This window comes from Eurosta solidaginis, chromosome 1 (genome assembly GCF_040869045.1).
Source record: "Eurosta solidaginis isolate ZX-2024a chromosome 1, ASM4086904v1, whole genome shotgun sequence".
NCBI lineage: Eukaryota > Metazoa > Arthropoda > Insecta > Diptera > Tephritidae > Eurosta > Eurosta solidaginis.
The window spans coordinates 120,037,589-120,550,307 of NC_090319.1; the positions used below are offsets into that span (position 1 = coordinate 120,037,589).

General features: G+C 37.5%; 3 protein-coding genes, 6 long non-coding RNA genes and 2 pseudogenes across 18 annotated transcripts in view; 6 read left to right on the plus strand and 5 right to left on the minus strand.

Annotated features, from left to right (window-relative positions):
- Nucleotides 1-50,364: 50,364 nt before the first annotated feature.
- Nucleotides 50,365-57,070, minus strand: LOC137236771 (uncharacterized). Its single transcript, XR_010948627.1, has 5 exons — nt 56,724-57,070; nt 56,152-56,325; nt 55,849-56,079; nt 50,566-50,746; nt 50,365-50,495 (listed from the first exon to the last, which is right to left on the minus strand). It is a non-coding gene; the product is annotated as an uncharacterized lncRNA (long non-coding RNA).
- A 1,364-nt stretch (nt 57,071-58,434) lies between these two features.
- Nucleotides 58,435-82,395, plus strand: LOC137236778 (uncharacterized). Its single transcript, XM_067759765.1, has 2 exons — nt 58,435-58,636; nt 77,751-82,395. Exon 2 carries the CDS (start codon nt 79,021-79,023, stop codon nt 81,454-81,456), a length of 2,436 nt encoding a protein of 811 aa, XP_067615866.1. The 5' UTR covers nt 58,435-58,636; nt 77,751-79,020; the 3' UTR covers nt 81,457-82,395.
- A 104,432-nt stretch (nt 82,396-186,827) lies between these two features.
- Nucleotides 186,828-196,132, minus strand: LOC137236784 (checkpoint protein HUS1-like; annotated as a pseudogene).
- On the plus strand, nt 194,862-439,712 carry ctrip (E3 ubiquitin-protein ligase ctrip). Of its 5 annotated transcripts, XM_067759758.1 has the most exons (13): nt 194,862-195,023; nt 216,658-217,622; nt 291,953-292,919; nt 293,025-293,344; nt 337,391-339,406; nt 355,423-355,509; nt 391,027-394,071; nt 394,156-395,054; nt 399,177-400,352; nt 400,416-401,174; nt 403,386-403,574; nt 438,541-438,742; nt 438,820-439,712. In XM_067759758.1, exons 2-13 carry the CDS (start codon nt 216,992-216,994, stop codon nt 439,275-439,277), a joined length of 10,749 nt encoding a protein of 3,582 aa, XP_067615859.1. In that variant the 5' UTR covers nt 194,862-195,023; nt 216,658-216,991; the 3' UTR covers nt 439,278-439,712. The 5 variants fall into 5 exon arrangements, with proteins under 5 accessions (XP_067615859.1, XP_067615857.1, XP_067615858.1 ...); XM_067759756.1 differs by having other exon boundaries at nt 194,863-195,023; nt 291,953-293,344; XM_067759757.1 differs by lacking the exon at nt 355,423-355,509 and having other exon boundaries at nt 194,863-195,023; nt 291,953-293,344.
- On the plus strand, nt 287,034-289,748 carry LOC137236782 (piggyBac transposable element-derived protein 4-like). 2 transcript variants are annotated; one of them, XM_067759771.1, is made up of 3 exons: nt 287,034-287,202; nt 287,262-287,451; nt 287,510-289,748. In XM_067759771.1, exons 2-3 carry the CDS (start codon nt 287,405-287,407, stop codon nt 288,645-288,647), a joined length of 1,185 nt encoding a protein of 394 aa, XP_067615872.1. In that variant the 5' UTR covers nt 287,034-287,202; nt 287,262-287,404; the 3' UTR covers nt 288,648-289,748. The 2 variants fall into 2 exon arrangements, with proteins under 2 accessions (XP_067615872.1, XP_067615871.1); XM_067759770.1 differs by having other exon boundaries at nt 287,034-287,451.
- A 24,998-nt stretch (nt 439,713-464,710) lies between the features above and the next one.
- LOC137236785 (uncharacterized) lies at nt 464,711-472,124 on the minus strand. Of its 4 annotated transcripts, none has more exons than XR_010948631.1 (8): nt 472,110-472,124; nt 471,364-471,508; nt 471,074-471,303; nt 470,677-471,016; nt 470,128-470,624; nt 469,920-470,070; nt 465,942-466,266; nt 464,711-465,882 (listed from the first exon to the last, which is right to left on the minus strand). It is a non-coding gene; the product is annotated as an uncharacterized lncRNA (long non-coding RNA). The 4 variants fall into 4 exon arrangements; XR_010948634.1 differs by lacking the exon at nt 472,110-472,124 and having other exon boundaries at nt 470,128-470,237; nt 470,336-470,624; nt 471,364-471,378; XR_010948633.1 differs by lacking the exon at nt 472,110-472,124 and having other exon boundaries at nt 470,128-470,270; nt 470,336-470,624; nt 471,364-471,378.
- LOC137236786 (uncharacterized) lies at nt 471,051-485,277 on the plus strand. The gene is made up of 4 exons (XR_010948635.1): nt 471,051-471,234; nt 478,745-478,962; nt 479,035-479,264; nt 483,141-485,277. It is a non-coding gene; the product is annotated as an uncharacterized lncRNA (long non-coding RNA).
- An 8,580-nt stretch (nt 485,278-493,857) lies between these two features.
- LOC137236774 (uncharacterized) lies at nt 493,858-496,457 on the plus strand. Of its 2 annotated transcripts, XR_010948628.1 has the most exons (3): nt 493,858-494,927; nt 494,987-495,116; nt 495,900-496,457. It is a non-coding gene; the product is annotated as an uncharacterized lncRNA (long non-coding RNA). The 2 variants fall into 2 exon arrangements; XR_010948629.1 differs by lacking the exon at nt 494,987-495,116.
- Nucleotides 495,568-507,744, minus strand: LOC137236773 (uncharacterized; annotated as a pseudogene).
- Nucleotides 507,745-509,386: 1,642 nt separating this feature from the next.
- Nucleotides 509,387-512,237, plus strand: LOC137237734 (uncharacterized). Its single transcript, XR_010949018.1, has 3 exons — nt 509,387-510,799; nt 510,855-510,996; nt 511,666-512,237. It is a non-coding gene; the product is annotated as an uncharacterized lncRNA (long non-coding RNA).
- The window catches only part of LOC137237733 (uncharacterized), a 1,244-nt gene continuing 569 nt past the window's right edge, over nt 512,045-512,719 (minus strand). The window contains exon 3 of the long non-coding RNA XR_010949017.1: nt 512,045-512,719. This exon is cut by the window's right edge and continues 168 nt beyond it. This is a non-coding gene — a long non-coding RNA (uncharacterized lncRNA).

Genomic DNA, 512,719 nt, shown 5'->3' on the forward strand with positions numbered 1-512,719 from the left:
GTCGTATCGCTGTAGTAGTATCCCTAACGTAATCAGCTGTTTATCGTTACGACGGTTAACCAAAAACCAATTGGTTGGCTACGATACGGTTACGACCTTAGCGGCACCAATAATCGATTGCATTGATTCCCATAAGGTTGGTCGAATCAGCTGTTAAAAGGTTACCGATACGGTTACCGATAACCGTGTCGTAGCCAACCAATTGGGTTTTGGTTTACCGTCGTAACCATAAACAGCTGATTACGTTAGGGATACGGATACAGCAATACGACATACGGCACCAATGACTCCGGCTTTAGCCTTCGAAGTTTTGATCATCTTTCAGCAACTGTGCCTATTTCATACATAGATGAATGGATTTGCAACTCTTTGTTTCGAGAGAGCGCTGTCAAAATGCACATTTTTTATAACATTTATCAATGATGCCACTCCAAACAAAAATGAATAGATCTGAAAATGGGGATTTTTGACATACATTTCGGCGATTATAGTTTCAATCATTTAATAAAAGGGAAAATTTTAGAATAGCACCCCCCGAGTTCGGGGTTAAACTTGGTATCAAATGAAAGAGGGAGTTCTCCCGATCACAAATATATATAACTTAAAGTGCGCAGACTTATAGTTTACGAATTATTTGATGTTAAAGTTTGCAAATTTAGCAAATTTCTATAGCACTTTCAGTTACAATTTACACATCTTTCAAAACCTTTATGCACATAAATATCTATATAAATTGGCAACGATACACTTAAATTTCATTTTAGTATATTTCACATATAATTCTTGCATTGTTTTTACTTAATATAAAAGTTTTTATTAAATCAATCGCGCTTTTGTAGCAACATTCACATTTATGTATATATATATTTTATTGATGACATTACAAAGCTGTGTTGCCACATCTAAAAAACGGAACAAGTGCAGAATCGAAAAATAACTTATAAAAATATCTTTCATCTAATGTATATATATCTTTAACTTTTCTAGTCTTTATTTACCAAAAATTTGAAAAAGCTCTTTTTTGCATTCGTGAACAAGCTGATATTACCTTATAACTCTTATGTTTATTGTTATGTTAGCCTATCCAACAACGGCTGCGCCATGCACAGTAATTCTGCGTAGAACACCTTTCCGCGTAGGCGGCCTTCGGCCGCGCTTATTTAAAATAACCCTGGGCTACGCCATGCCAAGTCCGGGTGTGTGGTATAACCGTGGCTACCGCCACGGTGATGTCCTTCCGCATATTACCTAATAACTCTTATGTTTATTGTTGTGTTAGCCGATCCAACACCGGCTGCGCCATGCACAGTAATTCTGCGTAGAACACCTTTCCGCGTAGGCGGCCTTCGGCCGCGCTTATTTAAAATAACCCTGGGCTACGCCATGCCAAGTCCGGGTGTGTGGTATAACCGTGGCTACCGCCACGGTGATGTCCTTCCGCATATTACCTTATAACTCTTATGTTTATTTTTATGTTAGCCGATCCAACACCGGCTGCGCCATGCACAGTAATTCTGCGTAGAACACCTTTCCGCGTAGGCGGCCTTCGGCCGCGCTTATTTAAAATAACCCTGGGCTACGCCATGCCAAGTCCGGGTGCGTGGTATAACCGTGGCTACCGCCACGGTGATGTCCTTCCGCATAGTAGTAAAAATATATATTTTCCTTTTTCTTTATTAACTGAAAGGTGGCACGTTAATATTTATATTTGTTTTTTCTTTGTTGATGTGGCAGCACAGCTTTGTAATGTCATCGATAAAATACATACATACATAAATGTGAATGTTGCTACAAAAGCGCGATTTATTTAATAAAAACATTTAAATTAAGTAAAAACAATGCAAGAATTATATGTGAAATATACTAAAATGAAATTTAAGTGTATCGTTGCCAATTTATATAGGTATTTATGAGCATACAAGTTTTGAAAGATGTGTAAATTGTAAGTGAGAGTGCTATAGAAATTTGCTAAATTTGCAAACTTTAACATCAAATAACTCGTAAACTATAAGTCTGCGCACTTTAAGTTATATATATTTGTGATCGGGAGAACTCCCTCTTTCATTTGATACCAAGTTTAACCCCGAACTCGGGGGGTGCTAAACTAAATCGCTGCCTAATAAAATGACAGTCGTAAAATATTTATTTCCTTAAAGTTATTTTACAATAATACGACTATTTAGAGTTAAATATAAACAAATGTAAGTAAAATTTACATTTCGATTAAATTAATTAGTCAAATATTGTAACGCATTTAACTCGCAGTGAAAACCATATATTCTTTTGAAATTTCAGTAAATCGGACCTATGATATAATAGTTAACATTATTTAATGGATAGGGCTTATCCTACATGTCTGGCGTTCCAGGTTCTGTGATCAAAATGGACTGGTTGCATCGGGAGTTCATATTTACAAAACCTATTTTTAGTGATAACTTTTGAATGGGAAATAATTTTTACCCTCCACCTTCGAACTAATAATACTTACACTAAAACAAGTATTTTTATCCTTTTTCCCATAATTTTTGAACGCTATTCTACAGTTGTAGGTCAAACTAAAGTTTACCAAAATTTTTGGCACGTTTTTCGTTTTGGCTGGCACATTTTTTTTTCTGGCACCCGCTTCAGCTGGCGCGAGGGATTTATCTGTGATTGTTGCCAGCAACAACTAGAAGATAAATCCCTCGTGAGAGCGAAAATATGAGAGCGTAAGCAAAAGATTCGTATCAATCTAATCTATGATTTCATATTTATTGGTAAAAACGTGCAGAAAATATATTTGTTGTAATTTTTTACAAATTTAGCTTTATTGACTCATATTCAAAGACCAAATAAAATAGTGTTTAAATTTTCGAAAAGCTCGACTTTTTTAAAAACCATGAACTATGACCACAAATCACCTACCCAAATTGCGCATTCACGAGTTCAAAATTGCTTCATTCTGCGCATATATGTCACAGCTGACATGAGCAAACAGCTGATATGCTGGTTTTGTTGCAAAATACGAGAGCATTGTGAAAATTTATTTTATCTTGTTTTACTAAATTTTTTTTTGACCGTAGATGTATCGCAGAAACATAGTACAGGTTTACAAGTATGATATGTATGAGAGGCAAAGAATTCCTTTCTCTTTCTAAAACACTGCCGTTTGACATTTCTGTCAGTGTCAAACTAGTGTGGAACTCAGTGGAACCTGCGTGGAACATGCGTTTGACACTGAACGAAGTGTCAAAATTACCGGGGTTGCTGTCGTGGAAAGCGACGCACCCTGCAAAAACGCTCCACGTCATTTGACTAGCCCTTTGACCGTTATTGTGCGGTCACGCCCCATATTAAATTTTGGTCACGTTTGTTCAGGCGTCGGTAACTTTTTTACACTTTTTTCCCATTTCGTACCTATTTATGTGATTGTGCATTCCGCTCACACTTATAGGATGTGAGCATATCACTGTTCGCTCACACACGTCACAATGCGCGTTAAATGGCGGTCATATTTTCGGTCATTTAACTCTACATTTTCCAGTCATTTGACAATCATTTTTACTGTGGTTTTACCATTTATATAACCGCCATATAACTTGAATTTTACCTGCTGATTTACTTTACCTGGAGCAGCCACATGAATAAAATACCAACCAAATAAATTGAATTTTCAATATTTATTTTTAAATATAATAACCAAACATAACATATGATATAAGAATATATGAGGCCCCTAGATGCAAAACCAGATATGTATTTAAAAATTTTAAAATATTTAAATTTCGACAATATTGCCTAGCCAACATTCTAAAAACCGTTATTGAAAATTCATAGCAATTTTAAAAATTTCAGCTTTTTTGTGCTTTTCTAAGTTTTAAATATGATGGATTCATCTGGTTTTGCATCTTGGAGCCTCATATATATATGAAATTGCAACTTAAATTAATACATTTAATATAAAAAGGCAGTAAGTACTTTAATAATAACATAAAAATATATTAATTGCTTTGAGCTATATTGCTGCTGCAGCTAACTTTATATTTGGACAATTCAGAAGTGTGTTATATTCATGTAAAATTTGAGTTGTTTCCATGTTTGCGAATAAAAAATTTGATTATTTGAATCAATTTAAGTCTACAACTTAAAGCTTAGTAGAAATTCAGATTAGGTTTACCCTTTTTTCAGATATTCAAGGTGTCGTGGAATCCGATTGCTGTCGTAATTGAATTTGAAAGTAATAAAGTAAAGTAAAATATGAATTTAAAAATGTAGGACTAGTAATTGAGTCAGACTTATTATTGTTCTAAATCTAATCATTCAAGCAATAATTCTGCAACCCTTAGCAGAAGTATTGATTGGTTTCAAATCTAATTCCAACAGCAATCGTACACGACATTCTTTGTTATATATGTACATGAAATTGTAACTTAAATTAATACAGTTCATATAAAGAAAAGTAAGTATTTTAATAATAAATAAACTTGCCTTATTGGTTTTTTTTTCAATTGAAATCTTTTCCAAGCGAACAGAAAATAATTTTAAGCTTTAGAAAAAACTCCTATTATTTGAATAATCTACAACTTAAAGCTTAGTATAAATTCAGATTAGGTTTACTCTTTTCTCAGATCAAGAATATTCAAAGGTGTCGTGGAATCCGATTGCTGTCGTAATTGATGAACTTAAAAATGTACGACTAGTAATTGAGTCAGACTTATTATTGTTCTAAATCTAATCATTCAAGCAATAATTCTGCAACCCATAGCAGGAGTATTGATTGGTTTCAAATCTAATTCCGACAGCAATCGTATCACATCCCTTATTATATATGTACATGAAATTGCAACTTAAATTAATACTGTTGATATAAAAAAAGTAAGTACTTTAATAATAAATAAACTCTCTTAATTGGGTTCAATTGAAATCTTTTCCTGTGCAAGCACATCGCTAACCTGTGTTGGCAAAAGATATGATTATACTGTCTTCGATAGATAGTCGGACGAGCCGCTACTCGGCGATGTAGAGATGACCGTTGTGTCGGTGGCAGCAGTTACAACAGCAGTTTCTAACTTGCACCATCCGTACAGTGTGATGAATGCTTCACTGCCTTTTCCAATTGCTTGGCGCCAGCAATTTTTGCTGTTTGTAAAGCTTTAGCTGTAATGCAAATAAAAAGATTGGTTAAAGTGGTTTTTGTATGTTATTCAATAACTCACCCTCTAATGCCATCATCACAGCCTTCTCATCAATTTTGAATATGTGTAAGGTTTCATATATTCCCACCCAGTTCGTTTGGTGCAATATTTTCGATTTGATGTAACATTTTCATGTCTCGTATATCATGAATATGTATACTATCCGTTGGGCAGACAATTAGTTGCGTCCGATTCATTCGTATACTGAGTATAATTAAGCCGTAGACGCAATGGCAGATATTTTGATTCGTTTTGAAGTGTAAATTTGTAAACAGTTGGGTTTATAAGAGCAAATTTAAATAAGTATCAAACTACATCAAAGAAATTAGTGAAAATTAGATCCAGTATTAAGTTTCTTTTAAAATGCAGAAAGTCAAAACTTATTCCAAAATTTATAACAGATTCGACTAGATGTAATAAATTATTTTCATTTGACCGTGATACACACATAGATATATACAGAAGTTTAGATAGATATACATATTACTACCACACGAAAATATTAAGTTTACTTATTCAACAAAAACACATCATACTAAAAAGACAACAACAGCAGGTGGAAAATATAAGAACAAAACTGAAGAATCAAAGGAGCCATGATGACTTCGAAGAATTTATGATGAGAGAAAATAATGTTGCCAACAAATTGACAAGGAAACTGAAAAATAAACAAGAAATAATAGTCTTGTAGATAAACTTTTTAAAATGGAATTAATTTCGAAGGCAGATAGAAATAAACTTACGACTACAACGGCACTACCACCACGGATATATGGATTGCCGAAAATCCACAAGGAAGGAACACCATTAAGACCGATATGCTCGGCCACGGGATCACCAGCACACGCACTCTGCAAATACGTTGCAGATATTTTAAAAAACGTCACCACCAGTTCATAATATAATATAAAGAACACACAAGACTTTAAAGAAAAGATCAATAACTCTTATATTTATGACGATGAAAAGATGATATCCTTTGACGCAGTTTCATTGTTCCCTAGTATACCGACACATCTAGCACTTGACATAATAAGAAATAAGTGGACAACAATAGAAAAATATACGAAAATACCTAAGAAAATGTTCATAGAAATATTAAAGTTCTGCATTAAAGATAATCGGTATTTTAAATATAATGAAACAATATATACACAACTAAAAGGATTACCGATGGGATCACCAACCTCCCCAATAATTACAGATATTGTAATGGAAGAACTGTTGGACAATGCGATGAACAAATTAGTACGAAAACCAAGATTATTAACTAAATACGTGGACGATCTTTTTGCAATAATCAATGAAAACGAGGTACAAAACATACTTGACGCACTAAATTCTTTTGACAAAAATATTAAATTCACTACGGAACTCGAGGACGACGGAAAATTACCCTATCTAGATTCAATAGTAATACGACGAGGAAATCAACTGAAGTTAATGTGGTATAAGAAGTCCATAACATCGGGTAGAATTATAAATTATTATTCTAAACATCCCAAAAACATGATCATAAATACGGCAATGGGCTGTATAAGACGAATGATGAATATTACAGATGACACTTACCATAATGACATAGAAAATGAAATAAAGAAATTGTTAAAAGCCAATGATTTTTCTGATAAAATTATAAAAACTCTTTTAAAAAGATATAAATCACCAAATAGTCAACGTAGAGAGGAAAACCCGAAAATATTCAAGTCGTTAACTTATGTACCTAAATTATCTGAGCGCCTATCAACATCTGACATCTATAATAAAGAAGATATGAGCACTATAAAAAGTATGTTTAACCAAACGAAATCGAAAATACCGCAAATGGAAAAAAGCAACATTATTTATCAAATCCCGTGTAATGGAAACGACAAAGAATTATGCAACAAAGTATATGTTGGAACAACTAAATCTAAATTAAAGACTCGATTAGCACAACATAAATCAGATTTTAAATATTGTAATGATTTAAATATAAATAGCCAAAAAACCGCACTTATGACCCATTGTGCAACGAGAAAGCACTGCCCGAATTTCGAAAAAACAATAGTACTTCAACAAGAACAACAATATGGAAAGAGATTCACTCTGGAAATGCTACATATACTAAACACACCAACTAACACAAGAATTAACTACAAAACCGATGTAGCAAACACCGCGCTCTCCTATAGGCATCTAATAAAAAAACCAAAATAGTTAACAACTCCACGTACAAAGGGAAAGACGTGTCAAAAATGTATGTTTTCAATGTTTAAGAAGTTTGTTAATATTTGTTAAATGTTGTTTGATGTAAATTATATGTTATTTTGTGTTCTGTTTGTTTATAGTTCACCCTGAGGACGGTTATCGTGCATAACCGAAATATATTGGTAAAAAATTTAAAACATCTGTGTTTTTTTTCCAAAACATCAGACCTCAAGCCGGCAAATAAAAATTTATGCAAATTGATTATTTAAATATACCTGTAAGAAATATAATTGAAATATACGTGTACGAAATATCAAAAAACCTGTATAAGTTTGCAAAACTAGTTTTGTATTTAGGTGTTAATGGGAATGCTGACATCCCATCATTAGCAGGCACTGGTAAAGTGCAGTGCAAAGGGGGCCTTAGGGACCCACCTCTGAGGCTGGTTGGGGCCACTAGAGTCCGTTCCAGATACACACAGTTTGGTACCAGCACACCCAGCCGCAACGCAGGGGCGGTTTCCAGGGCTCACCTCTGGGACTGGCTGGGGGTGTTGGTGCCTCTCCATCCACTCAAACTGGACACCCCTCCTGCCTCCGCCGCAATGAAAGGGGCGGTTTCAAGATCCGCTCCCCAGACAGGCGGACAGAAAACGGTGCCTCCTTGAATCCCAGCTCAACCCATCGCAATGCAGCTGGTATTCTAGGGTACCGCCTGAGGCTTGGGATAAGCTGGGGTTCTTACATCTACTAACAACACAAATTCGGCAAAAAGGAAAAAAAATTATAAAATTTTAAATGAGAAAAAAATCAAACCCAATTAGCGGATATAAATATTACCAAAGCCGACTAACGGACAAAATCCGGAAACTCTAAAACCTCAATCTACAAATAAAACTAAGTGCGTTTAGCACTGCCTCACCTGGTGAAATACCAAATCCGGAGGACTTGACGTGCAGTCACATGGCTCCTTCAGCTACTGCCCCTGTGACCATCCCGGACAACCTGATCCGTCCAACCATCCCACCGCAACGCAGGTGGCTGCTCCTACGGCCGCTCTCCTGGGGCTGGTGGGATGGTAAACTTCACAGTTGACCCGAACTGACCACCGAGACCAGCTCCTCAGGTGCCACGTTGGGGACCATCTGTTATGGCGCTCTCAGCAACTGTCAACGATGATCACTCCGGACAACTTGATCCATCCAACCATCACATATGGAATGGTCAAACTTCACAAGCTGATCAGGAATTACCAGCGCCTCGGACACCAAAACGTTAGGCGCCATCTGTTATGGTATCGCATTTTATATGGGAGCGGCAAGGAAGGCAGTCGGCATGATCTAGTGGTGCTCTGTGGCTAGTCATGTCGGCTGGGCGGGGTCCTTGCCAACCTTGCCGTCCTGCGCCATAAACAGAAGAAAATCCTAGCATGCCTTTCAAAACTGACAGAAGCGCAGAGACGACTCAGAACGCTTACATATCAAAATAGAACGACATCCGGTCGAACCGAATGCCACAATTCAAAAATCAAAAATTCAAAAAAAAAAAAAACATCTAAACGCACACAAAATTTAACCGAAACGGAAATGACCGGTTACTATTACTAAAAACCAAAATAAAAAAGCTGAAAATTAAAACAAACAAAAAAGGCCTCTATGGTTGGCTCATATCCCTGCCCCAGAGAACATGTTCAGATTTCAAAGTCGTCGTGTTGGTGATAGGCGCATGGGATTTAGAGGAAGCAACTTTTGTATCGTAAGAGAATTGTGCGCTAAGCTAAATGGACTTGCCAATAGAACTAGCTTAAAACGCTGTAAAAAAAATATTCACCATCATGGCAGTAAGTAATTACCAATGTGTTGATTATGTTTTGCTTTTTCTTTTTTTTTTTCGTTTTAGGAATTGAATGTTCCAATTCCAATAAATGGCAAGAGGACTTTTATATTGCCTCTTATATCGCCAGGTTAACAAACGTGTAAGGGTAATATACTTGCAACATTTAGACGTGCATAAGCAGCTAACATATGTCGCAAAGTAAAAATCCGTAGCACAAATTTTCTCCTTGTAATTGCTAAATATATGGCTTGTTGCCATGTGCTTTTTCAAAATTTGCAATACATCATGAATTATATTTTTACGTATGTATGTATCATACATTTTTTTTTTCTATTTTCCAATCTCCAATATCACTTTATGGTTGTATGATTCAAATCCAGTAATTTGTATAATCCGGTGAGCTTTAATATAAAATGTACAGATGCTCTAGTCCATTCAATCGTGGTAATTATTTTTCGTTTATTTCATTTTTGTAAAAGTATTTTCGTCTTTTCAGGTGTTATATTTTATATTTATTTTTTAAAAAATCACGTCAGTTTTCTACGTTTTAAGTATTTGGAGCTCATGTGAAGAAGCTCAGGACGCATCATACAAATTTCCAACTTTTGCCCAAGATTTATGGTTGTATGATTCGAATCCAGTAATTTGTATAATCCGGTGAGTTTTAATATAATATGTACAGATGCTCTAGTCCATTCAATTGTGGTAATTATTTTTCGTTTATTTCATTTTTGTAAAAGTATTTTCGTCTTTTCAGGTGTTATATTTTATATTTATTCTGGTTATGTGTACATGACATGCAACTTTTAAAAAAATCACGTCAGTTTTTTGCTAAATATATGGCTTGTTGCCATGTGCTTTTTCAAAATTTCCAATTCATCGTGAATTATATTTTTATGTATGTATGTCTCATAATTTCACTCCCATCCAGCAAGTCATACCCCCATCACGCCCAAGCCAGAGGCTTCAGGCATCCTCCCATTTTAATAATATTAAAATAGTCATCTTGTGTCATGTAATTTGTCAGATAATTCAGCTTTTGGTTAATTTCCAGTGGTGACTTGTTTTCTTTATGTGGATTATTAATTTTTTAATTGTAACGTTGTAGCTCCAATCTCTCAACTAGTCCACCATTTGGTAATTTCAGTCTTTATTTTTAAATTGTTTTGTTTTAATAAGAAAATTTTTTTCGTAAAATGTTTTATATTATAACACGTTTATGTGGATTGATTATATGTACATTACTGTACATTTATGTTAGGTTTTTTTTTTTTTCGTTTTCGTTACAGTTATATGTTCCGTTTGTCCTCGGTGACATTATATATTTCCAAATCGGTATGTATGTACATAGCGAGATAGATTTATGTATATATAAATTTGCATTGTTTTAAATTTATTATTTTAACATAATAATACTGATTAAATTTATTATATTGGATAATTGCCCGCTAGCAATTGTCCGTGTTTGACACTGAAAAGCGTATAAAACGAAGGTTTTATACATATATGTTTGCACTTCACATGTGGTTTATTTATTCCTTTGAATTTTTAGGCACGATAGCACCTGGATATTTTTAAACAATTTCGCAAAATGATGTTTAGATATATTTTGATTTAATGGTTTACTCCAAGTACGATAGTATTTAATTTGATCTTTGTTATTTCGATTTCCGCACTATCCTCCATTTTGTTCTCAACCGCATGCATCACGTCCTATTTTTTGCACACGGCTGAGCTGTGGGGAAAAACGAACTTAACGCGACGACGTTACAAACCGAAGTGTTTTGCTTTTTCCGTCTCTTTTTGACAATCTCTATACAGTGAAATGGAAGAAACAAAATCAGCTGATGAGATAATATTCTTGGCGATGCCACCCGCACGAAATTAGCAAGGAAAGTGTTTAACCATCCCAGACAACCATGAGTGAGAGTGAATCCTAACCCTTTCACCTATCGCTAGCAAACTAATGCTTCCAAAATGTGAATCTCCCCAGTGAACCATAACACATGTAATAAATAAAATTTTTAATGAAAATCAATAATTCTTAAATGAACAATTTTCGCCATGATATAAAATTAAAATGTTGTGGAACAGGAGCAACACTTTTGTGACTACATAAACCCTGTTTCAATATTTTACGTCCCTGCACAGAACCCTAAAGGGCCCATTACTGATACTTAGCATAGACTTGACTTGACTTGAGAACTGTCACTTAAAGTTCTGTTAAATGAACATTGCATGTTACTGATTACTCAAAACTTAGCAACAATTAACTTGAATTAGAAGTCTGTTAAATTTTAATTTTCTATGTAAGTTCTAAGTGACGTTTGCATTTTCAGATGCCATTTGTTTGTTTCCATTTCATTTTGACATTTTGTAATACAAATTGACATTTATTGATTGTGATGCCAGATTGTATGCGTTAAGTGGAGTATAATCGTGGCTAAGTTGCCAAGTCAAGTCAAGTCTATGATAAGTATCAGTAATGGGCCCTTAATTGACCTTTTTCAACCGAAACAACAATGGCAACCCAGATTTTCCCGTTATGCTAACTTAAGCGAGTGCCTGCCAGAGAGTAGTTAACACACTTGTTAAAGATGACTTGATACGAAACTCATTTTTGCGCTCTCACGAGGGATTTATCTCAAATTTGTGCTGGCAACAATCACAGATAAATTCCTCGCGCCAGCTGAAGCGGGTGCCAGAACAAAAAATGTGCCAGCTAAAACGAAAAATTTCGGTAAACTTTAGTTTGACCTACAACTGTAGAATAGCGTTCAAAAATTATGGGAAAAGGATAAAACTACTTGTTTTAGTGTAAATATTATTAGTTCGAAAGTGGAGGGAAAATATTATTTCCCATTCAAAAGTTATCACTAAAAACAGGTTTTGTAAATATGAAGTCCCGATGCAACCAGTCCATTTTGATCACAGAACCTGGAACGTCAGACATGAGGGTAATCCCTGTCCACTAAATGATGTTAACTATTATACCATAGGTCCAGTTTACTGAAATTTAAAAAGAATATATGGTTTTCACTGTTAGTTAAATGCGTTACAATATTTGACTAATTAATTTAATCAAAATGAAAATTTTACTTAGATTTGTATATATTTAACTCGACTAGTCGTATTATTGTAGAATAAGTTTAAAGAAATGAATATTTTACGACTACCGTTTTATTAAATGATTGAAACTATAATCGCCGAAATGTATTTATTTATTTATTCACAGCCATATGGCTTATAATCCTTTTGATTTTCTATAATTCGTATTAAATATATGTTTTATAATAATTATGTAATAGGTTTTTAAATTTCTTCAAATTATTGCACGTTTTAATATCTACAGGTAACTCATTAAACATTTTCAAGTCTTTATAATACAGATCTAGCTTTGCATTTTCTGTCTGGCAAAGTGGTAATGTGAAATTGTATCTATCTCTAGTAGGATATATGGTGTGTATTGCTGCTGTAGCTTAAGTTCTCTCTCAGGTAGTCCGGAAGTGCTCCTGTCTAATACTGTTTTCACACAGAAACTTAATGATCTCATTTCACCTTCTAATGATATCGTAAATTTTTTGCTTTCACACAGAAGTAACTGCTCGATTAGTATGAAGGATGAAATGTAAAGCGAATAAAATGACAATGCTATATGACAGACAATCATGGCGGAACGATACAAGGTGGCAGCATGGTGACATATCTACAAACATAACAAATTCCATGTACTTGTAAACTCGATGGACAAATGTCAAAATCGTACTGCGCCGGTAGTTGATGTATCAAATCAAATAAAAAAGGATATAATCAGCTGTTCGATGCGGCCACCTTGTATCGTTCCGCCATGCAGATAATGACATTTACTTTGACAAATGACACTTTTAAGCACTGAACACACCAAAAACTAAGAAGCGGAACGCTGCCAACAGAGTTGCATTGTGCTTTTGACTTCATTAGGCATTCGATTAGCTACTAATGAAATAATTATAGATTCGAATTTTGTAGGGAAGATTGAGCTCAATAAGCGTCTTAATGTATAAAACTGCCTTTATTATTCAATAAGCCGTCTGTGTGAAAACAGTATTAATGTTGTATATATATTTCATTGTGTGAAAGTAGATTAGTTGCTTTACGTTCAGCCATTTAAGAGTGTTCAGCATTGATGTAATACTCGTGTCGTATCGCGCGTTGAGTATGTGCCTCATTTCTCTATTTTGCATTTTTTGCAACTTGTTTATTTGTGAGAACACTGGCACAATATATAAAATGGGGTTTTATGATGGATTTATATACTAATATTTTATATTTCCTTTTTAAATATTTGCATTTTCTTTTCATAAATCCAATTTTCAATGAGATTTTACTCAGTACGTAGTCAACATTATTACAGAATTTTAATTTATTGTCAATTATGACGCCGAGATATTTGCTTTTCTTTACCTCCCTAATGGTTTCGTCTTTTATATTTAAAGTATGTGGTTCTAAATTTAGTTTATTTGATGTGGATATAACCATGTAATTTGTTTTTTTCCACATTTATTTTCTTCACTTATTTTTGTTAACAGAGCATCATCTGCAAACAGTTTTATTTTACAGTTCTTTATTGACGAGGCAATATCATTTATGTATACGTTGAACAGGATTGGCGCTAAGACTGAGCCCTGTGGAAGTCATATGTTAATCGGCCCGCTATCTGAAATTGCTTCATCAATCACTGTATATTGCTTTCCATTAGTTAGGAAGCTCTCGAACCACTTCAACTCAATACCTTCAATTCCGATTCGTTTCAATTTCTTTACCATCAGGTTCCGATCAATAGTTTCAAACGCTCTTTTAAAGTAAATGAATACCACTAATAAAGTCTTTTACCATGTAAGAGCTGTTTCACAAGAGTGTTTGTCACGAAAACCTGATTGCTCTTTAATAAAAATATTGTTTCTGTAAACTTAGCCTAAGGTTAAGTCTGTAAATGTAAACGTAGTCTAAGGTTAGTCTGTCTAAAATAGTTTAAATCAAATTTATGGCAGCTCTGTAAATCGAAACAATTAATGTAAATTATGGCAACACTAGAAAATAAAAAGATGAGGGACTTCCGGTTGGACATTGAAAACGACAACACGTAGTTTTATTAAATCTACCAGATCTGGAAACATCCACCCAAATAAATTAACAATATTACTTCATTATAACTTCAGGTGTGGGGTAAACCCATTCTCACTAAAATTTTGAAAAATCGTACAAAGATGGTAAGTCCGCGCCAAAAAATAATTGATGCACTTCAAGACGCCCATGTGGAATTTCCACCAACTGCTACCATAGCCCAGTTACGAAATTTATTGAAAAATTTAGTGGGCGGACGTAGCAACTCCGCTGCTGAAAATTATTTTACTGCCGATGATGCAAATATGGATGCTAATCCCGATGGTGTCTCAAACGTGGGCAACTACGATGCCGATCCAAATATCTCTGCGAACATAACTGGGAATAATACTGCCGTCCCAATAACTGCTATTGCCGTCGTAAGCCATGCTGATACTATAGGTGCTGCTACTAATACGAGTGCTCACGTTGCTACAAATGTAACCTCTTCTTCTACCGCTGCCACAAATGTAACCTTTTCTTCTGCCGCTGCCACAGGTGTAACCACTTCTTCTGCCGCTGCCGCTTTTATAAATGCCGTCACTGACTCTGCTAACGTTGCTGCCACCACTGATTATTTTAACGCTGCTGCCACCAATGATTCTGCTAACGTTGCTGCCGCCATTGCCGTTCCTCGCCTTGCCGACCTAGACCAAGAAGCACTAACACTTCAAAAGAGACTAGAGATGTTGAAGCTCATGCAGCAAATTGATGAGCTAGAAACTCGATCTATAACAAAATCTTATCGAAGACTTGACTTCGGTGACTTCGAACAAGCACTACCAAAATTTAATGGTGATGATGTCGCCTACCATGTGAGACATTTCATTAGGGACTTCGAAAAGATTATGCAGTCCACTGGAGCTGACGAAAATTTTAAACTTCTTGCCTTGCGACGCTCTTTAACCGGTACGGCACGTGTGTTTCTTTCAACAACAACTGCACTAAATTATTATTTACTAAAAGAAGCACTAATAAAAGAATTCGACTTGGCAGTGACCAGGCAAGAGATTTACAAGATGCTTAGCCAGCGACGGTGGAAAAAGAATGCAGAGTCTATGCATTGTTATGTCTTATCAATGCAGGCAATTGCTAAAGGAGCAACGATCTCAGAGCAGGAGGTGGTTTATTTTATTATCGACGGAATTGGGAGTAGTGTACCAAACGCTCACCTGCTCCTTTCGGCAAGAAACATCGAAGAGCTAAAACAAATTATTAGCCGATATCAAAACAAGTACTTCGCTACAAAGGTAGAGCAGAAGCCACCGACGACAGTAAGACGAACAAAAGACACTATGCTACAACTGCTCTCAAAGCGGGCATATAAAACCCAATTGCCCATACCCGTTGCGGCCAGAAGGGTCATGTTTCCGTTGTTGGCGGATGGGCCATGACCATCAGGCTTGTCCTAATCGCAGGAAGGTTTTGAAGAAGAAAGAGTGGCTGCAGTGGAGACTATGATGCCGGAGGAGGATGATGCAGAGACCGTAGGAGAGTACAATTACGTAAGACTATAGTTTAAGTTATTTAGTGAATTAGTTCCTAATGTTGCTTTCTCTCTTTTTGACACCGGTAGCCCGGCTAGTTTCATACGAGTATCTAACGTCCCAAAACAACTTCTTAGGAAAACAAGGACGGGAACCATTACTACATATAGAGGTATAGGCGGAAAGCCGTTAAAAATATTTGGAATAATCAAATGTAAAATTTTTTTTAAAAATAAAATAAACATTCTTGAATTAAAATTACTTGCCGATAATTTTCTTTGCCAGTTATTTTGGGACGAGATTTCTTGAAACTATTTGACATAAAATTAGCAGCTATAGATGGAAAATTTTTGAAAACCATTCGCAACGACAAGATGTATTTAACTAAGTCTCTAGAGACTGAAAGTGCCCTTAAGGCTGATGGAATCATCGCTGACTCGAGTATTGATATACCAAAACGCCGCGACAGTGCCGTAAAATACCGACGTGAATCTGTCACTCCTAGCGCCGCTGATGTTCCCGAAATTGTTGGCATTGATACAAGTATAGATAAATATTGCCTGGATATTGATCCACCACTCAGACATGAATAAGCTGTGTACCGTAGTACAAAGCCGCAAATACAATATAATTTTTTTTCACTTTGAATTATAGCTACTTTTGGTTTTATTAATATAGTTTGCATTTTTTTGGCCACCACTGTTCCAACTTCAATATTCTACCTCTGTTAATGTCAAAAACATATGTTTTCGAACTGAGTTATCGACACATATGGGAAAATGTGGGTCTAATATAACTTCCTGAAGCAACCATCTTTCTTTTCCTGTGGATATCTAACAAGCCAACCTAATATAAACGCACGCAAGTCATTTTCTGTCAAAAATCTCCCATGCACATACAACTTGTATGAGAGCAACCCAAATTGAATTTGCTGCGTAAAAACCTAGCTCGATTTCCAATTTTCGTTCTGCGTGACATTTAGATTTGACGTTTGCACACATGCTTTACATTGTCGCAACGCATGTTTATTTGGGTTAGGGCAAAAAACGCCGGTTGTTTACGTGCGCTAAAAAAACGCAGTGCGGTTTTATTAGGTTGGCCTGTAAGAGCGTCAACATCGTTTGGTGAAGTGAAGTGGTAAATTTCAAAGTTATTGAACTAATATAAAAAAATAAAAAGATTAGTTAACCCTAAATCCTAACAGCTAAAAATAAAGTTTTGCTTAGTGTCTAAAAATTAATATCGCCCAACACGACCTAGTCATCATACACTATAAAACGCGGATCCCCTTTTTTTTATTTAGTATGTGTACGAAGTTTTCAAAACTAAATCCTTAACAGTGTGGTGTCTGTTTCTTCCGCAGATATTTCCACAATTATACACCAAATATTTCGATAAATTCGCTATCTGCAAAATTTTTACCTGGCCTCTCCGCGTTTCAACGCCACCACAAAAATCTTCATAAAATGCTTCCAATGCTGTAAACCAATTATCTACAAAACGCCCACCTAGGAGTACCTAAATTCCGACTCCAAGCAGATTTCCCAAGCGTTGGAATCTTCAAAAATTCCGTAAAATTATTTTGCAATCTTAAATTATGTTGATTATAAAATAGTCTATACTATATGTACATACATAAAATGAAGGTATAGGAAGAAGAAGACATAGGTTAAGAAAAATATAATAAAGTAAATATTAGTATAATATGTTGGTAAAAACAACTTATGATCAATTATACTTGTTGAAATTAATTATTATATATTCTGATCATGTGAGCCTATGTTGTACTTGAAGTTTATGAGAAAATTTTTATACTCAGTTGAGCAGAGCTCACAGAGTATATTAAGTTTGATTGGATAACGGTTGGTTGTACATATATAAAGGAATCGAGATAGATATAGACTTCCATATATCAAAATAATCAGGATCGAAAAAAAATTTGATTGAGCCATGTCCGTCCGTCCGTCCGTCCGTTAACACGATAACTTGAGTAAATTTTGAGGTATCTTGATGAAATTTGGTATGTGGGTTCCTGAGCACTCATCTCAGATCGCTATTTAAAATGAACGATATCGGACTATAACCACGCCCACTTTTTCGATATCGAAAATTTCGAAAAACCGAAAAAGTGCGATAATTCATTACAAAAGACCGATAAAGCGACGAAACTTGGTAGATGAGTTGAACTTATGACGCAAAATATAAAATTAGTAAAATTTTGGACAATGGGCGTGGCACCGCCCACTTTTTAAAGAAGGTAATTTAAAACTTTTGCAAGCTGTAATTTGGCAGTCGTTGAAGATATCATGATGAAATTTGGCAGGAACGTTACTCTTATTACTGTATGTACGCTTAATAAAAATTAGCAAAATCGGAGAAGGACCACGCCCACTTTAAAAAAAAAAATTTTTTTAAAGTAAAATTTTAACAAAAAATTTAATATCTTTCCAGTATATAAGTAAATTATGTCAAGATTCAACTCCAGTAATGATATGGTGCAACAAAATACAAAAATAAAAGAAAATTTAAAAATGGGCGTGGCTCCGCCCTTTTTCATTTAATTTGTCTAGGATACTTTTAATGCCATAAATCGAACAAAAATTAACCAATCCTTTTGAAATTTGGTAGGGGCATAGATTTTATGGCGTTAACTGTTTTCTGTGAAAATGGGCGAAATCGGTTGATGCCACGCCCAGTTTTTATACACAGTCGTCCGTCTGTCCTTCCGCATGGCCGTTAACACGATAACTTGAGCAAAAATCGATATATCTTTACTAAACTCAGTTCACGTACTTATCTGAACCCACTTTACCTTGGTATGAAAAATGAACGAAATCCGACTATGACCACGCCCCCTTTTTCGATATCGAAAATTGCGAAAAATGAAAAAAATGCCATAATTCTATACCAAATACGAAAAAAGGGATGAAACATGGTAAGGTAATTGGATTGTTTTATTGACGCGAAATATAACTTTAGAAAAAACTTTATAAAATGGTTGTGACACCTACCATATTAAGTAGAAGAAAATGAAAAAGTTCTGCAGGGCGAAATAAAACACCCTTAAAATCTTGCCAGGTATTACATATATAGATAAATTAGCGGTATCCAACCGATAATGTTCTGGGTCACCCTAGTCCACATTTTGGTCGATATCTGGAAAACGCCTTCACATATACAACTACCACCACTCCCTTTTAAAACTCTCATTAATACCTTTAATTTGATACCCATATCGTACAAACTCATTCTAGAGTCACCCCTGGTCCACCTTTATGGCGATATCTCGAAAAGGCGTCCACCTATAGAACTAAGCCCCACACCCTTTTAAAATACTCATTAACACCTTTCTTTTGATACCCATATTGTACAAACAAATTCTAGGGTCACCCCTGCTCCACCTTTATGGCGATATCTCGAAACGGCGTCCACCTATGGAACTAAGGAATACTCCCTTTTAAAATACTCATTATCACCTTTCTTTTGATGCCCATATTGTACAAACAAATTCTAGGGTCACCCCTGGTCCACCTTTATGGCGATATCTCGAAAATGCGACCACCTATACAACAACCACCACTCCCTTTTAAAACCCTCATTAATACCTTTAATTTGATACCCATATCGTACAAACGCATTCTAGAGCCACCCCTGGTCCACCTTTGTGGCGATATTCCGAAAAGGTGTCCACCTATAGAACTAAGCCCCACACCCTTTTAAAATACTCATTAACACCTTTCTTTTGATACCCATATTGTACAAACAAATTCTAGGGTCACCCCTGGTCCACCTTTATGGCCATATCTCGAAACGGCGTCCACCTATGGAACTTAGGTCCACGCCCTTTTAAAATACTCATTAATACCTTTCATTTGATACCCATATCGTACAAACGCATTCTAGAGTCAACCCTGATCCACCTTTATGGCGATATTTCGAAAAGGCGACCACCTATAGAACTAAGGCCCACTCCCTTTTAAAATACTCATTAACACCATTCGTTTGATGCCCATATTGTACAAACAAATTCTAGGGTCACCCCTGGTCCACCTTTATGGCGATATCTCGAAACGGCGTCCACCTATGGAACTAAGGATTACTCCCTTTTAAAATACTCATTAACACCTTTCGTTTGATGCCCATATTGTGCAAACGCATTCTAGAGTCACCCCTGGTCCATCTTTACGGCGATATCTCGATAAGGCGTCCATCTATAGAACTTAGGTCCACGCCCTTTTAAAATACTCATTAATACCTTTCATTTGATACCCATATCGTACAAACGCATTCTAGAGTCAACCCTGATCCACCTTTATGGCTATATCCCTAAATGGCATCCACCTATAGAACTATGGCGCACTCCCTCATAAAATACTCTTTAATGCCTTTCATTTGATACACATGTCATACAAACACATTCCAGGGTTTCCCTCGGTTCATTTTCCTACATGGTTATTTTCCCTTATGTTGTCACCATAGCTCTCAACTGAGTATGTAATGTTCGGTTACACCCGAACTTAACCTTCCTTACTTGTTATTCATTCGTTTTCTTATTGTTCAATAAATTTATCAGGTTATGGGCCCAGCCAGAATAAGGCTATAACCAAATATTGTATTACTGCAAGGAGTCTTTATTGAAATCATCAAGGAAAGAAATACTTTGTAACTTTTATAGATATATGATTTTTCTAGAAAAGTTTTTACATATTTTTTGCACCATAAGAATGACTCTCTAAACATTTTCAAAATATTTAAGAAGGAAGTTGAATTGAGTAGTGGCAGGAAGATTAAATGCGTGCGAAGTGATAATGCGAAAGAACTTACTAGTGGCGAATTTACAGATTTTTTAAATTCACATGGTATAAGGCGCCAATTAACGGTAGAGTACACTCCACAGCAGAGTGGAGTTGCTGAAAGAATGAATAGAACGTTAGTGGAAATGGCTAAATGTTTAATGATTGAAGCAAATCTACCAGAGTTTTTATGGGCTGAATTAGTACATACAGCAAGTTATATACGAAATCGTTGTCCAACGAAATTAAATAATGATAAAACCCCTGAAGAGTTATGGGAAGAAAAGTTCCAAGTGTGCATCATTTTCGACAAATTGGTAGTAAGGCTTTTGTATTAAGAAAAAATCCAGGGAGGACTAAATGGGATCCAAAAAGTGAAGAATATACTTTAATTGGTTATTCAGAAGAATCGAAAGCTTATCGTCTATGGAAAAGAGGAACGCGTAGAATTTTTAAAGTAGAGATGTGAGATTTTTAGAGGGAGATTTTGAGATCAGTGAAGATCATGTCGAAAAAAATAAGAAATTTTTCCAAGAGTATATTTTTGAGAAAAAATCTGAAAATAGCAAAAAATCAGAAACCAAAAATTATTTACAAAGAAGCTGTGAACTAGAATCAGATGACGACGTTTTTATTGATAGTACAGATCAAGTCGATAGTGATGTGAATGACAATATTATGGGAATTGAGAAAAATAGCTCTGAGAGAGGAAAGGTTAATGATAGAGACAATTTCGAAGCAGGAAATGAATTACCTGAAAATTCCATAAAGAGACGTTTACGATCGTGGGCTTTTGGTAATGAGTCAATAAAGAAAGTGTCAGAAGAAGAAGACCCTCATTGTTATAAAGATGCTATTTTTTCGCCAAAATCAGATGGATGGCTGAAGGCTATGCAAACAGAAATTAATTCTCTTATGAAAAACGAAACTTTGGAATTAGTAGATTTGCCCAAAGGAAGAAAATCAATTGGTTGCAAATGGGTGTACAAATCAAAAATACGACCTGATGGCACAGTTGAAAAGAGAAAGGCAAGGTTAGTTGCACAAGGATATTCTCAAAAGTATGGAATAGATTATACAGATACATTTGCGCCTGTAGTACGACAAAGTTCAATACGTCTTATATATGCACTAGCAGTTGAGCATGATCTTAAGCTACGGCAGTTGGATGTGTCTAGTGCAATTTTGAATGGTAATTTGGACGAAGAGATCTTCATGCAACAACTTGAGGGATATGTTGATGAAAAACAGAAAGATAAGGTTTGTTTGCTTAAAAAGGCTATTTATGGACTTAAACAAGCTGGAAGGCAGTGGTTTAAACGAATAGATGATGTAATTAAAAAATTTGGTTTAACACAATCAAGTTACGATCAATGTATATACACACTTAAAAACAAAAAATTTATAGTTGCTTTATACGTTGATGATTTAATCATTGCAGCAAAGGATGATATTATGACTGAAAGTTTTATAGAAACTCTGAAGGAAAATTTTGAGATACGCGATTTAAACCAACCCTCTAATTGTATTGGTTTGGGAATTAAAATCGATAAAGGGAGTTTGTCAAATTCACAACCTATGTATATTGGAAATTTAATTGGGAAATACGGTCAAGCTAACGCAAAACCAGCAAAAATTTCAATGCATGAAAAGATGGTTTTAGAAAAAGATCCGAAAATTCCAGGGGAAGCAGAAAAAATAGATAAAACTAAATACCAAGAAATTATTGGATCACTTTTACATCTTACGGTTTTTAGCAGGCCTGATATAGTGTGCAGTGTTAATATGTTATCGCAGTTTAGTCAAGATCAACGTAGGCAACATTGGAACGCAGCTATACAAATAATACGATATTTAAAGCATACGCAAAATTTTGTTTTAACATATAAGAAAACGGGGCGTCAACTTTTAGGCTATGTTGATGCAAATTGGGCAACAGACGTAAATGATCGTAAATCTCAGACAAGTTTTTTGTTTTTTACTCGCAGGTGGAGTTGTGTCTTGGGAGTCGAAGAAGCAAAGTGTCGTGGCAACATCCAGTGCTGAATCGGAGTATGTTGCGTTATCAGAGGCAGTGAAAGAAGCACAATATTTACGTTATTTACTTTGTGCTCGGGTATGGATTAGATAAACCAGTTGTTCTTTACTCGGATTCACAAAGTGCACAACAAATGGCTACGCTTGGAAGACATCACTCTAGAACTAAGCACATTGATTTTAAATATCATTTCATTCGCGATGCTTGTCAGAATGGTCTTATTAAAATAGAATATTGTTCAACACATGAAATGCCGGCTGATGTTCTCAATAAACCAGTTGCAAGAATTAAACATGAACTATGTATCAAGTCAATGGGTATACTTCAAACAGTTTGATCACAGTTGAGGAGGCGTGTTGGTAAAAACAACTTATGATCAATTATATTTGTTGAAATTAAATATTATATATTCTGATCATGTGAGCCTATATTGTACTTGAAGCTTATGAGAAAATTTTTATTCATTCGTTTTCTAATTGTTCAATAAATTTATCATACTAAAATGTAAAAGCAACAAAGCATCAGAAGATGTTGCTGGAACCAGTGTATAGAACTTATATAGACACAATGTTGCGGAATCATTATCACTACCAAATAAGAAAGGAAGTAATAAATAAATTTAATTTATATTTTCTCATAACTTCTGTAATATATTACAGTAATTATGGTTCCTACACATTTTGTAAGCACTTTAGGTTAGACTAAAAACCTAAAAGATTTTCATAATCCCTTCAAATATAATTATTACTTAAAATATGTAACTAGCTATTATCAACATATTCTTGCGTTGTTGTTGGTGTACAGCTGTCTGTCGAACCTGTGCTTAATAGAAATTGTATGAAATGAGAAGCGTTGGAAATGTTTGAGAGAGAGTTGCATGACGTGGTCTGAACCAAACTTACGGCTTTGATAATTTTTATTTGTTGCGAGCTCTCAATAATATATTTCTATTTATATTTATGTTTACCACCAGTTTATATATTTTTTTTATTGAATAATTTTTGATTGACAAACTTTAAAAAATTTTTCATTGGCTGGTACAAGCCAATATTAGGGAATCTTTATTAAAGCAACTACAAGCGAGTAGGCCTTCGACGCATCGTGGGAATGCAATACATACGCATATATATACATATATATCTACTTTTTTTTTGATTCCCTAATTATTTAATCACACCACATATATGTGCATATTTAGTTATATGCTTTTATTAATATTACTTATATACATTTTTTTTGCTAACACCTCTAAATTGTTTCTTTTACTGTACACTACATACTGTATGTACATATGTGTACACATGAAGATATACATACATAAGGCCGATTAAATCGAAGTCGGATGACATTTCCTAGTAAATCCTTTCTTTTCTGTATAAATACTTTTTGTTAAAGTTTAAAGATACGAACTAAGCGTTGATAGGAGTAATTATAGTTATACTTTTAATACAAATATATGATATTTAATGAGAAATGTTTTCTTTAATTGAAATTTAAAACTTCATACATAAATAGGTCCACTAGACTTTTAAGAAGTATTTCTTATGGATTGAATTTTGTTTCAATAATAATAATTGTTATAATGGGTAATTAGTTTGTTTTACTTTGGTTTGAGACACAGGAGTTAGTGTTAATGTATCGGGGCCTCAATAAAATCTATGAGGCCAATGGTAGGGCGTGTACAGAGGCAGCAACCCATCATTGCAACAATGAGCTGCCATGCATAAAGGTAGGTATATGTGTCATATTGATGAAGTGTGGCATGCAGGTGCATTTGTGGTTTTTTTATTTTCTTATGCTAGTGTATCCCAGTGTGCAAACTAAATTATTCTGTTTGACCATTGACTGGGGAGAGTAGTGCTCTGCAGTGATCACGTTAAGGAATCCACGAAGCCGAAGATCTGAGCCTGAACGGCAGTGCACACGCCGTGGTCATTGCACCTTGCCACAAGCACTGCTGCTCTTTTGTCCATGAATGTGCCTATCGCACACTCAGTCAATGGATATCATAACAGATAAAATGCCGCCCAACGTGAGGCCCGATAGAGGAAAGCAACTTTTGTGTGCTTCTGTTAAATATTGGCTCCACATATATGATTCACTCCTTGAATCAAATAGTCTGTCTGCTTTTGGAATTTTTTTTATTAGATTAACATTTTATAAATTTTTGAATTTTTTTCGATTGTTGTTGTGTTCAAACAGTTTTGTATGGATGCGAAGAATTTTCGCTGGATTTGACCATCCTATAGGCTAGATGCATTGAGATGCGTATCGCGTTAAAACTTTTGTTTAGGGAATTATTTGGTTTTGTTGCAAAAATACGTTATACGCTTTTTGGAAATTTTTGTCATTAAGGCTAAATGCCAATTGACTTACTGGGTGTTCGCGTTTGCTACAATCCAATAGAAAAAGTATACAAGTTTTCAAATAGTAAGTATATCTCAAACCCATTGTCCAGATGCCACCTCAATTTAATACCTTTTTTTATTTTCGTTTAGTATTTGGGAAAGTCTGAATATTTCGTAAATTGTGATTGTAAATCAAATAAGTCACAACTGATCTTTCTTTCTCAAAATGTTGCATGTCACAGCACAATATGACTATATGCCGAATTTAACCTTTATGCCACATTACCACTACACAGACCCCCATGGTCTCAAACCAAGTTTATTTTTGATGATTTTTTGTTTTTTTGATAAAGAACCTTTTTTTGCGTTGATTACCGAACGAAAAAGCTTCAAATATTTTTGGTGATTTTTTTTTTTGGTTTTCTTATAAACAATTTTGTGTGCGTAAAACTACTTTTTTAACATAACAAAGGGTCATATTTTTTTTTTCGAGTGCAAATATACATATACCCTTTTTTTAACATTTTTTGGGAACATGCCATTGCGTCACAGCGACGAACACGCTCCTTTGCAGGCTGGATGTTTTCTCTGTTGGAAGGCTTTTACGAATAGGGATAACATACTAACTACCGCGTGTGACCACCGCTTCCACCGAAACTGCCTATTGCCGTGGCTTAAGAACAATTCTTCTTGCCCACTTTGTAGAGCTCCTTGCCGCAATAGGGAGTTTAATCAGAATATATATAACACTAGATTATTGAAGACGATGTCTCAAGGCAACGCAGGTAATACTAGTGGGAGTGGAAACCTGCAAAAGTCCCATAGGGAAGAGCAGCATGAGCTGCAACAAAGATCCGAAAATGCCAATAATTTGTAAGCTGAAGGAGCACATGGTGGTGACGTACCACCAATAAATGATGACGAAGCTTGTGTTTGGAATATGGTCTCGGCTATTGTAACAGCGAGGTCAGCAACCGTTTTTGAAGATTATAGAATCGCGTAGCGGAAATGGTAGAACAGTGGATAGAAAATACTTTATCCCGTTTTTTAGAACGATTAAATATTAACCCTACACAAGCAGTCCCTGTAGACAATGACATAAGTCAGCCAGCTAATTTGTCCACAACTCACCACCCACCAAGTCGATCTACTCCAGTGTGGCCCAGAGATGTACCTCCATTGCCAAATAATACCAATACAAATTTTCATAACCAGATTGACCAAATACGGCTAAGTGATATGTCTACCGTGCCATACATGGGTAGAATAGCCCAATTAATTGCAAGTTGAGAGGTAAAGTTTGACGGTACGTCTCGTTTATCTGTTGATAGTTTCTTGTCCCGCTTAGAGTTGCTAGTTATAGACACACTCAATGGCAACTTTAACCTTGTATGCGAGCATGTACAGTGTCTTTTCGTTAATGAAACCAAATACTGGTACTGGCGTTACCGTAGGTCGGTAGAACGAATTACCTGGCCAGCCCTTTTCCAAGCTTTGAGGACTAATTTTCAGCAGCATAGGAGTGATTTCGAGATTAAGGAGTTAATTCGCGCGCGTAAGCAAGGTCAAAATGAATGTTTTGATGAATTTCGTAGCGCCATATTGAAAATCGCGGAACCTCTTGAAACCCCACTTTCAGAGGTAGAGTTACTCGAAATTCTCAAACATAATTTACGGCCATGCCTTCGGCAACAACTTTTTTGTACCAACTAATTCCGTAGCAGAGTTGCGCCGATTCTGTTTGAAAGGTGAGAGTCTTGCTGACGAAATTGCTAAGACCACACCCTTTTCTCAAACGAACAGCTCTCGACCATTACCAAGATGGCAAGTGAATGAAGCCTACCTTGACTTAGACCTAGATGAGGAAGCAAAAGCGCAAAGCGAATTTGCTCAAGTAGAAGCTGTTTCTCAGCCAGCTACCAAATTAAAACCTGGTTGCGGGAACTGCAACATAGAGGGGCATAGATACTACGATTGCCTTGAGGAGCGTACGGTGTTTTGCTACGTCTGTGGCGCACCAAAAACGTATCGTCCAAAATGCCCAAAGTGTAGTCCGGGAAACTGCAAAGCGAGCGAGGAATCTCGACAGATCCCTCGCAAGGACACCGAACGCTTGACAGCAATAATAACGCCAACATATATACGCAACATCAAACTGGCTGCGTAGCGTCCAGTGTACGCACTGCAGACTCACAATTTTTGGCAACACCCTTAAGAAAGCAAATAATACCGTATGATGAACGTTTGAAAAGATACAATGAGGTCCGGAATAGGATATTTAGTAGCGATTATAATAAATATGAAAGTCCAAAGCGTTCCACTCTGCGCATGAAAGAATTTTGGAGTAAAGTCAAAACCAATAAAAGAAATTTAAAGAGACTAATTTGTTCACTGCAGCTGAAGGCAACTGACTTAAGACCATACCCGAAAGTTAGGTTGTTGTAAAGCGACCACCTGGCCCTATTAGACAGCGGAGCGCAAGTCTCTTGCTTAGGAGGTTTGTTAGCTAAAGAGATCTCTAAAACAATTGCGAAAACACCAAGTTCCAATCTGCACAGCTGATGGAAAGAACCAAATAGTTTTCGGTACTATAGACCTTACGGTAAAATATAAAAATAAAACAGAAATCATAACCTTTTTTGTTGTGCCAAGCATGTCGCAAGAGTTAATTTTAGGAATTGACTTTTGGCACAAGTTCCAAATTGCGCCATATATTATATCGGAAATTTCACTTGATGAAAATTATAATGACGAAAACTCGCTTTCGTTGAATGTTGAGCAACAGCGTCAGTTAAGTTTAGTTAAAAATAGATTTCGAAGCTTCGAAAAAGAAGGCTTAGGAAAAACTTCTTTATTGGAGTACGAGATACAGCTCGAACCCAATGTCCGTCCGATTAAGCAGCGTTACTTTCCAATTTGACCAGCTGTCGAGAAACTCGTACATGCCGAAATTGATGAAATGATTAAGTAAGGTGTAATCGAGGAAGCTCTAAATAGTCCATGGTCCAGTCCGGTTGTGTTAGTGAAAAAGCCAGGTAAAGTCCGTCTGTGACTTGATTCAATAAAAGTAAATAGCGTTACCGTGAAGGACGCTTACCCCCTTCCTCATATCGATGGGATTCTTAGCAGAACACCCAAGGCAGAATTTATAAGATCACTAGACTTACGCCGTGCCTTTTGGCAAATTCCCCTAGCCGAACAGTCCCGAGATTACACCTGTTTTACCGTCCCTAATCGTCCGCTTTACCGATACCGTGTCATGCTTTTCGGTCTTTGTAACGCCCCACAAGCACTTTGTCGCTTGATGGATCGCATAATTCCATCCAGTTTAAGAGATCAAGTTTTCTTCTATTTAGACGATTTATTAATTGTGTCAGAAGATTTTGACACACATATGTCCATCCTTGCTGAAGTTGCTCTACATTTAAGGAAAGCGGGGTTGACCATAAACGTCAACAAAAGCAAATTTTGTATTAAAGAAGTGAAATATCTGTGGTATATTGTTGGCAACGGAACTATACGTACCGACCCCGAGAAGATTTCTGACGTAACCCAATACCCAGTTCCAACGAATGTCAAGCAAGTTAGACGATTCCTGGGAATGGCGGGTTGGTATCGCCCATTCGTGGACAACTTTTCTGCGTTGACAAGTCCTCTCAATAATTTGTTAAAGAAGGGAAAAGTTTTGACTGGAACGACGACGCTCAGCAAGCTTTCTGCGGTTTAAAAGAAAAACTTTGTACAGCACCAGTTTTGGCCAGTCCCGATTATAGCAAACCTTTCATCATACAGTGTGATGCAAATAAGCTAGGAGTTGGTGCGGTATTAGCTCAAAAGAATGCTGATAATATTGAGGTCCCTATAGCATACTTTTCTCAGAAGTTGAACAAAGCGCAAAGTAACTATAGTGTAACAGAGCTCGAATGTCTAGCAGCTTTGCTTAGCTTGAAGAAATTCCGAGCGTATGTAGAGGGACAAGAGTTCATTATAGTTACTGACCACGCTAGCTTGCAGTGGCTTATGCGACAAACTGACTTATCCAGCCGACTAGCGCGTTGGTCTCTCAAATTGCAAGGATTCAGATTTAATATAGAACATAGGAAAGGTGCCCTTAATGTAGTGCCTCATTGTCTGTCACGACAAAATTTTGAGGAAGTAGCTGAAGTCCGTGAGATCGAGGTCCGTCCGTTAGTTGATTTACAATCGTCCGAATTTTTGTCCGATGATTATCAAAAGTTGATAAATCATGTCCGTCAAAATGAGTACCGCTTGCCTGATCTTCAGGTAATCGACAACCTGGTTTATAAGAGAACCGAACACCCCAATGGCAACCTGGAAAGGGGATCATTTAATTGGAAGCTTTGGATTCCCACTCCTCTAGTTCCGAGTGTCATAGAAAACGCGCACTGCCCTCCAACTAAATGTCATGGTGGGATAGCGAAAACTTTGGAGCGATTGCGCAACAATTTGTGTTGGCCTAATATGACAGTTGATGTCAAGAATTACGTTAGCCGATGCGAAACCTGTAAGCAAAGCAAATCGCCCAATGTTACGCTAAGACCACCAATGTCCGCACAGTACACGGTACAACGACCGTTTCAAAAGTTATATGTTGACTTCCTTGGACCTTACCCTAGATCCAAGCAAGGAAACATAGGAATATTCATTGTGTTAGACCATTTGACAAAGTTTCCCCTTTTAAAAACTGTTAAAAAGTTCAACACTACAGTTGTGTGCGAACCACAAGCAACCCTTTACCTGGCTTCTCCGCGTTTCGACGCCACCAAAAAAATCTTCATTAAATGCTTCCGAAGTTGCTGTAAACCAACTATCTACAAAACGCCCACCTAGGAGTACCTAAATTCCGACTCCAAGCAGATTTCCCAAGTGTTGGAATCTTCAAAAATGCCGTAAAATGAAAATGAAGGTATAGGAAGAAGAAGACATAGGTTCAGAAAAATATAATAAAGTAAATATTAGTATACTAAAATGTAAAAGCAACAAAGCATCAGAAGATGTTGCTGGAACCAGTCTATAGAACTTATATAGACACAATGTTGCGGAATTAAAATCATTATCACTACCAAATAAGAAAGGAAGTAATAAATAAATTTAATTTATATTTTCTCATAACTTCTATAATATATCACAATAATTATGGTTCCTATACATTTTGTAAGCACTGTAGGTTAGACTAAAAACCTAAAAGATTTTCATAATCCCTTCAAATATATTTATTACTTAAAATATGTAACTAGCTATTATCAACATATTCTTGTGTTGTTGTTGGTGTACAGCTGTCTCGCGAACCTGTGCCAAATAGAAATTGTATGAAATGAGAAGCATTGGACATGTTTGAGAGAGAGTTGTATGACGTGGTCTGAACCAAACTTACAGCTTTGATAATTTTTATTTGTTGCGAGCTCTCAATAATATATTTCTATTTATATTTATGGTTACCACCAGTTTATATAAATTTTTTATTGAATAATTTTTGATTGACAAACTTTAAACATTTTTTCATTGGCTGGTACAAGCTAAGATTGGGGAATCTTTATTAAAGCAACTACAAGCGAGGAGGCCTTCGACGCATCGTGGGAATGCAATACATACGTATATATATACATATATATCTACTTTTTTTGATTCCCTAATTATTTAATCACACCACGTATATGTGCATATTTAGTTATATGCTTTTATTAAAATTACTTATATACATTTTTTTGCTAACACCTCTAAATTGTTTCTTTTACTGTAAACTACATACTGTATGTACATATTTGTATACATGAAGATATTCATACATAAGGCCGATTAAATCGAAGTCACACTGACATTTCCTAGTAAATCCTTTCTTTTCTGTATAAATACTTTTTGTTAAAGTTTAAAGATACGAACTAAGCGTTGATAGGAGTAATTATAGTTCTACTTTTAATACAAATATATGATATTTAATGAGAAATGTTTTCTTTAATTGAAATTTAAAACTTCATACATAAATAGGTCCACTAGACTTTTAAGAAGTATTTCTTATGGATTGAATTTTGTTTCAATAATAATAATTGTTATAATGGGTAATTAGTTTGTTTTACTCTGGTTTGAGACACAGGAGTTAGTGGTAATGTATCGGGGCCTCAATAAAATCTATGAGGCCAATGGTAGGGCGGGTACAGAGGTAGCAACCCATCATTGCAACAATGAGCTGCCATGCATAAAGGTAGGTATGTATGTCATATTGATGAAGTGTGGCATGTAGGTGCATTTGTTGTTATGCTAGTGTATCCCAGTGTGCAAACTAAATTATTCTGTTTGACCATTGACTGGGGAGAGTAGTGCTGTGCAGTGATCAAGTTAAGGAATCCACGAAGCTGAAGCTCCAGGCCTGAACGACAGTGCACACGCCGTGGTCATTGCACCTTGACACAAGCACTGCTGCTCTTTTGTCCGTGAATGTGCCTATCGGATACTCAGTCAATGGATATCATAACAGTTGATAGAACATACTTATCTAAATACAGATATTAAAGTTGAACCCTTTATGATGAAATGAAGATACACTTGACGACAGTTGTGCCGTTTCATTGCCCTCCACGGCGCCTTTCCTATTTAGATCGAGGCCTCTACCACTGATTGGCGACTGCATTGAATTCCTAGAAGGTAAAGAGATATTTTCTATTCTATATTTAAAGAGCGGGTTTCATCAAGTACAGATGTCACTCTCGTGACATCAATTCCGTACACTTCTTTCGTAACTCCTAACGGTCGGTATGAGTACCTTAAAATGCCGTTTGGTTTGAGGATCGCTCCTGCCGTATTCCAGCGCTTTATTAATAATATATTTCGCGATTTGATCGAGAAAAGAAAGATAATTATATATATGGATGATATTGTAGTAGCAACGAGAGGGTTAAAAGAACACAAGGCCTTATTCAAGATTGCACTACAGCGGCTTTCAAAACGTGGACTGAAACTTAATCTATATAAATCAAGGTTTGCATACAGGGAAATAGACTTTTCGAGTATGAAGTGAGTAGTTCGGGAATCCGACCCATTGGATCCCATATTAGAAGCATCCGAAATTTCCCAATACCCACAAACCAAAAGCAGTTACAGTCCTGCATAGGGTTATTCTCCTACTTCCGACGTTTTGTACCATCGTTATCTCAGATAGCCAAACCAGTACAAAATTTACTCAAGCAACATTCTACTTTTGATTTTAACGAGACTTGTCTCAGTGCTTTTAACGAATTAAAATTCCGATTGACCGAAGCACCGGTCCTAGCTATATATAATCGTGGAAAAGAGACTGAACTCCACTGCGATGCTAGTTCTATAGGATTCGGCGCAGTGTTGTTACAGCGACAGGGTGATAACAAATTTCACCCCATTTCATATATCTCAAAAACTGGCTCCAGTGCCGAGTACAAATATCATAGCTTTGAGCTTGAAACATTAGCAATCATATACGCTTTAACAAGGTTCAGAACTTATCTTGAAGGTATGCCATTTAAAATAATCACTGATTGTAACTCCTTGGCTATGACCCTCGAGAGAAAACAGTTGAATCCCCGAATCGCTAGGTGGGCCTTGGAGCTAGAAAATTACAACTATACCATTCATCATAGGAAGGGTACATCTATGGCGCATGCAGATGCGCTGAGTAGAGTGCAGATTGCACATATCATTAATACCGAAGAGGTTTAATTCCAAGTGAAAATTGCCCAAGAGCGTGACGAAACAATCAGTTATCTACGGAGCCGTCTTGAGAACGAGGAGGTCCCAGATTTCAATCTAATAGATGGTTTAGTATATAGATTGAAGTCGGACGGTAAAAAACTGCTATATGTGCCCGGTGAAATGGAATCAATATTATTAGGCTAATGCATAAAAAAATAGGACACCAGTCAGTTGACAAGACTGTCAACAAACTCTGTATTTTTGGTTTCCAAAAATGAGAATAAAAGTGGACAAATTTATCAGAAATTGCCTGAAATGCTTGATGTACCTACACCTCCAAGCATTAGAGAAAGGAATTTTCATGCTATTCCTAAGGCTCCATTGCCGTTCGATACTCTTCATATCAATCATTTTGGCCCTCTGCCGTCTTTTAACTCAAAGCGTAAACATGTTCTAGTAGTAGTCGACTCGTTGACCAAGCTTGTGAAACTTTACCCAACCAATTCTACCTGTACCCGTGAAGTTACCTCTGCTCTAGAAAAATATTTTAATTATTACAGCCGCCCGAATTATAAGTGATAGAGGAACATGTCTTACATCTATGGAGTTTAGCAGTTTCCTCTCTAAGCGAAATATTGACTACGTTAAAGTGGCGGTCGCCTCCCCTCAAGTGAACGGGCAAGTCGAGCGTGTGAATAGGGTCCTAAAGGCGATGTTAGGAAAACTGACTGACCCGATAAACCATGCTGACTGGTGCTTGAAATTGCTTGAAGTGGAGTATGACGTGAACAACTCTGTTCATAACACTTGCCCGGACACCCCCAGTAGACTTTTGTTTGGCATATAACAACGTGGATCAATTGTTGACGAGTTCACAGAATACTTTCAGGAGAAGTCGAACTCTGATGTAGGGCGAGATTTGGTATCCATACGCCAGAGTGCCTCTGACGCTATCAAAGCTAGACAATATTATGATACCAAGCGTTTAGCCATCGACAGTGAAAAACAGGAGAGTTATGAGGTTGGAGATTATGTCGTAATTAGAAATGTAGGCAACACTGCTGGAGTTAACAAAAAGTTCATTCCCCAATACAAGGTACCATATGTAGTGCATAAAGTGTTGGGAAATGAGCGGTTTGTCATTCGTGATATTAGTTACGTTCCATTGAGACTTGAGCGAGATACGGATAGAAATTTAACATGCAAATGCAACAACAACGTTGTGATCCTGATATTTATCTGGTTCAATTTCTGATCCGTATAGCAGTTCTGTTCGTTTCGTTTTCTGTAGTAGATTTTTTGACAACTAACCACTTTTGAGTTGGTAGCACTCATGGCTCAACTATATGGTTGGTTCATCTCTACAGCAACAACATACATTTGTTCACATTGCCAAAATCAGAGTGTTGCTGTTAGACGAATGGAATGGAATGAAATCATAAAACTTAGCAGCATTTGTATGTAGTAAGAAAATGTTGTAAATTCGTTGGTTTCATTTTAAGTTTGCCATCTCCTTCTGACAATCTCTACTACAGTGAAATGAAAAAAATAAAATCAGCTGTTGAGATGAGCCAACCATATAGTTGAGCCATTGTAGCACTGAACTAAATATGTGTACATTTGTGTACACATAAAATAATTCGCCATATTTAAAAGCAAAAACACTGAAAGAGTAAACAACTTGAAGATGATGTAAGGAAAATAAATAGTTTGCTTACGTGCGAAACTATTTAAATGTTAATAATTCTATCAGTATCTTAAAATTTTGTGTACGTTTCTTCTTATTTTCAACAAAACAGATGTTTTATATTAGTGCTGCCAGTTCTCATAAAGTTGATCCAGATCGTTCCAATGAAATTTGAGCCAGAGCCAGAGCTCGATAAACCAATGGAACGGCCCTATTAACAACTGCCAATTAACCCAACTTCCTTATGATGGGGTAATTGAGGCCCACCGTATTGGAAGGTGGTTGGATAGAAAAAGTGATGATTCCGTTGAGCGGGAAGATAAAGAGCAGGATCCCTTAGAGGTTAGATAGATACAAGAGCTATTATATATATGATCGAGGTCGATCTATTGTCAGATTGGCCGAGCTGTAAACGTAGCCTAAGGTTAAGTCTGTAAATGTTAACGTAGCCTAAGGTTAGTCTGTGTAAAATAGTTTAAGTCAAATTTATGGCAGTTCTGTTAATCGAAATAATTAATGTAAATTATGGCAACACTAGAGAATAAAAAGATGAGGGACTTCCCATTGTGAATGATAACTAAGGGTGATATTTTATCTGTCAACTGCCTGACAGGATATTCAATATGGCTACTTTTTGACAGGGTGTTCAATATGGCGGCGCCTATCTTCAGCGGGTGATAGAAAGAGATACAGAATGAGACAGCGATAGTCAATTACAAATCAGGTGATCGAATCACTTTGGCATTTTGACGTCTATATAGAAGATATCACACTTAGTTATCATTCACAATGGGACTTCCGGTTGGACATTGAAAACGACAACACGTAGTTTTATTAAATCAACCAGATCTGGAAACATCCACCCAAATAAATTAACAATATTACTTCATTATATTTCTTTCAATATATTCAATTAGTTGATTTTTTACCACTTTTTCTAAAAATTTTTCAGTATTTGGCAAGGTATTTATTGGTCTAAGTTCTTCAGGTTTAACGGTGTTCTTTACTTTTTTCCCAGCTACTACTGTTGCTATTTTCCATTCTTCCGGTACTTCTCCTATTTTTAAACTCTCGTTGACGACTTGTGAGTAGAAATAACCTAAGTAAGGCATAGTGTCTTTAATAACTCCCTCCGTTAACAGTTTTTTGCCACCAATCTTCTGGCTAAAGCTTTACACAATTTCCTCTATATTTTCTGTATTTACTTCAGCAAATTTATAAGAAGTGTTAGTGTTAAAGTGATTACAGTCGTTGTTCTCAATTATCTCAATGCTTTCATTTATTTGCACTATACTTTTCACAAAGAATATATTTAACACCTCAGCTGTACGGTTTTTATCATCAATCCGCTGACCTTCGTGCTGTATCACCGTTATATTATCTTTCATATCTTGGTAGCATATAGTTTGCTTCAAGTACTTCCACATTAACTTGCCGTCAACATTGTTTGTTGTAATTTTATGCTTCATATATTTAATTTTTTTAATTTTTATAATTTTTTTGTATTCTTTTTTGATCCTTTTGTATTCAGACCAGTGTCCGTTACTTATTGCAGCATTGTAAGCCAACATTTTCCTTTTATTTAAATTTATCAGTTCATAATCGTACCACTTGTTTTTATACTCAGTTGAGCAGAGCTCACAGAGTATATTAAGTTTGATTGGATAACGGTTGGTTGTACATATATAAAGGAATCGAGATAGATATAGACTTCCATATATCAAAATAATCAGGATCGAAAAAAAATTTGATTGAGCCATGTCCGTCCGTCCGTCCGTCCGTCCGTCCGTTAACACGATAACTTGAGTAAATTTTGAGGTATCTTGATGAAATTTGGTATGTGGGTTCCTGAGCACTCATCTCAGATCGCTATTTAAAATGAACGATATCGGACTATAACCACGCCCACTTTTTCGATATCGAAAATTTCGAAAAACCGAAAAAGTGCGATAATTCATTACAAAAGACCGATAAAGCGACGAAACTTGGTAGATGAGTTGAACTTATGACGCAAAATATAAAATTAGTAAAATTTTGGACAATGGGCGTGGCACCGCCCACTTTTTAAAGAAGGTAATTTAAAACTTTTGCAAGCTGTAATTTGGCAGTCGTTGAAGATATCATGATGAAATTTGGCAGGAACGTTACTCTTATTACTGTATGTACGCTTAATAAAAATTAGCAAAATCGGAGAAGGACCACGCCCACTTTAAAAAAAAAAATTTTTTTTAAGTAAAATTTTAACAAAAAATTTAATATCTTTCCAGTATATAAGTAAATTATGTCAAGATTCAACTCCAGTAATGATATGGTGCAACAAAATACAAAAATAAAAGAAAATTTAAAAATGGGCGTGGTTCCGCCCTTTTTCATTTAATTTGTCTAGGATACTTTTAATGCCATAAATCGAACAAAAATTAACCAATCCTTTTGAAATTTGGTAGGGGCATAGATTTTATGGCGTTAACTGTTTTCTGTGAAAATGGGCGAAATCGGTTGATGCCACGCCCAGTTTTTATACACAGTCGTCCGTCTGTCCTTCCGCATGGCCGTTAACACGATAACTTGAGCAAAAATCGATATATCTTTACTAAACTCAGTTCACGTACTTATCTGAACCCACTTTACCTTGGTATGAAAAATGAACGAAATCCGACTATGACCACGCCCCCTTTTTCGATATCGAAAATTGCGAAAAATGAAAAAAATGCCATAATTCTATACCAAATACGAAAAAAGGGATGAAACATGGTAAGGTAATTGGATTGTTTTATTGACGCGAAATATAACTTTAGAAAAAACTTTATAAAATGGTTGTGACACCTACCATATTAAGTAGAAGAAAATGAAAAAGTTCTGCAGGGCGAAATAAAACACCCTTAAAATCTTGCCAGGTATTACATATATAAATAAATTAGCGGTATCCAACCGATAATGTTCTGGGTCACCCTAGTCCACATTTTGGTCGATATCTGGAAAACGCCTTCACATATACAACTACCACCACTCCCTTTTAAAACTCTCATTAATACCTTTAATTTGATACCCATATCGTACAAACTCATTCTAGAGTCACCCCTGGTCCACCTTTATGGCGATATCTCGAAAAGGCGTCCACCTATAGAACTAAGCCCCACACCCTTTTAAAATACTCATTAACACCTTTCTTTTGATACCCATATTGTACAAACAAATTCTAGGGTCACCCCTGCTCCACCTTTATGGCGATATCTCGAAACGGCGTCCACCTATGGAACTAAGGAATACTCCCTTTTAAAATACTCATTATCACCTTTCTTTTGATGCCCGTATTGTACAAACAAATTCTAGGGTCACCCCTGGTCCACCTTTATGGCGATATCTCGAAAATGCGACCACCTATACAACAACCACCACTCCCTTTTAAAACCCTCATTAATACCTTTAATTTGATACCCATATCGTACAAACGCATTCTAGAGCCACCCCTGGTCCACCTTTGTGGCGATATTCCGAAAAGGTGTCCACCTATAGAACTAAGCCCCACACCCTTTTAAAATACTCATTAACACCTTTCTTTTGATACCCATATTGTACAAACAAATTCTAGGGTCACCCCTGGTCCACCTTTATGGCCATATCTCGAAACGGCGTCCACCTATGGAACTTAGGTCCACGCCCTTTTAAAATACTCATTAATACCTTTCATTTGATACCCATATCGTACAAACGCATTCTAGAGTCAACCCTGATCCACCTTTATGGCGATATTTCGAAAAGGCGACCACCTATAGAACTAAGGCCCACTCCCTTTTAAAATACTCATTAACACCATTCGTTTGATGCCCATATTGTACAAACAAATTCTAGGGTCACCCCTGGTCCACCTTTATGGCGATATCTCGAAACGGCGTCCACCTATGGAACTAAGGATTACTCCCTTTTAAAATACTCATTAACACCTTTCGTTTGATGCCCATATTGTGCAAACGCATTCTAGAGTCACCCCTGGTCCATCTTTACGGCGATATCTCGATAAGGCGTCCATCTATAGAACTTAGGTCCACGCCCTTTTAAAATACTCATTAATACCTTTCATTTGATACCCATATCGTACAAACGCATTCTAGAGTCAACCCTGATCCACCTTTATGGCTATATCCCTAAATGGCATCCACCTATAGAACTATGGCGCACTCCCTCATAAAATACTCTTTAATGCCTTTCATTTGATACACATGTCATACAAACACATTCCAGGGTTTCCCTCTGTTCATTTTCCTACATGGTTATTTTCCCTTATGTTGTCACCATAGCTCTCAACTGAGTATGTAATGTTCGGTTACACCCGAACTTAACCTTCCTTACTTGTTTATTTTAATATTTATTTCTGTAACGCAGGTTAACTGTTGCATATAATTTAATAAGCCAAAGTCTAAGTATGTGACCATGTCATTCAGATTTTGATTCAGTATTTCTGAGAAGTTTACGTTTCTTAGTAGTGCTTATATATTTTCACTATTATTTTTCCCATGATGTTATTCTAGACAGCGTTTTATTTGGGATCTCAGTTTTGATATTAATACTGAACATAATTGTCTCGTGGTGTGATATTTTATAAGTATCAAGCCTTTTACACATGGTAGGTTCCTCGTTTGAGTATAGTAAATCGATTTTGGTCCCAGAGCCTTCTGCTATATGCGTGTTAAAGTTAATTTTTTGATGCATGGAAAATGTGTTAAATAGCTCATTTATCCTCAGACTATATGTCGATTCTCTATGCATATTGATATTAATGTCACCAATGATTGCATTGTTATACGTTGTGTCACATATTTCCGCTACTATTGTTTCGGGATAGTTAACAAAATCTGAGTTACTAGTACTTGGTGAGTGGAATAGAACTCCTATTTGCCACTTTACTTCAACGCTTTTTAACTGGACAATGAAACACCATATATTACCATCAATCACTTTATTCTATACTATTCTAAATTTTACTGAGTTACTAATGTACATCGCTACGCCTCCTGTGTGTCTGCTGTGAGAGTCACATCTTATTGTTGTAAACAATATCAAGCTTATTTCTGCATCACTGATTTCATCTATTACACTTATTTCAGAGCAGAGTATAATTTTTGGGTCAATTTCTTCCACCATTATTTCAATTTCAAGTTTATTGCACACCAAACTGTTTACGTTTAAATAAATCACTTTTAGGTTTTTATTTTGCCTTCCATTCTGTATCATTTGGTTTGATTGCTAGTAACCTACACGCTGCTTTTCTATCGCGAGTTTTCTTTGGTAGACCAGACATTCTTTACTATATATGATATGCCCAGTGTCTAGCTTAAAGCCGAGATCTCTATTAGCGTCCACACAATTGCCACAGACAGGGTTAGTTACTTCTTCATTACATTCCTTATATCTATGTTCACCCAAGCATCGGCCGCACCTTTGTTTTTTTTGTACATGTGCTGGCATTGTGGTTAAACCCTAAACATTTGTAGCATCTCTTAACATTTTGTCCATCGTATAATCCACATTGGTCCCATCCAATGTTAAGCTCGACATGTTTCATCACTTCTAAATATTTCTCATGATTAATTTCAATAATTGCAGTATAAGAAATTCTCGAGCTACTCTTTTTCTTCGCTTGATAGACTTTTACACATTTAAGATTTGCGTTTTTAATGAAATCATTCTGTGCTTTTATTTTTGCAACTATTTCACCATTGCTGTATTTCTCACTCATGTTGGTAATTCTAATTTTGGGATTCACCACTTTTGACTCTTTGACTTTATATACCTCAGAATCTAACTTGTTTTCTAAAACACTATTGATTTTGCCTTTTTCTGAACTGTCACTTGCCTGTATAACCACAGATCCATTATTTTTGTGCAAAACCTTATTGATCTTCATATCTTTGGCGTCAATCTTATTTAAATCTTCTTTGTTAATTCTGCCGTTTGTTTAGATTTTGGTATTACGACAATTGGTGGGACACCCCTTAAAACAGTAGAATAGGGCTTCTTATTATTAACAATATTTACATTTTCGTCACCCACTTTACGTACTTCTTGTATTATTTCTTCTTTTTGTTTTGCTATATCATCTGCGGATTTTTTATTTAACCCACATAAATTTTCTACTCTTTTTATCAACTCATCCTTTCCTTTATATACTTTATATGTTTTGTTCGCCAGCTTTCCGCACTTTTTTATTAAAACTTTCTTTTTGTTTTGTTAACCCCTCCAAATTATTTTTAATTAAAATGCAAACGTTTTTTAAACGTTTTATTAACTCATCCTTTTCTTTATTTGATTTTTTCATATTTTACATCACTTTTTTTATTTCCTTTTCATTATTATTAATTAGTGCACTAATTTCCTTATTATGGTTTTTTATGAATTTTTCAAACTCTGTTTTCTTCTCACGTATATTTACTTTGTTTGTCTCTGCTATCGACATCATCTCTTTCAACGCATAATCCACATTAGAGATGTATTTCACACAATCATCGCACATAAAGCGCATAAATGGGCAATTGACCAAGCCTTGCAGAACATACTCATCAACTCCTGCACACGGTATACTTTTGTGGTAACTTCCCCCGCACACACCCTTACATCGTATTACAGTTTCCCCTCTTAACGACATTATGCCTTTTTGGCATTTATGACACTTGTCCGTCATTATCTCATTCACTTCTCTTCTTTTTAACTAAGTATGTATGTATTTATTTTCACAGCACAACTACACTGCGGTTTTGTTTGCCGTTTGTTTTCTTTTTCATTGCAATTTAGTTTTTTTATATTTATTTTTCAAGGTTTATTGGCACAAATCGTTTGGGATTTATTTTTCACTTATTTAGCTTTGCGTCCTTTCGCTTTGTTTATATGTTCGCCGACATTGGCTTTTTTATTCTCAAATTTAACCGGCTAAATCACTCATTTTCTCGGAGCACTTGTAAAAGTATATCTCTTCATCCCTGCCTCCTGGAAAGTATGTCAAAAATCCCCATATTCAGATTTTTAATTTTTTTTGGAGTGACATCATTGACAAACATGTGCATTTTGACAGCGCTCTCTCGAAACAAAGAGGTGCAAATCCATTCATCTATGACACTTGCACTTATCCCCAATGTGAGCCAGTATGTATGAAAACTCATTTTCATTTTATCCATTGTTTACTATATAGTTTGGCAGCTTAAATCAGGGCTATTCATTTCATAGCACAATTGTGCCCTCTCAATTCACACGCATATGATTCGCTCTGTCGTCGTTAATTGAGTTAGTCGTCGCTTGGCACTTGGCGTAGCAACATCAGTGGTGGGTATCGGCAGATCGGTATCAAAATATGTATGAAAAATTATGCGCGATACATGTTTGCTTTCAGCTCGTTGCTTGCTAGTAAGCGACTAAATGATAAACCAATTAACCCGCACGATCATCGCGACGATTGCGCTCTCACTAATACAGGTGCACTTTCAGTTTTGAATAGCCCTGGCTTAATTTGAGGTTATGTTGCGAATAGAGTGGCAGGCACTCGAATTCAGTGAAAGAGACACTGGAATGGAGTGGAATGAAGAACAGTAGGAAGAGCGGAGTTGCATTGGATCAATAATTGCATCAATATTAAAGATAAATTCAGAAAAAATAATTAAATATTTGTTTATAAGCAAACATTTTCTTTCAATTACTGCAATTAAGGTGTCCTAGATGCTATATATTCCCAAATTATAATATTTTATGTCTGTTTAAAAATTTAACTTCAATTTCCCTAAGATTTCCGTAATATGGCCATAAGTGATCTTTGTGTGTTTGTGCAAATTTTGATAGATCAGCTGTTAGTTGCGCTACTTGGTAAAGTTTACAATGATTTTATCACTACGAACGTGAACATTGTGTACAGTACCAGTGTGTCAACTAATCGATAAATGTCAAAATTACAAACAGCCTCGCTCACCTGATGCAAATCTCAGGTCTAGAGTTGCATTTTTGGTACCTAAGAGTACTTTAAGCTGAGTTGCATTTGATAGTTTAATAAAACTTTGTAGTTTTAACAGATGAAATAGTTGCATATATTTCCGCGGAAATATAAATAAGAGAAGATTTGTAGCCTCCAACAATGCGGAAACATACCAAACGCAAAATTTATTTAAATTAGAGCCAAAAAGGTGTAGAGAAACAAAATATAAAGCGTGTAACATGTTTCCCTGAGGAAAATTTTCACTTCTATGGCTGTTTACACAAATGCATAAAGCAAAATTATATAAACGCTTTGGTCGCTTCAAAACAAAGATAACGCAAGGCGTTTGATTGTTTTTCGAATGGCGTCGTCAAAGCGTAGGCACGCAACCAAATCGTTTATGTAAATATTTTGATGCTTCCCCGAAAGATGAGTTAAATTTATGGCAGCTCCTATATTTTGCCAAGCAAAGTTTGTTGAATGTTAAAGGACTCAAAAAGTTGAGAAATTCTCAAAGGAGGATTTACAACTCTCATCGCTTCAAAGCGAAGAAAATGGCAAGGAGTCTCATTTTTATATTATGAGCCTGCCTAGGCTTCAGATCGATGCAACACAACCAAAGCGTCTATGTAAATCCGCATTACACCCCTATTATGAACTCATACGATACACGATAAACGCTTGCAATCTGTTATACCATATTATGAAATAAATGCTAGCGTGTGAAACCTGATCGTTAGCGTTTATCGTTTATCGTGGTATTGCCATACGCTAAGTATCGCATCAAATGTTCAATTTTCTACGCTAGCCATCGTTGATAAATTTTTGCACGATACGTTGGGAGCTATTTAAATAAAAGTAAATATAAAATTATTACAAAATCTAAAGGACCCAACTAAAGCCTCATTCCCAACACTCTGTTGCAACACCCTGGGCAAGAAGCCTTAAAGTGGCACAAACCTTCAAAATATTTGGGATGGATGACCTATTTTTACGGGCGCGCAAACTGCCTTCTATTTCTGTTAAGACATACTCTAACATCAATTTCGTTTATTAAACTTTTTCTTTACTTTTAGTATGTCAGGGACTTAAAGTGTAGAGTTCATTTCAAGAAAATTGGAAGCATCTCTCAATTTTCTTCTTTCTATGGCATCTATGCAAGTTTCGTCAAATTGTTCATTTGAGTTTATATAAAAGGTAACAGAGGTTGCACAAAACATTTTATTATTACAGCTTTTAAAAACTTTTGCCACTTTCACGTACAAGATAAATGAATTGTCAGTATTTACGTTTTGTTTTGCTATCTGTTTCGTATAGATTCACAAAAATTTGTAAACAAAACTCTGCTGTCATTCACAATAGTACATCTATCGGGCGTGTGGAAATCGCAATATGAAAGCTAATTTTTTACGATACGCTAGCAAGCGTTTATCGTCTATCGTATAAAAACTCATAATAGGGGTGTTAATTTCTGTCGCTGAGAAAGTCTCCCGCAAATAAAACGGTGCTGTGTGTGGAAGCAAACCAAGGAAGCGGGCAAAAATAAGAATGAATGAAAGTTTAACTATTAGATACATTTTTATGCAATAACATTGTTGTTTTTTCGTTTAAAAATGCTGTTACCTGACTCTTTTATTACACAAATATAATGTACTTGGGTACAGAAATCCAGAAATCCTAGAAAATATTTTACCGATATACTTTGTTGTTGAGTTTAAAAAGTTTTTCACAATAATTTGAAAAACTCTACGTTTTCTATACTTTTCACACTTAGAGAAGTAACCTTGTATAATAAATTATATTTTTAATGAATGTCAATAACTCTGAACTGAACAATTTTCGCCATGAAAAAAATTAAAATGCTGTGGTACAGGAGCAACACTTTTGTGACTACATGAACCCTGTTTCAATCTTTTACGTCCCTGCACAGAACCCTAATTAACCGTTTTCAACCGAAACAACAATGGCAACCCAGATTTTCCCGTTATGCTCACTTAAGCGAGTGCCTGTCAGAAAGAAGTCAACACACTTGGACTTGTACCAAAGAGGATAAATTCAATAAGAGCCGTCACTCGTTATTTTTTTGGCATTTACTCGATGTATACTGAGAGGTAGTCGCTAATTTTTTTTTTGGGCGAGATGTTTATAAATGTCTTCCATACATTTTCGTGGGGTATTTGTGTTTATTTTTCGACTGTATTTAATTAATGTATTTAATTCTCTTTGCAAAATCACAGTTGCACAAGGGGCCTACACGGCATTGATAAATGCGAGACAATTAAAAATGTCCCTCTCAGAAAACATTCGGCATCAATTTTTTCAATTTCCAGCGAGATACTCGCCACAAAATAACGAGTGACGGCTCTTATTGTATTTATCCTCTTTGCTTGTACGCTATGAACGTGAATTTCCCCTCACCGAACCAAAGAGGATAAATACAATAAGATCCATCACTCGTTATTTTGTGGCGAGTATTTCGCTGGGAATTGAAAAAATTGATGCCGAATGTTTTCTGAGAAGGACATTTTTAATTGTCTCGCATTTATCCATGCCGTGTAGGCCCCTTGTGCAACTGTGATTTTGGAAAGAGAATTAAATACATCAATTAAATACAGTCGAAAAATAAACACAAATACCCCACGAAAATGTATAGAAGACATTTATAAACATCGCGCCCAAAAAAAAGTAGCGACTACCTCTCAGTATACATCGAGTAAATGCCAAAAAAATAATGAGTGACGGCTCTTATTGTATTTATCCTCTTTGACCGAACACTTATGAGAAAAGTGTGAAATCAATAGCTATCATCCGATGGCAAAATACTGAGCCAGATAAATAATTTTGCATGTAAATGCAACAACAACGATTTGAGCCAGATAAATCCAGATAGAAGTCTGGTTCAATCTGTGAGTCAGATAATTTGTTAATTACTTCTTTTTAGGTTGACAACGCGGCCTTTAATATACCTACTTTTTCAAAAATAGATGTCGCTGCTTAGCCTTTCGCCGTATGAGTTAAATGAAAAACAGCGGCGACATCTGCCTATCACATTTCAGGTGTGCGAAAATTTCACGACATCTGCTTCTCAATTCTCTCAATGATCCATAGGATTCCCGTGAGAATTGAGCGTGAGCCGGAGCTGTAAAACTCACTGAAAGACGGCAAATACCACGATACTGTGCCGACGTATTCGATACCTTAAGGTCGAATTAATGGTGACTTATAACCATAAAGCCATAACCAGATAAAACAGCTGATCGAACCTCCTTATGGAAATCAATGTAATCGAGTTAGCGTTATGGTATGGCACCATTAATCGATTACATTGATTTTTTTTTTTTTTTTTTTTTTTTTTTTTTTTTCGATCAGCTGTTTTATCTGGTTATGGCTTTATGGTCATAAGTCACCATTAATTCGCCCTTAAATCCGGAGTCATTGGTGCCGTATGTCGTATCGCTGTATCCTTATTCCTAACGTAATCAGCTGTTTATCGTTACGACGGTAAACCAAAACCCAATTGGTGCTACGATACGGTAACGACCTTTTAGACGGCCCATACATGACACAAAAGCCATGCGCAAATATAAAACGACGGAATTTGTGCAAATGAAAATTTTGACATACACGGCTCAAAAACACTGCGCAATATTCATTTTTAATGTAGCACAACAAATGAAACATGTGTTTTAATTGTATAAAAAAGGCACTAATTGTATTAAAAAACTATTTATTTTCCACAGTGCTGGTAATTCACAGTATAAGTCGAAAAACTCGCACCAGAAGTGTTTATTTTCCATTGTATTTATAATTTTTATATTTTAGTTGCAAGACCAGCTCAACTCATTGCAGCACTGCGCAATATTCATTTTTCAACTAGCGCAACAAATGAAACATGTGTTCTAAACAATGTGTGATAAACAATTATTATGTATTATTGAATTTGTGTGAATTCCTGTTACAAGCTAGAGATGGTCCTTACGCCTTCGATATTAACATTTTTAAGCAATAATTACTGCATCATCATCATGATGTTATATTAGGGGGACTCATGTAATCGTATAAATGCCTTATAAAGTGTGTAAACGTATAAATTTATCTAGTGCGTAAACGAGCTGTCAAATTTTGTATGAAAAATCATTTACACAATTTGTATAAATTTACGCGCACATTTCATTGTGTAAATGCGGTAAACTCAAAGGAATGCAACCTTGCAGACATTACAGCAGGCATTTTCATCAGAAATCCCTAATATCAGCAAGTAAAGGCGTTTTAGTTTTGATTTTTCACTTAATCTTGGCATTTTTTAATTTGTATAACAATCAACAAAATTTTGTTTGGCAATAATACAGCTGATAGACAATCAAGTTTATCAAGAGTATTACTAGTTGCGTTCATATAACCGCGTGTGTAAATTGATATAATTTTACACCTTATAAGTTTATATGCTTTCATGAGTCTCCCTATTATCAGAAACCACAGGTAAACTGTGTAAGATTCACCACACACAAAGAAAAAATCATGTGCAATATTTGCAGACATGAGTAAATATCAAAATCGTTTTGATTTTAGCGCAGTTCTCTGCGCAAATAGCGCAACCAGTGCACACACCGGGCAAATCCTTGTGCAAATTGGTAATTGGCACATGGATACTTGAGCCGTATAATTGGCGTATTAGCGGCACCAATAATCGATTGCATTGATTCTCATAAGATTGGTCGAATCAGATGTTATAAGGTTACCGATACGGTTACCGATAGGGCACCAATAGGGCCGTTCCATTGGTTTATCGAGCTCTGGCTCAAATCTCATTGGAACGATCTAGATCAACTTTATGAGAGCTGGCAGCACTAATATAAAACATCTGTTTTGTAGAAAATAAGAAGAAACGTACACAAAATTTTAAGATACTGATAGAATTATTACCATTTAAATAGTTTCGCACGTAAGCAAACTGTTTATTTTCCTTACATCATCTTCAAGTTGTTTACTCTTTCAGTGTTCTTGCTTTTAAATATGGCGAGATCTTTTATGTATACACAAATGTACACGTATTTAGTTCAGTGCTACAATGGCTCAACTATATGGTTGGCTCATCTCACCAGCTGATTTTATTTTTTTCATTTCACTGGAGTAGGGATTGTCAGAAGGAGATGGCAAACTTAAAAAGAAACCAACGAATTTACAACATTTTCTTACTACTTACAAATGCTGCTAAGTTTTATGTTTTCATTCCATTCCATTCGTCTAACACCATCACGCTAATTTTGGCAATGTGAACAAAGGTATGTTAATGCTGTAGAGATGAGCCAACCATATAAGTTACGTTCCATTGAGACTTGAGCGAGATACGGATAGAAATTTAACATGCAAATGCAACAACAACGTTGTGATCCTGATATTTATCTGGTTCAATTTCTGATCCGTATAGCAGTTCTGTTCGTTTCGTTTTCTGTAGTAGATTTTTTGACAGCTAACCACTTTTGAGTTGGTAGAACTCATGGCTCAACTATATGGTTGGTTCATCTCTACAGCAACAACATACATTTGTTCACATTGCCAAAATCAGAGTGTTGCTGTTAGACGAATGGAATGGAATGAAAACATAAAACTTAGCAGCATTTGTATGTAGTAAGAAAATGTTGTAAATTCGTTGGTTTCATTTTAAGTTTGCCATCTCCTTCTGACAATTCCTACTACAGTGAAATGAAAAAAATAAAATCAGCTGGTGAGATGAGCCAACCATGTAGTTGAGCCATTGTAGCACTGAACTAAATATGTGTACATTTGTGTATACATAAAAAATTCGCCATATTTAAAAGCAAAAACACTGAAAGAGTAAACAACTTGAAGATGATGTAAGGAAAATAAATAGTTTGCTTACGTGCGAAACTATTTAAATGTTAATAATTCTATCAGTATCTTAAAATTTTGTGTACGTTTCTTCTTATTTTCAACCAAACAGATGTTTTATATTAGTGCTGCCAGTTCTCATAAAGTTGATCCAGATCGTTCCAATGAGATTTGAGCCAGAGCCAGAGCTCGATAAACCAATGGAACGGCCCTATAGTTGAGCCATGAGTGCTACCAACTCAAAAGTGGTTACCCTACAAGACAGGTACCCGTTCCCTAATCGATTACTTAATCGTCATCAATAACTTGTTCACCAATTATCGTCTTAATGACTTTTACATTGCTGTCGTGAAAAAGGTAACGCATGTGCTCTCTCAAAATAGTGTACGTGTGACTCTCTTTCTCGCTCTTACCTATTGTGTTTTCGACATTCCTTCTCGCTCGATGTTATTTACATTTTTAAGTTACTTCATCAGTTATGTTTTCGTTATCGCTAACCAAAACATATGCAACAACAACAATACGGGTAACTGGTCTATCGGTTACCCGTATCGGTTACCTTCTGTCAAATCGCTTTTTCTATGAATGAAACGCGTCCTTTATGTTCAGATAATATTTAATTATAAATTATTCATATATACAATGTTTTTTTAGAATTTAAATTATTGCCTTATTACTCTAGCGAACTTTACATATGTGAATTTTTATATTTATAAACTATATAAATACATTAACGTCTATTCGTAGTCGTGCCCTTTCCGAAACCTTATTTTGAAGTTCTTATTTTTCCTGCGCTGGTAGTGTTGCTCATCAGTTTGCAGTCATATTAGTTTGGTAGGTATAGTAACATCAGACGTAGGGAAATTAGGAAGCATGTCAGGAGTATCACCAGAATCCAAAGAAGCATGGTGATTCGTCACCTCCGTTTTCTTCCATATCCGGATTCATTCCATACTAGTAATTATAAATATCTTGTAGATGCCACATAGGTGTAACCATACCCTCAAGATATTTCCGTTCAAATCTTGTGGTGTACACGTAAACTTGTATTTGTTCTAAATTATTCACCACATTCTAAACATAGAAAAGATGTATTAAGTGTTTGCGTAAATACCATTGTGATTACAATATGGACAAACATTCAATTCTAAACTTTTCGTTGTTATATCAATTGTTTCAGCGTGTTGTACACGTAAATAAAAATTCATACTTGAATGTATTTTCGTCTTCCAATCGCATAATTTACATTTTAAATAATGACTATTAGGCATATGAGAAATCTCATGGTACAATAATTTGTTGAAGCTTGGTGTAGCTGCTTGAATAACACAAAATTTACATTTTGCACCACGTTCGTTATATTTAAATTGTAAATGTTCTGGTTTCTCTACACGATGCATAAAGTTTAGATGCTTTTTCCAACAATGTGCTGAATTTAATTGAAATACATACATTGGGCATTGTCTCATGATAAATTTTCCATAAATATACTGAGCCTCTTTATGTAGGCTCTTTTCTTAACATCTAATTCTGGCCGTACAGGATATGACAGTTTTGCTTCAGGTTATAATCCACACTCATACTATTTTCAGATTCTGTTTCATAATTTTCATCATTTTCAACATTGGACTTTGCATCAACATCATTATCATCATCGTCATTTTTTGATAACTCTGTTTTAAGCTTCATATTTATCAAAGGTTCATCTTCCTTAGTATTAGAATTAGAACATTGTCTCTCTGTTTTAAGCTTCATATTTATCAAAGGTTCATCTTCCTTAGTATTAGAATTAGAAACATTGTCATCTTCTGTTAAGTTTATATCAAGTTTAGCTTTTTTCCTAGGTTTAAATTCTTTACTATCCGTACTAGAATTAATACCATCATCAACATTTTTCGTGGTCTGTTTGTGTTTTTAAATTTGCCAATGGTTCGCCTTTATCAGTATTAGAATCAGTGGCCTTGGCCATCTTCACCGTGTTGCAAAGTAGGCGACACATGTTGGTGTTGATGTTTGCGCATATTGCGGATATGTTGGTGGTTCACTAGTCATTAATTGTTTAGAAGTTTCAACTTGTTGCGTTTGTTGTTGTTGTTGCTGGCTGATGATGTGGTGTTAACGTTTGTTGTACAATTTATTCGGGTGATTGCTCATATTGTTGGTGTGTTATAGTGCTGGAAATCCTTCCGATATTGAAAGTCCTTGATTAGTGTAATCCCCACGTAGTGAACTACTCCTGGACCGCGTCCGCGGTAACTATTACATCTGAAGGCGCTTAAGTTACAGGCATAGCTGACATCGCTTATATAACAGGTTGACTCTAAAGTAAAAACCAAAACAAAATATTAGAATCAGTGTTTATGAATAACATATTTAAAATAAGCTCTTACAACAACGTGATCGGTGGCTACATCCCCGTGAAAGTAGTGTGGTGTTCCTCCTTGTATAAACGTAGATACTGGATGTGCTCAACCGTGCAGTTTTCTTCTAATTTGAGCAAATGTATGTTCTTACAGCCACAGCTGGAATATTTGCGATATTTCTATCCTCACATCGTCAAAATCAAATTACCTAGAATGAAAAAGAAACTCATATCAGTAAGAATAGATTAAAAGTTTTTAATATAAGCCGAAAAGTGTTCCATAAATAGGGCTCCACACATAGCTCTTTTCCAAAGGCACAAGAGAAATTTCAGATAACTAGAATCAGGACCTGGTAAAGTAACTTCAAAGGCGATTTAGTCGCCACTACTTCGTATGCGCATTTCTCTACGCTCCCTTTCGGCATGCATCATCAATTTCGTCATTACTATAAAGGCCATCTTGCTCACAGCAATCCAACAATCTATTTGTCCGCAAATTCGTGGAACTAAATTCCTAATGGAAGGTTCCTCTCCAAAAACTCTGTTTACAGACAGTCTTTCGCCGTGAAAACGAGGGCAGTGAAATATTACATGTTCTGCGCCTTCCAATTCGGACGGACAGCTTGGACAGAAAGGATCCTCCTCTATCCCACGCTTATGTAGATATTCCTTCAAGCCACCGTGCCCGCTCAATATCTGTGTGAGATGGTAATTTAGTTTGCCGTGTTTTCGCTCGTACCATTCCGCTATATTCCGGACTAGCATGAAAGTTCAGCGCTCTTTTCTCGAATCTTCCCGCCGTTCTTGCCACCTAACTATTGTTCGTGACCTTGCGGTTTTCTTAGCATCTTCAGATGGTCGGCTGAATCCAATGCCATACAGATCGGCCATTTCACCTGAGAGTAGATCTACTGGGATTTTCCTGGATAAAACATGGATCGCGTCGTCGGAACAGCACATGCTATTCGTATAGCAGTAATGCGGTAGGCTGCTAGTATATCTTTTTGGTGGACCATTTTAGATCTGTGCCATACTGGTGCTGCATATAATATTATAGAGCTGGTTACGTTGGATAATCGCTGACGGGTAGCTTCGCTTGGGCCGCCGATGTTGGGCATTATTCGCGTTAGGGTTCCACTAACTCTAGAAACTTTGTCCCCCACCGCCCTGAAGTGCTCCCTAAAAGTTAGTTTTGAGTCAATGATTACTCCTAGATATTTCAAGGAGGGCTTTGAATTTATTTGAAAATCTCATATGGTTAGGACCAACTCATCCACAGTCCGCTTTGAGCTCATCAGAACCACTTCTGTCTTATTGCTAGCCATCTCCAGCCCCGTGTTCGTCAACCATTCCTCTATTCTTCCCATGGCGTCATTACATAATGCTTGGAGCAGATCAAGTTTCTTGGCCACTGCTACTACGACAATATCATCTGCATAGCCGACAATTTCCGTGCCTCCGGGAAGGTGGTTTTGTAGCACCCCGCCATACACCGCATTCCAAAGAGTTGGACCTAGAACAGATCCCTATCTAATCTATCTATCTATCAAATTATTCGGAGCAGGTACGGAACTTGTCTTGGGACACCCAAAGTGCACCCACGCTTCTCATGGCTCCAGCGGGTTAGCGGCTTCCTAGAACTTAAGCCACTTGCTGCTTCTAGTCCTGACATCTGTCAGCTGGAGTCTTAGCCCGGCAAGCGCAGGGCACGAGCACAGAATGAAATCGATCGTTTCCTCCTCCAACTCGCACTTCCTACATCTGCTATCACTGACCAAGCCTAATTTAAAGGCATGTGACGCCAGAAGGCAGTATCCAGTAAGAATACCCGTCATGAGTCTAGTCTACAGTTTACTGATAATAAAAATATAAGAATCAGTGTTTATGAATAACATATTTTAATTAATCTCTTACAACAACCTGATCGGTGGCTACATCGCCATGTAGGTAGTGTGGTGTTCCACCTTGTATAAACGTAGGTACTGTATGTGCTCAACCGTGCAAATTGACATTAGCAGTAACATTATTTACATAAACATAGCTTGGTATTTGTGAAGGCCTCAATACAGCATACATTGGTCCAGTTCGGTGTGCACCAGCCACTGGTACAAACACTTTTGAATGCATAGCTTTCATATAGGATGGATGTCCAGCAGTGCTCCGGTTGTGCCAATATGTAATGGGCTGCTCCGTCTCTTGGTACGGCTGTATAGGTATAGGCGGGTGCAATGTATTACTAGGCTCAAGATCGGAAGGTACATAGATGGCTCGAAGACGCCAGAGGGGATTGGAGCCAGAGTTTTCGGACCCAGAACCAAAATATCAGTAACTCTAAAAGCACATCCGAGCATTTTCGAGCGGAAGTATTCGCCATAAGTTAGTGCGCTTAGCTGAACCTTCAGCGCTGATACCCCAAAGAAACAATTGCCATACTCAGTCAGGCAGTCAGGTTCCACTAAAGGCACTTGCGGCGTTCGAAATAAAGTCAGCACTTGTCCTTCAGTGCGTAGAAAAGCTGAATCAATTAGGAGCACACAACGTAGTACTGTTGGCCTGGGTCCTAGGCCACAGGGGAGTGGAGGGCAATGAGCAGGCGGACTCCATGTTTAATTTGTTGCGTCTCTCCCACAAATTGTCAACCCCCCAGCAGATCCTTGCAGCGGGTCTGCGCCATACTCTCCTCTTCCGGGAAGGTATCGACCCCAATCCGGGTCCTTCTCGTGACCCCAGTACTGAGAAATGGGTTTGCTGCGTTTGCCGGAAAAGAATCTTTTTAGGACGGTCATATATATAAGGGCCTGAAATATTTCAATGAACTTCCTAATCACATAAAAAGTAGTAATAACTTCAATACTTTAAAAAAAAGTTTATTGGAGCATTGTAAAACCCTTCCAATAAGATAGTTTTTTTTTCTTTTATTTTTTTACATGATATACCGATACTGGAGCGCGAAAAGGGAATGGTAATAATGGTAGCAGCAAAATACAATGCATCCGGCCCTAAGGAAAAGAAAATCGGTCGCCACCTGTAACTGCAGACAGTTCCAACAACTAATTTCGCTGGAATTCGGTATTTCCAGCTGGTATTTACTGTTGCTGATCGGAATCATTCGCATTCCGACAGCATAAATATAACAATAAAATTATATGTGTAACAAAAATAACGAAAATAAGGCCAAATAAAAGTTGGAGCAAGGGGGATTGGAAACACGTCCTTTTCAACCTCCCAATATATGTTGAGCTGTGCTAATCGGAATCTTCATGCATTCCGACAGCGTCTTTACTAAACAAAGTTGAGGGGTGATTGGATACACTTATTTTCAATTTCCAACATCCAAAGAGATGTTTAGCTTCATTGATCGGAGACTAATACATTCCGAAAGCTTAAAATACACATATAATTGAAAAATATAAGTTCCAAATTTTGTTGCCTTAAGCTGGGAGCACTGGAGGATTGGAAACGCGTCCTTTCCAACCTTCCTTTAATGAGTGGCTCCCAGACTCGTCCCTCTATCACGCTAGTAAATATGCTGATCGGAATCACATGGCATTCCAACAGCATATTCAATAGAAATAAGTGATTATAACAATGAATTGTACTTAGTAGTTTAAGTTTTGGGCCTAAACAGCCGTAATAATAAATAAATTAAATTAAAAAAATAAATACTCTTGTCAGTGTTTCACGTGCAAGGGATGGTTGCATCGGACAGGTTGCTCTGGGCTAGATTCCAAAATCCAGCGTCCTCGTAACTTTTATAAATCTTTTGTGGCTCTTGTTGTTCACGGCCTCATTACATTATGAGGAAATACGGCACCTGAGAACACAGCCGTTTGAAGCTAAAAAACACAAGCATGTCTTCAGTGAACTCCACAAACAGGCGTCGGACCTCTATGCCGGTGATTCCTGTACTCAAAGAACAAAACTAGCAGAGGAGGAACGCACTCTCCCTAGGGAAACGAGAGTAGTCACTCTAGCCCAACTTCGAGCTGGATAACGTAACAGGTTAAACTCTTACCTATCCACAATCCACCCCGACATACAAAACATTGTCCTGCTTGTAATGTGTCCCCACATGTCACCAACCATCTCTTTAACTGTATTGTGCAACCAACGCCTCTAACACTCCTCTCATTATGGCCAACCCCTGTTGAAACAGAAAGTTTCTTTGGACTCCCGTTAGAGGACATTGATGACAATTTGTGATCGGTCGCACCTATTGGATGGGGCGAAGCACTGCTACTACAACAACAACAGGCGGACAACACGGTAAGAGAGGCAGCAACTGCATGACCCATCGATCCCGAGCCGTTCCTGCCAGTTGGCCCACAGGGGCATCTATTAGTAGAAGAAAGGGAAATAGGGAAGAACACTGGCGCAATATGCCAGGCCTGAGTCAATCTAAGTTACTGTTAGGGGGTTACAGGACAACTCGATATAGGGCATTAATAGGCCTCTCAAAAAGATAACCTAAGAACCCCAACGGCTATTCTTACAAGACACTGTAGACTGAACAGTCACATGCAAAAGCTGGGTATAGTATCGAACAACACATACCGATTTTGTGATGGATCAGCAGACGGTGGACCATATCCTTCTAGATTGCGGCGCAATTTCAAGACGTAGGGCTAAGTTTATGGGCTCACCATGGCCAGAGCATTCCCACATTTAATCCCTCAAGCAAAGAACACTGCTGGGGTTCATCAAGGAAGTCGGCTAGGATGAGGTGCTGTGAAGGAGATGTGCAAGTCACTGTGCAATCCTCAATAAATGATCTATCTATCTACGTTCGGGTAACAAGCACCATTGTGGTACTAGCCCCACCATCTCGGGAACTATTGATATGACTACATTAAACCTTCTAGGGATTGAATATTAATAATGCCGGCAATGCGAAAGTCTGCTAAAATGCACCATTCTCCATGGAATGCTCGATATATAACTTTCCACGTTTTGAAACAGTGATGAAAAGAGCAAAATTTACAATAATTTTAACTGGCTGTGGGTAGTAAGGTGTTGATGTCCTCTCTTAACGCAATGTAATGACAACTGCGATGCAGGGGAAATGACAAAAATCTTGCAAATCTACTGATAATAATTCATTTTTCCTCCCCTTCTATGCAGTTCTATGCATACATACATATGTATTTTTCTCTCCAAATGCTAATTAAAAAAATTAATTGGTTTTCACATGAACTTCGAACTCTGTCGTATTTGCATTCTTCAGTTGATTATCAACAAAAGCATGACAAATTATCACTAAAAAATTCATACATGTTGCTTATATATTTAATATGGTAGCCAATTTACTTACCCTTTCTGGTGCGATGATTCCTGGACAATCGGGCCTGACTAGACGCGATTTTTTTTGCCTTAAGAGAGCGTGCTTAACGCGAACCCTATCATGTTATGGCACAACTTTGGTGATGCAAAAAATCAAAGACATTTCTGCTTCTAATGCTTCTAGGATAGCAGCAGCAGCTCCCGGTGGCACCACATAAATAACAGTTGCAGGCCGATCAGTTGCCTTTTTTGCTCCGGCTACCTATTCAATTTTAATTCACATTACATTATCTACTGTTGCAATTTTTAATCACTACAAATCAATATAAATTACCGAAGCAAATACTGGCAAACCAAGATGCGTAGTTCCAGCCTTTTTTAGGGAAATACATCCAACCAGTTTGGTACCGTGGTCCAAAGCATGTTGCTTGTAAAGTACCTTGTTTTTGTAGATTTCCTTTGATTTTGGCATATTCTGAGCTGAGTCGCAACCCGGCGGAGATGCTATCTATTAGAATAATATAACATTTTTTTTATTATATAAAAATGCACATACGTATGAATGAAAATCAGAAAGTAAATAATGTTGTTGTTGTTGTTGTAGCGATAAGGACACTCCCCGTTATGGACTTTGGTGCTCCTTTGCCGGATGCAGATCGGGTACGTTCCGGGAACCATTAAGGTACTAGCCCGACCATATCGGGAGCGATTTAGTTGACATAAAACCTTGTAGGCCATCCCGTCGATTCTATACAACTTAATATGGTAACGATTTAAAAGACGGTGCACCACCCAATTTTTATCAAAAATTATCAAAAGTGGAATCAAAAGGCGCGCTTCGAGCTCCGTTTTTATTATTATTTGATATTTTTAAATTAGGTGGTGTACCGTCTTGTAAAACTTTACCCTTAATATTATTTTGGGCGAAGGCCGCCAACGCAAAAAGATGGTCTCTGCAGCAATATTCTTAATTTCCGTCACATGTCACAACTCAAATTAACTTAATGTTATTTTGGGCGAAGGTCGCCAACGCAAAAAGGTGTTCTCTGCAACAAAATTTTTAATTTCCGTCACATGTCACAACTAAAAGCACAAGATATTTTTCGTTGTAAACAATTTATATTTTTTTTGCGTTTCAATTTTTCCGGAATAATTAATGAACTGTCATTTCGATGACAGCATGAAACGTCGATGTGTTAGTGGAGAGCGAAAAAAGCTTTGAATGTGTGGGTGAACTGGTTACCTCCGTCTTGTAGGGTAGCTGTCAAAAAATCTACTACAGAAAACGAAACGAACAGAACTGCTATACGGATCAGAAATTGAACCAGATAAATATCAGGACATAGTGTACAAGTACAAGTGTGTTGACTTCTTTCTGACAGGCACTCGCTTTAGTGAGCCTAACGGGAAAATATGGGTTGCAATTGTTGTTTCGTATGAAAACGGTCAATTAGGGTTCTGTGCAGAGACATTAAAGATTGAAACAGGGTTTATGTAGTCACAAAAGTGTTGCTCCTGTTCCACAGCATTTTAATTTTATATCATGGCGAAAAGTGTGCAGTTCAGAGTTATTGATTATCATTAAAAGTTTAATTTATTACGGAAGGTTACTCCTTTAAGTGTAAAAAGCAGAGAAAACGTAGAGTTTTTTAAATTATTGTGAAAAACTTTTTAATTTGAATTTCTGTACCCAAGTTCACTATATTTGTGTAACACAAGAATGTGGAGGTCAATTCCTTAACTATGAAAAACTGAAAAATGTACACTTATTGAAAATTCATTTGCACACACAATTTACACTTTGAGTTTAATTGTTTTTATGCACAAAATTTTCATTTGTCAGAAAAAATAAAGAAAAAAAATGGCCTAATGTCAAAAACCCCTATGAAATACAAACTGGCTTGTTTGTTTTTAATGAACTGCGTTGTATTTTTCTTGTATTTCGTTAGTTTTTTTAAATATAGTTCACACACTTACACCAGTACTGAAACCTTATTGGCTCCCTCGACAAAAAATATAAGAGAAAATACAAGAAAAATCCATAGAAAATAAAGTAGTGTCATATAGGAGTTTGATTTCTTTGCACTTACAGTACCATTTTATTTGCAGGAGACTTTCACAGCTACAAAAATTAACAAGCCAACATAATATAAATTCACGCAAGTCATTTTCTGTCAAAAATGTCTCATGCACATACAACTTGTATGAGAGCAACCCAAATTGAATTTGCTGTGTGAAAACCTAACTCAATTTCCAATTTTTGTTCTGCGTGACATTTAGATTTGACGTTTGCACACATGCTTTACATTGTCGCAACGCATGCTTATTTGGGTTAGGGCAAAAACGCCGGTTGTTTGCGTGCGCTAAAAAAACGCAGTGCGGTTTTATTAGGTTGGCTTGTATGGCGGATTTACAACCAAAAATGCAGCTCTAGACCTGAGATTTGCATCAGGTGAGCGAGGCTGTTTGTAGTTTTGACGTTTATTGTTTAGTTAACACACTTGTAGAGGTACACTATGTATCAGGATCACAACGTTGTTGTTGCATTTGCATGTTAAATTTCTATCCGTATCTCGCTCAAGTCTCAATGGAACGTAACTAATGTCTGCAGCTTAATAAGGTACTTATACGTGGTAATCGACTACCAAAAAACTCGGATCATCAGCAAAGTACTCGAGTATGTACTTTTACTTGTAACAATGCTGTACTAAGCGATTGTCGGAATCAATTTTTTGGTATAGACAAGACGTGGATTTTAGTGCGAGTTAAAATAAGACTTACTAATCTTTAATGATATAACAAATCAGAGAAACAAAGAGGTAAGAAGCTTTATTTCTGCAATATTTTTATGGAGAACGATTTCGAACTAAAAGTTTACATATTAAGTAAACTAGAACTGATTATTTCATCATTTCCGGAAGGCAAATAATAGACGATGAATCCACAGCACCCTTGGTTCGGCAGGCATACATAGTAAAAGGAAATGTCTACTTTTTTGGATGCAACTTGTTAATTATATTAGGGCCTTTTTTCCTTTGATAATTCTTGGTAAAAATTAGATGATGCAGTCTTGTAAAACGTTGACGTAAATGTTTTCTGCTTAGACAAAAATAATTTGAGCTAAATTGAAAAATAGATATATACATATTTATTTAGTATACATAGATATTGTGCCCTTTTTGAAATATATATTAGCATTCGACCCCTGTTCTAGACTTTCGCCAAATTATGTATGCATACATATATACATAATAAGGAACCTTGGTCGCAACTACCGTACCTGGCAAAAAGGACATATGGGGTTGTGCGCATCAATTCAGTTATTATTAGAATAAAGAATCTTATTTAGTCAAATAAAGCGCAACTCAGAAAAATTTTCGGTGAAGTGCATTTGTCAGAAAGCCGTAAAAGCCGTAAAAGTTTTTAATGCTTTGTTTGCGGATACCAAATCGTTCCCGAGTTGGTCGGGGAAAGTACCGGAACTGCATCGGGCATAGGGCTATCAACATCGATAACACTCCCCAAAGCCAGGAAGTGTCCTAATCGCTACAACAACAACAACAACGCCTCCTGGCCCTCACACAGTGCTTCGCCCCATCCAATAGGCGCCACCGATTACAAATTGTCGTCAATGTCCTCTAAGGGGAGTCCAAGGAAGGTCATCAGGAGTATACCATAGTGGGAGAAGTGTTACATTCGTTGGTTCCACATTGCAGTTGAAGAGTTATGATGACGCTTATGCTGTCAAACTTATAATGTCTATCCGCTTACCCGTGGGAATTTTTTCAGGCTGATCTGAATAATCTAGTTGATTGGTGTAATGTAAACGCCTCCCCACTAAACCTACCGAAGTGTAAGTTCATGTGTTTTACAAGGAGGTCCTTCCAATCCCATGATTATGCTATTGGCGATTATTTAATCAAGCAAGTCACTAACTTTGTTGATCTAGGCGTTACAATAGACCCAAAACTGGATTTTAAATTTCAGATTGAATCTTGTGTGAATAGGGCTAAAGGTACTTTGGCTATCGTTAAACGTTGGTCTAAAGAATACAATGACCCATACGTTACAAAAACTCTTTATATCGTTGGTCAGGCCTATTTTGGAATACGCTTCAATAATTTGGAATCCGCTTTATCAGGTTCATTCTGACAAGCTGGAATCGGTCCAGAAACAATTTTTGCTTTTTGCTTTAAAACACCATTGGATCCCCCAAAAAATCTTCCCCCCTACTGCAACCGGTTAAAACTATTACAGTTACGCACATTACAGAGCCGCAGGGAGATGCTTGGCGTCCTATTTATTTTAAAACTAATAAGAGGGTCAATAAAGAGTCTATTTTTGCGTGGGAAATCAAGTTTAATGTTACAATTAGGCCATCTAGACATTTTATTTAAATTTTTGTAGCTAAATGTAGATCGAATTATGAAATGCACCAACCACTTCGCTGCTTATGTCGTGATTTTAATAAACACTGTAAAGATTTTGAAGCCTGTGACTCGCTTTTTAGCATGGTATAAATATTACCAGGTAAAACGATTTGCTCTTCTTGGCGGCCATAATGGTTTTTTGATTTTTAAAAAAATTTTAAAATCACTCTCTTAAACTTTGTTGAAATGCCAAACCAAAGCAAACCAAAAAAAAAATTGTTGGTTTGACATCTTTCTCTTTTTTAATTCCAGAAAAATAAAAGGCTTATGAAATAAGTGAAAAAAATATTTCGAAAAGCTTTGAAATCGGCTTTTATTTACATATATGGCAAAAAAATTAGTTACCTATATAGTGGATGCCTCAACACGTCCTATTTTTGCAAAGGGACAAAAGAGAGACCTTACTTTTTAACCTCTTCTAATTGAGAAGCGAATGTTGGAGATCAGCAGTCTCAAGTGTCTTCGCTAGTGCGGAAAAAATGATTTTGGAGGTATTCTTTGGTTTGTTTTGGCCCTTTTCCTCGCGGTTGGAAGATGCATTTTTTAATTGGCGCTTAACCGTTAAGGAGATGCTGGTCGTTGCGTAACAAGTCACTCCAGCTAACCCTCTTCCGCGATAACTGACGCCAACAGGGGGCACCAAGGGAGATCAAAGTCTTCCCCCACCTGCTTCCCCGAACCCAGTGGAGATCTTCCCATAACTTGTCCACGCCAGCAAATACGCTGTAGCTCTTCGCAGATTAGCTGAACATCATCGTCCAGTTGTAGTATGATAGTTCGTGGAGGCTGAATTTACCGGCTGAACGGTCAAAGTCTGCCGCCATGGTGTTGTTGTTGTAGCAGTGCTTCGCCCCACCTAACAGACGCGACCGCTCAAAAACTGTCACCAAATCCTCTAACGGGAGTCCAAGGAAACTTGCTGTTTCAACAGGGGTGTACCATAGGGAAAGGGGTGTTAGAGGCGTTGGTTCCACATTACAATTAAAGAGATGGTTGGTGTCATGTGGGGACACATTGCAGGCGGGGCATACATTTTGTATGTCAGGGTTGGTTCTGGATAGGTAAGAGTTTAACCTGTTACAGTATCCAGAACGAAGTTGAGCCAGAGTGACACGCGTTTCCCTGGGGAGTATGCGTTCCTCTTCCGCAAGTTTTGGATACTTTACTTTGAGTACTGGATTCACCGGACAATTACCGGCATAAAGGTCCGACGCCTGTTTGTGGAGTTCACCAAGGACCTGCTTGTGTTTTTTCGCTTCATACGGCTGGGTTCTCAGGTGCCGTATTTCCTCAAAATGCTTACGGAGATTACTCCTTAGGCCCCTAGGCGGTGCTGGTTCGTCAATCAGATGTCTGTTGGGATGCCCAGGTTTCTGGGTATTCAACAGAAACTGTTTGGTCAGCATCTCATTTCTCTCCCTGATGGGGAGTATTCTCGCCTCATTATGCAGATGGTGTTCTGGGGACATAAAAAGACAGCCCGTGGCAATTCTGAGAGCAGTATTTTGGCAGGCCTGTAGCTTCTTCCAGTGGGTAATTTTTAGGCTTGGCGACCATATGGGTGACGCGTAGCACGTAATCAGCTGGCTAATTGCTTTGTATGTAGTCATGAGCGTTTCTTTATCTTTTCCCCAGGTACTGCCAGCAAGGGATTTGAGGAGTTTGTTACGGCTCTGAATTCTCGGAACAATTGCGGCTGCGTGCTCACCAAAATGTAGATCATGATCAAACGTCACACCCAAGATTTTGGGGTGTAGGACAGTCGGTAGCGTAGAGCCATCGACGTGGATGTTCAAAATGGTCGACATTTAGGACGTCCATGTTGTAAATAAGGTCGCGGAAGATTTAGTCGGTGATAATGCCAGGTTTCGCGAGGCGAAAAAACTGGAGAGATCAGGGAGGTAGCCGTTTATTTTATTGCATAGCGCATCGATCTGTGGGCCTGGGCCTGTGACCATTACTGTGGAGTCATCGGCGTAGGAAACGATTGTGACTCCTTCCGGTGGTGAAGGTAGCTTAGATATGTAGAAATTAAACAAAAGTGGGGATAGGACACCACCCTGTGGCACCCCTTGTTTAATTCTCCTTGGCTTTTATATTTCGTTTCTAAATTGCACCGATGCCTGCCGACCACCCAGATAATTTGCGGTCCACCTTTTAAGACATGGGGAAGGGTAGACCCATTCAGGTCTTGCAGTAACGAGCCATGGTTGACCGTATTAAAAGCTTTTGATAGGTCTAGCGCTACGAGTACTGTTCTATGGTGGGGGTTTTGATTTAAACCGCAATTTATCTGGGTGCTAATGGCATTTAGCGCGGAGGTGGTGCTATGGAGTTTTCTGAAGCCATGCTGATGGGAGGCTAGCTGCAAATTTGCTTGGAAATAAGGGAGCAAAATGGCTTCGAGCTTCTTTGCTACTGGCGATAGGAGAGATATCGGACGATACGACTCTCCTATGTTAGCTGGTTTACCCTCTTTCCCTAGGCTTTTAAGCATCGGCATGGCTATGCCGTCTGGGCCCACTTCTTTGGATGGTTTAGCGCGACCAATGGCGTCCTCAACCTCTTTAGCGGTGATGGTGATTGGTGACGCGCTGAATTTGTGTTTATGTGCGTGTCTGTTGGCCCTATGTCTATCTTTGTCGACCGTAGAATGCATTATATATTGTCGGCAGAAAGCACTCACGCATTTTTTCGCATCCGACAGCACTTTGTCGCCAAAGGCGATGTAAACTTTGTTGTTGTTGTTGTTGTTGTTGTTGTAGCGATTAGGTTACTCCCCGAAGGCTTTGGGGAGTGTTATCGATGTGATGGTCCTTTGTCGGATACAGATCCGATACGCTCCGGTAACAGCACCATTAAGGTGCTGGCCCGACCATCTCGGGAACGATTTATATGGCCACATTGAACCTTCAGGCCATCCCTCCCTCCCCACCTCCAAGTTCCATGAGGAGCTTGGGGTCGCCAGAGCCTCATCTGTTAGTGAAACGGGATTCGCCGCTCGAAGGTGAGGTTGACAATTGGGTTGGAGAAGCTATATATTGCGCTACACAACCCCTTGAATCCCATGTAAACTTTGTCTTTGTGCTTAGTCGGATTCGATAGGGACTTTACGGTGGACCAAAGTTTACCCACACCGGTAGAGAGGTTACAACCTCTTAGGTGCTCCTCCCATTTCGCCCGCTTGTGTTCATCCACAAGCAGCCTGATGCGTTGGTTTATATCCCTTATTTGGGGGTCGCCTGGATCAAGCTGCCTTATAAGGTCACATTCTCTCGCTAAGTTTGCGGCCTCCGCCCGGAAGTGGGACCAGATTTCGGGAATTCTCCCGGCGGGGATGAAACGTGCCGAGGCGGATTCAATGACCTTGCGGAAGGCACGCTCCCCTTGGCGGGCATCAGTCGGAATAGGGAGGGCAGCAAAGAGGTCTGTAAAAGATTTATATTCTTTCCACTTTCCTTTTTTAAAGTTTATGAAAGTGCGTTTTTCGGTGACGATAAAGTCGGCGGTACGCTCGAGCGAAATAAGTATAGGCAGGTGGTCGGATGCCAATGTTACCATCGGCTGCCAGTTGACGCAGTTTACGAGTTCTGCGCTCACGATTGAGATATCTGGCGAACTGTGACAGCTTCCTACCATACGTGTGGGGGCGTCTCCGTTTATTGTGCAGAACGTCGTTTCTTCTATTTGATCCGCCAACATCTCACCCCTACTGTCCGCCCGCAAATTTGATTGCCATAGATCATGATGGGCATTGAAATCGCCTAAGATAATGCGATTGTTGCCAGTGAGTAAGGCTCTGATGTTAGGGCGGTATCCACTGGGGCAACAGGTGGCAGGGGGATGTAGATGTTGATGATTTCTAGGTTTGCATCGCCTGACCGGACAGATAGGCCTTGACGTTCTAAGACATTGTCCCTGCGGTCGATGCCAGGATCAAATATGTGATATTGCACAGAGTGGTGTATTATAAACGCGAGGCCGCCTCCATTTCCGCTCTCGCGATCTTTTCTGTGGACATTATACCCAGAGCAGGTCTGCAATGCAGATCGTGCTGTGAGTTTAGTCTCTTGAATCGCAGCAATGCGGATGTTGTGCCGCTTCATGAAATTGACTATCTCCGTAATCTTCCCAGTTAGTCCATTACAGTTTAACTGCAGAATTCTGAAGTGCATGGGGGGAGACGTCGCCACTCTGGGGGTAAGTGACGGGTGACTACGCCTGGGTTGAGGAAGGCCAGGACGCAATTGCTGTTGTGGCCCTGGGACTGGGCGTCCTTGGGCAAGCATTGGGGTACCCGGATGATTTGGGTTTGCGATCTGGCAACATGGCGCGATGAAACCCGTCGGGGGGTTGCCGTCGCGGAGACCAGAACATCTAGGAAAGTGGCACCACCCAAGGCAGGAGCTGCATTGGGCGGATGTCGCAAACATATATATTCTGTGCTGCCAAACGGTGCAAAAGGAGGTAGGGACTAAGAGTCGGTTTCCTTGACCTACACGATTTCTGCCGGAAAAGAGGGGGGGGGGGGGGAGAAGACGGGGGCAGGGGCTGTTGCTCAGCATTGCTTCCGACTCTACTACGAAGATTGTAGTTATGAGTGGTAGCACCTGTTTGAGTTGTTGGCGCCTTGGGGCGGGAGCAGCAGCGGGTACTTGTTGTGGCTTGCTGGAAGGTAGTGGGGGGCGCTTAGACGTAGACTACGGGACGCCCTTGGGCGTGAACAGCAAGGAGCCACAAAAGATTTATAAAAGTTACGTGGACGTCGGGTTTTGGGATCAAGCCCAGAACAACCTGTCCGATGCAACCATCCCTTACACGAGACACACTGAACAGAGTATGACCGTCCACAAAAGATTCTTTTCCGGCAGATGCAGCAAAACCATTTCTCAGGACCGAGGTCAGGAGACGGACCCGGATTGGATTCGATACCTTCCCGGAGCAAGAGAATATGGAGCAGTCCTGCTGCAAGGAGCTGCTGGGAGGATGACAATTTGTGGGAGGGACGCAACAAATTAAATGTGGTGACACTGAAATGACAGTCCTTGGTCGGGAAAAATCCCGAGTCGCTCCGGTACATAGAACCGACTGCCTTGGGAAGCGGCCGCCGTGGTGTAGAGCTAAGCTGAGGCTGTTGGCCTATCCATCGAAAATATTTAAGAAAATTTGTATAAATGGTATTGATTTTCCCTCGGCGGGTTAGGGGGTGAGAATATACCCGCGGTAGGTATGCCTGTCGTAAGAAGCGACTAAAATACCAAATTCAAGGGGCTGTGTAGCGCAACCCTTTCAGGTTGCCAGCGCAATATATAGCTTCTCCAAACCCAATTGTCAACCTCACCTATCCGCGGCGAATCCTGTTTTACTAACAGACGAGGCTCTGGTGACCCCAAGCTCTGCATGGAACTTGGGGGTGGGGAGAGAGGTATGGCCTGAAGGCTTAATGTGGCCATATAAATCGTTCCCGAGATGGTCGGGCTAGCACCTTAATAGTGCTGTGTTACCGGAGCGTACCGGATCTGTATCCGGCAAAGGACCATCACATCGATAACACTCCCCAAATCCTTGGGGGAGAAACCTTATCGCTACAACAACAACAACATTGTCCCTCGGCATTACTTTGGTACCAAAAGTTCGTCCGCCTTAGAAGATAAATTTTTGGGTCGGCACAAAACATGTATTTAGGTGAGCCAGTTCGTAGAAAAACGAATACACGATACGTAGCCTTCGAATTGGATGGAAAGCTAAACCTTAATCTCCTCAGATATATACCACACCAAATTGTTATTATTAGTAGATATGTATCTCTTCCGTACACCTTGGTGGTAAGTCGGGTTTTTCTTCTCGTCGCGCAGGCGCAGATAAATTTCTAAACATTTTGTTCAAGAAAATTCCTCAGAAGAGGATCTTGGCCTGATGCTTCTTTTTGCGGGAAACCACAATACAATTCTTGAATTGAAAAATCTCGAATGCGGCTGACCGTTGAGATTTCTTTCTTACCAAAAAAAGTTATTTCCACCAACAAAAAATTCGGTTTTGGATAAAATATCATAATATTAATGTTAGAACTCAAAAATATTTGATAATTCTATACGACAGCATGACACTGGTAATACGCGTCCAAAAATACCGAGAGTGCTCCGAAACCGTGGATGGGATCTATAGTATTTTTGCGCAGAACACCTTTCTGCATTACCTTGGGTGGGTCCAACAACGGTTTGGATACCAAAACTATATCCGCGCAAAACACTTATGTTCACAATTTTTTTGTGGGCACCACAAAATCATCAAAATTACAACAACCACATGAAAATTTTCAAAACTTCTTTTGCAAATATCTCTTGACAGACCAAAAATTTTTATCTCTGCTTTCGGATTCGCGATCCTAGATCCAAAACGCGTCTTTTTATACCCCTCTTGATATTTTTGGACGTGTATTAAGAGTGTCATGCAGGCATGCTTAACCAACGAAACGATATCATTTCGTTACGATAATCAACGTTAATAAACGAAACGAACTCATTTCGTTTCGTTTATTAACGTTAAGATCGTCAAATTAACGAAATGATTTCGTTTCGTTTTCTGCCATATCAAAACGAAATCAAATCGTTTATGTTGATTATTAATTTCAAACTATGCTGGCAAAGCTGATTGATGGCGGAGTCATTAAAGGTGAAAGCATTAGCCAAGCTGATTGCAACTTTTCTCTTGAATTTTGACAGTACGAACATTTCTCAGAGTATTTTTGACATTACCACCAACGAATTACACAAACAAATTACATAGAGTTTGTGTGTGTATGTGCGCTCGTTGTTGCCACCTTACGGCTTCACCATGGCTGTAGCATTGCCAGCACAATTCAAACATAAAGTATCACGTTTTTGTTAACGTTTTTAACGTTAACGAAAGCTTTTCGTTTCGGTTAAAAACGAGATACAATTTATTTTGATAATTTCTTTATCGATAATATTTCGAAGTGTTTCAACGGAAACGGTGGAAATTTTTTGATAAACGATTAGCTTAACGTTAAGGTGCATCCCTGGTGTCATGCTGTTGTATAGAATTACCAAATATATTACAATTTGTTATATTTCAGTGAGAATTTTAAATGTCATTTCGGCTCTCACCGGTTTTACCTTGTAATATTTATACCATGCTTTTTTGTATTATATCTTTTAACCACATTAAATTTGTAATTTGACATGAAGCAAAGAACGCTAAGCCGCGAAAATAAATTCTCGTGTGCCCCTTCCGGGAAAGTACTCTATGTGAGGTCTTTTTGAGATACTTACAAGAATTAATTTACTCTATTTTAACTTCTGCTTTCTTCTAAGTTTTGAATTTGAAATTGTCAAGCGTTTAATTAAATACTGTTCAAATATTATTTTAAAATATTGCATATGTTATTTATATCGTACATTATATCTTTAAATTAAGTGTCTGTATATTTGGTCTGTAAGATTGTTTAATTTGTAGACTGATAAAATAAATTAAATATTTGGTGTCATGTAGGTACACATTGCAAGCAGGACATACATTATGGATGTTGGGGTTGATTCTGAATAGGTAAGAGTTTATCCTGTTACAGTACTCAGATCGAAGTTGAGCTAGAGTGACGCTCGCTTCCCTAGAGAGAATGCGTTCCTCTTCTGCGAGATCTGGGTATTTTTCTTCAAAAACTGAATTCGCCGGGCAATTCATGCCAGGTCCGACGCCTGTTTGTGAATATCACTGAGGACCTGTTTGTATTTTTTTGCTTCATACGGTTGTGTTCTCAGGTGCCATATTTTCTCATAAGACCTCATAACCTCCTAAGACCCTGGGAGATGTAGCCTCGTCAATCAAATTTCTGTTGGGATTCCCAGGTTTCTGGGTATTCAACAGAATCTGTTTGTTCGGGGGACATAAGAAGACAGCCCGCAGCGGTTTTGACAGCAGTGTTTTTGCAGGCCTGTATTTTCTTCCAGTGATTAACCTTTAGGCTAGGCGACCATATCGGGGACGCGTAGCATGCAATCGGCCGACCAATTGCAAAGCACTGCTACAACAACGTGGTTCAACGAATATTCCGATCTGTATGACCTTTAATGGGGTAAGCTCCCAGTCGCTAACTGAAACAGTTGAGCTTTTTGCGGAATTCTTTAAATCTAACTTTGATGATGCTCTCATTCGCGCTCGGGAATTTGTGATCAGATTGATTTTGGCTCCCTCATTATCTCAGAGGATGATGTTCGCAATGCTATGCTTTCCCTTAAACCCTCGCTAAGTTGTGACACTGATGGCCTTTGCGCCTTTTTACTGAAGCACTGTAGTTTAACTCTCTGCGCTCCCATTTGCCATATCTTCAATTTATCTCTGTCCTCTGGAACTTTTATCGATAGATGGAAAAGGAGCTCAATTTGTCCTATTTTTTAATCTGGTAATAAAAATGACATTTCTAACTATAGGCCGATTGCCAAACTCACAGTATGCTCAAAGCTTTTCGAAAAAATCATAAAGGAGAAGTTGTCTTTTATCATTAAAAGGGTGATTGACCCACGTCAACATGGGTTTGTTGCTGGCCGCTCTACTGTCACTAATCTAGGGTCGTTTTCTGATTTCTGTATCTCTGCATTTCAGGATGGCTGCCAGGTTGATACCATATATACCGACTTCTCAAAGGCTTTTGATAAAGTTTCACATCAAATCTTACTATCTAAACTTGAGTATATTGGATTTCACTCTGTATTCTTATCTTGGTTAAAATCGTATCTATCGAACCGGTCTCTATGTGTTGAAATCGAGGGCTGCAAGTCCCTACCTTTTTATGCAACGTCTGGAATTCCACAGGGTAGCATTCCCGGGCCTTTGTTGTTTGTGCTTTTTATAAATGATATTGGTTCCTGTTTTTTTCGTCCTCTTTCCTTCTATATGCAGATGATTTAAAGTTGTTTCATAGAGTTAATGGCGAGTCGGATTCCCTACTCCTACAAAATGACCTAAATAATCTTATTGAATGGTGTAATGCCAATAATCTCTTCCTCTATGTGAATAAATGTTTCCACATGGCGTTTACTAAATCATCTAACTTATATTCCACCCTCTACGATATCGCAGGTGCTCGACTGGTTTCGGTTAATGAATTTATTGACTTAGGTGTTGTTTTTGATTCCTCTTTCTCTTTTGTCAATCATATCTCTTATATGCTTCCCAAGGCTTACAGAAACCTTGCCTTTCTTCATAGATATGCAAAATACTTTAAGGATCCTTATACAAGGAAGGCTCTTTATACCTCTCTCGTTCGTTCAAAACTAGAATACGCCTCAATTGTTTGGAATCCTATGTATAGCTGCTATGCTGCCAGAATTGAAAGGGTTCAAAGAAAATTTACTCGTTTTTGTCTATTTTCACTCAACTTTGACGACCCAATTCCATCTTATCACTCGCGCTGCTTACTCATAAATCTCCAACCTCTCGAATCCAGAAGGATAGAACATCTGCTAATGTTCGTCTATGATCTAATAGTTGGCTCTCTTGATTGCCCAGTTCTCTTAGCGAAGGTGTCATTTAATGTACCCAATCGGCGTCTTCGAACATTTTGTCCATTTTACATGAGTGCTTGCAGGGCTAATTATTGTAATTTTGACCCAATTTTTCGGGCACTAAATGAATTTAATAGACTCTCAAGGAGGTTTTTTATTGATTTTTCTTTGTCGAGAAGCATCTTCAAGTCAACTTTGCAAGAGTTCCTATAATCTTTACTTGCATTATCTTTTTATCTTTTGCTTTCCCTAGTCATGTTACTTACGTTATTCGTTGTGGTTTTCAGTTGATTATTTGTTTAAGTATTTATTTGCTTTTGTATTCTAGTCTGTAAGATTGTTTAATCATAGACTGAATAAATTATACATACATACATACATACATACAACAACAACAACAACCAATTGCTTTGTGGGTAAAATACGTTGGTATAGTACAGTTTGTGGGAAAGAGTTTCAGAGATTCCATGCTTTGTTTTAAACTGGCATCCACCAGTAAGTTACTATTAAAATCCCCAGTGATGATAATGCTGTCATATTCTATTAGTAACGATTGAAGAAATTCAATAAAGGAAGAAAATATTACTTGTCGATTCGGTCTGTATGTACAGCCGATAAGAAGCCTACTATTATTCTCAGAAACAACATGAAAAAACACAAATTCGACAAGATCACCGGGCTAGGTACTAGAACTACACCAGGGACTAGAACTACAATACAATTTACAGGAGAAACTACTTTTTACATACATATATAGCAACACCACCACCATGACCACTTCTATCAGCTCTGAAAAGCTGGTATCCATTTATATTCACCATTTCATTTTTATGATACGAAGAAAACCACGTTTCTGAAACACATATGGTATTGTAACAAATTCTGGGGATTTCTGATAATTATGCACCTTTTGCTAACGTTCGAATCCCTGAACTGTCGAATAAATAACTCCAATATTCAGTATTGCAAAATGGTCTTTATTATACTAATTATACTTCACTATCACGTACTTCACAAAAGTGTGTTTAAATCAAAACTGATTAGTTATGCCTCAGCTTGCGCTGCTTTTATACTCTCTGTTGCCTCGTTCGCATATTTCTCCTAAGGTCTAGATTTTTCACGAACATGGAACAGGTGTATCGTATAATTCGTTATTTAGCTATATACGAGATATTCTTCGTCGACTTCTATGTACGAGTGTAAATGGATCACTTTGATGTGTTCATGTACATAAGTGTGGCTGCTTGCTTTATTGTTGTTGTGCATTTATTTACTAAGAGCTTAGTGATGCTAACATTCAGCCAGAAACCTTAACTCATCATGCTTTCTATATAACATAATTGAATATTTTGTGATTTTGTAGGCGGATTAAAAGACAGAGGAGGAATAGACTAGAAAGAAGCAAATATATATATTTATAATAAGAACATTCTAAGTTTGGTTCTTGGTGACCTTCCATGGCGTTGTGCGCATCCGGCGTGTCGTCTTCTCGAAAGGAAGTATTGTTTTCTCGGACGATTCTCCCGAGACACTCGAGAAAACTCAGGCAGGGAATTTCTTCGGGTCGGTCGCTAATTTTTCGCTGTATATGCACCATACTCCCCATTGTGAAGACGAAACCTTTTGATGATGAAACCTTTTTTCTTCTCTTTAGAGGGATTGCAGCCTTGAATATCTCATATTTATTTTTGGCCAGCGATACATTAACAATGATAGGTTCAATGGAATTTATTCCCACATGCACGAGTCGCAGCCCTTTGGTGTTATTGAGGCACCTGAAGCTCGCATTCCTTTTTAACAGCGTATTTTGGTCGGCGGGCGAGTGAAATTTAATGATAACGACCGGATAAACTGTGCCGTGGGTTAGTTTACGTTTCTACCGAAAGAGGCTTTTTAGGGGGGGGGGGGAGGGCTGTAAGTTTAATGTGAAGCAGAGGTGGTGGAAAATCTTTTGTTTTCCCTGTTATCAAAGGGAATTCCATTAACTCGGACGTCGCATGCAGCAATTTGGAGTTATTGCTTTGAGATAATGTTTTCCTGCGTACATACTCTATGTTTAAGAGTGGCTATTTCATTTTCGAGGTGCCCAATCCTCTCAAATATATCCTCCATGCAAGTAATTCTACCACCTAACTCGTTAAACTTCTTCAGGCCTTCAGATGTATCGCTTAGACGCATTTTTAATTATTTCAGCTTCATTGCTCAAAGTCTCACAAAAAAAAAAAAAAATAGTTCAGTAAGAACTAGGTGGCAGCACAAGTGTATTTATATTCTTTTAAGCTAACAAGCGACAGATGGCGCGCTTAATAAATTTATTTACTGAATTTAAATTTTACAAGGACCCTGCATAGAGTTTTTAAAATGTAGACCAAATTTTCCAGACGTTTGTGTTCGAAACATTGATTTCATTAGTCTTCGTTAAACCAAAACGATATTTTGGAATGAAAGTTGACCGATTTTAAGTTGGAAGATTTTAAGGTTATATGTTCAGTCCAAACTGTTGTTTCCTGGCCTTATGATATAAGAGCTCATTATGGATGACCGCGTAGCTTCAATTTTCAGACTAGTTCCACTGTCCACTACGTTAGGGTAGTAGCTTCTGTATCACCACTTTGAGTGTTCTTGCGAAGGATAAAGCCTCTCCTGGTAAGTATGTGTGCCTACGTATTGATATTTTTAACAGGAGCCGTGACGTGTATGATAGGGTCGTTTAAATATGCGGATAAGGTCGTTGAGTATTAAGGTTATCTGTTTGTTTTAAGTGAGTGCATTTTCGGAGATGAGAAATATATTATACTCGGCACATCATATTCATTAGAAGCTTTGGGGAGTTCACGGTACATTCTATGTGGTGCCAACGATCTTACCACATTTTTTTTACAATTCAAGGCTTTGTACCACTAATTTTTTGCCTCACAGATTATGTTTTTTAGCTGCTTTCAAAAGTATAAGCTTCAATCCCATTCCAAAATTTGCCGACTTTGCAAAACCATAGCATCTGCAGCCAAAGAATACTTTCCTAATGCATGATATAAGGGCTGTTTTGTTTCATTTTGGCCAAATTATTTGGAGGCGCATTCAGAAAGAGGGGCTAACGAGGAAACATGGAATTGAATCCAATTTTAGTGTGCATGTCCGTATGCTAAAAAGCCTGGCATTTGTTCCTCCAGAAGAGATGTTGTTATACTATAACGAATTAGTAGCAAATACCCTGTCATTTCATAATAAATTTAGCAAACAACGCAAATTAAAATATTGTCACGGATATTAACATCACTAAGTTATACCATCACTAAGGCGATGCCAAGGCCACGATAAGCAGTATTTACGTCAATAATCAAATCATGTATACACATATATAAGGCAGCCGAAAGATGTCACACACAGATGCATTTACTTGTACGCCTATGTATGCGCGAGAAGAGGAATTGTTGAATAAATTCCGAAGATTGGGAATACAACTTGGGCATGGCAAAGTTCAGTGAATTGAAGATCCAGCAACTGAAAAAGGAGTTGGAGAACAGTGGATTAAATACAACCGGCAATAAGATCGAACTTCAAGCACGGCTACGAGAGGTAATGGAGTCGCAAGGAATTGATGTGGACGAGTTTGTCTTTTATCCTGATGGGGACGAAACAACAACAAAAATTGAAGAGAAAAACGAAACATCGCAGACGGTTACCAGCACAGACTTGAACAGGATATTGGCTGCAATAACTGCTCAAACATCGACAGTAACATCCAAGATGGAAGCGCAAGAGGCACGTATAACAGAAATGTCATCACAAATATCCACCAACATGTCATCTCAGCTGGAATCGCAGGAGACACGCATAACATCCAAGATTGAAGCACAAGAAACGCGTATGTCAGAAATGTCGACACAGATTACATCGAAGATTGAAGCACAAGAAACGCGTATGGCAGAAATGTCGACACAGATTACATCAAAGATGGAGACACAACTGAAAGAACAAGAGGCACGCATAACAGTACAACTCGAAGCGCAAGAGGCGCGTGTATCATCAAAACTTGAAGCACGTATGGACGAGAAAATAACGCAGTTTGAGGAAAAAATCGAAGCCGAGGTGGATGCTTTGAGAGGTCGTATACAAGAGTTGCAATTAAACCGCCCAGCTGTTTCAGCAAGCAATACAAAGGTAAAAACACCATCCTTTGACGGTTCTGTTCCTTTCCAGGTCTTTAAGCTACAGTTTGAGAAGACCGCAGCAGTGAACCAATGGAATGCTGAAGATAAAGTTGCAGCTCTGTTCGTGGCACTGAAAGGGCCTGCCGCGGAAATCTTACAGACCATCCCAGAGTACGAGCGGAACCACTACGAAACATTGATGAGTGCTGTAGAACGGCGATACGGAAGCGAACACAGGAAACAGATATTTCAAATAGAATTGCAAAACCGCTACCAAAAAGCTAACGAGACTTTGCAGGAGTTTGCTTCGGACATTGAAAGATTAGCTCATCTTGCAAATGCGGATGCACCCGTGGAATACACTGAAAGGGTAAAAATTCAGAGCTTTATAAATGGCATACGGGACGCCGAAACAAAGCGAGCTACATACGCAAACCCAAAGCCAACATTTGCAGAAACGGTGTCACAAGCTCTGATTCAGGAAACAGCGTCGCTTCTGTGTAAGCCAGTTTTCAAAGCACGCCGTGTGGAAGTAGATAGGCCAGAGTGGGTAGACACAATTTTGGAAGCACTAAAGGGATCTCAACAGAAGAATGCCGGAGTTATTAAATGTTTCAAGTGCGGCAACCCAGGTCACATTGCACGTCATTGCGATCTTGGTCCTAATAGTTCCAACAATGTGGGTGGCCGTAAACGCAAAGCTGGCGGAAATGAGCAAGAGCGTGTCGGATGTAAAAAACGAAAACTCGCCCCGACTATTGAATGTACTGTGATATCTGTGTCGCAGATTGGAAGGAAATCAAGCAGTCTTACCATCAGAGGGAATTTGGATGGTAAAGAGCGTGTACTGACTGTAGATACGGGGGCATCTCATTCCTTGATTCGATCTGATTTGGTGTACAGGAGAGTAAAGTCATTACCTGGAGCAAGGTTGCGTACGGTCACCGGCGAGTATAATCAAGTCCAAGGCAAAGTGGTATGTGAGGTATTAATTGGGAAAGTCATGGTTCTACACAAATTCGTTGTGGCGGAGATCGTTGATGAAGTCATATTGGGAGTGGACTTCTTGGTTGACCATGACGTCAGGATCGATATGCAGAGAAAAATTATGCGCTATAAGAACCAGGACATACCACTTAACTTTAGTTTGGAAAAAGGGTTCAGCAGTAATCGGGTACTGGTGGAAAAGACTCGACAAGGACCACGAAAGTCAAAGGCAAAGGTTGATAGATCGAATGGGCCAAATAAATCAAAATCAAAAGTACCTGCGAGAGAAACACTGACATTGACAAAACCTAAAAGACGCAGGAAAACGAAGCAACGAATTTCCGAGAAAGAATGCGAGGGTAGTTTCAAACCGGAGCGCACTACTGTTGTGAAATGTGGGAACGATACCGATTATGCAAAGCAAATCCGTCCAGCGCAAGCTATACGAAGTGGTTCATTGACCAAACAACAGAGTGTGAAGGAACGGCCCAGGGTAATGAGTAGTAAGATGAAACACTGGCATGACAAGAACTTTAATTCGGAAGGTTTCTTCGCGGGAGATTTGGTACTGTTAAACAACCCTCACCGGCGGAAAGATGTTCCAGCCAAATTTCGGTGCAGTTGGGAAGGCCCGTACACAGTTGTGAAGAAGATCAGTGATACTATCTACCGCATACAAACCACTGGGAAACCACGGATTAGAAGAGTGGTACATTTGGAGATGCTAGCGGCAGTTAGATCGGGAGATTTGTCTGATCGGGACGATCAGACTTAGGTGGAGGGCAGTGTCACGGATATCAACATCACTAAGTTATACCATCACTAAGGCGATGCCAAGGCCACGATAAGCAGTATTTACGTCAATAATCAAATCATGTATACACATATATAAGGCAGCCGAAAGATGTCACACACAGATGCATTTACTTATACGCCTATGTATGCGCGAGAGACTGTAAACTACAAACATTCACATAAATAATTCAATCATTATGTATCTACATAAACGAATAAATAATTGCGTCTACACATATGTACGTATACGAGCAGCGGAGCGGCAATGCATAAACACATGCATATATCTTATCTGAGTTGTCACAAGAGAGAGCAATAATTTGTGCACGTAGTTGTGGCTGGCGATTTTGTAGCCGAAACTAACTAGTAACTTCTGGAAATCGAAGAGCCTAGAAGTATGCAGCGTAAACTATAAAAGCGGGGCAGGCGAGTAAGAAGTAATTCAGTTTGAGTTGAGCTATTAATCAGTTTGATTAAGCACGCAATCTGGCGGCCAATAGTAGAGTTTCATTTGAGTTATCAATCAGTTTGGTTATTAAGCCAGCGAGTAGCAAAGTATAAGTGTTATTGTGAAGTACTTTAATAAAGGCCATTTTTCTATTATTCAATATTGGAGTTATTTATTCAACAGTTTAGTGATTCGAACTTAGCAGAGGATTGCAAATAAGAGGATTTGCAAGTAAATTCGTTACAATATATTACTGGGCTACTGAGCTGATTTAATTGTCTGCTGGGTTTGTTCATACATATTAAAAACCTCTCGCCTTTTATTCATCGTCGTCGACATACTCCGTATGAAGATTTTAAAAAGTTCAGTATTTGGTTTAGAGAAAATACATAACTGGAAAAACGGGAACGAACAATTCTAAACATCATCCTATATTTTGGAGTGCAGCATACACTTCTAAAGAAATTTTCCACGCACACAAAATTCGATCGAAGTCTGGCACCGAAGACAAAAAGTTGTTGGCAGAAGAAACTGTGGTATGCAATCATAAAAGAACTGGGAAAGGAAATGATTTTAATCAAAACAAACTTGGAGGAGCTTCAGTCGAGAATATGAGTGCAAACCAAAAAAGTAAATTTAAAACGTCGCCGAAATATAAAGAAAATTGTTAAAAATAGTAGTAAACTAGATAAACTTCATTATTTAAAAGCTATATGTATCTACTAATATTTAATTGCTAAATATGTATTGATTTATCCACCTTGGCCTAGAGTTGTGAGTTAATTTAAATGCAAAAGGGGTCCGGGCATCTGTAATATGCAAGGGAATATTGCTTCATTTGATATTTCACGCGGAAATACTGCTAACTTTTCCCTAGAACTGGAACAGGTCCACCTTGGTGAATAGTTGGGAAGTAAATAAAACTTAATTGTACAAAAACCAGAAGACGGGATATTTTTTTTGGCATCTAGGAGGCTTCCTCTAGCAACCATTATTTATATTTCTTTTTAACCGTGGGGCACTAAAATTTAACCCGAGGGCCGTCTATGGTGGTAAGGGTGGTTAACGCAGAAATACTATGGCTGACTTTGCAGCTGTTGAAATAAATTATTAAAGCAAACAAATGTGAAATTGTTTTGATTTGGGATTTCAATCCCAACCCACCCAGAACGTGCTCAGCCGTTTCATCCTGCCCCCCCATTTCCTACACCTGCTGTAACTGACGAGGCCTAAGGAATTCAAGGGGTTGATAAGCGCAATTCATAGCTTCCGCAACCCAATTTTCAACCTCACACACGCGAAGCTAATCTTGGTACAAATATGCATGTATCACACATTTTTAGAATGCGAGGCTCTTGCGACCCCAAGTCCTCATGTAATTAGGGGATAGGTGCGGAATGACCTTGAAGGTTCAATGTGGTCATATTAAATCGTTCCACAGATGGTAGGGCTAGTACCTTAATGGTGCTTGTCACTGCAACGTCCTTTTTAGGCAGTAGCCACGATTTTGGTACTTTTCTTTCTTTTTCACTAAGGTATAAATTCAAAATACTCCTCACATAATTTACCACACATTCATTAACCTACATATCATTTTCCAGATTTTTCAATAAAATTCTTACCACAAAAATTGCTCAGTCAATAAAATGTAGCAGAACAATACATTTCGCCTAGGAGATAATTTAGGCGAGACATTAAAAAGAGAAGGCTGGGATCTTTGTGCAAACACATTGTCATTAATTTTGATGAAACAACGGACTTATCAGAAAAGAAGTCGTGTTTTAGTGGTTATCAAACACTCGGTCGATTGGTTATCAAACACTTTGCGGGATGGATTTTTGTCACTAGTCGAGCTAAAAGAATTTATTTCAAATACACGTGTCTCTCTAAGAAATATGACAATGAACTGAAAACTAAGTAAAATAATGAAACTAATTTGTTTTATATTAGGTGTACTTGCCACTTTATTTATGTTTATGAGATATTGAGAGTTTGAAGGAAAACGTGCAAAACAAAAAGTATAAAAAAATAAATGTAAGGTGCGATAACTTCCGAAGAGATTTTAGGTCGAGCTTCTCTTCCAATTTGCGTCGTGCTCTTTTTAATTTTTCCTACAAATTTGCGGGGCGGGACCTATATATTGTTACGAATATTAGCAAAACTAAGGAGTGCTGCCATCTCCAGGCCGATGCTAAGCAGTGACGTGAATTCACATCAATAATTCAATCATTATGTATCTACATAAACGAATCAATAATTGCGTCTACACATATGTACACATTCCGACGAGCAACATTTACATACAAGGCAGCGAGAGATGAGATGTCACACACAGATGAATTTACTTATACGCTTATGTGTGTGAGGGAGACTGTAAACTACAAACACATGCATATACCTTATCTGAGTTGTCACAAGAGAGAGCAATAATTTGTGCACGTAGTTGTGGCTGGCGATTTTGTAGCCGAAACAACTAGTAACTTCTGGAAATCGAAGAGCCTAGAAGTATGCAGCGTAAACTATAAAAGCGGTGCAGGCGAGTAAGAAGTAATTCAGTTTGATTTGAGTTGTCAAGCAGTTGCGATTAAGACGATATCTAGCGAGCAATAGCAGTATTATTTTGAATAGTAGAGTTTCATTGAGCTATCAATCAGTGTGGTTATTAAGCAAGCTATTCGTTGCACAGTTGAGTGTATTGTGAAGTACTTTAATAAAGGCCATTTTGCATTATTACAAATTGGAGTTATTTATTCAACAGTTTAGTGATTCGAACTTAGCAGAGGATTGCAAATAAGAGGATTTGCAAGTAAATTCGTTACAATTGGTGTCAGAAGAGGAATTGTTGAATAAATTCCAGCAGACAACAAGGACATGGCAAAGTTCAGTGAATTGAAGATCCAGCAACTGAAAAAGGAGTTGGAGAACCGTGGATTAAATACAACTGGCAATAAGATCGAACTTCAAGCACGGCTACGAGAGGTAATGGAATCGCAAGGAATTGATGTGGACGAGTTTGTCTTTTATCCTGATGGGGACGAGACAACAACAAAAATTGAAGAGAAAAACGAAACATCCCAGACAGTTACGAGCACAGACTTGAACATGATATTGGCTGCAATAACTGCTCAAACATCGGCAGTAACATCCAAGATGGAAGCACAGGAGGCACGCATTTCAGAAATGTCGTCACAAATGTCATCTCAACTGGAATCGCAGGAGACACGCATAACATCGAAGATTGAAGCACAAGAAACGCGTATGTCAGAAATGTCGACACAGATTACATCCAAGATGGAAACTCAACTGGAAGAGCAAAAGACATATATGACATCTCAGGTCGCTGAGCAGTTGAAAGCACAGGAGGCCCGCATATCCTCGCAGCTGGAGGCACAGGAGATAAGGGTAACATCAAAGCTGGAAGCACAGGATACAAAAATTGTGCAGCTCGAGGACAAAATTGATGCCGAGATAGAAGCTTTGAGAGGTCGTATACAGGAGTTGCAAATGAATCGCCCAGCAGTTTCAGCGAGTAATCCAAAGGTAAAAACACCATCCTTTGACGGTTCTGTTCCTTTCCAGGTCTTCAAGCTACAGTTTGAGAAGACCGCAGCAGTGAACAACTGGAATGCGGAAGATAAAGTTGCTGCACTGTTCGTGGCATTGAAAGGGCCTGCAGCGGAAATCTTACAGACGATTCCAGAGTACGAACGGAACAGTTATGAAACATTGATGGCTGCTGTAGAACGACGTTATGGAAGCGAGCATAGGAAACAGATATTCCAAATTGAGTTGCAAAACCGCTACCAAAAAGCAAATGAGACATTGCAGGAGTTTGCTTCAGATATTGAAAGATTGGCTCATCTTGCAAATGCGGACGCACCCGTGGAATACACGGAAAGAGTGAAGATTCAAAGCTTTATAAATGGCATACGGGACGTCGAAACGAAGCGAGCCACATACGCGAACCCAAAGCAAACATTTTCTGAAACGGTATCCCATGCATTGACTCAGGAAACGGCGTCATTATTGAGTAAACCAGCATACAAAGCTCATCGTGTGGAAGTAGAAAGGCCGGAGTGGGTAGACACAATTTTGGAAGCACTAAGGGGATCTCAACAGAAGAATGCCGGAGTTATTAAATGTTTCAAGTGCGGCAACCCAGGTCACATTGCACGTCATTGCGATCTTGGTCCTAATAGTTCCAACAATGTGGGTGGCCGTAAACGCAAAGCTGGCGGAAATGAGCAAGAGCGTGTCGAAAGTAAAGAACGAAAACTTGCCCCGGCTGTTGAATGTCCTGTGATATCTGTGTCGCAGATTGGAAGGAAATCAAGCAGTCTTACCATCAGAGTGAATGTGGATGGTAAAGAGCGTGTACTGACTGTAGATACGGGGGCATCTCATTCCTTGATTCGATCTGATTTGGTCTACAGGGGAATAAAGTCATTACCTGGAGCGAGGTTGCGTACGGTCACAGGCGAATATAACCAAGTTCAGGGAGAAGTAATATGTGAAGTCCTAATTGGGAAGGTCATGGTTCTACACAAATTCGTTGTGGCGGAGATCGTTGATGAAGTTATATTGGGAGTGGATTTCTTGGTTGACCATGACATCAAGATCGATATGCAGAGAAGGGTGATGCATTATGAGAACCAAGATGTGCCACTTAACTTCAGTTTGGAAAAAGGGTTCAGCAGTAAGCGAGTGCTGGTCGAGGAGATTCGAAAGAGACCACGAAAGTCAAGGAAAGTAGACCGAGCAAAGGTTGATGGATCGAATGTGCCAAATAAAGCGAAATTAAAAGTACCTGCGAGGAAAAGACCGGCATCAACAAACCCTAATGGACGCACTAAATTCACTGAAAGAATTTTTCAGAAAGAATGCAAGGATGATTTCAAGCCAGCGCGCACTTTTGTTGGGAAACGTCGGAACGATACTGAGTATGTGAAGCCAATCCGTCAAGAACAAGCTCTACAAAGTAGTTCTTCATTGGCCAAGCAACAGAGTGCGAGAGAACGATCCAGAATAATGAGTAGTAAGATGGAACACAGGTACGACAGGGAAAATAATTCGGAAGGTTTCCGGAATGGAGATTTGGTACTGTTAAACAACCCTCACCGGCGGAAAGGTGTCCCAGCCCAATTTCGGTGCAGTTGGGAAGGCCCGTACAAAGTTGTGAAGAAGATCAGTGATACCATCTACCGCATACAAACCACTGGGAAACCACGGATTAGAAGGGTGGTACATTTGGAGATGCTAGCGGCGTTTAGATTGGGAGATTTGTCTGATCGGGACGATCAGACTTAGGTGGAGGGCAGTGTTACGAATATTAGCAAAACTAAGGAGTGCTGCCATCTCCAGGCCGATGCTAAGCAGTGACGTGAATTCACATCAATAATTCAATCATTATGTATCTACATAAACGAATCAATAATTGCGTCTACACATATGTACACATTCCGACGAGCAACATTTACATACAAGGCAGCGAGAGATGAGATGTCACACACAGATGAATTTACTTATACGCTTATGTGTGTGAGGGAGACTGTAAACTACAAACACATGCATATACCTTATCTGAGTTGTCACAAGAGAGAGCAATAATTTGTGCACGTAGTTGTGGCTGGCGATTTTGTAGCCGAAACAACTAGTAACTTCTGGAAATCGAAGAGCCTAGAAGTATGCAGCGTAAACTATAAAAGCGGTGCAGGCGAGTAAGAAGTAATTCAGTTTGATTTGAGTTGTCAAGCAGTTGCGATTAAGACGATATCTAGCGAGCAATAGCAGTATTATTTTGAATAGTAGAGTTTCATTGAGCTATCAATCAGTGTGGTTATTAAGCAAGCTATTCGTTGCACAGTTGAGTGTATTGTGAAGTACTTTAATAAAGGCCATTTTGCATTATTACAAATTGGAGTTATTTATTCAACAGTTTAGTGATTCGAACTTAGCAGAGGATTGCAAATAAGAGGATTTGCAAGTAAATTCGTTACAATTGGTGTCAGAAGAGGAATTGTTGAATAAATTCCAGCAGACAACAAGGACATGGCAAAGTTCAGTGAATTGAAGATCCAGCAACTGAAAAAGGAGTTGGAGAACCGTGGATTAAATACAACTGGCAATAAGATCGAACTTCAAGCACGGCTACGAGAGGTAATGGAATCGGAAGGAATTGATGTGGACGAGTTTGTCTTTTATCCTGATGGGGACGAGACAACAACAAAAATTGAAGAGAAAAACGAAACATCCCAGACAGTTACGAGCACAGACTTGAACATGATATTGGCTGCAATAACTGCTCAAACATGGGCAGTAACATCCAAGATGGAAGCACAGGAGGCACGCATTTCAGAAATGTCGACACAAATGTCATCTCAACTGGAATCGCAGGAGACACGCATAACATCGAAGATTGAAGCACAAGAAACGCGTATGTCAGAAATGTCGACACAGATTACATCCAAGATGGAAACTCAACTGGAAGAGCAAAAGACATATATGACATCTCAGGTCGCTGAGCAGTTGAAAGCACAGGAGGCCCGCATATCCTCGCAGCTGGAGGCACAGGAGATAAGGGTAACATCAAAGCTGGAAGCACAGGATACAAAAATTGTGCAGCTCGAGGACAAAATTGATGCCGAGATAGAAGCTTTGAGAGGTCGTATACAGGAGTTGCAAATGAATCGCCCAGCAGTTTCAGCGAGTAATCCAAAGGTAAAAACACCATCCTTTGACGGTTCTGTTCCTTTCCAGGTCTTCAAGCTACAGTTTGAGAAGACCGCAGCAGTGAACAACTGGAATGCGGAAGATAAAGTTGCTGCACTGTTCGTGGCATTGAAAGGGCCTGCAGCGGAAATCTTACAGACGATTCCAGAGTACGAACGGAACAGTTATGAAACATTGATGGCTGCTGTAGAACGACGTTATGGAAGCGAGCATAGGAAACAGATATTCCAAATTGAGTTGCAAAACCGCTACCAAAAAGCAAATGAGACATTGCAGGAGTTTGCTTCAGATATTGAAAGATTGGCTCATCTTGCAAATGCGGACGCACCCGTGGAATACACGGAAAGAGTGAAGATTCAAAGCTTTATAAATGGCATACGGGACGTCGAAACGAAGCGAGCCACATACGCGAACCCAAAGCAAACATTTTCTGAAACGGTATCCCATGCATTGACTCAGGAAACGGCGTCATTATTGAGTAAACCAGCATACAAAGCTCATCGTGTGGAAGTAGAAAGGCCGGAGTGGGTAGACACAATTTTGGAAGCACTTAGGGGATCTCAACAGAAGAATGCCGGAGTTATTAAATGTTTCAAGTGCGGCAACCCAGGTCACATTGCACGTCATTGCGATCTTGGTCCTAATAGTTCCAACAATGTGGGTGGCCGTAAACGCAAAGCTGGCGGAAATGAGCAAGAGCGTGTCGAAAGTAAAGAACGAAAACTTGCCCCGGCTGTTGAATGTCCTGTGATATCTGTGTCGCAGATTGGAAGGAAATCAAGCAGTCTTACCATCAGAGTGAATGTGGATGGTAAAGAGCGTGTACTGACTGTAGATACGGGGGCATCTCATTCCTTGATTCGATCTGATTTGGTCTACAGGGGAATAAAGTCATTACCTGGAGCGAGGTTGCGTACGGTCACAGGCGAATATAACCAAGTTCAGGGAGAAGTAATATGTGAAGTCCTAATTGGGAAGGTCATGGTTCTACACAAATTCGTTGTGGCGGAGATCGTTGATGAAGTTATATTGGGAGTGGATTTCTTGGTTGACCATGACATCAAGATCGATATGCAGAGAAGGGTGATGCATTATGAGAACCAAGATGTGCCACTTAACTTCAGTTTGGAAAAAGGGTTCAGCAGTAAGCGAGTGCTGGTCGAGGAGATTCGAAAGAGACCACGAAAGTCAAGGAAAGTAGACCGAGCAAAGGTTGATGGATCGAATGTGCCAAATAAAGCGAAATTAAAAGTACCTGCGAGGAAAAGACCGGCATCAACAAACCCTAATGGACGCACTAAATTCACTGAAAGAATTTTTCAGAAAGAATGCAAGGATGATTTCAAGCCAGCGCGCACTTTTGTTGGGAAACGTCGGAACGATACTGAGTATGTGAAGCCAATCCGTCAAGAACAAGCTCTACAAAGTAGTTCTTCATTGGCCAAGCAACAGAGTGCGAGAGAACGATCCAGAATAATGAGTAGTAAGATGGAACACAGGTACGACAGGGAAAATAATTCGGAAGGTTTCCGGAATGGAGATTTGGTACTGTTAAACAACCCTCACCGGCGGAAAGGTGTCCCAGCCCAATTTCGGTGCAGTTGGGAAGGCCCGTACAAAGTTGTGAAGAAGATCAGTGATACCATCTACCGCATACAAACCACTGGGAAACCACGGATTAGAAGGGTGGTACATTTGGAGATGCTAGCGGCGTTTAGATTGGGAGATTTGTCTGATCGGGACGATCAGACTTAGGTGGAGGGCAGTGTTACGAATATTAGCAAAACTAAGGAGTGCTGCCATCTCCAGGCCGATGCTAAGCAGTGACGTGAATTCACATCAATAATTCAATCATTATGTATCTACATAAACGAATCAATAATTGCGTCTACACATATGTACACATTCCGACGAGCAACATTTACATACAAGGCAGCGAGAGATGAGATGTCACACACAGATGAATTTACTTATACGCTTATGTGTGTGAGGGAGACTGTAAACTACAAACACATGCATATACCTTATCTGAGTTGTCACAAGAGAGAGCAATAATTTGTGCACGTAGTTGTGGCTGGCGATTTTGTAGCCGAAACAACTAGTAACTTCTGGAAATCGAAGAGCCTAGAAGTATGCAGCGTAAACTATAAAAGCGGTGCAGGCGAGTAAGAAGTAATTCAGTTTGATTTGAGTTGTCAAGCAGTTGCGATTAAGACGATATCTAGCGAGCAATAGCAGTATTATTTTGAATAGTAGAGTTTCATTGAGCTATCAATCAGTGTGGTTATTAAGCAAGCTATTCGTTGCACAGTTGAGTGTATTGTGAAGTACTTTAATAAAGGCCATTTTGCATTATTACAAATTGGAGTTATTTATTCAACAGTTTAGTGATTCGAACTTAGCAGAGGATTGCAAATAAGAGGATTTGCAAGTAAATTCGTTACAATATTTTATGCCAACTCCGAACGGCATTTCCAAGGCAAATGACTTCTCACTGAGAAGCTTTTCATAGCAGAAATACACTCGGAGTGCTTGCCAAATCACTGCCGAGGGGCGACCCCGCTTATAAAAACTTTCTTCTAATTGAAAAAAAGTTGTTTCTAAAATTTTGATGTTGCTTTGCCCGAGGCGTGGACCCAGGATCTTCGGTGTGATAGGCGGAGCACACTACCACAACACCACACTTACAAAAAAATTGTATGCGTAAATTTTGAAAGTGTTACTTCTCGTTTGGAACGGCGATACTTAAATCTTTCTCACTCGGCTCAAAGCAACTCAATGAGTTCAAGGAATTCCAGGACTATTTCGGTGTAAAACCACGCAAGATACTTGAAAACTAAGTATTTTGGCACAAGAAATATTTTAACTGGAAGTAAAACAGAAATATTTTTGAAAACGATTACTTTTATACATAAATGTACAACGAATTGCGATTAAAAAATGTATTTTTCCCCGTAGGTGATTTCAGAACCCCAAAATTATACTCAGTTGAGCAGAGCTCACAGAGTATATTAACTTTGATTGGATAACGGTTGGTTGTACAGGTGTTAAGGAATCGAGATAGATATAGACTTCCATATATCAAAATCATCAGTATCGAAAAAAAATTCGATTGAGCCATGTCCGTCCGTCCGTCCGTCCGTCTGTCCGTTAACACGATAACTTGAGTAAATTTTGAGGTATCTTGATGGAATTAGGTATGTAGGTTCCTGGGCACTCATCTCAGATCGCTATTTAAAATGAACGATATCGGACAATAACCACGCCCACTTTTTCGATATCGAAAATTTCGAAAAATCAAAAAAGTTCGATAATTCATTACCAAATGCGGATTAAGCGATGAAACTTGGTAGGTGCGTTGAACTTATGACGCAGAATAGAAAACTAGTAAAATTTTGGACAATGGGCGTGGCACCGCCCACTTTTAAAAGAAGGTAATTTAGAAGTTTTGCAAGCTGTAATTCGGCAGTCGTTGAAGATATCATGATGAAATTTGGCTGAAACGTTACTCCTATTACTATATGTACGCCAAATAAAAATTAGCAAAATCGGAGAACGACCACGCCCACTTAAAAAAAAAAAATTTTTTTTATTCAAATTTTAAAAGAAAAGTTAATATCTTTACAGTATATAAGTAAATTATGTCAACATTCAACTCCAGTAATGATATGGTGCAACAAAATACAAAAATAAAAGAAAATTTCAAAATGGGCGTGGCTCCGCCCTTTTTAATTTAATTTGTCTAGGATGCTTTTAATGCCATAAGTCGAACAAAAATTTACCAATCCTTGCGAAATTTGGTAGAGGCTTAGATTCTAGGACGATAACTGTTTTCTGTGAAACAGGGCGAAATCGGTTGAAGCCACGCCCAGCAGTTTTTATACACAGTCGACCGTCTGTCCTTCCGCTCGGCCGTTAACACGATAACTTGAGCACAAATCGATATATCTTTACTAAACTCAGTTCACGTACTTATCTGAACTCACTTTGTATTGGTGTAAAAAATGGCCGAAATCCGACTATGACCACGCCCACTTTTTCGATATCGAAAATTACGAAAAATGAAAAAATGCCATAATTATATACCAAATACGAAAAAAGGGATGAAACATGGTAATTGTATTGGTCTATTGACGCAAAATATAACTTTAGAAAAAAACTTGGTAAAATGGGTGTGACACCTACCATATTAAGTAGAAGGAAATGAAAAAGTTCTGCAGGGCGAAATCAAAAGCCCTTGTAATCTTGGAAGGAATACTGTTCGTGGTATTACATATATAAATAAATTAGCGGTAGCCGACAGATGATGTTCTGGATCACCCTGGTCCACATTTTGGTCGATATCTCGAAAATGCCTTCACATATACGTCTAAGGGCCACTCCCTTTTAAAACCCTCATTAATACCTTTAATTTGATACCCATATCGTACAAACACATTCTAGAGTCACCCCTGGTCCACGTTTATGGCGATATCTCGAAAAGGCGTCCACATATAGAACTAAGGCCCGCTCCTTTTTAAAATACTCATTAACACGTTTCATTTGATACCCATATCGTACAAAAAAATTCTAGTCACCCCTGGCCCACCTTTATGGCGATATCTCGAAAAGGCATCCTCATATAGAACTAAGGCCCACTCCCTTTTAAAGTACTCCTTAACACCTTTCATTTGATACCCATATCGTACAAACAAATTCTAGAGTCACCCCTGGTCCACCTTTATGGCGATATCTCGAAAAGGCGTCCACCTATAGAACTAAGGCCCACGCCCTTTTAAAATACTCATTAACACCTTTCATTTGATACCCATATCGTACAAACAAATTCTAGAGTCACCCCTGGTCCACCTTTATGGCGATATCTCGAAAAAACGTTCATCTATAGAACTTAGTCCCACGCCCTTTTAAAATACTCATTAACACATTTCATTTGATACCCATATCGTACAAAATAAATTCTAGAGTCACCCCTGGTCCACCTTTATGGCGATATCTCGAAAAGGCGTCCACGTATAGAACTAAGGCCTACGCCCTTTTAAAATACTCATTAACACCTTTCATTTGATACCCATATCGTACAAACAAATTCTAGAGTCATCCCTGGTCCACCTTTATGGCGATATCTCGAAAAGGCGTGAAAAGGCTTCCACATATAGAACCAAGGCCCATGCCCTCTTAAAAACTCATTAACACCTTTCATTTGATACCCATATTGTACAAACGCATTCTAGAGTCACCCCTGGTCCACGTTTATGGCGATATCCCGAAAAGGCGTCCACCCATAGAACTACGGCCCACTCCCTTTTAAAACACCTATTAACACCTTTCGTTCGATACCCATATTGTACAAACGCATTCTAGAGTCAACCCTGGTCCACTTTTATAACGATATTCCGAAAAGGCGTCCACCTATAGAACTAAGGCCCACGCCCTTTTAAAATACTTATTAACACCTTTCATTTGATATCCATATCGTACAAACAAATTCTAGAGTCACCCCTGGTCCACCTTTATGGCGATATCTCGAAAAGGCGTCCACATATAGAACTAAGGCCCAAGCCCTCTTAAAATACTCATTAACACCTTTCATTTGATACTCATATCGCACAAACAAATTCTAGAGTCACCCCTGGTCCATCTTTATGGCGATATCTCGAAAAGGCGTCCATGTATAGAACTTAGGCCCACGCCCTTTTAAAATACTCATTAATACCTTTCATTTGATACCCACATCGTACAAAGTAAATTCTAGAGTCACCCCTGGTCCACCTTTATGGCGATATCTCGAAAAGGCGTCCACCTATAGAACTTAGGCCCACTCCCTTTTAAAATTATCATTAACACATTTCATTTGATACCCATATCGTACAAACAAATTCTAGAGTCAGGCCTGGTCCACATTTATGGCGATATCTCTAAATGGCGTCCATCTATAGAACTATGGCCCACTTCCTCTTAAAATACTCTTTAATACCTTCCATTTGATACGCATGTCATACAAACACATTCCAGGGTTACCCTAGGTTCTTTTTACAACCTGGTGATTTTCCCTTACTTTGTCTCCACAGCTCTCAACTGAGTATGTAATGTTCGGTTACACCCGAACTTAGCCTTCCTTACTTGTTTTCAATAACAACACTGGTAACTAATTACATGTAATCATCCGGTTCCGTTATTGCACAGTTGAATCTTTTAAGATGCTTGATTTTTAATCTGAGGCCTCGGGCTAGATTCAGTAATAATAAAGCATTAACATAATTGCTTAGTTTCGTTTACGATTTACTGAGTTTGCAACAACTCAAATTTTTGAACATTTCCTCACTAAAACCTAACCTTCTTTCATTGCAATCATGCAAAACCAGTTTCTTGTTGTTGTTGTAGCGATAAGGTTGCTCCCCGAAGGCTTTGGGGAGTGTTATCGATGTGATGGTCCTTTGCCGGATACAGATCCGGTACGCTCCGGTATCACAGCACCATTAAAGTGCTAGCCCTCCCACCTCGGGAACGATTTATGTGGCCACATTAAACCTTCAGGTCATCCCCTCCCTCCCCACCCCCAAGTTCCATGACAATTGGGTTTGGAGAAGCTATATATTGCGCTGGCAACCTGAAGGGTTGCCCTACACAGCCCCTTGAATCTGGTATTTTAGTCGCCTCTTACGACAGGCATACCTACCGCGGGAATATTCTGACCCCCTAACCCGCTGGGGTAAACCAGTTTCACAACGTTTGGTTGGTGAAAGAAATAGACTTATCCTAGAAATGTGAAAATATAACAACTAGTTAAAGGTACACATTATTTTTGTTTGTGCAGTTTGAATTAAAGCTATTCTCTATGTTTATTAAAATTTTATATAGCTTCCTTGAGCATCCTAAGATTTTTACATTTTACAACAAACACGACGTCTAGTAAATTGCCGACCTGTTTGTATACCAATAAAATTAAAAAAATTTTGGTCCTTTGTTTCGACGAAATGAAAGCATGGTGTGCCAACCGTGCTTCGCACCATCCAATAGATGCGACCATGATAAAAACACATAAAAAGTATAACCATTCTCTCTTCACGGCCATGATTTTATTTTGCAGTTTTTGAGCTATATAATGTTTAAAACTAAATCTCAGAAAAAAAGGAAATCAAAAAATTAACAAAGTAAAAAATTCAAATTTATAGTATCCGTAGAAAGAGTATAATATTTTCCACCAGCTCTGGCTAAATTTAACATACACAGAGAACGCTCCATTTACACAAGCACCTAAGTCATTAGTACAACAACGAAAATTGACGGCCCTCATAATCCTATTGACAACGAAAAAAATACTTATCGTTCTTAATAATTATTAGGCAACATAAAAAATAAACGTTAAAAAATACTTTTATTTTCGTTCGATAATTATTACAATGTACGTTTTCGATAAACTTTTGAATTCGGGCAACGTTTTCAATTTCAAAATTTGAAATAATTATTATACTGGGTCTAGGCTTCTAAATTAATTTTCGAAACGTTAACAGAAGTGCTTGCTGGATAGCGGCGAAGGTGATATATGAAATCAGGCATGCTTAACGAACGAAACGATATCATTTCGTTACGATAATCAACGCTAATAAACGAAACGAAGTCACTTCGTTTCGTTTATTAACGTTAAGATCGTCAAATTAACGTTAATTTGTCGTTCTTAACGTTAATAAACGAAACGAAGTCATTTAACGTTGATTATCGTAACGAAATGATATCGTTTCGTTCGTTAAGCATGCCTGTATGAAATGCACATTTTCTGTAACATTTTTAAAAGAATTGCCATCAATGTCCTCTAACATGAGACCCAGGGAAACTTGCAATTTCTATACGGTTGGACCAGAGATATAAGGGCATTAGAGGTTTTCGTTCCACATTGCAATTAAAAAGATTGTAGGTTTCATTTGGGGACATATGTATTACAAACGGGACATACATTGGGTATGTCGGGGTTGATTCTGGAGAATTACGAGTTTAACCTATTACAGTATCCAGTTCAAAATTGAGCTAGAGTGACGCGCGTTGTTGTTTTTGTTGTAGCGAAGGTTTTGGGGAGTATGATCGATGTTGATTGTCCTTTGTCAGATATAGATCCGGTACGTTCTAGTAACAAGCACCATTAAGGCACAATCCCGACTATCTCTATTTAATAGGAACACATTGGACCTTGTGGGCCATCCCTCCTCTACTTCCATGAGGAACTTGGAGTCGCCAGAGCTTCGGCTGCTAAAGTAACAGGATTCCCCACGAATAGGTGAGCGGTCCGACGCCTTTTTTTGGATGTCTGAGGGCTTTGTCATTCTCCTCTTTTTCAAACGGTGGTACTCTAAAGTGTAGGATTTTTTCATAGTGATTAAGGATATGACTTCTTAGGTTCGTGGGAGGCGGGGCCTCTTCAATTAGATATCTGTTGGGATGCTCAGGGGTCTGGGTATTCAGCAGAAATGTTTGTTCAGCTTTTGATATTTTTCCTTTATGGGGAGTATTCTCGCCTCACTATTAAGATGATGTTCTGTGGACATTAGAAGAAATCCCGTAGCAGTTCTGTGCGCGGTGTTTTGACAGGCCTGAAGTTTCCTAAAGTGTTTTGTTTAGGCTCGGCGGACATATTGGGGACGTGTAGCATACAACCGGGCTGGTCGCTTACTTTATTGGTAGTTAAGAGTGTTTTTTAAATTTGCCCCAAGTATACTAGATCGTGTTGTTATTGTTGTTGTTAAGCAGTGCTTCGCCCCATCCATTAGTTGCGACCACTCACAATCGTCATCAATATTCTCTAAAGGGAGTCCAAGGAAACTTGTGGTTCCAATAGGGGTGGACCAGAGTGAGAGGAGTGTTAGAGGCTCCACATTGCAATTGAAAAGACGGTTGGTGTCATGTGGGGACACGTTGCAAGCAGAACATACTGTGGCGAATATTGACATCACTATCCTGTTAGTAAATAATCACAACAACATATACAGCTAGCAGCCAAACTACATGCACATACATAACCGGCAGCTCGAAGTGAAGAGATATCTCATATACACACATATAGTCATCAACTAAGAGCATAAGTGTTTCCTCACACATATATCTAAGTAACCAAGCATGAGATACGACTATTTGTTAAAAGTCTAGACCTTAGGAGAAATATGCGAACGAGGCCACAGAGAGTATAAAAGCAGCGCAAGCTGAGGAATCAGAACCAGTTTGATTTAAAACACGCTTTTGTGAAGTACGTGATAGTGAAGTATAATTGTACTACTCCCAAAGTAGTCTGAATAAAAACCTTTTGGCAATACTGAATATTGGAGTTACTTATTTATTCGACAGTTCAGCAATTCGAACCTTAGCAGAAGGTGTATAAATTTCACGAATTCCCAAAATTCGTTACAATACGTTATGTACGTAGGGGTTGACTCTGGATATGTAAGAGTTTAACCTGTTATAATATTCAGATTAAAGTGATCAGAGAGACACGCGTCTCCCTAGAGAGATTGCTTTCCTCTTTTGTGAGTTTAGGGTATTTTCTTGTGAGCACCAATGACGCAGGGTAAGTAAAAGTAATGAACGTGTCGTGGTTGACCCTCGTCGGCATAGGAAATGATAGTAAGTCCTACTGGTGGGGGAGGGAGTTTTGATATGTAAAAATTAAACAGAAGCGGGGATAAGACACCACCCTGTGGTACCATATGTTTCCCAGGCTTTGAGATTTTGTTCCTAAATTGAAGCGACGCTTTCCGACCATTCAGATAATTTGGGGTCCATATTTTTACAAAAGGAGGAAGGTTGCCTTTGAGTAGCGTGCCGTGGTTGACTGTGTCAAAAGCTTTTAACAGGTCAAGTGCCACGAGCATCGTCCTGTGATTGGGTTTTTTCCTGATTTAGTCCGTAATTTATATGAGTGTCTATAGCGTTAAGCGCGGTGGTGGTGCTGTGCATTTTGCTGAAGCCATATTGGTGGTTAGGCGAAGATTTGCCGTGAACTGAGGGAGCAAGACGGTTTCCAATGTCTTCGCTACTGGCGAAAGGAGTGATATAGGTCGATAAGACTCGCCTTCGTTAGCTGGTTTACCAGGCTTTCTGTCCGGGCCTATTAATTTAGAGGGCCTGGCCTTGTGAATGGCTTCAACCTCTGTGAGGGTGATGATAATGGGTGGCACGTTGTGTTTGTGTTTATGTGCCCGCCTGTTTGCACGACGTCTGGCCTTGTCTACTGAATAATGCATTATAAATTGTCTGCAAAAGACGCTCTTGTATATCTTCGAATCAGATAAAGTTTCATCGCCGAGGGATTTGGATACTTTATCATTGTTGGATTGGACAGGGATTTGACGGTTGACCACAATTTGCTACTGGCGATAGGAGTGATATCGGTCGATAAGACTCGCCTTCGTTAGCTGGTTTACCAGGCTTTCTGTCCGGGCCTATTAATTTAGAGGGCCTGGCCTTGAATGGCTTCAACCTCTGTGAGGGGTGATGATAATGGGTGGCACGTTGTGTTTGTGTTTATGTGCCCGCCTGTTTGCACGACGTCTGGCCTTGTCTACTGAATAATGCATTATAAATTGTCTGCAAAAGACGCTCTTGTATATCTTCGAATCAGATAAAGTTTCATCGCCGAGGGATATGGATACTTTATCATTGTTGGATTGGACAGGGATTTGACGGTTGACCACAATTTACCAACACAGGTTTCTGTTCATTTACCAGCCGCATAATCAAGTTGAGACTCCTAATATGGGCGGTGTCTAGGGTAGAGTTTTTTCGCCAGGTCATGTTCTCCTGCTAAATTTGCAGCTTCAGCCGGGGAATGTAGTATGATTTCAGGTATAATACCGGCCGGAATAAAGCGTGCAGAAGCTGAAGCGATGTCTTTGCGGAACGCACGCTCCCCTTGCCGGACATCAGTCGGGTGGGGTACATCATCAAAGGATTAATTTGTGAAGGTTGGGTAGCCTTCCCAGTTACTTTTTTTGAAATTAATAAATGTCCGCTTTTCAGAGGTGATAAAATTGGCAGGTCGCTGCATCCAAAGGAGTAGGGGCAGGTGGTCAGATGCTAAAGTAATCAACGCAGCTTATGAGCCCTGCGCTGACTATAGAAATTTCTGGAGGGCTTTGAGAATTACCTGGAATTCTTGCCTATTTGCCCTGCTTGCTGCCTGCCTTTGTTGTCGACTGACAAGTTGAAATGCCAGAGGTCGCGGTGTGCGTTGAAATCGCCAAGGATAAGGCGGGTTTCGCCATAGAGAAGTGTACTGATATCAGGGCGATAGCCATTCGGACGGGATGTATCCCGAGGGATATATATGTTAATTATTTCTAGCTCAACATCGCCTGACCGGATGGTGGTGGCAGTCGTCACTATGGGATTCAGATATTGGTGAATGCGCCTTAAACTATATAGGCTTTGTCGAGTGTGCTGTCCGATTGCTGCTGAAGTACCTGGTGTCTATGAGTTGACTTTGGTGTTTTGGCAGCACGGTGTAACGAATGCACCGGTCGGACGGTTGTCATTTCTAAGCCCAGAGCATCTAAGAAGGTGGCATCTGCCAAGGAATGAACTGCATTGTGACCGATTGCGATCATAAATATTCTTAGCTGGCATGCGGAGCACATGTTGTGCGGGACTAGGAGTTGATGACTCCTTACGCGAGTGCGTGTGTCGGAAGAGGTGGGACGGGGGTAAAGGCTGGTGCCCGGCATTGCTACTGTACATGCTACGTAGATTGTAGTGATTGGATACAGCGGCCACGTTAGCTGGAGGCGCCGTTTGCCGTAAGCAACAGCGGACTGTTGATGTGGCCTGCTCGGCGGAGTTGCTGCTAGAAGGTGGCGGAGGTACGCTTGAGAGTGAACCGCGGGTTGTCCTTGGACGCGAACAGCAGGGAGCCACAAAGGATTTGTAGAAATTTCGGGGATGACGAACGTTGGGTTCTATCGCAGAACAGCCCGAACGTTGCAGCGATCTTTTACACGTGACAAGAGTATGACTGTCTGAGATAAATCCTTTTCCGACAAATGCAGCAGAACCACGGCTTGGGACTGGGGCTAGGTTCCATACCTTTCCGGAGCAGGAGGGTAAGGAGCAATCCAACTGCAAGGATCTGCTCCTAGGATGACAATTTGTGAGAGGGGCGCAACAAATTAAATGTGGTTACACTGAAATTACAACCCTTGGGGAAAAAATCCCGAGTCGCTGCGGTTCATAGAACCGGCTGTCGTGGGAAGCGTAACAGTAATGCTTAGTGGTTTTTGCGTAATTGGAAGTTTGAATGAATATCTTTGCTTTATTCGAAATTTTCTTGTGATCCCAACACAAACCTGATGATGGAACCTTTTTTCTTGACCTAGTTGAAAAATTTGCCTGAGGATTGAGTTTTTGTATAGCGTTAGTTAAGACCAAACCAAGAAAAAAGTCCTTTATATTATATGTCTTAGTATATTTGTATTCAAAAGCAATAATACAAGTAAATAAAACACGCGACACTTATTATATTGAGCCGTGTGCTCTTTATTACGATTCTTTATAGAATGAATTAATTCTAACAATATAACTTAGTTCTAACCTAACCTAACTGCTTGCGCTTAGCCGCTGATGTTAGCCGATGTTGTTGTTGCCACTGTAGCTGTAGTTTGGTGCTTGAGAATTCTTATTGTTGCGCGTTGAAGTGAACGGAAGTGAGTTTCGGGTTTAGTCAATATAGTTGTTGCTAAAGTTAAAGCTTATAGCAAGCTATGTGGAGTGTTTGGCCACACGCCCAATGGTAGACATGTCAGCAGTTTAGGGGTGAGAATAATGTTGTAAAGTTAGTGCTAGTAGCCAGCGATAGGAAGTATCAGATCACACTTTCAATGGTAGACTTATCATCAGCAATTTTGGGCGTTGCTAACTTCTCCCCCTCTTAAACTGAGACGTCCCTGTTTCGGTTGACTTGTTTTATAGCGTTAATTGTAGATATTTGCATGTCCTCCACACTAATGGAACGCCTTCCTCCGTAGGTTTTATTGTTAACAGTTATTTTGGGGTTTTGTTTTAGTTTAATCAGGATAAATGTAATGAAACATATTGAAATAAACGTAAGTGCGAGCCATAGCCAGGTTACGGCATTTTTCTGCTCAGCTTCGACTGCGATATGATTTAGCCTTTTAGTGTTGATTATATGAAGGTTGTTTAAATACTCAGTAGTAAGGGGCTCTTTATGGTCGGAGATGTTTATCGATATCTTTTTTGGCGGCTCAACGATATGTGTTGGGCTTTGGCTGGTTTCAAACTTTGAGTCATTAACCAATAAACTGTTTTTAAAGTTAATCAAGTAGGTTCCTTTCACTAGTGTCATTGTAGTTTTACCATCTTCTCGCACATTAGCCGAGGCTTCGTTGACTATCACGAGACCATCATCAACATGCTGTATTTTGGGTTTTCCGACTGCTGTTATTGTCTGACATGTTGCTGTATTATTGTTCAGTAATGCGGTTACACAAAGCGAGTTTACGGATTCGATGCACACTAACATGTCTGCGTATTAGTATTAGTTTCTAAATTAAAAAATGAACCGCTATGAATAACGGGGTATATCTTAACTAAGTTACAAGATTCACTAAGTTTAGGAAATTTCACAAAGTATTTGATTTCGTGTTCCGATGCATAAATTTTTACTTTTGCTAACAGCGTTAGATCCGCTATTGAAATTATAAAATCTAATTTTATTAACTCATTTATTTCATACAGATCAAATATCATAGGATTTATGGTGTTTAGTTTAGAAAGTGCTATACTGTTTACAATATTAGTCAAGTCGGATATTATAATTCTATTTCTTATCATACTTAATTCTACTAGCTTACTGCTTTCACTATCATGCTTAGGTATTGCGTTTGTTCTTTTAATCAATTGATTGATTCTGTTTGTTATATCGTTCATCTGAACCTGCAAATTTTGATTAATGTTAATTTGCGTATTTCCGTTTTCTATGAGAGCCTCTTCCGTGGCATGCAACTGTACCAAATCATCGTGGTCTGGGGAGCCATATATAAGTTTCCAAACAGATCCGATAAAATTAATAGATCTTTTCGATCTTGAATTTTTAAATAAAGAAAGAAGCTTTTTAATTTGGTTTATATCGTGTTCCAAAATTGTTTTTTCGCCTTTTTCCTTGCCGTAAACTTCGTAGAGTTCTTCATTTTCCTTCAAAATATCTTCATATAGTTTTAAATTCACGGTATGGATGATAAAGAAATGTCCCTTCGCAATAGCTACCTTCCCATGATTTACAACTATTATCGGAGATGACGAGTAATCGTATATTTATGGATTATACGTCCGTCTTTTAATTTAACGGTCGTTCCTAAATCTTCTCTAACTTCAACCTCTTTGAAAATGTTTTTAATTTTACCCCCTAATCTATGATTTACCTTTAAAAGCACTTTTTCTCCTTCTTTAACTATTTTGTTCTCCCTTTTCTTATTGTGCATTTTATTACTTTTACTTTTATTCTCTTTCAACTTATCAATAATTTCGGATTTCGTTTTCTCTGAAATGGATTTAATAATACTCCTAGGCGTTTTGCCGGTTGTAGAGTGAATGGTATTGTTATACTTTGAAAAGCTTGTAAGCACCAGTTCCGTCAACTGCATTGTGGGGTTCTCACACCTCAAGCATCTGGCAATTTCAATCAGAGTAGAGTGAAATCTCTCTACTTGACCGTTGCTTCGGCTGTGAAGCCACGGTGTGCCTGAAGCAAGTTTAATTGAAGGGTCAAAGCACAACCGATTTTCTCGTGGATTCTTATTTTGTGGACCAAATTAAGTCAGAATCGAAAATTTTAGCTTTTTCTACCGAGCCGTTTTTGAGAAAATTCGATCTAAATTTTGAAAATAGCAAAAAATCAGTACTAACTTTTTTGATATTTTTTGATTTGTGGTCCGATTTGGCTCATATTTGGAACACACAAAACATACAAGAATAGAAATCGACCTATGCAAAAAAATTGCCGCTAGGTGGCGCATGGATCGAGATATTCACAAAAATCGTATTTGTGGTCCGATTTGGCTCCTATTTGGAACACATTATACATACATGAATAGAAAACGGCCTGCGAAAAAATTGCCGCTAGGTGGAGATTTTTGTGAATATATCGATCCTTGCGCCACCCAGCGGCGATTTTTTTTTTATAAGTCGATTTCTATTCTTGTATGTATCATGTGTTCCAAATATGAGCCAAATCGGACCACAAATACAATTTTTGTGAATATCTCGATCCATGCGCCATCTAGCAGCAATTTTTTTGCATAGGTCGATTTCTATTCTTATATGTATTATGTGTTCCAAATATGAGCCAAACCGGACCACAAATCAAAAAAGATTAAAAAAGTTAGTACTGATTTTTTGCTATTTTCAAAATTTAGATCGAATTTTCTCAAAAACGGCTCGGTAGAAAAAGCTAAAATTTTCGATTCTGACTTAATTTGGTCCGCAAAATAAGAATCCACGAGAAAATCGGTTGTGCTTTGACCCTTAAATTAAACTTGCTTCAGGCACACCGTGAAGCGGAGGTACTTTATAGTTGGTTATACCTAAATTTGTGAAAATATTTTTCATTGTCTTTGAGCAGATAGCTGTTTCATTATCGGAAGCGATTATCTTCGGTACAAATATTGTAAGAATCTCTAAAAGAGCTGATTTTACATCAATTATAGATTTTGTTTTAATTGGCTTCACTACGGCTAATTTTGAAAATTTATCTAAGCAGGTAAGAAACAAGTTATTCTCTGTTGAGAAAATATCCACATGTAGGATCTCACCTATTTCGGTAGGTATAGGCGTTTCATAGCTGCTGCTTGGGTTTCCTGTCAAATTTGCACACCTGGCATACAGAGCAACCTTTCGTAACGGACTTTAACATTTCCTTCATTTCTGGGAAGTAGTATTGGTTCAAAATTTGACAAAGGTTCTCTCTGTAATGCCTGTGTGCCCTGTTATGTTCAGTATTGACAATTTCCTCCTTGTCGTTTTCGTTAAAAATGTCTATAACCATTTTTTCGGTATGTTTAAATTTCACCGAAGGAAAGGTTTCTATAAGCTTATCTTTTATTTTACCCAACACGTCTAACGAACAGTATATACCATTTACTGTGTTAGGGTCAATGGCTGACCTCATCAGGTGCATCAACTCATTCGTAGTATTAAAATTTATGGTATGTCTGATTCTGTTTTTAAAAACAATTTTTCTTTTATGACTTGGGTTACCCTCTGAGATAAGGATCTGATTTTTAAAGGTATTAATTGGAGTTACAACTGATCTAATTGTGAACATGTAAGATTCTTCGCTGTGACAGGTAGCTGCCGTTGAACTAGCTGTATCCTTTATTGCATTCATGGATTGACGGGATAATGCGTCAGCTACAACATGTACATGGGTTTGTAGTAAAACTGTGGAGAAAACTCTTCTATAAAAGCTTTCCATCTTTGAATTTTACTGTTGGCGTTTCTTTCAGATACTGTAAAAATAAGGGGTTGGTGATCTGTAAATATCCGGATATCGCCAGCTCCATAAAGATAATTTCGCAACTTTTGGAGAGCCCATATGATTGCCAGAAGCTCCCTTTCACGTGCGTAAAGCTGGCAGACCCAAGTGCTCAAAAATAAGTTTAAGTTGTTTGAGAATTAAGTGCATTTTAGGTGCTATTTAGGGCCACAAAAGATAATTTAGGTGCTCATTTGGTTTTCGAGATATTCGCAAAAAAGTGTGGGTCTGCTAGGTTAACGTCAAGCTAGCAGACCCACAACTTAAATTTCATTTTATTTTAAATAAAAAATATATCAAAATTAGGAGCTATTTAGGTGCTTTTTAGGGCCACAAAAGATAATTTAGGTTTTCATTTCGTTTTCGAGATATTCGCAAAAAGGTGTGGGTCTGCTAGGTTAACGTCAAGCTAGCAGACCAAAAACTTAAATTTCATTTTTTTTTAAATAAAAAGTATATCAAAATGAGGAGCTATTTGGGTGCTTTTTAGGGCCACAAAAGATAATTTAGGTTTTCATTTCGTTTTCGAGATATTCGCAAAAAGGTGTGGGTCTGCTAGGTTAACGTCAAGCTAGCAGACCCACAACTTAAATTTCATTTTATTTTAAATAAAAAATATATCAAAATTAGGAGCTATTTGGTGCTTTTTAGTGCCACAAAGATAATTTAGGTTTTCATTTCGTTTTCGAGATATTCGCAAAAAGGTGTGGGTCTGCTAGGTTAACGTCAAGCTAGCAGACCCACAATTTAAATTTCATTTTTTTTTTAAATAAAAAGTATATCAAAATTAGGAGCTATTTAGGTGCTTTTTAGGGCCACAAAAGATAATTTAGGTTTTCATTTCGTTTTCGAGATATTTGCAAAAAGGTGTGGGTCTGCTAGGTTACCGTCAAGCTAGCAGACCCAAAATTTAAATTTAATTTTTTTTAAATAAAAAGTATATCAAAATTAGGAGCTATTTAGGTGTTTTTAGGGCCACAAAAGATAATTTAGGTTTTCATTTCGTTTTCGAGATATTCGCAAAAAGGTGTGGGTCTGCTAGGTTAACGTCAAGCTAGCAGACCCACAATTTAAATTTAATTTTTTTAAATAAAAAGTATATCAAAATTAGGAGCTATTTAGGTGCTTTTTAGGGCTACAAAAGAAAATTTAGGTTTTCATTTCGTTTTCGAGATATTCGCAAAAAGGTGTGGGTCTGCTAAGTTAACGTCAAGCTAGCAGACCCACAATTTAAATTTCATTTTTTATACTCAGTTGAGCAGAGCTCACAGAGTATATTAACTTTGATTGCATAACGGTTGGTTGTACAGGTATAAAGGAATCGAGATAGATATAGACTTCCATATATCAAAATCATCAATATCGAAAAAAAATTCGATTGAGCCATGTCCGTCCGTCCGTCCGTCCGTCTGTCCGTTAACACGATAACTTGAGTAAATTTTGAGGTATCTTGATGAAATTTGGTATGTAGGTTCCTGGGCACTCATCTCAGATCGCTATTTAAAATGAACGATATCGGACAATAACCACGCCCACTTTTTCGATATCGAAAATTTCGAAAAATCGAAAAAGTGCGATAATTCATTACCAAATACGCATTAAGCGATGAAACTTGGTAGGTGAGTTGAGCTTATGGCGCAGAATAGAAAACTAGTAAAATTTTGGACAATGGGCGTGGCACCGCCCACTTTTAAATGAAGGTAATTTAGAAGTTTTGCAAGCTGTAATTTGGCAGTCGTTGAAGATATCATGATGAAATTTGGCAGGAACGTTACTCTTATTACTTTATGTCTGTTTAATAAAAATTAGCAAAATCGAAGAACGACCACGCCCACTTTTTAAAAAAAATTTTTTTTAAATTCAAATTTTAAAAGAAAAATTAATATATTTACAGCATATAAGTAAATTATGCCAACATTCAACTCCAGTAATGATATGGTGCAACAAAATACAAAAATAAAAGAAAATTTCAAAATGGGCGTGGCTGCGCCCTTTTTCATTTAATTTGTCTAGGATGCTTTTAATGCCATAAGTCGAACAAAAATTAACCAATCCTTGTGAAATTTGGTAGAGGCTTAGCTCCGAGGACGATAACTGTTTTCTGTGAAAAAGGGCGAAATCGGTTGAAGCCACGCCCAGTTTTTATACACAGTCGATCGTCTGTCCTTCCGCTCGGTCGTTACCACGATAACTTGAGCAAAAATCGATATATCCTTACTAAACTCAGTTCACGTACTTCTCTGAACTCACTTTGTATTGGTGTAAAAAATGGCCGAAATCCGACTATGACCACGCCCACTTTTTCGATATCGAAAATTACGAAAAATGAAAAAAATGCTATAATTATATACCAAATACAAAAAAAAGGAATGAAACATGGTAATTTTATTGGTCTATTGACGCAAAATATAACTTGGTAAAAAGGTCACACCTACCATATTAAGTAGAAGAAAATGAAAAAGTTTTGCAGGGCGAAATCAAAAGCCCTTGGAATCTTGGAAGGAATACTGTACGTGGTATTACATATATAAATAAATTAGCGGTACCCGACAGATGATGTTCTGGATCACCCTGTTCCACATTTTGGTAGATATCTCGAAAACGCCTTCACATATACAACTAAGGGCCATTCCCTTTTAAAACCCTCATTAATACCTTTAATTTGATACCCATATCGTACAAACACATTCTAGAGTCACCCCTGGTCCACGTTTATGGCGATATCTCGAAAAGCCATCCACATATAGAACTAAGGCCCACTCCTTTTTAAAATACTCATTAACACCTTTCATTTGATACCCATATCGTACAAACAAATTCTAGAGTCACCCCTGGTCCACCTTCATGTCGATATCTCGAAAAGGCGTCCACCTATAGAACTAAGGCCCACGCTCTTTTAAAATACTTTGGTTGTACAGGTATAAAGGAATCGAGATAGATATAGACTTCCATATATCAAAATCATCAATATCGAAAAAAAATTCGATTGAGCCATGTCCGTCCGTCCGTCCGTCCGTCTGTCCGTTAACACGATAACTTGAGCAAATTTTGAGGTATCTTGATGAAATTTGGTATGTAGGTTCCTGGGCACTCATCTCAGATCGCTATTTAAAATGAACGATATCGGACAATAACCACGCCCACTTTTTCGATATCGAAAATTTCGAAAAATCGAAAAAGTGCGATAATTCATTACCAAATACGCATTAAGCGATGAAACTTGGTAGGTGAGTTGAGCTTATGGCGCAGAATAGAAAACTAGTAAAATTTTGGACAATGGGCGTGGCACCGCCCACTTTTAAATGAAGGTAATTTAGAAGTTTTGCAAGCTGTAATTTGGCAGTCGTTGAAGATATCATGATGAAATTTGGCAGGAACGTTACTCTTATTACTTTATGTCTGTTTAATAAAAATTAGCAAAATCGAAGAACGACCACGCCCACTTTTTAAAAAAAATTTTTTTTTAATTCAAATTTTAAAAGAAAAATTAATATATTTACAGCATATAAGTAAATTATGCCAACATTCAACTCCAGTAATGATATGGTGCAACAAAATACAAAAATAAAAGAAAATTTCAAAATGGGCGTGGCTGCGCCCTTTTTCATTTAATTTGTCTAGGATGCTTTTAATGCCATAAGTCGAACAAAAATTAACCAATCCTTGTGAAATTTGGTAGAGGCTTAGCTCCGAGGACGATAACTGTTTTCTGTGAAAAAGGGCGAAATCGGTTGAAGCCACGCCCAGTTTTTATACACAGTCGATCGTCTGTCCTTCCGCTCGGTCGTTACCACGATAACTTGAGCAAAAATCGATATATCCTTACTAAACTCAGTTCACGTACTTCTCTGAACTCACTTTGTATTGGTGTAAAAAATGGCCGAAATCCGACTATGACCACGCCCACTTTTTCGATATCGAAAATTACGAAAAATGAAAAAAATGCTATAATTATATACCAAATACAAAAAAAAGGAATGAAACATGGTAATTTTATTGGTCTATTGACGCAAAATATAACTTGGTAAAAAGGTCACACCTACCATATTAAGTAGAAGAAAATGAAAAAGTTTTGCAGGGCGAAATCAAAAGCCCTTGGAATCTTGGAAGGAATACTGTACGTGGTATTACATATATAAATAAATTAGCGGTACCCGACAGATGATGTTCTGGATCACCCTGTTCCACATTTTGGTAGATATCTCGAAAACGCCTTCACATATACAACTAAGGGCCATTCCCTTTTAAAACCCTCATTAATACCTTTAATTTGATACCCATATCGTACAAACACATTCTAGAGTCACCCCTGGTCCACGTTTATGGCGATATCTCGAAAAGCCATCCACATATAGAACTAAGGCCCACTCCTTTTTAAAATACTCATTAACACCTTTCATTTGATACCCATATCGTACAAACAAATTCTAGAGTCACCCCTGGTCCACCTTCATGTCGATATCTCGAAAAGGCGTCCACCTATAGAACTAAGGCCCACTCTCTTTTAAAATACTCATTAACACCTTTCATTTGATACCCATATCGTACAAACAAATTCTAGAGTCGCCCCTGGTCCACCTTCATGTCGATATCTCGAAAAGGCGTCCACCTATAGAACTAAGGCCCACGCCCTTTTAAAATACTCATTAACACCTTTCATTTGATACCCATATCGTACAAACAAATTCTAGAGTCACCCCTGGTCCACCTTTATGTCGATATCTCGAAAAGGCGTCCACCTATAGAACTAAGGCCCACGCCCTTTTAAAATACTCATTAACACCTTTCATTTGATACCCATATCGTACAAACAAATTCTAGAGTAACCCCTGGTCCCCTTTATGGTGATATCTCGAAAAGGCGTCAACCTATAGAACTAAGGCCCACACCCTTTTAAAATACTCATTAGCACCTTTCATTTGATACCCATATTGTACAAACGCATTCTAGAGTCACCCCTGGTCCACGTTTATGGCGATATCCGGAAAATGCGTCCACCCATAGAACAAAGGCCCACTCCCTTTTAAAACACTTATTACACTTTTCGTTTGACACCCATATTGTACAAATGCATTCTAGAGTCAACCCAGGTCCACTTTTATAACGATATTCCGAAATGCGTCCACCTATAGAACTTAGGCCCACTCCCTTTTAAAATACTCATTAACACCTTTCATTTGATACCCATATAGTACAAACAAATTCTATAGACCCCCCTGGTCCACGTTTATGGCGATATCTCGAAAAGGCGTCCACATATAGGACTAAGGCCCACGCCCTCTTAAAATACTCATTAACACCTTTCATTTGATACTCATATCGTACAAACAAATTCTAGAGTCACCCCTGGTCCATCTTTATGGCGATATCTCGGAAAGGCGTACATCTATAGAACTTAGGCCCACGCTCTTTTAAAATACTCATTAATACCTTTTATTTGATACCCATATCGTACAAAATAAATTCTAGAGTCATCCCTGGTCCACCTTTATGGCGATATCTCGAAAAGACGTCCACCTATAGAACTTAGGCCCACTTCCTTTTAAAATTATCATTAACACATTTCATTTGATACCCATATCGTACAAACAAATTCTCGAGTCAGGCCTGGTCCACCTTTATGGCGATATCCTTAAATGGCGTGCATCTATAGATCTATGGCCCACTTCCTCATAAAATACTCTTTAATACCTTCCATTTGATACACATGTCATACAAACACATTCCAGGGTTACCCTAGGTTCCTTTTACAACATGGTGATTTCCCTTACTTTGTCTCCACAGCTCTCAACTGAGTATGTAATGTTCGGTTACACCCGAACTTAGCCTTCCTTACTTGTTTTTTAAGTAAAAAGTATATCAAAATTAGGAGCTATTTAGGTGCTTTTTAGGGCCACAAAAGATAATTTAGGTTTTCATTTAGTTTTCGAGATATTCGCAAAAAAGTGTGGGTCTGCTAGGTTAACGTCAAGCTAGCAGACCCACAACTTAAATTTCATTTTATTTTAAATAAAAAATATATCAAAATTAGGAGCTATTAAGGGATTTTTAGAGCCACAAAAGATAATTTAGGTTTTCATTTCGTTTTCGAGATATTCGCAAAAAGGTGTGGGTCTGCTAGGTTAACGTCAAGCTAGCAGACCCACAATTTAAATTTCATTTTTTTTAAATAAAAAGTATATCAAAATTAAGAGCTATTTAGGTGCTTTTTAGGGCCACGAAAGATGATTTATGTTTTCATTTCGTTTTCGAGATATTCGCAAAAAGGTGTGGGTCTGCTAGGTTAACGTCAAGCTAGCAGACCCACAACTTAAATTTCATTTTATTTTAAATAAAAGATATATCAAAATTAGGAGCTATTTAGGTGCTTTTTAGGGCCACAAAAGATAATTTAGGTTTTCATTTCGTTTTCGAGATATTCGCAAAAAGGTGTGGGTCTGCTAGGTTAACGTCAAGCTAGCAGACCCAAAATTTAAATTTCATTTTTTTTTTAATAAAAAGTATATCAAAATTAGGAGCTATTTAGGTGCTTTTTGGGGCCACAAAAGATAATTTAAGTTTTCATTTCGTTTTCGAGATATTCGCAAAAAGGTGTGGGTCTGCTAGGTTAACGTCAATCTAGCAGACCCACAATTTAAATTTCATTTTTTTTAAATAAAAAGTATATCAAAATTAGGAGCTCTTTAGGTGCTTTTTAGGGCCACAAAAGATAATTTAGGTTTTCATTTCGTTTTCGAGATATTCGCAAAAAGGTGTGGGTCTGCTAGGTTAACGTCAAGCTAGCAGACCCACAATTTAAATTTCATTTTTTTTAAATAAAAAGTATATCAAAATTAGGAGCTATTTAGGTGCTTTTTAGGGCCACAAAAGATAATTTAGGTTTTCATTTGGTTTTCGAGATATTCGCAAAAAGGTGTGGGTCTGCTAAGTTAACGTCAAGCTAGCAGACCCACAATTTAAATTTCATTTTTTTTTTAAATAAAAAGTATATCAAAATTAGGAGCTATTTAGGTGCTTTTTAGGGCCACAAAAGATAATATAGGTTTTCATTTCGTTTTCGAGATATTCGCAAAAAGGTGTGGGTCTGCTAGGTTAACGTCAAGCTAGCAGACCCACAATTTAAATTTAATTTTTTTTAAATAAAAAGTATATCAAAATTAGGAGCTATTTAGGTGCTTTTTAGGGCCACAAAAGATAATTTAGGTTTTCATTTGGTTTTCGAGATATTCGCAAAAACGTGTGGGTCTGCTAGGTTAACGTCAAGCTATCAGACCCAAAATTTAAATTTAATTTTTTTTAAATAAAAAGTATATCAAAATTAGGAGCTATTTAGGTGCTTTTTAGGGCCACAAAAGATAATTTAGGTTTTCATTTCGTTTTCGAGATATTCGCAAAAAGGTGTGGGTCTGCTAGGTTAACGTCAAGCTATCAGACCCAAAATTTAAATTTAATTTTTTTTAAATAAAAAGTATATCAAAATTAGGAGCTATTTAGGTGCTTTTTAGGGCCACAAAAGATAATTTAGGTTTTCATTTCGTTTTCGAGATATTCGCAAAAAGGTGTGGGTCTGCTAGGTTAACGTCAAGCTAGCAGACCCAAAATTTAAATTTCATTTTTTTTAATAAAAAGTATATCAAAATTAGGAGCTATTTAGGTGCTTTTTAGGGCCACAAAAGATAATTTAGGTTTTCATTTAGGTTTCGAGATATTCGCAAAAAGGTGTGGGTCTGCTAAGTTAACGTCAAGCTAGCAGACCCACAATTTAAATTTCATTTTTTTTAAATAAAAAGTATATCAAAATTAGGAGCTATTCAGGTGCTTTTTAGGGCCACAAAAGATAATTTAGGTTTTCATTTCGTTTTCGAGATATTCGCAAAAAGGTGTGGGTCTGCTAGGTTAACGTCAAGCTAGCAGACCCACAACTTAAATTTCATTTTATTTTAAATAAAAGATATATCAAAATTAGGAGCTATTTAGGTGCTTTTTAGGGCCACAAAAGATAATTTAGGTTTTCATTTCGTTTTCGAGATATTCGCAAAAAAGTATGGGTCTGCTAGGTTAATGTCAAGCTAGCAGACCCACACCGTTTTCGAGATATTCGCAAAAAGGTGTGGGTCTGCTAGCTTGACATTAACCTAGCAGACCCATACTTTTTTGCGAATATCTCGAAAACCAAATGAAAACCTAAATTATCTTTTGTGGCCCTAAAAAGCACGTAAATAGCTCCTAATTTTGATATATTTTCTATTTAAAATAAAATGAAATTTAAGTTGTGGGTCTGCTAGCTTGACGCTAACCTAGCAGACCCACACTTTTTTGCGAATATCTCGAAAACTAAATGAAAACCTAAATTATCTTTTGTGGCCCTAAAAAGCACCTAAGTAGCTCCTAATTTTGATATACTTTTTATTTAAAAAAAATTAAATTTAAATTGTGGGTCTGCTAGGTTAACGTCAAGCTAGCAGACCCACACCTTTTTGCGAATATCTCGAAACGTCAAGCTAGCAGACCCACACCTTTTTGCGAATATCTCGAAAACGAAATGAAAATTTCATTTTATTTTAAAGAAAAAATATATATCAAAATTAGGAGCTATTTAGGTGCTTTTTAGGGCCACAAAAGATAATTTAGGTTTTCATTTCGTTTTCGAGATATTCGCAAAAAGGTGTGGGTCTGCTAGCTTGACATTAACCTAGCAGACTCATACTTTTTTGCGAATATCTCGAAAACTAAATGAAAACCTAAATTATCTTTTGTGGCCCTAAAAAGCACCTAAATAACTCCTAATTTTGATATATTTTCTATTTAAAATAAAATGAAATTTAAGTTGTGGGTCTGCTAGCTTGACGTTAACCTAGCAGACCCACACTTTTTTGCGAATATCTCGAAAACTAAATGAAAACCTAAATTATCTTTTGTGGCCCTAAATAGCACCTAAGTAGCTCCTAATTTTGATATACTTTTTATTAAAAAAAAAATTAAATTTAAATTGTGGGTCTGCTTAGGTTAACGTCAAGCTAGCAGACCCACACCTTTTTGCGAATATCTCGAAAACGAAATGAAAACCTAAGTTATCTTTTGTGGCCCTAAAAAGCACCTAAATAGCTCCTAATTTTGATACACTTTTTATTTAAAAAAATGAAATTTAAATTTTGGGTCTGCTAGCTTGACGTTAACCTAGCAGACGCACACCTTTTTGCGAATATCTCGAAAACGAAATGAAAACCTAAATTATCTTTTGTGGCCCTAAAAAGCACTTAAATAGCTCCTAAATTTGATATACTTTTTATTTAAAAAAAATGAAATTTAAATTTTTGGTCTGCTAGCTTGACGTTAACCTAGCAGACCCACACCTTTTTGCGAATATCTCGAAAACGAAATGAAAACCTAAATTATCTTTTGTGGCCCTAAAAAGCACCTAAATAGCTCCTAATTTTGATATATTTTTTATTTAAAATAAAATGAAATTTAAGTTGTGGGTCTGCTAGCTTGACGTTAACCTAGCAAACCCACACCTTTTTGCGAATATCTCGAAAACGAAATGAAAACCTAAATTATCTTTTGTGGCCCTAAAAAGCACCTAAATAGCTCCTAATTTTGATATACTTTTTATTTAAAAAAAAATTAAATTTAAATTTTGGGTCTGCCAGCTTGACGTTAACCTAGCAGACCCACACCTTTTTGCGAATATCTCGAAAACGAAATGAAAACCTAAATTATCTTTTGTGGCCCTAAAAAGCACCTAAATAGTTCCTAATTTTGATATACTTTTTATTTAAAAAAAATGAAATTTAAATTTTGGGTCTGCTAGCTTGACGTTAACCTAGCAGACCCACACCTTTTTGCGAATATCTCGAAAACGAAATGAAAACCTAAATTATCATTTGTGGCCCTAAAAAACACCTAAATAGCTCCTAATTTTGGTCTGCTAGCTTGACGTTAACCTAGCAAACCCACACCTTTTTGCGAATATCTCGAAAACGAAATGAAAACCTAAATTATCTGTTGTGGCCCTAAAAAGCACCTAAATAGCTCCTAATTTTGATATACTTTTTATTTAAAAAAAAATTAAATTTAAATTTTGAGGCTGCTAGCTTGACGTTAACCTACCAGACCCACACCTTCTTGCGAATATCTCGAAAACGAAATGAAAACCTAAATTATCTTTTGTGGCCCTAAAAAGCACCTAAATAGTTCCTAATTTTGATATACTTTTTATTTAAAAAAAATGAAATTTAAAATTTGGGTCTGCTGTCTTGACGTTAACCTAGCAGACCCACACCTTTTTGCGAATATCTCGAAAACGAAATGAAAACCTAAATTATCTTTTGTGGCCCTAAAAAGCACCTAAATAGTTCCTAATTTTGATATACTTTTTATTTAAAAAAAATGAAATTTAAATTTTGGGTCTGCTAGCTTGACGTTAACCTAGCAGACCCACATCTTTTTGCGAATATCTCGAAAACGAAAAGAAAACCTAAATTATCTTTTGTGGCCCTAAAAAGCACCTAAATAGCTCTTAATTTTGATATACTTTTTATTTAAAAAAAATGAAATTTAAATTTTGGGTCTGCTGTCTTGACGTTAACCTAGCAGACCCACACCTTTTTGCGAATATCTCGAAAACGAAATGAAAACCTAAATTATCTTTTGTGGCCCTAAAAAGCACCTAAATAGCTCCTAATTTTGATATATTTTTTATTTAAAATAAAATGAAATTTAAGTGTGGGTCTGCTGTCTTGACGTTAACCTAGCAGACCCACACCTTTTTGCGAATATTTCGAAAACGAAATGAAAACCTAAATTATCTTTTGTGGCCCTAAAAAGCACCTAAATAGCTCCTAATTTTGATATATTTTTTATTTAAAATAAAATGAAATTTAAGTTGTGGGTCTGCTGTCTTGACGTTAACCTAGCAGACCCACACCTTTTTGCGAATATCTCGAAAACGAAAAGAAAACCTAAATTATCTTTTGTGGCCCTAAAAAGCACCTAAGTAGCTCCTAATTTTGATATACTTTTTATTAAAAAAAAATGAAATTTAAATTTTGGGTCTGCTGTCTTGACGTTAACCTAGCAGACCCACACCTTTTTGCGAATATCTCGAAAACGAAATGAAAACCTAAATTATCTTTTGTGGCCCTAAAAAGCACCTAAATAGCTCCTAATTTTGATATATTTTTTATTTAAAATAAAATGAAATTTACGTTGTGGGTCTGCTAGCTTGACGTTAACCTAGCAGACCCACACTTTTTTGCGAATATCTCGAAAACCAAATGAGCACCTAAATTATCTTTTGTGGCCCTAAATAGCACCTAAAATGCACTTAATTCTCAAACAACTTAAACTTATTTTTGAGCATTTGGGTCTGCCAGCTTTACGCACGTCTCCCTTTCGTTTGTCGCGTATGACTCTTCTGTTTTTGATAACGTCCTTGAAATAAAGGTTATGGGTCTCTTATTCTGAGACAAGACAGAACCTATTGCCACACTTGATGCATCAGTGGAAAGTTCAAAGGGTTTTCCAAAGTCGGGATGTTGCAACAGAATACCCTCCGAACCTAGAATCCTCTTAATACGTTCGAATGCACTTACTGCCTCTTCATCTAACTGTATTTTAATATTTCTTGATTGTTTTGTTTTTGCATTTTCGTTATCACCCCTTAAATATTTGGTGAGTGGTTTGGCAATACGGGCGTAATCTGGGATGAACCGTCTGTAGTACCCAGATAGTCCAAGGAATGACAGAAGAGCCCAAAGAGATTCTGGTCTCTTATATTGAAGGATATCATTAACCTTTTTTGGACGTGTTTTAATGCCATTTTCATTAATAATAAATCCCAAAAACTCGACTTCTTTCATAAAAAACTGTGATTTTTTTGGAGAGATGCGCATATTAGCTCTCTCCAATTTCTGAATGACCTCTTCTAAATCCTTTGGTGTTGTTCTTTCGTAGCTGAGTAAATAATCACATCGTCCATATAAACATGACAAATTCTTCCGATGACGTCTCTCAAAACGTCATCGATTGCCCTGTGGAATATACTTGGGGCATTTTTTAATCCGAAAGGTAGGCGACAAAACTCATATTTTCCATTATTAACAGAAAACGCAGTCTTCTCGCGGTCCCTTGGGTCAAGCAAAATTTTATGAAACCCGCTCTTCAAATCTAAGGTTGAAAAGTACTTCCCAGTGCCCAGATTTGATAAAATTGCAGAGGTTTCCGGCATCGGGTATCTATCGGCGATGGTTACTTTATTTAATTTTTGAAAATCGATAACCAACCTCAAGTCCCGGTCACCATTCTCATTTGTTGTTTTCTTTTTTACAACCCATATCGGACTATTTTAGGGACTTCGCGATGGTTGAATGATCTTATGCTTAAGAAGACGCTGGATCTCTTCGTTCACGAATTTTGTGTATGAAATGGGGTAGGGGTACGACATTCTGCATATGGCCTCATCAGTTGTAGTCCTAATCGACCCCATACTTTAGTATGGAAAGGCAACCCTAAATTTGGGTCTGCAAACGCGCTTTTATTTTTCTTAATGATATCTTCGAATTCAGGTAAAACCTCAGAGGGTACATTCTCGGAATCAACAAATAAATGCGACACATCTCTACATTTAAAAAACTTTATGTTTTCAGATCCCTCTAAATATTGCAGCATGTCACTCTTCGTATCAATTTTTGCACCTATGTTTTTTAGAAAATCGTAGCCCACTATGGCATCAAACGAAGTCAGGCCGGACAAAATAAAGAATTCAGAAATGTGTCCTAAAATTCGTACATTGCACTTCCTTGTTATAATTTGTGACCCGGAGACAGTTTTAATTCTAAAAGGTTTACCTACCTGTTGAATGTTTTTCAATACTGAAAGATTATTTATGTAATTTTTAGAAGTTCCGGTATCCAAAAGAATTTTCAGAACAGTTTTATTGTTCAGCCTCTTCTCTATATAAGGGAGGGAAGAGGCTCCTACTCTAAAAAATTGTCCTCGCCGTCAAACTCTTCTTCCCCCGATTTCTCGGAAATGGTATTTATCTTTTGTGCTTTATGAAGAATCGCGTTGTTCGATTTACCCCAGCTCTCAAGTCGTCTTTTTTGAACGGGGCCCCTCATTCTTTCCCGAACTTGTACCGGCGCACAGTGTTTCGTGTAGAACAAGCCAGCTGGACAAAAACAAAGTTCTTATTCCAAGAAAAGTATAATGAGAAATGAAAGAAAACAAACAAAATAATGGGATTTTTGCTTTTTTTTTTGATATTTTTGCTCGTATATATTGAGTAATTGAAGTAAGAAGGCAGGAGTGGCCGTAAAATGCATTGATTAATTTGCAAAATTCTTGTTGAGTATTAAGCTTCATATTTCTGTTAAGTGAACACTTTTATATAATTTTTTTGATGGATTCTAAGCTCCACGGTAAGCAAAATTTTTTAATAGTAATTCTTTCGCAATTAGAGTATGTTCAATATATTTAACATTCCGTTATTAAGAAGAAAAGGTATTTTTTCTCTCGTGGGTTCGAATCGAGCTCAAGGCCTAACAATAATTTTTTATCATTATTATTGTTATGATAAATTTTTTCTTAATTGAAAAAATTTTTAAATTAGAATAGAAGAGGCAGTTGTCTAAATTTTTTCTTTCTTCTATTCTAATTTAAAAATTTTTTCAATTAAGAAAAAATTTATCATAACAATAATAATGATAAAAAATTATTGTTAGGCCTTGAGCTCGATTCGAACCCACGATCTTAAAATCAGTAGGCCGATATAACAACAAAAATTGTTAATACATCCCAGAGCACGGGGAAAAAGTGTCAATAAAATATGACACTATGGCGGCATTGCCATCAAACAAGTCCAATTTTCACATCCATTCTGCAACAGATGTCGCAGTGTTGTGAATATCAATTGGCACGAACCAGAATAGAAGTAGGATTAATGAAGACAAACAAAAAACCGCTGTGATGGCTGAATGGTTATAGCAGCGGCGCCTAAACGTTGCCGATGAAGGAATTTAGCAGTTCCCGAAATGGATCTATACAACGAGCTTTGGCAGTTGTCTAAATTTTTTCTTTCTTCTATTCTAATTTAAAAATTTTTTCAATTAAGAAAAAATTTATCATAACAATAATAATGATAAAAAATTATTGTTAGGCCTTGAGCTCGATTCGAACCCACGATCTTAAAATCAGTAGGCCGATATAACAACAAAAATTGGTATTTTTTCTCTATATTTTTAACTTTAGGGACAAAAAAGTTACATACATCCGCGGACATCCGGGCTAAATTTTACATATGTTATAGTCGCAAGTATTCTCTAATAGTCGAAAGAAAAAACCATTGCGAATTCTTTGCACATCTATTTAAAATTTTTTTTTTGTAGATTTAGTTATCTCTACATATAAAATAGGATGTATGTACGTACCAGCTCCGACGAGATATTTGAAACTTTAAAGCTGATCTACAAACGGCAAAACCAATTCCCAGGTACAGGGAACAAACACGTAGCCATAAAATACACAAAAATAAATGCGCAAGGCCAACAAGAGCACACCAAAAGCAAAAAGGCGAAGATTACTGACTTCAACCTGCCACAACCTACCGCACCAGTCACCAAGGCATAAAAACAGGTACATACAAAGCAATCCTAATGCAGGTATAACCACACAGGAACACTACACAAAACAACCCCATTTGGTAGCATCTACGCCAATACCCGAATGTAAAATAAATACTGCACAACTGATAAAAAATCAGAACGATCAACGACACTTGAGATGCAGCACAACAATCATCAACTATTCACCCTGTCGGAAAATCAACAACACAAAGCAGTTTAGTTATAACCGTACCAAGAACGGAGTTTTTTGACATTTGGGTTCAACATTCGAAGGAAACCAGATATAAAGAATTATTGAGTTTTGTTGTACTTAAGTACGATTTAAGCGTAGCAGCCGAGTATTCGATAAAAAGTTTAAGCTTACAAATATCGACATATTCGTCGAAGCTGGATCAAAATTGGAACACTTCTGGAAGACATAAGGAGCGATTTTTGAATAAAAACTCGGAGTGGCTTTCGGGTCCAGACTTCACATTTACAATAACGGTGGATTCAAAGTTGCCATCAGACCAACCAACCACTTCTTCAGGTAACCCCGGCCCCGGAAGACGAAAGAAGGACTTTGTTAGCTGCAGTGAAAAAACCAAACGGCGTCGAGTGGATGACCTCTTGCAATCTAGAAGTCCTGGTGAGTTACTTTATGCGGCAGAAGTATCAACGCGTATGTCCGGCCACAGAAATGTTGCTAACATTATAAAAAAATCACAGCAAACCACTCAAATATTCGGCAAAAAGATGACATGTGAGCCAGATGCAAGATGATTGAGCAATGTAGAAGCTTTAGCATACGACTCATGGGTACAAAACGACTCGGAAGTGGAGCATCAAGGCAGGCCATAAGGTTTATCCATCATTTTATAGTCTAAGAAAAGCTAAGGCATAATGCTATCCAAATGAAATTGATGTGGGTGAAACACGTGCGGAAATTAAAGTCCAGTCCGTATTAGATAAAACTGTTAAGCGTTTAGTTTTAGCAAATCAAGAAGTTTTTGTCAGATTATTACCTACAAACTTGACGTATACTTTAATCAGCAAGTGGGGGTTGCGATGGAAGCTCTGGCCATAGCACATATAACCAAAAGTTTACATGCAGTTCTGACACTGATAAGTTTTTGTTTATATTTTCTTTCATTCCTCTCCAATTACAGGATGAAACAGGTAACATTGTTTGGCAGAATCCTCGACCTTCTTCTACCATGTATTGTCGTCCAATTAAATTTATTTTTTCTAAAGAAACAAAAGATTTTATTGTTTTTGAAACGAACAAAGTTTTAGAGGAGATAAATGCGTTGTTGCCAACAAAGTACATGCTCGAAGAATACGAAGTTTCCGTAAATCACAATATGCTTCTAACAATGATTGAGGGAAAAGTTTGCAATGCTTTGACTGAAACTTCTTCCGCACAAAAGTGTTATATTTGTGGTGCCACTCCAAAAGATATGAATAATGAGTTACGGGACTTTAGGCCTAACCGAGATAATCTTGGTTTTGGTTTGTCTACTCTCCATGCATGGATAAGATGTTTTGAATGCTTGCTTCACATAAGTTATCGCCTCGAAGTAAAAAAATGCCAGCTTAGGAATGAGGCAGATAAAGAGAGTGTAAAGCTACGTTCCAACGAAATCCAGAATAAATTTAAAAGTGTACTTGGATTGATAGTAGATAAACCAAAACCAGGTTTCGGCAATACCAATGACGGCAACACTGCTCGTAGGTTTTTCAAAAATTCTGAGGCTAGTGCTGAGATTACGGGATTGGATGTAACGCTCATCAAAAGATTCGACACTCTCCTTCGCGCATTAGCATCAGGGGACAATATAAATATGCAAATATTTAAAAAATTTGCGGTCGAGACTAAAAAACTATACATAGATCTCTATCCATGGTTTAATATGCATAATACAGTTCATAAATTCTTAGTGCATAGTACTGAAATTATAAAATCAGCAATTTTACCTATTGGTCAACTTTCCGAGGAAGCACAGGAAGCCCGTAACAAAGATTTGAGACGATTCAGGGATTATAACACACAAAAGCAGACGCGTGAAGCCACGAATAGAGATCTTATGAATATGTTGCTTATAACATCGGATCCTTTAGTTAACAGTTTTAGGGAGATACCTAAGAAAAAATTTAAAAGTCTGACTTCAGAAGTCTTAAATTGTCCCCCGATAATGTTGAGGAGTCAATAAATACCCCAGTTGTTTCAAGCTTTCACAGTAGTGTTGCTGATGTTCATGACTATTCCACAAGTGACTCATCCAATGAAAGTGATGATAGCGAATAATAACATAATTATAAAAGATAACCTACCCTATAACTTTTTGTTGGATCAGGTTTTATTCAATTTAAATCTATTGTCTTTTCTACTTTGTATGATACTTTACTTTTAAGTTTTTGTAATAAGTAATTTTCACATAATTAATTTAATTATTTACATTGTTATTATTATTATTGTAATTCACTTTTACATTCCTGACTGGTACTATAAAATAATTCTGTAAAAATTGTAGTGCCAGGATAAATACTCAAATAAATACAAAATATGTATATACATATGTACAGTCACTCACATAAATAAGTAGACACCCCTTTTTGGATAATTCTTACAATTTTCGCTTTCGCAAATTTATTTTAACTAATTTCCCATAAGAAAATTAGTCACGATCTATAACAAAAACTAAATTATATTTAAAAAATTCGACGAATTTTCATAAAAAATTTTAATTTTTTTTTCGAATTTTTAGAATTTTTTAGAGTATTGAGATTTGTATTCCATTCAATTTAAGTACAATAAAGTAATATTCTTAAGTCCTTTAAATTTTTTTGGATCTATGTCACTTATTCACATGAGTTACTGTATATGAAATAAGCAAATGTATGCATATGAAGTCAAATTTTGGAAAAAAATAAAAAAAAAGAACATGGCTGAAAAAAATTACGTAGTTGTAATAAATGACTGCATATGAAACGGAAAATCTCATAAAATAATTTTGTTGTTGTTGTTGTTGTAGCAATGCTCGCCCCACCTAATAGCCGCGACCGATCACAAATTGTCATCAATATCCTCTAACGGGAGTCCAAGGAAACTTACCGTTTCAACAGGGGTGGACCATAAGGAAAGGGGTGTTAGAGGCGTTGGTTCCACATTACAGTTAAAGAGATGGTTGGTGTCATGTGGGGACACATTGCAAGCGGGGCATACATTTTGTATGTCGGGGTTGATTCTGGATAGGTAAGAGCTTAACCTGTTACAGTATCCAGAACGAAGTTGAACTAGAGTGACTCGCGTTTCCCTGGGGAGTATGCGTTCCCCCTCCGCAAGTTTTGGATAATTTTCGTTAAGTACTGGATTCACCGTGCAATTCCCGGCATAAAGGTCCGACGCCTATTTATGGAGTTCACCAAGGACCTGCTTGTGTTTTTTCACTTCATACGGCTGGGTTCTCAGGTGCCGTATTTCCTCAAAATGCTTACGGAGATGACTCCTTAAGCCCCTAGGCGGTGCTGGTTCATCAATCAGATGTCTGTTGGGATGCCCAGGTTTCTGGGTATTCAACAGGAACTGTTTGGTCAGCATCTCATTTCTCTCCCTGATGGGAAGTATTCTCGCCTCATTATGCAGATGGTGTTCTGGGGACATAAGACAGCCCGTGGCGATTCTGAGAGCAGTATTTTGGCAGGCCTGTAGTTTCTTCCAGTGGGTGATTTTTAGGCTTGGCGACCATATGGGTGACGCGTAGCACGTAATCGGCTGGCTTATTGCTTTGTATGTAGTCATGAGCGTTTCTTGTTCTTTTCCCCAAGTACTGCCAGCGAGGGATTTGAGGATTTTGTTCCGGCTCTGAATTCTCGGAACAATTGCGGCTGCGTGCTCACCAAAATGTAGATCCTGATCAAACGTCACACCCAAGATTTTGGGGTGTCGGACAGTCGGTAGCGTAGTGCTATCGACGTGGATGTTCAAAATGGTCGACATTTGGGGCGTCCATGTTGTAAATAAGTTCGCGGAAGATTTAGTCGGTGATAATGCCAGGTTTCGCGAGGCGAAAAAACTGGAGAGATCAGGGAGGTAGCCGTTTATTTTATTGCATAGCGCATCGATCTTTGGGCCTGGGCCTGTGGCCATTATTGTGCAGTCATCGGCGTAGGACACGATTGTGACTCCTTCCGGTGGTGAAGGTAGCTTAGATATGTAGAAATTAAACAAAAGGGGGGATAAGACACCACCCTGTGGCACTCCCTGTTTAATTCTCCTTGGTTTTGATGTTTCGTTTCTAAATTGCACCGATGCCTGCCGACCACCCAGATAATTTGCGGTCCACCTTTTAAGACATGGGGGAAGGGTAGACCCTTCCAGGTCCTGCAGTAACGAGCCATGGTTGACCGTATCAAAAGCTTTTGATAGGTCTAGCGCTACGAATACTGTTCTATGGTGGGGGTATTGATTTAAACCGCAATTTATCTGGGTGCTAATGGCATTCAGCGCGGTGGTAGTGCTATGGAGTTTTCTGAAGCCATGCTGATGAGGGGCTAGCTGCAAATAGGAGAGATATCGGACGATACGACTCACCTATGTTAGCTGGTTTCCCAGGCTTTAGTAGCGGGACCACCTTGGCCATTTTCCATTTCTCAGGTATGACAAAGGTGGAAAGAGACAGATTGAAGACATGCGCTAAATATTTGAACCCCTCTTTCCCTAGGTTTTTAAGCATCGGCATGGCTATGCCGTCTGGGCCCACTGCTTTGGATGGTTTAGCACGACCAATGGCGTCCTCAACCTCTTTAGCGGTGATGGTGATTGGTGACGCGCTGAATTTGTGTTTATGTGCGCGTCTATTGGCTCTCCGTCTATCTTTGTCGACCGTAGGATGCATTATATATTGTCGGCAGAAAGTGCTCGCGCATTTTTTCGCGTCCGACAGCACTTTGTCGCCAAAGGCGATGGAAACTTTGTCTTTGTGCTTAGTCGGATTCGATAGGGACTTTACGGTGGACCAAAGTTTACCCAAACCGGTAGAGAGGTTACAACCTCTTAGGTGCTCCTCCCATTTCGCCCGCTTGTGTTCATCTACAAGCAATCTGATGCGTTGGTTTATATCCCTCATTTGGGGGTCGCCTGGGTTAAGCTGTCTTATAAGGTCACGTTCTCTCGCTAAGTTTGCGGCCTCCGCCGGGAAGTGGGCCGGATTTCGGGAATTCTCCCGGCGGGAATGAAATGTGCCGAGGCGGATTTAATGACCTTACGGAAGGCACGCTCCCCTTGGTGGGCATCAGTCGGGATAGGGAGGGCAGCTAGGCGGTTGTCTGTAAAGGATTTATATTCTTCCCACTTTCCTTTTTTGAAGTTTATGAAAGTGCGTTTTTCAGTGACGATGAAGTCGGCGTTACGCTCAAGCGAAATAAGTATGGGCAGGTGGTCGGATGCCAATGTTACCATCGGCTGCCAGTTGACGCAGTTTACGAGTTCTGCGCTCACGATTGAGATATCTGGCGAGCTGTGGCAGCTTCCTACCATACGTGTGGGGGCGTCTCCGTTTATTGTGCAGAACGTCGTTTCTTCTATTTGATCCGCCAACATCTCACCCCTACTGTCCGCCCGCAAGTTTGAATGCCATAGATCATGATGGGCATTGAAATCGCCTAAGATAATTCGATTGTTGCCAGTGTGTAAGGCCCTGATATTAGGGCGGTATCCACTGGGGCAAAAGGTGGCAGGAGGAATGTAGATGTTGATGATTTCTAGGTTTGCATCGCCTGACCGGACAGATAGGCCTTGACGTTCTAAGACATTGTCCCTGCGGTCGATGCCAGGATCAAATATACAATATTGCACAGAGTGGTGTATGATAAACGCGAGACCGCCTCCATTTCCGCTCTCGCGGTCTTTCCTGTGGACGTTATACCCAGAGCAGGTCTGCAATGCAGATCTTGCTGTGAGTTTAGTCTCTTGAATCGCAGCAATGCGGATGTTGTGCCGCTTCATGAAATCGACTATCTCCGTAATCTTCCCAGTTAGTCCATTACAGTTTAACTGCAGAATTCTGAAGTGCATAAGGGGAGACGTCGCCACTCTGGGGGTAAGTGACGGGTGACTACGCCTGGGTTGGGGAAGGCCAGGACGCAATTGCTGTTGTGGCCCTAGGACTGGGCGTCCTTGGGCAAGCAATGGGGTACCCGGATGATTTGGGTTTGCGACCTGGCAACATGGCGCGATGAAACCCGTCGGGGGGTTGCCGTCGCGGAGACCAGAACATCTAGGGAAGTGGCACCACCCAAGGCAGGAGCTGCATTGGGCGGATGTCGCAAACATATATATTCTGTGCTGGCAAACGGTGCAAACGGAGGTAGGGACTAAGAGTCTGTTTCCCTGACCTACACGATTGCTGCCGGAAAAGAGGGGGGGGGGGGGGAAGACGGGGGCAGGGGCTGTTGCTCAGCATTGCTTCCGACTCTACAACGAAGATTGTAGTTATGAGTGGTAGCAGCTGTTTCGAGTTGTTGGCGCCGTGGGGCGCGAGCGGCAGTGGTACACAAAAGATTTATAAAAGTTACGTGGACGTCGGGTTTTGGGATCAAGCCCAGAACAACCTGTCCGATGCAACCATCCCTTGCACGAGACACACTGAACAGAGTATGACCGTCCTAAAAAGATTCTTTTCCGGCAGATGCAGCAAAACCATTTCTCAGGACCGGGGTTAGGAGACGGGCCCGGATTGGATTCGATGCCTTCCCGGAGTAAGAGAATATGGAGCAGTCCTGCTGCAGGAGCTGCTGGGAGGATGACAATTTGTGGGAGGGACGAAACAAATTAGATGGGGTCACACTGAAATGACAGTCCTTGGTCGGGAGAAATCCCGAGTCGCTCCGGTACATAAAACCAACTGCCTTGGGAAGCGTCCAGCTAGCTTGTTCTACACGAAACACTGTGCGGCGGTTCGACCTTTACTCTGTTGGAAGGGATTCCGAGGATATTGGTTAAAGTCATTTGTTCGCACATTTCTTTTGTACTGAGATAGCGATGGATCTACATCCATTGGAACAGGTCCCTCGGGACTTCTATTTTCTCCCCTGGAAGCCTGTTTGTAATAAGGGTTTTTTTGTGGGTGCATGTAGGTGAATTCTTTGAAGGAGTTAGCAAACTGGTATCTCCACCGGTTGCTCTCTATTTCATGAGCCATCGCAAGCGCAGTGGGCATGTCCTGCGGAGCTTTTGAGTAAATAATATTACCAATTGAGGGTTGTAGACCTGATACAAAAGTCCGAAGAGCGTTGGGTCTATATTTTTTGAGCAAAACATCTATTATTTCCTGACTTTCGTTTTCCATCATTATCATCGACGATATCAGTGTAAACTGTTTTTCAATTCTATCATAATATTCGTTAATACTCAACTTTTCTTGCCTCATGGTACTAAGCTGTTGCTCCAGTACGTGCAACGGCCTTCTATCTGCATATGCGTCTAAATTGAGGACAGTATTATATTCGGATAGAACCTGGTCGGCTTGGCCAATCACCTTTGTTCTAATTATAAGGAGGGCTTGGACATAGATTGTTGATCTTTTATACACTTTGTCCATATACAACGCTAATCGTCTCCATGAAGGGTATGCTAATCTATCACCTTTGAATTCTGGCAGGTTTTTTACCGCCTCTAAAGTTGTTGGAAATGAATGTTCCATATTTACCTCCGAATAAGTCTCTATTTTTGGGCCCATTTCGAGCTTTTTTTGTTAACTCGTAAATTTTTGCGTCATATTGCGCATTATTATTTTTCAAGAGCTCTGCGATAGCGGCTTGAAATGCTTCAGCATCCATTATAGGGCTATGAAAGTTTACCACAAACAAAAAAAAAAAAAAAAAGACAGCAAGGCAGGGTCGAAAACCGTTCAGGTAAAGTATAGTACGCTAGGGCGACTCGATGGTAAATTTAATTAAAATTGTGCGTTTAATAAAAGGAAATTGCGTTCACTAAAAATTTCAAATATTGATTTTATAATTGTTTTCGTATGCAGTTGTTTTTTGTATCACTTCTCCTAATTTATTTTTAAATTTTTCACTACCAATCAATAAATTTAAAAGAACACTCGCAATATTCACAAATTTTGTTCTTACAATATAATTACACTAGTCGACGGCCAAAATTTACCAGAGACGCCGTTATGAAATTCGTATGTAAAACCAACCCCTGATTTCGAAAATCGAGTTCATTTTTGATTCTATGGTACCGTTTTTGAGATATTTGCAATTTAACGTTATTACGGGTCAATCAGATTTACAGAATCGGAAAGACGATAAAATTTGCTATAAATGCATCATACATTGTTTTTTGCTCCACGAGATAGTTTTCGAGATATTAGCTTATCATTTCAGATTTTTGTTTTTTTTTTTATGAAAAAATATGAAAAAAAAATTACTCTTTGCGAGGGCAGCATTCCAAAATCACAACTTTTTTTCCAGATATTTTTTCTTTACGTAAAGCTCTGTTTAATTAGAAAAAAGATATGCTATCATCGAAGAAAATCGATGCAAAACTACGTAAGTTATAAGCGATCAAATAAAAATACCATGGTTGCGCAATTTCAACGTATACCTCAAAACGTATGTATGGTATAAAGAAGAGTGAAATATCTAGCTATGCTCTGTTTCTATTTAGTTAAAAGTTCAATTTATGAATGAAATTACCCATATTTTTAATTTTTTTTTTAATTTATTTATGTTTATACTATATTCTAACAATCTTTATCTTAATTTGATTTTACTATGTAGTCGAAATAATTATGTGTTCTACTTTGACGCTTATTCAGTTTAGGATCGGTCTCTCTTATGAGAAACCAGCAGTAATCACCCATATTGCGACGTTCCAGAATCCTTGATATCGATTCTCAATTAATTTCATTTGCTGATGAAACCTTTCGCCATGTTCGTCACTTTCGTCGCCAAGATTTGCCGAAAAAAAGCTCAAATGTGAATGTAGAAAGTGAATTTTTAAGGACATATTTACGCCTGGAAAGAAAATATTAGTTAGGTAAACAAGTTATAGAATTTTGGGAAATTCACTTTAATAAGCCTTTAATATTTACCCATTTTCGCATAATTATTGATTAAGTCGTTCACTATCTGCTCGTAGTTAGGGCTTTTGTGTCTACCGAGAAAAGAAGCAACGACCTTTTCAAAGGATTCCCACGTTGCTGCCTCAACTGATGAGAGTAGTCCTTTGAATTGATTATTGTTGAACAACTTTTTTATTTGTGGTCCAACAAATATACCTTCCTTTATCTTGGCTTGAGAAATATCTGGAAAAATTGTTTTCAAATAGTCGAATGCTTCGCCTTCTTTGTCCAAAGCCTTAACAAAGTTTTTAATGTGACCGAGCTTGATGTGTAAGGGTGGAAGTATGATTTTCTCTTTCTTGACAAGAGGGGTGTATTTGATGTTATCCACACCAACGGTAAACTTGACTCTTTCCGGCCAATCCTTTCTGACGTAGTAGTCCTTACGAGCTCGGCTATCCCACTTGCAGAGGAAGCAGCAGTGCTTGGTGTAGCCACTTTGTAGACCGCATAGCATTGCAACGACTTTGAACATATTTTCCAATCATGCTCTTCATATTTGATAAATTTGAGTAGTTTTTGCATTTCCTCGTAGGTTTCCTTTGTATTTACTGCATGTGCGATCGGGATAGAAGGCGTTTTGTTACCAATATGCAATAATACAGCCTTCAAACTGTCTATGAATAATCGCCACTCTTTTGAATCATATGTTTGACCAAACTCTTTGAATAAACCAGGAATGTCGTTGCAGTAGCATATACTGTCTTTCTTGGTATAGTGTTTGGAAAATGGTTCGTGACGAGTTCTACAATATATCACCTTAAAATCGGATGACACAAATTTAAATTGTAGCATACGAGAAGTGTGGATCTCGGCCTTTTCCTTGGATAGTTTCAAATCTCTTATCCAATCATTAAGTTGTGCTTGTGACAGAACGTTTCTCTCGTTTCCCATGCGAAATTCAGTACAACTTGATTTTCCGCACTCAGATATTACTGTTGACAATGGAACTGGATCCGCAACTGCCGTTGAATGTAGTACTGGTAATGTCACTGTAGGTACGCTGGCATAGGTTACTCTTCTTGATCTTCCAACGCCAAGTACTTTTGTTTGACAAATATAGCACTCTATCGAATGGCAAGTAGGTTCTCTCCATATTATTGGTGTATCAAATTTTATTTGTTGTCCTGATTCCGACTGAATCAATTCTACTCGACACGATGTACACAAAGTGTTCGGTGTCCATGGTTTTTCAGCATTTTTAGGCTCAATGCCAAAATACTTGGAGTATAAAGTTTTCATATGATCTGAGAACACTCGTCGTCGCCTTATGATAGTATATTGGCCACACATGAAACAGAACATATCTGGATCGTTATTACACTCAAATTCTCGCGTCCTTTTGCTCATTTTACTTTTTTTAATAAATCACGGTTTTGAAATTTGACTTATGAACTGAACTATCTCCGGCGAGCCTTGCAGATGTTATGAAGTTTCAAGGCGCATTAACTCATATTTATACTCGGAACAAGAATAAAATTGAAAAAATCAAATCTTACCTAGACAGAAAGGTTCCTTTTTATACGAAGCCGGGAAAAGAAAATACTACCTGCTTTTGATGTAGTCTTTAAAAAATTTTTGTGTCTTATAATTTTGAAAATCTACCTGCATACATAAGTGACGGAAATGGGTTTCGAACCCAACCACTTACTTTCGATGCAACCACTCTACCTACTATAAGACAATTCGAATATTAAAAGTACTATTTGACTTATTTAAAGAAAAAATATCATCGTTGTTATGGTGTTATTCGTTTATCCGGATAATATCCCATTTGCACTTTATACCTTTAATATATGGGGAACTAAAAAATTACAAAAAAAAAAAAAACTTTAAATTTTTTTTTTTGTATTTTTTCCGAAAAGTACATTTAAAAACAAATTAAAAAAAAAAAAAGATCTCAAACGGTCAATTTTTGAAAAAGTTATAGCATTTTGAAAACAAAAACGGTGTTTTTTTTTTAATTCATAACTTTTTTTGAGTTGGATGAAAAAATTTGAAAAAATTCTGAAAAACGTCTTTCGTAAGCTAGAAAAAGAAGAAAAACTTTCAGCCAATTCTAAAAGATCGGGTTCAAACTTGGTCGAAATGGGATGGAATACCCCATATGTACCTATGTATACATACATTGAAGTTGCGCAACCTGGGTATTTTTATTTGATCGCTTATAACTTAGGTAGTTTTGCATCGATTTTCTTCGATGATAGCTTATCTTTTTTGTAATTAAACAGACTTTTACGTAGAGAAAAAATATCGGGGAAAACGTCGTGGTTTTGGAATGCTGCCCTCGTAAAGAGTAATTTTTTCATATTTTTTCATAAAAAAAAACAAAAATCTGAAATGATAAGCTAATATCTCGAAAACTATCTGGTTGAGCAAAAAACAATGTATGATGCATTTATAGCAAATTTGCAATTGCTTGACCCGTTCGTGAGATATACGTAATTAAAGGGAGCCATCTTTTTGGTTTTTTCGAATAACGGCAAATTGCAAATATCTCAAAAACGGTACCATAGAATCAAAAGTGAACTCAATTTTCATACGAATTTCATAACGGCGTTTCTGGTAAAGAGAAAAAGTTGAAATTCGTGGTACAGTGTTATTAGCAGCCAGATCATTATCGGATACTTCCTTGTTTTGATTAGTTAAATCCCGGTTGAGGTAAAATTTAGTGAATCCTTGTTGGGCGCCAGTAAATAAAACACGCGACACTTATTATATTGAGCCGTGTGCTCTTTATTACGATTCTTTATAGAATGAATTAACTCTAACAATATAACTTAGCTCTAACCTAACCTAACTGCTTGCGCTTAGCCGCTGATGTTAGCCGATGTTGTTGTTGCCACTGTAGCTGTAGTTTGGTGCTTGAGAATTCTTATTGTTGCGTGTTGAAGGGAACGGAAGTGAGTTTCGGGTTTAGTCAATATTGTTGTTGCTAAAGTTAAAGCTTATAGCAAGCTATGTGGAGTGTTTGATCACACGCCCAATGGTAGACATATCGTCAGCAGGTTAGGCGTGGGAATAATGTTGTAAAGTTAGTGCTAGTAGCCGGCGATAGGACGTATCAGATCACACTTTCAATGGTAGACTTATCATCAGCAATTTTGGGCGTGAGAAGAAAAGCGTTGCTAACTTACATGCCACCATTAAAAGTAATCAAAATAGTTCAAGGACATTTTAGTATAAAAAAGGATATGGTACTCGAAGTACCGTCAGGCTTGAGGAACTCATATTTTTCATGTTTTAATGCTAATTTTACTCTCTTGACAACGGTTTAGAGATATAGCATTTAGTTTGTAGATAAAGTGTGTGGCAGTTGTCTTTATGGAATAAGACACAACACAGCATTTGTTTAAATTTAAAAATAAGTTATTGTCTGTGCACCATCCGGCAAAAGAGTCCAGATCAGAACCGTTAGAAATAAAATAAATAAATAAATGTAAGGCGCGATAACCTCCGAAGAGATTTTAGGCCGAGCTTCTCTTCCAGTTTACGTTGTTGTTGTTGTTGTAGCGATAAGGTTACTCCCCGAAGGCTTTGGGGAGTGTTATCGATGTGATGGTCCTTTGCTGGATACAGATCCGGTACGCTCCGGTAACACAGCACCATTAAGGTGCTAGCCCGACCATCTCGGGAACGATTTATATGGCCACATTAAACCTTCAGGCCATCCCTCCCTCCCCACCCCCAAGTTCCATGAGGAGCTTGGGGTCGCCAGAACCTCGTCTGTTAGTGAAACAGGATTCGCCGCGGATAGGTGAGGATGACAATTGGGTTTGGAGAAGATATATATTGCGCTGGCAACCTGAAGGGTTGCGCTACACAGCCCCTTGAATCTGGTATTTTAGTCGCCTCTTACGACAGGCATACCTACCGCGGGTATATTCTGACCCCCTAACCCGCTGGGGAATCCAATTTACGTCGTGCTCCTCTTTTTTAATTTTTCCTACATATTGGCGGGACGGGACCTACTTGTTTTATGCCGAACGGCATCTGCGAAGCAGATGAGTTTTCACTGAGAGCATTTCATGGCAGAAATACACTCGGAATGCTTGCCAAACACTGCCGAGGGGCGACCCCGCTTAGAAAAAATTTCTTCTAATTGAAAAACCTTATTTATAAAATTTTGATGTTGCTTTGCCCGGGGTGTGAACCCAGGGCATTCGGTGTGGTAGGCGGAGCACGCTAACATCACACCACGGTGGTAGCCAATAGTTAGAAATAGTTTGACAAATAGATAGTATTTTTTGTGAAATATATAGTTTTAGTGTTTTATTTCAATCATTAAAGGTGAGAAGTGGTGGGGAAACATATTGAGTAAAAAGTGCTTAGTCAGGAGAAAAAATTTGTTTTGAGTGAAGAAATCGTGCTAAGTCATAAAATAGCTGCTGGGTTAGCATACATGGTTTTTATTTATCTTTTTCAAAGCTTCTACACTCAAAAGTATTGCAACTAATGTATCCTTATTCACAGTTTTGAAAAAAAAGGTTATTTAAAAAAATATTCAGTTTTTTTCGTCTCCTGTAAAATTCGTAAAAAGTGTCTTAGCACATTTTCACATTAAGCTAACGATATGTTCTATGTTTTGTACTTTAAAGTACCGTTGGTATGCGTATCGTTGGTAGTGGAGAGTGAGTACCGTTAAACAAAAAGGGTTTAATGTTTGTATGTGTTTTTCTAAACGACTAATGTGATCACTTTGTTCGATTGTTCATAAAGATATTGCCTGTACCTGCTGCGATTGCTGTTCCAGATGTATATAATGTGGATAAGAAGTTATATATACGACGCTTAAACGTTGCCTTAATGTATGAATTATTTGTTGATGGAAGCTTTAGTGAAAACTGTCCTTTATCGGGGTCACCAGTTATTATTTTTATTTAATTTCAATAATAAAATTTTATTTTTAAACACGTTTGAATCAAAAACCCCACTACAGAACGGTACTCGTAGCGCTAGACTTATCAAGAGCTTTTAATAGAGTCAACCACCGCACGTTACTGCAGGACTTGTAAGGGTCCTCCCCTCCTCCAATTCAGGAACGTAACATCAAACCCCAGAAGAATTAAACAATGGGCACCACAGGGTGCCACTAGAAGGAGTCACCATTGCATCCTACGTCGATGAATGCACGATAATGGCTACAGGTCCCGGCTCACCCATCGATAAGCTATGTAATAAAATAAACAACTATCTCTGCAGTTTCTTCGCCTCGCGAAGCCTGACATTGTCAACGACCAAATCATCGGCGACCTTATTTAAAACATGACATGGCATCTACATTTTGGCCAGCGTGCAACCGCGATTGTACCCAAAATCCAGAGCCGTATTAAAATGCTCAAATCTCTTTCCGGCATCATTTGCGGTAAAAGCAAAGAGACGGTTATTACCACTTACAAAACAATTTGCCGGCCGCTTGCACACTCGCGTCCAAGCCTAAAGGTAATACACTGGATGAAAATACGGGCCTCCCAAAGCACTGCTCTCGAAATCGGTTCGGGCTGTCTTCTTATGTCCCTAGAACATCACATGCACAGCGAGGCGAGAGCACTCCCCATTAGGGAAAGAAATGAAATGCTGAACAAAAAGTTTCTGGTGAATACCCAGAATAGTGGGCATCCCAGCAGACATCTGATTGAAAATGCCCCACCTCCCAGGGGCTTCAAAAGTCGTCTCCGAAAGCATTATGAGGAAATACTGCATCTTAGAACACAGCCGTATGTAGAAAAAAAAATACAAACAGGTCCTCAGTGATATCCACGAAAAGCCGTCGGATCTCTATGCAAGGAGCTGCCCGGCGAATCCGAATTCTTAAAGATAAATAAAGAAGAGGAAAGCGTTCTTCATATGGGGGTGCGTGTCATTCTAGCTCAACTTCGATTTAGATACTGTAACAGGTTAAGCTCTTAGCTATCCAGAATCAACCCCGACATTCATAAGGTATGTCCCGCTTACAATGTGTCCCCACATGACACCAACCACCTTTTTCATTGAAATATGGAACCAATGCATCCAAGACCTTCCTAAATCTAGTCACCCCTTTTGAATTTGCAAGTTTCCTTGGACTCCCGTTAGAGGAGATTCATGACAATTTATGAGTGATCGCACCTATTGGATGGGGCGAAGCACTGTTACAACAACAGCAACATCCGCCATTCTGAAATTCAAGAAACTGCCATCGGATTCGAAATCAAAAACCTCACCGCCGAATACAGCATTTTTAAACTGACATCGAATTCGTGATATTATGGACCCCCTAACGATGAATTTGAGTCCACAGCAATACGCGATGTAGTCAGAATCACCGTTTTGGTTTCGCCGGTGTCAATTTCGCAACATATTTTTAGGCTATACTAATCATCCAAGGCAGCTCTGAACTAACAGGAATATTTCGCAATGAAACACGAATTTTAACATGCAAAAAAATGTGTTCACCTGTACATTGACATTTAAAGAAAATATGAAAACTGAGTGCATGTCGATTTAAAAAAAACCACGAGCGCGATCTCTTAAATCTTATCTTAAATCACTTTCCTTTACAAAATAAAAGAAACGCGTCTCTTCTTTTTTCACAAAGAACAATTTCCAAAAAGTGCATTTTTTTGAACCACTCCAATCTACATCTGACCACCACATCATTATCAATCTCTCCAAATTTTCAACAGTTGACCTTGCTAGCAATATCTATGAACTTTATTAGAACCGCCGCGCATTTCTCAGCGACAATATTCGTTTAACAAGCTTGTTTGCTTTTGTTACCATTCACAAATCCTGCTGGTAGATCAAGTTATGATCCCTCCAATCGCCGGTATGTTTTACCACTAATGAAATTTCTTTGAGGTCATAAAAAAATATTTTCTTTTTATGACCATGCAAGCACTTAGGAAATTAGAAACGGTACACCCAGAGGAAAAAGCATGAATTTCTAAATATTTTCACTTAAATTTAACTATTTTTACCAATGGTTTTGCATTAAATTGTAATTTCGTCAGTCTAACTATGTATGCACTTAAAATATGTTTTGTTCATCAACATTGTGTTTTCAAGTATGAAAATACTTGAACGAAATTAGAGGACATATTCGACTTAAAGTGTTCTCATATTTAACCCAAGTATAATTCCTGCCATTATTTAATATTTACGTATTACTTTTATATTTTCAACTTTATTTTAAATACGTTTACAAATGGTAAAAAAATCGTAAACCTAAATGTGGTTCCTATTTGTTTAAAATATCTTTCATATTAATTTTGAATATATTTTAAGTAGAATATAAGTGCTACATATTTATGTTTAAGACCATTCGTATTCAACCTAACTCCGTAATGTTGTTAAGTTAACTTCTATCCACACTTAATTATTTTGTTACAATTATCAGTATTTATCACAAAAATTTCATCAAGAACTAAATTTTTTTTCCAGAATATCTTTTGAAACATAAAACATAGGAGCGTATTCATAGTATAAATTAAGTAGATACTTAAAGTTAGTTACGGTTTTTTGACATATATTTCAAACTAAATTATGTCAAAAAGCTGCAACTAACTTTAAGAACCTACTTGTTTTTGAATATGAACAATAATGTATAATCAAATATGTATGTAACTAAATAAAAATCAGCTCAATAACTAAAGTATAAAAGGACTGAAATGGCAACACTGATACTGTGTATGCATCTGTTTTCATTTCGTTTTGTTCGTAGCCTATTAGGGATTCGTCGTGCAGCATTCACAATATAGTTAAAATAAATATGGCTCACCATAAGTTTAGTATGTAAGTATTTTATAATCAATTTTTTGAATGGTTAAATGAATATCGTACAACTTTAGTTTAAGTATGACATTATGTTATATTGAATTTAAACATGTTATTATGAGATGTGTACATACTTGTTTGGTTGATAAATATTTTATATTAAATTCAAAGAGTTTCATTTTAAAATTCATACTATTTTAGCTGAATAAGTATGTATTTTTTTAATTTAAGGTGTTTTGTATTCAAACTTGCAGCTTCTCATATTTAAATAAAGCAAACTTAACCCTCTGTAACATACTGCAGACCACAGGCAACATACCATTTAACCTTCGTAAATTCACGCAGCAATTATTTTTTCGTTTTGTTAAGCATTGTAGACTGTAGTCTACGTTTCATTCTTTCTACGAAACATGTGTTTGCTCATAAAGTACCGTTAGCCTTTTCAAAGTAAGTGATATTGTCGGTGAAGTGGAAAATTTCGTACACTGTGCAAGGGCTAAATATAAATAATATCAAAAAAAAAAGTTGTTGAGGATATTGTGGATATTTTTTGTAAGGTAAAAGTTCAGAGTTTATTGTGGCACTATTTGTTTTAGATATATCCTCAGTATTTTGTCAGTGGGTGGTGTTTAGTGTTTGTGTCTTGTAGGCTACATTATATGAAAAGAGGAAGTATCTTGCATGAAAACCGAGACTGCTTATTATTTTTTTTAGGATGTCTCGTCGACTAGGATCTCTCACTGACAGCGAGATCGCCTGCGCCCTCCATGAAGATTACGCAAGTGAAGATGGCCTCGACTTTGATGATGATAGTTTGGCTGACCCTGACTTCGACCCAGATTTGATCTCGGATTTCCGAGAGCTGAATGAAGACTATTTTGAAGGCGAATTTGATGTGGATGAATTAGTAGAGTACGTGAACGATGACGGCCGTAACTTCATTCATGAAGAAGCGGTAGAGGTCGCCCAATTTCGGTCCGAGATCACAAGTACTTCAGCTCCTCCATCAAAACGACAAAATAATGAAAAGCTACCGTTACTTTGGAAGAAAATGAGTTTAGAGCTGAGCTCAGAGCAGCTGTCGTTTACTGGAAACGATTCATTGACATCTGATATATTGGAGCTTGAGACTCCCGTTCAGTTCTTTCTTTACTTATTTCGACCAGAACTTATAAAAAAATGTTTGGATGAGACAACCCTCTATTTGGCACAGAAAGATCTAAACAATAATTTTAGGGTATCTGCGATAGAAATCCGACAGTTTATTGGCGTCGTATATCGTATGTCACTTGTCCAGCTACCCAGTGTAACCAACCATTGGAGTTCCATCCTAGGCACAACTATAATTCCACAGGTTATGTCTTGTAACAAATTTGAAAAGATACGGCAAAATCTTCATTTCAATGACAATAGCAAATGTCTTCCAAGGAGCCACCCTGACGTTGACAGAATTTTTAAAATACGTCCTGTTGCGGACTCCTTGAACGAGGCATACGCGAAAGTTCCAATGGAAAGAAATTTCCACCTTTCCTAATCGCTAATAACTTTTCTGATAATTTTCTTTCCACTGTTGCTTGTCGGCTACACACCCCTTTTTATAATAGTATCCATACAAAATAAATAATTTAGAAATAAAAAAATAAAAAACCGACTTTATTCACGAATCTATCCGATTTAATTGAAATAAAATTATTTTGAGGTGATGAGTTATAGAGGGTTAAAATGAATAGGAACGTATTTATTTTTCCAAGACGGGTTTTCTCTGGGTGTAAGTTTCTGTTACAAAAAATTGGACATGTTGGTCTTAAGTAAATTTTTGCGAATTTATTTATTCAGCACTACTGTTTGATTTATGTTCTTGTTGTTGTTGTAGCAGTGTTTCTTCCCATCCAATAGGTCGCACTATTTTAATGATCACTTGTTAAAATTGAGGAATAAAACGCAGTATTTAATAAATTAGCTACAATAACGTGTTCACTTATCGCTGGTTTATTAAAGAAAAAGGAAAGTAAAGTAAAAAAGCATAGATTTCCCATCCCCATATGTATATGAAATTAGATTATCGATAGATCATTCACAGTTTATCGATTGTTCATTAATCTATTACTCAATTGATTACTTTGAGTTACAATTCATTTCTATTTTCAACACTCCCACTTAATCAATGAGTTAACATTTCATTCTTGTTGTGATAATAAAAGTTAATATAAATACAATTCAGTTATATAATTCAAAAAGAATTTAATGCTTTAAACCCTGCCCTTTGAGCAAAATAAATGTTTTTCAATAGACACTGCTTTAGTCAAAAATCCACAATCATTTCATCAGTAATGATTTTTTTTTTTGATTTTTGATGGCCTTGTTTATTTAAACAATGTATGATTTTGTGAGCTCGAGGCCTTCCTTTGAATAAAACACTATGTTAATATTCATACATTTATTTGGTCGAAATTTCGACTTCAATCTGAAGTCATTTTCAAGATTGCTTGGGCGACGAGTCGATCATGCATTTCCACGCCTTTTAGTCGTTTAAAATTAGTTTTATTAATAATATATTTAACCCCATTGGTAAACCATCCGTTTGTTCATAGAACTCGCCTCTAAACTGGAAAAAGGATTGGTTAGTGCAAGTATACGTTAAGTCAAATAGTGCATTGGCGATCGTCGGATTAATATTTTGTTTATCAAGCCAAATACGCAACGAATCCAAGGCACCATTTCTTGGTACATTCGAAAAATACGAAGTTATATCGAATGACGCATAACAATCCTTGGAAGTCAAATGTAAATTTTTAATCTTTTCGATTAATTCCAGAGAATTTTTTATCGAGAAATTATCGAAGCTTTTGAGCTGCCTGAAGTCTGAAGTCGCTACTCAGCCATGATGAAATATTTGCTATGGGCGAAGTGTATCCAGCAATAATATATACTCCAGTATCTGTCAAGTTGACAACTCCTTTGTTGTCGCAGTGTAGCTCTAATGATGGCAGTTATTTCATGTGTTAGTTGACTAAGCCACAATGCCTCTTGTGTTGCCGCCGATAAACTCATATATTCTGCTTCACATGTACTTAACGCAACTGTTGGCTGCTTCTTGCTAGCCCATGCTACTGATGCACCTTGCCATAAAAATACATATCCAGTGCACGACTTAAAGTTTTTGAAACTTGAGCCCCAATCAGAATCAGCATAACCATGCAGATTGCTATCATCTTTGGTATATGTAAGTTTGGTAGTCAAAGTAGCTTTCAAATATCTCATAAGGCGCTTGACTGCTTTCCAATGTGCCATGTCAGGATTCTTATTAAATTGACTCAAACTGGCGATGCTAAACGAAATATCTGGTCGAGTACACTGTGCCAGATGCATAATACTACCAATAACCTGTGGAATTGATCGCATTTTTTAAATTTTTTCATCAGTCGTAGGTGACATTTCTGTCGTTAGCTTCTGATTTGGGTCACTTGGTATTCTCACCGGATCACAATAAAACCTTTTAAACTTGCGCAGGACTGATTCGGTATACCTTTGTTGATCCAAATTAAGGCCACCTTTCTTATAATCGTAATCAATCCGAATTCGAAGTACGCTAGATGCTTTACCCAAATCTTTCATAAGAAAGTTCCTCTTTAGAGTGGATTTAAGTTGATCCTTCCAAGCTGTATGTTAAAAAAGATCAACAAGTCATCTACATAAACTGCAGTGACCACCGTAGAGTTATTATTGTGCCTCACATAAACGCATGAATCCATTTTACATCGTTTATATCCAGCACGCTGTAAGACATCATTCAGTTTCACGTTCCATTGTCTACTGGCCTTTTTAAGGCCATACAAGGCCTTTTTTTTATTTGCAGACACGTAGACTTCCACCGTCAAAGCCCTCAGGTTGACGCATGTACATTGTTTCATGCACATCACCGTGCAAAAACGACGTCACAACATCCATTTGTTCAATGTTCCACCCATATTTTACAGACATCGCCATAAGCAATCGTATCGATGAATATCGAACCACTGGTGAAAAAGAATACACGTAGTGAATACCTTCACGCTGATCAAAGCCTTTTGCGACCAGTCGCGCCTTATACCGAACCAGGTTACCATTTGAGTCCATCTTACGCTTAAAGACCCATTTGCAGTTAATCGATTTATAACCATTCGGTAAACTTTCTAGCTGCCAAGTGCCATTATCGATTAGTGATCGATATACTTCCTTCATTGCAGCAGCCCACTGCACCTTTTCTTCACCATGGAGAGCCTCATTAACTGTAATAGGCTCATTACTTACTGATGTAAATGTTTGACTTTCTTCGATGTTTGCAGCCAAATGTGTAACTGGATCTCCAAAGAACGTTGGCTGTCTCGTGTCTATCTGATCGCCGAATAGCCTGCACACCAATGTTGTCAATGCATTCGACTCAGCTGTCAAAGAATGTGCTATCATCTGCGTCATCATACATCGACTCTATAGAATTGCCAAGTGTATCTTCAGCCTCAAGCAGATCTTCAGCCTCGTGCGGCTCTTCGGCCTCCTCAGAAGAATGTAGATTATCGCAGATTGCAACACTGTTTTGGACATGTTGCACGCCAGCTACACTATTTTCGGATATGTTTTGTACGGCATTGTCTTGGCCATGTCGTACGCCATTCACATTGCTCGCAACATTGTTTTGGCCATGTTGCTCGCCATCAACACTTTCATCGTTCAAAAATATCCGGCGCAAACTCAAACATTTTCTTATCTGCATTAAACTCGCAACTTGAATTTTGTTCAAAAAATTTAACGTCTCTACTTGCAACTATTTGATTAGTTTCCTTATCAAGCAAGCGATATCCCTTCTGTGTTTCACAATAGCCGGCGAATATATATTCCTTTGATTTCGCGTCGAATTTCAAACGTTTATTAGGTATAAATACCATTGCACGCGAGCCAAAAACCTTTGCGTTACATCTGGCTTCTTTCCGTTCCATACCTCCATTGGCGATTTACCCGATAGAACAGCTGATGACGTATGATTCTTTATGTAAGCTGCGGTATTCATAGCTTCGGCCCAATAACGCTTATGTGAATTAGCATCCTGAAGCATGCACCTTGCTTTCTCAGTAAGCGTACGAATGGTTCTTTCAGCTAAACCATTTTGCTGTGGTGTGTAGGGCACAGACGTTTGGTGCTCAATACCAAACTTTTCAAAACACGTTTTAAATTTACCACAAAAAAATTTAGTACCGTTGTAATTACGAAACTCTTTTATTTGTTTGCCTGTTTGAATTTTAATCAAAATAAATTTAAATGAACAAAACTTGTCAAAAGCTTCACTTTTATGTTTCAACATATAAACAAAAGTTCTGCGACTAAAGTCGTCAACGAGTACTAAAGAATAATTACTTCCACCAATAGAGCTGCATTCTATTTTGCCAGCTAAATCTGCATGTATTATCTCCAATAGACATGTCGCTCTCGATCCGTTCTTCAAATATGGGTTTCTTGCAAATTTGCCTTTACAGCAAGCAACACATGCTTCACTATCCTTGTCAACAAATGACACCCCATATACACCACCATTTTTCATGACCCTTAAATCGTGCGAATTTAAATGGCCAAGTCTTCGATGCCACAATTTCATCGAACCATCTACGTTAATCGTAGCCAGTTTCATCCTTCTCACCGCATCCAACTTATACAAGCCGCCAACTAATGACCCTGTCGCTAATAACTACCCGCTCTTATCACGATCTGTGCAGCCGTCGGATGAAAAATTTACGAAAAAACCTTTTTCAGTTATTTTACTTACGGAAAGGAAATTTGTCGTCAAATTTGGCACATATGTACAACACATCGATTATCTCAAAGAGCACATGTACTCCTGCAACTTCAATTTTAAGGTTAGCGATACCACTAAATGCAACTGCCATTAAAATGTTATTTGCCGCCCGTACACCTGCCATCGCGTACTCAGTTTGTCCCATAATCCACTCTCTGTGCATAGTCTTATGCTTAGTAGCACCGGAATCAAAATACCAATCATTCGAATCAAACTTTCCATCTAGAAACACTGCACTAAAGGCTACATTTACTTGTTCTTGTTGTTCACTGTTGTTTTTACTTTTGCTTTTAAAGCTCGATTTTTAGTTTTCACCTGCCTTCTTGATTTTTGTTGGACAATTAGCTGCAAAGTGACCTTTCTGATGACATGCATAGCATGTTATATTAGATCTGCAACGAAAATGTCTTTTACATTTTGCTAAAAGTACCTTTTGAACATTTACTGCCGATGACGTGGTTTCTTGTAATAATTTGGTTTTTATGATATAACTGGAAAGTGAGTTTTAAGTCCCTCAAAGTACAAAATAAAAACACAAAGTAAACACACTGCTAGCCCCTCATCAGACACGGTAAACCCAAGATCAGTCATCTGCTGCGTAACCGACATTATTTCAGACACATACATATGTATTCATTGAATCGCAATTCTGTAGTTTTGTGTTCACAACACGTTTAATTAGCGTTATTCGACGTGCTAAACCAGTGTCCTCGAACGTTTGTCTTAAATTATCCCAAATTTTCTTCACATCTGATTCCGATTGAACGTGGACAAAGATTGACTTATCAATACTTAAAGCGATAGCTGCCTTTGCTTTTGCACATTTTTTTGAATTTGTTTCATCGCCGGTCAAACACAGGGAAAATCTTTTAATGCTAAATAATGTTTCATTGAATATTTCCATGATGAAAAATTTTCGCGCCCTTTCAATTTTTCAATAGATGCTAAAATTGCAGCCGACATATCAAAAGTTCAACTTTTAGCAAAGAGTATATTGTAACGAATTTACTTGCAATTCCCCTTATTTGCAATCTTCTGCTGAGTTCGAATCACTAAACAGTTGAATAAATAACTCCAATATTTAATAATGCAAAATGGCCTTTATTAAAGTACTTCACAATAACACTCAAAATTTGCAACGAATAGCTTGCTTAATAACCAAACTGATTGATAGCTCAAATGAAACTCCTCTTCGCCTCTACTGTCGCGCCTTTTATACTTTTTGATTTCTCATTGCATACTTCCAGGCTTTTCTATTCCAGAACTTACTAGTTTGTTTCAGCTACAAAATCGCCAGCCACAACTACGTTTATAACTTCTCATTTGAGTAATACTTGCACAAATTATTGCCCTCTCTTGTGACAACTCAGATGAGATATATGCATGTGTTTGTGCATTGGTTCTCCGCTGCTTGTATACGTACATATGTGTAGACGCAGTTATTGATTCGTTTATATAGATACATAATGATTGAATTATTGATGTGAATTCACGTCACTGCTTAGCATCGGCTTAGAGATAGCAGCACCCCTTAGTTTTGCTAATATTCGTAACACTCCCCTCCACCTAAGTCTGATCGTCCCGATCAGACAAATCTCTCGATCTAAACGCTGCTAACCTCTCCAAATGAACCACTTTCATTTTGGTTCGTGGTTTGGTAGTGGTTCGTATGCGGTACACTACATCGTTGATCCGTTTTACAACTTTGTACGGGTCTTCCCAGTTACACTGCAATTTCGTGGACAAACCTTTTTTTCGTTGTGGGTTGTATAGCAGCACCAAATCTCTTTCCTGAAACCCTTCCGAATTAATTGCTTTATCGTACCTCGCTTTCATCTTGTCACTCATAATCTTCCTCGTTGCCTTACCAGATCGTGTATCTCTCTCAGCTCTTCTTCCAAGACACCAGTGGATTTCTTGACATTCCTCTCCGCATCGGCATCTATCCCATACTTCTAATCATCTGGCAGTCGGAGGTCATTGCCAAGAATTACCTTTGCGGGAGTTTGGCCCGTTGTGCCATGTACTGCCGATCGGTAGGCCATCAAGAATAATGATATGTGTGTATCCCAGTCCTTATGGTACTTATCTACTACTTTCCTTAAATGCTCCTCCAATGTTCTATTGAAACGTTCCACCATACCATCGGACTGAGGATGCAATGCTGTTGTCCGTGTTTTTCGAATGCCCAACTTCTTGCACATTTCTTGGAACACAGCTGATTCAAAATTCTTGCCTTGGTCAGAATGTAACTCCATTGGTACACCATACCTTGCAACCCATTCGTTTTTAACCACTTCTGCTACTGTTTCTGCTTCTTGGTTTGGGATTGGGTATACCTCTGGCCATTTACTGAAATAATATATAACCACCAGTACGTATTTGTTTCCGCGGTTGCTAGTAGGAAATGGACCTGCGACATCCATGGCGATCCTTTCAAATGGTGCACCTGAAATGTACTGATTCATCTGGCCATGACTTCGGGTTTTGGGCCCTTTCGCTCTGTTGCATACCTCGCAGTTGGCAATCCACTCGGTGACCGACTGACGGCAACCAATCCAATAGAATCTCTGCTTAATTTTCTCGAGTGTCTTCGTGATTCCAAGATGACCTCCACTTGGACCATTGTGCAGCTCGTTGCGCACGTCAGGAATCATCTTTCTGGGAACAACTATCAGTTTCTTCTTGCATTGACCATCTTCACTCTCCCATACTCGATGCAAGCAACCGGATATCAATTCTAAACTGTTCCACTGTGCCCAATATGACTTCGCAATGGGACTCTGCTGACATCTCCTCTCTGCTTGGTCTTTCGTTTCGTTCGAGCCCTTGCATAACATGTGGCAGATCTGTATCTTCTAGCTGACACTTTCTTAGTTGTTCCTTGTCCCATTCATCCGTACACGTTATAGTCATTAGCCGGACATCTATAATGTCTTATTTAGCCTCGGCCTTTGAACAGTGCTTACATTCCAAACTACATGGTCTTCGTGACATTGCGTCGTCATCTCCATGGGTACTACCTATTCGATGCTCAATGGAAAAGTCATAGATTTGTAGTCGCTCGATCCACCGTGCCAATTGTCCTTCCGGATTACGGAACTGCAGAAGCCATTTCAACGCTGCGTGATCTGTCATGACACGGAATCGCTGGCCGTAGAGGTATTTGTGAAAATGTTTAATGCGCTCTACCAATGCCAACAGCTCTCTCCGCGTAACACAGTAGTTCCTCTCTGGTTTTCCAATCGAACGGCTGTAATAGGCAACTACCTTCTCCTGTCCATCGACCAGTTGTGATAAAACGCCTCCTATAGCATATCCACTCGCATCTGTATCTAGAATAAATGTTGCTCCTGGAATCGGATATGCTAACATTGCGGCAGTGCACAAACGCTCCTTCAATGTTTGGAAAGCCACTTCTTGCTCCTTCTTCCATTCAAAAGCTTTGTTTTTTCTTGTAAGCTCATGGAGGCTATGGGCTACGCTGGAAAAATTTGGTACAAATCGGCGGTAATATATGCACAGCCCAAGGAAACTTCTCAATTCATGCAGATTCTGTGGTCTTGGCCAATCCTTTACTGCCTCTATCTTTTCATTCGCTGTACGGATACCTTCTTTCGTTACCTTGTGACCCAAATAATTTACTTCCTTTTTAAACAGCGCACACTTTTTGGGACTTAGCTTCAGACCAGCGCCAGCTATTCTCTGGAAAACTTCATCTAAGTTTTTAAGATGTTCATCAAAGTTCTTGCTCAATACGATGATGTCGTCCAGGTACACCAAGCATGTTTTCCAATGTAGTCCTTTCAATACCTGATCCATGAATCTCGAAAGTAGCTGGTGCATTACATAGTCCAAAGGGCATTACTGTAAATTGCCAAAGACCATCTCCGACGCTGAAGGCTGTTTTCTCTTTGTCTTCCTCCTTCACCTCCATTTGCCAGTAGCCGCTTTTCAAGTCCAGTGTGGAAAACCATTCCGTACCAGATAGCGAGTGCAGAGTGTCGTCAATTCTTGGCAATAGGTAGCTATCCTTTTTCGTACCGTCATTCAACTTCCGGTAGTCCACGCAAAACCTCATTTTTCCATCCTTCTTCTTTACAAGTACTACCGGTGAGCTCCAGGGACTAGCTGATGGTTCGATGACGCCGCTGTCGCTCATTTCTTGTATTATTTGACTTACAACTTCCCGCTTCGCCAGTGGAACACTACGTGGAGCTTGACGTATCGGCCTCGCGTCTCCAGTGTCAATTTGATGTTTCACAACATTGGTGCGGCCTGGTTTCGAACCATCCTGGTCAAATATGTTTGCGTACTTTAGGAGCAGTTGCTTTGCCTTACTCCGATAATCTTCCTCTAACCCCTCCGTCCATGCCGTGATGTCATTTGAAAGATCAGTATTACTAGATGAGACGTGTTCCTGGAGCTGTTCACAGTTAATAATTACTTCAGCCTCTTGGCATCTTCCCAAAATAGCTCCTTTGGTCAGTTTGAGTGGTGACTTGAACTCATTGAGTACTCTTACCGGAATACGTCCATCTTGTTTTTTCATAGCCAGGGTTTTTCCTACAAGTATGTTCGGTGCTGATTTGTTTGCTGCTTCGACAACCCACAATTTGTTTGATTTTGGTGGTATTTGCTGACTCTTCCACCAGCACTCGGTTACTGCTGTAGCCTCTCTCGTAGCCGAAATTAAGTGGCACATCCATGTTCTTATATCGCATAGTCTTGCTTTGCATATCGATTTTGATGCCTTGGTTGATTAAGAAGTCCACTCCAATTATGATTTCATCAACAATACCTGCCACTATAAAATTGTGTAATACCGTAACGTTCCCAATTGCTACTTCACATTCTACTTCTCCAATTACCTGGGTTCCTCTCCCGTGGCTGTACGTAATCTTGCTCCAAGCAATGTTCTTATCTTTTTGTTGACTAAATCTCATCGAATGATGGAATGGGATGCACCGGTATCTACAGTCAGTAAACGTTCCTTTCCAACCACATGTCCTCCAACAGTAAGATTGCTCGATCTTCTTCCAATCTGCGAGATAGAGATTATGGGGCATTCAATTGCGGGAGGCAGCTGCCGCCCCTTGCGGCTGACTCGATTTAGTTTAACGATTGAGTGGTCTTGGAGATTTGCTCATCTCCTTCTGCTCTGTGTTTACGACTACCCACATTATTGGAACTGTTAGGGTTGGTGTTGCAATAACGCGTAATATGCGCTGGCTTTCCACACTTAAAGCATTTGACTGCATCATTATTCTTCTGCTGCGTACCCTTCAATGCATCCAAAATTGCGTCTACCCAGTCTGGCCTTTCCACTTCCACGCGATGAGCCTTGTACGCTGGCTTACTCAAAAGTGACGCTGTTTCTTGAGTCAGTGCATGGGATACCCGTTTCTGCGAATGTAGGTTTTGGGTTTGCATATGTCGCTCGCTTCGTTTCTACGTCCCGTATGCCATTTATAAAACTCTGGATTTTTACCCTATCGGTGTACTCCACGGGTGCGTCCGCATTTGCCAAATGTGCCAACCTTTCAACATCCGAGGCAAACTCCTGCAAAGTCTCATTCGCTCTTTGGTGACAGTTTTGCAACTCAATTTGGAATATCTGTTTTCTATGCTCGCTTCCATAACCTCTCGACAGCGGCCATCAATGCTTCATAGCTGTTCCGTTCGTACTCTGGAATAGTCTGTAAGATTTCGGCAGCTGGTCCTTTCAATGCTACGAAGAGTGCAGCAACTTTATCTTCAGCATTCCAGTTGCTCACTGTTGCGGTCTTCTCAAACTGTAGCTTAAAGACCTGGAAAGGAACAGAACCGTCAAAGGATGGTGTCTTTACCTTTGGATTACTCGCTGAAACTGTTGGGCGATTTAATTGTCCTGTATACGACCTCTCAAAGCTTCTATCTCAGCATCAATTTTGTCCTCGAGCTGCACAATTTTTGTATCCTGTGCTTCCAGCTTTGATGTTACCCTTGCTTCCTGTGCTTCCAACTGCGAAGACATTTGCGCCACCTGCAATGATAAGCGCTCCTCTTGTGCTTCCATCTTAGATGTTATACGTGTCTCTTGCGACTCCAGTTGGGATGCCATATATGTCTTCTGCTCTTCCAGTTGGGATGCCATATATGTCTTCTGTTCTTCGAGCTGTGTAGAAATTTGTGTTTCCTGTGCTTCAATCTTCGATGTTATGCGTGTCTCCTGCGATTCCAATTGCGATGACATATGCGTTTTCTGTTCTTCCATCTTGGATGTTAAACGTGTCTCCTGCGATTCCAGCTGAGATGCCACTGTCGATGTTTGAGCAATTATTGCAGCCAATATCATGTTCAAGTGCTGTGCTCGTAACTGTCTGCGATGTTTCGTTTTTCTCTTAAATTTTTGTTGTTGTTTCGTCCCCATCAGGATAAAAGACAAACTCGTCCACATCAATTCCTTGCGACTCCATTACCTCTCGTAGCCGTGCTTTAAGTTCGATCTTATTTCCGGTTGTATTTAATCCACGGTTCTCCAACTCCTTTTTCAGTTGCTGGATCTTCAATTCACTGAACTTTGCCATGCCCAAGTTGTATTCCCAATCTTCGGAATTTATTCAACAATCCCACTTCTGACACCAATTGTAACGAATTTACTTGCAATTCCCCTTATTTGCAATCTTCTGCTGAGTTCGAATCACTAAACAGTTGAATAAATAACTCCAATATTTAATAATGCAAAATGGCCTTTACTAAAGTACTTCACAATAACACTCAAACTTTGCAACGAATAGCTTGCTTAATAACCAAACTGATTGATAGCTCAAATGAAACTCCTCTTCGCCACTACTGTCGCGCCCAGTGTTGCCAGGTTAGCCTTTTCGAGGCTACATTTAACCTTTTGTTTTTGTCTTTAGCCTCGAAGTTTTGGGTTTAGCTTCGTGACTTTTTTCTAGCCTTTTTTAATCCGAATGTATTTTTAATAATTTCTAAAACAAAATAATTTCAATAGTTCCTGTGAACACCTAATACCTAATAATATGAGTTCTCTACAAAAGATTAATTCTTTTTCTGCTGAAAATTCGTTGAAAGTTTCAAAGCCAGATGTATTTTCTTACTTTGAAAAAGAGAAGTATAGTTATTCTTCAAGTCAAATAGCATTAATAGAGCTGCAGTGGCGAAAACTTATAACTATGCAATGGAAAAATGTACACTCCACCATGGACTTTTGGTCGGAGGTCCGAGAACATAAAAATTCATTAAACGAACCACCTTTTTTAGAACTTGTCGAATTCATATTTAGTTTTTTAGTATTACCACTCAGTAACGCGGAGGTTGAAAGAATTTTTAGTGGCATGAAAATTCTGAAAACTACATTAAGGAACAAACTAAAAATTAAAATGCTTAATGCGCTGCTTAATATTAGATGCTCGTAAAAACGCTTATCTAAATGTTGTAATGATTTTGAAATTACCGATGATCTCATATCTATGGTAAATAGCCAAACTTTATACGCAGACTTAAGCTCTTCTGATTTTTCAGACGGGGAATATTTTATATAAATAATTAGTTTGTAATACTTTTTTTTTGTGTATATACACATATGCAATCATTTAAAGTAATTCCATGTGCTAGTCAAGGAAAATGTGCCTGATATGTTTTGAAACAAGAAGAAGTTATGTTTATAAGTTTTTATTTACAAATGTGTAAACTAAAATATAAAAAAAAAATTTTATGAATTAACCAAAAAAATTTCTGGCCTTTTTTTAGCTTATTTTTTTTCTAAATTTAGCTTTTTCTAACCTTTTTTTTTGCCAATCTAGCTTCTTTTTTTTTCATCACCTGGCAACACTGGTCGCGCCTTTTATACTTTTTGATTTCTCATTGCATACTTCCAGGCTTTTCTATTCCAGAACTTACTAGTTTGTTTCTGCTACAAAATCGCCAGGCACAACTACGTTTATAACTTTTCATTTGAGTAATACTTGCACAAATTATTGCCCTCTCTTGTGACAACTCAGATAAGATATATGCATGTGTTTGTGCATTGGTTCTCCGCTGCTCGGATACGTACATATGTGTAGACACAATTATTGATTCGTTTATGTAGATACATAATGATTGAATTATTGATGTGAATTCACGTGACTGCTTAGCATCGGCTTAGAGATAGCAGCACCCCTTACTTTTGCTAATATACGTAACAATATATTAATAAGAGCCGTCAGAACGCATACTTTGACAAATTACTCGATGTTTTCTCAAGGTAGTTGTTGGTTGTTTTTTCTCAGATGTATTTATAAAAACGTCTTCTATACATTTTCGTGAAGCACATTCGACATGACAGGGTTGCTTTGGCAACAACAAAAGTATCGAGTGACGCCTCTTAAGCGCCAAATACACGACACGAACATTTCCGCGAACATTCCGCAATCTTGTTCGCAGCTTTGGCCATACACCATACGAACTTTTGGCCGAACATTAGTTCTCTTTCAGACAGCGATGAATACGGACAACAATTGTGCCGCAGCAATATTGCTCGCTGTGCAATTAAGCGTAAAAAAAATTTATTCATTTCAATAAATTCACTCAGAAATTTTTTAGTGTCCATTTTACTTTTCCGCGCACGTCTGTTCCGTTCAGAAATTACTACGATTATGAGCTATTTCGCCATACACGCACGAACAGTTCGCGCAAATGTTCGCCAAAAATTAAAATATTTTGATTTTTGGCGAACATTTGCGCGAACTGGCAAACACCACCATACACGACAGAAAAGGTCGCAGAAACATGACATAACGGGAATGTTCGCGGAAATGTTCGTGTCGTGTATTTGGCGCTTTAACAAATATATACTCTTTGCTTTCAGCAAATTCGTCTGTAAAATGTATGCCTTTTATTTCAGCTGTTTGTTGTTGCACGGCTTGCCTTGCTCCGACGGAATTGCTTGTTTCTCTGTCTTAACCAGTGTTGCCAGGTTAGCCTTTTCGAGCCTAGATTTAGCCTTTTTTTGTGCCTTTAGCCTCGAAATTTTGGGTTTAGCTTCGTGACTTTTCTAGCCTTTTTTACTCCGAATGTATTTTTAATAATTTCTAAAATAAAATAATTTCAATAGTTCCTGTGAACACCTTATACCTAATAATATGAGTTCTCTACAAAAGATTAATTCTTTTTCTGCTGAAACTTCGTTGAAAGTTTCAAAGCCAGATGTATTTTCTTACTTTGAAAAGGAGAAGTATAGTTATTCTTCAAGTCAAATAGCATTACTAGAGCTACAGTGGCGAAAACTTATAACAATACAATGGAAAAATGTACACTCCACCATGGAATTTTGGTCGGAAGTCCGAGAACATAAAAATGCATTAAACGAACCTCCTTTTTTAGAACTTGTCGAAATCATATTTAGTTTTTTAGTATTAGCACTCAGTAGCGCGGAGGTTGAAAGAATTTTTAGTGGCATTTAAATTCTGAAAACTAAATTAAGGAACAAACTAAAAATTAAAATGCTTAATGCGCTGCTTAATATTAGATGCTCGTTAAAACGCTTATCTAAATGTTGTAAGGATTTTGAAATTACCGATGATCTCATATTTATGGTAAATAGACAAACTTTATACGCAGTCTTAAGCTCTTTTGATTCTTCAGACGGGGAATATTTTATATAAATAATTAGTTTGTAATATTTTTTTTATGTATATACACATATGCAATCATTTAAAGTAATTCCATGTGCTAGTCAAGGAAAATGTGCCTGATATGTTTTGAAACAAGAAGTTATGTTTAAGTTATGTTTATAAGTTTTATTTACAAATGTGTAAACTAAAATATAAAAAAACAATTTAATGAATTAACCAAAAAAATTTCTGGCCGTTTTTTAGCTTTTTTTTCTAAATTTAGCTTTTTCTAACCTTTTTTTGCCAATCTAGCTTCTTGTTTTGTCATCACCTGGCAACACTGGTCTTAACCTTTGTTGTTGCGCTCAGTTTATTTTCTCGCTCTATTTGTTCGTGACTGTCACTATACATGCGAGTATTAGTATTATATATGTATGAATACTTCCATTCATATGCATGTATCAATTGAATAAAAAATGGAATAAATGAAACTGCTTAACCGCACTTTTTTATTAAATATATTAATACCTTTAGTGGGAACACAATTTCGGCAATTTAGTTGAATTTAATTTTTTTTTACAAAGAGTTTAAGTTTTTAATGAATTAACTTAGTACCTGGGCCCATAACCTGTTAAAATTGAGGAGTAAAACGCAGTATTTAATAAATTAGCTACAATAACGTGTTCACTTATCGCTGGTTTATTGAAGAAGCAAGAAAGTAAAGTAAAAAAGCATAGGTTTCCCATCCCCATATGTATATGAAAGTAGATTATCGATAGATCATTCACAGTTTATCGATTGTTCATTAATCTATTACTCAATTGATTACTTTGGGTTACAATTCATTTCTATCTCAACATCACTCAATATGTTACATAGTTCACTGCTTAAATATAACACGGTAACATTTGATTTCTTCAAAAAAAAAAAAAAAAAAAAACAAAGGTATTTTATACCCTAGAGATCTTGATTTAAAAAAAGCGTGAGTATCAAATAGTCGTTAAGTTCGATATGCTAACAATAAAATAAATATAGTTAGAAAAAAACTAAAAAAACACGCAAATATAGTGCCGCTTTAGTATCTACAATCCACTTAGATATTTGATGTTGATAGCACCGTAGCACAGAGGTTCGTGTCTCCGCTGCCACGAGTCTTCAATAATGCACGCATGTTTGTTAACACACAAAAAGTAATTCGTAAATATGCCATATAAATACTACTTTATTGCTTGAGTCTAAGGAAAAATTTAAAGAAAATAAATTGTTAACATGAAACCATTAAAACATTCTGCGCATTCTGCGCAAATAAACAATAGCCTCATCCGATGTTGCTACTCTGCTTGTTCAGCGACAACTAAAGCCGAATAAAGACGAAAGAGAATAATAATACGCGTGAAGTGGCGCCAATAATTATTCAACTAAATGGTGACCCCTGGTGTAAATGGTAATTGATGTGTTCATGTACACAAGTGTGGCTTGCTTTAATGTTTTCAATGTTTTTTACAACAGCACAGTGATGATAATATTCGTCACAATATGTAACAACTTGAATGTTCGCTCATATAAAATGCACTTAAAACCTATCAATGGCATGCACTTTGGCGACCTTTATAGTGAAAATTTCTGCTGTAACCTATATTTTTTTTTACGAATTCTAGTTCAGCAACTCAAAATCAATAGTAGGATTGATTTTGGAGAAAAATAAGCTTTTGGTTTATTTTTAATAATCAAAAAAACGCAAAATGATTTTAATTAAAAAGTTTTCCAATATTTAGTATTGAAGCTTTTACCAGAATTCGACAATAGAAAAAAGACAGCACAAAGCAAGTCGCCGAGCATAAGAAACTTAGTGCCCGTCCACTTTCCGCGTCACCCGCTTTTTTTTTCAAACAACCAGTTTCAGCAACAAAAACGTTTTTCGGAAATTATAGCAGTAAAGAAAGCAGCAGAAATTCTGTAGGAAGCGTGCTTCAGGTGCAGTCGCGTCAATTTATACATCGATAGTCAGGCTGCGATTAAGGCAATAATCTCACACAGTACTTCATCCAGATGTGTTCTGGAATGCAAAGAAGCAGTGGAAAAACTTCGCTCATGCCGGACCATACATATTTACTGGGTTCTCGGTCATAAAGGGATAGAAGGTAACGAAAAGGCCGATGAGTTGGCAAAGGAGGATGCTACACTCGCTGAGTCGATGATAAACGTCCCAATCCGTTTAGGAGAAATCAAAAGGAGACAGGAGTTGCATGTGATCCATCAAGCAGGAAAGCGTGGACAGAAGCGCTGGGCTGGAAAATTTCTAAGATCATGTGCACAGCCTACGATATTAGACTCACAAAGTGGCTCATATCTCTGAAGAGAGAAGACTTAAGGTCAGTGCCTTCTGGGGTCACATGCTTATAAGTTAGGCCTCGTCAGTAACAGCAAGTGTAGGAAGTGTGAGCTGCAAGCTGCCCTGCGCTCGCCAAGTCAAGGCTCCAGCTATTAGAGGCGGCAGAGTTGACAGACGTTGAGGCAGCAGTTATGCTGGGTCCTAGAAAACTGCTAGTATTTGCCAAGAGGACGGAGTTATTCTATAACATATAACCTGGCACCTGATTGGGGTTCTTCCGTTTGGTCGTCAAACAAATTCTGGCAACACTATAGACATATTCAGTCTATGTGAAGTCTTTATTGACCGGCCAGTTCAACCTAACCTAACCTTCAGCAACAAAAATATTTGTGTGTAAACATCTACTTATTGTTTAAGCGAGTTCAGCTCAAACCGCTTACATCAACTGGGTAACTTATTTTTTTGTTGCTCCCCATGTAATTTCATAGCCCAGCCCTCACAGCGTTCTTTTTAAGGTTGCTTACAACAGATTACAGCTATTGTTTCGTTTTTAAGCACACAAAATGTGAATACTACAGTTTTAAAAACTTTCTCAAATGCATCTGCCTTTTTCTCAAATACATTTGCCTTTTTCTCGAATACATATGCCTTTTCTCAAATGCATTTGCCCTTTTTTCAAATTCATTTGCCCATTTCTGAAATACATTTCACTCTTTCTCAAATCATTTGCCCATTTCTGCAATACATTTGCTCGTTTACATCTGCCCTTTTCTCAAATGTATTTGACATTTTCTTAATTTCATTTGCTCATTTCTCAAATACGTTTGAGCATTTCTAAAATACATTTGCTCGTCCTTCAAATACATGTGCGGCTTTCTCAAATACAATGGAAAAAGGTGTAGTCCGGCTTACATTTTATAATAGCTTAAAAAGCCCAAAATTCTATATACATATATATTTTTCTCAAATATGCTGTTGATCTGTAATTGTAGTGAAGTCCGCACCCGCTTTAAGGTTAACATATTGCTGCTTTTACTCTTCTTAATTGCCGTATATTCTAACATGCTATCTATTGTTCTTATTGTATTAACGGCAGAAACGCCATTCTAGGATACCAGCCCTTGAAGCTGCTATCCCGACTAAAAGATATTGTTACGAATATTAGCAACACTAAGGGGTACTGCCATCTCCAGGCCGATGCTAAGCAGTGACGTGAATTCACATCAATAATTCAATCATTATGTATCTACATAAACGAATCAATAATTGCGTCTACACATATGTACGTATACGAGCAGCAGAGAAGCAATGCACAAACACATGCATATATCTTATCTGAGTTGTCACAAGAGAGGGCAATAATTTCTGCAAGTATTACTTAAATGAGAAGTTATAAACGTAGTTGTGGCTGGCGATTTTGTAGCTGAAACTAACTAGTAAGTTCTGGAATGGAAAAGCCTGGAAGTATGCAATGAGAAATCAAAAAGTATAAAAGGCGCGACAGTAGAGGCGAAGAGTGAGTTTCATTTGAGCTCTCAATCAGTTTGATTGTTAAGCAAGCTAGTTGCAAAGTATAAGTGTTATTGTGAAGTACTTTAATAAAGGCCATTTTTCCATTATTCAATATTGGAGTTATTTATTCAACAGTTTAGTGATCGAAAGCAAAGCAAAAGGGCAAATAAGGGATTTGCAGTAAATTCGTTACAATATAAATATAAACCGCTTTCCTTAGTCCGACGCTCGTATGCACCAAATCAAGAGTAGTACCTATTACAAATTTGATGGTATACGTACACATATTTCGCTGGCGAGTCTCTGGCGACCCTATTTTCCTTGTCAGAAAAAAGCCGGGATAACTTATTTTTTTAATCGTTCCGTTCTTCCGTTTCTTGTGCCGATACTATATACAGAAAGGACTATCTACATACATCGATAACACTCCCTTAAACCTTCGGGTAGTGTCTGTAGCGATATACAAAAACAGGAGCAACATGGTTTTTTGGCCAAATCTCTGGATTATGTAGTTTAAGATTGATATAAATTAGACCTGAAAATCTTAAAAATATTGAATATTTTTTCTCTCTTCCATTCTTTATGCTATGTACTGATCAATGCCACGGAAGACATCACGACACAACCATATACATATGTTTGTATGTACATAATTAAATAGTCGTACCAAACCATGAAGTTCCGTGCCATGATGCAGGATCCTGAATTCATGCGCGAGTTTTTATACATCATACAAACGGTATCGAAATTGGCAAAATCATGTATAATGAAAATTTCTATGGATACAGTCTACTTCGTAGTGAATGAAGAGTCGGCTAGTACAGCACCATTGATGTGGGTTGTAATTGATCCAAAGCTATATTTCAGTGAATACACGATGCAGGGTGTCGACAATGAGGACGATCCGCATATTTTTCTAAGTGTACCAACTTTAAATCTTGGAACTGCACTTTCTTTATTACGAAACAACCCAAGCTATTTTAAATTAAAGTTAACTAATCTTCAATTTCCCTGTTTGTCGGTCGATATAGATGCGACAGTTCGAAGTTCGGATAAATGGCGTCGTGCTGTGCACCATGTTCCAGTGGATGTTATACCACGATGTGATTGGCAGCATTATGTAATACCAAATGTACCCACATCCAAACTGGTCTTAAATTTACCATCTAACCGGTTAATACGTGGCTTGATTGACAAAATAAAAAATCTCTCACCAAATGTAATTTTTTACGCGACTTCCAATGGTGAGATGAATTTAGTAGCCGAAACAGATATGGCAACAATAACAACTCGTTACCAGAATTTAGAGCTAAGATCTATTTGTCCCGGTGAAGATGATAAAGAAAAAGAACAAATTGAGGCATCATGTTCTGTTGATTGCAAAAAGACAGCATTATTTTTTTCAGCACTACAAGTACCTTCAATGGAGCTGTCATGTGGTATAGCTGATGACCGTCTAATACATTTGGAAGTCAATATTCGGGAAGGCATTACTATTCACTCCAAAATACCGTCTGTTTGCGTGTGAAGAGAAGAGAAAATAGCTGTTGCATTTATAATAAAATTTCCCAATTAAACCATTTGTGGGTACTGTGCCAATTTGGGAACACCTAATCATAGCTCCAGTTCAAATATACTATAAAAATATTAATACATTGATTTTGATATTATTTTCAATAAAATGTCGTCTATTAACCCATTCGTGGATACTGTGTCAATTTGGAAACACCTAATCATCGCGCCAGTGCAAATTTACTATAAAAATATTAATACATTGGTTTTGGTATTAGTATATTTATTTGCTGAATTTTCTTAAAAAAAATATGTAGGGATTTGTTTTACTTTTGAATTGTAATTAATATATACAAAAGTATTTTCAATTCAACAAATAAGTAATCAATTACAATACTTTGTAGTACAGTGAATGTTTCAAAGTGGCCACATGTGTCCTAAATTTGACCTGATATTGCGCAGTTTGAAAATAAACGCTAGCAACAACTTCCAAGGTTTGAAACAGCCATAAATTAAATCGTAATGGACTGTGATGACCGTTTGAAATATAAATTGTCTATGCATAAATCCGGCAGAAACCAGTTTTACTACTGAAGGGGAAGCGGGTTTGAGTGGCGTAAATGTTCAGTAAAGCATTCCCCTTGGTTTCGGGATACATTTAGATAGCAAAGACCCCGAACTATATTCGACTAGAAGAGCCCAAAATACCGCATTCTGTACTGTAAATAATACGAATATGACCAGTATATCTGCATAAAGGTAGAATGTTTGAGATAATATATTATTATACATAAATAAGACTGAAAATATTTCAATATCACAGTATTCTTCATCATCTGATGAATGAGAATAAACATTTGAATTGTTCATTATTGTAATAAAATCGTGCTCGTACTCGAAACTCGTTTTTATAAATGGGATGTTCCATCCTTACGGGTGGGACAATTGTACGCAATATTTCATCTTTGTTGAAGCATTCTGATTAAACCAGCTGGAGACTTCAGATTCTAATAGATAGGCCGAGACACTTAACATTGAATCAGTACTGTTATGTAAAAAAAACACAATATCTTGGTATATATGCAAATTATAATAAGTTTTATAATTGTCATGGGTGGGACAAAAGACGATATCCATTAGTGAAGTTTTATTCTAGTTATAAAAACTCTGCGAATATATGGAAGTATCTTGCTTTGTTTAAATCAGGCATGCTTAACCAACGAAACGATATCATTTCGTTACGATAATCAACGTTAATAAACGAAACGAAGTCATTTCGTTTCGTTTATTAACGTTAAGATCGTCAAATTAACGAAATGATTTCGTTTCGTTTTCTGCCATATCAAAACGAACTCAATTCGTTTATGTTAATTATTAATTTCAAACTATGCTGGCAAAGCTGATTGATGGCGGAGTCATTAAAGGTGAAAGCATTAGCCAAGCTGATTGCAACTTTTCTCATGAATTTTGACAGTACAAACATTTCTCAGAGTATTTTTGACATTACCACCAACGAATTACACAAACAAATTACATAGAGTTTGTGTGTGTATGTGCGCTCGTTGTTGACACCTTACGGCTTCACCATGGCTATAGCATTGCCAGCACAATTCAAACATAAAGTATCACGTTTTTGTTAACGTTTTTAACGTTAACGAAAGCTTTTCGTTTCGGTTAAAAACGAGATACAATTTATCATGATAATTTCTTTATCGATAATATTTCGAAGTGTTTCAACGGAAACGGTGGAAATTTTTTGATAAACGATTAGCTTAACGTTAAGGTGCATCCCTGGTTTAAATACTATTAGATATACGAATATTTGTATTTGAAAAAATTTATGGAATCATTTCGTGCGTTAAATAAATTAAAGTTACGGAAAATTTTAATTATTTCCACTCTCTCAGGCTTTGACTTAGATTCAAAGACCTACGGCCTATAAAGCCGTATTTTGATTAAAATGTCTACTGGATGTAATTATTTGATATATCCATAAGAATATAAGGCGTGCTAGCAATGCCTACTCATTTTTAACAAACGTTTCTGCGCACTTGTCACGTTATTGTTCAATAAATCCTTAACAACTTCATAGTAGTCAAAAATGAATTGTTGGATATATTTAAAACAAGTTTATAACATTGTATAACAAGTATGAAGTGAAAGAAATACTTGCGAAATTCGACATTTTTTGTATCGGGTGGGACATATGTAGCTAATATCGGTCGATACATCTAATAATAAGAATATGGGATTAAACAAATTGGCATTTAAATCAGCTTCATTAAATAAAGATGAGTTGCGTTAGTTATTTTTCTGATGATTGATTGAAGGAATAAATCTAATATTTTTGTCTGTCTTTAGTTTTATAAGAAAAACTATTTCCGCACCAAGGTCCACTTTATCATGTAACCTCTCAAATATCAATAGTTTCAACTGTGAACCTGCGTTATCCCATTCGTGTATATGCAATTTGCATCGTTTATGGCAGCATATACAGTGAAAGAAAATAGCTGGTAAAATCAACCGAGCTTCAATTTTGTCAATGTGTATCCATCGCAAATAGGTGTTGAATCAACTTGAATTGATCGTTTCAACAGTCAAATCAACAAAAACAAAGTTCATTTAGTGTAAGCCACAGCTCTATTAAAAAAAAATACAAATTTATGGGGTGACCACTAGACTGGGTTGGTCCCCATACAAAAAAAAAATTGCTAATGTCCGCCCCTAAATTTGAAGATTATGTTGAGAGGGTTTCGGAAAATTTTTTTAAAATTTTCTTGGATCCTTCGAAATACAGCCAAAAAGGTTTTTTCGTTGTAACTTGGTTATTTGACGTCCGATTTATAAATTGGTATGCATTATTTTGGCCTTGAGAAGCTTCACATTTCCGTTTAATGTCCTTTTAAGCTATGAAGTCGTTTTCACATGATTAGGTCAGCTAACAAAATTTTACCCCCCCCCCCCCCCCCCCCCCCTAATGTATGTTTTTTCCCTAACAAACAAAAGTACTTAAAAATTCAAGCGACTACCTCTTAGAAAACATCGAGCAAATGGCTGCGAGTAACGAGTGACGTCCTCTTATCGTTATTTATCCTCTTTGGTATTATCTGTTCTTAAGCCCCCCAAAATTTTTAACATTTTCATTCAATGTTCCTAATATTGAATATACGGTGTAATATATACTCCAAATTGTTTGCTTAGGTTTTCCTTTTGGAATATAAGGAGTCCTCTTAGACATCGTCGGGCTTTCAACAATGTTTCTAAACGAGGCTCAATGCCTCGGGGCGGCTTGAACGCAGGCCATACTACCATAACAGAATTGCGTCATCAAACACTGCACGAACGGACTGACTACCTTATTCGAAGGGGCTTTTAGAGCCACAACAGGAATGGATGGTTGGCGCAAGGGCGCCCAAATAACAGAGTAGGTTAGATCTCAGAAAAATTTAATCTGAAGTGGAGGAAACTGTGCATTTTAATTTAAATCAAGAATTGCATTATAAGGTTGGGGGAGGAAACAACAATCTAGAAGCAGCAAGTCTTAGGAAGCTTCTAGTATTTACTTAGGGAACGGAGTTATTTAATAACATAGGACCTGGTTGTTGACAGTATTTTTTTTTTCAGTTTGGTCGTGAAACATACTTCTGGTGACACCATGGACTCATTAAATCTATGCGAAGTCCTCATGGACCTCATGGACCGACCAGTTCAACCTAACCTAACTTAATTATCCCATTCGTTTAGATGCTCTCCACCCTCTAGATCCATGATGAACTTGAGTTCGTCAGAGCCTCGACTGTTAAAGTAACAGGATTCGCCACGGCTAGGTGAGGTTGACAGTTGGGTTGGAGAAGTGCTGTAAAACAAAATATTGATGAAGCAAATAATATGCATATCCCTCTGCACATCTACATGCATATATTATTTGCTTTATCAATATTTGGTTTTACAGCACTCAGTACTTTTTCAGTAGAAAAAATTTATATATTAAAATGTCGATGTTATACTATATACAAACACACACCAAATTGGCAATTTCTACCATTTGGGCAATTTATTACGCAATTTATCATATAATAAATTGCCAATTTAAAAAAAAAATTGCGTAAGGCTCATTCCATTTCAAGACACCCGGTCCGCGCAGGACATGATTTTTGATTTTGATGAAATCTTAATATGTTGTTCTTTGGTCAAAATAATTAAACACTTGTTTTTTTTTTTGTCTCATAAACATTTTTTTTTGGATTTATCGGCAATTGAATTCCATAAAATGCAATCGATATTTTATTCACCTATTTTTTCAACTGTCAATAACTTTGTCAAAAATTAACCGATTCTCATGATTTTTTCTTTGAAATGTTCGTTATTATATTTACTTTTATATAAATTATATAAAAAAATAATTTATTAGTTTTTAGTAAAAATTTATGCCTTCAAAAATTAATATCTCAGAAAGGGCTATTTTTTTGTTTAAACTTTTTCTATATTGAGCGAACAGTTTATATTTCAACTTGGCTAAATGCCTGTTAGCCAAAATTATTTGTTTTCGAGATATGCAATAATAAGAAAAAAATCGCCGCTAGGTGGCGCAAGGATCGAGATATTCACAAAAATCGTATTTGTGATCCGATTTGGCGCATATTTGGAACACATAATACATACAAGAATAGAAAGCGACCTATGAAAAAAAAAAATCGCCGCTAGGTGGCGCAAGTATGGAGATATTCACAAAAAACGTATTTGTGGTCCGATTTGGTTGATATTTGGGACACATAATACATACAAGAATAGAAATCGACATATGAAAAAAATCGCCGCTAGGTGGCGCAAGGATCGAGAAATTCACAAAAATCGTATTTTTGGTCCGATTTGGCTCATATTTGGACCACATAATACATACAACAATAGAAAGCGACCTATGAAAAAAAAATCGCCGCTAGGTGGCGCAAGGATGGAGATATTCACAAAAAACGTATTTGTGGTCCGATTTGGTTTATATTTGGGACACATAATACATACAAGAATAGAAATCGACATATGATGTCCGAGTTGGCTCATGTCAGGAAAGAGTCCTTGTAATAATGAGTCACTAAATGAACTAAAAAGAATGAGAAATAATAGGCAATAGGCAAAATAAAGACTAAAAACTTGAAAAAAAAAGAATAAAAAAAAAAAAAATTTAAGTTAAACGGTTTTATTGAAAATAATACTTATATGAAGTAATAATACTAAAAGCTAGAAAATAATTAGGTAGGTCCTAGGTACTAGCCATCACACTCCTCATCGATCTAGGGCGTTGATCAGACAATTAAATAAAAGCGTTGGGTGCGTCAAATTTCTATTGATAGTCATATATAAGACCCACTGAACCTTAATCAGGTTATGCTACGCCTCAAATTTTTAGAAATTTCACGCGCCCAACGCTTTTATTTAATTGTCTGATCAACGCCTTAGATTGATGAGGAGTGTGATGACTAGTACCTAGGACCTACCTAATTATTTTGTAGCTTTTAGTATTATTATTACTTCATGTAAGTATTGTTTTCAATAAAACCGTTTAACTTAAAATTTTTTTTAATTATTTTATTTTCTTTTTTATTTAAAATAACTATGCAAGTTATTTAGTCGTATCCGTTAATATGAAATCCACCAAAATTAGAAAAACTCGTAACATTTTTATCTGGTAGAGTGTTTTTGGTGAACTTGTTATTGTCCCCGCAAAAGTCAAGTGGCTAACGTCACACTAAATGGAACTACCTCCATTTTTTGTATCATGGTATTACTCGGCAAACATTGACGTAGTTGCAAATGAAAAACACAAAACTACGTCTGTTTTCTCGAACTTTTTTTCTTGTTATAGAGCGTTAAAGGCACTTTACATTGTTTATGTGTACGAAGTTCCGATATTTGTTTTAGTTTGTGGAGATTAGGAAGGAGGTTACAAAACTATCTAAAAAGCAAGGAATGTAATCGTAACCGTTTGAAAACATTATATTATATGTAACCGAATGCGAAACCGAAACCACTATTTTAATACGCAAAAGAAAGAAACTGAAACCGTTTCAGGCGTCGGTACCGGTTCCATACGGTTTTGCCGAAAATGTCGGATACTGGCAACACAAACCGAAGCGGCGGAAATTGGCGTGCATATAAACTTATACGAAATGAGACCACAGCCTATATAGGGAGAGAAAAATGCAAATATTATAGTAAAATGTTGGATATATCTATAGCTAAACATGTTTTGTGGCGTAATTTGAAAAACGTTCATGTACATGTGAGTGAGAGTTCTGACTGTTCCCTTAATCCTTAAGACCTTAATGAAGTTTTTTTGAGTCGAGTTAACCCGTCTTGTGTTAATACCAGTTTCACAACCTGTCCTTTATATGTGGTTCCTGTTTGTCAAGTCTTCGAGTTTGCAGCTGTTTCGGAACTTGAGGTGGGGAGATGCATAAATAAAATAAGGTCGAATGCAATCGGTGAGTTAAATTAATTGCCCCGTACATTCTTCCTACATTGACACATATTATCAACAACAGTGTCACTACTTCTTGCTTCCATAATAAGGTTGCCACGTTGATACCCATTACAAAAACTGAGTGCGGATTGACGTTCGGCCTATCAGCATCTTGCCAGCACTTTCGAAAGTGTTTGAGATATTGTTGTCGGAACAAATTCAAGACCACGTTAGCAAACGTTAGCTTCCGATCAAAGCACAGTTGCTCCACGGCTATCATACAAATTTTAGACGACATTAGGGCACCCTTTGACAAAAACCAATTGACTTTATTATGCCTACTTGACTTCTCAAAGGCCTTTAACTCTGTAAAGCATGACTTGCTGTGCTTAAAATTAAAAAAAATATTTTGGTGTTGGTGACTACGCAGTGCGGCTCATGCGAAAACCACAATTGGCTTGGGTACCCCAAGGTTCCATCTTGGGTCCACTACTATTTAGCATTTTTATTAATGGCATGTATTTCATGCATGCCAGCATGTTCATATGCATGCATTTATCGGAAAATCATGAGGGGACAAGTGATTTATGCTTACGATAAAATAATAACTTACCATCCATATTTGAATGGGCTAGGTAAAATGATTTATGCCTGAACAGTGAGAAATCGTATGTGTTGCCTATATCTAAAAAACGATCAAGTTTCTCAAGTATTCCGCCCGTACGCATTGCCAATAAATGCCTCAAACTCGTTTCAGAAGTGTCTAACCTTGGTTTTGTTATTAACACAGCGCTAACCTGTTATGATCATATGAACTCGGTGACTAATAAAGCATACAATATCTTAAGAAACTTTCGAATGTCTGCTATTTATACTCCTCTCAATGTTAGCAGCAAACTTGCAATTCTATTAATTATTCCGATCATGTGCTACTCTGAGCTTACTTACTTACTTAATTGGCGCTTATAGCTGAGCTAGTCTACATTAAATTGAGCTCCCAGTCTGCTCATAAAATTGAAGTTTAGCTAGATTTGATCATATATCCAGCTGGAGAGCGCGTCAACTGGGTTGTGAAATCTTCGAATGTCTGAAAGCTAGAAACTGCATTTTCCTTTGTCGACTCATCATGTATGAGGAGCCAAATTGCCTATATGATAAGCTAATTTTCCCCAGGTCTGCTCGAATCAACTACCTCATACATAGTACCAATTTATAACTATTTAAGATCTGGACGGCTATTCTTTGTCAATGCATTTTAGCTCAAATAATCATATTTCATGAGTTTTCGCCATCAATATGTATGAGGGTACATTGTTTTGTTATTGAATTTAATTATTTGTTTATTTTAGTTACTTTCTTAATTTACTCTATATTTAATATGATAATTTAACCTTCTCTTATTGCTTTTTTTATCATTGCTATTTATCTCTTTGTTGTACTATAAAAGATCTTAGATCTTATTATACTAATATCCTTTTTGTTAGGTCTGTTTATGCAACTGACAACTTGTTCCTTGCTCTAGTTTAATTTTGAGCAGGTTGAACTATCTGACCCGTGAATAGACTGAATGAGTCAATAGTGCCTAATTATTTAGTGTTCGAATAGAGCTCAAGGCCTAAAAATAATTATTTTATCATTATTATTGTTATGATAAACTTTTTGCTAAAATTTATGCTGTTATATCGGCATACTGATTGTTAATACATCCCAGAACACGGGGGAAAAGTGTCAACAAATATGACACTATGGCATCATTGCCATAAAACACGTCCAATGTTTACATCGTTTCTGGAACATATGTATGTTGCAGCGCTGTGAAAATCAATTTGCAAGAAACAAGATAGGAGTAGAAATAATGAAGACACACACATGATGAAATGAAGAAACACACTTTCCTGACTGCACAGCAGGCTATCAATCACCACCTATAATGGCAGATTTTCCAACCATCAGTGGTAATGAAAAAAGCTTAGCAACAAAGCTCACCACTGTGGAACGAGTGCAATGGGCTCTGTCTAATTTCAGCCCATTCAAGCCACCAGGACCAGATGGGGTCTACCCTTGTCTGTTACAGCAAAAGGGATAAAGCATATAGCCCCAGTCCTTTCCACTTTATATAAGGCATCACTACTGCTCGGCCATATCCCGAGCAGGTAGGCAGAGGTTAAGGTAGTATTCTTACCAAAGCCAGGGAAGCCCGAGCAACTGCCCTCGTCGTATCGACCAATAAGCCTAAGCTCTTTTCTCCTAAAAGGTATGGAGAAAATCTTAGATCAGCATATCAGGGAGGTCAATCTGAATAAACTCCCTCTGTGTAGGAATCAGTTCGCCTACCAGTCAGGGAAATCCACGGAGACGGCTATTCATAGTCTCACGATAAAAATCGAAAAGGCTCTAGAGTCAAAAAAATATAGCACTCTGCGCTTTTATTGATATATCAGGGGCTTTCGATAACACAACACATCAAGCTATCTAACAAGTTATGATTGACAAGGACATAAGCCCTATAATAATACGATGGGTGCTGTCTATGTTAAAGAGTAGAAAAATCCATTTGGAACTGGGAGGGACAACTGAATCAATTGCGGCCACAAGAGGCTGCCCACAAGAAGGTTTGCTCTCCCCTCTCCTATGGACCCTGGTCATTGATGACCTCCTTCAGTTAATGAAAACCAAGGGATTTGACACACAAGGATATGCAGATGACCTAGTTATTTGCATCAGAGGGATGCACGAAGATACAATATCAGATCGCACGCGACAAGCCGTTTGCATCATAGAGACGTGGTGCGATACCAAAGGATTGTCTATAAATCTTAACAAAACTGTTATAGTGCCTTTCACCCGGAGAAGGAAAGTATCTATCCCAGAACCATCCCTGGGTGGTACAAAAATACAATGGAGGCTAAATATCTAGGGGTCCCACTGGAATGCTCACTTGGATGCTATCCTAAAAAAGGCAACAAGAGCTTTCTTCGCCTGTACTCGTCTCTAGGGCAAAACATGGGGGATTTGTCCAAAAATGGTATATTGGACATTTAATACTGTCGTAAGGCCAATAGTCACCTATGCTTCTCTAGTTTGGTGGCAGAAGGCCACGCAAAGAAAGGCCACGGCTAAACTAAGCAAACTGCATCGATTAGTTTGCGTTGGCATAACGGGTGCGATGAGAACCGCCCCTGCTGACGCACTTAGTATTTTAGTGGAAATACCTCCCTTCCCTATTCTGATAGAGAAAGAGGCAACACTAGGTGCACTAAGACTTCCAAATATTTCTGAGTTGAAGGAAGGAAATATGATAGGTCATATGAAAGTAATAAGAAAATTCATAGGAAATCCATCATTACAACTGCGTGACGTAATGTCCCCTAAGCTTAGAATCTCACGGAACTTTGAAGTGTCCATTGTGGATAGGACCCACTGGGAAATAGGCAATCCTTATAACGACCCTGACTCAGGGGTCTGGTACACGGACCGATCGAAATTCGATGACGGAAGAACGGGAGCTGGCATCTATGGGCCAAACTTCAAAAAATCGATACCAATGGGATGATACCCCACCATATTTCAGGCAGAAAATTCATGCAATAGAGGTCTGTGGTAGAAGAATGTCTGCGGAGAGGCTCAACATTGAAGAGCATCTACATTATGTCGGACAGCCAGGGCGGCACTGCGTGCCTAGCAATCCTACACAGTTACATCTAGGCTAGTGGATGAATGCACTGAAATCCTTAATGCCCTGGGAGCCAAAAACAAGGTTTTGTTGGGATGGGTTCCCGGACATTAGGGACAGGAAGGTAATGAACATACAGATTACCAAGCAACGCAGGGTGCTACATCAGCATTCTATGGTCCCGAGCCCTTTTGTGGACTCACAAAAGCACAAACCAGGGAAACTATAAGTAACTGGGAAACTAAACAATTCAGACGTCACTGGATTGATTGCCCAGGGCAAAGGCAGGCCAAACTGTTTATACTTCCGGCAACGAAAGTATCAGCCAAACTCATTAAACTAAGCAGGGAGGACCTAAGAACTCTTACTGTGTACCACACGGGACACTGCGGTCTACGATATCACCTAAGTAAATTAAATCTATCTGATGCCCAAATTTGTCGTTTCTGTGAGCTGGATGACGAAACGCCGGTTCACATTCTCTGCGAATGCATCGCTCTAGCTAGGCAGACACTATCCCATCTAGGTGGTGGGACTCTTAAACCCTATGTGATATGGAGTAAAAAGCCTGAAGAGGTACTTAGATACATCAAGAGCCTCCAGATACAAAATTACGCTGAAAGGTCTTGCACAATAGATCTGCACAAAGGTCGCAGTGCTTCCAGACATCAATAATAATAATAATAATAATGAAGACACACAAACAACCGCTGTGATAGCTGAATAGTTAAACAGCGGCGCCTAAACGTTGCTGATGAAGGAATTTAGCAGTTCCCGAAATGGACCTATACAACAAGCTTTGGCAGTTGTGTACTTCACTTTTTTCTTTCCTCTATTCTAATTTCAATCTAGTTTTCTTTATATGAACCCACGTACATAAATTATCTAATAAATGTATGTAGTTTGGTGTAAAAACTTGTGTTTGTATTTTTATTCTGAAATCGAAACCGGAACGAAACTGAAGCGGATATAAACTTTATTTTAATAGGTTTCATCCCTTGATAAAAAGTCGTTTACTTTACGGGCGTGCGATAAATATGTACATGCAACAAAGTTGGTAGGCAGCCAACTTCTGAATAGACACAATTTTTAATTTGTGCAACGCTGCGTTTGTTTACATTGGTGTGCTCATAAAAAACAGTTTATTCAATTCGAGCGAACTTTGTGAAACAAATTAAATTTATTTCTGATTGTCATAATATAATCAAAGTGCACACTTTATTTTTCTTGAAAATCAATTCTATTCTAACGGAAACAAGCATTCTTAAACTAATTGATGAGTACAGATTGCCCTCAAGCCTCTAGTACTAATAGTGTACCATAAAAGTAGGTTTTGGTCAAACTGTTACTCAAATTAGTGACACTGGAAGGTGTACAGTAACAACCGTCACACTATGGCGACTTTTGAATTGTTTCTTTGTAAAAAACATAAATTTTGAAATATTGAAGATATAAACTGCACCTGAAAGGTAGTTAGTTATTCAAACTTTCAAAAGCTTAAAACTCAGGGAACCACAAAAACAGGATACTTTACAGTAATTCCTTAAAATTGAAAGATTTTCGAAAACTGCAAAAACGAAAATTAAGTTTCAGTTAAGTTTGTAAAAAACTGAAGGAAAAAAATTAAATTTGGCTTAAAAAGATATATTTAATCACAAAACCAGATAAAATAATTATTGTGATAAGAGCGTAGCACTTTCCACTTACGATAAAAAGTTGTATCTTAGTAGCCACGTTATCAATCTCTACGAAATTCGATAGACGCATTGCTTTTAATATTTTTATAAAAGTCCAATGTATATGCTTTAGAAAGAATATATATACAGGGTGCCACAACAACGGAGTAAAAATTAAAATATTTTTGAAAATTTGAAAAACCAAATACTTTATTAATAAGTGGAGAAAAATTATTTAAAGTTGTTCCATAGATATATTTAAGCAAAAGATAAAGTAGCCATAGAATTTTTATAAAAAGTTGTATTTTAGCAAATGTTTTACCAATTTTTAACAAAATCTATAGACATATTAATATCTGAGTATCAAATTCATAACGCTTTGAAGAAAAAAACTAAAAATGTTTATACATATTCAGCCCAAGTTCAAACAAAAATTGATGTATAGTGGAGCGATTTTCCGTCATCCCTTGTCAAATTTGGTTTTGAGACAAACCGGTTTCGGCGTTGTGCCGCCATCAGTGTCGATTTTCGTTCGTTAAAAAAATTCGCTACAGTAGTTCAACTTTTCGATTTCCTAAACAAAAGTAGAAATGCGCTACAGAATGTCGTTTGGAGTAACAGCTGACTTCGAAATTCCAATTCCCCAATTATTGTTCTCCCTAGGAGAAAACAATTGGAGGAATTTTTCCGCGGGAATCAAAAAAATCCGCGAGAACAAAATTATTATGATTATAAATTAAAATCTTAGATTTTGGAAAAGATAATATCGGAAACTACTGTATACGTACGGGGCCTACAAATTCCTTTAAAAAATCTTATGTTAGCTCTACAAAAATAGCCATTTAAAATAAAAATTAGCCCATAACTTCCTGAAATATTTTAGAATTCAGTTTTTAAGTTTTTTACACTACGCATAGCATTTCTACGAACGAACGCAAAGTCAGCGCTGTAGCGGCGAATTCAAATGAAGAAAGCTGCAGACATTGGTGCGTTATCGGTAACCGTATCGGTAACCTTATAACAGCTGATTCGACCAACCTTGTGGGAATCAATGTAATCGATTACACTGGATCACAAATTCCAATTTTTTTTCTGCACCAGAGACGCCATTATGAAATTACTATGTAGAATCACCCCCTTATTCCGAAAATCAAGGTTATTTTTAATTCTATGGTAACGTTTTTGAGATATTTACGAATAACGGGGTCCACTTAATCATATATATATCAAAGACGAATTGAGCTATAAACTGTGCATACAACACTTTTTGCTAGGCCCTGCAGATTCAAAGATAACGAACAATCATTACGCATTTTTTCCATTTTTTTTGTAAAAATATAAAAAAATTGTACTTTGCAAGGAAGGATCTCGAAAACTTTATTTTTTTGCAGATTTGTTTTTTCTCTCTAAGCTCTGTTTTATTACAAAAAAAAAAAAAGCTTTCCTTCAACAAAATCGATGGACTAATACAAAAGTTATAAGCATTCTAGTAAATATATCCATTTAATACTTAAGTACCCTACTGGTACATATGTGTTACTAACACTAACTAACTGATATACGAATACTAACACATATGTACCAGTAGGGTACTTAAGTATTAAATAGATATATTTACTTGAATGCTTATAACTTTTGTATTAGTCCATCGATTTTGTTGAATGAAAGCTTATATTTTTGTAATAAAACAGAGCTTAGAGAGAAAACAAAAAAATCTACAAACACTAACTAACTGATATACTGTAACGAATTTGCGGCAATTCCCCTTATTTGCAACCTTCTGCTAAGTTCGAATCACTAAACTGTTGAATAAATAACTCCACTCTTCAATAATGCAAAATGGCCTTTATTAAAGTAATTCACAATAACACTTATACTTCGCTTACTGATAGCTTGCTTAACTCAAACTGATTTTCGCGCCTCTAATGTTTCTGCTTTTATACTGTGTGATTTCCTCGTTGCATCTTCTGGCGCTTCCAGAATTTACTTAGTTAAAAAAAAAAAAAAAATAAATGTAAGGCGCGATAACCTCCGAAGAGATCTAAGGCCGAGCTTCTCTTCCAATTTGCGTCGTGCTCCTCTTGATTTTTCCCTACAAATTGGCCGGACGGGACCTACATGTTTTATGCCGACTCCGAACGGCATCGGAGCGCTTGCCAGACACTGCCGAGGGGCGACCCCGCTTAGAAAAATTTTCTTCTAATTGAAAAATCTTATTTCTAAAATTTTGATGTTGCTTTGCCCGGGAGTTGAACCCAGGGCATACGGTGTGATAGGCGGAGCACGCTACCATCACACCACGGCGGCCGCCGTAACTTAGTTACTGGTATATAATTATAACTACAGATGCACGTGTGTAGCTGTCATATGCGCGTGTATTTGTGAGCGACACTTCCACAATTACAATTGCATACTTTTGGAAGCATCTCAGATAAGATATATGCATGTGTTTGTGCGTTGCTTCTCCGCTGCGTGTACGTACATATGTGTAGACATAATGATTGATTCGTTTATGTAGATACATAATGATGGATTTATGGATGTGCATAGAAGTCACTCTTAGCATCGGCTTAGAGATGACAGTACCCCTTAGTGTTGCTAATATTCGTAACACTGCCCTCCCAACTGCACCGATATTTGGATGGAACACCTTTCCGCCGGTGAGGGTTGTATAGCAGTACCAAATCTCCCTTCCGAAAACCTTCCCAATTATTTTCCTTGTCATACCTGTGTTTCATCTTACTACTCATTACCCTGGGCCGTTCCTTCACACTCTGTTGTTTGGCCAATGAACTACTTCGTAGATCTTGCGCTTGACGGATTGGCTTCGATAATCAGTATCGTTCCCACGTTTCACAACAGTAGTGCGCCCGGCTTGAAACTACCCTCGCATTCTTTCTGGAAAATTCTTTCCTTCGTTTTAGTGCGTCCGTTCGGGTTTGTCAATGCCAGTGTTTCTCTCGCAGGTATCTTCGATTTTGTTTTGTTTGGCCCATTCGTTCCATCATCTTCTACCTTTGACTTTCGTGGTCTTTGTCGACTCTTCTCCACCAGTACTCGATTACTGCTGAACCCCTTTTCCAAACTGAAGCTAATTGGCACATCCTGGTTCTTATAGCGCATAATCTTTCTCCGCATATCGATCCTGATGTCATGGTCAACTATGAAGTCCACTCCCAATATGACTTCATCAACGATCTCTGCCACAACGAATTTGTGTAGAACCATGACCTGCCCAATTAAGACTTCACATACCACTTCTCCCTGGACTTGGTTATACTCGCCAGCAATCTTGTTCCAGGTAATGGCTTTACTCTCCTGTTGACCAAATCGGATCGGATTAAAGAATGAGATGCGCCCGTATCTGCAGTCAGTACACGCTCTTTGCCATCCACATTTCCTTTGACGGTAAGACTGCTCGATGTCCTTCCAGTTTGCGAGATAGGTATCACACGACATTCAATAGCTGGGGCAAGTTCTCAATCTTTACATTTGGCTCGCTCTTGCTTATCTCCTCCAGCTTTGCGTTTACGACCAGCCAAGTTGGAACTACCATGACCGGTGCTGCAATGATGTCCAATGTGACTTCGGTTACCGCACTTGAAAAACTTCATAACTCCGGCATTTTTTTGTTGTAATCCCTTCAGTGCTTCCAAAATTGTGTCTACCCAATCTGGCCTTTCCACTTCCACGCGATGAGCTTTGTATGAAGGCTTACTCAAAAGTGACGAAGCAAACTCCTGCAAAGCCTAATTAGCTTTTTGGTAACGGTTTTGCAACTCTATTTGGTATATCTGCTTCCTGTGTTCGCTTCCGTATCGCCTCTCTAGCGCGGTCATCAATGTTTCGTAGTTATTCCGCTCCCCCTCGGGAATAGTCTGTAGGATTTCAGCAGCAGATCCTTTCAATGCCACGAATAGTGCAGCAACTTTATCTTCAGCACTCCAGTTGTTCACTGCTGCGGTCTTCTCAAACTGAATCTTAAACACCTGGAAAGGACCGAGCCGTCCAAAGATAGAGTTTTTACCTTCGTATTGCTTGCTGAAACAACCGGGCGATTTAGTTGCAACTCCTGTATATGACCTCGCAATGTTTCAATCTTGGCATCGATTTTGTTCTCAAGTTGCAAAATTTTTGTGTCTTGCGCCTCCATATTCGAAGAAATACGTCCTTCTTGCTCTTCCAGTTGTGCAGAGATCTCCGCTGATATTTGTGCCGACATTTCGGATATTCGTGCCTCTTGTGCTTCAATCTTCGATGTTATACGGTTCTCCTGCGATTCCAGTTGAGATGCTATACGTGTCTCCTGTGATTCCGTCTCGTAGCCGTGCTTGAAGTTCAATCTTATTGCCAGTTTAATCAATCAGTTAAAAAATAAAATAAATAAATGTAAGGCGCGATAACCTCCGAAGAGATTTTAGGCCGAGCTTCTCTTCCAATTTGCGTCGTGATCCTCGTTTTCCCTACAAATTGGCCGGACGACTCCGAACGGCATCTGCACGGCAGATGAGCTTTCACTGAGAGATTTTCATGGCAGAAATACACTCGGAGCGCTTGCCAAACACTGCCAAGGGTCGACCCCACTTAGAAAAATTTTCTTCGAATTGAAAAACCTTATTTCTAAAATTTTGATGTTGCTTTGCCCGGGTGTGAACCCAGGGCATACGGTGTGATAGGCGGAGCACGCTACCATCACACCACGGTGGCCTTTTTCAGTTGCTCGATCCTTAATTCACTTAACTTCGCCATGTCCTTGTTGTGCATGCAATTCTGGAATTTATTCAACCATTCCTCTTCTGACACAAATTGTAACGAATTTACGGCAATTCCCCTTATTTGCAACCTTCTGCTAAGTTCGAATCACTAAACTGTTGAATAAATAACTCCACTCTTCAATAATGCAAAATGGCCTTTATTAAAGTACTTCACAATAACACTTATACTTTGCTTACTGATACCTTGCTTAACTCAAACTGATTTTCGCGCCTCTTTTGTTGCTACTTTTGGGAGCATCTCAGATAAGATATCTGCATGTGTTTGTGCGTTGCTTCTCCTCTGCGTGTACGTGTAGACATAATGATTGATTCGTTTATGTAGATGTGCATAATGATTGATTTATGGATGTGCATACAAGTTACTCTTAGCATCGGCTTAGAGATGACAGTACCTCTTAGTGTAACAATAAGAATACTAACACATATGTACCAGGAGGGTACTTAAGTATTAAATGGGAATATTTACATGAAGGCTTATAACTCTTGTATTAGTCCATCGATTTTGTTGAATGAAAGCTTATTTTTTTTGTAATAAAACAGAGCTTAGAGAGAAAAAAAAATCTGCAAAAAAATAAAAGGATCTTGATCCCCCTCGCAAAGTACAAATTTTTTTATATTTTTGCAAAAAAAACTTGAAAAAATCCGTAATGATTGTTCGTTCTCTTTGAATCTGCAGGGCTTACCAAAAATTTTTGTATGCACAGTTTATAGCAAATTTTATTACCTTTTAAAAGCTTCAAACCGTTTTGAATCTGCTCAATTCGTTCTTGATATATATATGATTAAGTGGACCCAATTTTTTTTGGAAAAAACCTTTATTCGTAAATATCTCAAACCCGTTACCATAGAATTAAAAATAATCTTGATTTTCAGAAACAGGGGGTGATTTTACATAGGAATTTCATAATGCGTCTCTGGTGCATTTTGGCTGTAAACCAGTGTTATTGGTGTCATATCGTAACGCTAAGGTCGTAACCGTATCGTAGCCAACCAATTGGTTTTTAGTTTTTCGCCATATCCATAACCTAAAAATATTTAAGTTGGTGAATTTAATAACTTTTCCTATATTTTATTCATTGTTTTGGATACGTTATGACTAGGAGACTTATTTTGTGTGGAATATATTTGTAATTTTTTGCGTTTTCTTCATTTTTATGAAATTTTCACGATTTTTAGGTTAAGGCACCATTAATCGATAACAATGAATCGTATAGGGTTACGTTAGGGATACGACTACAGCGATACGACAAACGGCACCAATGACTCCGCCTTTAGGCTTTGTACTTATTTGCCGTTTTTTAGCATATGTACGTTTGCGGTTAAAGTATCGAGAGATGAATGCGGATAATGGCACAAATGAACATGGGCATTAACGCTGCCTCAAATATAAAATCTTTGTGCTTATTCTTCCACGAAAATGAGTGGAAGTACAAAGGCAAGTACCACAAAAAGTTGTCTGATACATACACTGACGGACAGAAGTATACATACATCCCCTACTTTCGTTTTTTAGGAAAGACAAAAACCCTGCAAAAAAATTTGTTGCTGTAATTTCGTGCTAACACTTTTTTTTTAATCATTTTACCTAAAACAAATCCATTCTTGAACATAAACGAACTAAGTTATGGCGAAAATTAGAGTTGACAAAAGTTAACATACAGCACCAGTTACCTACGTAACGAATTTTAAGAATCCTTGATAATTCTGCAAAATCTGACATCACCCCCATCCAAGAAATGCGTTGGACGAAGCAAGGAAGAAAGAAGATCAAACATTTTGACATATATTGGAGTGGCCATACGAATAAGCGCAGTTTCGGCGTCGGATTCGTGGTGGGAGAGAGACTTTGTCGCCAAGTTCTGGCGTTCACACCTGTGGACAAACGTCTCGCCGCTATCCGAATAAAAGCAAAATTTTTTAATATATCATTCATCTGCGCCCATGCGCCGACAGAGGAGAAAGACGATGAGGTGAAAGACAGTTTTTATGAACAATTAGAACGCACATACGAGCGCTGCCCCCGTCACGATATAAAAGTCGTGCTTGGTGACTTTGACGCCAGGGTGGGCAAAGAAGGTGTTTTTGGCCCTACAGTCGGAAAGTTCAGCCTACACAATGAAACTTCTCCTAACGGACTGAGGCTGATTGACTTTGCCGGTGCTCGAAACATGGTCATATCCAGCACGAGGTTCATGCATAAAAAGATACATCAAGCTACATGGCTGTCTCCTGATCGAAATACTCGCAATCAGATCGATCACGTTGTGATAGACGGACGGCATGCCTCCAGTGTTTTAGATGTGCGCACGATCCGAGGACCTAACATCGACTCGGACCATTATCTCGTTGCAGCCAAAATACGCACCCGCCTCAACGCAGCTAAAACCAAGGAGCAAAAAACACAAGGGAAGCTAGGCGTCGAAAAGCTTCAATCACAACAGACTGCCAATGATTTCGCAACTCGACTCTCACACCTGCTCTCTGAGAGCAAAACTCATCCTGAAGGAATACAGGAGCAGTGGGAGCATATTTCCAAAGCACTTCGTACTGCCACCGAGGAAAAAATTGGTTACCGGCGGCCACGAAAAACAACTGGTACGATGAAGAATGCCACGTTGCAACTGAAAGAAAAGACGCTGCCTACAGGGCTACGTTAACCCTTTCACGTCTAGGGGAAACATTTTTCCCAAGAATAAATTGGTGGATTTCGGTACAGTATTTTATGGTAACTCTTTTTTTGTGAATGAGCATCAATAAAGAACGGGTATTCCCCGGTAATATATTAAGCGCACTGTCATCACTACGATTATGGCCAGTCAAAAACGTGAATAAAGTCAACGAATTTTCGAAGAGTGTGCTCCGTACAATTTCTCGCAATTTAATCGTTTTACTTGAGATTGTATTTAATCTCTATTGTTTTGTTAATTGGTAAGTATAAAACTAAGATCTAGTCAAATTTATCTTATTATTCGTGTAAAAGCATATAAAAATGTAAAATTTTCGTTAGGGAAACATTTTTCCCTGTAGACCACAAGTGGAATATTTGAATTCAATTTTACTGATTATAAATTCGTGTTTATTTATTCGTTCGCACTAATTACAGCTGAAATGTCTGCAAAAAAAGGTCAGAGAATTTCACCTTAAAGAAAATGAGATTACGGAAATGGTAATGGCACAATAGCGATGGAGAAGATGAGTTGGTATTAGATGAAGAAGACCAAGCATTTATTGGTCAGGATATTGACGACGGTGTTGATATAGTTGAAATTGCAAATGCTAACAGAGCAGCAGGGAGGTAGCTCAGAAGAAACTACAATGACGACTTCTGAATACCACGTTCCCATTTTCCGATGGAGAAAGAACTTATATGTGCCCAGTACCTTTGAATAAAGCGATTATGAGTTCGGTCGCATAAATGTATTCCCTGATATACAGCAATATGTAACTCCGTTTGATATTTTTATGGAAATTACACAGTTAGATTCGTTAGTTGACAAAATACTGGTTCCAGAAAGTATCAGATATGCCGAGCAAGGTGGACGGGTATTCAGTACTGATGGTTCAGAAATGAAGGCTTTTTTAGGTATGAACTTCGTCATGAGCTACCACGTTTTACCGACGTTTGGAAGTTATTGGTCCCCTCCGAAGACATGGGGGTTCATTTTATAGCTAATGTTATGCCAAGAACAAGGTTTGAACAAATACACCAAAACTTGCATCTCAGTAACAATGATATTCTGTCGCAGTTTAGCGATAGAGCGTATGAATTTAGACTTATAAGCGAACATTTTAATGATTGCTTTCAAAAGGCCATTAATAATTTAAAGCAACAATCAATAGATGAGCATATGATAAAGTTCATAGGCCATAACGTGATGCAGCAATACGTAAAAAACAAGCCCATAAGATGGGGATTTAAAATGTGTTGTAGGACTGAGGCGACCACGGGCTATCTCTTCGAATTCGAAATATATACGGGCAGGAAAACATACCGAAGTAGGGTTGGGAGAATCCGTTATTTTGAAGTTATCACAGCAACTAAATGGTCTTGGTTGTGAAGTATATTTTGACAATTTTTTTCAATTCTCCTGACTTGCAATATAAATTAAAACAAAAGAACATAAGAGCTTGAGGCACTGTGAGAGTAAACAGGAAAAACGTACCAAAAACTTTGCCATTGGACAAAAATATGATGAGAGGAGAAATCTATTCTGAAAGCTTTCAGCGAATATCGTTTATCAAATGGATGGACACAAAATCCGTACATATTGTTACGAATATTAGCAAAACTAAGGAGTGCTGCCATCTCTAAGCCGATGCTAAGCAGTGACGTGAATTCACATCCATAGATCAATCATTATGTATCTACATAAACGAAACAATAATTGCGTCTACACATATGTACATGTACGTATACGAGCAGTGGAGAGTCAATGCACAAACACATGCATATATCTGAGATACTCCTATAAGTATGCAATGAGAAAAACTATAAAATTGTGCAATTGTAGTTACAGCTGATAAGTTTGAGAGCTGCTGGACTAGTAGATTCTGGAATCGCCTAGAAGATGCGCAGGTTGAAATCAAAGAGTATAAAATGCGGCAATTGTAGAGGCGCTGTAATTGAGTTTGACTTGAGTTGTCAAGCAGTTTCGACTAAGACAATATCTAGCGAGCAAGAGCAGTATTATTTTGAATAGTAGAGTTTCATTTGAGCTATTAATCAGTTTGGTTATTAAGCAAGCTATTCGTTGCACAGTTTGAGTGTTATTGTGAAGTACTTTAATAAAGGCCATTTTTCCCATTATTCAATGTTGGAGTTATTTATTCAACAATTTAGCGATAGGAACGTTGGCAGAAGATTGTAAATAAGGGGAATTGCAGCAAATTCGTTACAATATGTTGTCAAATTTCATTTCTCCGGTCGAAACAAGTGAGGTAAAGAGGAGGAAGGCCGGATCGGCAGAAAGGATTAGTGTTACCTGCCCAGAGATGGTTATGCGGTACAATAAATTATGGGCGGCGTTGATTTGATGGAGCAGAGAAAGGTCTGTTATGAGGTCGACCGCAAAGCAAAAATTAAATATTATTTACGTTTATTTTTCGATGTTATGGACATAGCTCTGAACAACTCATATACAATTTACGCAAAGCTTCATTCAGGAAACCGCTGTGAAGGGTCGCTCTTTCCCAACTTAGAATTTCGGCAAACCACTGCTCGGAGCCTTATCAATCTATTTACCTGTAGAAAGCGCTCAAGACCAACGACAGTAACCAAAGAAAAAACCAGGCTAGGTGTAAAACGGAGTTTACCACAACACAATATGCAAAAAGCAGAAAATATGAAGAGATGTGCAAATTGCGCTAAAGCAAGAATTGAAAACCGAACACATAATATATGTGTTATGTGCAACGTACACCTCTGCTTTACCCCCAAAAGAAACTGCTTTGCCGAATATCACACATGACTTATGTATGAACTCAAATTTTTGTATTCTTATGAATTTTTTTTTTCGACTAGTAACGTTGCTTTATTAAATTTGTATTACCATTCACACCCATAGGGCGATATTTTAACTTTTTATTATTTATTATCAGTTTTGCCTCCATATTAACTAAATAAAGCAGTTATATAACAAAATTTAGTTTTGGTTTCCTTATGGTCCTGTAAGGGTTAAAAGCGATCGCGACAAGAGGAGTGTGTGAACGCTATCGTGAGTTGAAAAAGGAAGCGAGACGCCTTTTCAGGAAGAAAAAGCAGAAGCATAAAGGCGTGAGTGCGAGGAGCTTGAGCTGCTAGCCACCAGGAGTAACGCCCAAAAATTTTACCAAAAAATACGGCGACAGACGGAAGGTTTTAAGACCGGGGCAAACTCCTGTAGGAACGAAAACGGCGACCTTGTAACTGATGTCCAGAGAGTGCTTAGATTATGGAGAGAACACTTCTCTGTTCTCCTAAATGGAGGCAGCAATTCAGCGCGCAGAGATGAAGAACCCGATCCCGCCATCGATGATGATGGAATATATGTCCCCCGCCCGATTATGACGAAGTTAGAATAGCAATAACCAGATTGAAAAACAAAAAGGCCGTGGGCGCTGAAGGATTGCCTGCGGAGCTATTCAAGTACGGCGGCGAGGAGTTGGTAAGGCGCATGCAGCAGCTTCTTAGCAAAATATGGGCGGAAGAGTGCATGCCCGACGGTTGGAATCTAAGTGTTCTTTGCCCAGTCCACAAGAAGGGGTGTACTGCAAAATGCACCAACTATCATGGAATCAGCCTTCTCAATATCGCATATAAAGTCCTTTCAAGTGTATTGTGCGAAAGATTGAAGCCCACCGTGAACCGGCTGATTGGACCTTATCAGTGCGGCTTCAGACGTGGTAAATCTACCATCGACCAGATTTTCACAATGCTCATTTGAGTAATACTTGCACAAATTATTGCCCTCTCTTGTGACAACTCAGATAAGATATATGCATGTGTTTGTGCATTGCTTCTCCGCTGCTCGTATACGTACATATGTGTAGACGCAATTATTGACTCGTTTATGTAGATACACATAATGATTGACTTATTGATGTGAATTCACATCACTACTTAGCATCGGCCTGGAGATGGCAGTACCCCTTAGTGTTGCTAATATTCGTAAGACTGCCCTCCACCTAAGTCTGATCGTCCCGATCAGACAAATCTCTCGATCTAAACGCTGCTAGCCTCTCCAAATGAACCACTTTCAGTTGGGTTCGTGGCTTGCCAATGGTTTGTATGCGGTAAACTACATCGTTGATCCGTTTTACAACTTTGTATGGGCCTTCCCAGTTACACTGCAATTTCGGGGACAAACCTTTTTTCCGTTGTGGGTTGTATAGCAGCACCAAATCTTCCTGAAACCCTTCCGAATTAATTGCTTTATCGTACCTCGCTTTCATCTTGTCACTCATAATCTTTGCTCGTTGCCTTACCAGATCATGTATCTCTCTCAGCTCTTCTTCCAAGACACCAGTGAATTTCTTGACATTCCTCTCCGCATCGGCATCTATCCCATACTTCAAATCAGCTGGCAGTCGAAGGTCATTGCCAAAAATTACCTTTGCGGGAGTTTGGCCCGTTGTCTCATGTACTGCCGATCGGTAGGCCATCAAGAATAATGATAGGTGTGTATCCCAGTCCTTATGATACTTGTCTACTACTTTCCTTAAATGCTCCTCCAACGTTCTATTGAAACGTTCCACCATACCATCGGACTGATGATGCAATGCAGTTGTCCGTGTTTTCCGAATGCCCAACTTCTTGCAAATTTCTTTGAACACAGCTGATTCAAAATTCCTGCCTTGGTCAGAATGTAACTCCATTGGTACACCATACCTTGCAACCCATTCGTTTGTAACCACTTCTGCTACTGTTTCTGCTTCTTGGTTTGGGATTGGGTATGCCTCTGGCCATTTACTGAAATAATCCATAACCACCAGTACGTATTTGTTTCCGCGGTTGCTAGTAGGAAATGGACCTGCGACATCCATGGCGATCCTTTCAAATGGTGCACCTGAAATATACTGCTTCATCTGGCCATGACTTCGTGTTTTGGGCCCTTTCGCTCTGTTGCATACCTCGCAGTTGGCAATCCACTCGGTGACCGACTGACGGCAACCAACCCAATAGAATCTCTGCTTAATTTTCTCGAGCGTCTTTGTGATTCCAAGATGACCTCCACTTGGACCATTATGCAGCTCGCTGAGCACGTCAGGAATCCTCTTTCTGGGAACAACTATCAGTTTCTTCTTGCATTTACCATCCTCACTCTCCCATACTCGATGAAGGCAACCGGACATCAATTCTAAACTGTTCCACTGTGCCCAATATGACTACGCAATGGGACTCTCTGCTGACATCTCTTCTCTGTTTGGTCTTTCGTTTCGTTCCAGCCCTTGCATAACACGTGACAGATCTGTATCTTCTAGCTGACACTTTCTTAGCTGTTCCTTGTCCCATTCGTCTGTACATGTTATAGTCATTAGCCGGACATCTATAATGTCTTCTTTAGCCTCGGCCTTTGAACAGTGCTTGCATTCCAAACTACATGGTCTTCGTGACATTGCATCAGCATTTCCATGGGTACTACCTTTTCGATGATCAATGGAAAAGTCATAGCTTTGTAGTCGCTCGATCCACCGTGCCAATTGGCCTTCCGGATTACGGAACTGCAGAAGCCATTTCAACGCTGCGTGATCTGTCCTGACGCGGAATCGCTGGCCGTAGAGGTATTTGTGGAAATGTTTAATGCACTCTACCAATGCCCACAGCTCTCTCCGTGTAACGCAATAGTTCCTCTCTGGTTTTCCAATTGAACGGCTGTAATATGCAACTACATTATCTTCGACCAGTTGTGATAAAACGCCTCCTATAGCATATCCGCTCGCATCTGTATCTAGAATAAATGTTGCTCCTGGAATCGGATATGCCAACATTGGGGCAGTGCACAAACGCTTTGGAAAGCTTCTTGCTACTTCTTCCATTCAAAAGCTTTATTTTTTCTTGTTAGCTCATGGAGAATATGGGCTACGCTGGCAAAATTTGGTACAAATCGGCGGTAATATGTGCACAGCCCAAGGAAACTTCTCAATTCATGCAGATTCTGTGGTCTTGGCCAATCCTTTACTGCCTCTATTTTATCATTCGCTGTACAGATACCTTCTGTCGTTACCTTGTGACCCAAATAATTTACTTCCTTTTTAAACAGCGTACACTTTTTGGGACTTATCTTCAGACCAGCGCCAGCTATTCTCTGGAAAACTTCCTCCAAATTCTTAAGATGTTCTTCAAAGTTCTTCCCCAATACGATGATGTCGTCCAGGTACACCAAGCATGTTTTCCAATGTAGTCCTTTCAGTACCTGGTCCATGAGTCTCTCAAAAGTAGCTGGTGCATTACATAGTCCAAAGGGCATTACTGTAAACTGCCAAAGACCATCTTCGACACTGAAGGCTGTTTCCTCCTTGTCTTCCTCCTTCACCTCCACTTGCCAGTAGCCGCTTTTCAAGTCCAGCGTGGAAAACCATTTCGTACCAGATAGCGAGTCGAGAATGTCGTCAATTCTTGGCAATGGGTAGCTGTCCTTTTTCGTAACGTCATTCTACTTCCGGTAGTCCACACAAAACCTCACTTTTCCATCCTTGTTCTTTACAAGTACTACCGGTGAGCTCCATGGACTAGCTGATGGTTCGATGACGCCGTTGTCGCTCATTTCTTGTACGATTTGACTCACAACTTCCCGTTTCGCCAGTGGAACGCTACGAGGAGCTTGACGTATCGGCCTCGCGTCTCCAGTGTCAATTTGATGTTTCACAACATTGGTGCGGCCTGGGTTGGAACCATCCTGGTCAAATATGTTCGCGTACTTTAGGAGCATTTGTTTTGCCTTTCTCTGGTAATCTTGATCTAGCCCCTCCGTCCATGCCTTGATGTCATTTGAAAGATCAGTATTACTAGATGAAACGTGTTCCTGGAGTTGTTCACAGTTAATAACTACTTCAGCCTCTTGGCATCTTCCAAAAACAGCTCCTTTGGTCAAATTGAATGGTGACTTGAACTAATTGAGTACTCTTACCGGAATACGTCCATCTTGTTTTGTCATAGCCAGGGTTTTTCCTACAAGTATGTTTATTGCTGATTTGTTTGCTGCTTCGACAACCCACAATTTGTTTGTCCCACAATCTCCATCAACCTTTCCCCAAATGATTTTGGTGCTATTTGTTGACCCTCTTCCACCAGCACTCGTTTGCTGCTGTAGCCTCTCTCGTAGCCGAAATTAAGTGGCACATCCATGTTTTTATATCGCATCGTCTTGCTTTGCATATCGATCTTGATGCCTTGGTTGATTAAGAAGTCCACTCCAATTATGATTTCATCAACAATATCTGTCACTATAAAATTGTGTAGTACCGTGGCTACTTCACATTCTACTTCTCCAATTACCTGGGTGTCCTCTCCCGTGGCTGTACTTAATCTTGCTCCAAGCAATGGTCTTATCTTTTTGTTGACTAAATCCGCTCGAATGATGGAATGAGATGCACCCGTATCTACAGTCAGTAAACGTTCCTTTCCATCCACATGTCCTCCAACAGTAAGATTGCTTGATCTTCTTCCAATTTGCGAGATAGAGATTGTGGGGCATTCAATTGAGGGAGCCAGCTGTCGCCCCTTGCGGCTGACTCGCTTTAGTTTAACGATTGAGTGGATTTTGAGATTTGCTCCTCTCCTTCAGCTCTGCGTTTACGGCCACCCACATTGCTGGAACTGTTAGGATTGGTACTGCAATAACGTGCAATGTACCCTGGCTTTCCACATTTAAAGCATTTGACGACACCATCGTTTTTCTGCTGCGTTCCTTTTTCCAAAAATTGTGTCTACCCAGTCTGACCTTTCTACTTCCATGCGATGAGCTTTGTATGTGGGCTTACTCAAAAGTGACGCTGTTTCCTGAGTCAGCGCATGGGATACCGTTTCTGCGAATGTGGGTTTTGGGTTTGCATATGTCGCTCGCTTCGTTTCTACGTCCCGTATGCCGTTTATAAAACTCTGGTTTTTTACCCTCTCGGTATACTCCACGGGTGCGTCCGCATTTGCCAAATGAGCCAACCTTTCAACATCCGAAGCAAACTCTTGCAAAGTCTCATTAACTTTTTGGTAACGGTTTTGCAATTCTATTTGAGACATCTGTTTCCTGTGTTCGCTTCCGTACCTTCGTTTTACAGCAGACATCAATCCGCACTCAGTTTTTGTAATGGGTATCAACGTGGCAACCTTCCACATATTTTGGAAGCATATATATTCATGATATGTGTCAATGTAGGAAGAATGTACGGGGCAATTAATTTAACTCACCGATTGCATTCGACCTTATTTTATTTATGCATCTCGCCACCTCAAGTTCCGAAACAGCTGCAAACTCGAAGACTTGACAAACAGGAACCACATATAAAGGACAGGTTGTGAAACTGGTATTAACACAAGACGGGTTAACTCGACTCAAAAAAACTTCATTAAGGTCTTAAGGATTAAGGGAACAGTCAGAACTCTCACTCACATGTACATGAACGTTTTTCAAATTACGCCACAAAACATGTTTAGCTATAGATATATCCAACATTTTACTATAATATTTGCATTTTTCTCTCCCTATATAGGCTGTGGTCTCATTTCGTATAAGTTTATATGCACGCCAATTTCCGCCGCTTCGGTTTGTGTTGCCAGTATCCGACATTTTCGGCAAAACCGTATGGAACCGGTACCGACGCCTGAAACGGTTTCAGTTTCTTTCTTTTGCGTATTAAAATAGTGGTTTCGGTTTCGCATTCGGTTACATATAATATAATGTTTTCAAACGGTTACGATTACATTCCTTGCTTTTTAGATAGTTTTGTAACCTCCTTCCTAATCTCCACAAACTAAAACAAATATCGGAACTTCGTACACATAAACAATGTAAAGTGCCTTTAACGCTCTATAACAAGAAAAAAAGTTCGAGAAAACAGACGTAGTTTTTGTGTTTTTCATTTTCAACTACGTCAATGTTTGCCGAGTAATACCATGCTACAAAAAATGGAGGTAGTTCCATTTAGTGTGACGTTAGCCACTTGACTTTTGCGGGGACAATAACAAGTTCACCAAAAACACTACCAGATAAAAATGTTACGAGTTTTTCTAATTTTGGTGGATTTCATATTAACGGATACGACTAAATAACTTTCATAGTTATTTTAAATAAAAAAGAAAATAAAATAATTAAAAAAAAATTTTAAGTTAAACGGTTTTATTGAAAACAATACCTACATGAAGTAATAATAATACTAAAAGCTACAAAATAATTAGGTAGGTCCTAGGTACTAGTCATCACACTCCTCATCAATCTAAGGCGTTGATCAGACAATTAAATAAAAGCGTTGGGCGCGTGAAATTTCTAAAAATGTGAGGCGTAGCATAACCTGATTAAGGTTCAGTGGGTCTTATATATGACTATCAATAGAAATTTGACGCACCCAACGCTTTTATTTAATTGTCTGATCAACGCCCTAGATCGATGAGGAGTGTGATGGCTAGTACCTAGGACCTACCTAATTATTTTCTAGCTTTTAGTATTATTACTTCATATAAGTATTATTTTCAATAAAACCGTTTAACTTAAATCTTTTTTTTATAATTTTTTTTTTTTCAAGTTATTAGTCTTTATTTTGCCTATTGCCTATTATTTCTCATTGTTTTTAGTTCATTTAGTGACTCATTATTACAAATACTCTTTCCTGACAATTTTTTAAAATCTCGTCTCTCTGCCACTCTGCGCCACGGATGCTGTCCCTCCTCCAACTCCAAAATATTTTGATGTCACTTCTACCGGGCTGTATTTAATTATTTGTTCCAAATATGAGCCAACTCGGACATCATAGGTCGCTTTCTATTCATGTATATATTATGTGTTCCAAATATGGACCAAATCGGACCACAAATACGATTTTTTTGAATATCTCGATCTTTGCGCCACCTAGCGGCGATTTTTTTCATAGGTCGCTTTCTATTCTTGTATGTATTATGTGGTCCAAATATGAGCCAAATCGGACCACAAATACGATTTTTGTAAATTTCTCGATCCTTGCGCCACCTAGCGGCGATTTTTTTCATATGTCGATTTCTATTCTTGTATGTATTATTTGTTCCAAATATCAACCAAATCGGACCACAAATACGTTTTTTGTGAATATCTCGATCCTTGCGCCACCTAGCGGCGATTTTTTTCATAGGTCGCTTTCTATTCTTGTATTTATTATGTGTTCCTAATATGAGCCAAATCGGACCACAAATACGATTTTTGTGAATATCTCGATCCTTGCAATAACGAACATTTCAAAGAAAAAATCATGAGAATCGGTTAATTTTTGACAAAGTTATTGACAGTTGAAAAAATAGGTGAATAAAATATCGATTGCATTTTATGGAATTCAATTGCCGATAAATCCAAAAAAAAATGTTTATGAGACAAAAAAAAAAACAAGTGTTTAATTATTTTGACCAAAGAACAACATATTAAGATTTCATCAAAATCAAAAATCATGTCCTGCGCGGACCGGGTGTCTTGAAATGGAATGAGCCTTACGCAATTTTTTTTTTAAATTGGCAATTTATTATATGATAAATTGCGTAATAAATTGCCCAAATGGTAGAAATTGCCAATTTGGTGTGTGTTTGTATATAGTATAACATCGACATTTTAATATATAAATTTTTTCTACTGAAAAAGTACTGAGTGCTGTAAAACCAAATATTGATAAAGCAAATAATATATGCATGTAGATGTGCAGAGGGATATGCATATTATTTGCTTCATCAATATTTTGTTTTACAGCACTTCTCCAACCCAACTGTCAACCTCACCTAGCCGTGGCGAATCCTGTTACTTTAACAGTAGAGGCTCTGACGAACTCAAGTTCATCATGGATCTAGAGGGTGGAGAGCATCTAAACGAATGGGATAATTAAGTTAGGTTAGGTTGAACTGGTCGGTCCATGAGGTCCATGAGGACCTCGCATAGACTTAATGAGTCCATGGTGTCACCAGAAGTATGTTTCACGACCAAACTGAAAAAAAAAATACTGTCAACAACCAGGTCCTATGTTATTAAATAACTCCGTTCCCTAAGTAAATACTAGAAGCTTCCTAAGACTTGCTGCTTCTAGATTGTTGTTTCCTCCCCCAACCTTATAATGCAATTCTTGATTTAAATTAAAATGCACAGTTTCCTCCACTTCAGATTAAATTTTTCTGAGATCTAACCTACTCTGTTATTTGGGCGCCCTTGCGCCAACCATCCATTCCTGTTGTGGCTCTAAAAGCCCCTTCGAATAAGGTAGTCAGTCCGTTCGTGCAGTGTTTGATGACGCAATACTGTTATGGTAGTATGGCCTGCGTTCAAGCCGCCCCGAGGCATTGAGCCTCGTTTAGAAACATTGTTGAAAGCCCGACGATGTCTAAGAGGACTCCTTATATTCCAAAAGGAAAACCTAAGCAAACAATTTGGAGTATATATTACACCGTATATTCAATATTAGGAACATTGAATGAAAATGTTAAAAATTTTGGGGGGCTTAAGAACAGATAATACCAAAGAGGATAAATAACGATAAGAGGACGTCACTCGTTACTCGCAGCCATTTGCTCGATGTTTTCTAAGAGGTAGTCGCTTGAATTTTTAAGTACTTTTGTTTGTTAGGGAAAAAACATACATTAGGGGGGGGTAAAATTTTGTTAGCTGACCTAATCATGTGAAAACGACTTCATAGCTTAAAAGGACATTAAACGGAAATGTGAAGCTTCTCAAGGCCAAAATAATGCATACCAATTTATAAAACGGACGTCAAATAACCAAGTTACAACGAAAAAACCTTTTTGGCTGTATTTCGAAGGATCCAAGAAAATTTTAAAAAAATTTTCCGAAACCCTCTCAACATAATCTTCAAATTTAGGGGCGGACATTAGCAACTTTTTTTTTTGTATGGGGACCAACCCAGTCTAGTGGTCACCCCATAAATTTGTATTTTTTTTTTTTTAATAGAGCTAACTAAATGAACTTTGTTTTTGTTGATTTGACTGTTGAAACGATAAATTCAAGTTGATTCAACACCTATTTGCGATGGATAACATTGACAAAATTGAAGCTCGGTTGATTTTACCAGCTATTTTCTTTCACTGTATATGCTGCCATAAACGATGCAAATTGCATATACACGAATGGGATAACGCAGGTTCACAGTTGAAACTATTGATATTTGAGAGGTTACATGAGAAAGTGGACCTTGGTGCGGAAATAGTTTTTCTTATAAAACTAAAGACAGACAAAAATATTAGATTTATTCCTTCAATCAATCATCAGAAAAATAACTAACGCAACTCATCTTTATTTAATGAAGCTGATTTAAATGCCAATTTGTTTAATCCCATATTCTTATTATTAGATGTATCGACCGATATTAGCTACATATGTCCCACCCGATACAAAAAATGTCGAATTTCGCAAGTATTTCTTTCACTTCATACTTGTTATACAATGTTATAAACTTGTTTTAAATATATCCAACAATTCATTTTTGACTACTATGAAGTTGTTAAGGAATTATTGAACAATAACGTGACAAGTGCGCAGAAACGTTTGTTAAAAATGAGTAGGCATTGCTAGCACGCCTTATAATTCTTATGGATATATCAAATAATTACATCCAGTAGACATTTTAATCAAAATACGGCTTTATAGGCCGTAGGCCTTTGAATCTAAGTCAAAGCCTGAGAGAGTGGAAATAATTAAAATTTTCCGTAACTTTAATTTATTAACGCACGAAATGATTCCATAATTTTTTTCAAATACAAATGTTCGTATATCTAATAGTATTTAACCCTTTGATGTCAAATGTTGCTTATAGGCAACATTGTGTGTTTTCGGTTATATTTCCTACAGGGTATGTTATTTTTGCTAACGGTTTTTTCCGATGAAATTTGTGTGTATAAGTATTTCTTTACGAAGTTATATTTTGAAGAGCTTTACAAGTGTTTAATTGCGAGGTAGTTGAAATAAGGCTCAAGCGTGTGCAAAAGAAAGTGAAAAAAAGGTTTTACCAAAGTTCATATAAAAAAGTCAAGACTCGAAATTTTTTCTTAAAAACTGAATACTATTATAAATAAAAGGTAAGTAAATTAAATAACGTTTGCAAAACTTTAAAAAATTGTGTATTGTTTTGTGAGGAATTTTATGAACACAATGTTGCTTATAGGCAACATTTGTCTGTAGTAGCTCAGGAAGAAACTATTATCAACAATTAGATTTGTTTTAGAAATGCACCCAAAATGTCTCGCAGAATCTGAAATAAAACAAATAATCGACCATTTGAACCATTTTGAACGTCCACGTCAATGGCACTACGCTACCGACTGTCCTACACCCCAAAATCTTGGGTGTGACGTTCGATCAGGATCAACATTTTGGTGAGCATGGGGCCGCAATTGTACCGAACATCCAGAGCCGTAATAAAGTTGTCAAATCTCATGTTGACAGTACTTGGGAAAAAGATAAAGAAACGCTCATTACCACTTACAAAGCAATTGGCCAGCCGATTTCATGCTTCGCGTCCCCGATATGGTCGCCAAGCCTAAAGATTACCCACTGAAAGAAGCTACAGGCCTGCCAAAATACTGCCCTCAGAACCGCCACGGGTTGACTCCTTATGTCCCCAGAACACCATCTGCATAATGAGGCGAGAATACTCCTAATAAGGGAAAGAAATGAAATGCTAACCAAACAGTTTCTATTGAATACCCAGAAACCTGGGCATCCCAACAGACATCTGATTGATGAGCCAACGCCGTCCAGGGGCTTAAGGAGTCACCTCCTGACAACACAGCCGTATGAAGCCCAAACACATAAGCAGGTCCTTGGTGAACTCCACAAAGAGGCGTCGAACCTCTATGACAGGAATTGCCCGGTGTATCCAGTACTCAAAGAGCAATACCCTAAACTTGCGGAAGAGGAACGCACACTCCCTATGGAAACGCGAGTCACTCTAGCCCAACTTCGATCTGGATACTGTAACAGGTTAAACTCTTACCTATCCAGAATCAACCCCGACATACAAAATGTATGCCCTGCTTGCAATGTGTCCCCACATGACACCAACCATCTCTTCAATTGTAACGTGGATCCAACGCCTCTAACACCTCTCTCATTATGGTCCACCCCTGTTGAAACAGCAAGTTTTCTCGGACTCCCGTTAGAGGACATTGATGACAATTTTTGATTGGTCAGACCTATTGGATGGGGCGAAGCACTGCTACAGCAACAACAACAACCGGTCGTCCGTCGACAACCCTTTCAAGTATGGAATCAGATTCACCGCCATCAACTTCTCCAATACCATCTAATGTTTCGAATACTGGATCACCAAGTCCACCATCTTCAGCAACACGATCGTACATATCGAAACCTCCAAAATCAATGCGTCTAGATCGAGACCGCCATTGGCTGGAATGGGGAGCAAAAGGGAGGTACCGATTATGCCAAACCGGCATTATAATGTCAAAATGTCAGGTACACTTGTGTTGTAACCCACCATCAAATTGTTTTGTTTCATACCACACATAAAATGTAATAAAACTTAATAAAAATGATATAAAGTTCAAAATTCGGTTTTATTCTAAAATGTACCACCATGGCGCAATGTTGCTTATAAGCAACATCTTATAACGGTGATTCCAAAAGGGATCGATACTTGAAAGGGATATCAGTTCATTTCAAAGCTCAACTAATAACCCTATATATTAAACATATTTTTAATCGCGCCCACTTTAATTATGACATCAAAGGGTTAAACAAAGCAAGATACTTCCATATATTCGCAGAATTTTTATAACTAGAATAAAACTTCACTAATGGATATCGTCTTTTGTCCCACCCATGACAATTATAAAACTTATTAAAATTTGCATATATACCAAGATATTGTGTATTTTTACATAACAGTACTGATTCAATGTTAAGTGTCTCGGCCTATCTATTAGAATCTGAAGTCTCCAGCTGGTTTAATCAGAATGCTTCAACAAAGATGAAATATTGCGTACAATTGTCCCACCCGTAACAATGGAACATCCCATTTATAAAAACGAGTTTCGAGTACGAGCACGATTTTATTGCAATAATGAACAATTCAAATGTTTATTCTCATTCATCAGATGATGAAGAATACTGTGATATTGAAATATTTTCAGTCTTATTTATGTATAATAATATATTATCTCAAACATTCTACCTTTATGCAGATATACTAGTCATATCCGTATTATTTAGAGTACAGAATGCGGTATTTTGGGCTCTTCTAGTCGAATTTAGTACGGGGTCTTTGCTATCTAAATGTATCCCGAAACCAAGGGGAATGCTTTATTGAACATTTACGCCACTCAAACCCTCTTCCCCTTCAGGAGTAAAACTGGTTTCTGCCGGATTTATGTATAGACAATTTATATTTCAAACGGTCATCACAGTCCATTACGATTTAATTTATGGCTGTTTCAAACCTTGGAAGTTGTTGCTAGCGTTTATTTTCAAACTGCGTAATATCAGGTCAAATTTAGGACACATGTGGCCACTTTGAAACATTCACTGTACTACAAAGTATTGTAATTGATTACTTATTTGTTGAATTGAAAATACTTTTGTATATATTAATTACAATTCAAAAGTAAAACAAATCCCTACATATTTTTTTAAGAAAATTCAGCAAATAAATATACTAATACCAAAACCAATGTATTAATATTTTTATAGTAAATTTGCACTGGCGCGATGATTAGGTGTTCCCAAATTGGCACAGTATGGGTTAATAGACGAAATTTTATTGAAAATAATATCAAAATCAATGTATTAATATTTTTATAGTATATTTGCACTGGAGCTATGATTAGGTGTTCCCAAATTGGCACAGTACCCACAAATGGTTTAATTGCGAAATTTTATTATAAATGCAACAGCCATTTTCTCTTCTCTTCACACGCAAAGAGACGGTATTTTGGAGTGAATAGTAATGCCTTCCCGAATATTGACTTCCAAATGTATTAGACGGTCATCAGCTATACCACATGACAGCTCCATTGAAGGTACTTGTAGTGCTGAAAAAAAAATAATGCTGTCTTTTTGCAATCAACAGAACATGATGCCTCAATTTCTTCTTTTTCTTTATCATCTTCACCGGGACAAATAGATCTTAGCTCTAAATTCTGGTAACGAGTTGTTATTGTTGCCATATCTGTTTCGGCTACTAAATTCATCTCACCATTGGAAGTCGCGTAAAAAATTACATTTGGTGAGAGATTCCTTATTTTGTCAATCAAGCCACGTATTAACCGGTTAGATGGTAAATTTAAGACCAGTTTGGATGTGGGTACATTTGGTATTACATAATGCTGCCAATCACATCGTGGTATAACATCCACTGGAACATGGTGCACAGCACGACGCCATTTATCCGAACTTCGAACTGTCGCATCTATATCGACCGACAAACAGGGAAATTGAAGATTAGTTAACTTCAATTTAAAATAGCTTGGGTTGTTTCGTAATAAAGAAAGTGCAGTTCCAAGATTTAAAGTTGGTACACTTAGAAAATATGCGGATCGTCCTCATTGTCGACACCCTGCATCGTGTATTCACTGAAATATAGCTTTGAATTAATTACAACCCACATCAATGGTGCTGTACTAGCCGACTCTTCATTCACTACGAAGTAGACTGTATCCATAGAAATTTTCATTATACATGATTTTGCCAATTTCGATACCGTTTGTATGATGTATAAAAACTCGCGCATGAATTCAGGATCCTGCATCATGGCACGGAACTTCATGGTTTGGTACGACTATTTAATTATGTACATACAAACATATGTATATGGGTGAGTCGTGATGTCTTCCGTGGCCTTGATCAGTACATAGCATAAAGAATGGAAGAGAGAAAAAATATTCAATATTTTTAAGATTTTCAGGTCTAATTTATATCAATCTTAAACTACATAATCCAAAGATTTGGCCAAAAAACCATGTTGCTCCTGTTTTTGTATATCGCTACAGACACTACCCGAAGGTTTAAGGGAGTGTTATCGATGTATGTAGATAGTTCTTTCTGTATATAGAATCGGCACAAGAAACGGAAGAACGGAACGATTAAAAAAATAAGTTATCCCGGCTTTTTTCTAACAAGGAAAATAGGGTCGCCAGAGACTCGCCAGCGAAATATGTGTACGTATACCATCAAATTTGTAATACTACTCTTGATTTGGTGCATACGAGCGTCGGACTAAGGAAAGCGGTTTATATTTATATTGTAACGAATTTACTGCAAATCCTCTTATTTGCCCTTTTGCTTTGCTTTCGATCACTAAACTGTTAAATAAATAACTCCAATATTGAATAATGGAAAAATGGCTTTTATTAAAGTACTTCACAATAACACTTATACTTTGCAACTAGCTTGCTTAACAATCAAACTGATTGATAGCTCAAATGAAACTCACTCTTCGCCTCTACTGTCGCGCCTTTTATACTTTTTGATTTCTCATTGCATACTTCCAGGCTTTTCCATTCCAGAACTTACTAGTTAGTTTCAGCTACAAAATCGCCAGCCACAACTACGTTTATAACTTCTCATTTGAGTAATACTTGCAGAAATTATTGCCCTCTCTTGTGACAACTCAGATAAGATATATGCATGTGTTTGTGCATTGCTTCTCCGCTGCTCGTATACGTACATATGTGTAGACGCAATTATTGATTCGTTTATGTAGATACATAATGATTGAATTATTGATGTGAATTCACGTCACTGCTTAGCATCGGCCTGGAGATGGCAGTAGCCCTTAGTGTTGCTAATATTCGTAACAATATTTTTTTTCGTGTCAATTGGCAAATGCAAAATTGGTAAATGCAGTTTTTTGAAAAAAAATTTCTTTTATGGAGATTTAGAAGAATTTTGGTTGAAAAATCGATTTTTTTTGCAGCCTCAAAATTTTTTTTTGGGTATGCGTAGTGGAACTTTTTTACCTGAGCCCAAATCCTATCGAAAAATCGATGGCGCGATATAGGTTGACTTTCGTCCATACAAATCGACACAGGTTAATATACATACATACATATGTATGTAATAATTTATTTTAGTTGTTTGTATGGGTTTCAATGTAAAATTTGATTAAAGTATAGCGTATACGGCGAATAGGATACTTTGTGAAATGCCTAAATCTATCTATAAATCTTAAAATAAAATCGCCAAATGTCATTGTATGCCCTTCGCTTCATACAGAATGTTCCGATTTTAAAACGGTGTTTTGCATTTGAAAGCTTAGCTACGTGAAATGGACATTTTCAATATAATTTGAAGGTATATATTTATATATATATATATATTGTGACGAATATTAGCAACACTAAGGGATACTATCATCTCTAAGCCGATACTAAGCAGTGACTCGTATTCACATCAACAAATCAATCATTATGCCTACCCATATGTCCATACGAGCAGCGGAGAGTAACGCACAAACACATGCATATATCTGAGATACTCCGAAAAGTAGGCAATCATTTGTGCAAGTATCACTCACATATACACGCGCGTGGACTATGAGAGAAGCTATAAAATCGTGCATCTGTAGTTATCAGCTATAAATTTCTCAGCTAGTAAATTCTAGAAACAGAAGCGCCTAGAAATATGTCAAGGAGGAAACCAAACAGTATAAAAAGCAGCAACAGTTCAGGCACGACAATCAGTTTGATTTAAGCAAGCTATCAGTTGCGAAGTACATATAAGTGTTATTGTGAAATACTTTAATAATAAAGTCCATTTTGCGTTATTGAATAGTGGAGTTATTTATTCAACAGTTTAGGGATTCGAACGTTAGTAGAAGGTTGCAAATAAGAGGAATTGCACTAAATTCGTTACAATATTATATATATTAGACTGGTGTCGATTTATTAACCGATATCGCGCCATCGATTTTTCGATAGGATTTGGGCTCAGGACAAAAAGTTCCACTACGCATACCCAAAAAAATAATTTTCGAGCCTGCGAAATTTAATTTTTTTTTGACTTTTTTCGACTTTGATTTTTAAGGTTTTTTTCATAACCTACTAAAAAAATTTTCATATGTATACCCTATCTGACCAAAAATGTAAGTCATCCTTTACCACGACTAAATCTCCAACTTGAATATCGCGTTGAGGGAATTTCCATTTGTACCTCTTGTGCAGCTCCTTGAGGTACTCGTTCTTCCATCGTGTTCTGAACTGGTGGTGAAGCACTTTTAGTTTCTGCCATTATTGACCAAGGTGAGATCCTCTGCAGTTTGCTCCGGCTAGGATAAGAGTGGCGCGCCACATAGGAAATGTCCTGGGGTTAAGACTAGGGGGCCCATTGGATCTTCGGACATAGCGGAGAGCGGTCGAAAGTTGAGAACCGCCTCTATTCGTACTAAGAGGGTAGTGAGCTCTTCTAAGGAGAACTTCTGGTTTCCTGCTACGTTCGTAAAGTGTTTCTTGAAACTTTTCACGGCCGGTTCCCATAGACCACCCATGTGTGAAGCGTATGGTGGGATGAATTTCCATGAGAATCCGTGAGTTGCATACTTTTCGGCGACGTCTGTAGTAACTTCCTTGAAGAATGTGGTGAACTTCCTTTATAATACGCGTTGTGTGCGAACGAACGTCTTTCTGTTGTCAGAAAATATCTGTTGGGGTAGGCCACGGCGGCCAGTAAATTGGGCAAAAGCTGCGTTGAAGGCGTTCGTGGTAAGATCAGAACACATTTCTAAATGAACAGCCTTTGTGGATCCGGCTCGAAGGACCATGTATACATATGCACTATAGAGAAAGCACAACTTCTTTATATTTTAACACAATAGTATTCTTTTATTCATTTATTATAGAACAGTAATATTATTTTATTTCACTTGTTTTACAAGGAATAGTTAAAATAAAAATTGAAATATCCGCGACGGCGGGCGGGCGGTAATTTAACGACGAACGGTGCGGGCACGAACGATGCGTGTTGGTGGGCAGTTTAATCGGGGCTGTGATGTGCTGCTTGAACTTGGCCGCAATGGCCGCGTGTTGCTAGACGGAGGGGGCGGACTTAGTCCGAAAACTGGATCATGTCTTCAACACAAATATTTCCCATATAAGCATTTTTATATAATTAGTATAGATGTTTGTATGTTTAATGGTGTGTTCAATTTTACTTAAGATTTTTTAAGAATTAACACCGTTAAATGATAATTGTTATTCAATTATTATTTTTTGGTTTTATTTGGAAAAACTGAAAAGATAAAAACATTTACTGGCATATACGATGGTACCATTTCGAAAATCGCCACGTCATCATCGTCAGGCAATTTCGTAATGTTTATTTATTTCAACAGGTTTTACCGCTGAATTCACAATCGCCTAACCATTGGGCTATTGTGTTGTATTTGCTTTCTTGGCTTATTTCAGTTTTATCCCATTTTCAAAATCCCACAAATTAACAAAATTTTGATTTGTTAGAAAAAATTAAGAAAAAACAACCGGTTGTCAAAAAAACATAACGAAATACAAACTGGCTCGTTTGTTCTTAACAAACTAGATTGTATTTTTCTTGTATTTTCTTTGGAATAAGGTTTACACATTTATACCAGTACTGAAGCCGTATTAGGAGCGACAAAAAATTGAAGATAAAATACAAGAAAAATACACGAAAATAAAGTAGTGTCATATAGGTATAAGTAGGGCCGGAATTCTTGGATTTCATTTATGCTTTTAAACTTTATTTTGATATTTCTTGAACTTGTTGGCATTTATTTGAAAGAAAATACATTTTCAGTATGATGTCCTAAGGTTGGAAATGGTATTTCTTTTTTTTGTTTTTTAAGAGCTAGTGGTTTGATTATTCGAAGTCCAGCTTAACAAACAAAATGCCACCAAATCAAACATTTGGCTTAGCTAACAGATCGAAAATGGTTAGAAATCGAATAAAATTCTCTGGTATGTATTAATTTTGGTGCACAATAGATGTAAACAAAGGTCTTAGTGCATCGAGACCTATTAAGAATAATAACTGTAGGTATTAAATAATATGCCACAGGTTACCACAATCTCTTAAAACCTTCATTTGTTTTTAAATAATTACATTTGTATTTATGTTTGTTATCGCTTGGTAGTGGCGTGCTGATAATAACGTCTGCGTACTAATGTACCTTTTGAGCAACTTTTGTATTATACAAGTAAGGAAGGCTAATTTCGGGTGTAACCGAACATTACATACTCAGCTGAGAGCTATGGAGACAAGATAAGGGAAAATCACCATGTAGGAAAATGAACTTAGGGTAACCCTGGAATGTGTTTGTATAACATGTGTATCGAATGGAAGGTATTAGAGAGTATTTTAAGAGGGAGGGGCCATAGTTCTATAGGTGGACGCCATTTAGGGATATCGCCATAAAGGTGGACCAGGGCTGACTCTAGAATGTGTTTGTACGATATGGGTTATCAAATCAAAGGTGTTAATTAGTATTTTAAAAGGGCGTGGGCCATAGTTCTATAGGTGGACGCCATTTAGGGATATAGCCATAAAGGTGGACATGGGCTGACTCCAGAATTTTTTTGTACGATATGGGTATCAAATGAAAGGTGTTAATGGGTATTTTAAAATGGATTGGGCCTTACTTCTATAGGTGGACGCCTTTTCGAGATATCGCCATAAAGGTGGACCAGGGGTGACTCTAGAATGCGTTTGTACAATATGGGTATCAAACGAAAGGTGTTGATGAGTATTTTAAAAGGGAGTGGGCCTTAGATCTATGGGTGGACGCCCTTTCGAAATATCGCCATAAAGGTGGACCAGGGGTGACTCTAGAATTTGTTTGAACTATATGGGTATCAAACGAAAGGTAATAATGAGTATTTTAAAAGGGAGTGGGCCTTAGTTCTATAGGTGGACGCCTTTTCGAGATATCGCCATAAAGGTGGACCAGGGGTGACTCTAGAATGCGTTTGTGCAATATGGGTATCAAACGAAAGGTGATAATGGTTATTTTAAAAGGGAGTGGGGCTTAGTTCTATAGGTGGACGCCTTTTCGAGACATCGTCATAAAGGTGGACAGGGGTGACTCTATAATGTGTTTGTACGATATGGGTATCAAATTAAAGGTATTAATGAGGGTTTTAAAAGGGAGTGGTGGTAGTTGTATAAGTGAAGGCATTTTCGAGATATCGACCAAAATGTGGACCAGGATGACCCAGAACATCATCTGTCGGGCACCGCTAATTTATTTATATATGTAATACCACGAACAGTATTCTTGCCAAGATTCCAAGGGCTTTTGATTTCTCCCTGCAGAACTTTTTCATTTTATTCTACTTAATATGGTAGGTATCACACCCATTTTACAAAGTTTTTTTTCTAAAGTTATATTTTGCGTCAATAAACCAATCCAATTACCATGTTTCATCCCTTTTTTCGTATTTGGTATATAATTATGGCATTTTTTTCATTTTTCGTAATTTTCGATGTCGAAAAAGTGGGCGTGGTCATAGTCGGATTTCGGCCATTTTTTATACCAATACAAAGTGAGTTCAGATAAGTGCGTGAACTGAGTTTATTAAAGATATATCGATTTTTGCTCAAGTTATCGTGTTAACGGCCGATCGGAAGGACAGACGATCGACTGTGTATAAAAACTGGGCGTGACTTCAACCGATTTCGGCCTTTTTCAAAGAAAACAGTTATCGTCCTAGAATTTAAGCCCCTACCAAATTTCACAAGGATTGGTAAATTTTTGTTCGACATATGGCATTAAAAGTATCCTAGATAAATTAAATGAAAAAGGGCGGAGCCACGGCCATTTTGAAATTTTCTTTTATTTTTGTATTTTGTTGCACCATATCATTACTGGAGTTGAATGTCGACATAATTTACTTATATACTGTAAAGATATTAACTTTTTTGTTAAAATTTGACTTAAAAAAAAAAATTTTTTTTTTTTAAGTGGGCGTGGTCGTTCTCCGATTTTGCTAATTTTTAATAATTAAGCATACAAATAGTAATAGGAGTAACGTTCCTGCCAAATTTCATCATGATATCTTCAACAACTGCCAAATTACAACTTGCAAAACTTTTAAATTACCTTCTTTTAAAAGTGGGCGGTGCCACGCCCATTGTCCAAAATTTTACTAATTTTCTATTCTGCGTCATAAGTTCAACTCACCTACCAAGTTTCATCGCTTTATCCGTCTTTGGTAATGAATTATCGCACTTTTTCGAAATTTTCGATATCGAAAAAGTGGGCGTGGTTATAGTCCGATATCGTTCATTTTAAATAGCGATCTGAGATGAGTGCCCAGGAACCTACATACTAAATTTCATCAATATACCTCAAATTTACTCAAGTTATCGTGTTAACGGACAAACGGACGGACGGACATGGCTCAATCAAATTTGTTTTCGATACTGATGATTTTGATATATGGAAGTCTATATCTATCTCGATTCCTTTATACCTGTACAACCAACCGTTATCCAATCAAAGTTAATATACTCTGTGAGCTCTGCTGAACTGAGTATAAAAAGTACGATTGTATCGAAAATTCCATTACTGTGTGTAGCTGAAGATAATAAACTCTCGCAAGTCCCTCAAATAGTTGAGTAGGTAAACATCGCAGAATGAATACAGACGAATGAGAAAAATGAGTCATATGTATCAGCTGAGCAAGTTGAAACAGCGTTGCCACTGAACATATATTAAATAAATATTATTGTGACGGTGTTGTTCATGATTCTTAAATAAAGCTTTTGCCAAAATGGAAAACATTTCGTTTAAACACGTCCGTATGGTACTTTTTGTAATTGGTTGTATAGTTAACATAAAACAAACATCTTTAAAATTATTTTTAAATATAAACAAATGGAAAAATTTTCTGGCAGCGGCAACGCCGTGTTCGACTTGTTTAAACAGCTTGTGTTTGTGAGGCAGCCATCAGCAACGAGTTTATGTTTTCAGTCTCTATTTTAAACTCGCTGCGGTAACAACTTGTAATAAAAGAGTAATATATCAACGGCTACATATAAATTATATAAAAAATTTAAGTTTCTGCAGCTGGGGTCGTGCTTATTGTGTTGGTTGATAGTGTGGGGGAGCATGAGCGAAAGAAATAAAATACAGAGGTAGAAAAAAGTAGTATATAGAAAGCCCTTTTACCTACCTTCACAACAACATAACAAGTACATATGTACATGTAGATATGTTCATCCATAACTCTGACATATTTCACTTCACTGTTGATGGAGACATCAGATACATATGTATATGTACATATATGTGCATATAAAGTTAAGTGCATGAAAAACTAATAGTGAAAATTTTATGAAACTTTATACCTTTTAATAAAAAAGATAATAAATTGAATTCGTTAAAATATAATACACGTTTGTTACATTAAGATGCGAAATATTAAATTGTACAAAAATATAAACTAAATTATAAAAATGTTTCGTAATTTAAAGGAAATTGAGTTTCTTCGGCCATTGCAAAAATTTAAGTGTATAGACATGCATAGTATATATGCACATACATTTATTTATGTACATATCTATGCACATACATACAAACATATTAACGAACCGAGACTACGAAGGCGACGTTTATGTTTGAAAAAATATTAAAGTCATATAATAAACTAAAATTGAAAAATTGAATAAAAACTAATCAGAATAAGGACTGGGGAGAATAATTGCTAAAAAAATCATACAAGCAGGTTGACCATAGTATGTAACTTATCAAATAACCTTTCCGAATTTCCGATGTTAATTTTCAATTTAGGAATTTTTTATTGAGCAATTTATTAAAATTCTAAGTTAGGATTAATTCCTGTTAAAGATTTGGAAACACGAGAGAGTATTGCGAATACATATAACATGGCCGTAAGTAAAAGTATTATCCTCTTATTACCCAATAAACATTTGGCCTTGTGACGCAGTAAAACTTAAGTTGACGACTAACGCCGAAGACAGTGGAAGCGTTGTTATAACATAAGTATTGAAAGCTGTGAACATTATTTCTTATGGAAAATTGTATTTGTTGTCAGAGTTCCAGTAAAGTTTTAAGCTTGTGCAATATGTGAAAACAAATAGTTTTGCACCTAGCCTAGCCTTCAACTACGACTGTTCCCTTGGACTAACATACATACCTCTCATATTTAAAGCGATGTTATCAAAAGTCCATATACTTGTGAATCATACGTTCTCAACAAAAAGAAATGTGTTTTGTATTTCAAAAATATATATGTATTTACCTAGTGTAAAAAGTTCGCAAAATGTACTCAAAAGTGTTTCTTTAATTCAAATGAAATGCACGATTGCACATTTTCTTTATCCACACTATGTACATACATATGTTTGTGCATACAGCCGAAAACACGGTAATTGCAGTACATATGTGAATCCTTTTATTATTAATGTATATGAAAAATGTGCACCTAGAGGGAAACCATTATCGGAACTTATGTTTCTGAAACTACTAGATGAACAATCTATTCATGTACTTTTTGGGATCGGGTTCCCTTTTACTTGAAAATATTGGCGCATGAGTAACGCTAGAGGAGCAAGCCAACGGGAAGCCTTTAAGTCATTTCGCATGGCACATTGTCATAATTTTTGTTTATTTTAGGAATAATTTCCAGTTACGTGCACTTATTTAAAAAAAATGTTAACAAACAAAATTAAAATTGTTATGCTGGTTTAAATTTCAAAAGCTTTCAATAAAAAAAATTTATTCATGTCGGATGACATATGAAGACTGTGGCGAGTTCTAAGCTCGTAAGTTTTAGTAATTTACCACTATGAAACGATGCCAAAAGTAAAACTAATATTGTTCGCTGCCTTATAAAATCTGAGTTCCAATCTAAATACTCCTATTCAGAACATATAAATACCATAGAAACGTCCTAATTAATAAGAAAATTTGTATTTTTATATTCATACCCGAAATTTTTGTATGTATTACTTTTCTTTTGCAAATATCTCCAGATTCCTTGGGTGTATGGGCAAATATGACTAAAAACTCGAAATCAGGGCCCTAAAATACATGTATTTTATTAACACGCTTATATTAGCTTCACTTGTATGTATGCTTGCTTGTAACTCTCTAGGTTTGAATGTGTGCTTGTTTGTAACATCTAGCGGCAGTGTTAAATAACTCGCTACAAAACGAGTTGTTCTTAAAGGCCGCAGCACAATGATATTTTTCATATACATAGATGCGTTTAACACAAGCTTATGCAGTCCAATAACATCGCCACAATCAACCAAGATGTTGCGTTTGTAAATAAGAAGGAACTTCAGACTTAGCAATTGAAGTTTGTTACGCCCTGCCCATTCACATAAAAAATTTCGCGTTCTCCCTATACAACAAAAATACTTGCTAACATATTTTGTATCGTAATTGATTGTTATATTTCAGTTTTAATTTGCGAAAAATGTTAGAAAATTTAAGAACCAGTGGGAAAAATAATTTCACTTGTAAATTAGCCAAAGTAAATGAAAAATTCTTCTTCTTATGATTTGCTTGGAACAAAATTTGGGAGATGGCTACTTTTCAATATTAGATGGCGCCAGTGACGCTCATTCTACCTTGTGTTAAACTCATCTATATAAAAAACTGCTTATGTGACGGAGCTATAATAGCGGCGACACGAACCTCTAAGCGACGATGTGTTTTTTAGTTTTTTTTTATGTATATAGGGAGAGGCGTGAAAAGACGTGTTTTTGGAACCACGACCACGAATCCGAAAGCGGAAATTAAACATTTTATTTAAGTCAAAAGATATTTTTTTCCGCTATCGGAGTCGAACTCCTCCAAAGCGCGTATTTTGGCAGCTTGCGATATTTTTGGACGTGTTTGGGCAGTTGTGAGCTAAGGTAAAAAATTACCAACAATGTAAAATTTCTCGTTATAAAAAAATAGTTTGATTGTAATTTTCGTCGGGGCAAGGCTCTTATGCGGCAGTTACTCACGAACGTACGTACCAAAAACGTGTCAGCTGACACGACCTATCTTATGAGTGTGCAATGTAAACGAAAACTCACCGACGTGCGACGCCCGTACGTACGTATCCCGGAACGTAGAAATCAAAACAATTTTGATTTTTTCCGTAAGAACGTGTCAGCTGATCGCTCTCTCACTAGACAGAATTCCCTAGTAAACTTTTGTGCGCTAATTTTTGACCGTTTGCAGTTTTATGCAAAAACACCTAATTAAAGTTTGAAAAATTGTGAAATAATTCGAAATAATTATAAAAAAGTGCAGATTATAAATATGTAATCTATTTATATTTATTTAATATTAATTCCAGCCTTTTACAACATCAAAAATTAAATTGGAAAAAGTTGATGTTTCCATAAGCATGCATGCAAAATGGTCAATGGCAACAGTGCTTATCTGTAAACAATACACACGCAAGTATGTTATGTACATGTACACAGACGCACACATTGATTCCTGCTGGCTTGAGGGTTCGGTCAAACGTGTTTCGTACGACAAACGTCCGTACGTACGGCACACGTCGGTGGGTAATTGCCGCTTTAGCGCCAATATCGAAGTATAACGTAGTTGATCTCCCTTCATTTTATTTAAATTTTTAATTTGAAAATCTGAGTTCTTTTAATTTTCTCGAAAAACTAACTCTTCCGTTATTTTAATCGGTTAATATTGTTTAGTAAACCTATTTTTCTTTTCTAATTTTGCGGAATTTTGTTATACAACATCTTCAAATTGGTGGAAACATAGTTTTAAATGGAGGGGCCGACCTCTATCATTCAGTTTCTCGAACCCATATTGGGCCAACCTTTATCTTTTCCGGCATACGTGTAAATGGGATCTTAAGGAATATTCAAAATAACATGAAACATGTTTTATTTTTTCAAGCACTCTAATACACACACATACATACATCCACACTTACCAATATTAGTATATGCATACATACGTATGTATGCATACACTTTGGTGCTTACAAATAATATTAATAAGACTGTTGTGTTGTGGCGCTCGCTCTTCCCCGTCATTCACCTCCATCAATTCTAAATTTCTGTTTTTTTAGCTATTCGTGTTATTGCTCTTGCCATTACCATCACCAAGAGCGTCATATTATCATTTTCCATTTTAGTGTCATTTTCTCTGCGTTGTGCGCAGCTGCTATTACTACAACATCGATTTTTATATCAGGTTAAACAACCACCGTGGTGTGATGGTAGCGTGCTCCGCCTATCACACCATATGCCCTGGGTTCGCACCCCGGGAAAAGCAACATCAAAATTTTAGAAATAAGGGTTTTCAATTAGAAGAAAATTTTTCTAAGCGGGGTCGCCCCTCGGCAGTGTTTGGCAAGCGCTCCGGGTGTATTTCTGCCATGAAAAGCTCTCAGTGAAAAAGATCTCTTCGGAGGTTATCGCGCCTTACATTTATTTTTTATAAACAAAAATATTTTTTTCTCTAGGCAATAAATTAAAAATTTCATATTAGAAAAAGTATATGAGGAAATACTCTTCCAGTAAAAATATTAAAAATAAGTTTATCGATTAAATCGTACAAGTATGTACATATGTACATATATAAATACATTTCTTTATTGAGTACCACTAAGGAACATAAAATTAATATTAAAAGAAAAAAAAAATAACAACTGCATTCAATGCAAAAACATTTCATAAAAACATTTTAGGTACAAAAGGTTTAGATTCAGATATAAAAGTTGACAAATTGTCGCCTATATCTATACTAATAACTGATGTTTTAATTACTACATTAACAGCTCTTCTTCTTTGAGTTCTTTAAATACCTTAGTTGACAAAAAGCTTTTTTGCGTATCTATATTATGACAACTATTGTTAGTTTATTTCATCAAGTGTATAGTTTTTATTAAATTCGAAACTGCGTTTATTTGAAGTCTATTTCTACACTTCATTTTAATTAAAGTTTGTATAAAAAATATCCTTTCTACGTTTGCGGATGAATGTGGAATCGACAATATGCCTTCAACTATTCTATAAATCTTCGAAAACATTGGCGCATTAATTAATTTTTAACTGATTTTATTTCTTCTCAAAATTTGCCTATATTTAAATTCTTGAATTTTTAAAGACTCTTATGCTTTGCTAAAGCTCTAAATTCAGAATCAAATGTCTCTATTTTATCAAATTTAGAATAACCATCATTTCTGTACCGAAAAATATTCCTGGCAAATTGTGCTCGGCAACAAAACAACTTCACCTCAAAGCTATTTGCGGCTTGGCTTACTGAATTTTATACTTTCCGCAACTTCTTTCGTCCACACTATGTACGTAAAAAAACAATTGTTTTTTTTGTGAGGTAAAGGAAGGCGGATATATTTTTTTTCGAAAAATTTAAAATTTTTTTGTACACTCAGAGTTCCTTTGTAAAGGACTTAAAGTGTAGTGCTGTATTTTACAAAAATATACCAAATATGTCAATGTGGGACCAACGTACTTTCGGAAAGCGAAATATACCAAAAATGTACAAATGTACCATGATTATCATCACTGATCCATATACAAAATTTTGAGCAGCATTGGTCAAAATAGAATGCATAGATGTTGCACCTAACCAAATATGTGCCTATTTTTGAAAAAGCCATATAATCTTTTGAAGCAAATGGAGCGTAAATAAAATTTTAATTTTTTTCATGTTTTTTCTATATTCGTAAATTAAGGAAAATAATTTATTTTCGATTGTCAATTGTTACATTGACAATAAAATCCGAAACCTCAAGCAAAACCGAATAGAATGTTCACTCCATTAGTCATTCAATAAAGCAAGAATGAGATAATTAAGAATTTGTACTTTGTATGGAATAAAGGCTTTAATGTAGAAAACTTTACTAATTATTGCATTAATCCTCTGTGTGAAATTTGCATTAATGTTGATAAATTTTGATTTTGAAACTATAACAAAACAATAGTGTCGAATTATGTGAAATCGACCACTAAAAACCGAAGAAGCAAATATCAAATATTTTTCACCTAATTTTAAAGAATCATACCTTAGAGTAAATGTCCTACACTATATACCTGCGAAGAGACTTAGGCCGGGATTTCCGATACGGCACCTATGTATATGTTTTGCGCCGGCTCCGAACGGTATCTGCAAGTCAGATGAGCTTTCACTAGCAAGGCTTTCATTGCAGAAATATTCTCGGAGAGTTCGCCAAATCACTGCCGAGAGGCGACCCCGCTTAGAAATACCTTTTTCTAATTATAAAAACTAGTTTCTAAACTTTTGATGTTGCTTTGCATGACATGAACCCAGGATCCTCGGTGTGGTAGGCGGAGCAAGTTTCAAGACTCTTGCTCAACGGGAAGTTACTCAAAAATGATTTGCAAGATTCCCCAAATTTGTATTGAAACTTGCGGACAAATTTGAAACCGGCCTAATATAAAGAAAGTAAAATACTGAGCAGTGCAATTACCTGATCTTTTTATGTGAAAAAATCTAGAAACCGAAGAATCAGAAGAGTTACCGGAAACAGAGTTACTTCTTCTCACAGATTTTGCGATAAACTATATAGAAAAAAGACCCTTTGAGTGCAGAAAGTCTTTTGGCCTCTAAAATGATCCACAAAAGTGGTTTATTGTAATTTTTATTTTTAAACATATAGATATTAACTTTATGTTTATGTTATGCATCTAGATATTACTTTTCAAGAACTTTACAACTTTTACTCTTTTTTCCTACAAGTACAAGTAAATTTCTGTTTTTAAATAAAATATTGTCCGATTCAATGTTCAATTCAAAGTTTACCCACATTCGTATGAAAAAAAGAATTTTAGTGCTTTTATATAACATTGAATCATGCAGTTTTATAGCCCAGTTATCTTAGTCGTAACAAAGTACATCCAAGAATGTCACAAAAGGTCTGTTAATTTTTGAGGATATTTTTAAGTTGCTTTGATATGTTAAATCCAACCCAACAGATGGCGAAAATGTGCATTAAGACATGATTTTAAATGTTATTAAAGTTATTTATCTTTCTCACATCATATGAAATATGCAAGGTTTTGTTGTAAGCACAAAACTTTCCGGATGGTTAGGGGGATTGTTACGAATAATTTGCACCAATTTCCCGAAAATGAATTATGGAATGCTTCCGTACTAGGCCGACTGTCGCGGAACAAGGACAAGGGATAGAGGGTGCAGTTAGCTTATAACTGGACATAATCTGCATGGGCACACAAACGTGTGTTTGAGGTAGGAAAAATATTAAGCGAGGAAGCTCCGTGGGCGTTGGAGCCGTGAAAAGTTAATAACCATTTGCGGAAACAGCAATAACAACAATAATAGAAATAGCGGTCTAGCACTGCTTAGGCTCGAGCAACAAACGGCAACATATGTATTTATAAGATCTTTCTTCTTGTTGTCGAAGCTACAGTGGAATGTTCTGCTACACGACGTATGGAGATAAATTCCACGGAATTTAAGAAACCTGCCTGAAAACAAACAACAATTTATAAGTTATTGTTGTTGTATTAACACTGCTTCGCCCCATAATGGGCACGATAAATTGTCATCAAAATCCTCTAACGGAAGTCCAAGGAAACTGGCTGTTTCAACAGGGGCGGACCATAGGAAGATGGGTGTTAAAGGCGTAGGTTCCACATTACAATTGAAAAGTTGGTTGGTGTCTGTGGGGACACATCACATGCAGGACATACATTACGTATGTCGGGGTTGATTCTGGAAAATTAAGAGTTTAACCTGTTACAGTATCCAGCACGAAGTTGGGCCAGGGTGACTCCTGTTCCCCTTGGTAGTGTGCTTTCTTCTTCTGCAAGGGTGGGATATTGCATATTAATAACGGCGTTCATCGGGCGCGTCCTGACAAAGGCGTTTACCGATTCTGTGTGGATTTGGCTAAAGGCCTGCTTATGTTTGCCTGGATCAAACAGCTGTGTTTGCAGGTGCCGGATCTCGTCATAGTTCTTTAGATGTTCCCTTAATCCTACGGAGGCGGTGCTTAATCAAGAAGTTGTTTGCTAGGATGTCCTGGTTTGTGACAATTAAACAAGAACTGCTTGTTTAGCATTTCGTTGTGCTCTTTAATATTGAGGTCTTTGGCCTCACTATGTAGATCTTGGTCGGGAGTCATAAGGAGATATCCGATGGCAGTTCTGATTGCAGCATTTTGACTGGTCTGTAGCCTTTTCCAGTGTGTATTTTAAGACCAGGCGACCTCTGGATTTGTCTACAGAAGAATCCATTATAAATTGTCGACAAAAGCCGCTCGCGCATTTCTTCGAATCAGATAAAGTTTTATCACCGAAGGCTATAGATACTTAATCATTGTGTTTAGTTGGATTAGACAAGGATTTGACGGTTGACCACAATTTACCAACACCCGCAGAGAGGTTGCAGTTCTTTAGATGCTCCCCCCTTTTGGTGCGTTTATGTTCATTTACCAGCCGCATGATATCCAAATTAAGACTATAAGGGGGTCTCTAGAGTTGAGGTGTCTCGCAAGGTCACGTTCTCTTGCTAAATTTGCGGCTTCGGCCGGGAAGTGCGGTATGATTTCAGGTATTCTACCGGCCGGGATGAAGCGTGCAGGAAGCGGAACGGGAAGATCAGCAAAAGATTGGTTTGTAAAGGATGTGTATTCCTCCCAATTGGCTTTTTTAAAATTAATGAAAGTCCGCTTTTCAGAGGTGATAAAATTGGCAGGTCGCTCAATTGAAAGGAGTATGGGCAGGTGATCAGAAGCCAAAGTAAGGATCGGTTGCCATTCAACGCAATTTATGAGCCCTGCACTGATGTTTGAGATGTCAGGTGAGCTGTGGCAATTACCTGCAATTCTGGTGGGGAATCGCCGTTTATTGTGTAGAAAGTCGTATTGTCTATTTGCTCTGCTAGCTGCCTGCCTATGCTGTCGACTGGCAAGCTGGAGTGCCAGAGATCGTGGTGAGCGTTGAAATCGCCAAGGATAAGACGGTTTTCGCCACAGAGTAGCGGAACACACGGTGTGGAGGACAAGGAGTTGATGACTCCTTCTTACGCGAGTACGAGTGTCGGAAAGGGAGGGGAGGGACGCGGGTAAAAGCTGATGCTCAGCATTGTTACTATCCATGCTACGTAGATCGTAGTGATGGGTTGTAGCGGCCGCGTTAGGTGAAAGCGCCATTTGGCGCGAGCAACAGCGGACGGTTGATGTGGACTGCTGAGCAGCGTCGCTGCTAGAAAATGGTGGAGGTACATTTGAGAGTGAACCGCGGGACGTCCTTGGACGTGAACAGCAGGTAGCCACAAAGATTTTATATGCATTTCAGAGGCGACGAACATTGGGTTCTAACACAGAACAGCCCGAACGATGCAACCACTTTTTACACGTGACACACTGACAAGAGTATGACCGTCTGAGATAACTTCTTTTCCGACATATGCAGCAGAACCACAGCCTGGTACCGGGGTTAGGTTCAATACCTTCCCGGAACAGGAGGGCATGGAGCAGTCTAGCTGCAAGGAGCGAGGATGACAATTTGTGGGAGAGACGCAACAAATGAAATGGGGTTACACTGAAATGACAGCCCTTGGTGGGGAAAAAAATCCCGAGTCGCTCCGGTACGAAGAACCGGCTGCCGTGTTTTTTTTTTAGATTTTTTTAATCTAAAAATTAATAGGTCGGTCCGTTTATCGAACCCCAAAGAGGTGCAGAGCAGAGTAGAGCAGGTGTCATAACCTAATAGAGCAAGCTGGTGTAGCCATAAAACACTTTAGGCAAACAAAACAACCGGTTCGTAACTAATTAGAATGTTGGATTTGGCTAAAATTTACCCTAAATTATAAAAATACTACCTTCAATAAAGTTTTTACTTTTAATCATATAGTAATACTCCTGGATTTGGCTAAAATTTACCCTAAATTATAAAAATACTGCCTTCAATAAAGTTTTTACTTTTAATCATATAGTAATACTCCTATATTGCTACAAAAGGCTAGGTACATTCCCAAACATCAGAGTGCCGATATATTGCTGTTTAAATGTTTTTGTTTTTGTATTCAATAATCGAATGTACCTAAATTTAAATTTTTTCTTGTCACACTTATGCTGCTACAGTCACAAAAATTTTATAGGATGTCTTGTTTTGATTTCGAATTCAAAACACATTGCGAGCATTTTCTATTAGCAATATAGGATTATTACATATATGCTTTTAATATTTTATATTTGACTTGTCTTTTATACGAAAGATTTGAATTTTTAATTCAAAAGATACAATTTGGCTTCTGAAAATTTTTTGAAATTTTTTTCTTTGATCTAACAAAAAAGCTGGTGCAGAAATTTGTGATCTAGATTGCTCTATTTAAATTTTTAGCAGACTAATGAAAAAAAGTGAGCAAGCAACTCAGAGCAAGAAAGTTTACCATTAACCACGGTTATGTACATTTTTTTAAGCTAGAGCAGCTCAATAAACAGAACTTATATTTATACTGTTTTAATGTTTATTTAATTTAATTTAGGCAATTTTTCGGTATTCTTGCCGGCAGAACTTGGGGTAAAGACAAAGAAACGCTCATAACCACTTACAAAGCAATTGGCCGGCCGATTTCATCCTACGTGTCCCCGATATGGTCGCCAAGCCTAAAGGTTACTGGAAGAAAATACAGGCCTGCCAAAACACTGCCCTCAGAACCGCTACGGGCTGTCTTCTTATGTCCCCAGAACACCACCTACACAATGAGGCGAGAGTACTCCCCATTAGGGTGAGAAATGAAATGCTGAACAAACAGTTTCTGTTGAATACCCAGAAACCTGATTGATGAGGCCACACCTCCCAATTGCTTAAGGGGTCATCTCCGTAAGCTTTATGAGGAAATACGGCATCTGAGAACACAGCCGTATGAAAAGTACAAGCAGCTCCTCAGTGATATCTAAAAACAGGCGTCGGACCTCTATGCCAGGAATTGCCCGGCGAATCCAGTTCTTAAAGAAAAATACCCAGAATTCGCAGACGAGAAAAGCACTCTCCCTAGGGAAATGCGCGTCATTCTAGCTCAACTTCGATATGGGTACTGTAACAGGTGAAACTCTTACCTATCCAGAATCAACCCCGACATACAAAATGTATGTCCTGCTTGTAATGTGTCCCAACATGACACCAATCATTTCTTCAATTGTAATGTGGAACCAACTCATCTAACACCCCTCTCACTATGTTCCGCCCCTGTTGAAGCAGCAAGTTTCCTTGGACTCCCATTAGAGAATATTGATGACAATTTGTGACCTGTCGCGCCTATTGGATGGGGTGAAGCACTGCTACAACAGGAACAACAACAGCTATTTCGGCAGCTGTAAGAAATATTACCTTAACTTTTCGGCACTTTCGGGAACGCAAAAGTGTGAGAAAAGCCTACATACGATTTTTTTAAGAACGCCCTCAACTTTGTCAGAGTCCTGGCACTTCACTTGTCTTGATATACACTTTAATACATATATGTACAAGCGCATGTACATATATATTTTATGACGACACCATAAAATCTTCCTGAACTTTGTCAGGGACTTAGCACTTCACTCGTTTTGGTGTACACCGTAATATATGTATAGGTTCATCAGCGCATATGCATTTCTATATTGTGGGGAAACCAAAATATATTAATATTAGAATTTTTGAATACTTGCCAAATCCTGTGACGATGAAAACTTCAGTTGTTGTCTCCAGCTTTCGTTTAGGCAATTCAATTGCAAATTCTTCGAAACCGTTTCCGATAAATTTAAAACTTCACTTTTCCACAATTTAATTGCTAATATTTAAAATTTTTTCCGAAAATCTAAAATTCACGTTTAGATTTTAAAATTTGGAAACGAGCAAGTTAAATAACTTTTCTTCATTTCCCTTGTTTTGGGATATTTGTAAGCAAGACAGTCATGCTTTTTATTCGAACTCATTCTATTTATGGGAAATTTTTTCCACCCTGAAAAATATCCCAAAAACTAAAATTTTTTGACACCGAAATGTTTGATGGTGTTGAAATTTCAGGGGAAAGTGGTTAAAAGTGGGTAGTCATGGTTGGCAGGGAAGACAAAAGTAAATACCAGATACATAAAGGAGAAATAAAAAAGCAGCTGTTCGAGAAAGTCTAGACCTTTGAAAAATATGCGAACGATGCAACAGAGAGCATAAAAGCAGCGCAAGCTGAGGAATAATGAATCAGTTTGATTTTTAACGCTATAGTTGAAGAACGCGAGTATTGAAATTGTACTTCTGTCGCAGTAGAGTTGTAAATAAAGAATATTTTGCCATACTGAATATTTGAGTTATTTATACGACAGTTCAGCGATTCGAACTATAACAGAAGGTGCGAAAATGATCAGAATTTCCTAAAATTCATTATAATATGAATCATAAATGATTATTCAACAATAATCAAATTTTCAAAAAATGCTTCCATTTAGCGTTTTTCCAAAAATAAATACTTATCTCTATAAATGTTTATGTATGTTGCATAGAAGTGCCTTTTGATTCATCTTTGAATTTTTTGATATTACCTGCGCCAAATAATTTGTGGCACAAAATTTTCTAATAGCTCTGTTGTCATTTGACCTTTGGAGATTACACACATTTGTTATAGCCCGCAAATTCGCAGCGTTTCGTGTCCTGACACCTAAATGGGATTTTCGCCTTGCCATGGTTTTACTGCTAATTCACAGCGCTCTTGCCTACAGCATTTTTAGAAATTCCCAAATTTCAATAAATGAATTCAAGATCGTTTTTTTTAACTTGTTTTACCCAATGTTTTTCGTCATAAATATATTACAACTATTGGCCTCCTTAACAGCTAATTTTCGGCACATATGGGACTCCGAAAATACCCTTTTAGGACGATAATCAAAGGCATAAATATGTATGTATGTACATATGTATATAGCTCTTACATATGACCAGGGTCGTGCGCAAGGGAGGAAGGGGTTTGGGAGTTCAAACCCCTCCCATGGGCTTACAACGACTGAATTTTTTTTATAAAAAGTGGTAGATGGAAGAGTGCATTTGTTGACTGATATCCAATAAATATGTCAAATGTTTCTCTTTACTCCCGTTTCTATTAATTTTTATCGAAAAACTAGTCTTGACAATAATGGATGCTTACTATGAGCTTCCATATGTTCATATGTTTCCCTCCGTGTGGTGAAAGTTGCGAACGCCTGAAAGGACTTGGGCCTTAAAGGCCTTTAAGGCCCAACTCCATGCGCGTCCTTTCAAACTTTCAGGCGTATGCGACTTTCAGCACGATTTATACCTGTGTAGATTGAATAGCTAACAAACGAGGTGAAATTCTAGAACGCCTGTAACGCCCACGAGGCTATCCATGGAGTTATGGCTTAACTCAATAAGCATAACAATTTTGTGCCGGCAGATTTTAGAAAATTTTAAAGTCTAGTAACTGTGGTGCATCACCACCACTAATAGTTCATTCACCAGAACCCGTGATTCACCACTTGTTAGGTCATTGCTCCCAAAAATTCACCAAAAAAAATCAAAGTATAAGAAGCTTCATGATAAAGAATAGTAGGTTAAGCGGCTGATAGACGAACGAAAGTCCGAAATTAACTGCCTTGATCGGAATTAACTTGACGATAAGCCTCATAGTTAATCCCAAAATTTAAGAAAATTAATGGAATTTTCGCTGACAACACTGGCGAAAATAACAGAATTCCACCTCGCATCATAACAAGAGAATTCCACCTCGTTTGTCAGCTACTTAATTTGCACAGCCGAAAATCGTGGTGAAATTCGCATACGCCTGAATGTCTAAAAGAATTGTGGTGAAAGTCGCGTTCGCCTAAAAATATGCAAGGACGTGCATTGAGTTGGGCCTTCAACGAGGTGGAATTCTACAACACCTGCAACACTCAGGAGGCTAGCCATGAAGGTATGGCCTATCTTCTAAATAGTTCGACTTGTGCGTTACGTAGCTCAAGTTTTTTGATCAAACATTGCACTGCCACCGAGTTTTAAACTATATTTCAGGTTTCAAGTCTCTAGATGTCCAGGAAGTTAGTTAAAAATCGATTGCAAGATTCCCAATTTAAAACTAGTTTTCTCAATATATCGATCCGTGCGCCACATAGTTGAATTTTTTTGATAAAATATTGCATTGTCACCGGGTTCTGACTTACGGCCCAAGTTTCATGTCTCTAGTTCATCGGGAAGTTACTCGAAAATCGATCGCAAGTTTCCCCCCGTTTTTAAAGGTTTTGCAGTTACCTTGGCTAGCTCGCAACCTAGCGGAACTTTGTTTTCTATAAGTTGTATTGTCACTAGGCCTCTAACTAAGTGTCAAGTTTCAAGATTCTAGGTAACCGGGAAGTTAGTTAAAAATTGATTGAAAGATTCCCAAATTAAAATTTGTTTTCTTACTATCTCGATCCGCGTGCCACCTAGCGAATTGTTTTTTTGATCAAATGTTGCATTGTCACCGCGTTATGACCCACGGCCCAAGTTTCAAGTCTCCAGCTCACCGGCAAGTTACTCAAAAATCGATCGCAATATTCCCTGCGTTTTTTCAGGGATTTTCGTTTATCTCGATTTGTCTGCCACCTGACGGCATTTTGTTTTTCACGAATTGTAGTGCCATCGATTCGCAAACTATGTGCTAAGTTTCAAGTCTCTGGATCACCGAGAAGTTAGTTAAAAGTCGATCGAAAAATTTCCATTTTACAACTAATTTTCTGTATATCTCGATCCGTGCGCCACCTAGCGGATTTTTTTTTGTCACTTGCCTTGTAATGTCCCCCAAATCTGAACTATGTTCTAAGTATCAGGTGTCTAGCTCAACGGGAAGTTACCGAAAAAGACTTTTCCGTGGGTCAAAAATTCGTATGGAAATGAGGGGACAAATATGAAAAGGACTTATTATAAAGGTAGTAAAAAAACAGCCTACATAATTTTTCTGATCGTAGCACCATAAGTGTGACAAGAAAAAATTAAAACTTAGGTACATTCGATTATTGAATACAAAAATAAAAACATTTAAACGACAATATATCGGCACTCTGATGTTTGTGAGTGTACCCAGCATGTAGTACCCACTCAGCATTTAGGTGATTAAATTTTGAATTTCCCTACATTTCAATACAATTTCATTACTCTTTCTGCCTAAATAATGTGTAATCACACAATTGAACAAAAGAAATGATCAAATATGAATACTTTCGATGATCAAAAACGGAATATAGTTTTTCAATCACATTTTGGAATTATATTTGAATCAAATGTGTTTTAGGTGATACAAAATTTTAATCATTTTTCATTCAGCTTTCTGAATCTTTTCTGACAATCTTTGTTGACTGAATAATGAATTTTATACTTGTTAAAATTTTACTTCAGAAAAAATGTATTAAAATTTTATTATTATATTATAATGTATATACTGCTCCTAACAAAAGATGCCCCCAACCATTTCTCCACCTTCGGCTTCCCAGAAAATACAAATCCAACCATTAGACAATACAAAGGTTATGAACTATTTGAACCCCAGGTAAGTGAAACTTTCTTGACATATGTACCTGGATACATCCCGTACCATATCGTATTTTAAGATGTTGACGATCATAGCTGATGCTGGATGTTGTAGTCGCAGGTGTATATTGGTCTAGTTTGTTTGCGAATAACCTTTGGGCAAATATCTCACTTCCGCATGCTTTCTTCCCCCGATGATATAAGATTAGCATGTAGTATCTTATTTTGTATAAGATATGAAGAATAAATGCATGATAATCGCATTCAAAAATGATTCAAAAATCTCAACCAAAATGATTGAAATATGTTTACGAATATGATCAGAAAATGACTGGGAAAAGCATTCAAATATTACTCTAAAACAATTAAAGTTCAATTTAAAATGATATCAGATATGAACAAAAAACGTTGCGAAATATGAATCATAAATGATTATTCAAGAATAATTTATGGTACATTTTTCTCCCGACGATACGTAAATTTTCGAAGAGAAAGTGCTTTTAAATTTGAACGTTTTTAATCATCTTGGAGTATGATATTTGAATATTTTTTGATCAAAATTTTCAAAAAATGCTGGCTGGGTTCCTTTTGCTTGTGTTTTTATGGTTATATATAGATTTTCAAAAACAACTTTGAAGTCTGAATTTTAGTTTATTTTCCAGATATTTGACTGAAATATTCACCGCTTTGAGCATGACGTTGCGAAAAAGGATGATCGAGTTTGTACGTCATGACGGCCGCAGTATTTATTGTATTGCCATTATATAACGTGACGGTGAACTTCACCGTCTTCTTAATTTCCACATATGTAATTACTTTTACGTTGCAACGTTTTTGACAACGTACCGCTATGTAACGGCCACTATATAGCGACACCACTTTCGAGGAAACCAAGCGTTTACAATGTGAAGATACAAATTTGTAAAGACTTCTAGTGGCAATTAAAGAATAAGCATTCATACCAATATTAAAAAGAAAGAGCAAGATACGTTACAATGAATTGATTCAAATTTCACTTAAAATAAAAATGTTTTAAAATAAAATATTGTAACGAATTTTGGGGAAACTCCGTTTATTTTACACCTTCTGCAAACGTACGAATCGCTAAATTGTCGAATAAATAACTGCAATTTTCTGTATTGCAAAAGTCTTTATTTGACGTCTTTAAGACTAGTACAATTATACTTCGCTTCGCAACTGATAGCGTGTTTAAATCAAACTGATTACTGACTACTCAGCTTGCTCTGCTTTTATACTCTCTGTTGCTTTGTCCGCATATTGCACCAAGCGTGTAGACGTTTTCCTTCTAGAATCTTCTACTTGGTTACCAGCTATATGCGTGTGTATTTGTAGTTTATAGCCTCTCACATAGCCAAATGCGTGTGTATATGTGAGTACTACGTCGGCTGATGATGAGTATCTCTCTGCTGCCTTGTATGTACATGTGTAAATGATTATTGCTTTGTTTACTTACATACAATCGCATTAGTGATGCTAGTATCACTTAGTGATGTGAATATTCGTCACAATATGAATACTTCTAACGAGGTAACAAACGAGGTGAAATTCTAGAACGCCTGTAACGCCCACGAGGCTATCCATGGAGTTATGGCTTAACTCAATAAGCATAACAATTTTGTGCCGGCAGATTTTAGAAAATTTTAAAGTCTAGTAACTGTGGTGCATCACCACCACTAATAGTTCATTCACCAGAACCCGTGATTCACCACTTGTTAGGTCATTGCTCCCAAAAATTCACCAAAAAAAATCAAAGTATAAGAAGCTTCATGATAAAGAATAGTAGGTTAAGCGGCTGATAGACGAACGAAAGTCCGAAATTAACTGCCTTGATCGGAATTAACTTGACGATAAGCCTCATAGTTAATCCCAAAATTTAAGAAAATTAATGGAATTTTCGCTGACAACACTGGCGAAAATAACAGAATTCCACCTCGCATCATAACAAGAGAATTCCACCTCGTTTGTCAGCTACTTAATTTGCACAGCCGAAAATCGTGGTGAAATTCGCATACGCCTGAATGTCTAAAAGAATTGTGGTGAAAGTCGCGTTCGCCTAAAAATATGCAAGGACGTGCATTGAGTTGGGCCTTCAACGAGGTGGAATTCTACAACACCTGCAACACTCAGGAGGCTAGCCATGAAGGTATGGCCTATCTTCTAAATAGTTCGACTTGTGCGTTACGTAGCTCAAGTTTTTTGATCAAACATTGCACTGCCACCGAGTTTTAAACTATATTTCAGGTTTCAAGTCTCTAGATGTCCAGGAAGTTAGTTAAAAATCGATTGCAAGATTCCCAATTTAAAACTAGTTTTCTCAATATATCGATCCGTGCGCCACATAGTTGAATTTTTTTGATAAAATATTGCATTGTCACCGGGTTCTGACTTACGGCCCAAGTTTCATGTCTCTAGTTCATCGGGAAGTTACTCGAAAATCGATCGCAAGTTTCCCCCCGTTTTTAAAGGTTTTGCAGTTACCTTGGCTAGCTCGCAACCTAGCGGAACTTTGTTTTCTATAAGTTGTATTGTCACTAGGCCTCTAACTAAGTGTCAAGTTTCAAGATTCTAGGTAACCGGGAAGTTAGTTAAAAATTGATTGAAAGATTCCCAAATTAAAATTTGTTTTCTTACTATCTCGATCCGCGTGCCACCTAGCGAATTGTTTTTTTGATCAAATGTTGCATTGTCACCGCGTTATGACCCACGGCCCAAGTTTCAAGTCTCCAGCTCACCGGCAAGTTACTCAAAAATCGATCGCAATATTCCCTGCGTTTTTTCAGGGATTTTCGTTTATCTCGATTTGTCTGCCACCTGACGGCATTTTGTTTTTCACGAATTGTAGTGCCATCGATTCGCAAACTATGTGCTAAGTTTCAAGTCTCTGGATCACCGAGAAGTTAGTTAAAAGTCGATCGAAAAATTTCCATTTTACAACTAATTTTCTGTATATCTCGATCCGTGCGCCACCTAGCGGATTTTTTTTTGTCACTTGCCTTGTAATGTCCCCCAAATCTGAACTATGTTCTAAGTATCAGGTGTCTAGCTCAACGGGAAGTTACCGAAAAAGACTTTTCCGTGGGTCAAAAATTCGTATGGAAATGAGGGGACAAATATGAAAAGGACTTATTATAAAGGTAGTAAAAAAACAGCCTACATAATTTTTCTGATCGTAGCACCATAAGTGTGACAAGAAAAAATTAAAACTTAGGTACATTCGATTATTGAATACAAAAATAAAAACATTTAAACGACAATATATCGGCACTCTGATGTTTGTGAGTGTACCCAGCATGTAGTACCCACTCAGCATTTAGGTGATTAAATTTTGAATTTCCCTACATTTCAATACAATTTCATTACTCTTTCTGCCTAAATAATGTGTAATCACACAATTGAACAAAAGAAATGATCAAATATGAATACTTTCGATGATCAAAAACGGAATATAGTTTTTCAATCACATTTTGGAATTATATTTGAATCAAATGTGTTTTAGGTGATACAAAATTTTAATCATTTTTCATTCAGCTTTCTGAATCTTTTCTGACAATCTTTGTTGACTGAATAATGAATTTTATACTTGTTAAAATTTTACTTCAGAAAAAATGTATTAAAATTTTATTATTATATTATAATGTATATACTGCTCCTAACAAAAGATGCCCCAACCATTTCTCCACCTTCGGCTTCCCAGAAAATACAAATCCAACCATTAGACAATACAAAGGTTATGAACTATTTGAACCCCAGGTAAGTGAAACTTTCTTGACATATGTACCTGGATACATCCCGTACCATATCGTATTTTAAGATGTTGACGATCATAGCTGATGCTGGATGTTGTAGTCGCAGGTGTATATTGGTCTAGTTTGTTTGCGAATAACCTTTGGGCAAATATCTCACTTCCGCATGCTTTCTTCCACCGATGATATAAGATTAGCATGTAGTATCTTATTTTGTATAAGATATGAAGAATAAATGCATGATAATCGCATTCAAAAATGATTCAAAAATCTCAACCAAAATGATTGAAATATGTTTACGAATATGATCAGAAAATGACTGGGAAAAGCATTCAAATATTACTCTAAAACAATTAAAGTTCAATTTAAAATGATATCAGATATGAACAAAAAACGTTGCGAAATATGAATCATAAATGATTATTCAAGAATAATTTATGGTACATTTTTCTCCCGACGATACGTAAATTTTCGAAGAGAAAGTGCTTTTAAATTTGAACGTTTTTAATCATCTTGGAGTATGATATTTGAATATTTTTTGATCAAAATTTTCAAAAAATGCTGGCTGGGTTCCTTTTGCTTGTGTTTTTATGGTTATATATAGATTTTCAAAAACAACTTTGAAGTCTGAATTTTAGTTTATTTTCCAGATATTTGACTGAAATATTCACCGCTTTGAGCATGACGTTGCGAAAAAGGATGATCGAGTTTGTACGTCATGACGGCCGCAGTATTTATTGTATTGCCATTATATAACGTGACGGTGAACTTCACCGTCTTCTTAATTTCCACATATGTAATTACTTTTACGTTGCAACGTTTTTGACAACGTACCGCTATGTAACGGCCACTATATAGCGACACCACTTTCGAGGAAACCAAGCGTTTACAATGTGAAGATACAAATTTGTAAAGACTTCTAGTGGCAATTAAAGAATAAGCATTCATACCAATATTAAAAAGAAAGAGCAAGATACGTTACAATGAATTGATTCAAATTTCACTTAAAATAAAAATGTTTTAAAATAAAATATTGTAACGAATTTTGGGGAAACTCCGTTTATTTTACACCTTCTGCAAACGTACGAATCGCTAAATTGTCGAATAAATAACTGCAATTTTCTGTATTGCAAAAGTCTTTATTTGACGTCTTTAAGACTAGTACAATTATACTTCGCTTCGCAACTGATAGCGTGTTTAAATCAAACTGATTACTGACTACTCAGCTTGCTCTGCTTTTATACTCTCTGTTGCTTTGTCCGCATATTGCACCAAGCGTGTAGACGTTTTCCTTCTAGAATCTTCTACTTGGTTACCAGCTATATGCGTGTGTATTTGTAGTTTATAGCCTCTCACATAGCCAAATGCGTGTGTATATGTGAGTACTACGTCGGCTGATGATGAGTATCTCTCTGCTGCCTTGTATGTACATGTGTAAATGATTATTGCTTTGTTTACTTACATACAATCGCATTAGTGATGCTAGTATCACTTAGTGATGTGAATATTCGTCACAATATGAATACTTCTCCCGAAGTTGCTTAGTTAAAAGAAACTTTTAGAATATTGCTCATAATTTGCATCCTATCGGAGTCATAAAGGCATCCTAAATGAAATGTTTGATTCCTAAATTGTGAGGGCACCAAAAATGTTTGAGGGGATCAGCTCTGGTACGCACACATTAGAGTGTGAGCTTGTAAAATCAATGAATGAATGAATGTAAGGCGCGATAACCTCCGAAGAGGTTTTAGGCCGAGCTCTTCTAATTTGCGTCGTGCTCCTTTTAAATTTTTCCTACAAATTGGCGGGATGGGACCTACTTGTTTTATGCCATGGCAGAAATACACTCGGAGTGCTTGCCAAACACTGCCGAGGGGCGACCCCGCTTAGAAAAATTTTCTTCTAATTGAAACACCTTATTTCTCAAATTTTGATGTTGCTTTGCCCGGGGTGTGAACCCAGCTTGTAAAATATGTACATATATTCACGGCTTTGTATTACTTTTAAACATATCATTTCGAAAGATATATTTTGACTCTATCATTTGATTTATCAGTTGTGGAAAAAATCGGAGTGGTAACAAAAATATCAGGCAAAAGATTCGCGCTCGCAAAGAGGTATATAGAGGGCTTGAGCTTGATTGCGAAGGGAATTAGATGCCGTCACAGTCAGTCAGTCGCGGCGATTCCTACCAAGATGTCCCTGAAATTTTCTGTGATCATTTAGTCGCTGCGACAAAATCGCAGGTACACAAATATTGCTAACTCCCACGTAGTAATTTTACGATGGGTCCCGTTATGCGAATTTCTGTTATTTCATAAATGTTCATCTATCCTCACAAAGCTTTATATATCAAAAGTCTTCGTCAATAATGTCTTTTTTTGTTTTTATTATGAGTTTTAATGGAAATTTTGATTAAATTAATTGTGTATAAAAATCGGTGCACTTCAATTTTAGACAAAAAATAGTTTGATTTACATAATTAATTTAATAATTTATATGGTTTCCAGATACTTTCGAAGGATTGAGCAGTGGATCTCTAACATAACCAAGATACAGAGGCAGCAACAGCTCTAACAAATAAAGGAAAAACTGCAGTGCAATGCTAATACTTGTTATATTGTCCTGCAGCGTGTGTGGTATTAAACATATTTGAAAAAATAATTTTAAAGCTGAGAAGCGCTAAACCCTAAATCGTAACTTTACTAAGACAGCTTATATTCGACGCAGAGTTTGCTTAATTTTTGTCATCGTGGAAGAAAATTAAATTAGCTATAACACGAAAGGATACAAGTGTTGCGAGGGCATGTTTAGTGTGATTAAAAGAGTGGTTAAGTGTCGTCTATGGCCGAATCCGTTAACAGTCAATCGCTCTCTGCAGTGACGGAGGGGCACGACGACAGCACCAAAACAGCTACTACGACGCCAGGAACAACTAAATCTCGTAGCGGTCAACAAAAAAATATTTCGAAAAAAACCAAATATTCTCATCTTAAAAAAACAAAGCTGCAACAAAATATCAATAAAAATTACAACCAAGAAAAAACATTCAATAGTAACGAGAGTAGTAGCAGTTCTACAATAAATCAACTTCAAGAACATTTACCACACTTAACCGCTTCATCTAACAAATCAGCGTCAAGTGCAATTAGCGGAAGTAAACGTTCACATAGCAAAATTCGCTCAACATCAAAGAAGGAAACCAGAAGTAGAACAGTGCGCAATACGGCTAAAAAAAATCTTAATCCCAGTAAACGTTCACCATCACGTTCTAAATTAAGCTGTAATAGTATAACGCCTGAAGTCGCTTTGGCGAGCGTAATAGGTGCCACACGCAGTGATCGTAAACGCCATTACGATCAGGATCACCCAAATACAACAAAGTCAACAGTAACGTCAGGGCTAAGAACTAAAACAGCAACAAATTTATCAGATTCGTCTACAAAATACGCTACGCAACAAAAGGAATACAAAGGTGAGATGAATGGTTTCATTATATCAGACAAATTTCATTGTGTGCGCAAATGAGCCCTGAATTACATATATCGTATCCCACTTGCCAGAGACATGAATACGCAAAAATTAAAGCTTTGGGAAGTTAAGTTTTTTCCAGTTTACCGTGTTAAATTTTGGTTTCCTTTAAATCTGCTGCCATAGAGTATCGATGCCATAGTTGGGGGTAGTGCACTAAATTTTCTTGGAAAAATTAAAGTACGTGCCATTTTTTTATTACCAAAGTGATAGTGCCTCGCTCCACTACGACTAAAACAATTTATTGCAGCCATTTTATTTTTTACCACTCAGCTGAGTGAAAAACAAAAAATATTGAAAATTTTCTACGCGCCACTCAAGTAAGTGAAGAACAATTTTTGTACACTAAGCTGAAGCTGATAATTTTTTCACTATCAGCATTTAAATTATAGTGAACAGTTTTTCGACTCACTACCACTATAGCTGAGTGAAGGTGATATTTTTTGCATTAATTTTAGTTGCTTCCATGGTTTCCGATATAAAATTTGATTAAAGCATAGCACCTATGGCGCATAAGAAACTTTTTGAATTGCCTATATGTTTTCATTGTACTATAAATGTTGGAAAAAAAGTAATTTTCTCCGTCCTGAAAATTTAGAGGACAAACTATTTTTGTTGGCTCAGCGATAATGTCTCCATCTGCGTAAAGTCACTTTGGCGAGAGTCGATTTCATGGTTCATTTAAGTTCCACGAAAATCAATTGGCGGCTTCCCTTATAGACAAGTTTATTTCTTTTAATTTGTTCCAATATGTCAAAATGCAAATTATATTTGCACCCCAACAGACGGAAATAATATGCATATAAACAATTGACTTAGAACGCTCCGGAAAACAATTTATGAAAATGTTTTATTTTTAATTTAAAATTTTCAATTTTTATTTAGGAATTCAAATTCTTGTCCGCTCAAGGCCATTGCGGGCTAGGCATCAATCTGCTGCATACGCAAGATGGATATACATATCTAGATCATGCGTATGTATGTATGTATATTGGAAGATGGAATAGGTGGGGATCACACTTGGCCAATGACTCAAGCGTGCGGGAGACCAAAAGGTGGGGTCTGGTCGGACACGTTTGCTTTAATGTGGAGAAATCAATCCTCCTGGATATACCTCCACAAAAGTTATACTTGGATTTTCTTGTTTTTACCGTAGATGCGATCACCAAACGATTAAGGACTGTGCACACTTTATTTTGCTTGTACTTTGACTCGGTTGCACTTTTTTTTACTCAGCTGAGCAGAGCTCACAGAGTATATTAATTTTGTTCGCATAACTGTACCCTATAACGGCATAAACTAATCGAGATAGATATAGACTTCCATATATCAAAATGATCTGGGCGAAAAAAGAAATTCATTTAGCCATGTCCGTCCGTCCGTCCGTCTGTTGGTAAACACGATAACTTGAGTAAATTTTGAGGTATCTTAATGAAATTTGGTATGTAAGTTTTTGGGGACTGGCCTCAGATCTCTATTTAAAATGAACGAAATCGGACTATAGCCACGCACACTTTTTCGATATCGAAAATTTCGAAAAAACCGAAAAAGTACAATAATTCATTACCAAAGACGGATAAAGCGATGAAACTTGGTAGGTGGGTTGACCTTATGACGTAGAATAGAAAATTAGTAAAATTTTGGAGAATGGGCGTGGCACCGCCCACTTTTAAAAGAAGGTAATTTAAAAGTTTTGCAAGCTGTAATTTGGCAGCTGGTATGTAGTGTTCGGTTGCACTTGAACTTAGCCTTCCTTACTTGTTTTTATTTAAGTTTTGTGACGGTATGAAAGCGCAAGCTTCCTTGGAAATTTTGTGCATGTCATTAACCCAGTACAGTTCTATTAGGCGTAAATCTCGGAGTTTGGTAGAATATTCTCTTTTTAAATAACTGTTCAAGTGGGTTGTTATATCATCCTGCTGTTGATCTAATATTCCCAGGATTAAATTACGTCTTACGTTACTTGGAACCCTTCTATCTATTTGCTTCAATAGAATGTAAATACATATTTTAGCACAAATTTGTACAAATAAGTGTTCTTTCTTAAAAGAACGAATTTCCTTCAACTATTTTGATGCATTCCCTTTAATTTAACTAGTGAAAAAACTCCTATGAAATGGCAAAGAAATCTCCCTCTCCCTCACATTCATAATACCTACTTTTCTCCCATAACCGGTTTCCTCTTTTTCGAACATTGTTCAGAATAGGAGGAAAGGGAGAAGTGAAAAAACTCACAAGGAATTTTTATTTAGAATACGAGGAATGGGAGAAGGGAAAAAACTCGCACGGAATTTTCGTTTAGAATTGGGCTGGTTATGTTTCCCCATCACTCTTCCCCTTTAATGGTTGAAATATAACACTAAAACTACATATTTCACAAAAAATACTATTTATTTGTCAAACTATTTCTAACTATTGGCCGCCACGGTGGTGTGATGGTAGCGTGCTCCGCCTACCACGCCGAATGCCCTGGGTTCACACCCCGGGCAAAGCAACATCCACATTTTAGAAATAAGGTTTAGAAGAAAATTTTTCTAAGCGGGGTTGCCCCTCGGCAGTGTTTGGCAAGCACTCCGAGTGTATTTCTGCCATGAAAAGCTCTCTTTGGCAAGCACTCCGAGTGTATTTCTGCCATGAAAAGCTCTCAGTGAAAACTCATCTGCCTCGCAGCCGCCGTTCGGAGTCTGAATAAACAAGTAGGTCCCGTCCCGCCAATTTGTAGGAAAAATTAAAAAAAGAAGCACGACGTAAATTGGAAGAGAAGGTCGGCCTAAAATCTCTTCGGAGGTTATCGCGCCTTACATTTATTTATTTATTTTATTTCTAACGGTTCTGATCTGGACTCTTTTGCCGGATGGTGCGCAGACAATAACTTATTTTTAAATTCAAACAAATGCTGTGTTGTGTCTTATTCGATAAAGACAACTGCCACATACTTTCTGTACAAACTATATGCTAAATCTCTTAATCGTTGTCAAGAAAGTAAAGACTTGGGTGTTTTTTATTAATCAAAACTCTCTTTTTCTATTCACATTGATTTCGTTGTTTCAAAATTTGTTGCAATGATTGGGTTCAGTAGACGTAACACCAGTGACTTTAAGGACCCTATGACGTTGAAGGCACTTTATATATCCTTGGTCAGAAGTGGTGTTGAATATTGCAGATTAATATGGAATCCTTTCTATGAATCTAACTCCTATAAAATTGAGAAAGTTCCAACATTTTTTACAAAATTGCTTTACGTATGCTTCACTGGCCAGACGGCCTCCAATCATATACCAACAGTCGCAAATTGCTTGGTCTTCAGTCTTTGCATGACAGAAGAACTTTTATGTTACTCATGTTTGCCTATAATGTAATAAACTTTAGCACGAATTGCTCTGATTTATCTAATTTGTTCATTCCATATATTCCACTGCGTGATCTTTGGAATAATAGATTATTTATCGAAATAACTCATAAAACGAATTGTGCTATGAATGAACCTATAACTAGGACTATACATCTAGAAAATCAATTCAGTAGTGTTATTAATTTTAATAACAGCTTATATAAGTTTAAGCTTGAATTGTTTTCTATTTTTAACTAGTCTGTAAGAAAGCATGTAGTTATCGACATGTAAGAATTGAAGTAGATTATGGTCAGCGCAAAGCATTTATCATACACCAAAGGCATGTCTCAGTTGGTTGAATCCAATTTCAAGGGGTTGTGGAGGCAACCCTCTCAAGGGGTTTCCAGCACAATATATAGCTTCTCCAAGGGGAGGGCGGTATGGTTTAGAAGGTTTAATGTGATCATATAAATCGTCCCCGAGATGGTCGTGCTAGTAGTACCTTAATAGTGCTTTGTAACCGGAACGTATATCCGGCAAAGGGCCATCAACATCGGCAACACTCCCCAAAGCCTTCGGGCAGAGCTGTAAAAAGATTGAATCAATTGAGTGTGCATTCTCTCAGCATTCTTTTAAAAAATTATGATTTATTGGTTGCGTATTATAAATCTCCATTCCTGAATGGCTCAAAATACCTTAACTCAAATCTAAAGTGTGTGTGTTATTGAATGGTAAAATATAATTCAATATAGAGTGGGAATGTAGGAACCATTCCCAATCTTTAATGAATGTAAACTTGAAATGAATGCACACTTTTTTCCATTCAGTACTAAATACTTTTTCCCTAGGGTTCTTTTTTTGTATACTTTCATTGCCATCAGATATGTTAAATCAATTTAGGAGTTGGGTGCAAAAAAGGCGTAAAATTTATCAATAGAAATAATAGCCCCTTCTAATTATTCAAGTAGTTTAATATATAAGAATTCATGAGCTTAACATCGGCTTATAATAATTGAATATTCAATCATTGTTTTTGAAAATAAAGAAAAATTTACTGGCATACTACAAGCCTTTTATATGTCACATTGGGAACACTTATTTAGAACGATGACGATTTTCGGAACAGGGATGTTGAAATATTTGTCATTTGCCTTTTTTATTATAAAATTTTTAGAACAATTTTAATTAAAAATGCTCTTTCAATTAACTTCTGTGTGCTTTATTATACCTTTCATGAAAATGAAATGGTATATTAATTTCGTCACGAAACCGAAAATTGTAAGTCCTTAAAGGAAGATAGATAGACCCACCATTAAGTATACCGAAATAATCAGGTTGAAGAGCTGAGTTGATTTAGCCCTGTCCGTCTGTCCGTATGTCTGTTTGTATGCAAATTAGTCCCTCAATTTTTGAGATATCTTGATACAATTTGGTGAGCGGGTGTATTTGGGTGTCCGATTAGACATTTGTCGGAACCGACCGGATCGGACCACTATAGCATATATCCTCCATACAACCGATTTTTCAGCAAAAGAGGATTTTTGTAATATCTTACCCAATTTAACAGATTGAAGCTTCAAACTTCACCATATACTTTCTTATATTCCACATATTGTTGCCTGAAAAAATTGATGAGATCGGTCGTATATTTAGTATATATCCCCCACAACCGATTGTTCAGATAAGGAACTTTTCGTAATTACTGCCCTATTTTAAGAGCTAGAGGCTTCAAATTTCAACGGATGCTTACGTATATAGCATATATTGTTGTCTGAAAAAATCATAAAGATCGGTGGTATATATAGTATATATATGGTGGTATATATAGTATATACATATATATATTTTCGCAAATTTTAGCCCCATTTTAACAGCTAGAAGCTTCAAATTTCACCGAATACTTACGTATATAGCATATATTGTTGTCTGAAAAAATCATAGAGATCGGTTGTATATATAGTATATATCTCATACAACCGATTGTTCAGATAAGAAACTTTTCGCAATTTCTACCCCATTTTAACAGCTATAAGCTTCAAATTTCACCGATTGCTTACGTATATAGCATATATTGTTGTCTGAAAAAATCATAGAGATCGGTTGTATATATAGTATATATCTCATACAACCGATTGTTCAGATAAGAAACTTTTCGCAATTTCTACCCCATTTTAACAGCTGTAAGCTTCAAATTTCACCGATTGCTTACGTATATAGCATATATTGTTGTCTGAAAAAATCATAGAGATCGGTTGTATATATAGTATATATCTCATACAACCGATTGTTCAGATAAGAAACTTTTCGCAATTTCTACCCCATTTTAACAGCTATAAGCTTCAAATTTCACCGATTGCTTACGTATATAGCATATATTGTTGTCTGAAAAAATCATAGAGATCGGTTGTATATATAGTATATATCTCATACAACCGATTGTTCAGATAAGAAACTTTTCGCAATTTCTACCCCATTTTAACAGCTATAAGCTTCAAATTTCACCGATTGCTTACGTGTATAGCATATATTGATGTCTGAAAAAATCATTGAGATCGGTGGTATACATAGTATATATCTCATACAACCGATTGTTCAGATAAGAAACTTTGCGCAATTTCTGCCCCGTTTTAACAGCTAGAAGCTTCAAATTTCACAAAATGCTTACGTATATAGCATATATTGTTGTCTGAAAAAATCGTAGAGATCGGTGGTATATATATTATATACTTCATATAAACTGTCATTTTTGCCCCTTTTTAACGGCTAGAAGCTTCAAAATTCATCAAATTTCATCAAATAGTTACGTTTACGTCATATATTTTTAAAATACGTGATTCGTAGTCATAGTTTTTACATGCAGACCACAAAAAACGTGAAGCTTTGCATCCTCACACAGATTACCTACCTATTTATACCTTTCATGAAAATGAAATGGTATATTAATTTCGTCACGAAACCGAAAATTGTAAGTCCTTAAAGGAAGATAGATAGACCCACCATTAAGTATACCGAAATAATCAGGTTGAAGAGCTGAGTTGATTTAGCCATGTACGTCTGTCCGTCTGTCTGTTTGTATGCAAACTAGTCCCTCAATTTTTGAGATATCTTGATAAAATTTGGTGAGCGGGTGTATTTGGGTGTCCGATTAGACATTTGCCGGAACCGACCGGATCGGACCACTATAGCATATATCCTCCATACAACCGATTTTTCAGAAAAAGAGGATTTTTGTAATATCTTACCCAATTTAACAGATTGAAGCTTCAAACTTCACCATATACTTTCGTATATTCCACATATTGTTGCCTGAAAAAATTGATGAGATCGGTCGTATATATAGTATATATCCCCCACAACCGATTGTTCAGATAAGGAACTTTTCGTATTTACTGCCCTATTTTAAGAGCTAGAGGCTTCAAATTTCAACGAATGCTTACGTATATAGCATATATTGTAGTCTGAAAAAATCATAAAGATCGGTGGTATATATAGTATATATATGGTGGTATATATAGTATATATATATAGTATATATATATATTTTCGCAAATTTTAGCCCCATTTAAACAGCTAGAAGCTTCAAATTTCACCAAATGCTTACGTATATAGCATATATTGTTGTCTGAAAAAATCATAGAGATCGGTGGTATATATATTATATACCCGATATAAACTCTAATTTTTGCCCCCTTTTTACGGCTAGAAGCTTCAAAATTCATCAAATTTCATCAAATAGTTAAGTTTACGTCATATATTGGTGAAATACGTGATTGGTAGTCATAGTTTTTACACGCAGACCACAAAAAACCTGAAACTTTGCATCCTCACACAAAGTACCTACCTGTTTTTTATTTTATATTTATCTTAAAAATCGTTAAGGTATGTAGATCTGTTCACTATATATTTCTTATCTTATACATCCGATTATTCGGAGATTACGAACGGGATAAGATTATTGTTCAGCCCCATTCCCGTTCTTACTTGTTACCATTTAAATAACGAAAAAACTGGTCATCACTGTCAATAACTAAATTTTTGTATTGATATTTTGAAGTGGCTTTAATTAAATGCAACCATGTGATGTTTGAGCGGGTTTTGTGCTTGTACGACATTTTTCATAATTGATTGGTACTAGAAAAGTGTGTGCACACTCAGCAAAGGCTGCATTCATTTGAATGCTTATTCTGTGTTGAAAATGTTTGTGTTTCATTCAATTACTTCATTCTTTCTTCGAAGAGTTCAAGAGTGCATTCACTTTTTCCCACTACTGAATGAAGAATGGGTAGACTTTTAAGCCACATTCCTTAACAAGGAATGAAAGAATGAAGAAACAGCATTCCTAAATCAATGATTTAAAATTTCAAATGATTGCACACTTTTACAGCTCTGCCTTCGGGGAACGTCTTTATCGTTAATACAACAACAACAAAAAAGCGTGTTCTTATTATATTAGAATTAAATAAATAAATAAAATGCGCGCACAAAGGAATGACTAGTAATTCAGATTGATATTATTGACAAGTTGACTTAGCGCATTTTTTTTACCAGCTGACGACTTAGCACATTTACACATCATTGCCCACAGCACGTAAAAATGAAAAATTTAAAAATATTTTTTTGTGATCGATGTACTTTGAGTTCAGTTTTAAAACTGCATTAAAATACAATTTTGCAAAAAGAGTGACTTAGCACATTTTCACATTAAGCTAACGATATATTTTTGTTTGTTTGGGGTTGCTTTGTTAATATTTCTAGCTTAAGACTCAAGCACAACTTTGGTTACGTACATATATATAACTAAATAAATGAATATTAACAAAGCAACCCCAAACAAACAAAAATATATGCACATATGCATCTATTAACACATAGATATATGTATGTATACATACATGTGCATGCTCATATGTAGAAGCGATGAGCGTAAGATAAACAGATTTTTTTTTTTTATTTTACTATTCGAATAATAAGGAAAGGAATTCGAATAAACGAATAAAAAGTTCGAATAAATATTATTCGAATTACGAATACCTGGCGAAAAAAAGATATTATTATTCGAATAGTCCCACCCCTAGTTCTAATTCATTAAAAATTGTCTGTCACCAAACGTTCGTAGATTTTTTGTGCTCCCTGTTCTCTTATATCAAACGCTTTTCTCTCTGTGTATCAAATGAAAGGTGTTAATGATTATTTAAAACGTAGTGGGCCTTAGTTCTATAGGAGGACGCCTTTTCGAGATATCGCAATAAGGGTGGACCAGGGGTGACTCTAGAATGTGTTCGTACGATATGGGTATCAAATTAAAAGTATTAATGAGGGTTTTAAAAGGGAGTAGCCCTTATTTGTATATGTGAAGGCGTTTTCGAGATATCGATCAAAATGTGGACCAGGGTGACCCAGAACATCTTCTGTCGGGTACCGCTAATTTATTTATATATGTCATACCACGAACAGTATTCCTACCAAGATTCCAAGGGCTTTTGATTTCGCCCTGCATAACTTTTTCATTTTCTTCTACTTAATATGGTAGGTGTCACACCCATTTTACAAAGTTTTTTCTAAAGTTATATTTTACGTCAATAAACCAATCCAATTACCATGTTTCATCTCTTTTTTCATATTTGGTACAGAATTATGGCATTTTTTCATTTTTCGTAATTTTCGTAATCGGAAAAGTGGGCGTGGTCATAGTCGGATTTCGGCCATATTTTATACCAAGATAAAGTGACTTCAGATAAGTACGTGAACTAAGTTTAGTAAAGATATATCGTGTTTTGCGCAAGTTATCGTGTTAACGGCCGAGCGGAAGGACAGACGGTCGACTGTGTATAAAAACTGAGCGTGGCTTCCACCGATTTCGCCCATTTTCACAGAAAACAGTTATCGTCATAGAAGCTATGTCCCTACCAGATTTCACAAGGATTGGTAAATTTTTGTTCGACTTATGGCATTAAAAGTATTCTAGACGAATTAAATGAAAAAGGGCGGAGTTACGTCCATTTTGAAATTTTCTTTTATCTTTGTATTTTGTTGGACCATATCATTACTGGAGTCGAATGTTGACATAGTTTACTTTTATACTCTAAAGATATTAAATTTGACTTAAAAATTTTTTTTTTTGTTTAAAGAGGGCGTGTTCGTCATCCGATTTCGCTAATTTTTATTTAGCACACATATAGTAATAGGAGTAACGTGCCTACCAAATTTCATCATGATATCTTCAACGACTGCCAAATTACAGCTTGCAAAACTTCTAAATTACCTTCTTTTAAAAGTGGGCGGTGCCACGCCCATTGTCCAAATTTCTTCTAATTTTCTATTTTGCGTCATAAGGTTAACGCACCTACCAAGTTTCATCGCTTTATCCGTCTTTGGTAATGAATTATCGCACTTTTTCGAAATTTTCGATATCGAAAAAGTTGGCGTGGTTGTAGTCCGATTTCGTTCATTTTAAATAGCGATCTGAGATGAGCTCCCAGGAACTTACATACCAAATTTCATCAAGATACCTCAAAATTTACTCAAGTTAACGTGTTTACAGACAGACGGACAGACGGACGGACGGACGGACATGGCTAAATGAATTTCTTTTTTGACCCAGATCATTTTGATATATAGAAGTCTATATCTATCTGGATTAGTTTATGCCGTTACGGATTACCATATATGTAATACTCCTATATTGCTACAAAAGGCTAGGTACATTCCCAAACATCAGAGTGCCGATATATTACTGTTTGAACGTTTTTGTTTTTGTATTCAATAATCGAATGTACCTAAATTTAAATTTTTTCTTGTCACACTTATGCTGCTACAATCACAAACATTTTATAGGCTGTCTTGTTTTGATTTCGAATTCAAAACACATTGCCAGCATTTTCTATTAGCAATATAGGAGTATTACATATATGCGAATTACCGTTATGCGAACAAAGGTTATATACTCTGTGAGCTCTGCTCAGCCGCTCTGGTGCCGGTGGCTCTTGACATTTTCGCTTGGTTTTGTACTGATAATTATTATTTTCTAAGCACCTTTCTTCCTTTGCGTTCTTTATCCTCCAAACACATTTTTTTTTAGTTTTTTGGAAAAACCTTCCGCTTACAAGACTACCGGACTATAATGGTATATTATTACCTTACACTTTTGCAACTAAATTTGCAATTTTAGCGGATTTTAAATACAAATATATTTTTTTTCTTATGGCAACTGTACACCTTTTTTTCATGCTGTCGTTCTTCAATTCGCTATACAGCGGAAACTATGAAAACTATAGAAGAAACAGAATAGATCACAGTCCCTAAGAGTGTTTTACCCACTTCGGGAAATATATAAATTTAAAACTTTTTTGTACTACATATGTACATATGTATATGACCTAACCAAATTTGGTAGGAAATTTAAACTCAATATTCACATGATAGTGACATTAGTGGATAAGTTAGGTTCGGTTAAAGTGGCCCTCTCCCCTGCCCATGCGGAGAATCACATAGGGCCTTTGAGCTGGGCCTGCCTTACCGCTTTGCTAAGCCAAACCTGTGCTAAAATGGAGCCAGAGAGTGTAAACCTGCAGCTCGAGGCTAAAGCAGGTACATAACTTCTTCATCACTGAAAAGAGATAGTAAAATATAAGAGAGAGTTTTCTCGACCAGATTGCATGATCTGATTCTACCTGTAACAGGTGGTGTCATCAACGGGTAGTCCTCAAATTTCAGTCTAAGACCTTTCGCCCCATTCAATGGGCGCGACCACTCACAAATTGTCATCAAAGCACTCCATCGGAAGTCCAAGTTTCAACATGGGCGGCCCACAGGGAGATTGGTGTTAGGGGCGTAGGTTCCCCAATACAATTGAAAAGATGGTTGGAGTCATGTGAGGATACATCGCATACAGGGCATATACTACGTATGTCGGGTTTGATTCTGGGCAAGTAAGAGTTTAACCTGTTACATTATCCAGAACAAAGTTGCGCCAGGGTGACTCGCGTCTCCCTTGGCTATGCTTTCTCCTTCTGCAATAGTAGGATATTGTATATTGATAACAGAGTTCACCGGTCGCATCCTGGCAAAGGTGTTTACCGATTCTGTGTAGGGCCTTCTTGTGCTTGTATGAATCAAACGGCTGTGTTGGCAGGTGCCGGATTTCATCATAGTGCTTATGGAGATGTTCCCTTCACCCTCTTGGAGGCGGGGCTAGATCATGCAGTTGTTTGCTAAGGTGATAATTTAGCAAATACTTCCTGTTTAGCATTTCGTTGGCCTCACTATGTAGGTGATGTTCAGGGGTCATAAAAACATATCCCGTGGCAGCTCTGATTGAAGCATTTTGATAGGCCTGCAGCCTCTTCCAGTGTGTGGAGATCTGGCGACCAAACTGGTGATGCGTAGCACAAGAGCTGCAATTGCTTTGTACGTGGTTAGCAACGTTTCTTTTTTTCCAAGTACTGCTGGCGAGCGACTTGAGGATTTTGTTGCGGCTTTGTACCTTAGATACAATTTTGGTGGCATGCGCCTTGAAGGTGACGGGATTATGGAACGTTACTCTTAAGATCTTTGGGAGACTGACAGTCGGCAGCGTAACACCATCGACGTGAACGTCCAATATTTGCGTCATATGTTCCTTCCACGTCGTAAACAGAGTGGCCATGGATTTCGTCGGTGATAATGCCAGGTTGAGGGAGGTGAAGAAACTAGATAGACAAGGAGATAGCTATTTATTTTAGAAACTAAGTCATCTATGGAAGGGCCAGGTCCCGTTGCCATAATCGTGTAGTCGTCGGCATATGAAATGATTTTAACTCCTGGGAGGAAGGGAGCTTTGATATGTAGAAACTAAATAAGTACGGGGATAGGACACCACCCTGTGGTTACCCCTGTTTAACTCTCCTAGTCTCTGGGGTTTCCAAGGCTCCGGGACCAGAACGACCACCTCTGAGGTTTAACAGAGGCGTAAGAGAAGTGCTGCCCAAGCTGCCTTGGAGTAGTGCAGGTTGAGTTGATTATGCTGTTTCAGCATCGACGTCCATCCTCTCCTGTTCCGCATCGTCTGTTTCCTCTTCCACGAATGTATCGGCGAAAGCGGCGTATGACGGATCGGATTGCAGGAGTATATCGATCTGGGAAACCAGAGCACCGCGTTTCAGTTCGATATCGGCCTCAGGTCCACTCAAGGTATTGCATAGGGCCATAAGATTTGCAGTGGTGGTGGAGAGTTCGCAGCGTTGCTCCCCTTAAGCATATTGGTCGGAACCGGCACGTAGTTTGCTTTACGGCGCGAATGCGCCGATTCTTTCTTGGAAGACAGCAAGTACTTCGTCTTCTCTTCATTTGTCGCAATACCCACTTTTTTTGCTTCTTTATATAATCCAGAGAAGGCTGAAGTCACAGCGCGTTTTTTAAGGCCAATGCTGACGATATTGAACGTCAGTAATTGTACCCTCTTATAATAGATTGTACCATCACGGTCTAGTTTTACTGCTAGAATTATCTTTCCCAGCATTATGTTAAAGAAATCGCACGAAAAAGAGTAGCTTTGTCTGAAGCCTCGTTTTGTCTCGAATAGCTCAGAGAGGTCCTTTTCAATCCTTACGGCGCTGGTGGTATTCCTCAACGTCGTGTAGCAGAGCCTTATTAACTTTGCAGAAAACTTAAATTCAGGCATAGCACCATACAAGCAACTTCTTCTCGCTCTTTTAAAGGCTGCTTTGAAGTCGATAAAAATATGGTGAGTGTCGCTTCTCTTATCGTGAGTCTTCTGCAATATCTTGCGCATCGTAAAGATCTGGTCAATAGTAGATTTTCCAGGTCTGCGGCATAATTTTTTTGTGAATTGGGCGGAGCACACTTAAATTTCAATATGGAGGCATGCGCTCATCTCATCATATTTTGCATAAGAGTTGATGCATGCTCTTAACAAATCTTCGCCTTCGTGTTTGAACAGCTCGGCAGGTATTCCGTCATTAACTGGCAAATTGTGATTTTTTGCCTTCTCCTTCGTCACAGCCGGGTGCCGGAAAGTGTTTTCCATCATCGGTGATTGGGGGTATCGGGTTCATCTCCCTCGCTAGCTACCAATGAGGAGAATTGTTCCCTCCACAATTTAAGCACACTCTGTGCGTCAGTAACCAGGTCGCTATTATCATTCCTGTAGGAATCTGCCTCGGCTTTGAAACCTTTCGTCATCCGCGGAATTTTATGGTATAAATTGCAGGCATTATTCTTATCAGCCAGCATCTGAAGCTCTTCGCACTCAAGTAACTTGGCGTATCTTTGTATACTGGAACCTGGTACTGCAGAGAACCATATTTCGAGAAAGTCAACCAGTCTCAACCCATTGGGAGATGTTCATCGTGGAGGCTAAATTTTCCAACTGTAGGCCAAAGAACCCGTTGTTGTTGTTGTTGTTGTAGCAGTGCTTCGCCCCACCTAACAGACGCGACCGATCACAAACTGTCATCAATATCCTCTAACGGGAGTCCAAGGAAACTTGCTGTTTCAACACGGGTGGACCATAGGGAAAGGGGTGTTAGAGGCGTTGGTTCCACATTACAATTAAAGAGATGGTTGGTGTCATGTGGGGACACATTGCAAGCGGGGCATACATTTTGTATGTCGGGGTTGATTCTGGATAGGTAAGAGTTTAACCTGTTACAGTATCCAGAACGAAGTTGAGCCAGAGTGACACGCGTTTCCCTGGGGAGTATGCGTTCCTCTTCCGCAAGTTTTGGATACTTTACTTTGAGTACTGGGTTCACCGGGCAATTCCCGGCATAAAGGTCCGACGCCTGTTTGTGGAGTTCACCAAGGACCTGCTTGTGTTTTTTCGCTTCATACGGCTGTGTTCTCAGATGCCGTATTTCCTCAAAATGCTTACGGAGATGACTCCTTAAGCCCCTAGGCGGTGCTGGCTCGTCAATCAGATGTCTGTTGGGATGCCCAGGTTTCTGGGTATTCAACAGGAACTATTTGGTCAGCATCTCGTTTCTTTCCCTGATGGGGAGTATTCTCGCCTCATTATGTAGATGGTGTTCTGGGGACATAAGAAGACAGCCCGTGGCAATTCTGAGAGCAGTATTTTGGCAGGCCTGTAGCTTCTTCCAGTGGGTAATTTTTAGGCTTGGCGACCATATGGGTGACGCGTAGCACGTAATCGGCTGGCTAATTGCTTTGTATGTAGTCATGAGCGTTTCTTTATCTTTTCCCCAGGTACTGCCAGCAAGGGATTTGAGGATTTTGTTACGGCTCTGAATTCTCGGAACAATTGCGGCTGCGTGCTCACCAAAATGTAGATCCTGATCAAACATCACACCCAAGATTTTGGGGTGTAGGACAGTCGGTAGCGTAGAGCCATCGACGTGGATGTTCAAAATGGTCGACATTTGGGACGTCCATGTTGTAAATAAGGTCGCGGAAGATTTAGTCGGTGATAATGCCAGGTTTCGCGAGGCGAAAAAACTGGAGAGATCAGGGAGGTAGCCGTTTATTTTGTTGCATAGCTCATCGATCTGTGGGCCTGGGCCTGTGGCCATTACTGTGCAGTCATCGGCGTAGGAAACGATTGTGACTCCTTCCGGTGGTGAAGGTAGCTTAGATATGTAGAAATTAAACAAAAGTGGGGATAGGACACCACCCTGTGGCACCCCTTGTTTAATTCTCCTTGGCTTTGATGTTTCGTTTCTAAATAGCACCGATGCCTGCCGACCACCCAGATAATTTGCGGTCCACCTTTTAAGACATGGGGGAAGGGTAGACCCTTCCAGGTCTTGCAGTAACGAGCCATGGTTGACCGTATCAAAAGCTTTTGATAGGTCTAGCGCTACGAGTACTGTTCTATGGTGGGGGTTTTGATTTAAACCGCAATTTATCTGGGTGCTAATGGCATTTAGCGCGGAGGTAGTGCTATGGAGTTTTCTGAAGCCATGCTGATGGGAGGCTAGTTGCAAATTTGCTTGGAAATAAGGGAGCAAAATGGCTTCGAGCGTCTTTGCTACTGGCGATAGGAGAGATATCGGACGATACGACTCTCCTATGTTAGCTGGTTTACCAGGCTTTAGTAGCGGGACCACCTTGGCCATTCTCCATTTCTCGGGTATGACAAAGGTGGAAAGAGACAGGTTGAAGACCTGCGCTAAATATTTGAAACCCTCTTTCCCTAGGCTTTTAAGCATCGGCATGGCTATGCCGTCTGGGCCCACTGCTTTGGATGGTTTAGCGCGACCAATGGCGTCCTCAACCTCTTCAGCGGTGATGGTGATTGGTGACGCGCTGAATTTGTGTTTATGTGCGTGTCTGTTGGCCCTCCGTCTAACTTTGTCGACCGTGGAATGCATTATATATTGTCGGCAGAAAGCGCTCGCGCATTTTTTCGCATCCGACAGCACTTTGTCGCCAAAGGCGATGGAAACTTTGTCTTTGTGCTTGGTCGGATTCGATAGGGACTTTACGGTGGACCAAAGTTTACCCACACCGGTAGAGAGGTTACAACCTCTTAGGTGCTCCTCCCATTTCGCCCGCTTGTGTTCATCCACAAGCAATCTGATGCGTTGGTTTATATCCCTTATTTGGGGGTCGCCTGGATCAAGCTGCCTTATAAGGTCACGTTCTCTCGCTAAGTTTGCGGCCTCCGCCGGGAAGTGGGGCCGGATTTCGGGAATTCTCCCGGCGGGAATGAAACGTGCCGAGGCGGATTCAATGACCTTGCGGAAGGCACGCTCCCCTTGGCGGGCATCAGTCGGGATAGGGAGGGCAGCAAAGAGGTTGTCTGTAAAGGATTTGTATTCTTCCCACTTTCCTTTTTTAAAGTTTATGAAAGTGCGTTTTTCAGTGACGATGAAGTCGGCGGTACGCTCGAGCGAAACAAGTATAGGCAGGTGGTCGGATGCCAATGATACCATCGGCTGCCAGTTGACGCAGTTTACGAGTTCTGCGCTCACGATTGAGATATCTGGCGAACTGTGACAGCTTCCTACCATACGTGTGGGGGCGTCTCCGTTTATTGTGCAGAACGTCGTTTCTTCTATTTGATCCGCCAACATCTCGCCCCTACTGTCCGCCCGCAAATTTGAGTGCCATAGATCATGATGGGCATTGAAGTCGCCTAAAATAATGCGATTGTTTCCAGTGAGTAAGGCTCTGATATTAGGGCGGTATCCACCGGGACAACAGGTGGCAGGGGGGATGTAGATGTTGATGATTTCTAGGTTTGCATCGCCTGACCGGACAGATAGACCTTGACGTTCTAAGACGTTGTCCCTGCGGTCGATGCCAGGATCAAATATGTGATATTGCACAGAGTGGTGTATTATAAACGCGAGGCCGCCTCCATTTCCGCTCTCGCGATCTTTTCTGTGGACATTATACCCAGAGCAGGTCTGCAATGCAGATCGTGCTGTGAGTTTAGTCTCTTGAATCGCAGCAATGCGGATGTTGTGCCGCTTCATGAAATTGACTATCTCCGTAATCTTCCCAGTTAGTCCATTACAGTTTAACTGCAGAATTCTGAAGTGCATGAGGGGAGACGTGGCCACTCTGGGGGTAAGTGACGGGTGACTACGCCTGGGTTGAGGAAGGCCAGGACGCAATTGCTGTTGTGGCCCTGGGACTGGGCGTCCTTGGGCAAGCATTGGGGTACCCGGATGATTTGGGTTTGCGACCTGGCAACATGGCGCGATGAAACCCGTCGAGGGGTTGCCGTCGCGGAGACCAGAACATCTAGGAAAGTGGCACCACCCAAGGCAGGAGCTGCATTGGGCGGATGTCGCAAACATATATATTCTGTGCTGGCAAACGGTGCAAACGGAGGTAGGGACTAAGAGTCTGGTTCCCTGACCTACACGATTGCTGCCGGAAAAGAGGGGGGGAGAAGACGGGGGCAGGGGCTGTTGCTCAGCATTGCTTCCGACTCTACTACGAAGATTGTAGTTATGAGTGGTAGCAGCTGTTTGAGTTGTTGGCGCCGTAAGGCGCGAGCAGCAGCGGGTACTTGTTGTGGCTTGCTGAGCAGCGGGGCTGCTGGAAGGTAATGGGGGGGGGGGCGCTTAGACGTAGACTACGGGGCGCCCTTGGGCGTGAACAGCAAGGAGCCACAAAAGATTTATAAAAGTTACGTGGACGTCGGGTTTTGGGATCAAGCCCAGAACAACCTGTCCGATGCAACCATCCCTTACACGAGACACACTGAACAGAGTATGACCGTCCTAAAAAGATTCTTTTCCGGCAGAAGCAGCAAAACCATTTCTCAGGACCGGGGTCAGGAGACGGACCCGGATTGGATTCGATACCTTCCCGGAGCAAGAGAATATGGAGCAGTCCTGCTGCAAGGAGCTGCTGGGAGGATGACAATTTGTGGGAGGGACGAAACAAATTAAATGGGGTTACACTGAAATGACAGTCCTTGGTCGGGAAAAATCCCGAGTCGCTCCGGTACATAGAACCGACTGCCTTGGGAAGCGGCAAGAACCGAAGAACCCGTCTTTGCCCACCTTAAAGTCGCCGTTCAAACATAAACTGATTTGTGAAAAAATATTTGAATTATAATTTTTAATATGTAGAAAGGAAACTTATTATAGAGAAACAACTTTAAATTATTTAAAAAGATTTTTAGTTTGCTAAGTTTATTCATAAGTGATAAGCTGCTTTTCCCCTTATATGGATATGGTTGCGGTTCAACGAATCGGTCGGGCAAGCACCATAATGGTGATTTTCTTTGGAACTTACCAGATTAATATTCGGCAAAGGAAGATCAACATCAATAAATTTACGGGGAGTCTCCATTTCACAGAAGAAGCACTATCTTAAGGGATCCGGAAGGTTTTGGGGAATGCTGTTGATGTTGATAAAATAAGGGCGGTGCGAACTACCTGTCGGTCATATGAAATATAATAAACTGAAATGAAAAAATAAAAATAATAGATGAAATGAAATAAAATAAAATATATGATGATATATTTATTGTCACAAGCATTTAAATGAAAAGTAAGTCATTTGAGAAAATCCTTTTAAACTTTTATTAAATAACGAAATTTTTTTATTTTTAATTCTTGGTTATTTCATATATTCAATAATAATTTATACAAAAGTGTAAAACCAAGCGTGTAAATCGAAAATTTGGATTGCGTACATGAACTAGTTATTAAATAAATAGATAAATTTTAGGGCGCGATAACCACTGAAGAGATTTTAGGCCGAGCTTCTCTTCCGATTTGCGTCGTGCTCCTTTTTAATTTTTTCTACAAATTGACGGGACGGGATCTACTTGTTTTATGCCAACTCCGAACAACATCTGCAAAACAGATGAGTTTTCACTGAGAAGCTTTTCATGGCAGAAATACATTCGGAGCGCTTGCCAAACACTGCCTAGGAGCGACCCCGCTTAGAAAAATTTTCTTCTAAATCAGCTGGAAAAGATAAAAGTATCTGATTTCTCAATTTCGCTTGAACTTTCTATAGACCATGGTATAAGAAGTACATATTTTATTTATTTATGCTCATATCAAAAAAAAAAAAAAAAAAAAAACTTAGCTGCTTTTGTACATCATCTTTTTGTTGAACTGAATATCTGACAACAAAGTATATTTCTTATATATTTTTTTGTCGTGTTCGTTTTCGGTCAAGAATTGATGTACACTTCTTATCTTATACTAATTTCACACAGACGGCTTATTGAATAATAAAGGCAATTTTCTACATTAATGAATAATAAAGGCAATTTTCTACATTAAGACGCTTATTGAGCTCAATCTTCCCTACAAAATTCGAATCTATTATTATTTCATTAGTAGCTAACCGAATGCCTAATGAAGTCAAAAGCACAATGCAACTCTGTTGGCAGCGTTCCGCTTCCGTTTCCGTTTCTTAGTTTTCAAAGCAAATGTCATTGTCTGCATGGCGGAACGATACAAGGTGGCCGCATCGAACAGCTGATTATAACCTTTTTTATTTGATTTGATACATCAACTACCGGCGCAGTACGATTTTGACATTTGTCCATCGAATTTACAAGTACATGGAATTTTTTTTGTTTGTAGATATGTCACCATGCTCCCACCTTGTATCGTTCCGCCATGATTGTCTGTCTCATCCTTCATACTAATCGAGCAGTTACTTCTGTGTGAAAGCAAAAAATTTACGATTTCATTAGCAGGTAAAATGAGATCATTAAGTTTCTGTGTGAAAACAGTATTACTTACTTAATTGGCGCTTAACCGTCTAAACGGTTATGGTCGAAAATGTAAGGTGCGATAACCTCCGAAGAGATTTTAGGCCGAGCTTCTCTTCCAATTTGCGTCGTGCTCCTTTTTAAGTTTTCCCACAAATTGGCGGGGCGGGGCCTACTGGTTTTATGCCGACTCCGAACGGCATCTGCAAGGCAGATGAGTTTTCACTGAGAGCTTTTCTTCTAATTGAAAAATCTTGTTTCTAAAATTTTGATGTTGCTTTGCCCGGGGTGTGACCCAAGGATCTTCGGTGTGGTAGGCGGAGCACGCTACCATCACACCACGGTGGCAGCTACTAGAAGCCTTATAGGACCTATGCCACTTGCTACTTCTAGATGTGACAGCTGTATCACTGCTAATAGCTAGAGTCTTAGCCTGGCAAGCGCAGGGCACAAGCACAAAGCTTGCTCGATCATTTCCTCCTCCAACCCGCACTTCCCACATCTACTATCACTGACCAAGCTAGTTTAAAATTGTGACGCCGGAAGGTAGTCTAAGGTTAAAGGACCTACACATGGTCTTCGGCACTTTACAGTCCCGCGCTTGGGTCTACGCCTTTCCCACTTGATCGATCATGTGCAACTATCGCCTTCTCGCCCAAAATAATTGGGACGTCTACGGAGCAAACTTCGAGGGATGCTACCTTTTTAGATAGTTCATCCGCTTTTTAATTCCCATATATTCATATATGCCTTGGGACCCAATTTAGATGTCTGCTTCTACATATCCCGATACTTTCCAGGGATTCCTTACACCCTAACACTCTTTTGGATGCTGTGCTATGCGAGATTATGGCCTTAATTTGCTGCTTGGCTGTCAATATAAAAGTTGACGGGGCCGCAGTCTAAGCTATTTTCTTCCACTGCTTTTAACTGCTTTGGTTAGGGCTACTACTTCCACCTGAAAAACGCTACAGTGATCTGGCAGGTTGAATGATCTGTTTATTTCCATATAGGCACAGTATGCCGCAGACCCTACTCCTCCCACTACTTTGGAACCCTCGGTGTACGGGTGTATCACCTCGTCCGCCATTTGGGCACCCTTGCGCTTACCATCTTCTGGTGTGGATCTAAGAGCCCCTTCAAAGCGCAGATACGGAATCATGTAAACTGTTCGTCCTGTAATTGATGACGCTATACTACTTTAGCCGTATGGCGGTCTACGCTCAAGCTGCCCTGAGCCACTGAGCCTCGTTGCCGTTGTTAATGCGTTGTTCATTACCACCAGGTCTACAGGTAGCATGCGCAGAGTGGCATACAGTGCAATCGTAGGGGTTTTTTTCAGGGCTCCCGCGATGATAATCATTGACAGCCTGCATACGCCCTCTAATATCTTTAGGCAGGTTGTGACTGTCCACCAAATAAGGACTCCATAGTATGGGATAGGCTTTACAATTGCCGTACAACCCAACATTCTTTTACATGCATAAACTGCCGTCGAGGCCTTCTCCACTCTCTCCTTCACGTTGAGCTTCCACGGCAACTTACTGTCTAGAATGATTGCTATATATTTTGTGCAATCTGAAGTGATAAATTGAGGGAATTCAATTTTGATATAGAATAGTTTAAATAATTTATTTTATTTTTTCTTTTAAACATTTGTTTACTTTTAGTAGCAAATGCCTGTCAATTCTGTACGTCATTTCAATACTAACAATTAATGCAGTTAATACTAAAACAGTTAATGCAGCTTAGTAAAGTAGACAGACAAGACTGTCTTATCGGCCTTAAAGCAAATTATTTCCTTCTTTATTTGGATTTAATCGTCTGCTCATCTATTACATTCGTAAAATTAAATGAGTTTTAGGCGTATTGCACAATGATTTCTTGATTAAGTATTGTATATTATTATGTTTGTACGCTGCTTAACTCAGTTTTTTTTCTTTCTTGTCTTTATATTATTTTATTTGCTCGAACCAGCAGAGCTTAACCATTCTGGATATCTGAAGAGATCTTTGCCAGGTTCGAAATACCTATAATATCATCTGATATGTTTAATTCTTTACAGTGTTTTCATCATAATAAAAACATTAAATTAATAAAGAAATTGCTGTGTATACGTTTAAAACTCATTTAATTTTAAAAGTCATAGATGAACGGACGATTAAATCCGAGATCGTAACCAACACAGAGTTCAGGTGACAGTTGTTTCTTAACCAAAAGCAACTACACAAAAAACCTCGTGCACGGAGTAATACATATTATCAGAATGGTTAAGCTCTATTGCGTCGAGCGAACAAAAAGAAAACAAAAACGCAAAAAACTGAATTGAGCGGCATACAAACAGGCGCAGTCATAGCCTAATGGAAGGCGGGACTATAAACTCGAGTTCGATTCTCAGCTCCGGAGAATAAAATTTCTACTTTAAAAATACAAAGATAGCTCAAGTGACCATTGACAGGGTAGAAATAGCTATAGTATAAGCCAGTATGTTTAATTTTTCAGTTTGTCCATCATAATAAAATAAAATAATTTAAAAATGAAATTATCGTGCAGTACGTCTGCATAAAACTCATTAAATTTTACGAATTGAATTATTTTCTTCTAAATACACATTTTAATGCACGCCATTTTCATGAACTTATCTGCGTTTGCTATTTAAAATATGGCAACGCCATACATAATTAAAAACTATATCCTATTTTCAATGCCGAAATATTATAGACATAAAATTTTGACAATTTTTAATAATCATTCAAAACTAAAAAAAACTAAAACATTTTATATTGTGCTTATATTTCATGGAATGTTGAGCCTAGCTAAAAATAAGCACTGGTTTCCGAGTCCTATAGAGCCTCTACATCCACGCTACACACAGAAGACTGCTGCTCAGCGATAATTTTTATCAGCTGTTCGCTCCAACTGGCTGCTACATACTGTAAAGGTCACTTTTTCAAAGGATAGAAACTATACCGAACACCAAATTTCTATCAGTTCCTCCGCCTAACTATATTTTCCCACCCAATCATGCGCGATTGTCCTCCCCCAGAATATGCACAGGTACGCCCAGTGAACCTCTGCCTATTGAGCCATCATGTATTTTAGTTTCTTTGGATTGATATGCTGCACGATAAGAGAAACATTGGAAGTAAACTATTTTGGCACTAATAATTAATTTCGAAAGATATATTTCGACGATAAGAGAAACATTGGAAGTAAACTATTTTGGCACTAATAATTAATTTCGAAAGACTCAACATCCGCTGTCTAAATGCACATTATTACCGTCTGTTGTTGTTTTTACCTGTTAAGTCAACTAAAAAATATCCGTTTGTCTATAGTATAATGAAAGTAAATTTACTGCATTTAGGGCATAATTCAAGAAATAGTTTGTTTTAAGGCCGATAATGCAAATTAAGTGCCCATTTGTCTACCGACGTGCTTATGTGCTTATAATTTTTATTTTATTACAAAACCAAAACTCACAACAGAAGGAATGTTTGAATAATTGATAATCACAGGGATGTGAATAGACAAAATTTGTTTCCCAAGTATGTAAATATACATTATGTATTAGTGGCACTTTTATGCTGACAACAGAGTGAAAGCGAGAAAAGTTGCTATAATATAAAAATAGCTATGACTATTATTTCAAATGGAAAATTGTAAAAGTTGTCACGAGTGCCATGCCAGCAAGAAGATGAGCGAAGTTGCGAAGCAGTCCCTGACTGTGGCACTAATAGATTGCTGCGTCCCCAATGGGCAGATGTCAAGCGAAAGGTGGAGATCCGTAGAAGGGGAGCTGATCAGTAGCATGATCAAAATGATGCATGATGAACCGAACATACCGCTACCAGCCTTCGAAACAGCTGAATGGCACATACGTAGTATTTATGCGCCTTAAAGAGAGGAGTCCTCAGGACAATAACCCCAATACGCTAAAAACAGGGGAGGTGGAAAAGGACCTCGAGAACCTGAAAGCAGCGGTATTGTCCTACATTCCACCAAGTGGTGGCATTACTATGTATCAGAAGCATATAGATAATTTAAGTCTAGTTGTCATTAATGCTAATCTGTCTGATGAAATTATATATATAGGCCATTTCAATTTAAGTAATATTTCTTGGACCAATGATTGTAATATTTTACCTTCGACATCGATATGCTAGTTGTTAGCACCTTATTTTCATACGGTCTAAAACAATATAACTCTGAACCAAATAAGAATGGTAGGTTCCTAGATCTAGTTTTTGGATCTGCCGTTTTTAAAACATCATGCCTTGAGTGTCCATTTTCAATTTTGGAAAATAGTTTTCACCACAATGCTTTGGCTATAAATTTTGATTTTTATGATTTTTATAAAAAACCAGCCGAATCAACATTGGAATATAATTATTTCAAGGCCGATCGAGTGGCGATAAACGGGTTCTTCTTAGCTACCGATACTTAACTCTTCCGGAAATCCGGAGGCCTCCTAAAAAATTTTGAGGATGAGGCTTCTACTAGCAATTTCGAGTTTCGTACCTCTAAAACGTAAGGTTTTAATAAATAGGCCACCCTGGTTTAATCTAAAACTAAATAATGTAAAAAATAAAAAAAAAAGCTTTTAAAAAACATGAGAAGAGCTGTAACGAAATTTATCGACTTAACTACATATATAAAAAGCAATTCGATTGCCTTAATAAATCTCTATATAAAACTCAAAAAGCATTTCGATTGCCTTAATAAGTCTCTATTTAAGCAATATATGCTTAAACTCGAATCAAAATAAAAAAGTCAAACCAATGGCATTCCAACGATCATGGAGTATGATGGCGAAGTATCCAGTAATCCACAGGATGCCTGCAACTTGTTCGCGAAATCATTCCGAAAAGTTTACTCAAAGTTTACCTCTTCACATAATCCTATATTTTACTCTGGGTACCAATGCCAAATTTCTAATTTCGTTGTTACCGCAGATGACGTTCTTCTGTCAATCTCTAAATTGACAAGTAGTGCAAAGTCAGATGCTGAGGGGTTTCTGAGATATTTTTCAAAATATGCGCAAACTCCATTGCGGAGCCTTTAGCTCTTCTATTTCAAAATTGCTTGAACATCGGAATGTTTTTGGACTCGTGGAAATTATGCTCCATAAATCCCATATTTAAGTCTGGTAACCGCAATGACATTTGCAACTACAGACCGATTGTTCAACAGAGTACTCTGGCAAAAATATTCGACCACGTATTTCAACGTAAATCTTTCGATTACATAGGAAAGGCTATAGTGGGGTGCCAGCATGGATTTTTCCCAGGTAGGTCTACTTCCAAAAATTTAGCCTTAGTTACTAATCAAATTGCCCGTGCTTTAGAGAACCTTGAGCAACTCGACGTCATATACACTGACTTCTCGAAAGCATTTGATAAGGTTGACCATACTATTCTGTTACGCAAGTTAGCCAAGTATGGATCAATGGAACCTTGTTAAAATTCTTCACGAGCCTTTTATCGAACAGGAAGCTCTATGTGGCAATTGGAGCCGACAAGTCATCTCTGCATATTAACGCCTGCCCAGGTATTCCCCAGGTTACACACTGTGGCCCTCTATTATTCTTAATTTTTGTAAATGATTTTCCCCAGCAATTCATATTCACAAAATGTTTGATGTTTGCGGACGATGTTAAACGATTTCTTACGATCCGTAATAGCTCTAACTGCACTAACTTGCAATCTGATCTGGACTCTTTTGCCCGTTGGTGCGCAGACAATAATTTATTTTTAAACGCAAACAAATGTTGCGTTGTGTCTTATTCCAAAAAGACAACTGCCACATATTTTATCTACAAACTAAATGCTAAATCTCTTAATCGTTTTCAAGAGATTCAAGATTTGGATGTAATTTTTGACTCCAAACTCCCTTTTTCTAGTCACATAGACTTAATTTTTCCAAAATCCTTTGCAATGGTTGGGTTCATTAGACGAAACACCTTTCTATGAATCTAACTCCTATAAAATTGAGAGAGTTCAAAAAATGTTTACGAAAATTGCTTTACGGATGCTTCACTGGCCAGACGGCCATCGTATACCAGTAGGCGCAATTTGCTTAGTCTTCAGGCTTTGCATGCCAGAAGAACTTGTATCTCACTCATGTTTGTTTATAATGTAATAAACTTGAGCATAAATTGCTCTGATTTATCTAATTTATTCATTCCATATATTCCATTGCGTGATCTTCGGCATAATAGATTATTTATCGAAATAACTCATAAAAGGAATTATGCTATGAATGAACCTATAACTAAGACATCTAGCAAATAGATTCAGTAGTGGTCTTAATTTTAACAACAGCTTATCATATAACTTTAAGCTTGAATTGTTTTCTATTTTTAACTAGTCTGTAAGAAAGTATGTACTTTTAGACTGAATGAATGTATTAAATGAATAAATAAAAATTAAATTAAATAAATGACGGAGGCAGAGGCTCAGTGGAAGAGGTGCACGAGCAAATCAATGGTGCTGCGAACCTTAAAAAAACCAAAAACGTTCTAAAAACAGGAGAGGTGGAAAAAGACCACGAGAGCCTGGAAGTAGCAGAAAAAGACAAAGGTATAGCGTAGAGGCGGAGGTATTGGAAGTGGACAAACAGCTGAATGATGCTGCGAGTCTAACAAAGACGCTTCGAACAGGGGAGGGAGAAACGGACCTCCAGACTCGGAAAACAGCGGAAAAAATGCATTTCGTGAGCGCAGTGGCGGGAAATTTGGAGGGAGACAAACAGCTCAATGGCGCTGCGAATCTTACAGATAAACCTCGAACACAGTGAAGTGACATCGAGCGAGCTCCTCCTAACTCTTGAGGAGAGTTCGTTTAATGTGGCACTGGTACAGGAGCCATGACTTTGGAGGAAAGGTTTCTGGACTCAGCGCTCGCGGATTCAGCTTTTGTTATCCAGAGACGGAAAGCAGGGTTAGAGCTGCAGTCATGGTAAGGAAACACCTATACTCGTGCATGTTATCTAACTTCAGCACCGAAGACCTGGGGTAGTCGCAATAGAGGGAAAGAAAGAACCTTCACTTATCCTGGCCGCCTGCTACATGGCCCATGACGTGGAAGCCCCACCAGAAGAGTTCAAGAGGCAGGCTGGTGGATCAAGAAGGGTGCAGACGACGGCTTGGCATAGCCGCAGCACAGCGTATGGGGAGGCGACGATATTAGTGATAGAGGTGAGTCCCCTTTTTGTTACATACTACAGAGTAGTCTACAGGTGGCCAACATGGGTAGCGTGCCTACATATGCTGGTCCTACCTCATGCAATGTGCTTGATATCACATTGAGTTCTGAGCAGCATCATTCTCAGACCATGCATATATCAGCTTCAGAATCCCACTAAAGAGGGTAGAGAAGGGGAAAAACTTTTGAAACTCTAGGGCAACGGACTGGAACAAATTTCATAAAGGAGTATCAGGAAGACTGGTGCAGCCTAAAGAGGTTGCCACCGTAGATGAGTGCTACATCTTATCAAAGGCGCTGAAAACTGCGTACAACAGAGCTTGTCCTCTTGAGAAGATTCAAGGGGAAAGCAAAGCCACAATGGTGGAGAAGGACAGCTCCTTCTTAGAGGGCAAGTAAAAAAGATTTTTAAGCTAGCAAAAGTTGCGGAAAGCGAGGAGTGCTGGGACAAATACAGAGATCTGTTGAGGATCTATAAACGTGGAATCAACAGGTCAAAGCGGGTTTCACGGAAGAATTTCTGTGCCGACATAGAATCCTCGAGCGAAACAGCGAGACCGAGGAAAGTCCTATCTAAAGGAGATGCAGTCCAGGGACTGATAAAAAAGGAAGACGAAGAGTGGTGACACAGTAGTGAAGAGTCCCTTGCGGCACTACTTAACTCGCACTTCCCATCAGGAGATGATGCGGAAGAGTTATGTAATCACGTCTACAGTCCTAATACGGATCGAGAGGTACCAGGATTGGTGGCAAATACCAAAATTGAATGGGCAATAAAACCGTTTAATATGTTAAAATCGCCGGACCCAGATGGGATATTCCCTGCTATGCTGAAGATAATCTTTGAGGGTCGCATAAAACTGAACCACGTCCCGCAATCTTGGAGAACGGCTCGAGTAGTCTTCATACCGACAGCGGGAAAAGCCAGTAATTTGCACCCGAAAAACTAAAGGCCTATTAGTTTGACATCTTTTCTATTCAAAACCCTAGAGAGACTAATAGATGTGTATTTAAAATCAAAAATGAACAAGGAGTTATTGTCTTCAGCACAACATGCTTACGCCAAAGGCAAGTCAGTCGATACTAATATAGAGAAGGTCCTGGACCACCAGGAATATGCCCTACGTGTTTTCCTGGACTTTGCAGGAGCTTTCAACAGTGTATCGAAAGAGCAATCATGGACAGTCTCACCTAGATTGAAGTTCATCCAGCTTTAGCAAATTGGATCGGCTCCATGTTAAGCTGCAGAATGATCACATCGCAATGGGGTTTGTACGAGGCAACGAAATCTGTAAACAGAGGAATGTCGTAGGGTTGGGTTTTATCACCAATGCTGTGGACGCTGGTTATAAACTAATTGCTTAGGCGGTTCGACAGAGGACCAGTCATACTTACGGCATATGCAGACGACGTTTCAGCCATCATAAGCGGTAGATGCCTAATAACAATCAGCTCTCTGATGGATCAGGCACTTCGGGATGTACATGCCTGGGTATCTGGAGTCGGGTTAACCGCCAACGCGGAAAGTATCTAGGAGTTATACTAGATAGTAAGTTGTCATGGAAACTCCATGTGGAAGAGAGAGCGAAGAAAGCCTCCGCGGCACTCTATGCATGTCAGAGGATGCTAGGATGCACGTGGGGCCTATCACCTAAACTCTCTCACTCGGTATTTACGGCAATTGTCAAAGCCATAATTTACTATGGGGTTCTTGTTTGGTGGAAAGCCACACAAAAAAGTACGTATACCAAAAAACTTGAGAGTGTATCCAGAGTATCAATGATTAGCATAACGAGAGCCTTAAAAACTACCCCGACAGCAGCATTGCATGCCATTCTACACATCACGCCTGCAGACCTAACGACCAAAAACATCGCGTTAGCAACGGCAACATGGTTTAGGGCCTCGGGGCAGCTTGAGTGCAGGCCTTATGGCGACAGCAGAGCGTCATCTAATATCGGGCAAACGGAATATATGGTCCCGTGCCTGAGCTTTGAAAGAGATATTGGGGCAACAATTGAGCCGGAGGGTTGGTGCCGGGGTGCAGAAGTGGCAGAACAAGCTATGCATGGGGAGGGGGGTCTGCTTTTGACTGTGTCGAACCAGAAATAAGTAGATCATACAGGCTGCCAGATTACTGCAGCGTGTTTCAAGCGGAAATAATAGCAGTGAAGAATGCAGCAGATATTCTGAAGGAAGCATGCTTAGTCAGGCTGCGATTAATCTCACACAGTACTTCATCAAGAAGTGTTCTGGAATGCAAAGAAGCATTGGAACAACTCCGCTCAGGCCGGGCCATACATCTTTACTGGGTTCCCGGTCATAAAAGGATATAAGTTAACTAAAGCGGGCTGCACAATTTCTAAGGTTATGTGCAAATCCTACGACATAAGTTGTGAGTCTTATATTGGTTTAAACCTCTGAAGAGAGAAGACTTAAGGCTAACGATGGGCATACTAACTGGACATTACCTTTTGGCGTCACATACTCGTACTTATAAGGTAGTAACAGCAGATGCAGAAAGTGCGAGCTGCAGGAAGAACGGTTGAGCACGTTCTGTGTTCGTGTCCTGCACTCGCCACATCAAGGCAAGGTTCCAGCTATTTGGGGGGGGGGGGGGGGGGGGGGGGGCAGAGTTGCCAGGTCTCGAGGTAGCAATTAACCTAGGTCCTAGAAAACTTCTAGTAATTGCCAAGAGGACCGAGTTATTCTATAACATAAGTCCTGGCATCTGATTGGGGTTCTTAAGTTTGGTCGTCTAACAATGAGTAAACCGCTACTATCATTCGAAACAGCTGGATGACATAATGGAGATAAACTGATGACCTGCACCAATAGCCCGACTTTAAAATGTGTGCAGAGAGTTGTTCCAGACCTTCAAAAAACAAGAAGGCGCCAGGTTGAAGGTTGTTGATAGAGCAATGATCCCTACAATACCAAAGGCCAAGGTTTGGATACCCCAAATGGTGAAGGCGGAAGACACGCTTAATGTGCTGTAGCGGCGGAACCCGAATATACCAACACGGGATTGGAAGGGGCTCCATGTATCCCGACCCGTGGACGGGCGCAGTACTGCATCCTCCAAATTAATAAGGAGTCGGAGGCTCTGTTACTCTCACAGCATGGAAAAATGTCCTGCGACGCAGGTAGTATATTTATGCGCCTTAAAAAGAGGAGTCCTCAGGACAATAACTCCAATAGGAGGGAGAAACGGTCCTCCAGACTCTGAAAGCAGCGAAAAAAGTCCATTCCGTGAGCACAGTGGCGGATAATTTGATGAGAGATAAACAGCTCAATGGCGCTGCGAGTCTTCCAGATTAATCTCGCAACACAGTGAAGTGGCATCGGGGGAGCTCCTCCTGACACTTGAGGAGCGTTCATTTGATGGGGCGCTGATACGGGAGCCATGGCTCTCATCTGGCGTAAAGGTTTCTGGACTCTGCGCCTACAGCGCTAGATGCCTAACAACAATAAGTTCTTTGATGGATCAGGTACTTCGGGATGTACATTCCTAGGAATCTGGAGTCGGGTTAACCGCTAACACGGAAAAAACCGATCTAGTATTCTTTATTATGAAATATAAGGTCCCTGATTGGGCTAAGCCTGAGCTTGGATATGAAACCCTACAAGAAAAATATAGCATAAACTATCTAGGAGAAACTTCATGTGGAAGAAAGAGCGATAAAAGCCTCCGCGGCACTGTATGCATGCAAGGATGCATGTCTGGCCTATCACCCATTGGGTATTTACAGCAATTGTTAAACCAATACTTTACTATGTTTAGTGGACAGCCACACAAAAAAGTACGTATACCGAAAAACTGACGGCAGCATGGCATGCCATTCTACATGACCTGCAGACCTTTTTGGCCAAAAACATAGCGTTAGCAACTGCAACAAGGCTTAAGGCCTCGGCAGCTTGAGTGCAGGCCGTACGGCCATAGCAGTATAGCGCCATCGAATATCGGGCAAACGAAATATATGATCCCGTGTCTGAGCATCGAAAGAGATCTTGGGGCCACAGGTAAGCCGGTTGGTGCCAGGGTATACAAATGTATACTATACAAATTAATGGAAGTGGTCGTTTACTGTGTCGATCCAGAAATAAGTAGATCCTACAGGCTTCCAGACTACTGCAGCGTCTTTCAGGCGGAAATTATAGCCGTGAAGAAAGCAGCAGAAATTCTGGATGAAGAGGACCAAGCACAGAGCCTTGTGGCACACCAGAAGGGACAACACGAGATTTGGATGCAGAGTTTTTGCAAACTACCTTCTGAGTTCTTCCCTCCAGGTAACTGGCCATAATTTCAAAAGATTTAGTAGAAAACCCGAAGTAGAATTCGAGTTTTTTGCAAGGAGACACAAGAGAGTTAGGTCACTATTATCAAAACTAGTTCTTATGTCGTCAAGTATTTTGACCATTGTAGTAGAGCAGCTGTGCGTAGGTCTGAATCCAGATTGCAGTGGACTCAACAGGCTGTGCTCCTTAACATAAGCTGAAATTTGGCCCACCATCAAAAGGACTCACACACTTTAGCAAACGCAGCTAAGATGCTAATCTATATATATAAAAAGAAGTGTACATTTTGATTGTCACTCCATAACTCGAGAACGGCTCAACATGTTGCCATGAAATTTTTAGGAAAGATACAGGAAGGCGAGATGATGGTTAGTTGATTTTGAAATCCCAAATCGGTTTAGCCATTCTTGAGTTATGATTTTTTTTTTAGAAAAAACTCAAAATTTGAAAAAAAGTTTACATTTCGGTCCGACCTAACGAAAAAAATCGATCCAACCTATTACAAGTTAATTTCATTGACAGCATACAAATGTTAAACAGATGAACCTGTCCAAATGCAAATGTTTATCAATCATTTTCTTCTGATGGTAACTATTGTTCACGCCTGCCTTTCCAACATATCTTCGTTAAGTTAATAATTTGCATACATACAAACACACACTCCCACTCATCGCACGCATTCATGCTTTTGTTGTACAACGTAACGTCACCGTCCTTCGCTTTTGTTTTTCTCTTTTTTTTATCATTTTGCTATTATCGCATATTCCTTAATGCACTGCACTCCCACTCCCACTGCAGCAACATAATGCACACTGACGTGCACTAATATTACTTTGCCTATATACTCTTCGCACTCATCGCTTATTTTGTCAACATTAAATAGCAGGACTTTTCCATGGAAAATTCCTAAAAATAAATTCTGCTGCCTAAATTGAATTTTTTCTTAGCATGTAAGATCATTGAATTTGTAATCGTCAAAGAGTTACACAAAATAAAGCCATATTATAAATTTCGTTTGCCTATTGATTTGTCATATACATAGATGTAGAAAACGCTCTACATTTCTCCAACTATTATTAATTTAAAAAGTGATTTTAAGTGTGTTCAGTGCAAGAAAACATAGTTAAAAGATTTTTTCCATAATTTCATCATATGCATCAAAATGCCACCAACAAGACGATCAACTATAGGTCGACGTACGCGTAATTCTACCTATAGATTTAATCAAAGGAGAGCGCAAAGTGTAGAGGAACGCTCACAACAAAACCAAGTAAAACAATTAGGAAACGCACGTCGTCATAGATCGACAGATTCAAATCCATTAAATCCAGTATCGAGACGAACGACACGACTTTCACGTCGTGCTGTGCAAGAGATGGAATACGCTGCTTTCGCTTACAATAGCGAAAATTCTCAAGTTGGAACGCCAAAAAAATTTGTTTATCTTTGCACCGAACGAAAAAACCAAAAATACTGTGTAGCCACTTGCATTATAATAAGATACAATAATAAAATGTTTTAAGCGAAACTTTCACCAAATATGTGTACAAAATTCAATTCAATTTAGAGAACAATAAACTAAATTGTCAACAAACAAAACAGAAAAAATAACGCAACATTCAATCGATCTCGGGCGTTACAACGTACGCCAGGTAAAGCTAGTTGTCCTATAAATGCAAGATTCAAGCGCAATATTTGTTTTGGCAACAGGAATAATTAACGCCTATTTTCACACCCCAGGGAAAGGAGAAGTTGTGAAGCAATGATTAATAATGTGCGTGAGACTTCCTAAAATGAATGGCAGAACGAGTTTGATAAATTTCAAGGAGATCCCATCCCAATAGCATTACATTTGATGTCCATAATTGTTTTACCAACCTCTAATTCTGATACTGCTTTAAATTCAACGACGAATTCACGACTAACAATGTTCAGAGGTGTATGACTGTCCCGATACTCACTTAATAAATAATCATTTAGGATATCTGGGTCGACTTGACGGTTCTTTTGACACTTCCCATGTATGTTAAGATTCCTCAAGTTTCGCCATATATATTTTGACGGAAGTGACGGGTTTAATTTATAGTTGCAATACGTCTGGTTGGATTTTCTTATGATGGCATTGGCTTTGTTTCGGGCGATTTTGTATGTAGACCAAGCAGACTCAGTTTGCCTCCTCTTCCATTTGGCGTAAAGTCTATTTCGCTCCCTTATAGCACACGCGACTTTAAAGTTATACCAAGGAACAGCGTTGATATCAACCCGAGCACTACGTAAAGGGACATGCTTGTCACAAATCTTACACAGATTTTCATTTAGAAAGTCAAGTTTGCCGTCCACGGTAGTAATAAACCAACACAAAGTCCATTCAACATTGCATAAATCAATAAACAAATCATCCACATTAACTAATCCACAATAATTAACCCTAAGGTCACGATAAACAGTGGTAACAATGTCAACAGGACGATTGAAGGTAACATCTAGTGAACAAAAAATTTAATAATGATCCGAAATAAAGCTGATTTGGTAAAATTTTATAATATGGTCACGACTTGATGTAATAATCAGGTCCAACAAGCTTGGAGTCGAATTGTGTGCATATCGTGCTGGGACATTTTTGTTGACTATAGTAAGCCCAGCAGTTGAAATATGGTCAAGAAATTTATTTACATATGAGTCCTTATTTATATATGACTAAATTAACATTAAAGTCACCACAAACAACAAAACCCTCGAAGTCTATTAAAAACAAAGATAAGTCAGAAAAAAAGAATTCTAACAAGTAACTCCTATATACACAAGACACTAGCACTTTATTTATGTTATCAGAAATTTCAGCTATAATAAACTCTGTGTCTCTGTCTTTAGACTCTGATAACACATTAATTCTTAACGTGGACTATATTGCTGGATGCTATATTTGCTATAAGGGCTAATGCCGTGGGAATCGACGGTATTAGCATACGATTTATAAAACTTATTCCACATTACACCACCGCTTCGCTAACACATATCTTTAATTTCTCAATTATGTCCAGCAGGTTTCCTAGTCAATGGAAAATTGCAAATGTTATTCCGGTTCCTAAAACGAGGTCTCCGTCTGTCTGTTACCTGCCTTACCTAAGGTGTTTGAGACGCTATTAGCAATGCAAATAACTGACCATATATATAATAATTTGCTATCCGAGGTCCAGTCGGGATTTAGAAGGGGGCATAATTGTGCAACATCCATGCTCAACATTCTTGAAGATATACGTCCGGCCATTGACAATAATGAACTTACCGTACTCGTGCTTTTGGATTTCTCAAGAGCTTTTGACATGGTTGATTTTGAAATACTAATTCATAAACTTGAAACTAGTTTTAACTTCAGCCCATATACCACAAAGTTTATGCAAAGCTACCTCTAGAGCCGGTTTCAACAAGTAAAATGTGCTGATAAAGTCTCAAATTTAAACTCCATAACATCTGGTGTTCCGCAAGGATCTATCTTAGGTCCAATACTCTTTACGCTTTTTATTAATGACATAGTCGCCTGTTGTCGCAATGCCTCCATTCATCTTTATGCCGATGATACCCAAATATACATGTCTCGTCCGATTGGTCTTTCCCAAGACCTATTTTTCAGGCTGAATGAAGACTTAACACGCATAGGAGAGTGGGCTCAATTAAATAAACTATATCTTAATGCAACTAAATCAGAGGCAAATAGCAATATCGAGCGCTTCGTATGACTGAAACAACCTTCCTGAAATTATGCTTAATGGAGACAAAATATCCTTTCACGATGTGGTTACCATTATAGGATTTAAAACCAACTCCACTCTGACTTGTGTTGACCATATGAACCTTGTCATTGGTAAAACTTATAGTACTCTACGAAGTTTATACAGAACTGCCTATTTGTTGCCGCGAGACACCAAGATGAAGCTGGTAAAATCTCTTATTGTACCTCATATTCACAGTTGCCGTTTTGGCCGAAATGTACCATTTTTGGTACACATTTTTTCTCCGGGTACGTTGGTACGCAACTTCGAAATTTGGTACGTTTTTTCCATTTTTACTTCAACGCAACTCCGATGACTGCTAAAAATATCAAGCCTGCATTTGAATGCCTACAACAATTATTTAGTCTTAATCTTGACAACATTATGTTGTGTCTGGTACCACTTGTATAAACTTATACGTAGGAGTCTTTCTCTGTCATACGTCTTTTTCATATTTTTAGAAAAAGTTGTAAAGAGGTACCACTATTTATTTGTGATGCAAAATAGCACCAGCAAGTTGTGCTAAGGAAATTAAAATTATTATAACATTTGTCTTATTCTGAAGCGGAAGAATAAAGAGGGATAGGTAAGTTTATAGTCGCGGGAATAATTCTTAACTACCATTGATCCTTTATGAAAGGAATTGTGGACATTTTAATGTATTTATTTACTTTTAGTCATTATATGGTATATTTAGAAAAAAAAATGTTATATGTTTTTAGTTTTCTTATGTTTATACATACACATATGTATAATGAAACCCGTTTCTGTGTAAATGCATGTCAGCAGATGAACTGCTTAAAATTGTTTTAATAAATGTTATATTGTTTGTCTAGCAAATTGCTTGGTACGTTTTTTTTTCGGTTTGGTACTCATTTTGGTACGCAAAATTTTAGGCAAACGGCAACCGTGCTCATATTTCCTACAGTGAGCTTATATACGGTTACCTTGACTCTATATTGCTAAAACAAATTACAATTGGCCTTAAACAACGCGCCCCGGTTCATTTTTTTTAAAAGGAAATTTGATCATATATCTTCATTTGCAACACAAATCCTCGGATGCGATGTCAGTAAATGTTTCTTACTTGTCAGTTTCTCTTAAGCAAACACAAAAATTGTATATTCAGTTATTATAAGCATATGTTAAGCTAATGAATTCTTAAATAATAAACTCAAATACTGTTATAATTAAAAATTTAATTAAATTAACAACAATCAACCTCAATATCTAATAAATGTTTTATAATAACAAACCGAAATAGACGCACTAAAATTATGGAAAGAAATTCGTAGAAAGAATGCAAGGGTGGTTTCAAGCCAGGGCGCACTACTGTTGTGAAACGTCGGAACGATACTGATTATGCAAAGCCAATCTGTTAAGCTCAAGCTCTTGGAAGTAGTCCAGTGGCCAAACAACAGAGTGTGACGGAACGAACAACAGAGTGTGACGGTTGGATCGAGAGATTTGTCTGATCGGTACGATCAGACTTACATAGGTGGAGGGCAGTGTGGCGAATGTTGACATCACTATGCTGTTAGTAAATAATCGCAATAACAAAACACAGCAAGCAGCGACACTTATGTACAAGGCAACGCAGAGATATCCGACACACACACATGTAGTCATCAGCCGAAATAGTTACTCACACATACACATGCATATGGCTAGTAGAAAAGCATAAACTACAAATATACATGTATATAGCTGGTAGCCAAGCTTGAGATACAACTGTTCGCGAAATTACTAGATCTTAGGAGAAATTGCTGAACGATAAAACCGAGAGTATAAAAGCAGCGCAAGCTGCATGATCAGTTATCAGTTTGATTTAAACACGCGTTTGTGAAGTACGTGGTATTGAAGTATAAGTGTTATTGTGAAGTACTCCCAAAGTAGTCTAATAAATACCATTTTGCATTACTGAATATTGGAGTTCTTTATTCGACAGTTCAGCGATTCGAACGTTAGTAGAAGGTGCAAAATAACCAGGATTTTCCCAGAATTCGTTACAATTTTTTCTATAAATATACCAATATCGCAAAATAAATTTACCAATCTTTTAAAAAAGTTTCCTTTAATAACTTGTGAACCAGATTGCTCCCAACCAGTGCAACACCATATGATCCACAGAATTGAAACTAAAGGAGTTCTACCTTTCTCCAAATCTCGTCGTCTTGATCAAATTAAATTTAACCAGGCATGCTTAACGAACGAAACGATATCATTTCGTTACGATAATCAACGTTAGTAAACGAAACGAAGTCATTTCGTTTCGTTTATTAACGTTAAGAACGCCAAATTAACGTTAATTTGACAATCTTAACGTTAATAAACGAAACGAAGTGACTTCGTTTCGTTTATTAACGTTGATTATCGTAACGAAATCATATCGTTTCGTTCGTTAAGCATGCCTGAATTTAACATTGCAAAAACAGAATTCGAAAAATAACCAAATTATTGGAGACCATGTGGAGATTATTGAAGACTTAATTCCATTACTAAACCTGATCCATATCTGTTACCTTACATAAATCATTTAGCTATTGATTTAAATAATAAACAAATATTTTCAAAAATTAGTCTAGTCCGTGCATATCACCAGATGGCTGAAGAATATATTCATAAGACGGCAATAACAACGCCATTTGGAATGTTTGAACTCATACGAATGCCTTTGCCCTACAAAACACCGCTTAAACGGAATGAAGTAATTTCTGGTTTAGAATTTGTGTTTGTAATATTGATGACATACTTGTTGCTAGTGGTAACGAAGAACAGCATCTTGAACATTTAAAATTTGGTTTTGAAAGAATTACTAAATATAACCTAAATATAAAACCTTTAAAATGCATTTTTGGAACTATTAAATTTAAGCTATTAAGTTTCTAGTAATAAGACCATCTTCGGAAAGATTTGAAACCATTAAAAATTTTGCGAAACCCACTTTTATTAATAAGTTACAACAATTTTTAGGAATGGTTAACGATTATAATAGGTGCTATTATAATGTTACCAGAAGAGCTTGGTCTATTGCACGAGATGTTGACATTCGCAACTAAACATAAACAAAAAGAACTTAATTGTACAGACAAAACTATTAATGCTTTTGAAAATGTCAAAAAGGCTTAGACACGAAAACTCCACTCACACATTTTGAACACTGATCACAAACTTTTAACATGTTCTAAATTCAAAAGCAGACAGATCACCTCGACAAAGTCGGAATTCTAGAATATATAGCACAATTTACAAATGATATTCAACTCATTTTCAACTCAAATTTTTTATGAAAAATCATTTACGCAATTCGTATAAATTTACGCTCACATTTCATGGTGTAAATGCGGTAAACTCAAAGGAATGCAACCAACATCAGCAAGTCACACAAGAATATCTTAGCAAAGACGTTTTAGTTTTGATTTTTCACTTAACCTTGGCATTTTCTAATTTGTATAACAATCAAAAATTTTTATTTGGCAACAGGGTGCGGAACCCCGATTGCTCAAAAACATGATTTTCTCGTATTATCTCATTTTACGTTCGCAATTTCTCGCGATAAATACTGTAACGAATTTGCTTGCAAATCCTCTTATTTGCCGTTTTTGCTAAGTTCGTATCACTAAACTGTTGAATAAATAACTCCAATATTGAATAATGGAAAAATGACCTTTATTAAAGTACTTCACAATAACACTTATACTTTGCAATTAGCTGGCTTAATAACCAAACTGATAGCTTAAATGAAACTGACTTTCAAAATAATACTGCTATTGCTCGCTAGATATCGTCTTAATCGAAAACTCAAATCAAACTGAATTCCAGCGCCTCTACAATTGCCTCCTTTTATACTCTTTGATTTCAACCTTCGCATCTTCTAGGCGCTTCCAGAATCTACTAGTCCAGCAGCTCTCAAACTTCTCAGCTGTAACTACAATTGCACAATTTTATAGTTTTTCTCATTGCATACTTATAGGAGTATCTCTCGATCTATACGCTGCCAGCCTTTCCAAATGAACCACTTTCATTTTGGTTCGTGGTTTGCCAATGGTTTGTATGCGGTAAACTACATCGTTGATCCGTTTTACAACTTTGTATGGGCCTTCCCAATTACACTGCAATTTCGGGGACAAACCTTTTTTTCGTTGTGGGTTGTATAACAGCACCAAATCTCCTTCCTGAAACCCTTCCGAATTAATTGCTTTATCATATCTCGCTTTCATCTTGTCACTCATAATCTTTGCTCGTTGCCTTACAAGATCGTGTATCTCTCTCAGCTCTTCTTCCAATACACCAGTGGATTTCTTGACATTTCTTTCCGCATCGGCATCTATCCCAAACCTCAAATCAGCTGGCAGTCGAAGGTCATTGCCAAAAATTACTTTTGCAGGGGTTTGGCCCGTGGTTTCATGCACTGCTGATCGGTAAGCCATCAAGAATAATGGTATGCGGGTATCCCACTGCTTATGGTACTTGTCTACTACTTTCCTTAAATGCTCTTCCAATGTTCTATTGAAACATTCCACCATAACATCGGACTGAGGACGTAATGCAGTTGTCCGTGTTTTCCGAATGCCCAACTTCTTGCACATTTCTTGGAACACAGATCCATCTCCATTGGTACACCATACCTTGCAACCCATTCGTTGGTAACCACTTCTGCTACTGTTTCTCCTTCTTGGTTTGGGATTGGGTATACCTCTGGCCATTTACTGAAATAATCCATAACCACCAGTACGTATTTGTTTCCGTGGTTGCTAGTAGGAAATGAACCTGCGACATCCATGGCGATCCTTTCAAATGGTGCACCTGAAATATACTGCTTCATCTGGCCATGACTTCCTGTTTTGGGCCCTTTCGCTCTGTTGCAAACCTCGCAGTTGGCAATCCACTCGGTGACCGACTGACGGCAACCAACCCAATAGAATCTCTGCTTAATTTTCTCGAGCGTCTTCGTGATTCCAAGATGACCTCCACTTGGACCATTATGCAGCTCGCTGAGCACGTCGGGAATCCTCTTTCTGGGAACAACTATCAGTTTCTTCTTGCATTTACCATCCTCACTCTCCCATACTCGATGAAGGCAACCGGATATCAATTCTAAACTGTTCCACTGTGCCCAATATGACTTCGCAATGGGACTCTCTGCTGACATCTCTTCTCTGTTTGGTCTTTCGTTTCGTTCGAGCCCTTGCATAACACGTGACAGATCTGTATCTTCTAGCTGACACTTTCTTAGCTGTCCCTTGTCCCATTCATCTGTACATGTTATAGTCATTAGTCGGATATCTATAATGTCTTCTTTAGCCTCGGCTTTTGAACAGTGCTTGCATTCCAAACTACATGGTCTTCGTGACATTGCATCGGCATTTCCATGGGTACTACCTTTTCGATGCTCAATGGAAAAGTCATAGCTTTGTAGTCGCTCGATTCACCGTGCCAATTGTCCTTCCGGATTACGGAACTGCAGAAGCCATTTTAAAGCTGCGTGATCTGTCCTGACACGGAATCGCTGGCGTAGAGGTATTTGTGAAAATGTTTAATGCACTCTACCAATGCCAACAGCTCTCTCCGCGTAACGCAGTAGTTCCTATCTGGTTTTCTAATCGAACGGCTGTAATATGCAACTACCTTCTCCTGTCCATCGACCAGTTGTGATAAAACGCCTCCTATAGCATATCCACTCACATCTGTATCTAGAATAAATGTTGCTCCTGGAATCGGATATGCTAACATTGGTGCAGTGCACAAACGCTCCTTCAATGTTTGGAAAGCCACTTCTTGCTCCTTCTTCCATTCAAAAGCTTTATTTTTTCTTGTAAGCTCATGGAGGCTATGGGCTACGCTGGAAAAATTTGGTACAAATCGGCGGTAATATGTGCACAGCCCAAGGAAACTTCTTAATTCATGAAGGTTCTGTGGTCTTGGCCAATCCTTTACAGCCTCTATCTTTTCGTTCGCAGTGCAGATGCCCTCTGTCGTTACCTTGTGACCCAAATAATTTACTTCCTTTTTAAACAGCGCACACTTTTTGGGACTTAACTTCAGACTAGCGCCAACTATTCTTTGGAAAACTTCCTCCAAGTTCCTAAGATGTTCATCAAAATTCTTGCCCAATACGATGATGTCGTCCAGGTACACCAGCATGTTTTCGAATGTAGTCCTTTCAGTACCTGGTCCATGAGTCTCTCAAAAGTAGCTGGTGCATTACAAAGTCCAAAAGGCATCACTTTAAATTGCCAAAGACCATCACCGACACTGAAGGCTGTTTTCTCTTTATCTTCCTCCTTCGCCTCCACTTGCCAGTAGCCGCTTTTCAAGTCCAGCATGGAAAACCATTTCGTACCAGATAGCGAGTCCAGAGTGTCGTCAATTCTTGGCAATGGGTAGCTATCCTTTTTCGTTACGTCATTCAACTTCCGGTAGTCCACGCAAAACCTCATTTTTCCATCCTTCTTCTTTACAAGTACTACCGGTGAGCTCCATGGACTAGCTGATGGTCCGATGACGCCGCCGTCGCTCATTTCTTGTATGATTTGACTCACAACTTCCCGCTTCGCCAGTCGAACCCTACGTGGAGCTTGTCGGATCGGCCTCGCATCTCCAGTGTCAATTTGATGTTCCACGACGTTGGTGTGGCCTGGTTTAGAACCATCCTGGTACTTTAGGAGCAGTTGTTTTGCCTTACTCTGATATGCTTCCTCTAGCCCCTGCGTCCATGCCGTGATGTCATTTGAGAGATCAGTATTACTAGCTGAAACGTGTTCCTGGAGCTGTTCACAGTTAATAACTACTTCAGCCTCTTGGCATCTTCCCAAAAAAGCTCCTTTAGTCAGTTTGAGTGGTGACTTGAACTCATTGAGTACTCTTACCGGAATACGTCCATCTTGTTTTGTCATAGCCAGGGTTTTTCCTACAAGTATGTTTAGTGCTGATTTGTTTGCTGCTTCGACAACCCACAATTTGTTTGTCCCACAATCTCCATCAACCTTTTCCCAGATGACTGCTTCGGATTTTGGTGGTATTTGCTGACTCTCTTCCACCTGCACTCGTTTACTGCTGTAGCCTCTCTCGTAGCCGAAATTAAGTGGTACATCCATGTTTTTATATAGCATCGTCTTGCTTTGCATGTCGATCTTGATGCCCTGGTCGATTAAGAAGTCCACTCCAATTATGATTTCATCAACAATTTCTGCCACTATAAAATTGTGTACTACCGCGACGTTCCCAATTGCGACTTCACATGATACTTCTCCTAGAACCGTGCTGTCTTCTCCAGTGGCTGTACGCAATATTGCTCCATGCAATGGTCTTATCTTGTAGACTAAATCCGGTCGAATGATGGAATGAGATGCACCCGTATCTACAGTCAGTAAACGTTCCTTTCCATCCACATGTCCTCCGACAGTAAGATTGTTTGACCTTCTTCCAATTTGTGAGATAGAGATTATGGGGCATTCAATTGAGGGAGCCAGCTGTCGCCCCTTGCGGCTGACTCGCTTTAGTTTAACGATCGAGTGGACTTGGAGATTTGCTCATCTCCTTCAGCTCTGCGTTTACGGCCACCCACATTGTTGGAGCTATTGGGACCGGTGCTGCAATGTCGTGCAATATGACCTGGGTTGCCGCACTTGAAACATTTAATAACTCCGGCATTTTTCTGTTGTGATCCGTTCAGTGCTTCCAAAATTGTGTCTACCCAATCTGGTCTTTCCACTTCCACACGATGAGCTTTGTATGCTGGTTTACTCAATAGTGAGGCCGTTTCCTGAGTCAATGCATGTGATACCGTTTCAGCAAATGCCAGCTTTGGGTTTGCGTATGTAGCTCACTTCGTTTCCACGTCCCGTATGCCATTTATAAAACTCTGGATTTTTACCCTCTCGGTGTATTCCACGGGTGCGTCCGCATTTGCGAGATGAGCCAACCTTTCAACATCCGAGGCAAACTCCTGCAAAGTCTCATTCGCTCTTTGGGGACGGTTTTGCAACTCAATTTGGAATATCTGTTTCCTATGCTCGCTTCCATAACGTCTCTCGACAGCGGCCATCAATGCTTCATAGTTGTTCCGCTCTCCTTCGGGAATCGTCTGTAGGATTTCGGCTGCTGGCCCTTTCAATGCCACGAACAGAGCTGCAACTTTATCTTCAGCACTCCAGTTGTTCGCTGCCGACGTCTTCTCAAATTGGAGCTTAAATACCTGGAACGGAACAGACCATCAAACGTTGGGGATTTTACCTTCAGAGTAGACGTTGAAGTGATTGGACGGTTCGATTGTAACTCCTGAATCCGATCTTTCAAAGCGTCCATCTTGGCCTCCACTTTATCTTGTCGTTCACTAACAGCCTCCAGCTGCGATGAGAATTTTGTTTCCTGTGCCTCCAGCTTTGTTGAGATACGCTCTTCTTGTGCTTCGAGCTGTAATGTTATGCGTGCCTCTTGTTCCTTTAATTGTTCTGCAATTTGTGACGCCATGTATGTTTTCTGTTCATCCAACTGTGCTTCAATCTTCGCTGTTATACGTTTCTCCTGCGATTCCAGCTGAGATGACATTTGCGACGACATTTCGGATATACGCGTTTCTTGTGCTTCAATCTTCGATGTTATTTCAGATGACATTTCTGCAATACGTGTCTCCTGTGATTCCATCTTGGATGTTATACGGTTCTCCTGGGATTCCAGTTGAGATGCCAGTTGTGACGACATTGCTGCTACTGTCGATGTTTGTGCAGATATTGCAGCCAATATCATGTCCAATTCTGTGCTCGTAACTGTCTGAGATATGTCGTCTTTCTCTTCAATTTTTGTTGTTGTTTCGTCCCCATCAGGATAAAAGACATACTCGTCCACATCAATTCCTTCTGCTTCCATTGCCTCTCGTAGCCGTGCCTGAAGTTCGAGTTTAACGCCGCTTGTATTCAATCCACGGCTCTCCAACTCCTTTTTCAGTTGCTGGATCTTAAATTCACTGAACTTTGCCATGTACTTGTTGTCCTCTGGAATTTATTCAACAATTCCTCTTCTGACACCAATTGTAACGAATTTGCTTGCAAATCCTCTTATTTGCCTTTTTTGCTAAGTTCGTATCACTAAACTGTTGAATAAATAACTCCAATATTGAATAATGGAAAAATGACCTTTATTAAAGTACTTCACAATAACACTTATATTTTGCAATTAGCTGGCTTAATAACCAAACTGATAGCTTAAATGAAACTGACTTTCAAAATAAGACTGCTATTGCTCACTAGATATCGTTTTAATCGAAAACTCAAATCAAACTGAATTCCAGCGCCTCTACAATTTCCGCCTTTTATACTCTTTGATTTCAACCTTCGCATCTTCTAGGCGCTTCCAGAATCTACTAGGCCAGCAGCTCTCAAACTTCTCAGCTGTAACTACAATTGCACAATTTTATAGTTTTTCTCATTGCATACTTATAGGAGTATCTCAGATATATGCATGTGTTTGTGCATTGACTCTCCGCTGCTCGTATACGTACATGGTACATATGTGTAGACGCAATTATTGTTTCGTTTATGTACATACATAGTGATTGATCTATGGATGTGAATTCATGTCACTGCTTAGCATCGGCTTAGAGACGATAGCATCGCTCAGTGCTGCTAACATTCGTTACAATACTTATAAGGACGAACGATTGCAAAACAATATATGTATATCTTTTTCGTTTTTGAGAGACTAGATAAACAACTTTTCACAGCAGCCTTTCTGCTGCGATCGATCGCTTTGTACGCTCGTTCTTTTTCGATGTGTATACATAAGATTATTGCCTGTGGTCTCTCAACTACGAAAAATGTTTTAACGAACGTTCGTTGAACTTAGCATTTAAGTTATATATACGTGATAGATTGTGTTTAATCTTATTAGTATTATATTAATAAAAACAATGGCGAAAACATCGAATATTGAAAAGGCAAAACTCGTGGCCTTTAATAAAGATACCAATTTGGCAAAATGCCTTTTATGCGAAAAAGAGCTTAACGGGCATATATTGAGAAACGGGGAAAATATCATCCAAACAATAAAAAACAAGGAAAGACAGGAAATTGAAAGAAATAATTTTATGGCAGTCATACATGAACAAATGAAGAAGAAGATGACATCATTTCAGGAAAATTTGTTTTAGAGAATCTACATTCAACCAAAAAGTTCCTTAATAATATAAAGAAAGTCCTAGTACTCAATGCGGATAAGGGCAATGTAACTGTAGCGATGAACCAAACCGACTATTCTGTAAAGATGCAAGCTATAGTGAACAATATTTCAGACTATAGAGTTCTGAAAAGAGATCCGACTAACAAATTACAAGACAAGAACAATGAACTTGTAATGAAGATGTTCAACAATGGCTACATCGAGGAAAAAGAAAAGAATTTTCTCAGGTCCAGGAATGCAAATTCACCCAGAATTTATAGACTGCCAAAAATTCACAAGGAAGGCATACCCCTTCGGCCGATATGCTCGTCCATTGATTCTTCTTCATACAAGGTGTGTAAATATGTTGTCGGTATACTAAAAAATGTTACAAAATGTTCAAAATAAAACGTCAAAAATGCCACGGTGTTTAAAGATAAAATTAAATTTACACATATATACGATGATGAGAGTTTAGTGTCGTTCGACGTGGTTTCCTTGTTCCCCAGTATTCCCGTAGATGCAGCTATCGATATTATCTCTTCGAAGTGGGGTGATATTAAAGAGCACACTTTGTTAACAAAAGAGCTGTTCCTTAATATAGTCAAATTTTTGTGTGAAAGAAACCCGTTATTTTAAGTATAATGGCAAAATCTACGAGCAACGATTAGTAATGCCAATGGGATCACCAGCCTCCCCAGTAAGCGGATATAGTTCTGGAGGCGTTGTTAACTAAGTTCGAGGAAGAATCAACAACCAAGCTATGTCTGTTAACAAAATATGTAGACGACCTATTTGCAATCGCTAAAATAGAGGAGTTAGACAACATGCTTCAATTGCTCAACAAATATTATAAAACAATTCGACTTAGTATGGAGGTAGAAAAAGATAATAGACTTCCTTTCCTCGACACACTTATAATTAGGAATAATAATAAATTATACATGGATTGGTATAAAAAACCTACGGCGTCCGGAAGACTGATAAATTATCATTCCAAACACCAACGCAGAACTATCTAAGCGCTGCGGAGATTTATATAAGAAGAGTTCTGATAATTAGTGACAAGATGTTTCACAATAAGAACATTGGGATAATTAAGAAAAAGTCTATAACAGCGGTCGACTGCTAAAACGTGTCCTACAAGACTTGGCTTGACCTCAGTATTAATACTCCGAAGGCGGAAAACAAATATTTTGAGTCGTTCAAAAGATATTAACGAAAAAAAATGCTTATTTATAATATGGAACGACTAATCGTTACCATTAGTAATCATTATGTAACATGTCTGATTTTAAAGCATATATGACACTTCTTTATTTTTGTTGGATTCCAAGCTAAAAAAAACTGACGAAACGTTATCGGAACTTCAAAACACAAAAACAATTTCTATCATGAAAAAGCGAGACCACTATTCCCCCAAAATTAGTGAGCTTGACATGTTTTTGTTTATGTTTTACATTTTTTACATTACCACTTTTAACAATAAAAACGATGCAAATAATACGCGAAAATTACTTCGGTCTCTAATTGTTCACTTTTTTCACAAGAAAATTGATTTTAGTTGTGTTTTAATGCACCAAATTTTCAAACTAACAACAAAATTTTCATGTGTCAGAAAAAAAATAAAGAAAAAACGGCCTAATGTCAAAAAAACCAATCGAAATACAAACTGGCTCGTTTGTTTTTAATGAACTAGATTGTATTTTCTTTGTATTTCGTTAGTTTTTTCAAATATAGTTTACACACTTACACCAGTACTGAAGCCGTATTAGGAGGGAGTGCAACAAAAAATTTAAGATAAAATACAAGAAAAAATACACGAAAATAAAGTAGTGTCATATAGGTATAAGCAAATGATTGCACCCTACGAAAAAAAGTTTAATTTTAATTTGAATTCTAAAAATATTGTTGAGCACGTGAACCTTATCGCAGATAACATAAAAAATATTTTGAAACAAAACTTTTCCACGAATATGTTGTTTAAAGATAAGATAGATTTTATGAATATATTATGGGATATATTATGGATATTCAATTCATCTATATTTGTTCAATAAGTTTTATAATTAAATAATCACGATATATTTATTAATAATTATATTCGTTCAATAATCAATTCAAAAGTAATATAAAAATTTTCACATCCAAAAATAACATGAAATATAAAAACTTGAAACTCGATTTTTAAAGAAAAATTAAAGTTTTAACAATAACAAGTATTTCATAACAACGTGTAGTAATCCCTACACCACTCCCCTCTTCCAAATTGTTCCATATTTAACAAATTAAATGTAACTCTTTTTGTTTTATCCAAACAACTATATTTACTCGCATCCAAATATGCAGGTTTAATTCTGTCTATAGAAATATTCATGAATTTATTATAATAATTAATTTTGAACCACTTTGGTGTTTTCTCTATTACCTCAAATGGTCCTTCATATGGCTCCTGTATCAACTCTAACTAATACAAACTTGCAATGATTTAAATCTTTTGGAACATAAACTAGTGAATTTTTATGATGAGATATGTTTGATGCACAATTCTTTAAATTTTGTTTTAATTTTAACAGAACATCAGATGAGTCAAAGTTATTTTCAGATCGAACTACAATTTGCGAAGGAAGTCTTAGATTTTCCCCATATACCATCTCTGCAGCTGTAGATTGAATGTCTTCTTTATAGGATGATCGCAAACCTAACATCACTATAGGTAACTCCTCATACCATTCAACTGCACTTCCACTTGCCATAGTTGAAGCTTTAAGTTGCCTATGAAAGCGTTCAACTATTCCATTAGCTTGCGGATGATAAGCAGTGGTTATGATTTTATGACTTCCTAATGGTTTTGAGAGCTCTGTAAAAACCTGCGATGTAAATTGCGCTCCCTGATCAGTTGTAATTGTCAACGGAACTCCAAATCGTGATATATACTCACGAAAGAAAGTTTCTGCCACATTTTTCGCGGAAATATTTTGAAGAGGATATGCTTCCGGCCAACGAGAATTCCTATCTACTAAAGTTAATATAAATCTAAAATCATGTGATGGAGGAAGAGGTCCAACGATATCTAAATGTACATATTCAAAACGCCCTTTTGGAATTGGTATTTTCGAATCTTGCGATTTTGTATGTCTATAAATTTTACTTTTTTGACAATTAATGCACTCTTTCGCCCACTGGTTTACATCTTTATTCATTCCTGGCCAAAAATATCTATTAGTGATTAACCGGCGTGTTGCTTTAATACCAACGTGGGCTATACCATGTAATTTCTCAAACACTAGTTTTCTTAACACTTGAGGTATATATGGCCTTGTTAAATTAAGTGATGTCTCTCACCAAATTTGAATATTTAAAAATGGAACTGATATTAGTTCTAATTTATGTCTACAATTTAGATTTTCTACTAATGATTTTATTTCACCATCTTTTCCTTGTTCAATAAATAACTCTTTTAAATTTACGTCAATGGTTTCTAACGTTAAAACTTCGGGTATCCTTGACAACGCATCCGCAACACAGTTTAATTCCCCTTTTATGTATTTAATGTCACTAGTAAATTGGGATATGAACTCCAAATGTCTTCGTCTGTCTGGGACTTCGATCTACCTTTGAATTCAATGCAAATGTAAGTGGCTTGTGATCCGTATAAACCGTAATACTAGGTTCAAACACACACCAAATTGGCAATTTATACTACTTGGGCAATTTATTACGCAATTTATCATATAATAAATTGCCAATTTAAAAAAAATTGCGTAATAAATTGTTTCAAACTGCAAATACAACCTTGTAAAGTGTGTTTATTGAGTAGATTTCAACGTCACTTGCGCATGGCTGAACTATATGGTTGGCTCATCTCATCAGCTGATTTTATGTCTTTCATTTCACTGGAGTAGGGATTGTGAAAAGAAGATGGCAAACTCAAAATGAAACCAAAACATTGAACACATTTTCTTACAACACACAAAAATTTCAAAGTTTTATGTTTTCATTCCATTTCATTCGCCTAATACCAACACGCACATTTTGACAGTCTGAACAAAGGTATGTTCTTGCTGTAGAGATGAGCCAACCAGCTATCAAATTACTATTGTGTAAGCTAAATCGAGTTGTATGAACAGCACTCAATTCAAATCGAAATTTCCTCAATTTATTTTTCTGTTTGAACATAGTATAAAAGATCTACCTTCCAACCAATGTTTAAAGTGTTTAATAGTTAAATAAATAGCTAGTAACTCTCTATCAAAAGTACTATATTTAAATTCAGACGGACTAAATTTCTTAGAGAAGAAGGCTAACGGTTCTTTAGTATTGTTGATTTCCTATTGAAGAACTCCTCCAATAGCCCTATTTGATGCGTCTACAGCAACAGAGAGAATTGCTTCGCTGTTGAAATGTGTTAACAATGTTTTCTTAGCAAAACTCTCTTTTACTTTCTCAAATGCCTGCAATGTTTCATCAGACCAATCAAGTACCTTATATTTGCTCTTCGATGCCTTTGTTATCATGCTGTGTATTGGGCCTAGCATTTCAGCAAGCTTTGGTATATACCTATGGTAAAAATTAACCATTCCCCTAAACTTTTGCATTTGTTTGATTGATATTGGCCGTCCAAAAAGAAGAATGATGGTTGAATACCTTCAGACGATATGTTGTAACGTAGGAAATTAATTTTACCTACTCCAAAACGCACTTAGATGGCTTGATATTCAATCTGTACTTATCTAAACGTTGAAATAGTATATTAAGATGTTGTAAATGTTCTGATTCACCTTTACTAGCTATCAGTATGTCGTCCAAATAAACAAATATAAAATCTAAATCGTGTAACACTTCATTTATAAACCTTTGGAATATTTGCGCTGAATTTCGTAATCCAAAAGGCATTCTGACGAATTCGAACATTCCAAAAGGTGTGGTTATGGCAGTCTTATGAATGTCTTATTCCGCAACAGGTATCTGATGGTAAGCCCTAACCAAATCTATCTTTGAATTCAATATGTAAATCATGTATGTGTAGCAAAGGGTATCGATCAGGTACAGTGATTAAATTAATCCTACGATAATCTCCGCAAGGACGCCAGTCATTTGCGTCTTTTTTAGGTACTAAATGTAATGGCGATGTTCCATGTGATTTAGATGGACGACATATTCCTGATTTAAAAAAAAAATTGAATTCAGTCTTTGCTATTTTAAATTTAACAGGATCTAAACGTCTTGGCCTACAAAAAGGTAATATTCCATTCGTTATAATATGATGAACTGTCGAATGATTAACCTTTTTATTATAATCTGGCTCAGAAGTTAAAGAAGGAAAATTTTTTAAAAGTTTTGTATATTGATTTTCAACTGAAAATAATTTAGGCAATGAAATATTGCAAAAGCCGGATATAGCATCTACAGATAAACTAGTTAGAGGATCTATTAATTTCTTATTCTTTATATCTATTAAAAGTCCATATTTTTCTAAAAAATCTGCACCTATAATCGGTTTTGAAATATCTGCAATAAGAAATACAAATGGAAATTCTCGACGGAGTCCCAAATTAAGTTTTAATACTTTTTTTCCATAAGTCGAAATCATGCTGCCATTAGCAGCCGTTAAAATAATATCTGAAGATTTTTGTAAATTTTGAATTTAGATGAAGGAAGAACTGAAATCTCAGCACCACTATCTATTAAGAATTTTAGCTTGCTTTCTTTATCTAATACAAACAAGCGACGTGTTGAAAAATTCAAAATGCTGTTGTTAGTCGCTGCAACAACAGCGCTGTCTAGTTTGTTTGACTAGGACCATTTTTCTGGAAAGCACACGGTTCTTCACATTTACGAGCTTTACTGCCGAAGCGGTAATGATACTTACATAACCAGTTTTGAGACTTTGATCTACCTCGCGACTGAGAATTCCTGCGAAATCTAAAATTCCGCCTTTTTGGACGTGACTGTCTGTCATTAATTTGTGTTTTAATCTCGTTAATATCTAATTGTAAATGATTAAAACTTTCACATATTTTTGTTGTGGCCTTCGCTAAATTCTCTTACAATTTTTCCCAATTCATCAATATTAATCGAAGATGTAACAACTCTATTTCTAAGTGCACAAATTTCATTACCACTGGTTATCTCCCAAATTTTATCTGCCAGTTGCAAAAGATCATTAATATTAATATTATTTAATAATATTTGGCACTAGTCAATGCAACATAAAGATTTTTTGGAAGTTTACGTAACCAAAGATTTTTAAGGAAATTTGAATCGATAGTATTACCTGCTAGTTGGTCAAGGGTCCTATAATATTCAGAAGGTTTCCGATCACCTATCTCAGTATCTGATAAAATTTTATCCAATCTTCTCTGTTCGCTTAAGGAGTGCCTATCAATAAGAGTTTTCTTTAAATTGTCATATTTTCCACTTTCAGGTGGATTTTGAATAACATCTAATACATTTGCAATAATGTCTTGTGGCAAGGCAGTTATTAAAAAGTCGTATTTAGTCAAATCTCTAGTTATACCTTTTGTAGCAAATTGCGTCTCAGCATGTACGAATCATCCTTCTGGACAGTTCGACCAAAATTGCGGTAATTTTACCGAAGTGGCACAAATTTCATTCCTATCGTAAGGATTGCGTGTATTTTCTGACGAGAACTCACATGGATCCTCTATATCTATAAAAGACCTGTTTTGTCTATCTCCCGCGCCCGTTTCACGCGGAGAATGAAACATTTTGAAAAAGGTTCACAAAAAAAAAAATTAACAATAATCCTATAGACTTCTATAAATATATTATAAAATAAAAAATTTTAATTATATAGTCAATATATCTACTTATCCTTCGTCAATTTTAATTGTTACACGTTTAGTAGTTGGTGTGGATATGTTGAAACGTTGCAACTGAATGGCTGCATAAATATCTATCAACAGCTTGATGTGCAATATAAACGTTAGTGGATGATGTAGTTGGATTTACTTTCATTGGTTGCACATTGATGGTAACGTTTTTGTAGTGACATTGAAGTGTTTCTTGATATCAATTTGGGACGTCAGCCAGTTGGTATATTTATTTAACGTTCTCTTTGTGCCAGAAGCTAGTGGTCGTGTGTTAAGGCTAATTGGTATATCTTTCCAGTCGTTTTCGATTTGTTGCTTGTTTAGGTTCTTTCACTGCTTAGTGCTGCTTGTAGTTGAAAATTATTGAAAATATTCTTTAAGTACGGAAAGCTCCAGTATGCTTATGTTGCTTGTGAACAAAGATTTTCTATATCCCACATCACCCAAAGGCTCCTGGTAGGGTCGCCAAATTTATCAATCACGTTCAGATATTAATCAGGAAGATCATGTACAGATATTAAATAAATCTAACTAGTTCAATTATATTTGTTCAATATTCAATTCAAAAGCAATGTAAAAATTTCCACATCAAAAAATAACATGAAATATAAAAACTTGAAACTCGATTTTTAAAGAAAAATTAAAGTTTTAACAATAACAAGTATTTCATAACAACGTGTAGTAAATCCCTACAATAGATATTGCTACAAGAATGGGAAAAAGTATATTGGGTATAAATATTCAAAGATTTTAAATTTTGATAAACACCATTGGTATGATACAACTGACACATATATATTCAACTATATCTGACAACGGGAGAAACATGATAAAAGCCTCCAAACTACTCCAGCAGGAAATGTCAGACTTGCAAAATGATGAATTGGAGGTTCCTTCAGAAAACGAGCATGACGACTGCGAATCAGTACACGATCGCTTAAATTCAGTACTGGCCATAGATGTGCTGCGCATACAATTCAACTTGCAGCTCATGATTCCTTCAAGCATATACAAGGAAAATTAGAAGATTGCAAAAAAATTGTGAAACTCCTAAGGGAGACCATTAGGCGTGGTCGTAACTCTGTAGATATACGTATGCCACCTCTGGACAACATCACCCGCTGGAACTCAATGATGGAGTCCGTGTTGAGTTTAAAATATCACATAAATAGGAACGAGATCGAGTTTCCTGTTGACACTGAAATTGATTGGAGCTTTGTAGAAAGCTTTGTCAATGCATTTAAACCAATGGCGCAATGTACTAAGCAACTTCAAACTGAGCAATACATCATTGGTGATTTCTACAGAGATTGGCTAATATGTGAAGTAAAATTAAAAAGAATGACTGGAAATACTTTTGCTGCCAAACTGTTCTATGGAAAAGAGAAAAGAAATATTGTTGGACAACGTCACATTCCTTGCTGGTATATACCTCGATTAACTGCTTAGAATCACCGCATATGACTGATGAGCAGAAGAAAAGTGCAGTGGTATGTGTAAGAAATCTAACTATGTACTTTTGTTTGAAAAATTGTCATTTCCTTAGGTGCATATATTACGAACAAATGCAATCCTTAATTTCTTGAATGGAGAATGCAATTCACCTAACGAAAGAAATAATTGAAAAGATACTGCGCTAGGTTTGCTTAATGACCCCTACAGTATTTTAGAAAAGGAATTAAACATACTGACCAGGTGTACATTGACAACTGAAAGCAATGCTATTACCCGCCAAAAGCTCGATAATTTAGCGTACGGCGAAAGGAAGCCTTTTGCGGCTGATATACTTGATTATTGGAAAAATCTGTCCACAAAAGAAAATGATTTGTATAAGCTGGCTGAAGTCATTTTAGCTGTTCCGTCAAGTTTCCGTTGAGAGAGGGTTCAGTGCGCTATCTACAATTCTCACAAAGCAGCACTCCAGATTAAGCAGTAACACAATAAATGATTTACTTATGATTAAGTTCAATAATATTTTACTGGAAAACGTAAATTTCTAAAAGTTCTATTCAAGTTTTACTAAATTGTCGCATGAATCTCTTAAATATTTTATATTTTCTTTGAATTCATTTTTTAAGTTTATTTTCATTTTCTTGTACCTACTTGAAATTTTTCATTTAATGAATTTGGTGTTGAACATATACATATGTAATACTCCTATGTTGCTAATAGAAAATGCTCGCAATGTGTTTTGAATTCGAAATCAAAACAAGACAGCCTATACAATTTTTGTGATTGTACCGGCATAAGTGTGACAAGAAAAAATTTTAATTTAGGTACATTCGATTATTGAATACAAAAACAAAAACCTTTAAACAGCAATATATCGGCACTATGATGTTTGGGAATGTACCTAGCCTTTTGTAGCAATATAGGAGTATTACATATACATATGGTGTTGAATTACATATGTATGTATGAATGTATGTATATGAAATGAATTGATATTTTAATAAATGGAAATATTTATAAACATGTACGGGCATGTGCTGCAAATCCCGCGATTTCTCTCCGAAACCGAAATGACAAATTGCGTGAATTAGTTTAAGTTGTGATGCAATTCATGCGACTTCAATCAGGTTCGAAGTTAACTTGGAATCAGCTGATTCTTTGATATCACAATTTTATTCAACTGAAAATTTAAGATTTCTGTTAAAATGAGCGCTTTTACACTTTCTGTTTTTTTAATGCATCAAAACAATTGGAAAAGTATTGAGAAAGTTAGGCGACGTCTATTAAGAGATCACTCTAATCCTTTGAATATTCCAGACCATGTGTAAGTGCGTATTTACAGTGATTGCTCAGTATTGACGTACTAAATCTTTTTGCCGCTTTGTCTCATACTACAGGATAAAAAAGAGGCTTTTCATGATATTATTAACGATATCAAGCATTTGGTAAAGCCATCGTCCATACCGGTGGAACTGAAACTAGCAGCGACGTTAAGATTTCTTGCAGAAGCAGGATTTCAACGGTTAATCGGAAAGGATTCGCACATTGTGCTTGATAGGACGACGGTGTCAAAAATTTTAAAAGAAATGCTAAAGATTTTAGAGCGGACACAGTGTTCCAAGTGGATCAAGTTCCAAAGAACTCAATACGAAAACCGTGAGTCTAATTTACATTTTTACAACAAATTTGGTATCCCTGGAGTGATTGGCTGAATCGATGGGACTCACGTCAAATTCGTCAAACCTCACGTGGATGAACAATTGTATTTAAACAGAAAAGGTTGCTTTAGTGTCAAGGCCATGATAGTAAGTTAAATACGTGCTTTGATACTAATTTTTTAAAAAATAAACATTGCTTGTTCTGCAGATATCTGACTATAAAATGGTTATAAAAGCTGTAGATGCGTGCCATACAGGATCAAGCCATGACTCTTTTGTTTTCAATTTATCCAGTGCAAAACGCTCTCTGTTATCCAGCTATGAAAGTGGTGACCACAGCTCTTGGTTGCTAGGGGATTCCGGCTATGCATTGGAACCATTTCTGCTCACACCCTATCGCGATCCAATTGTTGGAACCTCGCAACATAAATTTAATATACAACATGCAAAATCCCGTTACATGATTGAAAGATTAATTGGAGTGCTAAAAAGTAGGTTTAAGTGTTTACAAACTGTTTTGCCATATACGCCACAGAAAGTTGTTAAAATTATCAACGTATGCTGCGGTTTACACAATATATGTCGATTTCATAATGATGATGATACTATGGACGTGATTTCGGAGGAAGTAATCAACGACGAACCTGCTGAAAACAATAGCAATTTTCAAACTGCGGCGACAAGTATTAGGGATGATATCGCAAATAGTTTAATACAAATACTATAATTTTTTTTATAAGTGTTTTATTAAATAAAACCTCAACATGTTACATATATATGTGGCTTAAAAAAGATCAGACATAAAGAAAAAAAAACTCATTGAGAACATATTTGATGCATTTGCGAAATGCAATAAATTAATTGATAAATTTACTTTTATTTTGAATCGTTGAAATAAACTAAAATTATTTATTTGATTTTGAATTTGGTCCACTCCCACTTCTCTTCCTCAATCTGCAACATACGTGCTTTTATTTAATTTTTGGCTTCGCCTATCTTTCCATTTTTGCGTGGTGCCGACGAAGGTTTTCATTTTGATCGAAAATTATTTCGTTCTGGTTTGAAATCAGCTCCACTAATTTGGTTCCTGTACAATTGCTCTCTTCAAAGGTATTATTTGTTTCATCAATACTTTGAATGAGGTCCTTCAAACTACCACAGATAGTTTCAACTGCAGCCCCATATGCTGTTTAATGCAGTCTTGCATTGAGCTCTGTCGTCGCTTATTTGCACTCGCTCGTGTACTTGGTGTACGATTATCGTCATCCGACAAATCCATATTTGTTTCATCTACACCGAATGACACACTTTGGGTAATACCTTCGACACTAGTGTAGAGGCCACATAGCTGTGCAATTTTTTCATGCGCACAGCTCAACATAAATTGATTACCTGTAGCTCTTGCTTCATTTCGATTAAGCGGCAATTTTTTACGAATACAGCCCTTCCAGTCCGACCAAACCTGCTAAGGAAAAGTCTTAAATACCTTTGTTACATTACTTCAAAGATTTTATCTATCTTCTTCCATCCATTTACATCTTTTTGCGGCGGCCCCTGGCTGTTTAATTCTTTGGCAAGGTGTGCCCACAGAGCCTCCACTGCCACTCGATCGCCCCTGCTGTAGTTTTTTGTAACATCAGGATGCTGCTCCATAAAGTTTAAAAATGTTTCTTCCTGTTTCAGCGTTTTATGTTTTCTCCTGCAAATAACCATGCATCTTAATATCTTAGTAAATAAAAATTAAATATACTTACATTTCTATTCTTTTTTGTCAAAGTTTTATGAATTCCATGTACTGATAGCTTCACGAATTGAAAATGGAAATGATGTTAGAAAATGAAATCGTGAAGTTCAGCACATATCAGCGCGTTATCGATGACAATTTCATGCGAAAGCGAGTTGTAACACATGCCCGGTAGTTCCCTTTCTTGTACTTTGTTCATTTCAAAAAGAATAAAAGAAAACTTTTTTTCATGTGAATATCTACCTACCTATATATGAAGCGCTCAGCGCCAAAACGGCCCAAGCCCAAAAAAATTGTTTTGAGAAAAACAAAATTAAAGAAAATAAGTTTTTAAAATATTAATTTTTTTTTTATTAAATGTAAATAAAGAATAGTTGTAATACTTCTTTTAGGTTAATCATTAGGTGTTAATTAACTTACATAAAGACTGTTTTAAACAGTTAATATAAAAATTAAAGTAGCTTAGGCCATTTTGGAATCCATCTAAAAAAAATATATTGATAGGAACTGAGGGTTAGACCATTTTGGCTCCATTAATTAAAACATACAAAATTTCTTCAGATAAATAATAAAAATAATTTTTAGCGTTTTAAATAATACAAATTAATAATAATTATTATTCGTGTTCTTCCTGAATATCTTCGTGTTCGGCTCTCGAATTAGTTTTTAAATTATTATAAAAAGCATGCTTTATGGGAGGTATGAACTCTTTGAGTTCCTGTAAATCCTTAAACTTTGCAGCTTCAATGAATCTTCCTCCTGGATAAAGCGGTTCCTATTCCAACTCTACGAACTTGATAGAGTTCCTCTTTGAAATATCAACTGCCTGAAATAAAACATCTATGTCATTTGAATGTTTGTATTGAATTATAAATGACTTCACATTGGAATCGAAGCCATTGAATCTTAAGCCATTCAACTTTTAAAGTCTTGTCTGCGGAGATTTTTCCGTTTGTCACTAGTTTCTCGATTAAGAATATGCTTTTAATATCATCTGCCGTCATCTTTACCAAGTGAAATGGTTCCCTTTTTTGCCGTGATGATTACACGATCCCAATAATCAGGCGTAAAAATGTCCTTATAATATTTGTTTTCCTTTTCAATGAGACCAAAATCTTGATCGCATGGTAGAAATGAGTGGCCAGATACTAAAATTTGTGGTCTATCTGTTCCACTGAGAAGGTCGAATTATTGACCATGTATGTGCAAATAGGCTCACTCTTATGTTCCATGATCACTATACATTATTAAGTTCTTACATTTGACATTGGCTTTCACGTAATGCATAAAGCAAGACCCTATTTCCTGTGGGCCACGTGAAGCTATTCCTTCATTCCAGGTATACATGAATGACTTGTTCGTGATAAGGTCATGAATACCAAGACAATATGTCCATAGCTGTCCTTTGTAGTAAGCTACCCCTGTGAAAATGACTGGTGTCGGCAGAGTTTTCATAAGATCGAATGCTATAACTGCATATTCTTCCTTGTTAAGTTTCGAGTCCAATTGCATCCCAGTTCTAGCTGATCTTCGGTCGTAATCCTGTCATTTTCAGAAGGATCACCAGTGGCTTCAATTTTTACTCTAAAAGAATCACGAATTTAGATACAACTTTGTCCATTTCTACAGTTCCACGATACAGCTCGTACATAAACGATATTTTTAAGGTAGGTGCGAGAAATTCTCTTTGAATATTCTTATTTCTTGAATAGTGGGAGCTATACCTCAGAAATTTATTGATAAATTTTCAAAACCTGGTGTACAGCAAATTTAGTTTTTTTGAATTGCTCTAAATGCAAGCAAATGACATTGCACCGGGTAAGGCCGGTCCTGACATCTTATATACTTAACGACAACCCTTTGGAGCGGATATCTGTTATAACTGATCTAGGTGCTATTTTTGATTCGAAATTAAGTTTTAACATACATATCTCTACCACTATTAACAAAGCAACTGCTGTACTAGGATTTATCAAACGTTGGGTTAAAGAGTTTGATGACCCTTATTTCACCAAGGTCGTTAAATCGGATTGAGTCGGTCCAGAGACAGTTTTTAATTTTTGAATTACGAGGTCTCAACTGGGAATCAAGTATGCGTCTTCCACCATATAGAAATAGGCTTCTTTTAATTAATCTGCCATCTCTAGAAAATCGTAGAGCTTTACTCGGCGTTATGTTCATTCATAATCTCTTCATCAGCGTGATTGGCTCCCCTGACCTAGTCTTACTTACTTACTTAATTGGCGCTTAACCGTCTAAAGGGTTATGGCCGTCCAACAAGGCGCGCTAGTCGCTCCTTCGCTCCGCCAACCGGCGCCAATTGGTCACACCAAGGGAGTTTAAATCGTTTTCCACCTGGTCCTTCCAACGGAGTGGGAGCCGCCCTCTACCTCTGCTTCCATAGGCGCGTTCCGATAGAAACATTTTCTTGGCCGGAGCATCATCCATAAATCTTTCGAAGAACTTTTCTCTCGAACACTCCCAAAGCCGCTTCATATGCTGTTGTCATGGTCCATGCTTCTGCCCCATATAGCAGGATGGGTACGATAAGTGACTTGTAGAGCATGATTTTCGTTAGCCTAGAGAGGACTTTACTTTTCAATTGCCTACCTAGTCCAAAGTAGCATTTATTGGCAAGATTAATTCTTCGCTGGATTTCAGTGCTGATGTTATTGCTAGTGTTGATGCTGGTTCCCAAATAATCCCTGACCTAGTCACTCAACTAAATTTTGCTGTTCCTGCTAGGGCCTCCAGACATTGTGTGCCTTCCCATTTACCTCTATGCCGGCAAAATTTTGCTAGAAATAGTCCCCTGCGTCGTTGGTGCTCACGTTACAATGACTTATACAACTGCATTAGCCTTGAATGTTCATTTGCCGCTTAACGTACTGCCATACTCTTAGGTTTAGCCTAATATTTTAATTTTATTTTTCTTTCGCGTGTTCCCCCTACTGGGCATCCGGCTCCTTTATGAGCACCCCTGCAAAAATCGTTGGATCATGTGGTCCACTGGAGTACTTACCATTATACTCCACTTTAATGCAGCAATGGACCAACTCATGTTTCTACACGAACATATTGTAAGCCGATCATTGCTCGTTTTTAACGATTGTAATCACTACACGATGTTTATTGGACTGTGGGTACTCCATGGATTACTCTGATGTAATGCGGAGCTGGAGTATATGGTCCTGTCCTAGGACATCTCAATGTTAATTGGACCATATTTTTTGTATCAATTGTGGTTAATTTTGGAGCGCTCGCTTGGTCTATAGCGAGTACTCCATACATGCTTCGCTTACTGAGCCAACAATACCTCACCCGTGGTGACTTGGGATTAAATCCCATGATATCGCGGTCTAGATGCCGATTCTTCCAATAATAAAAATGTACCGTTTGGTTGGGTTTGTTAATTAACTTTATTTAATTATTTTTAATTTAAATTGAAGATCATAGCTACTATAAAAGTTGCCTCTAATCACTTGGTTGTATGAAATTATAATGATGGCAGTGAAACATAAAAATGCCGATGGCACTATTGCCATTCGTCATTTTTATATTTCATTATATACAACATACTTTGCCTACTGTCTAACACATGGTATTACAATAGCTGACTACTTATTAGAATATGCTATGAACATGTTTCCTACTCTTTCTTACAAAGTGCACCATTCACAATGTCACATCTTGCATTGTCCGCAATGGCGTTGCCAGATGTGTCGTTATGTATAAAATGGGGAATTTTATCACTACATCACCCTTTTTGGGGACCGTGACAAAGGTAGGTGGTGGAACTTTTTATGAAATATATGACGAAAGTGGCAGTGGCAGTGAAAATACATAATTAAATAAAACAAAGAAAGGAAAGCGTTAAATAATAAAAAACGTCCAAAAACTACAACTAAATTATACAGAAATAATCAAAAAAAAACTTTAAATAATAAAATATATTAAAAACTACAATAAACGGTACAGAAGTAATACAAAATCTTTAACTTAATAAAATCGACTTAAAACTACAACAAATATAAGCCCAAAATGGAAAATTTTGTATACAACAACGCAATTAATTAACGGACTTTAAAACCCACGCCACTAGCCAACGGCATATCATCGCCATTTTTAAAGTCCACCACCACCACCAGCTTTAACATTGAGACCAGCAGCGGCAGCGCCGGCGAAGACCGCCAGAAACAACTCCGGCATCAACAGCATTGGCGACGACAGCGGCAGCGTTTACGGCAGCGGCAACATTTACGGTTGGAGCAGCAGCAGTCATAAGTATAATATATATATGTAGTTCACAAATTTTTGCACACGTTTTTTTTTAACACATATATGTATGTATAGAATACAGAAAATTTCTTTTATGCGGTGCGTTATAATATATATGTATAAATTTTGGATTTTTTTAAAGTGGTGCCTTCTACATTTAACTACTTCGGTTTTCAACAATTTTAAATTTTCGAAGACTGTTGAATTTGATAAGCAGTTTGTAACGTGTAAATTTAGAATTTTTTATATATAAAGGGTGGGTTGTTAAAAACCAAGTAAATTCTTTCGAAATATGCGGTGGTTCCGTTAAAAACCAATTAAAATTTTTTGAAATATGCGGTGGTTAACCAAGTCATTTTTTTTATATAAAGCGGTGCGTCTGTGAATATAAATGGATTTTTTGAACAAGTTACAACAATTTTGAGATTTTTACCAATATAGGTATTAACTATATACTATTGTACAAAGTTTAAATTCAATTACTTCTTAAAGATTTTTCTATACAAGTATAATGCAGTTTTCATTAATTCTTCAAATAAATTGTTAAATATTCCTTTAGCGACTATTCACCTGTCAATCAGTTCAATTTTAAAATTTTTTTTCTTTTTCCTCAATATTTCAGCTCAAATAAAAATTCAGACATTCAAATAAGTACTTCATTAATTTCATAGTTTGGACTGAATTATTCGTGCTATTCTGATAACTACATATGTAAAACCTTAGAAGTGGCAAGCAAGTGCAAAAAACTTCAGATTCAGAATCCGATTCCGATAAATCAGGCTCAAGCTACGAAAGTTTAGCTTCATCTTCGACCGAAAAAGTCACCAAACAGGAAAATAAATTATCGTTGTCAGCAGATTTCCTAGGCTTCGAAGATTCTTCAAGTAAAAATTTAACTTCTAATTTAGATTCAAATCTTAACGATTCAAATAGCGCAAAACTAATTTCAACTTCTTTTACTTCAAAATCAGATCTTAACGATCAAAATAGTACAAACGTGGCCTCACCTTCTGCTAATTCAGCTCCAGATCTTAACGATCAAGTCATGGCAACACCAGAGGATAAAAGAATTTTCATTAACACATGTGCTAATTCTATTAGAGAAAACTACAGTGGTGATCCTCTAGCACTTGATTCTTTTATAGACAAAATTGCATTATTGGAACAATTCGCTACTGCAGACTTAAATGATACTTTTATAACGTTCTTAAAATCAAAATTAGAGGGTAAAGCCCGTGAAGCACTACCAACACAAGTAACTTCAGTCAATGGTATTAAAACAGCTCTACGAAATAGGATCAAACCAGACAACTCGAAAGTTGTAGCAGGGAGAATTGCAGCGTTGCATGTTAACGGTAACAATTATACAGATTTTGCCAAAAAAGTGGAAGATTTAGCTGACTCGCTTGAGCGGTCTCTTATTATTGAAGGGATCACTCAAGCGAAAGCTCATGAAATGGAAGTCGAACAAACAGTTAACGTGTGTCGTTTAAATGCAAAATCAAATTTAGTAAAAACCATTTTAGCCTCAACGGCATTTACAGATCCGAAAGACGTAGTAGCAAAATTAATTGTAGAACAAAACAACGAAGTAACTGAAGGTTCTAGCTTTTCGATCACGTGGTAACAGTACTTTCAGAGATCCACGTGGTAGTGGTAGTACAATTCGAGATCAGCCAATGGTAGAGGTCGAAACGCAAACGTTCGCGCTTTAAACGCCAGCGCCCCTCAGGAGGGAACACTGAGGGAGGACGAACTAAGCCAGTAAGCGAACTTCCCTCACCAATAGGCATCTATTGTTTAAATTTAAATTACTCTGATTTCATAGAATTACAACTAAACGAGTTACAAAAATTGTGTTTTTTCCTAGTAGACACTCAAGCGGACATTTCTTTAATAAAGATATCATGTTTAGACAGAAATATTTCCTTAAATACGAACGACATTATTAACATTACCCGTGTCACTTCCAATTCAGTTTCCACTTTAGGTAAAATTACCGTAAATTTAAATTTTTCAAACTTTTCTAGTAAACATACTTTACATGTAGTAAATGAAGACTTTAATATTCCATCCGATGGCATACTGGGTAAAGATTTTCTGAAAATTACCAAATGCATTATTAATTATGAAACAAATGGTATTTCCTTTTGGGTAGGTAATGAAAAAGTCGCGATACCAATCCTACACGGAACAGAAAGCGACAGTTGTATCATTCCGCCAAGATGTGAAATATTCAGACTTTTTGATTTAGGAGATTCACCCGAGCCACTTTTCGTGGATTCGCAGGAAATTGAAAAATGTGTTTTCACAGCTAGGTGCATTGTTAATTCCAGTAACCCAATAATCAAAGTCATTAACACCACGGATGATGTAAAGTATGTAAAAAGAAAAAGTATTCGGACAGAAAAACTTTCAAACTACAATGTTTATACAATTAACAAGACAGAAACAGAAGACAAACGTACGAAAAAACTAATTTCGATTTTAAAAAATCAAATACCTCAACATGCTCATAGTAAATTAATTGACCTTTGCATAGATTATGCCGACATTTTCGCTCTTGACACGGACAAAATGACTTTAAATAACTTTTACGAGCAAAAATTAAGACTGACAGACAACGAACCGGTATATGTTAAAAACTATAGATTGCCATACTCTCAACGCGAAGAAATAAATCGACAAGTAAATAAATTATTAGACAATGATTTGATTGAACCCAGTTATTCAAATTACAATAGTCCTTTGATTGTAGTCCCAAAGAAAGATACTAAGGGTCAAAAAGCATATCGTATGTGCGTAGATTTTCGCGCAGTAAACAAAAAACTCATTGCTGATAAATTTCCACTAGCTAGAGTTGACGATATTTTAGACAATCTCGGTAGAGCAAAATATTTTTCCACATTAGATCTTTTTTCAGGATTTCATCAAATCCCCTTGCATCCTGACTCTCGTGACATTACGTCTTTCAGCACTGACCGTGGCGCATTTAGATCGAAAGTGCTTCCATTCGGCTTAAATATAGCACCTAATTCATTCTCGCGAATGATGACCATAGCTTTTTCGGGTATACCACCCAATGTCGCATTTTTGTACGTCGACGATATTATCGTCATAGGGTGTAGCGAAGCACACCACATTAAAAATCTTTCAAAAGTCTTCGATACTTGTAGATCTTTCAATCTCAAACTTAACCCAAATAAATGGAACTTTTTACGACCAGAAGTTACATTTTTAGGTCACAAATGTTCAGCCAAAGGTTTGTTGTCAGACGACTCTAAAATAAACGCAATTAAAAAATATACAAAACCGACTGACAAAGACGCGGTACGACGATTTGTCGCGTTTGCAAACTATTACAGACGGTTTATACCTAATTTTGCGTCTCTGGCAGCGCCTCTAAATCGATTAAGCAGAAAAAGAGTTGAATTTGTATGGGATGTTGAGTGCGAAAGAGCATTTTTATCTTTGAAAGCAGCGTTACTTTCACCAAAATTACTTCAATATCCAGATTTTACTAAACAATTCATTATCACTGTTGATGCTTCCACAACTGGATGTGGCGCTATTCTGAGTCAAGAACAACAAGGTAGTGATTTACCAATTTGTTTCGCTTCTAAAGCATTTAATAAAGCCGAACAGAAAAAACCCATTATAGAATTAGAGCTTTTAGCTATTTACTTTGCAATCAAGCAATTTCGACCATACGTTTATGGCACCCATTTCATTGTAAAATCAGACCATAGACCTCTAGTATACTTATTCAATATGAAAGACCCATCTTCAAAACTTTCAAGAATAAGACTGGAACTGTCTGAATATAACTTTACTATTGTATATATAAAAGGTAAATCAAACGTTTGTGCTGATGCACTATCGCGTATAACAATTGATGAGATTAGAGAAACTAACAAACAAATTTTGGCAGTACAGACAAGTGCCATGACAAAAAAGGCAAACGACAAAAATTTACATAGGAAAACAGACAAAAATGACGAAAAACAACTTTACATGTTTACGACAAATTTTCATTTAATTTTTCGAAAAAAGTCCCAAGAATAAGATCCGCAATTACGTACGATAAAAATAATAAAACAACAAATTTAAGAATTTTTGCGCATATTAAACATAAGAAACTCGAGTTACTTAGTTTTGAGCTTGTTAACGAAATAATGACTTTAGAGAAATTACTTTCGAGGCTTGAATCAGAAGCCGGCAAACGCAAGATTAAGCAAATTGAATGGCCTAAAAACGATATTATGTTCGAACATTATACTATTACAAATTTCAAAAATATTGGAAATAAAATTTTAAAATCATTAGAAATTATACTAACAGATCCAGTGGAGACAGTAACAGATGAAGATGCAAAATTAAAACTTATGAAAATTTACCATAATGATCCCATTTCTGGTGGACATTGTGGAATGAAAAGACTTTATGCAAAACTACGAACAAAATTTTATTGGAAGAACATGACTCGTGATATATCGAAATATATCAAAAATTGTAAAGATTGTCTTTTAAACAAGGTTAAACCTAAAACAAAAGAAAAACTTGTTTTAACACCAACTCCTTGTAAACCATTTGATATACTAGTAATTGACACAATAGGACCCCTACCTGAGTCCAAATATGGTAACAAGTTCGCACTTACCATGATTTGCGACATGATTAAATACCTGGTAACAGTCGCTGTACCAGACAAATCGGCAAAAACAATCGCTTCAGCTATTTTTGAAGGATTCATTTTAACTTACGGCACAATGAATGCCATAAAATCAGATTTAGGTACTGAATTTAAAAATGAATTATTCGAAGAATTAACAAAGCTTTTAACTATTCAACATAATTTTTCAACTGCATACCATCACGAAACTGTTGGCACGATTGAACGTAATCATAGAGTTTTTAATGAATACTTACGTGCATATCTAAAAGACACTTTTTCTGATTGGGATGTTTATTTAAAATACTTTACTTTCCTACACAACACTACGAGTAGCACAGTTTTCGACAACCAATTTTCGCCTTACGAGTTAGTCTTTGGGAAAAAGGCAACTTTGCCTAATGAATTAAGTAAAGAAAAAATTGACCCGATCTATAATGTCGAAAACTATGCCAAAGAAGTTAAGTTTAGAATGCAGAAAACGCACAAAATGGCACAGAATCTAATTAATAAAAATAAATTACAAAGTAAAAATCTGTACGATAAAACGGCACGACCTTTAGTTGTCAAAATAGGAGATAAAGTACTTTTACAAAAAGAACCACATCATAAGCACGAAAATATTAATCAAGGTCCGTTTATTATAACTAAAATTAACGAACCTAATGTAACTATTTTCGATGAAGTTAAAAACAAAGAAAAAGTGGTACATAAAAACCGCCTAAGTAAAGTAAATTAACATTACTCCAATTCGTTTACTTTAAATTTGATTAAAAAAAAAATCCAAAATTTACTTACTAGCATTTAAGCAGCCACGAAGGCTTAAAAACTGTTAAAACAAAAAAAAAAAGTAAAATAACACAAATTTTGTATATTCAAAAAAACCTATTTCATGAAAATTGTTCGTATTTCTTAAGTTCAAACAAAAAAAAAAAAAACAAAACAGAAAAAAGACATATTTCAAAAGCAGCAAAGATTAAAAATGTGAAACTTTAACAAATTTAATATATATTAAAATGTAAATATCTACAACAAAAAGAAGAACAAACAACATAATTTAATAAATTAAAATCAAATTCATTCATTTGTAATAATCAGTAATAAAAATGGTTCCGAACCAACGAATTAAAAAGGGGAGGAACACCCTAATATATATATATTCGTTTGTTCGCAACAATAAGTTTTTGGCCAAAGAAGAATGTGACAAAATTGATCACTTTGTCAATTCTTCTTTTCCCCAAAAAGGAAGATGTAATGGTAAAATGACCCAAGTCATCTTTTCAATGACACATATGGCAACACATAACTTGCATTACTAACATGTCATTGTGAATACTAAGAAGAATAGGAAACATATATATAAATAAGTATTCAGCCATTGTAAGGCTGTTAGGCAGAAAGAATAAGATGTATATGTGGGGTGCAATATGAAAATGACGATTGGCAAGGGTGTGCTCGACATTTTCATATTGCACCGCCATGATTGTAATTTTGGACACCGAAACACGCAGACGGCTCTCCGTGAATTTTAAATAAAACGCGAAGTAAATTTAAAATTTAAAACTAAGTAAACAAGACTTTTTTATTTGAATGGGTATTTGGCGCTCAAGGCCGCCAAGAAACTTCATCTGAGGAATAATAATGGCAACCATCTGGAGGCGGCGCCCTCCACGGCATAGCAGCTAACTGGGGTGAGTGGATAACGGCGAGCGTAGCCATTGTACGTTTCGCGATAATGTTCTATTACAATAATTAGTCGACCGCGTTGTGTTTGCGTCGACTTTAAATAAATAAAGAAATAAAAATAAATAATTCTTTCACGATTTGTGTAGCTTCAACGTTGGTCTTATTATGAAGTGGGTGTTTTCCTCTTTGGTCCAATTTTGGTGTAGCTTTGCCACTTCCAGGTGCTCTATGTTTAAGTGCACGTGTAATACGACCATCGGTTATTTGTAAGATCTGCTTAAAATATCTTGCAGACATGCATTCCAACATTATTTACTCCAGGTAGTTTGTAAATTCTTGTACTACATCTTGGGCTTTCGCCAATATACTTCTTATAAGATCTTCTTGTTTCAGTTATTGCAATTTGTCCACATAAATAAGCATTTTGCAAATCATCACAATTTTATAAAAAATTTCAAAAATACTTCGCAAATTATTCTTTTTGAAATGGTGATGACATTGTAACGGACATGGACATTCAAGTACATTAAGTTTTTTCTCTGAACTTTACTTACGTGTTTTTCCAGTTAGATTTGTTGGCAATCCGTTTTCTAGTAGATATTTTCAATTCATTGCTGCGTTCAACTTCGATACCTGGTTCAGCTGACCTGCTTTCATTTTCTGTTATTTCGATCTGGAATTCTGTTACCGCAAGTCCCGAGGGCCCAGGCAATGTATCTTCGGAAGAGCGCGATGAATTTGATGACCCACTTGGTGTTGGGACGTACTCCGATCCAAAATTTTCGAAGTCATGTAAACACATCGATTCAGCATCAAACGTGTTTATTCTCGTACTATTTTTTTCTTGCTAATACATTTTCAATTCAAAAAACTGATAACAAGGCGAATTGATTTATTTTTATTTTGGCTTGATTTAATTTTCGAATATACTCTTGACTAAAACGTAACATTCGTTTTTTGCCTAACCCACACATATTTATTATTTCTAGGATTCGATTTGGCCTAAGCGGCTTAGGTCATTATGGCATCCACATTTCTTTGAACTTTGTATAGAGGAAAAACAGTTTTCAGCAGGTAGTATAACCTAGTGTTATACTATGCAATAGGGAGTTTTTTTTGTATTTATTTCAAACGGTTCCGGTGAGATCAGCATAATCAGTTTGATTTTTTTTGAAATGATGGTTAGGCCGTTTTGGCGCTGAGCGCCTCATATATAGGTAAATAAATTTATTTCAAAAACATATTAGAATCATACATATAAGTATGCTTGCATATTCACATTGGCAGCATATCTATATGTACATATATATGTATATTAGGGTGTGTCAAACAAATTTTATTTTACTTTTGATATAGTGAAAATATAGTTCAGGACATCTGATTTACCTCCGAAGAGATTTATACTGAGCTTCCCTTCGAATTTGCGTCGTACTTCTTTTCAATTTTACATAAAAATTGGCGGGACTCCGAACGGCATCTGCATAGCAGATGAATTTTCGCTGATAAGGCTGTGTGTAAATCGATAACATTTTACTCATGGAAAAATGAGGTGTAAAAATTTTCCATTTTGGTGAGAAATTTTCGATTTAGCTGTGCTAATCCAAATGATAAATTTTGACGTTTAGCTAACCAAACAAGCACGTGCACAGAATTTATTTGTCTTACATTTAGTTTTTTACGCATGCATTTCTTCTTTTCGTATGTTTTTGGTTGCTGGTGCTTGAGAAGCTGTTATTTTTTGCATTTCTGCAGCAAAATATATGCACGAGCACATAAAAGTAATTGTCAAATTTTACCTAGCGATTATCAATATTTGACCTAGCCTCATGAAAAACTTTTCGTTATAACAACACCCACCCCAATGTACATATGAGCCGTTTATTTTGAAAGTGGCATAAGTCATTTCCAACTCATGGTCTTAACCCTAGAACACACACCCAGAAAATACCACGTAAACACACACCCGGGACCTTATTTTGCGGTTTTTTTAATGCTTATTCAACCAATTTCTCTGATTTTTTTTTAAATGTATATTTTAATATATAACAAGCATTTTGTCTTTTGTTTCATTCGAATATTCCTACTGGTTCCAGAGATATGGGCAAATAAAGTCAGGACATGCAACAGTGGATTTTTGTTTTTGTTGTTGTCCTGATAAATGCAAAACAAAATAATATAATTTATAATAATATACTTGTAGAGTAACAACGAATACACATTTTGGTTTTTATTTCATTGAAATATTCTACCTGGTTCAAAAGATATGTGCAGATAGGTCGCGCAAGGTATGGGTACGTAGGTAGCAAATACACTGATATAACTGGTTTTTGTATTTTATATGCAGCTGCAAGGGTTGTTTTCACACGAGGTGTTATTATAAATGCTGCCTGTTGATATATTCATTATTGTTTTGGTGCTCAAAAGTGTAAGAAGTGAAAATATAAGTGAACATAAATATAACTGAAACTATAAATAACTGGATACGAAATGACTTCAAGAAGAAACGAATATTTATCAAAAGCAGCATATAGAAGGTAAAAAATGTAAAATAAACAACAATGTAAACATATACTAATTTTTTTTATTATGCAGACTAACTGAGGAACAGCGAGAATCATATATACAATCTTTATTTGATGAAATTTGTGACGATGACGCTCCCTATGACTTTGACTCAGTAGATGAAGAAGAAATTCAATTCAATGACATTGAAATTGCTGATGACGATGCTGAAGTTTCGCAAAGTGCCGCAGAAGTATTACCTGATTATGTGGACTATGAGGATGATGAAGAAGAAGATGAAGAAGTAGAAGAAAATAATGAATTATCTGCTAGTGGCGAAAAAATTGTTGCACGTGATGGTACTGAGTGGATGAAAGAACCAAATGTAAGTCGTCAGGTACTCGGACAAAATATTATAAGAGAACGTTCTGGACCAGCTAGATGCACTGAAATGTTGTCAATAGAGCAAACATTCAAATGTTTCATGAACGTTGAAATGGCTGATATAATTATACGCCACACAAATAAGTTAGCAAAAGAAACTTATAATGCTTACAACAATGCGCATCCAAACACAACTCCTAAGTCATGGACGCCTGTGTCAATAACAGAGCTGTATGCATTTTTTGGCATACTTATTATGACTGGTGCGAACCATAGCAATGGAGAACATGTTCGAGATTTATGGAGCGTCAAAAACTATCCTTTATATCGCGCCACAATGGGAGTCAACCGTTTCTGTTCGATATTGCGGTTCCTAAGATTTGACGATAAAAACACTCGTGCAAGACGCTTACTAACTGATAAAGCAGCACCGATCAGTGAGTTGTGGACGATGATGAACAATAATCTTGCTGCATATTACAAGCCCAGCTCATGCTTGACGATTGATGAACAATTATTTCCTTACCGTGGACGCACACGGTTTACGCAGTACATACCGTCAAAACCTGCTAAATATGGTGTCAAGGTTTGGTGGATTTGCGATGCCACAAATGCATATCCACTGCATGGACAAATATATACTGGCCAAGCAGAAACTGGTAGGGAAACGAACCAAGGCGAACGAGTGGTGAAGGATTTGTTTACCAAATACCAAGGAAGTGGCCGAAACATTACAATGGACAATTTTTTACGACCTTGCCAGTTGCAGAACTGCTTCTCACCTGGAAACTCACGATCGTTGGAACTTTGCGCAAAAACAAATCATATATTCCTCAAGAAATGAAGCAGAACAAAAACAGGACAATTGGTTCAACGAAATTTGGCTTCAAAAATAATGTGACAATGTGCTCTTATGTTCCCAAAAAAATAAAGCAGTAATTTTGCTTTCGACCATGCATAATGATGCTGAAATAGCTGACAGTGGGAAACCTGAAATAATTGAATATTATAATCGTGCCAAAGGTGGTGTTGATCGAATGGACCAAATGTTTGCGGAATATCCAACACAAAGACAAACAAAACGATGGCCACTAGCGATGTTCTTCAACATGTTGGACATTACAGCTCTTGCAGCCTACATTGTCTACGATTTGAATAACCCTATGTTGCCTTGGAGAACAAACAACAAGCGTAAGCAGATCCTGCGCAGCTTGGCTGAAGCATTGTGTATGCCCATTATTGAAGCCAGAGCCATAAATCGTCAAGTGACGCGAAATTTTTCGACTAAAATTGCTGTTGAAGCATATTTCAACCGACCGCTGGAATCAATGGTGTCAACAGCAGCATCAACATCTGCCGCAGCGCGCACGCCAAAACCTGTGTCCGGATCTTGCTATTTATGTTACGCACAAGAGGAAAAACGCCGTAGAAAAACCAGAAAGCTGTGCGCCAACTGTAAGAAGCCAATGTGTCTTGTACATTCGGTCACATCAACAAATTGCTCTATTTGCCATGATTTTCCTTAGATATAAGATGCATTTTTATAATTTTTATAATAAAAGTCAATAATATAATGTGTGAAATGAATATTTTTAATTCTTCAAATAAAAAAATAATATAAAAAATGTTTTTTTTGATTATTATGAGGATTTTTACTATTGGGGTACAAACGTATCCCGGGTGTGTGTTTACGTATATAATGTGTTTGGAAGGCTGTAGCTCCTGAACCAATTCAAATTTTGAATTTGAACTCAAAACTAAATAATCTTCCTAGATCCGAAGTTACAATACTCTAGGTATAGCGGTTCAAAAGTTACAACACTTCAAAGTTGATACTGGATACATTTGTACCCGGGTGTGTGTTCTAGGGTTAAATGCATTTTTATTTTCGAACGAATGCATATATAGATGGTTCTACAATTATAAAATAATAATAAGAATTGCATCTTTTGGATATTGGACTCTAAAAAACTGGAGGCGAGGAGAGATACAAACAAATTACCACTGTACCCAAACGACATGAAATGACTTATGCCACTTTCAAAATAAACGGCTCATATGTATATGCATTTGTATAATTTCTCAATAATGATAATTTTATATGTACTTGGGACCTACTCTTCTAGACGTATGTATTGCATATAAATAGCTATATAAATTAGAACTAAATTCAAGTAAATTGTTAAGTTTTATTGAAATCTTATTACAAAAATAGTAACTAATATTCTTTTCTTTGTGTTAAGAGGGGATAACCCTTTATTGCTTAATCTATGAAAACTAAAAAAAAAAAATGTTTGAATTTATTTAAAATTTATCTAAAAATTAATTAATTAAATTTTTCAAATATTACTTATAAAAAATAGTCTTTTGATTTAACTTATCAAGGGAAAACTTAAAGATATTGCATCACCATTATTTAAAAGATTGTTTATTTTACATCATATTGATTTTCAAACGAACGATCGCGCGATCGATCTTTTCAAAACGAGATAATATTTGAGTTTTGCAGTGGACGCTCGCAAATAACGATCGGTACCGAAAGATGTAATCACCACGCTTGAAAAGAAGTTTTGTCGCTCGTATTTCTTTCTCAAAATTGTTGTAGCTTGTGAGAGATTGTTTATGCATTCGTAGGCAATTTCGATTTCTCACTCGCGAGAAATGCTAAGCACTCAATTTTAATTGAGCGATAAGTTGTTTGAGAAATCGTATTCCTTCTCCGCACCCTGTTTGGCAATAGTGCAGCTGATCGACAATTAAGGTAAGGTGCATACGTGGCTACGCGTCATAGACACGTATTAGACGCTGCAGGCGAAATCTGTACGCTTTGATGTCGAACACATGTACTTGAATGGAGAGCTGCACACGAAGCGTAAGCTTCATGAAAGCGACAAAGTATGAAAGCTTCATGTAGCTAAGCGTACAGCAATGTTGTGTAATTAGTTAGAAAATGTTATTTTAGTTAATAAAAGTGCGTGAAAGGTATATTACCAAAGCGAAAAAGAGTATTCAACACAACAAAAGCTTGGTTAGACATTGTTGAAGCGATTAAAAAGATAAAAAGTGTTGGAAACTAGAAATCACATTTTTCTCTAGTCCGCGGTGGTGTAAAGTTGCCTTTCATAATTTACAAAAGCACGGGGATGCTAACAACTTTTAATACCTATTTCCTTTGGTTTCGGGGACGGATATACCTGAGGAAATTTAATTTCTTATTTTTTCAATAATTTTTTGTTTTTGTAGCGATGCTCGAAAGTAGCTTCGTGTGCAGAGAGGCGTAGAGAAATCGTAGCTACATTTCATATCTTGTACGCGTCTATGCAGCTGCACCTCGTGTGCATCTTGCCTAAGTTTATCAAAAATATTACTGTGGAAACAACGCCTCTAACACCCCTTTATCTCTGGCCCACCATTCTAGAAACTGTGAGTATACTCGGACTCTCGTTAGAGGATATTGTTGAAGAATTGTTACTGGTCGCAAAAAAAAACCTCGTCTCGTAAGCGATGTTTTTAGCTAGCGAGATCAGCTATGACGAGGCCAGAGAGCTTGCCAATGAGTATATGCTATAGTGGTCCGATCTGGTTGGTTCTGACAAATCTCTAATCGGAGACCAATATATACCCGCTCACCGAATTTCATGAAGATATCAAAAAATTGGGACTATTGAAGAAGTATTGACCTATCGAGGAAAAATTTGGTATACTTTTTTCATACCGAGAAATACTCGTATTTTAATAAATGTGAGAAAATCAAAATTGGAACATTATATGCTCAGCTGTGAGCTTTTATCGTTCAGTTTTTTCGTTTCAGTTCTTTGAATGCATGTTTATAAACTGTGCGTGTTTTGCGATCCTGTTTATAAACACGCACTCAAAGAAATGAAACGATAAAAGCTGTATGATAAAAGCTCACAGCTGAGTATATAATGTTCTAATCAAGCCAATCTGAGACCACTCACTTGTTTTTTGTATATTTTTTACATCTGTACAATTGCTTATTACCGAACTTTAAAAACTATTTAGTAAATTGGGATATATGGATATATAAATATATATTTTTCTATATACATACATATTAGTATGCATATCTGTATGTACTAACGCATATTCTCGCAAATAATACTATTTCTTTTATACATCATTCCTTAGATTCAAGTGCGCCACTTAAGAAGCGTCGTTATCATATCAGTGCGTCTACCAGTACATTAGTATCTTCGACTAATAAAAACATAAAAGTTGCATCTGTAGAAACGGAAGAAGCTTCTACCTCGTCTGGTATTAATTACAGTGATTGTGTTGCACAGCGAACACGTTCAAAGACACTTAGCACAGAAGGTGCCCACCAATTTGGTCTAGGTGCATCTAATCGTAACAACAGACATTCATTCCCGTTTACATCGGTCAAAAAGCATACGCGCCGAACTGGAAATAGCTTAAACAAAAGCAAAACTAACAGCAACAATTTCAACAAATCTATAGAATCGGCACCACCAGCAACAACACAGGGTCCGAGTATTAGTACGAGCAGCAGTAGCGGCAGCAGCAGCTCAGGCAAAAGAAATAGTAATTTACTAAACTATTTTCGAAAAACACGTAAAATAAGTCATAATCGTAACTCAGCGTCTAACAAACGAGGAGCTGGAGGAACAACTTTCGTAGACGATAGTGCCGATAATAGCAGTAATAATCAATTACATATACAAGTTCATCACCAGCATCAAAAAGAAAAGCAATATCGAAAATCAAATACAACAACTACTGATTGCAAGAATAACAAATCACATAAAAGTGACAGTGGTAGTGGTGCTTGTGATAAGAGGCCACAACCATCGCAACAGTCACAACAGAATCAACACAATACTCGCAGCTTCTTATCAGTTGTTGGTAGTAAAATTAAATTTAATACGAAATCGACATCACCATCAATATCAACAGCAACAGCAACAACAGTTGACACGGCAACAACTACAAATACAGAAGCGATATCATATTTGCGTTCTCAAACCAACCCTGCTGAGAGTCGGAGTATAGCTGATTCATCTGTTTTGTCTAGCACCTCAACAAGCCAGTCGGAAAGTCTAACTTTGCCATCTGGTGTTACAGCCAGTGTTGATAGGTATTGTAAATATCGTAAGAGCTTAAGAAACTATCAACAATTATTTTCTTTTACGAACAACGCAAATAATACAAACTATAATACAAATTTAAACGTAATTGGTAGTTCGTCTATCGTGAACAACGCATCCAGCGCATCAAACACAAATTCAATTAATGGTAGTTTAGGTGCAGTGGGAAGTGCAATTGAAGCTAGTGAAGAAGAGGAAATACATTTCGAAGACAGCGTTGAGATCTACGACGAGGAGGACGACGACAACGAAGCGGCTGATTTAGAAGACGATTCGTTTGCAGCAGAAGGTGACATTGTTATACGTGGTGACGTTGACGACGAGGAAGACGTCGACGACGATATCGGCGACGAGGAAGATATCGCTGAAGAGGAAGAGGAACTAGCTACAGAGGATTCAGAAGAAGTCGGTGAAGGTGAGTTTTTGTAAAGCTTTCAATAAATAAAACTGAGAAATGGAAATAGCGTAAAAATATATATTATTGTAGTTCAAGGCATAGTCTAATTATACAAATTTGAATTAGTATAAAGGTCTAAGTATGAATATGTGCATATACATAGCGCACGTTTTACTGTCAACTGATGTAAAGCAAAATTTTCAGATTCTGAGATATTATAATATATTTTAATAAGTGATTGGCGACATTATGTTCAGTCTCGTATTATATAAAAATTTGGCACATTAAAATTGCTTTGATTTTAGAACGTTAAATGAATAACCACGAAATAAATCTGATTTCCTCTATAACAAACTTAGTTTTTATTAAATTATTAATGATAGGCTTTATTTGACCATTAAACGCTTTAGTGCAAGTCAAAAGCCTCCACTATTACAACCCGACGTTTCGCTAGCCACCATAGCTTCCCCAGGGGAAACAACAAAAACATGTAAAATTAAAACATTTTAAACTATATAATTTAATTTTTATTATTTTTTGTGATACACTGATGTATTCAGATAATCCGTATACTATGAAAGTTTTATTTGGATGAATAATTTTTTTTTATGGTAGTTAATAAATTATATATGCAAAATGCAAAGCAAACATTTGAACTTTGTCCCTCTATCTTTCAAATTGAGATAACTATTTCAACGCCCATAAATTAGCCCGAGAATTCAACTTTCTAAAATGACAAAGCTTTAATTGTGTTTTTCCAAAAATAAATTAAAATTCTGCGTTATATCAATTACAATAAAACGTGCCATATAATTTCGTAAGCTAAATCGCTGAAGTAATGAAAATTTAGTGCCATAAATTTACATATTTGTCAGGTTTATTAGTATTGTAGCGAGTTTTGGGGAATATACGATTATTTTTGCAGCTTCTGTTACCATTCGCGGCCACCGTGGTGTGATGGTAGCGTGCTCCACCTACCACACCGAATATCTTGGGTTCACGCCACGGGCAAAGCAACATCAAAATTATTGAAACAAGCTGTTTCAATTAGAAGACAATTTTTCTAAGCGGGGTCGTCCCTCGGCAGTGTTTGGCAAGCACTCCGAGTCTATTTCTGCCATGAAAAGCTTCTCAGTGAAAACTCATCTGCCTTGCAGATGCCGTTCGGAGTCGGCACAAAACAAGTAGGTCCCGTCCCGCCAATTTGTAGGAAAAAAGAAAAGGAGCACAACGCAAATTGGAAGAGAAGATTGGCACAAAATCTCTTCGGAGGTTATCGCGCCTTATTTTTTTATTTTACGATTCAAATCTCTGAACTGTAGAATATAACATAACTCAAATATTCAGTATAGCAAAATATTCTTTATTTACACTACTTCACAGTTAGATTACTCGCGTACTTAATCAAACTGATTCATTATTCCTCAGCTTGCGCTTCCTTTATACCAGCGCACGATGGAGTATTTGATCAGTCTAGCTGGCAAAAATTAAAACAGCAGTTATTTTTTATTAAAAAAGTGGTTGTCTCACTTCAATGTTATGAAGGGAAATATTTGACAGTAAATTCACGGTGTTCCGCGCAGAATTACTATCGATCGAGCCCCGGCTTGGAGGGATCCGGGGTCATTATTTGGCATTACATGAGATATGTGTGTCAATATGGGTATCAAACGAAAGGTATTTTACTCCACATTTCTACTGACATTTTTAAGTAGGGTTGCCACTTAGAGTTTATTTTTTTTATTTGCCACTTAGGGTTGCCACCTCACCTTTTTTATATTTCTTTGTATATCCACTATATCTCTTAACCGATTTGAATGAACTTACAGTTTGAGGATCGTTTCACAAGGTTGCCACCTTTTTTAAGTTAAAAACAAGCAAGGACGGGGCTGAACAATAATCTTATCCCGTTCGTAACCTCCAAATAATCGGATGTATAAGATAAGAAATATATAGTGAACAGATGTACATACCTAAACGATTTTTAAGATAAATATAAAATAAACAAGTAAGGAAGGCTAAGTTCGGGTGTAACCGAACATTACATACTCAGCTGAGCGCTTTGGAGACAAAATAAGGGAAAATCACAAACCTGGAATGTGTTTGTGTGACATGGGTATCAAATGGAAGGTATTAAAGAGTATTTTAAAAGGGAGTAGGCCATAGTTCTATGGGTGGACTCCATTTCGGGATTCCTTTTCAAGATATCGCCATAAAGGTGGACCAGGGGTGACTCTGGAATGTGTTTGTACGATATGGGTATCAAATGAAAGGTGTTAATGATTATTTGAAAGGAAGTGGGCCTTAGTTCTATAGGTGGACGCCTTTTCGAGATATCGCCATAAAGGTGGACCAGGGGTGACTCTAAATGTGTTTGTACGATATGGGTATTAAATGAAAGGTGTTAATGAGTATTTTAAAAGGGAGTGGGCCTTAGTTCTATAGGTGGACGCCTTTTCGAGATATCGCCATAAAGGTAGACCAGGGGTGAATCTAGAATGTGTTTGTACGATATGGGTATCAAATGAAAGTTGTTAATAAGTATTTTAAAAGGGAGCGGGCCTTAGTTCTATAGGTGCACGCCTTTTCGAGATATCGCCATAAAGGTGGACCAGGGGTGACTCTAGAATGTGTTTGTACGATATAGGTATCAAATGAAAAATTTTAATGAGTATTTTAAAAGGGAGTGGGCCTTAGTTCTATAGGTGGACGCCTTTTCAAGATATCGCCATAAAGGTGGACCAGGGGTGACTCTAGAATGTGTTTGTACGATATGGGTATCAAATTAAAACTATTAATGAGGGTTTTAAACGGGAGTGGCACCTAGTCGTATATGTGAATGCGTTTTCGAGATATTGACCAAAATATGGACCAGGGTGACCCAGAACATCATCTGTCGGGTACCGCTAATTTATTTATATATCTCATACCACGAGCAGTATTCCTGCCAAGATTCCAAGGGCTTTTGATTTCGCCCTCCAGAACTTTTTAATTTTCTTCTACTTAATATGGTAGGTGTCACACCCATTTGACAAAGTTTTTTCTAAAGCTATATTTTGCGTCAATAAACCAATCCAATTACCATGTTTCATCCCTTTTTTCATATTTGGTTTAGAATTATGGCATTTTTTTCATTTTTCGTAATTTTCGATATCGAAAAAGTGGGCGTGGTCACAGTCGGATTTCGGTCATTTTTTATACCAAGATAAAGTGAGTTCCGATAAGTCCGTGAACTAAGTTTAGTAAAGATATATCGATTTTTGCTCAAGTTATCGTGTTAACGGCCGAGCGGAAGGACGGACGGTCGACTGTGTATAAAAACTGGGCGTGGTTTCCACCAATTTCGCCCATTTTCACAGAAAACAGTTATCGTCATAGAATCTATGCACCTACCAAATTTCACAAGGATAGGTAAATTTGTGTTCGACTTATGGCCTTAAAAGTATTCTAGAATTAAACGAATTAAATGAAAAAGGGCGGAGCCACGCCCATTTTGAAATTTTCTTATATTTTTGTATTTTGTTGCACCATATTACTGGAGTTGAATGCTGACATAATTTACTTATATACTGAAAAGATATTAAATTTTTTGTTAAAATTTGACTTAAAAAAAATTTTTTTTTAAAGTGGGCGTGCTCGTCATCCGATTTTGTTAATTTTTATTTAGCACACATATAGTAATAGGAGGAACGTGCCTGCCAAATTTTATCATATCTTCAACGACTGCGAAATTACAGTTTGCAAAACTTTTAAATTACCTTCTTTTAAAAGTGGGCGGTGCCACGCCCATTGTCCAAAATTTTACTAATATTCTATTTTGCGTCATGAGGTCAACGCACCTACCAAGTTTCATCGCTATATCCGTTTTTGGTAATGAATTATCGCACTTTTTCGGTTTTCCGATATCTTAAAAGTGGGCGTGGTTGTAGTCCGATTTCGTTCATTTTAAATAGCGATCTGAGATGAGCGCCTAGGAACCTACATACCAAATTTCATCAAGATACCTCAAAATTTACTCAAGTTATCGTGTTTACGGACGGACGAACGGACATAGCTAAATGAATTTATTTTTTGCCCAGATCATTTTGATATATAGAAGTCTATATCTATCTCGATTAGTTTATGCCGTTATGGATTACCGTTATGCGAACAAAGTTAATATACTCCGTCAGCTCTGCTCAGCTCAGTATAAAAATAGGTAGGTATTTTGTGTGAGGATGCAAAGTTTCACGTTTTTTTTTTTCAGACAACAATATATGCTATACACGTAAGCATTTGGTGAAATTTGAAGCTTCTAGCTGTTAAAATGGGGCTGAAATTATATATACTATATATATGTATATGATATATATATACCATATATATGTATATGATATATATATACTATATATATATAATATATATATATACTATATATATATGGGGTATTCCATCCCATTTCGACCAATTTTGAACCCGACCCCTTTAGAATTGGCTGAAAGTTGTTCTTCTTTTTCTAGCTTACGAAAGACGTTTTTCAGAATTTTTTAAAATTTTTTCATCCAACTCAAAAAAAGTTATGAATTTTTAAAAAAACACCGTTTTTGTTTTCAAAATGCTATAACTTTTTCAAAAATTGACCGTTTGGGATATTTTTCTTTAAATTTGTTTTTTAATGCACTTTTCGGAAAAAATACAAACCAATTTTTAAAGTTTTTTTTTTTAATTTTTCACTTTTTCGAGATTTTCGAATTTCGCCATTTTTTTTTTTTTTTTTGTTCTCATAAAAAACTTCAATCAATTCTGCAAACATCCCCACTAATCCCGGAGTGGGCCGATTTTTTTTATATTTTTTTTAATTTAATTGAAAAAAAATTTCAAAAATAAAATTTTTTTAATAATTTTGTAGGAGCTTTTCGGCCGGTTTATCTCAATAAAATCTACTTTTTTATTTCAATCAACGCGTTTCGACGCATATTCGCATATTCATCAGGGTTCTAATTTATTTTTTAGAAAATACGAAAAACAAAGTTATTAAATACAGGCAAATTAATATTTTACATATAAAACTGATTTTACATTTCACTAAACTTACATTATTGACAACATTAAATTCGTCTAGTTGTCGAGCGATATAAACATATATACACATAACATTAACAAACAGATACATTTTGTAAAAAAAATTAAACCGCACAACACGTCTTTATTCGTCAATCTTTTGCATTGACTGTGATCGTTGTAGCATAAGCGCAGTTTATGTTGTCGACGTCTTCTTTGAAGTTCATCGCTGTATGTATTTGTTGCTGTATGCGCAACCCTTCTAATGTCATCCTTCTTCTGGTTCTGTTCTCCACGTCTAATACTTTTGTTTCATCAAAATTGGCTGTGTGTTTACTTTCCGTCAGGTGTTGTGATAGTGCCGTGGAGCTTTTTTTTTTGAAGACGTCGACAACATAAACTGCGCTTATGCTACAGTTATCGTCATAGAATCTATGCACCTACCAAATTTCACAAGGATAGGTAAATTTGTGTTCGACTTATGGCCTTAAAAGTATTCTAGAATTAAACGAATTAAATGAAAAAGGGCAGCCACGCCCATTTTGAAATTTTTTATATTTTTGTATTTTGTTGCACCATATCATTACTGGAGTTGAATGCTGACATAATTTACTTATATACTGTAAATATTTTAAATTTTTTGTTAAAATTTGACAAAAAATTTTTTTTTTTTAAAGTGGGCGTGCTCGTCATCCGATTTTGTTAATTTTTATTTAGCACACATATAGTAATAGGAGGAACGTGCCTGCCAAATTTCATCATGATGTCTTCAACGACTGCGAAATTACAGCTTGAAAAACTTTTAAATTAAAAAAAAAAAATAAAATAAATGTAAGGCGCGATAACCTCCGAAGAGATCTAAGGCCGAGCTTAGCTTCTCTTCCAATTTGCGTCGTGCTCCTCTTGATTTTTCCCTACAAATTGGCCGGACGGGACCTACATGTTTTATGCCGACTCCGAACGGCATCTGCAAGGCAGATGAGTTTTCACTGAGAGCTTTTCATGGCAGAAATACAATCGGAGCGCTTGCCAGACACTGCCGAGGGGCGACCCCGCTTAGAAAAATTTTCTTCTAATTGAAAAGCCTTATTTCTAAAATTTTGATGTTGCTTTGCCCGGGAGTTGAACCCAGGGCATACGGTGTGATAGGCGGAGCACGCTACCATCACACCACGGTGGCCGCCAACTTTTAAATTACCTTCTTTTAAAAGTGGGCGGTGCCACGCCTATTGTCCAAAATTTTACTAATATTCTATTTTGCGTCATGAGGTCAACGCACCTACCAAGTTTCATCGCTATATCCGTTTTTGGTAATGAATTATCGCACTTTTTCGGTTTTTCGATATCTTAAAAGTGGGCGTGGTTGTAGTCCGATTTCGTTCATTTTAAATAGCGATCTGAGATGAGCGCCCAGGAACCTACATACATACCAAATTTCATCAAGATACCTCAAAATTTACTCAAGTTATCGTGTTTACGGACGGACGAACGGACATAGCTAAATGAATTTCTTTTTTCGCCCAGATCATTTTGATATATGGAAGTCTATATCTATCTCGATTAGTTTATGCCGTTACGGATTACCGTTATGCGAACAAAGTTAATATACTCCGTGAGCTCTGCTCAGCTCAGTATAAAAATAGGTAGGTACTTTGTATGAGGATGCAAAGTTTCACGTTTTTTTTTTCAGACAACAATATATGCTATATACGTAACCATTTGGTGAAATTTGAAGCTTCTAGCTGTTAAAATGGGGTTGAAATTGCAAAAAAAATATATATATATACTATATATATAAACTATATATATATATACTATATATACTATATATATGGGGTATTCCATCCCATTTCGACCAATTTTGAACCCGATCCCTTTAGAATTGGCTGAAAGTTTTTCTTCTTTTTCTAGCTTACGAAAGACGTTTTTCAGAATTTTTTCAAATTTTTTCATCCAACTCAAAAAAAGTTATGAATTTTTTAAAAAAACACCGTTTTTGTTTTCAAAATGCTATAACTTTTTCAAAAATTGACCGTTTGGGATCTTTTTTTTAATTTGTTTTTAAATGTACTTTTCGGAAAAAATACAAAACAATTTTTAAAGTTTTTTTTTAATTTTTCAGTTTTTCGAGATTTTTCGAATTTCGCCATTTTTTTTTTTTTTTTTTTGTTGTTCTCATAAAAAACTTCAATCAATTCTGCAATCATCCCCACTAATCCCGGAGTGGGCCGATTTTTTTTATATTTTTTTTTATTTAATTGAAAAAAAAATTTTAAAATAAAAATTTTTTTAATAATATTGTAGGGCCAAGTATTTTAGTTAAACTTCTTGTTGTTTTATTTGGAGCTTTTCGGCCGGTTTATCTCAATAAAATCTACTTTTTTATTTCAATCAACGCGTTTCGACGCATATTCGCATCTTCATCAGGATTCTAATTTATTTTTTAGAAAATACGAAAAACAAAGTTATTAAATACAGGCAAATTAATATGTTACATATAAAACTGATTTTACATTTCACTAAATTTACATTATTGACAACATTAAATTCGTATAGTTGTTGAGCACATACATATAAACATATATACACTTAACATTAACAAACAGATACATTTTGTAAAAAAATTAAACCGCACAACACGTCTTTATTCGTCAATCTTTTGCATTGACTGTGATCGTTGTAGCATAAGCGCAGTTTAATGTTGTCAATAATGTAAGTTTAGTGAAATGTAAAATCAGTTTTATATGTAACATATTAATTTGCCTATATTTAATAACTTTGTTTTTCGTATTTTCTAAAAAATAAATTAGAATCCTGATGAAGATGCGAATATGCGTCGAAACGCGTTGATTGAAATAAAAAAGTAGATTTTATTGAGATAAACCGGCGGAAAAGCTCCAAATAAAACAACAAAACATTTTTAAATGATATGAAAAGGAAAACAGAAGAGAATCTTAATAGAAAGCTGCAAAAATCGATAAGAAACAATTTTGAGAAATTTTACCTAAAATAAAACGAAGAGTGGTTTATGAATAAAACCAAAATAGAGATTCCAGTAGAGTGCCAGTGGTTACTCTCCCTAAGAAATAAATTCGCTCTCCCAATTTCTAGAAAAAGTTTTTTCCCCATACACCTCATAGCAGACATCGAACAAGGTATACAAACAATAGAAAATGACAAAGAAAGAGACATGGTTAGATGCAAGTTCGCAACGAGGGTAAATACGTATAAAAACGAACTAAAAAACAGCCCCAAAGAAAAATTCATACTTAAAATATACGAAAAAACTAAGCAATTCATAAAGCGGCACCAAGAATATATCATAATTACAAATGCAGACAAAGGTAATAGGACAGTCATGATGTACATACAGATCTGACTACAAGGGAAAAATGAAAGACCTACTGAGCGACAAAACCACATACAAAACTATTAAAACTGACCCCACACAAACAAATCAATATTTGACATGTCCAGCCGCTAGAGCACCAAGACTATACGGGTTACCAAAAGTGCATAAAGAGCACACTCCACTTCGACCGATATCCTCGTCGTTAAATGTACCATGCTCGAAGTTATCAAAATTCATAGGAAAGATCAAAAAAAATATTATATCCGAAGAATACAACATAAAAAATTCTCTGCAACTAAAAGACCACCTAAGGAATACAGTCATTGATGACGATGAAATCCTTATATCACTAGACGTTGTATCTCTTTTTACCAACCCACCGATACACCTGGCAATTGCCACAATAATGAAGAAGTGGCCAATTCTCCAAACACAAACCAAAATACCCAAAACCCAGTTTCTTAAAACTTTAGAGTTCTGTTTGAGAGAAAATAATTACTTTTTATACGATGAAACGTACTACCAACAAATTTATGGCATGCCGATGGGCAATCCCTTGTCACCGACTATAGCTGACATAGTTTTAGATAAAATTATAGACGACAGCCTCACGGAACTGAGATCCAAAGACGTACATATCAAATACATAACCAAATATGTAGATGATATGTTCGCTATAGTTAAGATTAAAGACGTGGAAGAAATTCTAAATACATTCAATGGACAACATACGAAAATTCAATTCACCCTCGAAACAGAAAAGTCCAGGAAATTAGCTTTTTTTAGATGTGGAGATTCACAATTCCCCAGATAACAATATAGAAACCAACTGGTACAAAAAAACCATAGCATCATCAAGAATGACACATTTGCAATCAAATCACCCATGGACTCAAAAAAGGAATACGGCTATTAACTTTATAAATAAAGTAGAATGTTTTTGGCCGTTAAAATAAAATATTTTAAAATTTTATTGAGCTCAAGGCCGGTTTTAAATAAAACAAATAAATATGTTATTGTTTTAATTTATTTTTACTCAATATTTCGAATTCAGTCTGAATTCATCATCAGGAGCTAGAAATACACAAAACGAAAAAAGCCCTTTTTTATACACAAACATACAAATTTTAAAACAAAACATCACTACTTACTTCTTCAACTGTGATTAGAAGACTAAATCGTTTAACACTAATTATATGTAACAAAGGTATTGAACATAATAAAACAGAAAATATAAACAAACTAAAGAATAGTTTTTGTAAACAAAAATATTGGAAAACATCAATACATAAGACGGCAAAACAGTAACGATTCAGCTGATCATTCTAGCGTTGGTGTTGTTGTCACCAAGACGATGGTGTAAATATGCATGTACATACATACATATATGTATATGTTTATGAAAAATGCATTAGGGGTGTCTGTTGTTTTTTATAAGGTTGCGGTATGCATATGCACAATTAGAAGTGTCGGATTTGAAATTAATTTTCTTGTCATTAGGTGTGTCTACTATATGTAACATTTCTAAAATTAATCTTTTATTGTAATTTTTCTCTTCTTCCAAGACGGTGACATTTTTGAAGTCCGGGTAATGTCCTGTATCTTACAATGTGATGTTAAAGCTGTTTTGTTACCCGAAAAATTATTCCTTAATTTTAGATATTTAGATTAAGTTTAGATTTTGTAGTCCCTACATATACTTTCTGGCATAAGTGAGACCCGTCGCCATTACAAGGAATCTTGTATACCACATCGGACTTGTCATACTTGGATATTTTATCCTTAACATTGCTGAAAATGCACCGGAGCGTATTGTCATACGTAAAGGCTAGTCGTACGTTTTACTTATCATATAAGTTCGAATATTTTATCCTTTCCGATAGCCCAGCGACATATGTTGCATATTTGTATATTTTATCCTGCGATGTTTCTCTCACATTTTCACCACTGGGTCGAGAATAGTGGTTATAAATCAGTTTTTTTATTAATTTTATGGGGAAGTTGTTGTCCTCTAACGTATCTTTAATTATCTTTATGTTTTTGTTATGGTACATCTTGTCGCTGATGGAAAGAACCCGCCGCACAAAGTTGTTGGCCGTATTAATAATTATTTTCTTCTCGTGTTGCGAGTTGAAGTTGATGAGTCTTCCGGATGCTGTTGGCTTCCTAAACCAATCCATAGTGATCATGTTGTTTTTCTTAATAACAAGAGTGTCCAAGAACGGTAGCTTTCCATCTTCTTCCACTTCTATTGTAAATTTGACAGCTCTATGGTATCCGGTTAGAAGGCCCAGCATTACTTCCATGTCTTCCGTTCTGACTATGGCGAATAAGTCGTCGACGTATTTTGTGAGCAATCGTGGTTTGTTAACCGAATCCTCCTCGAATCTGGTAAGCAGCTCCTCCATCACGATATCTGCTATAACGGGCGAAGCTGGCGAACCCATGGGCATCCCCGAACGTTGCTCATATATCTTTTCATTGTATTTGAAATACCTGTTCTCTTTTATGCAGAACTTCACCACTGTCAGAAAAAGCTCTTTGGTCATGGACGTGTACTCTTTTATTTTAATCCACTTTGACTCTATTATCTGAGGGCTAAATCTACAGGGATACTCGGGAACAACGAGACGACATCGAATGACACTAAACTCTCATCATCGTTAACAAATGTGTCTTTGATTTTGTTCTTCAATTCTATTGCGTCTTTAACGTTGTACTTAGATGAGGTGGTAAGATTTTTAAGAATTTGGACGATAAATATACATAGATTATATGACGGAGAGTTGATGGACGAACAGATGGGCCTAAGAGGAATACCTTCTTTATGGATTTTGGGTAGACCATAAATACGTGGGGGGTTGGCTGTTTTACAATTAAGGCGAAACTTTTCTTTCAAATCGATAACTTTGTTACTGTACATTTTTTCCACTATTTCATTGTTTTTCTCCTGTAGCCTATTGGTAGGGTCCCGCTTTAACACTTTGTACGTGGAAATATCGTTCACTATACTCTGTAATTTCTTGTCATACTCTAACTTGTCCATCAACACGGTAATGTTGCCTTTATCAGCATTGAGGACTAGGATTTCTTTGTGTTCCTTTAAAAAATGTTTGGTCGAAAGCAGGGTGTTTTGTATAAATTATACATTGAGGACTAGGATTTCTTTGTGTTCCTTTAAAAAAATACCCCATATAACATTTTTTAAAGGAACACAAAGAAATCCTAGTCCTCAATGCCGATAATGGCAACATTACCGTGTTGATGGACAGGTTAGAGTATGACAAGAAATTACAGAGTATAGTGAACGATATTTCCACGTACAAAGTGTTAAAGCGGGACCCTACCAATAGGCTACAGGAGAAAAACAATGAAATAGTGGAAAAAATGTACAGTAACAAAGTTATCGATTTGAAAGAAAAGTTTCGCCTTAATTGTAAAACACCCAACCCCCCACGTATTTATGGTCTACCCAAAATCCATAAAGAAGGTATTCCTCTTAGGCCCATCTGTTCGTCCATCAACTCTCCGTCATATAATCTATGTATATTTATCGTCTAAATTCTTAAAAATCTTACCACCTCATCTAAGTACAACGTTAAAGACGCAATAGAATTGAAGAACAAAATCAAAGACACATTTGTTAACGATGATGAGAGTTTAGTGTCATTCGATGTCGTCTCGTTGTTCCCGAGTATCCCTGTAGATTTAGCCCTCAGATAATAGAGTCAAAGTGGATTAAAATAAAAGAGTACACGTCCATGACCAAAGAGCTTTTTCTGACAGTGGTGAAGTTCTGCATAAAAGAGAACAGGTATTTCAAATACAATGAAAAGATATATGAGCAACGTTCGGGGATGCCCATGGGTTCGCCAGCTTCGCCCGTTATAGCAGATATCGTGATGGAGGAGCTGCTTACCAGATTCGAGGAGGATTCGGTTAACAAACCACGATTGCTCACAAAATACGTCGACGACTTATTCGCCATAGTCAGAACGGAAGACATGGAAGTAATGCTGGGCCTTCTAACCGGATACCATAGAGCTGTCAAATTTACAATAGAAGTGGAAGAAGATGGAAAGCTACCGTTCTTGGACACTCTTGTTATTAAGAAAAACAACATGATCACTATGGATTGGTTTAAGAAGCCAACAGCATCCGGAAGACTCATCAACTTCAACTCGCAACACGAGAAGAAAATAATTATTAATACGGCCAACAACTTTGTGCTGCGGGTTCTTTCCATCAGCGACAAGATGTACCATAACAAAAACATAAAGATAATTAAAGATACGTTAGAGGACAACAACTTCCCCATCAAATTAATAAAAAAACTGATTTATAACCACTATTCTCGACCCAGTGGTGAAAATGTGAGAGAAACATCGCAGGATAAAATGTACAAATGCAACATATGTCGCTGGGCTATCGGAAAGGATAAAATATTCGAACTTATATGATAAGTAAAACGTACGACTAGTCTTTACGTATGACAATACGCTCCGGTGCATTTTCAGCAATGTTAAGGATAAAATATCCAAGTATGACAAGTCCGATGTGGTATACAAGATTCCTTGTAATGGCGACGGGTCTCACTTATGCCAGAAAGTATATGTAGGGACTACAAAATCTAAACTTAAGACAAGGATATCCGCTCACAAATCCAATATAAAATTAAGGAATAATTTTTCGGAAAACAGAACAGCTTTAACATCACATTGTAGAGATACAGGGCATTACCCGGACTTCGAAAATGTCACCGTCTTGGAAGAAGAGAAAAATTACAATAAAAGATTCATTTTAGAAATGTTACATATAGTAGACACACCTAATGACAAGAACATTAATTTCAAATCCGACACTTCTAATTGTGCATATGTATACCGCAACCTTATAAAAAACAACAGACACCCCTAATGCATTTTTCATAAACATATAAATATATGTATGTATGTACATGCATATTTACACCATCGTCTTGGTGACAACCAGGCATGCTTAACCAACGAACCGATATCATTTCGTTAGGAAAATTAACGTTAATAAACGAAACAAAGTCATTTCGTTTCGTTTATTAACGTTGATTATCGTAACGAAATGATATCGGTTCGTTGGTTAAGCATGCCTGTAGTGGAATTCACTAACTTATAACGATGCGATTTGTCGAGATTTTAATTAACGATTTTGTCGCTTGCCTTATCGATTGTACTATTCACTAACTTAGTTTTAACGACTCGCAATAAATGACATTTAAAATAGTAGAAAGGTGGCAGCACAGCTTAACGAAACCTAAAAAATGCGAAAAGCACAAAAGGAATGCCAAAAATAAACAAATTCCATATACGTACTGCTTTTAAAAGTCATTATTGTGCAAGCTTTTACCTATTTTAACAAAAGGAAAGTAAATGCAGAATTAATTTTTTTCTCTGTTGATATCGCAGTTATTCTTGTGTCCCTTAATTGACCATCAAGTTGAGAAATAATATCATGAGCCAAGTCTGGGGTTACGGTACAGCTTTCGAAACTCCGTTTCATTCAGGTGGAATGGGTTATCTGCTTCTCTAAGAAGGCGTCTGTCCACTAGTGATGGACTTAGTAACCCTTCATCTTGTGATAAAACGTATGCTAAGTACTCAAATGCCATTTGATTTATAAATAAAGCAACTTTTCGTGTTTGAAACTAAAATTGGCCGAAATGTAAATTTCGTGATTTTTAACGCAGCCAATTCACTTGCCGTTTATTTAACAACACAGCTGATCGTCGATTAACGAATATCGATAAAAAATAGTTCCTGAATAACGAAATCGTTATAGTTATCGATTCGCAAATAAAGCGATGGCAAATATCGTTAAAAAAGTTAGTGAATTCCACTACTGGTGACAACAACACCAACGCACAGTGTTTCGTGTAGAACAAGCTAGCTGGACAAAATTATTTTATGACATTTTCCGTTTCATATGCAGTCATTTATTACAACTACGTAATTTTTTTCAGCCATATGTTCTTTTTTTTTATTTTTTTCCAAATTTTACTTCATATGCATACATTTGCTTATTTCATATACAGTAACTCATGTGAATAAGTGACATATATCCAAAAAAATTTACTTTATTGTACTTAAATTGAATGGATTACAAATCTCAATACTCTAAAAAATTCTAAAAATTCGGAAAAAAATTAAAATATTTTATGAATATTCGTCGAATTTTTCAAACATTTTTTAAATATAATTTAGTTTTTGTTATAGATCTGTTTTATTATGGGAAATTAGTTAAAATATGAAAATTCGTCAAATTTTTGAAACACTTTTTAAATATAATTTAGTTTTTGTTATAGATCGTGAAAAATTTTCTTATGGGAAATTAGTTAAAATAAATTTGCGAAAGCGAAAATTGTAAGAATTGTCCAAAAAGGTGTGTCTACTTATTTATGTGACATATGTACATATATATTTTGCATTTATTTGAGTATTTATCCTGGCACTACAATTTTTACAAAATTATTTTACAGTACCAGTCAGGAATGTAAAAGTGAATTACAATAATAATAATAACAATGTAAATAATTAAATTATGTGAAAATTACTTATTAAAAAAACTTAAAAGTAAAGTATCATACAAAGTAGAAAAGACAATAGATTTAAATTAAATAAAACCTGATCCACCAAAATTTTTAGGGTAGGTTATCTTTTATAATTATGTTATTATTCGCTATCATTACTTTCATTCGATGAGTCAGTTGTGGAATAGTCATGAGCATCAGCAACACTACTGTGAAAGCTTGAAAAAACTGGGGTATTTATTGACTCCTCAACATTATCGGGGGACAGTAAATTTAAGACTTCTGAAGTCAATCTTTTAAATTTTTTCTTAGGTATCTCCCTAAAACTGTTAACTAAAGGATCCGATGTTATAAGCAATATATTCATAAGATCACTATTCGTGGCTTCACGCGACTGCTTTTGTGTGTTATCATCCCTGAATCGTCTCAAATCTTTGTTACGGGCTTCCCGTACTTCATCAGAAAGTTGACCAATAGGTAAAATTGCTGATTTTATAATATCAGTACTATGCACTAAGATTTTATGAACTGTAACAGGCATATTAAACCATGGATAGAGATCTATGTATAGTTTTTTAGTCTCGACCGCAAATTTTTCAAATCTTTGGATATTTATATTGTACCCAGATGCTAATGCGCGAAGAAGAGTGTCGAATCTTTTGATGAGCGTTACATCCAATCCCGTAATCTCAGCACTAGCCTCAGAATTTTCGAAAAACCTACGAGCAGTGCTGCCGTCATTGGTATTGCCGAAACCTGGTTTTGGTTTATCTACTATCAATCCAAGTACACTTTTAAATTTATTCTGCATTTCGTTGGAACGTATGTAGCTTTACCCTCTCTTTATCTGCATCATTCCTAAGCTGCCATTTTTTTACTTCGAGGCGATAACTTATGTGAAGCAAGCATTTAAAACATCTTATCCATGCATGTAGAGTAGACAAACCAAAACCAAGATTATCTCGGTTATGCGTAAAATCCCGTAACTCGTTATTCATATCTTTTGGAGTGGCACCACAAATATAACACTTTTGTGCGGAAGAAGTTTCAGTCAAAGCATTGCAAACTTTTCAGTCAACCATTGTTAGAAGCATATTGTGATTAAGGAAACTTCGTATTCTTCGAGCATGTATTTTGTTGGCAACAACGCATTTATCTCCTCTAAAACTTTGTTTGTTGCAAAAACAATAAAATGTTTTGTTTCTTTAGAAAAAATAAATTTAATTGGACGACAATACATGGTAGAAGAAGGTCGAGGATTCTGCCAAATAATGTTACCTTTTTCATCCTGCAATTTAAGAGGAACGAAAGAAAATATAAACAAAAACTCATCAGTGTCAGATCTGCATGTAAACTTTTGCTTATATGTGCTATGGCCAGAGCTTCCATGGGGTTGCGCCATTTGCTGATTAAAGTATACGTCAAGTTTGTAGGTAATAAAGTAACAAAAACTTCTCGCTCAACAGTTTTATTTAACACGGACTGGACTTTAATTTCCGCACGTGTTTCACCCACATCAATTTCATTTGGATAGCATTCTGCCTTAGCTTTTTTAGACTATAAAATGGTTGAAAAAGGAATAGAAGTAGCAAATTTGCCAGTCAAACAAACCACCGCTGTATAGCTAAATGGTTAGCGCAGCATGCCAAAAGCATACTGATGATGAAGGCTTAGCACCCTTCGAAATGGATCTATCTGCGCAGCTATGGCAGGTTGTCTGAAAAATTTTCTACTTACTATTCCAAAAACAAAATACAATTTTTCAAATTTAGAAAAATTAAAAAATAATAATTATCATTAGAAAAAAATTATTGTTCTGGCCTTGAGCTCGATTCGAACCTTGAATGATTTATCAATAGGCCGATAAAAACAAAAACAATGATGGATAAACCTTATGGCCTGCATTGATGCTCCACTGCCGAGTCGTTTTGTACCCATGAGTCGTCGAATTGCTATCTACGTAGTATGCTAAAGCTTCCACATTGCTCAAGCATCTTGCATCTGGCTCACATGTCATCTTTTTGCCGGATACTTGAGTGGTTTCTTGTGATTTTTTTATAATGTTAGCAACATTTTTGTTGCCGGACATACGCGTTGATACTTCTGCCGCTTAAAGTAACTCACCAGGACTTCTAGATTGCAAGAGGTCATCCACTCGACGCCGTTTGGTTTTTTCACTGCAGCTAACAAAGTCCTTCTTTCGTCTTCCGGGGCCGGGGTTACCTGAAGAAGTGGTTGGTTGGTCTGATGGCAACTTTGAATCCACCGTTATTGTAAATGTGAAGTCTGGACCCGAAAGCCACTCCGAGTTTTTATTCAAAAATTGCTCCTTATGTCTTCCAGAAGTGATCCACTTTTGATCCAGCTTCGACGAATATGCTGATATTTGTAAGCTTAAACTTTTTATCAAATACTCGGCAAAACTCAATAATTCTTTATATCTGCTGTCCTTCGAATTTTGAACCCAAATGTCAAAAAACTCCGTTCTTGGTACGGTTATAACTAAACTGCTTTGTGTTGTTGATTTTCCGACAGGGTGAATAGTTGATGATTGTTGTGCTGCCATCTTAAGTGTCGTTGATCGTTCTGATTTGTTATCAGTTGTGCAGTATTTATATTACTTTGAGGTATTGGTGTAGATGCCACCAAATGGGGTTGTTTTGTGTAGCGTTCCTGTGTGGTTATACCTGCATTAGGATTGCTTTGTATGTACCTGCTTTTATGCTTTGGTGACTGGTGCGGTAGGTTGTGGCAGGTTGAAGTCAGTGACCTTCGCCTTTTTGCTTTTGGTGTGCTCTCGTTGATCTTGCGCGTTTATTTTTGTGTGTTTTATGGCTACGTGTTTGTTCCCTGTACCTGGGAATTGGTTTTGCCGTTTATAGATCAGCTTTAAAGGTTCAAATATTTCGTCGGAGCTGGTACGTACATACATCCTATTTTATATGTAGAGATAACTAAATCTACAAAAAAAGATTAAAAATAGATGTGCAAAGATTTCGCAATGGTTTTTTCTTTCGACTATTAGAGAATACTTGCGACTATAATATATGTAAAATTTAGCCCGGATGTCAGCGGATGTATGTAACTTTTTTGTCCCTAAAGTTAAAAATATAGAGAAAAATACCTTTTCTTCTTAATAACGGAATGTTAAATATATTGAAAATACTCTAATTGCGAAAGAATTACTATTAAAAAATTTTTCTTACCTTCGAGCTTAAAATCCATCAAAAAAATTATATAAAAGTGTTCACTTAAAAGAAATATGAAGCTTAAAATTCAACAAGAATTTTGCAAATTAATCAATGCATTTTACGGCCACTCCTGCCTTCTTACTTCAATTACTCAATATATATGAGCAAAAATATCAAAAAAAAAAAGCAAAAATCCCATTATTTTGTTTGTTTTCTTTCATTTCTCATTACACTTTTCTTGGAATAAGAACTTTGTTTTTGTCCAGCTAGCTTGGTCTACACGAAACACTGTGCAACGCTAGAATGATCAGCTGAATCGTTACTGTTTTGCCGTCTTATGTATTGATGTTTTCCAATATTTTTGTTTACAAAAACTGTTCTTTAGTTTGTTATATATTTTCTGTTTTATTATGTTCTATACCTTTGTTGCATATAATTAGTGTTAAACGATTTAGTCTTCTAATCACAGTTGAAGAAGTAAGTAGTGATGTTTTGTTTTAAAATTTTTATGTTTGTGTATAAAAAAGGGCTTTTTTCGTTTTGTGTATTTCTAGCTCCTGATGATGAATTCAGACTGAATTCGAAATATTGAGTAAAAATATATTAAAACTAACATATTTATTTGTTTTATTTAAAACCGGCCTTGAGCTCAATAAAATTTTAAAATATTTTATAAATAAAGTTTATTCCTGAGTGATCAGGAGTTCATGAAAGACAACCAGGTGCAAATAAAAACATACTAAGAAATAATGGGTACCCTAATAATGTAATCGACGCACTAAAAACAACAGCAAGAAACAAAACTAAACTTAAAATTGATAATGCGCAAGTAAACGAAAACAATAAGAAAATATACATCGGACTTACATATATACCAAAGCTAACGGACAACAACACTTTGAGGAAGATAACAAAAAATACCAATATTGGATATGCACACAAACCACATCACACAATCCAAAACATTTATATAAGAACAAAGGACAAAATTCACAAGGAACAACTACATAATGTAGTATATGAAATAAAGTGCAATGGGAAAGAAGGAGAAAAATGCAACAAAGTGTACATTGGAACAACGAAAAGATCGTTAGGAACGAGAATATACGAGCATAAGCAAGATGCTAAAAACAACAAAAGCTCCACGGCACTATCACATCACCTGACGGAAAGTAAACACACAGCCAATTTTGATGAAACAAAAGTATTAGACGTGGAGAACAGAACCAGAAGAAGGATGACATTAGAAGGGTTGCTCATACAGCAACAAATACATACAGCGATGGACTTCAAAGAAGACGTCGACAACATAAACTGCGCTTATGCTACAACGATCACAGTCAATGCAAAAGATTGACGAATAAAGACGTGTTGTGCGGTTTAATTTTTTTACAAAATGTATCTGTTTGTTAATGTTATGTGTATATATGTTTATATGTGCTCAACAACTATACGAATTTAATGTTGTCAATAATGTAAATTTAGTGAAATGTAAAATCAGTTTTATATGTAACATATTAATTTGCCTGTATTTAATAACTTTGTTTTTCGTATTTTCTAAAAAATAAATTAGAATCCTGATGAAGATGCGAATATGCGTCGAAACGCGTTGATTGAAATAAAAAAGTAGATTTTATTGAGACAAACCGACCGAAAAGCTCCAAATTTTGTTTTTTGTGGTCTGCATGTAAAAACTATGACTACGAATCACGTATTTCAACAATATATGACGTAAATGTAAGTATTTGATAAAATTTGATGAAATTTGAAGCTTCTAGCCGTAAAAAAGGGGCAGAAATTGCGAAAAATGGGGCAGTAATTACGAAAAGTTTCTTATCTGAACAATCGGTTGTGGGGGATATATACTATATATACAACCGATCTCTATGATTTTCTCAGACAAAAATATATGCTATATACGTATGCGTTTGGTGAAATTTGCAGCTTCTAGCTGTTAAAATGGGGCAGAAATTGCGAAAAATGGGGCAGTAATTACGAAAAGTTTCTTATCTGAACAATCGGTTGTGGGGGATATATACTATATATACAACCGATCTCATCCATTTTTTCAGACAACAATATATGCAATATACGAAAGTATATGGTGAAGTTTCAAGCTTCAATCTGATAAATTGAGGAAGATATGACAAAAATCCTCTTTCTGAAAAATCGGTTGTATGGAGGATATATGCTATAGTGGTCCGATCCGGATGGTTCCGACAAATGTCTAATCGAACACCTAAATACACCCGTTCACCAAATTTTATCAAGATATCTCAAAAATTGAGGAACTAGTTTGCATACAAACAGACAGACGGACAGACGGACATGACTAAATCAACTCAGCTCTTCATCCTGATTATTTCGGTTTACTTAATGGTGGGTCTATCTATTTTCCTTTAAGGACTTACAATTTTGAGATTCGTGCCAAAGTTAATATACCATTTCATTTTCATGAAAGGTATAAAAATTACATGAGATATGCCAATAAGGGTATCAGTCTCTTACAAAATTGATCACCACTCAAAAAATCGCGGGTATGCGCAGCCGTTTTTGTTATTTAACTTTGAAACAAACACAAGCTTATGTATCCCCAAAAAATTACTGACATGATATGCCATGAAAAAAAGATATGTATGTATATCTTTTTGTTTGCAAAGTTTTTAAAAAAAATTAATATTAAAAAGTGGTAGTATTACAATAGAATAACTCAGCTAAAACATGCGGTATAAAAAATCTAACAAATGAATTAAAAACACATTTACCTGTCCTAAAAGATAATGTAATTAGATTTGATTAATGCTAAACAAGTGTACATGTACTTAGGTTAGAAGGGTATATTGCTTTTTAATCGAAAAATACATCGAACCGCACACAATTTTTATACAACTTTAGATGTGCGTGGTTAGCTCCGTTGACTTTACAGACGGCTTTTGGGGTATTTATGTGTACCAATCAGTGGACATATAGAAACGCCAGGGAGTATAGTTTGTAAACCACAATATACACTTGAGCATGATCAACTTTTAAATAACTATGTTTGTAATTTATGTGAAATATGTTTTTATACTTTTCTCTAATATTCATTTTTGATGTATAAAAAAATATTCATAGAAAATATTTTGTAATTAGTAAAACAACTTTTAAATATTAAAATTAAATATTAAATAAGCAAAGAAGAAAGCTTTTTAACATCAGGTGTGGAGGCGATTCAACTATAATGTCATCTTTAAAAGAAAATTACGCACAAATTTTAACTGACGCAGGCGTCGTATTCCCGTCCACTGCTACGCTATCGCAACTCAAGCATATGACCGCTGAGCTAGTTGGTGTTTCAGTTTCCAATGAAGTTCCTGTCGCTGGCGTATCTCCCGTTAATGTTATAACTGCTGACGTTTCTGCCGTTGGTACTACTGCCGAGTGTACCGCTGTCGTTGATGCCGCTGCCATTGTTCTTCTATTGAATGTACCGCTATCGTTGATGCCGCTGCCGTTGGTAACTCTATGATGTTTCTATTGTTGGTGTATATTCCAATAATACTTCCGCTATTGGTGTTTCTGCCAATGATATTTCCGCTCCTGGCGTCTCTGTCAATAATATTTATTGTGTTAATGGTGCTATCCCTAAATTATCTGTTTCGAGGCACGAATTAAGTTCTAGTCGTGTGTATGGCGGTAGTTCCGCGGGAAAATTTAATCATTGTTCTAATAATAACATGAAAGCAGGCAGTTCCATTAACATTATCGTTGATCCTGTTGATCAAGAATTATCTCATTTAAGAAAACAAATTGAAATAGTTACTTTAAAAATACATTTACGTGAATTAGAACAAGCCGCAGGTGTGCCTGAAGTATATATTAATAATAAAAACAGTTTTTGTGATATCGAACGTGCCATTAGAAAATTCAGTGGCGATGATATTACATATTCTGTTAGATTTTTTATAAACGATTTTGAAGAAATAATGAACACGGCAAATGCCGATGACCATTTTCGGTTTTTGAGTTTACGTCGTTCTCTTACTGGCACAGCAAGAGTATTCCTTTCTACAATATCTGCTGTAACATATAAACAGCTTTGTGAGCAACTTATTAATGAATTTGACAGAAATGTCAGCCGACAAGATGTGTACAAAATGTTGCGTCAACGACGTTGGCAGAAGAAGAATGAATATCTTCATTGCTATATTCTGTGCATGCAATCAATTGCAAGACGTTCTGATATCACTGAATCAGAAGTGATTGAATTTATTATTGATGGTTTGGAGAATAATGTTTCCAATATAACCCTTCTTTTAAGTGCTCGAACAATCAATGAGTTAAAGATTTTGGTGTCCCGGTATGAAAAGAAATATTTGAGCCGTGAAAGCGAAGAAATCACTAAGCTACTGTTCAAGGAAAGCAAAGTTGAAAATAAAGTGCATACAAATATCTGTTTTAATTGCTCACAAACAGGACATATAAAGCCTAACTGTCCATACCCTATGAGACCAAAAGGATCTTGTTTCCGATGCTGGTAAATGGGTCATGAGTATCGTTCATGTCCAAATCCCAAGAAAATTTTACACAAGCTAGTTAAGCAACAAGTAGCTGCATTTAACGATTTCGAAGATGTAGACCGTTATGAAGTAGTAGACGCTTTTAATGAAGTCTGTATTAAGTTCCATAATAAGGAAAGAGTTTTTAATAAGTATATTTCTCTCTTTGACACCGGTAGTCCGGTTAGTTTGATTCGTGAATCTGATGTTCCAGTTGAGCTGACAAGAGCAAGCAGACGTCAATTAAATTCAAATTTTAATGGTGTTGGAGGAAATAAATTATCAATTAAAAATGAGTTAGATTGTTTAGTAAATTTTAAAAATGAAATAAAAACAATTAAGTTTTTCATACTATCGGATGAATGTTTGCTCATGCCAGTAATTTTGGGGCGAGATTTCCTGTCTAAATTTAATATTTGTTTAAAAAAACTTAAACTAAAATATTCCAAGGAAAAATTTATACAAATAAGGAAAATTTGTGGTATTGTAAATGAAAAAAATTTAACTCATAATGTCAGCAGATACGATCTTTTAAGATCAATCAATGATAGTCCGAAGCCTACTTTATCTCTAGTAAACGGATGTCATAATGAAGGTGCAGATACTAATGATATATTTTGCATTGATATTTTTTCCAATTTTCCAGAACCAGATATAAACCTTAAATTAGATAAAACTAAGAAATTAATTTTGCATGATATAATAACAAAATCCTACCTTAAACCAAAGGATATAACGGTTCGTCCACTCGATTATGAAATGAAAATTCATTTGACGACCGAAACCCCGTTTTATTGCACCCCGCGACGCTTATCTTATTTAGAAAAAACTGAGGTACAAACTACTATTGATGAGCTGATGAAGGAAGGGATCATTAGACCTAGTAACTCACCATATGCTTCTGCAATAGTTTTAGTTAAAAGAAAAGGTAAAATGCGAATGTGTATAGATTACAGAGGTTTAAATAAATTAACAGTGAGGGATAACTACCCGCTACCTTTAATAGATGACTGCATTGAATATTTAGAAGGGAAAAATATATTTACAGTATTAGACTTAAAAAGTGGATTTCATGAAGTCAAGATGTCTCAAGAATCTGTTCAATATACTTCTTTTGTAACGCAGAATGGGCAATATGAGTATTTAAGAATGCCAGTTGGATTAAAAAATACACCTGCTGTATTCCAAAGATTTATAAATACGATTTTTAGAGACTTCATTGATTCAAAACAACTAATTATATATATGGATGATATAATAATAGCTTCGCGAAATTTTGAGGAACATAAAAAATTATTAGATTTAGTTTTGAAACGTATTTCAGAAAAAGGCTTAAAGTTAAATCTTAACAAATGTAAATTTGGCTATCACGACATTGAATATTTCGGATATTTAGTAACTTCTAAAGGCATTTCACTTACAGATACTCATTTGAAGGCAATAAAAAATTATCCTATACCAAGAAACAAAAAAGAGTTACACTCTTGCATAGGACTTTTTTCCTTTTTTCGACGCTTCGTACCATCATTTTCTCGGATTGTGAAACCATTACCACAACTGCTTAAACAAAATATAAGCTTTGATTTTAACGAACAGTGTGTTAGTGCATTTCAGGAACTTAAAACTAAATTGACTGAAAGTCCAGTGTTAGCTATTTATAATCCTTTTACAGAAACAGAACTACATTGTGATGCAAGTTCATTGGGGTTCGGATCAGTTTTATTGCAGCGTCAAGATGATGGTAAATTTCATCCAGTTTCTTATTTTTCAAAAACTGAAAGTGCTGAAAGCAGATACCATAGTTTCGAACTTGAAACTCTAGCAATAATTTATGCGTTGAAAAGATTTAGAGTATATCTTGAAGGTATTCCATTTAAAATTGTTACAGATTGCGATTCACTTGCATTGACTTTAGGGAAAAAGCAGGTGAATGCTCGTATTGCAAGGTGGGCATTAGAACTTGAAAGTTTTAATTATACTATTCAACATCGAATTGGTGCATCAATGGGACATGTTGATGCGTTAAGTCGATGTCAAGTTGCCAGCATAGATATTAGTGAAGCTGAATTTCAAATACAGCTAGCTCAAGAACGTGGCAATGAAATACGAGCTTTAAAAGAACGCATGGAAAAAGAAGAAGTAATAGACTTTAAATATTCAAATGGTTTAATTTATAGACAAAGGAGAAGGAAAAGTAGCACTTTATGTGGCAAAAGAAATGGAGGACAATATTATAAGACTGATACATGAAAAAATAGGGCATCAATCTGTTCAAAAAACCGTGATGACGTTATGTTTATATTATTGGTTTCCGAAAATGAAACAAAAAGTTGAAAAATTTATACAAAACTGTCTCAAGTGTATTATTTATGCAGAGCTCGTTCGAGTAAATGAACGAAATTTGTTTAATATACCTAAAAAACCTGAACCATTTGACACAATTCAATATTGATCATTTTGGTCCCTTCAATTCAATCTAAACGGAAACACTTGTTAGTCGTGATTGATGCTTTTAAAAAATTAATAATAAAAACAGTTTTTATCCGACAAATTCAACAAGTAGTAAAGAAGTTACTGCTGCTTTAGATAAATATTTTAGTTATTATAGTCGTCCAAGGCGCATTGTAAGCTACCGCCTCTCCACAAGCAAATGGGCAAGTGGAGCGAGTAAATAGTTTTGAAACCCATGTTAGGTAAGCTTAGTCATCCATTTAACCATGCAGATTGGTCCAACAAACTTCTCCAAGTGGAATATGCCATTAATAATTCTGTTCACAGTACTAAGGGAAATTCTCCTAGTAAACTTTTATTCGGCGTAGAACAGAGGGCTGAAATAGTGGATGAGTTTACAGAGTACTTAGATAATAGAATAAATGTTAATGAAACGATTAAATGCATCTGAAGCTATTAAGAAAAAGCAGGAATATAATTTAAACTATTTCTTAAAAAAAAGTGTGAGGGCAAAAGAATATGAAGTGAGAGATTTTGTAGTCATAAGAAATGTAGATTCGGTTGTGGGAACAAACAAAAAACTCATACCGAGGTTTAGAGGCCCTTACGTAATACATAAGATTTTAGGAAATGATAGATATGTGGCGCGAGACGTAGAAAACTGTCAGTTGACTCAATTACCTTATGATGGCGTTGTTGAAGCTAATAAAATGAGAAAGTGGCTTGGAAATAATAGTAATGGTGTCGTTTCTGCTGAAGAATTAAATGAGTTATGAAATATTAGCTTTTATCGGATTTTTATCTCAACTATAATTAACTGTTTATATATAAGGAATTTTAAAATATGCAAACAATTTTAAAATATTTTTTTTAAAACTTAATTTAGTTTTTAAGATATATGACCGGGGACGGTCTTAAGTCAGGTTGGCCGAGTTGCAAACCACAATATACACTTGAGCATTATCAACTTTTAAATAACTATGTTTGTAATTTATGTGAAATATGTTTTTATACTTTTCTCTAATATTCGTTTTTGATGTATAAAAAACTATTCATTGAAAATATTTTGTAATTAGTAAAACAACTTTTAAATATTAAAATTAAATATTAAATAAGCAAAGAAGAAAGCTTTTTAATTAAAAAAAAAAATAGAATATTTTGAAAAATCGACTTTTGGCCAGCTAGATTGATCAAATACCCCACCGTACAGCGGTCCTCATTTAGTGAAATAATTATTGGCGCCACTTCACACGTATTATTATTCTCTTTCGTCCGTATTCGTCTTTAGTTGTCGCTGAACAAGCAGAGTAGCCACATCGGATGAGTATATGTATTGCTTATTTGCGCATTTGCGAAATGATATTTTGCAAACAAACGCTCATGCGCAGAATGTCTCCATGTTAACAATTTCTTTAAATTTTTCTTTAGACTTAAGCAATAAAGTAGTATTTGTATGGCATAATTACGAACTACTTTTTGTGTTTTAACAAACATGCGTGCATACGTCCTACCTCGTTGATTTTTCATGAACAACTAAACCACTACCAATAAGATGATTTTAGTTTTACTCACACAGCTACAGTTTTCAACTTGGAGACCACTGCTTTATACTCTCAGTTGCCTCGTTCGTCTATTTCTCCTTTATGTATCTGGTACTCACTTTTGCCTTCTAATTATATGCGTGTGCATGTGTGAGTAATAACTTCTGTTCTTACCCAGTCGGGAATTTGACTAACCAGATTTAAATTTGAAGGTAGTCAGCTGCGCTTGTATGACTTCCAGCTGACTACAAGACAACTTTTTAAGGTCAATAAGAACTATTTTGGGAAATTTTTTCGTTAACTTTTTTTGACTTACTTTTAAGCCGATTATTTTATTATGAATTTTAGTTATCTTTTGGAACCTCTTTCTATAGCTTTCCGCAGATTTTATTGCTACCCAACCTTATAAAAAGTACTACAATCTTTTTAATGAAAATTTCAACATATATTTTTTATAAATTGAAAATATTTTGCAAACATTCATAACAAAAGTAATACCTATTAACAAACAATCAAATTCGAACAGTTTAACAATTAAACCCTCAGTTAACGAAATGATTACAAAGTACAAGTATGGTGATATTCCAAAATTATATTTATGTTTTATTTTTAATATTAATGGCATGGAAATGGCGTTTTTTTAATTACTTTCATAGCAGCCCGTAAAGAAGTTTCGGGATCTTCTGCGGATACTAATGAATTGCTTCTGTTGAAAAAAAAATTATACTTAATGAGCTCAAGAACATAAAAACTTATAATCATTAATACTTCAGCTTTTTTATTAATTAGTCAGGAATGTAAAAGTGAATTACAATAATAATAATAACAATGTAAATAATTAAATTAATTATGTGAAAATTACTTATTACAAAAACTTAAAAGTAAAGTATCATACAAAGTACAAAAACAATAGATTTAAATTAAATAAAACCTGATCCAACAAAAAGTTATAGAGTAGGTTATCTTTTATAATTATGTTATTATTCGCTATCATCACTTTCATTCGATGAATCACTTGTGGAATAGTCATGAGCATCAGCAACACTACTGTGAAAGCTTGAAACAACTGGGGTATTTATTGACTCCTCAACATTATCGGGGGACAGTAAGTTTAAGACTTCTGAAGTCAGACTTTTAAATTTTTTCTTAGGTATCTCCCTCAAACTGTTAACTAAAGGATCCGATGTTATAAGCAACATATTCATAAGATCTCTATTCGTGGCTTCACGCAACTGCTTTTGTATGTTATCATCCCTGAATCGTCTCAAATCTTTGTTACGGGCTTCCTGTGCTTCCTCAGAAAGTTGACCAATAGGTAAAATTGCTGATTTTATAATGTCAGTACTATGCACTAAGATTTTATGAACTGTAACAGGTATATTAAACCATGGATAGAGATCTATGTATAGTTTTGTAGTCTCTACCGCAAATTTTTCAAATCTTTGGATATTTATATTGTATCCAGATGCTAATGCGCGAAGGAGAGTGTCGAATCTTTTGATGAGCGTAACATCCAGTCCCGTAATCTCAGCACCAGCCTCAGAATTTTCTAAAAACCTACGAGCAGTGTTGCCGCCATTAGTATTGCCGAAACCTGGTTTTGGTTTATCTACTATCAATCCAAGTTTTGCAGTATTTATATTACATTCGGGTATTGGCGTAGATGCTACCAAATGGGGTTGTTTTGTGTAACGTTCCTGTGTGGTTATACCTGCATTAGGATTGCTTTGTATGTACCTGTTTTTATGCCTTGGTGACTGGTGCGGTAGGTTGTGGCAGGTTGAAGTCAGTGATCTTCGCCTTTTTGCTTTTGGTGTGCCCTTGTTGACCTTGCGCGTTTATTTTTGTGTGTTTTATGGCTACGTGTTTGTTCCCTGTACCTGGGAATTGGTTTTGCTGTTTGTAGATCAGCTTTAAAGGTTCAAATATCTCGTCGGAGCTGGTACGTACATACATCCTATTTTATATGTAGAGATAACTAAATCTACAAAAGAAAAAAAAATTAAAAATAGATGTGCAAAGAATTCGCAATGGTTTTTCCTTTCGACTATTAGAGAATACTTGCGACTATAACATATGTAAAATTTAGCCCGGATGTCCGCGGATGTATGTAACTTTTTTGTCCTTAAAGTTAAAAATATAGAGAAAAAATACCTTTTCTTAATAACGGAATGTTAAATATATTGAAAATACTCTAATTGCGAAATAATTACTATTAAAAAAATTTACTTACATTAGAGCTTAGAATCCATCAAAAAAATTATATAAAAGTGTTCACTTAAAAGAAATATGAAGCTTAATATTCAGCAAGAATTTTGCAAATTAATCAATGCATTTTACGGCCACTCCTGCCTTCTTACTTCAATTACTCAATATATATGAGCAAAAATATCAAAAAAAGCAAAAATCCCGTTATTTTGTTTGTTTTCTTTCATTTCTCATTACACTTTTCTTGGAATAAGAACTTTGTTTTTGTCCAGCTAGCTTGTTCTACACGAAACACTGTGCGACATAAGTACATATGTATGTACATATAAATATATGAATGATCATACTTTAGGTAGGTAAGCTTTGGTTTGCGTTAAAGTGTTGCATTTGATATGTATATCCTTCAGATAATATTTGTTATTATTTATTTATTTATATATTTATTTATTTATTTATTACGATTCTATTGAGTCTAGATCAAAAGCAATTTCTTACAGACTAGACTTAAAACTACTTACAAGTAACTTAAGCCTATAGGAACTGAAGGGATAAAGCATATGCTTTCATTCATACATAATAAGTTCTAAAAGTAAACGGAAACAAAAGTAAAACATAAATAGGTTAAGTTGAACTGGCCGGCCCATGAGGACTTCACATAGACTGAATAAGTCCGTAGTGTTACCAGAAGTTTGTTTTAACGACCAAAATGAAAAACCCTTTCAAAAACCAGGACCTATGTTATAAAATAATTCCGTCCTCTAGGCAAATATTAGAAGCTTCCTAGGACTCAAGCCACTTGCTGCTTCTAGATCTGACAGCTATATCATGCTTTCCTTTAATCTGCTTGTCCTTCACGTATGTATATGACATCGTTTTCGTCATAACGCTCCGGTAGAGATCTTTTCTTATTGTGACGGTTGATCTGTTCTAGCTGCTTTTTCGTCAGCAAGGCTTTCAAATATTTATTAGTCTTTCTACTTTTTTCTAACAGCTATTGATAGTTAGAGGACTTAGCTCGGTTAAAAAATATTTCACTTGGTTTTCGGTTTATAACCGAGTGAATTGAATTATTATATCGGTCTACTGCTATGTTAATTAATTCTTTTGTCCTTAAGTTTGGTTTGTCTATCTTCAGGCATCTAATTATTTCTATTAAGGTGGAGTGAAGTCTTTCCACCTGACCAGTCACTTCGCTTCTTTGGGATGGTGTGCGATACAATTTTATTCCCAAAGAATCTAACAGGTTCTGGATTATTGGACTAATTAAACCGCGCTCATTGTCGGTCACGAGAATATAGGTGTTGTGAAATAGTGTAGGAGTTTTATTATTTTGTCCTTAAGGTGCAAAGTGGACTTGTTACGTAAATGGAAAAGTTTCGCAAATTTTGAGAATTTGTCGATGACACTGAGGAATTTCTCCCCTTGATTTTCGAAAATGTCCAAATAGATTATCTCATGCAGCTCTGGTGCATTGGGATGTCTATCGTATTTACTGACCTTACATGTTTCGCAGGACGAGACATACCCTTTGATTACACTGTTCATTCTGGGAAAGTAGTATTTCTCTAGGATTTGTTTCTTATTTTCTCTAGCATTGCGGTGAGCCCTTTTATGTTCTCCCCATATAATCTCACAAATCCTATCCGGATCCCTTAAGTCTTCTACCATAGTCTGAGCTACCCGGATTTTATATTGCGTAAAATTTTCTAAATATACCTTCTGGAGTAGTCCTAATTGAGCTTCTTGCATCTTAATACCGTTGATTACGTTTGGTCTTAGTTTTTTCTTGAGGACGTCGATAAGCTCTGCTTCGCTAATTCCCTCTGACCCTAGGTAGTGCCGCGAGTAACCGGGATGGGGTTCCTCGAATATTTCTAACCTACCTCCAAACACAAGTTGATTTCTAAATACGTTTATAGGCACTTCCACGAATGGTATCAGATCCGAATTATCTTGCCCTGCACTGTGGACGGTGTTGCCTGTTGAACCGTCCTCGCTTGTCGAGTCCGATTCTGATCCTGAGGTTGCATTTTGGCTTGCATTCTCGGATATGGGCGTTGCAAGGGTTTCGCCTGGGTCTTTAAGCGAGAAAGAGCGTCTGCCACGACGTTTGATTTACCTGGTTTGTATATTATTTTATAATTATATTCTTCAATCCTATACTTCCATTGCTTTAGTTTTGCGTTGTAGTTCCGGTTACTGAGGGAAAATGTTAGCGGTTGATGGTCGGTGAATATTCGGATCTTCCTAGCGCCATATAGGTAGTTTCGGAGATTGTCCAATGCCCAAATGATGGCGAGCATCTCCTTTTCGTTGGTAGCATACGCTTCCTCCGTAGTACTTAGGCTTCTTGATATAAATGCTATTGGTTTATCTTTCCCATCGTAATCTTGTGACAACACGGCACCAATGGCGAAGTCGGAGGCGTCAGTTGTCAGATTGAAGGGTTTGTCGAAGTTGGGGAAGGTTAGGACTTCCGATGTCGTCAGTATCTCCTTGAGATCAACAAATGCCTTTAGTGCTTCTGTGTCCAAGCTTATCGGTACCTTTTTGGATTGTGTTGCTCTTACCTGCGCGTGCTCTCCTCGTGTGAGGTTGGTTAGCGGTTTTGCGATTTTAGCATAGTCCCGGATGAATTTTCTATAATATGATGTTAAGCCTAGGAAACTTTTAAGCTCCTTTAAGCTGGAGGGAGGTAGAATTTTCCTTATAGAATCTACCTTTTTTGGTTCTGGAAGTATTCCCTCGGAGGTCACAATATAGCCTAGAAATTCTACGCTTGTTTTAAGGAATTGCGTTTTTTCTAGATTAACTCTGAGACCCGCGTTCAGAAGCCTGTGGATAATGGTCTCGATGTCCCTTAAATGAGTATCTTGGTCTTTGCTGAAGATTATGATGTCGTCGATGTACACGAAACATATACGACCTATGAATTCTTTGAGCACGTCGTCTATCATTCGCTGGAAGATAGAGGGTGCATTTTTTAGACCAAAGGGACGTCGCAAAAATTCGTATTTTCCATTCATTGTGGAAAATGCCGTTTTTGCGATATCGCTGTCCTTCATTGGAATTTGGTGAAATCCCGAAAGGAGGTCAAGTGTCGTGAAATATTTAGCGTTACCAAGAGTCGCGATGGTGCCATTAATGTCAGGTATAGGATACGTGTCAGGGACAGTTACGGCGTTTAACCGCTTGAAATCTATGACCATTCGATATTTCTTTTCCCCATCAGACTGAGATTTTTTCGGCACAATCCATATGGGCGAATTGTATGGGCTTTTTGAAGGACGAATAATTCCTTATGAATGTAGATTCTGGATTTGCTTCTCAACTTCTTCGCGCATGTTTACAGGGTAGGGGTAACTTTTTGTGTAGATAGGGTTTCCGGTATTAGTTCTTATTTCGGCTTGGACATTGGTTTGAATTTCCATACTGCGGTCAACCGGGTCAAACAAAGTTTCGTATTTATCTAATATTTGGTAGAGCCTATTTTTAGTAAGGTTAGTAATGTTGGGATGCAGCGGTATGTTTGTTTCTATTTTATTAACTTGTTGTGCTATTTTTCGCTTAAGGGGCAGTACTACATTTGGTTTTAGCCTAAGGACGTTGAGTTCCCTATCTATTACCGGTTTAACTTCAGTCAACGTGTCGTCGCCTATGATTCCGTCGAACGATTTGAGTCCTGGGATGACGAAAAATGTGGTGGGAGTGTCCTTGGCCACAAACTTAAAAAAATATCCACATATTTTCTTGTCTACTTTTATGTCGCCACCCGCAGAAGTTACTTTAAATGGCTTTTCCACTGGCATGGTGTTGCGTGCTACGCGTTCACTTATGTAATTTTTATTTGCCCCCGTGTCTACTAGAAACTCTAACGTACCCTGATCATGCGTAACATATTCTAAATATGGTACGCCAGACATGAGGCTCCCATGGTAAAATTTACCTGGTCGCCCGTGAGTTGTTCTTTGTCTGCTGTATCCTGGGTTTCATCTTTATCTACCGGTACCAGGTGGAATAACTTTTGTTGTTTACTAGGGGGTTGGTTCATATGTCCCGTGGAACCTGCACCCCTCTTTGCGCCGACGGAGTGCTCCCCCAATTTTGCGTTCTGCCCCGAACCTAAGTAAGACGGTCTTGGTACTTCTCGGTTGCGGTCTTGCCACGTTCGGTTGTTGTTCGGCTGGCGTGGACGATACTGGTTTGAATAGCCTTGGCCTGAGCCAGTGTAGTCCCTTCTGTTACGGGAGAAGGATGGGGTATCAATAGTATTCCCGTCTCCTCTATTTGCTAGGGATGGACGGTGGAACGCATTTCTGCGGCCCGAATTCAGCATCTTCAGGCAAGCAGAGTATGCCTCTGGCAAGGTTTTAATATTTTGAACGAGGAGCATGGCCGGTAGGTCTCCGTTGAGCCCCCTAATAAACACGTCTAATGCTCTTCGCCGGTGCCCTTCTGTCAGCGCTTCTATCGTTTCCTTATGTGCGTATTTTTATGGTTTGATTGTGTTTATCATCAGGGATAGTTGCTTCTGAATTTGTGAATAGAAGTCGGATAATCTCTGTCGCCCTTGCGACATTAACGTCAGTTGCTGTTCCAACGTTTGGATGTCTCTAATGTCTGCATAGTGCAGCGAAAGGGTTTCTTTAATCTTTGCCCAGTCCGTATCGTGGATGTTGTGCGCAAGTAGCGCAGAATCCGCGGCCCCCCTAATTTTTCCCCTAATATGTCTTAGGATGTCAGTATATATCGTCTTGTGCCGCACTATTTCATAGTCCTTTATCACTAACTCTACACTATGTACCCAGGAACCGTAGTGTTCCCGTGAACCGTCGAACACCTGCAGCTCCTTGACACAGTCCGGAAGCTTGGCCACTTGAGCTAGTTCGTTTTCCGTTTGAGGCGTAATTAGCGGCTCAACTGTTTCTGGCCTGGCGTCCGCCGACTGTCTCCGTACCTCCTGTATTTCTCTCTCTATTCGTTCCAGGTCCTGTGCAAGGCCTTGCAAAGAATCATCTCTGTTCGTCGCTTCCACCCTATTGAGACGCACCTCAAAGGTCTTTACCTTAGCAAGAATGGCATTCAAAGCCAAATCTCGTCGGAGTTCATTTTTCTGAAAATAGAAGATTTTGATTAAGAAATTGACAGACTTACACAATACAATATTTCATTGGCTTCTTGAAAAAACGACGTGACCAGAACCAAATTTTTCCAAAGATTTTTTTCTCACGTATTCAAGTTTGAATGAAGTTTTTCTTTTTCTTTTCACAAGTCACTTCGCACCGACTGCTCGGGCGCCAGTTAATCTCTCGTGTCCTGAGAGATATAAAAAATTAAAGGTGCGGCGAACCCACTGTTCGCCGATACTGATTTAAAAGTAAAACACGAACAACTTCAATTTCAATTACAATTTATTACGTGCCACTTGCACGTCCCAAAATTAACTGAACTAAACATCCAAATTAACTTATTATCTAACCTACTACTGCTAACTATTTATGCTGCGGTTGCAGTTCCCACATTTCGCAAGTCGAACGCTTGCGCGTGTAGACAGGAATTGCTTATATTGCAGTTCCCATGATTTCAATAATTTCGATACCTGACTTGATCGTTGGTTGCACGTGTGCTGCGTCAGCGAAGTTATTCTGTGAACTTTAATTGGAGCAATGGAGTCACGTGTACTGCAATGTGATCACAGGGTGCGTCATTGGGAAGTATAGTGGTATAAGGCAACGTAACTTCCATGTAATAAGGGAACTTTTTGGTTATAAGTTTACACTCAGTGTTATCTAATTAGAAGTTTTCTTCATCCCCAATATTAGTAGGGTCGACTAAGCGGGTACCCATCATTTCCAAGGAGTTAAATCGTTCCGTGAAAAAGGGATGCAGATATTTCAATTTTCCATCTAAAACGACTGACGTTCCGCTTGTATCGAAACGTCGCACAGTGGCGCCTTTTGAGTTTTTTCTTTGCAAAAATCATAACTTTTGAACCAATGAAGATATTTTAAAAATTTAAAATGCAAATGAAAGCTAATTATTTGAAGTTCTATTGTGTGAAAGCTCAGAATGTCACAGATACAGGGTGCTTCAAAAAAAATAAAATGAGATTTGCATTATAATGACGTATTTAAGCATTAAATAAGATAAACTAATGATTTTGATAAGATAGCGCGGCACTTCCCACTTATGATAAAAAGTTCTATCTAAGTAGTCACGTAATCTATAACTACCAAAATCTATAGACGTATTGTTTCTTTTAAATGGCAATACTCTTATAAAACTCAAATTTCCGTATTTGGTGCCACAATAACAAGGTGCTTCAAAATTCATCGTAAAATTTTACATTTTTTTTTTTTAATTTACAAACCAAATATGTATTTTATTAATAACTAAAAGTTATTGAAAGTGGTTCAATGAAATTTTATTTAAGCTCAATATTAAACAGCACTGCCCATTTATGCTAAAAAGTTTGATCTTAGTAACCGCTTTACCAATTTGTACCAAACTCGATAGACGTATTGATTTCTATAAAAATTTAATACTCGTATGAGGGCGAAATGCCTAAGCTTTAAAATAAATTTGGTAAACTTTAGAGAAATGCAATAACGCAAAGTATATATTTATAAATTACTAAATTAATTAATTCTTTTATTTGAAATAAAAAATTAACTTGTACATAGATATCTTATTTTTCAATAAAGTAGCAAAATTGATTAGTAAATCTGTTTTTCATTGTTGTGATAAGAAATGAGAAACTTATTTTATCTTAACATAGTCATCGTCACTGGAACATATATCTAACAAAGCAACCATTTCTGAGCTATACGCATCTGTAAGATCTATTTGTGTTCTTACATACCTCATAGATGATATGACTGGATCAGAAGAGATAGCTAACATGTTGAAAAGGTCTTCGTTTTGTCTAACTCGTGATACTTTGCAGGTGTTCATACATCTATATCTTTTGTAGTCCTTGTTCTAAGATTCTTGAGCTTCTTCAGACAATTCTCCTAATGGTAAGCACTGGTACTCTTTTAAATCTTTTCTATGTGCTAAAATTGTATGTACCGTTGGTGTAAGTTTATTCTCAGGATACTTTTGATGCAGCATCTCTGTAGTTTTAGATGCATATTCTCCAAATTTGGGTCCATTAACTGGTTCATGGCAGTTTAAAATATTTAAAATTACTCCCAATCTTTTCACAATATCTCTATCAACTCCTGTTATGCGAGCAGTCACTTCATCGTTTTCAAAAAATCTTCTTGAGGAGTTACCATAATTTGTATTTCCGTATCCATACTTTGGACAGTCCAATCTCTTTATAGAATGCATCCTGAATTATTTTTTTCTCCTGTTTTGTTTCTCCTTACATGTTGTATTGTCGTCGAAAACTTCTCCTTGTTATGGTAGTGTATAAGCCAGCTTCAAAACAAATTCCATACGTCTTTTCCTAGCATGCAAAGGAGATATTCCATACTCATAATTTAGTTCGTCAGTTATTGAATCATCAAGATTTTCAAAGTCCTTTTGGCTCTTCTTACAAATTTGACATTTCATTGTAGATGTCGTATTTGTTATGCAGTTCAAAACTTTTCCATCGACCATTGTTAGAAAAAAATCATGTTTTTTTGTAATAACATTCCCCTCTTCAATTTCAATTATTTTTGGTTCTAATTTGGCAATTTGATTTTTTATATCACTCACTGTTGCTTTTATGAGTTCCGAAGACTCCTTCTCGTATTTAAATAATATCGGGCGGCACAATATAGTTGATGACTGACGTGGATTTTTCCAATATTCTGAAGCTTCATCTTTTAGTCGTAATGGAACAATAGAAGCCATAAACATATTACTACCTGTAATTTTGTCATCGCCTACATTTATTCTTTGTTTATTTGCGCGTTGTCCTGATGATCCATCACATCCCCACTTAGTTATCAAGGCTAGCTCCTTTGGCAGTGATTTCAACTTCAGTAAAACTTTGAAGGAGTCATGTAGACGTATGATCCATTAGGTTTTGTAGCTCAATTTCAGCTGATACTTCGGTTATTTTGGGACTTAGAGGAACTGCTTCTTTCTTGGCTTGAGTAATTTTTTTGTATCCAGGTAAAATATCGGCATTACGTTGCAGTAATGACTTACGCAATATAATATAACATACTTTATATATATATACATATATATATATATAATATAATATACTTTATATATATATACATATATATATATATAATATAATATACTTTATATATATATATATAATATTGTTACGAATATTTGCAACACTAAGGGGTACTGCCATCACTAAGCCGATGCTAAGCAGTGACTGTACGCACATCAATAATTCAATCATTATGTCTACACATATGTACGTACACGCAGCGGAGATGAGATGCCCAAACACATGAAGACATCTTATTGATATGCTCCTAAATGTAGGCAATTATAATTGTGGAAGTGTCGCTCACACATGCAAGCGCATGGGGTGTGAGAGAAGCTATACAAATTATACATCTGTAGTCGTAGCTGAGAAACCAACTAGTAAGTTCTGGAATGGAAAAGCCTAGAAGTATGCAACTAGGAAATCAAAGAGTATAAAAATGCGAGAACAGTAGAGGCGAGAATTCAGTTTCATTTAACTATCTGTCAGTTTGGTTGTTAAGCCAGCTAGTTCCAAAGTATAAGTGTTATTGTGAAGTACCTACTTTAATAAAGGCCATTTTTCCATTATTCAATATTGGAGTTATTTATTCAACAGTTTAGTGATTCGAACTCAGCAGAAGGTTGCAAATAAGGGATTTGCAAGTAAATTCGTTACAATATAATATACTTTATATATATATATATTATCATTTTTTTTTTCGCTTCTTCGGGAGTGTATTTCCTAGGTAGTGCATTTGGTGGTGTGGGAATGCTGTTTTTGATCCTCATCACTCGCACTGGACTTGCTACCGCAACTGCTTCTGTTATATGAGACTTCACGTTTTCTTCGTCTTTTTTATATTTAATACCCAGTGCTTCTGAAAGATGAGTCGTGGCCATAGCTTTTGTGGTATCAGACAGCTTCCTTTTCCTTGCGTAGGTAGAACACTCTTCTATGGGTTTTGTTGGTCTCCCTCTAGTTGGATTGGTTGACGTGCTAGGCGTTTCTTCGTCCAAAAAAGTTTTGTCAGCTAGCCACTTTTCATGCTTACTTAGAAATTTTGAATTGTTACGATAGATGTCCTTCCATTTTCTTTCTGTCATAATGTATTGTAAACCAATTTTTTCTTCCAGGCCTTCCTTTTCTTTAATGCTTGTTTCACTCGCTAATTCTCTCATAATAGCCTCAACGAAGCCCCGTCTTGACTTTGTAGATTTAAACACCGCAAATAGTTTCGAGTTTTCTAGATACATATTAGAATTGGCTTCGAGTGTATCTGACTAAATATTAAACTGTGAACTATATTTAAAAATACTATTCACTTTATTTAAGTAAACAGAATACTTAGTTCCTTAATCTCCAAAATACGAATGATAACGTGCATTGTGATGTGTGCTTTATATACCTACTCAAATTATTAAAATTAATTTCACGTATACAATTCGTAACTAAAAAAACGTATGTTGTTAACAAGTTCCAATAACAAAAACGACCTTACGACCGTACTGAATTATATATACCTGCGTATTTATGCCCAAGGTTGGTTAACATTATTTGATGTAAAAAGTGAAGTTGCAGCTGGACGCAGGTAGACTTTATGAATTTAGGTAAATGAATATTTCACAAATACTACTGTTAATTTGAAGGAGCACATATTTTAACATTTTTTTATTTTTTCCATCAAAGTTTTAAAAAGGGCCTAAAAATAGGCATTTCGAAAAACAGGTATATCCGCCAACTTTTACCAAAAAAAAAAACAAATTTTTTTTGTTTCAATCCTAAATTAAATTATCTTTAATAGCTATACAAGAAAACGACTCTTTACTCACAAAACCATTTTAAATACAACGAAAAAGAAGAAAAATTTCAAATTTTTCCCAATGTTGAAAATTGGTCAACTTTGAGCGGCTCTACCTGGTAAACTATAATTTTCTGTGAAAAAAAGTTGTATATTCTTCATCCCAGGAAAATTCTCTATTAGAAACATGTATTAGAATTAGCGAACGCTTTCATAATTTTTTTGATTTTTGCCATGTTTTAACGGCAGAGGCGCCACTGTGCGACGAATGAAAGGCCGAATGGCGCAGAAGTTGCAGTGAAAAGGAAATGTTTAGGTGTGAGACTAAAAATAGGGCCGCGTTTTTTCTTAAACTTAATTTGTCTTTTGGATGTAACAAAGTTTTCGTGTTGAACTCTTCCAAAAATTTGCTCTTGAATTTTGGACGGTTTTTTAACATAGGGTGTCAAAACCTGCAACTTAGTACTACTCTCGAACACTCCCAAAGCCGCTTCATCTGCTGTTGTCATGGTCCATGCTTCTGCCCCATATAGTAGGACGGGTACGATAAGTGACTTGTAGAGTATGATTTTCGTTCGCCGAGAGAGGACTTTACTTCTCAATTACCTACCTAGTCCAAAGTAGCATTTATTGGCAAGATTGATTCTTCGCTGGATTTCAGTGCTGATGTTGTTGCTAGTGTTGATGCTGGTTCCCAAATAAACGAAGTCTTTTACTATTTCGAAATTATGGCTGCCAACAGTAGCGTGGTTGCCAAGGCGCGTATGCGCTGACTCTTTGCTCGATGACAGCAGGTACTTTGTTTTGTCCTCATTCACCATCAAACCCATCTTTACCGCTTATTTTTCCAGTTTGGAGTAAGCAGAACCAACAGCGCGGGTGTTTAGGCCGATGATATCAATGTCATCAGCATATGCCAGTAATTGCACACTTTTATAGTATATTGTTCCAGTGCGGTTAAGTTCTGCAGCTAGTATAATTTTCTCCAGCATCAAATTAAAGAAATCGCACGATAGGGGGTCACCCTGTCTGAAACCTCATTTAGTTTCGAACGGCTCGGATAGGTCCTTCCCAATTCTGACTGAGCTGATGGTTTTGCTCAACGTAATTTTGCACAGCCGTATAAGTTTTGCGGGGAAACCAAATTCAGACATAGCGGCATATAGGCAGCTCCTTTTCGTGCTGTCGATGGCGGCTTTAAAGTCGACGAAGAGGTTATGTGTGTCGATTCTCTTTTCACGGGTTTTTTCCAAGATTTGGCGCATTGTGAAAATCTGGTCGATGGTAGATTTACCAGGTCTGAAGCCGCACTGATAACTATTTTTACTTATCCATATCAAATTGGCATCAGTTATTGGTGCATTAACCTAAAAATCGTGAAAATTTCATAAAAATGAAGAAAACGCAAAAAGTTACAAACATATACCACAAAAAATAAGTCTCTTAGTCAAAACGTACCCAAAGCAATAAATAAAATGTACAAAAAGTTAAATTCTCCAACTCAAATATTTTTAGGTTATGGATATGGCGAAAAACCAAAAACCAATTGGTTGGCTATGGTATGGTTATGGCTTTAGCGTTAATGTATGGCACCATTAATCAATTATATTGATTTCCACATGATTGGTTTGATCAGCTGTTTTATCTGGTTATGGTTAAGTCACCATTAACTGGCCGTGTATCCTTATTTATTTTCCATAACTGTATATTTTCACTGTCACGCAGTGTAATCACTTGATAAAGAAACTTTTTCATAAATATGTTTTCGCGTTTTTTTAAATTTTACCACGTTTTTTTAGAAATCTGCCACAGTAATTTTTGAAAATCTACCACCAAATCGGTTTCGGAAAGTGTCAATACTAATCTGAACTTTTTCCCAGTTCCTTGATCGGCCACTTGTAAGACAGATATTTATAAATTACTATAGGTTTCATTAAACGCAGAAAAAAACACTAGGTTCACTAAAAAATAATAAAAAACTTTTTTTTTCCATTTAAGACCATTCCACGTTGGCAAAAATGCATATAAATTTTAGATTCCATGGTCGTATGAAACCCCCAAATCAACCAAACTTGTAATTCATTATTTCGGAGGTATTTTTAACGAATATTTATAAAGAAAATTTAAAAAGTACTTATGCCCAAAAGTAATTGGTGTACTTAGAGAGCAGAGTTCGAAAAATTCATAAATTCAGACCTTTGTATAGAAAAATCTAAATATAAACCATACACAGTTTTTTGGTGCAATTTCAGACTTTAGGTCAATTGGGCATGGCATTTTTACACTTCAGACTTTTTTAACATGTTGTTTATTATACCCCATCTGTCCGAAATTGCTGTAGGAGCGACAAAATCTGAAAATTTTGCAAACCCCATACATTCTAATGTAAATGTAATGTATAGGTAACATAGTTGAGGTTAGTGCACTAGGGCAGTGCACACTTTTATCAGCACTACATTCTATTGTTAAAATTTTAGCACTATTTTTTTTAGCTTAGTCATATTACAAAGCTGAGTGGAATGGAGCTATCACCATGCACTAAAAATAGTTTAAATTTGGAACAACCACACGCATAAGCTTACTTACTTACTTAATTGGCGCTTAACCTTTAAACGGTTATGGCCGTCCAACAAGGTGCGCCAGTCGCTTCTTAGCTCTGCCAACTGGCGCCAATTGGTCACACCAAGTGAGTTAAAATCGTTTTCAACTTCGTCCTTCCAGCGGAGTGGTGACCGCCCTCTTCCTCTACTTCAATAGGCGGGCGCCTACGCATAAACTGATATAAAAAAATCCAAATTTTAAGTGAAAGTTACGAAATACTAAATATTATCGAGTTTATCGTATCGAAGTTTGGGTATCGAACCTTTTACTGAAATATCATCAATGCTCTGATTGAGTATTTGTAATGAATACCGGTAATGAAACATTTCTAAAAGTTCTTTCTTAGTCAAGGCGGCTAAAAAAACCTTGGCGCGATTTATCTCTGAGGAGGTTTAGAGCGAGGTTCTCTACCAGTTAGCTTCGAGCTCCAACGCGCGACGGACCTAGAAGCTTGCTCTACCAACTGATCTATCACATATCTGTAAGAAATCATATCATAACAGCTTATATGTATAACAAAGTTTTTCGAAAAAGAATCTGTGACTTGCAGTACTTTTCACAAATGGAATTTTGTATTTTTAAATTGTCACAGCCAAGTTTAAACTCTTGGGGCTTGTTTTAAAACCAGACGTGTTGTATACAAATTTCTAATTTTAGATTTCTGAAACTTTTTTGGCTTGGTTTTAAAGTAATGTTGAGATCTTAGCTTATTGTTCAAGTATGTTTAAAATTAAAATCGGATAATATTAAAAATCATAGTAGTAAATTGGGAGGTTTCCAATTTAGTTCTTAAAATTGCTTAAACCGATTAATGGATTAAAATTAAGCTCAAATTTCTAACCGTGTAATATTTTTCCCTTTGTGATTAGAATTAGAAAAAAACTTCATAAGTGGCAATCTTACGTAACAACACTTAAGCAAGAGGGTTAAGAATGTACTGTGTTACTTTCAATAAACAACATTTTAACGAAATGGGTTTCCGATAATAATAGAAATATAAAGAAATAAATTTAATATGGTTAAGTGGTCCCACGTGGTTGTTTAATGCCGATATTGCCATACCGAATTTAACTTTTTTTAACGTCCTTAGTGGTCAGACCTTGGTAAAAAGTTTTAGGCCTGAACTTATTCGACTCTTGCCTTGTTTTGGCGTTGGCGTTACTTTCAAAGAATGCACGTCGAAAGTTTTCCTGCCTAAATGGATGCAAAAGAAAACTGAAATTTTGATTTGTTGTCATTAACAAAATGTAAGTAACAAGTTTTTTAGTTCAAAACAAAAAAAAAAAGGGGAAAATATTTTTTTACAATGAACAAACCTACTTAATAGAAAATAGCATAAATTTGAGAAAATTGGAGGGCTGCAAAGTTTTCGAATTTCTTGTGCGTTTCGTCTGGATTTTGAATGTGATACTCTATCTACGTAGATATATATTCAACTTGGTTAAAGTTCACTTCATTTGTGTACTAAAGGCCATAAGAAGGAAAGGTAGAATCATTTTTAAAGTTTTGTAGGTTTACAAATTTTTGTGGCAGTTCTGGCAGATGACTACAACGATGATGACAAACCAATTGAATTATTTTATACCTTTGAAAAACAAAATAGCACGAAGATGTACTTCGTATTTTTAAATCGTATCTGTAGAACGCAATTTAGAAAGAAATGCTCCAAAATTAATTTCAAGGACGAGAGAAAAAGCGGAATGTTACAGAGGAGTTGAAATGGAGAGAGAATTCGCGTTAGTGGGACCTTGATGTAATAATAATAGTGATATTGGTTTTAGAATTTAAACAATATAATACTTGCACGTTCTTGTTGTAAATGTTGCAGTTGTAGATGTTGAAAAGATTACTATTTGGTGGTCTTCTTAGACGCATTTGGTTATATTAATGCTTTATCAATTTAAATTTTTAGTTAAAATTTTTTGTTTGAGTGAAAGTTTAAAGTTAAAGAAACTGCAACAGCTTAATAAGGAAAAAAATTATCCAGAAAACAAGCCATTTGGCGTCAGAAGTTATAACTTAATGTTGTGGATGATGGTGATGATGATGTTGTTGTTGCGGTCGCAGTTGTTTTCATCACCATCGACAATGTTGTCAAGATATTGGACTCGAGTATTTGTTATAAACCTAAATGCATGTGTGCCGATATTGAAGCTTATGAATTTGCAAGCAAAGACATTTTGTATAATGATTTTAATAAGTACGGAAAATATGCATAATTAAATGGCAAACGAAGAGCGTGAGGCGCAGTGAAACAAACTCTATATTGATTATATTATCTACAGTAGCTAAGTTGTATAGAAGTTGCGACTCGAAACTAGTGTCAGCAACAACAACATCATCGTCGTTGTCACGAAGCAGCTGCAATTACCACCTACTCATCGATTGATGTTATCATTCATAACTGACACCAGCCATGAACCATCACCTGTTCCTTTGTTTCATGATCTGTGTAAATCAGTGTCACCAACAACACCCTCATTATCTTCAGTTCCAGCATTATTTACAACGTTAAAAAAGCTTAAGACATTTAGAAAACAAAATGAAATTTATTAATAAATGTACAAAAAAAAATTACATCAACAACTACAACAAGAATTTTCTTCTGTTTGCTTCCTCCCCAACACATTTCAAAGGTAACCACAAAAACTTAGCTGTTTGTAAACATCCTATAAAAAGGATACAGAAGAGCTGCAACAGCTATACGAAAAAGAAGAGCAATAACATAACGAGGCGTAATTGTACACTTAATAACGGTAGCAGTAATAGTATTAGCTGCGACAAAGATATAGTAATAAAACGACTGAATAAGTTTAAAAATTGTACTGCTGAGACCGCCGCAACAAACGCAACTACGACGGCGGGTTACAATATAGCCCCAAATCTTGGGGCAAGACAGACGAGCAGCAGTAGTGGCAGAACATATTTTGTTGCTGGTAATTCAACAAATACAACCATAACTACCGGTGGTACAGATATTGTGTCTATATCAACTGCTAGTATAGGCGCTGTTATAACTGGACAACAGATCCAGCAAGAGCATCAACAACAGTTGCAAAACCATCAAAATTTGTCGCATACGTTGGGTGCACATTTCACTTCACCACCAGAACAACAAGTGACACATATTGTTCTGCCCCATAATCAAGTTCTACAACAACAGCCTTCACACCCACTCTATTTGCATCATTATTATAGTTCACAGGCACAATATCAGTCTCAATTGCCATCACAAAATCGCAATATACATCAATATCATCAGCATCACCAGCCACAACACCAGACGCGCTTACAACAATTTCAATTGCAATCGCGATTCGTGCGAACGCAACTTCCAACACAAATACAACAGCAACAGCCCATTCAATATTATCGTGTAACTTATCCAAGGAATAGTGGAATAGAAGCAACAACGACAGCTGTTGCTTCAGGCGCCGCTTCAACATCAGCAATATTAAATTTAAATTTTAATCATTATAAACCAACAGGGCTTGTTGCTGGTGCAGCCCCCATAACTGACACGCCAGTCATTTATCAGCACCAACAGCAACACCAAGAACAGCCTCTGTCACTACCGCAACAATTTCAACAGCGTCATAAAATTAGTCATCCGTCATTGCATACACAACCTGGAGGACGCTACCAACACTCGAATTCCTATTTGCGTCATCAACAACATCAACGTGCTTTACCGGCACCTCTTGCCCATTTACAAAGCCACACTCAAACTTTACCTAGCATGCACAGAACAGAAGTGGCAACGTCCGTCTATCAACATGAAATACATCCAGCTGAAATTGATATTGGTATAGCAGCTAATTTAGTTGGTGATCGTTCGGCTACTGCCATACCTTTCATACCGCATTTGAACGCACAAGTACCAACACAGCCCAACTGTGGACATAATCCTCGCAGAGCTTACTCTTCAGGAGTGCCAAAATCGCACTTCCCAACAGTCAGTACTTCACGAACTGCATTTTTAAACTCTTCCCATCCACTCAGGCGCAGTTCACGAAGCAAAACGGGTTCTTGCGTCAACTCGGCAACTTCTCACAGCAGTGATAGCGGTGATGGAAGTATCAATAGTGGCTCTTGTAACGCACCACGGGAGCACAATGTTGTGGTAACTCCCGCTCCAATATTGTTAGCATCAACCAGAGATGGTGACAGCGGATTTGGTGTTTCTTCAATAACAACAATGCCTCCCACTGCCTTTGTAAACCATCAATATGAACACCAGCAAAATTCATACATCTCGGCACATGCTCAAGTCAATGCAAATTGCCATTATAATCAGTCGTATCAGCTTCAACAACAACATCCTCATAATATCTTTAACAAATCAGTAGCAACGCCAGGCGATGCTGTTGCAGTTGCCACAGCTACGTCACAACAATATCTATCAACGTCATCACATCAGCATCCTCAACAACATGTGGAGTACCCTCGAAGTATTATTGTTCAACCTAGTGTCCTCTATAATTGTCGCTCCACTAATGAGCATTCGAATGAAATGTCATCGACGCTCGTTGGTGATGCGTCCTCTGCGAGGGCTGCCGCTTCCTCAACAGCTACGACCAATACCATTATCACCGCCAATTTAGCAAAGAACAGTAGCCACCTAAATATGAATATGCATAGAAAAGCAAGCGGTAAGTGTGTGCAGCTAATATGGAGATGCTCTGTTTTTTTAATGTTCTTTTATTACAAAAGTCAAAATAGTAGCAATTTGAGGCGTTAACCAAGGTTAGAGTGTGGTGTGTTAAGTTTTAAGTTTAATAATCATAGGGTAGTTCTCTGCTTCAGCGAATAGAAGCCGTTTGGGCTAACAAATATCATTTTTGATTAAAATAATTATATTAGACCAAATTTAGACATGTACTAATCTACAATCGCAATAGTTAATCTACGTGTTCACATAACGTCCCACATCCTGGAACTAGATTATTACCTGTACAATTTTCACGTGTCTCTTATATTTCGTGCTTCTATCTAGAGATGACACCCTAGAGGTGGTTCTTGGTCTAGGAAATAAAATCGGCGCTCATAAAACTTGTTCATGTACCGATTATCGAACGGAAAAATGTGTATGGAAAATCTAGTCGGCTAGGAGCAGTGTTGGCAGAATATTTTTAGAAAAAGGCTAGATGGACAAAATGGACAAATAAAATGCTAAAAAAAGCTAAATACAAATAATAAAAAAAGCAAAAAGTTTAAGGCAACTTTTCCAACGTTTTCATAAAAAAGAACTAACAGGATATACATTTCATATATCTAGTAATAAATAAAAGTAATGTTTCCTTCAATTTGATAAAAAGTAAATAAAAAAATTTACAGATGCAATCTGTGTTTGATAAAAGCTATTTAAAGTCAAGAATTTTACCACTCTTCTACTGCTGCTACTACTACAACTATATCAGTGCGTGTACACTGTAACAGTATATCTACATACATACATAAAAGATAGTATTTGCGAGATATAACATCGTTAGCTTAATTCACAAAGGCCCTAACCAACAGATTTTCGAAACTGCATTTTCGCAGATTTTGGTATGATAGTTTAACAAAAAGTAAAAACTGGTAATTAACTTTTGGAAATGTTAGAGAAGTCTGAGTAAATATATCGAAAACTTAAATCGTTGCATCTCTTATTCATTTTGTATAACAATTTTCTTGACTTATTTTTTTCCATATATACATATATGTATATACAAAGGATTGTTTGAGGAAAATCTTAACTCAGTTCTGATTCCACCAAGATACGATTTTTTAAAGATTAATTTAGGTTGGTGTATTCAACGATTTCATATGCAGACATAAAATAATGAATTTTATCTGTTTTTGAAATCGTTCGTTGCAATAAATATAGTAAAGAAAATGGTTACTCAAAGTGTTAAAGGATTGGTTTATTTCATACTGTTTCTCAGATATTTCTGTCAATAAAACTTACATTTGTACATCGTTAGAAGCACAAAAATGTACCCCTTTGAATGACGAAAAAATACTTACTTACTTAATTGGCGCTTAACCATCTAAAAGGATATGGCCGTCCAACAAGGCGCGCCAGTCGCTCCTTCGCTCCACCAACCGGCGCCAATTGGTCACACCAAGGGAGTTTAAATCGTTTCCCACCTGGTCCTTCCAACGGAGTGGGGGCCGCCCTCTACCTCTGATTCCATAGTCGGGTTCCGATAGAAACACTTTCTTGGCCGGAGCATCATCTCTCATTCGCATAACATGGCCTAGCCAGTGTAGCCGCTGCGTTTTAATTCGCTGGACTATGTTGATGTCTGCGTATAGCTCGTACAGCTCATCATTAAATCTTCTTCGGTACTCGCCATCACCAACGCGTAGAGGTCCATAAATCTTTCGAAGAACTTTTCTCTCGAACACTCCCAAAGCCGCTTTATCTGCTGTTGTCATGGTCCATGCTTCTGCCCCATATAGCAGGACGGGTACGATAAGTGACTTGTAGAGTATGATTTTCGTTCGCCGAGAGGACCTTACTTTTCAATTGCCTACCTAGTCCAAAACAGCATTTATTGGCAAGAATGATTCTTCACTGGATTTCAGTGCTGATGTTTTTTCTAGTGTTGATGCTGGTTCCCAAATAAACGAAGTCTTTTAATATTTCGAAATTATGGCTGCCAACAGTAGCGTGGTTGCCAAGGCGCGTATGCGCTGACTCTTTGCTCGATGACAGCAGGTACTTCGTTTTGTCCTCATTCACCATCAAACCCATCTTTACCGCTTCTTTTTCCAGTTTGGAGTAAGCAGAACTAACAGCGCGGGTGTTTAGGCCGATGCTATCAATGTCATCAGCATATGCCAGTAATTGCACGCTTTTATAGTATATTGTTCCAGTGCGGTTAAGTTCTGCAGCTAGTATAATTTTCTCCAGCATCAAATTAAAGAAATCGGACGATAGGGGGTCATCCTGTCTGAAACCTCGTTTAGTTTCGAACGGCTCGGAGAGGTCCTTCCCAATTCTGACTGAGCTGATGGTGTTGCTCAACGTCATTTTGCACAGCCGTATAAGTTTTACGGGGAAACCACATTCAGACATAGCATCATATAGGGAGCTCCTTTTCGTGCTGTCGAAGGCGGCTTTAAAGTCGACGAAGAGGTGATGTGTGTCGATTCTCTTTTCACGGGTTTTTTCCAAGATTTGGCGCATTGAGAAAATCTGGTCGATGGTAGATTTACCAGGTCTGAAGCCGCACTGATAAGATCCAATCAGCCGGTTCACGGTGGGCTTCAATCTTTCGCACAATACACTTGAAATGACCTTATATGCGATATTAAGAAGGCTGATTCCACGATATTTGATGCATTTTGCAGTATCCCCCTTCTTGTGGACTGGGCAAAGAACACTTAGATTCCAACCGTCGGGTATGCACTCTTCCGCCCATATTTTGCTAAGAAGCTGCTGCATGCGCCTTACCAACTCCTCGCCGCCGTACTTGAATAGCTCCGCAGGCAATCCATCAGCGCCGACGGCCTTGTTGTTTTTCAATCTGGTTATTGCTATTCTAACTTCGTCATAATCGGGCGGGGGGACATATATTCCATCATCATCGATTGCGGGATCGGGTTCTTCATCTCTGCGCGCTGAATTGCTGCCTCCATTTAGGAGAGCAGAGAAGTGTTCCCTCCATAATCTAAGCACTCTCTGGACATCAGTTACAAGGTCGCCGTTTTCGTTCCTACAGGAGTTTGCCCCGGTCTTAAAACCTTCCGTCTGTCGCCGTATTTTTTGGTAAAATCTTCGGGCGTTATTCCTGGTGGCTAGCAGCTCAAGCTCCTCGCACTCACGCCTTTCTGCTTCTGCTTTTTTCTTCCTGAAAAGGCGTCTCGCTTCCTCTCACAATAGCGTTCACACACTCCTCTTGTCGCTCTCGCTTTTAACGTAGCCCTGTAGGCAGCGTCCTTTCTTTCGGCTGCAACGCGGCATTCTTCATCGTACCAGTGGTTTTTTCTTAGCCGCCGGTAACCATTTTTTTCCTCGGCGGCAGTACGAAGTGCTTTGGAGATATGCTCCCACAGCTCCTGTATTCCTTCAGGATGAGTTGTGCTCTCAGAGAGCAGGTGTGAGAGTCGAGTTGCGAAATAATTGGAATGTGAAATTTCCCATAAGCTTCGCTAACTTTTGCATACTTCTACAAGTATACAAAAATTACTTAAAACTGATATATAACCCGTAAGTCATTGAAATGGAAATACTTAGTATTCGTTTAATATTACTTAAATTTCGTTTGCCGAGAAGAGACTTTACGACTCCGAACGACATCTGCAAGGCAGACTGGTTTTCACTGAGAGCTTTTCATGGCAGAAACACTCGCGAGTGCTTGCCAAACACCTCCGAGGGGCGACCCGCTTAGAAAAATTTCCTTCTCTTTGAAAAACCTTGTTTCTAAAATTTTGATCTTGCTTTGCCCGGGGCGTGAACCCAGGATCTTCGGTGTGGTAGGCGGAGCACGCTACCATCACACCATGGCGGCCGCCAAATACATTTAACAGTACCTTATATGCGATATTTAGAAGGCTGATTCCACGATAGTTGGCGCAGTGTGCAGGTTCCCCTTTCTTGTTGACGGGGCAAAGAACACTTAGATTCCAATCTTCGGACATGCACTCGTCCGACCATATTTTGCAAAGAAGCTGATGCATGCGCCTTACCAACTCCTCGCCGCCGTTTTCAAATAGCTCCGGAGGCAATCCATCAGCGCTTGTGGCCTTGTTTATTGGTCCGTTCAAATTAGACCAAAAAATAGAAGAAGCGGTGCAAAAAGTTACAACAAGCTTTCTAAGCGTATGTGTCGAACCATTATAGGAAAAACATTATTAGAGAGTATGGTCTATTCTGGTTTTCCATTAGCTTCTTCGCCATAGAGTTTTTATAGTTTTCGCTGTATTGAAGAATAAAAGCATGAATAAAAAGTGTACAGTTATGTCAGTAAAAATAAATATTTATATTTTAAAGTCGCTTGAATCACTAAAGATGATTGTAGAAGTGATAAGTAATAATGTGTTACTAATGTCCGGAAGACTTGTAATCGTAAGGTTTTTCCAAAAAAGGAAAAAATTGTGTTTTGAGGATAACGGACGTGAAAGAAAATAGGTACCTAAATGCGTATAGATTAATCAGTCCGAAATTTAGCAAAAAAGTCGAGAACCACTGACACCATTATAAAATTAGCTAATCAATAACATTATTTGAAACTCTTAACAAGGCAAAAAGTACCAATACATAGAAAAGTGCAGTTTATACTACTCGGAGCTCTGCCGCATTCCCACGACAGGCTGATTGGAATCTTGTTGCATTCCAACAGCAAGTCGATTGGAATCCTGTGCATTACGAAAACATGCTGAGAGGAATCTGATGCATTCCGCCAGTATAAGATATTATTATTGCTCTTATTTCTTACTATTATTTCCTAAAATTAAATTGTAATGTTATATATAATATTATGTTCTAATATAACATTGTTGAAATTTCGATGTATTTAAATTTTAACTTTTGAGTTGTATATGAGCCGTTTATTTTGAAAGTGGCATAAGTCATTTCCAACTCATGATCTTAAATGCATTGTTATTTTTGAACGAATGCATATATAGATGGTTCTACAATTATAAAATAATAATAAGAATTGCATCTTTTGGATATTGGACTCTAACAAACTGGAGGCGAGGAGAGATACCAACAAATTATCACTGAACCTAAACGACATGAAATGACTTATGCCACTTTCAAAATAAACGGTTCATATATCAACTTTTATATCATGTAGTCGACCATTCTATGTTGGCTTTCGACTTTAAATAAATCTTTAGATATAAAAATCACGTGTCACTATGTTTAACCGCGATGGACTCCTAAACTACTAAACCGATTTTGAATTTGTTTTGCACCCCGTGTGTAGTTTGATCTAACTTGAAATATAGGATAGGTTATATCTCAGTTTATAGTCGCAATATTATTTTATTGCAAATTTTTTTATTTGTTTCTACGTAATAATAAAATGTTACGTATACGCGCCGTCACTCACATTTTCAGGGGTGCGGATATACTTCCGTGTAATTGGTTAGTGTTTAATTAAACAACGTGCTTATCAATAAAAAATATTATAGCGAATGATATCAAGTATAGCACATCACCAGGCCCGCCGAGTAGGTGGGGGAGGGGGGTTTCTGAGGGGGCCCGAGATTTAGAGGTACTATAACATTTTTTTTAATTCAGGAGAGTCTTGAGTTGTTCCATGTGCAATTTTTAAGTCGAATTTCAAAAGCAACGAAAATCTGCATTTCGTTTTAATATTATAGTGAAGTGTGAAAAATAAAAATCTATATATATAAAAAAAAGGCTAAAATATGTGCTAGTTGGTCGCCGGTGTTTGAAGAGATGCGGCGGTCGATTTTGTACAGGGTCTCGAGATATAGGCCGAAACGTGGATCCGAGTACCCCTAGAATGTGTTTATAGAATATGGATAACAAATGAAAGCTGTTGATGAGTGCTTTAGTAGAGGGTAATTTTCATACCCCTGGGTGACTAGGGTCTCGAGATATAGGCCAAAACGTGGGCCAGTGAATGCCTAGACAGTGTTTATACAATATGGATATGAAATGAAAGCTGTTGGTGAGTGCTTTAGTACAGAGTAATATATTATCCAGAGACGGACTGGGACTGGGATTAGGACTAGGACTGGGACTGAGACTCGGAGTGGAGTGAGACTGGGACTGGAATAAAATAAATACCACCCTCTGGGACAGGCAATAAGGGATGCAGAAGAATGAGAAGAAATTGAGATAAAAGAGGGAGATTGAGAAAGAGATAGAATGAGACGAAGATGGAGATAGATGAAGCGAAAAAGACGGGGGGAGGAGTGAATAAAAGGATTAGGAAAAAGCGAAGAGGGGGGGAGAGCAGAGTTAGACGGAAAAAGCTTGTTAAAATGTATGCAGATAGGCCAAATTTTGGGCAGAACAACGTCTGCCGGGTCTTTTGGTAAATAAATAAATAAATATTAGGAAAAAGCGGAGCCCCAAAAATCCAGTTCCAGTTTTGCATTAAACCGACGGATGTTACTGTAAAACTTCTAGTGTCACCAATATGAATAACAAAGTTTGGCAAATCAGAGTTTGTTAAGCAATGCATTCCAGTCCAGAATAATGAATAAAAACTGTAAGTCGTTATTCGCTTTTACATTCCGGACTTATCCTTTTAAACGGTTTTATTTAGCTTGACTTGACAGGGTGGGCGGCCGGCCGGCACGAATTTTGTAATTGAAATTCCCGATAAGCTACAAACTTGAAACTTGGAATATAGTTCAGAACCCGATGACAATGCAATAATAAGAAAAAAACTCCGATAGGTGGCGCATGGATCGAAATATTTCAAAAAATCGTATTTGTGGTCCGATTTGGTTCATATTTGAAACAAATGATACATACATAAATAGAAAGCGACCTATGAAAAAATCGCTGCTAGGTGGCGCAAGGATCGATATATTCAAAAAAATCGTTTTTGCAGTCCGATTTGGCTCATATTTGGAACACATAATACATACAAGAATAGAAAGCGACCTATAAAAAAATCGCTGCTAGGTGGCGCAAGGATCGAGATATTCAAAAAAATAGTATTTGTGGTCCGATTTGGCTCATATTTGGAACACATAATACATACATCAATAGAAAGCGACCTATGATGTCCAATTTGGCTCATATTTGGAACAAATATTACATACAGTCCGGTAGAAATGACATCAAAATAGTTTGGAGTTCGAGGAGAGACAAGCATACGTGGCGCAGAGTCGAGTAAAGTCTTTGGAAGGATTATGTATTGAGGACTTAGATTGTAACAAATTGTCAGGAAAGAGTCCTTGTAATAATAAGAGTATATAACAAAAAAGGAACTCACCTCTATTGTTAATATCTTCTCCTGCCCATATGCTCTGATGCGCATTCCCATCCGCGTCTACGATAAGCCCTCCTCTGCACCCTTCTTGATTCACTGGCCTTTTGAACTCTTCTGGTGGGTCTTCCACGTTATGGGTAATGTAGCAGGATGCAATGATAAGGGACGGTTATTTTTTCCCCTCTATCGGGACCACCGATAGGTTTCGGTACGGATGTTAGATAAGATACATGAGTATAGATGTTTTCTAACCATAACTGCAGCTCCAACCCTGCTTTCCGCCTTTGCGTAATAAACGCTGAATCCGCGAGCGTTGAGTCCAGAAACGATTCCTCCAGATTAGAGCCATGGCTCCTATATCAGCGCCACATCAAACGAACCCTCCCCAAGAGCCAGAAGGAGTTCGCTCGACTCCACTTTACTGTGTTGGAGATTTATATGTAAGACTCGAAGTGTCATGGAGCTGTTTGTCTCTCCAAATTCTCCGCCACTGCACTCACGCAATGTATTTTTTCCGCTGTATCCAGTGTCTGGAGGTCCGGTTCTCCATCCTTTGTTCGTCTTTGTTAGACTCGCAGCAACATTGACCGGTTTGCCCACTTCCAGCGCCTCCAACTCTACGCCTTTACGTTTATCTTTTCCTTCCACTTCCAGGTCCTCGAGGTTTCTTTCTACCTCTCGTGTTTTTATTATATTGTGGTTATTCTTAAAACTCTCAGCACCATTGATCTTTTTGCGCACCTCTGCCACTGCGCTTATGCCGAAGTCATTTGCCGCTACTTTCAGGTTCTCGAGGTAGTTTTCCATCACCCTTTCTTTTAGCGTATTTGGGTTATTGTCATGAGGGCTCCTCTTTTTAAGGCGCATATAAATACTGATTGTTAACTCCCCTTAGCTTATTAGCATTTGCGTCTTTATTTCGTATTTCCTTTTCCTGTATTACAGCTTTTGAGGTACATGGCATTCCACTTTGCAGATTTTGAGGTCTGATTTCTGTCATTCCGGCTAGTTCGCCTCCTGGTTCTGGAACATTTTCCCTTCCTCTTCCGCCTCTTAAAAACATGCTTCTCAGGTTCAGCCTCTCGGGGCCTCTTCCTATTAGATGCGGTTGCAAAATTGAGGATCGGTAGTAGCAAAGTTTTTGTCAGTGAACTGTCTTCGATACTCTTTCACTGTGTCTTTGGCCCATGCCATGCGATCTCTCCCGTCGTTGGTTGTGCTAATCACTGGACCCAAACGCTGCATAATTCTTAATGCTGCCCGCTATTGTGAGAGGGTTTTCTTAATCTCCTTACTCGTTTCCCCTTCTAACGTTAGTTCTTTGTCCGGGCTGGTAGACCGCTCCTTTACCGAGCGCACTTCTTTAGGAGTTTTAAAGTTCATCTTGGTTAAGCGACCGCCTGCCCAACAAGACGGGCTCAGCGGACTTATGATACAAATGGGGACAAAACCATCCGCCACAACAGCGCTCCTTGCTAGGGCAAGGCCATCATTACTTCGCGAGGGGAAGGCTCCGTTCAAATACAGCCGAAGTATTGGCTGCAGGGGGTATTGGCTGCAATTCATCCAATAGGCACGGTCCGCATAACACCCTGGATTAGCACCCTGGATGAGCTATACTTTGTATGAAAACTCGTGTTTACTCGTTGAATGTGCCTACTGGGGAAACCACGTTAAAGAATGGCGCTAAGTACAGTATCTCATAGGTTGGCTGTGTATATTATGACGATCAAAACTTACAAATTTTGGATCGTAATATCTCAGCAGTTGTGGCTCGTAGGAAACAAATCATTTAGACGTTTTTTGTGGATAAATTTATGATCTATAAATTATACTCAGTTGAGCAGAGAATATATTAATTTTGTTCGCATAACGGTACCCCGTAACGGCATAAACTAATCGAGATAGATATAGACTTCTATATATCTAAATGATCTGGGCGAACAAAGAAATTCATTAGCCATGTCCGTCCGTCCGTCCGTCTGTCCGTAAACACGATAACTTGAGTAAATTTTGAGTTATCTTAATGAAATTTGGTAAGTTCCTGGGCACTCGTCATAGATCGCCATTTAAAATGAACGAAATCGGACTATAACCACGCTTACTTTTTCGATATCGAAAATTTCGAAAACCCGAAAAAGTGCGATAATTAATTACCAAAGACGGATAAAGCGATGAAACTTGGTACGTGGGTGCACCTTATGACGCAGAATAGAAAATTAGTAATATTTTGGGCAATGGGCGTGGCACCGCCCACGTTCAAAAGAAGGTAATTTAAAAGTTTTGCAAGCTGTAATTTGGCAGTCGTTGAAGATATCATGATGAAATTTGGCAGGAACGTTACTCCTATTACTATATGTGTGCTAAAAAAAATTAGCAAAATCGGCCCACTTTTTTAAAAAAAATTTTAAAAGTAAAATTTTAACAAAAAAATTGAATATCTTTACAGTATATAAGTAAATTATATCAACATTCAACTCCTGTAATGATATGGTGCAACAAAATACAAAAATAAGAAAAAATTTCACAATGGGCGTGGGTCCGCCCTTTTTCATTTAATTTGTCTAGAATACTTTTAATGCCATAAGTCCAACAAAAATTTACCAATCCTTGTGAAATTTGGTAAGGGCATAGCTTCTATGACGTTAACTATTTTCTGTGAAAAAGGGCGAAAGCGATTGAAGCCACACCCAGTTTTTATACACAGTCGACCGTCTCGGCCGTTAACACGATAACTTGGGCAAAAATCGATATATGTATCTTTACGAAACTTAGTTCACGTACTTATCTATCTGAACTCACTTTATCTTGGTATTAAAAATGGGCGAAATCCCCTTATGACCACGCCCACTTTTTCGAAAAATTAAAAAAAATCCATAATTCTGTACCAAATACGAAAAAAGGGATGAAACATGGTGATTGGATTGGTTTTTTGACGCAAAATATACCTTTAGAAAAAACTTTGTAAAATGGGTGTGACACCTACCATATTAAGTAGAACAAGTAAAGGTGTCTGAAGTTCGTGTGTACCCGAACAGTATTTACTCAGGGTGAGCTTCAATTGTTTTCATTTCAGATAAATTACTTTTCTCCATAACTTGTGGCACCGCGCGTTTAAAAAAAATGTCTCCCCATTTCCTCTTACAGTAAAACTTGATAAGTGAAATATCATTGATTCAAAACTATTTTTTGCTAAGTTATAGCTTATTATTTTCATCTACGACCCTTTTAAAAATCTTTTATATAAAAGTGGGCGCGGTCTTGACCCAACCTCGTCCATTTTTTCTAGAAATATTTCCCGCTATAGGGAAAATTTGAGTACCAAATTTTATTACGATCCGTTATCTTTTCTTCGAGTTATGGTTCCGGAAACATAGGAAATTGCTTAGTTATAAAAGGGGCGGTGCCACACCCATTTTAAAATATTTTAGTTTCCAATTTAATGTTTTAATTCAATTTAGGAGGTAAAATTCTATTTATACAAAGCTTTTTTCGCTAAGATATAACTTATTATTCTCGTCTGCGACCCTTTTAAAAATCTTTTATATAAAAGTGGGCGTGGTCTTTAATCGATCTCGTCCATTTTTTCTAGAAATATTTCCTGCTATAGGGAAAATTTGTGTATTAAATTTTATTACGATCCGTAAATTTTTCTTCGAGTTATGGCTCCCGAAACATAGAAAAGTGCGTAGTCAGAAAAGGGGCGGTGCCACGCCCATTTTCTAAAGTTGGAAGTTTTCCTATTTATTGGTATAAATACAATTGGTAAATGAAATAATATTGATATAAAGCTCTTTTTTGCAAAGATATAGATTACTTTATTCGTCCACGACCCTTTTAAAAATCTTTTATTAAAAGTGAGCGTGGTCCTTAACCGATTTCGTTAATTTTTCTTCAAAGCATTCCTTATAGTAAAGGCAACCTCTCTGCCGAATTTTGTTACGATAGGTTTAACGATTTTTGATTTATGATCAGTAATATTTTTAAAATTGATTTTATCACAAGTGGGCGGTGCCACGCCCATTTTAAAAATTTTTTTTTTAATTTTTATCAAGAGTCTCAATATCAGTCCACACGTCAAATTTCAACATTCTATGTGTATTATTTACTAAATAATCTGCTTTTTTTTCCAAAATGTTATATATAAAAAGTGGGCGTGGTTATCATCCGATTTCGCTCATTTTCAATACCAACCTATTCTGGGCCAAGATAAGCTCGTGTGCCAAATTTGGTGAAAATATCTCAGTTTTTACTCGAGTTATCGTGTTAACGGACAGACGGACGGACGGACATAGCTCAATCAAATTTTTTTTCGATACTGATGATTTTGATATATGGAAGTCTATATCTATCTCGATTCCTTTATACCTGTACAACCAACCGTTACCCAATCAAAGTTAATATACTATGTGTGCAAAGCACTCTAAGTATAAAAAATGAAAAAGTTCTGCGGGGCGAAATCAAAAGCCCTTGGAGTCATGGCAGGAATACTGTTCGTGGTATTACATATATAAATAAATTAGCGGTACCCGACAGATGATGTTCTGGGTCACCTTGGTCCACATTTTGGTCGATATCTCGAAAACGCCTTCACATATACAACTAAGGGCCACTCCCTTTTAAAACCCTCATTAATACCTTTATTTTGATACCCATATCGTACAAACACATTCTAGCGTCACCCCTGGTCCACCTTTATTGCGATATCTCGAAAAGGCGTCTGCCTATAGAACTAAGACCCACTCCCTTTTAAAGTACCCATTAGTACCTTTCATTTCATACCCATATCGTACAAACACATTCCAGGGTTACCCTAGGTTCATTTTCCTACATGGTGATTTTCCCTTATTTTGTGTCCAAAACTCTCAACTGAGTATGTAATGTTCGGTTACACCCGAACTTAGCCTTCTTTGCTTGTTTTTGTATATATATTTTTAAGATAAAACATATCGTTTTGCTGAAAATCGGGGAAAACTAATTTTGTTCACCTTTGACCTTGAACAAACTTTTTTCCACACATTGCAATACATTCTTAGTAGTTTCTAAATTTTATTTATAACTAGCAGACCCGGCAGACGTTGCTCTGCCCTAAATTTGGCCTATCTGCATACATTTTAATAAGCTTTTTCCGTCTAACTCTGCCCTCCCCCCCTCTTCACTTTTTCCTAATCCTTTTATTCACTCCTCCCTCCGTATTTTTCTCTTCATCTATCCCCATCATTCTATCTTTTTCTCAGTCTCCTCTCTTTTCTCTTCTCTCAAGTTTTTCTCATTCTTCTTCATATCTTATTGCCAGTCCCAGATGGTGGTATGTATTTTGTTCCAGTCCCATTCCGAGTCTCAGTCCCAGTCCCACTCTGAGTCTCAGTACCAGTCCTGGTCCTAATCCCAGTCCCAGTCCGTCTCTGGTCTACTTCCCGGAAAAGAGCATCGTAAATACAAATACATATACCAAATTTCAGGCAAATCGAATAGGACGTATGTAAATAGGTATGTGGGTATTATTAATTCATGTCCTTATTTCGGCTTCGCATGCATATTTATCAGTTTTGCCAGGTTGATGCGATTAAATCGAATATCACAATGAAAATTACTATAAAGCTCTCAGCAACAGCTTTCATTTGATATCCATAATACACTCACATTCTAGGGGTACCCGGGTCCATGTTTTTGCCTATATCCCGAGACCCTAGTCACCTAGCGGTGTAAAACTTACTCTGTACTAAAGCACACATCAGCAGCTTCAATTTGATACCTATAATGTAAAAACACATTCTAGGTGTATCCGGGTCCACGTTTTGGCCTATATCTCGAGACCCTAGTCACGAATAGGTATGAAAACTACCCTGTCCTAAAGCACCCATCAACAGCTTCAATTTGATACCCATAATGGCCTATACCTTGACACCCTAGTCACCCAGGGGTATGAAAATTACCCCCTACTAAATCTCTCATCAACAGCTTTCATTTGATGTCCATATCCTATAAACACATTCTAGGGGTACCCGGGTCCACGTTTTGGCCTATATCTCGAGACCCTAATCACCCAGGGGCATGAAAGTTACCCTCTACTAAAGCACTCATCAACAGCTTTAATTTCATATCCATATTCTATAAACACATTCTAGGGGTACCCGGGTCCACTTTTTGGCCTATATCTCGATACCCTGTGCGTCGATCCTGAATTTCTGCTAGAAACCTCACAGAGCCCGAGACCTTTCCAACGAATGCAAAACCGTGGAAATCGGTTCGTGCGTTCTGGAGTTATAGCGTCAGGAAGGAAAATCCGACTTATTTTTATATTATACATTATATTTAACCAATTTTACTCACTTTCAGCTTGTAACTTTTTCATCACCGAGTGTCTAGATTGAGCGGCCCATATCGCGAAACCGGGATAGCTGGCGTGAGTTTTTGAAACGGCCAAAATCGCTTTAGTGGTTTCATCGCCAATTAATGGTGATGGCATTAGAAGGAATAGAAAAAGTACTGTCGACTTGCCCAGTCCAGTCCTCGAAATAATTGTCAAAGTAAATGAAAAATTGAAAATTAATTCGTGTAAAACTTTACTGCGATTAATGTGAGTGAATTTTTGCATCTCACTTTTCATTATTTCGTAGGATATTTCTTGTTAGTATAAATTGACGGCAATTGGAAAACCAGGGCATATCACATCGTTTTCCTCTTGAAATAAATATGAGCAATGTGAATATTCGTTACATATGTATATAAAACTACCAAATGTTTATTCAAAAGTAAATGCTTCTCCACGTTCACGCCAAACCTGTCAAAAATGTATAAATGAGTCGGCTAAGGCCCCCTTGCAGAACGGCAAATTAAATTTTTAACTCAGAGTTAATTAAGCTGACATGAGGAGTTAAACTCATATATTTTTGACAAAATTTTTTAAATTAACACTGACCAAAAAAAAAATAACCTGCAGTTGTTCTGCACGTGGGCCTAAATTTGTTTGCAATCTGTTTGAATATGTCATGCCGTTGACTGACGCAACCAGGTTAATAAAACTTAACAACTGAATTCCGTATTTCAGTCTCATCTGAAGTCTCTTAAATTCAGTTCTTCCCTTAGATACAATTTTTGTAAAATGAAATGATTCGGGTATTCAGTAAGCGAAAGTCGCAAAAAAGCTCACTAAATGAACAAAGGTTATTTAACCTTACATTGAACAAATAACATAACATTGTTTTTTGATATCATTCCACCACGTGTGCTCCGGTTCGAATCTCACTCGAACGTGCGATGAGGATTTTATTCTTATCGTTTTTTAATGTTTTGCTTTCTTTGCCAATTTTCAACTAGAAAACGCTCAAGCATTTTTTTTATTTTCCCTTGTAAGCCTAAGTTGAAGTTGTTTTATTTGAAAATATGTATTTTTCCTTATTATTATTCACATCCTTTACAAAAGTTCGTTCAAGATGCGTCCGCATGCATCAATTGAAACTTACAAGGATCTAAGAAATGCTCAAGAAATACCTCCAGGCTTAAATTCATAGTTGCAGAACCCATACTGGAAGAAGTTTTATAAAGAAAATGAATAATGAAATAAGAAAAATTTAAAAATTTCTGGGGAGTTTTCTTGTGATCCAGATACCGCGCCATAAAAATAAAATAATTCCGGTAAAGTATTTTTACCAGTAAATTTTAATACTTTACTGTAATTTTTCTGACCAGTTTTGTGAGACTGGAGATGCAAGACAGCTTATTGCAAATTGCTCCAAACCTGATTTTCAACCCAAAATTTTTTCCGCTGTTTTTATGGTCTTTAAGCCCGTATCATTGAGCTAATTGCCCACTTCCAACACCTCCGCCTATACGTTTGTCTTTTCCTTCTAATTCCGGGTGCCCGAGGTCATTTGCTACCTTTCCTGTTTTTAGCATATTGTGGATATTCTTAAGATATTCGACGCCACTTTACTGTGTTGGAGATTAATCTGTAAGACTCGCAGCGTCATTGAGCTGTTTATCACTCTCCAAATTTCCCCGCTACTGCGTTCACGCTATGCATTTTTTCCGCTGTATCCAGGACCTGGAGGTCGGTCTCTGCCTCCTTTGCTCGTTTTTGTTAGGCTCGCAGCATCATTGAACGGTTTTCCCACTTCCAACACCTCCGCCTTTACGTTTTTCACCCCAAATGTCTCTAATAGTTACTGAATTCAGCTGAAAGAGTCTCTGAAGTGCAAATTTCGGCAATTCACATGTTTAGAAACTTCATATTCCGAAACCCAAATGACCGAAACGGAATGAAACTGAAATTCCCTTTCCAGGAGTGGAATCTACTAACTTTTAACGCTCCCGCATTCAATATTTTTAACGCCATTGCATTAAATATTTTTAACGCCATTGCATTCTCGTTTTAACTTTTTTTTTTAAATGATAAAATGAGGCTACTCTGTCAAAATGTACAAAAATATTAACAAAATCATAAGTACAACATTTGAGAATTTGCTGAACAAGTCGAAATAAAAAATTTCTAGACATTATTCCGAAAAATTAAAAATTATATGAAATATGGGCGAAAAGATTCAGTGATATAGTTTGGTAGTGGACGTGGGTGTGGACAGAGTGCGAAGTGGGTGGTTCTGAAGTTATTTTAAGCGTTTGTGTAATAACTTATATAGCATATCGTAAATTGTTTTAATTTCATCTTGGAAAAATTCTTTACTTTCATGCCACGTTCTACTCTACCACCACCACGGTCGCCCCTACCACATGCGTATATATGAACACAACAGTTTCCGCGGATGCGTTAAGTTATAGTTTCATGGCACAACAACCGCCGACAGGATCATCCAGTACTGGTGGGCAACCACCAAACACAGGTAATTGTGAAAATGAAACACAAATCAGGAGCTACACTTATGGATTAATAATATCCCTCATCGCTCGCATCTTTTAGTTCTTCTCCAGCTTACTTTTTACTTCCCTTATATTATTTTGGTTTCATGTTTCTCCGCGAATTTCAGGTAAAAATTGGGGAATGTGCAGTAAATTTTTGAGTAACTTTCCGTCGTCGGAATCAATTTCATCTTGATCTGGTGGTAGTGTACACCACAGTTTCATTTTGTCTGTTGTATACACTGAACAGAAACGCTTATGTTGCATACCATCGATGTCTTCAATCAAATAACGATCGTTACCCAATACTTTTGCTACCACGTATGGACCTTTATAACGTACGTCGAGTTTACGTGATTCAACTGTTGCTTGTAGATCGTTCTCGATAACTACTAGATCATCTACCTGATATACGACAGGCTTGCGATGTTTTGAATCGAAACGCTGCTTCCACTTCTCTCGGTGTTGTTGTATACATTCAGCATCCTCTCCACGCTTCTTGGTCATGCTATGTCTTCAATCACTGCTGCCAAAATTGTATTACGAATGATGTCTTACTTACTTACTTAATTGGCGCTTAACCGTCTAAACGGTTATGGCCGTCCAACAAGGCGCGCCAGTCGCTCCTTCGCTCCGTCAACCGGCGCCAATTGGTCACATCAAGGGAGTTTAAATCGTTTTCCACCTGATCCTTCCAACGGAGTGGGGGCCGCCCTCTACCTCTGCTTCCATAGGCGGGTTCCGATAGAAACACTTTATTGGCCGGAGCATCATCTTTCATTCGCATAACATGGCATAGCGTTTTAATTCGCTGAACTATGTTGATGTCTACGTATAGCGCGTACAGCTCATCATTAAATCTTCTTCGGTACTCGCCATCGCCAACGCGTAGAGGTCCATAAATCTTTCGAAGAACTTTTCTCACGAACACTCCCAAAGCCGCTTCATCTGCTGTTGTCATGGTCCATGTTTCTGCCCCATATAGCAGGACGGGTACGATAAGTGATTTGTAGAGTATGATTTTCGTTCCCCTAGAGAGGACTTTACTTTTCAATTGCCTACCTAGTCCAAAGTAGCATTTATTGGCAAGATTTATTCTTCGCTGGATTTCAGTGCTGATGTTGTTGCTAGTATTGATGCTGGTTCCCAAATAAACGAAGTCTTTTACTATTTCGAAATTATGGCGCCAACAGTAGCGTGGTTGCCAAGGCGCATATGCGCTGACTCTTTGCTCGATGACAGCAGGTACTTCGTTTTGTCCTCATTCACCATCAAACCCATCTTTACCGCTTCTTTTTTCAGTTTGGAGTAAGCAGAGCTAACAGCGCGGGTGTTTAGGCCGATGATATCAATGTCATCAGCATATGCCAGTAATTGCACGCTTGTATAGTATATTGTTCCAGTGCGGTTAAGTTCTGCAGCTAGTATAATTTTCTCCAGCATCAAATTAAAGAAATCGCACGATAGGGGGTCACCCTGTCTGAAACCTCTTTTAGTTTCGAACGGCTCGGAGAGGTCCTTCCCAATTCTGACTGAGCTGTTGGTGTTGCTCAACGACATTTTGCACAGCCGTATAAGTTTTGCGGGGAAACCAAATTCAGACATAGCGGCATAAAGGCAGCTCCTTTTCGTGCTGTCGAAGGCGGCTTTAAGGTCGATGAAGAGGTGATGTGTGTCGATTCTTTTTTACGGGTTTTTTCCAAGATTTGGCGCATTGTGAAAATCTGGTCGATGGTAGATTTACCAGGTCTGAATCCGCACTGATGAGGTCCAATCAGCCTGTTCAAGGTGGGCTTCAATCTTTCGCAGATTTGCGGGATCGGGTTCTTCATCTCTGCGCGGTGAATTGCTGCCTCCATTTAGGAGAACAGAGAAGTGTTCCCCCCAAAATCTGCACTCTCTGGACATCAGTTACAAGGTCGCCGTTTTCGTTCCTACAGGAGTTTGCCCCGGTCTTAAAACCTTCCGTCTGTCGCCGTATTTTTTGGTAAAATTTTCGGGCGTTATACCTGGTGGCTAGCAGCTCAAGCTCCTCGCACTCACGCCTTTCTGCTTCTGCTTTTTTCTTCCTGAAAAGGCGTCTCGCTTCCTTTTTCAGCTCACGATAGAGTTCACACACTCCTCTTGTCGCTCTCGCTTTTAACGTAGCCCTGTAGGCAGCGTCATTTCTTTCAGTTGCAACGCGGCATTCTTCATCGTACCAGTTGTTTTTTCGTGGTCGCCGGTAACCAATTTTTTCCTCGGCGGCAGTACGAAGTGCTTTGGAAATATGCTCCCACTGCTCCTGTATTCCTTCAGGATGAGTTGTGCTCTCAGAGAGCAGGTGTGAGAGTCGAGTTGCGAAATCATTGGCAGTCAGTTGTGATTGAAGCTTTTCGACGTCTAGCTTTCCTTGTGTTTTTTGTTCCTTGGTTTTAGCCGGGTTTAGGCGGGTGCGTATTTTGGCTGCAACGAGATAATGGTCCGAGTCGATGTTAGGGCCTCGGATCGTGCGCACCTCTAAAACACTGGAGGCATGCCGTCCGTCTATCACAACGTGATCGATCTGATTGCGAGTATTTCGATCAGGAGACAGCCATGTAGCTTGATGTATCTTTTTATGCATGAACCTCGTGCTGGATATGACCATGTTTCGAGCACCGGCAAAGTCAATCAGCCTCAGTCCGTTAGGAGAAGTTTCATTGTGTAGGCTGAACTTTCCGACTGTAGGGCCAAAAACACCTTCTTTGCCCACCCTGGCGTCAAAGTCACCAAGCACGACTTTTATATCGTGACGGGGGCAGCGCTCGTATGTGCGTTCTAATTGTTCATAAAAAGTGTCTTTCACCTCATCGTCTTTCTCCTCTGTCGGCGCATGGGCGCAGATGCTTCGGATAAATGGATCTATATGAAGCGTGCGAAATGGTATAGGTTCCACATCACTTATGTGTAGCTCACCTTCTGGCTTACCACCTTTACCTTTGTTGTAGCAACATTCAATGCATGCAGAAATATCGGGACGGGGCAGCGCTCGTATGTGCGTTCTAATTGTTCATAAAATCTGTCTTTCACCTCATCGTCTTTCTCCTCTGTCGGCGCATGGGCGCAGATGCTTCGGATAAATGGATCTATATGAAGCGTGCGAAATGGTATAGGTTCCACCTCACTTATGTGTAGCTCACCTTCTGGCTTACCACCTTTACCTTTGTTGTAGCAACATTCAATGCATGCAGAAATATAATCTTTCGCGTACTTTCTAGCTTTCGCTAGAAATGCTCGTATATGCGTTACAAACTTTTCTCCACAGTGAAATGTCTCATGTCATCGTGAAAGTATTTTACAATTCTCCATCGTACTGCTTTTGGTACCACGTATAACAGTTTTCCATTGATTAATTTGTAGTCTATTATTATTCTGTATTTGATATTCATTTATAAATTGAGTTGCTTGCTTTGATTCAACCTTGCCTTGTATAGTATCAATTATCTCGCGAATATTTTTGTCCTGCAGCTGTATAGTCAGCAACCAATCATTAGAACCTCCAGCTACAACCAACACGTCGACACTATCAGCAATAGTAACAGTTGCAGCTGGTGATCTGCTGAGCGCATCCACATGTCCCATGCGCACCCCTGGTCTGTGTACGCAATCAAAATCGTATTCTGTTATTCGCATCCACCATCGTGCAATTTTCGGAATAATTTGAGTTTTTGAACGTATACTACTGATGGCTGAACAATCACAAGCCTGAAATGCTTGCCAAGAATGTATACCCTAAACCTGACAAGAGCTCAACCACGCCAGCACTTCTAACTCATAGGCATGGTAGTGTGACTCTACCGTTGTACATCGTCGACTATAATACATAACTGCTTTCCACGTTTTACCGTCCTCGTTTGATTGTAATAATACTGCAGCTAGCCCTACACTACTAGCATCAGTATTGACCTCATGCATTGCGTTAAAATCATATAATGTCAGTACTGGTTCATTACAGAGCGCAGAAACTAATTCTTCAAATGCTTTGTCATGTCTATCTTTCCATTCCAATTTCTTTATTGCTTCTTTTCTAGTAAGATCAGTTAATGGGCGTGCGATAATTGCATAGTTTTTTACAAACTTCCGGAAAAATCCGGTTAAGCCCAGAAAACCTCGGACTTCAGTTACAGAATTTGGTTTTTTAAATTGTTTAATTGCATTTACCTTACATTCGCCGGGTGTAATACCATCACCAGTGACTCTGTGTCCCAAGAATTCAATTTCTTGCACCAAAAACTTGCATTTATTATAGCGTAGCGTTAAGTCATATTCTTCCAATAAGCTAAGAAGCTTTTTCAATATTTTTAACCTGTCATTAATCGTACGTCTTGGGATGATTACGTCATCCAAATATGCAATAACCAGATATGGTTTCATTTTATCAACGATTTTGTTTATCATATTGTAACGAATTTAGTGCAATTCCGCTTATTTGCACCCTTCTGCCAACGTTCGAAGCATTAAACTGTTGACTAAAAATAACTCCAATATTCAATAATGCAAAATGGTCTTTATTAGACTACTTTCACAATAACACTTCTACTTCTCAACAGATAGCGTGCTTAAATCAAACTGATTCCATACCTGAGCTGGCGCTGCTTCTATACTCTTCGGTTTCCTCGTTTGCATATTTCTAGGCGTGCCTAGAATTGACTATTTGTTTACCAGCTATAACTACAGATGCACAATTATAGCTTCTCGCATAGCCATATGCGCGTGTATATGTGAGTGATACTTCCACCTATGATTGCCTACTTTTGGGAGTATCTCTCTCCGCTGCTTGTATGGACATATGTGTAGACATAATGATTAATTTGTTTACATATATACAAGTGTGGCAGCTTGCGTAGACATTTCTTCCAATTCAATTTGGTGATAACCCATGTTGAAATCTAACGTCGTATAGTACATATTACTGCGAGTGAAGCAAATAGCTCATCCATTATCGGCATTGGGACTGGTTGCTTAACCGTAACACTATTCAACTGTCTATAATCAACACACAGTCTATGTTCTTTATTATTTTTCTCCACGAAAACTACCGGCGCAGCATATGCTGATTCAGATAAACGAATAACATCTTTTGCCAATAAATCTTTTTTTATTTCATCGCGAAAGGTAACCGTTATGGTTTCATATTGATTGGGGTATAATTATCGAGCTTTATATTCATTTTTATTAGTTTGGTTTCTACAATATTATTGAAACGTCCTTCGTATTTTTCTAAAGTTTTCTTTAAATTTTCGATCTCAAATGTCGCATTTTTAATCGTATTTACTTTGGATTGCATCCAGCAATCTTCTCCATCAATTACAAATTGATTACCGTTTGCACATTGCACGTCTCCACCCACTAGTACTTTATATTCAAGTTTATCGTCGTCTGTTATCAATAAATGCACATCAACACGCACGTCGTCAATTATCATATTACATTTTATATGCTCAAAACATTCGTATTCGATACCTGCGAAACATTTCAATCTCACAAAGATTTTTCTATTAAATTATCGTCAAATTGTGTTGCAGTTTCTTTTAATTAGCGATCGGGTACTTCCCGAATCAATTAATGTTTCTGCCGCAACATTGTTTACCTTCACCATTTTCATACTAAATTTTTCTTTGGTTCCTTCAAATTTGTTGCATTCAGATTTTTGTATAGCTTTGCAATTTGCTACATCATGCCCATACTTGTTACACTTCACACACTTTATGCGCTTTTGTGGCTCTGTGCAATTTCGTAAAATATGACCCGGTTTGCGACAATTGTAACACACAATATTTTGATCATTGTTTACTATATAGTTTGGCAGCTTAAATTGAGGTTATGTTGCGAATAGAGTGGAAGGCACTCGAATTCAGTGAAAGAGGACACTCGAATGGATTGGAATGAAGAACAGTAGGAAAAGCAGAGTTGCATTGGATCAATATACCTTCAATCATTGTATCAATATTAAAGATGAATTTAGGAAAAATAATTAAATACTTGAGGATGAGCAAAAATGTTCTTTCAATTACTGCAATTAAGGTGTCCTAGATGCTATACATTCCAAATTATAACATTTTATGTCTGTTTAAAAATTTAACTTGAATTTCCCTAAAATTTCCGTAATATGGCCATTAGTGATGTTTGTGTGTGTGTGCTAATTTTGAGCGATCAGCTGTTAGTTGCGCTACTTAGTAAAGTTTACAATGATTTTGATTATCTTTTCTTTCTTTGTTATTATTATTATTCTTGTTCACCGACTGCTGTACATATTGTACCGAATGTTAGCAGCACTGAGCGATGCTATCGTCTCTAAGCCGATGCTAAGCAGTGACGTGAATTCACATCCATAGATCAATCATTGTGTATCTACATAAACGAAACAATAATTGCGTCTACACATATGTACCATGTACGTATACGAGCAGCGGAGAGTCAATGCACAAACACATGCATATATCTGAGATACTCCTATAAGTATGCAATGAGAAAAACTATAAAATTGTGCAATTGTAGTTACAGCTGAGAAGTTTGAGAGCTGCTGGACTAGTAGATTCTGGAAGCGCCTAGAAGATGCGAAGGTTGAAATCAATGAGTATAAAAGGCGGCAATTCTAGAGGCGCTGGAATTCAGTTTGATTTGAGTTGTCAAGCAGTTTCGACTAAGGCGCTATCTAGCGAGCAAGAGCAGTATTATTTTGAATAGTAGAGTTTCATTTGAGCTATCAATCAGTTTGGTTATTAAGCAAGCTATTCGTTGCACAGTTTGAGTCTTATTGTGAAGTACTTTAATAAGGCCATTTTGCATTATTACAAATTGGAGTTATTTATTCAACAGTTTGGTGATTCGAACTTAGCAGAGGATTGCAAATAAGAGGATTTGCAAGTAAATTCGTTTCAATTGGTGTCAGAAGAGGAATTGTTGAATAAATTCCGGAGGACAACAAGGACATGGCAAAGTTCAGTGAATTGAAGATCCAGCAACTGAAGAAGGAGTTGGAGAGCCGTGGATTGAATACAAGCGGCGTTAAACTCGAACTTCAGGCACGGCTACGAGAGGCAATGGAAGCAGAAGGAATTGATGTGGACGAGTATGTCTTTTATCCTGATGGGGACGAGACAACAACAAAAATTGAAGAGAAAAACGAAACATCGCAGACAGTTACGAGCACAGACTTGAACATGATATTGGCTGCAATAGCTGCTCAAACATCGACAGCAACATCAATGTCGTCGCAAATATCATCCCAACTAAAATCACAGGAGGTACGCATTTCAGAAATGGCGTCGCAAGTAACATCACAATTGGAAGAACAGAAAACGTATATGTCATCACAGATGGAATCCCAAGAGACACGAATAACATCCAAGATGCAAACACAGCTCGAAGAACAGAAGACATATATGGCATCCCAACTGGAAGAGCAGAAGATATATATGGCATCCCAACTGGAATCACAGGAGGCACGTATTTCAGAAATGACGTCGCAAGTGTCATCTCAACTGGAAGACCAAAAGACATATATGGCATCTCAATTGGAAGCGCAAGAGGTACGTATATCTGAAATGTCGGCAGAAATTTTGGAACAGGTATCATCAAAACTGGAAGCGCAGGATGCAAAAATTGCCCAATTTCAGGCAGAAGTAGATGATTTAAAAGGTCGTATTGATCAGTTGCAACTAAATCGCCCAACAGTTTCAGCGAGTAATCCGAAGGTAAAGACACCATCCTTTGACGGTTCTGTTCCTTTTCAGGTCTTTAAGCTACAGTTTGAGAAGACCGCAGCAGTGAACCAATGGAATGCTGAAGATAAAGTTGCAGCTCTGTTCGTGGCACTGAAAGGGCCTGCCGCGGAAATCTTACGGACTATTCCAGAGTACGAACGGAACAGTTATGACGCATTGATGGCTGCTGTAGAACGAAGGTACGGAAGCGAACACAGGAAACAGATGTATCAAATAGAATTGCAAAACCGTTACCAAAAAGCGAATGAGACTTTGCAAGAGTTTGCTTCGGATGTTGAAAGGTTGGCTCATTTGGCAAATGCGGACGCACCCGTGGAATACACCGAGAGGGTAAAAATTCAGAGTTTTATAAACGGCATACGGGACGTAGAAACGATGCGAGCGACATATGCAAACCCAAAACCAACATTCGCAGAAACGGTGTCACAAGCTCTGATTCAGGAAACAGCGTCGCTTCTGTGTGAGCCAGTTTTCAAAGCACGCCGTGTGGAAGTAGAAAGGCCAGAGTGGGTATACGCAATATTGAAGGCGCTGAAAGAATCGCAAAAGCGGAGTGAAAAAGTTCTCAAATGCTTCAAATGCGGGAAGTCCGGTCACATTGCACGTCATGGCGATCTTGGTCCTAATAGTTCCAACAATGGGGGTGGCCGTAAACGCAAAGATGGAGGAAATGAGCAAGAGCGTGTCGGATGTAAAGAACGAAAACTTGCCCCGGCTATTGAATGTCATGTGATATCTGTGTCGCAAATTGGAAGGAAATCAAGCAGTCTTACCGTCAGAGGGAATGTGGATGGCAAGGAGTGTATACTGACTGTAGATACGGGCGCATCTCATTCCTTGATCCGATCTGACTTGGTCAACAGAAGAGTAAAACCGTTACCTGGAGCGAGGTTGCGTACGGTCACTGGCGAGTATAACCAAGTCCGGGGAGAGGTGATCTGTGAAATCTTAATTGGGAAGGTCATGGTTTTACACAAATTCGTTGTGGCGGAGATTGTTGATGAAGTTATATTGGGAGTGGATTTCTTGGTTGACCATGACATCAAGATCGATATGCAGAGAAGGGTGATGTATTATGAGAACCAAGATGTGCCACTTAACTTCAGTTTGGAAAAAGGTTTCAGCAGTAAGCGAGTGATGGTGGAGGAGATTCGACAGAGACCACGAAAGTCAAGGAAAGTAGATCGAGCAAAGGTTGATGGATCGAATGGCCCAAATAAAGCTAAATCAAAAATACCTGCGAGAAAAACACTGGCATTGACAAACCCTAATGGACGCACTAAAACGACTGGAAGAATTTTCCAGAAAGAATACAAGGGTGGTTTCAAGCCAGCGCGTACTACTGTTGTGAAACTTCAAGACGATACTGATGTTGCAAAGTCAATCCGTCAAGATCAAGCTCTGCGAAGTAGTTCTTCATTGGCCAAGCAACAGAGTGCGAGGGAACGATCCAGGATAATGAGTAGTAAGATGAAATACAGGTACGACAACAAGAATAATTTGGAAGGTTTCCGGGAGGGAGATTTGGTACTGCTATACAACCCTCACCGACGGAAAGGTGTTCCATCCAAATATCGGTGCAGTTGGGAAGGCCCGTACAGAGTTGTGAAGACGATCAGTGATGCCATCTACCGCATACAAGCAATTGGGAAATCACGAAATAGAAGAGTGGTACATTGGCGATGCTAGGAGCGTTTAGATCGAGAGATTTGTGTGATCGGGACGATCAGACTTAGGTGGAGGGCAGTGTGACGAATGTTAGCAGCACTGAGCGATGCTATCGTCTCTAAGCCGATGCTAAGCAGTGACGTGAATTCACATCCATAGATCAATCATTATGTCTCTACATAAACGAAACAATAATTGCGTCTACACATATGTACCATGTACGTATACGAGCAGCAGAGAGTCAATGCACAAACACATGCATATATCTGAGATACTACTATAAGTATGCAATGAGAAAAACTATAAAATTGTGCAATTGTAGTTACAGCTGAGAAGTTTGAGAGCTGCTGGACTAGTAGATTCTGGAAGCGCCTAGAAGATGCGAAGGTTGAAATTAAATACCTGCAACGAATCATCCATTCGGCGTTTTAAACCACTCGCAAAAATCGTTGCTTACTAGTCTACACAACAATAACTCGCCATATGAGCCGAACATCTTGTAAGCAACGACCGAAGCGAATCTCACTGCACTGCAGCGATGAGAAATGCGCGTTTGTTTTTGTGGCACATTATGCACTTAACTCGAAAGGCAAATGAGTCGATTGACAATTGATTCGAAAGGCAATAGTATAATATTCAACTACAAACATATATTGTGTACATGTGTGCGTGTATTTCCTAATTTTTTACAAAGTATTAAATGTATGACTCAATTTCGACAAAGCGCAAAATACGGTTATAAATAAATCGAGTTTTAGATGATTTTACAAGAACAATGAACAAACTGGCTATTTCTAAAGAGACATAATTTTTGGATAATTCGAACTTCGTTTCGTTAATTTAACACTTTTTAAAAAAATTATGTATAGTTAAAAACAGAAGAGCTTTCTTAACTCAGGTACATTTGTACTTATTTTTATTTCGTATAATGTAAGTAGGTACATTTTTGTTTACAAGTAATTGAGCATTAGGACACTTCCTGATTCCTCATAGAAAAAAAGAACAAAATCAAAAAAGAATATTTGCTTTATAAATGAAAAATTAGATTTTTTCGGTATTGAACAAAACAAAATAGAAAGGAATTTCATAAATATATAGTAATATGGCATTAAATACTAATACTACTAAGTGTACTAATTCAATAATTTAATGTCCATATTATTATGCAAAAACATTATCTGATATACCGAAAACGCGCTGCAACCGATCGCACTCCGCTTTTCTGATATTAAGTGCCTAGCTTTGGAAAAAACTCTTTCCGAAGCAGCACTGCTGGCTGGAGTCGCTAATCAACTATTGGCTACTTTATAAAGTAAAGGAAATTCTAATCGATGAAGGTGCGACCACTGAATCGCATTGAAGTCGTCATAATACGTGACATTAGTGGACTCGTATTTAACTAGCTCATTAAATACAATATCGTCCCCATTCGAAACTTGAGTTGTCTGTAAAAATACGTTAAAAAGCTGGGATTTGCGAGTAGGAGGATTCGCTGATGTACTTTGTTCGTCCTGGTTGGCAGTTTCATTGACGTAGTTTAACATTTGCGTTCTGCATTCAGTTCTTATAAGAAACTTATTATTTTCATTAAAAAATATTAACTTGTTAGTTGGGGGGAACAAGAATACCGCTACTTTATGATATATAGTAAGATGTAAGTGTAAGTGGTGTCCAACATATCACTCAGCTTGCCCTTAAATTGTTTCATGAAGGATAAGTCAGTTTCATTTATTGCGCAAATACCTTTCAGTCTGTAAACATGAGGAAGAACGAAATGTAGGATTGGATAGTTTTCACCTTCTAGCTCCTTTGATGATTCTTCGAAAACCTCTAATACCTTTAAAATTTCCTCCACGTAGTTTATGTTAATACCATTGAGTTTGGACAATTCACGTTTTCTTTGCAATATGCTATTAATTTCCGTCCAGTTTTTTTTGATTGAGCTAAGCATATAAAAACAGTGTTCCATCTTGTTGGTGAACAGCTTTTAAGGCTTGATTGTAAGTTTGAATTTTCACCAGATTTTTTAAAATATTTTCCGAGTTTATTAGCTTTATCACATATGTCATCCAACTCAGGTACAGCTTCAACAGAATCTTCCAACACATTATTTAGCAAATGGTTAATGCATGAAATATTTGCATAGGACTTAAAAGCCTTCTTCATGTTTGTTCCCCTATCAGTTACAAATGTGGCATTTTCAACAAGTAAGTCATGGAATTTTAATATTTTCAGCATCTTATGTTGAATGTTTTCCCCTAAAGAAAGAATTGACTGTTACTAATGTTTTTCTGAAGTGGCTAGCCAAAGATTAATGTTCCGCCAAAGTCTAGTCAAAATTTAAATATTTAACTTTCATTTTAAACTTTTAAACAGTGAAATTCAATAATGCACTTTTTTAAAAAATTTGGAAAATATCAATTTTCAGATTTATCACATCCTCTCATACAAAAAAATGTTTATCTCGGGACCTATGAGGACGTACCGTTTAGAATTTGGCAACAGCATCTTTGATGTTGGTCCCATAACATGAATTTTTTAAATATGCGTATTTTTTTTATTTAAATGTAACTACGAATTTTTTGCCAATTTTTGCTAAATATAACTTTTTCGCAAAAAACATAAAAATCATAAAATTCGTTTTTATCAAAAAAGATCAAATGATTTATTACATTGGATCTTTTTCTATAAAAAAGTACTTAATGAGTTTTTGATGTAACCGATATTTATCGAGTTATAATATGATTGGTTATTACAAAACTTCTAAAAAAATAAAGTTTCGCAATTCCTTATGTATGGTAATATATTAGGAGTATATCTAAAACATGGTAAAGTTAGAGCAATATCTAAAAAAAAGTCCGATTTTTTATGGAAATACCTTGGAGGAGCTCACATATGTTTAACATATGAAGTGTGCGCACATATATTTGCATGGGGAGAGTGTTAGCCTATTATTATTAGTATTATTATATCACACGTTTTATTGCAAACAGAAGTAATTCAGAATGCCATTTTTTTCGCCAAAAGCAAATAAAGTATTTTTTTATATACAATTCCTTTACAAAATTTAAATTCAAAAAACTTAAATTTTAAGTTACATCTGCTTACAATAAAACGTGAGAGTTTTACTTTAATTATAAAAGTCAAACATATTAGTTAAAATTTGATATTTTAGATCAATATTAGACAAAATTATTCACATCGGACTTAGAATTAACAATTTAATAGGAACTATTACATAATTTTGAATTTAATGCCTTTTACCTGTACATCTTTCCCCTTTAAACGCTGATAAACCTAATAGCCGATTGATAAGTTCACCATCCTTTATGTAATGAATTTTCAGGGACATATGTGAAGTTCTTATAAAGTTATCGGTCCATATATCAGAGGTTAAGCCGTAACCTATCTTACTTCCATTTCTTATCATAAACTGCAACTCATTTTTAACAATTGCTACCGTTTTGTCATATTAACTACTTATATTTCTGGATATTGTTGATGGATGTGGTAGCAATGCTTCAACATTTACATGTGGCCCATATTTCGCGCCAATTGATACAAGGAACTCAGAAAATTTCAGAAGACCACTGTCTTGTACTATTTGAAACGGTCGGCAATTAACAATCACCCATCCCGTTAAAATATTAATTCCTGTGTGTTTCAAGTCAGCACTAACTTCCTGTTTTGAAGTAGAAACATTATCCTTCATGGTTTTATAGCACTTATGCCTCACTTAATTAGAAGTGCTATTTTTATTAAACTTGTACACATTCCAACAAGTTCTGCAAGCAACTATATTTTCCAATTCGATGCCCGCGTTAGTTTTAATTTTTCCAAAAATATTCCAAACTGCACTACGCCCTTTTTTGCTACAAATTTGGTACTCCTTACTAAAGATTTTGCTTTTTATTTCGCGAAAATTTTCATCCCCACTACTGGCATCATCAATTTGTGGTACAGAGCTACTCGAATTTAACTATAACGTAAATATAATTTCGTTTACATAATAGCCACTAAATAACGTTAACCCTTTACGGCGCCAGGTTTTAAATTTTATTAAATTTATATTTACTAGCTAGTAAATATGCTGTTATTAATAAAATCAACAATAAAAATAATTTTTTTTTTAATTTTTTATTAATTTTTCACAAAAAACTGTTTGTTGCAGAAATGCAACATGGCATCACAAGTGCTACATGAATAAAATCCAACTCAAGATGTGTGGAAATTTTTAAAACATTTATTTTGTTTATTATAACACAAACCTACTCCGCATTTTTCACAGCTTGTTTGTGTAAAACCTTTACAGCCAGGAAATTTGCACCTCATTCGCTTATCCATCAAAACCTGCCAGTGTCCGTATTGGTCCAACTTCACATCTTTCGGGGGAACGTGTTGAGCCGGGCCTTTCTTCCTTTTATTTTCGATGAGACATTCAACATCACTTTTACGTTTCAAACGGTTAACTGTCTGATATTTGCATAGTGTCTCTGCTATAGCTACTCTTAATTCCGCAGAGTTTAGGACTTTACTGGTACTAGGTTTTTCAGCAATAATTCTCCGGTTTAAAAACCAAGACATTGCAACGTCCAGGAAGTGGTAAAAGACTCATATATCCCAATGCTTACTACGTAGTTTAATTTTGTAGTGACCCATAACAGAGGCTAAAAGGTCAACACCCCTTATGCGGATTATATTCTGCTACGACAAAAGGACGTTCAATATACACATATTGATTTGCTGACTTATCCCACCTTCGTACTACAGATGTTGAGTGCTCTCCAGCAAAATTTAATGCCAGAGTAACGATTTTATTATCTCTCCAAGCTACAACAGCTACGCCAACTACATTGCAGTTTCCCATGTATTCTATTGACGTTCCGCGGGGTTCTTTTTTTAAAACTTTATCATCAGGTAGCTTGCAGTTGGGAATACGGGTTTTCTTATTGTTCCTAGAGGCAAAACTCCTCGCTTCGACAATTATTCAATAAGCGGAATAGAGGTGTAATAATTATCGAAAAATAACTAATAGTTCTCATTGATGGGCACATCACGGACAAGGCGGACAACTACATTGGATGATGCTCCTAAATCAGGCTCGCCGGATGCGCATATGTTTTCCTTTCCACTATACATTTCGAACTTATATCCATACCCAGATACACCACATATAACAAACAGTTTAAATCCCCATTTATGGGGCTTATCGGGTAAATACTGTTTCAAAGCATTGCGCGCTTTTGTTGAACAAATTTGTTCATCTACAGACAAATGCTCTTCAAATGGAACCTTTTTGAAGTTATTATTGAGTGCATATATCAATGGCCGGATTTTGTACAATAGATCAGAACCCATTTGTTCATATGGAACCATTTTACTATTGTCGTTGAAGTGTAATAACTGTCGAAGCAATTCAAATCGTTTTGAATTCATTGTCTCTCTTATCGGCTCGAAGCTAATATTTTCAGACCAATACATTTTTACATTTGGCATACTTACAATCAACATATAATATGCAATGCCAATAAATTGACGTATTTCTTGAGCAGTTACATTTACCGGTTTACTAGAATCTCTCTGCCCGGAGTACAAATTAGTCTGATTCTTGATTAGATTGATAAAATCCTCAGTAAAAGGAGAGGAAAAAACCTCAAATGGAGTATCCAAGCAAAGTATCTGCGGCGGTAGCTTATCGGATCCGCGAAAACATAGTTGGTCGGCATTCAACTTGAGGTGTTTGGATTTCTATGTAATATTGCTCCTGGGTATTCGATTAGAGGTCCACTGAGGTGCTTCGGGTATATCGGTTAGCACAGCGGAGGCCGAATTTAAATGTGTTGCATAAGAAATGGTTTCAGCGGATTTTGCTAGAGTGGTAGTATCCGGAACATCATTTTCCAAATCAAGTGGTAAGTTTAGTTCCTCCTCAGAAGTGTCATGATATTTAGGTTCGATATTATACGTCGGATCAGTAATATCGTCATCATCAGAAAAATCAAGGCCATCCTCACTGTCTGCCCATTCATCTAATATCTTTTCCAGTTCCTTGGTAGTCAAATTATGCTGACCACGTTTCATTTTGATCCGCAACAAAAACCTTTGAATTTGAATATAGCAATAAAAACTGTCAACCACAAAGCGCGGTGTTGCATATATGCAACAAAGAAAAATAAGTAGAGAAATATATAAAAAACACGACTTTGCTAAGAAAATGTTACTGATTGTTAAAATATATTCTCTTACCTTTTTCTGGAACTACTTTTAACTGCAAAATATTATTTTTTTCACAAATAAATCACCTATCGTAAATGTATTATAGGAGCTCGAAACTGATTTATACACGCTCGTCACTTAAATGCAAAAAAAATGAAAACAATTCCATGTGGTCAACCATTCTGTCATTTTATCGTTAGAATGCTTTGTTGCTAAACTACAACACAGAGCAAATGTGATCTACCGTCGTGTCATATATTTTGATTTGGATTTAAATGGTATGTTGCAGAAATGCAACAAGGCGCCGTAAAGGGTTAAGCAAAAAAAAAAAATACGCATCAATAAAATATACTTACACCTCCTTCCATTTTAGCGTCCTTTTCTTTTATAATTTTATATGCTTTGAAAATGCAAGCAAGCAACGACTCAGTAGCAAGTCTCGAATGAATAGAGTTATTTACAGCATTTAATGGTGTTGTTACTGTTAACTAGCTCGTGAGTCGAAAGGCAATACAAATTCGAACAGTGCAAACTGTTCATGAGAAGAGCTGCTGCATTGTCGCTCATTGCTTGTTGACGATTGCTGTTGAGTGAGTGTTGATCGTTTGCCAAACCGAATCAAAACAATCATCAGCTATAACACCGAATCACAGTGTGTGCATAGCGAAGTGAATCAGCTTGTGCAGCACTTTAGTTGAAATCAAAGAGTATAAAAGGCGGCAATTGTAGAGGCGCTGGAATTCAGTTTGATTTAAGTTTTCAAGCAGTTTCGACTAAGACGCTATCTAGCGAGCAAGAGCAGTATTATTTTGAATAGTAGAGTTTCATTTGAGCTATCAATTAGTTTGGTTATTAAGCAAGCTATTCGTTGCACAGTTTGAGTGTTATTGTGAAGTACTTTAATAAAGGCCATTTTGCATTATTACAAATTGGAGTTATTTATTGAACAGCTTAGTGATTCGTACTTAGCAGAGGATTGCAAATAAGAGGATTTGCAAGTAAATTCGTTAAAATATTTTTCGCGAGAGAAATCGGTTTTTGTGATCTAAGCTGCAAGTATGCACCGACGTGTGTCGTACGTACGGACGTTTGTCGTACGAAACACGTTTACCGAACCCTCAAGCCCATGGGAATCAATAGGGGGACTCATGATAGCATATAAACTTATAAGGTGTAAAATTATATCTATTTACACACGCTGTTATATGAACGCACCTAGTAATACTCTTGATAAACTTGATTGTTTATCAGCTGTATTATTGCCGAACAACATTTTTTGATTGTTACACAAATTAAAAAATGCCAAGACTAAGTGAAAAATCAAAACTAAAACGCCTTTACTTGCTGATGTTGGAGATTTTTGATGAAAATGCCGTCTGTAATGTCTGCAAGGTTGCATTCCTTTGAGTTTACCGCGTTTACACAATGAAATGTGCGCGTAAATTTATACAAATTGTGTAAATGATTTTTCATACAAAATTTGACAGCTCGTGCGTAAACTAGATAAATTTATACGTTTACACACTTTATAAGGCATTTATACGGTTACATGAGTCCCCCTATTGTGTGCGTCTGTGTACATGTACATAACATATTTGTGTGTGTTTGTTTACAGCAAAGCACTGTTGCCATTGACCAGTTTGCATGCATGCTTATGGAAACATCAACTTTTTCAATTTTAATTTTTGATGTTGTAAAAGGCTGGAATCAATATTAAATAAATATAAATAGATTAAAGCAACAACAAGTTCTAATCAGAAACTAAATTTTACATTGATTTTTCATTTTTATGTTTCTAATTGGTATGCATACATGCAAGTGTCTGTTAGCGCACTGCAATAAGATTTTTGCACGCTACGTACGTATTTATAAAATGTTTCACTTAAAAATTTTTGCTCGGCACATACACGTACATGTATGAATTTCCAATTAGTATTACACCACAATATTTTCGTTTTAGATTCTTTACTTCTTTATTTTGATTCTTTTTTTTATTGCGTAACTTCTTTAACTTAAAATCGTCTTGTTTTTAGTTTGCATCACATTCTTCTTTGTTTCAACTTCACCTTTCCTCTTGATTTCGTTATCTGTTTGCCTCTGATCTCAGCTTTCCTTTTCACGTAAACTCGTAACTTAAACATGAAATTTCATGAATACAGCAACCCCGTAAAAGACTTACTTTTAATGCACTCCTTAAATTGATAACTTGGCAACACTCGCCATACATCAGTTTTAAGTTACGTTATTTCTATTTCATAATATTCTTCTTTTGGTTTTAATAAAAAGTGTTAAAAAATTAATCCAAAGAAAAAAATTTGCAAAAAGTCGACTAATATAAAAGAATATCCTAAGGTAAGTTATAAATTTATCAACATGTGCTTTCATATAATCTACATAGAAGTTATTCAAACTCATATTGTATTTTAGGAAGCAAATGCTGAACTTCACAGAGTTCTTGATGAAAAAACGGGCAATTTCATTTTCGCTGAAAGTTTCGAAACTTTACTCCCAAGAAATTAGACGAAAGAACCGGACTTTTTATAGATGCCAATTCGAACGTCGAAAGTAGTTCAGAGGACACATTCTCCATTGATTCGTCTAGTTGCTTTGAAGTAAATTCTATTGAAAGCTCAAGTAATACATCAAGTACTCCAAAGAAGCATAAATTGGATGAAACACCAGGCTTGATATCACACACGAGAGCAAAGAAAGGCCACAGCAAGCGACAACAGTGGAAAAGAGAAAAGGTTAAAAAAGCGCGGCAACAGGGAGAATGCTACTATAGTTTGGAAAGAATCAGTGGAGAAATAGTGGGTATGAAAAAGAGAAGTGAGAGAAAATTAAAGCAGCGATGCCGATGTAAAACCGATATGGGCGGCAATAAGTGTGTAAGCATATCTGATTGCCAAAGAGCTGAGCTCTTTAAGTCCTTTTGGAGGGAAATGTCATGGGATCAAAGAAAGTCATGGATTAGTCCACTAGTTCATGTTTTTCCAGTTGGGCGTAGAAGAAGCCAAACCATAAAAAGATCGTGTACTCTACATTATCATCTAAAAGTTGAAGGTGAATCAATTCAAGTCTACAAAAATATGTTTTTAGGTACACTTAATATTGGGGAATGGTTTGTTCGAAATACACTGAAAAATGCCAATGACCATGGTATAGTAAATAAAACAAGTAATTCAAGAAAGGCAAATCTGTTGAACTCAAGAAAAATAGAACACATTAAATCCTTTTTGGACAATATTCTAAAAATGCCATCTCACTATTGCCGACAAAAATCGCAAAAAATATATGTGGAATTGACTTACACATCCATTAAATAGGTTTACAAACAGTTTACAAATTTTTTAAGTATGAATAATATATCCGAATCTGAAAGGGCTGGCTATAAAACTTTTTTAAACGTAACGCATGAGCTGAACATCGGATTATACAAACCAAAAAAAGATCAGTGCAATATTTGTTATGGTTATAAAAATAAGAATGTTGATACGAACACTTTCAATACTCACATAAGACTTAAAGATCGTGCTCGAAAAGAGAAGGAGCAAGATAAAGAGAGAGCAAGGAGTGGAGAGATTAATTGCTTCACACTAGATGTTCAAGCTGTTCAAATGGTTCCATTTATTGTTGCTGGGGCCCATTACTTCAAACAAAAGTTATCATGTCATCAATTCACAATTTTTAATTTGAAAAACTCGAAGGTAGCTTGTTATGTATGGCATGAAGGTGAAGGTGGAATGGACGCTAATGTTTTTGCCTCATGTTTATTACATTTTTTAGAAACTGAAGTAACTGCAGAGGATATTCCTATATGTTTGTTCAGTGATGGATGTAGTGCAGAAAATAGAAATGTGACCTTATCAAATGCGTTGACGTATTTTTCCAAATAGTATAATTCTACAGTTTACCAAAAGTATTTGTCCGTTGGTCATACCCAAATGGAATGCGATTCCGTCCATGCGAATATTGAGAAAGGAAAAAAAAAATAAAGAACTGTTTGTACTAAAGCATACCTCAGTTGGAATTTTTTACAAACTTGATTACGACGATGAATGGGTACAATTACCACACCGATTAGAAACTGAAAAGGCATTACCCGAAGTCAAAGGCCTTTATATACAGCCTTTAAAATTACCTTTAAGAAAATTTCGAGATTTGCAGAGTTTTAAAGCGTTTATTCCCACTGACTATCATGCTTTTTATGATAATTTTAGCCACGAAGATATATAAAATTAAATTCCATAAAAAATTTAACTTATAATCACATGTATTAATGTACTATGTATTTTTCAGTAATGAATACTGCTTGTTTATTTTAAATTGTCATTTCACATGAAAAAATCTTATTTTCGCTTTAAGATTAAACCAATTTGAGAATCTTTAAACAAACTACTTACATTACATACATAAAATAAAAACAACCACCCATATACAACATATATTTTCTTTTCGTAAGAACAGCAACCTCGTAAGTACTTATTAAACGGTTTTATTTAGCTTGAGTTGACAGGCCGCATGGCCGCATGCACGGCTGCACGGCCGTTGTGAACGAATCTTGTAATTGAAATTTAAGTAACTTCCCGATAAGCTACAAGCATGAAACTTGGAATATAGTTCAGAACCCGATGACAATGCAATAATAAGAAAAAATTCGCCGCTAGGTGGCGCATGGATCGAGATATTCGCAAAAATCGTATTTGTGGACCGATTTGGCTCATATTTGGAACACTTAATACATACAAGAATAGAAATCGACCTGTGAAAGAAAATCGCCGCTAGGTGGGGCATGGATCGAGATATTCGCAAAAATCGTATTTGTGGCCCGATTTGGCTCATATTTGGAACACTTAATACATACAAGAATTGAAAGCGACCTATCAAAAACAATCACCGCTAGGTGGCGGAAGGATCGAGATATTCACAAAAATCATAATTGTGGTCCGATTTTGCCCATATTTGGAACACATAATACATAGATACATGAATAGAAAGCGACCTATGATGCCCGATTTTGCTCATATTTGCATACAGTCCGGTAGAAGTGACATCAAAATATTTTGGAGTTGGAGGAGGGACAAGCATACGTGGCGCAGAGTCGAGTAAAGTCTTTGGAAGGATTATGTATTGAGGACTTAGGTTGTAACAAAATAGAATGAGAAATAATAGGCAATTAAATAAAGACTAAAAACTTGAAAATAAAATAATTAAGCAAATTTTTTTAAATTAAACGGTTTTATTGAAAACAATACTTAGATGAAGTAATAATAATACGAAAAGCTAGAAAATAATTAGGTAGGTCCTAGGTACTAGTCATCACACTCCTTATCAATCTATGGCGTTGATCAGACAATTAAATAAAAGCGTTGGACGCGTCATATTTCTACTCAACGCTTTTATTTAATTGTCTGATCAACGCCATATATTGATAAGGAGTGTGATGACTAGTACCTAGGACCTACCTAATTATTTTTTAGCTTTTCGTATTATTATAACTTCATGTAAGTATTGTTTTCAATAAAACCGTTTAACTTAAAAAAAATTTTTTAATTATTTTATAAATTACTTAAAATACTAAAGCTGCAGACATTGGTGCTTTATCGGTAACCGTATCGGTAACCTTATAACAGCTGATTCGACCAACTTTATGGGAATCAATGTAATCGATTATTGGTGCCGCTAAGGTCGTAACCGTATCGTAGCCAACCAATTGGTTTTTGGTTTACCGTCGTAACGATAAACAGCTGATTACGTTAGGAATACGACTACAGCGATACGACATACGGCACCAATCACTCCCGCTCCACACTATTTGTGTATATTTTTTCTTATGTAACAGAACGTCCTCTATTTAAAATTTGGTTATCCTTAGAATTTCGAAAAAACTGATATCTCTAATAAAAAACAGTTTATTGGTTCTCCTGTAAACTTAAGTTTTTGCCATTACGTGGTTAAGTCAGTAACCAGTCGATATGCGCTCGTTTCGCAACTAAAGTATTCGATTTCTCTATGTTCGTAACAACTTGTTTGATGACGTTGATACGGAGCTGATCTGTTATACTTAAGTATGTACTCGTCGTTACCAAACTGGAGCTGCGTTCTTTTTCGACGTCGGTAAGTTCTGCTGACGTCGCTGATATATTGGCGTCGGAGTAGGTTTCTTTCTGCTTATAACTACACTTGCAATACTCCGTTTATATGACACATGTGAACTTACGTATATTTTTCATGTACATATGTATGTATCCAATGACATTAGAAATTCTGGTGATAAATTCGTGGCACCTTTGATCACAATTACGTATTGTTGTTGGCGCAGCAAACGGAAGTGTGCAATTTTCTCCACTGTGCTCGAATTTAATTGCGGACGCAATTTGCCCTTCGTCACCTCACCTTTACTTGTGTAGAAGTTTGCTCACTGTTTCTTCTTACGGCTTATCTCGATTAAACCCCCAAATGTAGGACTTTATTTACTTGTTGGAATGATAAAGTCGATTTACAATGTTTAATGACAATTGTATTTTATTTTAGTCAAATCAAATGTTGGATATAAAAGTAACGATGTTTGATATGTGTGGTCTGTTAATGGTTGATGCAAATTGGACACTGACTTAAGCGGCAGTTACCCACCGACGTGTGCCGTACGTACGGACGTTTGTCGTACGAAACACGTTTGACCGAACCCTCAAGCCCGCAGGAATCAATGTGTGCGTCTGTGTACATCTACATAACATATTTGTGTGTGTATTGTTTACAGCAAAGCACTGTTGCCATTGACCAATTTGCATTCATGCTTATGCAAACATCAACTTCTGGAATTACAATTTTTCATGGTGCAAATGGCAGAAACAAATACTGAATAAGTTCTAGTTAATTTATTTGTAACCTCCAATTTTATATAATAATTTTAAAACATTTCAACAAATTTTTAAACAATCATTAGGCCTTTTTGTATAATAACTGCATTTGGACCAAACATGGTACACAAAATATTTAATATGCAAATCTGTCTTGTGAGAGAGCGTTCAGCTGACACGTTCTAACGGAAAAAATCAAAATTGTTTTTATTTCTACGATCTGGGCTACGTACGTACGTGCGTTGAACGTCGGTGAGTTTTCGTTTACATTGCACACTCATAAGTTAAGTCGTGTCAGCTGACACGTTTTTTCTACGTACGTTCGTGGGTAACTGCCGCTTTACAAACGCAGTCGGTCTTCTTTTCAAACTTCGTATGTCTTACGTTTTTATATTTGTCAGCTGGCTAGGTTGCATTTAGTTACGTTAATATAATTAAGTCCGCTTCTCGTTGCCCTTGGTCCGTCAGTCACTCCCACATGTATGAATATGAAAACAGTGATCTCACGGCCATGGATACGAACTTGCAGTGCTACGTGTTCTAAGAACAAGTAAACCACAATCTCAGTGCCAGAAAAATTGGTGACAAGATCATGACAAAATATTTCCAAATCTGTCGAAACTCGATTTCTTGCGGTACCTGCCACTTCAACGCCTTCTGGAAAAGTATTTTCCAAAGCCAGAAGTAATTCCCACACGGGAATTACATGTTTTTCGCCGACTCCGAACGGCATCTGCAAGGCAAATGAGTTTTCACCGATCAGATTTTGGTGACATACATAAATTCGGAGTGGTTGCCAAATCAAAAAAAAAAATTTCTTCTAACTGAAAAAATCTTTTTTCTAAATTTTTTTATGTTGCTTTGCCCAGAATCTTAGGAGTGATAGGCGGAGCACGCTACCACCACACCAAGGCGGCCGCTAATACAGGGAGTCATACTGCCTTAGATTCTTGCCGTTGACATCACGGACAAGAGCCATGTCTTCTGTTGACACCGTCCATGATTCATAACCATATATCAGGACAGGTATAATGAGCGACTCGAGAGAAGACTTTACTTTTCAATTGCCCACTCAGTCCAAATTAGCACTTGTTGGCGTTTGATTTCTAAGCTGACATCGTTTTTGATGTTAATGATGGGTCCCAAAAAGACGAAATCCTTTACAGTCTTGAATTTATAGCCGTCAACAGTGACGTGGCTACCAAGTCGAAAATGAACCTATTTTTTCTTGGATGAGAGCAAGTACTTTGTATTGTCCTCTTTTACCGCAGGACCCACCTTTTTGCCCCTTTATCTAATCCAGCGAATTATATTCTCCAGAATCATGTTAAGAATGCACACGAAAGGAGCTGGTTGTATTGCTCAACGTCATTTGGTAGAGCCTTATTAACTTTGCAGAGAACTTAAGTTCAGACAGCAGCATGAAGCCAAATTTTTTTCGCAAGTCTTCTAGGATGTGGTACATCGTGAAGGTCGATAGTAGATTTACCAGGTTGAAACCGCATTGATAAGGTCTAATCAGTTTATTAACTATGGTCTTCAGTCTTTCGCACAGTACGCTAGATAGAACCTTATAAGCGATATGAAGCAGGCTGATTCCGCGGTGATTCGCGCGGTTTGTGGGATCGCCTTTCTTTTGGATTGGGCAGAGCATACTTCAATTCCAACATGGAGACATTCGCTCATCCGAGCATAATTTGGCTCTTTACCAGCTCTTGGCCATGACATGATTAGTAAAGAACGAAAAATCAGCATATTGTAACGAATTTACATGTAATTTCGCTTATTTTAAATCTACTAAGGTTCGAATCACTAAACTGTTGAATAAATAACTCCAATATTGAATAATGGAAAAATGGCCTTTATTAAAGTACTTCACAATAAATAATACTGCTATTGCTCGCCAGATAGCGTCTTAATCAAAACTGCTTGATAGCTTCAATGAAATTAAACTCTCGCGCCGCTACTGTCGCCTTTTCTACTGTCCCTTCAAAAAACGTGAGTACTCTATAAATAATGTAAGGAATACTCCTTTGGGAGTATAGGACCTGTCCAAATCTAATCTGTATTCATACAAAAAATGTGCTCCAATTAACATTGCGATGTCCTAGGAGAGGAGTAGATGATCCCACTCTCGCTTTGTTTGTGAGTATTCCATAGAGTACATACGTGAGAGTACATTCCAAAGTACTTTCACTGTAGTACTCCATGGAGCACCCACAGAGGATCATATGCCAAAGTACTAAAGAGGAATTGTGTTGTCGGAAAGAATTATCGGAGTGAATTTAATTTAAAATGAAAGTAAATGAAGATGAATACAACTTTTATATTTTATACTACGAATATTCTTATGTTATTTAGCATTTGCGTGAATAAAGAAACTAATATTTCTCTATACTATAGTATGTATACATAAAACCAGTGCGCTGTTGCATTTTATCAGAGTTGCCAAAGTAAAATTTTATTATCAGTTATTTGTATGCAATATTTTACTTTTGGCAACTCTGTTCGATCGTCATAGTGTTGTGATCACGGTCGTTAAAAAAACGAGCAATGATCGGCTGATGGTGGTCCGCAAACGCATTGCAAAGGAGTATTGTTAGAGTACTCCAACAAGAAGAAAATGGAACACGTAATCCAACAATTTTTGCAGGGGTCTGATTTCCTCGTTGCATACTTCTAGGCTTTTCCATTCCAAAACTTACTAGTTAGTTATCAGCTACAAAATCACCAGCCACAGCTATGTTTATTGCTTCTCATAATACTTGCACAAATTATTGCCCTCTCTTGCGAGCACCTTAGATAAGATATATGCATGTGTTTGTGCGTTGCTTCTCCGCTGCTCGTATGGACATGTGTGTAGACATAATGATTGAATTATTGATGTGCATACAAGTCACTGTTTAGCATCGGCTTAGAGATGGCAATACCCATTAGTGTTGCTACAATATCCATCCAGAGTAAGCAGTTAAACGCCTATTAATCATAATGTTGAAGCTCTAGGACCCGATAACATTACATTCCCTTATCGAAAAAAAACAACATTTGAGCAGCCGTCTATCGGCAGCCTGTAGTAGTAATATAGAAGTATTACGTATACAGCGTTGGGAAAAACAATAGGGACAAATATCAAATCCATTATATCAGCAGTGCTTCAATGTGTTTCTTGGCATGGTGCACCCTATAAAAATAACAGTTAAAGGTTGTTCTTTTGCAATTAATTGTATTCCGCAAGTTTGTCTTATTTGCGAAAAACTGAATGATTCCAGATTGAGTTTGGAAAAATAAATAGAGACAACAAATTTTTGTTAATATTTTTGTACTATAATTGGTAAACAATTTTTTTGAAGCTTCTTATAACGTATTTTATGCATGTTAAGTAAATTAAAATAATAATACAGGTTATTGATAAATAAAATATAATCAAACAAGCCGAATTAAGCACTGCACAAAAAGGAGAAAAATTTAGTTAATAAGTCTAAGGAAAAAAGACAATGAGTATTATAGCAGGTATGGTGAACTGTTTCAAAAGGGTAGTGGGCACTTCCCTTCATAGCGAAAAAAAACTAAAAACATGAAGTAAAAATCGAAAAATCTCTGCTTGCGATGAAAGGAATTTAATTCGCCATTACAAAGCTAACCCATTTTTATCTTCTAAAGAGCTGAAAACAACTGAATAAGCCGAACGATTATGTACAAATTGGCGGATGCCAAACTTTCAGTCAGAAAACCTAGAATGGAACTTCTACTGAGCCTTATAAACAAAAACTAATAGACTTGATCTTCATCATATCATCATCATCCTCCTCAACTCCTATTGGAGCATAGGGCCTCGACCACCGACTTAAATCTTATTCTGTTAGGTGCAGTTCTTGTGATGTCATTCCACGTATATCCTGCGTCTTCGAGTTCTTTATCCACAGTTCTGCGCCAAGTTTTCGCAGGTGCACCAGGTCGTCGGCTTCCTTGTGGATTCCATCGCAATGCTTGTCTGGCTATATTTACTGGAGGTCTTCTGAGAGTGTGACCAATCCACGACCATTTACGCTTGGTTATTTCTGTGGTAGCCTTAGGTTGATTTGTTCTAGACTATAAGTCGTCATTTGAAATTCTTTCCGGCCATCGAATTTTCAGGATTCGGCGCAGACATTTATTAATAAAAACTTGTAGACGTTTCTGAATTGAAGTTGAGCTTTTCCACGTCTCGCAAGCATAAAACAGTACTGATTTAACATTCGAATTAAACAGTCGAAGCTTCGTTTTTAAACATATTTGGCTGGACCTCCACACGTTTGCCAGTTGCCCAAAAACCATTCTTGTTTTGTTTATGCGAGACTGAACGTCCTCATCTGCACCGCTCTTATTTGAGACAATACTACCAAGATAAACAACGGACTCTACACCTTCGACACCTTCGACACCTTCGATTTCATTTTCGTCAACCGTAAGCGTCAATGGCCTTGATGAAATACTAGATATCATAAGATGCGGCGACTTTGGTTTTCGCTGTATTGATGCTTAGTCCGGCCTCCATTGCATGTGTGTTGACAGCTTCTAAATTGTGTTGACGGTCAGTACTTCTGTGGCTTAGCAGACAGACATCGTCTGCATATTCTAAATCCCCTAGCTAAGTGAAAGGCGTCCAGATTTATTAAATTTAATGAAAAAGATAAATATTGAATTTGTCAATGAGGAGTTTTTCCGAATCCTGAACAAAATAGGTAGCTTGTTTTTTTGCGAAACGTTATTTGAGATTTTCGAATATATATATATAACTTTTATCTGTTTTGCCAATATATTTGTGGTAGCTAATTTTGTTTCTTATTTAAAACTTATCTTTGAATATGAATAAAATAAAACTCATTTACTTGCATATAGCACTTATATTTCCAGGTCATCGCAATAAACTGATTTCTGGTAGCGATTTGAACATTCAAGACGGCGTGGGCGCTTTGTGCCATATTTTTCGTATATCGACCGCCCGACGATTTTTTCACAATATTACTAGTATTTTTCATTCATTATTGTTTTAAACTTATTTTTAATTTCTTAGTTCGATATTATTTAAAAGGGTGTTTTTTAGTTTTTTGAACTATATTTATTCACATAATAAATGATTAACACATCAACGTTTATTAAGTATTTTATAGAAACTGTTGCACGCTGAATGCATATGGTTTTAAAAATTTTCAACTGCCAAAGTTCTAAGAGTGATCCAATTTGGCTGAAATTTTGCACAGCTTATTTTTAGACCATTATTTATTTTATTCCACCCGGCAAACTTAATATTTGGAAAGAAAAGTATATATAACGAACGGCCTAATCGACACGTGTTTTTTTTCGCCTTGACAAATTTTTTTTGGACTGCGATTTTCCGAAAATTTTGATTTCGTTAGATTCTACCGTATTAGATATAATTCTCAGCACAATTAACTCTAGAACCATGCGTTCTGGAAAAAATTTGTCTGAATATGAAATTTATGGAATAAATTCAAAAAATGTTTTACAAAAAAAAAAAAAAAAAATATGTATTTCCGACCAGTTTTTGTTAAATCTGAAGGTATATTATTAGGCTTTTCCGGTCTAAGTTTTTTTAAAGTGCGAAATAAAATTACATTATTCCACTTTTCTAATCCAACGTTTCGCTAATAACTTTTTAGCATCATCAAGGGTATTTATTTGTTTATTGGTTAAATCTATTACAAACAACAAAATACAAAAAAAAAATTTAAATTACATACAAAATATATTTAACTTACTAAATCCGTATAAAAAATCTACTAAAAACAGATAAAAATACATACAAAACCGACTTACAATATTGCACTCTGCCGAGGTTTTTTTCCTCCTTTGAAATTATTTAAAACAATTTTTTTTTTTTGTTAACATAAAACACTTGAAAATTGAACATTTATGGACAGCCAATCAATACCTTCTTAACGCTATGGTAATCTCGTCAATACTAAAAGCTATTTTCCTAAACACGTAATGTAAGCAGATGCTATATTGTCTGTATCTTCTTTCTTGTTAATCGTCTTTTCTCTTCTTTCCATGATCCTCAGGCTATCTAAGGTGTATCTTGTTGTTTCTTTCCTTTCTCTGTCAATAATATTCGCATTAGTAAAGTCAGCTGAGTGTCCACTTGATATTATGTGTTGTGATAACGGTGTACTGTTCTTTTGTTTCCTTATATCCGTTTCATGTTCGCCCAGTCTAACACCTAATGGACGCTTCGTTGTGCCAGTATATATTTTGCCGCGTACAGAAGAGGTAGGTTTTGAATACCAGTCAAGAAAAAGATGATTCTGCCTATGGGTGCAGACATCAAGAAAAGGTATTTTGAAGTTGGCTTCCATTTCCATTGTAAATTGCAGTTTTTTGTGATATTTGTTCAGAATATCTAGAATAATGTTCGCGTCGTTACGTTTAATTGTAGCAAAGAGATCGTCCACATATTTACGCAACGATAAGCAACGATTTGATATAGACATAAAATTTATATGTAAATCATGAAATCCAGCAACCAACCTAACAAAAGAACACATTTAGAAACGAAAACAGCGAAAAAGTTTGACAGCGACATACGTACCCAAACTTACCGAAAATATTGATCACAGCATAATAAAGACAACAAACACAACCCTTGCCTATAAGTCAAACTGCACTTTGTCAACGATATTTACAAGAACAAACTGTCCTGTAGATCTCTACCAACAAAACAACGTCATTTACGAAATTGCTTGCAAAGGAAAACCAAACGACGAATGCGGCAAAATATATATTGGCACAACAAAGCGTCCTTTAGGTGTTAGACTGGGCGAACATGAAGCGGATATAAGGAAACATAATATCAAGTGGACACTCAGCTGACTTTACTAATGCGAAGATTATTGACAGAGAAAGGAAAGAAACAACAAGATACACTTTAGAAAGCCTGAGGATCATGGAAAGAAGAGAAAATACGATTAAGAAGAAAGAAGATACAGACAATACAGCATCTGCTTACATTACGTGTTTAGGAAAATAGCTTTTAGTATTGACGAGATTACAATAGCGTTAAGATGGTATTCATTGACTGTCCATAAATGTTCAATATTTTCGTTTTTCAAAAGTGTTTTATGTTTAAAATAATTTCAAAAGAGGAAAAAAAAACCTCGGCAGAGTGCAATATTGTAAGTTGGTTTCGTAAGTATTTTTGTCTGTTTTGAGTTGATTTTTTATACGGATTTAGTAAATTCAATATATTTTGTATGTAATTTAAAATTTTTTTGTATTTTATTGTTTGTAATAGATTTAACCAATAAGCAAATACCCTTGATGATGCTAAAAAGTTATTAGCGAATTGTTGGGTTAGAAAAGTGGAATAATGTAATTTTATTTCGCACTTTAAAAAAACTTAGATCGGAAAAGCCTAATAATATACCTTCAGAAAAAAAAATTGTATTTTCGAGAAAACAATTTTTTGCCTCAATTTGAATCCTTTTGATTTTTTAGGAAATTTATATTTCTTACATCGTTAGCTTAATGTGAAAATGTGCTAAGTCAACTTTTACGAATTTTACAGGAGACGAAAAAAAATGTATAACTTTTGAAATAACCTTCTTTTTTTCAAAACTGTGAATGAGGATACCTTAATTGCAATCCTTTTGAGTGTAGAAGCTTTGAAAAAGATAAATAAACATGACTTTTATCAATCCAGCAGCTATTTTATGACTTGGCACAATTTCCGCACTCATAACAAATTTTTTCTCCTGACTTAGCACTTTTTACGCAATTTTTACCCATCACTCCTCACCTTTAATGATCGAAATAAAACACTAAACCTATATATTTCACAAAAAATAGTATTTATTTGTTAAACTATTTCTAACGGTTCTGATCTTTTGCCGGATGGTGCGCAGACAATAATTTATATGTATATAAATTCAAACAAATGCTGTGTTGTGTCTTATTCCAAAAAGACAACTGCCATATACTTTATCTACAAACTAAATAATAAATCTCTTAATCGTTGTCAAGAGAGTAAAGACTTGAGTGTAATTTTTATCTCCAAACTCTCTCTTTCTAGTACCATTGACTTCGTTGTTTTAAAATTTGATGCAATGGTTGAGTTCAGTAGACGTAACACCAGTGACTTTAAGGAGCCTATGACGTTGAAGGCACTTTATATGTCCTTGGTCAGAAGTCGTCTTGAATATTGCTCAATAATATGGAATCCTTTCTATGAATATAACTCCTATAAAATTGAGAGAGTTCAAAATTTTTTTACAAAAATTGCTTTACGTATGCTTCACTGTCCATACGGCCTCCCATCATATACCAGCAGGTGCAAATTGCTTGTCTTCTGGCTTTGCATGACAGAACAACTTAAATCTCACTCATGCTTGCCTATAATGTAATAAACGTTAGCACGAATTGCTCTGATTTATCTAATTTGTTCATTCCATATATTCTAATGCGTGATCTTTGGCATAATAGATTATTTTTTTTTCTAAATAACTAATAAAACGAATTATGCTATGAATGAACCTATAACTAGGACTATACATCTAGCAAATCGATTCAGTAGTGTTCGTAATTTTAATAACAGCTTATCATATAAGTTTAAGCTTGAATTGTTTTCTATTTTTAACTAGTCTGTAAGAAAGCATGTAGTTATCGACATGTAAGAATTGAAGTAGATTATAGTCAGCGCAAAGCATTTATCATACACCAAAGGCATGTCTCAATTGGGTAAATCCAATTTCAAGGGGTTGCCAGCACAATATATAGCTTCTCCAACCCAATTGTCAACTCACCTAACCGTGGCGAATCCTGTTTCATTAACAGCCGAGGCTCTGGCGACCCCAAGTTCCTCATGGAACTAGGGGGTGGGGAGGACGGGATGAGCTAGAAGGTTTAATGTGGTCATATGAATCGTTCCCGGGATGGTCGGACTAGTACCTTAATAGTGCTTTGTTACCGGAACGTACCGGATCTATATGCGGCAAAGGATCATCAACATCGGCCCAAAGCCTTCGGGAAGTGTCTTTATCACAACAAAGCATGTACTTTTAGACTGAATGAATTAAATAAGTAAATAAAATGCGCGCACAAAGAAATGACTAGTAATTCAGATTGATATTATTGACTGCTTGACTTAGCACATTTTTTTTGAACAGTTGACGACTTAGCACATTTACGCATCATTGCAAACAGCACGTAAAAATTAAAAATTAAAATATTTTTTTTTTTGTGATCGATGTATTTTGAATTCAGTTTTAAAACCGCATTAAAATACAATTTTTCAAAAAAAGTGACCTAGCACATTTTCACATTAAGCTAACGACATATTGCAGAAAAATGATAACTTTTTGTATTCTGTGCTGATCCGTAAATAAACAGATCTTACAATCTGCCAGATCACTGTTAGGTTTGGCCAAGGATAGCAGATGTAGGAAGTGCGGGTTGGAGGAGGAAACGATCGAGCACGTTTTGTGCTCCAGCCCTGTGTTTGCCGGGCTAAGACTTGAGCTAATAGGAGTGATACAGCTGTCAGATCTAGAAGCAGCAAGTGGCATAGGTTCTAGACAGCTTCTAGTATTTGCAAAGAGGATGTAATTATTTCTAACATAGTTCCTAGTTTTTGATAAGGTTTTCAGTTTGGTCGTTAAACAAATTTCTGGTAACACTGCGGACTCTTAAGTCATGCAGGTCCTCACCTAACCTACAGACAAATGAAGAGCACTACGCGTGCATCTCGATCTTCCTACGTTTAACGCCCGATTGAGATTATGCTGATATCGTCATTAACCAATGCTTAATAAATACATGTTTGTATTATTGTCAGTTCTTCTTTTTCCTTTTCTTTTTTCTGTGAAATACAATCTCAATCAAGTTTATAGGATGGATACATTTTCTTATTTACTTGTAGATCTTTTGACTGCTTTACGTAATGTAATTTTTGGGCTCCTGGTACGGGTTCGCTGAATCTTGATTCCAGAAATCCTTGGCATATTTCATAATCGCTTGTGTTTCTAAGAATAAGTGAAATAATTGGCAAATTTGTATTAGCCTAATCTAAAATTTCTAACGATGATGTCGAAATTTGGTGAATCATTTGCAAACCGAATGTACCGAACTGCGCCGAAAAGAAACTAAATACTTTTAGTGAGCGCCTGATCGCAATGCGGCTAATACGTTTAGAAAGTGTGTTCTCTTCATGGTCTGGGCCCAGGGAAGGAGATTGAAAATTAGCATTTTTATACTCAGCTGAGCAGAACTTACAGAATATATTAATTAATTTTGTTCGCATAACAGCACCCCGTAACGGCATAAACCGATCGAGATACATAGATATAGACTTCTATATATCAAAATAATCTGGGCGAAAAAAGAAATTCATTTAGCCATGTCCGTCCGTCCGTCCGTGAACACGATAACTTGAGTAAATTTTGAGGTATCTTAATGAAATTTGGTATGTAGGTTCCTGGACGCTCATCTCAGATCGCTATTTAAAATTAACGAAATCGGACTATAACCACGCCCACTTTTTCGATATAATTTCAAAAAACCGAAAAGAGCGATAATTCATTACCAAAGACGGATAAAGCGATGAAACTTGGTATGTGAGTTGACCCTATGACACAGAATAGATTATTAGTAAAATTTTTGACAATGGGCGTGGCACCGCCCACTTTTAAAAGGAGGTAATTTAAAAGTTTTGCAAGCTGTAATTTGGTAGTCGTTGAAGATATCATGATGAAATTTGGCAGGAACGTTACTCCTATTATTATATGTGTTCTAAATAAAAACTAGCAAAATTGGATGACGAACACGCCCACTTTTTAAAAAAAAATTTTAACAAAAAATTGAGTATCTTTACAGTATATAATAAATTATGTCAACATTCAACTCCAGTAATGATATAATGCAACAAAATACAAAAATTAAAAAAAAAAAAATAATAAAAATGGGCGTGCCTCAGCCCTTTTTCATTTAATTTGTCTAGAATACTTTTAGTGCAATAAGTCGAACAGAAATTTGCCAACCCTGGTGAAATTTTGTAAGGGCATAGCTTTTATGACGATAACAGTTTTCTGTGAAAATGGGCGAAATCGGTTGAAACCACGCCCAGTTTTTATACACAGTCGACCGTCTGTCCTTCCGCTCGGCCGTTAATACGATAACTTGAGCAAAAATCGATATATCTTTACTAAACTTAGTTCACGTACTTATCTGAACTCATTTTATCTTGGTATTAAAAATGGGCGAAATCGGACTTTGACCACGCTCACTTTTTCGATATCGAAAATTTCGAAAATTTAAATGCCATAATTCTTTACTAAATACGAAAAAAGGGATGAAACATGGTGATTGGATTGGTTTTTTGACGCAAAATATAACTTTAGCAAAAACTTTGTAAAATGGGTATGACACCTACCATATTAAGTAGAAGAAAATGAAAGAGTTCTGCAGGGCGAAATCCAAAGCCCTTGGAATCATGGCAGGAATACTGTTCGTGATATTACATATATAAATAAATTATCGGTACCCGACAGATGATGTTCTGGGTCATCCTGGTCCACATTTTGATCGATACCTCGAAAACGCCTTAACATATACAACTAAGGGCCACTCCCTTTTTTTTCATTTGATACCCATATCGTACAAACACATTATAGAGTCACCCCTGGTCCACCTTTATGGCGATATCTCGAAAAGGCGTCCATCTATAGAACTAAGGCCTACTCCCTTTTAAAATACTCTTTAATGCCTTTCATTTGATACACATGCTAGACAAACACATTCCAGGGTTACCCTAGGTTAATTTTCCTACATGGTGATTTTCCCTTATTTGACAAAGGATGAAAGAAAATCGTTCCAAAAAACGTCACCCTTGGTCTACAATTTCGGACTCTTAACGGACTCATAATTAAGAGCACTTCGAAAATATTTCAGGGGTGATTAAAAAAAAAATGATTAAGAAATGCGTTCAAATTTAACCAAATTTTCATATTAAAAAAAAATATTCAAATTAAACGAATTGATAGCTGAAGAAAGATAGCAAAGGCAAGTTGCTCCACTTTTTAGTATTACCATTTGTATGTATCCAAGAAAAAACAATTTTGTCTCAAAAGCCCTCAGCTGAGTATGTAATGTTCGGTTACACCCGAGCTTAGCCTTCCTTACTTGTTATAAACAAATTTTTTAATTGAAGATCTGACATCAAAAAAATCCTTTTCTAAGGAATATTCTACACTAATCCTTTTTTATCGATTTTTAGACGGTAAACCAAAGGTGATTATTGAACGGTAGAAAATCGACCAAAAAGCAAAAAACAAAAAAATTGTGGTCTAGAGATATTTAGTCTGTAATTAATCGAAAAGAAACATCGGTCGTGCGATAAGAAAATCTTAATTTTAAGGGTTTCGAAGAACAAACTTAAAAATTTACAAGCACGGGAGCGCAATACGGAGGAAGGAGCGCAAGGTTCACGCGCTGTTTCTTCATTTATCTGTAGGTCCTGGACCACTTTCAAACCCATCTTTAAAAAATTATTACTTTTTCTGCAATATTTCTAAAAAATCAAAAGCGTCCGAATTGGGGGAAAATATTTGTCTGGAAAATTAATCGTTCTTTTGGTACAAACATTTTTGATTTTTTTAAATACTATTAAGAAGTAGAGTGGAAAGGCTTTATGTTCAGACAAAATTTTTCTAGGACGCATGGTTCTCGAGTTAATCGTGCTCATAACTGTGACTACTATAGCAAAAAATCCATAATTCGTAAATCACACCGTCGAAAAAACAGACAAAAAAACCGTTTCGATTAATTTTCGAAAAAGTACCGAAAAAAGTCTTGATAAAATTTGCGTCATAGAGTGTAAATTTTGTGGAGAATACCCCATACCTTTTAAAATATCCGTTTCAAAAAGGATACTGCTGTTGTGTACAATTATTGTAACATCTAAACTGATCTTTTTGAATTTCGGTTAATTTTAAAATTTTGTTTGTTTATGTTTTTGCAGCTAACCTTAACATCTCCACCGCCGTGAGCGCAGCCAGCACAAGTCTCGGAAATAGCGTTAGCTTAGGTCGAGGTGCCGGTGGGGGCACCGCTTCCGCAAGTGCGACGGCCACAAACACCGGAGCGGGCGCAAGCACCGCCGCCACCTCGCATGCCGACTCGGAAAGCGATGATAGCGAAGTGGGGCGTTTGCAGGCCCTATTGGAAGCACGTGGTTTACCACCGCATCTGTTTGGCGCCTTAGGACCACGAATGACACATATTCTGCATCGTACCATTGGAAATAGCAGCTCGTCTAAGGCACAACAACTACTTCAGGGCTTGCAATCACACGATGAAAGTCAACAACTTCAGGCTGCCATTGAAATGTGCCAAATGTTGGTGATGGGAAATGAGGATACATTAGCCGGCTTCCCTATCAAACAAGTAGTTCCGGCACTAATAACGCTGTTACGTATGGATAATAATTTCGATATCATGAATAATGCATGCCGTGCTCTTGCTTATATGTTAGAAGCTTTACCACGTTCTTCTGGTACTGTTGTAGAAGCGGTTCCGGTGTTCCTCGAAAAACTGCAGGCTATACAGTGTATGGATGTTGCGGAGCAAAGCTTAACTGCACTCGAAATATTATCGCGTCGTCATAATAAAGCGATCCTCCAAGCCAATGGCGTTTCGGCATGTCTAACATTTCTTGATTTCTTTTCCATAAACGCACAGCGTGCCGCACTTTCAATAACAGCAAACTGCTGCTTAAATTTGCATACAGAAGAGTTTCATTTCGTCGCTGAAAGCTTACCACTTTTAGCTCGTTTATTGTCACAGCAGGATAAGAAATGCGTAGAGAGTGTGTGCTCGGCATTTTGCCGTTTGGTAGAAAGCTTCCAGCACGATCCTAAACGTTTACAAGAGATTGCTAGCAAGGAACTACTAAAAAACTGTCAACAATTGTTGGTTGTTACGCCAAACATATTAAATTCAGGTACCTTTACATCTGTCGTACGTATGCTAAGTCTGATGTGCGGTAACTGCCCTGACTTAGCCATTTCATTGCTAAAGAACGATATCGCGTCTACCCTTCTGTATTTACTTACCGGCAATGCAGAATCCAATATATCAAATACATCCCATGTGGAACTTACAACACGTTCGCCATCCGAATTGTACGAAATAACTTGTCTGATTGGCGAATTGATGCCACGACTTCCCACTGATGGCATATTTACTGTTGACGCATTATTGGATCGTCCCACGCTGAATACACAGGACCAAGTACAATGGCAATGGCGGGACGATCGTGGAACTTGGCATAATTATTCCCCCATTGATTCGCGAATGATTGAAGCGGCACACTCAAATTCTGAAGACGAATTCAGCTTAAGCACATTAGGTCGCACATACACCGTTGACTTTCATTCAATGCAACAGATAAATGAAGACACTGGTAACACACGCCCGGTTCAACGTAAAATAAATCCAAATTATGTACCGCCACCACCACCTACTACTGCAACATCATCAGCATCTGCTGGTCAGGATTTATCAGCATCAGCAGTGGCTACAGCTATTACAGCTTTAACAAGTACAGTAGCAAATACAGCTGTGATTACCTCGGCACATTCTATCACCCAGAACACTGCTCCAAATACGTCTGCAGCAAATAGTGCTCAGCAACGACGTCGAGCATCAGTTGATGCGCGAATAGCTTGCCTTAAAGAGGAACGAGGATTAGCTGCAGAGTTTATAAAGAATCTATTTAATGTACTTTACGAAGTTTACTGTTCATCCGCTGGACCAAATGTGCGTTACAAATGTTTACGTGCGCTCTTGCGGATGGTTTACTATGCCACACCTGAGCTGTTGAGAGACGTGCTTAAGAATCAACTAGTTTCCAGCCACATAGCTGGTATGATGGGCAGCAATGATTTGCGCATTGTAGTTGGGGCTTTGCAAATGGCAGAAATTTTAATGCAAAAACTACCAAACGTATTTGGTACCCATTTCCGCCGCGAAGGTGTTATATATCAGATTACACAGCTCACCGATCCCAGCAATCCGATTTGTGTCAATCCTTCACCAAAACCTATACCAGGATCTGGAGGCTCACTGAGTGCACCACCATCAGCGTCGGGCCTTCAAGTAAATCCTTTCTTCATGGATCATGCGACAGCGGCTGGTGGTTCAACAACAGCAGGTAGCTCTACACCCAGTTCATCAAAACCTGGACCAAACCAAGGACACCAATATACTGTTAAGAATTTTTCACATGCAATGGGTGGTATCAATCCAAATGTAAGTGCAACTACTAGCAGTCAAAGAGCAACACTGGCTTTACCTTCTAGCTCGGGCCAATTACTGATGCCACAATTGCCCGCAGGCAGTGTGCAGGCAAGACAACAAACTTCTGGTTCTCTTGCACCGAATAGTAATTCAAGTGCCGGCATTACGCCACCAGTAGCGGTACTTGGTACCACGGGACCACCTACCGAATTACACTATCACTACAGTAGCTCTGCACCACCAGCTGCTGGGCCACCTACGCATACACAATTGGCACATACACCAAACTTCTTTGTTTACGCCACTAGTTCAACCACACCTCCATTGCCACCAGGAGATCCACGCCAATATATCCATGGCCACTTCCAACATCCACCTCCCCACTTCCAACCACAATCTACGCATCATGTCGAATTACTGCCATCGTCATCAGGGGCATCCACTAGCGGTAATACTCCAACTATTATGGCACATCCACCACCTCAGCAACACTTGCCCCAAGTGGTTTTCGCGTCCTCTTCAGCAGTTCGTGATCCAGTTTATCATATCAGTAGTGGCAATAGCGGTGTAGCAGCCACAAACACTGGCACTTCCACATCTTCATCATCATCCGCTTCAGCTTTGCAGCATAAAATGTCCGACATGTTGAAACGCAAAGTCCCACCGAAACGCAAATCACAATCAAGTAGTCGCTCGAAGTCTCGGCAAGAAGATGGCGGTTGCGCGTCCACATCATCAATGCATGACTTGCTTAGTCGCGCCACAAGTGAGTATTAACGATCACGTACTTACATATGTGTGTATACTAATTTAATGCCATCAATATTTACCCTCCTTTTTTAATATGTAGGTCTTGGCAGTAGCACCGGCCGTAACACCCCTAATACCAGTGGCAGTAAATCACGATTTTGTGGCGGCGGCGCTGGAAGTAGCGCTGGCACCAGCAGTAGTGGAGGCAGTTCGACAAAAACTTCATTCCTCGCCTCGTTGAACCCTGCACGTTGGGGTCGCCAAGGATCTCATCATAATTCATTCACCAAAGATGTGGGATCAAATATTGCCAACAGCGGAAGTAATCCAAGTGGTAGTACCGTTAATTCAGCACATACTTCAAGCAATAGTGCCAATAGTACTACAAATAGCATTAATAAGAGTATATCTAATGCTAATATCATTGCCGCAGGCAATCGTGAAAAGGCACGCCAATGGGTACGTGAACAGGCTATTTCATTTGTAAAACGCTATTCTGAGCAAAAAGGTGGCAAAGGAGATGACAGCTTGTGTTTCAGTAATAGTTCAACAAGTGGCATAAGTGGTGGTACTGATGTTTTAAATCGTTTAACCACTATTATATTTAAGTTAAATGGGAATTTCCAAGACTGCTTGGATGCTTTGCTTGAATTGAAAACGATTTTACTGGAAAGCGATATATCACCATTTGAAGTGAACCATTCAGGTCTGATTAAAGCTATGCTGAATTTTATGACCTGTGAAGATGGCGTTGTGGAACGAGATAGGCGGCTGCGTTCATTTTTGCATGTGTTTTCTGGTTTACCATTAGAGCCCTTAAACAAAGTAGGGCAAATGCCAATTATTGATCCGGTGGCTTTTAACGCGTTCGTTGCAAAGTTGAATGGTTGCGTTACCCAACTTGAGCAATTTCCTGTAAAGGTACATGATTTTCCTTCTGGACCTGGCGGGCGTTCTAACACAAGTGCCCTTAAATTCTTTAATACGCACCAATTAAAGGTAAGTTTCATAGCTTTATTAAATGGTTTTATTTACTTGACTTGACAGGCGGCGCGGCTGGACAGCCGGCCGTAGTGAACGAATTTTGTAATTAAAATTTAAGTAACTTCCCGATAAGCTACAAGCTTGAAACTTGGAATATAGTAATAAGAAGAAAATATCGCCGATAGGTGGTATTTGTGGTCCGATTTGGCTCATATTTGGAACACATAATACATACAAGAATAGAAAGCGACCTATGAAAAAAACGCCGCTAGGTGGCGTAAGGATCGGACATTAACAAAAATCGTATTTGTGGTCCGATTTGGCTCATATTTGGAACACATAATTCATACAAGAATAGAAAGCGACATATGAAAAAATCGCCGCTAGGTGGCGCAAGGATCGAGATATTCACAAAAATCGTATTTGTGGTCCGATTTGGTCCATATTTGGAACACATAATACATACATGAATAGAAAGCGACCTATGATGTCCAATTTGGCTCATATTTGGAACAAATATTACATACAGTACGGTAGAGTGACATCAAAATATTTTGGAGTTGGAGGAGGGCAAGCATACGTGGCACAGAGTCGAGTAAAGTCTTTGGAAGGATTATGTGTTGAGGACTTAGATGGTAACAAAGTTCAGGAGAGTCATTGTAATAATGAGTCAGTAATGAACTAAATAGAATGGGAAATAATAGGCAATAAAATAAAGACTTAAAACTTGAAAATAAAATAATTTAAAAAAATGTTTAAGTTAAACGGTTTTATTGAAAACAATACTTACATGAAGTAATAATAATACTAAAAGGTAGAAAATAATTAGGTAGGTCGTAGGTACTAGTCATCACACTCCTCATCAATCTAGGGCGTTGATCAGACAATTAAATAAAAGTGTTGAACGCGTAAAATTTCTATTGATAGTCGTAAGTAAGACCAACTGAACCTTAACAAGGTTATAATACGCCTCACATTTTTAGAAATTTCATGCGCCCAACGCTTTTATTTAATTATTTGATCAACGCCTTAGATTGATGAGGAGTGTGATGACTAGTACCTAGGACCTACCTAATTATTTTCTAGCTTTTAGTATTGATATTACTTCATGTAAGTATTGTTTTCAATAAAACCGTTAAACTTAAATTTTTTTTAAATTGTTTTATTTAAATAAAGAATTTACAAAATAATGAGTTATTCGAAAGAAAAGTATAGATTATTAAATTACTCCCTCAGTACCTACAGTCAAACTGGCGTAGAAGACAGGCGCTTCCCAAGGCAGTCGGAGCAAAGAAGTATACACGAGTGTCGTATTCGTTGTAAAATATAAAACTTTAGGATGTTTCCATGGTTTTCTATATAAAATTTTACTAGACATAGTAAAGACTTTGCTTTAATTCAAGCTGAACAAATAAAAATAAAATGTACTTCATGGTATTATATTTGCCAATTTCTAGGATAAGTCTATGTCGTTCACCTAACGTTGTGAACCTAGGTTTGCTCACAAAGCTCTTAGTTCAAGCATTATGTTGTTGATTGCAATGAAATAAAATGTATAGCGCAGTTAGGATTTAGTAAGGAACGGTTCAAAAATTCGCGTTCTGGTGTTGTAGAACTATGTGCAAAACTCAAAACACGAATTAAACTAAGCAATTTTGTTAGTGCTATTTTTATAGATGCTTACTTTTTCTCTTAACGTTTAAACTTTATATCATAGCCTAGATTCAGTAATTGTGAGTTTTGATACCAGGCCTCTGGGGTTAATAAGGTTATGCTAGCACCTACGAGGATAATTTTACACAAAATATTTCTTCCAAAATCAAATCTCTTTTGCATTTGCTTCAAAAGGTGAATACAAAAATTAAATTTTTTAATCGCATTCGTTGTCTATTTATAAGCTTTTTGCCTTCAAGAAGTATTTCTGTCTTCCAGTTAAAATATTTCTTGTGCCCAGATACTTAGTTTTCAATTACCTTGCGTGGCTTAACACCACAATAGTCTTGGAACTCCTTGAACTCATTGAGCTGCGTGAGGAAGATTGAAATATCGTCGTGCCAAACGAGAAGTAACACGTAGCATTTCTTTGTACAAATTTTGAACGGAAATTTGTCTATGAAACCCTCTTTAAACTGTTGATTTCACGTTTATAGATCCTCAACAGATCACGCGGGTTCGAATCGAGCTCAAGGCATTATCATTATTATTGTTATGATAAATTTTTGCTTAAATAAACAAATTCTTAAATCAGAATAGAAGAAAGACAACTGCCAAAGCTCGTTGTATAGATCCATTTCGGGAACTGCTAAACTCCTTCATCGGCAACGTTTAGGCGTCGCTGCTATACCTATTCAGCTATCACAGCTGTTGTTTTTTTGTCTTCATTATTTCTACTTCTATTCTGTTTCTTGCCAATTGATATTCACAGCGCTGCGACATCTGTCGCAGAAACGGTGTGAAAATTGGACTTCTTTCATGTCAATTATGCCGTAGTGTCATATTTACAACTTTGATAAGAAGTTGTTGTACTCCTCCAACTTATCTACGGCGGTAACCCCTTTAGGCTGCCCCAGACTTCCTGCTACACATTTCTAAAATGTCTACCCATCCGTTGCCCTCTGGTTTCTAAATGTTTTCTCCTTCTCTACCCTCTTTAAGGGGCCGCTATGACTGTGTCGCTATGAGTCATTCGTGCGTGGTCGAAAGTGAAATTCATTTACTTGTTCATTACAAGCTGGCCTTATTCTGGCATGTACATAAATACAAATATCTTGTATTGTGGTAATGCCACAGTTGGCTCATCAATCAGATGTCTGTTGGGATGCCCAGGTTTCTGGGTATTCAACAGAAACTGTTTGGTTAGCATTTCATTTCTTTCCCTTATTGGGAGTATTCTCGCCTCATTATGTGGATGGTGTTCTGGGGACATAAGGAGACAACCCGTCGCGGTTCTGAGGGCAGTATTTTGGCAGGCTTGTAGCTTCTTCCAGTGGGTAAGCTTTAGGCTTGGCGACCATATCGGGGACGCGTAGCATGCAATCGGCTGGCCAATTGCTTTGTAAGTGGTAATGAGCGTTTCTTTATCTTTTCCCTAAGTACTGCCAGCAAGATATTTGAGGATTTTATTTCGACTCTGGATTTTCGGTACAATTTCGGCTGCATGCTCACCAAATGTAGATCCTGATCGAACGTCACACCCAAGATTTTGGGGTGTAAGACAGTCGATAGCGTAGTGCCATTGACGTGGACGTTCAAAATCGAAATTTGGGATGTCCATGTTATAAATAAGGTCGCCGATGATTTAGTCGGTGATAATGTCAGGTTTCGCGTGGTGAAGAAACTGGAGAGATCAGGGAGGTAGCCGTTAATTTGGGTCATAGCTCATCGATCCGTGGGTCTGGGCCTGTGGCCATTATTGGGCAGTCATCGGCATAGGAAACGATAGTAACTCCTTCTGGTGGCGAAGGTAGCTTTGATATGTAGAAGTAAAACAAAAGTGGGGATAGGACACCACCCTGCGGCACCCCTTGTTTAACTCTCCTTGGTTTAGATGTTTCGTTTCGAAATTGCACCGATGCCTGCCGACCACCTAGACCCTTCCAGGTCTTGCAGTAACGTGCCACCGTATCAAAAGCTTTTGATAGGTCTAGCGCAACGAGTACTGTTCTATGGTGGGGTTTTGATTTAAATCGCAATTTATCTGTGTGCTAATGGCATTTAGCGCGGTGGTGGTGCTTTGTAGTTTTCTAAAGCCATGCTGATGAGAGGCTAGTGGCAAATTTGCCTTGAAATGGGGCAGTAAAATGGCTTCAAGCGTCTTAGCTACTGACGATAGGAGAGATATCGGGCGATATGAATCTCCTATGTTAGCTGGTTTCCCAGGCTTTAGCGGCACCACCTTGGCCATTTTCCATTTTTCGGTAATGACAAAGGTGGAAAGAGACAGGTAGAATACATGTGCTAAATATTCAAAACCGTCATTTCCTAGGCTTTAACACAGAACCAGAATTCCCCCTGGTAATTTCAAATTAATACTGAATAATATTCTGTATACAAGTTTTTGTCATCATGTTTTTTTATTTCCTGAAATGTAGACACATATGTACCTAAACTGAAATTTCAACTTTTTTTAACCTACAGTGTAACTTGCAACGTCACCCGGACTGCACTAATCTCCGACAATGGAAAGGCGGTACCGTCAAGATTGATCCACTTGCTATGGTACAAGCGATCGAACGTTATTTGGTTGTACGTGGCTATGGTGGCATCCGCGGTGATTCAGATGATGACTCTGAGGAGGACATGGATGATAATGTGGCTGCGGTTGTGATGTCACAAAGCGGGTTTAAGCACAAATTACAGTTCTTAATCGGAGAATACATATTGCCGTACAACATGACTGTTTATCAGGCCGTTAAGCAATTCTCTGCGTTGGTTAATGATCAGTCGGAAACGGATACCGATACTGAAACTCCAATGGGTAATGCCAGTGTTTGGGTACAACAACACACAATCTACTACCGACCAGTTGAAGATGATACAAATAATATAAGTGTCAATGCTTCGACCAGTTCTACGGCTAGCATTAATATGAATAAAAATAGCAGTGCCTCAGGGGCATCTTCATCAACAGCTGCAGCTGTGTCTACTTCAGGCCTACATACACCTACATGTGGCTTATCCTCCGTTATCCCATCTACATCTGCAAAGAAAGGTAGTAAATCATTATCTAAATTATTACGCAAAAAAACTGAATTATGGCATGAGGGTATTGCACCCCGTTCAGGATCGGCGCTTAAATCATTCCTAACCAACATATTACCACCTGATGTTGTAACAGTGCAAGATGCTTCGTTAGATGCGCTCTGTATGCTACGTATTATAAATGCGCTCAATCGGCATTGGGAACAACTATATGGATGTGTACATCGACAGCAAATTATTCCACAATCAGAATTTGTTCACCCTAAAATAACAGCAAAAGCCAATCGGCAATTACAAGATCCTCTTGTCATAATGACTGGTAATTTACCACCATGGCTACCCCAAATAGGAATGGCATGTGCCTTCCTCTTTCCATTTGAAACGCGTCATCTACTATTTTACGCAACAAGCTTTGATCGGGACCGTGCTTTGCAACGGCTGCTGGATACGACTCCTGACTTAAATGCAGCCGAATCATCGGAACGCGTTGCACCACGTTTAGATAGACGAAAACGTGCTATATCGCGCGAGGATATATTGAAGCAAGCAGAACATATTATTCAAGACGTTGGACATTCGAAGGCCCTTCTAGAAATTCAATACGAAAATGAGGTAAATATAGAAAAATAAATACTTGATGGAAACATGATCGATTGCTTTAATTGTGTAAAATAGGTCGGCACTGGTCTTGGCCCTACATTAGAGTTCTATGCGTTAGTATCAGCTGAGTTACAGCGTTGTGATTTGGGACTCTGGAACGGAAGTGATAGTTATAAACAAAATTCAGCCACTATAGCTGATGTGGTGAAGTCAAGTACGAGCATACACATCGACGAGGTTATTGAAATAACCAGAACACAGCCAGATGAGCTTGTTACTGGCACAATGGCAACAAACACCACACCTTTGCATAGTAATAGCATCACAACATCTGTAAGCGCTACTACGGTTACACGTTCAAGTAGTCGAAGCCATCGTAATGTAGACGCTCATCATGGCAATAATAGCGTGGTCGGCGGCAGTAGTAGCAGTGGTGGTGGTATGGGTATGTCAACGCGAAGCCATCACAATCATCAGCAACAGCTGCAATATCAGCAGCGCCAATTAAATATGGATCAAGTGGGTATCACTTCATCTCCTAATGATAGTGCTTTAAACATGATAATTGAACACGAGACCCAGCAAAATCAGTCCCAACTATCACAACAGCTGCCACGCGAAAGAGGTGATAGATCACCACCTGAAATTAGCGATATTGTATCATCTGTGGCGACAATAACGACCAGCACATCCATGGCATATGTAAATACTCCACACGGACTCTTTCCCATGCCATTGGGCAAGTCATCCAAATTGCCGCAAGTATCAAAAGCCAAAGCAAAATTCAAATTCCTTGGAAAATTTATGGCTAAGGCTGTTATGGATAGTCGAATGGTGAGTACAATATATCTGTAAATATATAACTTGAATGTAGTCGATGCCGGTGTAAAGTCTGGTTACTCCAATTTTCGCTCAAAACGACTTTTTAATGGAGTTTGAGACGATTTCTGCACATGGGGATAAAAGAAAAGTGTGTGTTTAATGTGCGGTATCTCCTAAAGTTACTAAAAATAAAACCTGCTTACTCAATCAGCCCAATTCTAAACGAAAATTCCGTACGAGTTTTTTCCCTCCTCCCATTCCTCGTTTTCTAAATAAAAATTCCTTGTGAGTTTTTTCACTTCTCCCTTTCCTCCTATTCTGAACAATGTTCGAAAAAGAGGAAACCGGTTATGGGAGAAAAGTAGGTATTATGAATGTGAGGGAGAGGGAGATTTCTTTGCCATTTCATAGGAGTTTTTTCACTAGTTAAATTAAAGGGAATGCATCAAAATAGTTGAAGGAAATTCGTTCTTTTAAGAAAGAACACTTATTTGTACAAATTTGTGCTAAAATATGTATTTACATTCTACCACAATATTCTCACTGTTAATACAACAACAGCAACCACACTATTCTTTATTTTAAGTCGAAAAGCGTATCATAAGCAACGGAAGAGCTATTTGTATATTTGATGCAGCCATCCAGAAATTGCGCAAGAATTTTTTAAGAAGGCTTAAGTAGATTTTGGCATATGGCGAAAGGCGAACTCAACTCGACGTGGCCGCCAGAAAATTGCTTTGCAGAAGGAAAGCAGGCAACTCCGGCGGATTTGTGTTATCCCGCCGTCTTCTTCTTTTGCTCCTCTGTTGATGTTGCTGTGGCACCAATTCATTACTCATTTCAGTGAATACAACGTGAAATGCAATAATGTGGATTGTTTATACCTTATTTCTTAATTTCAAACAAATTCGCAACAATAATTAAACTTTTAAATTTTTTAAACAAAATAAGAAATGCGCTACGAAATTTCAATTGACAAAACAGCTGACTTCGAAAATTCGAAATTGCTATTCCCCAATTTTTCTTTTCCCTAGGAGAAAAGAATTGGAGGAATTTTTCCGCGGGAATACAAAAATCCGCGAGAACAAAATTCCGCGAGAATATTTAGAATTGGTCTGTCAGTGCATTTTGAAATTTCAAAGTTTTCTTTTAACTGAGTTTTTTTTCTATTGTAAAATCATTTTTGATGGAGCAAGCAGATTTTACCGCATCGTCGACGATATGTTATCCTGTAAACCTACGCTTGCGGTAAATACCAGGCCGATTTTATTATCACAAGTAGAAAAAAATTATGCAAACCTAACAAAATATTACGAACTCCCTGGCTTTTTATTGCCTCCCAAGCCATTTCATACGGAGAATCCCCTGCTGTCTGAGCGCAGTTGTGACTTGTTCTCAATTTTTGGGGCATGCCACGTATCCTGGATCGTAACTATTAAATATATTAAGGATACTGCCGTCTTAACAATAACAAATAAATTTGGTCCGAATCAACAAATAGCATTCATTGTTTGTGCTTGTAAAAATATGTATCACAAAGTATAAACCTGTCATAAAAGACAAGCCATCAACAAATGCATAGCTTTTGTTGCATTTTAATATACGAAATAAGTTTTGTACGAAAGCATAAATACATCCAGCGGAAGGAAATTGGGGTAAAGGTGTACAACAGTAAAGCGTGGTTTTGATCAAGTCTGTTAACAGATCGATCATTGAGGAGTGCTATTGTCTTGTACGTCCTGATTTCGCATAGGGGGGAATATGACTCGTTTCCAGACCAATTTCTTGTTTCGGTATATCAGCTTAGCGGGGAAATGCTCTTTCATGCACTGTTGTTTCTGTACCGTTGAGATTCTCGCTTTCTTATTTAAAATATCCTTCCCTTCCGATGCATTTCAGAGCAGTTTAAAATATTTTTAGAAGAGCTATCTTGTTCATATTCCTATCAAAGCGTCTTTCGCAGTGTTGGCCGATAACATTATTACTTTAATCAAATATAGCTTCTTAAACAAAACTGATACGTACTTACTATATTTCTTGACTTAAAAGTTCAAACAATGAGCTAAGGAATTACGAATGCTCCCCACAGAAGAAGCGCTGTATCATGGGGAAATAATAACATATCGTCGGCATATTTTGTACTGTTAATGTATCTTTGTGTTATATCAATTGAGAGCTCTTTGGGGTATAATTAAGCTTTATGTTGTCTTCGTACATTTTTAGTTGGATCTACCATTCTCAATACCGTTCTACCGCTGGCTATTGAATGAAGAATATTCAGTTGGTTTAGCCGATTTGGCACGTGTCGCACCCGAAGTGCAAAGTACATTGGTAAGATTACAGGACGTGGTACTTGAACGCGATCAAATATTAAACGAATCGAAACTTGATGCAATGGAAAAGACTGAAAAGGTGAATAATTGTATATTTATTGTAGAGATAGAAGCCGTGAATATATTTTTAGTCATTTTTAATTTAGAAATCACCAAAATTATTAGTATTTTGTGAAAAAATACGTATCAAAATTTTAAATTTGAAAATTCACAAGGGCAACATTGAAATTGCGAAATAAACTCAAGTTTATGAATCATTTTGGTGTTTACCATATGTACTGTGAGCACAACTGTGTGATTTGAACCCATACATTCGAATGTGTTTGTACTATCTGTATTCGCATTTCTCCTCACATTTCAATTAAAAATATTTTTTTCGGTGCCGTAATTTTATATTAAAGAAAACTAAAAAAAAAACGCACAATTTTTCGTGAAATACGATCTGACATGGAAGTTGAGTGGTCTTTAAGCAAGAAATGCATCAGATGAAGGTACGTACAATGGCTTCGACCCAGGTCGCCCGGTAAGCTAATGAAAAGTCGTTTTGATGCAATAACACTCGTCTGAACCTACTGAGTTTTACATCTCAGGAATATTTGAAATACCTTTTTCCGATCATCTACATAGGTTTTCCAGAAAGGGGCTCCCGAAGGATCTTAGACGTGTTCTAGCTAGAGCCGGGCATTTACGCAGACAGTGCTCAACAGTCTCTTTGGTAGTTACGCCTTATGCAGAAGTCTATGTCGAATACACACGGTGTAGACCATTATAAGTTTACGCGTGTCGGCTCTAAATCTACTGAGTAGACTTCTTTGTCCTTTCTTCATTGTAGTCTGGCCATGTAGCTTTGAAATTACACAGTTCATAGTGCATCCGAGCTACTGCAATTTAATTTGATTACAATCGTTTCCACCTGTTCCTTCCAGCGGAGTGGCGGCCGCCCTCTTCTTCTGCTTCCATCGGCGGGTTCCGATAAGAATCCTTTTTTGGCTGGAGCATCACCTTTCATTCACATAACTTGATCTAGCTATACTAGGTTGGTGTCAGCATAAAGATCGTGCAATTTATTCCGTGCATTTTATACTCGCCATCACCGATGCGTAGGTTACAATTTTTTGGAAAGGTTAAAAATATTTATTATCACAAACACTTGGTGGATATTGGAGCTTTTAGGTCTATAATTCAAAAACAAAATACAAGTTTTTATTTCCCTCCTACGTGTTCCGATGAATTAAGGACTAGTACTGAAAGTTCTGTAAATTTAAACCTCATATGGTATGCTTTGAATTCATTATTTTTGAATTGGTGTTTCATGAAATTTCTAAAATATACTATGTATACAAAAAAAAAAAAAATACTTGACGCGATTGACATCCGGGGAGATTTAGACCGACCTCCTTAATTTTCCGTATAAATTGCCGGGACAGGAACTACATGTTTTATGCCGACTCCGAACGGCATCTGCAAGGCAGATGAATTTTCACTGTGAAGCTTTTCATGGCAGAAATAGACTCGGAGTGCTTGCCAAATCACTTTCGAGGGCGGCCACGATTGGTAAAACTTGTTCCTAATTGAAATAACTTGTTTCGAAATTTTTGATATTATTTTGCCTGGGAGTTGAACCCAGAATCCTCGCTCCCTCCCGTGAAATCAACATTCAGTATCGAAGAACGAAGAGCAAAATGTGTTGTACATTCGGACGACTAATCCCCATTTTAGTTGCAATAAGTTGACGGAACTCACCGGTGTAACTCTGCGACACAGGTTTTGCGCTTCAAGGGAGGTGTTTTAGTGAAGGGAGCAAAGAAGTGGCTGCCTAAAAGCATCAGCAGACACCCACTTGGAGAATCGTGTTAAATCTCGAATAGCGAAAGACCAATCCCCGCCAAAAACATACAAAAAGAAAATAATTCCCAAACGAAGTGAAAAACAGACGTTAGAAAGCATTTCCCTTGCCCGGAAGATCTATAAGGCCAAACTGGCAAACAAAAATTGTTGTGTGATTATGGACGACTAAACATATTTGAAATGGACCTGAGAACGTTGCCAGTTCTACCGCTTGCATTATGGGGTGGACCATGCTTATTAGACGTATGCATAAATCCATTAAAAACGCCAAATGGACATTTCATATGTAAATTGAACGAATTAGAGTGGATTCGAAACTTTTAGAATTTGATTGAAAGCTGCTCTGATATGATTTCCGTTATAACAATATTCAGTCGGCAAATTGAGTAAATGTGACTGACAAATTTTGTATAAGAAAACAGCCACGAGACCCAATAAGGTTGTTTCATTTACGCTTGAACGCTAGCTTTTTAACGTTTAAAGTAAATTAGAAATATTATGAAAAATCAGCTTTGGGAACATTTTGAGCAACAACAGAACAGACATTTTAAAGATGAGGGAAGATGTTAATATTTACTTGGCAACTGAGTTAAAAGTTTCGCACATGCTTTAACTCTATTTTGAATATTAGAGTTTTCAATTCGGGACTCGGCAATTATATGCCTTTATTTTAAAAACTCTTCCACAGTTATTTAAAAAACGTTCAGGTTTTAGAACAAGGCTAGTTTAATAACTCTTCTCAAATCAACGTTGAATAATAAAGTTCATTGGAAAACGTCAGTGAAATGAACAACTGTCGTTGGATCATCAATCAAATAAATTAAATTACGACGAGAAGAATCCTCTCAATGTTAATTAAACGTAACGAATTTCTTTTTCCCGACTTTATCCATTTTGTTTGTTGCAACAAAGGGAGAATATACTGGATTCGCATTTCCGATATCTTTTTTTAAAAGTAGTTCACGACTGGAGTAGCACTTACGAGTATTTTAATATCTCAAACACGTTACTGGGGTAAAACTTATTTTCCAATGATATTTGAACAATTTAGTCATCCCAATGTTTGTTGGTATATTTCAAACTAAATGAATTAAATGTTTTTCATTCATTTAATCACAATTTTATATTTGAAGGTAGAAAATCACAATTGCAGCCATTTTGCTCCCAAATCGAATTGACATCCGTTAACTGTGTTGTTTCTTTGCGATTTTTCGAAAAACTGCATCATTCCTTAGAACATTTTTTTTTAATTTCATGATGAATTTGGTAACTATACCATGATCTATTAGTGTGTCTGAACATAGGTAATTTTATGAAAAGTACGGACACCAGGGAATCGTCCACTTTCGTAAACCTATGAACATACGAAACCTAAACAGATTTAAAATTCAAAAAACTCGACTAGTAAATCGATTCAAGTAAAAATGTCATTAGTAAATAATGGAGCTGCCATAACAAAATGTACTTATTGAGCATATTAACTTATTCATTCCGTATGTGCGGAACATTCGTCTCCATTTAAGAATTTGCGGAATCGTTTTATGTACATATCGAGCCATAACCGCAGAAAGGGCTTAACCGACATAAACAAAATCGTTCAGTAGACGCTTTTTTTGTATTAATATTGCGATTACTTTAGATAGTAGCGTGAAAGTTGGTGTGAATATAAGACTATAATTGACGTATGCTGATGTGGGATTTTTTGCATTTCTTTAATAATAATGGCGCATTTGTCGCTTACGCCCTTTTTGCTTTCCAAAAAAAGACTTCGTTACTTGAAAGTGTCGGTTAAGCAAAATTAATATATTAAAAAATACACATTTGAAAACATTAAAAACAGTGGTTGGTGATGCAGATCAATGTTTTTATTCACATTTCAAGGCGGAATTCATATTTATTCAGATTTAAAGATGCAGACTGATGAACAAATATTTTAAATTTACAACTAAATTAGGTATTTTTAAATAAAAACTATATAACTAAGGTACAATCTATTTATTTCACACTGCCGTCTTCTCCATTAGTATCTGGTAATGTATATGTGAGAAAGGAGTTGTGTTTTAAGTTGAGGTACTCTCTGTGGAAAATTTTGGGAATTATTTTTATCACAAAGTGATTTTAAATCTGAATAATTTAACTATGAAATTCTCCGTAAGAAAAAGAAAAAAACATAGGCATTTCAAAGTGGGATTTTTCAAAATTTGCCCCTCCGACCCAAAGGGGGGGGGCATCAGAATTCGTTTTAGAGGTATGGTTCCTTCGGAAAAGTTTCTTATTTTGATCCCTAGAATATGATTTTCACAGAGAATTGGGCGATTTTTTGCCTCCCCACAAATCGACCCGGCCTAATAGATATGTATATATGTTGGTTAATTTAGTAACATAAAGCTTTGATATATTCACATTTTCAAATTTGTTTCATATTCTTATAACAGAAAATAAATGCATTCCAACAAACAAAAGTAAATGTAAATGAAGGTTTTAATAAGAAAACTTGCTGAAGATGTTAAGCTTACAAGAAGATGATGAAAGTAATTGATATTAATTAAGTGAATTTTCAACTCATTAGTGACTGAGCTTAATCTATTCGGAAATTTTGTTCGACTCGCTAACCAATAAATGATTTCAACTGTGCACGTTTACACGGGATATTATTGACCCTTGCAGATGTCGCCCAGTGTACTACTTAATTAATCAATCATTATCAATGAATATCAGGAACGTTACCTTGAGAGATCATCGCATTTGACGAAGATGAACTTCTACATACTAAGTCTTATATTTATACAAATTCTGAAATGTGCAAGTCTTATGCATTCTTTCCGAATTTCTTAGAAATCAATTCAAGATCTTTCTCCATGCTTAGCGGCGTTTAAAATCTTTAGGAGCTTGGAAAAATGGACCACTTCCTTGTTGGGATCATTTTCCACATATCACACACTTGGCCATGTTTCCTTTTTTTGTTTCTTTTTATATAACAATTGTTAATTTGGAAATATTAAAATTGTAAATGAATTTGTATGAATTAAGCGGGGGTTGTCCTTATTGTTTTTAAATGTATGAAAACATTTATTGAAGCAATTTTTAATTTATGATTTAAATAATTTTTTTTTTTGGACAACGTGACATAAGGAGGGACAAGGCGGCAGCTGTTTCGATTATACCTTGTAAATCTCTTCATAGCCTTTTCTCCCGGGAGTGGGATTTGAACCCGTACTCCCACGATGGTTGAAGTGTTACAAATTGTTGTAAACTTTATCCCAATTGCCTTCCTTGCATATTTTATACTTTTGCAAGGTACATACATTGTATGTAATCATGTGTCAAAGATATTCTTGTTGAGCGGTTTCAAAGAAACTGGTTTTTCTTTTGTTCTATTTATAGAACTACAAAAAATTAACCAATGTTGTCTATTTGTATGAATTAACCGGGGGTTGCCCTTATTGCTTTTAAATGTATTAAAACATTTATTGAAGTAATTTTTAATTTATAAAAATAAATAAAAAAAAATGTAATTTATAATTTATTTAATAATTTGGAAAAATTTAAACAACGTGACATCAGGACGGACAAGGCGACAGCTGTTTCGATTATACAGTAGACGCTCACAAATTAGAACCACTTTGTTTTTAGGGTGAATCTAATTTCTGAAAAATTCTAATTCCTGGACATTTTTTATTTGCATAAAACCTTAAAAATTAAGTCAATTTGCATTAAATAACTACAGTTAAATTTTGTCTTATTCAATTTTATTCATAAAAACGAGAAAACATAAAATAACAATCCAGTACAATACATTTCACGTTTTTTTTATTAAATATACATATATGTATATATACGCTAAATCGAAAACAGATCCAAAAAAAAAAAACTCCAATTACAATAAATATATTTTTTTATTAAAAATACATAAAAGATCGATAGAAACACATTAAAAAAGCCAAAAATTAAACAAAAACTTCATAACTAATATTCAGCGATGTGCAATGATTTTATGTTACCCTCATGATAGGTATTAGAAACATTGATGGTTTATTCGAGTTGATATAGCTGATTGCAGATGGCGCCACATCAAATTCTGGCTAACCGCTTCCCTTGAACACCTATGTAAAGCTTTTCCAAGATCTGAAATTTGGTTTCTAAGGACAAAGTATTTTGTTACGTTTATTTGGCATTTTAGCGAATTACTTTTACTTTTAAACAAACAACGCCAAAACAAGTGCACGCGCATTGAATTTCAGACAAAAACTGTACAGAGCCGTGACGAAAATCCAACGACTACCGAGAGTAACATGAATACATTGGGGATTCCTCTTTTTATATCAATTTTGAAAAAAAAAAAAAAAAAATACGCTCAGATATTAGAATTTTCGATTTCGAAAAGTTGATTCTAATTTCTGGACATTGTAATTATTAAAGGTTCTAATTTGTGAGCGACTACTGTATTACCATTGTACCACATTATTGTAAGGTTCTAAAAAGTTTAGAAGCCTTGTTATTTCATAATTGAAATCGCTTTTGGAAATGTTTGGTAGAAAGTATTACAAATAATGATGTTATGATTCAAGTTTTTTGTTTTTATGATTAAAATGTTATGACCCCTTCTATAAAAATGGTTTGACCCCTTTTAGCTAATAAATTGTATGGTTCTTTGATAAAACTTCTGTTAATGTTATCGTCTTTATTAATTATTTCTATTCTTTTGTTGGTATTTATGGAAATGATTCTTTGTCTTCCAAAATGCTGAATTGGTTTTGCCTAGAGGAGTATTGGCCTAGCACTTCCTTTCTAGAACGTTTTTTAACTGTCCTAATACGACTTATCATGATTTCCTTTTCCATTTTCTTTATTTTTGGAGGTGTGACTTTTATTGCCACAAAGAATGCACGTATTTGCATTGCAAGAGTATTCTTTGCGTTCAGGTTTCCATATTAAAGGCATCTTTCCCTGCTTTTACTTGCCATCTTGGTATGTCCGAAACGACCACAGTTATGACTAGACTGCAGATGTTTATGCAATTGCATATTTTTAAGGAAAAAGATAGAGGTATGATTCCAAGAGCAAAAATGTATGTTGTTAATAGAGAATTTCAAATCAGCACATTTATTTTTGCTTATATCTTGCTAAAATTAATAAAACTTGGCGAAATAAAATTTTTTTATTTAAAGAAGCATTCTTTGAAATATCATTCGAGTTGGCTCAATTATTATTTATTGATTTGCCATTGAGTACTTCTGAATGTTCTATACCATGATGCAATTACAAGGTGACTGACGTTGGCAGCTTCTCTTTCTAATCCGCCATTTTGAACTCCCACTCCGAAACTCAATTTACCTCTTTGCAAAACTACTTTTTTATTCAGAAGAAAAAGTGTCCAAAAAACTACAAAAATCAATTTTTCTGGAAAACTATGCAAAGGCGTCGCTTTTTTCTCCAAATCGTTGACTTTTATACAATTCGAATTCGTGACAATTTTCATAAAATAATTTTGTTTATCTAACAAAATTTTAGAGATTTTAATATTTTTGTCGCAAAATAAAGGTAATTTGTTTGAAATAACCATTATAATACATATTTAAATTACATTTTTTAATCGGGTCATTTGCTTTTCCTTTCCAGGTGCTTTTTTCTGCTTTTTGCCGTTCTGAGGCGTATTCCGAAAGCATTTCTTCCGCATGTTGCAAAATGGTCGGAAGACAGAACTCGTGACAATTTTCAACAAATTCCTTGCCAATGTTTCAGGTGTCACACAGGCACACTTTTGCTAACCCTAGTACAATGCAATATTCTTCATCTGTACCTCGTAGATTAATGTTACATTAAAGAACTACTACACAAGAGTCAAGCTTTTCACAACTGACCATATTTCTTTCATATCGCTTGGTGGCTATTTTGTTTTCATGTATATGCACATCTCGGTCAGCAAGCAATGGTGTTATAATACTCATTAAGCACATTACCATTAGCGTTGCCAAATGTCCCGTTGCTATGTCCGGCATTTTCACAATATCAAAATTAATAAATAATCTGCTACGAAACATGGCCATATTGGCGGCTTCGATTGTATTCAGGTCATTAGCATATTGCATGCAACTCTTTAAGAAGGAAAATTCATCCCTACTGTGGCTCTGAATATTGTCAATGTTTGACATATCGCACACCTAAATATTCATTTTGCATGGGGAAGTGTTGTGTTTTAAAATAACGTTAGCAAAATGAACCCATAGAATATTGAATTCGCATTAAACACAGTAAACGTATTAATTATTAGCCTGTTTCATAAAAATATTTGTTATAAATAAATGAGTTTAAAAAGTTTAATTCTATCTAAAAATTATTTCGCCGAAATGAGCGACCCATACAAATATATAGGTGTTTCTTATTTTTCAAATGTCCCGGGAAATTTTTAAAAATCCCGGTAATTTGCATCAAATTTAAGTTTGTCCCGGAAACACGAAATAAAAATCTGGCAACCCTAATTACCATACTGATGGTCAGTGTACCCGTGGACCATTCGATGGTGAATGACGAGAAAGTTTCATACTTATGTACATTCTTTATACAGTTACAACCTTCTTTAATTTTTAGCCCCGCAGGTTATTCCATCTTGTCTGCGGTGCTTACTGGTTAATCATGGATGGGGCTGTGAGACGTGCCTCATATGATGTAGCAGTACGATTCAATGCCCGACATGGCAAACTGCCATGCCCTTATTGGAGCCGGCTGCCTCAGTAATTTTGGTAATGTCCGGTTAACCGGGTAATTGGATAGCCGGGTATTGTCTGACTCCTTCTTGTCCGCTGAAATAACTCATGTTCCTATTCATATACAAATACATGCAGTTACTACATTCCGGCCGCCGTGGTGTTATGGTAGCATGCTCCGCCATCCATACCGAAGATCCTCGGCTCACTCCTCGGACAAAGCAACATCAAAATTTTAGAAACAAGTTTTTTCAATGAGAAGAACATTTCCTGAGCGGGGTCGCCCCTCGGAGTGTTTGGCAAGCACTCCGAGTGTATTTCTGCCATAAAAGCTCTCAGTGGAAACTCATCTGCCTTACAGATGCCTTTCGAAGTCGGCATAAAACAAGTAGGACCCGTCCCGCCAATGTGTAGGTAAAATTAAAAGGAGTACGACGCAAATAGGAATAGACGCTTGACCTTAAATCCAATCGGAGGTTAGCACGGAGGATTAGCCTTTATTTATTTATTTACATTGTTCACAGATTTTAGGTAATGCTCGGTTGCTCAGGTATTTGGATCCCCCCACATGAGTACTCGGGTATCTCATTACTCAAGTAAAATCAACAGCCCTACGACCCGTCAGGCGTATTGCAAACTATAGCACGCCACTGGTATTTCCATCGTCAGCGCAACGGCATCGAACCTCCTTCCCTCACTGCGTAATCTTGAAAAGGAGCTCTCGCTGCTCTTTAAAAACGGCCGGGAAAGCGAAAGTAATTTCTGAAAGGTAGCTGCTTATTCTTCGAGAAACTAACTAGTAATAACTGCAAGCTCTAGTTAAAGGAGGCTCAACTGATGGAAGCGGGAGCCAGGTGGAAACATCATGATAGATGCCACACGGCAAAACTCACATGGCCGGAATGGAATGAGAAAAGATTGCGAGAGCTTCTCACCCTCCGTAAGAGGGATCTTTCGTTAGTTGTAGGTCTTCTCACGGGTCATGTTTATATTGGACCGCATGCCGAAAGGATTGGCGCTCCATTTAATGATTATTGTAGAAAATGCGGCAACGAAGAAGAGCTTGAAACTGTTAGGTATCTACTCTGTGAATGTCCAGCGCTCGGTAGAAGAAGACAACGTCTTATGGGCAAGATGTTTCTCGTAGATCTGACTGATATAGCTGAGGTCAATACACGACGCTTAGTTAACTTCATAAACTCAACGAAGTGGTTTGATTAGGAGAGTAGGAAAAAATCGGCGTGGTTTCACAATCGGCCTATAAAGGCCTAAGTGTGCCGCTCCAATGTGTACGGCAGCCACTTGAACCTAACCTAACCTAACTAGTAATAACTACTATGTAGAACAGCCGCAAGCATTAGTGGAGGAGTTTGGTCTTCATAAGCTGCCCCATACCGTCACTGTTTATTCTTCTTGTAATTAATTTTGTCTTTCGGAACACAAACTAAGCGAAATATCCCAGGTTTGCCATACTACAACAGAATTCACGAATATTGGGTTCAAAAAGGCTTTGAAGAAAGGCTAGTAGTCTATGTTTAAGTGGCGGTCTTGCATGTTTTATGCAAACTTCGAACGGCAAAAACTTTTAATGGCAGAACCAGAAGTATATTCGGAGAGCCTGCCATAAACGTACTTTAATATAAGAAATATTTTCATGAAAAGTGTAAAATACGTACTTCGGCTTTCATACAAAAAAGTACTTTGTTTAATACTATTTCACAAAACGGCCCCTTCTATTCTTCCCCTTTCTCTCGTCGTTCGTATTGTATGGGAGTTTTCAAAATGAGCTGTCACTACATAGACCACCTTGTCGTTATTACATCATGGTTCTATACATTTTTTTTCTGAATTTGCTATGGGAAAAGCGAAGAAAATAATTTGAATGGAGCTCAGGAATTGGGTTGAAATTATCATAGACCTAAATTTAGTTCTGGACGCCGATATTGTATCTTGTCAACCTTGTGATAAAAATGTATTTTTAATTTTTGAAATGTTTTAATCTTAAGCCTATACTTAAGGTTTTTGTTTTTAAAGCTGCTGTGTTCTCGGAAATCTCAGCTAACAAAACACTTAAACACCGACGTACACAAGACGAATCTTAAATGGTGCAAAATAACCCAAATCTAGGAGACATAAAGAATAATATAAGTATATAGTTTAAAAAAAACTAAAAAACACGTAAATATGGTGCCGTTTTAGTATCTACAATCCACTTAGATATTTGATGTTGATAGCACCGTAGCACAGAGATTCGTGTCTCCGCTATTAAGCACAAAAGATAGTTTTCAATTCATTCCACCCGCCGGCCATCGTATTGGCCTTATCCAGTGACAAGCTTTGTTAAATTTCTTAAAGGCACATGTGTATTTGAAACAAATTCTTTATTTAGTGCCGCATTGAATTGACATAACTCTTATTAAGCCAACTAGTAAAAAAAATAGAACTTTTTTTCTGATAAGTCCGTTGTTTCATCAAAAATCAAAAAAAATTTGTTTGTCCTAAGATCCAACACTTTTCCTTTTAATGACTTATATGAATGTGGGTTTATGAAAATCGATTGCAAATTTTGTTGGCATTATTGTTCATTTTAACCTAAGCTAAAAAGAAAGAAAAGTACCAAAATCGCTGCACTTGCCTAAAAAGGTGTAAAACTAAAAAAAGGGGATCAGCCGACCAAAGCTGCTGTGTTCTCGGAAATCTCGGCTAACAAAACACTTAAACACCGACGTACACAAGACGAATCTTAAATGGTGCAAAATAACTCAAATCTAGGAGACATAAAGAATAATATATGTATATAGTTTAAAAAAAAACTAAAAAACACGCAAATATGGTGCCGTTTTAGTATCTACAATCCACTTAGATATTTGATGTTGATAGCACCATAGCACAGAGGTTCGTGTCCCCGCTATTAAGCACAAAACATAGTTTTCAATTCATTCCACCCGCCGGCCATCGTATTGGCCTCATCCAGTGACAAGCTTTGTTAAATTTCTTAAAGGCACATGTGTATTTGAAACAAATTCTTTATTTAGTGCCGCATTGAATTGACATAACTCTTATTAAGCCAACTAGTAAAAAAAAATAGAACTTTTTTCTGATAAGTCCGTTGTTTCATCAAAAATCAACAAAAATTTGTTTATCCTAAGATCCAACACTTTTCCTTTTAATGACTTATATGAATGTGGGTTTATGAAAAACGATTGCAAATTTTGTCGGCATTATTGTTTTAACCTAAGCTAAAAAGAAAGAAAAGTACCAAAATCGTTGCACTTGCCTAAAAAGGTGTAAAATTAAAAAAAGGGGATCAGCCGACCAAATAGGGTTGGGAAGGAACAGTTTTGGTCCAAATGAACCACAGCGTAAACCGTGTGAACGAGTTCAATGTATGACCGCGCGTTTGTGGAGTTTTGACATTGTTCAATTTTGCCATCAATTTCATGAGCAAAAAAAAATTAAGGCAACCGTTTATATTAGTCGTTCTTTTGAAAATTGTTTTCATGAATCATGATGTAATAACGACAAGGTGGTCTATGTAGTGACAGCTCATTTTGAAAACTCCCATACAAAACGAATGATGAGAGAAAGGGGAAGAAAAGAAGAGGCCCTTTTGTGAAGTCGTATTAAATTTAGTACTATTTTGTATCAAAGAAATAAGAACATTTTTTACATCTTTCATGAAAATTTTTTATATTCATATATGATACTGGCATGCTCTCCGAATAAACTTCTAGTTCTGCTATAAAAAGTTTCTCAGAGAATTCAGCAGCCCAAGCAGATTCCGTTCAAAGTTTGCATAAAACATGCAGGCCGGCCACTCAAAGAGATTTCTATTCTTTCTTTATAGGCTTCTTGGACCTAGTGTTTTTGAATTCGAGTGTATATGGCAAACTTGAAATATTTTGCATAGTTTGTGTTCCGAAGGGCAAAATGAAGATTATGGATAATTTAATAAAGACCACACTCCTCTCCTTATACTGCCTGCTATTCGACGTAGTATAGCTAGCTGGTCGTAAAAGAAGCAGCTACTTTGACAAGATCACTTTCGATATCTCGGATGTTTGTTAGGAGCGACGAGGTGCAGTCTATAGCTTCAGGAAATGTTACAAATGGATTTAGGGGATTAGGATACTCACGCGGTAGGCATACCTGTCGTACGCAGCGACTAAAATCACCAAACCCAGGGTTCAACGCGGTCATATCAAATCGTTCTCGAGAGGATCGGTTTATTACCTTAATGTAGCTAGTTTCCGGAGCATGCCGGATCAATATCCGTCTACATTCACGACACTTAATTCATTAAGGGATGAATAAAGTTGGGAATTAATATGCACGAGAAGCTGGTGAACCTGATCACGGATGGGTCCAGACTGAACGGCAGGGTTGGGGGTGGAGTATTCTGTCATTAGCTCGGTGTTAGCCGAAAATTGAAATGCCCGATCACCGCAGCGTCGTCCACGTTAGGCTGATCTCTTGGCCTGGGCGAACTGAAAGTGTCCGTCAGTGGAGATTTTGCAGGGCTGCTATAATTACTCATAAGCCTACAATACTTTTTGCCGTGTCGGTTTATCAGCATCAAATCGGTGGATACATTATAAGTCGCTAGTCGTATAACTCCATCCTATAATAACTACTAAGTAGCGAACCAGTGGAGGGGTGATATTCTGTCGACCCACAGATCCTAGGAGGTTGGGGTCGTATGTAGAAGTTCACTCACGGAGAAAACCTTATAATGGCCGTTCATGTGAGAATGACCAGAGGTATACTTTTGTGATGCTTGGTGATGTAATAAAATAAAAATATCTTTGAGAACTTCTTATGGATTGCTTTGGCAGCTAGCAGCTTGCTGTACAAAGGTGTGATGATACACTTTACATGTCAAACTGCGTTAGGCGCTATAATGAGCATCTGCCACGTAAAGCCACACTCCATTGAAAACATAACAAGTTCCAGGAGATGCAACGTACCGATAAAGTAAATATGGCCAATGAAAGTGGTCAAGCAAACGAACTCAGGTTTGGTTTCGGATTCGTGGTAGTAGAAAGAGGAGCGCGTGTAACGCACATGTTAAAAAAAGTCGTGTCTGCCAACTTCAACGCCAGGGAAAAACGTATATTTGGCCGCAAATCTGGAAGGTTCAGCCCCAACAACAATACCTCTTGCAATGAATTGAGGCCAATCGACTTTGCCTGCGACCGAGACATGTTTTATACTCCTGTCCTGCCTTTCGGTCGAAAAAATAAAAAGATTGCTATAGGTGGAAGACATGTTTGGATATTTGGATGTGCGCAACTCAAATTGGCATCCAACTCGCGACAGCAAAAGGCAGATTACCTGGAAAAGGAAATGAGAAGACCAACTTGTAAAAAAATGTTTACAAAGTAAACTATCAAAATTATTTTAAACATTTTACCTTCATGTTTTAACGAAAATATCCAAATTTCTAAAATTTTGTTTAGTAAACAAAATAATTTTATCACGAATTTGAATGATAGAAAAGTCAGCACAAAATAGAATTGGAAAAAAAGTGATGCCTTTGCATACTTTTGGAGGAAAACTGCTTTGTATGGTTTTTACTAAACTTTTTCCTCTGAATAAAAAAGTAGTTGTGTAAAGAGGCAAACTGAGTTTCAGAGTGGGAGTTCAAGATGGCGGATTAGAAAGAGAAGCTGCCTACGTCCGTCACCTTGTAATTGCATCATGTTCATGAATGAAATTTCAGTTAAAGGAAAATAAAAAAATAATATTTGAAATTAATTTTCAAGGAAAATTTGTCAGATTTTTGTTAATTATGACAGACATATGAACACACTTCACCACCACACCAGTTTTTAATACTCTCATACAGACTGAAAAGTGCTCCAGGGGCAGCTTTGCGTCAATATTTACAAAAGCACCAACTTCCCGTACCGGAAAGCAGAAACGTGCACGATCGTTTCCTCCTCCACGGCGCGCATTGAGAGCTGGCGTACACAGAAGCGACGCTGTTTCCTGAATCAGAGCATGTGATACCGTTTCTGCGAATGTAGGTTTTGGGTTTGCGTATTTCGCTCGCTTCGCGTCGACATCCCGAATTCCATTTGTGAAAGATTGAATTTTAACTCTCTCTGTGTATTGCACAGGTGCGTCCGCATTTGCAAGGTGAGCCATCCTTTCAATGTCCGCCGCGAACTCTTGCAATGTTTCGCCAGCCCTCTGGCTTGTCGCTGACTAAAAGCCTGCAGCTTGCGATGATAATTTTGTTTCTGTGCCTCCAGCTTTGTTGAGATACGCTCTTCTTGTGCTTCGAGCTGTAATGTTATGCGTGTCTCTTGTTCTTTTAATTGTTCTGCAATTTGTGACGCCATGTGTGCTTTCTGTTCATCCTATTGGGATATTGGATGTTAAACGTGTCTCTTGGGATTCCATCGTCGGTGTTAAACGTGCCTCTTGTGATTCCAGGGGTGGCTTTCCGTAATTCGATATCGAACAAAAACGAGTATCAAATAATCGTTTTTGCGTTCCGTAACACAAAATCTCGTCGCGTCGTATCGAACGTTCGATACAATCTGTTCGATACCACCTTAGGTGTCGAATTGCCTTTCGTAAGCTAGAGTTTTTAATGCTTTTGCGATTATTTGAGGAATAATTTTAAGCTAAGGAGTCAGCAAACAAACGCTTTTCCCTATTGAAATTATTTTGATGATTCCAATATACCTTCGAAACACTTTTTGATACACGAGAAAAATGTACTCAAATTGAAATACGTAAACCAAAACTGTGTCGTCGAGCGTTCGATATCGAATTAAAGTATCGAGCTAACGAGTGTCGACTATCGGATTATGGAAAGCCAGCGACCACATTTGAGATGAAATTGTCGATGTTTGTGCAGATATTGCAGCGAATATCATGTTCAAGTCTGTGCTCGTACCTGTCTGCGATGTTTCAGTTTTCTCTTCCAGTTTTGTTGTCGACTCTTCCACATCAGGATGAAAAGTGTGTTCAGATTCCATAGCTTCCCGTAGTCGTGATTGTAACTCGAATTTGTTGCCAGTTGTATTCAATCCGCGAGCTTCCAACTCCTTTTTGAGCTGCTGGATCTTTAATTCACTTAACTTCGCCATGTCCTTGTTGTATCAAAAATCTTCGGAATTTATTCAACAATTCCTCTTCTGACACCAATTATAACGAATTCTGTGGATCCTGGTTATTTTGCACCTTCTGCTTACGTTCGTATCGCTGAACTGTCGAATAAATAACTCCAATATTCAATGTTGTTATATGGTCTTTATTTAGCCTACAATTATAATTCAATATCACGTACTTCACAAAAGCGTGTTTAAATCAAAACTAAGTAGTCATTCCTCAGCTTGCGCTGCTTTTATACTCTCTGCCTCGTCCGCATATTTCTACTAAGGTCTAGACGTTTCGCCTTCTAGACCTGTTGTATCTCCTGCTTGGTAATTGCTATATGCGTGTGTATGTGTGAGTAACAACTACGGCTGATGACTACTGCTTCGAGCTGCTAGTTATGTGTGTGCATGTGCATAAGTTTGGCTGCTTGCTCTGTTTTGTTGTTGCGATTATTTATTAACAGCATAGTGATGTCAACTTTCGCCACAATATAATAATATTTAGGCCAATCGGCATTATGGAATATAAATGTTTAAAAACGATGCCTCTTACATATTAGAGATATACGCCGCCGATAAACGCCGCCGCCACCGCCGATTTTGGTCGTTTTTCGAACGCCGCCGCTGAATGTCAAAAATATCGGCGTGGCGGCGCGGCGTCCGGCGCGTTACTATATTTTCTACTCGTTTAAGACTGTTTAGGCCATTTATTGTTCATGTCGAAAATTGGTCGGATATGGTCGAAAGTGGTATCAACGGATGCGCATCACTACCAGTTGTAAGAAACTAATTGCGAAATTTAACTCTTTATAACTATTCAAAAGTTATTTAAAATAACAGGCGCTTTCGATGTCAGCTTAACACGGACTTTCCATCACCCAATTCAGCATGTTATTAAAACAAAATACTAAAAGAAATTTATATAATAAATTTATATGCTCACTTTGCATTTTTGAAAACATGAATAATGAACAATTAATTCCAATAAAATGACCCAAGGCGAACATGTTTTTAAACTGTCTTCAAGAATAAGCGAAATCAGTGATGCAAAATCCTTTAGTAGGTTCTAGGGGCATAAACACTCCTTTGAAATGATTCTTACCTCATTATTAAGTTGAGGATATATGTACATATGAGAAGGATTTGAAAAATCACTTCGGCTTACATTCAAACATTTGTTGTGTTAATGTAAATTTTGATTTTCACACTTCATCCTTCAACACCCAAGTCTCCCGGTTTGACATTTCCTAAAGTTGGCGGTCCTATCCAAAACTAGTCCCTTGGAGTGAATCACATTGATTATAGCCTATCAACCAAGTTTAAATATCACCTACACGTTACGGCTCCTTTTACAATTGTGAATACGTAGGCACATATATCTACCAGGTGAGGCTTTTTCCTTCGCAAGAACACTCAAAGTGGTGAAGCAAAAGCTTTCCCAAAACAATGGAACTAATGACCGCGTGTGATACTACCCTAACGTAGTGGACAGTCGAACTTGTCTGAAAACTGAAGCTACGCGGTCATCCATAATGAGCTCCTATATCGCAAGGTCGGAAAACAGTAGTTAACAACTTTCAACTTAAAATCCGTCGACTTTGATTCTAAATTTGATTTAACGAAGACTATTGAAATCAATGTTGTGAACACAAACGTCTGAAATCTTTGGTCTACATTTTAAAAATTTTATCCAGGGTCCTTGTAAAATTTTAATTATGTAGATGCGCCGAGGATTATACGGATTTTCACCCGTGACGCAATGACATCGACTTAGACTGCTTATGATTTCGAGGGCGGCATCTTTGGCCGAATAGTCACTCCCTAACGTTTCAAAGTGTAGCATAGCGCAACAAAAGCATCCGTTGGAAAGTCTTCGGAGCTACACCTAGAGCTTTTAGGAAAGTGACGTCGACGAAGGTATGAGTTCGAAGTCGCAGTCGTATAGCTTCTGTACTGGCATATGGTGTGAGGCTCAGGAGGCGTGGTAGCTACTGGTGGTAGGGATTCCTACTGTTCGCACATCGGAAATTTTAGCTCTTAAAAACAGCCGAAAAAACTGGAGGCGCCCTGTGCCACGATAGTCATTAGTATTAATAGACCATTCATAGCAACCCTAAGTCGCCTTTATGCGTGACCGCCAAGGAGCGACAAACGATTTAAAGAAATTGTGTTCGCGACGATTATTAGGACTTAACCCTAGGTGAAACTACGCTTTGCACGAGATATACAGGCAAAAGTGTGACTATTTTATGTATCTCTATTTCTTTTCAGCAGACGCAGCAGTACCCAATTCCAAAGACCGGGGTTAGGTTCGAAGCCTCTCTGGAGCATGCGAACGAGGGACAATCCCTTCGCAAGGAGCTACTCCTGAAATTTTTTGAACGGCCTGCGAGATTTTGATGCAAAAACCCCGGATCTTTCCGAAATGGCCAACACGTTGATTTCCTTAAATACATATAAACAAAAACTTTCCTTAATATTATTTTTTTAAATAGAAAAATTAAGCTTTTAAAGTAAGAACACCGGCGTACGCCGGCGCGCCGCCTACGCCGCGCTGCCGGTATATAATAGTCTACGCCGCCGCCGCCGCCGATAAAGTGATCGGCGTAAACCTCTATTACATACGTAGGCTTACAAAGCTCTTTACGAAATACTAAAATTTATAAATTTATTTTGGCCATATTCGTCATATAAACAAGAAGAAATTAATTTGGAAAAGTTGTGCGCATTGGTGACCGCCGTAGTGTGATGGTAGCGTCCTCCGTCATCCACACCGAAGATCCTGGGTTCACGCCCCGGGAAAAGCAGCATCAACATTTTAGAAACAAGTTTTTTCAATTTCCATATACAAAAATGCAAACAAACTTCTTGTTGTTTCTTTTTTCAAGCGTACGTACGCTTGGCTACATGAATATTTTATGCTTTGAAGCTTGCATGCAGCCGGCGTCTCGTGTGCAGGTCTCCATTCAAATAGGCGTGTTTGATTTTCGGATTTAATTCCTGATGGGGACATGTGTGTAGCCGCCCGTTGCATTATCGAACAAACTTTTACTGGTACGTGCACGCATGTAACCCAGTAAACGGGTAAGTTTTCGCACAATTTCTGCTTTCCGGTACGGGAAGTTGGTGACCTTATAAATATTGACGCAAACCGCTGGGCACTTTTAAATCCCAAATGAGAGCTTTCCGAACTGGTTTGGTGTTGAGGTATGTTCATATGTCTGTCATAATTACCGAAAACCTGACACATTTTCCTTGTAAGCAAATTTCAAATATTATTTTTCTATTCCCCTTTAATTGAAATTTCATTCATGCAAAGAACTTTCTAAAAAACGACTAATGCAAATGGTTGCCTCAATTGTTTTAAATCAAATTTTCTCATGCAATTGATAGTAAAATTGAACAATGTCCACACTCCACAAACTTTGTATGGCACGATAAAGGTGCGGCCATATATTGAACTCGTCTATCAAAGCGCACCGCTCTATGTAAGTCCGGCAGTAGAAATTCACCAAGGCGACGGGGTTGTTTTTTATGCAAGATGATAGCGAGTGTCAGCGCTCATGCGGTTCGAGCAGCAATACCCATTTGCATAAAATTTTATAAATAATGAGGCTTTCATATATATATTTTATACCAGCTTATATAGTAATCACATGGCATCACGCTTTTGACAACATGTTTCATTGCTAACGCAGTCTTTAGACTTTATTCCAATCGGAGTATTTTAATCCGCTCTAACCTCCTACTACATTTTTTATCTCAAAGGTTTATTTTGGTCGAGTTGAAAACTAAATAATATTACTATCTAATATCTTTTGGATGAAGTTTTCATTGCACACGTATGAAAAGCTGATTGTTTACAAGTGACGAATAGATTAAACTATTTTGACGTGAATTCATTGTTCGTGTCTTAAGACATGTTCGTTCTCATTTTACTTACAGTTTTTTTACTCTTTTCGTAAGGAATGCGAATAGAAGGAGTAAAATGAAAGCAAAAAATGTGTCCGGACACGATCCGTAAGTACTGCCAAAATTCAACATACAGTTGAGTCAGTAGTGATAGAGGGTGGTGTTTATTTTTTAAAAATTAAAGGATCTTTAGTAACACAAAACTGCTTGATTTTTTCAAAGGAAAAATTTAATCCAGCCCTACAAATCATGTAAAAAATTTAATCATTATCATCATTAATTGGAGCCTAACCGCCTTAGCGATTTTGGCTGTTTCGTAACAAATGATGTCAGCTATTCCTGTTTCGCGATAACAGTCGCCAGTTGGGAGCACCAAGCGAGGTCAAATCTTCCTCCAGCTGCCTCCCCTTCCTCTGTTTCTTTCTTAGCTGGAGCTATTCGTCAATTCGCATAACCTGACCTAGCTAGCGAAGCTTTCTGTTTTTATTCGCTGCACTATCGTACCGTTCATGATTCCGAGCCATACATCAGGACAGATTGATGAGCGACTTGTTGAGCGAGATTTTTGTTCGTCGAGAGAGAACTTTACTCTTCAATTGTCTAAAGAAGCTTTTGTTGGCAAGAGTTAATCTTCATTTGATTTCTAAGCCGACATTGTTTTTGCTGTTAATGCTGGTAGAAAAAAATCGAAAGGTTTGCTAAGCCACCAAATCAACTTGAAGTTAGTTGTTCGCCCGCTTTCCAAAAAGGAAGAAGAAATATATTCCGAAAATTTAACTCTAACTCCGGCGTAGTCGTTTACTCAGGTAGCAGTTTTAAATACTCCGAAGACTGGTAGCGAAATATGAGAGAAATGTAATAAATCGAAAAATTTCAAAGGCGGTACGTCGTCAAACTTTTTTTTCAAATTCGATTACAAATACAACAATGCCGAAATCCTTGTCCTTCGTCAGGTGTCAGTGACAGTGATTCCATCTGATTGCGTATCAGTGTTGTGCAATAACATCCCACTCCCCGGTGAATCTTCTGGGGATTCACTAACTCTAAAGCGGCTAGCTTGCTATTGGACGCGAACTACTCCGGAGCTAGTATGAACGGCGGCAGTTCTAACTTGCCCATCTACCTCGTTCCTATTGGCTTCTTGGTCGTGCAGAATCACAAACAACTACCAATTGCCCCGGCTGAAGTGGTGGTTCTTCCGTTCTCCATTTAGAGCGACGGAGGAGCTGTGGCAAATACGCCACTGTCCAACTCTTTCAAAGACGATCTTTTAAGTTTTGTGCTATGCGGCATTTCTTTCGTAGACACATTTTCTCTTCGGCTTGGCTTGGCATTTGAGTGAAATTGAGGCATCCTAATAAGAAGTGAATGGGGGTTATTGGCTCATCTTCATGTGGCGTAATTGGCAACTCAGTCAATGGACGCCTATTAATGATATTTTCCGCATCTATAAGACCGCTCCGAAAGGATCCAAGTCGCGGTACTTGTAATACGCGCTATAATAACCGCCTGACGCATGGGACGAGGTGCTCACAGCAACCGCCTGCAGACAGATTCGCAGGACAATTAAAACCCCATTGTACATTACGTTGTGCCATTTCGCCCTTAATACGATTTAAATCAAATAAACGTTCTTCTTGCGTTCCGACAACAAAATGTGTGCCATTATCACTCCGGACTTTAATTTTCATCCCTCGCCTGTATAAAAAATTTCGTAAGCACAAAATAAAGGCGTCAGCTGATAGCTCGTCCGCTACTTGTATTAAAATTGTGGAATTGTATCATGTATCTGATGCATTGTGCCAAAGAGTCAAAATATGTTACAGCGAGATATTTGTGCTTATTATAGCATAGTATTTGAATTCAAGGTGGAGTTGCATTGCAACCGAATGGCATTATTCTTAAAACGGCAAGAGCTTGGGTACACTCCATATCAGATCAAGGTAAGAACTTGTGATTGAAACACCCGATTACAAGCTAATTTGGTACCAATGATTCGGCTAGGAAGTGTTGACGTTGGCAACATGTAGTTGATAGTTGGGTCTTTGATCATGCAATTAGATCCGTGTTTGATGCCGGGGGGTTGAGTCTTCCATGGACAGGTACTCACGTTAAAGCATATTGAATAACTCCCTCTTGATCAACTTGAGTAATGCGCGCACGAGACACCCAGAACCTTTGTCTAATTCCATTTATAGCAAGTGAATCGTTTTGATGGGCGTCTAGCTGTGATTGGTTGGCAATATGCGGCGTCGATTCTGCAATTTATTGAAAAACTCAGGCGACCGTTCTGACAATCTTTGAAAACGACAAAAAATTACTTACTTTCTTAATTGGCGCTTAACCGTTTAAACGGTTATGGACGTCCAACAAGGCGCACCAGTCGCTCCTACTCTGCCAACCGGCGCCAATTGGTCACACCAAGGGAGTTTAAATCGTTTTCCACTAGGTCCTTCCAACGGAGTGGGGCCGCCCTCTACCTCTGCTTCCACAGGCGGGTTCCGATAGAAACACTTTCTTGGCCGGAGCGTCATCTTTCATTCGCATGACATGGCCTAGCCAGCGCAGCCGCTGTGTTTTAATTCGCTGGACTATGTTGATGTCTGCGTATAGCTCGTACAGTTCATCGTTAAATCTTCTTCGGTACTCGCCATCGCCAATGCGTAGAGGTCCATAAATCTTTCGAAGAACTTTTCTCTCGAACACTCCTAGAGCCGCTTCATCTGCTGTTGTTATGGTCCATACTTCTGCACCATAAAGCAGGACGGGTACGATAAGTCACTTGTAGAGTATGATTTTCGTTTGCCGAGAGAGGAAGTAGTATTTATTGGCAAGAGTGATCCTTCGCTGTATTTCAGAGCTGATGTTGTTGCTAGTGTTGATGCTGGTTCCCAAATAAACGAAGTCTTTTAGTATTTCGAAATTATGGCTGCCAACAGTAGCGTGGTTGCCAAGGCGCATATGCGCTGACTCTTTGCTCGATGACAGCAGGTACTTCGTTTTGTCCTCATTCACCATCAAACTTTACCGCTTCTTTTTCAAGTTTGGAGTAAGTAGAACTAACGGCACTGGTGTTCAAGCCGAGGATATCAATGTCGTCAGCATACGCCAGCAATTGCACGCTTTTATAGAATATTATTCCAGAGCGGTTAAGTTCTGCAGCTAGTATAATTTTCTCCAGCAAAAATTTAAGAAATCGCACCATAGGGGGTCACCCTGTCTAAAACCTCGTTTAGTTTCGAACGGCTCGGAGAGGTCCTTCCCAATTCTGATTGAGCTGATGGTGTTGCTGAACGTCATTTTGCACAGCCGTATAAGTTTTGCCTTGCTCCGTAGGCAGTCCATCAGCTCCCGCGGTCTTGGTTTTCAATCTGGTTATTGCTATTCTGACTTTGTCATAATCAGGTGGGGGACATTTATTCCACCATCATCGATTGCGGGATCGGGTTCGTCATCTCTGTGCGGTAAATCGTTGTCTCCATATAGGAGAGCAGAGAAGTGTTCCCTCTATAATCTAAGTACTCTCTGGACATCAGTTACAAGGTAGCCGTTTTCGTTCTTACAGGAGTTTGCCCCGGTCTTAAAACCTTCCGTCTGTCACCGAATTTTTTGGTAAAATTTTTGGGGCGTTATTCGTGGTGGCTAGCATCTCAAGCTCCTCGCACTCACGCCTTTCTGCCTCTGCTTTTTTCTTCCTGAAAAGGCGTCTCGCTTCCCTTTTTAACTCGCGGTAGCGTTCACACACTCCTCTTGTTGCGCTCGCTTTTAACGTAGCCCTGTAGGCAACGTCTTTTCTTTCCGTTGCAACGCGGCATTCTTCATCGTACCAGTTGTTTTTCCGTGGCCGCCGGTAACCTCTTTTTCCTCGGCGGCAGTACGAAGTGCTTTGGAGATATGCTTCCACTGCTCCTGTATTCCTTCAGGCTGAGTTGTGCTCTCAGAGAGCAGGTGTGATAGTCGAGCTGCGAAATCATTGGCAGTCTGTTGCGATTGCAGTCTTTCGACGTAGATATATACGCCACCGCCGAATGTCAAAAATATCGGCGCGGCGGCGGCGGCGCCCGGCGCGGTACTATATTTTGTACTGTTGTTGTTGTTGGTGTTGTTGTTGTAGCGACAAAGTTGCTCCCCGAAGGCTTTGGGGAGTGTTATCGACGTGATGGTCCTTTGCCGGATACAGATCCGGTAACACAGCACCATTAAGGTGCTAGCCCGGCGATCTCGGGAACGATTTATATGGCCACATTAAAACTTCAGGCCATCCCTCCCTCCCCACCCCAAGTTCCATGAGGAGCTTGGGTCGCCAGAGCCTCGTCTGTTAGTGAAACAGGATTCGCCGCGGATAGGTGAGGTTGACAATTGGGTTTGGAGAAGCTGTATATTGCGCTGGCAACCTGAAGGGTTGCGCTACACAGCCAGTTGAAGCTGGTATTTTAGTCGCCGCTTACGACATGCATACCTACCGCGGGTATATTCTGACCCCCTAACCCGCTGGGCTACTTTTTGTACTCTTTTAAGACTGTCAAGGCTATTTATTGTTCATCTCGAAAATTGGGCCGATATGGTCGAAAGGGGTATTAAGGGATGCGCATCACTGCCAGTTATAAAAATCCAATTGCGAAATTTAACACTTTATAACCGTTCAAAAGTTATTTGGGAAAACAGGCGCTTTCAATGCCAGCTTTACACGGATTTCGCATCACCGAATTCACCAAGTTATTAAAGCAAAACACTTAACGAAAAGTTATATAATAAATTTAAATTTCCACTTCGCATAATTTTTTCATAAAGTTAATAAAGTACAATGAATATAAATAAAGTGTCCCAAGTCGAACATATTTTCAAATTGTACTCAAGTTGTTAAAAAAGCAAGTTACCCTAAAAAGGTACCGAATTTTATATCCCTATTGGCTGAAATAATAAACGAAATCAGTGATTCAAAATCCTTTAATAGGCTCCAGTGGTTTAAATTCTCCTATGAAAAGATTCTCAGCTCATACTTAAGTGGCATATATCATCAACACGTTTGAGAAAGGTTTGAAAAATTACTTTATTTGCTGAACTATAAAATAGCGTCTGAAACACTCAAGTCTCCCGGTTTGACATTTCCTAAAGTTGGCAGCCCTATCCCCAACTAGTCCCTTGAAGTGAATCACATTGGATATAGCCTATCAACAATGTTTAAATATGACCAAAAGGTGACGGCTCCTGTTACAAATGTGATTACGTAGGCACATTTTTTAACCAGGTTGGGCTATGACCTTTGCAAGAACACTCGAAAGTGGTGAAGCAAAAGCTTTCTCAAGATAGTTGAACAAATTACCGGGTGTTCCAAAATAGGGGCTCTTATATCATAAGGTCAGAAACGAAGATTGAGGTCAATGTACCATATGCATTTTAAAACATTTATCCACGGTCCTTGTAAAGTTTAAATTATGCAGATGCTCCAAGGATTATACGATTTTCACCCATTGTTACGCAATGATAACCAAGGCGTTTTTTGGTGCAGCTCGGGAGCATATCGCGACAAAAACATCCGTCAGAAAGTAGAGCTTCTAGGAAAGTAACGTCGACGAAGGTATGAGTTCGAAGTCGCAGTCCTATGGCTTCTGTGCTGGCATATGGTACAAGGACCAGGATGCGTGGTAGCGACTGGTGGTCGGGATTGCTACTGTTCGCACGCCGGCAATTGTAGCTCTTAAAAACAGGCGAAAAAACTGAAGGCGCCCTTTGGCGAGATCAACAATAAGCCAGGATTGATGCTAATCGTTAAAACTGTGCCACGAGAGTCATGTCTATTAGTAGATAATTGATAGCAACCGTAAGTCGCTTTTGTGCATGACCAGCATGTAGCCACAAATGATTTAAAGAAATCGTGGCGACGACGGGTATTACAGTTAGCCCATAACATCTCCTTCGGTGAAACTACGCTACAAAAGTGTGACCACTTTAAGTATTTCTCCCTCTCTTCGCAAGGAGCTACTCCCGAAATTTTTGAACGATCCACGAGATTTTGAGGCAAAAACCACGGATCTTTCCGAAATGGCCGAAACGTCGATTTCCTTAAATACATATAAACATAACCTTTCCAAATATTATTTTTTAAAATTTTTACTTTAAAAGCCTCCCGCCTCTTCCGCAAGTTAATGATATTCCAGATCGTCAAACATACCATTGACGTCAGCAGTATGTTTCCATATTCATTAGTTGTGGACAATGAGATACTCTGAAGTCCAGACATTCAATTCAGAGGTTTACGCCTATCACCGGCCACGCCGCCGCCGCAGATTAAGTGACCGGCGTAAACCTCTCTTTCGACGTCTAGCTTTCCTTGTGTTTTTTGTTCCTTGGTTTTAGCCGTGCTGAGGCGGGTGCGTATTTTGGCTGCGACGAGTTAATGGTCCGAGTCGATGTTAGGTCCTCGGATAGTGCCGTCCGTCTATCACAACGTGATCGATCTGATTGCAAGCCATGTAGCTTGATGTATCTTTTTATGAATGAACCCCGTGCTGGATATGACCATGTTTCGAGCACCGGCAAAGTCAATCAGTCTCAGTCCATTAGGAGAAGTTTCATTGTGTAGGCTGAACTGTCCGACTGTAGGGCCAAAAACACCTTTGCCCACCCTGTCGTTAGAAGTCGCCAAGCACGACTTTTATATCATGGCGGGGGCAGCGCTCGTATGTGCGTTCTAATTGTTCATAAAAAGCGTCTTTCACTTCATCGTCTTTCTCCTCTGTCGGCGCATGGGCGCAGATGATTGATATATTAACAAAATTTGCTTTTATTTGATAGAGGCGAGACGTTCGCTAACAGGGGTGAACGCCAATACTTGGCGACAAAGTCTCTCTCCCACCACGAATCCGACGCCGAAACTGCGCTTATTTGTATGGCCACTCCAATAGATTTAACAATTTTTAATCTTCTGTCCTCCTTGCTTCGTCCAACGCATTTCTTGGATGGCGGTGATGTCAGATTTTGCTTTGACTAGGACGTATCAAGCCCAGCGCACAACCCGCTCAGCGGGGGTGAAAATATTACTTGCTCGTTTATATAGCGATCTGCTTACTCCAAGATAGACGCCCGCTTGCAGCCGCACCTACTCGTGAACAGACGCTGCCGGTGGGAGATCCCCCGGCTAGCCTTTAAACCTATTATGTCAGAGTGGCCTAGCCTGGTTGTCGCCTTCTCACATTAGCTCACCACTAAACGGATGTTTAGTGGCTATCCAGAGGATACTTGGACGCAAGGGACTGGAAGTAGTGAGCTGCTTGAACCGCATGCAAAAGAATCGCTCTGGCCACTCCCAGGTTAATGGCGGTCAGAAGCCTTCCTCACTTTCGTGGGCTTCTACACACGGCTACACCCTCCACAACAAAAAAATAGTAAAAAGGAATATAGGTTACTTCCCTAAATTTGACAGCATCATGACTCGTTTTGCCGAGTCTTCCGGGGCACAATGATGAGACGACAACTATGAGATTTGTTGGGGCCAAGATGACTCATCTTGGTATAGAAATTCAGGACCCAGGAACCATCTTGATTTCGGCTCACACTCGAACGATGTATGTAATCCTGTTGCTTCATCTGCTACATTAAAGGCGGTGGGAATCCAGCATCACTGATTTGCAGTTATGAAACTCAAAATTTTGGCAACACGAAATGGGACGAGCTGTTTGAAGTCTCAATTTGTAGAGCGAATCCAGAGTATGGCGGTTTCGTAATCGCTCCAAAATGTTCTATGCACTCGAAAAGCATGGCAGCGTTCGAGCAACTTCTTCAGACGGCAACCAAAGACTTGCGGCTTGCAACCCCAACCACGGTATTGCCATACCCTTCAGTGGTGCACACCTTGACTTTGCACACACCAACGTAACATCAACTTCGAGGACTTTGTGTACGCGTGGATATGCAAAAGCAGCATACACGCAGGAACTGGCGTCGACAAAAATATGCAATTGTATGTTCTCTGCTGCTGGCAACATTATGGAATAGCATTGCGGCACTTAAGGACGCTTCATGGACTTATGTTTTCCCTCCGCTTGGGCCACTGCTCTGCTAACTGATACGATATTGGTTCGTGGGCGATTTTATGGAATCTGAAATTATATTATAGGCCGTCGTTAGTGTTCCAAAACATACCTAGTACTTTCTCCATTATTGCGTGACGCTCCATCTTTATTACTTCGTTGCCGGCAGAAATACCATAATTTAATTTTTGTTCGACATATTTAATGTTGGAAACGAAATAGCGTAGTTTGAAACCAGTGGTGGCGTTAATGTCAATGGCTTGTTTAGTAACCACATCGGCTTCTTCGATTCTGTTGTAACTTACGACTAGATCGACGACATACGTCCTCTCAATACACTGACATTTAGGGCTGCGAGGTTGGCTACCAAGGATGCTATTGCATCACTCCTAACGGTTGCTTGCGGTTGTGTTGCAGAACTATGTGATCCAATGTTAACGGCGGTGGCATCTGCATCTGAGTCGGAACGGCTTTCCTCATGCTCACTTGCACTCGTATTTCTATTAGCTCTATTTCTGTTGTTCATCGTTGTATGGCAAAATGTATACGGTTGCAAAATATAAGGCAGAAGAAATAATTAAAGAATATACCGCGGAGTAATTACTTACTTACTTAATTGGCGCTTAACCGTCTAAACGGTTATGGCCGTCCAACAAGGCGCGCCAGTCGCTCCTTCACTCCGCCAACCGGCGCCAATTGGTCACACCAAGGGAGTTTAAATCGTTTTCCACCTGGTCCTTCCAACGGAGTGGGGGCCGCCATCTACCTCTGCTTCCATAGGCGGGCTCCGATACAAACACTTTCTTGGCCGGATCATCATCTTTCATTCGCATAACATGGCCTAGCCAACGCAGCCGCTGAGTTATTATTCGCTGGACTATGTTGATGTCTGCGTATAGCTCGTACAGGTCACCATTAAATCTTCTTCGGTACTCGCCATCGCCAACGCGTAGAGCTCCATAAATCTTTCGAAGAACTTTTCTCTCGAACACTCCCAAAGCCGCTTCATCTGCTGTTGTCTTGGTCCATGCTTCTGCCCCATATAGCAGGACAGGTACGATAAGTGACTTGTGGAGTATGATTTTCGTTCGCCGAGAGAGGACTTTACTTTTCAATTGCCTTAGGTCCAAAGTAGCATTTATTGGCAAGATTGATTCTTCGCTGGATTTCAGTGCTGATGTTGTTGATAGTGTTGATGCTGGTTCCCAAATAAACGAAGTCTTTTACTATTTCGCGGCCACCGTGGTGTGATGGTAGCGTGCTCCGCCTACCACACCGTATGCCCTGGGTTCGCACCCCGGGCAAGCAACATCAAAATTTTAGAAATAAGGTTTTTCAATTAGAAGAAAATTTTTCTAAGCGGGGTCGCCCCTCGGCAGTGTTTGGCAAGCGCTCCGGGTGTATTTCTGCCATGAAAAGCTCTCAGTGAAAACTCGTCTGCCTTGTAGATGCCGTTCGGAGTCGGCAGAAAAACATGTAGGTCTCGTCCGGCCAATTTGTAGGGAAAATCAAGAGGAGCACGACGCAAATTGAAAGAGTAGCTCGGCCTTAGATCTCTTCGGAGGTTATCGCGCCTTACATATATATATATATTTTACTATTTCGAAATTATGGCTGCCAACAGTAGCGTGGTTGCCAAGGCGCGTATGCGCTGACTCTTTGCTGGATGCCAGCAGGTACTTCGTTTTGTCCTCATTCACCATCAAACCCATCTTTACCGCTTCTTTTTCCAGTTTGGAGTAAGCAGAACTAACAGCGCAGGTGTTTAAGCCGATGATATCAATGTCATCAGCATATGCCAGTAATTGCACGCTTTTATAGTATATTGTTCCCAGCCGCGGAGTAATTATTCGATGAAATATTAAAACAATTTTCTTTAATTTATTTAATGTTATTTACTATGGCTGAGCTTTGCATACTCTACAATAGCTTTGCGTGCGGTGATAGTCCACTTACTCTGCCTTTCATTTGCATGGGTACTTATAAAATAATACTATGTACAAACACACATCATTATCATATAATAAATTGTAATAATAAATTGCCAGTTTTATAAAAATTGCGTAATAAATTATTTCAAACTGCAAATGCAACCTTGTAAAGTGTGTTTATTGAGTAGATTTCTTAAACGTCAATTATACGCATGGCTCAACTATATGGTTGGCTCATCTCATCAGCTGATTTTATTTTTTCATTTCACTGGAGTAGGGATTGTCAAAACAAGATGGCAAACTTAAAATGAAACCAAAACATTGAACACATTTTATTACAACACACAAAAATTTAAAAGTTTTATGTTTTCATTCCATTCCTTTCCATTCGCATAATACCAACACGCACATTTTGAAAGTCTGTACAAAGGTATGTTTTTACTGTAGAGATGAGCCAACCAGGTATCAAATTGCATACTATTGTGTAAGCTAAATTGAGTTGTATGAACACCACTCAATTTAAATCGAAATTGCTGCAATTTATTTTTCTGTTTGAACATAGTATTATATTCGACAACCAAGGCATACAGTTCTTCCTTTGTGTAGTTTTGTTACGTAACTGTTCGTACGTTGATCTTCCAATAAAAAATTAGCGAAAAAAAAGCAGACTTCCAAATAGCGGCACAATACAATATACGGAGGGTCTTTGGCGAACCGAAAATCACAAAATGACAGCGGGCTGCAAGGCAATTTGAAAACTTTTTGTCAATGACGGCGGCGACCGATTTAATAAATTTTATTAATTTATTTAGGAAATCACAAAATACAATTAACAAGAAAAAACTTGATTTAGTAATATTGCTGTTAGTTGTTTGCGTGTTTCAAATTGGTGCCTCTTTCCCGCTGCACCGACGAAGACCAATGTTATAACAAAATTGTCAACTTATATTCATGTCTGGGTCCGTATTACGTGTTACGATCAGGGACCAAAAACCATTTTCACTCAAGCGATAACTCTGCAACTATCAAACTTGTCAAATTTTCCTATATCATCAACTAGTTATGGCTATTTCACTAAATGCACTCTTTGAAGTTTGGCTAAAAAGCAAAGATTGATAAACGTTAGCTGTTACAAACAACAAATCGGACACTAGTATGCTTTTCATTTCACTAGTACTCCTTCAAATGTATACAATGGTTGACACGAAAGGTTATAGTTTGGAGTAATCCTGCTCCATCTTCTGCGAGATACTGCCGGCCGATAAAATTTGTTTTTACAAAAGAAACACGAGCTGTCATTTTAAAGGAGGTGCAATATGTCAAAGACCAAATTTCCAGTCTTTGTCCTACAACAATTCAAACAGATAACCTAAACTTACTGGTGAAATCAACGTTTGTGTTGTGCATGATTGATGGTAAAGTTTGCAACGCTCTGTCCGCATATACCTCATCGCAAAAGTGCTACATATGTGAGACTTCTCCAAAAGATATGAACAATATGCGAGCCCTGTCAGAGCGAAATGTTGACTAAAACATGCTTGCTTTCGGAATTTCCCCTTTACATTCTTGGATACGATGCATGGAATGTATGCTACACATCGCTTATCGAATGGAATAGAAGGCCTGGTGTGTGCGGGGCGAAGAAAATAAGGAAAAGATGAAAAATAAGAAAGAACATATCCAAAATAGATTCAGGAAAGAAGTTGGTCTTTTGATTGATATGCCAAAGCAAAAAACCGGCAACGCAAATGATGGCAACACTGCGAGAAGGTTCTTTGGAGATAGCTTAACCACCAGCCGAACACAACACCGGGACTGACTGACAATAACAGCATCTGTTTCCTGTTCAGAATCAAGGTCACCAATAATAGCAATCACAGACTCAAGCTTAGCTCTCGTCACAGAATAAAAAATCGCTTTTATGCTATGAATCAATGAGTGAGTCTTAAATTGCGACATTGTCCCAGAAAATGATACAGAGGCAGCTATGCAAACGCATTCGCTAACAGCCGATATCCATCCACCGTTAAATCAATAGCTGCAAACCGTAACAGTCAAAGTCATATTTCATGGGTTTTCTGACGAGCGTGTTGAATGTTCAAATCACTACCAGAAATCAGTATACTGCGATGACCTAGAAATTTTAACGCTATATGCAAGTAAATGAGTTTTATTTTATTCATATTCAAAGATAAGTTTAAATAAGAAAAAAAAAAATAATTAGCTACCACAAATATAGTGGCAATACAGAAAAAGTTATAATATTTCTATATTGCTACTACATGCTGAGTATACTCACAAACATCAGAGTGCCGATAGATGGCTGCTCAAATGTTTTTTTTTTGTTTTTTTTTTTTGTTTTTTTGTTCGATAAGGAAATGTAATGTTATAGTGTCCTAGAGGTTCATCATCATGATTAAACAGGCGTTTAACTGCCTATTCTGGATAAATATACTGATTCTTTGTTCTTTACTAATCATGTTAAGGCTAAGAGCTGGTAAAAAGCATGCATGACCTCCAAGCAAATTATGCTCGGATGAGCACATGTCTCCAGGTTGGAATTTAAGTATATTTTGCCCAATCCACAAGAAAGGCGGTCCCGCAAACCGCGCCAATCATCGCGGAATCGGTCTGATTCATATCGCGAAAGACTAAAGCCCGTAGTCAATAAACTGATTGGACCTTATCAGTGCGGCTTCAATCTGATAAATCTACTATCGACTTTCACGATGCTCCTTGAAAAGACTCACGATGCGATAATCGGCACTCACCATCTTTTTGTCGACTTAAAACCAGCCTTTGACAGTGCAAAAAAAGTTCTTTTCATGCTGCTGTCTGAACTTAACTTACCTGCAATTAATAAGGCTCTACCAAATGACTTAATTCTGTAGAAGATTATTCGCTGGATTAGATAAAGGTTAAAAAAAAGTGGGTCCTGCGGTAAAAAAAAGGACAAGACAAAGTACTTGCTGTCATCCAAGATAAAATCCGTTCATTCTCGCCTTGGTAGCCCCGTCACTGTTGACGGCTATAAATGGAGACTATTTGGGAACCAGCATTGAAAGCACAAACGATGCCAGCTTGGAAGTCAAGCGCCAAGTTTGGGCTGCTGAGTAGGCAATTGAAAAGTAATGTCTTCTCTCGACAAAGAAATATAACGCTCTACACGTCCCTCATTATACGAGTACCTCTCCTGATGTATAGCTAGAAATCATAGACGGTGTCAACAGAAGATGACATGGCTCTTGTCCGTGATGTCAACAGCAAGAATCGGAAGAGGTATTATGATTGCCTGTATGAGCGGCTGCCGAAGTGTGGTGGTGCGTACTCCGCCTACCACAACGAAGAGCCTGGGTTCACGCTCCGGGCAAAGCAACTTAAAAAATTTAGAAATAAAAACAAGTAGGCCACGTCACGCTAATTTGTAGATAAAATTAAAAAGGAGCACGACGCAAATTGGAAGAGAAGCTCAGCCTGAAATCTCTGCGGAGGTCAGCTTTACGCAAATATGACAATGACGTAGCGAAAAAAAAAATTAAAAAATTATAAAATAAGTCTGAATCGGTAGAGAATAGAAAGGGAAGGGATATGATAGGAAATGAAAGGAGTTTAAAGGAAAGTAGAGAGAATTAAAAGATAGAAAGAAATATAGCAAAGAAAAGAATGAAAAAGAAATAAAAGAAAAGGAGATAAAAAGGGGAAAGAAAGTTAAAGAAAGCAAAGGTATAGTGCCGTTTGTAGGGGTTGAATTTCAATCACGGGGCGAACTGTAGTCATCATTAATTGCCGCTTAAGCGCCTGAGCGATTTTGGCTCTTTCGTAACAAGCAGGTCAAGTCTTTTTCCACCTGCCTCTACAAGCTCATCGGAGGTCTCCTTCGTCTTCGTCCATTCGCAATATTTGCCGGTACTCTTCTCTCGAACACTCCAAGAGACATCTTATCTTCACCCGACAGTTTAGGCCAATAGTATCAATATAATGACTTCATCTTCTTTACAAATGTTTTGGAACTATTTTTTCCCTTCCACTTGGCAAATTTTAAATGAAATCGAGCCTATTTGACAGCCTACTATTTTTCCCTTATATAAACTTTGGGCATTCAGGATATGCTTTTAAGATTATTATAAACAACCTTCTGAAAACCACTTATCAGTATCAATCTTATAAAATTGACTACAGTTGACCTTGCTGGCCAAATCTCCTAGCATTACCAGAACCGTCGGACTTTTCTCAGCGACATTATTCGCTTAACAATTCCATTTTACGCTTCTTTGCTTATGTAACCATTCACAAATCCTGGTGCTAGATCAACTGATGATTCCCTCCATTCGCTGGTATGTTTTACCACTTAAAATGACAACTTGTACAATTTTACGTCTTTCGTGACTGCAATGGTACTGGAAGTAGATTAAAAAGGGTAACTTTCCGTTTCATTTGACATTTTGGTTAAATAAATTTTTGGGAATTTATTTATTCAGCACTACTATTTTAATGATCACTCAATATGTAACACAAATCATAGTTCATTGCTTTAAAAATAACACGGTAACATTTGCATGGGCGGATCCAGATAGGCATTTTGGGGGAGAACTTCACGGAAAAAATCTAATTTTTTCGGTAGCCACTATCGACTTTGTCAGTAGCCTCAACCGAAAAAAAAAAAAATGTTATCTAAATATAATCAAAATCTATTTTTCCGTGGGGTCATCATTTATGGAAATGTATAGTAATGACTTTTCAAAATTAAATATAATTCTGACATAATTCAATACTTAACGGAATTTTTCCGTCATTTATAAAGCTACAACGCTAAAATTTTATATGAGAAACTTCGTAAGGTTGACTTAAAAACTGTATTTAACTATCTGGACGCCCGAATCTTTTAAAAATCTTTGCATCGACTTCAAACACGGTTGAAGATGTTGTGATTTTAATTATAACATTAGTCTTTTTCTCTGAAATTAACAATCTCAGGTTTTTCAGCTTATCAATATGAAGGAATAAAAAAATGGTTGCTACGGAATTTTTAAAAATTATTTGATTTTGAAATTGTTTTTTCTTTCTTTCTATACCAATTATAATTTTTTTATTTTTTTTCTCTAGCTGATACTAATTTTAAATTCTTATTCCTTGGTACGTTGAGATATGATATACATATTTAAACTATATTGGTACTGATAATTAATAAGGAAAGCCAATAGTTTGAACAAATTACGACAAAAAAAAATAGTTCAAACTTACAGTGGGTAAAGGGGCTTGGAATGTACTCCAAAAGACATGTTTGTCGTAAGAGGCGACTGAAACTCACAAGCCTAAATGTTGTCGGGCTAGTACCAGAAGCTTCTAGTACCGCGGCATATCTGGCGAAGTGCTGCCCACATCCGTTTTTGCGGCTACAACAACAAGAACAACAATTGTCCAAAGATGCAAATCTCTATAATTATTATTTTAATCACCGCTTATGTAGTGCTGATGTAAATTTTTTGTTTATTATTTATTTGGGGTTAGATTGAATCGCTGGATTTGGATGGATGCCCCATTGCTGATCTTGGATTGGATTTCGTTTTACCAGGCTATGCAAATATAGAACTATGCCGTGGTGGTCGTGATACGCCAGTAACAATTCACAATCTACATCAGTACATCTCATTGGTGACGTATTGGTTCCTTGTTGAAGGCGTGCAGAAACAATTTGAGGCGCTACGAGAAGGTAAATACAATGCTTGAAAATAACACCTTTATTAAAATTACTTATTTTAATATTTATTTCTTATTCACTCTTACTAGGATTTGACTCGGTTTTCCCGACACAACGTCTGCGTATGTTTTATCCTGAAGAGTTGGAAAATGTTTTTTGTGGTTCTGGTGCTTGCAACTACCAACGATGGGACGTTAAAATGCTTCAAGACTGTTGCCGTACTGACCATGGGTTTACCCAAGACTCCCAGGCGATACAATATCTATATGATATCCTCTCTTCATATAATCGTGACGAGCAGCGTCTTTTTTTACAATTTGTGACCGGCTCACCCCGACTACCGACTGGAGGTTTTAAGTCTTTAACACCACAGCTAACAATTGTGCGCAAAACACTTGATGGTAATCAAAATCCAAACGAATATTTACCATCAGTGATGACATGTGTAAATTATTTAAAATTGCCTGATTATTCAAGTCAGGAAGTGATGCGAGAAAAGCTCAAAGTTGCCGCGAATGAAGGCAGCATGTCGTTCCATTTATCATAAATATTGCAATGTATAGCAACAAAATTTATTAAAAAGAACTAAGTGCTTATAATTGGCATAACGAATGATACACACATCTTCAGATGCATAAAAACTTATTTAGCGAGCAATTGAGAAATTTGAAGGAGGTGTCAAATATGTATAAATACAGACATATACTATATCTTTAATGTATCCTTAATTACTGAATTCATTATGAAATTAATTTAACCGAATAATATTATTTTGAATATAAAATTAAAATAAAACAGTCAGTGCGATTAACATTAAAATTGCTAGATTAACGCACAAGTAAAATCCCATCACATACATACATATACATATATAAACAGGTATATCCAAGTTTTGCGACGAATGTTCTGTAATGACGCAGACTTGTTATCCTATCTCACCCATGTAATTACTATAAAATAAACTCTCTGATTTTCATATTAACTTCTGGGTCACCGTTCTTTCATTATTTGTACCTCATCGATGTGCATTGCAAGTATAAATAAAAAATTTACTGAAATTGGAGTGGCAAATAGCTTTAACAATAACAAAATATGCCAGCAATATTTTCAACTGTATTACTTCAAGGAGAAAAGCATTAAAATAAAAGAGGATATTGATTAGCAAACGAAAATTTCATAGATAATCAAACTATCAATAATAAAATTTATTAAATTCACTTATACATATATAGATATATATTTTTTATAAGTATAATGAAGGATAATGAACATAAGTTTAAAAGCAAATGTCTAATAAGGGTAAATTGCCCTAAAATAGAACGTATTTAGTTTTTTGAGTGACTATTTTTTTTCGTTATCATAAACAGATGTAATTCAAAATTTAAATTTTTGGAAATATAGCACTTTTATTATTTTTTTCCATAGAGATCTATTATAACAAGATATTGGAAATCATCAAATGATTATCCACTATTTTCGTCAAGTTAAGCATTTTGTTAATGCCAGTATATTCTGATTTTTTGTTGTCATAAAAACTAAAAAGATGTGTATGAAAAGAATCTGTTTACAACAAAACGTCTGATCTTTTCGTTTTGTTGATTCCTAAGCACTAGAAATGGCGATAACGGAATCTCGGTCTTTTTTAAGTTGTTGAAAATAGCTTATTATTACCCATTTAAATAATTTAAAATTTGTTCAAAAAATATTCTCGTTTTAAGAGAGGAACAAGCATTACACTGGGTAACCAAAAGTTAATAAAAAAATCTGTGGAAAGATTTTTTAAATTTTGTTATGAGAAACAGGACTATAATTTCTTGAAATTTTCTACGTGGTGAACCAGAATCTGGAGTTAAAACAGTACAGGAACTTTAAGTTTTTGAGATATGTATTGAAACCTAAAATTGCAAATCATACGTTTTGAGGTCATGTTATATCTAGAAATTTTGTTTTGAGATAGTTATTCTATTTGAAAATATCACTGCTCCTTCTCATCAACTCTTAGTCCCCCACACCACGTGCTCCGTATGCCAGCTAAGAATGCTTACGATTGCGACATTGTCACCCTAATAGATTTTACGGGCTTGGTGGTGCCAACCCCCCAGCGAGCGCATTCTTTGCACCGTACTGCCAAAACACAAGCAACAAACCTATCAATACTTGTCCACCCATCTCTAAGCCTCAGAGTGACGACTGCGCTCCTCCCCCTTCCTGCCGTTGCACTTCAGAGTTCAGCGCCTGCCACACCGAAGATCCTGGGTCTAATCCCCGGGCAAATCAACATCGAAAATTTAATGCGGGGTTGCCCCTCGGCAGTGACTTGGCAAGCACTCCGTGTGTATTTCTGTCATGGCAGGACTCTCAGTGAAAATTCATCTGCCTTTGCCGGTAGGTACCGTCCCGCCAATTGGTAGGAAAAATTAAAGGGAGCATGACGCAAATTGGAAGAGAAGCTCCGCCTAAAATCTCTTCGGAGGTTATCGTGAATTATTTAGAATACCCGATATCACACCACATTTCCCGGCTGAAGCTGAAAATCTAGCAAGAGAACGTGACCTAGCGGGACATTATCAACATCTACATCCCTCCTGCCCCAGGTGCCCCAGTGGATACCGCGCTGATATCAGAGCACTACTCACTGGCGATAATCGCATTATCGTAGGCGATTTCAATGCCTATCACGATCTATGGTATACACACCTGCAGGAGGACAGCAGGGGTGAGATGTTGGCGGTTCAAATAAAAGAAACTACGTTCTGCACAATAAACGGAGACACCCCACTCGTATGGTAGGAAGCTGTCACAGTTCGCCAGATCTGTCCATCGTGAGTGCAGGCCTGGTAAACTGAATCAAATGACAGCCGATGGTAACATTGGCATCTGACCACCTGCCTATACTTATTTCTGTCAAGTGAATCGCCGACTTCATCATCACCGAAATCCGCACTTTCATAAACTTTATGAAAGGAAAGTGGGATGAGTACAAATCCTTTCCAGACAATCGCTTTGCTGCACGCCCTCCCTATCCCGACTGGTGTTCGCCAAGGGGAACGTGCTTTCCGCAAGGTCATTGAATCCGCCTCGGCTCGTTTTATTCCCGCCGGAAGAATTCCTGAAATCCGGCCTCATTTTCCGGCGGAGGCCGCAAATCTAGCGAGAGAACGTGACCTTAAAGACAGCTCGATCCCTGCGACTCCCAAATAAGGGATATAAACCAACGCATCAGATTGCTTGTGGATAAACACAAATGGGCGAAATGGTAGGAGCATCTAAGGGATTGTAACCTCTGCCGGTGTGGGTAAGCCTTGGTCCACCGTAAACTCCGGCATAATGGTATACATATCAGTCGCATCGGAATCATTTAATTTCTTATTCAACTCTGACCGTTCTCCGTAGGGTGCATTCGGTTGCGTGTGCATGGTCGTCTACATTCTGAACAATATTTTGAATGATTTAATGCCGTGAACAACCAACGATTGAGGAATATGTAAATTACCACAAAATATTGAATATATTCGATCGGTATTCTCGTAGAACTCAAAACAAATGGCAAATATTAATGATTTTTTGAAAAAACATTTTTTTTTAGAATTGTCACTAGTTTGAGCTATAGAAAAGTCAGCACAAAACAGAATTGGAGAAAAAAAGTGATGCCGTTGAATACTTTTCCATGAAAATTGATTTGTATGGGTTTTACTACAATTTTTCCTCTGCATGAAAAAGTAGTTTCGCAAAGGGGCAAATTGAGTTTCACAGGGGAGTTCAAGATGGCGGATTAGAAAAGGGCCTATTACGGTATACAACTCAATTTAGTTGGGTTTTAATTAAAACAACTCAACTTTCAGACAACTCAACTCCTGTTTGGTATTACGAATTACAACTTATTTCAGTTGAAGTTGAATTGGTGCTGCCAAGCTAAGAAAGTGATGATTTGACAGATAAATGAACAGCTGATCAATTTGTGGCAGAAATTTAAGCATTTTCAAATGTGATTTTTTTATTAATATTATATGAAATCTATTTTATAATGGGGAAATTGTGGGTGATTGACATGTCGCGAATACGGAAAACATTCGCGTGATCATTCCAATCCCTTGGAACTACCAAGCACCAAGTAAGAAAATGTTTATGTGACAAATAATGAGCTTCATATGAAGTTATTTTGCAGATTTGAAAGGAAGCATTTTACTCAGTAATAAACAAAATTAAGGACCATTTCCGCATACGCGTTCGTATAGTAACGAATTCTGCAAATCCTCTTATTTGCAATCCTCTGCTAAGTTCGAATCACTAAACTGTTGAATAAATAACTCCAATATTGAATAATGGAAAAATTGCCTTTATTAAAGTACTTCACAATAACACTTATACTTCGCTACTCGCTGGCTTAATAACCAAACTGATTGATATCTCAAATTAAACTCTACTATTGGCGCCAGATCGCGTACTTAATCAATAACTGATGGATAGCTCAACTCAAACCGAATTTCAGCGCCTCTACATCTGTTGCCTTTTATACCCTTTGGTTTCCTCGTTCGCATTTTTCCAGAATCTACTAGTATTGTCCATGAGCTCTCAAACTTCTCAGCTATATGCATGTGTTTGCGCATTGACTCTCCGCTGCTCGTATTCGTACATGGTACATATGGGTAGACGCAATTATTTATTCGTTTATGTAGATACATAAAGATTGAGTTATTGATGTGAATGTTTGTAGTTTACAGTCTCTCGAGTACACATAGGTGTATAAGTAAATGCATCTGTGTATGACATCTCTCTGGGCTGCCTTAAGCTGGAGACATTGGTGCTTTATCGGTAACCGTATCGGTAACCTTTTAACAGCTGATTCGACCAACCTTATGAGAATCAATGCAATCGCGTATTGGTGCCGCTAAGGTCGTAACCGTATCGTAGCCAACCAATTGGGTTTTGGTTAACCGTCGTAACGATAAACAGCTGATTACATTAGGGATACGGATACAGCGATACGACATACGGCTCCAATGACTCCGGCTTTATATATGTCTATACTTGATTTGATTATTGACGTAAATACTGCTTGGCATGGCCTTAGCATCGCCTTAGTGATGGTATAGCTTAGTGATGCTAATATCCATGACAGTATTTTAAAATTATGCGCCACACTCCGATTCCTTGCTGACGGCAGCTATCAAATATGCTGTGGAAAAGATTTTGGTGTTGGACTGGTTTTAGATATTATTGAGGAGCATATTTGTGCGAAGTAGATTAAAACCCAAACAAAAAGAACTGTATTTTACTCAAATAGGATTCCCAGGAGTAGTGATTAGTATCAATGGGACTCGCATAATTTCACCTATTTTGGCTGCATCCGAACTGCGACCAGCCTCGTACAACTATGGAATGTCGCTACATAAAGTCAAAAAGTTATTCAATGTAATTCGTTTAAACGTTGTTTTTTCTAGAAATGTGTACAAAATTGTTGATTATTGTTTGATTAAAAAACGTTTAACTACCGGCTTTAAATTTTTTGTTTTTTTTTGGTAACGTTTTATAAGCCCGTGCACCATATAACTCTTATCAAAGGTGGTATCAAAAGACAGGTTTCCGTCTCCGTTTTTAGGATTCGAAAGCGGAAATTAAAAATTTTATATCTTTCGAAATATATTTACAAAGACCCACAAAATGGCCCGAGAGGGTCCGATATATGAGGCCCGCTCCACAGTTTTTTTGCATAGAACATCTATCTGCGTTGGCGCCTTTGGCCGCGATTCGTAAAAATAATCCTGGTTGGGTCCAACACCTTTCTGCATTGTTGTGTACAAAAAATCTGGCAAAATACAACCACATGAAATTAGATTTTATTAGAAATAAAATTTTTAATTTTTGTGGTAATTCTTTACGACAGCATGACACTGCCAATACGTGTCCAAAAATATCGAGAGAGGTATTAAACGACGCGTCTTGACATCAGTATAAATAATCCGAAGGCGGAAAATTTTAACTCGTTCAAAAGATATTAAGCAAAACCCGAAAAAAAGACAACATTACAACAACCACATGAAAATCGCCAACTTCAACTGAAAATATCTCCGGACAAAGATAAAATGTTTCTTTTCCGCCTTCGTATTATTGTTCTCGAGATTAATACGCGTCTTTTGACACCTATATATACGCGACACCTATTTTTGGACGCGTATTAGCAGTGTCATGCTGTCGCAAAGAATTACAGTTTTTGTTTTCGGATTCTTAAATCGGAGGTCGAAACGTGTCTTTTGATATCAACTTTGAAAATTTTTGTTAAAAATTAGGTGGTGAACCGTCTTCAAATTTAATTTCTCCAGAAAATAACTAAAAGCTTCTTAAGTTGAGTGAAATCTATTCAAGAAACTGCAATAATTTTTTGTTACAAAGAAATAATGCATAAATAATATGCTTGCGCTTTGTTCGATAAGTCCAAAGGGTTACTGCACGATTTTAACCGCCTTTGGACTATCTTTTCATCGCCTTCGCTATTACAAACAAGACAATAAAATTGGATCCATCGCAGTTATTTACTTTATTTTTAAATTTTTAATGTGAGCAAAAAATACAATCCAACCTAATGTGGATCGTAAAATTTATTGTGAATTGAAAATAAATTACGTTTCGTTTGTTATCGTATTGTAACGAATTAAGTGCAATTCCTCTTCCTTGCAACCTTCTTCTAACGTTCGAATCACTAAACTGTTGAATAAATAACTCCACTATTCAATAATGCAAAATGGCCTTTATTCAAGTACTTCACAATACTACTACTTCTCGACAGATAGCGTACTTAAATCACACTCATTGCTGATTGCTCAGATTGTGCTCTTTTATACTCTTCGATTTTCTCGTTCCATACTTCTAGGCGTTTCCAGAATTTACTTAGTTACCAACTATAAAATTATAACTACAGATGCACGTGTATAGCTTCTCATATGCGCGTGTATATGTGAGTAATACTTGCACAAATTATTGCCTACTTTTGGGAGTATCTCAGATATATGCGTTTGTGCGTTGCTCTCCGCTGCTTGTATGGACATATGTGTATACATAATGATTGATTTGTTTATGTAGATACAAGTGACTGCTTGCTTTATTGTTGTATTGTTGTTGTGGCTTCATTTACTTATCATCAGACTAGTGATGTGAGTATCACTTTGTGCCACTAATATTTCGTCACAGTATGATATAAACCTATGATCCAATAAACAGATCTCGCATTAAAAAATGAGAGAGCAAAAAAATCATAGTTGGCTGGGAAATAAATTTTCTCGGCCTGATGTCACTCTTTTGACAACATGTTTCATTGCTGACGCAGTGTTCGGACTTTATTCCAATCGAAGTATTTTGCTCCGTTCTTACCTCCTACTAGTAAATATCATTACTACCTAATATCTTTTGGTTGAAGTTTTCATAGCATACGTATGAGAAGCGGATTGTTTACAAGTGACGATTAGATGAAATGAAGGGAATTCATTGTTCGTGTCTTAAGAAATGTTTGTTCACATTTTACTCACAGTTTTTGTACTTTTTTCGTACGGAATGAGAATAGAAGGAGTAAAATGTCCCTGCAAAAATCGTGTGACCAAAAACGCACACAGACACACGAAATTTTGACAGGGGTGACGATTTGGAATGAAAAATTCTCCAAATGAAATAGCATGTTGACAAATTTAGCTTTCCCACAATGTATCGTGCTCTCTCGCACCTATTATTTTTATTGGGATAGCAAAATACGTCATTTTTGCGTGCAAAAAAATCCGCCATTTCTAATTCAGCAGAGACAGCAAAACATTTGGTGGTCGAAAATTTTTTCAATTTTGAGAGTTTTAAATGGAATATCTCCGGAAAGATTTAAAATTAAGAGGGAGTTCTCCAGATCACATATATATATATTTTAAAGTGCGCAAACTTATAATTTAAAAGTTATTTGGTGTTAAAGTTTGCAAATTTCTATACAAATTTTATGTGTATACGTATATATATGTGGCAGCACAGCTTTGTAATTTCATCAATAAAATATATGTGTATATATAACTTAACAAGGGGGCAGACACACTTACTTGTAAGAATGTGCTGACACCACACTTCAACAAACACAAGCAAAGCCAACGATCCGATATCATATTGTGTAAGCAGACAAAATGCAATCCATGGGAACTGCAGCGTAAGCGATATGATATGCGGACAAAATGCAAGCCGTGTGATTCGCCACACAAGCGAAAAATATTATTTTGGCCAACCGTGGGAAGTGCAGTGTCAGCAATTATGAAATCACTTAGATTAATGTAGAAGCTTAGAGCTTAGGTTAAGTGAATGATAGAGTCAGTCTGTTCTTGACATTGAGGAAGAATAAATGGTAAATATCGTTAAGCGGAAAAGGCTATTTTTATTTGGATCTTTTCAGGTTGCAATGGGGCCGCGGGGCGGCCCCCAACTTTAACTTTTTGGAGCCCTAGTCCTTGAGCTCCTTAACTGGCGCCCGAGCAGGGACCCACTGGCAAGTGGGTCCTTCAAAAAGGACCTCCTTAAATGTGAGGTCCATAGTGATTAGTGACAAAGTGATAGTGATAGTGGAGTGCTAAGAAAAAAATAATAGAAATTTTACCGATAAAAAATATAGAGAGGCAAGACCTCAGCTTAGATAATTTAAGGCTTGTACAGCCAATAACAAAAATACCAAAACCGAGATTCACCTTCGAGGGGACCCTCCGGTTATAACGATAGCTTAACTCTGCGATTCCCTTCGGGACCCTCCAGGGTATAAAAGCTCCTCTCCCCAGGAGAGGTAAAACGAATAATAAAAAAAAACAAGTGAATAACAAAAAGTTGAGTGAAAAGTGATGCTACACGCAGTAAATTACTACGTCCAATCCTAAAAGCCCTCAGAGGGCTATACAGGAATAATATTAAAAGAAGCGAGCCTGTGACCCCTAAGATCCTCTGGCGCGCGAATAAAATTCAACACGAAAATTGAAACATTTTATAAGTGAATTATCCTACGGCCCCACTATTGCTATTCCAAGTGCACGTATAATCACACTGGCTGGGTGAGTCCGTATACCTATACTTCTAGGACGGACCTCACCATACCAAAGGCCGAAAAATGGTTAACGACTCCTGTGACCGTGTCATGTACACAAAATTTTTTTTGCAATATGCAACTTGCCGCTCCCTTCAGGATACGGCAAAAATTTCCTTCTGAAAAAGTTAACCCGAGCGTACACATAAGAACACACTTGGGCCGGCTTTAAAAGTTAACCTGAGCGTACACATAAGAACACACTTGGGCCGGCTTATCCTTTTGTGAAGTTTCCAGGGTACACATCAGCGCACACTGGAAACGGTCACTCGTTACTTGCGATACTTTCAGCGTACCCATAAGAACACGCTAAAGATTCGCAATATGTCCAGGGCGTTGTGGAGCAACTGTGCCTTAGTAGGTTGTCTTCAATCTGATTGTCGACGACTAAAAAGGAGTGACACAGCCTCCCCTGACCAAAACCATAATTATTTAAAGACTAATGTACTGTGAAACGCCAACTTGGTACATGTCGCCGTTGCCATAAGAACACGGTAAAAGTTTCACAAATGTAACTAAAGTCCTCTTTTTCTTTGCAGGAAACTGTCAAAGTGTAAGGACAACCTTAAAACTAAAACAAAAAACAAATAAATCGTCTGTGCTATAAGGACTATCCCGTCAGGTGATCGCGAACGCCAGTAAGTAACAAAAAAAATAATAAAAAACAATTTTTAAAGAGCCACCGTGTGCCAAATTAAAATTTAAAAATATATTTTTTAATCTCAAACTAAAATTTTTTTTTATCTGAAATGGACGCTTTAGCCACGAAAGTTAATGAACTTAATGGGGGCATTAATGCTCTGCTCGAGCAGATTAGGCGGCTTGAGACACGCCTTGGGGGTATAGAAAGCAACGGTGTTGCTCTGAACTCTAGGCTAGGGGAAATTGAATGCAATAACGCGAGTTTAGAACAAAATCTTGCCAGAATCGATGAGCGATTGGGAAGAGTAGAACAGGGTGGCGTAAGAACGCAGCCACAGGGGGTATTGGCAGCGGTGCGAACACCACTGTCGGAGCAAGACCTAAAGGATATTGGCAGACTCCCCGACTGCGTGAAGGAGCTGCAAGTTTTTGAAGGCAGCCCTTCTCAATACATCTCTTGGGTTCACAGCGTTGAAGGAATTCTGTCGGACTACGACATCGTCAAGGAAAGGCCCCTGTATCGTGCCATCCTGCAACATATTAGGCAGAAAATCCGTGGCTTTGCCGATGCAGCACTGGTAGCGTATAATGTTTTCGATAGCGATTGGGTAGAAATAAAAAGGGTATTATCACTGCATTACGCAGACAAAAGGGACATTAGGACTTTAGAGCACCAACTGAATCAGCTAGCTCAGAGAGGTTCAAAATTAGATGATTTCTACGCAACGGTCAATCATCAGTTGTCTCTAATAGTGAACAAAATCAAGTGCGATGACTATAGCCAGGAAACCGTGTCGGTCCTTGTGGAAACGTACCGTAACAGGGCACTCGATGTTTTCATACGGGGCCTCAGTCCAGAATTGTCACGTATGCTTATAGTGCAGAAGCCAAAAACACTGCCAGAAGCGTACACGGCCTGCCTTGACATCCAGAACCTAACGTTAAGGAACACAATAGTCCATGCAAACACTCCAAATAGAGTAGTTGTCCCCACCAATACCCTGTCGCAAGTTACTCAGAGACCACCGTTACCTCCTCGATCACGGTCTACATACAACTGGACGAATCGGAACAATACTCAAGGGAATGGCCGGTCATCCTACAACAGATTCCAAGGCAATCAAGGGACGAACACCGCACCTCCTGCTAGACCCGCAGCCCCAAGACCTGCGGAAAGAATGGATGTCGACGACAGTGTTCAAACCAGACAGGTGAACTACATGAACCGACCGACGAATTACAACGCCTTCAAAAGGGGACCTGCATCATCGATTGAAAAGATGCCCAAACAGCAGAGGCTCTACAACATGGAAGCCAACAGCGCAGATGTAGAAAGCGGACCTTCGACATATGCTGAATCGACAGAAGACAACTTCCAGCAGGTAAATTTTATGGCGGACGGGCCACCAGCCTATTTCATATGAGCACTACCGCGCAATCCAGTATACCCTATCTCACTTGTTTGACACCAAACAAAGTAGCCCTAAAGTTCTTAGTTGACACAGGGGCAAATAAAAATTTTATAAAACCTGAATTGGCAACTAATACAGTCCCAGTCAATCCACCTTTCTCAGTAACCACCGTAGCGGGACCTGTAGTAATAAAAAAAAAAATCAGCGGGAGATTTTTCCAAAATGCTGGTAACGAAGCTATGGTGACCTTTTACGCACTTCCTGGTTTAAGCTCGTTTGATGGGATAATAGGCGATGACACCCTCAAAGAACTGGGTGCCGTCATAGACAGGAAAAAACATGTCCTTACAATAGATCCCAATATAAGAATTCCGCTCAAAAACAAAGTCGTAGGAAGCCTAAATTTTTTCGAAACTGACGATATACCCGACGCAATTCTCCCAAGCCTAAAAGCCATGATAGAAAAGTATTCTCATTTGTTCGGTCCACTTAACATCAAATCAAATATTAAAACCACAGTTCAAGCTGAGATAAAGACTACCACGAATGAGCCCATATACACGAAAAGTTACCCATATCCTGCAAACATGAGGGAAGAGGTAGAAAAACAAATTACTGAGTTGCTTGAAGAAGGAATTATACGACCATCCAAAAGCCCGTACAATTCTCCTATTTGGGTAGTTCCGAAAAAACCCAAACCCTCTGGTGAAAAGCAGTATAGAATGGTAGTGGACTTCAAACGTCTGAATGCAGTCACCGTGCCAGACGCCTATCCTATCCCAGATATTAATGCAACGCTGGCCAGTTTAGGGAACGCAAAATATTTCACAACTATAGATCTGACCTCAGGCTTTCACCAAATCACAATGAAAGAAACAGATATACCCAAAACAGCGTTTTCAACAATGAATGGAAAGTACGAATTTCTGAGATTACCTTTTGGGTTAAAAAACGCTCCGGCTATATTCCAGCGAATGATTGATGACGTTCTTAAAGAGTATATAGGGAGGATATGCTACGTGTATATCGACGACATTATTGTCTTTGGAAAAAGTACCGACGAACATTTAGTAAATTTAGAGATAGTGTTTAAACGGCTTGCGGATGCTAATTTGAGAGTGAATTTGGAAAAAACTAAGTTTATGAGAACGGAAGTAGAATTTCTGGGATATGTAATAACATCCGACGGGATGAAGGCAGATCCTTCAAAGGTCCAAGCTATAGAGAACCTCTCACCCCCAGAAACGCTTAAGGAACTAAAAAGCTTTTTGGGAATGACGTCGTATTACCGAAAGTTCATTCGAGATTACGCTAAGGTTGCTAAACCCTTGACCAATCTCACACGCGGTGAGAATTCGCAGGTCAAGGCAAACCAATCTAGAAGAGTGCGTATCAAAATGAATTCCGAGGCCCTTCAGGCCTTCGATACTCTAAGAAAACTACTCGTTTCCTCAGATATTCTCGCATTTCCAGATTTCGAAAAACCGTTCAACCTTACTACCGACGCCTCAAACTATGCCATTGGTGGGATGCTATCCCAAGGAGAAACAGGGAAAGATCGACCCATCGCCTACATCTCAAGATCTTTAAGCAGAACAGAGGAAAACTATGCCACAAACGAGAAGGAAATGTTGGCTATAGTTTGGGCTCTAGACAACTTGAGATCCTACCTCTATGGGGCGAAAAAAGTTAGAATTCACTGACCACCAGCCTCTCACTTTTGCGTTAGGAAGTCGAAACTATAACGCCAAGTTGAAGAGGTGGAAGGCTAGAATAGAAGAGTATAACCACGAATTGATTTACACTCCTGGTAAATCGAATGTCGTGGCGGATGCTCTCTCCAGAATTCCATGCCAGGCAAACCATTTGACAGCACCATCGGAACCCAACGATGCACCAACAGAAGCTAGAAGTGACGAGGGGACAGCTCACAGTGCTGAACAGGATTCTTCGGACCTTATTCCACACGTTGAAGCCCCTTTAAACGTTTTCCGAAACCAAATAATTTTTACGGAGGGGAATGCAATGACTTGTGTTGAAAACCCGCATCCAGGATTCACTCGTCATTATGTGAGACTAGATGTAATTGAAAAGTCCAGCTTAACCGAAGCCTTGAAGGAACGCCTAAACCCGGCACTCATAAATGGAATAAAGATTCCAGAAAGTTACTTACAACTCCTACAAGAAGTATATATAGAAAATTTCCTTTTATACAAAATTAGGATAACTCAGAGGGTGGTCGAGGATGTGGCCAACGAGGATAGGATTTGCGGTATAATAGAGACAGAACATAGGAGGGCCCATAGAAACTCAAAAGAAAATAGGGAACAAATCTTGGAAAAGTATTATTTTCCCAAAATGGCTAGTAAGATAAAAAATTTCACTTCTAACTGTGAAACCTGCCTTGCTAACAAGTATGATAGGCATCCGGCAGTACCACCGATAAAAGAGACCCCAGTGCCGAAATATCCATGCGAAATAGTGCATGTGGACATTTTTGAAATTCAAGGGGAGAAATTTTTATCTTGCATAGACAAATTTTCAAAATTTGCCAAGCTTTTCCACATTAAAAATAAAGCATCCGTCACTCTCCGCGCTAAGCTAGCCAAAGTAATACACTATTTCACAACTCCTAAAATGATAGTCACCGACAATGAGAGGGGATTTATGACTCCATTGGTATGTAACTACATAAGAGGTTTGGGAATCGAACTATATCAGACTCCAATTCAAAGAAGTGAAGTAAACGGCCAGATCGAAAAATTCCACTCTACCATTATTGAGATTTATCGGTGCCTCCGGAAAGAAATTAATAACGCTAGACCAAAGGAATTGGTGTATATTGCTGTCGATCGTTACAACACAACAATACACTCTGTAACAAAGAGGAAGCCTAGCGACATATTTTTCAACAGAACCGAAAGAATTAACTACCAAGGCCTAACCAACTTCAAAAGTAGGGTCCACAAGGAGATTAGGGAACAAATCAAGAGAAACCAGGAGTTAAGAAATCTCCGATTGAATAAAAAAAGGAAAAGAGCTAAGGAATTTAGGCCAGGAGATGAGATTTACGTCAGGGATAAACAGATAAAATCAAAACAAAAGGCACTTTACAAAAAAGAAACGGTTGGTAAAGACAATACAGTGACATTGCTCACAGACACTGGCAAAAGGATTCATAAAGCGCAGATAAAAAATACGCCAACATAACAAAAAAAAAAAAAAAAAAAAAAAAAAAAAAAAAAAAAAGATAAAAAGGTCACCACGGGAAGTCAACAACAAAAAGATGTCCCAATAAGGGACCCAAAGATTTGAAATTCTATAGCACAGACGACGCGAAAAAGGCGTCAATTTCAAGATCAAAGATCTTTTCTATAACAAACCACATAAGCGATTAAAGAGGCAACATAAAATATTGCAAAAAACAAAAAAAAAAACAACAACAAAAAAATACAAAAAAACAGAGGAAACGATTTTTCGTTTAAAAAATTTTTTTTAATGAAGCAATATCTGCCCACAAGAATATTAATTACACGCTTAATAAAAGAGGCAAAATAAAAAATTTAATTTTTTCTTAAGAAATCTGCCCACAACAAAAAACTAATTATGCGCTTACTAAAAAAGGCAAATTAGACAAATAGGAAAAAAAAAAACAAGAAAAAAAAAAAAAAAAACTTTAAAGAAGGGGGTAAAGAGGAAACATTTCAGTAATTCTTAGAAATATTATCCTCTTTCCTCAGCTTCTTTACCACGAGTTTTTGTAAGGCGGCAGGATCCAAGGGTAGTAGCCTTTAACGCTACCTTTCAAACAAAAGTAAAGAATTACAAACTACCTCCCTTTCATATCCATGCTCTCGGATCCTGTGGACCTTCCAAGTACCACGATGGGTAGCCGGGGACGGTGGTAGGATATAGGAATACATTTAAACGCAACAAAAAACACATAAATAAAATAATAAACTTCAAAAAAGCACACAAAATTTTTTTTTTAACTCTTCCCTTAGTGTGGAAAGATTTTTTTATTATACAATAGAATGTTCTTTAAATAATAATAATAAAAGGGAAAAATACAAAAGAAAACAAGATTTACATTATGTAACCATTTATTATTAGTTCACCGTCCCTGGGATAAATAATAAAAGTGCCTAAAAACAAAAAATGGTCAATACTAATCTTACCAACACTAATGAGTTTTTTTTCTCTCCATAATGGAACACAGTTTATTTTTAATATCTGGCGTGTACGGCCTCAACATCTACAATTATGGCTCCCCACTAGTAACTATTGAGCACGGGCGTGGTTGGATCCTGAACGGACACTTCAGTTTAGTCCATGTGGTCGACCTAAACTACTTCAACACGGCTTTGGTCAAATTGATGGAGTTAACAGAGCACGATATTACAAGCAGGGCTGTGCGGACTGTGCTACAATTCCACCTAAATCAAACTAAGCTGCGTCTCGACGAACTACAAATAAGCAAATCACGAAGGGTACGTTCCATTGACTGGATTGGTTCAGCATGGAAGTGGATAGCTGGGTCTCCCGATGCAGCGGATTGGGACTATATTCTTCGAAGCATGAATGACGTGATAATAAACAACAATCACCAGTACCGGGTCAACGAAAAACTATTCAACGGTACCCGCGAGGCAATCGAGAAAGCAAACGAAGCGATGCTCCACATTAACGCTATAAGCAAAAACATTAGAGAGGAGAATATCGAACTACTTGACCTAAGCAAAGTCCTTATCTTGAAGGAACAGGTGTCAGAAGTCGTCCAAGCGTGCCAAATGGCGAAATCTGGCGTAATCAACACAAATCTTCTTGATCAAGACGAGATTGGAAGGCTCATAATGGAGGAAGATTCCCTACCATATCAGAACACCATTGAAGCCATAGAGTACGGGTCGGCCTCCGTGTATTCAAACGGTAGCACACTTTTGTACGTACTCTCAATGCCAAAGGTAAAACCAGATGGCTACCGACTCCTAATAACACGGGCCGCTGTTATAAAAGGACAACACGTTGACCTCAGCTATAAAAAAATGCTAATAAACGAAGTTGAAACGTTTGGGGTGACCGAGGATTGCCCTTCGATCAGCAACACAACAATTTGCTCTCCCAAATCCCTGACTAAACTACGGGAAAACGGGTGCCTAGCTAGGCTAGTTAAAGGTGGCGATGCCAAATGCCGCTTTGAACCAGACAACACCAAAACCGTCGAGATGATCACAGACTCAACAATATTTGTTACAAACTTTGAAGGCCTATTACAAGGGAAGAACTACTCCACAACCCTAAATGGAACGTACGTCATTATTTTGAACAACGAAACAGTCACGGTGGGAAATCAAACATTCACCAGCAGATCAGTACGCACAGCGCAGGCCCTGCCACCGCCCTTGGTAAACATCACGAGCGAAGGACTAAAATTGAACCTTAACTACATTCACGGCCTGAGCATGGAAAATATTAATCAGCTTAAACAACTTGGCAACAATTTTCACTTTTCGCTAATTTTTGACGCACTTGCCTTGGCCGTTCTAGCAGCCGTATGCTACATTATCTGGAGAAAACTCACTACTACAATCAACTTTCCTAGACTAAATCAGACCACAGATCAGGACCAGCCAAGCCATGCAAAGGATCCTTCTGAAAAAGGAGCTCATCTGCGGGACGCAGATGTTTAAAGGGGGGGTACTTAACAAGGGGGCAGACACACTTACTTGTAAGAATGTGCTGACACCACACTTCAACAAACACAAGCAAAGCCAACGATCCGATATCATATTGTGTAAGCAGACAAAATGCAATCCATGGGAACTGCAGCGTAAGCGATATGATATGCGGACAAAATGCAAGCCGTGTGATTCGCCACACAAGCGAAAAATATTATTTTGGCCAACCGTGGGAAGTGCAGTGTCAGCAATTATGAAATCACTTAGATTAATGTAGAAGCTTAGAGCTTAGGTTAAGTGAATGATAGAGTCAGTCTGTTCTTGACATTGAGGAAGAATAAATGGTAAATATCGTTAAGCGGAAAAGGCTATTTTTATTTGGATCTTTTCAGGTTGCAATGGGGCCGCGGGGCGGCCCCCAACTTTAACTTTTTGGAGCCCTAGTCCTTGAGCTCCTTAACTTATATATATATATATATATATATATATGTGCATGTTGCTACAAAAGCGCGATTGATTTACCAAAAACATTTATAATAAGTGAAAACAATGCAAAAATGAAATGTGAAATATACAAAAATGCAATTTAAGTTTATCGTTGCCAATTTATATAGATATGTATGTGGATTAAGGTTTTGAAAGATGTGTAAATTGTAATTTAAAGTGCTATAGAAATTTGCTAAATTTGCAAACTTTAACAACAAATAACTTTTAAGTTATAAGTTTGCACACTTTAAAATATATATATTTGTGATCGGGATAACTCCCTCTTTCATTTGATACCAAGTTTTACCCCTAACTCGGGGGGTGCTATTCTAAAATTTTCCCAAAGTCTAATATACAATGATTTTTGCTGTTTATTTCGACAACAGTTTTTTATTTGATTTTTGTGCTCATCGAAAGACATCACAATTATGTAGCACCATGCCGCGAATTATGATAAAAGATGGTGTGTGGAGAAACACTGAGGTAAGCATTTGACGTGACTGGTTACTCTTGGCCGTTTATTAACTAAATTGATAACTTTCAGGATGAAATCCTCAAAGCAGCTGTAATGAAATATGGTAAAAACCAGTGGTCACGTATTGCATAACTGCTGCACCGCAAATCTGCCAAGCAATGTAAGGCACGCTGGTACGAATGGCTTGATCCTAGCATAAAGAAGACAGAATGGTCATGGGAGAAGGATGAAAAGCTTTTGCATTTTGCCAAATTAATGCCAACACAATGGCGTACAATTGCGCCGATTATTTCAGAGGGTTAACTGGCACCAATTGTTCACACCAAATTGTTAGGTACAGGATTCGCCACGGGTAGGTGAGGTTGGCAATCACAACCCCCTGAATCATTTTGGTCGGCAGGTATGCCGCGGATATATTCTTGGCACTTGTTATTGATGGCTTTTATGATGCCACCAACGCAACCTGGACAGACGCCAATGCTCAGTCAACCACCCAACCCAGGTCAACCTTCAATACCCGGACACGTCCGGACGTTCTGGTTATAATGTATGTTAATACAACTAATAATTTACAAATTTGCTGATGATTATTTTTGTGTTATTTTCTTTAGCAACCACCTGCACCTGTTACAGCCGCAACAGTATGATCAAGCCCAACGCCGTTTAGATCCCGATCAGATGCCAAATCCGATAAGCGTTATCATTGAAAATAAAAATAGCGCTGGTGGTGCTTTTATTACTAATGAACAGGGTTTATTACCACCATTGGTGACCACAAAATATGTGGTAGAAGATCAGGGTAACTCCTCGCCACGTTACGTTAGGTATCGATAATCGAAATTAATGTTTTGTTTGGCAATTACATTGATCTTTCTTCTCTGCAGGTCGTCTTTGTATTGCATACCTGCAACAGCTGATTTGTTAAAAACAACAGCTTTGTCCATTAAACTTACCGTCTCACCAATGGCACGCACGGTTGAGGGTGAATATGAGCCACCCATTGTAAATTTTGGTGAATTGGGTGCAATTAGATGCAATCGTTGCAAGGCTCAATAGCAACTTGTAGATGCTGGTCGTCGTTTCCAATGTCTAATGTGTAAAGTAACAAGAGATGGTAAAAAAAATATTTCACTTTTACTTGTCTTCATTGATCCATATTTTTTCTCAACAGTGCCAACTGCATATTTCCAACATTTGGGCCATACCGGACAGCGTGTCGATAAATATGAATGTCTTGAACTTGTATTGGGTACATGAGTATTTGTGTAAAAAATGCTTGGGTACCGATAGCTCTCATGGTAAACCTCAACTCATATCCAACATCAATGCCTCGCATTCAATTGTGGCACTGTACGCACTACATTGGGTTCACGTAGTATTGACAAGCATATTGTTGATTCCAGTGGTAAGGCCACAATTTCAAATGATGGGGAAACCATTATGAAACCATTGGATATTGTGAATCCAGCCTTAAAACTCTAGTAGACATCGCCAAATCTCAAAATGCTGAGGTAAGTTTTTTGTTATATTAGAATGTGTAGAATAAAAATGTTTCTCTTATCAGGTCGGCGATGGCACCACTTCAGTAGTATTTTAAGCATGTGAAATCTTAAAACAAGTTAAGCCAGATGTTGCGGAAGGCGTGCATGCACGTATCATCCTTAAAGCTATACGTAAAGCATTACAATTATGCATGCTAAAATATGACATGGCTGTACATGTCGAAGCGCCAATCAAAGGAGCAACAAAGTGTTATTGGAAAAATGATCTGCCACAGCAATGTCCTCTAATGTCCAAGAGTATCAGAAAATTGTTGATGCTGAATGGCGTATTCTGTAGAATAAACTAGCTAAGTAAGGCGCCAATGTTGTGTTTTCTAAATTGCCAATTGGTGATGTTGATACACAGTATTTTGCAGATCGTGATATGTTCTGTGCTATTCATGTACCAGAAGAAGATTGGAAACGTAGAATGAAAGCTTGTGGTGGTGCTGTTATGACTACAGCTAATGATATTAATTCAAGTGTTTTGGGTCAATGTGATTACTTTGAAGAACGTCAGGTTGGTGGTGAACGTTTCAACATTTTCCAAGGTTTGACATCAATTTCATTTTTATAGTTTATAATTATTTAAAGGTTGCGTTAATGCTAGAACAAGTACATTGATTTTATGTGGCAGTGTTGAACAATTTTTGGAAGAAACTGGGCTTCGTTACATGATGCTAAATTGCTTGTGCGGCGTACAATTAAACATGATTCTGTTGTTGCTGGTAAGTCAAAATACAAATTGAAAAAAATGTCTAATCTTAGGGCCTCATTCTCTATTACGAAACGAACTTTCGATGCGGATCAGAGACGAATCGCTAGTGTATTTGCACTATGTTAAACAATGGCAACTTATCACTTGACAATTACTTTTGCCTTCCTGTTAGTTAGAAAGGTAAAGACCGAACGAAAATGATAGAGAATACCATTGCTAGACGATATCGTTTGGAGGCGAATCGTTCGTCTGAGCTATCGTTCGCAATACAGAATGAAGCCTTTAAATTGTTAAGTAATATAATGAAAAGATTGTGTCCAAATACCCCCAGCGGGTTAGGGGTCAGAATTTATCTGCGGTAGGTATGCCTGTCGTAAGAGGCGACTAAAATACCAGATTCAAGGGGCTGTGTAGCGCAACCCTTCAGGTTGCCAGCGCAATATATAGCTTCTCCAAACCCAATTGTCAACATCACCTATCCGCGGCGAATCCTGTTTCACTAACAGACAAGGATCTGTGGGGGGGGGGGGGGGTGGATAGGGAGGGATGGCCTGAAGGTTTAATGTGGCCACATAAATCGTTCCCAAGATAGTCGGGCTAGCACTTTAATGGTGCTGTGTTACTGGAGCGTACCGGATCTGTATCCGGCTAAAGGACCATCACATCGATAACACTCCCCAAACCCTTCGGGGAGCAACCTTATCGCTACAAAAACAACAACAACATTGTGTCCAAATCCCGAAAAAAAACTATAAAATTTGTGTCAGTGAAATGATAATTATTACTTTTGGTTGTTAGTTTTGAGGCATCGTCATCGAGTTCCTTCTGATCGTATATGCCGGTTCTTTTGCATTCTTTTACATGCATAAAGTGCCGTTGAAGCCTTCCTCACCCTCTCCTCCACGTTGAGCTTCCATGACAGCTTACTGTCTAGGATCATTCCTAGATAATTTGTGCAAGGTTTCTCCCTTAGGGTCGCCCCTCCTAACTTAGGCCTGGTCCAATTAGGGACCTTGTACCTCTTTGTAAACAAGACCATATGCAACGTCATCTGCGTAAACCGTAAGTTTTTCTGGTCCCTCGTAGAATCCCCTAAGCAGCTGGTTAATGACCAGCGTCCACAGCAGAGCTGATAGCACCCCTCCCTGCGGAGTGCCCCTGTCCACTAATTTCGTGGCCGCGTACAATCCCCATTGCGATGTAATCTTACTGCAGTTTAACATGCAGTCGATCCATCTGGGTAAGGCTGGATGTACTTTAACGTAATTAAGACCATCAATAATCGCTCATTTAGAAAGCCCCGGCAATGCTTAAGAAGACTTCTAGAGCATATTCCTTATATTCCAGGGCTTTTTCTATGCCTATTACCACCCTATGCAATGCGGTGTCTACTGACTTGCCTTTGGTGTACGCCTGTTGTGTTGTGGAGAGCAGCTTGTCATCCACGTTGGACTTTATGTACACATCTAGCAGCCTCTCAAAGGTTTTGAGCAGAAATGATGGTAAGCTATTGGGTCTATAATCTTTGGGATACACGTGACCGATCTTCCCCGCCTTTGGGTGGAAAGCTACACGAGCAGTTCTCTAAGAGTGCGGTACATGATTCAGTTTATGCACCCATCGAATATTATTTTAAGCCATCCCACGACCGCCCTACTTGAAACTTGTAGCATGGCCGGACATGTACCATCTGAGCCCGGCGATTTCACCACCACTACGAGGTCCTCAGTAGTGCAATTAGGCAGCATATATGAATGCAGCTGTTTCCTTACCATTACTACAGCTCGCACCCGTCCTTCCGTTTGCGCATAGTAAACGCCAAATCCGCGCGCGCTAATTCCAGAAACCTTTCCTCCCGATGGAAGCCACGGCTCCTGGATCAGCGCGTTAGGAGGAGGAGTTCGCTCGACGCCACTTTACTGTGTTGGAGGTTTATCTGTAGGACTCGCAGCACCAATGGGCTGCTTGTCCCCCTCCAGCACCTTCATCGGGACGTCGTCGTCCTCCCCTAGCCCTTTTGGTTTAGAGTGTTCGAAGCCCCCTTCAGACTCTTGTACCTGTTGTGCCGGGTGTTCCTCTGTGCGACTCACAGCACCATCTGGCTGTTGGTCCCCTTCTAACACATTCGGAGTGACGTGGGCTACCTCCACCTGTCTTTTTTCCCTTAGGCTTTTGAGGTCCTTTTCGACTTCGCCCACGTCCAGCGTGTTAGGACTTTAATACCCGCGACTTCTTTTCCTGAGTCGCATATAAATTTTGCCTGTACCTAAGGACATTTTTCCAAGCTGCGCTTACAATATATCCTCCGCCTGCTTGTTTATTTGGAAGATGTATAACTGACCTTCCTCCGTAGGCCGAGATACAGTAAGTACCTTCCAATCCTGTGTCGGTATGTTCGGATTCTGATTCTGCAAAAGTCGCAGTGTATCCTCCGACTTCATCACGCATGGTATCCATACCTTAACTTTTGGTACCTTGGGGATTTGCGCTTTATCCACCATCTCAAAACGCGCGTTCGTGCCCTGCCTTTGGAGGTTTGGAACCACTTCCTCCAGCCAGGCAAGCTCGCGATGTTGTCGCACGCTATCATCTTCATACCATTATACCATCCCCCGAATCAAAGGTTGGAAGGAGCTTACTTGGTTATTCCCGCATCATCTTAAGCTCCTTTTCTACAGATCACTAGTCATCTGTTCGAAAGGACTGCTACGATCAACCAGCGCCACAGTCAGTGACTGCTTTGCCACATCACTCATTTTCTCGGGAAAAGCCGGCGTCTTAGTGTTATTTCCCTTTGGCACCTCCGAGAAAGCCGGAGTCTTAGCTCCCTTTGGCACCTCCGAGAAAGTCGGAGTCTTAGCGTTATCTCCCTTTGGCTTATCTCCTACTTCCATAGTTGGAACTTCCCTCTGACTCGCAGCCTTCGAGGTAGTTGCTACCTCGCTATTGGGGCCCATCTGTCTTACAGCTTTGGGCCTACTTGTCTTGTCTATGGGACTGCCCTGCGTCGCGGCTCTGGGACTGGGCCCTTTCTGCCATTCGACGCTTCTTCCTCCTCATACCGGTTGCAGAACCGAGGGTTTCTCGCAGCAAACCTTTTGAACTGCCTTCGACCTACTTCTACCGCCTCATGAGCCCATGCCAAGCGCTCGATCTCCTCTTCTGTTGGGTCCACCACTGCTCCCAAGCACGGTCGACATTTGGCATGTTTTAAATAAGGTCACCGATGATTTGGTTGATGAAAATATCAGGTTTCGCGAGGCGACAAAACTGGAGAGATTGGGGAGATAGCTGTTTATTTTATTACAAAGTTCATCGATGTAGGAAACAATAGCATAGGCGTAGAAGCAATAGTGACTCCTGGTGGTAAAGGTAGCTATTGATATGTAGAAGTTAAGCAGAAGTTTGAATATAAGTTTTTTTAAGTTATAGCAAAAAAAGCGTTGAGGATTTTTAATATCTTACCAGGTACCCTCCTACATGTTTCTAAGAATGAAGAATAAAACCTATTCAAACTCAATTTTCACCAGGACAAAGCCGCTGAGACTTCGCTATACTTTAACATACAATACGTTACCCCATTTTAGCACAACTATCATTTTTTGATTTTATTAAATTTTATAAAATGTTTCTTCCTCTACAGTTCTATTTCGGTATTGGATCGTAAATATGGCTTTCGCATTTTCTCCATCAATAACTGTGAAAAGGTGGAAGAAATCTATGCGTGTAAATCTCACATATTATCTTGGTCGAGCGTTTCTTCAATAGCTCTCTAGTGGTGATGGTGACAGCAGAGAAACCCAACTGTTTACAAATGTTACACTTCAAAAAGAATCAAAATATCTTCCATTGCGTCTACGGCTCAAATACCCACAGTATATGAATGAATCGGTTGCACGAACTGGGTCTGAATACTGAAACAGTACACATATTCAAAATGGATGAGGAGGCTGTGATGATGGTATAGGGTGAGTTGTTGAATAACATACGAAAACCACTTTAACCCATCTATATATTTGCATTACAGCTAAAGCTTTACAAACAGCAAAATTGCTGGCGCCAAGCAATTGAAAAAGGCAGTGAAGCATTCATAACACTGTACGGATGATGTAAAGTTAGAAACTGCTGTTGTAACAGCTGCCACCGACACAACGGTCATCTCTACTTCGCCGAGTAGCGGCTCGTCCGACTATCTATCGAAGACAGTATAATCATATCTTTTGCCAACACAGGTTAGCGATGTGCTTGCACACGAAAAGATTTCAATTGGAAAACACAAACCAATTAAGAGAGTTTATTTATTGTTAAAGTATTTTCTTTTCTTTATATCAACAGTATTAATTTAAGTTGCAATATCACGTACATATATAATAAGGGATGTGATACAATTGCTGTCGGAATTAGATTTGAAACCAATCAATACTCCTGCTAAGGGTTGTAGAATTATTGCTTGAATAATTAGATTTAGAACAATAATAAGTCTGACTTTATTACAAGTCGTACATTTTTAAGTTCATCAATTACGACAGCAATCGGATTCCACGACACCTTTGAATATTCTTGATTTGAAAAAAGAGTAAACGTAATCTGAATTTCTACTAAGCTTTAAGTTGTAGATTATTCAAATAATTGAAGTTTATGCTGCAGCTTAAAATTATTTTCTGCTCGCTTAGAAAAGATTTCAATTGGAAAACAAAAACCAATTAAGAGAGTTTATGTTATTATTAAAGTACTTACTTTTCTTTATATCAATTGTATTAATTTAAGTTGCAATATCACGTACATATATAATAAGGGATGTGATACGATTGCTGTCGGAATTAGATTTGAAACCAATCAATACTCCTGCTTTGGGTTGCAGAATTATTGCTTGAATGATTAGATTTAGAACAATAATAAGTCTGACTCAATTAATAGTCGTACATTTTTAAGTTCTTCAATTATGACAGCAATCGGATCCACGACACCTTTGAATATTCTTGATCTGAATTTCTACTAAGCTTTAAGTTGTAGATTATTCAAATAATTGGAGTTTTTTCTGAAGCTTAAAATTATTTTTTGCTCGCTTAGAAGAGATTTCAATTGGAAAACAAAAACCGATTAAGCGAGTTTATTTATTATTAAAGTTCTTCTGTTTTATATGAACTGGATTAATATAAGTTCCAAGTTCATGTACATATATAATAATATTGAAAATAATAAATATTGAAAATTCAATTTTTTTGGTTCATATTTTATTCATATGGCTGTTCCAGGTAAAGTAAATCTGCAGGTAAAATTCACGTTATATGGCGGTTATATAAATGGTAAAACCGCAGTAAAATTGATTGTCAAATGACTCGAAAATGTAGAGTGAAATGACGGAAAAATGACCGCCATTTGACGAGCATTGTGACGTGTGTGAGCAGCACAGTGCTATGCTCACATCCTATAAGTGGGAGCGGAATGCACGATCACATTAATAGGAACGAAACGGAAAATTTGGTCACAAAAGTTCATCACGCTCATGCAAACGTGACTATGAATATAACCGCTGCAGAAAGTCACAATGACCGTAAAATGACTAGTAAAATGACGTGGAGCGTTTTTGCAGGAGTGTCAGTTAACACTTCCCTGACTTTCTGCAGCGGTTATATTCATAGTCACGTTTGCATGGGCGTGATGAACTTTTGTGACCAAATTTTCCGTTTCGTTCCTATTAATGTGATCGTGCATTCCGCTCCCACTTATAGGATGTGAGCATAGCACTGTGCTGCTCACACACGTCACTATGCTCGTCAAATGGCGGTCATTTTTCCGTCATTTCACTCTACATTTTCGAGTCATTTGACAATCAATTTTACTGCGGTTTTACCATTTATATAACCGCCATATAACGTGAATTTTACCTGCAGATTTACTTTACCTGGAGCAGCCATATGAATAAAATATGAACCAAAAAAATTGAATTTTCAATATTTATTATTTTCAATATTATTATATATGTACATGAACTTGGAACTTATATTAATCCAGTTCATATAAAACAGAAGAACTTTAATAATAAATAAACTCGCTTAATTGGTTTTTGTTTTCCAATTGAAATATCTTCTAAGCGAGCAAAAAATAATTTTAAGCTTCAGAAAAAACTCCAATTATTTGAATAATCTACAACTTAAAGCTTAGTAGAAATTCAGATCAAGAATATTCAAAGGTGTCGTGGATCCGATTGCTGTCGTAATTGAAGAACTTAAAAATGTACGACTATTAATTGAGTCAGACTTATTATTGTTCTAAATCTAATCATTCAAGCAATAATTCTGCAACCCAAAGCAGGAGTATTGATTGGTTTCAAATCTAATTCCGACAGCAATCGTATCACATCCCTTATTATATATGTACGTGATATTGCAACTTAAATTAATACAATTGACATAAAGAAAAGTAAGTACTTTAATAATAACATAAACTCTCTTAATTGGTTTTTGTTTTCCAATTGAAATCTTTTCTAAGCGAGCATAAAATAATTTTAAGCTTCAGAAAAAACTTCAACTTAAAGCTTAGTAGAAATTCAGATTACGTTTACTCTTTTTTCAAATCAAGAATATTCAAAGGTGTCGTGGAATCCGATTGCTGTCGTAATTGATGAACTTAAAAATGTACGACTTGTAATAAAGTCAGACTTATTATTGTTCTAAATCTAATTATTCAAGCAATAATTCTACAACCCTTAGCAGGAGTATTGATTGGTTTCAAATCTAATTCCGACAGCAATCGTATCACATCCCTTATTATATATGTACGTGATATTGCAACTTAAATTAATACTGTTGATATAAAGAAAAGAAAATACTTTAACAATAAATAAACTCTCTTAATTGGTTTTTGTTTTCCAATTGAAATCTTTTCCTGTGCAAGCACATCGCTAACCTGTGTTGGCAAAAGATATGATTATACTGTCTTCGATAGATAGTCGGACGAGCCGCTACTCGGCGAAGTAGAGATGACCGTTGTGTCGGTGGCAGCTGTTACAACAGCAGTTTCTAACTTTACACCATCCGTACAGTGTTATGAATGCTTCACTGCCTTTTCCAATTGCTTGGCGCCAGCAATTTTTGCTGTTTGTAAAGCTTTAGCTGTAATGGAAATATATAGATGGGTTAAAGTGGTTTTCGTATGTTATTCAACAACTCACCCTATACCATCATCACAGCCTCCTCATCGATTTTGAATATGTGTACTTTTTCAGTATTCAGACCCAGTTCGTGCAACCGATTCATTCATATACTGTGGGTATTTGAGCCGTAGACGCAATGGAAGATATTTTGATTCTTTTTGAAGTGTAACATTTGTAAACAGTTGGGTTTCTCTGCTGTCACCATCACCACTAGAGAGCTATTGAAGAAACGCTCGACCAAGATAATATGTGAGATTTACACGCATAGATTTCTTCCACCTTTTCACAGTTATTGATGGAGAAAATGCGAAAGCCATATTTACCATCCAATACCGAAATAGAACTGTAGAGGAAGAAATATTTTATAAAATTTAATAAAATCAAAAAATGATAGTTGTGCTAAAATGGGGTAACGTATTGTATGTTAAAGTATAGCGAAGTCTCAGCGGCTTTGTCCTGGTGAAAATTGAGTTTGAATAGGTTTTATTCTTCATTCTTAGAAACATGTACGAGGGTACCTGGTAAGATATTAAAAATCCTCAACGCTTTTTTTGCTATAACTTAAAAAAACTCATATTCAAACTTCTGCTTAACTTCTACATATCAATAGCTACCTTTACCACCAGGAGTCACTATTGCTTCTACGCCTATGCTATTGTTTCCTACATCGATGAACTTTGTAATAAAATAAACAGCTATCTCCCCAATCTCTCCAGTTTTGTCGCCTCGCGAAACCTGATATTTTCATCAACCAAATCATCGGTGACCTTATTTAAAACATGCCAAATGTCGACCGTGCTTGGGAGCAGTGGTGGACCCAACAGAAGAGGAGATCGAGCGCTTGGCATGGGCTCATGAGGCGGTAGAAGTAGGTCGAAGGCAGTTCAAAAGGTTTGCTGCGAGAAACCCTCGGTTCTGCAACCGGTATGAGGAGGAAGAAGCGTCGAATGGCAGAAAGGGTCCAGTCCCAGAGCCGCGACGCAGGGCAGTCCCATAGACAAGACAAGTAGGCCCAAAGCTGTAAGACAGATGGGCCCCAATAGCGAGGTAGCAACTACCTCGAAGGCTGCGAGTCAGAGGGAAGTTCCAACTATGGAAGTAGGAGATAAGCCAAAGGGAGATAACGCTAAGACTCCGACTTTCTCGGAGGTGCCAGAGGGAGATAAGACTCCGGCTTTCTCGGAGGTGCCAAAGGGAAATAACACTAAGACGCCGGCTTTTCCCGAGAAAATGAGTGATGTGGCAAAGCAGTCACTGACTGTGGCGCTGGTTGATCGTAGCAGTCCTTTCGAACAGATGACTAGTGAAAGGTGGAGATCTGTAGAAAAGGAGCTTAAGATGATGCGGGAATAACCAAGTAAGCTCCTTCCAACCTTTGATTCGGGGGATGGTATAATGGTATGAAGATGATAGCGTGCGACAACATCGCGAGCTTGCGGTGGCTGGAGGAAGTGGTTCCAAACCCCCAAAGGCAGGGCACGAACGCGCGTTTTGAGATGTTGGATAAAGCGCAAATCCCCAAGGTACCAAAAGTTAAGGTATGGATACCATGCGTGATAAAGTCGGAGGATACAATGCGACTTTTTCAGAATCAAAATCCGAACATACCGACACAGGATTGGAAGGTACTTACTGTATCTCGGCCTACGGAGGAAGGTCAGTTATACATCTTCCAAATAAACAAGCAGGCGGAGGATATATTGTACGCGCAGCTTGGAAAAATGTCCTTAGGTACAGGCAAAATTTATATGCGACTCAGGAAAAGAAGTCGCGGGTATTAAAGTCCTAACACGCTGGACGTGGGCGAAGTCGAAAAGGACCTCAAAAGCCTAAGGGAAAAAAGACAGGTGGAGGTAGCCCACGTCACACCGAATGTGTTAGAAGGGGACCAACAGCCAGATGGTGCTGTGAGTCGCACAGAGGAACACCCGGCACAACAGGTACAAGAGTCTGAAGGGGGCTTCGAACACTCTAAACCAAAAGGGCTAGGGGAGGACGACGACGTCCCGATGAAGGTGCTGGAGGGGGTCAAGCAGCCCATTGGTGCTTCGAGTCCTACAGATAAACCTCCAACACAGTAAAGTGGCGTCGAGCGAACTCCTCCTCCTAACGCGCTGATCCAGGAGCCGTGGCTTCCATCGGGAGGAAAGGTTTCTGGAATTAGCGCGCGCGGATTTGGCGTTTACTATGCGCAAAGGGAAGGACGGGTGCGAGCTGTAGTAATGGTAAGGAAACAGCTGCATTCATATATGCTGCCTAATTACACTACTGAGGACCTCGTAGTGGTGGTGAAATCGCCGGGCTCAGATGGTACATGTCCGGCCATGCTACAAGTTTCAAGTAGGGCGGTCGTGGGATGGCTTAAAATAATATTCGATGGTTGCATAAACTGAATCATGTACCGCACTCTTGGAGAACTGCTCGTGTAGCTTTCCTACCAAAGGCGGGGAAGATCGGTCACGTGTATCCCAAAGATTATAGACCCAATAGCTTACCATCATTTCTGCTCAAAACCTTTGAGAGGCTGCTAGATGTGTACATAAAGTCCAACGTGGATGAAAAGCTGCTCTCCACAACACAGCAGGCGTACACCAAAGGCAAGTCAGTAGACACCGCATTGCATAGGGTGGTAATAGGCATAGAAAAAGCCCTGGAATATAAGGAATATGCTCTAGAAGTCTTCTTAAGCATTGCCGGGGCTTTCTAAATGAGCGATTATTGATGGTCTTCATTACGTTAAAGTACATCCAGCCTTACCCAGATGGATCGACTGCATGTTAAACTGCAGTAAGATTACATCGCAATGGGGATTGTACGCGGCCACGAAATTAGTGGACAGGGGCACTCCGCAGGGAGGGGTGCTATCAGCTCTGCTGTGGACGCTGGTCATTAACCAGCTGCTTAGGGGATTCTACGAGGGACCAGAAAAACTTACGGTTTACGCAGATGACGTTGAATATGGTCTTGTTTACAAAGAGGTACAAGGTCCCTAATTGGACCAGGCCTAAGTTAGGAGGGGCGACCCTACGGGAGAAACCTTGCACAAATTATCTAGGAATGATCCTAGACAGTAAGCTGTCATGGAAGCTCAACGTGGAGGAGAGGGTGAGGAAGGCTTCAACGGCACTTTATGCATGTAAAAGAATGCAAAAGAACCGGCATATACGATCAGAAGGAACTCGATGACGATGCCTCAAAACTAACAACCAAAAGCAATAATTATCATTTCACTGACACAAATTTTATAGTTTTTTTTTCGGGATTTGGACACAATGTTGTTGTTGTTTTTGTAGCGATAAGGTTGCTCCCCGAAGGCTTTGGGGAGTGTTATCGATGTGATGGTCCTTTAGCCGGATACAGATCCGGTACGCTCCAGTAACACAGCACCATTAAAGTGCTAGCCCGACTATCTCGGGAACGATTTATGTGGCCACATTAAACCTTCAGGCCATCCCTCCCTATCCACCCCCCCCCCCCCCCCCCCCCCCCAGATCCTTGTCTGTTAGTGAAACAGGATTCGCCACGGATAAGTGAGGTTGACAATTGGGTTTGGAGAAGCTATATATTGCGCTGGCAACCTGAAGGGTTTCGCTACACAGCCCCTTGAATCTGGTATTTTAGTCGCCTCTTACGACAGGCATACCTACCGCAGATAAATTCTGACCCCTAACCCGCTGGGGGTATTTGGACACAATCTTTTCATTATATTACTTAACAATTTAAAGGCTTCATTCTGTATTGCGAACGATAGCTCAGACGAACGATTCGCCTCCAAACGATATCGTCTAGCAATGGTATTCTCTATCATTTTCGTTCGTTCTTTACCTTTCTAACTAACAGGAAGGCAAAAGTAATCGTCAAGTGATAAGTTGCCATTGTTTAACATAGTGCAAATACACTAGCGATTCGTCTCTGATCCGCATCGAAAGTTCGTTTCGTAATAGAGAATGAGGCCCTAAGATTAGACATTTTTTTTCAATTTGTATTTTGACTTACCAGCAACAACAGAATCATGTTTAATTGTACGCCGCACAAGCAATTTAGCATCATGTAACGAAGCTCAGTTTCTTCCAAAAATTGTTCAACACTGCCACGTAAAATCAATGTACTTGTTCTAGCATTAACGCAACCTTTAAATAATTATAAACTATAAAAATGAAATTAATGTCAAACCTTGGAAAATGTTGAAACGTTCACCACCAACCTGACGTTCTTCAAAGTAATCACATTGACCCAAAACACTTGAATTAATATCATTAGCTGTAGTCATAACAGCACCACCACAAGCTTTCATTCTACGTTTCCAATCTTCTTCTGGTACATGAATAGCACAGAACATATCACGATCTGCAAAATACTGTGTATCAACATCACCAATTGGCAATTTAGAAAACACAACATTGGCGCCTTACTTAGCTAGTTTATTCTACAGAATACGCCATTCAGCATCAACAATTTTCTGATACTCTTGGACATTAGAGGACATTGCTGTGGCAGATCATTTTTCCAATAACACTTTGTTGCTCCTTTGATTGGCGCTTCGACATGTACAGCCATGTCATATTTTAGCATGCATAATTGTAATGCTTTACGTATAGCTTTAATGATGATACGTGCATGCACGCCTTCCTCAACATCTGGCTTAACTTGTTTTAAGATTTCACATGCTTAAAATACTACTGAAGTGGTGCCATCGCCGACCTGATAAGAGAAACTTTTTATTCTACACATTATAATATAACAAAAAACTTACCTCAGCATTTTGAGATTTGGCGATGTCTACTAGAGTTTTACGGCTGAATTCACAATATCCAATGGTTTCATAATGGTTTCCCCATCATTTGAAATTGTGGCCTTACCACTGGAATCAACAATATGCTTGTCAATACTACGTGAACCCAATGTAGTGCGTACAGTGCCACAATTGAATGCGAGGCATTGATGTTGGATATGAGTTGAGGTTTACCATGGGAGCTATCGGTACCCAAGAATTTTTTACACAAATACTCATGTAACCAATACAAGTTCAAGACATTCATATTTATTGATACGCTGTCCGGTATGGCCCAAATGTTGGAAATATGCAGTTGGCACTGTTGAGAAAAAATATGGATCAATGAACACAAGTAAAAGTGAAAGATTTTTTATACCATCTCTTGTTACTTTACACATTAGACATTGGAAACGACGACCAGCATCTACAAGTTGCTATTGAGCCTTGCAACGATTGCATCTAATTGCACCCAATTCACCAAAATTTACAATGGGTGGCTCATATTCACCCTCAACCGTGCGTGCCATTGGTGAGACGGTAAGTGTAATGGACAAAGCTGTTGTTTTTAATAAATCAGCGGTTGCAAGTATGCAATACAAAGACGACCTGCAAAGAAGAAAGATCAAGGTAATTGCCAAGCAAAACATTAATTTCGATTATCGATACCTAACGTAACGTGGCGAGAGTTACCCTGATCTTCTACCACATATTTTGTGGTCACAAATGGTGGTAATAAACCCTGTTCATTAGTAATAAAAGCACCACCAGCGCTATTTTGATTTTCAATGATAACGCTTATCGGATTTGGCATCTGATCGGGATCTAAACGGCGTTGGGCTTGATCATACGGTAATAGTCTAGTTGAGGGGTCGACTGTTAATACGCTACCAAAAATATCGAGAGAGGTGTCAAACGACGCGTATTAATCTCGAGAACAATAATCCGATGGCGGAAAAGAAAAATTTTATCTCTGTCCGGAGATATTTGCATTTGAAGTTGGCGATTTTCCATGTGGTTGTTGTTGTGTTTGTACCCCCAAAAAAAATTGTGCATCACCGTGGCGGTAGCCACGGTTATACCACACACCCGGACTTGGCATGGCGTAGCCCAGGGTTACTTTTTATAATCGCGGCCGAAGGCCGCCAACGCAGAAAGGTGTTCTGCGCAAAAATACTATGGATCCGACCCCCGTTTTCGGAGGTACCCGCGGGTCTTTTTTCGGTTTTTCGTTAATATCTTTTGAACGTGTTAAAATTTTTATTTTCCGCCTTCGGATTATTAATACTGATGTCAAGACGCGTCGTTTGACACCTGTCTCGATATTTTTGGTAGCGTATTAGCAGTCGACCCCTCAACTAGACTATTACCATAATCATCAGCAAATTTGTAAATTATTAGTTGTATTAACATACATTATAACCAGGACGTCCGGACGTGTCCGGGTATTTCTAATTCAGCAGAGACAGGAAAACATTTGATGGTCGAAAATTTTTTCAATTTAGAGTTTTAAATGGAATATCTCCGGAAAGATTTAAAATTAAGAGGGAGTTCTCCCGATCACAAATATATATATTTTAAAGTCTGCAAACTTATAATTTAAAAGTTATTTGTTGTTAAAGTTTGCAAATTTAGCAAATTTCTATAGCACTTTAAATTACAATTTACACATCTTTCAAAACCTTAATCCACATACATATCTATATAAATTGGCAACGATAAACTTAAATTGCATTTTTGTATATTTCACATTTCATTTTTGCATTGTTTTCACTTCTTATAAATGTTTTTATTAAATCAATCGCGCTTTTGCAGCAACATGCACATATATATATACATATATTTTATTGATGACATTACAAAGCTGTGCTGCCACATATATATACGTATACACATATAAAATTTGTATAGAAATTTGCAAACTTTAACACCAAATAACTTTTAAATTATAAGTTTGCGCACTTTAAAATATATATATATGTGATCTGGAGAACTCCCTCTTAATTTTAAATCTTTCCGGAGATATTCCATTTAAAACTCTCTAAATTGAAAAAATTTTCGACCACCAAATGTTTTGCTGTCTCTGCTGAATTAGAAATGGCGTATTTTTTTGCACGCAAAAATGACGTATTTTGCTATCCCTATAAAAATAATAGGTGCGAGAGAGCACGATACATTGTGGGAAAGCTAAATTTGTCAACATGCTATTTCATTTGGAGAATTTTTCATTCCAAATCGTCACCCCTGTCAAAATTTCGTGTGCCTGTGTGCGTTTTTGGTCACACGATTTTTGCAGGGTTTGTAGTATTTGTACTTGTATTGAAATGTAAAATCTACCAACATTTTTGTAAAGCGTCTTTTGTCATATTTTTTCCGAAATCATAAACACTCTTATCGCGAAGTTCACGCGGAAAAGTGTTCGCCTTCACTTCTTTTGTTCGGGTGAACTTTTTCCGCCTATCGGCAATTTCGGGCGAACAAAAGTTCACTTCGAAACAGCTGATGCTCTATTGCGAATTGGCAGTGAACAAATAATTTACTTAAAATTGTGTAAATTGTGTAACCAAGCATATATTTCCTTAAAATACAACAAAAATAGAAATAAAAAATGTATAAAATAATGTTTAGTATTGCACGTGAGGAGAATATACATAAATGTGAAAGCGGTTCGGAGGCAATTAAGGGAAAGTTCTAACCCTTTGGAGCTAAGTGATTCACTGTAAGCTAAAAATTACTATTGTCAGCACTTTTGAATAACAAGTTAATTTTTTTCAATTAGTTTTCGCCAATATTACAGGTTAAACAAGTCGGCATTCTAATATTTGCTAGTTATTCTTACCACTCCTTACCAATTTGGAGTTCCACTAGTTGTGAAATTGTGTACATGCCTTCATTTTTTCGCATAGGGAAAAGGCGTCGGAAAGGACAATGAAGTGGGTCTTAGCCAATCTTGTTTCAGTGAGGTGCTCAACATTTTGGAACCGTTGCTTTGCCCACAATGGATAACTTGGCTAACGTTGGCTATACGTTGTCATAAAAAATAGAATTTACAGCAATTCCTGTATTCACTTCTTCCACTCAGCTTCCGATTGTGCATTATTTATTGATTTATTTCTAATAATAAAAGAACATATAATTATAAGAGTATCAAATTTCAAAACAAAAAATTACTTAAATTTTGTTTTCCTCTCGTTCGCCTGTAAAATATAAGTGAACAAATTTGGGTGTTCATTTCGCCCGAACAAAGAGTTGCCGATAAGGTGAAATCTTTTTCGAACACGAAAAAATTTTTCTCCACCCTGTGCGATAGGGTGAACAAAAACTGTGAATATTTTCGGGTGAAAATATAACTCGCGATAAGGATGAAAATTATTCTTGAATTTGTAATCATTTGAAGGAGTCGTTTGTTCTATTAAATATTATAACGTTTTTACAAAATTGTTCGCCTACAATTTATTTAATTTTGGTCAACTCGCGACAGTCATTTATTTACGTTTTATTTCGTGTAAAATGGAGCTCGAGAAATGTATGGTCGTGCAGTGAAGAAAGCACAAGGAATTGGGTGTACAATATTGCAGGAAGATGATGGATCGATTCCATCGGAGCAATCTAACCAAGAAGATGAAAGTGTAGTTATGAGTGAGCAAGCGAATAACGATCTGAAGCAATTGTGACAGGAAGTGGGTGGTCTTAAAAAGATGATTGCAACACTCACGGCAGCATTGGGACAGAGCGGCTTCTCGGTATCAACAACATCTTCGGCTAGTGAACATATGGATGGTGAGCAATTGTACACATCATGTCTAGCAACATCAACTCCGACTACGACGTCTATAGCAGCGGCGGTAAATTTTAGTTCGAGATATACCAAGCAAGCAGTCACTTGTATCTACAAGCAAGCAGTCACTTGTATCTACAATTAACGACAATAACAGACTCCTTTCGTTTGGGCAAGCAGTGCGGCTGTTGTGCGGACACAATGTCAAAACCATAGTATTTTTCCTACTGTAACAGCAAATCAAATTTCAACGTCTTATTGGGGTGCGCAGTCAAATATGCCAATAAGAACACCAATAGTTATAGAAAGTGAACAGGTGAGAGTATCAAACGAAAATATGCTTCATGTAATTTCTTCACAGGGTTATGCGAATTTGCGTGCAGAAACTTTTACTTTAAATAGTACTAAATGTGGTTTAAAAGAAATAGTAGAAATGTGGCCAAGCTTTGATCCTTGCAAAAATGATATAACATCTATACAGTTCGTGGAAAGGGTAGAACAATTAAAAGATGCTTGTGGTTGGGATGAGAGAAAAGGCTGGATAGATTCTCAGCCAATATTTAGAGTCTGGACAGAATTTTTTTGTGCATTTCTGACAGATTTCCCGTATATTATTAATACAGCAGATATATTAAATTGATAAATTCGCGTATACGTAAAGATGAGTCTCGGATTGAATATTACTACAGAATAACCTTTATCGCGAGTTTTATTTTCACCCGAAAATATTCACAGTTTTCGTTCATCCTATCGCAGAGGGTGGCGAAACCATTTTTCGTGTTCGAAAAAGATTTCACCCTATCGGCAACTCTTTGTTCGGGCGAAATGAACAGCGGGGAAATCCAAATTTGTTCACTTATATTTTACAGGCGAACGAGAGGAAAACAAAATGTAAACAATGTTTTGTTTTGAAATTTGATACTCTTATTATGTACTTTTATTATTAGAAATAAATCAATAAATAATGCACAATCGGAAGCTGAGGGGAAAAAAGTGAAATTCCTGTATTGCTAAGTATGTAAATTCAATTTTTTTATGACAACGTATCAGTCGGCCAAGTTATCCACTGTGGACAAAGCGACGGTTCCAAAATGTTGAGCACCTCACTGAAAAGAGATTGGCTAAGACTCACTTCATAGTCTTTTCGATCGCATTTTCCCTATGCGAAAAAACGAAGACATGTACTCAACTTTACAATTGGTGGAACTCCAAATTTTTGCTTCAATGGTGGCAAGGAGTTGGTAAGAATATCTAGCAAACATTAGAATGCCGGCTTGTTTAGCCTGTAATATTGGCGAAAGATAATTGAAGAAAAAAATTAACTTGTTATTCAAAAGTGCTGAAAAAAGTAATTTTTAGCTTGCAGTGATCATTCAGCTACAAAGGGTTAGAACTGCCCCTTAATTGCCTCCGAATCACTTTCACATTTATATTCTCCCCGCGCTCAATCAATTTCAATACTAATCATTATTTTATAAATTTTTTATTTCTATTTTGTTGTATTTTAAGGAAATATATGCTTGGTTACAAAATCTACAATTGTAAGTAAATTGTTTGTTCACTGCCAATTCAAAATAGAACATCTGCTGTTTCGAAGTGAACTCTTGTTCGCCCGAAAATGCCGATAGGCGCAAAAAGTTCACCCGAACAAAAGAAGTGAAGGCGAACACTTTTCCGCGTGAACTTCGCGATAAGGGTGAATGTTAACACTTGGGAAAGGCGGTCAAGTTGAAGATAATGTAGTAATTAAATACATCATAAATGTGTTAAATGATAAAGAACTCATTTGAATTTTATCAACAATGAATTTTTCAAGACCTTCAGATTTGTTGCTAGCTTTAATGTCTTTAAATAATAGTGGTGGACAGACATATAGTTTAACGAAAATAAAATACGGACCGAAGTAAATAATAAAGAAAGTATGTCAGTCGGAAAGTCATTAAATGTACTAGAAGGTTCAGTATGTTTTAAATGTAAAGAGAAAGGGCATATTGCGAAAAATTGCAAAACAAAACAAAATCCAAGGGTTAATATTATTAAAAAGCCTGAAATTAATAATCACCATTATTGTCATTGGCGTCGTCGTCACTGAACCACGACGACGTGTTAAATTCGGTATTGCCGTTGTCGTTTTTGATAACTATTGACGACTATCGACACATGTTTGGTATTGGCTAAGCAAATTTGCTGTCGTCGCGTCCCTCACACGACGCCATTTGTGTCGACGCTGTATTTACTGACGACAGAAGGAAAATATGTAAGTAAAACATTTCTTTTTTAATTAATTAAATATACATATATGTAATATGCATTGTTTTTTTAGATATTCAAAATGAAAATAACGAGTGCGCAATAATTCGAGGTTCTTGTAGCTGGACTAGAAAAAATCGGAGTTATTTCTGATTTTTTTTCTATTGAGTCTAAGCTCCTCTTTATTATTTTTGTCACTAGAGCTTATGATAAAACATTTTTGTAAAATCTTGAAATGAGATATTTAAACAAATCTCAAATCGCGAAAAAAGATACAGCAATAGTAAAAAAAAAAAAATCGAACAGCTGATCCAGAAATGACAGAGATGGTATATTTTCCTTTCGTTTATCGATAAATTGTCGTCGTCGTCTCAACAAGCTTAGCCAATACCGATTTGGTGTCGAAGTGACGGCGACGTCGATACGATGTGACGTCGACTGAAATACGACGACGACAATGACAATAAGGGTGAATAAAGAAATTATAAAATACCTTAAAATGGTAATTAGAGAGTAAGGGACTAATTGACTCTGTAAGTGGAAGAAGCTCTTTAATAAAAGAAGAACTGGAAAAATATTGTGAAGGTGAGTTGGTGAAATGTGAAGTAAAGTTGAACGGGTTTGCTGGTGGTATATGTGAATGCAAGGAAGCATTATCGACAGTGGTCACAATTGAAAACAATAAATATTTGTGTAAAATTTTGACAGTCAACAATGAAACTATGCCTTATGATGTATGGGTTGGTCGTGATATTTTGAACCAAATGAAAACAGTAATGGAAAGTGGAAATTGTAAAATTTTGCCATTGGCTTAACAATATACATATGCTATTAATGATAATGAAGAGAAGACACTACAAGAACTTTTCAATAAATATACTGATTGTTTCGGTGAAAAATTGCCGGAATTGGGTAAATGCAAAAATTTTACGATGGGTATTGTTTTCAATTCTAAGAAGCCTGTTAATCGCAAACCGTATCAAATGCCAATTCCTAAAAGAAAAACAGTCGAAAAGATAATCGATGAACTACTCTATTTAGAAATTATTCATCCATCAAAATCTTTATATGCATCTCCAATGGTTTTGGTGAAGAAACAAAACGGCGAAAACCGACTATGCGTCGATTTTAGAGAATTGAATTCAATAACAGAGAAACAACCATGGGTTATGCCAACCGTGGATGGTGTTTTGTCAACGTTGGCTGGTGAACAATACTTTTCAACATTGGGTCTTATGTCTGGCTATTATCAAATTGAGTTAGCCGAACAAGCAAAGCAATACACTGCCCTACAAGACGGAGGTAACTAGTTCACCCACACATTCAAAGCTTTTTTTGCTCTCCACTAACACATCGACGTTTCATGCTGTAATCGAAATGACAGTTCATTAATTATTCCGGAAAACATTGAAACGCAGAAAAAATATAATTTTTGAGATGTTCATAAAACCATGATGGAATTATTATTATTATTACATTATGAATAAAACTCTTACAAGCTCTCGCTTAACATGGTGTGTAAAAAGTAAAAATTCTTTTGCTTTTAGTTGTGACATGTGGCGGAAATTAAAAATTTTGTTGCAGAGAACACCTTTTTGCGTTGGCGGCCTTCGCCCAAAATAATATTAAGGGTAACGTTTTGCAAGACGGTGCACCACCTAATTTAAAAATTATCAAAATTATGTTTTGACAGAAATAAAAATGTATATTTTCGGATATTTCGGATTCTAAAAACGGAGCTCGAGGCGCGTCCTTTGATTCCACGTTTGATAATTTTTGATAAAAATTAGGTGGTGCACCGTCTTTTAAATCGTTACCATATTAAGTTGTATCGAATCGAAGGGATGGCCTAGAAGGTTTCATGTCATTGCCCGGAACGTACCCGATCTGCATCCGGCAAAGGACCAACAAAGTCGATAACGGGGAGTGTCCTTATCGCTACAACAACATTATTTACTTTCTGCTTTTCATTCATACGTATGTGCATTTTTAAATAATAAAAAAAATGTTATATTCTAATAGATAGCATCTCCGCCGGGGTGCGATTCAGCTAAGAATATGCCAAAACCAGAGGAAACCTACAATTAAATGCAGATTTACGTGTCATTTGCCAAGGATTTACCGCTAAACAAGGTACTTTACACAACCAACATGCTTTGGAATACGGTACCAAATTGGTTGGATGTATTTCCCTAAAAAAGGGTGGAACTACGCATCTTGGCTTGCCAGTATTTGCTTCGGTAATTTATATTGATTTGTATTGATTAAAAATTGCAATAGTAGATAATGTAATGTGAATTAAAATTGAATAGGTAGCCGTAAAAAAACAGGCAACTGATCCGCATGCAACTGTTATTTATGTGGCGCCACCGGGAGCTGCTGCTGCTATCCTAGAAGCATTAGAAGCAGAAATTTCTTTGATTGTTTGCATCACCAAAGGTGTGTCATAACATGATATGGTTCGCGTTAAGCACGCTCTCTTAAGTTAAAAAAATCGCGTCTAGTCAGGCCCGATTGTCCAGGAATCATCGCACCAGAAAGGGTAAGTAAATTGTCTACCAGATTAAATATATAAACAACATGTATCAATTTGTTAGTGATAATTTGTCATGCTTTTGTTGATAATCAACTAAAGAATGCAAATTCGACAGAGTTCGAAGTTCATGTAAATACCAATTGATTTTTTTAATTAGCGTTTGGAGAGCAAAATACATATGTATGTATGCATATAACTGCATAGAAGGGGAGGAATTAATTAATTATTATCAGTAGATTTACAGTAGATTTATTATCAGTAATTTTCCCTGCGTCGCAGTTGTCATTACATTGCGTTAGGAGAGGACATCAACACCTTATTACCCACAGCCAGTTAAAATTTTAGTAAATTTTGCTCTTTTCATCACTGTTTCAAAACGTGGAAAGTTATATATCGAGCATTCCATGGAGAATGGTATGTTTTAGCAGACTTTCGCATTGCGGTCATTATTAATATTCATACCCTAGAAGGTTTAATGTAGTCATATCAATAGTTCCCGAGATGGTGGGGCTAGTACCTCAATGGTGCTTGTTACCGGAACGTAGATAGATAATTTATTGAGGATTGCACAGTGACTTGCACATCTCCTTCACAGCACCTCATCCTAGCCGACTTCCTTGATGAACCCTAGCAGTGTTCTTGGCTTGAGGGATTAAATGTGGGAATGCTCTGCCCATGGTGAGCCCATAAACTTAGTCCTACGTCTTGAAATTGCGTCGCATTCTAGAAGGATATGGTCCGCCGCTGATCCATCACAAAATCGGCATGTGTTGTTCGATATTATACCCAGCTTTTGCATGTGACTGTTCAGTCTACAGTGTCCTGTAAGAATAACCGTTAGGATTCTTAGGTTATCTTTCGAGAGGCCTATTAATGCCCTATATCGAGTTGTGCTGTAACCCCCTAACAGTAACTTAGATTGACTCAGGCCTGGCATATTGCGCCAGTGTTCTTCTCTCTTTTCCCTCCCTTCTACTAATAGGGGCATTTATTGAGTGAGCCAACTGCCAGGAACGGCTCGGGATCGATGGGTCATGTAGTTGCTGCCTCTCTTTCCGGGTTGTCCGCCTGCTGTTGTTGTTGTAGCAGTGCTTCGCCCCATCCAATAGGTGCGACCGATCACAAATTTTCATGAATGTCCTCTAACGGGAGTCCAAAGAAACTTTCTGTTTCAACAGGGGTGGACCATAATGAGAGGAGTGTTAGAGGCGTTGGTTCTACAATACAGTTAAAGAGAGAGATGGTTGGTGTCATGTGGGGACACATTACGAGCAGGACAATGTTTTGTATGTCGGGGTTGATTCTGGATAGGTAAGAGTTTAACCTGTTACGTTATCCAGCTCGAAGTTGAGCTAGAGTGACTACTCGCGTTTCCCTAGGGAGAGTGCGTTCCTCCTCTGCTAGTTTTGTTCCTTGAGTACAGGAGTCACCGGTATAGAGGTCCGACGGCTGTTTGTGGAGTTCACTGAAGACCTGCTTGTGTTTTTAGCTTCATACGGCAGTGTTCTCAGGTGCCGTATTTCCTCATAATGTAATGAGGCCGTGAACAACAAGAGCCACAAAAAATTTATATAAGTTACGAGGACGCTGGATTTTGGGATCAAGCCCAGAGCAACCTGTCCGATGCAACCATCCCTTGCACGTGAAACATTGACAAGAGTATTTATTTTTTTAATTTAATTTACTTATTATTACGGCTGTTTAGGCCTAAAACTTAAACTACTAATTACAACTCATTGTTATAATCATTTATTTCTATTGAATATGCTGTTGGAATGCCATGTGATTCCGATCAGCATATTTACTAGCGTGACAAAGGGACGAGTCTGGGAGCCACTCATTTAAGGAAGGTTGGAAAGGACGCGTTTCCAATCCTCCAGTGCTCACAGCTTAAGGCAGCAAAATTTGGAACTTATATTTTTCAATTATATTTGTATTTTAAGCTGTCGGAATGTATTAGTCTCCGATCAACACAACTAAACATGTCTTTGGTTGTTGGAAATTGAAAATAACGTGTATCCAATCACCCCTCAACTTTGTTTAGTAAAGACGCTATCGGAATGCATGAAGATTCCGATCAGCACAGCGCAACGTATAATGGGAGGTTGAAAAGAACGTGTTTCCAGTCCCCCCTGCTCCAACTTTTGTTTGGCCTTATTTTCGATATTTTTGTTACACATTATTCAATTTTATTGTTATATTAATGCTGTCGGAATGCGAGTGATTCCGATCAGCAACAGTAAATATCGGCTGGAAATACCGAATTCCAGCGAAATTAGTTGTTGGAACTGTCTGGAGTTACAGGTGGCGACCGATTTTCTTTTCCTTAGGGCCGGATGCATTGTATTTTGCCGCTTCCAATATTACCATTCCCTTTACGCGCTCCAGTATCGGACATATCATGTAAAAAGGAGAAAAACTTTATCTTAATGGAAGGGTTTTACAATGCTCAAATAAACTTTTTTTTTAAAGTATTGAAGTTATTACTACTTTTTATGTGATTAGGAAGTTCATTGAAATATTTCAGGCCCTTATATATACGACCGTCCTAAAATTATTCTTTTCCGGCAAAGGCAGCAAACTAATTTCTCAGGACCGGGGTCAGGAGAAGGGCCCGGATTGGGGTCGATACCTTTCCGGAAGAGGAGAGTATGGCGCAGACCCGCTGCAAGGATTTTCTGGGAGGATGACAATTTGTGGGAGGGACGCAACAAATTAAACACTGAGTCCGCCTGCTCATTACTCTACTCCCCTGTGGCCTAGGACCCTGGGCAACAGTACTAAGTTGTGTGCTTGTAATTGATTTAGCTTTTCTACACACTCAAGGACCAGTGCTGACTTTATTTCGAACGCCGCAAATGCCTTTAGTGGGGCCTGACTGTCTGACTGAGTATGGCAATTGTTTCATTGGGTTATCAGCGCTGAAGGTTCAGCTTAGCGCACTAACTTATGGCGAATACTTCCGCTTGAAAAATGCTCGGATGTGCTTTTAGAGGTACTGATATTTTGGCTCTGGGTCCGAAAACTCTGGCTCCAATCCCCTCTGGCGTCTTCGAGCAATCTATGTACCATACGATCTTGAGCAGACTAGTAATACATTGCACCCGCCCATACCTATACAGCCGTACTAAGAGACGGAGCAGCCCATTACATTTTGACACAACCGGAGCACTGCTGGACATCCAATCTATATGAAAGCTATGCATTCAAAAGTGTTTGTACCAGTGGCTGGTGCACACCGAACTGGACCAATGTATGCTATATTGATGCCTGCACAAGTACAAAGCTATGTTTGTGTGAATAATGTTACTGCTAATGTCCATTTGCACGGTTGAGCACATACAGTACCTACGTTTATACAAGGTAGAACACCACACTATCTACATGGCGATGTAGCCACCGATCAGGTTGTTTTAAGAGATTAATTAAAATATGTTATTCATAAACACTGATTCTTATATTTTCATTATCATTAAACTGTAGACTGTAGACTCATGACGGGTATTCTTACTGGACACTGCCTTCTGGCGTCACATGCCTTTAAATTAGGCTTGGTCAGTGATAGCAGATGTAGGAAGTGCGTGTTGGAGGAGGAAACGATCGATTACGTTCGGTGCTCGTGCCCTGCGCTTGCCAGGCTAAGACTCTAGTTAACAGCTGTCAGATCTAGAAGCAGCAAGTGGCTTAAGTTCTAGGAAGCTTCTGGTATTTGTCAAGAGGACGGAGTTATTTTATAACATAGGTCCTGGTTGTTGATATGGTTTTTAGCTTGGTCGTTAAAACATACTTCTGGTAACACTACGGACTCATTCAGTCTATGTGAGGTCCTCATGAACCCGCCAGTTCAACCTAACCTATATTTTGTTTTGGTTTTTACTTTAGAATCAACCGTTTAAGTACGCGATGTAAGCTAACTAAGCGCCGCTTCCAAACTGCGAAGAAAAACTACCATTTGTAGTCGTAGCTGACGATGCTTTTCCCCTGTTAGAAAATATCATGAAGCCATTTAGCCACAACACACTCAAGGAAGAAGAAATCATTTTTAACTACAGGCTTTCTCGGGCGAGAAGAATTGTTGAAAACTGTTTTGGCATTTTAGCATCAAGATTTAGAATTCTCCTACAAACTATTAATTTGTCACCAGAAAAGTCACGAAAATTGTGTTAACCTGTTTCTACTTGCATAACTTTTTACGGAGGCAAAATGAGGAGACGTATTTCGATGTTGAAGAAACAGATCCCGGAGCGATAGAATACGCCGGTTGGCATAATGACCATGGACTTACAGCTCTTCAAGCTTCAAATGCAAAGAATGCATCCAATTTAGCAAAAACTACTCGAGAAAAATATTGTAATTATTTTAATACAGTGGGAGCAGTTCCGTGACAGAACAATATATTAAATATAAGAAAGTGAATCATTTACGGAATAAAAACAAAATGAATGTTTGTGTTCACAAAAAAAAAGAAACAATAAAATTTTTACTTTTCTTCCTACCTCAAATGTGTTTGTATTTTCATCCTGCATCGTGGTAACGCCTGCCAAAGGTTCTTCTCGATCTTTCAAAAAGCATAGCAAATCATAGCACCAAAGAGTAGGAACATATTCATCCTCAGCACCAGCACCAGACTTCAAACTATCTCTCTTTTTTTTGATTCACGCCGGTATTGCGCCCGCAAACTACTTATTTTTTTTTATAACTGTATCCTTTGTGGCATCAGGATCTACTTCTTTTAATTTTTCGATTAAAGTCGCATAGTCATTATTTTTTTTAATTCTATTACAATAATCTTTGCTTTTTACTTGCCGCAATGATTGCAAAGATTTATACATTTCAATAAATTCACTCAGAAATTTTTTATTGTCCATTTTACTTTTCCGCGCACGTCTGTTCCGTTCAGAAATTACTACGATTATGAGCTATTTCGCCATACACGCACGAACAGTTCGCGCAAATGTTCGCCAAAAATTAAAATATTTTGATTTTTGGCGAACATTTGCGCGAACTGGCAAACACCACCATACACGACAGAAAAGGTCGCAGAAACATGACATAACGGGAATGTTCATGGAAATGTTCGTGTCGTGTATTTGGCGCTTTAGCCAATACCGATTTGGTGTCGAAGTGACGACGACGTCGATACGATGTGACGTCGACTGAAAAACGACGGCGATGTCGACAACGACAATGACAATAAGGGTGATTATATTGATATGGCAATTTATGCTTTGCATCAAACCTTTTCTTCGAAACTTTTTTTGTAGTTTCAATATTTTTAATTGCATCATCGCGCTTTTCTTTAACATTAATTGATATTTTATTGTTGTTGAAGACATGAGTCTCAATTAATTTAATCCCCTGTATTTATGTATAAATTGCGTGCGGCCGGCAACCCTACCCTTTCATCTTTTTCCTATATAAAAAATCTATAAGAGAGTCACGTAACGGTCCTTTCGAAATTGTAAGCGGTCAAAAGTCGCTCTAGTTGTTCTTCCCTTCATATAAGTTGAGTTAGTTGTCTTTAACTACCTCCGCGTCCGTATCGAAATTATATTTGTAAATACGAGTTGTCGTGCAAAGTGATTTTAAAGCAAAATAAAGTTTACATTACAGCACACGAAGTGTTAGTAGATTTAAAGTGCAGTGTTTTTATGTCTGGTGGAAAATTCTCTCCCTTGCGCATCGGCGCTTTCCCATCACTCCCCATCTAAAACTAAACATTGGTCCTTTAGGGCTATTAACTAACAAGCGACCTAGAAAATCGAAAAATTCCCCAAAAAATATCGAGGCGGTACGTTAAACATAAAACTAAATCGAAAAAAACAGACAACAATTGTAAAATATATAAAGTAATAGAAATATTAAATTGAAACAATTACAACAACGATTAACTAAGTGATACAAAAAAAAAAAACTCAAATACATACATATATATGTACATACAAATAAGATCAGATAAAAAAGTACATTAGAGTGGCCCATAAAGTGTGTAAGGAAAATATTTACTTAAAAAAGAAAATACGAGATATTAAAAAAAAAAAAATCGTGAAAAGTGCGGTTATATTATACTTACCCATAAAATACCTTAAATAGAAAAAGTTAAGTTTTCAAGAAAACTATTAAGAGTGCGGTAACTTACCTCGATACACACACATATACTTACCAAATAATGCCTGAAAAAATAGAAATAAATTAAAATCTAGCTCCCTGTTACATACAAATTTACACATATACTAAACATACATTAAAAGCGAAAGAAAAAAATATAATAAATAAAAAGTGTATAGTTTACTTACTTTCGCTGCAATTAAAAAAAAAATAGCTTCAAACTACAAAAAAAAAGTGAACTTACCGTCTTAAAAAAAATCTAGAAATTATTATAACGAAAGCATTTTTATTTTGAAAATAAAGGAAAAAAATATATACGGTAAATATACACCAGCATCTAAGGATTGGGTTATCTCATACAAACGGCACCCAGGAGGTACAGTCCCCAAAAAATTTAAAAAGCCAGGTAGTATCTAGGACGTTGGTGAGTCTCAATATACATATACACATATATAAATAAGTAGCGGTTTCATACGCGGTATATTTAAGTTGTTGGACTTTAATTGCCGTAATAAGAAACTCAAAATTCTGATTTGCGGTGTATCCCCAATATCGCAACTCATCTCAAACACACTCTCTCTCTCCCACTGAAAAAATTCTCTGAAAACAAAAAAAACCGCTACAAATATATATACGTAATATATCTCCGGGTATCTGCTCTCATTTTATCCCGTTCATTTTCTTGTATATCAATTTCAATACATAATATACCCACATCTCCATACAGATAACTACAATCTCAAATTTTTGGCGGTAAATGCCAATACATTTTCCCCAAAAAATACAGCATCCACCTCAAATTTTAATTTAATTGCATTTAGCAGCTCCAAAAATATATATAGATAAAGATATATATATAAATACATAATAACTCACAAAAAAAAAAATCCTAATAATCTTAATACAGTCTGACGTACATTTTCTCTAGTCATCCACTGTATTAAAATAACGCCGCGGCCGGTCTTTAAAAAACATACAAACGCAGAAAAAAGATTCCCTACTCAGATTGCACTTACTGCAATCAATTGTTCTCGCTCGCTTCTCTATCCCTATAACAGGTGGATGTGCAGTTTGCAGCTCATTAAATACAAACATACACAATAACCCACCACCTTTTTCTCCCACATTAAAATGACTACAGTGGTGGCCCAATAAAAAGTACCAAAAAACAATTTTGTTTTCTCCGCTTTCCGTCGAATTTTTTTTTTTTGCAAGTAAGCAAACAATAATTCTTATACGCTCAAGCCGTTTTCCCGTTTTTTTATTAACGCTCGCCCAACTGAAAAATAAAACAGGGCAAACAATTTCTCCATCTCGAAAAAAAGGATTTTTGACTAATTTTTGCGTACAGAATTATGCCTACCGAAAAAACAATGGCCACTAAAAGTGACGGAACAGGTGACCATAGTTTTGAAGACTTTATTTTTGAAAGCAATAGGCTGGAGGCATTCTACGCTAAATGGTCATCAGCACTCATAAATGACCTTACTCCAATATTGCTTAATGTAAAATTAGAGCAGCTCGAAGAACTCTGGGATGCCTTAGTCCTCTCTTTCAAGACCGTTTCTCGTTCGGCAGCACATGCGGAATCCAGTGGGGCAGTCGAGCAAAAATATAACAAATGCTCAGAAAGTTACGAGCAGTGCAAAACCCAAATTTTAGAAGCATTACAACTTCTACAGGCTAGTTCCCAGGCTCAAACATCCACTTCTCAACTGCAAAGTGCAGGTCAAAACACAAACTCTCAAGGAATGTTTCTCAAGGTGCCAGCATGTGACACAGAAATTTTTCACGGTGGATATGAAGATTGGCCTGCGTTCAGAGATATGTTCACTGCCGTCTACAAGAATCATCCCAAACTCTCTCTAGCACAAAAACTCTATCATCTGCGACAGAAAACAAGAAGTCAGGCGGGACAAATCGTCAAGCAATTCCCCCTCACTGATGAAAATTTCGAACTCGCCTGGGACGCCCTAAAGACTAGGTATGAAAATCGCAGAATATTAGTAGATACTCAGCTGAAAACTTTATTGAACCTTCCTCCCATGAGCAAATACAAAAAGTACAATCCACGATCAATAATTGCTTGTCGACGCTCTCAACACAAGGAATCTCAACCAGCGATTGGGACCCCATTCTTGTGTATCTCTGTTCATCGAAACACCCCAGTGAATCCCTCTCTCTCTGGGAACAATCACTTAGCTCACGGAAAGAACTACCTATGTGGGCAGATATGAACAAATTTCTCACAAGCCGATACGAAGTTGTAGAAAGACTGCATACCTATCGGCCGGGGAATGCAAAACCCCCTCACTCTAATTTCACTCCCAAAGCGCCATCTCAAAACTCTACATTTGTAAATAAAAACAGAACTCAAAATTTTCATGCAGAGTCAAGCCAGCCAATCTCTTGGAAACTATGCAACTCCCGACACGCAATGAAAACCTGCATAAAATTTAAGGCGCTATCCGTAGCTGATCGCGTAAAATACGTTAGAGAGCACGGTTACTGCGAAAATTGTCTGTCAAATTCCCACTCAAGCAACAATTTCCATAGCAGCTTCTCGTGCGTGTATTGCCAAAAAAGACACCATTCCCTCCTGCATTTCCCGCGGAATACCCAAAGCTCAGGAAAAACTCGAAATCCCAGGGGACAACAAGTCGGGTAGCCATCCAGCGTCAAATTAACGATGAAAGGCCTTGTTGTTCAAAAAATGTGACACACTCAACCACTGAACAAAGTCCATCTCAAAATAACGCGAGTAAAGTTTCGTCACATTTTTCAAGCACCCATGTAACAACACTACTTCCAACTGCAATAATACCCATTTATTGTGATGGTGAATACCACAATATTCGATCTCTGGTGGACCAAGGCTCACAAAAAACGTTTATCTCATCTCGGGTACAAAAGCTCTTGCGACTACCCACCAAAGAAGCCAGGTTCGAAATTTCTGGAATGGGCGGAACGGTGGTACAGAACTCAAAACAGATCTGCGAGGTCACACTCTGCTCAGCGGATAAAACACCCCCACATCCAATATCTCAATTATAAACATGGAAGAAATAGCTCACCTAAGGCTAGCCGACCCCGATTGTTTCACCCCTCATCGAATCGATATGGTCATCGGCAGCGACGTAATTCCCCGTATACTCCTACAAGGGCTACACACCAACGTAAGCGGCTGTGCCCAGAATTCAATATTCGGATGGATTTTCAGCGGCCCAATCCCCGATAAGATTTCAACATTCACCACTCAGATACAGCCTGAAAACGAATCCCTCAACACCCTCCTTCGAAAGTTTTGGGAACAAGAAGAAATACCAAGCACTTAAACCCGATCAACTGAAGAAGACTTGTGCGAAGAGCTGTATCAACTCACAACAACCCGACAGGCGGACGGAAGATACATGGTTAGACTCCCAAGAAAACCAGAATTCCCTGATTCCATTGCTCTTGGACACTCCCGAATCGCAGCACAACAACAGTATCTCAGCATTGAACGGAATTTGGAGAGAAACCCAGCGCTCAAAGATAAATACACATAGGTTCTCGAAGAATACCTCACTCTTAACCACATGGAGCGCACTCCACCCCAAGAAATTATAACGGATGGAAAATATTTCTCCTTCTATTTACCACACCACGCCGTCATCAAGCCAGACAGTAAAACAACTAAAGTTCGCGTGGTCTTCAATGCTTCAAAACTATCCCATTCTGGAAGCTCGCTTAATGATGTGCTATACACTAGCCCCACCCTTCAAAACGACTTAATGCGTATAATTTTAAAATGGCGACTTTATCAGTTTGTGTTTAACGGAGATATAGAGAAAATGTATCGCCAAATTCTCGTACACAAGGATGATCAAGACCTCCAGAGAATAGTCTTCCGTAGATCCCCAAACATGCCCATAGAGGACTTTCGTTTAAAAACGGTTACATTCGGTGTCAATTGCGCACCCTATCTCGCTATACGCACTCTCCATCAGTTGGCGCAAGATTGTAAAGAGCAATTCCCTCTAGCCACCGATATTCTTCTGCATGAAACATATGTGGATGATATACTCTCGGGTGGCCACAATATACAGTCCACTATCAGATCCATGACTCAAGTAAAAGACGCTCTACAATCGGCCCGTTTTCCTCTCCGAAAAATAACCGCTAACCACTCAAAAATTTTAGAACTAGTCCCTGATTCCGAAGTGCTGGATATCGATTTTCTAAAGTTTCCAGACTCTAGCTCTACGAAAACCCTCGGTATGAAATGGAATGCCCTGACAGACACGTTCTTCTACACGTACCATCCTGTACCCGCTGTCGACTCGAAAACAAAACGGCAAATATTGTCAGCTGTCCCCAAACTTTTTGACCCGGCAGGATGGCTAACGCCAATAATGATCACTGCAAAAATGCTCCTTCAACAGCTGTGGATGGAAGGAACCGATTGGGATGAAGACGTCAAACCCGGTGCACTTCACAAATGGACAACGGTGCGCAACAATCTCCCCGCAATCAGTCAAATTACCATACCCCGATGGGTCCGATTCTCCCCAAACCAGCACGTGCAACTGCACGGATTCTCAGACGCTTCGGAAAAAGCATACTGTGCCTGTGTATATCTCCGCGTTCAACAAAATGAAACCTCCTTCTCGTCCCACCTACTCGTAGCGAAGAGTAAAGTAGCACCCCTGCAAACTGTCAGCCTCCCACGACTCGAACTCTGCTGACCTCAGTCGTAATGAGTAATACGGTACTCTCAAAGCTGGTCAAGCAAATTCGGTCGGAGCTACAATTACAGTCAGGCGAACTCTTTCTCTGGTCAGACTCCTCTATTGTGTTAGCTTGGCTAGAGAAACCGCCTCACACCTGGAAAACTTACGTGGCCAACAGGATCTCTCTCATTCTCGATCATGTTAGCAACGCTACCTGGAGACATGTTGCGAGTGGCGATAACCCCGCCGACCTCGGCACCCGTGGTTGTAATCCACAATAACTCTCGATGTCCGATTTATGGTGGAAAGGCCCAGAAGGGCTACAAAAACTCCCTTCATTGTGGCCGAAAACATTGTCAACTCATCCTTCTCCACCTGAACAGCGCCGCGTTGAATCATTTCATACCGTGGAATATGTTGATCCTCTGGAACGCTTCTCTTCTCTCCCTAGAGCACTGCGCGTTATGACATACGTGTACAGATTTATTAACAATTCGAGGAAACGGGCAATTCCTACGTCCCTGAAATTGACTCAGAGCGAAGTAAAACAAGTGAAAATGCGTATTATCACTCGAAACGCAAACCATTCATTACCCACGTGAGATGCAGTCACTACAAGCATCAACGCCCTTCAGTAACAAGAGCTCCTTGCTCACCTTAAACCCGATGTTGGATCAATTTGGAGTCATGCGAGTCGATGGCCGTCTATCCCGAGCTGACCTCAGTCGTAATGAACGCTTCCCTATTATTCTCCCAGAGAACTCAAAATTCTGTTCGCTGCTGCTCACTTTTCTCCATGAAGAAATGCTGCATGCTGAAAAGCAGTTAATGGTTCGGAACAAGAATATTTTATTCCCCGGTTGAAACAAAAGCTAAAGGAATGCATATTGCAGTGTAAGACGTGCACCATTTACAAACAAAAAATGCGCACCCAGATTATGGCCGCACTCCCCCATGAGCGATGTACCTACTCACTTCCCTTTCACACCACAGGTGTTGATTTTGCTGGACCATTCCCGATTAAAACATCCACACTGCGTCGGGCTCCCTACTCTAAGGCGTATGTGTGTGTATTTGTATGTTTCTCCACCAAAGCGGTGCATCTGGAATTGTGCTCCGACTGGACCACAGAAGCATTCAAGGCTGCCTTTGCCCGATTCGTCGGACGCCGTGGTCTCCCCTCAAAAATTATGTCAGACAACGGAAAAACGTTTGTAGGAGCTGACCGAAGCTTCAAAAAGGGATTCTCTCAATTTCTTCAAGAAACTGCGAAAGACATTTCTCACAAATACATGACCCATGTCTTCTCTTGGCAGTTTATCCCTCCATATGCACCTCACATGGGCGGTCTCTGGGAAGCCGCCGTCAAGAGTTTCAAAATACACCTCACGAAGACCGCAGGGAATACCAAGTTTACCTTCGAAGAATTCACCACCCTTCTCGTTCGCATCGAAGCGGTTCTCAACTCAAGACCGATCTCCCCCATGTCTCAGGACCCCAGTGACCTCCTGGCCTTAACACCCGTGCATTTTCTGCGTGGGGCCCCCCTGCTCTCTATACCCGAGCCCAGCGCTGACAACCTGTCCCTCACTCATAAGTGGTAGAAGTTGAGAGCCATTCATCAGCAATTTAGTACCCGATGGAAAAGCGAGTATCTCAAGGAACTTCACAAAAGGCATAACCGGAAGCACCAGCAACCCAATGTCAAGGAAGGAGATCTCGTGGTCATCAAAGATGACTTACTCCCCCCAAATGAATGGAGACTCGGACGCATTGTCAAACGCCACCCGGGTCGTGACAAAAATACCCGCGTAACTGATATTCGCACTCAGGCAGGAACTGTCACGCGTAACATAAAGTTATGCCTACTTCCCGACGCAGAGATCCCTACTTCTCATCCGGTCACGAACGACACACTCCCATCAACAGCCCAGATAGAACATACACGATCCCTACGCCCGCAGCCACCGTCAGCATTTAAAGCTCAACCAGGCAGTGACCACCCGGGAGAAATTGCAGAAGCTGCTTCACCGCGTAACGGCGCAGGCGGGCCGCCATGTTGAAGACATGAGTCTCAATTAATTTAATCCCCTGTATTTATGTATAAATTGCGTGCGGCCGGCAACCCTACCCTTTCACCTTTTTCCTATATAAAAAATGTATAAGAGAGTCACGTAACGGTCCTTTCAAAATTGTAAGCGGTCAAAAGCCGCTCTAGTTGTTCTTCCCTTCATATAAGTTGAGTTAGTTGTCTTTAACTACCGCCGCGTCCGCATCGCAATTATATTTGTAAATACGAGTTGTCATGCAAAGTGATTTTAAAGCAAAATAAAGTTTACATTACAGCACGAAGTGTTAGTAGATTTAAAGTGCAGTGTTTTTATGTCTGGTGGAAAATTCTCTCCCTTGCGCATCGGCGCTTTCCCATCACTCCCCATCTAAAACCAAACAATTGTCGTCATCATGTATAGCTAGTGATGGAGTTTTTGCTACTATTTATCTTCCATTGTAAATTCCTTAACTCCAGATCCCAATCTTTAGAATTAGTATCGGCTGCCTTTAGATACGCTAATATTGACTGATTTACTCGTTAAGCAATACCATTTGCTCGAGGAGTACGAACTGCCACCTTCATGTGTTGAATAACATTATTACAATAATCAACAAAATTTTTTGATGTGAACGATTTGCCTCTATCAGTGACATTCGTCTTCGGTAAACCAACAAATACAGTAAGTTCGGCAAGAGCTTCTATAACTGGCTTAGTTTTCGTAGATTTAACTGAAACCAAAACGCTATAACGGGTTAAGGCATCAACTATTACTAATATATGCTCATATCCCCCTTTTACTTTTAATAAAAGCCCCAAGGTGATCCATGTGTAAAGCTTCAAATGGAAATTGAGGAATATCCCCACACCATATAATCTACCTTCTTTTACACATGGTTCTCTACTGAAACAACACTCAACACACGATTTTAAAAAATTTTTTACAAAGTTTCTATACCTTGGAAACCAAAAATTTCCCTCACTTTTTTAAAGTACTTTCTAAACCTGTGTGACCCATATCATTATGACATAATTTCAAAATTCGCCATCGAACTCCTTTTGGAACTACCAAGCATTTTATCTCATCACCCTATTTCTTATAAAGACGTCTATTTTTAATAGCATACTCTAATTCTATAGCCTTAGGATTATTAGATTCCTAAGAAACTTTTAAAATTTCAATTATACCAAATAAATTCCTATCTTGCAACTGCATCGATACAACCCAATCATGCACTGGTAAATTAACCATCATTGCCCACTGAGCAACATCTTGCACAATTGATTCTTCTTCTACTGGTGCTCGACTCATATCATCTACATAAGACATAGAACTACCTGCTATGTGTACCATAATATAATCATACTCCATTAACCTCAGCAAACACCTAGCAACTCTAGGTATCAAAGGTGTTTTTGATTTAATTGTAGTAACTGCGCTACAATCCGTTACTATAGTAAATGACTTCCCTAATAAATATGTACGAAAACTATCACACCCTTCGACTACTGCTAAAACTTCTAATTCGTAACTATGCACCCTTATTGTCATTGTCGTCGTCGACATCGCCGTCGTTTTTCAGTCGACGTCACATCGTATCGACGTCGTCGTCACTTCAACACTTAATCGGTATTGACTAAGCTTGTTGAGACGACGACGACAACTTATCGATAAAACGAAAGAAAAATATAACATCTCTGCCGTTTCTGGATCAGCTGTTAGTTTTTTTTTACTATTTCTGTATCTTTTTTCGCGATTTGAGATTTGTTTAAATATTTCATTTCAAGATTTTACAAAAATGTTTTATTCTAACAGTAGTGCGAGCTGTAGTGACGAAAATAATAAAGAGGAGCTTGGACTCAATAGAAAAAAAAATCGGAAATAACTCCGATTTTTCCTAGCTCAGCTACAAGAACCTGGAATTGTTGCGCACTCGTTATTTTCATTTTGAATATCTAAAAAAACAATGCACATTAGATGTTTGTATATTTAATTAATTAAAAAAGAAATGTTTTACTTACAAATTTTCCTTCTGTCGTCAGTAAAAACCGCGCTGACAGAAATGGCGTCGTGTGAGGGCCACGACGACAGCAAATTTAGCCAATACCAAACATGTGTCGATAGCCGTCAATAGTTATCGAAAAAGACGATGGCAATACCGAATTTAACATGTCGTCGTGAGACGTCGTCGTTCAGTGACGACGACGACAATCACCCTTATTGTCATTGTCGTCGTCGTATTTCAGTCGACGTCACATCGTATCGACGTCGTCGTCACTTCGACACCAAATCGGTGTTGGCTAATATTATGTTCAGACTTACTCGTTTAACGGCTCATTCTTGTTTTATGAGTAAAACAAGTTGAAAACACGTGTTTTCGCCTTGTAAAATCTGTCAATAAAATAAGTTGAAAACACTTGTTTTCGCCGAAATTTAGATTGAAAACAAGTTGAAACCATTGTCGGCACTAGAACTTATCGGTAATAATCGATAAACCTGTTGTCACATAACTAATATGTCATTGTGTTTTGAGTGTTAAACTTGTTTGCGGGTGATAAATTAATTAAAAATATTTGAACTACAATGGAGAAAAAACAATATAAAAAAAGAAATCAATGGGGAGAGGGAACTGAAACTGTTCTTATAGATATATGGCGAACTAAGGTAGGAGAGCTTCGAGGTGTACGAAAAAATAGCCACATTGTGGAGCAAATGGCTGTGGAATTGGAACAACTTGGAGTTGTGTACACTCCAGCTGAAATAAAAAGCAAAATGCATAACCTGACGTCCAGATACAGGTGAGTTGGTAGTCTTAATACTTGGCAAGATTTTTTTATAATTTTATTTATTAACAAAGGAAGGAGAAGGCACAAATTGGACCATCTGGCGGCGCACCTTCAAGTTGGCCACTGTATGCACAAATGCACCAGATTTTGGCACCTTTCAAAAGTTATAATCCTGAAGGGTTGTTCAGGACAGCATTTATGGTGAGATGTTTTATATTTATTAAGTGAATTTTAGTACAAGTTTACTCAAGTTATCGTGTTTACTCAAGTTATCGTGAACACGGACGGAGACAGGGCTCAAATGATTTCTATTTGGACGTTGATAAATTTGATATTTAGCTTGGGGCTTCCCAAGACAGCTGGTTCCATTCACCGGAGCCACTCGGGATTTTTTTCCCGACCAAAGGCTGTCATTTCAGTGTAACCCCATTTAATTTATTACGTCCCTCCAATAACGCCCCGCAGATCACGCTTAAGAGTACTAAATAATAAAATTAATGATTTATACAATTTAACCCCTAATTAAATTTTAAAATAAATTATAATTTTATTTCTTTAATTTATAATATCAAGAAGAATTTCCGAGCTCTAGGCCACACATCTATATTAGTAATAAAAATGCAATTGATTATACCATATATGTTGTATTTATTTGAAAGGCCCAAAATAAAAATAAAAACAACATCATTTAATTTATAATTTAACTATAAAATTAATTACTAATTATTTAATATTAATTAAATTTGAATAATTAATTATTTATTTAAATTTAATTCTTTAATAAATTATTAAAAAATAATTTATAATTAAATTTTATTAAATTATATAATTAATTTTATAAAATAACTTTAATGTTATGTGAATAATTTTTTGCTTATTTTATGTTTAACAACCAAAACCAAATTATAAGAAGCCAAAACGAGTTAAATTGTTCATTGCCTTATTTTGTTATTTTATTGAATTCTAAAAGTTTTTTAATTGCAGAAAATGTCGAAACCTTGGATTTCACTCTTGAGTCGCCAGAAACAAGCACCTACGAGTCAGCAATGCCTTTTAAGGATTGTGAATCTCCCACGCCTTCCACGTCAACGGCTGCTCGTTCAGCTAAAAAAAAAATTAGCAATTAAAATTTTTGGAAAAAATTGATAAAATTGAAAAAGAAATGGAAAAATGTAGTAAAGATTTGAGGGAAAGCGATAAAAAATTCGAAGAAAGAACTAAAGCAATTTTAGAAAATGAAGAAAGAAAAACAAAGTATGTCCAAAATAACAAATAATTCTAAAGATAACATAATTTTTTTTTAATGTAAATAATTAATTTGTGTTGGGAATTTTTTTTAGCGAAATTAATTTTTTTGTTTTTAGTTACTGAGTACTATTATTATTAATTAGGACCACCCTAATTTTTAGTTATTAAATATTTAATTTTGAATATGCATTTAATTTTTTGTGAAATGAGTTTATTATGTTTTAGTTTTTAAGTAATATTACTTTTACTTTTATGCGAAAAATAAGGCAAAGTACCTTTTCTTGAACAAGAGTATTTCAAAGTTTTTTTACTTACTGAAAAGGGTAGCTAAACTTTTTCGAATTATTTCTGCATTATTTTGACGGTCGTTTGCCGATATTTCTTGATGTGGATATTGACGATTTCTTTCTACAATTTGCAAAGCGGAAATCCATTTATCGTTAATACTGTCGTTCCTTTCGTTTAAAAAGTTATGTAGGACACAACATGCCTTTATAATAATGTTGGCATTTTGTATTTGATTGTATATGCCCTTACCAATTCGTCGAAAACGCGCCCTCACGTGACCAAAGGCATTTTCAACAACTCTTCGCACTTTGGAAAGAGAATAGTTAAAATTTTTTTCGTCTTCATTTTGAGACACTTGGAATGCATATGGTTTCATCAACATTTTGCTAAAACGAAAAGCTGAGTCTCCTATAATGAAAATCGGCACATCAACACCGGAAACCGGTGTGCGCATTTCATCCAGGTAAGGACATTTTTCCAACTGTGTTTTCAATGTTGAGGACTCGAAGATTTGGGAATCATTGCACCGTCCTTGACTGCCAACATTAATATAAATGAACCGGTATCTGAAACAAAAAATTGTATATCTTCCTTTATAAACAACATAATCATAAAGGACCACACCTTGCATCGACCAAAGCAAGTAGGATAGTCGAATACCATCCCTTGTAATTATAATAATCAGTTGCATCTTCACTACGTGGATGAACCTCTGTAGGGTATTTGTAATAACTTTAAATAATATCAACTTTTGTTATTTTAAATATTTTATGTATTTGTTCTAATTTTCAATCTTGAATTTTTTGCTTTCAAAAATTTTCATTCTTGATATTGTTCTGCTGGAAATTAAATTCATTTTTCAATAAAATATAATATTTAAAAATATCTAAAACATATATCCTACATCTGGCGATCCTGCCAGGAGCGTTAATTTTCTGTGATTGCAACATCAATAGAGATTTTGATGCAACATCTACAATAGTTACAACAACTACTTAACGAGCTTAATTTGTACTGGACAACAGAAATAAAGAGAAATAATAGAAACAAATAAGGACATATTTATGTGATAAATAATTAAATAGTATAGAGAACTTAGAACTACATTTAAAGTGTTTACTACATATAACAATATAATAACGAAGGTAAAATAACAACAATTTGAACAAATGTTAAACTAAAGGAGCAGCAGATATCGTGAGGAATTTATCAGTCAGTTCAAAATCAGTAAAAAATATAGGAATTACAACAACAACAATCAACAATACAACAACAATAAATACAGCAGAGTCAGTTCAAAATCAGTAAAAAATATATACAACAACAATAAATACAGCAAGAAAATATATTTTTTTAAAGAAGATCCTTATAAATAACAATTATATGATTTGGGTGAGCTGTATCGAATATTTTTACGATTTATATTTGTAAATTACTTATATAAATAATATATATATACTTTGTAATTTATCTATTATACTTCATTCATTTTTAGATTTTAAATTGTAAACTTCTTTTTCAGAGATCTTTAATTTTTGTTTATTAAAAATGTATCGTACGCCACCACGTGACACACACACGTCTACACCAACACATCGTACAAATGACTCGCTTATTGATTTACAAGGTGATGTTTTTCAGAACGATCTTGTAAATCCATACGCCAATCAAAATATTGAAATATTTGCCACTTCAGTGAAACTTCCCCAATTTTGGACAAATTGTCCGAAGCATGGTTCATTCATGCAGAAATGCAATTCAATAGGAAAAATATTACGCAGGAGACGACAAAATATGAATATGTCCTCACTGCCCTTCCTCAGGATGTCATTATGACAATTTTGGATTTTATTCAAAATCCTCCTGATGATAATAAATTCTCAGCCTTAAAACAGATTTTAATAGAAAGGCATTCTTTAAGTGAAAATGCCAAATTGGATAAGATTTTGACTGATTCAGAGATTGGAGATCGCAAACGCTCAAAGTTTTATCGGTCTCTGGTCTTACTTTCTGGCTCCAATTTCAGCTCTGAAGTCCTTAAAAAGATTTGGATGAGAAAACTTCCTAAAAATTTAAACGTTATTTTAACGAGTTCGAACTCTAATGATATAAATGAACTTTTTAAATTGGCTGATAATGTTTGGGAAGTTGTTAGCAAAAACGAAATAGCTTTAGTCAATAATTTGCAAAATTCTAAAAGCGAGAATGCAATAATTTCCAATTTGGTTCAAACCACTAATCTAATATGTAAAAACTTTGAAAAATTATCTTTAGAATTATCAGAAATGAAAAAAGAAATTAATCAAAATTATTCTAGATCCCGTTCGATAAGTAAGAATCGTTTTAGAAGTCAGTCTAGATATAGGTCCAATTCGCGTGAGAATCCGAACTGGCTCTGCAGATATCATTATAAATTTGGTAACAAAGCTATTAAATGTGAACAACCATGCGCCTTTTCTAAAAATAATTCAACAAACTAAAGTTTTCCGTTGTTGCAGCGACGAACGACGGAAATTTTGAGGTATCAACTCGTCGCTTATTTATATTTGATAGGGAAAACAAGTTAAATTTTCTTATTGATAGTGGGGCAGAGATTTCGGTACTTCCAGTGACTAAATTCTTGTGTAAAAATAAATCTAACGATATTATTTTGACAGCAGCTAATGGTACTACGATTTCGACTTATGGTAAAAAAATTTTAAATATAAATTTAGGATTGAGGCGCGAATTTCCATTTACTTTTTTAATAGCTGATATAGGTAAGCCAATAATCGGAGCTGATTTTTTAAGCAAATATGGCCTACTTATCGGTATTAAAAATAAATGTTTAGTTGACCCGTTGACAAGTCTTTCAGTCAATACTATTTCATGTTTTTGCAATGTCCCTCTTCCCAAAATTTTCTCAGTAGACAATCAATATACGAAATTATTAAAAACTTTTCCATCTTTAATTACGGAACCTGATTACTCGAAGCCAGTTAAACATGCTACGGTTCACAGACTAGTTACAGAAGGTAACCTACCATTTTCTAAGCCCAGGCGTTTAGATCCTATTAAATTTAAAGTGGCCAAGGCCGAATTCGATTTTTTATTAAAAACTGGAATTTGTAGATCTTCAAATTCATCCGTGGCATCTCCTCTTCATTTAGTACCCAAAAAAGATGCTAATGACTGGCGTCCTTGTGGCGATTTCAGAAGACTAAACGTAGTAACAGTTCCTGATCGTTATCCCTTGCCCCATATCCATGACTTCAATATGAATCTTCGAAACAAAACTATATTTTCAAAAATTGATTTAGTTAAAGCGTACCATCAGATACCAATGGCTAAAGAAGACGTATATAAAACGGCAATAACGACACCCTTTGGTATGTTTGAATTTTTACGTATGCCTTTTGGGTTAAGGAACTCAGCTCAAACATTTCAAAGGTTTATTATTGAGGTTATAAGTGGACTGGATTTTGTGTTTGCCTATATAGATGCTTTGCTTATAGCGAGTGAAAACGAACAGGAACATTTAAAAGATTTGAGTATTCTTTTTGAGAAGTTGTCGGAATACGGTCTAAATATTAAACCGAGCAACTGTATTTTTGGTGTTGGCAGTATTGATTTTTTAGGGCACAATATTTCTAGTTCTGGAATTAGTCCTTCCGATGAGAAAACAGCAGCCATACGTAATTTTGAGCGTCCGAAAAATATTAAACAAGCACAAAAATTTATAGGAATGGTAAACTATTACCATAGGTATATTCAAAATCTTGCTGAGTACACGAATATAATATATGATTTAATTAATAGAACAAACAAAAAACGTGATAAAAAATTAATATGGGATGACACATCAACAAAAAGTTTTGAATGTATTAAAGAAAAATTTGCAAATAAAGTATTATTAAATCATTTTAATAAAGATGCAAAGCTTTCTTTAAATGTAGATGCATCAAATACAGCTATTGGTGATGTAATAGAACAACATTTTAATGGCAAATCTGAGCCAATAGGATTCTATTCCAAAAAGCTTTCTCCATCAGAGATAAAGTATAGTGCATTTGATCGAGAGTTGTTAGCAATATATTTAAATATAAAACACTTTCGATATCTTTTAGAAGGAAGACAGTTTACAGTTTTTACTGATCATAAACCTTTGGTTTTCGCCTTAAATTCAAAAACTGAACGTAGTCCTAGACAAACGCGGCATCTAGAATTCATTGCGCAATTCACTAGCGATATACAATATGTTAAAGGAAAAGATAATGTGGTAGCTGACACATTGCCACGAGTTTTTGAGGTAGATGCTTTTCAAAATTTCGATCTAAATTTTAAAATCTTACAAAAGGAGCAACAAAAAGACACTGAACTTAATGAATTAATATCTGGCCAAACTTTTCAAAATCTTAAATTAATCAAAATTCCTTTGCTAAATTTTACCATCTGGTGCGAAGTTTCAGGAGAATGTCCTAGATCATTTGTTCCAAACAGCTTGCGTAAAACAATTTTTGATATTTTACATGGAATTGCTCATCCTGGTACGAAGGCTACCCGAAAACTAATAGTTAAAAGGTATTTTTGGCCAAGTATGAATAAACAAATAAATTTATGATTTAATAATCGGGGATTGCCCATATTGCTTTTTCAAATGTATGAAAGCAATTTTTTAATTTTATAATTTATTTAATAATTTGGGAAAAATTTAAACAACGTGACATCAGGACGGACAAGGCGACAGCTGTTTCGATTATATCTTGTAAATCTCTTCAAAGCCTTTTCTCCCGGGAGTGGGAGTCGAACTCGCACTCCTACGATAGTTGAAATGGTTGTAAACGCATTCAGCTACGTCATGCCTGTTGTAAAGTTCTTCCCAATTGCCTTCTTTTTGCATATTTTAATCTTTTACACATTGCATACTTCGTATGCAATTATGTGTTAAAGCTATGCTTGGTACGGCGGTTTTCAAAGAAACTTTGGTTTTTTTTGTTGCTGTTTTCGTTCTATTTATAGAACTACAACGAATTAACCAATTTTGTCTGTTTGTATGATTTAATAATCGGGGATTGCCCATATTGCTTTTTCAAATGTATGAAAACATTTATTTGAAGCAATTTTTTAATTTTATAATTTATTTAATAATTTGTGAAAAATTTAAACAACGTGACATCAGGACGGACAAGGCGACAGCTGTTTCGATTATACCTTGTAAATCTCTTCAAAGCCTTTTCTCCCGGGAGTGGGAGTCGAACTCGCACTCCTACGATAGTTGAAATGGTTGTAAACGCATTCAGCTACGTCATGCCTGTTGTAAAGTTCTTCCCAATTGCCTTCTTTTTGCATATTTTAATCTTTTACACATTGCATACTTCGTATGCAATTATGTGTTAAAGCTATGCTTGGTACGGCGGTTTTCAAAGAAACTTTAGTTTTTTTGTTGCTGTTTTCGTTCTATTTATAGAACTACAACGAATGAACCAATTTTGTCTGTTTGTATGATTTAATAATCGGGGATTGCCCATATTGCTTTTTCAAATGTATGAAAACATTTATTTGAAGCAATTTTTTAATTTTATAATTTATTTAATAATTTATGGTCCAAGGAATTTCTAAATTGTCAGAAATCAAAAGTTATTCGTCATACGAAATCACCTATTAGCAAAATTCCAGTACCAAAAGGTAGATTCGAGCATAATCATTTGGATATTGTAGGACCTTTACCCATTTCCAGAGGACATCGTTATATTTTTACTATAGTTGACAGGTTTTCTCGTTGGCCTGAGGCATATGCACTAAGAGACATTTCTTCGGCAAATATTGCAAGAACATTTTTCAGTGAATATATTTCGCGTTTTGGAGTTCCATGTAATATAACTACTGATCAAGGCTCTCAGTTTACATCAAATTTGTTTTCGGAATTGACAAAATTTCTTGGAAGTCACCACATAACAACGTCTCCCTACCATCCTCAAGCTAACGGAATGGTGGAACGTTTTCATAGACAGCTAAAATCTTCAATAATGGCTAGGAATGGGATTAGAGATTGGTACGAAGAATTACCAATAATACTTTTGGGTTTGCGATCAACTTTTAAAGAAGATATTTCAGCTACACCAGCTGAAATGGTTTTTGGTCAAAATTTAAGGTTACCTGGTGAACTCGTTGTCTCAACTTCTGAGAAAACAAATTCGACAGATGTTTTGAGCAGTTTACGTGAACATTTTAGAAATTTTAAATCAAATCTTGGACATCATAAAAATTTTTCTGGAATTTATGTTCCTAAAAATTTAGAAGATTGTCAATTTGTTTTCGTACGGGTTGTAAACAAACATTCTTTACAACATCCTTACGAGGGACCTTATAGAGTAATTGAAAAAGGAATTAAAAATTTTAAAATAGAAATAAATAATGAAATTAAAATGTTTCCTATTGGTCGTTTGAAACCTGCTATGGTGGATTTTGCACACTTTACTAAAACAAAAACAAAAAAGAACGTTTAATTTATATAACAATTTATCTCTGGAAGGGGGAGTAGTGTAGGGTATTTGTAATAACTTTAAATAATATCAACTTTTGTTATTTTAAATATTGTAACGAATTTACTTGCAAATCCTCTTATTTGCAATCCTCTGCTAAGTTCGAATCACTAAACTGTTGAATAAATAACTCCAATATTGAATGATGGAAAAAATGGCCTTTATTAAGTACTTCACAATAACACTCAAACTGTGCAACGAATAGCTTAATAACCAAACTGATATCTTAAAGGAAACTGACTTTCAAAATAATAGTGCTATTGCTCGCTAGATATCGTCTTACTCGTAACTGCTTGACAATTCAAATCAAACTGAATTACTTCTTACTCGCTGGCGCCGCTTTTATAGTTTACGCTGCATACTTCTAGGCTCTTCGATTTCCAGAAGTTACTAGTTGTTTCGGCTACAAAATCGCCAGCCACAACTACGTGCACAAATTATTGCTCTTTCTTGTGACAACTCAGATAAGGTATATGCATGTGTTTGTAGTTTACAGTCTCCCGCACACACATAAGCGTATAAGTAAATTCATCGGTGTGTGACATCTCATCTCTTGCTGCCTTGTATGTAAATGTTGCTCGTCGGAATGTGTACATATGTGTAGACGCAATTATTTATTCGTTTATGTAGATACATAATGATTGAATTATTGATGTGCATTCACGTCACTGCTTAGATCGGTTTAGAGCTGGCAGCACTCCTTAGTTTTGCTAATATTCGTAACACTGCCCTCCACCTAAGTCTGATCGTCCCGATCAGACAAATCTCTCGATCTAAACGCTGCTAGCATCGCCAAATGTACCACTCTTCTACTCCGTGGTTTCTCAATGCTTTGTATGCGGTAGATAGTATCACTGATCTTCTTCACAACCTTGTACGGGCCTTCCCCACTGCACCGAAATTTGGATGGAACACCTTTCCGCCGGTGAGGGTTGTATAACAGTACCAAATCTCCCGCCAAGAAACCTTTCGAATTATTTTCCTTGTCGTACCTGTGTTTCATCTTACTACTCATTATCCTGAATCGTTCCCTCGCACTCTGTTGCTTGACCAATGAAGAACTACTTCGCAGAGCTTGCGCTGGACGGATTTCCTTTGCATAATCAGTATCGTTCCGACGCTTCACAACAGTAGTGTGCCTTGGCTTGAAACCATCCTTGCATTCTTTCTGAAAAATTCGTTCAGTGAATTTAGTGCGTCCATTAGGGTTTGTTGATGCCGGTCTTTTCCTCGCAGGTACTTTTAATTTCGCTTTATTTGGCACATTCGATCCATCAACCTTTGCTCGATCTACTTTCCTTGACTTTCGTGGTCTCTGTCGAATCTCCTCGACCAGCACTCGCTTACTGCTGAACCCTTTTTCCAAACTGAAGTTAAGTGGCACATCTTGGTTCTCATAATGCATCACCTTTCTCTGCATATCGATCTTGATGTCATGGTCAACCAAGAAATCCACTCCCAATATAACTTCATCAACGATCTCCGCCACAACGAATTTGTGTAGAACCATGACCTTCCCAATTAGGATTTCACATATTACTTCTCCCTGAACTTGGTTATATTCGCCTGTGACCGTACGCAACCTCGCTCCAGGTAATGACTTTATTCCCCTGTAGACCAAATCAGATCGAATCAAGGAATGAGATGCCCCCGTATCTACAGTCAGTACACGCTCTTTACCATCCACATTCCCTCTGATGGTAAGACTGCTTGATTTCCTTCCAATCTGCGACACAGATATCACAGGACATTCAACAGCCGGGGCAAGTTTTCGTTCTTTACTTTCGACACGCTCTTGCTCATTTCCGCCAGCTTTGCGTTTACGGCCACCCACATTGTTGGAACTATTAGGACCAAGATCGCAATGACGTGCAATGTGACCTGGGTTGCCGCACTTGAAACATTTAATAACTCCGGCATTCTTCTGTTGAGATCCCTTCAGTGCTTCCAAAATTGTTTCTACCCACTCTGGCCTTTCTACTTCCACACGGCGTGCTTTGAAAACTGGCTTACACAGAAGCGACGCTGTTTCCTGTATCAGAGCATGCGATACCGTTTCAGCAAATGTTAGTTTGGGATTCGCATATGTAGCTCGCTTCGTTTCTACGTCTCGTATGCCATTTATAAAACTCTGGATTTTTACCCTCTCGGTGTATTCCACGGGTGCGTCCGCATTTGCGAGATGAGCCAACCTTTCAACATCTGAAGCAAATTCCTGCAATGTCTCATTTGCTTTTTGGTAGCGGTTTTGCAACTCAATTTGGAATATCTGTTTTCTATGCTTGCTTCCATAACGTCGTTCTACAGCAGCCATCAATGCGTCATAACTGTTCCGTTCGTACTCTGGAATAGTCTGTAAGATTTCGGCAGCTGGTCCTTTCAATGCTACGAAGAGCGCGGCAACTTTATCTTCCACATTCCAGTTGTTCACTGCTGCGGTCTTCTCAAACTGTAGCTTAAAGACCTGGAAAGGAACAGAACCGTCAAAGGATGGTGTTTTTACCTTTGGATTACTCGCTGAAACTGCTGGACGATTTAATTGTAACTGCTCCATACGACCCTTCAAATCATCGACTTCTGCCTGAAATTGAGCGATTTTTGCATCCTGCGCTTCCAGCTTTGATGTTACCCTTGCTTCCTGTGCTTCTAACTGTGAAGACATTTGTGCCACCTGTAATGATAAGCGCTCTTCTTGTTCTTCCATCTTTGATGTTATGCGTGTCTCCTGCGATTCCAGTTGGGATGCCATATATGTCTTCTGTTCGTCCAATTGCGTTTCCATCTTGGATGTTATACGGGTTTCCTGCGACTCCAGTTGGGATACCATATACGTCTTCTGTTCTTCAAGTTGTGCTTCAATCTTCGATGTTAGTCGGTTCTCCTGCGATTCCATATATGTTTGCTGTTCTGCCAGTTGAGATGACACTGTCGATGTTTGAGCAGATATTGCAGCTAAAATCATGTTCAAGTCTGTACTGGTAACCGTCTGCGATGTTTCGTTTTTCTCTTCAATTTTTGTTGTCTCCTCGCTATCAAGATGAAAGACATGCTCTTCCACATCAATTCCTTCTGCTTCCATTGCCTCTCGTAGCCGGGCCTGAAGTTCAAGTTTAACGCCGCTTGTATTCAATCCACGGGTCTCCAACTCCTTCTTTAGTTGCTGGATCTTCAATTCACCGAACTTTGCCATGTCCTTGTTGTCCTTTGGAATTTATTCAACAATTCCTCTTCTGACACCAATTGTAACGAATTTGCTTGTAAATCCTCTTATTTGCAATCCTCTGCTAAGTTCGAGTCACTAAACTGTTGAATAAATAACTCCAATATTGAATGATGGAAAAAATGGCCTTTATTAAGTACTTCACAATAACACTCAAACTGTGCAACGAATAGCTTAATAACCAAACTGATATCTTAAAGGAAACTGACTTTCAAAATAATAGTGCTATTGCTCGCTAGATATCGTCTTACTCGTAACTGCTTGACAATTCAAATCAAACTGAATTACTTCTTACTCGCTGGCGCCGCTTTTATAGTTTACGCTGCATACTTCTAGGCTCTTCGATTTCCAGAAGTTACTAGTTGTTTCGGCTACAAAATCGCCAGCCACAACTACGTGCACAAATTATTGCTCTTTCTTGTGACAACTCAGATAAGGTATATGCATGTGTTTGTAGTTTACAGTCTCCCGCACACACATAAGCGTATAAGTAAATTCATCGGTGTGTGACATCTCATCTCTTGCTGCCTTGTATGTAAATGTTGCTCGTCGGAATGTGTACATATGTGTAGACGCAATTATTTATTCGTTTATGTAGATACATAATGATTGAATTATTGATGTGCATTCACGTCACTGCTTAGATCGGCTTAGAGCTGGCAGCACTCCTTAGTTTTGCTAATATTCGTAACAATATTTTATGTATTTGTTCTAATTTTCAATCTTGAATTTTTTGCTTTCAAAAATTTTCATTCTTGATGTTGTTCTGCTGGAAATTAAATTAATTTTTCAATAAAATATAATATTTAAAAATATCTAAAATATATATCCTACAACCTCAATGTGACAACCATCTGAAATTTTTAAAAACAAGAACGTTGACATACATAGCTATGGTAACCCAAATTTAACACACCTATTGCTCCCATGCACTGAGGAAATCCTATAGCTTCGAATCCTTGTACTAGTTCTGATACTTTTCCCTCGTTAAGGGAAAACTAAGCATGTACGTAAGGCTCAAATGTTTCCATGTCTGAGTACAAAATTCAAGTACTATTTCACACACAGTGGACTTTCCAACTCCAAACATGTTCCCTATTGTGCGATACTCTGCCGATGATCCCAACGCGTAGAGGGCTATGGCTACTCGTTTGTGTAAAGAGATGGCTTTTCTTAGTGGGGTATCTTTCTTTTCCAACACTCTTAAATTCTCGCAAAGTTCTATAAATACACTTCTTTTCATGCGAAAATTCAACTTCCCAGAAGGATTGCGATCGAGCCTTTGAAAAGAAAAGTGTTAATGCTTTTGCAAACCCCCACTAGCATGCTTACTCTTGTCCAATATGACTTTGATTACCAGGAAAGGTTTTGTGAGGCCACCAATAACATTAAATATTGTTTTCTCAGCAACTGCATCTTTCTGATATTCATTGCACGCAAACACAAAGGATTTGATTGTGCTTTCATGTTTAATATCTTCATCACTTTTTTCTCTTTATCACTCATCTCAAATTAGAATAAAATTCACAAACACACAATATTATCAAATTTTATGAAATCGCTTACAATAATATTAAATTCCTCATGGTTGCATTGGAGCTGTCAAAATAAAATAAGAACCGAAGGTGTGAACGTACTTGTTTTATGTGAGGTGTTTTATGCTAAAACACTTGTTTTAGAGTGTAATCTGAACATGATTTAAGCTTGTTGAGACGACGACGACAATTTATCGATAAAACGAAAGGAAAATATACCATCTCTGTCAATTCTCGATCAGCTGTTCGTAGAGTTGTGCTTTTTCGTTCATTTCAGAGATTCGAATCTTTAGTTCTTTTTCTGATGAACGAACAAGTTGTTCTTTCATCTGTTCTTTTTTTTTCAAGCAAATTTGATCACTGCTGCTCGCACCCGCGAAAAAAGACAACAAGTATAGATGGGGGTGTGTATACAGCAATGCTTTGTGTAGGTATATTTAAATGAGAAATTAATAAATAAGTTAATATATATGTATAATTAACTTCAAAAAAAGTTACAAATTTCGAAAGATCCAGGAATTTGAAAGAGTACAGACACAAATTGTAAATATGAACTTCTCAAGTTTAATAAATGTAATAATTAGTTTCTTACAAAGCTGGAGTGACTTGTTACGCAAGGACCAGCATCTCGTAAACGGTTAAGCGTCAATTAACGAATTTATCTTCCAACCACGAGGAACATTTGAGACTTCTCATCTCTTATGAAGTGAAGTTTCAGCATATTTAAGGGTTAAAGACGTATCGACCAAGTGAAGAAGGATGAATGAAAAATCAATAGGGGTTGTCTCCAACATTCGCTTCTTAATTAGAAGAGGTTAAGAAGTAAGGTCTTTTCTTTTGTCCCTTTGCAAAAGGGAGGAGTTGAGGCATCCACTATATTGGCAACTAATTTTTTTGCCATTACATAAAAACGGATTTCAAAACTTCGAAATATTTTTTCACTTATATCATATGCATTTTATTTTTTAGGCATTAAAAAAAGTGAAAAATGTTATACCAACAATTTTTTGTGTGTTTTCTTTGGTTTGGCATTTCTAAAAAGTTTAAGAGAGTATTTTAAATTTTTTTTAAAAATCAAAAAACCATTATGGCCGCAAAGAAGAGTAAATGGTTTTACCTGGTAATATTTATACCATGGTTCTGAGTCATACATCAGGACAGGTATGATGAGTGACTTGTAGACCGAGAATTTTGTTCGTCGAGAGAGAAATTTACTTTTCAATTTCTTAAAGAAGCACTTGTTGGAAAGAGTTATTTTCCGTTTGATTTCTAGGCCGCCATTGTTTTTGCTTTTAATGCTGCTTCCCAAATAGACGAAATCCTTCACAGTCTCGAATTAATATCCGTCAACAGTGACGTGACCACAAAGGCCACGATGACAGCAAGTACTTCGTCTTGTCCACATTTAGTGCAAAACCCATCCCGTCATTACTTGGCACCTTGTGATTTTTTAGACGTGATATTGCCATTCTCACTTCGCCATAGTTGGATGCCGGAGCGTCTTTTTCATCATCGGCAATCGGGGTATCGGTTTCGTCTTCCCCTACACTCTGTACTTCAGCTACCAGGTCGCCATTGTCGTTCCTACAGGAATCTGCCCGGTCTTGAAACCTTCTGTCACTAAAAGAGCGTGAAATATGTATGGTAAACCGAAAATAACAATAATAATATTTTTTCGCGATAAATATCCGGTAAGATAGAGCCCACTTTTCTTCCAGAATGTGGTGTGCTTATGGGAGCATTAATTAGTCATCCTAAACGTATTAGGCCGACTTCATGTACATCTGATAAGGCACATAACTTTTTTGCTGAGAAACATTTCATGGCACAAACACAATCGAAGTGATTGCCAAACCAGTAAATCAATTTGATTAGTTGTTCGCCCGCTTTCAAAAAGGAAGAAAAAATATGCTCCGAAAATATAAAATTTTCTCCGGCGTAGTCGTTTACTCAAGTAATAGTTTTAAATATTCTGCACACTGGTAGCGAAATATGAGAGAAATGTAATAAATCGAAAAATTTCAAAAGCACTACGTTATCAAACTTTTTTTTCAAATTCGATTACAAATACAATTCCGGAATGCCAGATCTTGGCTCATTTGTTTATGTTATAATCTCATTTTGTTTATACGTTTGACGTATCATGTAATTTGGCAAATTAGCCAATCACCCCTATTGCGAGTGTCGATCAGCAGTAGAATAGAAATTTGTCGACTGAGTCGATTGTCTTTTATTTTCGTATTGTGTAACTCGATCGAAAAAAATTTGTACCATTGTGAATAACTCGCTGCAAGAAGACGAGAAAGAAGAAAACTCGCTGAATTGCAATCAGCTGTTCACCATTTGTTTACATTTTTGCCGTGTTTGATAAAACCAAAATAACAAAACATTTTTAAAATAAATTTAAATTAGATATTTTATAATAAATATTATAAATGGATTGTGTTGAGCTGTGGTTAAGTGATAGTGAGGAAGATGAAGATGCACATACAAGGCTAATAGAGCTGGCAAGGGAAAGACGCAAGCTGAGGGATTCGTCGAATCCTTTGGAAATGGAAGATCACATGTAACTATCTGGATTTAATTTGTCTTAAAGTTAAAAATTTATTAAAGCTCCCATTTATATAGATTTTTGAAAAACTTTCGTTTACCGAAAGCTGCATTTGCGGATTTACTGGCATTGCTAGATGCCAAACTACAACCTGGTGTTAGAAAGACATCTATTCCAACAATTTTAAAGCTTGCAGCAACTTTACGGTTCTGTGCTCACGGATCATACCAGCTGAGTGTAGGCAATGACTTTAATATAGGATTCGGCCAATCTACAGTATCCCTAGTTTTATCTGAAGTATTCCCAGCTTTGGAGGAATACGTTTGCAGAAATTGGGTGATAAATTCAATATACTGAGGAGGAAAAGCGTCAAGCAAAGCTTTATTTTTTTGAAAAAAGTGGAATACCAGGCGTGATAGGTTGCATAGACGGGACGCATGTCAAAATCGTTGCTCCAAAAAAAGGACATTCAGCATTTGTACTATAATCGCAAAGGATATTATAGTTTGAATGCAATGATAGTAAGTATTTTACAAAGAAAATATCTTGGAGTTGATAATTTTTGTTATTTCATAGGTTTGCGATAATGCCATGAGAATCCGCTATGTCAATGCCAAGTATCCGGGGGCAACGCACGATGCAAACGTTTTCAACATGTCCACATTGAAACCACGATTGGAAGATGACTACCGTAGGGGTGAAAGAAATATAATATTAGGTATGTAAAGTACTCCATACACCTATTTGTGAACGTGAAAATGGTCCGTGGTGATTTCTGAAGTCTACCCAATGGCACAGTATTCCATATGAATTCTTAGCAAATGAATAAGACTGCATGACGCTCTTAATACCCGCCCAAAAATATTTGGAGGGGTATCAAAAGATGTGTTTTGGACCCAGTATTGCGAATCTGAAATATAAAATAAAAAGTGTTGCTTTTGTCAAGAGATATTTGAAAAAGAAGTTGAACATTTTTATGTGCTTGTACACACAAAAAAATTTTGTGTTAAACTCAGCCATGGTAATTTGCTGTCGTATAGATTTAACAAATCCCTTTGCATGTTAAAGCACTGCAGCCAACAGATTCCATTTTCAACAAAATCTGTGATTCAACTAGAAATTTGGGGCGGTAATACGAACATTAGATTTTTACATGCAATGGCATTGCATACGTACAAATTTAAGTGTGAGCTTGAAAATAAGAATATTCATTGTTTTGAATATAACAATTAGAAAGATATTTGTGTTGTAAAAAGCGGTGTAACAAAAAATATATGAGACAAAAGAAATATATTCACGTTAGCAAGGAGGTGTATGGAGTCCTTAATGCTTAACTTATTTTCATAATTTTATGGTTGTAAAATATGTAAACATTTATGCGATGCAGGTTACGCCCTACAACCTTATATGCTTACGCCATACCGAAACCCAGAAGATGGAACAGCAGAATGTATGTTTAACAGAAAACATTCCCAAGGAAGGAATATTGTGGAACGTACTATTGGAGTCCTTAAAAATCGATTTAGGTGTTTGTTAGGGGCTCGTGCGCTCCACTATGAGCCAAAGAAAGCTACACAAATAATAAACGTATGCGCAGCTCTTCACAACATTTGTTAATCTTATAATGTTCAATTATCAGATGAAGAAATATCTGACTATCAAAACCCGAATGACGATTTCCAAGATAGCACAACATATGAAGGTGATTCAGTGGCAAACGAAGAAGCTAGGGCAGTTAGAAATAATATTTCACAACATATGCAGTTCTAGTTTTACGATGATAACAAACAATTTTTATTTAAATTCATATTCAGTCCATTTTAAATTCAGAGTACACTTATTTTAAATTAACTAAGGCTAACTAAAAAAAAATCATGTTTTTTATTAACATAAATCAAAATATCACTTCATGTAAAAAAAATATCACAAAGTCAGGTGTGAATAAAAAATGTATCTTAAAACTACTATCTACATAAAAAATCAAATTATTTCAAAGTTACTATTTACATTTAAAATATCACATTGCCTTAAAACTACTATTCACATTAGTGCTTTGGTAATTCTCTCCTTCTCCAACTCCAAAATCTGTTCTTTCAACCTTAATTTATCTCTCCTATGCTTTTTCTTATTAATAATTTCTTCTTTTAGCAGTTTAAACTTTTCTTTTTCAATTTCTAGTTTCTCTTGCTTTAAAGTTACAGCCTCAAAATTTAGCGCAACTAACCTCCTCATGTATCCTTCTATATTTACAACACTTTTCTCCAACAGTGCTAACCTTTTTTCCTTTTCGCTTATATTTTTCGATCTTCTTGCTGGGGTTGCCTGTAGTGCAGCTCTTTCCTGGATCTCACATGATACGCTTCTTTCAGGTACTTCATTTTCCTGCTCATCTTCAACAATTTCAGTCGACCTACCACCAACTGTTGATTGGACCACCACAT

Excerpts from the sequence above, each read along its gene's own strand:
- LOC137236778 (XM_067759765.1), top strand. The coding sequence starts at position 79,021 with ATGGCAAAGTTCAGTGAATTGAAGATCCAGCAACTGAAAAAGGAGTTG.
- ctrip (XM_067759756.1), top strand. The coding sequence starts at position 216,992 with ATGGCCGAATCCGTTAACAGTCAATCGCTCTCTGCAGTGACGGAGGGG. Across the intron at positions 400,353-400,415 it reads AAATTCAATACGAAAATGAG|GTCGGCACTGGTCTTGGCCC; the intron begins GTAAATATAGAA and ends TGTGTAAAATAG. Across the intron at positions 403,575-438,540 it reads CAATGGAAAAGACTGAAAAG|ATTGAATCGCTGGATTTGGA; the intron begins GTGAATAATTGT and ends ATTTGGGGTTAG.
- LOC137236782 (XM_067759770.1), top strand. The coding sequence starts at position 287,405 with ATGACTTCAAGAAGAAACGAATATTTATCAAAAGCAGCATATAGAAG. Across the intron at positions 287,452-287,509 it reads TCAAAAGCAGCATATAGAAG|ACTAACTGAGGAACAGCGAG; the intron begins GTAAAAAATGTA and ends TTTATTATGCAG.